This window comes from Actinia tenebrosa, unplaced genomic scaffold, assembly GCF_029948245.1.
Source record: "Actinia tenebrosa isolate PJP-AT-01 unplaced genomic scaffold, QUT_ActTen_1.0 PGA_scaffold14__42_contigs__length_11649687, whole genome shotgun sequence".
NCBI classification, from domain to species: domain Eukaryota; kingdom Metazoa; phylum Cnidaria; class Anthozoa; order Actiniaria; family Actiniidae; genus Actinia; species Actinia tenebrosa.
In genome coordinates, this window is record NW_028292574.1 from 1,316,332 (window position 1) to 1,830,366 (window position 514,035).

At 38.4% G+C, this 514,035-nt stretch overlaps 19 protein-coding genes, 6 long non-coding RNA genes and 6 pseudogenes across 43 annotated transcripts; 12 read left to right on the top strand and 19 right to left on the bottom strand.

The window, feature by feature from the left end:
* Positions 1-7,070: 7,070 nt before the first annotated feature.
* On the bottom strand, positions 7,071-143,360 carry LOC116288963 (uncharacterized). Of its 3 annotated transcripts, none has more exons than XM_089029969.1 (10): positions 143,265-143,360; positions 51,677-51,791; positions 36,799-37,046; positions 22,074-22,206; positions 21,388-21,623; positions 14,855-14,966; positions 13,671-13,909; positions 9,133-9,171; positions 8,393-8,495; positions 7,071-7,553 (listed from the first exon to the last, which is right to left on the bottom strand). In XM_089029969.1, the coding sequence occupies exons 1-10, from the start codon at positions 143,335-143,337 to the stop codon at positions 7,538-7,540; spliced, it is 1,314 nt and encodes a 437-aa protein (XP_088886095.1). In that variant the 5' UTR covers positions 143,338-143,360; the 3' UTR covers positions 7,071-7,537. The 3 variants fall into 3 exon arrangements, with proteins under 3 accessions (XP_088886095.1, XP_088886094.1, XP_088886096.1); XM_089029968.1 differs by having other exon boundaries at positions 9,133-9,174; XM_089029970.1 differs by lacking the exons at positions 7,071-7,553; positions 8,393-8,495; positions 9,133-9,171 and adding an exon at positions 12,097-12,276.
* On the top strand, positions 41,957-43,230 carry LOC148911154 (uncharacterized protein KIAA1958-like). Its single transcript, XM_089029857.1, has one exon. The coding sequence runs from the start codon at positions 42,010-42,012 to the stop codon at positions 43,228-43,230; it is 1,221 nt and encodes a 406-aa protein (XP_088885983.1). The 5' UTR covers positions 41,957-42,009.
* LOC148911155 (uncharacterized) lies at positions 44,021-47,515 on the bottom strand (annotated as a pseudogene). The gene is made up of 2 exons (XR_016119633.1): positions 46,490-47,515; positions 44,021-46,395 (listed from the first exon to the last, which is right to left on the bottom strand). The product of XR_016119633.1 is annotated as an uncharacterized LOC148911155 (transcript).
* On the bottom strand, positions 47,208-49,214 carry LOC148911156 (uncharacterized). The gene is made up of 4 exons (XM_089029858.1): positions 48,798-49,214; positions 47,630-47,751; positions 47,272-47,526; positions 47,208-47,216 (listed from the first exon to the last, which is right to left on the bottom strand). Exons 1-4 carry the CDS (start codon positions 49,201-49,203, stop codon positions 47,208-47,210), a joined length of 792 nt encoding a protein of 263 aa, XP_088885984.1. The 5' UTR covers positions 49,204-49,214.
* On the top strand, positions 52,617-424,276 carry LOC116288671 (uncharacterized). The gene is made up of 3 exons (XR_016119783.1): positions 52,617-53,039; positions 420,829-420,884; positions 423,593-424,276. It is a non-coding gene; the product is annotated as an uncharacterized LOC116288671 (long non-coding RNA).
* Positions 57,849-59,578, top strand: LOC116286603 (uncharacterized). Its single transcript, XM_089029859.1, has 2 exons — positions 57,849-58,637; positions 58,674-59,578. Exons 1-2 carry the CDS (start codon positions 57,849-57,851, stop codon positions 59,460-59,462), a joined length of 1,578 nt encoding a protein of 525 aa, XP_088885985.1. The 3' UTR covers positions 59,463-59,578.
* Positions 88,752-90,698, top strand: LOC116286605 (uncharacterized). Its single transcript, XM_031693157.1, has 3 exons — positions 88,752-89,392; positions 89,491-90,343; positions 90,408-90,698. The coding sequence occupies exons 1-3, from the start codon at positions 88,752-88,754 to the stop codon at positions 90,696-90,698; spliced, it is 1,785 nt and encodes a 594-aa protein (XP_031549017.1).
* On the bottom strand, positions 104,794-109,034 carry LOC148911157 (uncharacterized). Of its 2 annotated transcripts, none has more exons than XM_089029670.1 (3): positions 108,177-109,034; positions 107,777-108,008; positions 104,794-107,679 (listed from the first exon to the last, which is right to left on the bottom strand). In XM_089029670.1, exons 1-3 carry the CDS (start codon positions 108,717-108,719, stop codon positions 106,355-106,357), a joined length of 2,100 nt encoding a protein of 699 aa, XP_088885796.1. In that variant the 5' UTR covers positions 108,720-109,034; the 3' UTR covers positions 104,794-106,354. The 2 variants fall into 2 exon arrangements, with proteins under 2 accessions (XP_088885796.1, XP_088885795.1); XM_089029669.1 differs by having other exon boundaries at positions 108,123-109,034.
* On the bottom strand, positions 159,427-161,189 carry LOC116286645 (uncharacterized; annotated as a pseudogene).
* LOC148911158 (uncharacterized) lies at positions 189,023-189,670 on the top strand. The gene has a single exon (XM_089029863.1). The coding sequence runs from the start codon at positions 189,023-189,025 to the stop codon at positions 189,668-189,670; it is 648 nt and encodes a 215-aa protein (XP_088885989.1).
* Positions 209,012-209,988, bottom strand: LOC116298477 (uncharacterized). Its single transcript, XM_089029864.1, has 3 exons — positions 209,942-209,988; positions 209,210-209,857; positions 209,012-209,119 (listed from the first exon to the last, which is right to left on the bottom strand). Exons 2-3 carry the CDS (start codon positions 209,855-209,857, stop codon positions 209,012-209,014), a joined length of 756 nt encoding a protein of 251 aa, XP_088885990.1. The 5' UTR covers positions 209,942-209,988.
* LOC148911159 (uncharacterized) lies at positions 228,392-230,650 on the bottom strand. Its single transcript, XM_089029865.1, has one exon. The coding sequence runs from the start codon at positions 230,563-230,565 to the stop codon at positions 228,955-228,957; it is 1,611 nt and encodes a 536-aa protein (XP_088885991.1). The 5' UTR covers positions 230,566-230,650; the 3' UTR covers positions 228,392-228,954.
* On the bottom strand, positions 230,771-232,194 carry LOC116297276 (uncharacterized; annotated as a pseudogene).
* On the top strand, positions 254,721-255,110 carry LOC148911160 (uncharacterized). Its single transcript, XR_016119798.1, has 2 exons — positions 254,721-254,888; positions 254,919-255,110. It is a non-coding gene; the product is annotated as an uncharacterized LOC148911160 (long non-coding RNA).
* On the bottom strand, positions 257,576-263,192 carry LOC116289273 (uncharacterized). 2 transcript variants are annotated; one of them, XM_089029984.1, is made up of 6 exons: positions 262,989-263,192; positions 261,536-261,640; positions 260,178-260,443; positions 259,874-259,994; positions 258,535-258,666; positions 257,576-258,031 (listed from the first exon to the last, which is right to left on the bottom strand). In XM_089029984.1, the coding sequence occupies exons 2-6, from the start codon at positions 261,612-261,614 to the stop codon at positions 257,586-257,588; spliced, it is 1,044 nt and encodes a 347-aa protein (XP_088886110.1). In that variant the 5' UTR covers positions 261,615-261,640; positions 262,989-263,192; the 3' UTR covers positions 257,576-257,585. The 2 variants fall into 2 exon arrangements, with proteins under 2 accessions (XP_088886110.1, XP_088886109.1); XM_089029983.1 differs by having other exon boundaries at positions 261,536-261,670.
* On the top strand, positions 259,990-264,976 carry LOC148911161 (uncharacterized). Its single transcript, XR_016119784.1, has 2 exons — positions 259,990-260,108; positions 264,300-264,976. It is a non-coding gene; the product is annotated as an uncharacterized LOC148911161 (long non-coding RNA).
* Positions 268,992-270,132, bottom strand: LOC148911162 (uncharacterized; annotated as a pseudogene).
* On the bottom strand, positions 280,152-410,840 carry LOC148911163 (uncharacterized). 6 transcript variants are annotated; one of them, XM_089029973.1, is made up of 13 exons: positions 410,712-410,815; positions 369,274-369,525; positions 368,933-369,176; positions 361,053-361,405; positions 342,521-342,629; positions 340,738-340,985; positions 326,357-326,492; positions 325,294-325,529; positions 287,954-288,065; positions 286,791-287,029; positions 282,214-282,255; positions 281,474-281,576; positions 280,152-280,634 (listed from the first exon to the last, which is right to left on the bottom strand). In XM_089029973.1, the coding sequence occupies exons 4-13, from the start codon at positions 361,081-361,083 to the stop codon at positions 280,619-280,621; spliced, it is 1,272 nt and encodes a 423-aa protein (XP_088886099.1). In that variant the 5' UTR covers positions 361,084-361,405; positions 368,933-369,176; positions 369,274-369,525; positions 410,712-410,815; the 3' UTR covers positions 280,152-280,618. The 6 variants fall into 6 exon arrangements, with proteins under 6 accessions (XP_088886099.1, XP_088886100.1, XP_088886101.1 ...); XM_089029974.1 differs by lacking the exon at positions 368,933-369,176; XM_089029975.1 differs by lacking the exons at positions 368,933-369,176; positions 369,274-369,525 and having other exon boundaries at positions 410,712-410,814.
* On the bottom strand, positions 314,041-316,160 carry LOC148911164 (uncharacterized). The gene is made up of 3 exons (XM_089029866.1): positions 315,560-316,160; positions 314,934-315,511; positions 314,041-314,879 (listed from the first exon to the last, which is right to left on the bottom strand). Exons 1-3 carry the CDS (start codon positions 315,762-315,764, stop codon positions 314,502-314,504), a joined length of 1,161 nt encoding a protein of 386 aa, XP_088885992.1. The 5' UTR covers positions 315,765-316,160; the 3' UTR covers positions 314,041-314,501.
* On the bottom strand, positions 333,337-333,926 carry LOC116289172 (uncharacterized; annotated as a pseudogene).
* Positions 338,131-338,908, bottom strand: LOC116295569 (uncharacterized). Its single transcript, XM_089029992.1, has one exon. It carries the CDS (start codon positions 338,774-338,776, stop codon positions 338,276-338,278), a length of 501 nt encoding a protein of 166 aa, XP_088886118.1. The 5' UTR covers positions 338,777-338,908; the 3' UTR covers positions 338,131-338,275.
* LOC148911165 (uncharacterized) lies at positions 400,552-418,247 on the top strand. 2 transcript variants are annotated; one of them, XR_016119786.1, is made up of 3 exons: positions 400,552-400,656; positions 403,608-403,715; positions 405,000-405,784. It is a non-coding gene; the product is annotated as an uncharacterized LOC148911165 (long non-coding RNA). The 2 variants fall into 2 exon arrangements; XR_016119785.1 differs by lacking the exon at positions 405,000-405,784 and adding an exon at positions 417,931-418,247 and having other exon boundaries at positions 400,560-400,656.
* On the bottom strand, positions 419,016-420,131 carry LOC116288670 (uncharacterized). The gene is made up of 5 exons (XR_004196223.2): positions 420,088-420,131; positions 419,922-419,954; positions 419,571-419,637; positions 419,269-419,355; positions 419,016-419,044 (listed from the first exon to the last, which is right to left on the bottom strand). It is a non-coding gene; the product is annotated as an uncharacterized LOC116288670 (long non-coding RNA).
* A 208-nt stretch (positions 424,277-424,484) lies between the features above and the next one.
* LOC116292906 (uncharacterized) lies at positions 424,485-436,534 on the bottom strand (annotated as a pseudogene). Its single transcript, XR_016119772.1, has 8 exons — positions 436,108-436,534; positions 435,749-435,994; positions 435,591-435,669; positions 433,639-433,783; positions 431,198-431,858; positions 426,629-426,914; positions 425,505-426,184; positions 424,485-425,453 (listed from the first exon to the last, which is right to left on the bottom strand). The product of XR_016119772.1 is annotated as an uncharacterized LOC116292906 (transcript).
* Positions 429,876-431,135, bottom strand: LOC148911166 (uncharacterized). Its single transcript, XM_089029989.1, has one exon. The coding sequence runs from the start codon at positions 430,695-430,697 to the stop codon at positions 429,876-429,878; it is 822 nt and encodes a 273-aa protein (XP_088886115.1). The 5' UTR covers positions 430,698-431,135.
* A 9,973-nt stretch (positions 436,535-446,507) lies between the features above and the next one.
* On the bottom strand, positions 446,508-453,748 carry LOC148911167 (uncharacterized). The gene is made up of 3 exons (XM_089029868.1): positions 453,664-453,748; positions 446,673-453,578; positions 446,508-446,586 (listed from the first exon to the last, which is right to left on the bottom strand). The coding sequence occupies exon 2, from the start codon at positions 453,389-453,391 to the stop codon at positions 446,915-446,917; it is 6,477 nt and encodes a 2,158-aa protein (XP_088885994.1). The 5' UTR covers positions 453,392-453,578; positions 453,664-453,748; the 3' UTR covers positions 446,508-446,586; positions 446,673-446,914.
* Positions 453,749-455,918: 2,170 nt separating this feature from the next.
* LOC148911168 (uncharacterized) lies at positions 455,919-473,020 on the bottom strand. Of its 5 annotated transcripts, none has more exons than XM_089029979.1 (6): positions 472,863-473,020; positions 460,122-460,226; positions 458,764-459,029; positions 458,460-458,580; positions 457,121-457,252; positions 455,919-456,796 (listed from the first exon to the last, which is right to left on the bottom strand). In XM_089029979.1, exons 2-6 carry the CDS (start codon positions 460,198-460,200, stop codon positions 456,348-456,350), a joined length of 1,047 nt encoding a protein of 348 aa, XP_088886105.1. In that variant the 5' UTR covers positions 460,201-460,226; positions 472,863-473,020; the 3' UTR covers positions 455,919-456,347. The 5 variants fall into 5 exon arrangements, with proteins under 5 accessions (XP_088886105.1, XP_088886106.1, XP_088886108.1 ...); XM_089029980.1 differs by lacking the exon at positions 472,863-473,020 and adding an exon at positions 469,594-469,675; XM_089029982.1 differs by lacking the exon at positions 472,863-473,020 and adding an exon at positions 463,649-463,720.
* LOC148911169 (uncharacterized) lies at positions 464,792-466,508 on the top strand. The gene is made up of 3 exons (XM_089029994.1): positions 464,792-464,882; positions 465,190-465,256; positions 465,853-466,508. The coding sequence occupies exons 1-3, from the start codon at positions 464,835-464,837 to the stop codon at positions 466,140-466,142; spliced, it is 405 nt and encodes a 134-aa protein (XP_088886120.1). The 5' UTR covers positions 464,792-464,834; the 3' UTR covers positions 466,143-466,508.
* Positions 473,021-477,218: 4,198 nt separating the features above from the next.
* Positions 477,219-487,622, top strand: LOC116305531 (uncharacterized). Of its 2 annotated transcripts, XM_089029962.1 has the most exons (13): positions 477,219-477,358; positions 478,905-479,150; positions 480,606-480,776; positions 481,080-481,250; positions 481,541-481,711; positions 481,846-482,016; positions 482,094-482,203; positions 482,583-482,641; positions 483,200-483,342; positions 484,372-484,677; positions 484,805-485,098; positions 486,493-486,798; positions 487,375-487,622. In XM_089029962.1, the coding sequence occupies exons 2-13, from the start codon at positions 478,994-478,996 to the stop codon at positions 487,494-487,496; spliced, it is 2,181 nt and encodes a 726-aa protein (XP_088886088.1). In that variant the 5' UTR covers positions 477,219-477,358; positions 478,905-478,993; the 3' UTR covers positions 487,497-487,622. The 2 variants fall into 2 exon arrangements, with proteins under 2 accessions (XP_088886088.1, XP_088886089.1); XM_089029963.1 differs by lacking the exon at positions 481,080-481,250.
* An 863-nt stretch (positions 487,623-488,485) lies between these two features.
* Positions 488,486-495,768, top strand: LOC116305537 (uncharacterized). The gene is made up of 6 exons (XM_089029988.1): positions 488,486-488,636; positions 489,495-489,651; positions 489,810-489,876; positions 490,055-490,326; positions 491,608-491,767; positions 492,886-495,768. Exons 1-6 carry the CDS (start codon positions 488,602-488,604, stop codon positions 493,098-493,100), a joined length of 906 nt encoding a protein of 301 aa, XP_088886114.1. The 5' UTR covers positions 488,486-488,601; the 3' UTR covers positions 493,101-495,768.
* Positions 495,769-501,136: 5,368 nt separating this feature from the next.
* On the top strand, positions 501,137-502,911 carry LOC116308403 (uncharacterized). 2 transcript variants are annotated; one of them, XR_004198503.2, is made up of 3 exons: positions 501,137-501,233; positions 502,208-502,312; positions 502,425-502,911. It is a non-coding gene; the product is annotated as an uncharacterized LOC116308403 (long non-coding RNA). The 2 variants fall into 2 exon arrangements; XR_016119782.1 differs by lacking the exon at positions 501,137-501,233 and adding an exon at positions 501,780-501,900.
* Positions 502,912-514,035: the final 11,124 nt, after the last annotated feature.

Sequence of the window (514,035 nt, forward strand, 5' to 3'; positions counted from 1 at the left end):
GAAGGAAACGGGGAAAAATAGTGCGATCACTGTTGCAGTAACTTTTTAAAAATGGTTGTAGCACCCCTCTTTTTCCTCATTAATACTTCACGGATCTCTTCAAAATAAATTTTTGATCTGCAATAGAGTGGTTTTCAGAACCGTGAAATATACTTATTACGCACCTTCCTCATGATACTCTTGTGTGAAGACCATCTAAAAAAGACGTACCTCCGCCTTGGTAAATTTCTACTAGAGTGCAACCTTTAGCCAATGAATAGCAACAAAAACTAACTAGTAACTACTTTATTCGCAACAATCCCTTTGTTTTTTGTTTGTTTATTAGCATTATTTTATACGACTTCCTAATTTAGTCCTGTTTTCCTCAATCACGCTTTTTAGTGTTTGCCACTCTACTACAACATCTAATAATTGGTTTGATTGGATTCTATATTTTATTTTGATGTGGTGACATGTAAATAGATCTTTGGCAATATCAATTTAGATTAAAACATCTCCTTTTTTATAACGCTTGTTTCAATCTGATCTTTTTAAGTAGAGATTCAATAGGAGCTACCTCTAGGGAAAATAAGGATTATGGTGGCAACATTTTGAGTAGCGTGAAAACAAAACAAACGTCAGCTTCCCCGTAACCTCGCGAAGTTATTAGGAATTTTTAAGATTTATATGCAAGACCTACGACGACGACTTCAACCGGAAGTGTAAATAATTTCTCTTTGGGTTCGGCTCATTGGAGATTTCATTTAAAACATTGTCAGTAAAGTCAACTCATCCACAGGGAAGACAGATTTTGAAGGAGCGAAACCCCAAAGTGAAGTTATTTACACTTCCGGTAGACGTCGCCGTCGTAGATTTCGCAATCTTAAGTCAGCCCTACTTCTCAAGGGGACAGATGAGCGAAAGAACGTCTGTTTTCTCATTGTACATTTCGAGTAGCCAGTGAACACTTAGTACTCAAAATGTGTGGGGGAGGGGGGGGAATTTGGGGGTGAAGGAGTTAGCTTATGGAATAAAATATCAATCCTCTGTCAAACCCCACCCTGAAAGGATAGCGTGCGAAAATGCTGCTTGTTAGTAAGCAATTATTGGACGAGGTTGAGCAAAATAATCGTGTTTTGATAGAGTGATGTTACTACAAACACGGTAACCTATCTTTTTTTTATTAAATCGACGTGAACCTTGTTGAATGTAACACTTTTGAATTTTAACAAAAGTCTATGTATATATTTTGAGAGGAAACTGTTTTTCTGGCTGATATTAGGGCATATATAGTAACAACTGACGTTGAAATATCCTTATTTTTTTTGCTCTACTTGCGGTTTTATCCAGAACTGATTGCACGCACGCCGACGCTAAGCATTGAACGATTATAACTTTGATTGGCATGAGAAAGGACTTCACACTTACTGTCGTATGAAATCACTATGGTAGTGATAAAAAATATAATATAGCAAGAGAGCATAAATAAGTGACGAAAACTATTTTTAGTAACCAGATGCAGTTTAAATTTCGCCTACTCCCTACTCCCGTGCATCATCAACTTTCGCCGCGCGCTCTTACCGTTTCGTTAGTGATCAAAACGCCTGCGCACGCGCGCAAGCTGATGACGCACTGGAGTAAGATCAATCTTGTACCCAGACTCTGCGTTTCTTCTGGCCTGCAGCGAAGAACGAGGGCTCTGACATAATCCATTTTTGGCGCATGCGCAATTTTCGAAAAAGAGATATAAAACCGATCAAAATAAGCAAATTAAGAATTAAATGAAAGCAAAAATCGAAGTAAAAAATCAAAGTAAAGATCTTAGGAAAAATTAGAAATCGGGAAAATATTTTTAACTTTTGGCAAGTCTTTGAACGCATGCGCTCTTGAACCGGAAGTCCAAGAAATCCTGGTCTCAAAAAATGGATTATGCCAGAGCCCTCGAATAGCCGTACCGGGGACACCAGGGGAAAACGTTTGCGCATGCGTGCACTTCAGCACGTTTTCTAAGAATTTTGAAGAGTTTGAGTGAGAAAATAAATGTTTGTTTTCTCCAAGTATACAAAAAAGTTCGAGAGTATACTTTTGTCAGACCAAGATGATGCATTAACAAACACAATATGAAAGAATAACGAGAAGTCTTAAGTTTCAAGCATGGACACTAAGTTTTGGCATTTTGTGAGGTCCAATCTATAAGGCATGTTTGAAAGTCAAAAATACTTATGTTTTGACTAATTTGCATACGAATTCAGAGCATGCGCAGACGTTTTTCACTCGTGTCCGTACCGGGAACTTACGAGGCGCGCACGTTCTTAAGGTAGGTGCTACTGCGCATCTATTTCGCGCATCTCGTTTTTTACCGTTTATGACCGTTGTTTTATTATGCGCGCTCTTTCTGTTTCGTTAGAGATCAAAACACCTGCACACGCGCGCAAGCTGACGACGCACTGGAGTAGGGTAAGGAAAAAATTAAACTTCATCCGATTGCTAAAAATAGCCCAACGACCGGGAATTTACAAGGCGTGCATGCGCGTTCTTAAGGTAGATGCTAATGCGCATCCAGTTTTGCGCATCTCATTTTTACCGTTTATTACCATTGTTTTGAAAATTTCTCAAAAACAAGATCTTACTTTGACTACCTTTCTATAACCTGCGTTTTCCAAACATGCTAACATTTTTATTGCCTGACCTGGTCGGTTTCGCTTCAAAATTGACAAATATACGACTTTGTAAAAATGAATGAACAAAAAATTATTTTGACCTCTTTAGTTCCAAAGTCAATTCAAAACAGGTTTTAGGGTCTCTGGAGGTTACAAAGACAATTTCACAGTTCCAAGGGAATGTATGAAGTACTAGAACCCAAATCAGCGCGGACAGCTGGAATGGTGATTTTGGATGGAAAATTCAGATTTAGTCGTTTATAGCTCGTCTATTAGTACGATAACCCCCTATTTTTTCCTTTGCATTCAAAGTTTTGAATATTTCTTTCAGTGTGAGAAATAAAAATACTATGTCCACGCTGTGGATCACACCGAATTCTCGACATATTTATAACAAGGAACGTATTTTAAGGTACTTGCCGAATTGCGTACGGTTTTGCTTCTAGAATTCAGTTTAAAGCTTATTTGTAACTCATCAAATTTTATAATTTGAAATGTTAGAAAAACTTAAGATCCATCGTTTAGATTACTCTAGGCTTTTTAGATCGTTGAAATCCTTCACTTTCCACACAAAACCTTAAGTACCTATAGTTGGAACAAAATCTGATGCGAATAATTGGAATTACCCCCTATTACGATCGCTTATAACTCGAGAACCAAGTCGACGGTGAACCTCACTTTTTTCCGCTTCTTTGAATATGCAACTGAAGATCTTTAAATAGCTAGATTTAAAAAAAGTAGTGTATGAATTATTTCTGGCCGGTAATACTTTAAGAAGTTACCCTCTCTTAATCATCAATTAGACATCAGAAAGTCGCGCGCCCATGGCGTTTATAGACGCACGAGAGAAAATATAGAAAACGATTAACAAGCGTTAAGAGTGTCACGTGGAGTAGCCGAGTGCACTCTAGCTTGTTAAGAGTTCTTTATATTTTCTCGAGTGCGTCTATAACGCCATGGGCGAGCGACTATCTGTTGTCAAATTGATTTACAATATAGCTAGATTCAAGAAAAGATGAACCGTGCAGCCCATTGGGAAAACGTTCATAGGTTTTCAACCAATCAGAGCGCGCGTAATATCACTCATCTCGCTCGTGCGCGTGCGCGCGCTATTGACGCCATCGGATTTGAAAATTTAGAGAAAAAAGCTAAGGCGAGCGTCCGTTGGGATCAGCGTGCGCGAGCGTGCATCCCATGGGGAAATAGTTCATTGGTTTTTGGCCAATCAGATCGCCGTAATAATCTAGCTATATTATAGTTATGCTTTCTTGAATATAGACGACTCAATAGAACAGGTGCATGTTACGTCATTGCCGCCATCTTGGTTGACGATAACAAAGCATTCCTCATTAGCTTCTCTTGTTAGACCAACCAAGATGGCGGCTGTTTCGTTGTTATTTATATCTCAAGGGATTTTGAGTCAGATGGTTGCATCTGTATTGTAGATCATGTGTCATTTCCTAGAGTATCATTTCTTTCTTTAACAGTTGCGCTGTTATGTAGAGAGGGATTTTGGAGTAGGTCACGATTTCGAGTGTCACGGCCATGGATCGTGGCACGGTTGCAAAATTTGTTACATAGATAAAGCGGAGACATCTCACACAGGGGGCAGAGGGGGGCCACTTATCTTTCAGTGTTTACGAAATGTCTTGTCGCTCCGCCATCTTGTTTTATATTATTTACCGCTGTACATAATATGAATAAACTTGAGCCCGTCAGATACCGCGCGCGCTCTGCTGTGACTTACATGACTTACAGTGGATGATTGCGCGCTGTGCGTAAATCTCTATAATAATCTCAATTTTTTCAAGCAATCATCCACTGTAAGTCATGTAAGCTAAGGCACAGCAGAGCGAAATGCCAATGTCATATGCTTACGTCGATAAATAATTCCACGCATACTTTCACGGACCCTTTGCACGTTATCTCAAGCTAACGTCAAAACAATGTCTAAAGAAGAGAGGAGTTTTTTTGTTGTGGTCAGTAGATAATGAGAATCTTTTCAAAGGGTCCTTATGCTTGGATGGAACAGATACGTCTGGATGCAGGGGCCGGCCGCATAACTACTTACGTAAATACTTACTTGGTTTATAACACGATTAATAACGATACCATTATTTTCGTTACAAACATTACTTGATATTCTTGAAATAAAGGAACGACTGCATAACTACTTACGTAAATACTAACTTGGTTTATAACATGATTAATAACGACACCATTATTTTCATTACAAACATTACTTGATATACTTGAAATAAAGGAACGACAGTTTTAAATGTCGTAAAAATCGAAGGATAGAAACTTAACAAGATATGTATAAATGAGATAGAGCTACAGCCTCTTAAAAAGAAACTGATAAAAATTCCATAAATTATTTGTTGACAATTATGCTTTTGCTGGAATAGAAATATATGTTGTCATGCTTGGATCTAGCAGAGTTATCTTGAACAGGAAAAAAAAAAAACAAAATATTTTGACGTCTGTAAATTAATGACAGGAAACCACAAGATTGTTTCAATAGTTTGCTCGATATGCATGGATAGAATAGACTTATCCAGAAACACCACAGGTAGCCCAAGTGTATAGTTAGTGGGCTGTGACGTCATCAGTTTTAACGAGTGCGAATGATGTTGTTTGAAACTATTCTTTCTAGAGGAATTAAGTTGATATATGATTTTGAATAAAGTCTTTACGAATGCTTTTTGGTATTTGAGGAACATTTCGTTAATGAAATATGGCCATGAAACTATGGCTTGGAGAGGTTTTGAGCCTTTTGAAAATTTGTTTTGTTAACATTTACGCTTGGGTTACCTGTGGAAGCACACGGATGAGTAAACAAGATACCCAGGGAAAAAGTTCTGCTCGGCTCTTGCTTCAACAGAAATAATAAAGGCCATACCAACGATCTGTAGTGAAAACAAGTTTTTCGATAGGCATAAATTGATTGCTCTTATCGCATGCAGTATAAAATGATTCGGTACTAGAGTGCAAACAACATATCCGTGAAACACTAATTACTCAGTTGTTCAAAATAGTGCTAGTTAAACAAAAGAAAACTATAGAATTAGCATAAAATAGTGTAAGTTAGTATTACTAATATTTCGCGGATATATTGTTGGCACTCTATAGTGCAAACACTACTATCTGTGAAACAGTACTATGTTATTAGCACTAAGTTGTAGTAAATACTACTTAATAAAACGAATTTCGAGAAAAGAAGACATTTTACTATTTTATACTATTAAGTATAAAATAAACTCACTACTGTTTTGCAGATTAAGTGTAACCACTTTTAGAAATATAACGAAGATATAGACCATATTTTGTGTTGGTCGTGCTGTTTGCCAGTTTCAGACCACGTGTCATTCTCCTGAAAATAAGATTCTTTGTTTAAGTTGTATTCATAATGATACTTCTTGTCATGCGCAATCGTTAAACAAAGAGTGGCATGATCCTCTTGAGGAATGACACGTGGTCACACCAAAGAAAAGATTACGCCCAAGCTAAAAAAAATCTATATGCTTTAAAGATAGGTCGAAAATATTGTAATATGTTTAGTGTGTGAAACTGGGATATCCAAAATTTCGAGCAGTAAATCTAAATAAATGAAGTTGCAATAAGCAATGGCCAATTAATCAGCCGGCAATATTAAAAAGTGCGTCAAATAGAAAAGGGCGAGTTTTGAAAAAAAAATTCATTCTTGAAAAAATCTCAAGATTAGTACGTCTGCTAAATTTGAGCATGTTTCAATGCAAAGAATTACAGGCTTTCAAAAGTGTCAAAAATGTAAAAAGATTGCATATGTTCATACGATTAGAAAAAGGTTTGCCAATGAGATAAAAATACCAATCTCGCCACAGTCTCTTGCTCAATTCTAGAGTGACCTATTCTTATGAATATATTTGTTGTGCTGTCTTATCGAGTTAAGCAAAACGATGAATATTTTTGGTTATTTTCAACGAAACCCAAAGAATCACAAAGTTGACGTGAAATACTGTATAGCAGAACAACTAAGTAAAGTCAGCTCATTTTGTAAATAGTGTCACTTGTGCTCAGCATCATTAAGGCATGGCTCTCAGATGAAAAACTGATTAGCTATATCATAGCCAGTTTTCTACGAATCTTCCCCAAACTTGGCAAGTTAATGTCTTTTGTGAAAAGAAGGAACCTTAGAGTCTTGGTTACCATGGAAACTAAGTCACGTGACTACAAGGCCGCCATCTTGGATTTTTAAACAAGCCGTTTGTAGACGTACCGAAACATCTTTAAAAGTCATGAAAATGCAGATTACTATTCATATTTACAATGCCTATATGGATCTAATTGGATATCTTGGAAATTATTTTAAGTTTAATTTTTAGAATATTTTCTATTTTTTCCAAATGATTAAAAATATTCTAAAAATTAAACTTAATATAATTTCCAAGATATCCAATTAGATCCATATAGGCATTGCAAATATCAAAAGGGATATGGATTTTCAGGACTTTTGAAGTAGTTTCAATACGATTACAAACGATTTTTAAGAAAAATCTAAGATGGCGGCCTTGTGGTCACGTGACCTGGTTTCCATGGTAACAGATATGCGGTAATTGCTTGCCTTGAAGAATTACTACTACGAGCCAAATTTGGGAAAGATTCATAGTAAACTGTCAAAGATATGAATAAATAACTGATTTTCCATCACTTCCTCAAAAGAGCCATGCCTTAATGGTGCTGAGTGCTAAGCAGTACTGCAGTGCATCTTGACAGACATTGCCGACTTAAAAATTATGAATTTAAATTTCCCGTTGAAGCAAAAGCAAAAGCAAAAATAATTGTGTAGTTCAGCAATACAGAACTGTGACTTTCAAACAAGCAAATGGCATAGCATGATCATTCTTGATTGTCATCTCTCAGGCCTGTTTTAATCTATCAATAAAAATAATCGAAAGGTATATTCAAAACATTTTGTTAAATAATGTTATCAATAAAATTGTTAAGTCATTTGCATATTATTGAGGTTTATGTCACGTCATATCGCCATGTTGGTTTACTTTGACAAAATTTTTGATCTCGATGTCTTTTGTTATATCAACCAAAATAGCGGCCATGTATTTTCTCCATGTGCATGTGACGTCATAGAACAAAATGTTAATTTGGTGTTGTTGTCTTTTGCTATGTCAACCAACATGGCGGCCTTGTCTTTTTCCTTATGCATGTGACATAATAGCCACCATGTTGGTTAACTTTGAGAAAATATCTGGTCATGTCAACCAACATGGTGTCCACGTCTTTTGTCAGTTTTATTGTCATGGGAAGTGATACAAACCACCAATAATGGTTAATGAATAAAATGCATCACCAGGATACGGAAATCAGTGTTTAGTCATCGTTATTGCTATGAAGACTATGCCCGATGTTTTTTGCCGTGGAATTCATTCACGCACCGAGCACTATTTCCTGAGGATGATGGAGTGTGCGAAAGTTTGGTGGTGTTTTATCAGTATTCATACATGTAACTACAATACCCTTCTTAGTATTGTAACTGTTAGAATCCATTACAACCCGCACTTCCTCCCCCCTCCATTAAAAACAACAACAACAACAACAAAGCTTGTGTTGTCAAGAAACGTTTTCCTAATTTATGGATTGAGTTTTTCTACTGCCTTATGGCGCAAGCGCGTAGCGCTACCACATAACTATTGAAAACTGCCACAAACAACAAATATATATATCTGTTAGAGAGAGACTAAATGGGAGATACTTACTTGATGATGAAACAAGCAAAAACAACGATTCCACAAAGAAACAACAAAACAGTCAAAACGATAGCCACGATCAGCAGAGTGTAGATATCACGTCGTTTCTCATCTATCAAAACAAAATATCGGTCAGTGAAAATGAACCTATCTAATTATAATTTATTTGTTTATTTTTATATCAGAGACGAATTATACGTCCGGACGAACTTGGGCAGACTTTTTATAGGGCGTTATTTTATGTGACTCTAAGTTCTTTACATATGAAAACGTACAGAGTAACGAATAAGTTAACAAAAGTTCGTCTAAAAATAAACTGATCTGAATCCATTCTCGTACCCACACCCTTCTCAACGAAAAGCCTGCGAAAAGAGCATTGGGTACGAGAAAGTTCTGAATGTATAAAGACGGGCAACAGACGAATGAATTAAAGCGGCAACTTCCATAAGAAATGCTAGCTAATGCCAGGCTCATTTGACTTGTTCTCGAAAATCGTTTTGCTTGTCTTTACAGTAAACGCAATGAGTAATTGATGCATGTGTGTTGACGCATCATTCGGTTTTAGTATAAAGAAGGCAGATCAGAATATATTGGGAGAATACGCCTCTCATTTGCATGGTAACATACTTTTAGCGTGCGATATAGAATATCTTGATTGCTCTTAGTTATGAAGCTTTTAGATTGGAGAGTATTGAGAAATTGGAGCAAGGACAGGGATGATAGTATAACGGAATATCGGGTAAACCCACCTTCAATCTGTTCTTGTTTTTGTTTTTGTATTGCTGCTTCTTCTAGGACGAAAAAGAGAACGTTAATCTACATCAGGTTTATGATTAGCCATTTTGAGGATGAGGGAAACACTTTTAGTCGTGTTGGTATTGCAGTGCATTTTGGCGCTGTTGTAGGGGGACATTTTTTCAAGATAGTGTCTATTTCGTCCCCTATTGCCCCTATTTGTCCCATGTAAACTTAAATTATGGTAAATTTGGCGTGAAATATGCTAGTGCGGCAATCTTTAGCCTGCGGCACATCCGGAATTTTCTTCGTAAATACCGTCTGCGAAACATCGCCAGAAAGCTTGTTCTAGACCCCCCGCAAATTGCGCGATTATATATAATAGATGCTGATTGGCTGTTAGCCATGCTCATTCTAACGTGAACTCGATCCCATTTCTCTTATGATAAGTCATTTGGTTTTCGAACATGAAAATTACCAATGAACTTATTCAACATGTGAAGCCACTGGAGTTTCCATCCAATGATTTCTTTACAGAGTCACCTCCGACCGCTGACTAAGGACTTTGATCTAACAAATCATGATTATGAAAAATTAATTAAGAGGCTGTCTCTGTAAGAACCTCATTACAATTTTGGGTGAAAAAATAGATTTCTTTCAAACTTTATGTGTGAGTGTGCCCTTCCAAAGTTATTTTCAAAATACATTTTGTTTTGTGTCTCGGCGCTTTTTTGCAAAGTTTCAGGGGGGTCCCCTAGGGGGCCAAATTAGTGATTTTGACTACTTCTCATTCATGAAAGTTGGGCGATGTTTAAGAATTCGTAAATCCACAACAAATCATCACAACACTAAATCCTTCCATATTATAGTAGATATGTATGTATCTTATGCAAAGATGAGTAGCCTTAAAGTTATATATTAACTTATTTATTTTTAAAAACTGCCTCGTTATTTTCCTGAGTTCATCTTGTAGTTACTCTTTTCTAGTAATCTAGTAGTAAGAGCCGCTGACCGCTTTTTTAAACTAATATCCTCGATAAAGTTACAAGAATAATGTTTTAGTATGTTACTATATTCAAAAAGTTCATTCAGGACGAAATTGACTAAAATTGGATACTTCTGGGCCTAAATGTATCAACTGACAGTTCTATCGAACTCAGTGCAGATGATGACTCGTTTTCAAAGGCATGTTTTTTCTAGATTATTTGAATTTCATTTTGGTTGTAGGCAAAATGTGAACAAATAATCTTGTGATTTGTTCATCGATTGATGTTTGTGCATCGTGTAAATAATTTACAGTTATTTATTTCGAGTGAACTTATCGTTGTATTTTATGACAGTATACAGCATTTTACCTTACAGTTAAGGCATGTTGTGAAATCAGTCTTTGATCGATTCCAATACTGTTTTCTAAAACCATTTTTTACAATTTGTGAGGTTAAGATATGTTTTTAAAATATATTAGATCAGTTTAAACAGTGAATTTATATACATTTAAAGAAAAATCGCATTCAAAACTAATTGCATCCTTTTTGACGTAATACATTGCATCTCAAAAATACTGAAAGTTTGTCGACCTGTTCACTTTTCAAAACCTGCTGGCCGCAAAATATTATTTTAATTTCTGTAAGAACTACCTTTTATCTCTGCAGTAATCAAATATTATAGTCCTACGAAGTCTAACTTTTGAGTTTTGATTTTTTTCCTAAGCCATATTTTAGCCAACTGGCCAAAGTCGATTATCGATGGTTGGTAAAATTGAAATATCTAGATATAAATAAGTTCATATTTAACTTTAAGGCTACTCATCTTTGCATAAGATATATATCTACTATATGATGGAAGGACTTAGTGTTGTGATGATTTGTTATGGATTTACGAATTAAACATCGCCCAAATTTCATGAATGAGAAGTAGTCAAAATCACTAATTTGGCCCCCTAGGGGACCCCCCTGAAACTTTGCAAAAAAGCGCCGAGACACAAAACAAAATGTATTTTGAAAATAACCTTGGAAGGGCACACTCACACACAAAGTTTGAAAGAAATCTATTTTTTCACCCAAAATGGTTATGAGGTTCTTACAGAGACAGCCTCTTAAATAAGTCAAAAAACATATTTTAACTAATTTCTTTTGGTTCTTTTGACCTGTTGGACTTGCCGTGAAAATATCAACCATATATTTTCATCATTGGTTAAATCAACCAATAAGAATGGGTATTTATAAGTATACCATTATAAATTGGCTACTTTGACACTGGTCAAAAACTAACTAATTATCATTGGTAGTTTTCCAACCGATTTAGTGAAATGGTCAGATATTAACCAATAAAAATGGTATTTATGAGTATACCATTAACAATTGGTTATTATATCCATTTAGTTTGGTATAGTTTTTCACATTTGCACTGGTCAAAAACTAACCAATTATCATTGGTAATTACTGGGTTGCCTGTGGCAAACCAGTCTTAAAATACGTCTGGTTTTTTCCCTCCTCGACAAAATGGAAAAATTGCGCAATATTACCCATATATGGATTGGATGACGTGTAGATAACTTCATGTGCGAGTTCATATGCAGGCGACGAGCATGCTATTGTGGAATCGAATCGTGCATGTTCTTTGAGGATATATGTGGCCAAAATGTTATATCTTTAGCTTTTTATCGGGACATGAGCAAAGTCCATCATTAAATAAAGTTGGCGACCTTCAATTTCACGCGGTAGACTTTCATCGCGGAGTTTTACTAGTAAGTCATTTATTCTCATTCGTGTTCACTGATTCAGTGAGATTAAATGCTATAAACGAACATAGAAAGCATAAAAAGGTTTGTTGGAGTTTTAATTTTGATTTGAACGAATACTAAAATAATTTTGTAAGGGCAATCAACAAGTTTCAATGCCACGGCAAACACTTTTAATAACAGTTAACTTTACGCAATGATTTCTTCAATAAAATAATAAGCGACAAAAGAAGAACTTGAAAAAATACTAAAGAACAAAAGAATACCAATTCCGATGGAATCTTGTGGAAAAATCAACCTAACTTACCATATAAATCAAGTGTTTCTCAATGAACTCTTAACTAGGCTTTGATCGATACAGCGCTGTATTTATAGACCTCAGTTAAGGCCGTCTCGGTCAACAACTCGAAGATTTGCCCTAAAAAACAACCAGTGCTATACAAACCCGAATTCCCCATTCCGAAATTCAAAGGAAGACTGGTGCCGAATCCACGCCGCTTGGAATTCTGGGGCGGAATTTAGGGACGCAAGATGGCAGCTTGCTAAGAGAAAGTATGGGGAAATACAACTGTTGCGTTCCGAATTGTACAAATAACTGGAGAAATTCTCCTAGGTTGAAGTTCCATGCACTTCCGGGAGATCCTAAGGTTCTTAGGGAATACAAACGGCTGATAAGAAACGATAATCTCAGAGTATCCTCGACGAGCACAAAGATATGTGGTAAACACTTTCTTTCTTCGAAGATATGTTGATCGTCCATGTTTATGGAAGTCACTGTCGATTCTATAACTGTTGAAGTGGAACTCCCTGGTGTGTTACTTTTCTTTGGTACTTCATTTTTGACAATTTCACGTCGTTTATGTATAGCCTTTGACCAGGTGAATATCGATGGCAACTGAGTACGACTACATCTCTCTCCTCCTGGAAAGTGTTTACAACAATTCTTTGTGCTCGTCGAGGATACTCTGAGATTATCGTTTCTTATCAGCCGTTTGTATTCCCTAGGAACCTTAGGATCTCCCGGAAGTGCATGGAACTTCAACCCAGGAGAATTTCTCCAGTTATTTGTACAATTTGGAACGCAACAGTTGTATTTCCCCATACTTTATCTTAGCAAGCTGCCATCTTGCGTCCCTAAATTCCGCCCCAGAATTCCAAGCGGCGTGGATTCGGCACCAGTCTTCCTTTGAATTTCGGAATGGGGAATAGAGACAAGCTGAATGATATTTCTAAGGAAATTCGTAGAAAAAGTTGGCTTATTTGAGTGAGCAAATGAATGTTTTATGAGTGAAATACTGACATAACCTCTTCCATCGGGTTCATTTATCGCGGGCAAGTTTGGGCAATTTCTTATTGTCGGGTCGTGGCAAGCTAAGATAAAATTAAGTAGTGTGACATGCATAACGCAACACTGTTTATTTGCGTTAAGTTCCACGGCTTGATTGATATCAAATCGGTCAAACCAGAAGCTAATTTCGGAGCTTTAACGTCCAAAATAAAGTAAGTAAAGGAATTTGTAGAAAAGCTCGTCTTATTTCGGCGAGTAAATTAAAAATTTTCTAAATGTAAGTGCTGAGTCAATTTTGTCTTGTTTCGATTTGATCCCATAGTCAGATTTTAAAATTTTTTCCACTAAAGTTAGGTATTACGAAGTATTTTCAAAAAATGAAATAAAAAAGGAGGGTGGACGACTTCGTTTATACATACACGGAGATTACAGACATTAATTTTTATGACATTTTGCTTATCAAAACATTGGAATAACGTCATAACAAGGCAACCCAAAGTTCATTAGGGACAGAGGGTCATTACCGTTATCAAACTTGTCGATGATTTTGACTTTGGCTGTTTTATTTTTCCCGATTATCACCAGGCTCTCGTTTAGGCTTATCATACGCAGTACCAGTATTTCAGGACTTTCTGCTACACAGTCATGAATAATCTTGATTTTAAGTGACACCCTATTCTCCTCAGGAGGGAACGTTAGACTTTTGTTGTAAATGATGAAGTCTGAATCCACCGCAGTTGAAGAAAAGCCATCTATCTCAAAACTGTGGAAAAAAGACATGTAAACTCAGATATCTGTTCAAGCCTCTGTTAGGTAGTAATCTTGAAATCTGATACATCGTATGTATTAGGACTATGTACTAGTATGTATTAGTATTAGTACTACTATTAGTACTAGTACTTTGTCGTAATCATCAACATATAGCCATCAACATAAAGCCATCATATACATCGTATATATTGCAGTTCTACAGTACTACAGTACTACTTTACAGTAAACATAGACTCCGCTACGCGTCGTGCTTCTCCTAACACTTATCTCGTGTTCTGCCAACCCCCGCGTGCTTTATAACGGCACACATCACGCGCGCGCGTTTTCTATTTCTTCAGTAAAACCAAAAACAGAAACGAAAAAGACTATGAGCAAGACTACTAAACACGATGCGGTAAGTATTTTGGTCAATATCTTGGTCAATATTATGGTCTATATTATGGTCTAGGAGATCCCAAGACTGAGCTATAAAGTTTCCTGAACACGTTCAACAACTGTCAGGTAGAATTTGTTCAATACAACTCTAGTAGCTCGAAGTTTTCAAAGCCAGCCAATCCAAATGTCTTCATGATAGTGATTCACATTTTGGTTTTTAAATAGATAAAAACTCTTCGGATTTCATCTATTTGAAACCAAAATCATTTTAAATATAGTTGGTTGTGAACGAACGGAATTTCATAAGATATAATGCTTTGAATATTTTACATTTTGTCTCTTGATTTTGTAATATTTTTCATATATTTTATTACTAGGTAATCATACTATTTCTCGTTCAATTTGGGGTAATTCGCACTCGTGTGTTTTAATTCTCTCGTGCGAATTAATCCCAAATTGAACTCAAAACCGTATGATTACCTATACTAATATAAAGTATTATACTTATACATATAAAGTATGTATAAGTAATAAAATCTTTAATACCAGTTCATTTTCTTACCCAATCCTTAAAGGAATCTGTGATTGTGGTTCAATCACACAACCAAGTTCGATCACTTTATTTTCATCATTTTCTTCTATTTCTCTATATTCTTCCTCAAACTGTGCTGTAGCTTAAAAACAAAGAAGAAAAGAAAAGAAAAGAGGATTTATTAACCAGCTCAGGAGAAAAATTGTAATACTCGTAATAATGATGGAGAAGAAAACGACGAAGATAGTACTGGTGATACTATGATGATGATAATGATGATGATGGTGATGATGGTAGTGGTGGTGGTGATCATGGTGATAGTGATTATGATCATGACGCTGTGCAACCATAGGCACATTTCAATGTCAACATTGTGTTATAACAACATCAAGAGAATATGAAGTAAGATAGCACATCCCTGTGCCCCATGAAAGTTTCTTGAAAATCTACTTTTAGCTCCGTGCGCAAGCCTGAGCTATTTTAGCATGCGATTTCTGATTGGGCAGATTGCAGTGACGTCATGGGTACACAAGACATCGGCAGTGACAAGCAAGCTTCATGAAGCCGTCGACAAACAAAACTTTATTTAATTTTACTACAAAATGTGTTAGAGGAATTCCTTGAGAAATTTCGAAAAGCATTTGAAGGAATCCAGAAACAGCACATGTAAAAAATTCTCATCTGAGACAACATCATTCAAGCTTGTTTTTAAATCAAAACAATGGTCGCTCGATTGAGACTCATTCATTTTGGAGTTGATTGCAGTTGTAGATGAGACTGTAATTTGTCCAAAATTCTCCACCTAAACTGAAATACAGCAAATCATTGCTGTATTCCAAGAACACGTACTTATGACTTGAACTTCAATCTTTTCAAAATTACAAGTTATCTAATGGACATCTAAAATGAAGGTACATTGGACTCGTTTACGAAAGAGGATTTTCGATGAACAAACTTGTTGAATTCACTGAGACAAAAGTTCAAAAACTTTAAGCTTGAGAGAAACTTAGCATTTACTGTTGGAATCAGTTGTTTACCAGTAAAAAGAAGAGGTTTTTACTATAGCTTAAAACAGTCAAGCTGCTCGTAACTATTTTCGCTCACGGCTGCTTGTTGATTATTCACGCTTGACTTCCGTGTTATTCCTCGGTCGTGTGCTGTTAGTTGTGAGCGTACTTATTTTTGTTTGACTGCCTTAAAACCCTTCAATGCATATGAAATTAAAGGAAAATATTTGTAAAAGATACATCTTTTAGTGACTTCATTTAGAAAAAAATTGTTCGACGATTTTTTGAATGCCGCTTTTATCGATACTTTCAATCGCTTTTGACAACAAATGGGGTCATTTAGCTTCATATCAAAAAATCCATAACGTTAGAAAGAAAGTCACAATTTGATTCATACTCAATAAGGACAGTGTCTATATCCGTACCTATATTCTAGCTACTAAAAATATTGAATCCACTAAATTAAAGTCCCGATTTTGAGGGTATAAAGTTGACACGCTGCAAATAATAGTAAAAGTCCATGAAAATATTCATCGCGTAATATTTGGAAAACGCTCTCATACATTTTTTTTTTCATATTACAATATGTTGGGTGCCTTGATGAATACTATCGACTGGTGGAAGTCGCTTTGAAAGTTTAGGTCTAGTTTTCGAGAAAATAAGCGGTAAACGATTTCTATGATGTCATCATTACGTCACAATGAAAAGGCCGCTTTAACCTAATTTATCATTTTTGAAGCCTTTAATCCTTTCCTGAAATTGTGTGAAAAGCGGTTGCAGATCGAGTTATTAAAGACGAAGTTGTAGCCGTTTCAATGCGGCTAGGTGTGCCAGACCCAAACTGCCCAGAGCCTCCTAATAACAGTAATTTTTCTTCAATAAATTTCGTTGCAAATAGTTTGTTCTGATTCGTGTGTGAAACAAAATACTCGTCTTGTTCATCATCTTAATCACTTGAACTTAAACTCTATTTACTATCGAAAACGCTACGATAAAGGCTTTTTTCTCATTCGTCACTGTAGGTTCTTCGCTATTTTCATCGCTTTGTTGTCGCTGTTTCCTTCCTTGGCGTCTTTGCTGCTTCTAGCTTGTTCGTATACTAAAAACCATCCAGATTTGACCTTTTTCGATGTTCTTTTACATCAGTTGTTAAGGATGGTGCCTACTAATTGCGAACCATTTTTATTTTTTCCAAATTGTGCCAGTCATTTAAACCACCCAAGAGGCCACTGGAATCCGGTAAAAAAAATTGGGGGTACCCACGCATCTAAGCGAGATAATTGATGTTAAACACCGATGACGTAAGCACTTTTTTACGAAAGGGGAAAAAATCATATTTCGAAGTTGTTTTGATAGATTTTATCTGGAACTTGTTTCCAATAAACAACTAGTTGTGTTCTTTATATAAAATGTATAACCTTCTTGTATCATATGAGAAACCATTTTTTAACCAAATTTTTCCCTCAAAAGTGTAAAATATGGTTCTGAAGGGATACTACATTTTTGCCTACATTTGCATCCAAAACCATTTTTATTTTAGAAATTCTAGTATAAAAAATATCTGAATATTTCTCTTATATTTTGGATGAAAAAAAAAATGGGGCTACCCACGCGTTTTAAAAAGTTATGATTTTTTAAAGTATTTTTTGAGGATAAATCGGGTGCTAAAAGCGTGACAAGCGTGACGCGGCGTTACAAAACAGCGTGACCAGCTCAGTTTTTGGCGTGTTTGCACTAGCTCCTTCCCTCTCCTCGTGGTTTTACAAGCTGAAGAAAAAGCGATATTTCAAGCCTTCAAAGTACCAGAAAACTTATTTAATTCGAAGAACAATAATTAATAATTACTTCCTGTGTAGAAGAAATATTTCCTTAAACAAATGGTATCTAAAAGTATTTTTTAAAGTCGGAAAAGGGAAGGCTTTACATGAATGTTTCACGGCAGTCTTGAACTGGCAAAGCAAGAACCAGGCAAAAGCTTTCGTAAAATAAAAACTAACATTCAGTTCAACTTCACTAGGAGTGCAAGAGACAGATATAATGAATGAAAATAAAAATTTTCTTTCGGTATGCCTTTTGCGTGAACGTTTTTGAATACAGTCAATTCAAAAAACGTTGTCCTCGACCGGCTCAATACGCGACTGCACCGAAAGGAATATGGGTAAAAATCACTGAAGCGGTTAAATATTCGTTCTGAATTAATTATCCCCGCTAGTAATAAGATAATAATGCGAGAAACAATCCATTAAATGCATGTCTTCGGGTTTAGGGAAAGAAAAACAAAGTAGTTATGATTCAGTTCACAATTCCGAAAATATTAAGGCATTAAAAAAAACGTCTCCTTCAACACTTTCCGCTCGCCTACGAAGGTTCGTGCTGTAAACCAGGCAAATCTAGTCAGATAAAATTATGGAGTCAATTCGGCTTCAATGATTGCTATCCAGAGTTCATTTCGGTCCAGTCGCGTAGGCTTGAGTTGGTCGACGACAACATTTTTTGAATTGACTGTATATGTTTGAGCGAGTGAGACAGTTTGTATAATACGAGGTCTGCCAACGACAAAAGTTTAACCGGAAAACCGAAATGAATGGTTGATATTTGGTGTAATGTGTGATTCCTTTTCAATTTTCATTTAACTTTAAGACAAACTTAGTTTATCTATAAGGAAATATTGAAAAAGTTATTTTATTATTCATCGATCCAAGGCGATCGAAACTGCTTTTTCTAGAAAGTAATAACATATGAATTTTCGCCAAAAACACCTGAATTCTTGAAGATTACTTAGTAATCCATGTTTGACTACATAATTAATAGTTATTGCTGTTGTTCTTGGTCTTAAATTTGTCCCAAGCCGATGTTTTCTGTACCTTTGTGTGTTTTTCTTTTGAAACCCGCGGGAATCCCTTGGTGTAGACAATAGTAGGCACCATCCTTAAGTTTAATGTTTAATTCTTCTATGAAGAATATAGACAATATATGATAGTTTAATTTCAACTTTTTACTGATTTTGAAGACATTTTTATCGTCTAATACCACTAACACTACTACGTAATACTACTAATACCACAAACTAATACCACAGCCTAATACCACATACATATAGGAAATCGCACGATCTTCTCGTACAATTTGGAATTAATAGACACTCGTAATGTTTTGAAAGTTCTTTAATTGCACTCGACTTTCTCGTTTATAGTTCACTTAACAAAATTTCAGTAAAAAAATGCGAAACGACGCCGTTCATCTTTGTCTATTTGGCGGCCGATTTTCAGTCCATCACGCAACTGAAATGCATAAAAAAGATTAGTTCTTACGGCTTTAAAATTTTATTTATATGTTTTTTAAGTACAAAATGATATAGAAAATAATTGTTTTGACATTGTTTTGGCCGTGTTGCCATAGCGACTTAATTCGGTACTCCTACGGAGTACAATTAACGCTATAATTGTACTCCTCTCGACCAATCAGAGTCGAGTAATTTTGTTGAATGTACTACTAAGCCGTAAGAACTAATCTTTTTTATGCATTTCAGCTGCGCGATGGACTGAAAATCGGCCGCCAAATAGACAAAGATGAACGGCGTCGCTTCGCATATTTTACTGAAATTTTGTTAAGTGAACTATAAACAAAAAATCGCACGATCTTCTAGTATAATTTGGAATTAATAGACACTCGTAATGTTTTGAAAGTTCTTGTAATTGCACGAGGCTTTAGGCGAGTGCAATTAAAAGAACTTTCAAAACATTACTCGTGTCTATTAATTTCCAAATTGTACTCGAGATCGTGCGATTTCCTATACCCTATACGACTACTACTACTACTACTACTACTACTACTACTACTACTACTACTACTACTACTACTACTACTACTACTACTACTACTAGTACTACTACTACTAATACCACATACTAATACCACATACTAATACCACATACTAATACCACATACTAATACCACATACTAATACCACATACTAATACCACATACTAATACCACATACTAATACCACATACTAATACCACATACTAATACCACATACTAATACCACATACTAATACCACATACTAATACCACATACTAATACCACATACTAATACCACATACTAATACCACATACTAATACCACATACTAATACCACATACTAATACCACATACTAATACCACATACTAATACCACATACTAATACCACATACTACCACATACTAATACACATACTAATACCACATACTAATACCACATACTAATACCACATACTAATACCACATACTAATACCACATACTAATACCACATACTAATACCACATACTAATACCAACATACTAATACCACATACTAATACCACATACTAATACCACATACTAATACCACATACTAATACCACATACTAATACCACATACTAATACCACATACTAATACCACATACTAATACCACATACTAATACCACATACTAATACCACATACTAATACCACATACTAATAGACCACATACGAATACCACATACGAATACCACATACGAAGACCACAGACTAATACCACATACTAAGACCACATACTAATACCACATACTAATACCACATACGAAGACCACATACCACAGACGAAGACCACATACTAAGACCACATACGAAGACCACATACGAAGACCACAGACGAAGACCACAGACTAAGACCACCTACCACAGACTAAGACCACAGACGAAGACCACAGACGACCACAGACGAAGACCACATACTAATACCACATACTAATACCACAGACGAAGACCACATACGAATACCACAGACTAATACCACATACGAAGACCACATACCACATAAGACCACATACTAATACCACATACTAATACCACATACGAAGACCACAGACTAAGACCACAGACTAAGACCACAGACGAAGACCACAGACTAATACCACAGACTAATACCACAGACGAAGACCACATACAGACGACAGACCACTAGATAAGACCACATACGAATACCACAGACTGAAGACCACAGACGAATACCACAGACTAAGACCACAGACGAAGACCACATACGAAGACCACAGACTAATACCACATACTAATACCACATACTAATACCACATACTAATACCACATACTAATACCACCGACTAATACCACATACTAATACCACATACTAATACCACAGACTAATACCACATACTAATACCACATACTAATACCACATACTAATACCACATACTAATAGCCACATACTAATACCACATACTAATACCACATACTAATACCACATACTAATACCACATACTAATGCCACATACTAATAATGCCACATACTAATGCCACATACTAATACCACATACTAATGCCACATACTAATGCCACATACTAATGCCACATACTAATGCCACATACTAATGCCACATACTAATGCCACATACTAATGCCACATACTAATGCCACATACTAATGCCACATACTAATACCACATACTAATACTAATACCACATACTAATACTAATACCACATACTAATACTAATACCACATACTAATACTAAGTATCTATTAATATCACACTAACCTTTATCATCGTTCATAATGTTTACTGTCAACTTGTTCCGGGTCTCATTCACAGTAACATAGCTTGAGCCTTTTGTCATGGTTATGTAGAATGTCTCCATATGCTCTGGTTTATTATCATTAATTATAGATACGTTTATGCATTTAAACGTTTCGTTTAATCCAAAATGCACAAGAATAGAATTAAGGGGAGTGAAATCATCATTTGAAGCAGCAGTGCCCTGAACTGTGGACAGCCTGTAAAAGTACCAAATAAAGTTAAATCAAATTAGATAATGACACAGACAATCACGTGCTTGAAATTCGTGAAAGATAATTATGACAGTGATGCCACTTTTCAATCGTACATTACCAAAAAAAAACAGACAAAAAAACACCTTAAACCTTGGCGGTTCAAAGAAAATATAAGTAAACAAACAAAAATGAAATGAAATGAAATCCACCTTACTACTACAAATAATAATAAAAGTTTGCTGCAAAACACTAGATAAAAACACGATTTGATATTAATAGGAAACGTTTTTCCACCCAAACCCAAACCCTCTCACTCGTTATATACCAGATAATCATTTCATAATATACTCTAAAATATGATAATAAAAAGTGCCCTAAGCAATATGTCAGGATAATTTAACTTAATCTAAAATTTAACTACATCTGGTAAGGGTTATCAAGAACATCTTTTACCTTACGCTTAGTGCTTCCAAGGGGACTCCTCCTCCCCCTAGGTCCCTGGCTTCACCTTGTCTGTTCATACACACTGTCACATTACCATCACTCTCTGATACAGTTAGAGATGTCTTTGAAAACCCGATCGAAACTGTTGAAAAAAAAGCACATCAGATTCTTAGCATAAGACAACAACGAAAAAGGACGTGGGTCGATGCTAGTGCTTGTTTCTCTCTATCTGTCTCTAAAATTGCATTGTACGCATAAGTCGTAATGTCAGCATTGCACAAAAAGGTAGTTCAATGAACCAACTGGTGGTCATTAGAATCCGTATCCATCCTGCTTTCTCAGCTAACATTATCACTGAACATACATGCATGTATGATTAAAGCTATACAGCTTGCAAAGTTAACGTATAAAGAGCAAACCCTTGCAAATGATAAAATAAACTACGCTGTAAAACTACGGTGATACGCTCTAGTTAAACACCCCTTGTTTATAGCAGGTAAACGGTGTTGCTATAGGTACTACGATGGGCCCTTGTTACGCCAATTTGTTTGTTGGTTATATCGGAAACCTTGTTTTTCAACAGTATACTGGACCTAAACCTGAGTTTTTTGGACGGTATAGTGATGATTGTATTGGTGCTACTTCTTGTTCCCGTTATGACTTAGATTCTTTCATCTCTTTTGTTTTCACCCTGCCTTAGACTTTACGTGGGAGGTTAGTGAAACATCGGTCACTTTCCTTGACATCTTGCTTAGTGTTAATGACGACCGTCTTAGCACAAGTGTCCATTACAAACCTACTGACTCTCATTCTTATTTACTCTACTCGTCCTCTCATCCTTGATGTTAAATGTATGAATGCTGTCAACCCCTTCATGGACTCTCTTTGTCCTGTGGAGTTGACTGAGTTTGTTCCTGTCACCGAACTTGACTTGTCCAAGCTGGTTGGCAAGTCATTGTGCAAGTCATCTAGTCTTGATCCTCTGCCTGCAGTGTTAATGAAAGACTGTTTTGACATTTTGCTTCCTGTCATCACAAGAGTTACCAATATGAGTCTGAGCCATGGCGTGGTTCCTTCACAACTAAAAAGAGCAGCTGTCACTCCCATCATTAAGAAGTCGTCGCTGGATAAGGATACGTTGCAGAATTACAGACCTATTTCTAACTTAACATTTCTATCAAAATGCGTTGAAAAGGCTGTTGCATCTCAACTTGACCATTATATCATCCCTAACGATTTAGATGAAAAATTCCAATCAGCATATAAGCGCTACCACAGCACAGAGACTGCACTACTCAAGATTCACAATGACATTATTCGATCTATTGATGACAAAGGTTGTGTTTTGTTGTTAATGCTGGACCTTTCATCTGCATTTGACACTGTCAATCATGATATATTGTTAAATCGTTTATTCATCCGCTATGGTATTGCTGGTACTGCCTTTTCCTGGTTCCATTCCTATCTTAAGGGTAGGACGCAGCATGTTTGTCTGGATGGACATACCTCTGATGACCATGTGTTAAACTGTGGTGTTCCTCAAGGGTCAGTGCTCGGACCTATCCTTTATTCACTATACAACTCTCCGCTGGATGAGGTCATGCGTTATCACGATATGAGTTATCATTTCTACGCTGATGACACGCAGGTTTATTTGTCGTTTCAGCCTTCAATACCTGGCCAAATATTTTTTCGAGTTGATTTGAAAGACAACAAGAATTTACTTCACAATAAATCAACGGAATTAAAATAAAAATATACACATCAAATCAAATAAAAAATTCCCTTGCGGGCGGGCTAAAAAATGATACAGGTAGGCAGCGATCGTACTGTTTATTGACTAAAAATGACCGGACTGTTTTATAGTTTTATGGTTTTAATGGTTTTACATTGCAAGGGTTTTATTTTGCACTCTTTTACTCCGACGAAGTACTAGCGTCCGAAACGTCAGTAAGCTTTTTCATCTTTTCACGGTGTATAATGTACCTTTTTATCATTACTGTTTCATTAGGAACACCGACGCAGCTCACACTAGTTTTTAGATAGTTATATCTTTTGGTTTTATATTGCGGTAGCTATCATGCGAGCTATGTCGAGAAAGAGAAACAAGAGAAAATGATACTAATGATGATTCGAGCAATATATATCTGTATGATATATACGTAAAGAACGTATTAAATGCGAGTAAATATACACAGTATAAAATGAACAATCACGAAAAAAATATATAAATGAATAGTTGAGCGGGACAACCACCTCGACTTATGAAATCAGTCTAAAAAATAACACGAAAAAAATAAAAGTTTATTAACTCGAAAAAATATTGGTCCACTTTTAGAATCGAGTAACGGAAATAGCACGTAACTCGAAAAATAAGGTTCAATCTGTTGGGTTCGAGTTACGTAACTCGAGTTTGATTTCAACGCTGTTTCCCATCGAGTTACGCACAGATGTCAAAGTGGGCGTGGCCCCAAAATATGGGTGTGTCCGAGCGCGTAACTCGAAAAGTGTGTAACTCGAAAATCGTAACTCGAAAATCGTAACTCCAGTTTTTCCTTCCCTCAACTCAATGATGATAAATCTGAACTGTTAGTTTTAAGAGCCAGTCATCGTCCTAGTCATCAGTTAGGCTACCTTCTAATGGGTGATGAATACATCAAGTCATCTTCGAATGCTAAGAACATTGGTGTTGTTCTTGACGATACCATGTCAATGGACAGCCAAATTATGGCTGTATGTAAGTTATGGTTCTATCACATTAGATGTATTTCTCGTATTAGGCGATACTTGAGCCTTGAAGACACTAAACAACTTGTTCAGGCTTTTGTAATTTTTAGGATTGACTATTGTAATTCTCTGTTATTTGGCTTGCCCAATAATCTTCTAGATAGATTGCAGCGTGTTCTTCATTCTGCTGCTAGACTTATTACTTTGACTAAAAAATATGATCATATTACTCCATCTTTAATGGCTTGGCTGACGTCGCTTCTGTCCGTCCGTCCGTCCGTCCGTGTACACAACACAGGAATCCCGCTTGATGTCAAAGCAAAACTACTCACAAATGCCGCTCTTAGGGATGTTGGCTATTGTTGTCAGCGCGCACACTTACTGCGGATCTGCATCGAGGGATTCCAACGGGTTTCAAAAGCAAAACACTCAAAGGTATACGTACAGAAAACGTCGGCCTTGGAAGAATTAGGACCAAGAACAACAGCAATGACTATTATTTATGTAGTCAAACGTGTATTACAAATTAATTTTCAAGAATTCAGGTGTTTTTGGCGAAAAATCATATGTTTTTACTTTCTAGAAACGGCAGTTTCGATGGACTCGGATCGGTGAATAATAAAATAACTTTTTCAATATTTCCGTACAGATAAGCTTAGTTTGTTTTAAAGTTAAATGAAAATTGAAAAGGAATTACACATTACACCAAATATCAGCCATTCATTTAGCTTTTCCTGCGAGTACAATTACATAAAATTAACTTTTGTCGTTGGAAGACCTCGTATTTACATAAACTGTCTTTCACTCAATAAAAAGTATATTCAAAAACGTTCACGCAAAGAGCATACTGACAAAGAAAATTATTATTTAGATCTTATTAACCGAGCGGGAGGTCTGTACGGGATAATCTTGACCGAGGTCTGTACCCGACCGAGGTCAAGATTATCCCGTACAGAGCGACCAAGCTCGGTAGATAAGAGTTTTATTACATGAACACTTTTCATTGAAAAGGACAAAATGTTTTCGCCGTAAGATTAATATGCGATCGGACCTGTTAATACCGGAGAATTTAGACCAGTCCGCGATGCGATCTATCCAATCAGATTGCTCGATTTGCTAGTGTCCAGGCTCTAAGATTCACGGTCATATAATAAATTTGATATAAAGAGCACAAATAGTCGTTTATTTGAAACAAATTTCAGATAAAATCGATCAAAACAACTTCGTAATATGATTTTTTCCCCTTTCGTAAAAAAGTGCTTAAGTCATCGGTGCTTAACGTCAATTATCTCGCCAAGATGCGTGGGTACCCCCAATTTTTTTTAACGGATTCCAGTGGCCTCTTGGGTGGTTTAAATGACTGGCACAATTTGAAAAAAAAAAAAAAATGTTTCGCAATTAGTAGGCACCAACCTTAAATGCACAGAAATAAATCGCTTTAGGACAAGTTATAGACCAAAAACAATTTAAAAAAACTTTCCTGTAGTCAAAGATGGATCAAGAAGTGTTTTTCAAGAATTCAGGTGTGTGTTTTTTAGTAAACAATCGTATGTATATATATTTTTTGATAAGCATTTTTCTCGACGAATTGACAAATCAAAGACTTACCCTCAAAACTTTTAATATTTCTATAGATAAGTTTAATTTATTTTAATGCTGGAGGAAAAATAACACGGAGAGCATATTACGACAACAAATATTCGTCCTTTATTTATTTAGCTTTGTAAATCCTTAACAATTTGGTTGTTTTTAACCAACTGTGATACAACAGCGAAAAGCTTTTTAGATTTAGAGTATGTTTTTCGTTCAATAAAGATGCAGCTTTGTTCGTCTCCTATCGCGGGGTCCCATCGGCAAAACAAAGAAGACTTTCATTCATTCATTTCAATAATTTTATATCTTTCTACAGATAATTTATTTAATTCTTGAATGAAATATAAATTTACACCAAACATTCAACTGATTATTGAGCAGTTCGAGCAACTATGATTATAAAAATGAGCTTAAATTGTGTTGTTGAGAGATGTTGTTGCATAGACCTAGACTTTCAATTTAAAAAGCTAAAAAATATTCAAAAACATTTATAAACGCCAATTTACTGACAAGAAATTCATCATTTTGTATTTTGCATTGCCTTTTGCATCATTTTCTATTTTGTCTGAGTTGTTCTTAAATAGATAGATAGATAGATAGATAGATAGATAGATAGACAGACAGACAGACAGACAGATAGATAGACAGACAGACAGACAGATAGATAGATAGATAGATAGATAGATAGATAGATAGACAGACAGACAGATAGATAGATAGATAGATAGATAGATAGACAGACAGATAGATAGATAGATAGATAGATAGATTCATGGGGCCCTAATGTAACTTGGCACGCTCCCTTTTGTAACATTTGATCCCTTTTGTAACTCATTGCGGTTACAAAAGGGATCGCGATCCCTAATGTAACTTCAAGAGCTCCCTAATGTAACCTGATGTTCCCCAATGTAACCTGACACGTTCCCTAATGTAACCGGAGGTTCCCTTTTGTAACTCAAGGCGTTCCCTTATGTAACTCCACATTCGCCTTCAATTTTCTGTCATTTCTTTTTATTTATTTCATATAATAAAGGTGATATGGTAAATCGAGATGCTTTTTGAAGAGTATTACCATGGCTGTTCACCTTCTGAGAAAGTTTTTTGGGGGTAAAAATCGATTATAAAAAGTGTACTAAAACCAGTTACTTCGATAGTTCCCTTATGTAACTTCATATTTGGCTTCAATTTTTTGTCATTCTTCTTTATTCTTTTTAAATAAATAGTGCAAAATGGTGGATCAGAATGCTTAGACAACACCATTATCGTACTGTTTTCTTTTTAGGAAATGTTTTTCCGGGATTAAAATCGATTTAAAAAATAATATTACAACCACTCGCTGTAATAGTTGCCTAATGTAACCTTTTACTAAGTCTTGTGTTGATATGATGTTCTTTGAAACTGATAACAAATATCTTACACTAATTGCCCATGCACAGAGTTTTGACTAAAAACTACAATATTTTTTATCGAAATAAATACAGCCACAAAGTAGTTTGGTCTCTATGGTACTTCTTAACTAAGTTTTACATTACTTTAGAAGTCGTTATTAGTGCTGGTGATACCCAGTGTTCAGTTGTGTTTTGTTTGCTTGACGTTTAATGGTATTTTTACACAGTGCAATGCAACAAACGATTGAAGTAGTGCAAGTAACTTCAGCTATACTTATTATAGTTATGGCCTTTATGTTATCATCAAAATTTCAATGGCGTTTAAGTTGCTGACACACGGTGCAACATTGCACTCATCAGCAAGCAATAAATTTGAATCGGAGATACATTGGAATAAAATCATGCAACATCGCTTGTGTCAGCCTGCTATGTTAAGATATTTAGTCCGCACTCATAAATTTGGTGCAAGCTGTTTCGCTTTAAATTTCAAAATGTTGCAGGTAATGTTGCAGACATGTTCACATAATGAAATTTGTAGAGCGCGATTCAACTTCAGAATTGTTGCATGCAACGTTGCGTGCAACAAGTTTGTGGTAGACACACGCTACGACAGTCCTTTTGCGTGCAATGTTGCATGCAATGTTTCACCGTGTGTCAGCACCATAACTGCCGTGAGTTTGTAAAGCAAGGTTATTTAGCAAAATGTGTTAAGATTCAAAACTCACGACCGTGTCAAACATCCTTCGTTTTGTTAGTCATATAAAAGCTATGAGGCTCTTACGTAAATGCGCTAATGCAATAATGAAACGATTTAAACGAATGCAATGATAAAAATAATGAACGAAGTAGTTTGAACTCTATCGTACGTCTTAACTATGTTTTACGTTACTTTAGAAGTCGTCATTAGTGCTGATGACACACAGTGTTCGATTGTTTTTTGTTTGCTTGAAGTTTAATGGTATTTTTACAAAGTGCAATGCAACAAACGATTGAAGTAGTGCAAGTAACTTCAGCTATACTTATTATAGTTATGGCCTTTATGTTATCATCAAGATTTCAATGGCGTTTAAGTTGCTGACACACGGTGCAACATTGCACGCAACATTGCAAGCAACAAATTTGAATCGGAGTGACATTGCAACAATATCATGCAACATCGCTTGTGTCAGCCTGCTATGCTAAGATATTTGGTCCGCACTCATAAATTTGGTGCAAGCTGATTGGCTGGAAATTTCAAAATGTTGCAAACATGTTCACATGATGACATTTGTTGCGCACAATGTTGCAACAGCAGAACGCGATTCAACTTCAGAATTGCTGCATGTAACATTGCGTGCAACAACATGGGGTAGACACGCTGCATGCTGTTGCGTGCAATGTTGCACCATGTGTCAGCATCTTGACTGCCTTGAGTTTGTAAAGTAAGGTTATTTAGTAAAATGTTTTAAAATTCAAAAATCACGACTATGTAGCTCATCCTCCGTTTTCTTTCATATAAAAGTGATGAGCCTCTTACGTAAATGCGCAAATGCACTGATGAAACGATTTAAACAAATGCAATAATAAAAATGACGAACTAATGTTATTATTAGAAGTAGCTGTACAGCTGTTACAGATTAAAGATTACAAACACATGACAGCAAAAACGTGCGAATTATGTATCTAAATGCTGACGGATAAAACAAGGGAGAAACGCCATATTCTGCAAAACAAAACACTATTTTACACTCTTACAAACTATCTAACAAGTTGGTGAAGCGCATATTAGAATTCTACATCAAAAAGTCTTACAAAAAAGTCTTGTAGAAGAAGCTATAATTTCGGTGTTTTTCGCCGATGTTCCCTTTTGTAACGTTTTAATGTTGGAGATTAAAAATTCAAAACAAGCAAATTAGCGAAAGCAACTCAATTGTGTATTAGGATTCACCGAATTGATTCTATTCATGGCAAGAGATTAAGTTTCGCGAACAAAATGGAACCTGGAGATAACTTTATTCCAACTTAACCCTAACTTTCCCATTTGTAACTTGAACGCCATTTTACAGGGGTACATATAAAAAATCTTCCTAGAATTATGTTATTTTATCCTCCACTTTTGGTGTAGTGTGCGGAAGAAACCTCTTATCAACTGGTATAAAATCCATTCCTATCCTCAATGTTTGTAAGAAGTTATCATTATCCGCTTCGAATGGTTAGATTTGCTCAAAACAGCTACTTTTCGGTTACGCACATTTCGACAACTTTGGCCAAGAAAATCCTTCTAACTCAAAATCTACTGAATATTTTTGCATGAAATTTTGAGGACATCTAGTACAGGTATCTAGACTGTCTGTGCTTGGATTTAGTAGCACTACATTAAAACGGTGGAAAGATATTGCAATTTTTCATGAAGATGCACGTTTTTTGATCATTTTGAAATTTCTTCAAACCCTAGGACCTAGTGAAGTTTATACGAACTTACTTGAAATTTTCGTCCCGATTTCCTAATGAAACTTAAATACTGAGTGGATGTTTGGGGGCATCAGTAGACAGTGTTAAGCATGATCTAACCTGATTTCGTATCATATTGGGTTTTTGATCGATTAAGAAACCGCAGAATCCACGACCATGTTCCCTAATGTAACATAGCTAGGTTTGTGAAGTTCGTAAAATTTGAAAACAAAAGCAATGAAAGAGTGACTCCTAGGGAGGAGAAACAGCATCAATATCTGTCAATCCACTGTATTTGGATTGAAATAGCACGTTTTTAAGAGTACGAAAAATGCTATCTATTATTAGGTTACACTAGGGCCATCCATGAATCTAAAGATAGATAGATAGATAGATAGATAGATAGATAGATAGATAGATAGATAGATAGATAGATAGATACTTTATTAACGTGTCAAGAAAATAACTAGCTGAGGGAAAACCCTCTACTAATAGGAGACACCTAAGGTATAATAATAAAATCAAATCATAAGATATACAATGATATTAATTAAGACTAAAAATTAATTCAATAAAGTACTAAAAAATTATTTTATAAATATAAAATATAAAATATAAATATTCTAATGTTTTGATAATAATGTAATAAAATCCTAATCAGCCTTTCAACTATTACATAAAAAACGCCCTCTACATGCGTTGTCAATTAAAGATGTAAAGTTTTTTTTACGGATGCGATTTTTAAAATCACCTAAGGATTTGCTTAATCTGTCTTTTTTGTCTAATTTGCTCCAAAGTATGGGACCTAGATATCTAAGGGAATGCTTACCAAACGTGACTGTGTTAAATCTAGGTATAAGAAAATCTGAGCTTCTAAGGCTGTAACAAGAATCACGAGGTTTGAACATGTTAGTAATAGCTTCGGAACACATCTTGGTGTGTTTAACTTTATACATCAGAATACAAATGTCTTGAAGACGTCTATTTAACAGTGTAGGCAGATTCGCCCTATTCAATAACTGAGTATAGCTGGACTTTGTGTCCCTATAAACGGCCCTTAATGCCCTTTCCTGGATTCTCTCCAACCTACGAGTATCACTAGCCCTACGAAAGTGCCATACTAGATGGCAATATATCAGACGTCTTAATGATCCTACCATTTAAGAGGTAGGGCAAATCAAGACCAAAAAACAGACTTAAACTGGTTAAGGTGAGCAGAAAATAAGCTTACTTTAATTATCAAGTTTAACTGAATGTAAACTTCGTCTCGTTCTTTGAAAGACGTAATTAAAGTAAGCTTATTTTCTGCTCACCTTAACCAGTTCTCAAGTCTGTTTTTTGGTCTTGATTTGCCCTAAATCTCCAGATTTTCGATTTCAATAAAAGACATCCGAGGTAAATTTCACTAAACTTGATATTGTATTGTATTATCTGTAGTTACCTTTGTTTTTTCTTTTTTTTAAGTAAAAGAGATTCAAAGCCTAAAACTGTCGGCCTTGGAAAACTTTGTCGAAGAATCTTCCAAGAACAAAACTAGCCCCTGGGGGTGGTGGTGAGTTGTATACAAAATTCCTAAGTGGGAGAGTATACTCGCACAAAGAAAACAAAGTAGTGCATTTCAATTCGATTTCACTGCATGGTTTTTATTATGGGAGAAATTTTCTTCATCTCGAATAATAAAAAATTGAAGATTTTTTCCCCGATCTTATTTTTACCTTTCAATTTCATTCAAATTGTTCTCCCTGTGACTTGCGTATCGGGAGCTCCGCTTTTAGGCAGTGCCTAAATATATATATTATCTTTGCATGCCAGTTCTTTTCCCTGGCTTTTCTTCAATTTGTCGTCTCTAACCCATGTTTTGAGTCGACACATGGAAGAAAATGAAGGTTTCGGAAAGAAATGTAACGTAAATGTTCGAAATGTCTAGTTGTCATGAATTGAAATGAGAGACAATCCATGCAAAGATAATTGACATTATGAATGTTGATTGCAAATTTAAGACATATATGTGATTTAGTATATACCAACTTGCCAATACAGGTATATCAAAAGTATATCAAAATTATGGATTATCATTGCCGATATGTTTTTTCGGGTTGCCTATCACTAGGGCTTTCTGAAAAAAAATATCAGACATGGTATCTTATAATTTCTAATATACTTTTGTTATACTTTTGTACATACAGTCAATGTTATTAACGTTGTCCACCAAAAAAAAGACATAAATTTACACATTTACACATTTAGACTAAAAGAAATATCACGTGTTTCCTCGAAGGTTCTGGCATAAAACAAATACTGAAATACCATTCTCCATCTTAAATGCTCACTAAATGGTCAGGGCATTCTTGATTTTCGATTTGCGAGTTGAATTTTAAATTTAAAGTTCAGGCTGTGACGCACACGAGGCAAAGAATACATAATGAAACACGTGATATATCTTTTAGTCTAAATGTGTAAATGTGTAAATGTCTTTTTTCGGTGGACAACGCTAATGACATTGACTGCATATATATGTGAAATGAATTAATAATTCATGAATTTTGAAATGTTATTAACAAATGAGGACTTAGTTGATTGTATGACGAAATTGAATAGCATATTATTCATTGATAATAACAAAATTCTTTCATGGCTTAGTTGCCGGAATGAGTTCTCCCAAAGGAGTTTCGAAATATTGAACACTGAATTTAGCAGTTCATTTTCATAGAGAGGTTGTAGTAGAAACATGGCTGATCGGTTTCGCTCTGCAAAGAGTAAAGAAGAAGAGTCCAGTTTAGTGTCGGAAGCTACTCCAAAAGCTACTCAATACAACACTAAATGGGGCATAAAAGTTTTCGAGGAATGGCAGGAACAACGGCCAAATAAATTAGCAATGTTAGAACACGTTGGAGAGGCCGGTCTCAAAGGTGATGACGTTCAAGATCTGACAGTTAATCTGGAGCACATGTTGCCAAATACCTTAAACTTTTGGTTGTGTAAGTTCGTTGGCGAAGTGACCAAGAAAAATGGAGAGCGTTATCCACCTAAAAAGCTTTATTTGTTAATTTGTGCGATTAACCGACATTTAAGTGAGACGAGAGGAGAGAATGCATTGAACGTTCTCAATAAAGCTGACAAGAGGAAAGTAAATTTATTGGGTGTTTTAAATGAATTGCCTTAAATTGCATTTTATATTTAGGTGGAAAAATATTTATTTCATGGTTTTAATATCAACTTTGGGTACGCGAATAAGTAATATCTATGATATTGGCATGTATTCATGTACAAACTTATTGATTAATAAACCTTGTAGAATTCCAAAGGACACGACTCTTTATAAAAGTTAAGCATACTAATTAGGCGGGTTAGAGATCTTTATAAAAGTTAAGAATACTAATTAGGCGGGTTAGAGATCTTTTTATAAAAGTTAATCATATTAATAAGCATACTATTTACAATTCATCAACCCCAGCCTTTCCCTGCTGACTATTCAACCCTCCCCGTGCTTTAAGTTTCACACGTCCTGTATCGAGAATTACAAACCATCCACGTGACCTGAATCCAGGTCTTTCACTGGGTAATTACCTCATGAATTATTAATGAATTTTACAAAAGTAAGATAAAATATTCGCGTCCGACCTTTATGGGCTTTAAAACGGCTCGCCTGCGGCTCGCCGTTTTAAATGCCCATAAAGGTCTCCCGCTCATATTTTATCTATTACTTAGAAAACTCATTAATATATCATGAAGAAAACACAATAGAAATCATGACCATGAAGGTGATTTTATATCTGATATAGATTCGTCTTCATTTGCATAAACTTTAACTTGGATTTTCTCTATCAAACTTGGTTCATTTCGTAAAGAATTCTGTACCATATGAGAACATACATCATGAGTTTTCTAAGCCGTTTAACACCCGATAAAACACTCCTGCTCGTTTTTTAAACAGTACATATATATATATATATATGGATGTTGGAGTCCATACCTGTTGGTAGTGTGCTCGATGCATTACTTATATATAAACATCTAATTACAAGAACGTTGTCTTATGAAAATAAAAATAACAAATACAAAATTTATTATCTTTTTAAGCAAAACGCAGGAGTGATTATTTCACTATTTTGAAGGTATAGACTGGTATTTTCGATATTATTACATTGTTGAGTGGTATATTAAAGCAATGTAAAACACCTAGCTAAATGGTCACCATTGAACTCAAGTGTAACTGGTGTCATAGCAACTGTCAGTAACGTTTGATGGAAATACAAAAGACATATATATATATATATATATATATATATATATATATATATGTGGAAATCATAAAATTGCAGAATTTTTTGGTTGTATATATATACATATACATATATATACAGAAATATGCAGAAATTCTGATCCAACCAAGTATATAGTATATAACTATAATCTCTGTTTATTTTATGCAATTTTGATTAATACAAACGGCTTTAGTGCAATGATGATTAATATTCAAACTTTCACTCTCCTGAGTGAACTTGTTTTGCATAAAATTGCAAAGCTTTTAATAGCTCGAGCCAAAAGAGAGAGAGAGAGAGAGAGAAAAGTAAAAGAAAAACTAACCACAAAGAATCACTAAGTTATCAGAGGAGAAGTGGAAGAATATGCTTCTCTTAAGTAAGAATAACCTCCGTTTATCTAGAAACTATATTCAGCCTGTTCATTAACTGAGATTTGACTGAGTTGACGCTCAATAAGGCCCCGTCCACACGTGTCCGCAAATTTTTGTGTCCGTATCCGCAAATTTTACGAAAACGGATACGTGTGGACGGTGAAAACGATTCGAATACGCTGCGTGTGGATGCATTTTCGTATCCGAAAAAAATAATTTGCGGATACAAAAATTTCCGGATACGTGTGGACGGCGCCTAACAATAACACGGTAGACTACGAATAAAGCAAAATATCCTATCCAGAGTAGCTCATGAACAATTTTTGTACCACTTTTGTCATAAGTCATATTACCGACTGTTTTGGTTTTGTTGTCCTCGGAGTGATTGATTGTTTTAGAAGGGCACATATAAATAACTAGCGAAGAACGAGTTCAGAATTGAGCTCAGCTCAACCGAAACTTCCAAAAAGAGCGATTTTAGAACTGATTTTAAACTCAACCAATTGCAAAATTTCCAATGTTTCACTTTACATCAAATTAAACCGTTTACAATATGACATTTTTTCTACTAGTGTAGAGGTATTAAAAAGTGAACACATAGTTCCCGCCTCTTGACTTTAGCGCTGTTCATAAACAACACTCGGTAGGCCAGCCAACGCTTTGGTACTCATAGCTTTGAATCCCGCGAGTCTATTACCCATAATGCACCCGATATAGTTATATACTATATACTTGGTTGGATCAGAATTTCTGCATATCGCTGTATATATATATATATATATATATATATATATATACACCTAACCAAAAAATTCTTAAATTTTATATATATAATTATTCGAGACTATAGAATTGATCAGCTAAGTCTAGAAAACAATAACAGTAACCCCAATGCGTGACTTATTATTGTTCCGCGCTCGCGATTTTCGACGAGAAAAAGCCACTTTGATATCCTCTTACTCGTCAGTTAGTTTGGTCACCCCCCAATTTTTTTTTTTTTTTTTTTGGCACGTCGAATTTGCTCATCGAATTTCTATGTTGCTATTATTTTGACCACATTTCTGGGAAGAGCGGGTGGCGTAGTAGTGAGATCCAGTAGGGCGCTACCATTGTGATCCGGGTTCGAGTCACGCCGTGCTTAGTATGTGAGTAGAGTGTGTTTGTTGGTTCTCTCCTGTGCTTCGAGGGTTTTTCTCCAAGGGTTCTACGGTTTTTACCTCCCTCCACGAAAATTTGATCTATAGGCAGAGTACAAACACTAATAAATCACCATTTAATAGTAAATAGCACTAATTAAACATTATCAAACTCATTAATAATTCATGAAGAAAACACAACAGAAATCACGACCGTGAAGAGTGTTGTAAATCTGATACAAAACTGTGCTCATTTGCATAAACTTAAGTTGGATTTTCTTGGCCAAATTCACTTTAATTTTGAAAATTTTAGTGAAAAACAAAGGAACTAACCTAGGCGTTTGATAAGTCATATACAGTATTCGTGTCCGTGTTGTATCAGATATACAATCACTCGGCTGCGCCTCGTGGTTGTATATCTGATACAACACGTCCACTCATACTGTATATATTACAAAGAAAACAATAAAATTAGCATAAAATATCACTATTTAGTGATATTTATGTTGCACACTTTTAGTGTTTGCATTCTAGCATTATCAAGTGCAGGTTGTAAATCCTGTAAGGCTTTCCTTCCACCATGGAGTTGTAAATCAAATACTTATTTTAGATCTTTGAAAGTTTGAGGGGGAAGGGGGAAGCATTGGAAACGCTTTTGCCCGCGAACTTCCTTAAAATATCAAGCAGGACTTTTAATTTGGAAACTAATAATAATTAAACAAAATATTCAATAAAAAAATGCTCTAGAATTAATGCCAACCTTTTCATTGGAGATTAACTCATATTAAATTGATTATTTCCACATCGATATTTAAATAACATACCTGTATCTTCATCCGTGATGGTTATTGCCAATGTCCTTTGGTTCTCTTTATATTGGACGAGATTTTCATAACCACGGAACATCGTTATGTTTAGGAAATATACTTTTCCAAACTCCAAAATGCTGTTGTCCAATACACTGGCATTTAAACATTTTGTCTTTATTGTTTTTGTCAAACTAAATCTATCCAACGTAAAGTTTCCAACGGAAGTAACAGGATCCTCTTTATTGGGGTTCGTTGTGTGCACTCTGTGTAGAACGAAAAAGGTAGAAAACAACAATAACAACAGCAGCAGCAGCAGCAGCAACAACAACAACAACAACAACAGACAGATAAGGGGTTGGAGGGGGCGGGGGGACTCTGGGATAAAAGTATCGAGTATTCTTGTGGGATATTTTCAAAAATAGCCCTAAAAGATGACTTCGGTGGCCGCCTACTATAGAAAAGAATTCATGACAAAGTGTTTGCAATTGCACCACGACCCAAATTTAATACTGATTTTGAATCTGGAAAGAAATAAGGGGTGTCCGGAGGTCGTTTTCGATAATATTCACGATTAAGAGGCAGTCAACTTAAGGATCGAGCAAAGCTGGAAAAGACCCAAAAATCGCCCTACCAGTCACTGAAATTGTCTTTGGAACTTGGGTGAACACATATTAGTATATTTTCTTTTCTAGATTTACTTTTAGGTCTAGTTTAGCAGCTTTTTATACTGAGCTAACCTAGCATCTTGTGAGCTGAATTATCAATGGGGTTAACTGTTAAGGTGGAATGAACCAAACTAATTCAGAGCGAATTTTGGACAATTTTATTCTCGCTCGCTTGGCAAAACTAGAGCGTCAATTTAACTGGATTTTTCATATAATGTGCTTGGATTATCCTAAATATTAACCGTGTATTTTATTTTAAGATTTTAAAAGTGTTTAGCCTATTATGGCCCAAAATCAAACAAGGTTATTCTAATTTTTTGGCTTTTTTTCTCCTCATCCTCAGGCACGATTGTTCTGAAATTTTCGGAATCTTATCATCTAGTATTAATGCAGCCTGTCGTATAAATTTTTATGGAAAGTCTTGGGCAGAAAAAAAGGTATGACGCCGCTTGAAAATTTGATCCAAAATTTGAAGCATATGAAACATCGCGCTTTTAGAAACATTACCATGCATTGAATGGATTGTCTTGAAGTTTGCATATATCTAATTCCAAGTAATGCGAATGACCCTTACGAAAAATCAGCATTAAATCTTAAAAACTCATGGAATAAATCTTTGGAACTGTTTACCTATTAAGCTAAAGTCCATGCCTAGGTGTTTTAGGTTATACATTTGTTTAAATAAAAAATATATATCAGGGTGTTTTTGACTCGACTTATACGAGTGATTTGAGAGAATCATAAAATACACTCGCAACCTTATTTCATGATATATATATCCTTCTCACTATTATTTGCCGATAGTGATTGGAAGGAAGGTAGGAGGAAGGAATGCGGTGAAAGTAAATTCCGAAAATTATATCAGTGATAATAGGAAAATTTGGGAATTAGCGCTACACTTTTTTAGGTTTAATAAATGGCGATAAAATCAAAGATATATGCTTAGGAGGCCATCTATATAATTCACCTACAGTAACTTTCCCGTCATCCACCAAGCCCCCCTCGATGTACCCGCTTTCGGCGGGTGTTAGCTACCCCAATCAGAATTACGCTCCGCGGTCCCTCATTATCTCATCATATCATGGAATGGAAGGAGCAAAGTTTTAAAAGAAGGAAACTTGAAGAGCGAGATTTTTAAATAAAAAGAAGTTTAAATAGATTAGATAGGCCTTTTAGATTTTGTTTGATTTGTGACTTTTACGACTTTCACTAGACTAACATTTTTATGATCCCACGACTGTTATCGTTGAAGCCTAAATTTGGATGTAGCAATTTACACAGAGCTTTATACCTTTAAGAGTGAATGTCAGTAAAAATCAAACAAAATTTGAAAATTCGCGGACACGGCCAAAAAATCGATTCGGCTTACATTTTGCCTATTGATAGGACTGGATGAGTAGGTGAAGGAAATGGGAGGGATTTGATCAAATATCTATTATTTTGAGAAATTACGAGCAAAAACGATTTCAGCCTGACTTTCGCTCAATCCGACCCACGCGACCTCGGTATTTAGGCGTTTTATAAGTGTTCTGTACAAACGCTAAAACAAAAGCAAATTTATTGATTGATCGTATCTATGTTAATTGGACCTAGTACAATCAAGATGTAGTAATTTCAACGGATATGAATTATTTTTGAGAAGAACGGAGGCCTTTCAAAATGACGACATGCATAGGGTGATAAATTCACCTGTAAACCACCTATCATTCGAGCAAAGAATAATGTACGTGGTATTTCATCAAAACTCTCAATATTTTCACCAGATATCCTCGAAAGGAAGTTCTTTAAGCTACGTAAAAAAAATTCTGGGCTCTTTTTGATTTTGGCAGCATAAGCGCCCTTTAAGTTTCGCAAATATTGAGTCTTACTCCACACACTGAAATCGACAACAAACTGCATGCGCGAAAGAGGAAGTCAATTTTTTTTTTCTAGACCGAAAAAATACTCAAAAGTACTTCTTCATACCTTAAAACGATTCCTTGGTATGTCTAACTATTTTATATTTAATTAGTTAAAATATTTTGGGAGTCAAACTGGAGTTTGAAATCCGCGCGCGGCTCGACTTTTCGGGCCATAATTACGATAGTTAACTAAGTATGCTCTGAAAAAGATATACGATTTGTAGAAAACTGGCGCCCAATTAGCCTGATAAATGTTGATGCCAAAGTTTGTAGTAAGGTTTTATGCAATAGGATGTCTGATTAAATGCACAGATTAATACATCCCAACCAGGCAGCATTTGTGAAAGGGAGAAATATTGATGATCCATTGAGATTTATAGCTGATCTTTTTGATTATTTAGAAGGAAATGACGATTGTCCATATATTCTCTTTGCGGCAGATTTTCAGAAAGCCTTTGATTCTGTTGAGCATAACTTTATCTTTGCTGTTCTTCGATCTTTTGGCTTTGGAGATGGTTTCGTTAGATGGATCAAAACACTCCTTACTAATTCTAAAAGTTGTATTATCAATAATGGAGAAGTTTCCGATTTTTTTGAGCTATAACGAGGAACCAAACAGGGAGATCCAATATCCCCATATTTGTTTATTTTGACAATTGAAATACTGGCCCAGATAATTCGTAATAACGAAGATATAAAAGGTCTACGGATTGATGAAAACGAGTAAGAGACTAAGCTGGTTTTGTTTGCGGACGATACAACGTTCTGTCTAAAAGACAAAAGTTCATTAGAAAAAGTCTTAGAATGTCTAGAACTATTTCAAACTTATTCGTCCTTACAACTTAACTATGAAAAGTCTGAAGGTGGCTGGGATGGTGCTAGAAATAAAGAATTAAATGAAACGAGAATTACAAAAAAAATAGATTTTCACGCTAGTGGAGTTGAATTCTCCGAATATATTTCTCTCGCATAATAAGGCGCTTATGCGTAATAATAACTTTGATAGGGTGTTTGGAAAATTTAAATCCGTTTTGACAATATGGAAAATGAGAAATCTCACATTGTTTGGAAAAGTTCAAGTAATCCGATCGCTAGCCATTTCACTACTGTTATACGTTTCCTCAAAGATCGCTGTACCTCGCACATTTATAGCTAGTGTAGATAAGGAAATAACCAACTTTATTTGGAACGGTAGGAAACCAAAAATCAAATACACAACTCTAATTGGAGATTTTCTTGAAGGAGGACTTAGATTGCCCGATTTAGAAACTATGATTAAAACGAACCGTGTAGGATGGGTATTAAAACTGTTGCATGATAAAAAAAACATATACTGGAAGTGTTTTGCGGAAAAATATTTTGAATCCATTGGAGGACTGCAAGTCCTAAGAGAAAATTTTGACTCATCTCGGGTAAAAGTCCATAACTTTCCTGAATTCTATAGGGAAATCTTAGACAGTTGGAGTCAAGTTAGCGAATATAAGGTTGAAACTGTTGAAGAAATTCTTCATCAACCAATCTGGCTAAACAAATATGTACATTTAGATTCAAGTTATTTTAATGTCAGAAATATTGTAAAGAAAAGTATAGTAGATATTAGTGATGTTTGGGACTTTCAAGATGGTTTTCAATGGGAATCTGTTAATGCAAAAGGAAAGTGGTGTGATTCGGAATATTTTGCGTGGAGAAGTATAGTTATGGCATTGCTAGATATCTGGAAATTAAAACTAAAGAGTACATCGCTTCCTTACTGTTTACAGGAGAGTAATAAAGGAATAAAAATTTGTAATACTCACACACCTCTTTCCAAACTTACAACAAAGATGATCTATTGGGAAATAATTAGAAATAAGTTTAAAATACCAACGGCACAGACGTACATATCCAATAAGTTGAGCATACCGAACATTGAGTGGTTAAAGGTTTATCAGAGTGTGTTTATGATTACCAATGAAATCAGGTTACGAGCATTCCAGTATAACATTTTATATAAAATTTTAAATAACTGTCTTTCTCTTAATAAAGACCTCTATAAGTTTAGAATATTAGAATCGCCAAATTGTTCCTTTTGTCACAAGTCTATAGAGACATTAGAGCATTTCTTTGTGGAATGCAAATATTCAAACACACTGTTTTCTAAGATAAAAGATTGGTTAAAAAAAGCGTATATGACATTACCTGAATTGAATTTAAAAAACGTAATATTAGGAGGACGTAAAAATGTAATGGAGGAATTTCTTTTTCTATTATATAAATATGTATTATATAATGCTAGAATTAGAGGCTCTAGGCCCAATATTATTGTATTTCAAATGAACATTTTAGAATATGAAAAAATATAAAGAAGAATTGCCAGAAAAAAATGTAAGTTGCACTCTCATGTAAATAAATATCAAAATCTTCAAGAACTATTATCTGAATTAAGACAAGTAAGCCCGTAGCACCATCTGTAACCACTATTTGTAATTATTATACATTTTACTAAGTACCTCAATTCTGATTGGTCGAGAGCCCTCAGCCAATCCCTGATATCGTGTGAACTCGACATGATAAATGTATTATCTGTAGGTTTTCCTACAGATAATACATTTATGATGTCAAGTTCATTCAAGGTCACGCTGTGGTAGCTTTGCCAAGGGCATTGAGATCTATCCATCGAGATGGCATCCTCACGCTTTGCTTCGCTTTCCGAAGAAGAAATAAATAATCTCTTAGAAGAAAAAGATTCAAAAAATACGAAAAGGTCGACAAAAGGGAGCGTAAAAGTCTTCAGCGAATACCTAAAGGAGAAAAAACTTCAAGAACCAAAGGAGAAGAAATCGTTAGCCGAAATGTTGAAGTCATTTTACGCAGAAGCAAGAAAAAGCAACGGCGATTTATATTCCAAAAGCTCTCTCCACAGCTTAAGGTTTGGACTCAATAGACACTTCAAAAATACCCAAGGAACTGACATCATAAACGATCCAGAATTTGGTGAGGCAAATAAAGTTTTTCTAGCACAGTGTGTTGATCTTAAAAAACAAGGACTCGGCAAAATTCAACACAAACCTCCAATCCTCGAAAATGACCTTAAAAAACTCTATGAGTGTGGAGTTTTTGGCTTACAAGACCCAAGAACACTGCAAAACAAAGTATTTTTTGAGATAATGCTGTTTTTCTGCCGCCGTGGTCGTCAAAACCTCAGAGAGTTAAAAATTTCAGACTTCTCATTCAGCGTAGACGACAAAGGATCTCGATATATGTATAAAGCTGGCGACGAGCTGACAAAAAACAGGAGAGAGGACGACGACGGTTTAGAAGGAGGAATTATGTATGAAAAACCCGGACCGAACTGTCCTGTTGCCTCGTTAGAACTTTATATTAAACACTTAAATCCAAAGAACCAGTTTTTGTTCCAAAGACCGAAGAAAAACGCAAGAATTGGTGTTGACGAGATTTGTTATGACAACATGGTAGTTGGTGAACGGATGCTTGGAGAGAAAATGAAGGTTATCTCTCAAGAAGCAAAACTTTCAAAGCTGTATACCAATCACTCTATTAGAGCTACATCTCTAACCATCCTGGATAGGGCTGGTTTTGAAGCACGCCACATCATGTCGGTAAGTGGTCATAAAAGCGAGAGCAGCCTGAGGAGCTACTGTCAAACAGACATAAACACAAAAAGAAGAATGTCAGAAACCATCACTGCTGCATCACTTGGAACTGACTCTACGAGTGTAGATACTAGCATAGCTGTAAGTAGCGAAACTCTTAACTTATCGCCTACATTTACTCTTTCACAAGAAGAATTTTTGATGGGAGAATTTAGTGTTAGCAACTCCTACTCAGAAATTTCAAAAAACTATAATTTTGTGAATTGTAACGTCACTTTCAATAGCTAGAGCTAAAGTTGTTTTTTCCTTAGCTTCCTTTTTACGAGAATGTCATTTCTTGTTTACTTCTGATACTTTAATAAGATTTTTAAGGCCATTCACTTTGGCATCTGAATTATTATAGGTTTCATTCACTCCGGCGACATTTTTGTTGTTGTTGTCGTATCCTTTAGGCTTACATAACTTATAAATTTCTCAGTTTACATAACGTTTTTATTCAGAATTTGTATTTATCTTCAGTATTATGTACAAAAACAATTATTTAAGAAATCTTTATTAACTTATTTTCATATATTTTGTGAAGAATTATTGAAATATTTTCAAATAAAAATTTTGCGTTTTTCACGCGACATCATGGCGTTCATATTTCATGTCTCTATAATTTAATGTTTATGTTAATGTTTTTCCAGTATACAAAATGTATAATAAAGCAATTATTGAATTCGGTTATCGCATGATATCGTAAATTATCAAAACCTCGGCTGTGTTATCTGCCTCAGCCTTCGGCTTCGGCAGATAACACAGACTCGGTCTTGATAATTTACGATATCATGCTCAACCTCATCCAATAATTGCTTATTATTTGTATTATTTGTTATGTGTACTCATGATTTATGTTTGTTAATAAATAAAATAATATTAAAAAAGAAAAAAAACAACTAAGTATGCTTTGGTGTATCGTAAGGTTCTGAAATGTCACATCGCTTGTGCTACAATACTAAATGAAAATAATTTATATTCAAACGTTAAGTCAAAAGTAAAAGCAACTTTTAACGAATATTATTTCAGTGTCGTTTGAAGGAACTTTGCCGAGAACTTTCACCATACGACTTTTGATAAAATGCCAGTAATAATAACTTGTAGATTTCCAATGACCTTCATGAATATTTGAATTAAAATTTCTTTTAACGTATTTATTCAGTATTCAGTACAGTATTCTTCCTGATTCCGTGGTTTTATGCAGACCTTTTTGGTGTCTTGATTCAGTATGATTAAGCCGCTTCATAATCCACTCTTCACGAACTCCCGACTTTTTATACGCCGTCGAGCATAGAACACTATTGTGCGGATTGAATAGAATGCAGACTTTACGCAGTACATGAACAACAGTTTTTGACAATATTGTTTATTCGTTCAATGTAGGGCTTTTTCCTTCTTTGGGAAAGGTCTTCAACATCTTCTCCAAGCTCGATGCAAACGTTCCTCAACTCCTCTACACATAGTTTTAATAACTTGTTCTTCTAAACCATTTCACAAATATTGAAATCGAAGCAAATAATCGGGTGACTTAACTGCACCGCCATCATTACATTGGCACACAAGGTGGAAAATTGTGTTTCAGTTTCTGCTGCATATATATCTTCATCGTCATTTTCCATTACAACTGGGCAATTGAGACGCTTCTTTGCAGAGAGGCGACTAAAGAAACCGGATATTTGCTGTTTAGTAAGCACTTCATCTGGGGGAAATAATCGGGCTCCGTCGGTACGTCGGGTTACAGCCATTGCCTTGGAAACTTCTTGGGGGTCTACTTTTCTTCCGCTGACTCCTCCTATTTGAAACTGCTCAGTTAAGAAGGCAGTCTGCTTTGATGTGAAACACTTCTTTTTCTTCGCAGACTTGAGGGCCCAGCCCATTGGAAGAGCAGTTAAATCTTCCTTCCCACCAACCGCTTCACATTGAACGTCTGGAACTCGAGTAGCTCCCTCTGTCAGTTTAAAGGCGTATTCTTTAATTGCTTTATCGTATAGGGTTTCGTGCTCAGGCATTCGTTTGCCTTCCTGTATCAAGATGATTTTGAAGAGAAGAAAATCTGCTGTATGCTTTTATACAACCTTCTTCTGGACACGTAAATAACATGGCTTCATCATTATCATCATCATCATCATCCTCATCATCATCTAATTATTCTCCTTCTTTTACTTCTTCTTCTTCTTCTTCTTCTTCTTCTTCTTCTTCTTCTTCTTCTTCTTCTTCTTCTTCTTCTTCTACCTCATATTCTTCTTCCTTCTCTTCTTCTTCTGCTTCTTCCTTTTCTCCTTCTCCCTCATTTTCACCAAACTGAATTGCATTTGAAGTTTTCTTGGTGTATCGGTGTCTAACAACTCGAAAGGCGGGGTCAGATGCCAAAGTTGTTGAATTCAGGGTTTCTAAAGCACCGAGTTTTTCAGTAGATACGCCAAAGGTATCCCAAGGCACTAATCGGCCTGGACCAACATTGAATGCTCTCCATACTCGAATACCATTCATTTCGTATTCAAAGTTATTTAGCAGGCATATACCATCCCACTTCAATGAAAGTGTGCTAGCAGTTGTAGCAGCAACATGGGTGGCCTTAACTCCAGTTAGTCCTTGTCCTGATTCAATACCAGTTTTGAGCTGTAAAGCGTTGTTTACATCATGGCCTTCATTTACATACCTTCCAATGGCCCCCTTAATTGTGGCTGCTTGGCGGTCGCACACCCCCTTTCCTCCCTGGGGATCCGAAAAGTCATTCCTTATTATAGTCACGCCAGCAAGATCACCAGCCAGCTTAGCAGATACAATGGAATTTCCGCTATGATAACAGCCAGCGTTGTCCTGTTTATAGTACGCTTTTTCCAGGTAAGGCATTTCCTTTTTCAGCAAACGAAGACAATCTACCATTATGCCAGACACCGTGCTGCTGTCTTGTGTACAGCTTTGAAACACATGAACAATGGTTGTAGACTCAAGGTGCTTGTTATCTTGTGACTTCCGAACAGCAACCGTAATGTGCCATGGGAGACCACGCTTGGCAAACCAGTCAGACTGGGCTTCTCTGAATTTCCGTGGTATATACTTCATTGCCCAGTCTTGTACCAAGAGCACAGATTTGTTATCAAGTTTGTTTAGGACGGAATGCTTTGCCTCATCTTGATGGACAGATCGCAATAGATGGGATTTCCAGGACAAGATAGCATCTTTAGCGCGTTGGAGCACATACACCATGTCACGTTTCTCCTCTCCATCACTACATGATGTAGTGGCGCATTCATTTTCCAAGATGCGAAATACGTTTTTCAACTGAGAGCATTGCGCACATGAATCAAGGTGGAGATGGTCACAATCGCCTTTGAAGTCTGCGTCGTTCGGGTCACTAAGCGCATAAACGCGACAATGATCTGAAATGGTCGACGATTCAGCAACATGCAACTAAAAAAAGAGATTAAACGGATCAATTGATTAAATTAAGGTTTCAGTAAATTTACACAGGCAACGAATGTTACTCTATTCGGTAAATGCCAACCTTATAATCACCCTTCAGGTACTGTTGTGATGATCGTAATTGTTGCTTGATGTCTCTGCCCCAAATTTTAGTTTTTCCACAATCGATTAGTTTGTCAACAAGGCTGTCAAGCTCGTCAAAGGCGTCACTTCCCTGTGCTGAAAAATTATCAAGTCCTTGGAGAGATGTACGAGTAGAAGCAGAACAAACGGTCAAAACTCTCTGTAGTGTTCGCTTGCTCATGGGCTTAAAGGCTGTTTCCTTACAGTATTGCTCATACTGCTGCACAACACGTTCTGGTATCATTGTCCTGATGACGTTGGGAGTTTTGACGATCTCACCAGTAGATAATTTTAGAAGCCTTTCTCCAAAAGGAACATCCTGGATAGCGTGAGGGCTTGTAATAAAAAAAAAACAAAATGCTCTAACTGAGACGGATCAATTCTCATTCTTTTCTTTTCCCAACTTGGAAGCGGTGCTGCTCGGCCATGTAACAGTCTGTGCCGACGAGCTATGTTGTAACGATATCGGGTCAGCTTAGGAATATGTTGCTTAAGGTCTTTGAAGGTAATTTTGTCAGCCATCATCGACAGAATTTGTCGCCGCGTGCTCCAATGCTGTGCTATTGCATAACTTTCAGCATAGGCTTCGAGCAGTTCTAGTTCTTTATCACCTTTGGGTGCGATTTCTTCTTCATCTTTGCCCACATTGTTATTTTCATGCAACGCCCTCCAAAGGCTTATGGAATCTTCCGGAGTAAGGACATCTAACACAGCAGAAATACATTGCTTCGCTTTTCTTACGTAGCGTCGCTTCGTTCTTTCATGGGATTTATTCCAGGGTACTGATAGGGAAACGCGAATTGGACTTATATCTCGAAGCTGTAAAAAACCATTGAGCTGTCGACGGGGCTCATCATCATCATCATCATTATCATCATCGTCACATTTAGAAGCTTCGACGCTTTCAGCTAACTCTTCCTCTTCTTCTCGAGAAGGCACATATACGCTTTCTCTTCTACACTTTGGAGTAATTGGTGAATCTGGTGTTACACGAGTCTGTGAAACAAAGCAATTCCAAATCAGTGTGATAACAAATAAGAAAAAACATTCGAATAAATAACGTAATTCAAGAGTGAAAATCGAAATCTTTCTCACTCACCAGTTTCAGGGATTCCATATTAGTTGTCATTTCTTCTATATACTCCGTCACTTCTACCTCAGACTTTTCTAACTCTTCAGTCTGTAGTTTATCCAGCCACATACGGCATTTTGGACAAATTCCTATCAACAACACGTAGGGGAATATACCTAAGCAAATTTATAACCGACTTCTACGGATCTTGCATGCGCAAATCTTCATGAAAAGCCACGTGACTGGACGGATTTTTAAAGTCAGAACAAAGAACCGTATGTCCGGCCCAGTATGGGCCTTTTTCACGCGGCAACCATGTTGGTTTACACAATAGATTCCACTACGCGTATTCTGGCATTCAGAATAAATTTATGCGAATGAAACAAGATTTTTATTCTCATAAGAATAAACATGGCTGCCGTGTGATAAAGGTCCTTAGTACCCGGGTCTTATAGTTTGGTAACCACTAGCTGTTATTACAGTTGACCCCACAATGAGAGAACCTTATTTGTTTTAAGGATCATTCAAGCGAGACTACTTGGCCGATACAATGCATAATGAGTCATTGCAACCGTAATGACAGCTATTGACTGTGTGGGAGAGCTGAGACAATAGACCTTTTTTTTTGCAACAACAAGTCACGTGACCTACCCCCATTAAATGAACAGTTGTGTCAAAATCAACATCAGAAATGAAAAGAGCACTTCGATATTATTAAAAGGGCAAAAGCTTTAGCTCATAACGATGACTATAGGAGAAATGGCATTAAATTGCCATTTCTCCTGTGTTACATGTTATAAGCTGAAACTTTGCCATCTTGCTAATATTGAGGTGTTTTTTCCATTGCTGATGTTTATTTTGACTCAACGTCTCTTTTAACGGGAGTTAGGGTCACGTGACCTGTTGTTGCAAAAGGCCTATTGAAAACTAAATAAATAAATAAAATTACCATCAAATAATTTAAAACTTCCAAAGTCTCAACAATCACAAATTTATTAATTGATATTCTTATGAGCATGACATGCACAAACATATTGGGAGATACCCCTATCATGAACACTTAGTAACTCATTAACCATTGACTTAAATCAGTATATACCATCGCCTAACAAGCCAACACTATAAGAGGAGTAAAAATTTCATAACAGCAACAAATTATAACATCTCATAAATAAATTAGTTTTTCATTGCTTACCAGAACCAACAGGGATAAGCTCGTTTGTTATCTCCATTATTTTGCGAGACTGAAAGAAATTGATTCCCCTTTGTGCCAATGGAGCACGTCTTGAATCTCTTGCGTGTTTGGAAATCGAGGGGGGCATACAGCATGACTTCCTTGTCCTTCTCCAACCAATTCCTAGCCTTGATTGATGCGATGGGCATATAGTCATCTCTTGAGTGTTTGAACGCGATGAATTGAAAATTCCACATCGAGCAAGTATGAGGTCCACCTCAGTCTCTAGACCGAAAAAATCGAGCGATTTCTTATGATTCGCTATTTCTTTACAGCAAGACACTAATGGAATTACGGTTTCAGCTTTTCTCGCACGATTTTCTGCGCCGCATTCTCCTCCGCATATGATCTTGAAGGAACACGACATCTTGTTTGTAAGACGACGAACGTGAACGTAATCAGGGGGAATTTTAATTTAAATATTCATGAAGGTCATTGGAAATCTACAAGTTATTATTACTGGCATTTTATCAAAAGTCGTATGGTGAAAGTTCTCGGCAAAGTTCCTTCAAACGACACTGAAATAATATTCGTTAAAAGTTGCTTTTACTTTTGACTTAACGTTTGAATATAAATTATTTTCATTTAGTATTATAGCACAAGCGATGTGCCATTTCAGAACCTTACGATACACCAAAGCATACTTAGTTAACTATCGTAATTATGGCCCGAAAAGTCGAGCCGCGCGCGGATTTCAAACTCCAGTTTGACTCCCAAAATATTTTAACTAATTAAATATAAAATAGCTAGACATACCAAGGAATTGTTTTAAGATATGAAGAAGTACTTTTGAATATTTTTTCGGTCTAGAAAAAAAAAAAAAAAAAAAAATTGACTTCCTCTTTCGCGCATGCAGTTTGTTGTCGATTTCAGTGTGTGGAGTAAGACTCAATATTTGCGAAACTTAAAGGGCGCTTATGCTGCCAAAATCAAAAAGAGCCCAGATTTTTTTTTACGTAGCTTAAAGAACTTCCTTTCGAGGATATCTGGTGAAAATATTGAGAGTTTTGATGAAATACCACGTACATTATTCTTTGCTCGAATGATAGGTGGTTTACAGGTAAATTTATCACCCTATGCATGTCGTCATTTTGAAAGGCCTCCGTTCTTCTCAAAAATAATTCATATCCGTTGAAATTACTACATCTTGATTGTACTAGGTCCAATTAACATAGATACGATCAATCAATAAATTTGCTTTTGTTTTAGCGTTTGTACAGAACACTTATAAAACGCCTAAATACCGAGGTCGCGTGGGTCGGATTGAGCGAAAGTCAGGCTGAAATCGTTTTTGCTCGTAATTTCTCAAAATAATAGATATTTGATCAAATCCCTCCCATTTCCTTCACCTACTCATCCAGTCCTATCAATAGGCAAAATGTAAGCCGAATCGATTTTTTGGCCGTGTCCGCGAATTTTCAAATTTTGTTTGATTTTTACTGACATTCACTCTTAAAACTACCTTGATTGCAATATGTAGGTTTTTTTTGTAAGAACAGCATTTGAGTAGCACGTTCTTGATGAAGTCGAACGAATTGAAAATGTAAACAATACAGCTCAATTTAAAAAATTGACATCAATGTGGATCCTCATATTACTTTGACAATGTGATTGCGAAATTTAATGTCAATAAGAGAACAGACATGCACATAAAAATCTGAAGTCAAATTGTTTTTTCCATTAACGAAAACAACAAGAAACACGATAAAAACAGCTCTTTTCTAGCGATCAAAACAAGCAACGGAAAGAGCGCGCGCTCCGAGTCGATGATGACAGCTATTGATGATAAAAATTAGCCAATCAGCGCGCGAGAAATTTAACATAATTCAACTCACAAAATACTAGGCTAGCTGTGTAAAGCTGATAAACTAGACCTAAAAGTAATTCTAGAAAAGGAAAATGTACTAATATGTGTTCACACAAGTTCGAAAGACAATTTTAATGACATTCCAATGATCTCCTTTAAATAATTTATTTAGTATAATTATTACGTGAATGTATTCAGTGTACGATCGATGCGTCAAAACATGAAAATAATAGGTAAGTAAGAAAGAAGCTCCCTCGGAATTTCCGTCGGGATACTGAGTTATAAGAATAAGTGATCTTTCTGGGAAAATTAGTGTTTTTAGTGTTCTCAAGTTACTAAATTTGTTTTGTACTGTTTGAACTTCGGCTATTTTGCACTTCTATATGAAAGGACAAAGTATGCGGTATTCGGAGAAGATTATTTCCAATTGATTAAGTCAAAATACATAATTAAATACTTCAACTAAATGTTCTAATGCACAAAAATAATCACCCAAAGTTTTGTTACGAAAGACCGTTTGGTTTTTCTTGGAGCGAATTTTGAATTGAATTTCACCAATTTCACCCTCTCGCGTCCCGTGAGATGAAAATTTCACTATTTTGAAGTAATTATCAGTGTCATTCACACTGGAAGAATACCCTGTGTAAATAAAGTTTTTTTTTTACTATATACAAACGTGCTTTAACACTTTCCTCTTCCCGCCGTTGTGAAATCACTGAATCGCGATGTGACGTCATAACGTCATACATGACTGATCCATAGTTTATCATGGAGACACCCCCTCCCTTTTAGTAGATAAGGTAGACAAAAAGCCACGAAGTTAAAAGTAAGGAAAGGAAAGGGTGCTAGTGGAGAAAAAAAAAAGCGAAGCGAAGTCAAGTGAAAGGAAATAAATGGTATTGAATAGCAAGGAAAAGAAAGGAAAGGAAAAGAAAGGAAAGGAAAGGAAAAGTAACATAAGGGGAATGTATGACAAGAATTTTACAATTAACAATTAAGATTATTACATTATATATTTGTTTGGTTTGCTTACCTCATGAACACATTATGAGTCGAGGGGAAACCTGTATTGTTAAAGTTGATACAAAATGTAACTTGACCAATATTTTCAGGCACAGTCATGGATGTGTTTTCAAAACCAATTGATGCTGAGGAAAAACAAAGAGGTTTTATGAAAATTTGAAAATATGGCATCCAAAAAATTGGAACGGTTGGCTTCTCGTGTCTTCAAAGCAATGCGTTGGATCGAATTCGTAAAACAGATACTATTGAATCCCGGTTATAAGCCCTGGGCCTATACATTTTTTTAACGGTTTTGGTCGGGCTTATACATACATACATACATACTTTGTTACCTCATCCCTTTACAGGGCTTTTCAGAAGCATTGACAAATACAAATTACAATATGATATAAAAGTTAAATATAAATGCAAATATAAGTATAAATCCAAGATAAAATATACAATATATTCACCTACCTTCAAAAAGGCCCGTGACAAGAAACACACGTAAACCCCTTCAAAAACAGGTGAACATACAAGCTATATTATAATATATTATTTATAATAGAAAAGATAAAATATATATCTAGATATGCAAATGCATTTTAAAGACCTAAACTATAAGAATCTTAAAATGAGAAGAAAAAAAAAAATCGAAATCATAATTGTTATTAGTAAAAATTTCATTATTAAGAAATTCCTTTAAAAGCTTTTTTCTCATTGCATGCTTAAAAGACTGCACATTTTTACAAAGTTTAAGGCTATCGCTTAAATCGTTCCAAAGCTTAACTCCTTGATAATAAAAGGAACGTTGACCTGTGGTTGTCTTAAGGAGCGGAATATTTAACATCTGAGAACTCCTAGTTTGACGGCTAGAGATGCTAGATCTTTTGACAAACTTGTCTGCTAAGTAACCTGGGGCCATTCTGTTCATGAACTTAAAAACTAGAGTAGCTTTCCTAAGATATATGTAACCGGCGGCAAGGCGCTCAGCTATGAATCAGATTGCAAGTGGTTTTGACAAAAGAATTTATTGAAAAATTCACACAACTTTACAATACTCGAAAAAAAACGGGAACGAGATTACAGGATATCTCTAATGAAAACAAGAAAAATATTTACAATGAGATAAAATAAATTTGTAGCTTATCTAAATTAATAGCTAAAAGTTATGAATAAAATACAGTTTTGCTAGATATAACTAGAAACGGAAATACGTAAATTACGTCACAGGTAATTTGAATATTGCATACTGATTACCAGTGTTTACAATACGCGAGTGAAAATTACTAGGTTGCAAAGTTTAATGTACAAGTCGGTAAACCGTTTAAAATGAACTAAACCAATGGAAAAAGCAATAGGAAAAATTGACTAGAGGTTAACTATGGCTTTAGGTAAGTATTTTAACCTTTGTTTATGACAAACTAAGAATTACACGGTTTACTGAACACGCGGTCGCGACAATGACCTTGAGTGTAGAGTTTAAGTAGCGAACAAATTAAAGGTTGGAAAGAAAAGGTCTTTTATCCCGCAGTTAAGGCTATTTATCGTAGTAAAAAGGTTAAACAAGCGAGTAAGGCGGTAGCGATCCTATAGTAAACGTTTTAAAGAGTTTAAAAGACAAGATACACTCAGCGTGATTACTAAATTACTACTGCGTGAATAACTTTGTACTAAATTACGCGCTAATGCGACTAGCATTACAAAAACATGAAACGAATGCTTAACAAATATATAAATAATCTAAGCTATAAAATATAACGACTAGTTAACGATATTAACATAGATTTGTCCTAAATCTATCCTAGGTATAAGTGTAAAAGGCTGCAAAGATTCATACCTTTACATCGAAGAGAATTCCTTGTCTTGATATGTGAAAATATCCGTAGACAACGCAACGTCTTCAAGAACTTTTACTACACTGATTTAAGCTTAGTTTGGGCCTACTTTTATGGGAAAACCTGCATTCTTAAGACCTTACACATCCTACGCAATGTTGCACGCCCTAGGCGCAAACAGGATGTCCCAAACACGAACTTACGTAAACAAGCGCCAAACCTAGGCATGACTCACTGTAATGTAATTACGTACGGAAATTATTTCTTGCTTACGCATTTTCCACGCAAACAGTTAACTAAAGAATTACATTCCTATGTGTACACGAGGCATTCCTAATTAAAAATATAGATTTATGACTAAATAATTACTGTCCAAAATAGTGTCTTTTGACTCTGTCACATATAGTTGCTTTCTAATTGGCAACCATCTAAGTTCTTTTAGTATAGGTGAGATGTGATCATACCTTTTGGCCCCTGAAACAATCCTACAGCAAAATTTTGCATAGCCTGAATCTTATTGAGATTAGTTTCTGTCGTATTACTCCAGACTGACGAACAATAAAAAAGTTTACTAAAAACTAGTTGCTTTCTAATTGCCAACCATCTAAGTTCTTTTAGTATAGGTGAGATGTGATCATACCTTTTGGCCCCTGAAACAATCCTACAAGCAAAATTTTGCATAGCCTGAATCTTATTGAGATTAGTTTCTGTCGTATTACTCCAGACTGACGAACAATAAAAAAGTTTACTAAAAACTAGAGCATTAATTAAGATAATCAGTGTTTGTCTATCGAAACAATGTTTCACTCTATTAATTTGTCCCAAGCGTGCCATACAAGATGACGCTGTTTGTGATATATGTTCATTAAATGTCAAATTGCTGTCCAGAAATACCCCAAGGTCTTTTGCTGCATGAGATGGAGTTAGCGGCTTTGCCATAAGAGACACTTGGAAATTATCTACTTTTGCAAGCATCTGACGGCTCCCAAATAAGAGTAGTTTAGTTTTATCAGGATTCAGCAAGAGTTGATTCTCCAGGCACCAATCTTGTACTCTCCGTAAGTCACCAATGATCTTTGTCGTGGCGTCAGATTGATCTTTTGGACAAAAAGAGATCATTAACTTAGTATCATCTACGTAGTTCTGTGTAAGACAGTCTTGTGCTCCCGAAGGTAGATCGTTAAAAAAGATGTTAAATAATAGGCCACCAAGAATACTTCCTTGGGGCACTCCGTATTCTACTCGTAATGGTTTGGAAAGAGACGTGTTGATTCGTACAGCTTGGTAGCGATTTGACAAATAACTGAGCATCCAAGTTATTACAGTAGGTGAGGCTCCGACGTGTTGTAATTTTAGTAGCAATCTCTGGTGGTTTATTGAATCAAACCTTGCTCAAGCCTTGCTCTTATCTAACAGCACGAGTGCGGTCAGTTTTTTTGTTATCGATGGACTGAAGGATGTTATCTGTAGTGAATAATACAGAGGTCTTGTTTGAATGATATTCTCTGCATCCACTTTGACTGATAGACATCCTATTATTTGTTTGAAGGTATGCTGTAAGTTGGTCATAGGCAGCTCTTTCACAAATCTTGGACAGTACAGGTAACAACGAGATGGGCCTATTGTTCATAGGCAATTCATGATCACCGTCCTTATGAATGGGAAGTACCTCTGCGATTTTCCATTTATTGGGGAAAACACTTGTCTCAAAGGAGGAATTAATGAGGGCTGTAACAGCTTGCAGAACAGCTGGTAGGCTATCCTTGATGACCCTTACAGGTATCTTATCATATCCAGGAGCTTTATTGATTGTCATGCCCTTGATAATGGATTCTACATCTTTTTCTTTGATGGGGCCAAAGTTGAACTGCTCCTCAATGGCATACGTTTAAGGTTCAAAGTTAGCACTGCACTGATCATAGTTAAGTTTAACGGCCAAGTCGTTAATCTTCTTGACAGTGATCTTTCCAACGTTGATGAAATACTCGTTAAACTCTTCGGCTGTTGTTTGATCATCTTTACTGTAGGTTTTGGCATTTCTTGATCTTTTAGGTAAACAGATGCGGATGGTTTTCCACAGAGAATTTGAATTGTTCTTATTATTGGATATTTGCTCCATCACATGCCTCCTTTCTTCCATTCTTATTTCTCTCTTAACCTCTCGGTTAAAGTCCTTGAAAGCATTCCAGGCAAGTGGATCTTTAGTCTGTCGTGCAAGCTTTTGGAACATATCACGAGTTTTCATTAGTTCACGAATTTGTTCTGTCACAAAAGGATTGGCTCTTCCACAAACATTGATCATCCTCAAAGGAGCATGTTCGTCTAGGACATCTAGAAATAGGGAGTTGAAGACAGATAGTTTATCGTCAATTTCATCAAATATATCCATTACGCTCCAGGGTATTTTCTGCACTTCGTCCAGGAAAGAATCAGGATTATAGGTCTTAAAGCTCCTGGTGTAGATATAAGTTGGTTTAGGTCTGTCCTGTTTAAGTTGTAGTTTAGCATGAATGAGGTCGTGGTCGCTAACTGAGCAAGGAATTACCTTGGCTTCTTTGACTTGTTTCATATTTGACGCCAATATAATATCAATAAGAGTTTCAGTAGTTTGAGTGACCCTCGTAGGTGAATTGATCAGTTGTGTTAAATTAAACAAGTTGATAAAATCCAAAAGAGCACCAGAGTCAGAACATTGAGGATTTAGTCGGTTGTAGTTAGCATCGCCAGGAATGTAGATTGGCTTGTTTAACAATGAAGCGATTATGAAACTTGGAGATAAGTCCGATTCAAAACAGGTTGATGGAGTATCAGGTGGCCTGTATATGGTACAAACCACGAAGGATTTAAGGTTCCTAACTTGAATTTTAACCCAAAGATGATGGAAGCAGGCGTCAGATACACTGCTGATATTTTGAAGAACTTCGGCTTGTATGGTTGCAAAATATATGCACACACTCCTCCATCGCACTTTTTTCCTGGTCGGTCAAGGTGGAAGAGGTTGTATCCAGGAATTTCCAGCTCAAGGTCATGAACTACATCTTTAAGCCACGTTTCGGATACAGTAAAACATCATATTTGTACTTTAAAATGATGTCTTTCACGAGAAGAAAATGTTGTTGATTCTTGAGAGAGCGAACGTTTAAATGAGCGATTTTTATGTTCCGATTATTTGCTGTATAAATTTTCGATCTTCGGAAAGAACTATCTGCTTTAGATTTTCTCAACGTGCAATTTCGGGACCTGGATTCGTTTCAACATCCCCATCTTTAATAAGTGATGTTAAGTATTAACATAGGTTAATGGGAGTGGAGCGGTAGGGATTCTGTTACCTGTCACAACATAGCTATGTAACTAGATCACGTACATTAAGTGTAGTGTTTCATATTGCAGTGTTCGTTGTTCTGTAGTCTACGCGTTTTCATAGTCAATAGTCAATATAGTCAATAATCGTTTCACTATGATATCAAAAAAGAAACAGCGACAGCGCTACTGTCCAGGGTGTCACACGACACAGGAAAATCATCGCTTTGGTAAGATGCACAAATCTTGCCAGGGACCCAGTAGCGATTACGACGAATACAGCGACCACGAGGCTAATATCCATGAGACTTCCCCAACACAGGCCAATGGAGAGTTACTCAACGCAATAAGGCTTCTATCGCAACAAGTGGGGAAGCTACAACTCGACCAGAAGGATCTCCGTGACCTACTGCAACAAAATGGCCCGACAATTCCTACAGGTTTGCAAGCTCGCGCGAGCTCAGGTAATTTCAACGAAACGTCTTCTAGCTATAACTATGTCGACCTGTCCACCCTCCTACCTAAACCCCACGATTCAACTGGGGAAGACGCCAACGGAAGCAAAAGCCCTACGATCGAATCCTTCGATCATTGGCTTGAAGCCTGGTCAAGATACGAACGCAAACTAGTGACGACCGACCCATCACTCTATCAGGAACTTTCGAGTTACCGAATCATAGTAATATCGGAAATTTCAATGGAAAGCTGTCTACGAGTTCGATGTGCAGTATCGTCAGAACCTCTCTACGTTGCCAGGGCCTTTCCATCAAATCGACCCAACGCTCTACACAACGATCCTCGACTCTTCTGCAGTCCGTAGAGAAGCAATAGCATGTCAACGTTGCCGATCGGAATACCATTTCGTGCGCGATTGTCCCTTTCGCGCGAGGACGGCGGTGGACGAAAATAAAAGCGGCAAAAAGGCGGAAACAGGACTAGAACGGTGGAAATTCGACAGATGGTTCCACAAAAATACGGAGGGATGTAACCTCTTCCAACGACGAATGTGCCAACAAGGAAAGGACTGCAAGCGAGCCCACGTTTGCAAGGCTTGTCGGGTGGACCATGCAATGGCCGATTGCAAGGTCTCTTCCAACGAAACTTAGTTCCCCCTTCAACACCGAACAGTGGACGAAGTCATTACGTGATTATTTTGATTCAAACTTTACCAATGAACTATTGTACCAAATTGAACACGGCGTACGCATCGGCCACGATGGCGTCAGGACTTCCCTCATTTCACCGAACCACAAATCTGCCTTATCTAACCCAAAAGTCATCGCTCAGGAACTTGAACGCAAAATTAGTCTTAAACGCAAGATCGGTCCATTTCTGAGCCCTCCATGCCAACATTTTATCGGATCGCCGATGGGCGCTATCCCCAAAAAGCGCTCGACGCCTCTCAAATGGCGCATAATCAACGACTTATCTTGGCCCGCCGGCCAGTCAGTTAACGACGAGATAAACAAAGAAAACTTTTCATGCACATACGATACGATTGACACCGCTATAACTCATCTAAGACAATACGGAAAAGGTGCCTTAATGAGTAAGCTGGATTTGACGGACGCCTTTCGTCATATTCTCGTGCATCCCCACGACTGGGAACTATTAGGGTCGACATGGCCCATCGAGATCAACGGATCAATTTCTCAAGCATATTTTCTCGACACTTTCTTACCATTTGGACTACGCTCATCACCAGCACTATTTTTAAAATTCGCTGATACACTGGCCACGATCATGCTTCACCGCGGGGTGTTTCCTGTGTGGCATTATTTGGACGACTTCTGGACGTGCGGTGCTCCAAGCCCTGCCAATCACTGTCAACACAACTTGGATGTTATGCTAAACGTATGTCACGATCTGGGTTTCTCTGTAAATCCAAAGAAAACAGTTCAACCATGTACAAACTTAGAACTGTTAGGAATCGAACTTGACACTACCACCCTTCAAGCTCGCATATCAGAAACGCGCCTCAAAGAGACAATTGATTTACTCTCAACATGGCAAAGTCGCACTTCCTATATAAAACGGGAACTTCAATCTCTGATTGGAAAGCTGAATTTCATCTGTTCCGTTTGTCGTCCAGGGAGAACTGTCAAACACTCTACTCATCACCTTCGTTTAAATAAACGATTCTTCAAGGACGTCAAATGGTGGTTAACCTTTCTTCGCGATTGGAATGGCCGCAGCCTCTTCTTCGGCGATCAGTGGCTCACCAACGACTGCTTACATCTATACACAGATGCATGCACTTGCTCCTTTGGTGGACTATTTGGTAATCGGTGGTTTTGTGGAGCATTTGAAGCGGTGGGAGTCCCTAATCGCCGCTCCATAACTTTCAAAGAGTTATTCGCAATCACCATGGCAATCACTATGTGGTCGTCCCAGCTTGAAACTCAAAATATCATCTTTCATTGCGACAACAAGGCTGTAGTCGATATTATGGCGTCCGGCTCTAGTAAAGGTCGACATATCATGTCACTCATGCGCTATCTATTCTACGTGTGTAGCAAATCTAACATATTTCTCAAAGCTGTTCATATACCGGGAATTGACAATGCTCCATCTGACGCTTTGTCTCGTTTGCAGGTATCTCGCTTCAAGCAACTCGTCCCAGAAGCACAGGCTTGTCCCACTCCGATCAGGCGTCTGAACTTAGAGACCTTCAAGTAAAAGCCAATGAATATTTCCACAGTGGACTGGCTAATAGCGCTCATCGAATTTACTCTTCAGCTCAACGTCAATCTTTAGAATTTTGTGATAAACATAGACTCACAGCACTACCTGGAGATGAAACCACATTGATACTCTTCATTACGCATCTAGCGCAACGAATTAAACCCCAAAGTATTAAAGTATGCATGGCTGGAGTTCGCGCACTGCACATCAGCAATGGCTACCACAACCCTTTAACTAACACTATAAAACTACAACAGACATTACGAGGAATAGAAAGGAAACACTTTTCGCTAGTAAAACAAAAACTACCTATAACATTTGACCTACTCTGTAAAATGTACATTTTCATCGACCTAGCAAACCCGGATGATACTGTTTACTGGTCGGCTATGACAATTCCTCATTTTCAATTACTACGGGCCAGCGAATTCATGAGTACCGATTCTTCAGATCCTATGCTTACAATCAGCGACGTTAACATTACTACTACAGCCAACAACGATGAATATCTGGTGTTACACGTCAAAACGTCAAAAACTGATCAGAAACGACAGGGAGTGACACTCTACACCGGTCACGCGAAACACATGGTCTGTGCTGTTTGCGCAATGAAGTCAAACTTACATCTACAGCGTCTACGTTCGCAAGACAGGAGTGACGGTCCACTGTTCGGCCTGTCTTCGGGATCAACCTTAGCTCGCTTGAACATGGCTAACTATCTCGCGGTACTCTTACGCCTACTAGGAATTGACTCAGGATCTTATAGCAGAATAACTTTCGGATCGGTGGCGCCACATCAGCAGCGACTGCCGGACTCAAAGACTACGAGATTAAGCTCCTGGGAAGATGGAACTCCGATTGTTATAAACGTTATATTCGTTCACCAGTGAGCCTTTTCATCAGTATCGCCGAAAAAATCTCAAAGACAGAACACTCGACATATCAATATGCCAACCCTTACACGCCTAGTCAAGTTTAATTTTTTATAACTACATATACAGTTCTTTCTCATATTTGGGCCACTCTATTTGGGCAGTTGTATTGTCCAAATATGAACATTATTAAATTGCTCTATTTTAGCCCAAACATGCGTATTGTATAATTTGTGTAATGATATTAAGTGATGTTAAGTATTAACATAGGTTAATGGGAGTGGAGCGGTAGGGATTCGGTTACCTGTCACAAGGACATAGCTATGTAACTAGATCACGTACATTAAGTGTAGTGTTTCATATTGCAGTGTTCGTCGTTCTGTAGTCTACGCGTTTTCACCCTACCCTCCCTCCCTAAAGTCAGCAGTTGTATTGTCCAAATATGAACATTATTAAATTGCTCTATTTTAGCCCAAACATGCGTATTGTATAATTTGTGTAATGATATTAATGAGTTGAGTTGTTGCAATGGAATTTGAATAATATAAAACTGCTCTCTTTGTTCTACGAGGTTTACAGTGCTTCGCACTAGAGGACAAAGACCGTTGTTGGAATGTCACACATGAAGACAATGGTTGAAAATGGAGCAGGTTCTCTTGAGAGACCTTTATGTAAATTTTACCATTTTCATCACTTGAACGACTCGTAACTCCAGAAGCCAAATTCACGAATGTAGAAATTCTATCCTCTGTGTTTTCCATGTAATGGGGGGAGTTAATAACTAGGGGAGGGGCTTATAATCGGCAGGAAGGACTTATAACTCGAAGTATTAACGTAAAGCTTAAATTTGCTCTATTTTTATAACTTTCTGTCTCTAATATTACTGTCAAAACTCTCTTTCTCTCTGTTCTTTATCTTATCACTTCTTGGGATCATTTTTCTAATTAATGAGTGGTAAACTGAAATAATTTATTTACAAATACTTTGTTGTCAGATCATTCAAAGCCGTGCCATGTTTACAATTGCCTTATATAAGATTATTGTCATTAACTTGCACTTTCTTTATTGTTTCGTCTGTTCTTACCGTTTAAAATTCTTCTTGAATACATGTGAATAAGTTGTCTTTTGGATTTTGTTTGTTCTTTGAGGGAAATTCTTTTAAAATACCATCGTTATTTCAGTAGTCAGTTGTTTGTCCGTCGTAAAGTTTGCACATGAAAATCTCAGCGAAATCTGACGGCCGCTTTTTCGTGTTAAATTGCCATAATTCTTCATTTTTCACTTATCTGTACCGTTCAAAACCTCAATTCCTTTGCTTGATAGAGTCTTGTCTTTTCTACAATCGATCTTTAAAGATTTTTTAGAGAACAAGCAGAGATTTCGACGAAACTTGAGCATGCACTTGCTTATTTTTCGCTACTCGCTATCTATCACAAGATAGATAGTGAGTACGTTAGCCAATCAGATTGCAGGATTCGTGAGAGTATGCTAGTAGGTTTATGCTAAAACGCAATAGATAAGGAAAAATGGAAATGGAAAAACTTTTTTTGTTCAGGTTCTACGGTGTGCAAGATATTGTGAAAAATTAACACAAAAAAAAAAAAAAAAAAAAAAAAAAACGATTTTTTTACATTGTTCTAATAAACATAATTGTCTTAAACTTTGAAAAATAATAGGATATTACCTGTTATTCCAAAAAAAAAAAAAAAAAAAAAAAAAAAAAAAAAAAAAAAAATAGAGCCCCGTGCAAAATTTGAGGGTTTTGCCCTCTTGAAGATTATTCAGGGGTTTTGAGCGCGCACACATCGTGGGCTCAAATCGAATGTTGAAAAGTAGTCAGCCACCTTAAATTTTAATAATTGGTAATTTTAATAATTGACCAATGATAAATATGGGTTCTCATTTACAATTCAAAAATAATTGTTCCGATATGGTGTTTTTAATTTTAATAAGTGTTTTTGTTTTGTTTTTTAACTGTGAGCTATTACCCTGGAAGGTCTTTTAATCATATCAAAAATTAACATTCCAAATGACCCTTGGAACACGCTTTGGTGGATTTTTTTAAAAGTTTATAACCACGAAACAATGGTTTGAAGTTGAGACTTGGGTAGCATGGGTAGCATACACTGCTAACCCGTCATCTTTCACCAATATGATTCTAAAGGTTCAGGTCACTGGTTCGACCCCTGCAGACACCATATGTCAATTGAGTTTGTTTTATGTGTTCTCTCCTATGCTGTGAGGGTTTTCTCCCATAAAAAACAACATGTGAGTTGAGCATTGTGTGCATAGAATATTAAATGTAGTGGTACTGCGTGGGAGTGAGTCCTCATCCTATTAGTGCAAAAGCGCTAGAACGACTAGATAATATAAAGACACTGAACCTGATTCATTTATTCATTAAGTCCAACCTCGACTTGAAACCATTGTTTTGTGGTCATCCAAGCAAGTTTGGGAAAGGTCTTTTGGCTAAATTTTAGCCATTGGTGGTTTGATATTTCAAGTACTCTTGGCAAACAATTTGAGAAATCGCTCCTGAAAAATTCTCCTGATATTAGCTGGGAAAATCCATACTCAAGACATTCTCCGACGTCGGATAGGCTCTTGGAAATAATTGACGATCGTGACTTGAGCCAACACGTCAAAAAACCAACTAGAAGAGACGGCAGTTCGCAAAATATTCTGGACCTTATACTTTCTAATAATCCAAACATCATTGAAAATGTCAAGGTCGTTCCTGGAATGAGTGATCACGATATTGTGTTGTTTTCTGTGAACACTTTATGTCGTAGAAACAAGAACGTGAAACGCAAAATATTTATCAGGAAGAAAGCAGATTCTATCCGCATTAAAGAAGAACTTGTAAACCTCTCGTCCCATGTATGGAAGCATGCAGATTTAACTCGATCGACGAAATATGGAACTGTTTTGAAGAAAATATTCACCGCATAATGGACACATGCATTCCTTCCAAAATGACTAGCTAACTTACCATGGTTCAACCGCTCGCTTAAATGTCTATCTAGAGCAAAACAAAGGCTATACAACAAAGCAAAAAAAATCTGGAAATCAAGACGACTGGGAAGCGTTCCGTAATGCTAGAAAACAAATGCACAAAAGTCTTTAAAAAGCAAGGAAATACTAAATAAACATTTTTCAAGTGTTTTCACCAAAGAAAACCTCTCAAACATCCCTGATGTCGGAAATGACACTAAACCCCAAATCGATCATCTGTACATCACTGTAAATGGGGTATTAAAGCAATTATCGTCCTTGAAGCCAAACAAAGCTTCCGACCCAGATACTATTCCTCCCTGGTTTCTTAAAGAATGAACCGTGTTAGGTCCTCTATTATTCCTGACATATGTAAACGATTTATCTAATGGTTTAACCTCCAAAGTTAAACTCTTTGCAGATGACACTCTTCTATACGGTATTGTTGTGGATGATCCTGACTGCGACAAACTACAAGATGATCTTAACAAATTAGAACATTGGCAACACCGATGGCAGATGGAATTCAATCCCTCAAAGTGTAAAATTATATGCTTCTCAACAAAGCAAAAGCCCCCTCATCGGAAGTACAGTTTCTGTGGTTCTGAACTTGAGCAAGTCGACTCCATATCGTACTTAGGAGTTATTGTAAATAGTAAATTGAAATGGTAGCACCAAAAACGAGGATCCATAACTTTCGGTACGGACCGAGCAAACGAGTTTAATAAAATATCTATTATATGGCAAGGCATTGAGATTAGAAAGAGGCAAAGCAACAAAAAGTAAAGTTGACAGCGCATGTCAAACGAGAACTGCATTGGAAGGGCTTCCTGTACGTGCCAAAAGTCATGTAGTGTTTGAGTCGCTCAAAAAGAGAAGTTTTAGTTTACTTTGAAAGAATTTAGCTATAGTATAGAGTTTTCTGAAATACTAGTTAACAAAGTGAGGCTTTCTTTTGCAAAACATGTAAATGCAAAGCAAAAAGGTATCAAAAGAAGACCTCAAGAACTCAACATGAGATTGAGAAGTAAACTGTCGTACTTCAAACTTCAAGATATTCACAACCAAGATGAAAGATACTACAGCCTTCCGTTTGTTTTCCTGCGTTTTATAGCAAAAAAAAAATCAAAAAACCCTCTCCAGAAATGAATGAGAAGCTTTGGAAAATTACGATTCGCTGAACATGGATCGTCACTTTTCAACGTTTTGACTGTTTGAAGCAGGCCTCCCGATATGCACAATGGCAGAAGTCATGAAGACGGCACACTTTCGACTCAATTAAAAAAGGAACTGCCAACTCTGCTGTCTAAAAATGCATTCAAATCCAAGTGTGGATAAAATATAACTGAAATATGGAAATACTTCAAGAGCGGATAAGCCTAGAAAACTAAAACGTTAACGAAAGAAACTAATGGCTTCTTCACCCGATCAATTCAGATAAGTTCAAACTTGACGTTGTAAGCTCACTGAAATAACAAATTTACGTTAATTCTACTTGTAAACCTATCTTTATTTCATTTACTGAATTAGTCACTATTCGCCACCCTTTAGTTCGTAGTTTGACATAGTTTTAGTTTTAGCATAGTTAGTTTTCCTAGTTTTTTTCTAGTCGTGCAAAATCGCTCAACTAGTGCCGTGTAAAGCCTTGATCGAAAGAGTTGTCGCTTGTGATGAAAGAGTTGTCGCTTGTTTGATAAGTTTTACATTAAATGCCAGTGACTTTCAGCTATCTTTAATTATTTATTGAAGGTTTCCCGATGATTTTCATCCAGAAATATATTTTTTAATGAAGATTTGAATGTTTTAAAAGATCATAAGTACGTCAACACTCAGTGAACCATTTCATTTTTCAGTCCGTAACGTAAGTTATCATAGCGCATGAAATTACCCTTTAGTTCGTAGTTTGACATAGTTTTAGTTTTAGCATAGTTAGTTTTCCTAGTTTTTTTCTAGTCGTGCAAAATCGCTCAACTAGTGCCGTGTAAAGCCTTGATCGAAAGAGTTGTCGCTTGTGATGAAAGAGTTGTCGCTTGTTTGATAAGTTTTACATTAAATGCCAGTGACTTTCAGCTATCTTTAATTATTTATTGAAGGTTTCCCGACGATTTTCATCCAGAAATATATTTTTTAATGAAGATTTGAATGTTTTAAAAGATCATAAGTACGTCAACACTCAGTGAACCATTTCATTTTTCAGTCCGTAACGTAAGTTATCATATCGCATGAAATTACCTTGCCATATAATAAACAATGTTATTATTGTGAGAGCTAGGGCTTAAAACAGTTATATTCTGAAGTTTGCCGCGTATAACTATAAGTTAGGTGGTTAGGAATTTACTAGGCAAATATGTGACCCCACCTAAGTACACGTAAATGCACATGGGAATTTTTAAAAAATATAAATTTACAGACAGAAACAGCAAAATTGATTAAATATAGTAATTTTTGGAATCGGTAGCTAAGCAAGTAATATGGTTTAAAGTCCCCTTCGTTTTTATGCAAATACACTTACGTATCGCTGTAACATTCCATTATTTTACAATATATATTATGAACTGTCATAAATTAAACATTTTGATTCCAAATTCATTTCTTTTCTTTAATTTGCTAGATTGTTGAAATAAATTGCAAGGAAACCCTTTGTATAATATCAAAGTTTTCAGCGTTTGCGCAGAACAAATATCTGTCAAGACACAACAACGCCCTCAAAGTATTATACTTTGAAAAATGCTATACGCGACGCTGATTGGACGTATTACTGTTTTTCACATGAAAATATAGATTTATATTCATAGGCTTTACGCTATGGAATTCTCGTTAATTATATATATAATAAATATGTTTATTGGGACTCATAGATAAACACTATAAGCTTCACAGAACGATTTTTAGTATACAAAATTTTTCTTAAATTTACAAAGACTCTAAAAAAGCAATTAATGGATATTAGATATATATTGAATGATTTTATTTACTGTTTTTTTAGTTACAAATTATCGTTAAGCTTCTTGAACAGAATTGTTTTATTTATTTTTTCAGAGGTTCATTATTTTCATGTACATATATATTTTAATTTGATGGAAATTGTAAGTAGCTTATGATTTTAGGCTACGCTTTTGCGCCCTATACGATTTTTATAGATATGCAAACGTAAGTTTCAATAAACTGCTAGCGTTCATAATGATAATTATATATATATATATATATATATTTAGGCAGTGCCTAAAAGCGGAGCTCCCGATACGCAAGTCACAGGGAGCCCAATTTGAATGAAACTGAAAGGTAAAAATAAGATAGGGGAAAAAATCTCCAATTATTTTTTATTCGAGATGAAGATAATTTCTCCCATAATAAAAACCATGCACTGAAATCGAATCGAAATGCACTTTATCGTTTTCGGACTTTGCGCGAGTATACTCTCCCACTAAGGAATTTTGTACACAACTCACCCCCACCCGCAGGGGATAGTTTTGTTCTTGGAAGATTCTTCGGCAACGTTTTCCATTCCTGGTTAATTTCACTTAAAAAAAACGAAAGATAACTACAGATAATCCAATACAATATCACGATTAGTGAAATTTTCCTTGGTTGTCTTTCATCAAATCAAGACAAATCAAGACTATGAAACAGACTTGAAAATTGGTTAAGGTGAGCAAAAAATACGCTTAATTACGTCTTTTACAGAACGATGTTTGGTTTTATAGGAATTTGGATGGTTTTATATGAAATGTATTTTCACCGCAATGAAAATAAAAAAATAAATGCTTTGGTAGCATCTACAGAGAGAAATTGCCTGGAGATCATCAACTAACTAAACTTGAGTATTAAGGTCCTACACGTTAGAACCAAATGTGTCATCAGCTAAAAAAGCTTTCTTATACTAATTTTTCATTAAGATATATTTATTCCTTTTATTTTAAGCTTACTAGATTTTGAGATTCGATTACCAGTTTTCGTCTGTTTTTATGTGTGAGAATGGAATATTAAAAGTTTTGAGAGAACGTCTTGGATTTGTCGATTCGTCGAGAAAAATTCTTGTCAAAATAAATATATATATACGATTGTTTGATAAAAAAACCACACTTGAATTCTAGAAGAACACTGGTTGGACACAGGGCGCGAGGGACAAAATGTAATGCACTAGTCAATTGAAACCCATACCCCCCGACCCCCGCGAAATACATATATGCGAGGAATTTACAGTTGAGTGGTGTTAAAATCAGACATTTTCCTCGGTAATCGGGGACACATTCACTGTCAAAACCCACGCTATTGTGGCCCATTTCACGACAACTCCAAATTCTTGTGCTACACAGAGCCAATTGTTGTGTGTTCCATGCACTAAATATTCAATGCTCAAATATTTTCATGGGCTCTGAACCTCAAATCGTGCGAAAACGTTTAGGTTTACGTCTAGTCAGTTGAGAATTTAATGGTATTAAATTGAAAATGAACAATGCTTGTAAATATTGCGAAGCTGTAGTTTTAATAGATTAATCATGATCTGATTCTAGATTCGAACTGACCAAAACGACTGAACAAAACCAGCGTATAAGAACCTTAGCTTTAAGAACCTGTTAGGGTAAAATTCTCACTTTAAGACCCCTCCACATAAGAACCTATTAAGGCTACAATTTTAAGAAAGGTTCTTATCAGTGGAGTTCAGTGTAAAAGTGTATAGGTAGAAACTGCTATAAGTTTGTTTGAGCATGTGTTTTGTGTAGGACATGCTGCTCTATACTAGGCTACGGGCTGCCTGTGCTTGGAATCACAACGCCTTCTTGGTATTTTTCAAGATGGCCGACCTCTTGTTTCCAGGTCCTTACATATTAAAACGAGCGTTAAAATCCCCGCTCGATTCCCCGCTGAGAAAACCATTCGTTAACTCCCCGATCCCCCGGTGCAATCATGCTCTTAAAAGTACATCAAAAACGCGTCACGTCCCCGTTCAGTGCCCCGCTAGCCGCGGAGGTCGGGGGGCGGGGGTTTCAATTGACTAGTGCATAAAACTCTCTTCATTTGCGGCTGGGCGTCGAGAAGTAAAGAGCTCACGAGATAAAACTAGATGTAAACAAACAAGCGACGCGAAGATTGTCAAACGTTTATGGAGACACAGAAAGTTAGTTAGCTATTTTACGATCTTACATATACACATTCCCGAACAAACGAATAAAATTTTAAAATAGATAAAGCTAATTATTTGTGCCCTAGTTTTACGAAGTACAAAGATTTTCACACGAAAATGAGTTGTCTCAACTCAAATGATAGCTACGAATTTGCTATTATTATCACTAAATCCTACTACTTATGAAAACAGAATGCTGGCAAAATATGAGTTAGTCAAATAATCAAATAAAAAACAAATAAAAAATCTTTAGCAAAAAGCCAGCAGTGTCAGACTGAATGGGTTTCAACTGAGCCGTGCAAAACACTAGAAGTTGAGAAAGCATGAAAACTATGAAAGCATAATAGATTGTTGAGTGTCGACAATACAAAGAAAACCTTTCTTTTAATTGAGGAAGCTATTAGCTTGTCCGCTTGTGTGTGCAGAGCCAGACGAGAGCCAGACTCTGTAAGCCCTGCAATTGTCACAGTATTTATGCAAATTCAGTTCGCGTTTATTTAAGTATATTTTTATGAAAAATTGGCAAAAGTTGAAGAAGAAGAAGAAGAAAAAAAAAAAAAAAAAAAAAAAAAAAAAAAAAAAAAAATCTCTAAGAACAAAGCGAAAAAACTTCAATGGAAAGTCATTTTAGAAAAGCATTTTGCAAGTGGTATTGAAAAATAACGGGAAAAAGAGCCCATAATAATAATAATATATGATAAGAAGAAGAAGAATACTACAAGCACGCAACCCATTCGAAATCAAACAGAATCTCGACAGAGAATTGAAACAACGAATGATGAACGACACCGCGTTGGAACGAAATGGCCCCAAGAGATGAACACCGCTTTAATTGATCATAGATCACGGAGAAGTATATAAAAGAAACAAAACAGCAGACATGGCTTGGAGCCTACACCAACCAACAATTCCAAGACAAACAAATGTCACCAACAGCCAACCAGATCCTGAAGAAGTGGAAAACCATTCCCGATATTGTGTACAGCGTAAGCAAGAGCATACGCCAACAACTACTACCAACAAAGACATACCAACAAAGCAAAGCACAGATGACTATCACAGACACCAAATGCAGAATGTGCCATATGGCTACAGAATCAACAACACATGTACTGAGTGGCTGCTCAAAGATCGCCCAAAGCCTTTACACAGCCAGACACGACAGAATGCTGCCGATATACCACTGTTTGCTGGAAAAGTACAACTTTCAAGAAAGTGATAATGGAAAGGCATGGTACCAACAAAGTCCACCATCAGCAGTACTTCAAAATGAAAAGGCAAAAATATACTGGAATGTACCCTTTCAACTTTAGAAAGCAAGAGGATTTTCAACCGACTTGGAAAAGTTAAAGAGCAAGCTCTTGGGAAGAAGAAGAGGAAGTGACACACTTATAAAAATGCAGAAAGCTGTCATTTCATCTACACTGAACATTGCACGTACTTTCAAATCACTGCTATGAGACTTATCACTATAGGCATTCGACACTGAACCAAGGGCGGATCCAGGGGGGGGGGGGGGAGGGAAAAGGGGGCTGAAGCCCCCCCCCCCTCTTCAGCAGAAAAAAGCGATGCCTTTTTATATTGTTTTCCGTTGTGTTGACGGAAGAAACTCAATTAGCCCCCCCCCCCCAAACTCAATTAGCCCCCCCCTAAACTCAATTAGCCCCCCTAAACTCAATTAGCCCCCCCCCCCTAAAATTTTGGCTGGATCCGCCCTTGTAAACATTGAACATTATAATTATTTATAGTTTTTTATTAGGTTGTTATAATTTAGCTTAGACTTAGATTTTGAGTATTTTGAGATATAGATCCAAATCAATTTTTTTTTGATAAATACTTCGTTTAATATAACAACTATTCAGATTTGTTAGATCTGCTATCTAAAGGGGCACAAGAGTCCAATATGTGGTTGCATAACAATCTTTAATGCTCATGGATATTAATTCTTTTTATGATATATAGCTATTGTGATTAGGAACATTATTTTTATTATAGACAAGAGTCACTAGTTCATTGTATAAAGAACAATTGTAATTAGAAGCTTTTTAGAGTTAGATTGGCCTTTAGGTTACGCTTAGCGCAAATGGAGCAAACTAAAGTTTAACGCTGCTGTCATAATTGCTGAAAAGCCGTAAGGCGAGCAGCAACACGTACTAATCTCGACACGACAGTTATTGCATGTTGGGAACCCTGTTGACTGTATGTGAGAAAAATCTCGATTTTGGATCTCGGTGTCGTTCCAGCCGGATTTCTCGGAGGATGCTCGGAATATGCTCGGGCATCGGTTGTATCGTAATGTGTCCTCGGAGAATGCTCGGTAAATAAAACAAAACAGAACTAAACTATAGTCGTGTCGTAAGATTAGATAAATTTGTAGATTTCTTTCGTATTTCATTATGTAAATACTGTATATTCAACTCGTATCTTGCTTACGTCCTTGGGAACGTAATGCATGGTGATAATATCTCAATATTCACCAGAAGACGGCGCAAATAAGATCGACATGGCTATCCACGGCATAAGAAAAAAAGAATGGCTCCCGCTTGAAGGCACCGTGTGCGGCATGTATAGGAAAGATAGCAGACAGAACGAACAAGAAACAAAGGAAATACACTCAGCACCATTACGGCATTATGGCTCTTTTGAGGAAATGAAGGAAAATCAGTTATTTATAGCGGAGCCGAAGGCCCGCGCTAGCGGAGCACCATAGGTATAGAATATGGTAAACTATGCAACTCAGTTTTCGTGTTCATCGCATGGGAACCCTGTGTGTAACGCTAAATGTGTCGCCCGCCAGGTGTACATCGCGTTTCTGATTGGTCGAGCTTTCAAATCACACGTCACTTGGAAAATGACGACTTTTTTTAACGAGCTTTTTTAACTATCATTTTTTTGTAAATATTGTAAAAACGAAACAAAAAATTATTGAAGAAATCATTGAACAAAAGAATTCGCCACAGTGTGAAGATAGAGGTTAGGACATTTTCTATTTTGTTTTATTTAGTGTAGATAACATAGCTACAACATTACCGGAAAACGAGCAACAAACTAGCATGATGAACGAGCGAAAAAAGTACTTGTTTTGTTCTAATGGTATTTCATACATGATATAAAATAATCATTTGAAAAAGCACTTTTTGAATTCCACAGTTAAACGGCAAATCCAAGAGATATTTGACAAAGTTTAAAGCTAAATAACATTCCTAAAATTACCGGCAAACGAGCAACGAACTAGATTGACAAACGTGCGAAAAAAGTGTACCTGTTTTGTTATTATGGTAAGAATACTTTCATTTTGAATTTCATTCAACAATTTTATATCTTTCAACAGATAATTTATCTAAATATTGAATGAGTTTTAAAATTACACCAAATATTCAACTGTTTATTGAGCTTTTCGACCTAGTACATGATTATAAAAATTAGCTTATATTTGTGTTGTTGTGAGATATGTTATTATATAAAGAGCGGTACATTGTCTTTCACTTTCAAAAGCTAAGAAAATATTTTAAAAATTTCCAAACGCCAATTTACTGACAAAGAAAGTTTTATTTTGTATTTGCATTGCATTTTCCGTTATTTTCTATTTTGCTTCAGTTGTTCTTGTCAAAAATAAATGAATGTAAACTTATTAGTTTTTCAAAAACTTTTGTTGTTAACTAAATGAAAACTGGTAAAACTGAATTTTCAAAATCTAGTAAGCTTATGTTTTCAAGCTTCTCGAAAAATAATTAAGACTTTTGTGAATAAAAATACGGTTCTTGTAAAAACATAAAACTTTTGGTGTGGATAATTAACCAAACATCGTTATTAGTGTAAAAGAAGTAAAAGTAAGCTTATGTATTTTGCTCACCTTTTTTTTACCAGTTTTCAAGTCCGTTTCATAGTCTTGATTTGTCCATAAAAGTTCGGAAATCTCCAAAATTTCGATTTCAGTGAAAGACATTCGAGATAAATTTCACTAAACCTGATATTGTATTGGATTATTTGTAGTTATCTTTCGTTTTATAAGTAAAATTAACCTGGAATTCAAAGCTTAAAAAATGTCGGCCATGGAAAACGTTGTCGAAGAATCTTACAAGAAAAAAACTAGCCCCTGGGGGGGTTGGTGGTGAGTTGTGTACAAAATTCATATAAGTGGGAGAGTATTCTCGCGCAAAGAAAACGATGTAATGCATTTTGATTCGTTTTCAGTGCATGTTTTTTTCCTATGCGAGACATTATCTTAACATTGAATTTTTTCCCGAATTTAATTCTATCTTCCACATTCATTCAAATTGGGCTCCCTGTGACTTGCGTATCGGGAGCTCCGCTACGCCTCGTGCTTTTATACCTGATAAAACACTCCTACTCGTTTTTTAAACACTACTTAATATTTAGAATTTTTACTATAATTAACATATAATTGGTGTAAGTGTACGTCAGCCCAAGGAGCTAAAGCTTTCTAGTTGGCTGTCGTAATTTTCATTTAGGGTCAAAAAAGAAAAAAGGAGGAGAAGAAGAAGAAGAAGAAGAAAACAAAACAAAAACAAAAACAAAACAAAACACTACTACAAAGGCTATAATATTATAATAATACTTTAGTATTATATTCAACAGTATAAATTTCAACTATAGCAAAAAAAGAGATAAATAAAATAATTATATCTATATATATATATCTATATATATAATGATATAATTGTTATTGATTATTGAGTAAGAATTCCTTATACATCTGTACTGTTTGAAGGACGAATAAGGAAGACTTTTGATTGATTTAGGTATTGTTTCCCAGATTTTAGAAATACTAAAATTAAATGTAAATTTACCGTAATTTGTTCTTACTCGTTTTTTATAGAAATTATTATTGGCTGAAAATCTTGTATTGTACGAGTGAATATCTGACACAGGTATTATGGATTCACTGAAGATGTAAGATATTCTGGAAAGATTGCTCGAAATTTTATGAGTAAATAATGCCTGTCTTATCTTATATATATTTTCAATATAAAGGATGCCTAACAGTTTGAAGTATGATTTCGGATCATCGCTTTTCTTGAGAAAGAAAATGCATCTTATACGTTTCCTTAGTTGAGAAGACAATTTGTCAGTATTACTTTTATAAGTACACCGGATCAAGGGACTCCAAGCCAACAGCGGGTGCTGATGTTTGGCTGGATCTCGTAATGACAAGATCAAGAGTTTGGCCATTTCCCTGAATTGGAAAATCAACCATTTTAACGAAACCAAAAGAGCTAATGAAGCTGATAAACCCAGATGCTTCACAATCAGTTGTTAATCCAGTGTAGGCTTGTAATGAGGTGTTGCATCATCATTGTGGTCACGCATCACCAGCTTGTAATATCATTAGCGGAATAGTCCCTTTCACAGTTCCCTGCGCCATCTCGAAAGGTATCCGTGCCTTTGCATCGAAGTGAGACGAACGGTGAGCTTGCAATGATAGAAACCTTTTTTAAACACCTTGGACCATTATTCGCATGTCTCTATCATTGCAAGCTCACCTTTCGTCTCGCTTTGATGCAAAGGCACGGCTACCTTTCAAGATGGCGCAGGGAACTGTGAAGAGGACTATTCTGCATTCGGGTATCTTAATTACGTTCATTAAATTTTGTCAGAGTTTTTTAAGACCAGACTCGTACCCAGTCGCCTCTCTTGTCTTATTGTTCTCACGCTGTGGTTGGTGGGAAGGATTTGGTGAGTTCGCGGCGCATCAAGGGAAGGAAGGAAGAGAAAATGGAAGCGTCACTTTTTCTCTCTCCTTCCCAAAAGCCACCGCGCGCATTGGGCCACTGGATACGAGTCTGTTTTAAGACTAAAAAAGATACTTAAAAGTATGCTTAAAAATACTTAAAAGTATACTTTTATTTAAAGAAAGTTGTTATGTTGTTACTTCAGTGTCATCTTCTTGATCCTCACACACTACAAGGAATGGACACATACTCGTATCTGTTGGCTCAAGATAACAGCTCAGCATCATTAAGGCATGGCTCTCAGGTGAAAAACTGATTAGCTATATCATAGCCAGTTTTCTACGAATCTTCCCCAAACTTGGCAAGTTAATGTCTTTTGCGAAAAGAAGGAACCTTAGAGCCTTGGTTACCATGGAAACTAAGTCACGTGACCACAAGGCCGCCATCTTGGATTTTTAAACAAGCCGTTTGTAAACGTACCGAAACATCTTTAAAAGTCATGAAAATGCAGATTACTATTCATATTTACAATGCCTATATGGATCTAATTGGATATCTTGGATATTATTTTAAGTTTAATTTTTAGAATATTTTCTATTTTTTCCAAAAAATTAAAAATATTCTAAAAATTAAACTTAATATAATTTCCAAGATATCCAATTAGATCCATATAGGTATTGCAAATATCAAAAGTTTCAATACGATTACAAACGATTTTTTCCCCCAAGATGGCGGCCTTGTGGTCACGTGACCTGGTTTCCATGGTAACAGATATGCAGAAATTGCTTGCCTTGAAGAATTACTACTACGAGCCAAATTTGGGAAAGATTCATAGTAAACTGTCAAAGATATGAATAGATAACTGATTTTCCATCACTCCCTCAAAAGAGCCATGCCTTAATGGTGCTGAGAGCAGTAAAGAACTGGAAAAGTAAGTCCTAGTTTAATAAAGACAATCTTTAGAAATCCCGTCTTCTGTAGAAAACCAAATCTAACTACAGTGGATCAATTCTTTGGAATAACTTTTCCATCCTTCTAAATCTTACTCGTGCTTAAGATCCTTTCCTTCCTATCGCATCCACTCTCACCTTATTTTACATTTAGACATTGGTTGCTTTGTAATTAAATACCACTTTCCCTTAATCGCACTTTTTAATGGTAATTTATAAACTTTTTTATTAGTTATATTATTAAAAAAAGTATTATATTTTTCGATTTGTTGTAATTTAACGTCTAGTTAGTGGGTGCATGTGACAGCCCAGTCGTAAAATGCCTTTGTTTTTTTTTTGTCTTCTCCCTCTCGCGAAATGAGTATTCTTGCGCAAGAGTACCATATATGGATTTGAATGACATGTTCATAGATAACTGAATGGCTTATAGATTGGCTTAGCAGCTGAGGATGTAATTCCGGGCTTTAGAAGTAATATAATTGAGCAGTAAAAGAATATTTCTAGGACTGTAATTCTTTAATTGATATTCTTTTGTATTAATACAACTACTCAGTCGACAGTATTCTGGCTTCGATCGCGTGGGCTAGTAGAGCCCATATGTAAATACGGCTTTCAGTCTCTGGTTAATCTTGAAGGCATATACATAAGTATATCGTTATATACTACGCGGTAATAATAGAGCTGGTAGCTTTGGCCGTAAACTGAATTTCCGATAGGTTTTGAATCCTTTTACTAAAAGAGTCAAGTTTCACAGTTCCACTACACTGGCTTGGATATTTAGAAAGACAATATTTGAAGAATATAATCAATAATGGAGAGATAGAGAACTTCAGGAGTTAAAAAAGCTCCAGCATACCCCACTTTGGACTCCCAGTCCACGCTCCAAGAGCGTCTTGTTATATATGTAGTTTGAAGATCTTGTAATTATTAATATAACTCTCGTTTTTTTGTTATGAGTTAAATTGGAAACCGGTTATAGCGGAGCACCATACTTAAGAAAAAATGGTAAACCATCGAGTTGATTTTTCATGGCTTAGATGACGTCACTTCCGTCCGTCCGTCCGTCCGTCCGTCCGTCCATCCGTCCATCCGTCCATCATTGCACACAACACAGGAATCCCGCTTGACGTCAAAGCAAAACTACTAACAAATGCGGCTCTTAAATGCACAAAAAAAAAAAAAAAAGGAAAAAAAAATCGCTTTAGGACAAGTTATGGCCCAAAAACAATTTAAACAAAACTTTCATGTAGTCAAAGATGGATCAAGAAGTGTTCTTCAAGAATTCAGGTGTGTGTTTTTTAGCAAACAATTATAATTTTTTTTGACAAGCATTTTTCTCGACGAATCGGACAAATCAAAGACTTTCTCTCAAAACTTTTTATGTTTCTATAGATAAGCTTTATTTAATGCTGGAGGAAAAATAACACGGAGAGCATATTACGACAACAAATATTCGTCTTTTATTTAAATTTGTAAATCTTTAACAATTCGGTTGTTTTTAGCCAACTATCGTATGTTTTTCGTTCAAGAAAAATGCAGCTTTGTTCGCCTCCTATCGCGGGGACCCATCGGCAAAACAATGAAGACTTTCATTCAATAATTTTATATCTTTCTAAAGATAATATATTTAATTATTGAATGAAATATGAATTTACATCAAATATTCTCTGTTTATTAAGCTGTTCGAGCAAGTATGATTATAAAAATGAGCTTAAATTTGTGTTGTTGAGAGATGTTATTATATAGACCTATACTTTCACTTTAAAAAGCTAAAAACCATTCAAAAACTTTACAAACGCAAATCTACTGACAAGAAATCGTCATTTTGTATTTTGCCTTGCCTTTTGCATTATTTTCTATTTTGTCTCAGTTGTTCTTGTCATGTTTAACTGTATTTAAGCTTCGTCACTTTCTGTAAAAGAAAAGTAAGCTTATTTTCTGCTCACCTTAACCAGTTTTCAAGTCTGTTTTTTGGTCTTGATTTGCCCTAAATCTCCAGATTTTTGATTTTAAATTCTACTAAACTTGATATTGTATTAGATTATCTGTAGTTATCTTTCGTTTTTCTTTAACTAAAAGAGATTCAAAGCCTAAAACTGTCGGCCTTGGAAAACTTTGTCGAAGAATCTTCCAAGAACAAAACTAGCCCCTGGGGGTGGTGGTAAGTTGTGTACAAATTCCTAAGTGGGAGAGTATACTGGCGCAAAGAAAACAAAGTAGTGCATTTCGATTCGATGTCACTGCATGGTTTTTATTATGGGAGAAATTTTCTTCATCTCGAATAAAAAATAATTGAAGATTTCTTCCCCGATCTTTTTTTTTACCTTTTTTATTTTTACCTGTGACTTCCGTATCGGGAGCTCCGCTTTTAAGCAGTGCCTAAATATATATATTTCATATCTTTTACAGTTTACAATGAATCTTTCCCAAATTTGGCTCGTAGTAGTAATTCATCAAGGCAAGCAATTACCGCATGTCTGTTACAATGGAAACCAGGTCACGTGACCACAAGGCCACGTTGCCAAGCTGGAAATTCCTAGATACAACCTCTTCCGCCTTGATCGACCAGGAAAAAAGTGCGGTGGAGGAGTGTGTGCATATTTTTGCAACCATACAAAGCCGAAGTTCTTCAAGATATCAGCAGTGTATCTGACGCCTGCTTCCATCATCTTTGGGTTAAAATTCAAGTTAGGAACCTTAAATCCTTCGTGTTTTGTACCATATACAGGCCACCTGATACTCCATCAACTTGTTTTGAATCGGATCTATCTCCAAGTTTCATAATCGCTTCATTGTTAAACAAGCCAATCTACATTCTTCGCGATGCTAACTCCAACCTACTAAATCCTCAATGTTCTGACTCTGGTGCTCTTTTGGATTTTATCAACTTGTTTAATTTAACACAACTGATCAATTCACCTACGAGGGTCACTCAAACTACTGAAACTCTTATTGATATTATATTGGCGTCAAATATGAAACAAGTCAAGGAAGCCAAGGTAATTCCTTGCTAAGTTAGCGACCACGACCTCATTTATGCTAAGCTACAACTTAAACAGTACAGACCTAAACCAACTTATATCTACACCAGGAGTTTAAGACCGATAATCCTGATTCTTTCCTGGACGAAGTGCAGAAAATACCCTGGAGCGTAATGGATACATTTGATGAAATTGATGATATACTATCTATCTTCAACTCCTATTGTCCTAGACAAACATATTCCATTTAGGATGATCAAGGTTCGTGAAAGCCAATCCTTTTGTGACAGAACAAATTCGTGAACTAATGAAAACTCGTGATATGTTCCAAAAGCTTGCACGACGGACTAAAGATCCACTTGCCTGGAATGCTTTCAAGGACTTTAACCGAGAAGTTAAGAGAGAAATAAGAATGGAAGAAAGGAGGCATGTGATGGAGCAAATATCCAATAATAAGAACAATTCAAATTCTCTGTGGAAAACCATCCGCATCTGTTTACCCAAAAGATCAAGAAATGCCAAAACCTACAGTACAGATGATCAAACAAAAGCCGAAGAGTTTAACGAGTATTTAATCAACGTTGGTAAGAGCACTGTCAAGAAGATTAACGACTTGGCCGTTAAACTTAACTATGATCAGTGCAGTGCTAACTTTGAACCCCAAACGTATGCCATTGAGGAACAGTTCAACTTTGGCCTCATCAAAGAAAAAGATGTAGAATCCATTATCAAGGGCATGACAATCAATAAAGCTCCTGGATATGATAAGATACCTGTAAGGGTCATCAAGGATAGCCTACCAGCTGTTCTGCAAGCTGTTACAGCCCTCATTAATTCCTCCTTTGAGACAAGTGTTTTCCCCAATAAATGGAAAATCGCAGAGGTACTTCCCATTCATAAGGACGGTGATCATGAATTGCCTATGAACAATAGGTCCATCTCGTTGTTACCTGTACTGTCCAAGATTTGTGAAAGAGCTGCCTATGACCAACTTACAGAACACCTTCAAACAAATAATAGGATGTCTATCAGTCAAAGTGGATGCAGAGAATATCATTCAACTGAGACCTCTGTATTATTCACTACAGATAACAGCTTCAGTCCATCGATAACAAAAAAACTGACCGCACTCGTGCTGTTAGATAAGAGCAAGGCTTGAGCAAGGTTTGATTCAATAAACCACCAGAGATTGCTACTAAAATTACAACACGTCGGAGCCTCACCTACTGTAATAACTTGGATGCTCAGTTATTTGTCAAATCGCTACCAAGCTGTACGAATCAACACGTCTCTTTCCAAACCATTACGAGTAGAATACGGAGTGCCCCAAGGAAGTATTCTTGGTGGCCTATTATTTAACATCTTTTTTAACGATCTACCTTCGGGAGCACAAGACTGTCTTACACAGAACTACGTAGATGATACTAAGTTAATGATCTCTTTTGTCCAAAAGATCAATCTGACGCCACGACGAAGATCATTGGTGGTGACTTACGGAGAGTACAAGATTGGTGCCTGGAGAATCAACTCTTGCTGAATCCTGATAAAACTAAACTACTCTTATTTGGGAGCCGTCAGATGCTTGCAAAAGTAGATAATTTCCAAGTGTCTCTTATGGCAAAGCCGCTAACTCCATCTCATGCAGCAAAAGACCTTGGGGTATTTCTGGACAGCAATTTGACATTTAATGAACATATAACACAAACAGCGTCATCTTGTATGGCACGCTTGGGACAAATTAATAGAGTGAAACATTGTTTCGATAGACAAACACTGATTATCTTAATTAATGCTCTAGTTTTTAGTAAACTTTTTTATTGTTCGTCAGTCTGGAGTAATACGACAGAAACTAATCTCAATAAGATTCAGGCTGTGCAAAATTTTGCTTGTAGGATTGTTTCAGGGGCCAAAAAGTATGATCACATCTCACCTATACTAATCATATAATAATCTCAATAAGATTCAGGCTGTGCAAAATTTTGCTTGTAGGATTGTTTCAGGGGCCAAAAAGTATGATCACATCTCACCTATACTAAAAGAACTTAGATAGTTGCCAATTAGAAAGCAACTATATCTTAGGAAAGCTACTCTAGTTTTTAAGTTCATGAACGGAATGGCCCCAGGTTACTTAGCAGACAAGTTTGTCAAAAGATCTAGCATCTCTAGCCGTCAAACTAGGAGTTCTCAGATGTTAAATATTCCGCTCCTTAAGACAACCACAGGTCAACGTTCCTTTTATTATCAAGGAGTTAAGCTTTGGAACGATTTAAGCGATAGCCTTAAACTTTGTAAAAATGTGCAGTCTTTTAAGCATGCAATGAGAAAAAAGCTTTTAAAGGAATTTCTTAATAATGAAATTTTTACTAATAATAATTATGATTTCGATAATTTTGTTTCTCATTTTAAGATTCTTATAGTTTAGGTTTTTAAAATGCATTTGCATATCTAGATATATGTTTTATCTTTCCTATTATATATATATAATATATTATAATATAGCTTGTACGTTCAACTATTTTTGAACGGTTTACGTGTGTTTCTTGTCACGGGCCTTTTTGAAGGTAGGTGAATATATTGTATATTTTATTTTAGATTAAAAAAACTCATTAATAATTCATGAAGGAAACACAATAGAATTCATGACCATGAAGGAGGTTTTATATCTGATATAGATTCGTCTTCATTTGCATAAACCTTAACTTGGATTTTCTCTATCAAACTTTTTCATTTCGTAAAGAATTCGGTACAGTATGAGAACATACATCAGGAGTTTTTTAAGCCGTTTAATAAACTCGCAGATCGTGTTTTATCGGGTCTAAAACCACTCGGCTACGCCTCGTGTTTTATACCCGATAAAACGCTCCTGCTCGTTTATTAAACAGTACTTATACTTATATTTGCATTTATATTTAACTTTTATATCATATTATAATTTGTATTTGTCAATGCTTCTGAAAAGCCCTGTAAAGGGATGAGGTATCAAAGTATGTATGTATGTAAGACCGCCATCTTGGATTTTTTAAACAAGCCGTTTGTAATCGTATTGAAACTACTTCAAAAGTCCTGAAAATCCATATTCCTTTTCATATTTGCAATCCCTATATGGATCTAATTGGATATCTTGGAAATTATATTAAGTTTAATTTTTAGAATATTTTTAATTTTTGGAAAAAATAGAAAATATTCTAAAAATTATTAAACTTGAAATAATTTGCAAGACATCCAATTAGATCCATATAGGCATTGTAAATATGAATAGTAATCTGCATTTTCATGACTTTTAAAGATGTTTCGGTACGTTTTCAAACGGCTTGTTTAAAAATCCAAGATAGCTGGTTGTCACGTGACTTCGCTTCCATGGCAACCAAGGCTCTAAGGTTTCTTCTTTTCTCAAAAGACATTAACTTGCCAGGTTTAGGGAATATTCGCAAAAAACTGGCTATGATATAGCTAAACAGTTTTTCATCTGAGAGCCATGCCTTAATGATGCTGAGTAGAGATTTACGAAGCGGAATAAAACAAATGCACCCACAGCACGAAGTCACACAAGTCAACATAGTATTTGACTTTTTAGGGAACTATCGTAAAGATAATAATAATGGAAACTTTATTATGTTTTCCAAATTCAATCGTAAATCTCGCTATATATAGGCAATTTACAATCGGCTACTTGAATCTTTTACACATAAGTACATGAAAAATAGTTAAAGTGTATGCCAAGGAAAAAATGTTATTTTCAAAATGACTTACATGTGAACAGTGTAGTACAATGGTTGCAGTATTTTTGTATGTGGTCGTCTCTTTTCAAATATATGAACATTTGAAATATCAATATGCAAATGAGATGATATAAATTCAAGAATGTGTTGCATTTTGCAGTGTCAGTTATAAGGATGATTTGCAAATGAAAGAAAAAAAAAAAAAACAGCGGTACTTTCCACAACAGCATTTTTGTATAATAAATTAGTCTTGAATTTACGTGATCTCAATTGCATATTGATCTTTTAAACTCTTAAATGTTTATCTCTCCGAAAATAAAATTTCACATACAAAAATACTGCAACCATACTACTACACTATTCACATATAAGTGATTTTGAAAAAAATTTTCCTTGATATACACTTTAAAACATTGATTGTACCTTTTTCTTTCACATTTACTTGTAACAAAAAGTTAAAACTTCATCAAGTCAGGGTCATCCCAGAGAGGGTTGTCCCATAACTGTTGAACTCAGATAAGGATCGTCGCTCAAGATCCGTACGGTTCGTGAAAGTCATTGATACGCTTAAGACATTGTAATAGCCGGAATCTGTTCGATTTCAATTAAGGGTTTTCAGAGTTTGAACTCGTGCAGTCGAGCAAAAGAAGTGCGATATATTTTAAAATTCCAATGTGAAAACCTTTGATGAGCCCTCACATCAGATCCTCCGTTTTTATGGCGAGATATCGATTGAGCCAAGCACCCATAAAAGCAACGGTTGTATGAGCCCTGCGGGTCATACGCCAAAGTAAATCCTTGCTGCTCAAACTCATTCAAGCATGCTGTCCTTGGATCACACACAATCGGAAAGATGCAAATGTCTAATAATTTTGCGAGTCATCCATTTTGTCAATAATTTAAAGGCCTTCAATGAGTTCTTAAAAAGCAAAACCAAAGGAACGTGATCTTAACTCGGATTGATGGATTGAAAACTTGTGAATCTCAGATTATGATAAATAGAGTTTATTCTATTTTATGTTTGGAAAGCTTTGGTTAGTCTCCTTCGCAGCCGTCATTACTTTCGGTACTATCGTCGGTACGGATTAACGAAGCACGCCATAGGTTTTCGAACACACGGGTGGGACTTAGAAATTTTGGTTCTCCTCACTTAGAAAAAAAAAAAAATTAAGTGAAGACACCAAGAATCGAACTCGTCAATTCGGCACCAAAGAACTACTACAATGCCAACCCCAACCCTAAACCTTAACCTAACCCCTAGACCACGAAGCGAATTCGGTTGGGTGGTCTCATTTCTTAGTCATATTTAAGCGATGTACCGCGAATGACATCGATCTGAGAAGACCGCCTTATTATCTCATGAACATCAGCGTTATTATATATGTACGCTCATTTATATTCATTGATTTATATTTGACGAATATTAATTGTCCTCACCAAGGTGAGGGTTGTCCAATACTGTCGAAATGATACGGATCGTCAATGTGGCTCACGATCCGTACGATTCGTGAAAGTCATTGATATGCATAAAACATTAGGTGTGTGCACTTAAACTTTCACCGTAACCCTGTGTGAAGTGCTTTTGTGACCGTCTGTGTAAATTGGTTATGGCCACCCTGTGGTAGTGAATACCATAACTTATAGTTCCAACTGATACCATCCGTACGAATCGCACGGATGGTACAAAAGGAAGGGTATACGAAGAGCTTGAATAAGCATATATAAAAGTATAAGTATAATTATCAGTTGGTTCGATTCGTGACAACGGTAAAAGTGTAGAATTGTCTTGATAATAGCGTAATGTTTCATCAAATTTGATGGTGATTTTACCTAGCAACGGGCCTGCAAAAGACAAAATTTACTTTACATTGCAGAGTATATTTAATCATTGAAAGAGTTTTTTTTTTTTTTTTTTTTTTTTACATTTTTTTGATAATGTGGTAATTTATTATGCATTTGATGATCATTTATACTTGATTTTCGAAAGTGGTTTATAACGATCCATTAGCTTTTGATAACAGCTTAATTCCTGTAGCATTTTATTGTAATTTTGACGTGATTTTTGACCGTGGCTTATCATTACGATGTTGGCTTTCGATAACAGCATAATTTCTATAGGATTTTATTGGGATTTTTACGTTATTTTCGAGCGTGGTTTATTACGATGCATTGGAATTCTTATAGGATTTTGTGATTTTTACATGAAGGATTTGATTGTGATTTTGATCTGATTTTCGAGCTTTGTTTTTTTTACGTTACATTGGCTTTTGATAACAGCGTAATCATTATAGGATTTGATTGGGATTTTTGAGCGTGGCTTATAACGATGTTGGCTTTTCATAACAGCGTAATCATTATAGAATTTTGTCAAGTAAGGTTAGCACGTGCCACCTACATCTGATGGCCCGCATCTCCTGGCCCCACACGCATCTGGTGGCCCCTTGACCATAACATGGGAACGAAGCATGCTATGGTAACGAAACTTAGTAGCATTGGTGAGACTTGTGTTGTCAATCATCAGACCAAGTGACATGGCGTGACGTCACATACCACGTAACTTGCGAACAAAACATCGTCGATTTTCGCTAATTGTCATTACAATAAATGCTATGGTAACGAAACTTGGTACGATGGGTGTGACTTGTGTTGTCAGTCATCTGACCACGTGACATGACATGACGTCACATACCACATGACTTACAAACAAAAAAATATCGATTTTCGCCAATAGCAGAAGTTCATGCCAATAGTCATTACAATAAATGCTATGGTAACGAAACTTGTTATATTGGCTAGCCTTGTCATGTGTGATCCGACCACCTGATATAATGTGACGTCACATATCACGTGAGTTAACAGCCAAACATTATAGTCGATTTTTGCCAGTAGTTTTTACTGACGAACAATTGCATGTTATCATTTCATCAAATGAAATCATCAGAAAAATGAAATGTTAACATTTGGTCAGCTACGATTTCAAGCTCACGCCTCCTCATGTGAGCCCACAAAATTATGTCTCAAAAACACGGTTTTTGCCGGGATCTTTTCTCAAAATAATGACTATCTAGGCAAAAAGCAGAAGTGGTTTTAGTTAATTCAACTATTCACGGACTGTATTATATGGTTTAGATTGAATTCTATTGAAAAAAAAACACCGTACTTTTTGAGTTGAATTTTACAAGAGAAAATATGTGACATAACCGGGGTCAGGCTAGAATATCGTTTCTCCTTGAAAAAAAAACAGAACCTGTCAAAAAAACAGAAGTGGATTTGTAAGCCCCGCGCTTTACCAAAGTGAAGCTAGCGTCGGATTGGCAGCGTCGGATTGATATTCATTGAGATGCAGAATCATTTCCGGGGGAGGTCAAACAGGTCATTCGAACTAAATTCCTCTTTTTCCCCAAACGGTGGCAAAACGCAAACGAATTCCGATTAAACTTTCTTCTCTGATTTCTATTTATGATAATCTATGCTCTTAGTAGAATACACTGCCTATTCTCGACGAATTTACCGATTTTGCTCTCAGCCTCGGATTGGACTCGTATTATACAAGTCACGTTCAAAACATTTAACTGACAACAACAGACTGACGATTTAATTTTTATCAAACATTCAATTCATTCCCTTCTAACCTTCATAGTGAACTGGATTTTACTAGCTTCTAACCTTCGTATCGGGATCTGTTTACATTTCATTATACTGATTTTGCTCTCAGCCTCGGATTGGACTTGAGTTACATCTCAGCCTCGGATTGGGATCGTATTACATCTCAGCTTCGGATTTAATTCTTTTGTAGTTTTTCATAATTTGCACCGCGTTCGTATTTTAATAATGATAGCTTATTTCGCCACATTTGCATGGTACACCTCAGCCTCGGATTGATCGTGTTTTTATATTAAATCTAAAAGATATGATTCAACATCTTAAAGACCTTTTCCCTTTCCCGGTTACATTGTTGCATGCAATGGAACTGAATTTAGATGTGAAACGTGAGCCGTGTGGATTGATAAAGATCACTGGCTGTAAGGTATCTTTCTTGACAAGATATGGAGAAACACATTTAAATAAACAATGTAGACATGAAATCAAGGTGGTGTGAGGCTCATAGAATTATACTTCATAACACCTTGCCACTTGTTGAAACTATTTAATCAAGAAGTTTTAATATTCAAGCTCGAGGAAATTATCTAAAAATTTGTATACGTTGGTACAAATTAGTAAAAATTACGCCATTTGCTGTTCATTAACAGAAAATGTACATTTATTTGTGCCAATAGTTGTATCAATAACGTGTAATGTACTTTCATCAACACCATAAGTAACATCATTAGCGCGGATCAACTTTCAATAACTATATTTGAATATACGTGTACATTCATGGACATCAATGGACAATCAATAGCGCGTTTGTACATTCATATGCGCGGAATGTATTTTCTTGTGCGCGCAATTAGACTTCAATAACACGAATTGACAAACAGTTGTGTTTATTGACAATCATTTACCTAAAAGTGAAAATTCATTAGTGCTATTAGCATAACCATTGACAATCTATAACGCGTTTGGACAATCATGAGCACCAATTAAGCATTGTTTAGCATGGTTCGACAAACATTTGCATGATTCAAATAAACATCAAGATAAAAAAAAGTAATCATCAGCGTTTTTCTTTATTCAGCATTCTTTTAAAAAGTTGTCTCCAAAATATAATTCACAAAACAAATAAGATAGAACAAGAGCTGAATTACGTGTACTGTGAAAAAACGACAACCTTAACTTTAAGATATAAAGAAGCCATTGAACGCAATAGTCAACCTACATTTAGCGATAGCAGTCACTTTTTGTACGATATGCCACCAAGAAATAGAAAAGGCATGTAACTGCATTGGGGTCCCTGTGGTAGTTTGGGTTCCCTGTGGTCTGTGGTGCGCATGCGCGGAGTCATTCTCTGGCACGGCGGCCACGAGGCCACTGAGTTTTTACCTTTTGGGGTATTTTTAGAGGTTTCATAGTCCCCCTTTTTATGTTTATAAAGCTTCTTTAGAAAGTAAATCACCTCGAATGAGTTGTACTCAGCCTCTAGTTATAATAAAGTTTATTTGTATACCGCCGTGGCCAGTTACAGTAAAAACTCAAGCCAGCAAACTCAGCGAGTAAAAAATCTCAGCAAGACATTTCTTCGAACGACAATCGACGGCAAAATTGGAATACTTCTCAAGGATATTTTTGTTTTATGGCAACTGGACTGGACAACAAGGATTCACAAGGATTTACAAGGAAAACAAGGACAAAATTACGGACATGGAAGACGAAAGAAAGGGATTTATTAACGGTGAAAAGAAAAATTCTACGGCACATTTTGCGGAGTCAAATGTCAACTCGGCGACGGAATCTCCACCGAAGGGAACTCCAACAACGGCCTCTGCGACTAAACCAAACAGCCACGATCCAGAAAAGGTTCAAGGTTCACTGGATGTGGAAGGAAAGGGTTTGGAAAGGGATGCTGAAGAACTTGGAGTTGGTGCGAGAAGGAAAACGTCGACGAAAAAAGGTAAACAATATGAATTAGAGAACTTGAAGGAGAATAGAACATCGGCTTTACGACAAGTGACAAGACAGATGAATAAAATTAGACCACTGCTTCATGACTTTAATAATTTTGAGTTTGTGTCAGGCGAGACAGAAGTTTAGAACGGTTTGATTTCTAAATTACGAGATGCTCATGAAAACGACGAAGAGGTCGAGGATGCTGTTACGTGGTTTGACACTCACGATGGAGCTATCTTTAAGTTTAAACAACCAGTATGTGAATACATGTCAAAGGCTAAAGGTGTGTTATTTGAAATTAATTCCACTACTTCAAGGGGGTCTCGTCATTCCTCGAGAAAATCTGGGCGTTCTAAGCATTCCGTCTCCTCATCAATGTCTTCGAAATCAAGGTTAATCGAAGCACGCGCTAAGATCGCAGCATTAGAGGTCGAAGCGGCGTTTTTGAAGGAAACCCAAGCGCTTAAGATGGCTTCAGAAGAACTAGAGTTAAAAGAAAGGGCTTAGCTCAAGCGAAGAAGGAAGAACAAATCTATGAGCAAGCAAACGAAGATGATATGTTCTCAACCCCTACTTTAGCGCGTGGGTTGCCGCGCCTCTCAATAAGTGTGATACCAACTAGTGGTGACAGTGGTTCCCTCAACCATGAAGCTTCGGCAAGCACTAAGCCTACAGAGAGTCAAGGAGCACCTCTTGGTCTTCCTGTTCACACCTGCGTTGCACATGACCCGCCACACAGTCATACAACCCCTACAAGTACGGAGCCCTCGGCGAGGCAGGGAATGGTTAGTGGTACCTCAAGCACAACCGTAGTTTCAAGCTCACCTGCACCCATAACCCCCAAGAATGTGCCATTAGGGGTAAGCCAGACAACAGTTAAGGGCGTGTCCTCAGGTTCAAACATAATGTCAAGTCCACGTGCACCCATAACCCCCAAGAGTGTACCATTAGGGGTAAGCCAGGCAACAGTTGGGAGTGTGTCTCCAAGTACCACCGTAGTGTCAAGTTTACCTGCTTCTATGAGCTCCAAGGGCTTACAGTTAGGGGTGGGCCAGGGAACGTTACATGGAAGCCGCGCAAGCTCATCATTTGCGTACAGGCCGCCCCTCCACACTAGCCCTGCACAAGGTATAGCATATCAAGCGTCTCTTCAAGGTATCCCTCCAGTATTAGGAGGTCAAGGGTTTGACAATTTTGGTCAGCCCTCGTACAGCATCGTCCCTTTGATATGATGGGAGCAAGTATGACGCTAAGCGCATATCCACCGTACATACAGAACAACACATATCAAGAAATAGTCGACATACAAAGGAAACAAGCAGAATTGTCCGAAACTATCGCCGCCCAGTAGGCAAGGAGCATGTTGCCAACGCACAAGCCTCCCACGTTTTCCGGCGACGCAATGGAATTTCCATCGTTCTTAACCCCCTTTGAATCATTAATTGAGTCAAAGGTGGAAGACTCTGTTGAAAGACTTTACTTCCTGGGTCAATACACTACCGGAACGGCAAAGGAAGTAATAAGCGGTTGCCTGCAGAGGAAAACCGACGATGCGTACGATGAAGCAAAGAATCTCTTACAGCGACAATTTGGCGATCCCTTCAAAATTGCTAGCGCGCACATTAACAGGCTGTCATCCTGGCCGCAGATCAAGCCGAACGAAGGCCTCGCCCTTCAAGATTTTGCGCTTGCCCTAGAACAAGCGAAATCGGCCATGAAGGGAATGTCGCACATGGACGATCTCAACACTGCGCAAGTACTACGCCAATCGTGGGAAAAGCTACCGCGTCATCTGCGCAGCAAGTGGGCCGAAAGGAACAGTAAAACTAGAAGTATGAAGGGAAGAATGGCCGACTTTGAAGAATTTACTCAATTTGTGCGGGAGCAAGCAGAGTTAGCCACTGACCCAGTGTTCTCAGAGGAAGGTGTAACCAAGCTGCCTCTTGAAGACAAAGACAAACCCACTCGCCCGACGTTCGGAAGAAGACCTCCTAAGAGAGTAAAGGGTTCAAGTTTTGCGACGAATCTGACGGAGAGAAACAAGTACGAATAATAAGCAATAAGCCGAACGTTTCTTGCGCCCTTTGCGACAAGCATCATGATTTCAACGACTGTGAACAGTTCTTGAAAAAACCTCTTAGCGATCGACGTGACTTTGTGAAGGAAAAGGAACTGTGTTATGGTTGCTTTAGCAACCAACATGTCGCAAAGAATTGTAAAGATAGACTGTTATGTAAAACGTGCAGCAAGAAGCACCCAACATCTATGCATGATGATGACTGGACAAGTAAGACAAAGAACCAAAGCGAAAAGAGCCAACCTAAAGAAACCCCTCGAGTTAGTAACAAACGTATGGATGTCTGTAGCGTCACGGAAGCTGGAGATATACCCGTGAACCTGAGTGTGCTACCGGTATGGTTGTCTCATGAGAGCAATCCATCAAACAGATTAAAGGTCTATGCACTGCTGGACAATGCCAGCGGTGGAACGTTTGTAAAGGAGCTGGCACAGAAGATGGGCATAGAAGGAAGCGAGACTGAACTTCTACTGACAACATTACAAGGAACGGAAACCGAGTTATCGAAGGCGATTAACGGATTAATTGTGACTAACCTCATGAATGAAGACGTAAGCTTAGAATTACCTAGAACTTTCACTATGCAGGTCATTCCAGCAGACCGCAGTGAAATACCAATACCTGATATAGTAGGCCAGATCGATCATCTAAGAGAAGTGAGCAAGGAGATTCCACCCTACATGGAAGAAGTAGAGGTAGGACTCTTAATTGGTTTAAACTGTCCAAGTGCGCTACGACCAAGAGACGTCGTTTACGGAAAGGAGACCGAACCATATGCTGTACGCTCACTACTGGGATGGTACATCAACGGGCCTATCAATTCTTCGAAGTGCAACAGTCTTCACTGTAACAGAATTCTACTGGACAAGCAGATGGCATCTACGACCGCCAAAAGTTACGTTGTGGCACAGAGGACAGTAAAGGAACGGATAACGCCACAATCGGTAGAACGAATGTTTGAGTTGGACTTCTCTGAAACAGAAAGGAACTGCTATGTCACGCGAAGATTGGAAGTTTTATCAAACAGTTGAAGACTGGATTGTTCATCTTGAAGACTCGCACTACGAGATGCCTCTTCCGCTGAAGGATCGGAACATTAAGCTACCAAACAACCGCGTACAAGCAGAGAAGCGTTTGGAGAGTCTGAAGAAGCGACTAAAGTCAGATAACAAGTACCACACGGATTACTGCAACTTCATGTCCGAGATCATCTTTAAAGGCTACGCTCGCAAGGTCGACACTAATCTTGAAACCAAAGAGGGAAAATTCTGATACCTGCCACACCATGGTGTGTACCATGCTCAAAAACCAACGAAGGTGCGTATCGTGTTTGATTGTTCGGCTAGATACGAAGGACAATCTCTGACCAGCAAGTTAATTGGCGTCTTGACCAGATTCAGACAAGAGAGATTCGCGTTTATGGTGGACATCGAGAAGATGTTCTTCCAAGTGAAGGTGAGAAGAGAAGACCAAAGTTTCCTCAGATTCCTATGGTGGCCCGACGGAGACACGGAGAAAGAAGCGGAAGAGTACTGTATGACAGTACACTTATTCGGCGCGGGATCGTCACCTGCCTGTGCTAATTATGCCCTTAGACGCACGGCAGACGACAAAGAGTGTAAGTTCGGTGCTGAAGTTGCCGACACGCTAAGAAAGAACTTCTACGTTGGTGATGTTCTTAAATCCGCACACACGGAAGACGAAGCTATTGAACTAGCGAAGAACGTTAAGGAGGTCTGCGCAAGAGGCGGATTCAATCTGACCAAGTTCGTCGGTAACACGGAACGCATCATTGACTCGATCCCGCAAGGAGATAGAGCTGAAAAAGTAAAGAACCTCGCTTTGGGTCAAGACAAGTTGCCCATTGAGAGGGCATTAGGAGTCCATTGGTGCATCGAGTCTGATGTTTTTAAATTCCGAATTCAGCTGAAGGACAACCCCTGTACACGGAGAGGGATCCTCTCCACGATCAGCTCTGTTTACGATCCCTTGGGTCTCATCGCGCCTGTAGTGCTGGTCGGGAAAAGAATCTTACAAGACATCTGTCATACTAGTGACTGGGACGAACCAGTTGACGACGCCACGAGAAGCAGATGGGAGAAATGGCGGAGTGAGCTTCATCTACTCGAGCACCTAGACTTACCAAGGAGCTTCAAGCCAGAAGAGTTTGGGAACATGCTTCATCTCAACTTCATAATATGTCCGATGCCTCGATGAACGGATACGGACAGTGCTCGTACCTACGTCTAAAGGATGAAAATGGTAAAGTACACGTTTCTTTGTCATGGGCAAGACCCGAGTAACACCAAGAAAGTCTGTGAGCATCCCGAGACTGGAGCTAGCTGCAGCTACCTTATCCGTGAAGATTGCTGATGCCATAAAGGAAGAACTTGAGTACGTATAGATTGAAGATCATTATTGGACAGACAGCAAGGTCGTCCTCGGGTACATTAGCAACGAATCCAGAAGATTTCATGCTTACGTAGCGAATCGGGCACAAGTAATTCAATATCACACCGATCCCTCACAATGGCGCTACGTCTAAACAACATCAAACCCAGCAGACGAAGGTTCAAGAGGAATGTCAGCGAAAGAATTCATAGAGAAATCGAGGTGGATCAAGGGACCTGAATTCCTGAAAGAGGAGGAAGATAAGTGGCTGAAAGAGGAAACGTTCGAGGACGGTGTAGATCCAGACTCACCAGAAGTAAAGAACATCAGGGTAAACGCAAGTACAGTCAAGGAAGAACCTAGCAGTATACTCAGCAGATTAGAAAGATTCTCAAGTTGGCACAAGGCGAAGAAGGCTATAGCTCTTTGTTTGAAGAACAAAAGAAAGCTTAGAGACAGAATCAAGTGCAGCCAAAATTCACAAGAAAACGAGATTGTAAACAACGGGGCGTCCTCCACAACGGAAATGACTGTAAAAAATCTAGAAGAAGCTGAGGAAGAAATTATCAGACAAATCCAGAAAGCTGCGTTTCCATCTGAACTAAAGAGTCTCCGAGACATCCAGAACAGCCCAAAGTACAGCAGCCGCGAGACAAACAAAGAAAGGAAAGCCGCATTAAAGAAAACGAGCTCTCTTCACACATTGGACCCCTTCGTGGACGAGAAAGGTATTATCAAGGTTGGAGTAAGAATTCGGTAGGCAAATCTATCAGAATCACTCAAGAATCCCATTATTTTGCCGAAATTGAGCCATGTGACGAAGCTGGTGATCGACCACGTTCACGAAAGGACTCATCACAGCGGTAGAGGAGTCACCCTCAATGAGTTACGTGCAAGTGGCTACTGGTCATAAATGGAAATGCCATGGTAAGACAGTTCATTTCCAAGTGCGTCAAGTGTCGTTACCTCAGAGGTACCACTGGAGAACAGAAGATGGCGGATTTGCCTAAGTCACGCCTGGAACCTGCCCCGCCGTTTACATACTGCGCGGTCGATTATTTCGGCCCGTGGTACGTCAAACAACGAAGATCCACCGTCAAGAGATACGGCGCGTTGCTCACGTGTTTAGCAAGTCGCGCTGTGCATATCGAAGTGGCTGATTCACTGGAAACGGACTCATTCATACAAGCATTAAGGAGGTTCATCAGCAGAAGAGGTCCTGTCAGAGAAATTCGCTGTGATAGAGGTACAAACTTTGTTGGTGCTGAAGCTGAACTTAAGAGACCTATTGATGAGATGGACGACCAGAAAGTGAAAGCAGAACTACTAAAGGAAAACGTAGATTGGGTCAAGAATCCAGCTTCCGCAAGCAACTTTGGAGGTGTCTGGGAAAGACAAATTAGATCAATCAGAAACGTCATGAACGGACTTCTAAGAGAGCATTTTGCCCGCATTGATGAAGAAACGCTGAGAACTTTCCTATGTGAAGCAGAGGCTACCGTGAATAGCAGACCCTTGACGGTGGAGACACTCAGCGACCCCCTGTCCGAACCGCCGATTTCTCCAAGTACGCTGCTCACTGGGAAGACAAGACTCGTGTTACCTGCACCTGGAGAGTTCAAAAGAGAAGATCTGTACTGCAAAAGGAAATGGAGAACACAACATCTAGCACAAGAATTTTGGCAGAGATGGAGCAAAGAATATTTGCAACAGCTACAAGCAAGACCGAAATGGACCCAACCGAGAAGGAACTTCAGAGCAGGAGATGTAGTCTTACTAAAGGAAACCTTGTCCCCAAGAAACAAATGGTCGTTGGCTAGAGTCGTGAACGTGTATCCGGATGATCAAGGTCAAGTTCGATCAGTCACGGTACTGACATCCAACAGATCCAAGTTGGAGAGACCTATAAACAAGCTTGTTCTGCTTGTAGAATCGCAGGGAGACCGGGATTCCCCGACGAGGAACCAGAACGGTTAAAAAACGTTGATTATGACGGACACATAGAAGAACTGTAGAACATTGTTGAGATTGTTATAGTTGATATTGTTAATTAAGGAAAATGTTATCACAGGATAACATTTTGGGGAGCCATGTAACTGCATTGGGGTCCCTATGGTAGTTTGGGTTCCCTGTGGTCTGTGGTGCGCATGCGCGGAGTCATTCTCTGGCACGGCGGCCACGAGGCCACTGAGTTTTTACCTTTTGGGGTATTCTTAGAGGTTTCATAGTCCCCCTTTTTATGTTTATAAAGCTTCTTTAGAAAGTAAATTACCTCGAAGGAGTTGTACTCAGCCTCTAGTTATAATAAAGTTTATTTGTATACCGCCGTGGCCAGTTACAAGACAATTAGTGCATTAAAAGCGTCGATAAAAGCAGACATAACCCGTCCAGATATTCAACGCCAGATGAACGAATGAGCCGAAGCAAGGCGACAAGGAATTGCGTAAGGGCATAAACGCACACAACTACACTGCTGCAAGCATTGCAACGTACACCTTTTGCCGTTCATTAACAGAAAATGTACATTCATTTGTGCCAATAGTTGTATCAATAACATGTAATGTACTTTCATCAACACCACAAGTAACAGCATTAGCGCGGATCAGCTTTCGATAACGACAATTGAATATGCGTGTACATTTATTGGCATCAATGTACAATCATTAGCGCGTTCGTACATTCATATGCGCGGAATGTATTTTCTTGTGCGCGAAACTCAACTTCAATAACACCAAATGACAGACAATTGCATTTATGGACAATCATTTACCCAAAAGTGAAAATTCATTAGTGCTATTAGCATAATCATTGACAATCTATAACGCGCTTGGACAATCATGAGGGTCAACGTTATATTCTATAGCGTGGTTCGACAAACATTTTTCTACAAAATATCAAAACTGACTTTGTTGTTCTGGTGTTTTTCCCAAATCTAAATCTAAAGTTTGTTTATTGGATTATTTTTGAGTGACATACTAGATCTGAAATGTCAGAAAATATTAATAGTGACATTTTTTCCTGTTTCTGCCAATCTTGTTGATTCAAAAACTAGGTTTGGGTTTACCAATTTTCATAATAAAACTTTAAATAAGTTTTCAATATGAAACTATTTCAGCCCTTTTTGTATCATCTTGTCACAAGTGGGTGCTGGGTCATTCTACTATAGCTTTAACCTAGCTATTCTTCATCGTGAGGGTGTTAGACAGAAGGAATTGTTACGATAAGTGTACATAGAAAAATCATAACCTGAAAGTGGTCATCATTAATTTCAACAAATACATACAATGGAATAAATAAGCTATTTCTTTTTTATATTTACCAAGTTTCGTTACCATAGCATTTATTGTTATGACTTTTGGCGAAAATCGGCGATGTTTTGTTCGTAAGTCGCGTGGTATGTGACGTCACGCCTTGTCACGTGGTCAGATGACTGACAACACAAGTCTCACCCATCGTACTAAGTATCGTTACCATAGCATTCATTGTAATGAGTGTTCGCAAAAATCGGCGAAGCTGTTTTGTTCGTAAGTCACGTGATATGTGACGTCACGCCATGTCACGTAGTCTGATGATTGACAACACCAGTCTCACCAATGCTACCAAGTTTCGTTACCATAGCTTGCTTCGTCAATCTCGAGTTATGGTCAAGGGGCCACCAGATGCGTGTGGGGCCAGGAGATGCGGGACACCAGATGTAGGTGGTACGTGCTAACCCCTTCTCAATTTTATTGGGATTTTTACGTTATTTTCGAACGTGGTTTATTACGATGCATTGGCTTTTGATAACGGCGTAATTCTCATAAGATTTTGTAATTTTTTCATGAAGGATTTGATGGTGATTTTGATCCATTAGCTTTTGATAACAGGGTCATTCCTATAGGATTTGATGGTGATTTGACGTAATTTTCGAGCATGTTTTATAACGATTCGATCCGTTCGTGGTTTATAACGATTCATTGGCTTTTGGTAACAGCGTAATTCTTATAAGATTTTATTGTGCTTTTGACGTGATTTTTCAGTAATAACGATGTTGGCTTTCGATAACAGACTATAATTCCTATAGAATTTTATTGGGATTTTTACGTTATTTTCGAGCGTGGTTTATTACGATGCATTGGCTTTTGATAACAGCGTAATTCTTATAGGATTTTGTGATTTTTTTATGAAGTATTTGATAGTGATTTTGACCTGATTTTCGACGGCGTGGTTTATTATGATCTATTGGCTTTTGAAAACGGCGCATTTTTTAAAGGACTTGACGGTGAATTTGACTTGACTTTCGCTCGTGGTTTATTTTGCTCTATTGGCTTTTGATAACAGCGTGATTCATATCGCATTTGATTATGATTTTGACTTGATTTTCGAGCCTGGTTTATTATGATCCATTGGCTTTTGATAACGCAGCAATTCATATAGGATTTGATGGTGATTTTGACGTGAAATTACGAATCGTATGAACGGATCGGATAATTACATGCACGCGGTCGGTACCATCCGTATGGATGGCACGAATGGTGAGGGGCCCCAGGCATGGCATCTTTGGAACTACCACACATGGGGTGACCATAACCATTTTACACAAACGGTGATAAAAACACTTCACACAGGGTTACCGTGAAAGCTTAAGTGGTTAATGATATGCATGTTTTATGACTATCAATGACTTTCACGAATCGTACGGATCGTGAGACACACTGACGATCCGTATCAGTTCAACAGCAGGTGGAAATTTGAAATAAAACACGATCCCCCCGAAGCAAGGCTTGTAGCTTCTTCCAAAATACTGCTTTGAATAATGAATCAAAGCATGGATAGTTAACCAAAATAATCTATTGCCATCGAATTTTGAAAATTCTTAGAAATTTTCGTTTATTCGAGGTCCTCACCAGCTAGAAATCCTTGATTACATTTCAGTAAATTAATATTTCTAGTTCGGGGACGTTACTAAAACAGGGAATGGGGAATGGGGAATGGAGACTGGGACGAGCGATCAGTGGTATTACCCTTAAAAAGTGTCGTCATGGCGCTTGCAATCTAGCTTTTTTAATGATGAAAAAATTGCCAAATATTCCAGGGCAGTGGTTCGTAATCGTATACTAAAAATGTTTGATAAAAAGGAGAAAGATTGCCATCAACGAAACACTGGGCGCATGAATGGAACTGAAATGATTAAATGGCTACTATATGCAGACGATGTTGCAATTTTCTCAAAGGATCTTTCTAACTTACATGATATATTGGATATTGTATACACAACTTGTTCTAGGTATGGTCTACAGATTAGCTTCAAGAAAACAAAAATACAAGTTTTCAATGACTTAGAACTCATAAACAAAAGAAGTCTACTGAACATTTCTGCGAACGATATTGAGAATGTTAAGGAATTTAAATATCTGGGGCATATGTTTTACAGCGACCCAAAAGATTCTTTGGTTGACAACAGAATTATCAGTGCAACTGGTAAATTTCACGATCTAAAGAATATTCTCACAGACAATAAAGTGTCCATGAAAAGTAGAAAGAAAATATTAGAATCCTGTATTAGATCTAGACTTCTTTATTGCTCAGAAGCACAATTACCGAATGAGGAAAAACTGAAAAAACTCTGCGAAACATGCTGGTACGGCCTTCTAAGAAGGATGATAAAAAATGGCTAGAAGAAAAAAACAGATAGTGATGGTGAAGAAACTTTTGCACTCAAATACAAAAATACTGATGTTGAACGGATTATTGGGACTCCACCACTACGGGATTTCTTATATGTTCGACATTTAAAATGTATCGCACACATATGTAGACGGCCGAACTCCAATACGAAAAAATTACTTTTCATCAAACCAACCAAAAAATATGTCAGAGATCCATGGATAAAGATCGAAAAATTATTAAGCATTGATAAAGATCAGGCCAGAAGATTAACGAAAGACAGAAAAGCCTTCAAAAGACTTTTTTTTTAAGAACTTTAATCTAGAATAGAATAGAGTCCCCGTTGCTCAGCTAATTGCTGTTAATAATGGAACAGAAATGATACTGACACTGTTCTTGTGGCGACTAGCATTGATTTTCCGTCTGTAAAGTAATAACCTTAAACTCAATAAATTAAGATTTCCAATCTTAATATTTGTAAACGTCGAAAAATACGCTAATATTTGATCAAGACCTTTCTCAGAATTGCTTTACATTTTATGATTTATCGATATTTTTTAATTGATTCACCATATTTTTGAAGAAAAATTAAACATTGGAAAATATTGCCCATACACTTTGGAATATTTGCACTTTTCGGTCTTTTTCCTCTCTTTCCAAAGCAAAAGGTTGTTCTTAAAAGTAAAGTTATATAGCACAAGTAAACTGCGTGACAAAACATCCTAAATGACCAGTAAATCTTCTGTTCTTTCGCTAACTACCGTAGTCAGCGTGTTTTCGAGGCTACGAAACCTAAGACACCATAAGAGGCGAATGTATAGGCCAACAGATAGTATGAGCTTATAAAATCAGCAAAAATACGGTTTTAAATTTTAACAAATTCCTATTAATTATATACCAAAATGTTCAGTCCGGGGTTTTCAAATCCACTTCTGATTTTTATTTTTTTGACAGGTTCTCTTTTATTTCAGGGAGAGACGATTTTCTCGCTTGACCCCGGTTATGTCATGCATTTTTTCTTGTAAAATGCATCCAATAGCGTACATTCAACTCAAAAAGTACGGTGGTTTTTTCAATAGAATTCAATCTCAACCATATAATACAGTCCGTGAATAGTTGAATTGACTGATTCCACTTCTGTTTTTTGCCTAGATAGTCATTATCTTGAGAAAAGATCCAAAAACCGTGTTTTTGAGGGCATAATTTCATTATAGGCCCACATGAGGGGGCGTGAACTTGAAATCGTAGCTGACCAAATGTTAACAGATTTTTTCTGATGGAGATCAGAACGCTTCGAACGGCAAAGATCAAGCCCTGGAATGTGCGTAGCAAATTATTTATTTTGCTTCTTAAATCAAATAGAATCTCAAAATAAATATTGCTATGTACCTCATGTTCCTTTGTGAGCAGACTTTGAAGCTAAAATAGTTAAAATAAATGCATAAATATAGGCTATAAGAATATATATATTGTCAAGTTAAAGAGAATAACGAGTCACGTTGAATGAATTTGTTTACTAGCTATCGCTTATCGTAATTCTGACTCTTGAAACCCTGTTCTCCTCATCGATCTTCGTTTGTTCGTGCAGAAAATACTGCTCAAGTAGATGAATCATGAATAGTTAACCAAAACTATTTAATGCCCATGAAGTTCATTGAAAATTCTTAGAAATAGTCGCCTCGAAATCATCACTATCTTCTCGGCTTGTTTACGAAATTGATCAATTAATTTTCTAGTTCGGCTGTCTTGAATTACGGCAGTCAACGAAATAGAGCATGCATAGGCATAAACCTCCGCCACGTGATCGGCTAGCTCCGCCCTCTCATCATCACTTGACAATATAGTAACATTGATTGACATCTGGTACATGATAATTGATTGGACTATGGATGTGAACCTCACAGCAGATGCCCGCAAAGGTCTCTTGGGTAAGTTCCTGAAAACCCCTGGGTACTATTGCGCAACTTTGTCATTTAGTCGCAGAGAAAAATCAAAGGTAACCCATGGTAACCTCGTGAAGCTTTTTGAGTACCAATGAACTAAGATGATAACAAATGACACTTGGTGACTCATTTCATTGAGGGTATTGTGACCCGAGTAAGGCAATAGTCGGAGTTATGTTTTGTGCAATCAAACTGTTGTCTTTATCAATTAAATTATTGGCTTCTGATTGGCTACAATCCTTTATTTTCGATTTCTGGTTGCGAATTTTTCTACGATTGAGATTATCTGGACCGAGTCTAATTGATCCAATATATGACAAACAAGAGCCAAAATGGCTTCACGGTCAGGCCTATGTTTCATTAAGATTTAGGTCAGTGATGTTGGGAAGATTTGCATTCAAGTTTTGGACAGTAGAGGAGTACCGTTTGTAGTATTTGATATACTGAAAATTTAATAATGCAAATGCTCCATGAATAAGGCCTACTCATGGGTCTATCGTTGTCTAACCAGTGCTGGCTAATGCTACTTAATGCCGCCAGAAGTATATAACTAGAAGTGTCCATCTCGATACTAGGGGCTGTCAACATCAGTTGTATGAGCGAGCTATTTTTAGCCTGCAAGCGTTACATCAGATGATGATAGCGTCGACCTACGCGCGCGCAGATTGCTTTATTTTCATGTTGAAAACAACATCTTGCTCAAAGTTTGCAGTATTTTTTCACTACACTATACACCTAAACGATTTCAGCACTAATAAAAAATTCCTGTACTGTACTGTATGTTTTGTACTGTGCGACTATACTGTACTGTACTAATTTACTGTATCAATGGTACTGTATGTACAGTACTACGTACTTTAAGGTGCTGTACTACTTATACTGCACTGCACTGTATTGTATGTACTGTACAAATGTACTTTATCATACTGTTCTATACTCTACCACTAAACTGTAAGTACTACACTGTATGTACTGTACTACCATACTGTACTGTACTGTACTGTACTGTACTGTACTGCTACAGTCTACTGTAACTGAACTGTGCTCTACCACTATACTACACTACACCATAGAAGGATCTAAAATTTCCCAATATCAATACTGCAAAATGTTGCTCAATGTTGCTCAATGTGTCCAACATTTTGACAATTTTTCTACAAAATTAGCGAATAACACCTAATGGTGCCTAATGCATTGGGTGACTGTGGACCCCAAAGTAGGCCTACAAAAAGAAAATGAAATATGTGTAGTACAGACTGTTTCAAGTTACTATTTTGTTTTTTGGGATTCTGTGGAAGGGGACTAGTCCCTTTTATGAGACAGGAAACTGAAAAAGAAAAGAAAAGGAGTTGAGGAATTTGACTAATTCTTGCAACCAGAGTGTGCACTATTGCCAACCAGTAGCAATGACTGAAAGACTCGGGACTAATCCAACTTAATCGAAAGCTAGGTTTTTTGTCCTTGGCTAAAAAAGGAATGTAAGACATACAGATAACTGTATTTTCAATACTAGATTCATTTGAGATTAACTCAGGGCCTTGTCGAGGCTCGGCTTTAGAGGCATTGCATGGAATTTGTGGACCTGTAATACTAGAGTATGGTGGCATCCACAGTAAAAAGTTAAAAATTATGACATGAAATGTTCCTTATTCCCATTGACTGGTCAAATAGAAAACATGGAATTGAGCCACCAAGGTCATTTGATAGGTTTATACAACATCGCATTGTGGTGTGTTGATTCCCTGCTTTATCAAAAGTTTGGGGGACTATGTCCATCCCTGCACCTTTGCTAATGTTACAAGTGATTAATGAAGTGACAGTGCACTTAAACTATGAAATTGTTAATACCTAGATTGTGCTAAAAAAAGGTCTTTTTACTATCTTGTACCATTTAGGTTTTACAGAATTTCACATTTTAATGGTATATACATATCAACAGACCATATAAAGTCACTTAAAGAATTTTTTTATTGCTATTTAATTGCTATTAATATCCTATTTTCTATAGACAATTAAACATTGACAAATATAAACATATGGTAGAGTGACCACAGTAAATCTGTGAAGCACTAATTACTAAATAGTACAAAATAGTGTTAGTTAAACAATAGAAAGCAATGGAATTTGCATGAAATTGTGCTATTTAGTATTACTAAAGTTTCACGGATTTACCGTGGTAACTATAAACTCAATACAATTAAAGTGGCTTATTATAAGTGCCTTCCTATTGTCCCTTAAAAAAAAAGATATCATATACATATACATATATATTGGTATATACATATCAACAGACAATTAAAAGTCACTTAGAGTTTATTTTATTGCTATTAATTCTTTAGCATCAAAAAGAGTTAGTTCTAGAGTTGTTCAAGTTAAAAACTGTAGTCTTTGATGGTACTTTTTAAATCTAGTTTACATACTGAAATAAAAGTTTTCTGCTATGGGAGCTTCTTCAATATCATTTTGTAAAATGTTATTGCAAAATCTCTATCATACATTCTCACCAAAGTAGTCAATTAAGACAACATTAAAAAAATTGAAGATTATTCTACCAAACTTTAAATTAGCCACAACTAGAAAAGGCATTAGATTTAATGGAGACACAATCTATAACAGTTTACCAGTAGATATTAAATCTACTAAATCATTGAAGTCATTTCTAAAAAGAGCGTATAATTACTTTTTAGAAATGTACATAATTTCGACATAATTTATTACTTAACATATATATATATATATATATATATATATATATATATATACATACGTAATATTCGCATTTTATGTAAATTATTCTTATATCATATTTATCATATATATTTGTTGTTGTTTTTAAGTATTATTCTATTATTTTTTAGAAGGCCCAGTGTAAGAATAGCTTTTCTAAACTGGTGTATTTTATAAATACTTTCTTAAACCTTCTTTAAATAAAGTTTACTTACTTACTTACTTACTTACAAAGGAATAAATAAAGTACATATCCTGTATTCAAATTATCAAATCCGCAGGAGAAGTTATGGAGTAATTATTGAAATAAAGTAGATAACTGAATGACATTGAAGTACATTGTTTTCCAGCATTTTCTCCAAATAATCTCTCATTACCTTGATTATAAGGAGCATGAATAGTCTTACAGGGATAAAAAAGGTTGGGACCAGGGTTTATTTCTATTGTGATTATGTTAAATGACTTACTCTGTGAATCACGTTTATACTGTAAACATTTAACATTACTTTCAAATTTGACCTATTGCGACGAGCAGGCGACGTTATAATTTGCAGTTTGTTTACAAAATTATTATTTTCAATGGCTTTTGTTTGTTTGTTTTGTATTATGTCAGTCTTGATGCTGTATTTGGTGGGGAGACTTCAAATATTGTAATATTTTCAAGCGCAAAGTGGACTGAATTCGTATGACATGATCGTCAGCACGCACAAAGCTTTGACGATTTGCTCGAGTCAAAACAACAAAAATCAGTCGATTTAATAAAAAAAAATACAAGTAAAAATGCACAAAAAAAGATTCGGTTCAGTATCTTGAAGAATTCTGTTAGTTCAAGATTTTCTGAAGTGGCACTCAACTCAGTATCTTTACATGTACAAATCTTCTCCAGCAAACACCTCGACGTCTAGCAACTTGTATTTCTTTAATAATAATAATAAACTTTATTTTATATAGCGATGTTTCCGTATAGTTCAGGACCGCTTTACAACTAATATACATAAAACAACAAATTAAGAGCGAAGGTCTACTAATATAGAGCGAGATAGGATAATCACTGAGTTAGCGATTGAGTTTGAGTTGAGTTTGAGTTGAGCTTCCTAAATGATTTTGTCACATATTTTTTTGTATTTGTTTATTTTTCTTTTTTGTCTTTATTTACTTTGATATTTTTTAAACACATTTAGTCGTTTACTGCTTCAAGTTAATTTTTCTCTAGTTCGAAAAAGTGAAAACCACTTCCGGCAGCCCGAAATAACTCATCCATATTATAATAAAGCACAAGTATGGCAAGCCATACCATTCAAAAGTGATTGAGTTTGCAACTGCCTGTTGAGAAATCGACTGATGATTGAGAATGACGGATTGCTAGGATTAAGAAAGAAGACTGATGATTGAGAATCACGATTGATGATTGAGAGTCACGATTGAGGAACGAGAATCACGACCGAGGAACGAGAATTACGACTGAGGAACGAGAATTACGACTGAGGAACGAGAATCACGTGATCTTACCTTGGAGATCTGGGTACGAGAATTTTTCCCGCCAAAAGGAAAAGGCCAAAACAACAAACATGGCGTCTAATGCTGGTGTCCAAGAAGAATTAGAGGAATTCTTTTATTCTTTGATTCGCTGCATTGAAAAGGTCCAGGAATGTCTTAGTAACCGAGGCAGCATCCCAATTGAATACATAGAGCATAATTTAGAGGGGCATTTCCAGATCGTCTCGGCCATTTTTGTTACTTTACGCGAAAACAATGTGGACCAAGAAAACGACCTTTTTATGTTATTTCAAAACCTTCTTGGGGTGCTTGAGGAGCTCATAAAAGAAAAAGACAAGGAAAAAGAACAGAGGCAGCATTGTGAAAGAAAGGTAAAATCTGTGGTGCCCAATACATTGAGCAGTAGTGGCGGAAGACCTATGTACGACATCAGTAAGGAGATGATTGAAAACTTTAGAGAAACTGGAATGAACTGGAAAGAAATATCTGTTTGCCTTGGTATAAGCGAGAGCACTCTTTATCGTCGAAGACAATGTTATGGATTGCAAGAAAGCTATGCAGATATTTCTAACGAAGAGTTGATGTCAACAGTAACAGACATACTTCGGCAGACCCCTTATGCAGGAGAATCGTATATTAGTGGCGCTCTACGATCTAAAGGTGTTTTTGTTCAAAGATGCAGAATAAGAGCTATATTGCGACAGGCTGATCCTATTAGTAGAGCACTGAGAAGAAGCACTGTAATCCAAAGGCGCCGTTACAATGTTGAGGCCCCTAATCACTTGTGGCACATTGATGGTAATCATAAGATCATTGCTTGGAGATTTGTTATCCATGGTTGTATAGATGGATACAGTAGGACAGTTATTTATCTAAAATGTGCTACCAATAATTTGGCATCCACAGTACTTGATTTCTTTATTCAGGGTGTAAGAGATTTTGGACTGCCTCTTCGAGTTAGAGGGGATCATGGAGGGGAGAATGTGGATGTTGCACGATACATGGTTCATAACAGGGGTGAAAACAGAGGAAGTTTCATTGCAGGCAGGAGTGTGCATAATGTTCGGATAGAAAGACTTTGGAGAGAAATGAACAGAGTGGTCATAAGGTATTACAAAGACCTGTTTTGCTTCCTCGAAGAGCTGAACCTGCTGGATTCCAACAGTGAGCAAAATCTTTTTGCCCTGCATTACATCTATCTTCATAGAATACAGCGCTCACTGCACCAATTTGTGGGTCAGTGGAACTACCATGGATTACGCACTGAAAACTTCCACTCGCCAATGGCCTTGTGGCAGACAGGTATGATGAATAACCCTGAATGTTTACAGGAATGTACACCTGAGTTGTATGGAATTGATTTTGATTCAGGGTTATCTGGGATGAACCTTGATGACAGTGTTGTAGTTCCTGACAATGAAATGCACCTCACAGTTCAAGAAATGACCTTATTGCAAAACCTTGTTCCAGACCCTTTGATGGATGATGGTAATTCAGGAATAGACATGTTTGTCAAAGTTTGTGATTTTCTCAAAACAATATCAAATTAATTAATGAAAGACAATGTTATATACTGACATCACTTTGTTTTATTTAACATGTCAAACAATTTTTAACAAGTGAAAGAACATTACCTGTAGTCCAATCATCTAGGTATAAGCAGTGTTAAAATTCTGCTCTGCTTTCACATACTATTTTACCTATGAAGTTTATATTTGTTCATAGGTTTGCTAAACTGGAACAAAAAGTCATACTGATATAATTTGTTTCAAAATTGAAAGCAACAATGGATATATATGCTAAAAGTATAGTACAAGCAGTGTTGTAATATTGCTTCATATACTGTGCATGTTACCAATGATTCTTAGTGTCTGTTCTTTTTACTAAAATGTCAACCCTTTACACATACTTTTATATTGAACTACAGCAGGTACCCTTTCCACTATTGAACAAACCTATAAAAGGCATTAGAAATGACATGCAGTGAACAACACTGACAAGGGTTTGCCTTATTCTAAACATATCCCTTAAAAAAAGCTATAACTATTATTACTTGTTATTAACAGGTATAAACTGTCAACATAACTTCTATAACTTCTCAACAGTCAATTAATTTTAAATGCAACATAATTAATGGAGTCGCATGGCCAACTGAAAGGAACCCAACATTTTGTGCTAAAGGATTTGGTATCAAACTGTTTATTTTTTTACTTTAGAAGGGCAGGATTTGATGGAGTCAGCAAAAAATTAAATACAGCAGGGTACACAAAAATTCATGTCACACAGTACTTACAAAATGAAAAGCATCAAAACAAGTAAAAAGTTGACAATGAAGAGGGGGTGGTCAGCTTTTTTCTGCTGAAAATCCAAATATCGCCTTCCTGAGAAAAAAATATACAGTCTCTAAAAAGGAAATACCACCTTTGTTATTAAGAAACTATAGTGAAAAAGAACATGATGATGTTTAATAGGCCACTTTGAGGACATTAAAATGGTATTTCTTATTGATTCTTTGATAATAAAGTGGTAATTTCCTATATTACTAAAGCTTACTTTAAAATATATATATATATATAGAAGCAACAACATTACACTGAGTAGTGCTCACCCTGAAATGGTCTATGAAAAGAGTTTCCTGAGGGAGATGAAAACATCAAGGTTTTTAGAAACAAAAAGCAGTAATAATACTTTGAAAACTAATTATTGTTTAAAGCTAATGGCAGTCTACATAATGTCTATCTCCCAGTTGTTTCGGTTGAGGATGTTAGTAAATTCCTCTCTGAGTTCCACAAAATTATTGTATGTTGATGGAAGCTCTAGTAATGGAGTGCATGTATGTGCCACTGGTCTGGAACTAAAACCCTCTGTCTTAACAAATGCTACCTGTAGCTTGTGTCCCCCCATTACATCCATTGCTGTGGTGAATCTCAGGAACTGTACCAACTTAGTAGTGTCGAGACCTCTAATAAAACGAAGTAAGAACTTGAAAACATCTCTCTCTGCATCAGTGGTTGGGTTGCATGACAGGCTGTCAAGGACTTTTTTGGGTGTAGGATTAAGTGCTTCATAAAGTTCTAAAACTGCTGCTATTGATTGAAACTGCTTGTATGGCTTCAATCCTTGCTGCAGAATTGGCTGCCATGCTGCAACCATAAGGTGGGGCTTTTGGACAAGCTCCTGCCTTGCGATTTCAAGGATAACTCTGATGAGATTTTCTTTTTTGACGTGGGACCTGCAATTAAACCTTTCTAGGAAATCTTGAAATTCTTCCTCTTCACCAGGAAGGTCATTATTCCTGAGGACACTTTCAACCAGATCCTCTTCTAGTTGTGATAAATAACGCTTGAAGGAACCAATAAATAAATCATCAGTAACCTCTGTGCCAAATAGGCAAAAGCAAATAAATGCTTTGGAAAAGAATGTAGGAAAATAGGACACAGAGTTATACCCTTTCACTAAAATGCGACCTATTGCCTCCCATTCTTCAATGAAGTGGTCATGCCTGATGAATGGTACCCTTTCCCGTTCACCTATTGTCATACTAATGGAAAATTCATTCCAGAATAGTGTGTAAACTTCACGAGCAATACCAACACCAATCCCTGCTTCAAGATCACCCCTTTCATTAATAATTTTAAATTCTATCTCTCTATGCAAAATGCCTGGATCTTTAAATTCCTTGATAAGATCTGCTTTTATACTGATACGATGAATTTTCAGGACCTGTGGTGCTGGTTCCTGCACTTCTGGTGGATCACTCAGGATTTCATATCCAGGGTGATTTGTATGCTCCTGGACAGCTGAAGTATTCTCAACACCCATTAGGTGAGCAAGGCGAAAATTCCTCAATTGTGCAACATCAGGCTCAGCATAGACTTCTTCTTCTGGAACTGAGGGTGGGGATGCATCTTTAGCCAATGACATTTCAAACTCCTCATTCTGTATGCAACGTATGCATTGTTCCCCCAAAGGGAATGTACAGCTACATTTCTCACAAATCACTCTGGGTGTAGCCGAGCAGTTCATGTGGGGATTGCTAATGTTGGCCTCTGTAAAACGAAAAGAGAATGACAAAATTAGGGTACAGAGGGCCATAGGAATAAAATAATAAAACGAAATGGATCTAACAATTCATAAATTGGTTACTTGTGCTTTCATTGGGCTGTTCACTGCTTCTGCTGCTAGAGGATGGTGGGTCCACTACACTGATAGAAGATGTACTTATAGAAGATGTTAGCACAGTGGGTTGAGGTGCAGATAGACCATTGGTACTTTGGGCTGCCTCAGTTATAGACTGTTGAACACTTACGCTATCAGCAAACTCAATCATTTGCTGTAACTCTTCCTCATCATCATCACCAAGATCATCTATGTCTATCTATTAAATATATCAACATGAACAACAAGTGTCCATTAGATGATCGTGTTTCAAGGTCGTGGAGGGGGGAGGGGGGGGGGGGTGCATAGATTGAAAAAATAAAGTTTATCTTACCTTAAGGACCTTCTTTAAAGATTCACCAACAAATGGACTTTCATCACACAATACCTCATTTGGCAAAATGTAAATAGGCTTTTCTTTGAAGATCTTATGAACCATTATGCCGTTCAAAGTCTGCCCTGCTGCAACTGGTGGCTTTACTAATGAACTGTGAACAGGCATATATATTTGGATGTCTACATCTCTTGGAAGCTTGCTGTCGAATGCCTCCCTCAAATTCATTTCAACTTCACATTCTGCCCATTCTTTCATCAGTTTGAATGCTGAAATAACATAGCCGTTTTCCATTAGCCATACTCTCTTACTTTGCCTTGGTACGCTAGACACATCTGGACATGGAAGGAGAATAATATCTCTCATAAATGGTCCTGATATTGCCTTTTTAGCGGGCCCTCTGTAAAACTTTCCTCGACCTGATTGACGTGACGAGTTTCCACTAAATAACCGTCTCTGAAATCTTGGAGGTTCTCTAGGTGTACTCTGCTGTGTAGTACTAGTACTTGAACTTTGGTTTCCTCCAAGTAAGGAAGAAAGTTCTGAAGCTTTTCCTAAAATTTCCTCCACAATCTTCTTACCATTATCAGCAGCCATTTTAGTCTTGGAAGGCTATTTCCATATGGCGCATGCGCAGAGTAAACTAGCCTTTTGGCGGGAAAAATTCTCGTACCCAGATCTCCAAGGTAAGATCACGTGATTCTCGTTCCTCAGTCGTAATTCTCGTTCCTCAGTCGTAATTCTCGTTCCTCGGTCGTGATTCTCGTTCCTCAATCGTGACTCTCAATCATCAATCGTGATTCTCAATCATCAGTCTTCTTTCTTAATCCTAGCAATCCGTCATTCTCAATCATCAGTCGATTTCTCAACAGGCAGTTGCAAACTCAATCACTTTTGAATGGTATGGCTTGCCATACACAAGCGATACTTTGTGTTTATCGACAAACTCATTCTGACGATGATACACAATAAGAGGAAATGTTTTTTTTTTCAATAATAAGCAAAAATGGCAAAAAGCGCTAAAAACTAGACTTTCGGATGAGTTTTGATCCCAGTTTTCGATTTTGGTTAACACTCAAAACCTTTTTTAAACACTTATTAACTGATGTACTAGAGTGCAAACAATTAATCCGCAAAGCACTAATTAGTAAATAGTACAAAACATTGCTAATGAAACAATAGAAAACAATGGAATTTGCAAGAAATTGTGCTATATGTTAGTATTACTAAAGTTTCACGGTTATATTGTTTTGTCACTATTGTACAAAGATGCTTTGTTGCATTTGTGTTAGAATGTTGCTTTGTCAGGCTTTTTTATAGGAAATATATGTGAAATAAGCAAATGAAGGCCTAAACATCATTTCCGAATAATTTTTTTGCCCGGGTTTTAACACTTTGATTCCACTTTCATCGGTTATCTCCACTTCCAATCAAGTTAAACTTTCTGAATAACAATATTTTAGCCTTGTACAACAGCCTTTTTTCAAGAAAATCGTTTTTGGCGCTCACTGCTTGAATACGAGAAGAATTCTCTCTTAACTTGTTTTTAATATTTTTAACTCGATCTACCTACCAAGAGACATATCGGTAAGACTTCCGGTTGAACTACGTACCGGTAGGTCACACTGATTGCTTGTTACTCTACATTGTGAACATGTCCAAAAGGTTCACGAGAAGAACACGAACCATATTTATGATGGTAATATAACATAATGATGTGGTGTTCATAATAACGCTTTTCACATTCGCCTCAATGCTTTTACAATGTATGTTATGTATGTGCGGGATCCCTGTATTTGTAGCATTGGGCTTCCTGTGCCAACCAAGATGGCGTATTGTTTAAGATGTCTTTCTGCAATTGTAACTGCAGGTTTTCAATGATTTTAAGCTTTAAATTCCGAAAAAATCGCTGAAAACCAGCTCACACTTGCTTCAAAATAAGGTGAGATTACAATATAACAAAGATGTGGGGTGATGGCCAAACGAACGACAACTCTTGTAAGGCAATTGTTTGATAAAAAGACTTATGTGAAGTGGAATTGTAAACATTCGGCGATTTCTAAATTTGAAGCATATTTTCAACGGAAAATGGAATTAGAAGTATTTTCTAGACCAGGTAAAAGCCTCCCATCGCGCAACTCAAACTCAACTCAAACTTAACTCAAACTCAACTCAAACTCAACTCAAACTCAACTCAAACTCAACTCAAACTCAACTCAAACTCAACTCAAACTCAACTCAAACTCAACTCAAACTCAACTCAAACTCAACTCAAGCTCAACTCAAACTCAACTCAAACTCAACTCAAACTCAACTCAAACTCAACTCAAACTCAACTCAAACTCAACTCAAACTCAAACTCAAACTCAACTCAACCGCTAACTCAGCAAATAGCCAATGCCATATCGAGCATCGGCCGGTCACAGTCAAAATTTCGATTTTGCTCATTTTTGGTTTGCTGGAGGGTATTACCGAGTAAACAAACGTGGTGTAGTTAGTTTTTCAAAAAACCGCTACAATTCTGAAAAATCCGAGTAAATCTGTTGGCCTAGCGGCGATCTCAAAAGTATGCAAATTTTTAGTTGAATCAAACCGGTCCATGTATTTTTACCGCAATGAAAATTTAAAAAAAAATGCTTTGGTAGCATCAGAGAGAAAATTGCCTGGAAGGAGATCATCAACTAACTAAACTTGAGAAATGAAGCCCTGAACATTTTTAAAAAACCAAATGTGTCATCATATCAGTTATGTTATCAGTTAAAAGGAAAATGTTTTCTTAATTACTTCATTGAAATAATTTTATTTCTTTCATATGAGAATTAACTACTTTTCGAGAAGCTTGAAAACTAAGCTTACCATATGCTAAATTTTGAGATTCGATTTTACCAGTTTTCATGTCTGTTTTCATGTGTGAGAAAGATACGAAAATCACGAACGACAAAAATTTTCGAAAAGCAAAGTTTGCATTCAGTATTAAACTTGACACGAACAACTGAGACAAAATAGAAAATAATGCAAAATACAAAATGACTAATTTCTTTGTCAGTAAATTGGCATCTGTAAATGTTTTTGAACATTTTTTAGCTTGGTTATAAAGTGAAAGACAAGGTCTTTATACAATATCATCTCTCAACAACACAAATTTAAGCTCATTTGTATAATCATGGCTAGCTCGAACAACTTAATAAACAGTTGAATATTTGGTGTAATTTTGCATTTCATTCAATATATAAATAAATTATCTGTAGAAAGATATAAAATTATTGAATGAAAGTCTTCAGCTTTGTTTTGCCGATGAGACCCGCGATAGGAGGCAAACAAAGCTGAATTTTTCTTGAACGAAAAACATATGATAGTTGGTTAAAAACAACCGAATTGTTAATGATTTACAAAGCTAAACAAAGGACGAATATTTGTTGTAATATGCTCTTCATGTCATATTTCCTCCAGCATTAAAATAAATTAAGCTTATCTACAGAAATATTAAAAGTTTTGAGGGAAAGTCTTTGATTTGTCGATTCGTCGAGAAAAAATGCTTGTCAAAAAATAATAATATACGATTGTTTGCTAAACAACACACACCTGAATTCTTGGAGAACACTTCTTAATCCATCTTTGAATACATGAAAGTTTTTTAAATTGTTTTTGGTCTATAACTTGCCCTAAAGTGATTTTTTCTGTGCATCTGAGAGTCGCCTTAGCTAGTAGTTTTGCTTCAAATTCCTTTGTCTTTCACGCTCATTTTCTCTTTGTTCATCCGTGAAGTTTTGCCTCAAATTCCTTTGTCTTTCACGTTCATTTTCTCTTTGTTTATCCGTCAAGTTTTGCCCATATTCTTTTTTCTTTCACGATCATGTTCTCCTTGTTCATAATCGAAGTCCCGCCTGGATTTGCGTTTTCTCTCTCTCTCTGCTCACGCCTCCGGAGTTTTTCCTCGTCCGAAAAAACTCTTTTACTTCTGGCCTTTCTTTTGGCTTCATTCTCCTCTGAGCTTTCTTTCGACATATCGATTTCGGAAAGGGGTTCCATCGTAAATAGAGTAAATAGAGTAAATATAAATATAAATATAAATATAAATATCATATACCCTCTAAAATAATATAAATCCACTATATATCTCTAAAATCATATATCAATATACATATACATTACTCTAATATCTCCATATCCTCTAATATTCTAAATTATCCCTATCCATCCCCCTCTCCTCTAACTCTACCTATCCCTCTCCTTCCTCTCCCTCCCCTTAATATTCCCTCTAATATAAAATAATCTATAATATTCTTAATTAGCTTGATAAAAATGTGTTGTTCTCTTTCGGTATTTCTATACGTATAACAGGTGTAAAACGTTTTTTACAAAAGTTTAATAGCCGAATTATAACCTTTGTGGTACCCGGAAAGTTGCAACGCGTCGACATTCCCGCCAAATAAAAAGATAATCTAACCAGCCAATCGGGATTCTTGCGTACACGGACGGCGGACGGACGGACGGACGGAAGTGACGTCAGCCAAGCCATGAAAAATCTACTCGATGGCTTACCATTTTTTCTTAAGTATGGGGCTCCGCTAATATGTTTTTAAACAAATTATAAAGCAGTTTCATGCACGTTTTTCGGCATTCTGCAAAATCCCAAATGATAAGATGTACATGCCCAATTAGAACAACGTTCCTGGACGAAAATTTTGGTTAAAAGTTCGGTTCGACTTGCTGCTCAGCTGAGCTGGAGGAGTAATACACTAGTCAACTGAAGTCCCCTCCCCCGACCCCGGGACATCTTCCTGTGTAACCTGGACAGGGCGGGGAATTTAACACTACATAAATGTTAAATTCCCCACCCTTTCTTGGCAGTCGAGGTGTGGGGGTTTCATTTGACTAGTGCATGAAAACAAATAAAAGAAAAACAAAGAAAACAAAGAAACATAGAAATGAACGAATGAGGGAGGGAGGGAGGAATAGGAAGGAAGGAAGGAAAAGCAAGGGAAAAATGGAAGGAAGAAAGGAAGGAAGAAAGGAAGGAGGGAGGAAAGCAAAAGGTCCCCCCCAAATAAAAAAGGTCAAACCACAAACGAATGTATTTTTCTGACAATTAGAAATTACTGCTGAAATTTAAAAGATTTCTCCTCATGAAAACTCAAGAAAAAGACTTCATGACACTCTGCCTAAACGAATGTTGTAACTGCTAAAATAATGTAAATTACTAATAAAAGGTATTTTTTTAAAGGAAATGCATTTTCGGGCTTAAATTCCGGATGAAAATAGAAACCAATGAGAAAATATAGCGACCAGAAACAACAAATACTTGTCGATTTCAGTCACGGTATATGTCGAAAATACCCAATGTTCACGGCCTCCGTATGAACCCTAAATACAATAACCCAAACAGATTTTTGGATATGTTCTAGAAGAACATCTAAATGGTTCATGACGTGAGTTTCATTGAGAAAACAAAAGTTGCGCTTTTGATTATTTTTTTTTTTTTGGCGTAGCAAGGGTTAGATCTATGTGTGAATACTACTCGATATCTAAATATCAACTGACCGCTTTCAATAAATAGCCAAAACCGTTATTTTATACCCAATTAAGTCTCAAACATCTCTTCTATCAATTTATAAACATATAGTTTTCATATCGTTTTCCTATTCTGTATGCGTTAGTTGTTCTTGGACCTGTTTGATTCAACTGAAAATTTGCATACTTTGAGATCACCGCTAGGCCAACAGATTTACTCGGATTTTTCAGAATTGTAGCGGTTTTTTGAAAAACTAATTACACCACGTTTGTTTACTCGGTAATACCCTCCAGCAAACCAAAAATGAGCAAAATCGAAATTTTGACTGTGACCGCGAATTCTCGAGTTTGCTCGATATTAGTGGACATCTGCTCTTAATATAACTATTTACAATATATACTAACAATTTATATAAATAAATAAATGGAATGAACGAACGAACGAACGAACGAACGAATGAATGAATGAATGAATAAAAATACATAAATAACGGATTATTCTAAAAAAAGGAAAAAAAATCAAGATTAATTAATCAAGTACTTATGGCCAGTTAAAAAGTTATAGAGTAAATAAAGTAAAATAATTAAACAATCTGGTTCATATTCTTATATACAGGCTACATCTTAAAGATCACGGTATGCTTGTTTGAAGAGCCAGGTTTTCAGTGAATGTTTAAAAGTAGACAAAGAGGTACACAGACGCATATTTGAAGGTAGTGAATTCCACAGCTCAGGGGCTAGCGCTGCGCAAGAAAAAGCTCTCTTTCCATAGGTTTTAAGATTATGAGAGGGCTTTGACAGGAGGTTAAGGCCAGAAGATCTTAAAGATCTTGGCGGTTTATAAGACTTAAGTAAGTTGGAAAGATAGGATGGTGCACAGTTATTTAAGATTTTGAAAGTTAGGAGTAAAATTCTGTATTGAATTCGCTGCTCGACAGGTAGCCAATGAAGGCTACATAGAATAGGTGTGATATGTTCAGATTTACGAGAGAAAGTGAGGACTCTGGCTGCAGCATTCTGTACCAGTTGTAAAGAGGATTTAGGCAGACCATAAAGAAAGGAGTTGCAGAAATCTAATTTAGGAGAGATGAATGCATGTATGAGTGTCTCACAGGCCTTAGCACTAATGTGTTTCCTAATTTTGCAGATATTTCTTAAGTGGAAAAAGCAGGATTTACACATTGATGCAATGTGGTGTTCAAGAGACATATTCTCATCGAATATAACACCAATATTGCGTGCTTTAGCGGCCATTGAGATGTTATGACCCGAGATTTCGATTGAGTCAATAGGAGGCCTGGGACGATAAGAAGAAGAAGATAGTAAAAGCAATTCAGTCTCATCACCATTCATCTTCAAGCTATTCTGCATCATCCATCTGTCGATCTCACCCACACAAGATTCAAGCTTTGATTTTGCAAGATCAAGCTGGGACAGAGAAGACGTGGAAAAGGTAATATACAACTGAGAGTCTTCGGCATATAGGTGGAAATTTACGTCATAGCTACGAACAATGTCAACAATTGGTGAGGTATACAATATGAAAAGAACAGGCCCTAAAACAGAGCCTTATGGCACCCCATTGTTAAAGCTACGAGGATCAGATTTACCACTTTCCACACTAACAAATGACTTACAATTGGAAAATAAGACTTGAACCATTCCAGCGCAAGTCCACCAATGCCATATCTTGTTGCAAGCCTTTTTAATAAAATGCTGTGATTGATGGTGTCAAAGGCTGCAGCACATTGATTGTCTATGGCACGTAAGATGTCATTTTGGACTCTTCCATGTGATTTTCCCGAGGAGACTCCGAAGAAAAACCCGAACCCCAGAAACACGAACATTCCTTATAAAAGTTAAAAATGCCGAAAACGTCTCGAATGCTATAAATCAATCTCGAATCCTCCGAAATTGCACCGACGCAAGATCGCTAAAACTTCGAGGATATTCGTGATTATTCGTTGCTTCTTCGTTGCTTCCGATGCCAACTTGTGTCATGCCGAACGCTGGTTTGTAATCCTAAGGTCATGGCCCTTCGGGCCTGACCAACCAGGCTGTTTTCCGATTCTTCAATCAACTTAATGATAAATACGACAATCTCATATCTCAAGGTCCAATAAAAAGAGCATAAAGTAAACTAAGAATACTCAAAATATGCTGCTGATTATGAAGTGATCGAAAATCCAAAATGGCTTCCTCTACAAACAACGTGCGTGTATTTTTCCAGTGACGAAACTTGGCGAATACAATGGATCAGCGGATAGCGGATCAGCTAATTCCAGTTAAAGGTTTGAACTAACTTAAAGGAAATTCCAGATAAAGCCTGTAACTAACTTAAAGGGAAAAGATTAAAAGTACCAGCACAAGGACTGAGTCGAAGAAGTAATTTAAAGCAAGTTAAACGACTCAAAGGAGGAGGAAAAAGTCCAGTTGGTTTCATTGTAGGAGAAGTTGAATGGTGTGAAGCAACTTAGAGCGGTTAAAATCAAGAAGAAAGGGAACGTAAGTGAGAGCATACAAGAGACGACAAAGACGAAAGATCAAAAAACTAAAAGGTTGGCCAAGGGCGTTAAAAAAATGTAAGAACACTGACTGTCTTGTGAACTTTAAGCATTCAGTAAGATTAGAATTTATCGTTAAACATTTTTTTCTTGATAACTCGTTAAATAATTAGAATTATTTTCTAAGACTAGAGGATTATAATGATAATAATATTTATTTCTTTCGACAGTAAACCTATGTCACATTAATGATTTACAATGGGGAACTGCATTACGAAATACATAAGTAAAATCAAAAACGATATGTAAAAAAGAAAATAAAGAATATATATAAATAAATAAAAGAAAATAAATAAAAAATAGATAAATAGATAAAAAATAAAAAATAAAAGTATATGTAAATATATATAATATATATATAGTTATAATCTAAAAAATTAGCTTCTAATTAAAAAAAGAACATTTTAGTGCGAAAGAAATTTAATGTCATTAGGCTTGATCTTAGTGTATTTAGTTCGTAATAATTTGGTTAATAAAGGGAAACGAGAAAGAAGGAAGATTCATGATTGAGTGTTTTATGACCTTGAGCAACCCCGCGCAAATTCGTGACACTAGTCCTCTGTAATCTCGAACTGTCAATGGCTGTCCATTATCAAAGCGTATAGGTGTTCGTTGGGTTGTTTCGTACCTTGTTACAACCAGAGCAGGCTTTGGTTATCTGTTCAATTTCGGAGTCGATTCCTGGCCACCAGATGTGACTTCTAGCGAGGGCTTTCATTTTTACTACGCCTAGGTGAGTCGAATGGATGACCTCCAGTACTTGTTTCCTTAGGGTGTCTGGAATCATTACTCGTATTCCCCACATGAGACATCCCTGATACGTTGTGATGTCATCTCGACGATTGAAACATAGCGTATGGTACCTTGTTGGGTTGTTTCGTACCTTGTTACAACCAGAGCAGGCTTTGGTTATCTGTTCAATTTCGGAGTCGATTCCTGGTCACCAGATGTGACTTCTAGCGAGGGCTTTCATTTTTACTACGCCTAGGTGAGTCGAATGGATGACCTCCAGTACTTGTTTCCTTAGGGTGTCTGGAATCATTACTCGTATTCCCCACATGAGACATCCCTGATACGTTGTGATGTCATCTCGACGATTGAAACATAGCGTATCGCTGTAGTCTTGTAGCTGTGGTCACTGGTATGCCTTTGGTTGGGCTGAAGATGGTGACTAGTGGTTGATGATCCGTAACCAACGAAAACTGTCTTCCGTAAAGTTAGGTGTGGAATCTGTTGATTCCAAAGATGATTGCTAATACTTCTTTGTTAATTTGAGAGTAGTTTCTCTCTGCTTTCGTTAAGGTGCGAGAAGCGAATGCTATTGGTCTTTCTTGTCCATCGATGATATGGGACAGAAACTTCGCCGACTCCATACGGTAACGCGTCGCATGCTAAGCGGATAGGCTTCTTGGAATCATGACACAATACCAAATCTGACGTGACCATCTCTTTTACCTTCTCGAGGGCTTCGTCACATGTTTTACCATGCTCCAGTAGCTGGTGGAGTGGTCTCATTACCGAGGCTAGGTCTGGTAGGAATTTGTGGTAATAATTCACGAGGCCAATGAATGCACGAAGCTGAGTTACGTTCTTGGGTGTTGAGGTATCACGCACTGCTTTAATCTTTTCTTCTGTCTTGTGTATACCGTGCTTGTCTATCTTGTGTCCACAGTATTCGACCTCATCTTGGAAGAACTGGCATTTGGTTGACCTTGAGTTGGTGCTGTTGCAAACGACTCAACACACTTCCAGATTGTCAAAATCTTCGGTATTGTCCTTACCAGTTTTTATCATGTCATCTAGGATGCATTGGGCTGATGGTATTCCTTGCAGAATCTGTTCCATACTCCTATGCCATATTGCTGATGCAGACGCGATTCCAAACAACATCCGGTTGAACTGGTATAGACCCTTGTGCGTATTCACAGTTAAATACTTCTTTGAGTTTTCTTCCATCTCCATGTGTAGGTAGGCTTGCCTCAAATCGATCTTTGTGAGCTTTTCTCCATCTGCTAAAGATGCGAACACATCTTCTATCCTGGGTAACGGATACTGGTCCACTGCAAGCTGGGGATTACCTGTGAGCTTAAAGTCTCCGCACATTCTCACTCTTCCGTTTTTCTTGAGTACGGGAACTATGGGTGTGGCCCATTTGCTTGTTTCCACTTTGGATATTATTCCCATGTTCTCTAGCTCGTCTAATTCTTGCTCTACCTTTGGCCTCAAGGCATATGGTAGTTGTCTGGCTTTCAGAAACACTGACAGTGGTTCTTCTTTGAACTTTTATGTCGCCTTGATGTCCTTCACTTTTCCGATTCCTTCTCCAAAGACTGTTGGATATTTGGTTAAGATATTGTCTAGTGCGTTGTTGCTACTTGCAGGTTCCTTATTCAGTGTTAAGGCGCTGAAATACGAGATACAAAAACGTCCAACTTGTCGCGCAACATTGTTGCGGTGCAAGTTCGAAAACAATGTTGCTCGTTTTTTACCCTATCTATCCAACTTGTCACGCAACAAAATCTTTTGTTTCAAGTTGGGAAAACTTGTTGCGAAAAGTAGAACGTAGATCAACTTTCTGCAACAAATTTGCGATTTGTTGCTCGTTTTTTATCACTCGTCCAACTTGTCACGCAACATTTTACTAGAAGTTGCATCTGATTGGTCCACGTGGATGACGTATTTCGGGCCTAAAGTCCATCTTGCGCGAAAATGATAACGAACAAAATGGCGGACGTTTCCGGTGAGAAATTGGTTGAGTCAGAAATAGAGGGTGCAAGTTCTCGTACGAGCTGGTGATATGCACCCTTTTCTCCCTCCTCTGGATCCATTTTCTTGTGGTCAGCCTGCAGAATATCACCGTGATAGTCCCAGCTTGCAACATTAGATTTTGCTGCGTGACAATTTGGATAGATAGGATGTAAAACGAGCAACATTGCTTTCGAACTTGCACCGCAACAATGTTTCGCGACAAGTTAGACGTTTTTGTCTCTCGTATTTACGGAGCCCGTTAAGGGACAGTCATAAACGCGCAACTTTTTTTTGAAAAATCCCGAGTTACTAGTGTGAAAATCCCGACTTGCGAAAATCTCGACTTACAAAAATCCCGACTAGCGAAAATCCCGACTTACGAAAATCCCGACTCACAAAAATCCCGACTTACGAAAATCCCGACTTACAAAAATCCCGACTTACAAAAATCCCAAGATTTTGTTGCGTGACAATTTGGATAGATAGGATGTAAAACGAGCAACATTGTTTTCCAACTTGCACCGCAACAATGTTACGCGACAAGTTGGACGTTTTTGTCTCTCGTATTTACGGAGCACGTTAAGAGACACTCATAAACGCGCAGCTTTTTTTGAAAAATCCCGAGTTACTAGTGTGAAAATCCCAACTTACGAAAATCCCGAAAATGAATAAGAAGGAAATTGTGCTTCTTCTCACTAAGGAAAAAAACAATGTTGCGCGACAAGTTGGACGTTTTTGTGTCTCGTATTTACGGAGCCCGTTAAGTACGTATTTCAGCGCCTTTAACACGTTGTTTATCTCTTTCCATTCTAACTGTATCGCTGCTACCCAATCTCGGCCAAACAGTGCTGCTGTGTCTCTCTTGACTAGGTATAATTCGAGGATTTTCTCTTGATTGTTGTACCGTACCTTGACGCGCGTGATTCCCTAGAAAACAAGAGCACTGGGCGAAGTGGGCGAAGATGGCGGATGGCAATATCAACAGCTCCGCACAAATAAATTTAGATATAGTTAAAGAATTACTTAAGGTTCAAGAAAATAGTTTCAAAAGCTTTGTTGATGTTCTGATTGACAGTTTCAATAATCTTTTTGATAAATTAAATCGTGAGATATAACAAGAAGTTAAAGAGTCTACAGTTCTCTCAAAATGACATCGATGAAGTGAGGTCGAAGGTGAGAAAACTAGAAGAAATTTCTAACTCCCTCGAACTAGTAAGAGAAGATCGCCTTGAAGCAGAAGACAAGATAGACTATCTGGAAAACCAAAGCAGGAGAAATAACGTTCGAATAAGCGGAATCAAGGAAGACAACAATGAAAGCTGGTCCACCACCGAAGACAAAGTAAAAACTATTCTAAAGGAAAAGATGGGCATGTTTCCCGCGAATGTGGAGATTGAGAGAGCCCATCGAACGGGCAAACCCCGTATAGACAAGCCAAGACAGATCGTTGTGAAATTCCTCCGTTATAAGGATCGAGAATCTGTCTTAGATAAACGTAGTTTTGTTAATGAAGACCTGTCATCCAGAGTTCTAAAGAGAAGACAAGAACAACAAGGTCGCCTAGGAGAAGCACGTAAAGAGGGCAAAATTGCGTACTTTAGTATGGATCGTTTAGTCATCAAGAATCGCGCGTTTCAGACTCCAAGCCGACTTCATCCTTTTGGAACTTTGGGAGCAACTTTTAGAACTATAGCTTATCTACTTTCGCATGTGCATTTTTACTTTCTTTGCTAGAAAAAATGTCTGCTACAAAATCTAAATGCAAATTTTGCCTTTCAGGTAGTAAACGGATCTATTCAAATTGTAAGGAAATTATACAATGCTTGCATTGTAACAATGTTTCACACTTGAAGTGCGTGCGAAATACTAATGAACAGGATTCTATCGAATTCCTGTGTCCCAAGTGCATTGCTGAAGCTTTACCTTTCATGTCTTTAACTCATGATGAATTTCAATTGGCACTTTTGGAATTACAACATGGATCTAGTTGTTTCTATGATCTAGATCACTTAAACGCTTTGTCTTTCCACCCCTTTAGAGATGATAGTTGTAACAAATCAAAAGCTAACTTTATTGATAATTTTTGTGATCCAGACGAGCGTGTTTTTAATAGAATAGACAAAATGACCGAAAAATGTAGATATTACGTAGAAGAAAGTTTCAATGATATTACTAGAAATAACATAGAGTTTTCATTTATCCATTTTAATATTAGAAGTTTACGCAAACACTTCCCGGATCTTGAATGTTATCTTAACTCTCTCAGCTTACGCTTTGATGTCATTGCGCTAAGCGAGACCTGGCTGAAAGACAGTGATGACATTAATCTTTTTGTACTTCCGAATTATCATTCCCCCGTATCCTTAAACAGGCCGAATAAAGACGGAGGTGGTGGCGTAGCTTTGCACATAAGTACTGATTAGTAGATATGAAATGACAGTTCTGCGCCATCCGGAGCCCGGAGCCGGCGGAGCCAGGCTAACACCCCTCCCCCACAATTTTCCGGAGCCGGTGGAGCCAGGCCCCAGACCACTCCTCTCCTCCTCCTCAATTTTTACTGACTACAAAAACGAATTTAGAAACAAAAGAGAAGGGGCTTCTTTTCTAAGATCTAGATTCTTCTTGAATAACCATTTTTAGCGGTTCTACGCCATGAGGAGCGAGGAGCCGGCGGAGCCAGGCTACCACCCCACCCCCACAATTTTCCGGAGCCGGTGGAGCCAGGTCCCAGGCCACCCCACCCCTCCCCCACGATTGTTACCGATTGCTTAAGAATGAATTTAGAAACAAAAGAGAGGAGGCTTCTTTTCTAAGATTCTTGTGTAATCGCCATTTTGATGGGTGGATACTTATCGAGCGCTATAAATTGTTTTGGAAATATATAAATTCATAATTTCATTCAGTTCGCATAGGGTTGATCTACTGTTTAGTGTTTATCGCAATTTAATGCAATTTTTCTTTTACAACAATACGGCGGTACACGTAGTAGCGATGAAACGTATTGACTCTACAAGAATTAAGAATAGGCCGACTTTTTTATTAACTTATTTTTCCCTTCTTCAGAATGACAAAAAACCCAACCAGGGAATTGTGAGAAATGTATCACATGAACATAATATTAAAGAGCTCTTGTTCAAGTAAGATTTGAAGAGAAAAAAAAGTATTTTGAATTAATGAGGTTGTGAACTACTTTCAGAACAAGGTTTTGATTGCATTACCTTTCTTGGGTTGACAAGGTTAATCCCCTCTGTCAAATGTTCTTTGTTTAAACAGCGGGAAATAAAAGTTCCTCTAATGCCCATTAGTTTCATTCTTAATATCGATTCTTTTCAATGATGACGGTTTTCTTAAAGTGCCCCTGGTGCCCCTAGTGCCCCTGTGAGCAGCGCATGAGTAAAATGAGCAGGGCAGGAGCAAAAATGAGCAGCGCATGAGTAAAATGAGCAGAACAAGAGGACATCTCTATAACTATTTAACTACATTTAATAAAGTTTCATTGCAAACAAAAAGTATATTTAATTTTTCTTTGCTAGTTTACTGCCCTTCGACGTTTAGGACGCTGATGATATCGCAAATCTTCCTCTTCATCTGTCTCATCATTTTTAAGTGGTCGAAATAAATTGTTGAGCAGATGTTTACGCTGTTGAATCGCAACCTGTGTCGCCTCTTTCCAGTCATAGTCATCTGTGTCCATGAGTTCCTGTCTAGTTTTCATGATTTTTCGGAAATACGGGTCTTTCTTCAATGTGTACATCTATTCTAACTTTTTCAACAAAACAAGAAAGGTGATGCAATCAAAACCTTGTTCTGAAAGTAGTTCACAGCCTCATTAATTCAAAAAAATTTTTTTATCTTCAAATCTTACTTGAACAAGAGCTCTTTAATATTATGTTCATGTAATACATTTCTCACAATTCCCTGGTTGGGTTTTTTGTCATTCTGAAGAAGGGAAAAATAAGTAAATATAAAAGTCGGCCTATTCTTAATTCTTGTAGAGTCAATACGTTTCATCGCTACTACGTGTACCGCCGTATTGTTGTAAAAGAAAAATTGCAATAAATTGCGATAAACACTAAACAGTAGATCAACCCTATGCGAACTGAATGAAATTATGAATTTATATATTTCCAAAACAATTTATAGCGCTCGATAAGTATCAACCCATCAAAATGGCGATTACACAAGAATCTTAGAAAAGAAGCCTCCTCTCTTTTGTTTCTAAATTCATTCTTAAGCAATCGGTAACAATCGTGGGGGAGGGGTGGGGTGGCATGGGACCTGGCTCCACCGGCTCCGGAAAATTGTGGGGGTGGGGTGGTAGCCTGGCTCCGCCGGCTCCTCGCTCCTCATGGCGTAGAACCGCTAAAAATGGTTATTCAAGAAGAATCTTAGAAAAGAAGCCCCCTCTCTTTTGTTTCTAAATTCGTTTTTGCAGTCAGTAAAAATTGAGGAGGAGGAGTGGGGTGGTCTGGGGCCTGGCTCCACCGGCTCCGGAAAATTGTGGGGGAGGGGTGTTAGCCTGGCTCCGCCGGCTCCGGGCTCCGGATAGCGCAGAACTGTCATATCATATCTACTCTGATTACAATTTCAAAAAATGTGAAAATCTTACCTACAACAGTTATGACACTCAGTTTCTTTTTGTCGAAATAGAAAAAATGAACATTAAGACCTTAATCGGCGTGACGTATAAACCACCAAAAACCAGCATAGATAGTTACGTGAATTGTTTTTCAACTCTTCTAGACAAGATAGGAAATAATGCTAGGAACTGCTTTATAGCTGGAGATTACAATATCGACCTCCTAAAAGTTGACAGAAATGAAGAGACGTCTTCTTTCTTTAATAATCTTTTATCTTATTCCTATGTTCCCTCAATAGTAAAACCGACAAGGATAACCACTTCCTCTGCCACTTTAATTGACAATATTTATCTTAACGCGTTCGACCAAGCCGACGATATTGACCCTGGTATTCTTTATACAAAAATTTCAGATCATCTCCCTGTTTTTATTTTAAAGTTTGCAAAACATCTCAAAAAGTTTCATAAGAAAATTAGCAAACGTATTTTTTCAAGCCAAGGTGAAGGTGAATTTCGTCAAGACATATCTCAGGTAGACTGGTCAATAATATACAAAAGTAAAGACCTTAATGCTCAGTATGACTATCTGATTAATACAATAACCAAGCTGTATGATAAGCACTTTCCGATAGAAAATGTACGAGTCCATCCAAGTACATTAAAAAAACCCCGGATCACCCCAGGAATACTGCGTTCTATTAGGAGAAAGAATAGATTGTATCGATTAAAACTAAAAACTCCAACAGCGAAAAATATCGCAAAATTCCGTAATTACCGAAACAAGCTGAATCACTTGATTAGAATCGCAAAAAAAGAATATTATAAGACAATGTTAGATAAAGCGCAAGGCAATGTGAGGGGCACTTGGAAAGTCATCAATGAAATATTGAATAAGAAAAAAGCTCAACCTGTTAACATTCCTTCCGTAATCTACAATGACAAACGTTACACACGAAAGACTGACATAGCAAATGTCTTTAATACCTTCTTTACAAATGTAGGCCCATCCTTAGCTAAAAAATTTAAAGATAATAACAACACCTCTTATAAAGACTGGATGAAGATTAATTGTCACAATGAATTACACTTTGGACCAATATCACATTTTAGAGTGCTAGATGAACTTTACAGCCTTGACTGTTCCAAAGCAGTAGGCCATGATGGTTTGCCTGCATACTTTGTAAAGATGATAGCAGAGCTTATATGTCAGCCACTAACTTTTATATTCAATTTTTCCACAAAAACCTGTATATTTCCAGACGAAATGAAAATAGCCAAAGTTGTTCCTATTTTCAAAAATGGAGATCGTGAGCATGTGTCTAATTACAGGCCAATATCATTATTGCCTATTTTCTCAAAAATATTTGAAAAAATAAGTAGTGAAAATTTAACTGAACATCTAGAAAGTAACCATCTACTTTATGACTATCAATTCGGGTTCAGAAAGAAAAGAAGTACAACGTTGGCGATTCTTGACTTTGCCTCAAGAATAAACGATTCTATTGATATAACGGTAAGATTTCCTTGGGAGTATTCCTTGATTTATCTAAAGCCTTTGACACGCTTAGCCACAACATTCTCCTTGACAAACTATCTTATTATGGACTTTCGGATGGAGCGCTAAAGTGGTTTCAAAGCTATCTTAAAGATCGAAAACAATAGGTTTGTATTGATGATGTAAAATCAAATAATCTACCAATATCATATGGGGTTCCACAAGGGTCAATACTTGGATCAATATTATTTCTCCTTTACGTTAATGATGCACAGTTTGTAACAAAGACTATTCGCCTTTTACTGTATGCTGATGACATGAACCTCTTATCTCATCATGCTGGAATAGAAAGTGCCATCCTAGTATTGAACAAGGAGCTTGCCTTACTTGACGATTGGTTCAAGGCCAACAAGCTAACAGTTAATATAGCAAAAACAAAGTATATCATCTCTGGTTCTCGCCAAAAACTTAAAAGTGTTGTGGGTAACAGTGTTGAAGATTTGATTAGTCTTAAAAATAGACAATTTATTGGTAAAGTTAGTAGCACAAAATTTTTGGGTGTTCTGTTAGATGAACACTTGTCGTGGGATTCACATATCACATATATCTCAAGGAAAATTGCCAAATCAGTTGGAATCCTATATAAATGTAGAGAGTACCTTAATCTTGATACTATGAAAAGTTTATACTATAGTTTTATATATTCGCATTTATCATACGGTGCGCTCATATGGGGAAGTAATTATAAAACAAAGGTATTACCTTTTCATATTCTTCAAAAACGAGCCCTTCGTATAATGACCTTCTCACGTGCAAGAACTCCTAGTAGAACCACTCTTTCAAAAATTAGAGATTCTAAACATCTTTGAGATAGTCAAGTTTCAGCTTTGTGAAATTGCATATAAACATGTAAATCAACAATTGCCTGAAATTTTCCAGTATTATTTTAAGGAAGTAAAGTTCTCTCACAATTATAATACCCGTTCTGCATCGAATAGACATCTTTCTCTGCCCCGTGTAAACCTAAATGATGGTAAATTTAGCGTGAAATATGCAAGTGCAGTAAGCTGGAACGATGTACCCATTGATATTAAATCAAGCTCATCTCATCGGATGTTTAAAACAAACTATAAAAACTACTTATTATCTCGATAGTATTTTCGTCATTATTTTTGTATAGCATACTACTTATAAGCAATTTCCTTCAAACATATTTAATCCAACAACTGTTCTTAATTTATTTATGCATTGTAATTTCTCCTCTTCCGTCGCATTATTTTAAATTGATTTACCTATGAACAGGGTGCAGAAAATTTCATCAACCCCCTCGGGTTGTATTTTTGCACTCTACCACGATTCTTTGTCTTTTTTACTAGCATCAATAGCTATGTAAATATGTGGAAAGAATAAACCTTCAACCTTGAACCTTGAACCTTGAACCTTGAACCTTGAACCTTGAACCTTGAACCTTGAACCTTGAACCTTGAACCTTGAACCTTCAACCTTCAACCTTCAACCTTCAACCTTGAACCCTGAACCCTGAACCCTACGGATGGATTTTCTCTCCTGAGTAGTTTTTTAAAACAACTTTTGTGGGCTCAATTTTAGCCTTGCCGACTTGCTTCTCAAATTCATCTTTGACATAACTGAAACTGCTGATCCTGTGTCAAGCTCCATTGAAAAATAAAATAAATAAATAAAATAAATTAACTTTGTTTATAGGGATAACACTTGACAGTAATTCAACTGATAAACTTGTGGTCCTCTGTTAACGTCTCTATATAGTTAATTAGGGACGGGACCGCCATTAACGTGATCATCCGAGACACTTTCTTGCCATTAATATTCAATTGTAGTTGAATGGGCTTAGTTTTCTTCCACTTTATCGAATTAATGTCTAAGCTTCCTACGTGAAGTTCATTGTTACTGTCCCACTCGTCTTTGTTGTCAGCATTGTTATCGAGGGCGTGCACATTCCGGCGTGTATGGCTCCGTGTTTGTTGTCTGGGTTTAGCTAAACCTGCTTTTTCGATATGTCCTTTCTTCTTGCAAAAATAACATATAGCTTCTTTATGTTTAAATGAATTAGATGAGTGACCTGGTTTATCACATCTAAAACATGTATTATCTCTTGGTTTAAGCTGATTTCTTTCGGTTGGGTTTCTAGGTTTTGCTTTAGTTATGGCTTGTTTACACCAACTTCTTTTTGCTTACCTTGTATTTCAATGGCGTCTTTCGCAGCCATTTCCATTGCTACGGATATCGTGCTAGCTTTTTCCAATGGTAACGTAGATTCTGAAAGAAATCTTTTCTGTATTCCGGTATTACGGAGTCCACATACTAATCTATCTCTGTCGTTCAGGTTATTGAAGTTGCAGTGAATCGCCAACTTCCTTAGTTGTGCCACGTAGTCGTTTATAGTTTCTCCTTCGTCTTGCATTCTTGTATGAAATCGGTAACGCTGAGTGATTACAGACGGTTTGGGCGATAGTTGTCTCTCCAAAAGGTGTACGATGGTATCGTACTCGAACTCAGAAGGTTTTTCTGGGGCTGCTAAATTCCACAAGAGATTATAAGTTTTACTTCCAAGTAGCGTAAGAAGCGCGGGAACTTTCTTCGCTGTTTTGATCTCATTGACTGTAAAACGTTGTTCCAAACGCTCGATGTAGGCACTCCATGTATCTGTAGCTTCGTCGAATGGTTCTCAGGCTTCCAATAAAGGCCATTTTTGTTTGCGAAAACCAAGGAAATCTCACATTATTTCAAGAAGAAATCCTCCGAATCTTTACGATGTGGCCATCCTCGTCGCCAGTAATTGTGGTGTATTTGTGTTTTATTATGCAAGCGTCATATACAATTATTCTCACTATGGAATTCGAGCACGAAAAGCCCCAAAAACGAGATTTTTCACATCAACGCTTATTTGCATGAGTGTCGGGTTCTCGTGGCATGCATTCTCTCACCCTGCTTCTTATTATAAACGTTCCCGTTCTCTCTGGACTCGCACATTTTAGCTCGTTTGCGTTCTACGAGAAGTAAAGAAAAAACTTTTAATTCTTCACATCATTCATCGCTACAGTGAATCATACATCGGTACAGAGAAAGAAGAAAACCATGTCCCAAGTACCAGCTCAGCCAGTTCAGGCTACCGTACTAGCTGTTCTTCAGGCCGACCCGCCGCCTCTGAATCAACAACCTCAGCCAAAACCGCAACCACAAAATCGACTACTACAAGTTGGGCATGCCCCAGAAGCACAGAATCCCGTTCCCCTGCAACAGGCCGTTCAGGACGCTTTTGGTGGTCACGCTCGAAGTAGTAGGTAATACTTTTCGTCTGTGTTGCTCCTTCAACGTGCAGCTATGGCATTTTTATTTTATTGGTTATAGTCGCTCACGGTTTCGATTTAAATGTTGTTGCTTTTGCCATTATTCAGTACCGTGTGTAGACGCTTAAACGTTGGTCTTTGATTTGCCAAAGTTCAGCAACTTGTTTAGTCGCTCACAATACTCGTTAATTATTTGGCAACGTTCAGCCACGTGTGAAGTTGGTCGCTCAAAATACTAGTTAGGTGTCTGGTAAAGTTGAGCCATGTATTATGTCACTCAAAACACTCGTTAATTATTTCGCAAAGGTTCAAAGACGTGTGAAGTTGCTCAAAATGCTAATTAGGTATCTGGCAAAATTCAGCGGCGAGTGAGGTCGCTCAGAATACTCGTTATTTATTTGGCAAAATTCAGCGATCGCGTGTGTTGTCATGGTTGGGGTCCCCTTCCACTTCCCCCTGCTAAGCCGCCTCGATGGGGTTATCTAATACCCTTCATTACTCTGTCCCTGGACGGGGTATTTCGGGGCTGCTTCGCTTGGGGTTATTTCCCTTCTCTACAAACCTTTCTCTACGCCTTCGTTTAATTCGGGCTTCATATTTTCTTCAGCATTTATCGCCTGGCGGGGGGGGGGGGGGGGGATGAAAACTTGTTTAGTAAATATTTACTGGTATTACTGGAAAGGAGACACCCCAAGCGCAGCAGCGCCGTTATCGCTACCGGAATCGGTTGCCGAGTTATTGCATCTCTCCAACCTTGAAGCGTAGAGTTCTGAGTTTTGGGAGAGTAGGTGCTCGATTCCACCAAACTTAATCTATTCTCTTTTCCTGTTTCCCCACACTCCGAACTATTAGCCGGCGCTTGATTACGAGGTAGTTGGGAACAGTTGCCGGAGGGCCGATTTTTTCCCATATCTTATTCCCTTCGTGCCTAGGGCTTTGTGAGCTAATTTTCATAGTGAAAATATATAACTATTAAACTCATTAATAATTCATGAGGAAAACACAACAGAAATCACGACCGTGAAGAGTTTTGTAAATCAGATACAGAATCCTGTTCATTTGCATAAACTTTAAGATGGCCAGATTCACTTTTATCTTGAAAATTTTAGAGAAACACAAAGGAACTAACCTAGACGTTTGATAAGTAATCTGCAGTACTCGTGTCCGTGTTGTATCCAATATACAAACTCTCGGCTACGCCTCAAGTTTGTATATCGGATACAACACGGCCACTCTTACTGTATATATTACTTACAGGTGTCAATAAATGCAAACCTACTTTACGACTGGGCTATCATAGGTATCCCAGTAAAAAAAGGAAGCTATTTTATGAGCGGTTTACCACAGGAAACTCGCTGTTAGATCTGAAAAGCCGATCATGAGTTTTTAGGGTAGTTTTCTTTGTCTTAGGTGTGTTTATAAGTGTTCTATAGCTTTTGTTTCACTCGTTTCAGTCTAAGTATTTTCGTTATTGTTAGTCTTGTCCCTTAGGAGCTTTTGTACGCCTTATATGCGCCCTCTATGTAAATACTTAGTTGGTGCTCGCAGTTCGTCCCTTCATATACAAATGTAAGTTATTCGTTTCCATATATTTCTTATCATTTTGCAGTTTAATGTTTCGTAGTTTTTCCTATTTGTTAAAATCATACTTACTAAGTTATTTATCTATTTAATATATTTATCTAGTCTTTACCGTACGCTATGCGTATGAGTTGGAAATAAAAATCAAGTATGGGACTCGTAGTGCCAACACCCGCTAAATAAAATAAAAAAAGACATTTTACGACTGTGATACCACAGGTATCCCAAAAATAATTACGATTGATGGAATTGCGGCAGGTTCACATCCAATTGTTGTACGATTTCTTAAAGGTGTTTATAACCTTAGACCTCCAATGCCAAGATATATACAAGCAAATATGCGATGTCAGTGTTGTTTTACGATACTTGAAAACGTTGCATCCACTGAGTTCTCTATCATTGAAGAATTTAACACATAAACTTGTGCATGATGCTAATCTCTATAACTACTGCCCAAAGGTTGCAGACATTGCACATGTTAAGCATGGAACTTATGGAGCAGTTCAGAACTCAGCAGTTGTGTTTTCTTTTGATAAACCTATGAAACAATCTAATCTATCAATCTAATTTTACACGCTGGATTCTACAAGTCAAGCAAGGAGAACTATCATACAAAGAAAGACTTATTTAATTGGATCTGCTACCTCTTACCTATGACCGCAAAGTCAGACTTAGTTTTTCTTTATAAGGCTTTATATGGCCATGTTGACACTGATACTAGTTACTCGGGCTTCCGAGGGAAAGCCCGAGTCTTAAAATGCAAGCGGTTTTTTTTTGTTTGGTCGCCTAATTGGGGTCATGGTCCCAGGCGTTCCTTGCGGAGACAGTGGAAACTGGAGATGAAAATCATTCACGCATGTGTTATCGCTCGCTCTTCGCGGACAAAATTGGAGTTTAAAGAATGCTGTGTTTTGCGATGAAAGCTTTCGAAGGAATCATGCATTTTACGCTCATATCGCATACAGTTCCACACGCCGTTCGTGGTAGGCCCACACTAAAAGATGTCGAGCGTTTTCGGAACGGGTCGGTCCACGAAGTCTATAGCTTGAAAGCTAGCCAAATTAGCAAAGTTAATATTAGATCTCACGAGATAACAAATGAGCCATATATGAGTTCAAACTATGAAGAGACTGACAAAACTATGAAATATATTTAGGCACTGCCTAAAAGCGGAGCTCCCGATACGCAAGTCACAGGGAGCCCAATTTGAATGAATGTGGAAGATAAAATTAAGATCGGAAAAAATCTTCAATTTTTTTATTCAATATTAAGATAATGTCTCCCATAATAAAAAACATGCACTGAAAACGAATCAAAATGCACTACATCGTTTTCTTTGCTCGAGAATACTCTCGCGATCCCACTTATATGAATTTTGTACACAACTCACCACCAACCCCCCCAGGGGCTAGTTTTTTTCTTGGAAGATTCTTCGACAAAATTTTCTATAACCGATATTTCTTAAGCTTTGAATTCCTGGTTAATTTTACTTATAAAACGAAAGATAACTACAAATAATCCAATACCATATCAGGTTTAGTGAAATTTACCTCGGATGTCTTTCATTGAAATCGAAATTTTGGAGATTTCCGAAATTTTATGGACAAATCAAGACTATGAAAAAGACTTGAAAACTGGTAAAAAAAGAAAAAAGGTGAGCAAAATACATAAGCTTACTTTTACTTCTTTTACACTAATAAAAGAGAAGCTTGAAAACATAAGCTTACTAGATTTTGAAAATTCAATTTTACCAGTTTCCATATTGTTAACAACAAAAGTTTTGAAAAACTAATAAGTTTACATTCATTTATACTTGACAAGAACAACTGAGGCAAAATAGAAAATAACGCAAAATGCAATGCAAATACAAAATATTTTTTTTGCCAGTAAATTGGCATTTGGAAAAGTTTTTTAATATTTTCTTAGCTTTTGAAAGTGAAAGACAAGGTACCGCTCTTTATACAATGACATATCTCACAATAATTAAATAATTGAATATTTGGTGTAATTTTAAAACTCATTCAATATTTAGATAAATTATCTGTAGAAAGATATAAAATTATTGAATAAAATTCAAAATGAAAGTACTCTTACCATAATAACAAAACAGGTACACTTTTTTCGCACGTTTGTCATTCTAGTTCGTTGCTCGTTTGCCGGTAATTTTAGGAATGTTATTTTAAACTTTTGTCAAAAATCTCTTGGATTTGTTTAATTGTGAAATTCAAAAAGTTCTTTTTCAAATGATTATTTCACATCATGTATGAAAAACCTGATATTTCATCGATATCTATATAATAACTACGATTATTATATAGATATCGATGAAATACCAGGTTTTCTCTAGTGTCGAAAACTTGATATCTTTCACCAGTTGGAAGATACCATATCTTTCACACGTGAAGATATCGCTGTTGACATAGTAACGTATTTTAATAAAGAATTTTTGAGCTTTTGTTTTATTTAAGTTTCATCGATATCTATATAATAAACAGAACATCGTATGACCGCTTGGAGATACGAATTTTATCTTCTCGTGTTCAATTTAGATATCTCACTCGTTCGCTGCACTCACTCGCGAGATATCAATTGAACACTCGAAGATAAAATTCGTATCTCCGCGCGCCCATGTAATATCCTCTATATACTCTTACCATAAGAACAAAACAAGTACTTTTTTTGCTCGTTCGTCATGCTAGTTTGTTGCTCGTTTTTCGATAATGTTGTAGCTATGTTATCTCCACTAAATAAAACAAAATAAAAAATGTCCTAACCTCTATCTTCACACTGTGGCGAATTATTTTTTTCCATGATTTCTTCAATAAAGTTTTGTTTCGTTTTTATAACATTCACAAAAAAAAAAAAAAAAGATAGTTAAAAAGCTCGTTAAAAAAAGTCGTCATTTTCCAAGTGACGTGTGATTTGAAAGCTCGATCAATCAGAAACGCGATGTACACCTGGCAGGCGACACTTTTAGCGTTACGCACAGTGTTCCCATGCGATGAACACGAAAACTGAGTTGCATAGTAACCTATTCCACATACTCCCATTCATGCTCAGTTGATATATAAGAGATGGGATGAAATATTAACCAGCGGTCTAAGCCAAGCTGGAACAGCTTGGCTTAGGGGTGCTGTCAACTACGACCCACGTGGACCCATGGGTGGGTAGGTGGGCCGTCAGTCCAGCTCGTTCCGCTGGCAAAACTAAGCAAGAATGAGTGTATTTACTCGAGGCGCTTTTATAGCCAATCCGTGGCGTTATTCACGTGCACATAAATATGCAGTAGTGCTAATGATCGATTATTTTGAGTTATTTCATTTTCGCATATCATTAGGAGTATTTAGAATAGTAACCTATTCCACATACTCCCATTCATGCTCAGTTGATATATAAGAGATGGGATGAAATATTAACCAGCGCCCTTTACCAATCCGTTACATTTAGATAGTCACCCATTTACTAAGGTATATAACCATTATTCCTACAAATAACCCAAACCCCAAACCTCAACACTCCCAAACCTCAACACTCCCAAACCTTATCCCATTCCTTATCCCATTCCTTATCTCATTCCGCACTACTAACCCTACTCTTCCCAGTAAGGAAACAGCTCCTGTTTCAGACGGTCAATTAGAGTGCGCTGAATGAATCTCACGAATGGTTTGAATGACACATTGTTTCTAAACGACCGCGATGGGGTCGGTCACAATCATACTTCTTTTCGTTGAAAGAGCCCTTAAAGTGTTGCATGAAGGGAAATATGGAAACCTGATCACGAATCCAATCTCTGATATCTTCATAGAGTTTCTTGAGAGGAAAGGCCAACTTGTCAAATTTCCCGATGGCCGTACCACACTCTACCTTCTTGGAAAAAGGCATCGAGTCTTTCATTTGCTGTCACCCCTCCGCCGACCGCAACGGGGTTTCCACACGCATTGATCCACTTAACGCTATTGAATTGCACTGCGAGTAACATCTGACAGTCAAAATCGGGATCATATTCCCAAGATCATGACAGATTCTCCTAAAATCACGGAAAAATACAATGCCAATAAACCCCGTTTGTCAGCGGAGGAGTAACAGTTCTGCCTAGTATGACCAGGAGGGTTGATTTAGATACCCCGTTTACAGAACCGTTTCAACTCCGAGACATACGTATCATTGTATTACATTAAAGAGAAAAGCAGGGAAAATATACGAGTTTCCCGAGAATGACCTTATTTGTATGCATCTGAGTTTCTTAAACGTTTTAGCATCAAAGAAATTCTTTCCACAGCCATTCTACTTGGCCCATTGATGTTTTGCTTTGACATCATAGGTCACGTGACCTGCACAGCCCAGTCCTTAACTACTTGAGAAACATAATTACATACAAATTAACGGCATAACCCAGATTAACTCGTAAAGGCAATCAAATGCATCATTACCAATAACTCACAGATTACGTGCCATGCACTACGGCTTGCATACACTGGAACGGGTGAACTCCACCCATTTTCGGACGCATTCCATGTCCTCCGATGAATTCAACATCGATTCATAAAAAATAGCATTGTACAATGATGCGCAAATATGGAACTTCACTATACGGTTGACACGCTCATTCTAGCGTTGCAACACATGCACATCACAATCATTCTTTGAATCAACACGCCAAAGAGTTCACTCAAAGTAAAAATCAAATGAAAATAATACACTTCATAAAATCAAAATTTGGCATTCCAACTTACAGAATTCCACTGAATAAACTAATACTGACATAGTACTACTTTATTTAAACTAGCGGTTACACTTGACCACTGTAGTCGTTCTGTGAACCAACTCGCCAAAGAATTCATTCCACAATAGGAATTTCAATTAACGTAGCAATACATATAAACCACTGTAGTCATTCTTTGAACCAGCTCGCCAAAGAATTCATTCCCCAGTACGAATTTCAATGAACATGGCAATATACATAACCACTGTAGTCATTCTTTGAATCAACTCGCCAAAGAGTTCAATCCACAGTAAGAATTCCAATGAACATGGCAATACATAACCACTGTAGTCATTCTTTGAACCAACCCGCCAAAGAATTCATTCCACAGTAAAAGTTTCAATGAACATAATTGCAATACATAACCACTGTAGTCATTCTTTGAACCAACCCGCCAAAGAATTCATTCCACAGTAAAATTTCAGTGAACATAATTGCAATACATAACCACTGTAGTCATTCTTTGAACCAACCCGCCAAATAATTCATTCCACAGTAAAAGTTTCAATGAACATAATTGCAATACATAACCACTGTAGTCATTCTTTGAACCAATTCGCCAAAGAATTCATTCCACAGTAAAATTTCAATGCCGAACATAATTGCAATACATAACCACTGTAGTCATTCTTTGAACCAACCCGCCAAAGAATTCATTCCACAGTAAAAGTTTCAATGAACATAATTGCAATACATAACCACTGTAGTCATTCTTTGAACCAACTCGCCAAAGAATTCATTCCACAGTAAAAGTTTCAATGAACATAATTGCAATACATAACCAATGTAGTCGTTCTTTGAACCAACCCGCCAAAGAATTCATTCCACAGTAAAATTTTACTGAACATAATTGCAATACATAACCACTGTAGTCATTCTTTGAACCAATTCGCCAAAGAATTCATTCCACAGTAAAATTTCACTGAACATAATTGCAATACATAACCACTGTAGTCATTCTTTGAACCAATTCGCCAAAGAATTCATTCCACAGTAAAATTTCACTGAACATAATTGCAATACATAACCACTGTAGTCATTCTTTGAACCAACCCGCCAAGGAATTCATTCCACAATAAGAATATCAAATATCATTGCAATACATAACCAATGTAGTCGTTCTTCTAAACAACTTGCCGAAGAATTCATTCACAGTAAGACTTTCAAAGAAAAATCAAAATCACCTCCAAAGTTTCCTCCGCTTTTGGTGAAGCTGCTGGTTGTTCAAAATTCTGTTGGACCGGAATATTCTGATCAACGGGTACTTCTTCTGCCACATTTTCCTCCAATGGACGTTGCTCTGCCATTGTCCACGTGGGTCGTAGTAGAGAACTAAAGAGTCAGTCCAGCTCGTTCCGCTGGCAAAACTAAGCCAGAATGAGTGTATTTACTCGAGGCGCTTTTATAGCCAATCCGTGGCGTTATTCACGTGCACATAAATATGCAGTAGTGCTAATGATCGATTATTTTGAGTTATTTCATTTTCGCATATCATTAGGAGTATTTAGAATAGTTTATCATATTCTATACCTACTTTGCTCCGCTCGCGCGGGCCTTGGGAGCATCGCTATGACTGCTGACTTAACAACAAACTATGACGCTGAAATGAACACTTCAGATGCTGAGAAAATCAATAATCTTTATGAGAAGAACTTCGAAGGACAGACTCTATTAATATAAACAACGACAAGCAAATCGCTATATTGGATCAAGAGGATTGTCAACGAAGGAACTTGAATCGTAAATATCTAAGCTTAACTTTTGTGTTAAATATCCTGATTATTTTGTTTGCTTTTGTTTTGTTCAATAGTTGTAAGGTTCGATTTAATATTGCGTACATAATCACTACTATTATTTTACAAGCGATCACGAATGTTGTTTTACACTACGTGTGCAGTTGCACGTGCTTAGTTGAAGACATGGTAAATATTCTTGCTGACTGTGACATATTCAAAAAAAATAAACAACTTTACAAATGTACATGAACATAATGATGTTATAGTGTCAATAAAAGTACAAGAATTCAGATCTCGTTATGCAAAATATGCTTGTACTTTGGGAGAGGTTATACTTTGATCATTAAAAATTTGACATTTTCTAGTCAGAGTTAATACAGAGAGAGTCCCCTCTATTAACTATGTTCTTGTTTGACAGAATTGTGTCACAAAATTGAAGCAACAGTTGCACAAATAAAACGACTAAATTTTTGGAGTATCATTGCCAGTTTAATCCAAAAAATCGTAAAAGTACTGGCCTCGCTGTTTTTCTACCCTGCCGCTGTCATTTAAAAGCATCAGAGCAATAGGAAGCCCGAGTAAACGCTCAGGGAGCGTCTAGTTTCTTAAAATATGTAAGTCATTGACGTACACGACGATCTAAGTTTAGTGAAGTTAAGTACTTAGAAACACCTTTTTGTAAATGCACTACTTTTCAGTTCTCTTTTTTCAATCGTGGTGTTAAACTCTGGAACCTAATATGCTTATTAGCTATACCTAGTAGTTTTCTTAGTTTAAAGTCTTTCAAGGATTTTGTTACAAATGTACACAAGGATCAGTTAATTAATGTTTTTGATACTGATAGGCCTTGTACGTGGAGCCTCTATCGTAACTGTAGTTGCGATTGGCAACAATAGATTTAATTTTTTTTCTTTCCTTCGCCTAAGCCTTTTCGCTTATTTATCGTTTTAGCGGGGAGGTCCCGTTCGCGCCTACCCTCTTGGTCCTTCTTTCTGGTATTACAATTATTTTTTCTTTAGTATGTATGTTATGTTTCTGTTTATTGTGAATTTGAAGGCCAATAAAGCTGTTAAGAAAATCAAAAAAATCAAAAAAATGCAGAAGGGCCATTGGTCGGATAAATCGGATAAATGTTTGTGTATTTAATAATAATAATAATAATAATAATAATAATAATAATAATAATAATAATAATAATAATAATAATAATAATAATAATAATTTATTGACTTATATTGCGCTGCTTCAATAAAATTATTAGCAGCGCATTACAATATATATGATATAAAATAAATCTAACCTAATTCACTAAAATTATAATATAAATAAATATTGTAATCACAATCGAAATTATATATAATAAAAAATATATATATATACACATATACACACACTCATATATATACATACATATATGATAATATTAGGAACTAATCTAAACAAAATACCAATAAAAATCATAAAAATATAACTATATACATAAAATAATATCATGTCCCAACTTTGTGGATGCTCTCTGAATTACATAATATATTTCAAATCACCTAATTGTATGCCAGGCTAAAAAGCAAAGTTTTCAAATGACGCTTAAATGTGTTAATATCAGTTATTGCGCGCAATTCAAATGGAAGGTCATTCCAAAGTGCAGGCGCAGCTGCAACAAACGCTCTATCCCCTAAGGTGGCCCGTGTGCGAAAACTAGGATAAGCTAGCAATATTCCTGTAGATGAACGCAGATTGTAGTTGCCTTGACTCTCGATTGAAATCAATTCTTTTATGTACGGTGGCGCGAGACCATGAATGGCCTTAAATGCAAATAGCAGTATCTTAAAGTGTATACGGTACCTAACTGGTAGCCAATGCAGCTCGCGCATCAGAGGCGAGATATGACAAAACCGCGGGGCGCAGCATACCAACCTTGCCGCAGTATTCAAAACTCGTTGCAATTTATGCAAATGCTTTGCAGGTAAACCATATAACAAACTGTTACAGTAATCAACGCGTGATGTTACAAATGCATGCACCAAAGCTTTTGTGTCCTCTGGACTTAAAAACTTACGTATGCGGTTGATATTATGTAGATGGTAGAAAGCCGCACCAGAAACTTTACTGATATGAGTATTCATGTTGAAAGTGCTATCAAACCAGGCCCCTAAATTCCTTACTACTGGTTTTGCTTCGATATATGAGTTACCAACTAGTATACTATCAATATCTAACTTAGCTAGTTGTTGCCTAGTACCTAGTAAAAGAAATTCATTCTTATCGTCGTTTAACATCAGACGATCTCTAATCATCCAGTTCTTTAAGTCTGTGATGCATGCACGCATCACACTAACCGCAGCATCAGCATCTTCTTGTACATTGGGACTGAATGCTAAATAAAGTTGCGTATCATCCGCGTAACAGTGGACTTGAGGAAGATGTCGCTGGACGATATCGAAGAGCTTGCTCGTATAAATGCTAAACAGCCCCTGAGGTACCCCTTGACGCAGAGGAAAATTAGAGGAGAGACCCCCCTTCACCAACACACGCTGCGTTCTCTCCACGAGGTATGATGTAAACCAATCAAGAGCCTTTCCGCCGACACCAAACTTTGTCTTCAGCCTCTGTAGCAGATTACTGTTGTAAGCTGAGGTCAACTCAGTATTATTTGCATATTTCTTTGAACAGAGTTCTGTTTGATTGAGGTCAGAGCGAAGCTTATCTATATCAATGGACTTCAGCTTTCTATAGGAGATTTCTCTGACCATCCGTTCAGGCTTCGAGGAGTTGAGTGAGCAGAGAATAGCTGCATGATCAGAGAGGTATCGATCCACCATGGGAAGATCAGGAATGATCGAGTCATGTTCACGCGTGATCAGTAGATCAAGAGTATGGCCACTTGTATGGGCTAGGCCAAAGACATGTTGTTTAAGCCCCATGGACAAGAGCAGGTCCAAAAACACCCGAGCATCAGGATCTTCAGGGACATCCACATGAAAATTAAAATCACCTACCAGTACAAGGGACTCCGGTACTAGAATTATTGACTCTAAATACGAACTGAACTCCTGGAAAAACACTTTGGGCGTGACTGGATGAGCTTGAGAGTATGGCATACGGTAGAATGACAAGTCTTACCCTTAGCGACTCAAATTCAACTTTCCACTCCGAAAACTCAAATGAATTGGTCTCGCCAGCATCAACTTTCTTGGCATCAATGTTTTTCTTAAACAGTAAACCAGTTCCACCCCCAGAACGATCAACACGATTCACGTGTAAAGATGAGAGTATGTGGACCGCGTGGCACTCCAGTTTTGCCGCCATATCCTTGTCTCGCAACCATGTCTCTGTGATTGCAAATAGATCTACATCCATGGAAAGCACATATTCTAATAGATCCGACGATTTGGACTTGATGGATTGAACATTAGCTAAACAGAGAGTTAATAGAGAAGAACAGGCCTTTCGAGCGGACAACAATGGCGATCGATCAATAACAATGCAGTTTGTACTGTTCCTACAACGAGAGGTGACAGATGGAATATTTAATAAGCTCTCTCCAGCAGTATGCAAATTATTCTCCTCTATCTCTGAAAGCTCATCCACCAAGTTGAAACCTACATTTTCTGTATAATTCCGGTTCTTCGGCAGATTCATAACAACTGGGATCCTTTTCTTCGCAGCAGTGCCCGCTCGGCATCCTCTACGCGTAGGTTTTACTCGAGCAATTCCAACTTGCACCAACGTTTTCCATAAGATCGGTTCTAGTGTTCGACTAGTCATAGACAAAAATATTGAAGATAAAGCTATTTGAGTATATTGTAGCATCATTAGACATTAAGACTCCAAGTCAGAAACCAAACATTCAAGCTTGCGGCAACCAGAATAAATATGGAGTAGATGGTGTGGATGTAAAGTAAAAAATTCAGAGAGCTCGAAAAAGCAAGTGCTGCCGCAAGGCGCTCATTTATACTGTATTACTAGAATATATTAACAGAACAGAGTCTTTCCGAGAAAAACCATATAAGAAGGTATCACGTGATACTATCAGACTTGACTATAGACAAGAGCTGCTTCAGCTTCAGCTGCCAAGAAGGCTCAAATTCCTATTTAAGAGATATTAGAAAGAACTGAATGGCCTTCTGCTCGGACATTCGCCACATTTTATAGCAAAGAAGTAATCTGCTGATGCAGTTTTGCAACAGTAAGAATTGTTGTGCAAGATTACAGATGAAATTTAAATACAATTTATTTTCACCCTTGCTTGTGAAGTTGGTGTGTCAACATGCTTTGGAGTCTCGTGTAGTCTCCTGTCACGTGACAGTGAGGTAGAATTTGAAAATTAAACGACACTTACCTGTAAGTGGAAGTTTGATGGTTATTCTACCTATAAGAAAGTGACTGAGAGACTACATGCCCTCCCTATACCCTCCCTTTAATATTCTGAACATAGTTTATTGTTGATTTTGTTAGGTGTTTAATTGACACACCAACTTGCTACTTTAAAAGAAGACCAGTAAATGAGCACGCATATCTCATGTAATCTCTCAGTCACTTACAGATCGGTAGATTAATTTTTAAATTTTTCATTGACCGTCAACTTCAGATTTATGAATCTTGTAATATTTTCTCTTCAGTTAAAATAAAACTCGGTATTAAAACCGAAACAGAATCATGGCAAACCAAATTTCAAGTAAATATACATAAAATTTGCTGAATGGTAACGTGATTTACATTAAACCATGGGACAACGACATCCATTAATTTCTAGAAGATGAAAAAGAACGGGTATATCTATCTCTTGAAAATACGGGGTAGAGGCTGTCAAATGTTAGAAAATACAGTCGACTCTCCCGTAAGCGACCACCCTGGGGCCAAGAGAAGGTGGTCGCTTACGGGAGATGGTCGCTTACGAGAGAGTTAACACAGGAAACCCAAACAATGGGAATCCTAACACAGGAAGCCTAAACAATTCATAATTTGTAACTCACGTGTTACAACTACTGTATTAACGACTAAACTGTTTTAGTAAACTGTGCTATATGTTTACAGTACTAGAATTGTCAATATTTCGTCGGGTTTTTAATACCCGATGACTCTATGTTCTTAATTTTTTAATCTTTAAAGGATCTGTCATTGACTGGTGGTCGCTTACGAGAGTGGTCGCTTACGAGAGAGTTTTTTTTACAGAGTTTATATGGGGAACAAAACGGGAAATTCAAAAAAATGGTCGCTTACGGGAGATGGTCGCTTACGAGAGTGCTCGTTCAAAGAGAGTCTACTGTATCAATATTTTTTCCCTACGGAAGATTGTAACTTTCCAATTTTTGCTTTTATAAGTCTATTCTGTTCTTTGTGACACGCTTTTTTAGCCACCTGTAAGAACTATAAAAGAAATCGCAACAACTCACGTTTTGAGCTTTTTACATGATTCTTTCAGGGTTTGCTCCAATAATACCAAGGGGGGAAAATGACAGCAGCAGAATGTATCTTGCTGAAGATATAAAAGCATGGCTTAAAGAACAACACGTTGTGGTAGTAATTGTCCCATTTCGGTGAGAATGAGTGTTACTTATCATACGAAGCGTGCTCAAAGTGCTTCTTAGTCGAAAAACAAAACAAAACAAAACAACAACAACAACAAAAAAACTTGTAAATTTATCATCTATTTTGTATATTGTCATTGTGAAGTATATCAAGAGTTCAAATAAAGATAAAGATGTAAAGATGTAAGAGAAACACGAAGCAAGGTGACACCTTCAGACTTGTCCTTTGTCACCAAGTTTGTGGCTGTATATTTATTCATTACTGAAATCAAAGATTATCGTCCAATCACTTATCAGTATCTGACGGTGGACATGGTTGAATCAGCAAAAAATGAAGGAGGCTTCGTAGAGTTTTTTTTGGTGCTCAACAGGTCGACTTTGGACGGCCATAGCTCTTTTATGCAAGCACCCACAATTTTGAAATTTCGCCCATTTACTGCGCGAAGATTGAAATTTGAAATGATGTACATTTCACTGGAATCGGAGTTACCATACCAACGAAATAGTGACGTCACGGTTTTTAATTAGCAGCAATTTTATGCCTTATTCGATCCCAACTCGAACGAGAGTAACCACATAGTGATAACTGCCTCAAAGTAAGGAAATTGCATATATGCATGCAGGAATGCTCAAACACGTGAACACGAAAACAACAATATAGAGCCGAGAACCTTGAGCGCACAGCTACGAAGAATAACATGACGGCTCACTAATGCCTAGAAAAAGTGCAAGATGCAAAGCAGATGGAGTTATCCAATAACGTTAGGACTAGGCCCCTACGTAGTCACTATGCGTGTCCTCCGTGAAGTAAAAGTTAAGTGCAACAACATATTTTTTTCTTTTCTCAGCATAAGAGGCCTTTAATTTGTTATACCAAATTTACTAAATGAGTTTCTGGATGGATTGGCCGGGTTTAAATGGAATTATTAGAAAAACAAGCCATTGAGCAATGAAAATCTATTCGCGTCAGTGAGCAACCATAGCTATGCAAATATCTTTGACGTAAAGACAACGAACCTTGATTTGTTATTTTCTAAATAGACTATGTTTTCCTTGACTTTGGTAAAAGTATATATTATTAAAGTAAAACAAAGGCCTTTCTTAGACTACTATCAAAACTTGATCGATTGACATCGTTTCGATATCTCAGATGTCTGGTACCGAAAACGACGAAACCGTTCTAGTGAAAAGCGGAAACTGAAGCGAATTATTTTTAGAAAGATGAGGTTGTTATTCGAAGGAGTCCATTTTTTAATTATCTATAATACCATAATGTTAACTTGATTTCCCTTGCATGAAATAAACTTACCTTTATTTGCAGCATTGACGCTGGACAAAAGACAAAACAAGCACAAGCAATGAGTAAACGCAGAAAAAGCCATCCTTGAAACGATGCTAGACTTTGAATATGCCAGAACTTAATGTAACCCTATGACCTTTCTAATTTAACGAGTCTGCGTCACACGTAGACATTAATAATAGGACTGCATATAAAAGTAGGAGAAGTAGGCCCATAAAAGTACTAGTAGTGGAAGTTACTGTAAAATCTCAGTTATAGGCCGCCCTTCCCCTTAGTTACAAGCCCTCTCAGTTATAAGCCCATAAAGACAGACAGATAGACAGACAGACAGACGGACAGACGGACAGACAGACGGACAGACAGACGGGCAGACAGACGAACAGACAGACGGACAGACGGACAGACAGACTATAGTGCTATAATTTTCTTAAGTGTATGACGCTTCTTTACATGAGAGTAGTACAATAAAAATCCTATTTACAAACAATGTGTGAAAGATTTAAATTTTGATTTAAAAGAAAGATGAACTAACTATATAAAATGCATAAATAATGAATTCAACCAGCTTAAGTAAAGCATAAAGTCACTTAATACTATCTGGTTGCCAGTCAAACACATTCTTTTTAAAAATAATCCTTGAAGATGAAGATGTTCGGATTTGTCAGAGGGAATAGAATTCCATAATTTAGCTCCTCTATAAGAAAAAAATTTTTTACAGGAATTCTGTTCTCGGAATGGGTTGAAATTCTGATTTACCTTCATTATCTCTCATTTTTGATTAATAAGTATTTGAATCCTTACTTTTGGTAAAGAGATCGTACAAGTAAGAAGGTGTATTTGCATGTAAAACATCGTACATCATGAGTGATAAGCGTTTTTGACATCTTGTAGCCAAACAATATTCAACTGTTGCAGGATGTCTGCTGACCTTACATCATAACCTTGGAAGGTTATGATCCTGGCTGCCCTATTTTGAGCAACTTTTGAGGTTGCAAATAGCGGTTGAATAAGTGCCTTATACATAAGTATTAACGTATCAAGAGAGACAAAGTCATAATATGTGCAGAAATTCAAAAATTTAAAAGCCGAAAATTAGATCCAATCAAGGTGTGTATTCAGACTTAACTACATTCAAACTCAGCTTGTTAGCCAACAGTCAACCACTTACACTCATTAGATCTGAATTCACTTTATCATAGAGTTCAGTCGTTGACTTAGATGCATAACTAATTAGGGTGTCATCAGAATAAGGATGAGGCTGAGTATTATCAAAACAATTAGGCAAGTCATTAATATAAATCAGTTTTAAAAAGTAATGGACCTAAATTGAGCCCTGCTGAACACCGCATGTAACAATTGTTGAATTTGAGGTGGAGGATAGTAGTATACAAATGAGAGTTCTAGGTCAAAAGATTGAGGTTCCAGTGAGGTTCCAGTGAGGTTCCAGTGAGGTTCCAGTAAGGTTCCAGTGAGGTTCCAGTGAGGTTCCAGTGAGGTTCCAGTGAGGTTCCAATGAGGTTGCAGTAGGTTCCAGTGACGTTCCATTGAGGTTCCAGAGAGGTTCCAGAGAGGTTCCAGAGAGGTTCCAGTGGGGTTCCAGTGAGGTTCCAGTGAGGTTCCAGTGAGCCCCCCCCCCCCCCCCCCCTCCATCAGGGTCCTTACAGAGGTGACGTCATGCCTATCCTTACTTCCCGGTGTTTCTATTCATGTCTGTTTTTAGCTTGCTGGATTGTATTTGAATTATATTTCTCGCGGCACCTGTTTGGATATTGTCTTTTTATTGTTTAACAAAACAACAACATCTTTTCCAAACAATCAAAGCTCTTCTAACAAGTAGATACCTATACCGACCATATCTACAGATAACTGTATTACACTACAGCCTGTTGCTCTACCGTGAAATTGGTATTGCACTCTTCAAGAAAACTTTATTTACCCCATTTCAAATCAGTTAATCTAAATGAAAGTTTTTAGATATAATGAATAGTGAATACGCTGCTTGATGACATGCTCAAAAACTGCTGAACATTTTGTTTCGTTTCTCAGGTCACTGGTTCACAGCAGTTTTTGATCGGACGGCTGCTGTAGTAGCGCAAAAGTATATAGCTTTAATATTTTCAGTTTTATATCTTCGTACTTGGATAAAGAAACCGCAAAGATTGTTTTATGAACTTTTTATTATCATAACTTAACAAATCTTATGTACAATGATGTTCGATACCAACACATAAAGTTAATGGCGCCACAACAACACGAGTTGAAGTATTTCAATATAGTTTATAAATTTGTGGCTTTTGGTACATGGAAGGTTTACACTGTTCTTCCCACTGAGATTCAAAGTAATCTCTTATTTTCTAAGACATGGAGCTACACAGTTTTCATCCAATTTCGTGAGTAAGATTACAGTTAAACATGGGATCGCAAAGCCTCGGGTTGCAGTCTGTCGTTTCGCATTTTACACATCTGTGGGATGCGAAATGAGGGTTTCGCATTTTAAGGATCTGTAAAATGCGAAATCCTCGTTTCGCAATTTATTGTTTCGTTTTGTTTCGTTTCATGGTTTATGGTAAGCCGTCCAACAGCGACATCACCATTGAAAGTCGGAAGTAAACGGCCTGGAACAGTACTCGAGGAGAGATTGCCTCGAGATCCGTGGAATTCCCTACTTACAAGATGAAGACACGAATGAGATAGTGCAAAAAGTCGGAGAACTATTAGATACTGAACTAGCAGATGATGATATCTCTGTCAGTCACCGTCTTCATGATGATGTATCAACTCGTAAAGATGGTGTCCAAATTGTGAGAGATCCAGCAATAATAGTTAAATTCACTAAAAGGTCTGACCGTGACGACTTCTACAATGCAAGAAAAAACTGAAATGTGAAAATATGATCCAGAAAAAATATTCAATTATTTATTTTTTATTCGAGATGAAGATGTCCCCCAAAATGAAAACCATGAAGTGAAAAAATTAAATTGAAATGCACTACATCGTTTCCTTTGCACTAGGTTTTGTTTTCGACTTTACTACTCTCCACTTAAGGTATTTTGTACACAACCCACCACCAGCCACCCCAGGGGCTAGATGTTGTTTATAAAAAAATTCTTCGACAAAGTTTTGCATGTGCGTCATTTTCACGCTTTGAATTCCTTGTTAATTTTACTTGAAAAACGAAAGATAACTACAGATAATTAATTCAATACGATAATATATATATTTAGGCACTGCCTAAAAGCGGAGCTCCCGATACGGAAGTCACAGGGAGAACAATTTGAATGAAACTGAAAGGTGAAAATAAGATCGGGGGAAAAATCTTCAATTACTTTTTATTCGAAATGATGATAATTTCTCCCATAATAAAAACCATGCAGTGAAATCGAATCGAAATGCACTACATCGTTTTTTGTTTCTGTTTTTTGTTGTTGTATTTTTTTGCGCGAGTATACTCTCCAACTTAGGAATTTCGTATACAACTTACCACCACCCCCAGGGGCTAGTTTTGTTCTTGGAAGATTTTTCGACAAAAAGTTTTCCAAGGCCTACAGTTTTAGGCTTTGAATCTCTTTTACTTAAAGAAAAACGAAAGCTAACTACAGATAATCCAATACAATATCAAGTTTAGTGAAATTTACCTCGGATGTCTTTCATTGAAATCGAAAATCTGGAGATTTAGGACAAATCAAGACCAAAAAACAGACTTGAAAACTGGTTAAGGTGAGCAAAAAATGAGGTTTACTTAAGAGCGGCTGTCCGTAAAAATCAGACAAATTCGAAATTTCGTGGCAACAGTCAAAAAATCGATTTTGTTCATACTTTGAAGTTAGATACGCTATCATATAACATTAACCCCTGTGCACTTAGTTTTGCAAAATTCTTTTTTGTTCGGGAGAAACTTGAATTTTTATGCAGATAGGCAAATATGCTAATTTGACGACTCTGAAATTGAGGTAAATCACCGATCTCGTGTACGAAATACAATCAATACTTGACCTTTCTAACCTAAAAAACTTCAAATATGGTATCTCTATATGCCTCACAATGATTTTCAGACATGTAGCTGTAACGAAGAATTTCTGGAAGAATTATTTGCAAGACACAGTTTTCTTGAGCTTAAAAGTACCCTCAAAACAAGTGAGAATTTTACCATGGCCGATACAACGGAAAAGCGAGATTTTCACTGTATGTGATGTCAAGATGATATTGGTCAAGATTATGGAAAACAAATCTTAGGTAAATGTGTTTTTAAGCTTCTACGATCGATCAAATATGCCTAAATACGTTGTTTCAGAAAGGATCGTTTTTGCATAAATTAGCAAGTAAATGACTGCCAAAATTAAAATAATATTTTTCAAACCTTTTATAAGCCGTTTGAGACATCAATACTTAGCAAATTTGAGGGATTTTTCTGAAGAAAGAGCAGTATTTACTCTCTACCGCTTCACAAATCATGAATTCTAGGTGTAGTGACGGCCATCTACACAAAACCACGAAAGCGTTGCGTGACCACTGGCGGCCATGACCATTGGGGATGAAGAGTTTTCTTCAAGAATCTTATTTTTTTACCGGCCCAGCCACTTGAGGACTTAAACTTAAATATCGAAGCCCCTTAAACTATGCTTTCTTTCAAAACAATATCCCCCTCTTGTATGCATAACAAATTTATGTAATATAGGAATGCAAACTTTGCTCTTCTCACGAACGCAGCAAAAATAATAGATCGGCTCGTGTTATACGCCCTCGTATTGTGTGTGATCCCTGAGGTAACATTTGTCTAGTTTCAAAAGCGGATCCAGGATATTTTTTTGGGGGGGTCCAAAAACTACATTCAATCAGTGACGTTACTTTTGAGGTCATACATACCGCTATATTTGTTGTAATCTTTCAGAACGCAAACACAACAACTTGATTCGGCTTTCAATTTATAAACCTACATAAGAGTTATGACTTTCAAAAGAAAATTATCTGTAATATGTCGTATTTTTAAAAAAAGCCCTGGACCCCTCCGTTGGATCCGCCCTTGAGTTACGCGAGTGATTTCGGTATCGGTATAAGTTATCACATGAATCCCACTCAATATATACTCGCGTCATATATATTGTATTAATTTAGGAAACAAAAACTAATAATGTCGGTATAAATATTTTTTTCTTATAAAACGGCTTTAGTTGAAATGGTTGTTTTTCTTGTGAAAAGATGTGTGCGGACGAGTGGCGTCAATGTAGGATTGTTTTCTTTTCTTATCCTTTTTGCTGGTGTCCACGTGTTGCTCACATCTCTCGTAACATGGTTTTCGAGAATTTTTTCATCGTGTTCTGCACAGCAAGCTCACACACATTATAAACATCCAAGAATATGGGGTGATGTATTAATAGGGCATTCTGTACTTCCTTGTTCATTTTGTCCAGAGCCTTTTCTGGAAGCTTGTCGTCTTCTTGTGCATCTATTTCGACGGGGACGACCTTTTTCTTTGGCAATCGTGAAAAAAACCTTATACCACTTGTTTAGATGTGAGGAAACCATCAGGACTTAAAAAAACTGACACCATCAGAATTCTTGGCCTTCCTCAAGGACTTTGAATAATTTATGCAAAAACGATCCTTTCTGAAACAACGTATTTAGGCATATTTGATCGATCGTAGAAGCTTAAAAACACATTTACCTAAGATTTGTTTTCCATAATCTTGACCAATATCATCTTGACATCACATACAGTGAAAATCTCGCTTTTCCGTTGTATCGGCCATGGTAAAATTCTCACTTGTTTTGAGGGTACTTTTAAGCTCAAGAAAACTGTGTCTTGCAAATAATTCTTCCAGAAATTCTTCGTTACAGCTACATGTCTGAAAATCATTGTGAGGCATATAGCGATACCATATTTGAAGTTTTTTAGGTTAGAAAGTTCGAGCATTGATTGTATTTCGTACACGAGATCGGTGATTTACCTCAATTTCAGAGTCGTCAAATTAGCATATTTGCCTATCTGCATAAAAATTCAAGTTTCTCCCGAACAAAAAAGAATTTTGCAAAACTAAGTGCACAGGGGTTAATGTTATATGATAGCGTATCTAACTTCAAAGTATGAACAAAATCGATTTTTTGACTGTTGCCACGAAATTTCGAATTTGTCTGGTTTTTACGGACAGCCGCTCTTAATTGGTCTTTTACAGTTTGCCAAAAACAGAGCTTACATTCATTTAAAAAGTTAACAAGAACAACTGAGACAAAATAAAAAATAATGCAAAAGGCAATGCAAAATACAAAATGACTCATTTCTTTGGCAGTAAATAGGCGTTTGTAAATGTTTTTGAATATTTTTTAGCTTTTTAGCGTGAAAGTCTAGTAGGTCTTTATACAATAACATCTTTCAACAACACAAATTTAAGCTCATTTTTGCTCGAACAGATTAATAAACAGTTGAATATTTGGTAAAAATTTATATTTCATTTAATGATTAAATAAATTATCTGTAGAAAGATATAAAATTATTGAATGAAAGTCTTCTTTGTTTTACCGATTGGACCCCGCGATAGGAGGCGAACAAAGCTTTTTCTTGAACGAAAAACATACGGTAGCTGGTTAAAAACAACCGAATTGTTAAAGATTTACAAAGCTAAATAAAGGACGAATATTTGTTGTAATATGCTCTTCATGTTATATTTCCTCCAGCATTAAAATAAATTAAGCTTATCGATAGAAATATAAAAAGTTTTGAGAGAAAGTCTTTGATTTGTCGATTCGTCGAAAAAAATGCTTGTCAAAAAATATATATATACGATTGTTTGCTAAAAAAACACACACCTGAATTCTTGAAGAACACTTCTTGATCCATCTTTGACTACATGAAAGTTTTTAAAAATTGTTTTTGGTCTATAACTTGTCCTAAAGCGATTTTTTTCTGTGCATTTGAGAGCCGCATTTGTGAGTAGTTTTGCTTTGACATCAAGCGGGATTCCTGTGTTGTGTACACGCCCGGACGGACGGACAGACGGACGTACGGACGGAAGCGACGTCAGCCAAGCCATGAAAAATCAACTCGATGGTTTACCATTTTTTCTTAAGTATGGGGCTCCGCTATAACTATGTCACTAATCAAGCCCATGCCTTTAAGATCAAGTCACTGGGAAACTATAATATGTTGTACATGATACAAATACTTTGGAGCATCAAACTTGCAAATGAGTGGATGCTATAATGATGTCATCAATCAAGCCCATGCCTTTAAGCTCAAGTCACTGGGAAACTATAATATGTTACATAATACAATACTTTGGAGCATCAAATTTGCAAATGAGTGGATGCTATAATGATATCATCAATCAAGTCCATACAATGTACCTTGAACCTCAAGACAATGAAATCTTACAAAATACTAATATTTAGGAGTATCAAACTTGAAGATAAATGGATGCTTTAACTATGTCACTAATCAAGTCCATACCTTGAAACTCAAGACACTAGAAAACTATATGTTGCATATGACAAACTTGGATGATAACTTCAAGTTAAAAACACTGTCTTCACTGCAAGGCTCCAAGCCAACATTGACATTTGCATGCCATTCATTCATCAAAGTTGAAAGACTGTAACTTCATCATAATATCACTTATGATAACAAAAGCTAGATAATGATCTCCAATATACTAGAGAGTATGTCTTTTCTAAAATAGTAGTTTCTTACGGTTACTATTTTAAACTATTTTTGCTACAAGGTATTGAAATCACTTTAAAAAACAAACACTGTGATCCTCTCCAGTAATCTACCAGTGACTGTTTCTTTTCAGTTACTGTTATAGATTTTCTCGCCCTATTTTATTCTTTCCAATATTCTTACTGTTATAGTAGGGTTTCAAATGATATTCATATATTCTTTTTCTACAACAAAGTATAAATTATCATTTTCTTCAATATATTTACCATTATTAATATAAATAATTGTTAATATTCTCAGCATTTATAGACCATGCAGTTCATAAATGTTGTTAAAGTTATCTATTAGTATCTCCAATAATTTCCCTTTTTCTTTCTGTAAACCTTAGTGTTTTGAACCATTTGTAAATAAAAATCATTGTATTGCATGCAAAAAAACTGTCCCTCATCATTATTTAGAAATATGTCATGTTCACTCAAATAAGCCAGTTCATAGTTTAAGAATCGTTTTCAGTGTGCATGCAATTTTATCCCGAATTTCTCACCTTCTTTTGTTTAAACCTTCTTTTTAATTAAACAAAAGAAGGTGAGAAATTCGAGATATAATTGCATGCGCACTGAAAACAATTCTTAAACTATGAACTGGCTTATTCTGATAACATGTTGGTGTTCATGTATGTAACACACTTTCTAGTTTCTAGTAACTCATGACGAGCTTCATGCGAGATCGAAAAGCCGGCCCCTGCTGATGTTGGTTGGTTGAACCAACCAACATCAGCAGGGGACGAATGTTAGGTAAGATCTCCGAGGCGTTGTAATCCGCACTTAACGATCAACTCCTGCTATTGTTAAGACTAAAAGCTGTCAGGAAAATATGATGTTGTCCAGAATACGTTGTTTATTCATCATGACATAATAACTAACGATATTAAGAAAATGACGAATAGCACAAAACTTTTCAGTGTATAAAACGCTAAGTCCTCAAATCCTATATAAGATTAAAAAACAACAACACAAGCACAGTCGTTGGAATTGAACAATGAAAATTACATACCCAACTTCATTCACAATTTTTCGGAGGAACAATTCGGAGGAACAATTCGGAGGAAAAATATAAAGTTATTGTTGTAATAGTTAAATTTCAAAAGAGTTTAATTATCTCAGGGCAGCTTGGCCTTTCTTTGGGATTCGGGGACAGACATCTCAAAAGGAGTTCAGGCATTTCTCTAAGTTTTGACTTTGTGTAGATCTGCTCTACAATCTTAGCAAAGCCAAAAATATCGCTGGACAATGATTGCCCTTGACGTCCGTCAACAATCTCAGGAGCGATGTGCGGGTATTTCCTCAGGTATCTCTCTTGCTCTTTTTTGGTCAGATTCTTGGACGGGCACGGTTCTGTAATATGTCGGCTCTTTCCAAAGTCGATAATGATTGGAGCAAACAGATTTCCACGTCTCTCTAACAAAGCGTTGTTGGACTTGAGGTCATTATGGAGAAATCCCATATCGTGCTGGTATTTCTCCTTGAGTACAGAGCTCGCGCAATTGTCAGACTCGTTTTTCCTTCACGTTGAAATTGCAGTACAAGCTTGTAAGGCTGCCTTGTGCTACGAATGCCGAAAAGTAAAGGAAGGGCGGGATTATCTCAAAGCTTTCTGATTACTTCTGCCTCACGTAGAAGTTCCTGTTTGGTGCGTTCAGCGGCACCGTTGTCACTTTCAGAACGTTTGTGTTCTTTTAACTCCTTAACAACAACCGTCATGCCGCGATAAAATGCCAGGTAGCAGTTCCCGAAGGTTCCACTTCCAATCAATGTTCCTGTTTTTACCAGATGCTTTTCGTTTATCTCCTTTAGATTAGGGCTTGAAGCAAGCTCTAATCTAGATTTCTTAGTCGAGGGTCCTTCTTCATCATACGGACCGCTGTCACACTGGATACCTTGTTCCACGTGCAGGGCTGCTTTTCTTTCTAGCCTTTCCTCCAGTAATAATTGTGCGCGTTTCTCAATTCTATCTTCTCGATCTCTAACTCTCTCCTCGGCAACCTTTGACTTCTTTCTTTGCAGACAGCGTTTTCTCTTCGCGTTTCTTCTAGCCTTTCGTTTAGAATTAGGTAGGCTCTCTGCTTCCATGACTAATTGAAATTGGCCAGTTGGCGTAATTAGAATCGTAATAGCTGGTTTGGAGTATTTAAAAACGATAGACAAATAGATAAATAGAGACAAAACTGATACCGAATATTTCCAAACTTTATACCGGCACCTTAATATAACCAACTATTCATTAACTGCTGTTTCAGCAACCGACAGTAAGGAGAAAACATACATTGATCACTTTATTTACATCTGATCTTCACGATGTTCCCAACACTTGCTATTGTGTCCGTAAAGTGTTATTTGGTACTTGCACAACAGAAATTCTCCACGCGTCAAGATGGCTTCAACATTCTTTGTGCGTTGTTCATTCTGCCCTAAATCATTTCGTTCAAGAAGATCTGCAGAGACGCATGTCGTATAGCGTCATCCAGGTGAAGATCTGCCATTACGGTTATCATTTAGGCTTGATAATAAGGAGGCATCGTTGCCGAGCCAACAACGCATCAAGAATAACATGGAATACCAACATTACCTGGAATGGTTAGGAGATTTAGTGGAAGGATTAAATTCAGCGCTTTTAAGGGAGCATTCATGAGCATTCATTTTGAGGGGGGGGGGGGGGGTAGGCTGGAAGAATCCATATAAACAGTAACGTAAAATCTTTAGCCCACTTTTCTTGACTGCATAAAAAAGTGACCCTCCCCTTGAAAATTGTAGAATTCTTGTTCCTCCCCTTAATGTAGTATAAAATATTTCAAAATTTTCTCCTGTGTTCATATTATTACCCATAGTGTACTGTACCATATTCTTATTTCATTTCAGCCAAATGGTACCAAGTTACCATGACAAGTGTATCTCTTACATATCTTGAGCACTTGCTTCACAACATTCAAAGTGCCACAGTAAACAGTGTTAAAGTTAAACACATGAAGCCTCCCATATGGAAAGAAAGAGTGCAAAACATTTCTTACAAGACCTACTCTCTAGAAGATTTACAAAGGGCCTTTAATGAACAACAGAGGATATCATTCAAATTATCCAAATCATTCAATGGTACAAGAGAAGTTGAAGGAAGAGAAGAATTATTTGGACGCAAGGCTGCAAAAGGGAGAACAGAACAGAATGTTACCATAAAAACAGGGATCATTATTGATGAAGGAAAAGGAAGACTTACAAGAGAATGTGAATTAATATGGTGGCCATTATATGACAATTCAAGAAATGGAAATTTGACTGTTAGACTCTTTATAGGGAAGATTCACATTTAGCTTCTGATTACTCGATACTTTTTGGATAAATTGTAATAGTGATATACATTCATTTATTGATTACAGATAACTGCAAACTAAACATTTCATTTTCAAACATTGGATTATAAAGTTTATGCCAACAAGCTTACTCAACGCTTCGACACCAGTGTGTGTCGCAACGTCTAGTAAACTTGTCGCAATAAATTTTATAATCATATAATCAATAGTATTTTAATACAAACCCAATGAGACACCTGGAGAACAGATGAAGTTCTCACAGAGCAACAGCCTTGTACAGTCCAGGCTACTCTGCTGCCTCAGGATTTGAATAACCAATTCTGTTGTATAAAATAATGTGTTATTTGCAATGTAATGAATGGAGTTTTAAACTAATAAACCCAATGAGACACCTGGAGAACAGATGAAGTTCTCACAGAGCAACAGCCTTGGCCAGGCTACTCTGCTGCCTCAGGATTTGAATAACCAATTCTGGTGTATAAAATAATGTGTTATTTACAATGTAATGAATGGAGTGTTAAACTAATAAACCCAATGAGACACCTGGAGAACAGATGAAGTTCTCACAGAGCAACAGCCTTGTACAGGTCAGGCTACTCTGCTGCCTCAGGATTTGAATAACCAATTCTGGTTTAAAAATAATGGAGTATTTATAATGTAATGAATGGAGTATTGCCTATTTAAACTCTCACAAAGCAACAACCTCATTGCCCCATCGAATGATTTTTAAACAAATATTTTTACGTAGTCTTCTCGTGTCATTGAAGTTCCAGTTGAACTCTGTTAAGTGAAGGTTTTGTATTAAATCCCTGGCAGCTAGGATTACCCCAACACCGCAACTTCCACTTCCTTGGCTATTACCAGTAATTTGAAATGGCATTCCAAATCGTTCGAAGTTATGTTTCCTTACCCAGAACTTTGAGGCAAGATTCATATCTTCAGGGCATACTCTTTGTGTAGCGGATGGCAGCTCCTTGTCGGAGAGATCCTTGAAACTTAATTGAAACCAGGACTAAGACTCTTGAATTCCACAAAGTTTAATAATCTTTTCACAACAACTTGGCAGTTAGATGTTAACTCGTCGAATTTCTGTGAGTCTCTGAATTGACCTCACAGCGGGTATGATTACATAAGGTTAAAATCACGTGGTACAATAGTTATTAAAAACGATACTACGGGAGCTTCCGTTACACTGCTTCCCTAAATGTTAACTACATTTACTAACAAAACTGATGATAATATATATGTATGGTAAATATTGAAAAATGTCTCATACGATGTACTTAAACTAAACGATAAGGTTAAAGTTCAGAAAGTGTTCGTAAATCTTGGCTAAATGTTTCAATTCCTTTGATCAGCCTCGATCAAAAGGTTCAATTTCTGTATTGGCCTATCATAGTGCCTTCTGGTCCCATCTTTGACGGTTGAGATCTGCACCTTGCGGATGAGATGATCCTTGCTTGGATAGACCTTTGTTATAACAGCGATCGGCCATTGGTTCCTTGGTTCGTCATTGTCACAAACTAACGCGACGTCTCCGATTCCATATTTCTCTTGTAGTCCGTCCAGCGTTGTCGTCTTTGCAATTGCGAACAGTACTCCTTCTGCCATCGTAGCCAGAACTGGTTGGCTAGGTATTGGACTCTACGCCATCTTTTCTTTGAGTAGAGGTCTGGGGTGTCAAACCTTCCAGGTGGCGGTAGGACGACTTGCGTTTTCAGGGTCAACAGCTGGTTTGGGGTCAGTGGTTCTCCTGATAACGGGTCTGCAAGGTTTTCAACCGTGAGTGGTCGGCCATTAACAATGTTTTCTGCTTCGGTAAGTAACGTACGGAATGATTCATCGTCTAACTGGGTGCCGCGATCTTGTAAGAGAGACGTATGAACTGAGCGTGTGGTGCGTATTTGACGTTCCCAAATACCACCCATGTGAGATGCATGAGGGACGTTCATGTTGAAGTCAATGATGTCACAGTCTTGAGATGACAGAAACTGCTTGATTGGCTCTCGATCAAGTTCGTCCAATGCCGCTACTAACTCGTTTTTCGCACCAACAAAGTTTGTGCCTTGGTCTGACCTGATTTGGCGGACTTTGCCTCTTCGAGCTATAAATCGACGTAGAGCGTTGATAAAGGACTCTAAGGACATGGTGTTCAGCGTCTCAAGATGGATGGCTCTTGATGCTAAGCAGGTGAATATTAGCCCCCATCGTTTCAGCTCCTTTCGTCCTTCTTTAACCATGAATGGACCAAAGACGTCCATCCCACTGTATGTGAAGGGAGGCGAGGGGTCCACACGTTCAGAAGGGAGGTCAGACATCTTTTGTTCCTGGAATTTTCCACGCATCTTGCGACATGGAACACATTTGGCAATGACGCTTGAGACGACACTGCGACCATTGATAATATGGAAGCCTGCCTGTCTAATGGCGTTGTGGGTGATGCCGTAACCTTGGTGCTGCTCCCCATGGTGGTAATGGCGTACAAGAAGAGTGGTCACATGATCATTCTTGGGCATTAAGATTGGGTGTTTAATCTCGAAGGAGGACGATGAGTTCTTTAGTCGTCCGCCGACTCTGATGATATCTTTGTCATCGTGGAAAGGATCTAACTTGTAAAGGTTGCTGGTCGGTTTCATAGTAACATTTCTTTTGCGTGCGTTGCTACGATTCTTGAACTTGGTTTCGTTGCCATCTAATGAAGATAGCGTGTCGATAATGGGTTGGAAATTGGATCGTTGAACACATTTCACTATCGCTAATTTGGCTTGCTGTAGTTCTTCGACCAATGGCGCACCTTCCTTTGGACGCCAGTTGTACTTCTTGTTTGGTCTCCGCCTTTCAATCATTCTTTGTATCCGTACTATGGCGTGAACGAGTCGATCCAGTGAAGAAGAATGTTGGAAACGGGCTGCCTCCAGCGTTTCTGAAAATCTCTGCTCGCTGGTGTTGGTAGACAATGAAACTGCCGCACGTTTCCTAACTTCACTGTCACTAGGGTCCAACTCAAAGTCAGACTGTTCGTTTGGAACAGTTGGCCCTGATTGCTGCAAGAAATCTGGGCCATTGAACCAGCGGTGGTTTTCTATGAGCTCTTGGGCAGTTAGTCCACGTGAGGCTTCGTCGGCTGGATTGTCTTTCCCTGCAACGTGATGCCACTGGTCGGGGGAGCTACGGTCTCGAATGTGTTGGACTCTGTTCCCAACGTATACATGAAATCGTCGGGCTTCGTTGTTGATGTATCCAAGCACGATTTCCGAGTCGGTGTGGTATGTCGAGGATATGTCTACGATGTCTAATTCACTTGTGAGCATTGAAGTTACGTTGACGGACATAACTGCTGCTGTCAATTCTAGCCGAGGTATAGAGACAGGCTTTAATGGTGCGACTCTGGACTCGGCCATAAGAAAGCTAACATGGTGCTTGTTCTCTTCATTTGTGAAACGTATGTAGGAGACTTGACCGATACCTGCGTTGCTGGCATCAGAGAAGCTATAAATCTCAGAGGATACTGGGGTTCCAAAACCTGGTGGTTTTAGACATCGATTGAATTTAAGGTTCTCTAGGAGCGGTAGCTGTGAACGCCATTTCTCCCATTGGGGCAATATGTCGTCAGGTTCCGGGTCATCCCAATCAGTGTTCTTGCGACAAAGCGATTGAAGAATCTGCTTCCCGACCAATATTACTGGAGATACTGCACCCAAGGGGTCATAAACAGAGCTGACTGTCGAAAGTATACCTCGGCGAGTTAAGGGCTTGTCTTTCAGCTCAATCCGAAATCCAAAAGTGTCTGACTCTATGCACCAATAGGTGCCCAGAGATCTTTGGATTGGGATGTTGTCTTTACGGAGGTCTAGGTCTTTGAGGTCTTTAGCACGATCCTCGGTTGGTAGAGCTTCTAAAACTTCAGCGTTGTTGCTTGCAAACTTGTGTAAGCGAAGGTTCGTGGCTGCACACATTTGTTGGGCATCTTGTACGATTTTGATGGCTTGAGTAGTCGTAGGGACGGACGTTAGCCCATCGTCGACATAAAAGTCTTTCAGCAGGAAATTAGCTGCTTCATCTCCGTACTTGGACCTGTTTGTATCTGCTGTTTGGTGTAGGCAGAAGTTGGCCACTCCTGGGGAAGACGTCGCACCAAACAGGTGTACGTCCATCTGTACTCCAGTATTGGACCAGAGAGGTCGTTGTTCTCGAGCCACAGGGATCTCAAATAGTTTCTGTGTTCGGGGGATACAAAGAAGCTGTGGAACATTTGTTCGATGTCGCACATGATGGCAACCTCTTCCTTTCGGAAACGTGTTAGTACTCCAACCAAAGAATTCAGCTGGTCAGGGCCTTGTAGTAGATGTTGGTTCAGAGATTCGTTCTGGTAGACCGCGCTACAATCAAACACGACTCTGATTTGGTCTGGCTTTTTGGGGTGATAGACATTAAAGTGCGGTAAATACCATACTTTGCCAGGCTCTGTGTGCAACTTGTTTGGAGGGATGAGGCTTGCGTGACCACGATCGAGGATTTTCTGCATAAAGGCCAAGTAATCAGACTTCACTTTTTCGTCGCTGATAAGCTTTCTCTTCAGAGATAACAGTCTTTTGCGGCAGTGTCTCTTGTTGTTTGGCAAAATAACTTCGTCTGTCTTGAAAGGTAGTGGTGTCTCCCAGTTACCATTGGAGGTCTTGTGTATTCCCTCGGTCAGTATGTCTATAAAGCGTTTGTCTTCAATGGATTCTACTTGCTCTGTCCCGCGTATTTTGCGACAATGTTTCAGCTCATTGTAGTCAAGTTCCATCATCTCACGCAGCTGATTAGGGCTTGTGACTGTTGTGTCCGCAGAATCCACAATAAATAGAGACTTTGATGTTATTCGTCCTCGTGCTTTATTCCTCACACAACTAACTACACACACGATTAAATTACATGTACGTGTCATGTGACACATGGCGTGACAGCCGGAAGTAATCTGGATATTACAGTGACGTCTTTCGTAGTTACAGTATTGACGAATGGAGCTTTGGCAACTTGTTGGCCGTTGAAACCGACGTTAGTACAATCATCTTGCTCGCTCTCCAGAAGAATCTCTCTCTCTATCACAACGCAGTTTACTGAAGTGGTTTTTGAGTTTGGCGTCTCTTTGAGCTTGTCTTTGCACACACGCCCTATCACAGTCCAGCCAAGTTTGTACTGCTCGGCCCACGGTTCATCTTCGCGACCAGATATACACTTATCGACTGAAAGGCTGCGGGTACATTACGGCCAATGAGCATTCCTATATCAATGTCTGGCATGTTAGGGATTTCGTCTGCAAGCGATGCGAGATGTTTCCATTGTTGAACTATGTGCGGGGTGGCGATATCCTTCTGGGTAGCTGGTATGTACTCACGTGTATACGCATACGGAATCTTTATTTGTGGATGGTCATGATTTATGTCTTGAATGAACAGGCCAGTTGCCTTCTTTGTACGTATGGTATTGGAACCAACAATAGTGTTCACCTTTAGATCTAACTCTGGCGCTGAAACTTGTAGCTCTTCTAGAAGGGAGTCCGTTATGAAAACATCGGTCGATTGGTCGTCGAGAACTGCATGCGTAAGTATCTCTCTGGATGGAGAAGACTGGTGAGAAAGCTTTACGAGTACGATTCTGGCGCAGGAGCGACTGCATTCCTCCCTCCCGCACATTTGTGTGCAATCAGATGACGCTATGGGGGTTTGCTTTCTTTTCTTTTCTTTGCTTCATCGTGGAGTACTGTCAAGTGTTGTTTTTGGCACTCTTTGCACTCTGGTGGTGTCTCCTTGCACTGGGCTGCCAGATGAGAATATTGCTTGGCACACTTGAAGCACAATTTGATTTTAAGAAAAAGACTTTTCTCTCAGCTATGGGAAGTTCTCTGAACTTCTTATAAGCGTCTATCGTATGTGTGCTTTTGTTGTGGTAAGGACAGAAGAGAGTTCTGGGCGGATTTGCGTCTGGCTGACTGGCTTTTGACGGTCGTCGAATTGGGTTTGTTTGCCAGGTCTTTCTTTGGATTTTCTACCTTAGTTGCTAGGGTAACGGTCATGCCTGGTTGTCTGCGGCGGTTGAATTGCTTAGATAGCTGCATAGTGTTCAAAGACTGTGCACTGTTGCTGCTCGTTGAATGCTGACGGGCGATTTGAGGTATGTTCATACGATCTGCGTGGAACGTTACTTCCTGAACGAAGTCAGAGAAGCGTGGGAAAGCATCGTACCCTTGTTCTTGTTGTAGCGCCTGCACACGTGTCGACCATATGGTTTGGAACCAGGTTGGCAGTTTATCGACTAATGATTGCAGTTTGGATGGATATTCGAAAACTTTCAGAGAACTTAGATGTTGGCTAGCGGCTGCGACTTGTTCAAGAAAGTCGCCAAACTCGCGTAAACCTTCAGCATCACTGCTTCCGAGCTTAGGCCAGTTCGTCAATTTTCTTTCGAAATCATTGGCGATAATTGCTGATCTTCCGAAGCGCTGTCTGAGCTTTGTCCTAGCTTGATCATAGGCTAGATTTGGGTCCGCGCCAACCAAGTATTGTAATTGTTCTACTGTCTTCTTTGCCTTCCCATCAAGGTGTTGATAGAGGAGATAAAGTTTTTGTTGTGCACTAATTGGGGCGGAGCCGATTAAAGCATCAAAGGCTGTCTCCCATATGAAAAATTTTGTATCAGATTCCTCTCCTTTGAAGACGCATGGCTTTGCTTGAGGTAGGCGTTGCAATTGAGAAACCTTGGCCAGAGCTTCAGTGATCTGTTGCACGTTGTCTGTGGGATTGTATTGAGATGCGATGCACCCCTGTATTGGTGAACTAGCTGGAAAGTTTGCACCATCGACTTGCCACGGCGACCTTTGAAGCGGAGAGTGAGTATAGGCACCGTGTGAGCTGAAGTGAGGTGGTGAAATGAGTGTCATGGAGGAGTCAGGTAGTGCTGAGGCTGGTTGAAGGTTCGCTGGCAGGCTGCTCTCTCTGGCTTCTGTTTTGAAGTATCTTTGCGCTTCTTTTCTCCTTTTGCTGTGTGTCGATAGCTTGTGATGCGCTGGGCTGATGGCGAAATACACTGACGTGACGAGCCTTGGTAGTCCGCATAGCCTTGAACTGTAATTGGTACACTCTGACGCAAAGTGTCTTGGTAGTCGTTAGCTGTGGGTGGAGGACTTCGACGTGACGCGTCTTGGTGATCCGCGTAGCCGTTAGCTGTGGGTGGTACACTCTGACGTAAATTGACTTGGTAGTCCGCTCTTCTGCACACTGAACCACAGATTGTGAAGGCCTACGGGTAAGCTGAAAAGGATCACCAAGATCTCTACAATCATCAAAAATGCCTTTGACATCCTTCTTGGCACACTGATCAGTATCTGGGATATCAATATCTGCAAACTGTATCCTTGTTACAGATGATAACAGGCAGGTGGCACGTGGATGTGAAGTTGGTAATTCATCATAGTCGGGTGCAGTTAGGTCAATCACACAAGATGTTGCGGTGTCAGCCCCACATGCAGTGGCTGGTACATCAGAGCCTGAGTGGTCAGTGGCAGTGTCAGCTCCGCATGCCGTGGCTGGTACATTTGAGCCTGAGTGGTCAGTGGCAGTGTCAGCCCCACATGCAGTGGCTGGCACATCAGAGCCTGAGTGGTCAGTGGCGGTGTCAGCCCCACATGCCGTGGCTGGTACATTAGAGCCCGAGTGGTCAGTGGCGGTGTCAGCCCCACATGCAGTTGCTGGCACATCAGAGCCCGAGTGGTCGGTGGCGGTGTCAGCCCCACATGCAGTGGCTGGTACATTAGAGCCCGAGTGGTCAGTGGCGGTGTCAGCCCCACATGCAGTGGCTGGTACATTAGAGCCCGAGTGGTCAGTGGCGGTGTCAGCCCCACATGCAGTGGCTGGTACATCAGAGCCTGAGTGGTCAGTGGCAGTGTCAGCTCCGCATGCCGTGGCTGGTACATTTGAGCCTGAGTGGTCAGTGGCAGTGTCAGCCCCACATGCAGTGGCTGGCACATCAGAGCCTGAGTGGTCAGTGGCGGTGTCAGCCCCACATGCCGTGGCTGGTACATTAGAGCCCGAGTGGTCAGTGGCGGTGTCAGCCCCACATGCAGTTGCTGGCACATCAGAGCCCGAGTGGTCGGTGGCGGTGTCAGCCCCACATGCAGTGGCTGGTACATTAGAGCCCGAGTGGTCAGTGGCGGTGTCAGCCCCACATGCAGTGGCTGGTACATTAGAGCCCGAGTGGTCAGTGGCGGTGTCAGCCCCACATGCAGTGGCTGGTACATTAGAGCCCGAGTGGTCAGTGGCGGTGTCAGCCCCACATGCAGTGGCTGGTACATCAGAGCCTGAGTAGTCAGTGGCTGTGTCATTAAGGACTGGGTTGTTCAGAGCTATGTCTAGGGTGTCTTTAAATGAAAGAGACTTCCGAGCTCTCGATTTCTTTGTCAAGGACAAACTGCTGCTTTGGGCTAGTTCATTATACCGAGATTCCCATTCACTATGGTCGTATTTGAAGTTTTCTCTGGGATCGCTCAAGCCATCAACCTTGGTTCCATGGTTTTTGATATGCCAAGTAATCTTTCCCAAAGATTTTCTCGAACAGATCAACCATGATAAAAATCCAGTACTGGTCATCGGCTGACCATTCAGCACTTTTATTTTGCCATCCACAGCCTCGGTAAAAGAACTTTGCTTTACCTTGACAAAAAAAAAAAAAGAGAGACTCCAAATAAATGTCTTAGCCTCAGGCCCCAAATCTTGCACTGATAAATAAAAAAATAAGAAAATTATTAAACCTTCTTATTGCTTGATAACTTACTTTGATATCAATTTTAATTATTCTTCCTTATAACAAGATAAGATAAGATACTAATAATAATGTTTCCCATAGGTCTCATTTCATTCTTTCTTAGATTTATTTCTGAATTTTAACTTTTAGACTAAGACATTACAATTTTTAATAGTTGCATTATTATGAAATCATCTCTTAGAGTCAAACTACTTCAAGTGTAAACACATAGAGCTCATTAAGTTACTTTATTTTTGGAATCTTGATTAATGATATGATTAATAGATTTGCACATTCATTATTGAATTCATTATTCGTCTTTTGAAACTTTTATTTATTATTCGTATTTATTCTATTTCTTATTATTCTTTTGAATATCGAATACTTCTTCTTAACAATGAATATTCGAATCGAATAATCGAATGAAGATTCCAAAAATAAAATCATTAATGAGCTCTACGTGTTCACGCTTGAGGTAATTGGACTGTAATAGACCTAATAATCTCATAATAATTCAACTGCAAATGAACGGTCATTTTAATTTTCGAAATAGACCTGATGTATCCTATCACCTTAACATCAAAAATGTCAATCTTCTCATCTTCATCATCATCATACATTTCCTCTCTCATTACAAGGTCGATCTCTTTCCATCCTTCAAATACCTTAAAAATTAGAAAAACAAGAATACTAAACATTATAGTCTTTTCTTTCAGATCAAGATCATCTTAAATCTAGACATGTAATTTATGAACCTGTTTGAAGCAATCAATTTGTAGTTCTGCTGCAAGTTCAGCCATTCCTTTGTTGTCAAAGTTTTGTGACTTCTTTGTCACCTTTGATTTCTTTTTTGGAGGAGAGGAAAAGACAGTCTGCTCCTTCGCCAAAAAGCAATCTTCTATGGTTGTCAGTTTTTCTTTCCAGGCAAATTCTTTGAATACTGATTACAGAAAAAAAAGATCAAAAGATCAAAACAAAACAAACAAAACAAAACAAACAAAACAAGTGAATAAAGCCACTCTCAATGCAATTTAGCTATTGTGTTATAAAAAATATATGTTTATTTTAAAAATTTCACCAAAATATGATTGAAATAAAAAGATTGAATGTAATTTAAGAGATAAACATAATAAAATTATAAAAAGGAAAGCAATAACAAGGTGACGGACACTGTAAAACAGAGCAGGGCTCCAATTTAAGTGCACCCAGTTAGAAAAGGAAGGAAAGGAAAGGAAACATTAAATATGATATTTTTAATACCTAAAGCAACTTACACATGTTATCTCTAAGCTGGATTGCTTCTTGTCTTTTTCCATAATCTCTGTCAAATGTTTTCTAGATACTGATAAAGTGAAAATTATTGGAAATTAATTATAGTAAACAATATGATCTTCAAATTGTTTCTGTAGGTATTAGCCAGCACCATGCACACCATTAACCTACTGCTATCCTTCCCACAACTTACTGTCACCCGTGCATTATAACAACAACCTACTGACACCAAATATATTAGGGGTTGTACTGTTTACCATGATATTACAATGATTTTGAGTCAGTCAGTCAATTTGGGAACTTACTTCCACCACTGAATTTGTGAATGAAACAAACTCCAAGACAACATCTTTGGCAGCACCTTGTACTTGGGAGTAATGTGATATAACCTTATCTTTAGGCAAGGATTTGCAAACAATCTCTTCGTAATTCTTAAGGTATTCTTTTGCAGTGGAACCTAGAGTGGAAATATAAATTATGAATAGACACTAAGTAAAAATAATTGAAAATTCAAAACAGTTTTATATTTAAATTACTACTTACCAGAAAAGGATTTTACTTTAACATTGCTTTTTGTAATAGCAGTCTCTTGGTTTTCATGCTTTTTTATTTTTATGCGGTCTTTTTCCCTAGAAACCTCTGGGCCATACTTTGAAAGAGATGCATTACATTCTTCAAGGCTGCCACACTGATGAGCAAATAAGCCCAAAGAACCAAACAACTGCTCTGTATTCCTCATTTCTGCATGCAGTGAACAAAGAGGAACATTCGACAGTTCCTCGTCAAAAAGAAATGCTAGGTCATCACGCAATCCTTTCCACCTAAAATTTAAAAAAAACAAACTGATACAATGAAATTGTTAAAAAATATTTTGTTCCTGTATCTGTATAAATGAATGAATCCTTACAAGAGATTAACTTATTGTAGCTTTAATATTGCAAAACCATTTGATAGTAGAATAACTTATTTACATACTTTCCAATATTCGCTTTAGACCTCAGACAACTTAGACAGACCTCATCATAACCCCCATTCCAGTGCTCTTTACAAGCCTATGGAAAGACAATTCAAAAGAACCATATATAGTTTGTGTGAAAATATTTTTTCCCTATTATATGTAAAACATTGGCATCGTAGCACTATAAAACATATAACCACCTCTCATTCTGTGAAGCGCCTTTGAACATATGCATATGGTAAAAGAGAGCTATATAAATATATATCATTATATCATCATCATTATTATTATTATTATTATTATTATTATTATTATTAACAAACAACTGAAACACCTACTCTAAGGGCAACACAGAAAGCACAAAATTGAACTTCAATGCCACGTTCTCCATGTTTGAAGTCTTTATGCTTAGGATCTTCCAATAGCATCAATAGTGCCTTCAGGTCAAAAGTCACTAAATATATTATAAAATTTGAAACAAGTAAATTTGTAAATATAACGCAATGTACTTGCTTTTATATATATCTAAGAAAGTTGGAAACAAACCTTTAAAAATGATGCTGTAAAGCTTGCCATCTACATGGAGTCCATTCTTTTTAATTTCTTGTTTCTCCTCATTGAACCTTGTCAGTAATAGCTTTATTTTTGCCCTAAAAGCCAATTAGTGATTTTAAACTGATGAGCGGCTGGGGGTCGTGTGTCGTGGGTCGTGGGTATTATGGCGTGGGTCGAGCAAATGCATATGAAACGTGTTTCTCCTTTCTATTTTTATTTAAAATTTCATTAAAAAAACCTTAACACTAATAGCTAATGAAAAACGCATACACAGAATAAGCATACATTCTGGATTCCTCAGTCACGATAGCCTTTTGCAGTTCAAAAGAATTTATTATATGTGATTCATGCTACTACAGCAGAAGATACCCTGCGAGCAGAGTCTCCTTTCCTTCTCTGGTCCGTGAAGGAGGTAAAAGGAGAATCGACCTGCTCACAGGAAGTAAACAGAAGAGAACTCGAACCTGGGGAACTACCTATTCAAGATTTAACATTGATGACTTTTTCAGTTTTTTGAAATATATATATATGCCAGTTATTTGCCTTAGCAACATTTTGTGTTCATCAGTTAGATGTGGCACTAAATCATTTGGAATTTTAATAAGCCGCGGGATAAAATACCTATGACATACAGCTACACAATTTGGATTCAAATGGAAGTAAACATTTGATACTTGGGCACTTTTTTGTACCTTCTTTGTCTCTGTGTTGTAGTAAGACCGTTTGTCTCCGCTGACAATAACTAAATCGTTTGGCCTATTAGGGACTTGTCCATCAGGCTCCGACTCTTAGAGAAATCAAAGCACCTGTATGGCCAACTTGTGGATACTTTGCTGTGCTTTATAGCCGCGCGTTTTATGCAGCTTTAGATCATTTTTATTGGAAACGAGCTTTTGTCCATCATATCCAATCCCAAACGTTTTTGAAGGAGGCTGACTGATCGTTGATCGGCAATCTGGGATTTTGCCACAGGCTTACCATCCTAACTATTTGTGGTATCGGATGGGCTCCCTGTGGTCTCTTGTTTCATACTGCAAAAGGCTATCGTGACTGAGGAATCCAGAATGTATGCTTATTCTGTGTATGCGTTTTCCATTAGCTATTAGTGTTAAGGTGTTTTTATGACATTTTAAATGAAAATAGAAAGGAGAAACACATTTCATATGCATTTGCTCGACCCACGCCATAATACCCACGACCCACGCCATAATACCCACGACCCATGCCATAATACCCACGACCCACGACACACGACCCCTAGACACTCCCGTGATAGGAGCAAGGATGGTGCATGTTTGAGAATTTAAAATAGATCACTATGATCGTATTGAACTCGCTGGTGACTTTACTTTGAATTTCTCAACTTGAAAACTACACTCCGATTGATATGACTTCCGACGGATTACAACTTGAATTTCCTTGACTTGATAACTAAACTCGATTTTAAAACTGGACTCCGATATGAAACTTATACTCCGTTAAATGACTATATTTCGTTTGAATGCTCAATGGCTATACTTTTCTTTCTCGTTCCTTCCTCGACTTCCATTCCGATTCTGACTTCTTACAACATGTTCATACATGTCACGTGACTCTACGTTTTGACATTTAATTAGCATATCCCGCGAATTCGCGACAGTGCAGTTGGTTAGTGCGCGGTCTTCTTTGCAAGAGGTTTCACTTCGATTCAGTGACCACACATCCTTGTTTCGACTTCTTTCCTCTCCGTGTAGCTTTAATTAGCTTTAAATACCCTTAAAACGGAGCACTGATGGAAAGAGGGGATCGAAATGAACGCAATGTCGGCCTTAAGTTAATTAGTGAATGACTATTCCAAGCTACCGACGTAAAATAAGGACGCTTTACTTTTATTAGCTTTTTTAGGTATATGGAGAGCTAATATCCTTACCGGGGCTTTTCCAACAAAATCCCCTATGAATTATAAAATTTTTATATATAATTTTTAAGTTTATGTTTATTTTAATGTAACAAAAGACTTCAGTATGAATAACGTCAAATAACGTTTATTTCGAAAACTGGCGACAATTTTATCTTAGCAAGTCATGTGATATGTGACACAATACACCCAAAAATCTTTGGGGTGACTGACAGGGCGCGTGACTACATCCCTGCCAAGTTTCGTAATCACAGCTTGTATTGCCGCGGAGAAACTGGGACAGGGGCCACCAGAGGTGCGTTGGGCCACCAGACGTGGGGCCACTAGACGTTGGTGGAACGTGCCAAGCTTACTTGGACACACAGGCCAACGTGGTGTGTCCCAGTCGTCTCGTTACACGTAGGGTTAAGCTTCTGGCGCTAGAAGTTTTGAAACGTTTAGGTCGAATACTGACCTCTACCTCTTGTGTTAACCCCTGATGATAATTACTTGGTAAATCGAACGACTATCCCAGAGCTTTCATAGTTTTATATTGTATTCCCTACCACACCGCCGCGACGCATCATGCCCCTGCGTTAGAATGACCATGGTACCATGGTATTTCATTGTCAACCATGGTCAACCATGTTTTGACTGTGGTCAAACCATGGTGGCTGACCATGATCAGAAAATAATGATGACCATGGCACACCGTCAACCATGGTCAAAAGACATTTTGCTTTATTTTACCAAAAAAAGACATAGATTGATATAAATAGGGGAAAATATAAGAAGCAAAAGCTAAAAATTAGTTTTTAAATATTCTATATTAATTTAATTTGCATTTTTTTCATGACCTTGTTACACAGTCAACCACAGTCAAAGTATAATATTATACAGGTATACGAGTACCTAAGTATAAATGCGCCTACAGATCTATCACACAACACAGTGATCTAAGTAAGCATACAAATTATACAGGTATACAAGTACCTAAGCATAAATGCTGCCTACAGATCTAATACATAACACGGACAGTGACCTAAGTAAGCATGCAAAATATACAGGTATACAAGTACCTAAGCATAAATGCTGCCTACAGATCTAATACAAAGACAATAAACGCACATCACATACATAAAATAACAGCAAAAGGGTTAGATAGGCAGTGATAATGTGTAAAAAAAACCTGAAGTCCTTTGATCTTGGGCCATAGTTCATCGAAACGTTCTCAGTGACCCTTTCAAATAAAGCGCCACAGTAGAGTCACATAATATCTTATAACCACGTAAATATTGTTTCAGTGATGTAACGTGCCGTCCATTGATAGTGGCATGCTATGTGCTCATGCTGTGTTAATCCGTACGATGACATGCATTACGCAAGTATTCCCTATGCAATGAATAGAAATGAAATCTGAGACCAGCACTTTGAAAGTGCTGCTTCACGCCGGTAACTAAGCCGTGTAGCTCGTCATGCAATATCGATGTCATACGGAGACACTTCTGCACCAATTTTATTAAACAGGTTTAAGCAAATGTTAACGGTTTCCTTGGCTGATACATTCGAGTTGGATTTAGGTACTCCAAGAATCTTTATGTTGTATTGATAACTGTATTTATTGATTGCTTCAATGGCTTCATCAATCTTGTACAATTTTTCTTCGATGTCTCTTAATTTGGAGGCCATCGACCTAAAATCTCTCTCCAAATCATCTTTGAAAGATCTGATATCGTCATATTCATCGGAAAAGTGCTGAATACTTTGTTCCACATCTCGCGGTTCTTCGCTAATGTTGTCCATCTTCTTCCTCAACGATTTCATTTCCTCCGCAAATTCGGCTACTTGTTTACGTAGTTGTTCATTTTCTTTCTGGATTTTAGCTACTCCTGAACTCATCGTTTGTTTGTTTTTCTTTTTTTGAGTAGACATCCATATATAGTCAATTCAAAAAACGTTGTCGTCTTAAGCCTACGCGACTGGACCTAAAGGAACTCTGGGTAGCAATCATTGAAGCCGAGTTGACTCCATAATTTTATCTTACTAGTTATGCCTGGTTTACAGCACGAACCTTCGTAGGTGAGCGGGAAGTGTTGAAGGAGACGTTTTTATAACGCCTTCATATTTTGGAAATTGTGAACTGAATCATAAGTACTTTGTTTTTGTTTCCCTAAACCCAAAGACATACATTCGATGGATTGTTTCTCGCCATTATTATCTTATTACTAGCGGGAACAGTCAATTCAGAACGAATATTTAACCGCTTCAGTGATTTTTACCCATATTCCTTTCGGTCCAGTCGCGTAGGCTTGAGCCGGTCGACGACAACGTTTTTTGAATTGACTGTATACTAGTGAAATTTGTAGAAATATACAGAGCTCTTGCAAGCACGTCCGTACTCACTCGCGCACGACATGCGATACACACCTGACTTACTAATTTTGTCGGGAGTGTTTGTCACACACAAGTCAATTAATGATTTAGTGTTATGCGTTCTACGTGTTGGCTCATTTACTAGCTGAGAAAGCCCATAGATATCCAAAATATCAATTAAATTAGATGAAGCTAGGTTCGTTTTCGTTAGTTCTAAGAGATCGCAATTTAGTAGCATAGGGATTGGGGGTTCCAACTCACACGCCACTCCTGTATTACCCGCTCCAAACAGCTTCCATTGTTGGTTCGTCGACTCCCAAGGGGGTGTTCCCTATAGCTCGTGGATGTGTTTGGAGATGTATCTACTATATATGAGGTGCGAAGAATGTAAGAGAGAATTTAAGCGACCAGGAGATCTAAAGAAGCATTTGATGATGCAAAAGGATAAATGTAGATCGAGTTACGGATGTAAGTGTGGTAAGGAGTTTGAGACGAAGGTTAAGTTGTATTGGCACTGTCAAGCATGCGACTACGATTACGAGGACTCAATCAAGGGATAAGATATTTCCTATTATATATGGAGTCACGATTCAACTTCAAGACGGTCTCAATACCTGGAGACGGGGAGATTGACTTTAGGCAGTTTTGGATGAAGTCTAAGAAGAAGATGAAGAGAGCATTGGATAAGGGAGTAGAAGAGTTAGGCGCCTTAAAAGCCAGCATTATGGCAGAGGTAAGTTTGATGAAGGAGGACACTGAGACGACAGTTATGTTGCGCTCTAAGTCTTTGGTTATATCAGAGTCGACAAGGTTAGAACCAATGCTATCAGACACTTTAGAGGGGCTGCTGGAGATGCTGTCTAATTACACCAAGCAAGGATCTGGATGGACGGTAACAGAAATAAGAGACATGCAGATTAGCATGGCTAGATACGTACCGATAAAAGGAGGAAGTTACGTACCGTTACCAGCTTGGATAGAAAGGAAGAGAGCTATCGTAAGCGTGAGGAATGATGATAACAAATGCTTTATGTGGGCGATAAGGTCCGCTTTGTATCCTGTGGAGAAGAACACGGCGAGAATGAGTAATTACCCAAGTGATGACCTTAATTGGGAAGGAGTTACGTTCCCAATGCAGCTGCACGACATACCAGCGTTTGAAGATGCCAATGACATTGCAATAAACGTTTACGGTGCTAGAGATGAGACGATAGTTCCTCTAATGTTGTCAAAGCACCAAGGTAAGAGGGTGCACCTTTTCTACCACGGCGGTAATTATTCCTGGGTAAAGCACGTGAGCAGGCTATTTTACAGACATACCAAACATAAGTGTAAGAAGTACTTCTGCGACTGTTGTCTGCTGTCATTTACGGACGCGAAAGCCCTGGAGAAGCATGATAAGATTTGTCGAGGAGTAGAACAAGTAGCACAGAGAATATCGATGCCCGCAGAGAAGAAATTGTCATACGACGACTTTAAGAGACAAGCCCAGGTGCCTTACGTCATTTATGCGGACTTTGAGGCTATAATTACCAAGGAGGAGCAGAAGAATGGGTCAACAAAGAAGTTAGGACTGCATGAGATATGCTCCTACGGATACATCGTTGTGCGACACGACGGTAAAGCAGACGAGCCTGTACTATACAGAGGGAAGGACGCATCCACGAGGTTCCTAGAAGCCCTAAAGGAAGAGGAAGAAGAGATAAGGAGGAAGCTGCGCTTGAAGAACAAGCCGAAGCTGTCCAAAGAAGACCAAGCCGCGTATGCGAAGGTCAAGAAGTGTCACGTATGTGAGTAGACACTCTTACAATTCGGCAGGCAGGCAAAGAAAGCATGGGATGACGACGGGAACTACCTAGGGGAAGCACACTTTAAGTGCGGGCGATACGCAAAGAAATGGTGAGAAGGCTTGGAAGCCCTCGACACACTGCATACATTGCCACAAAGCCCTGGAGGAAGATTTCTACGTGGACAAAGTCCTGGACTATTGCACGCTAACCGGTAAATACGTAGGAGCAGCGCACTGGAGGTGTCGCAACTACGTAGACCCAGACATGGAAATCCCGGTGTTCTTCCACAACCTCCGAGGGTACGACAGCCATCTCCTACTACAGAGAACGGACGGTAAGTCAGTCAAATGCATCCCAAACAACAAAGAGCGGTACATGTCCGTCACTATTGGTAAGCTAAAGTTCCTTGACTCACAACAGTTTATGGCGGACTCACTAGCGAACCTCGTAAAGTATAATGAAGATTCCCCAATATCCGACAAATACGGCGCGGAAAGGAAGGGAGTGTACCCTTAAGAATACATGGATTCCTGGGAGCGCTTTGAGGAGCCCTTACCGCCGAAAGAACACTTCTACAGCACGCTAAATGAGTCTGGGATATCCGACGAGGAGTATCAGCACGCCGTAGACGTTTGGCAGAAGTACGACTGCCAGAACATGGGTGAGTACCACGATATTTACCTACGCTCAGACGTGGTACTGCTGGCCGACGTCTTCCAAAGCTTTAGGAAGATGGCTATGGAGTACAACCAATTAGACCCTGCTAACTTCTACACTGCGCCTGGGCTATCCTGGAGTGCCCTGCTGAAGAAGACCAACGCACAGCTGGACCTATTAACCGAATACGACATGAACCGCTTTATGGAAAACGGCATCCGAGGTGGCGTTTGCGGGCCCAGCAGGCGTTATGCACGCGCTAACAACCCTCTCGTAGAGCATGACCCTGAAAAGCCCACGACTTATATCTTTTACCTTGACGCAAATAACCTTTACGGATGGGCAATGTCCCAGTACCTTCCCGTAAGGGAGTTTGAATGGGTAGAGCCTCGGGAGATAGACTACTACCTGCGCGTAAAACCAGACAGCCGCAAAGGATTCATCCTAGAAGTAGACCTGGAATACCCAAAAGAGTTACACACATTACACGACGATTACCCCCTAGCGCCAGAGGCTGTGGAGATACCCTTTGAGCAGCTTTCCCCACTGCAAAAGCAAACGTGCCCAAGCTACAAGCCGTACAGGAAGCTCACAATGAACCTGATGGACAAAGAAAAGTACGTAGTGCACTACCGCAACCTACAGTTTTACGTGCGCCACGGACTGCGCGTCAAAAAGATACACCGCGTGTTAAAGTTCCGTCAGGAGCCGTGGATGCAGCCTTACATAGACTTTAACACCCAAAAGCGCACAGCAGCGAAGAACGACTTCGAGAAGAACCTGTTTAAGCTGATGAATAACTCCGTCTTCGGTAAGACGATGGAGAACATTCGTAAGCGGGTGTCAGTGAAGATAGTAGGGAGTAGGGAGGAAGCAGAAGAGTATGTGTCGCAGCCGGGATTCGTGCGTTACGTGGAGATGCTGAACTTCTACGTAATACACATGAAGAAGGCCAACCTCTTCCTAAATAAGCCTGTATACACGGGGTTTACAGTCTTAGAGCTGTCAAAGCTACTAATGTATGAGTTCTACTATGACAAGCTGAAACCCAAGTACGGAGACCGATGCCGCCTCTTATACACGGACACCGACTCTTTGATAATGGAGATACAAACCCCCGACGTTTACGCGGACTGCCTGTAGGACATCGATGAGTATGACACCAGCGGTTACCCAAAGGACCACCCCCTTTACAGCCCGAAGAACAAAAAGGTTATAGGGAAGATGAAGGACGAGATGTTAGGCAAGCCCATCGTGGAATACGTGGGTTTAAAGCCAAGGATGTACAGCATCTTGCGTACCGACGGCGTTGAAAAGAAAGCGAAAGGCGTAAAAAAATACGTGGTTAAGAAGGACATTACCCATGAGTCCTACCTGAACGTATTACGCACACGCAAGGAGCAACGACATAAGATGAACTCCTTACGCAGCTACGGACATCAAATACACAACGTCACCAAAGAGAAGGTGTCCCTGAGCGCATGCGACGGCAAGCGGTGGATGCACGATGATGGTATTCATACTATGGCATTCGGACATCACACAATAAGCAGTTCTTCTTTGACGAACCCACGCGTGGGACCATCATGAAGATAATACAAGATGGGCTGACCCTTCTTAGCTATTGCACTTTGGATCTGGTAAGTTTCCAAGACCAATTAGGATCCGTAGCTCTTTTGGATCCTCCTTCTAATTCGCCCGGCTCATAGAGATATCGAACCGTGACATCGCCTATTCTTTTTTCCTGGGGGAAGACCGCCCTTGAGCTTCTGACGTAGGACTTGTGTTCCACGTGTTTCTTTTTTATGACATCCTTGGGTCTCATTCCCGTAGCCCTGGCCACCTCGTTGTTTAAAGCCGCGATGACCTGGGGGAGCCTCTGAGTCCATTCCCTGTTGCGTTTGGAGGGATCTTTCAGCTCTTTCCAATACTGGTATCCAAAGAGACGCTCGGCCAGGGTCTTATTGAATCTTTCGACGATGCTCTGACCCCTGTGGTACTCAGCTTCAGCTCTCCTAATCTTGGTGCCGTGGTCTTTCAGGGTCTTGGTAACCACGCCCATGAACTCTGTTCCCGCATCCACTTGCAGCAGCTTAGGCCATTTCAAGACGCGCTTATAAATCCTACCTAGGGCTTCTGCGACTTCCCCAGAATCCTTGCTGGTTATGGGTTCGGCGTCCTTGTATCTGCTTGCGATATCAACTACTGTCAAAGCGTATCTATAGGTCTTTCTTCTCACCTTGTCGTGCGGTAAGAAAAGCAAATCCGCCTAATGAACTTCATTAGGGGCATTTACGGTAAAGCTGGGCCTAGGAATGTACTTGGGCACGGGAAGATAAACCTGCCAGAGGGTTTGTTTTCTTAACCAGTTCTTAGCCGTTTCTTCTGATACCCTGGCCGCGGCTGCAAGTTTTTTTGATGGCCGACGCTCCTCTCCAATAGCCTTCAGGCCCATAGTAAATCCTTTTGAGTTTGTCCTCAGTTCGACCCATTATATGAATTCCAAAACAAGATTGATCTTTCGCCCGTTGAAATCCACCGTCTCTCCGTCCACTTTAATGGTGATGTTTATGCTTTCTACCAATTCGCAAGGCAAGTCATAGCTCAAAGAAATGGGGGTGTATTCTACCAGGTCAAATGGATTACCTCTGGGCAGAAACTTGGACATAAGAGAAGACTTTTTTCCATTGCTGTAACTATGGACCAAATCGCAATAGACTTCATAAGAGGATGCGACTTTCCATTTCACAGGTATGGCTGTGTCGGTAATTGTCTTGCCCGAGGCACATAATAAAGATCCCAATGGGTCAAACTTTCCAAAAGTTACTGAATAGTTTGGCATATTATGTTTGAGGGTCATTTCGTGCGGCAATCCTGTGGTGAGAGTATAACCGTGTTTTGCTAATTCCTTAGCAAGGGTGATTGGTGTGTAATGCCCATTTGGCAGCATTTCGCCTTGGTAATTGCCAGGCGTCTTAAGTACGGTGACCATACCATTGATCAAATTATACCAAGAATTGTACAAAGAGCAACTTATGAGCCGAACCTTATAGGCTTTAATGGGGGGATTCAAGTAAGTGGTAAAGTCTTTCTTGTCGCTTTCCAAAAAGACGATCATATATTAGACTAAATACGCCAAAGCTACGCCTCCGGCCAGCCCTGCAACTCCTACGAAGACCAACTCATTGTCTTTTTGTTTCTTAGAAGGCTGGTAGTAATTCTTAAACTGAGGCTTTCTTAATCCCGTCGATGCCGCCGGGTGCGCCTGCGCATAAAGTTTAAAGACGTAGTCTGTGTTTTCGAAGTTCTTGTCTGCCTGCATCTTGTCTTGGTAGTTCTTATCCAACCAATCCCTGTAAGCTTGTCTTTTTTCATTCCAAGCCGCCATGTCCCTTTGATATTTCTCCAGCGCTAAGTCGTGTCTCTTTCTTTCGGCGGCTAAATCTCCGCTGTGATCACATCTGACTAATCTGTCTAAGTACTGGCCGCCATACTGAGCCCCAGTGAATGCTAAAGCTGCAAATAATGCACCTCCTATCATCGTAGGCATTTATACATTAGGAATGTACTTTTCCTTCTGCAAATAGTCCTTTAGCATGATAGCTCCGCCAACAGCAGCGGTAATCTTAGCAAAGCCGGCAATGCTCTTACTTGGGTCTTCGGTAAATTCTTCCTTGAGCACCTTCTTACCTACCCAACCAATACCCGCAACGATACCCGTAATAATAGCAGCCTCTTCAAAAGTTTTCAATATTGCGGACGACATTATATTACAATGTCAGAAGATTTCAAGTAATCAATCGCCATGAGGGCGGCGGTAAGGGACGCAGCCATTTTTGCGAAGTTAGCGAAGTTCTTACTGGGGTCGTCTATGAGCGGTTCGCCTAGGACTTTCCTACCCGTCCAACCGATTATAGCGATGCCTATAGTAGTTCCAACAGCCGTTCCAAAGTTCTTAGATAACGCGACCATATATATATTACTCCATCACAGGAATTCTGCTTCTCTTAGGAGGCTCCTGCGGCACATACGCGGGCTCTACTTTTGGTTTTGCAGCCTTCCATTGCAAGTAAAGGCTGCCTGCTGCTATGACGACTCCTAACGCGCCGATGACGTACCCATGATTAATAAAGGATTCGCCTCCGTCATCCGCTTTCTCTTCTTTCTTTGCTTTGTTCTTCTTGTTCATCTCTGCGAGCTTCTTTCCTGCAGCGACTCTGCCTGGAGATTTGGCCTTAGTAATCTTTTGCTCCTCTACTTGAGGGGTTTCCTCCGCCTTCGATTCAGCTTCACTCATTTATATCTAAGGACTTGAAGGACTTGATAAGTAACTTAAGGACGACTTGACTAAGTACTTGTGGCGACTTGAGAATGACTTGAGTAAGTACTTGTGGCGACTTAACTAGGTACTTGATTAGGTTCTTTGTCGACCTCAGCAAGTGCTGCCTCGACTTCTCTGTTCTTCTTAAAGTCCTTCCAAGACATCGTAAGTTCCTTCAAGTCGACATGCTGAGCCACGTGCAAAGCGGCAGAGGCGACTGCCATTAACTTACCACACTTCAACGACAACCACCCACAGGTTATCTTAAGTTCTTGAGCGATGACATAGTCATCTCTTATGTCCTTCCGCAGTTGCTCCACGTCGTCTATGGGCAGCGCAAGTCCAAGCAATTTAGTCGCGAACTTAATGGCGGAGTCTGCTACGGCGTCGGTGGTCTTACTTGCGAGGGCAGCTTCATACCTCTTATGGAACTTCTTGACTTCCTCTTCTGACAACTTGTTAACTTGCTCATGGGTAAGTTCCTTGCCTATCATTTCCTTACACTTTCCCGATGACACAAGGACGTTAAGTTGTTCCTTAAGGTTACTTTCGTCTGACTGTGTGGGGAATTCAGCTATGAGCTGCTCAATCTCCATATATGTTAGGAGTTAAAGATCGGAGATCTTTATGGAATACGGAAACCTCAAAGAGAAGCTCATCTTGGAATGTTGGTGCGTCTTTAGATGCCGCATGTATTCGTGTAACTGTTCCTTGGATATCTCGCCGCCGTAGTCGCTTAAGATGGTTTCCAGATCACTCTTACTGGGTGTGTAGAAGACGACAAGTGAACCTATGTTTTCCCTAAAAGGCTTGGAGACACTGGTAAGCTGCTGCGAGAGCAACCAAACGCTAATATTGTCATGTCTGCCGCTAAAGGCGAGTTTAACGAGCTCCGACGTGCGTCTTTTTACGTCATCCCCGCAGGCGATGTCATCCAGTATAAGGAGGGTTTGCGTATCTTTAGGGAATTGTTTGTGCCAGAACTTAAGATGCCCAGATAACTCGTTAGGGTCTAAGATATCTCCAAAGAAGTCGTCATCTTTCGCGCCCACGCCCGTCCAGGTGCGATTATTCACGTAGGTGGGGCAAAGTAGCACGATATAGTCGAAACGGTATCTAAAGGGTCCTAACCGTTGCTCTACTACGAACTGGGTCTTTCCGCAGCCGGTGGGTCCTACTATCAGAGCGTTACAAGGCATGTGATCTGGGTTCATATATAATGGAGCCCGTGGAAGCAGTCAAAGCAATGATTAACGTCGTCAAAGAAAAGTCAGACCTGGAGAGGACGGTCGAAATGCAAAGGGAGGAGATAGACCGGTTGAATGGACGCGTAAAGGAGCTTTATGAGGAAATGTGCGGTCTGAAGCGCGCAGAGCGGTTTGGCGCGCTGATAACGATGGCAACGTGGGCTAAGGAGTCCGTCGTGGACTTTATGAGATATCCCATGTAGAATGTTGTTAAGGAAGGTCGGAAACCCTCCTAGGAACCCTCCTATAATGTTAAGATATGGTTAAGATCTTGTTAAGGTTACCGCCAAACTCCTCCAAAGGATGCCTCAGAATGTTAAATGGAGGTTAAAATATTGTTAAGTATATATGGACTGCTTGAAATGTAAGAAGGTATTTAGTACCAAGCAAAGACTGCAATACCACGTTTGGCATGGAGTTTGCACAAAGACGCCAATCAGTAAGGTCTGCAATGACTGTAATAAGGGGTTCAGCACTCTTCAGAAGCTGCAGTACCACGTCAAAAAGGGGGTTTGCCGTAGAACTACGCAGTGTAGTTACTGTGATAAGGTTTTTAGTAGCCGCCAGCGCCTTCAAACGCATAAGAAAAGACATGAGAAGAAATACCAATTCTTTGCAGAGAAGTACGATCTGGAAGGAGTGGATTGTTACCAGTGCGGCGATCTTATGAGTCGTTGTGAACATAAGGATGATTACCTAAGGAATCGAATAGACTACTTTAGGAAGATAAGTAGGACGCTACCCAGCTTTGACGCGTTAGAAGGTGTCCCATGGACTAACAGGGAATACTGGAGGCAGCAGTGTGGTAGGTGTGGATGTGTAAGAGAGGAGGAACACATATTCAACTGTCTCTTAACAAAGTCTTAACCACCATTTAACATTCTGGGGTGGTTTCCGGAAGGGTTTCCGACCTTCCTTAACAAAGTCTTAACCGCCATTTAACATTCTGGGGTGGATATATCAGCATTAATATATGGACTGTATTACATGTGAACCCCCCGCAGACTGCATCGTTAAAAAAGAGTCGCCGAGCAGAGATACGACTGGCGACGACCCTATTTTGAATGCGCCTAACCACATAGAGGCGAAGGAAGGACGCACTTTGCGACGTCAAAGGCCCAGCGGCCATCCTTCTTACCATACGACCTCAGATGCGTAAACTCCTGTCCTTCGATGACGTATCGGACGCGATCCGGCGCCCACAGGCTGTACCTGACACCCTCATGCGCCAATAACAACCGTAGCCTGTCAATATCTTCAAAGGCTACGTAATTGTTTATTTCATACGTAACACCCTCTTTTAAGTCTCTCCAGTGTATCTGCCTTACAGCCTCAAACTCCATATATTCTATGAAATATTTTAAGATGCGTTTTTAAAGTGTCCGTGGACTTGAATCTTTTGCAGCAGTAGTCGCACGGTAGACGAATACCTTCAATCAATCAATCAATCAATAAACTTTATTTAAAGAGGGTAAACACGTAACAGTACTAAAAACTGACAAACCTGTGGCCCTCTACAAAAGAAAAATCAATATCTAACACTCTCTCTCTCACACACACACTCTTACTCTAACTCACTCTCTATATATTAAATATTTATTTACATATATATATATATATATATATATATAAAGTATTCTAAAATGGAAATAGAATCTAAATCTTAAAAATTGAAACCTAATAAAATTGAAACCTAAAAAAATGCAAAACCCACACCAATACAAGGCTCAACCTGTGAACAAAGCGATCCGGCGCGATCTGTGACTTTAGCGCCGGATCCCTCCGTCCACAAGCCAAGCCACACACCAGTGTGAGTTTCGCACTTGGTCTATACTAATCTACCTACGTTATTGACGACATGACGCGCGTCTGCAGTATCTGGCTGCACCGTTAGATCAAACCTCAAAGCCAAGGTGCCGGGTACTAAGACTAGGTTATCCGTGAGGCGGGGCACGCCTACGTACAAGGTTTCTCCTGGCTTTGCGCTGCTGGGCGTGAATGTGACCCGGTGAAAGGTTCTTTCTGCCTTTAGTCCGCCAACCTGCTTAGGTAATACGTTGGGGTTTAACTTTGAGCTTATCAAATATAATGGAAGTAGACGAAACTACTGACTTTGACCCCACCACTGAAGAAGGCCAAGTCAATATTAACGATGAAGAATTCGACGCATGGACCCAAGGCGCGGAAACCGACCCCCTATTCTACGACGCGGCTCTGCAATATTCACGCGGCGACGGATGAAGAAACTTTAAGGCCTCCTTAAAACGCATGTGGCAATCAAAGAACCCCGGTAAGTCCGTCCCCGAGTACTTGGAACTTCGGGATATGAACGAGCAGGGGGCGACCGCGCGGGAAACCGTAGAGTGGGCAACGCAAGAACTAAGGCAACGCTATCCCCGTTTCGAGGCTGACGACATAAGGCTCACAGAACGCGGAAACAAAGTCCTTATAACCGTCAGAGACGTGAGATATCCCGACGCTAACCGTTGGACAAACCACAACTTCTCTTCGATGATGCTGGCTCAGTTAAGGTCAACGTGGAGAGATTAAGGGGTTTTAAAGAGGCCACCAGGAGTGACTTAGAAAGATTGGAAACCCTGAACGAAAGAATCGCGTTAGAAAGACACACCGAGGGGCTACGAGAAACGTTGGAAGAAAGGGAAGCAGATTACATGAGACAAAACCGACTACTTCTCGATGTTCAAAAGAGAGAACTTGACGACAAAAACCAAAGAATGATAGAAATGAGAGAACGAACAGACAAGGCCCTGCGCGATAGGGACCAAGTCCAAAAAGCCCTCGATCTTGCCCTGCAAGACCTGGACATGAGCAAGGAAGAAGCAAAAAACTTGTATGTCACCATAGCCGGCTCTTTGGAGGAACGGCGGCAGTTGGTTGCCGAAATCAACACCAAAGAAGAGCAAATCCGGCAAAGAGATCAGGCTATTGAAGACCTGGAGGGGCAAATAGAGCGGCAGCAGGAAATAATCAACGACCAGACTCGTCCCGAAGAGGAAAGGGAGGCAGCCCAAAAGGAAGTGGAAACCCTTCAGGTACGCCTTGCGGAATTACAGGCGCAAAAGGAAAAACCTGGAAAAGGAGTTGGGACTTACCACCAAGGAAAAGGTAAAAAGGGCCCTTTTGAAGTATGGCGTTCCCCTTGCATTCGCGGTTGCTATTTCAAGCGTAGTAGGAGTAATTCTTAACGCGCTTAAGGCTACGGGCGCGGGCGTAAAAAAGTTGGGTTCTGGTTTGACGAACTTAGGGAAGAAAATGGCAGCCGGTTTGCCTGGGCTGTTGGGTTCTGTCGTTTCCTTGGCACTTAGGGCCGATGGCGAACTGTTGAAGTTCGTGGGGAATAACATTTGGATCTTGGTTGTCGCTATTGGAGTGGTACTCCTGAATAAGATGAGGGGTTAATCTTGTCCTTGTGTATTACTGGTGGCTTGTCGTCGTCAGGCCTCCGGGGTGTTCTCGACTTGGGATAAGTAAAGATAGTATTCGCGCCGCCTTGATAATGCGGAACTAGCGGCAGCACACTCATGGTGCTAATGGGCTTATGATTCCAAGTGGCATCCGTCGAAGGGGCATCAGTCGGGGCGGCATTTATCCGAACGCGACCCAGCTTCCCGGCATCGGCGCCCGACGTAATCTTATCACTGGGGCGAATCTGTAACTTCGCATATTGACAAATAGCTATCATATGAAAAGTCAATGGCGTTAAATCTTCTGCGCTTGGTGGATAGGGTTCAAATGAAAAGTGAACTGGATGCCTATTGCTATCTTTTTTTCTGTAAGGCTGTAATGGTCGGTTGTTCTCATCAACGATCCTAAACCCGACATTACAATTCCACCCCGTCGAAATACTAATAGTGCACATGATTAATCCCAGGCCTCCAACCTTCACCCACAATTCGGTGTCATACCATTCATCATTTACGTAGTTCTTCTCCTCCGAGTAATGAAGGAACCATTCTTCCTTCGCATGTGGGTTCATATATTTAAAGGCTAACCTCCGTAAGAATGCTAATACTCTTGTGGTTATAAACGTAGTCTCTTTGATCCTCTATGCTATTTACTGTGACCTTTCCCGTATCGTCTACGCGCATTTGCAACTTTACCTTCCCATGACAATCGGCGACCATATGGAAAGTCCAAACGGAATGATTCTCAAGGCTGCCGGGGTTTGGCTCTACTGAGAAATGTACAGGCTCTCTGTTATTCTTCTTCACGCGCATAGGCTGCAGTATGCCGTTGTCATCCAGAAACCTGAAGCCGACGTTGGCGTGACTACTTGTGCCAATGCAAATACTGCATATTATCAGCTTCTTTCCCGAGTAGTTCAGGTCCACGGACATCCCGGCGACGTCCACCCAAGATACCTGGGTGTATTTTTTCTCGCCTGTGTAAGTCGTATAAACACAATCTACTCCAGCTACGTAGGGGTTGTTCATCGCCATATATAATAGCTCAGACCAATGCTTGCGGTGGCTAGGCCGGCCTTTAGTAAGTTATGGTCATATTCCTCGGGTACGCTAACCTTTCTCGTGGGTTCGTACGCCTTTTTTACGGTATGCACCTTTTTTATGGGTATCTCATGCGCCTTTTTTGGCTTCTCTACGAAGTGTGGAATGCCCTTGGTCATGTCAGAGTTCACGTCATTTACCCCAAACTTCATGTCTTTGGTAGCTCGCTGCAGCTTGTTGTTGTATCCTACTACGGAGTGCGCGTTGATGACCAAATTACTTGGCATTAACCAACAACCAGGACTCAAGGCGTAATCCAGCCTAACCTTTGATTGCTGCACCGCTAATTGATATCTTTGCACCGACTTGGATATGTCATTTCCTATTATTGCGGACTCAAATAAAGTTAGGAATTCCTGTTGCGTTTCCCGCGAAGCACCTTGGGATCCAACAATGGGGCTGCGGGTATTTACCTGCGCTCCTAAGATGCAGTACACAAATGCCTCTATGCTGCGGTTAATTCGAGCTAGGTTTCTTAGGCCTTTTCCTTTTAATAATACAAATGGGTCCCATGGACTGGGGTAAATTGTCTCAATCTTCTCAATAAGATTAAGGTTCCACCTACTACCACCTAAATCTGCAAACTCTAACTTACCTGGGTATTTTTGATGATACATATCTGCGGGGTATGTCCCAGTCGGATGGTAAAGATAAATAATACTTAAACCATGCGTGGCACCCTCCCGATAACGAAAGTCTCTTTGCTGCGGCTTAAACTCATTCATTAGCCTTTCTAGGGCAGCGGAATCGTAATGGTTATTCATTCTATTAAAAAGCTTCTCCCCCGGTAATGGTACGTTAAGCTCCTTTAATAGCCGGCACATAGTAAAAGCCACATGAAACCTTAGAAAGACAGTGTCAAACATATCCACGGCAACCCCGCAGCCCTTCGTGGCCGCCCAAACTGCAAAGTTTAACTGCTGCGTCCAATATTTAAAGTTAGGTCCCTTTAACCATTCCCTGGCTTCTTTTCCTAAAGTGTGCGTAATATTGAAATCCTTAAAGATATTCCTTACTACTACGTCAAACGTTTGCTTGCCCACTGGAATCTACAAATGCGTCACTATTTTATCAAAGTCATTTACACCACCTTCAGCATCGTAATATGGGTAATCTTGGTTGGTTACTAATAGATTCTTTGGAAAATTAGGCTGCTCGGGTACCTCCTTCGTTATTGACAAAGGCTGCTCACTTACCTCTCGCTCGGGTACCTTCTTCATTATTTTTGGTTTCAAATCCTCATTGCTGTACATTCTGGAGCCGTTAAAGTAAATCCCATCGGGTCTTCTTTCGAACTTACTAGGGTCTGCATGCGGAAACATCTTCCTAAATGCTCTCCAATTCCAGTAGTCCCGATTATCATGATGTGGCTGCTCCTCAATGTCATTCCCAAAAGCGTCGTACATACTATATATAATGGATGTTATACCATCGGCACCTAAGTTGTACCCAGATCTTCCCTATACTACACCCAACGAAATCAATGCCGAAAACTTTAGGCTCAATAAGGCAAATTTAATCCTGGCTTACTTGGAAGGGCAGACAAAACACTACGAAAAAGTTAGGAAGAAATACGTTAGAGCCCGTAGTACGCTACATAAGATTGCGATAACTTCGGGGTCCATATCCGTTGTGTTAACGGGCTCCGGCGTTGCTACTTCGCTTACTGGGCCGGGAATAATTGTTGGGGTTCCTTTGGCCGGCGTTGGGGCAGCCTGTGGCATTATTTCTGCTGTTGCTACGGGCATTATGAAAAAGCTATCCACGAAAATATCAAAACACGACACGACAATAGCTCTGTCTAGGGCTAAATAAATACTATTACCGACCTTGTCTCAATGGCATTGCGTGACAGAAAGATAGACGACGTAGAATTCTCGCTTATCTTAGCTGAAGAAGACAAATACGAAAAACTAAAGACGGACATCAGGAATAAAAAAACAGTCGTAAAAGATCTTTCCGAGGAATCTCGCAAAAAGATCTACCAGGAGGCAAAAGAAGAGCTTCAAAGAAAGCTCGCTCAGTAAACATCTGCTTTGAAAAAAGCGTGACAGGATTCTATTTACATATTGAACGCCGGCTTTCTGGGTCATATACAAATTAAATATAATAATTTTCACATACGTAAGCGTCCTGTGTGTCTGGCGTTCGCTTGTGTTCTTGGACTTTGGATCTGGGGAGGCGCAGAGTTCAAGCCTTGCTGCAGACACATTTGGACCGGTTGTTGTGAGTGAAAAAAAAGCCTCCCCCACTCACAGCAACCGTGGGAGGGGTGGGTAAGGAAAGATAGAAAGTGCGATTCAACCCCGCGACGGGGGGTTTCGCGAGGAAAAGTTGGAAAAGTCAGGGGGTGTCTCGGGACGCCGTCCGGAGTTCACACTCTGGTGGGTCGTAAGAAAGATATATGTGTGTACTATAGGGGCCTCTGGCGCGGGATGAAATAAGCCCCGTAAGCCCAAAATGCAAGAAACCCCACTGGGGATAGCTTGGTGTTCTGCGCGATGCATTCCCCAGTGGGGTTTTTGGCAAAACAAACGCCAGTTTTGCATTTTTATTTTCTCGGAATCCATCCTAACAGGGGGTGGTTGGGGTCGATTTTGTAAAATATTTCGTAAATTACGTCAGGATAATAAGGAATATCCTTATCCAACCGACAAAACATCCACTCAGCTCTTGTCATATCAGAAACCTCGGGAATAGGGTCGCCGGTAGTTTCAGACAAAAGATAGGGAATAGCTTTGTAATATTTCCCTAGCTTTAATTTCTTTAATGTCTTCCCGAGGCTTTGCGGGGTTGGCTCTTTTAAGTCAAGCGCAATATATCATTTCCATCGTTTCATCTCCTAGATATACTGGACGAAGTCCTCGTATGTGGTCCATCCAGTCCCTAAAGTATTTTATTCTCTTATAAGGTGTTTTCTTACGACCTCCATTGGCGTAATACTGCTCTCTGGTAGCATTTGGTACGGCATTGCGAATGTTCTTACCACACTCGTAACACTGTGCTGACGTGTCATCTTCTATTCGCATTTTTTTGCCACAACAAATATACTTATTAGGTTTACTAGGTACAAACTTGGGTTTCAAGCACTTTATACAAAAGTCATAAGCAAACTCTTTACATTCTTCGCACCTCATATATAGTAGATACATCTCCAAACACATCCACGAGCTACAGGGAACACCCCCTTGGGAGTCGACGAACCACCAATCGAAGCTGTTTGGAGCGGGTAATACAGGAGTGGCGTGTGAGTTGGAACCCCAAATCCCTATACTACTCAATTTATATCACCTATAAGGTAATAATCGAGATTTGTCTTATCAGTGCTATCTATGAGCTTTTCAAATGTCGTGAATAACTTGAGGGGTGAGTTGGGAGGGCGATACCAAGTACTAACTAAGAATGATTTTGATCGTGGCTTAAAAATTTCTATAGTGATGAGTTCTAAGATCCCATCATCATTATGTAAATACATACGATATCGAAACCCTCTATAAGTAACTCAGAATCCATAATGGTAACTACTATACCTGCACTTTGACGGACATTTTGGTCCCGCGTTTTCATGCGGTCAGCGGTAGATGGTTGGGTTTGAATTTTTAATTTCTGTATAAATTATCAGAATAGTTAATTTATTCATAATTTTTTTTTGGCGCGCAAAAAGAATATTTTTCTCTTTTCGTTTTATCGCTCTTGGAAAAAATATAGGTTTGATGTTTTTTTCCTCCCTTTGCTAAGACACTGCAGAATAAAGGAGACAATGAAATATTTTGAAAGAGTTTTATTTAGAAGACGTTTTCATTTCTTAGAGCTATAATACAAGTTACTTTTATCAGTGAAGAGTACACAGGTTTAATTTGAGAATGCTTTATTTGATTTTTTTTTTTTTAAAGAAAAAAAAGTAGGAGGGAACGAGACTAGAGTTTCTTAGTCAAAGTTTTAAAAGTTTGTATAGTCTTTGCATTCTTGGATGAACTGCAATTTGCAAGACGGTGATGTTTTTTCGGTACACTTCTTGTGGAGCAAGAGCGCTTTATGTATATCTTTTTCAGGGCTATCGAAGGTTTCCTTCGTCTCGAGGATCTTGAAATGATACCTCGGAAACATGGAAAAATTGCTGTAAGGGAGTTTTACTACGGTACATCCTCCATCAACTTCAGGGATGTAACAGCATCTAGCCTTTGAATATTGGAAGAGCTGGTTCCATGGTACGACGTTGGGATGAGCTTCTCTCGCTATAGGATTCACGATTTGGCACGCCAAGTCGTCAGTTAGCTCGATGAAGTAAACTTTCTTGTCTGGAATAGGAAACGCGCGGGTCTTTACTTGTTCTTGTTGGCGCATCAGTTCCACCATTCTTGCACTGTTGTTTTGATGATAAAGCTCTTCGAGATATCTCACCATCTCAGATTTTATTCTCGCGAATACGCCAGGTTCTTTTAGCTGAAGGGGGTGCTCATGCTTCATGAAGTAGTAAGAGGCTTGTAAGAGTGTTGAGGAAGCAAGTTCGCTACGCATGCGAATCCAAGCTTTTTGAAAATTTTCCCTCCAGAAAGCTTCATCTGGTTTCCAATTCAAGAGTTCGTCAAGATATGGTCTCGTCCTTGGGATTTTTCGATATCTTCCAATCTTACTTTGTTACCAAAGTACTTGCAAGAGTTATAAAATAAAAAGCGAAAGAATGCTTTTGCTTCCTTCATGATCTTGCACTCTTCACTTCGAAGTTTTAACTGGAACTTGAAGGTTTCTATGATCTTCCAAGGGAGCACGTTAAAATTTTGATTGTGTTGGTTTATCTTCGATTTTATTGCACGTAATCTAAGATATAACAGGCGTACGTTCCTTGTAGTGCTTGTTTACGTGCGAGCGCTACACTTTATGGCAGGCGTTCCTTGCTTCAGTCGGGCTAGCGAATTTACTCCGAAAACCGACGAATTTCTTGCGAGGAGCGGAGCGACGTGTAAAAAGGGAGGGGAGTGAAACTGTAAACCACGTGTCTCTTTTCAGCCAATCAAACAATCCAAAATGAAAATATTTTTCGCTCTATGCTGGTAGCAATAGAAACGGATTACGTGACAAATTAAAAAAAAAGACGTGTAACGTCAAACAGATGAAAACAAACTAAATGGCGTCCTTGAGCGAAGAGCAAAACAAAGTTTTTAAACTCGTAGAAAAAGGTTTTATTGTGTTTATTAGTGGAATAGCTGGAAGCGGAAAATCATTTTTAATTAGATATATATAAAAGGAGTTGAGAAAGGAAGCAAGCGGTGTTTTTATCACCTCATCAACGGACATTGCGGCTCAAAATATATGAGGATCGACAATACATTATTTCGCCGGCGTGATAGGAAAAAAATCGGCTCACGAACTGGTGAACATAATAAAGAATAATCCTACTGCTGAAAAGTTTGCCTGATCACATGGCTTTAGCCCTTTTTCTTTACACTCGGTCTTGTAAACTTAATATGCCTCCGTAGTTTTGATCGGATAAGAATGATGGAGAGTTGATGGCTATACGTATATATTTTTTGTACGTGTATGACATCAGCATACATTTGTGTCACGTGTACGGTACCAGATCCCTTTCCGCAAATGCATAAGGCATGTTACCTTGCATTATCATTAATCAGTTTAAGCAGACGTTGAAAAAAGAAGTAGCGAAAAACAAGATGTACACTGTACGATCGTGAAGAAATTTTATACCACCATCGTGGAAGATAATTCACGGATTTGGACCTACGAGTTGGTTGAGACTGGAGAAAGATTTGAAAGTTTTTCACACGACGCCTATACAGCCTTCTATGACCATGTGAGGCAAAGAGAGCTGGATGACATGCTTGCCAACGTTGATCCCTCAGACGTTTTTCACGAAGAGGTCTTGCCTTTGAACCTCAACATTGCTGAGTGCCCCTACGTACCTGAAAATCCTGCCCCAAAGACGGGGAGGAATGAACAAATCGAAGGTATTCTACTGAGAGCTTATGCTGATGTCCTGCAAAGAGACATATGCCACCTTGTGAACAAGAATTGTGAAGCCTGCGAAATTGATGACCCGTCACAAGACCATCACGACTGTTTAATGCTTTCGAGAGAAATCAAGGTGTATCGTTATTTTTTTGAAGCCTTGAAAGATGTCGGCGACGACAAGGTTTTGAAGATTTTTATGAAAAACATCGAAACTTTAAACCCTCCACTTAATGCTCTAGAGCTTTTGAAATATCAGTGTAAAGATAGCAGGGAAGATATCGTATCTAGCAGGAGGGAAGAGCTTGAAGACATTCCCATAGACGATCTTAGAGAATATTCAGAATGAATGTTTGATATTGTATGATGAGGAAAATAAAGATATAAAGTCTTGTAAATTATTGTGTTCTTTTTATTTCGTTACTGCTTTGAACCATGACAGACATTCGAGTTAAGACCCCCTCTAGTATCATGATCTCAGGTCCTTCTCAATGTGGAAAGACCGTCTTAACTATGAAATTGTTGAAGAATTTAGATGAAAGTTTTGTAGGCGAAATATCCAAAATAATATATTGTTACGGAGCTTATCAACCTAGTTTTACGGAATTTAGGGAGCAAGTACCTGGTATTGTGTTCGTGGAAGGATTTCCTGAGAACGTGCTTGATCTGTTTGAAAACCAATCGGGTATTTTGATCGTGGACGACCTGATGGCTTCATGTTCTAATGATCAGCGTATGGCTGACCTTATGACGAAACATTCTCACCACAGAAACATCACCGTGATTTACATTCTGCAGAATCTGTTTCCACCCAGCAAGTTTTCTCGCACTATTTCCCTCAACTGCCATTACATTTTTGCTTTTAAGAATTGTCGTGACTCTTTGGGTATTTCTAACTTGATTCAGCAGGCATTTCATGGGAAGCAGGATCGTCTTTATGCATTAGAAAGTTTCCAAGATGCAACCGATGAGCTGTATGGATATTTGTTATTTGACATGCATCCAACCACGCCCGGTAGCTTTAGGCTTCGCACTAATATTTTCCCCAACGAACGGCACGTATCCTACGTAAGGCGAACTTAAAAAAGGTGAACATATTAACATTGTCTCATTTCATTTAGAATGTCGGATCGTGTAAGACGTAACCTAGATTTTCTCACGGTTTTAGCAAAGTGTAATAAGAAGCAGCGAAAGGCTTTACTTGAACATTGCGATAAGGACTTGTTGTTGACGATTTCTGAAATTGCAATCAACGTATTAAAGGGAATTGTAAAACTGTCACCGGCTCAGAAGATTGGGGAGATTTAGGAAACAGCTCAGAACGCTCGCAGATCGTCAAGTTTCACTGAAGCATAAGAAGCGCTACATGGTACAGACTGGAGGATCATTGTTGTTGTCACTTTTACCCCCGGTCATTTCAGTTCTAAAGGAGTTGTTTTTTCGAAAGAAATGAAGTACTCTAAACGAATGGTTTTAGTACCTGAAGAATTCATGGACATGTTGGAACGCAAAGAGAACATTCAGACTGCACCCATGACAAAATCCTTGATTCGATTAGACAAAGAAATGGATGGTATACTAGAAGATGGAAAAAAGACCACAGGCGATAAAATAGCTCAATATAATCAAGACCTTCAACGGTTTCTTGACATACAAGAGAAAAAAAAGCAGTTTATTCCTACTGTTAAGATTCACTGAGAGAACACGTCTAGAACCACCCCTCAAGAAGATGAAGCAAGCAAGGACGAATCCCATCAACCAGGAGTTGTAGGAGAAAGACATTTATCAGACAACGAAATATTGGAATCTGTTTCAAAGAACTCCCGCACCTTAGCCCGATCAATGATCAACCGTTTGAAAGCTAATAGGGAACACATATCGTGGAACGAAAAAGGCAAAATTTCTATTAATGACCATCCCATACCCGGTTCAAATATCATTGACTTGGTGAACGATCAGCTGAGGTCTAGGAAAGATTTTGATCCCAAGGGTTGGGAACTGTTTACACAATCGTTAGACAAGATAAATATGCCTAAGTATCTGATGCGAAACGAGAGACGTCGAAGCCATATTGCTCAGCTTCAGGGAAAACAAACTCCAGTTTCAGCTACGATCAATGATGGTTATCAATTTCCACCCACTCCACCATCTACGCCAAGGGGGATCAAGAGTCCCGTTTTCAGACAACGCAAGACCAAGCGCTTTTCCGATAATTGGATTACGTATTAGGAGATAAATATTTGTATGCGAGTGAAATTATTGAATAAACACGTTACACAATGATACGTCTATCGTTTTTTATTGATTCTATTTTGCATACGAGTCAACGCTAACTGATGTGTTGTTTGTTTGAATCTTGCTCCTAAGGAACTAAGATACCTACGAGTAAATTCACTTACACGATGATCGTTAATTGACGTGTTTTTACTAAACGAGTTAACAATCATAGATAATGATTTTCCACGGTTTCTGTTCATGATAAAATAAAGACAAAATTGTCCACATGTACTTGAATTAAGACTTTGTAAAGAACGATGATTATATTTCCAATTTTTGGACTGTTTATCTAGAAAAGTTTCAAAATTTTCACGATAAAAGTCTGGTGGATTTCCGTAGGAATCGAAAAATTCTCCCTTTTCCTTAGATGGAAAGTACATTGCCAACCAGTGTGATCCTTTTTCTTCTTGAGGGTCAGTATTGACAATAAGTCTACAGGGAAAGTGTTCAATGGTGATAGGTAGTGTGTCAGAGGCATACACTCCACAAAACTTATTGCGACTTTTGGGATCTTTTTCCATGACTTGTGTTAACTGTGAAGAGTTCATGATGTGTGATCGTACAGGACGTTTCGCTCTCGATCGATCTCGACAATGTTATCGAATTCCCCAATGCAAAACAAATTTATGGCTTCTGCCAAAGCCTGACTGAAGATGATCTCCAGTGAGAGATTGCCTCTTTGTCTGAGGCCTAAGTATTCAGACACATCACATCCATCAGGTCGTAGATCGAATACAAAGAATCCGTATCCTTTGTGGTAATCACCACGGGTGATGTGGTTCCCTGCATCATCATGGTACTTCCCCGTCCCTGTGAACAACGTCTGGAAACTTTCTAAGTACTTTTTGTCACTCCCTGTCAAATTCAATTTGAGCGGTTTAGATGGAGTTTGTTCACCATCAACATACACGCCAATGGACGATATGGAAAATAAATCCATGTTGAAGGGATTTGTTGTGTAACTTCCGTTAGTAGCGGCAGACTTGTTCATGAATACAATGAGTCGCTTGGGGATTTGTCCGTTAAACACATTATCTTTCACGAGGGAGGGTGTTGTTCCTGGTACGGTAAAGGACTTGCACATGGTTCTTGGGACGCCGTAAACAGCAGGAGCTTTACTCAAAGCTGATTCGTGAGCCATGATTACATGGTTAGCAATCTTGACTTTTCTGACCTTGAGTTTGATGGAAGTAAAACTTATCTTATATTCTTTTCCTGCTTCTGCAGACATCAGGAAATACTCAGGTTCATTTGGAACGAGTTTGATCTTCAGGTCTACGTAGCTCAAGAGATACTTTTGAATCATGAACACGTCACAGTACAGAGGTCCAATCAACTCAAACTCGGTGGACTCCTTGACGAGCGCATTTCGACAACGAGCGCCAACCCTAGCATCTTCGAATGCACCAGATGTATCCCCATACCACATGGCAGCTTGTAGTTGAGACTTTTTAGCACCCATTCCAAAGTTTAGGAGGGTCTTACTATAGCTTTCGGGACTGTAAGTGTTGGTTGAACTTGATACCAGTGTCGAACCAAAATAGACATCTACCTGCCGCCAAAGACTGTGCAGAAGGTTGTTCACGGGTCCTATTTTTTCGTCCGCATCAAGATCAGTATCATCTTTATGTTTGATGCGAGCCGACACGTAGAGTTGAGTGTAGGGGAGATGAACATAGTCTTCAGTACCAGGGATGTTAAAGTCAACAGGTGAAGAACTACTAAGGGCTGAAATAGGTTGATATTCGATATCTGTCTTTTTCACTACACTATTTTGAGTTGGACTGACAGAAAATAAATCGAGTTCCTCCACCATGCATTCTAGTGAGCGAGGATGAATTAAGGCCATGTTGTGGTGACTTATCCAAAGATATCTTGAAATGTTCTCAGCTTAGTAGCTTTCGAAGTTGTGGGACTCTTTGACTTGTTCTTGCGTTTTATGCGTTTCGGCTTGGCTTTCGTTTGTTTTCGCTTTTTCGGTGGGACTCGACTCCTTTCTTGATGACCTCGCTTCCGCTTCTTACCGGTACCAGTTTGGCCACTAATTGCATTTTTTACTTGTGTTGTGACGTCACGTTTCAATTCCATTCCCGATTCTTTCAATCGATTTCGGAGAGAGTCTTGAAAGCGCTGACCCGCAGCTGTATCCGCTAGGACATTGGCACCAGTTTTTAGCGCAACCTTTCCAGCCTGTTTGGATGCGCTTGCTAAGAAAGGTAAAGCTTTTCGAAACAGGCTTCCGAAAAAATTTCCAAAACCTCCACCTCGTTGACCATAACCTCGTTGAAAAAGCTTTCCCGCGAAAAAGGATCCACCGCGCCCTTTCTGTTGAGCTTGGTTCAAATAGTAATTTTTGTAGAGTTCAGGGGGTGAAATGTGTTTCCGATTCATTTTCTTCTTTTTATACAAGGTATGATAGTTGCCTTTTCCTAAAATGCAAGTTCACGACTACGCGTCCTCTCTGAAACTGAATCTTGCGTCCTGATCCATCTCTTATATCGATCTTGATGTCTTGGAATTCTTTAGTTCCAACCGGGTAGTAAGTTGGAACATCGAAGGATTTGTAAATGGTGTCTCCATACTTTCCTTCTACAAGAAGGACTTTGAGCAACCTTGCTTTCGTATCTCCCACGATTTGATAGCTCACGATATCAGAATAGACGTACAAACACTGCATGCCTCCGCTGAGATCTCCAACAAAATCACCGTATTGAGATTGAGAGATTAATTTTTCTTCATTCCCAAAACCCAGGATTTGGGATAAATTGCTTGATAACATCAACTTATATTTGTTTTTAATGGTCACGAATACTTTTTCTGACCGAGGTTCAAATTTCAAGTGAATATTATCGTTTACATCTGCTTGTAATTGATTGTTGATATGATCAATTAGGCTAGTTATTGTTTCATAATATCCCTTGGAAAGAATTATGGTGTCTGCTAACCCTGTTGGTAATTGGTAATATAAACGCTCCGAACTTTCTGTAATGTTGTAGAACGTTCTTGGCCAAATGATACTTTGTAAACCAACTTCGTAATCACCTTCCAAGATGATAGGTTCTGGAAGATGAACGGTATAGCTAGTCAAAGTATTATCGCTATAGAGATCAAGGGAAGCGTTAGAGGGTAAGAGCAAGAAAAACTGAGGTTCCTCGATGTTAGCGATGTAAAGAAAAATGACAACAAGTTTGAAACACAAATAATTTTATTGATCTTTTACAAGTTGAAGTTCATTACCATACACAGTACCTTCGATTTCTTCCCCGTTTAAATCTTTGATTTTGTAAACGGGGGGATTTCTCGCGATACGATTTGAAATGACAAAGATTTCTTTTGTAAATGTGGTAGTGTACCCTTTTTCAAAGGTTTCTTTCAGTTTAGAAAGCCGAACCTTATCTCCGACATGAAACTTAAACTTAATTGGACCATCAATGAGATCCTTATCATAGAGAATGTGCCAGATATGATCTTCGTTCTCTTGAGAGATCAGACTGGGCTTAGTCTTAATGGAAGTGTGATAAGTGTTGTTGTAGCTATGAAAAATGTCCTGCAAGACATCAGTGTACTTTAAAGTATTCTTATGAGTAAAATACTTGTACAATTTTGCTTTCACAGTTTCGATCACGCGCTCCGCGATAGCACTTTTCGTCTCGTTACCGGTAGTAAAAAAGTGAATGTCATTTTTTTCTAAGAAGTTCTGAAAGCGTTTGTTTAAGAATTCTTTTCCATGGTCAGTCTGTAGTTTTTCTGGCTTCCTTCCTTTCTTGAATATTTTTTCAAACCCTTGAATGATACATTCGCCTGTCTTCGCCTTCAGAGGTTCCCCCCATGCAAATTTCGATAGGACATCAATGGCAACTAATATGTATCTGTTCCCACCATTATATTTTTTAATTTTCTGAATATCAATAAGGTCAGCTTGCCACTGTTCATCGACTCGCCCCACAATGATTCGATTCCTTTTGAATTTCTTACGTGTTCTTCGGTGCAAGGTGTACGTTTCCTGGGAAGTAAGCCAATCATACACTTGTTTCCTCGATATTTTGTCTCCGCTTTTTTCTCTGACAGCACGATAAAAACTGTCGGGCGCAGTGAAACTTCCTGGTTGTTTTGGATCGTAGTACAGTTTCTCTAGATACTTTTGAATCCTGTTTTTCGCCATCCACGGAATTAATGATGATCGTACTTGAGCAGCATCCAAGTACGCATCTGATTTGCTTCAGAAAGTGCCTTATTTTAAAGGATGGGAACGATGAAAGGCACCCCATTCTCTCGATTTCTTACCAAGAATGAGACGGTTTGCAATAAATCTTAGCCTTTATCGTATTGATGTTGCTATGGAGACTGTCGTAATTCGAGCTGTCATACTGTTTGCAGAGTAAAGCGTCGTTTGCTCGTTATCTATTATCTATTACTTCGATAATAATCTTGCTTTAGACTTAGTATCACCGAAGAAATCTCCATCTATACCTACTGTTACCTACGTGTGTAAGGATTCAGGCTGAACACCGAGGTCGTTTTAACAGTGCAAGATAAGTAGAGTGAATTTGGTTTTATCTCGAGGAAAATGTAATATCATTTCTAGTTTATTCTTGCTAATCTTTCTAATTGTTTTCTTTACTTTTTTTTCCCCATTGTTTCTTTAGAAAGTTAGATTTTATGAATTCGGCACTGGACAAACGGAACGGAACGGTTTTTGGAAGGTAAGTTTAATATTTAAGTTTAAAAGTTTGAAATTAACAACTTTTGTCTGATTTCTTCGATGGAACTCAAAATGGCTGTATGCGTGAACTTGCTTCAAGCTTATTGTTTCTTGTTGATTGTCGATTCCGCGTGTTCATCGAGAATCAGTCATACATTGCACATATCTGAAAATCTTTCTTCTCATCGATCGTTCATCGTTATTAGGACTAGGAAATGTACCTAGGTTCTTGGAACCCGAAGCAAATAAATACCTGTCATTATCGCCATTACTTAACTTTAAGCTGGACTTACCTTCAGAATGATTAACTTGATGAATAACCCAGTATGTTGCACAAAAGACATATGCTATTCGCCGGGGGTCATTATTATGTCCGACTGCAAATGTGATGATAATAGTCTCTCGACAGAAACTACAAGGCATCTATAAGTATTCGACTTACGAAGTCATAATATTACCCATGCTTGGCATCGTAATAATTTTCTTGCTATGTTTTATCATCATCCGTAAAGTAGTGTTTAAAAAACGAGTAGGAGTGTTTTATCAGGTATAAAAGCACGAGTCGTAGCCGAGTGCTTTTATACCTGATAAAACACGATCCACGAGTTTTTTGAACTGCTTAAAACACTCATGAACAATTTATAAGATTTTGGTTCAACTGGAGCCACCATACACGTCACGAACATGGATTTTTATACTTCGATAGAGATTTGACGTCACGGGCATGCGCAACCAGATTCAATAGAAGCTCCCACGCGTTGGATATTGCGTGCCAAGGCAAAGACAGGTACGTCAGTCAAAGATCTTTAGGGTTGACTATGACCTTGATGAAGCTCTATGTCTTGTCTTCTAAACTTGGATGCATACTTCATCCCTGATGAAGTCATCCTCATAGTATTCGAGTGGTCTTTATATAAAGACCACATGTGTCTTTATATAAAGATGGCATATTGCAAAACATTGACTGGACTGGACTGGACTGGACTGGACTGGACTGGACTGGACTGGACTGGACTGGACTGGACTGGACTGGACTCGAAATCTGTAAAACATAGACTGGACTGGAATCGAAATCTGTAAAACATGGACTGGACTCGAAATCTGTAAAACATGGACTCAAAATAATAAGCTTAAATAACCAGAAATGACTCCACGACTTCAGCTTATTATTTGTAAGCTTGATTATACATTGGAAAAAATTGCCCATACATTTGGAATATTTGCTCTTTTCGGTCTTTTTCCTCTCTTTCCAAAGGAAAAGGTCGTTCTTAAAAGTAAAGTTATATAGCACAAGTAAACTGTGTGACACAACATCCTAAATGAACCGTAAATCTTCTGTTCTTTCGCTAACTACCGTAGCTAGCATGTTTTCGAGGCTACGAAACCTAAGAAACCATAAGAGGCAAATGTACGAGCCAACAGAGCTTATAAAATCAGCCAAAATACGGTTCCAAATTTTAACAAATTCCTATGAATCATATACCAAAATGTTCAGGGAAGCCCGGGGTTTTCAAATCCACTTCTGTTTTTTTGACAGGTTCTGTTTTATTTCAAGGAGAGACGATTTTCTAGCTTGACCCCGGTTTATATGTCATGCATTTTCTCTTGTACATTCAACTTAAAACGTACGATGGTTTTTTTCAATAGGATTCAATCTAAACCATATATTACAGTCCGTGAATAGTTGAATGAACTGAATCCACTTCTGTTTTTTGCCTAGATAGTCATTGTTTTGAGAAATGATCCAAAAACCGTGTTTTTGAGACATCAGGGCTTCCAAGGGCTGAATCAATAGTAGATCAACAGTGGATCTGTTTTATATATCGATAAATGACAGCTGCGCTTGACATACCTTTGTTTATTCAGGGGCACTTATCTTTAAAAAAGTCTGAAGATAATATAGGTAAGTTGTAGTGCTTGGGAACGAGGTTATTCCGGGCGAAAGCCCTTGGAATTAAATTCGGAAAAATTAATTTCCGACCTCGCTGGGATTCGAACCCACGACCTTCGGAATTGTACTACCGATGCTCTACCAGCTGAGCTAGAGGTCAGACTGAGAGCAGGCCGGGGTGAAATAGATGGTAGGTCGCGGTAATTAAAAAAGTCTGATGAGCCAGTTACTAAGAAATTGCGATTTTATACCCAAGGTCTTATAATAGATATGAATATAAAAAACATCAGTAGAGTTTTCCTGTCTCCCACAGTAGTATTTATTACAGCATATGATTTTGAGATAACGCTGTTGATACACGTACGTGATTGTCTCAGAATAACACCGGAAATTGTTGGAAATGTAATGATCGTTTCATATATAACAGCGGTAAATTGTGGTTGTGGTTTGATTGTTCACGACCGAGAGAAATTAAAAATTTTTTGATGCCGGAATAAAAAATAAACTGATCAAGTTACGAATCAACATGCTTATATATCAGAAAAAATCTGTTAACATATATTTGGTCAGCTACGATTTCAAGCTCACGCCCCCTCTTGTGAGCCCATACAAATTATGTCTCAAAAACACGGTTTCTGGATCATTTCTCAAAATAAAGACTATCTAGGCAAAAAACAGAAATGGATTTAGTTCATTCAACTATTCACGGACTGTATTATACGGTTTAGATTGAATTCTATTGAAAAAAACACCGTACGTTTTGAGTTGAATGTACGCTATTGGATGTATTGTATACACAAGAGAAAATGCATGACATAACCGGGGTCAAGCTAAAAAATCGTCTCTCCTTGAAATAAAACAGAACCTGTCAAAAAAAACAGAAGTGGATTTGAAAACCCCGGGCTTTCCTGAACATTTTGGTATATAATTCATAGGAATTTGTTAAAATTTGGAACCGTATTTTGGCTGATTTTATAAGCTCATACTATCTGTTGGCTATACATTTGCCTCTTATGGTTTCTTAGGTTTCGTGGCCTCGAAAACAAGCTAACTACGGTAGTTAGCGAAAGAACAGAAGATTTACTGTTCATTTAGGATGTTGTGTCACGCAGTTTACTTGTGCTATATAACTTTACTTTTAAGAACAACCTTTTGCTTTGGAAAGAGAGGAAAAAGACCGAAAAGAGCAAATATTCCAAATGTATGGGCAATTTTTTCCAATGTATAATCAAGCTTACAGATAATAAGCTGAAGTCGTGGAGTCATTTCCGGTTATTTAAGCTTATTATTTTGAGTCCATGTTTTACAGATTTCGAGTCCAGTCCATGTTTTACAGATTTCGATTCCAGTCCAGTCTATGTTTTACAGATTTCGAGTCCAGTCCAGTCCAGTCTATGTTTTACAGATTTTTTTCAGTCCAGTCCAGTCCAGTCCAGTCAATATTTTACAATATGCTTAGAAAGACACATGTGTCTTTATATAAAATCACTTGAATACTAATGAAGAGGACTTTATCGGGAATAAAGGTTCATGCACGTGACGTGTATGGTGGCTCCAATTGGACCATAAGCTTATGAATTATTAATGAGTGTTTTAAACATATATACAAAAAAAGGAATAGAGGTCTCGATGAGATCGAACTTTATCAAATTCGGGGTGATAGTGACAGCGATGACAGTGAAATTGTGATATATGATAGGTCGTAAGGCCCATTTCCGATTGATTCAAATGACACTGTTATTTCCTGATTATTCAGTCCTGTTTATTGTTGTTCTCAATATTTCTACTCAGTGATTTATCATCTCTATCGTTACAGACTATGATTATAAAGAGAGAGTGGTTCAAATAACTCACTCTATTTTCCCCCCATATTTCTTTCTCTTTTATTCTTAACTAATTCTAATACTAAAATTTGTTTCTTGGGTTAATGAAAATCACTTTATCATTATAGAATAGGATTTAACTAAGCTAATAAAATATGAAACTCTTTATTATCATGATATGAATGACAATCCTTATTTTTTATTGATGGATATTTATGATATGATTACATGAGTTGGTATATATACTATATGTAATATGAAACTATCTATGATCTAAGTATCTTACCTCTATATTTGTCTGCTGTTACTTTATGATATATTGAATAATATAGTTCACATTTGATTTTCTAGTACTCTGTAAAAGGAAGGGCCTTCTCCTAGGGTCTCCTCTTCCTCATTATCATCAAGGAAAGCTATATCTTCAAGTGTAAGTTCATTATCACTTTCTTCTGATTCTGATGTAGCCATCAAATCAATTTTACCCTCTTCTTCGCACGCTGCCTCACTTTCGTTGCCATAAGGAAATAGTTCACCAAGAGTATCCTTATTAGGAATGTAGTGTTCAGAGTATATCTTCAAGTGAGTTGCGTGATGACTTGATTGCATTACTTGATCTTCTTCCTCCATTATTATGTTGTTATTATCATCATGAGGGGGTTTCCAAGTGTATCCGTAAGGCAAAGTATCTTCACCCTGATTTATGATAATTCTTTTATCATAGACGAGTTGATACGATTTTTTCTGTTCTCGGTTTATGACTCTCCTGGTAACAGGCTCTCTGGTAATCTTGTTCTCGCTTACTGTTATGGTCTTGTTTTCTCCCATTTTCTCGACCATTTTTTTCATGCTCTTCATGTTCAATGATTGGCTGTTCTTATAATTTAGATAGAAACCTTTGATCGGTAACAGCGTAACTGTATGATTTGGGTCCAGTACTAACAAACTGCTTGATATAATGACCTGGCCCATGGTCTTTAGCTATTTCGTCCGTTAGTCCCCTTAGGTAGTCTGAGAGCTCAGGTTCATAGTCATCAACATCATTGCGAGATAAGTAAATAAGAGAATCCGTGTCAAAATAAAACACTCTAGGGCCTATTTTTTCTAGGATGTTGTACAATTCGAGCCGAGCGTATGCAGTCGTAAACACAGCTATGAAGATGTTTGTAACCTACATATTCTTTCCTTTTCTTGTAAACGTCTTCTAACATATCTTCGCTAATGACGCTAATGGTCTTCAATAGTGTACTCACTAGTATTACAAAGTTCAAAAAACAGCTTAGGCTCAGACACGAATTCTGACTCGGCTCTGTGTGTGATCATCCAAATTTCCCCCAAAGCGAGTTTAAGGCAAGTTTCGAAATTTAACGAAGAGGCGGATTCTTGTCGATGTCATCTAGGTTTAACTGAAACAATCTGCCATTTAAAAGTGGAAAATTGTTGTAGTCGCTCAGATCGTGTAGAATCAAGATGTTTATTTCAAGCCACTGTTATAACTACTCAAGTACAATAAGTAGTGTCTATGATTATATAATGATAACATTGGGATCATATAACATTACGTCATATATTACATCTCCCTTTTCCTAAATAAACATTCAAATAATAAACCGGAACAACGACTAAACTATACCAATATATAAATGATAAAACAGTCTTTGATCAAATCCATGGGTTCTAGGTTATTAATCAGTCTATGTAGCATATTTTGGGTTGGGTTTAATTAACCGCCCAAAACTGCTCATCCTAATGTTTGGTTTTAGGTCTTGTGTGTCGATCTTGGCAGGTTCTGGTTTCTGTTCAGGTACAGGATCGGATGTGGGTGTTGTATCCTCAATGTCGACTTCTACTGGTTCCTCCCGAATGTTTGGACTCTTAATTTTCATTAAGTGTCGCCGGTTCCTTCTGTAGAGGATACCATTATCAGCCTTTACTACATAAGACCTTGGCGTGTGGTGCTTAGTTACAACTGTAGCTGGTTCCCAAGGTGCTTCGGGTGTTTTCTTCATTCTGACTTCCTCATTCTCTTGCAGTGGTGGAAGCTGTGGTTGTGCATTGAGGTCATAGTATGCCTTCTGTCTGTGTTGTTGAGTTATTCTGTTGTCAATAAACTCCTTATGGTCCAGCGCAGATGGTTGTAGTTTCTTTGCTGCTGTTGGAACTGTAGATCTCAAGGTTCTACTCATAAGGGCTTGGGCTGGTGTGACTCCATTGATTGGTGTGTTCCTGTAGTGGAGTAGGGCTAGGTAGGGATCCTCGTTGCACTCTCTTGCCTTTTCGAGTAGTCGCTTCACAGTTTGTACTGTCTTCTCATGTAGTCCACCTGACTGGGGGTATCTAGGGCTAGTAGTTGTGTGTATGAATCCATAGTTGTTTGCAAAGACTTTGAAGTCTTCTGAGGAGTATTGGGGACCGTTGTCTGACACAACCTCTTCAGGAATACCGTGTCTACTGAAAAAGGACTTCATTTTGTTGATCACTGTTATTGATCTTTCATCCCTCAGTTCTGATACTTCTGGGTAGCGACTATAGTAGTCAACTACTACAAGGTGGGGTTTTCCTTTCCAGTTGAACAGGTCTGTTGCTACGCGCTGCCATGGCCGTTGTGGCAGCTCATGTGGGTGTAGAGGTTCTTTGGCATTGGCGTTGCGGTGTCTCAGACGCGTCGGACATGAGGATATCATGTCTTCTATCTGGGTAGACATTCCCGGCCAGAAGATGCTTTGTCTTGCCAGTTGCTTAGTCTTCTCGATTCCCTGGTGGGACTGATGCAGCTTGTGGAGAGTATCTTTTCTGAGTGTTGGTGGTATTAACACTGTATGTCCAGCGTAGACCAATCCTTCATTCTCGGTCAGTCTGTCGCGGTAAGCAAAATATTCTCTAGACACTAGTGGGACTGACGATCTATGTTCGGGCCAGCCGCTCCTGATCTGTTTGATCAGGGCTTGCATGGTGATGTCACGTTGAATGTGTTCCTTTATCTCTTGCAGCTTACGGTCAGTGACATACGCCTCACATGACATAAGATGTATGTACTTCTCGTCTTGAATTTCTCTTTCGAAATCCTCCGTGGTGACTTCCGGCGGAAATGCACGTGACAGTGCATCAGCAATGTACATTTCAGTTCCTTTTGTGTATTTTACATGGATGTCATAGGCTTGTAGCTGAAGTAGCATTTTCTGCAGACGTGATGGAGCTTGGGATAGTGGTTTTTTGAAAATTGCTTCAAGTGGTTTGTGGTCTGTCTCCACGGTTACCGTCTTCCCGTAGATGTATTGATGGAAGCGTTTGCATCCAAAGACTATAGCAAACAGTTCTTTCTCGATCTGTGCATAGTTTTGTTGAGTCTCATTCAGCGCTTTTGAGGCATAGGCGACGGGCCCTTTATCTTGGTAGAGTGCAGCTCCGAGTCCTTTTTGTGAAGCGTCGACTTGGATAATAACGGGCCTAGTTACATCATAATACTGGAGAGTGTCTGACGTGGATAGCTGTTTCTTGAGGTCTTCAAAGGCTTTTTGGTGATGATGGCTCCAGTGGAACTCGACGTCTCGCCGTATAAGTTCTCTGAGCGGCGCTGTGGTTTCTGATATTCTTGGAGTGAACTTGGCGACAAAGTTGATCATTCCTAGTAGGCGTTGAATCTCTTGTTTGTTCTGGGGTGTTGGGTAGTCGATGATGGCTTTGATCTTGCTGTTGTCAGGTTTGACTCCATCTGCTGTTAGCTTCTCTCCGAGGTAGACGAGCTCAGTGCATCTGATTTTGCACTTTTCTTTGTTTAGAGTCATGTTAATTTGTTTAACACGATCCAAAGTCTCTTTAAGGTTTCTGTCGTGTTCTTCCAAGGTTCTGCCCCAAACGAGAATGTCGTCGATATCTGTCTCGCATCCGGTTACATCAGCAAACAATTCACTGACAGTTCTGTGAAATACCTCCTGAGCAAACACGAACCCAAACGGCATTACTCGAAAGCGATACCGACCAAAGGGTGTGTTGAAGGTTGTTAAGAGTGAGCTCTCTTCGTCTAGAGGAATCTGCCAGAATCCGGACTGGGCATCCAAATGGCTAAAAAATTTGGCTCCAGATAAACGCGCGGTAATCTCCTCTTGTGTTGGGAGTTGATAATGTTCGCGCTTAACAGCTTTGTTTAGGTCACGGGGGTCAATGCAGATTCTTAACTTTCCGGAACATTTTTCGTTGACGACCATCGAGTTGACCCATGGAGTTGGTTCATTGACTTTAGTGATGACTCTTTGTTTGATGTTCTTAAATTGACACATTAACGAACATTGTCCTATGACAGGTATTGCGTGACCACCAAAAGCTGTGAGTCTTGCGTGGGACGTTTGTAGTTTTTCTCGGCGACGCTTACGAGGCACGACTTTGTAGAAATCCTCCTTTGTTAAGACGCTTGTTTCTGCTCCGGTGTCGAGTTTTAACTTCAGGTCCTTGTTACCAATGCGAATGTCTGCATACTGTTCGTTGTGATCGATGCTTTCGTTGACAGAGTCTATTGTAATCTGATCGACGCCGTGGTCGGAATAATCACTCTCAATGACGTCGTATTCTACTTCGTGTACACGTGTTCGGTGATTTCTTGGTTGATATTTCTGCTGAAATTGTTGCTGTTGCTGGCTTGATCGACAGTATTTTGCAAAGTGTCCGAGCTTTGAGCAACTGTTGCATTCTTTCCCGTAGGCAGGACATGATTTTGGCCTGTGTAGGATTCCACAATTACCGCATGGCTTTTGCTTGGAGTCGCCTGTCGTCCTTGTCTGCGTGGGGGTGTGGCGCTCGTTGTATCTGGGTTGTCGTTGTTTGACGAAGTCTACGTTCGCGTTCTTGGCCTCTGAGATAGTTTTTAGCTGTTGTCTGGAGTGTTCGGATGCTCTGCAAATGTTGAGTGCCTTGTCTAAGCTCAGGTCTGCTTCGCGTAATAAGCGTTCCCTCAGGGATTGATCAGATATGCCGCACACAATCCGGTCGCGTATGAGTCCGTCTTTGAGATCTTTGAACTCACACAGTGAAGCAAGAGTCCTCAATACTGTCACGTATTGATCAATTGTCTCCCCTTGTTCTTGGTTTCTCGTGTTGAATTTGTGTCTTTCAAAAGTGATGTTCTTTCTCGGGTTACAGTAAGTCTTGAACGCCGTCTTGATATCCGCTGTAGTCCTGTTCCAAACTGTCTCACCTTTGTCGTCAGTCGTCGTTTCGTCAGGAAGGTCCAGTGTCTTGTACACTTCTCGACCCTTCTCGCCAATGCAGAGCAGAAAATACGAGCATCGCTCCTCTTCGGATTTTCCTTTAAGTTCTGTTTTCTCGAATAGATTCCAGTGTTCTTCGAACTTTCGATAGTTCTCGCTGACGTTGCCTTCAAAAGACATTTCTCTGGGCGCTGCCCATTGTAGACTCGATGCCATTCTAACTGATACGAGTAATGGTTCGCTCATAGACCACGTTCTGACACCATGTTGTAGTCGCTCAGATCGTGTAGAATCAAGATGTTTATTTCAAGCCACTGTTATAACTACTCAAGTACAATAAGTAGTGTCTATGATTATATAATGATAACATTGGGATCATATAACATTACGTCATATATTACAAAAATGCCATCTTAAACTGGAAGATGACATGTGTTTACTTTGACCTCGGATATCATATCCGGATTTGTGATATTATATCTGGGATTAACCAATCACACATCGAGTTTGGTTGCACCCACTTTGGCTGAGATATCATATCCTATCTTAAGATATTATATCCGATCTTGTCCAATCATTAGCCTGCTATATTTAGAAACAGACATGATATCCTTTTTGGACCAATACAAAGGGTTTTATTTGCGTTGAGATACATATCCGTTTACCAGTTTCAAAATCATCTTGGTACGAAATTGAATACCGGTTTATTTTACCTTCAAACTCACGATTTTGCCACATATTCATATTATTCGCTAAGAGCCACCTCGCTCTTTCTCGAATTTCCGAAGTCAAAACTTTGGTTTTGGCCTTTGATCTTAGACTAGTACTTGGTACTAATTTTATGTAAATTCCAATGAAAAGTTCATTACCATGGCTAGAGCACGATGAAGCAGCCTAACTCCTCTCCTTTGGTGTCTTTGGTATTCGATAATCTACATGTCATGTTTGGATTCTTTTGTGGATATGGAGATATGATATCCAAGTTCATCCAATCTTGTACCTCATATTATTCAAAGCAGATACCATGTTCTTTCTCTGTCAATAGCTATCACCCATAAACAATAACTTGTTTCAGTACGCTTCGAGCTAGTTAAAAACGGAAATTTGATTCACAACCCGTGTTAGATTTTTTCACACGTGCTATAACATAAACAACGGCCAATCAAAACTGATCAGTATTTAAACGATTGGCAATCTATCTCGGAGGTTAATTTTGATTTGTGATTCGTAAATCTGAACAGGGGAAACTAAGTGTATCTGATTACGGTATTCAAGTCCCCCAAGTCACAGCATAAACATTGTAGAATTGCGCGGGAAATGGCGCAGGCTAGCAAGAAGCACGACAAGTGCGTGATCAAGACATCGTTTTAATTTCGTAAAATCAAACATCAACACACTGTTTTATGCTTCATGAATAAACATCGCTTATATTCAAGATTCACACTGGTTGAAAATATAAGCACACATCTCTAACATTAAAAATAGACGTAGTACTGACCAAAGTAAACCAACCCGCGTAAAACTGCCGCCAAGAATACAGTACTGTATGACTCATTCAGATAAGATTCATTTGATACACAGCAGTTACATATCATATCTAATTACATTCGGTCTTATTGACTGTCAGTCGGTAAAAGGAGCGGTAAACAGACTTGTTTGTACAATCTGTGTAGTACAGTAGGTGGTAATAATGCCGCAGAGACATATGTGTATGTTATTTTAACTTGGTTCCGCAGGTTTCTCGTAGGGTTTTTGTTCTATCGAGGGAAAAAAAAACATAACACGAGAAACCCCCTTGGACCAGGCGAATTCAAACGGTTTATTTGCCCTGAATGAGTAAGCAGAAATCGCTAAACGCATCACTGGATGAATTGGCGCATTTAAAAGACTTTAAGAAAACCTTAAAGTTTCTTAAATCTGTAATGAGCTTTTTAAAATTAAAATGATAGGCTTAAATCTCCTTAAAGACTAACATAGGAAAAAGTTACCTTTAAGTGACATTTAGTTAATCTTTACAGAAAAGTGATATAAGAAAATTTATAAATTTATCTTAAAGGCACAAAGAGTATGTCTAGCAGTAAAGCCTGTCTTTTTTGTCACCAAGACCCTCTACTCTATGTACTCTGGATACGCATCCACGAGATATGTTTGAACTTTAAGCTGACCTTAAAATTTCATTAAATATGTAATCAAATAAGTTGTGCTTTAGTTTGATGTCGATAGGTCAGGGAATACGACAACTGAAACATTTACCACAACATGTTTGCAAATAATATATGCCGTTAATCCTAAATAAGGTAGCGTAGTAACACAAGTTATATATCTGCAATAATATGACTTAGATATTTACCTTACATTTTCGAAAATCTACAACTGGATCGAAGAAGGCTTGATTATAATGTAATCTTCTGTCGAGGCAAGCCGGCTTTTAACTACTGTATTCCGTGGCTACGTTGGGTTTCGTTTGGTTTCCATTATATAAAAAAATATACCTTTTGAATTCTTCTTCACAATTTTGGACTTGTTTTATATCGAAGTCAGCAGACCTTAATTCTCGAAACCTATTGTCAGCAAGCCCTATAAAGTTCTCGCACAATATGCTGCTAAGAACCCACGCATTCGGAGTTCAGCAGCTTGATTACGAAAAGAAAAGATCGCTGTACCACAAATAAAACTTTTCAATGTCCATTCAATGTCTTTGAATAACGCGAAGACAGAAAAATAAACAGCATTTTGCCGTAGTTTGGGACGGCTTCTAATCCAAACAAGATACATGCTTGGAGGGAATTGTCGAAGTTCGCGCGCATTGTCGTGGCTTATCGGATTTCATTTTATGATTTACTTTGATCACGAGCACAGTGCATGGCTTCACTATTCTGCTTATATGATTGGCTAAGAAATCCAATCCTTCTAGATTTCAAAAACTAAATGCGCGCTTTCCTATATGCAGAATGCACAACCTACTTAAAGCACTACTTTAAAGATTTTCTTTGGGATGAAGATTGAAGATAATCAATATACGGAGAGAAATATTTAGTATATCATGCCTGCACAACAGTAAACTATAGCCGGCGATGTTGTCATAATCACAACATGAGAGACAAAACCGTTTTATCCCTGAAGTACTACGTTATCATGGCTGTTGAAATGGAGAGCATAAGAACAAGAAGAAAAGCCCGCGGAGAAATTCAATTCCATTTGCTGGCTCTGACTTTAATAAACGACGGACAGAACTAGAGAAGAGGCCAAGATAATACATAATACGAAGAATTATATGCTACGATGAAAAGTACACTACAAACACAAAACATTTTAAGACCAATTCAATAATCCAAGAAGAATTGAACACTTACGATAAATCGGTTATACTACCTATGTCAAGGCCAAGATAACTGGCCTAGACTGAATGCAGCCACATGCGTACCGCATTAATAAAGTCTATATGAATGTAACATCAATTGAAGAAAAATGTAAAGAAAGTAGCGAGTAAAGACGATGTAATTCATCATAATTGTATGATTAAAATTGAAGTTTTGCACTGTGCATATCAAAATATGTAGTCTTAGAGATAAAGGAATATATATATTTTTCCTGATTCATTAGAAGTGCCCAAGTTTATTTCTGTTTTTGGACATATATTTCGAATTGTAACTGGTTTCCGTCCCAAAAAAATTTATTTACAAAATCTAGCCTGCGCCGCATCCGTTAGCCTAAAGCAGGCTACGTTCTTAACTTGTTGCTGTAAAAACTCTGTCTTGCAATGAACTTAGCAGCAAATGAAAAATTCCTATCTACATAGAGAAAGCGAGTATTCTAAGTTTATTCATAGTTAATATTAGTTAATAGTTGATATTAACTATGGTTTATTCCAGTCTATGGAGACTACAGAATGCTAGCCAAGTTGACTTTGAAATCTCAAAGTGGCCAGAACGATTAGGGCGTCTTCACTAAACCAATATTGATTATCAGTTTCACGTGTCAACGGTGCAGATATCAAATTTCCTCGTATTAGTATATGTAATAGGACTCCATGCTGTCCAATTAAGAAATAATTGGACGAGGAAAATTCTGAGGACTGACAAAATTGGATGAGGCCGTAGGCCGAGTCCAATTTGGCAGTCAGAGGAATTTTTTGAGTCTAATTATTTCTTGATTGGGGAGCATGAAATCTCATTACCTATTAATTATATAGCTGCCTAATTAATCCCATATCAACAAGACCTGTCCAATTAAGAAAATAATTGGACAGTTACCTATATGGGATTAATGAGAAGCTGTATAATTATATTATATTATTTCCTCATACTTTATTAGAGAAGTTGTAGGTTTTGAATATAGAAGGATTGGAATGGACTGTGGTAGTTTAGGTATGTCTGAAACTTTTCCTAGGGAGCTCACTGCTTTTAGCCTTGCGTTGCAGATGTTGTGTCGTTGTGGGAGGCCGGGAACGGAGGGAAGAGCGAACTACAGTCTGAAACGTCTTGAACGGAGGCCAGAGCTGTCTACCAAATAACTATTTGCAGGCGGAAGCATTTATTTCTTTTTTCTTTGCTTCCTTCCTTGTTTTTTTCTCTGTTGCTGGTTTTCTTTTCCCAGCTGATTGGTTGCTTTTCTCTTTTTGGCTGTACTAACTTCTTCAATCTGAAATTAATTCGGAAAACGGGATTATATATATGAACTAACTGTGCCTTTACTTCAGAGCAATATTGAAATAGATCTGCGGTGACTTACCGGCTTGTGATCAGTGGTCTTGTTGATCATTTTTAGTATATTCTGCTCAGCTTTTTGGATGTCTTTGCTGTCGGCATTTTCCTCGTCCTCCGACGCTGATTCACCATCGCAGTGAGCAAGTGATGGCAGGGGGAACTTACATGACGCCGCAGCGTACTGTGCGTTCGTCATCTTTTCCCACATTGATCTTTTTCTCTCCTCTTGCCTGAGGAACTCCTGCCACCACTGCATGTCTGCGTGGGTCAATCGAGAGGACAAGTTGTCAATGTGGCCGCTCATGACATTGACAGACGGACAATTTTCATGGTTTGGTCTGAGAACCGACGGTCTCCCAGGGGGATTCTGTTTCAGGACCAAATAGCCTTGGTTAGTCTTGTTTTTCCCTTGCCAAGATTGATTAGAATTGGCCAGCTGCTTGTAATGCATTACCACATTGTCCGCATCATCTTTCTTGAATCTAAATGCATGTGGACGACTGTGGTACTTCAATTTACTCAGGTAAGGCGTCAACCATTCTTTGATGTCATAGACATTTTCCATGTAGACTGTGGATGGTTGAGGAGTATAGGAGGAACCGATCACTTGCCTCAAAGAAGAAATTGTTGTTGCCTCGGTTTTCCTTAGTGCAACGGAGAAACGACTAAACATCTAAAAAATTGTTCGAAATGTGATCAGTAATTTTGAATAGCAATGAAAGCATGTAAGGTTGTATTGTAGTGCCGGATATAATACCTGGTCGATGTCTTCATGAGTGTGGCCTACAATCAAATACGACAATTTGACCTGAAAAGAAACACATCAGCCCGCTTTGTTTCAGTTGTTGATATTTCTCACATTGTTATATTCTAAAATGAATGCAGAAATACCAGGCATATTGTTGGTATGCACTGTTGATCCATTATCGTTTCACTTCACAATTAACTTTTCCCCGTAAATGCTAATTTTGTGAGATCTTTTATACTCGTTTATAAAAAAATGAATAACCGTGTTCATAGGAAGGAACTTGTCAGTTGCCTTATGCTCCACAGGGGGCGCAAGTTGTGGGTGTTAAAGTAAGTCGTATTAGACTGAACCCATGCCGGAAATCCGCTGCTTTGTTGTTTTAATTTGAGGAACATGTTGATATAACCCTTAAATAAGTCACAAGGCGACTTGTCAAAATGCCATATTTCTTTTGTCTCGATGATTCGATAGCCCATTTTAACAGCTTTACTTACTTCGCATGTCGTCCAAGTACCCCAGAAGCTACGCTCGCCCAAAGAATGTAAACATATATCCGTCTCATCGATTGCGCATTGTTTGCACAATGGAAAAAATAATTTGTTTCTTATCTTAACCGGAAGCACAGGAAAATATAAGTTGGATGGAGGCAATGAGGGTATCTATCTTCCGAGTTAGGATTCCAGTTAGGATTCGAGTTAGGATTCGAGTTAGGATTCGAGTTAGGATTCGAGTTAGGATTCGAGGTAAATTAAATAAGAGGCTGTACTCGGGACTGAGCATAAATTAATAACAATTATAAAATGTTTCCTGAAATCACGCCTAGTCTGTACTTACTATTAACGCTTCTTTTTTTGCATTAAAAAAAATGATATAGCCGTTTAATCATTTGATAGCCATGATATAAAAACAAACCTCAAGGTGGCCGCGGCCGCTTAACAGAGGTACCGTACCACTTTGATAGTAGCCGCTTTATAAAGGGTGGTCGCTTAATAGGGGTATCGCTGTAAAATAAAACCTTAATCACGTGGAGCACCAAACACCAAACACCGATGCCGCTGTTTGATCATGTTTCATTGGCACCGGAAACGAAGTATAGGATACCAGGTTAGCCTGCTTTGCCCTCTGATGAGAGAAGTCCCTGCCGCTACGCAGGCTTATATCAGTTTTTGTCGACCAACAACATGGAGGACTCAGAGGCTTTTGAGGTAAGAGTAAGATCAATATATTGCTTATTGTCAATTTTTCTAATTGTGAATAAATTTTATTACATACATTGATTAGCAGAGAGCGGTAAAATTTAACTGAAAACTTTACTCTCCGCACTCGCACTCACGTGGCACTAATGTATCGGTACAGAGAGAACAGTTCAAAGGGGACAGCACAAGAGACACCCGGCATACCGTATCTCAATAGCGCATTTTATTCATGAACATATTTAAAACTGAGCGCTTCACAACTGCTTGATATTGATATATGTTCTTACAAAGGTCTGGTCACGTGTACATGCAAAATTCAATGCCATGGGCCATTCCAACAAATTGATCTTTTAATTTCCATTGGAAAAAAAATTCCCATACGTTTGGAATAATTGCTCTTTTCGGTATATTTTCTCTCTTTCCAAAGCAAAAGGTTGTTCTTAAAAGTAAAGTTATAAAGCACAAGTAAGACCCTGTAAATATTCTGTTTATTCGCTAACTACCGTAGTTAGCGTGTTTTCGAGGCTACGAAACCTAAGAAACCATAAGACACGAATGTATAGACCAACAGATAGTAAGAGCTTATAAAATCAGCAAAAATACGGTTCTAAATTTTAACAAATTCCTATGAATTATATACCAAAATGTTCAGGAAAGCCCGTGGTTTTCAAATCCACTTCTGTTGTTTTTTGTTGACAGGTTCTGTTTTATTTCAAGGAGAGACGATTTTCTAGCTTGACCCCGGTTTATATGTCATGCATTTTCTCTTGTACATTCAACTTAAAACGTACGATGGTTTTTTTCAATAGAATTCAATCTAAACCATATAATACAGTCCGTGAATAATTGAATTAACTGAATCCACTTATGTTTTTTGCCTAGATAGTCATTATTTCCACAAAACATCCAAAAACCGTGTTTTTGAGACATAATTTGTATGGGCTCACATGAGGGCTCGTGAGCTTGAGCGTAGCTCACCCAAATGTAGCTGTAGTTTTGCACAATGTATAACTTTTTTGTGTTATTATTAACAGAATACAATTCAAGAAGATGAGGAAGATGAACTTGTGGAAACATTCTACAGGCCAGGAGTAAGTTAATTTGATATTACATTATTGTTCTCTGTCAGAGAACATCATCATCATTGTAAGGATTACCCACAACGCATCCGAAATACAATGGAGTGCAGAGTCAGTGTTTTTACATTGATTCATCCAATTTTAATTTTATTTACAAACTAGAGAAACGTGTCAGATATAACCCACATACTAAGTGATGAGGAAGAGGTTACAAATACATCTCTGTTGGAAACGGTAGGTAAATTTTCTAATTATCATTAATAGACACTTTTTTAGAGACATTTTAGGGTTTTTATTGTAAAAAACAAGTTTAGCCAGGTTTATTTTCCCGTCCTTCTTTTATTTTTTTACATAGTAGAAGTATTTTGTAAGCTTAGTATTTCGGATCACTGATTCATTTTCTTTTTCTAATTAGGAAAGAAAAGAAAAAATATTTTGCTCAGATGATGATGATGACTATCTCTTTAAGCCTACATTCACACAGGATCAGGTAATTATATATGCTAATAAATCATGAATTTCTTTTTTGCTGCTCTTCAGCATTTCAGCTGGAGAGGAATTTTGATCGATAATGCATAAGCTACATGATTCCATTTGTTTTCATTAATTGCATTAGTTTGAATAAATTGCAGTGAAAGTAAAAAGGATAACTAGAGAATTCTGGACCCCCCCCCCCCCCCCCCCCTCCGAACACACACACCCACACACCCACACACAACAATATTGATTTCCATGATGTCTTTTGCTAGAATTAAGTTAACACTTCTGAATTGTAGAAAAAAATAAAGCCAAATTTGGAAGCACAAGGGTCATCATCCAGTGATGAGCACAATGACGACATCAACTGTTCTAAATGTGGGCAACACTTCGCATCAAATTCAAAACTTAACAAACACATGCGTCTTGGGAGATGTAAGGGGAAGTCCAAGAAAAAGTAAGTTGCGCATTTTTCTAAGAACAAAGAACATTTTCACATTGCCTTTTTCATGAACCGCAAAGATCTCGTTTCATTTGTTAGCAAGCAGAGAACAATTTATAGATTAAAATGTGTCGTAAGCAACGAATATATGAAAACCCCAATAACAAAAAGTATGTTAATTATTCACATAATGATAGATTTAAATATTTTCTGCATGTAGAAATTATTTTGTAGCTAACTTGTTTGCTTTTATCTTCCCAGGAAGACGCGACAGCCCCTCTCTGAATTGTAAGTGTAAATGGACAGTCTTTTTGCATGTGTATAGCTTGCCATAGCAAGTAAAATAATTTAGGTGTTAACTTTAATTTAGCATCACTGTATGCGCTAGTTGAAAAGTAAATGACAAATTTCCATTTTTGACTTAAATCATCATCAGAGAAGAACGTCTGATATGCCATGGACGAGTTAAAGAAAAATAAATGCACAGAAAAAAAGATGTGCCCCGAGCGGGACTTGAACCCACAGCCCCCTAATCTCATGGCACTTAGTTTACGGTAGGCACAGATGGGGTCAAAAACGATCAGATCAGTTATTTTTTAAACAAATCCGTCATATTTTCAAAAATATTCCATCTAATCAAATACTTTTTTCCGGGTGTATTGATTAAGGGTAATGTGTCAGTTTTGGTCTACTCATTGTCAAAAATGGACGTCATTATGCAGTCATAATAAAAGGTTACATTTTTGATTAAAATTAAGTTGTCCAAATTCAAAACGGTTTTCAATTTTGTTTTTAAAATTTCTTTTATTTTTTATGTTAAAGGAATTTTCAAAATTCTTCCTTACCAAAAGAAGTGGAGCAACTCCCGCATGATATCGATGGCGTGTGCACTTTCAAGTTGTCCTATAATCCCAATGAAAAAATGAAGAGTACAAAAGATGGGAGGCCCTGGAAGCAGTGGACAACTTCCAGTAGAGGTAAGCTATTATCAGCAAAGCTTACACTTTCGTCATACCCAAGAAGCTAAAAAATTCACTTAGTTCTTGTTTCCATTGCTATTACCGGGTTTTAAACTCAGAGAGTCCTGCATTGCTGCAACAGTATTACTTTTTTCATTAAAGATTTAAAAACAAAGGCCCACGGTGAGGGAGAAAATCTAAAATCTAAAATCCAAAATCAAACTTCAAGTTCATTCGCCAAAACTCGTCCCATGATCGAAGCAGGCAGCAACCACATGCAGCCAAATTTTAGCACAATAAAATGTTGCTATATTCCTAGGATATTCTGATTGATTGATTGTTAGAAATATTTTCCACCTTTTGTTTCAGTGGGATTCTCTGGAACAAGAAGAGTTGCTGCGTGTCAGGGGACATATCAGTGTACCAACAAAAAATGTCCGTACCTCATGTCATACAACAAGGAGAACAAGTTAAATTTCAAAAAGGATGGCCAAGATGTTGTATGTGACTGTTGCGGATATAAAGTGGAAGCAATTGATTGCCCAGCAAGAAAAATATGGGAGTTTGTAGAAGACTCTGTCATTGTGTATCACAGTGGTAAGCACAAGTGTCAAGCAAAGTCACCTCGGCCAGACATCACTGAAAAGGCAGGCGCATTCTTCAAAAATAACACTTCAGCCAAGCCGTGCCAGTTTCCATATGAGACCTTACGAGCATCTATTAAAGATGGGAAAGGAATAGAAGAAATATATGCTGAGGCAAAGAAGCTGACAAACCTGAAAGCAATCCAAAACATCAAACAAAAGACCCTGCAAGAGCTTAATCCAGTTGGTCACTCCTTCGATGCGCTAGCTAAAATCAAGGAAGCCACAGATAAGCATGACCCTTATCTACTATGGAAAGTTCAAGATGGACGTGTGAGTGAAGATAAGATTACAGCTGTGTTCAGAACAAGTCGGGAAAAAATTGAAATGGCTGCACAAATGCAGGTGAGAATTTTCTTTCTCGTATCATTTGTTTGATAAAGACTATTCTCGTTAGGAGTCCTGGCTCATTGCTCTTAATCGCGCACCCCTCTGTGACGCGGTAACTTATTACATGTCATCATCATCTTCATCTTCATCATCATCAGCTGTTGTTGTTATTAGGTGGGGAGTGGACATCCTCTTCAAGACGAAGACTGCTTCCTGGACGCTGAACACGATAGAGTTAAGGGAATGAAGACGATAAATCTCACTGTTGAGCATCCAACTTTAAAAGAAATCGTTACCATTGCCAGTATGGATTGTTCTACAGAATCTACAGAAACTCTCTGCAAGTTTTGGCAATGCCTAAACGAAGTAAGCTTTTAAGTTGCCTGCTACTTGGTTTTCCTATACCTCAACCATGGGAAATGGCCATTCCCTGGGTGGGTAATTCGGCAATGTTGTTAGGAACTTGGTTTTGCAAAATAACCAGGTTTTCACATTGTAATCAGATGCGATATTGTAATGAAGTAATTTATATCGGAAATAAGGTGTGAAAATTGACAAAAAATTATATTGAATTAAATTAACAGAAGTTTAATTCATTAATTCATTAATTTGTTTGTTTATTCCTCTACTTTTAAATTATTTACTCATTGATTCATTTATTTATATAATAATTTTTTTATTTATTTTCACTAAACGTCAACAAGTATCACCTGATTTGTAGGCCGTTTCCAACTTTTTCCATTTAAAGTAGCCCTCCACATTTAGTATAAACATTAATTTGTACATTTGTTATCCAGGCACTACGAGACTATACTGGCGATAAAGACCATGTATTCGACCCACATGGGTTTGTAACTGACGAGCACGGAGGGAATCGGGAGTCAATAAGACGCTCACTCAAGGCTGAGGCCGTGGCGCGTGCTTTCTCGTGTGAGATGCACTTTTACTCGTGTGCCAGAAAACAAGAGTGCTCGGAATGGAGTGAGAAAGCGAAGTCGGAATTCCGCCAGATCACGCACCACCTCTATGCAGCCCTAACTCCAGGAACATATCAAGCAGCTAGGCGACGGCTCCATACGTGGTCCGGTATAAAGGCAAAGCGTGCGAATGCAAAGAAGTGGTTTGAGAGCTTTTGGCACCCACGGCGCTTCCATGCATTTCGTGCGTTCAAGTCTTCTACCACTTCAAACACCAACATGGCCGAAGTAGGCCATGCACGCAATGCTATTCGTGGGGCTCGCAATGATTCCCTGGCTCGGGCTGCAGAAGACCATGTCATCGAATCTGCCTTGCTAAAAGGAAAACTGGAACAGTATATGGAGGGAAACTATGCGGGGGGCAGGTGCCGAAACCAGAAGCAAAAAGATCAAACTTCCCTTAGAAGACAAGTGGATCGTGCTAGTGCGTTTGCTAGAGAGCTTTCTTCTGGCGATGTAGATCCGAGCTTTTATACAGCTGGCATCCTTGTGGATGAAAACTCCTCTCATAGGGCCAAGCGACCAACAAATCATCACGCGAGCATGATGGCTGATCTCCAAGACATGGAGGGGTCTACTGACGAGGAGGGAACAGTTCATCAGTCTAACGCCAGACCTCAATATCGAAAAAGAAAGTCAAGAAGTAAAGCTTTTGAACAATCTTTGAAGCTGGCAAAACGAGCAAAAATTGATTTGACAGGAATTCATGACATCAATAATGATAAAAAGGTATTTGAATTGAACGACAATGGCAACATCAGGCTTGTTGAGATCGGGAGCACGACCTCTTGTAACTATTCCTTTGGTAACGGAAGAAACGTGTGCTTCCATGTCATTTGGACAATGATAAACGTACTCAAAGTAAACGAAAACGATGACATTCTGTGTCAAAAGATTATTGATCCCGATGTTTTGCAGACACTGTTTGAAAGGGTTTCACCTTTCCAGCCTACACAGCTGTCGGCGTCCAGACAACCAGCCCCGATGACTGGCAATACCAGCCACGCCCAGATCCTGCCGCTGTCGGCGTCCAGACAACCAGCCCCGATGACTGGCAATACCAGCCACGCCCAGATCCTGCCGCTGTCGGCGTCCAGACAACCTAATCAGTACCCACCACGTCCGATAGTACCTATTGGACGGCCTCCTTGGTTTAATAGCAATCCTTTTATACTAGTAAACCTTTCCAACAGGGTGAAAAAATGTGCTGGATGCCCCTATCCCCACCGGTCTCAGGATGGTCCCGCATTTGTTGGTGTTGTCATCCAACACAAAGAGCGGGACCTGTACTTTGACCAGCAGGGTGTCCAGCGCCTTAGCTCGGAGGGCAATAAATATTACCATTGCCAGCTGGAGTGCGTGAGGGCAAGACACCCATACTTCTCGCCAAATATGCTGAGGCCAGCAGCCGAATTAATTTTGGACGAGTTTCAAAAAGAAAGTCTACAAGACATATTTGGCACACGTTTATTTTGAACTACTTGACTTTTTACTGTCTATAGCTAATGGGAGAATATCACTCGTGTTATGACCTTGAATCCAACCGGTTGTTAGGGTGGTATTAGTATGTCAATAGCCTTTTGGTCTCAGAGTTGAATAGCTGATTACTATTTTTCCCGAATTTGGTTTTGTTTTGTTCGTGCGTTATGGACACTGTGCTTTAATAGCACCTACAGCTATATTGTATCTTGTTGTGTTTCTTTTGATTCAACGTTGTCACTCACCGGCTCATCAACTAGCCTCAACTAGAGTACGAGGTAAAAATAACTGACGCCATTAAATATTGCAAATTTTTTTAGACACGTCTGGATTATCAATTTGGATATTCGTTTAGCCTCGAGCATGCAGATCTTTTCAAATCAGCAACTGAACTCTCTCGTTGAATGGGCGATGTTATAATTACGTTATACTCTTGTTTTCTGTAAGCGACAACGATAATGATGTATAAATAATGTGAATATATTTATGATCTTGTTTATGCAACAGGAATGATTTTTCATTGAATTGACTATGTTCGTTTATTCATTCATTCATGCATCCATTCACTCATATTTCTTATTTATTTACTAATCGCCCATGAATTTATATGGAGGACATTACATGGGCGGCGCGCGATGATACAAATATTATATTCGGGCGTTGAAAGGATTTTCACGAGTAAGCGCAGCGATGAACGATCAAACGCACCATATGGCCATCTCGTGGATACTTATGCACTGAGCCCAGAGATTTTATTAAATGACTATAAAATATAGCGGATTCTTAAATCATGCTTATGCAATACTGTCATCAATTGACTCAATGACCTTATGCCGTAGATGAGCTAGCTTTCGCTTTCATGAAAATTCGTATAGGGTTCGGCAGATGCTCAACTCAATATGTACATACGATTAAATATCGATCTGCACCGCCATATTGTGTGTGTGAGTCACATTCAGACGCCTCACAATAACTCGTTCCTACGAGTTAAAAAAGGACTACTTCTTTAATGTTTGAAACGTACATTCTGCACAGTGAAGATATCATATCCGTCACATGTTAAAATATCACTGTTGCAATGACTACTGTCATCGATATCTGACTACAATTTATAGTAAATGTTTCGCGTTTTAGCATCTAAGTAAGAGTTAATTACCGAGAACGGAGGCAATAAGCCATATACATCCCGAGGGCCGCAGGCATTTTATTTCTCAATTGAGAAGGTTTTCTATCAAATGTTGCTCATTATAAATGCGGTGTCTATATATAGTTATTAACCGGGTTAATAACTAACTATATATTGACCTCGCATTTATAATGAGGGTGATAACAAGAATAAAGCCTTGTGAATAACAAAGAAAACCGTGTCAATTGAGAAATAACACAAATTATTGACCCTTTAAAGCTGGGGAAAATACTTTTTTGAGCTTTGTTTAAACACAATTAATTGAAGTAAATAATTCACAGCATTATGTACAAATAAATCTAAGTGGATGATATAATAGATGAATTTGATAATTTGACCTAAAATTATAATTTGTTGAGGTTTGTATAATTCGAGTGTATGGAATGATTTTATTATGTATTACGTGAATGTTTTAGTCAAAAGAACTGCATTGTGATTCTAAACAAATTATTGGCAATAACCAAGAATTTATCCAATGATATTTGTTGCAATATTCGAATCCTAACTCGAATCCCAACTCGAATCCCAACTCGAATCCCAACTCGAATCCTAACTCGAATCCTAACTCGAATCCTAACTCGAATCCTAACTCGAATCCTAACTCTGGGGTTAGTTTGTCTCGGAGGCAATATTTTGCATTTTATCAATCCAAAATACTGGCTTAACTCGCCGAAATTTTCTGTAACGAGTCTAGGGTGGCCACACGGATAAGTTTTAACCTTGTTTATATAAGGATAAAGCGAGCAAAAATCGTAGTTATGGATCTTTTCTCCGGGTTTGCACGAGTAGAATAGTTTAGTAGCATTGGTTCGACCTCCGAAAAAATGCATCCCTCGGATTTAATGGTCCCGGTATTTCATGAGAATTGATGAAGGTCTTAAATTCCGTTGTCTGACTAAGAACTTTAAAGTCACATTCCCACATAAAATACACATCATATCCAAGCGCTCAAAGCCGTTTTTCTCTTTGAAGCGTACCTTGATAAATTTCTCCGTTTTTCACATTGTTTCTAACGACATTTTGCGAATCACCATCGGTGCATCTATTGCACCCGTGCCAGATACAACCGTAAAATTCGAAAATTTCCTGAGTGTCTGCACAATATCCGTCAACGAAATACGTTTTATCCAATTCTTGGTCGTAAATTTTTTATTCCCCATTGTTATCAGCATGTTGGATATTTTTGTTGGTTACGTAGCTCACAAACTGTAGCCACTGAATGCTACTTTGAGAGTGAATTTTTTGCAGTCCGCGGTACATGTCTTTGGGTACGATAGCAATCGTATTTGGAGTCAAAAAAATGGTTTGAAACACAGCCATGACAGCTGAAGCAATAGTAATGTACTGGAGTGGATCAACATTTGTTTGTTCGATAAATAACTCACGAAAGCATAAGCAATTTTCCCTCAAAATCGTAACAGCATTCGAACAGTAGTTCCGAATTTCGTTCTGGAAATCAAAAACATAGTTTTCCATTCTCAGTGATGCATGCCACGCGAGAAATTCGGTTCTTTGCTCCGCATTCATACTATCAAAAGGGAGAAAAATGTGGTGGCACGAATAGGAAAATGTATACATTTTTCGGACAAAACATGAGACTGCAAAATGCAGTGGAGCGAGAAATTTAAGTCAAAATCTTGTCAGTTGACGGGTATAGTTAAACAAAGAGATAGGACTGAATTATATTAGTTCTTTGTATAGTTTATTTATTTTATAGGTAGAAAAGTACTACAGTGTGCATATTGACAACTAATTAAATGAGTTACACGAGCGTATGTTTTTAAATGAATTGTCCTGCTTTTACAGTGTCTTCCAACCTAGATCGCTTAACTTTATGCACAGCACCGTCTTCTACTAACAACAATTTTCGTTTCTGTCCTTTATGTTCTACGGATTGGATACCAGAATCGGTAGCATATACGAATTATTTACGAATTACAAGGTCAACCACTTCTTTGCAATTATATCTTTTTTGTCTGTTAAGCGCTGCTCTTTTTTCGTAGGCAGTGGTTTTTTTCGCTTTTGTACTACAGATTTTGTGTGGCACTCTAAGGAAATTATTAAAGTTTGTTTCCATATCCTTTTGTCGCTTAATGAGTCTTTCTTAAGTTTTCTCTATACATATTTCTTTGTTATCTGCTCTAGTTTCTTCATCCTCTAAAGGCGCACATATTCCGATTTTACTCCATTTTAACCATTTGGCACGTTCGTCGGTATCCATACGGTGAACTTGATCGTGATGATTTGCTAGTCGAGCAAGATTGATGCTTCCACATCCAAGGACAGGACAGTTTCTTCGCGTTCGACCCATATTTACTTGACTAGTGACTGACGGAAAATGGAAGCTTTATATTGTGTTGTATGTATTTATTAGGCCCGAAATGGCATTTTTTGGCCCCATAAGGCCCGATGGCCCGTTTGGTTGTAGATTCTTTTCCCTATATGGATACCGACGAATGTATACATTTTCGTATTCGTGTCACCCCATTTTTCTCCTTTTTGAAGTATGAGCATCGCGAACAGCTAGAAGAACCCGGGGCATTTGCTTGGATGAAAACTCAGATAGTATGCTATCTCCAAGACCGCTACTTCCAAAACAGCAGTTCAAGGATGGTAGAACTGATGCACCAAATAAATCAAGTCGGGTCCCCTACTTTTATTGTCGTTGACAAAAAAGTCTACTTGAATGAGCTAACTGACGACTTGGCGTTCCAAATCATCAATCCTACATTTGCTACCTACATTCCTAACGTTGTTCCATGGCACAGAATCTTCGAATATTCCAGGCAAAGGTGTCGTTACATCCATGAAATTGATAATGGATGTACTGTAGTGAGGCTCCCCTCCAGCAGCAGGTAGGGGGACTCGCGGCCACCCCCCGGAATTACATGGGTATTCCCCGCGCTCACGTACGTGCGTCGGCCGTGGGTATTACCCGTAAGGTCGTTCTGGGTATTACCTGCGTAATTCGATTCGAAAAGCTCTCTACGGGTTTTACTGATGCCCCACATTACTAAGTTAAAATATTACCCCTAATGGAGGACAAAATATCGTTAAGTATACGATGAGTGGTAAGCTTATTTGTCCAAGATGTAGCAAGAGCTTCACAAAGTGTGGTCTGATTTCTTATCTACGCAGGAAGGATCCCTGTGAGATTGTGACGACTTGTACGACAACGCGCGAGGAATACGTAAAGGAGTTGACAAGAAAGCCCGTGGTTCCCAAACCTGCTTTTAGACGTCGTCCTATGAAATATTGGATGCGTCCGCGTAGGGTCGTAAACGAAGGTTAAAATATTTGCTAGATATAGATGGACAACATCGCGCGCATTCAAAACAAAACTGTACGCAAGCTGCGAACCCAGGTATTGGATCGTTTGGACGCCGACTTCGCCTTCACGACATTCACAGAAGGAGACACAGAAGAAATCATGGATGAAGAAAGAGCCGAAAAGATAATAGACCTGATGCCTGAAGGTAACTACCGTTTACAGTTAACGTTTATAAAGTATTACGACGGCGACTGGGTAATAGAAAGAGGCCGTAACCCTATTCGGGCGTCTGGTAAGCAGAACCTGTTTGTCTTAAATAAGCAAACGCGCCCCGGAGCGCTGGTAGGCATCGACGCGCTGTTCTACGAGGTTGCTTACCCTGTTACGGTAGTTATCTACGGTGCGTATGAGATCAAAGAGCCAGACGTTAGGAAACTCAAGCCAATGCGACATCCCGGCAACTGCGTCGGGAAACTGGTAAGGGAATTCTTTGAAGATTCCGCCCGCGGTGGTAAGTTAACCCCAAAGAGAAAAGAAGCCATAAGAAAATGGGAAAACTCCACCTACAAGGCTGGAGCGACGATAAATAACATCAAGAAGCTAGAAACCCTCTTAGAAAGGCGAATATATGTGAAAGACATAACAGATGGGTACATTTACCCTGGGACACATAAATACGGCGGCAGAGGTGCTCCTATAGTCATCTACCAGCATAACGGACACGCTTGGAGAGAACTAAGATTTCCTAAGAAGAAAGAGACTAAGGTCTATGAAACTTCCCCATTGGTAGACTTAATCCATGAGAACTCCGTTTGGCTGATGGATCCCGAAGGAAGCCAGTTTATGACTCAAGATGGTACTCTTTACCGCCCCGAAATCGAACATCTGCGCATCCAGAGCGCCTGCGAAACCCTTGGGGAAGACTTCTCAGATGAAGTCCTTAGCTCCCGCAGCTTAGACTTCTTAGCGGCCAAAAAGAGGAATGGATGGAAACCTACCCCAAAAGAGTTCAAAGATATCTCCAAAGCGTGCGTAGAACACGGTCATGGAGGTCTTTGGAACATGGAATATGATGAAGAAGAGTACGTCTCCTTGCATATGAAGCACTGCTATCCTGCCAGCTTCAAAGGCCTGGGAGATTGTAAGGAGTATCATGACAGATACGGGCATCCAGACTCGCAATTCTTTAGGGTGTCCTTAGACGGCACCTACGATGCGCCAGCTACGGGGTTCGTCAGGCTAACATCTTGGAAGTTGGCTAAAGACTTACATCCCATAATTTACGCATGGTACGGAAAGCATCTACAAGAGAAAGAATGGATACCCGTACCGTTGTTAAAGTTCCTCGAAGAACGTAAGCTACTCACCTACACCGCGCATGAAGCCATACTTTGCCATAGCGCCTAAACGAAGTGGTTGCCAGAACACAACCCCACCGCGAGGATTGTCATAGGAAATTTCACGCAAGGTGCTAAGGAGGGTGAAAAACATATGCAGCGACGCCTAATAACGGACGAAGGCGAACTAAGCTTCCTCATCAAGCGCGCCCACGACCAAGGAACGATGGTGTCCGTGGAGAAATGGGATTATTTCATAGGAGCCGAGCAGAGAGAACGTAAGTGGAATGCTTTGTGTTACTACCAGGACCATCGACCGCAGTATTACCATCTGCGTGCCAGCATGCTCGCATATGCGCACATTAACCTATTGGCGATGCTCCTGCGGTTTGACAAAGAAGATATCCCCCGCGTAGCCACGGATTCCTTATACGTAAAGCCTAGCGTGTTGGAAAAGATGAAGGAATTCTACACTGCCGATGAACTTGCAGAAAGTGGCCAATGGCGCGTCAAAGATGAGGAGATAATGTCTTGGAGGGCACGTGTAGAATATCACGGCGAGCACACCCGTGGTTCCGTAACGCCTACCAAAGAGCCTCTACCTTCAGTTGCCGACCCCATTTCCTACCAACGCTTCTCTTACCTCTACGGTACGGGAGGCAGCGGTAAGACGACGCGTGTGTTAGAACTCTTTCCTAAGATAAAGGTGCTAACGCCAACGCATCGTTTGGAAAGAGAACTCTGCGAAATGGGCCACGACGCTCAAACGTACCACAGCTTCTTTCGTTGGAATGGCCAAAAGTGGGTACCAGAAGCCATCCACGACATACCTCCGGTGATACTTTGGGATGAGATTTGCACCGTTCCTTTAGAAATCCTCAAAGAATTCGTAGAATTCCTCCGTGGAAAGTGTCAAGTAATATTCGCCGGAGATCCCTGCCAGCCTCCTCCAATAGCCGGAGAGATGCCCCACGAATGGCTGAAAGATTTCGTAGACCATGCGGAGGAAATTAACACCGACTACCGCAGCAAGAATCGAATACGTAAGCTAAAAGCGGAATTAAGGGGGCTCAGTGATGCCGAGCAATGCAAGACACTGCGCAAACGCGTACGAGCGAAGTCCTACGAGGACTTTCTATGCGCCTGGCACCCTAAGGATCTGGTGCTAAGTAGTAAGCGCGCGGCACAATCTCGCATACAGAAAGACTTACTCAAAATGCACCAAGAGCGCTTTCCTACGCATCCCGTACCCGTTTGTTATAAACCCCACGACACCCGCATGCAAAGGAAAGACGTTTGCGTACCCGGTACCGACATCCAACTGCAAAATGCGGTAACGCACGATAAAGCCTGGGTGCCCATAGAAAAGGTGGAAAAAATAACCTCCCATCCAGATTGGCGCTTGGGCTATTGCATGACAGTCCACAGCGCGCAAGGGCTTACCATAAAAGAAACCTTATGGATCATAGACCAGCGGCTGTGTTGGAGCAACCTTATCTACACCGCCGTAAGCCGCGTAGAATATGCCAAACAGTTAAAAAGAGCCTGGGGGCCGCAACTGCGTTACGACCACACCCCAGAAGACGTAGCCAAAGAGAACATTGCCAAGAAACTCCTCCCCTACAAGCGCCACGACGAAGAGAAGGGTCATGTCTTTGACTTATGCGTGGACGACGTCTATAAGAAAGGGGCAAGGTGTGCCAAGTGTAACATACCACTACTATGGAGGTTTGACCCGAATGACGATCAACAGTTCTCCGTGGATCGCATAAATAATAAACGCGGGCATTGCAGAGGCAACGTAAGACTGACATGCCTAGAGTGTAATCGGGCGCGTGGAGCAGCACTACTCTGAGTCTTTGGGGACTATGAGCAGCTCTTCCTTGACGAATCCGCGACTTGGGCCATCTAGGTAATACAACACAGGTTGCCCTTCCTTGGTGACGGACTTTGAAATCTCATACGTTTCCAGGGACCAGTTAGGATCCGTTGCTCTCTTACTGCCACCTTCGAGTTCCCCCGGCTGATAGAGGTATCTGACCACTATGTCGCGGGGTAGCTTTTTTTCCTTCAGTCCGACCGCCCTTGAACTTCTGACGTAGGACTTGTGTTCCACGTGTTTCTTTTTTATGGCATCCTTGGGTTTTACCCCCGTAGCCCTGGCCGCCTCGTTGTTCAAAGCCGCGACGACCTGGGGGAGCCTCTGAGTCCATTCCCTGTTGCGTTTGGAGGGATCTTCCAGCTCTTTCCAATACTGGTACCCAAAGAGACGCTCGGCCAGGGTCTTATTAAATCTTTCGACGATGCTCTGACCCCTGTGGTACTCAGCTTCGGCTCTCCTAATCTTAGTGCTGTGGTCTTTCAGGGTCTTAGTAACCACGCCCATGAACTCCGTCCCCGCATCCACTTGCAGCAGCTTAGGCCATTTCAAGACGCGCTTATAAATCCTACCTAGGGCTTCTGCGACTTCCCCAGAATCCTTGCTGGTTATGGGTTCGGCGTCCTTGTATCTGCTTGCGATATCAACTACGGTCAAAGCGTACCTATAGGTCTTTTTTCTCACCTTATCGTGCGGTAAGAAAAGCAAATCCGCCTGATGAACTTCATTGGGGGTATTTACGGTGAAGCTGGGCCTGGGAATGTACTTGGGCACGGGAAGATAAACCTGCCAGAGGGTTTGTTTTCTTAGCCAGTTCTCTGCCGTTTCTTCTGATACCCTGGCCGCGGTCGCGAGTTTCTTGATAGCCGACGCTCCTTTCCAATAGCCTTCAGGCCCATAGTAAATCCTTTTGAGTTTGTCCTCAGTTCGACCCATTATATGAATTCCAAAACAAGATTGATCTTGCGTCCGTTGAAATCCACCGTCTTTCCGTCCACTTTAATGGTGATGTTTATGCTTTCTACCAAATTAGACAAGTCATAGCTTAAAGAAATGGGAGTGTATTCTACTGGGTCAAATGGATTACCTTTGGGCAGAAACTTGGACATAAGAGAAGACTTTTCTCCATTGTTGTAACTATGGACCAAGTCGCAATAGACTTCGTAAGAGGATGCGACTTTCCATTTCACGGGTATGGCTGTGTCGGTAATTGTCTTGCCCGAGGCACATAATAAAGATCCCAATGGGTCAAACTTTCCAAAAGTTACTGAATAGTTTGGCATATTATGTTTGAGGGTCATTTCGTGCGGCAATCCCGTGGTGAGAGTATAACCGCGCTTGTCGAGCTCCTTGGCAAGGGTGATTGGCGTGTAATGTCCATCGGGTAGCACTTCACCTTGATATTTGTTAGGCGCCTTAAGTACGGTGACCAAGGCATTGACTAAATTATACCAAGAATTGTACAAAGAACAACTAACCAGCCTAACCTTATGGGCTTTGATGGGGGGATTCAGATAAGTGGTAAAGTCATTCTTGTCGCTTTCCAAAAAGACGATCATTATATTAGATACGCCAAAGCTACGCCTCCTGCCAGCCCTGCGATTCCTACGAAGACCAGCTCACTATCTTTTTGTTTCTTAGAAGGCTGATAGTAATTCTTAAACTGAGGCTTTCTCAACCCCGTCGATGCCGCGGGGTGTGCTTGCGCATAGAGCTTAAGAGGGCGTCTCTGTAACAGCGTGCCACTCGATCTGGGCTCGAAAAATAGATTTCTTTTATATTCCTATCATCGAAAGTACTATCTATCCTCACTACAAAATTGCAGTTAGAATTGTTCTAAATTCTTTTTTCCACCCGCTATGCGAATTTTTGTCCATCGACCCCAAATCAGTGAAAGACGCCGATTTTCGAGGTCGGCCGAGGGCTACTTTCAAAGTCTGTTTTCTCGGGTTTCTCTGCACCTAAAAGCTAATTTTTCTATTCAGAACTTTAGTCTAGTGTAACTTCTGCACAAAAACAGTAATAGGTTTTTTTGGAATGCGCGAATTCGGAAAAATAATCCTAACTGATCGAGACTACTGAAAGCGTGACATGGAAAGCTAAGATTATGAGACCTCGAATATTGCAAAATTCTCATTTGTGGCACCTAACCCAGCCCTAAAATATCATTCAACCTTGAGATAAGAAGCTATTTTATAGATGTGTGCAATAAAATTTGCGGCACATTGCGTTTCTACGAAATAAGCTAAGTTTTAAATTGTTCTATTTTCAGTTATTTCCTTGCGTGACACGACAGGCCGTTGAGTCTGTGACGGCTACTGTCTTTGCTCATTATCCTCAATACCATTACCTAAAATATAATATGATGAATTAAAAACCTTAAATTGACAATATTTGTGTCATTATAAAAGATTTCAATGATCTAAGGCTTCATTTGATAGTGTTTCTATAAGCTGTTTTGAAATTTCACCGCACAGTAATTTTTTTATTTGCATATCTCGAGGTCGGGAGGTCAATCGTTATTTGTTTATTTTAATTATAGTAAATTTAGTAAAGAAATCCTTGCTTAGTAATATCTCCAAACATGCTAAAAAGATCCAAAACTGAGAAGTGAAGTGTTCTTGTTTGTAGAGCTGAATATTTCTAGTTCTTTTTAAGTTGTAGGTAACATATTATTGATATCATTGTCAGTCATTTAACATTCTCAACGTTTATTTTCTTTATACTAAATTATCCATCATTTTCACTTGCGAAAAGGTATTTCGTCCTTCCGATATTTTCGAACTCCATATACTATCATTTTTTTCGAAAAATACTTTGCAGTCTTGACTGTTCATCGGCTGAGACGACGATTTTTGCAACAGGTGCAAACAAACGTATGAATTCATTTATAACTACAGAACGAGTAATTGTGAAAATTATGATCATACAGGGGCGGCGGTTCGGAAGTGGAGGTTGCGGGTACTGGCTTCTCAAATAATTTTGAAGATATAGAGCTACTCTATAGATATTTTCAAATAAACCATCATTATTATTATTATTATTATTATTATTATTATTATTATTATTATTATTATTATTATTATTATTATCTTTTTTTTCCATAGTATTACAGATATAATATCTTCTTTTTTCTTTCTTTCTTTTCTTTTTCTTTTTGTCATTTGTCACATTTTGTATTCGATTCAAGTAGCCAATTGTAAATTACCTATACGTAGCGAGATTTACGATTGTATTACGGGAAAAAACTCAAGTGAAGTTTTCATTATCATTATCATTATTATAATTATACAGCTTCTCATTAATCCCATATAGGTAACTGTCCAATTATTTTCTTAATTGGGCAGGTCTTGTTGATATGGGATTAATTAGGCAGCTATATAATTAATAGGTAATGGATTTCATGCTCTCCAATCAAGAAATAATTAGACTCGAAAAATTCCTCTGGCTGCCAAATTGGACTCGGCCTACGGCCTCATCCAATTTTGTCAGTCCTTGGAATTTTCCTCATGGAGTCCTATTACATATACTTATTATCATTATCATCATCATCATCGATCATCATCATCATTATTACAACAGCAAATTCTTTGGTTACCTACATGAGTTCGCAACTGACATTATTTTCAAGACGATTTCGAAACAGTGAATCAGTACAGCCTGTTTTGACGTGCCTCTCCAATGGATAATGTTCAGCTTCCGCCGCCCCTGTCGTGTACTCACTGAACTAAGATTAAAGGCTTATCTAGCTAACAGTACTGAGATTCTACTGCGGAGAACACTTGCATTCCTTAATGACTTCCCCAACCAAACGCACGAGCTCTGCCTTAAGGTCTTTAGATCTAAACTGTACTTCAAAGTGATTAAGTATTTTTTTCAGCATTGTAACATTGAAGGCTGAGATCTTGTTTCTTTGATAGTAGTCGCATAGATCGTACGTGTCATAAATAATGGGGTGTTGCAGGCCAATGCTATCCTCAATTTCTTGTAACAGATTCATACGTTCTGACTCTCGTATTACATCCTGAATGTCTAATTCCTCGTCTACCGAAGATTGTACATTTTTCTGAGAACTGGTCACGGTAATATCTCGTACTGTGGATTTTTTTCGCGAAGTGGAAAGACGTGAAAAGAATCCTGCAATTTGGGTCTTCGATAGCCATTCTTCTCTTTCAAAGCGCCTTTCATCGTTCTCATTTCTCGCGCACCGCATTTCCGCGGCAACTTGTTCAGGGTCTGCTTTTCTACCAGTCCTCTCACCCAGGTCAAACTTTGCTGTCAAATACGACCGCACATTTTCTGTAAAACGAGCAGCTCCGGTTCTTGGTTTTAGAGCCCAGCCCATGCTAAGGGTTGAAGGTGTCTCTTGAACAAGGGATATATAAGAAGCTTCGTCTGGTTTACTGCATGGTTTTGGCTGATAAGTATCGATACCCGAGAATTTAGCTGCCCAATCTCGGCGGAGCCCATCGTATATAGTTTCATTTCTTTTTGTTTGGATTTCATGCAAACCAACATCAATGTGAAGCTCGAGCTCTGAAAAGGAATCGAAGTTAGAGCTACACCCTACTTCGGGACAAACAAATAGGGATGGCTGATCATCGCTGTCAGCTGCACTCTTGGAATTTTGATTATCCTTGCCAACTGAAAGCTGTCTTGTTTCACTGGTGTTGAAAAACTCTTGTCCTTCTTGCAATGATATGTTGGTCGCTCCTTGATGTTTAACATATAGAGATTTCCAAGGTATGACTTTACCTGGACCGATACCATAGGCTTTCCACGTGCGCAGTCCTTTCTCTTCATACTTAAAGTTATGTAATTCACTAAAGTATTTGATTTTATGCACTTCGAGACTCTGGCTGCATTCATCCAAAATGCTCACGGCCGCAGTTGTTCCCTTAACTGGCCTCTCTTGTAAAGCCTCCCTCATATGGGACACATTCAGAATGTCGTTCCCTTCAGCGCAGTATCTCCTGATTGAAGCCTTCATTGGACAAAGCACTCTGTCACATACGTCCTTTCCTTGTTGAGGCTCAGAAAAATCATACCGTTCAACAGCAATTCCAACACGTTCACTGACATCTTTAGCTGCTGCAATGAGATTGGTAGTGTGATAACATCCTGCTTCGTCTGAACGAATACATACCGTTTTCACATCTGGAAAGTCAACTTTGATACTTTCTAGAAGGCTCTCAAGAACGGAAGTCACAGCAAACCAGTCCTGGGAGCATGAGTCAAACAGATGAGCATAGGACAAAACTCGAGTAGTCTTGCATTGATTATTGTAAGTCACTACACTGCTAATATGCCAACTTAATCCACGCTTACCGAACCACTCGCTTTGCTTTTCTCTGTACCTCATTTGATTGAATTTCATCGCCCAATCGATTATAACTAAGGCAGAATGGGGTGACAAATAACGTATTGCTTCTTGTTTTGCCTGTTCCTGATTTACACCTCTGATGATGTGACACTTCCATGCGAAGATTTTGCTTTTTGAGGCATTGAAGTCGTACATGAGATCATCGCGTTGCTCTTTGTTGTAAAGATTACTTGGATGATTCTTTATGCCAGCCTCTGTCTCATCTATTACCAATATTAATTGCTTACAGCGGTTGCAAGACAATTGATGTGATGAATGCGAACACTTTCTTTGAAATTTCTTATTGCTCGGATCGCTCAAAGCAAAGCGCCTACAGTGGTCAGCGCATTCGCTTTCTTCGGCCATGCAGTCTGTTTTGAATGTCGTTTTAAGGTATTTCATGCCTTCATTCAACCTGTTTTTTAAGCTTGTCATGTTTTCTTTGTCTGCACCGACTTCACAAAGTTCATCGGTTATAGAAGATAATTGCCCAAAGGCAGACACTCCTTCAGCAGCAGTATTATCGAGGCCGCACAATTATTTACGTTGTGAAGCTTCTCGCACTTCCAAGATACGATACATTGTCGAACGACTAATGGGCTCAAATGACTCTTCTTTGCAATACTGTAAGTACTGCATCACCATCGTAGATCTTGTAACAGTGCGGATTACATCAGGCATTGTTATCTGACTGCCTTCATCTAAGGTAATCTTTCTTGTTCCAAATGCAACATCTTGATAAAAATAAGGTCGATTGACGAAATCAACGAAGTGATCAACTTTTTGTGTGTCTAGACGCACCCGATGGTGCACTATCTTAGGGACAGCTGAGCCTGGACCTCTCTTTTTCGCATGTGATCTGGCCAACTTGATTTGCCTGATACTGACTTTTTCATAAGGCTCGTGAAAAGCTTGCAATTTCTTCATGGTATGACGGTATGCATATATACTGAGTATTTGTATCTTCAAGTTACGGGTCTGTGCATCACGATAAGCACACATTAACGCGATCAGGTCATCTGTAGGGCCTGTGGGTTCTTGTTGGATTGCTTGGAATAGCTTGTCACCATCTTTTGGCGCTATCAGGTCGCAAACAGTTCGGCACGCGTCTGAAGCTCTTTCTTTACAGATGTTTTTATCTTCTGGCTTTGCATCGTCCCAAGCCGATGTTAACTGAAACTGCAGCGGCTCAAGAACTCCAGCAGGTGTGTGCGTCGCTATCTTAGCCATCGATTCGTTGAAGTCTTGAACAGCTCTATCGTTATTAGCAGACGCGTCGATGTGCAAATCTTCCAGTGAACTACCACTTGCAAGATCCCTGCAGCATCCCGGTGTCCAGTCAGTGCCAGCAGCACGATGCGTACGAGGTGTTTCCGGTTCAATTGTTGAGGTTGTTGAATTTTTAAGTCTGCTGTCAATGACAAAAAGAGAAATATATATATTGTCGCTAGTCGACACCTACCACGTAAAATGAAACAGCTTTCTACTCCCAAGGCATACCTTTCTCTGATTGTTCTTGTGGAAGGTTCCTTGAACTCGCCACCGATTTCCTGCAGCAGCCACGCCGCATTGCTCTGCATGTTTTCTTTGTGTTTTGTTCTACATTTTCCACATATTGCTGTGTCCAGAGAATAGATATTTAATTAAGCTTAGAGTCATAAAGAAAAGAATTATGAATTAAACTACTAATAGCTATTTTTCTCTTTCTTGTCTTTCCTTTTCTCATTCTTCCTTTCACTTTCTTTTTTTCCTACTTTTTATTCTTTGATTTCATATTGATATAAGTTTATAATAATATGACGTAGTTACTGACCTTATCATAACTGACACACTTACTCAATCATTCATTTTCTTTCTTTCTTTCCCTCCCTCCCTTCCTTCCTTCCTTCCTTCCTTCCTTCCTTCCTTCCTTCCTTCCTTCCTTCCTTTCTTTCTTTCTTTCTTTCTTTTTTTTTCTCTCTCTCTCTTTCTTTTTTCCTTCCTTTCTTTCCTTCTCCCTCCTCTCTCTGTTCGTTCAACCTGGAGAAACATAAAAAACATGGCCAACACGATTTTTCCAAATTCTTCAAATAAAAAAATTGGACCCAAAATCATTGACGAAAATACTTACGTGATCCAATTTCCACCGTGACATTGAAAATTGATTTCACTGCATTTGCCATGACTACATTTATCACATGGCGATCCTTGCACTGCTTTTTTCTCGAACCACTGTGTCCTGGATAGCGACATGTCCGCGGTGCACGCCAAAATCTACCTAAACCATGACGATGGCTTGGACAGATGTTCATTTTATCAACTTGCGTTGCGCTCAACTCAAAATATCCAGCACGTGTAAGAATGAGTTCGCTTTCCTCTAACCCAGAATTTCGTAGATGACAACTAGCGAGGTGTTGTGCTACATCTTCGTTGCATCCACTTAACTTAACCAATTCATTAAGCCCTCGTGAGCTTCCACAAGTTATTTTCCTGATGCCTTTAAAGCTGCAAAGGCTAAAATCCATTTTTTTACAGGAAAGAACTAACTAGAAGATATAAACGCCGATCTTCTTGGTGCAAATGAATGCAACAAGGATAGGCATGTCAATTTCATTTCTGAAATCATATTCATAAATAATTCATAACCCAATCTATTCTATTCTATTCTATTCTATTCTATTCTATTCTATTCTATTCTATTCTATTCTATTCTATTCTATTCTATTCTATTCTATTCTATTCTATTCTATTCTATTCTATTCTATTCTATTCTATTCTATTCTATTCTATTCTATTCTATTCTATTCTATTCTATTCTATTCTATTCTATTCTATTCTATTCTATTCTATTCTATTCTATTCTATTCTATTCTATTCTATTCTATTCTATTCTATTCTATTCTATTCTATTCTATTCTATTCTATTCTATTCTATTCTATTCTATTCTATTCTATTCTATTCTATTCTATTTCATTTTTTAGTCCTTAATTTAGACGTCCTAGTCTAATTCACTGGTATTTAGTTTAAAGTCGTGGATTCAGTATTCCAAGTACTACTAATATAAGTATAGAGTTGATCAATAACACGGCGAATAACGCTGCTAACTCGGGCAAGTACATATCCTTTACTTGCAACGATATGAATAATATGTTACCTTGAACTAAAAAAAAAACTAGAAATATTCAGCTCTACAGGCAAGAACACTTCTCAGTTTTGGATCTTTTTAGCATGTTTCGAGATATTACTAAGCAAGGATTTCTTTACTAAATTTACTATAATGAAATAAATAAATAGCGATTGACCTCCCGACCTCGAGATATTAAAATAAAAAAATTACTGTGCGGTGAAATTTCAAAACGGCTTATAGAAACACTATCAAATGAAGCCTTAGATCATTGAAATCTTTTATAATGACACAAATATTGTCAATTTAAGGTTTTTAATTCATCATATTATATTTTAGGTAATGGTATTGAGGATAATGAGCAAAGACAGTAGCCGTCACAGACTCAACGGCCTGTCGTGTCACGCAAGGAAATAACTGAAAATAGAACAATTTAAAACTTAGCTTATTTCGTAGAAACGCAATGTGCCGCAAATTTTATTGCACACATCTATAAAATAGCTTCTTATCTCAAGGTTGAATGATATTTTAGGGCTGGGTTAGGTGCCACAAATGAGAATTTTGCAATATTCGAGGTCTCATAATCTTAGCTTTCCATGTCACGCTTTCAGTAGTCTCGATCAGTTAGGATTATTTTTCCGAATTCGCGCATTCCAAAAAAACCTATTACTGTTTTTGTGCAGAAGTTACACTAGACTAAAGTTCTGAATAGAAAAATTAGCTTTTAGGTGCAGAGAAACCCGAGAAAACAGACTTTGAAAGTAGCCCTCGGCCGACCTCGAAAATCGGCGTCTTTCACTGATTTGGGGTCGATGGACAAAAATTCGCATAGCGGGTGGAAAAAAGAATTTAGAACAATTCTAACTGCAATTTTGTAGTGAGGATAGATAGTACTTTCGATGATAGGAATATAAAAGAAATCTATTTTTCGAGCCCAGATCGAGTGGCACGCTGTTACAGAGACGCCCTCTTAAAGGCGTAGTCTGTATTTTCGAAGTTCTTATCCGCCTGCATTTTATCTTGGTAGTTCTTGTCCAACCAATCCCTGTAAGCTTGTCTTTTTTCATTCCAAGCCGCCACGTCTCGCTGATATTTCTCCAGCGCTAAGTCGTGTCTCTTCCTTTCGGCGGCTAAATCTCCGCTGCGATCACCTCTAACTAATCTATCCAAATACTGACCACCATAATTAGCTCCAGTGAATGCTAAAGCTGCAATAACTCCACCTGCAACCACACTAACCATGCTTATACATTAGGGAGGTACTTTTCCTTCCGTAGGTAATCCTTTACCATGATAGCCCCACCCACGGCAGCGGTCATCTTAGCAAAATTAGCGAAGCTCTTGCTTGGGTCTTCAGTAAAGTCTTCTTTGAGCACTTTCTTACCTACCCAACCAATACCCGCAACGATGGAAGTAATGATAGCTGCCTCTTCAACAGTTTTCAATAACGCGGTTGACTTTATATTACAGAGCGAGAAGGTTATTACTCCATCACGGGTATTTTGCTTCTCTTAGGGGGCTCCTGCGTCACATGCACGGGTTCTACTTTTGGCTTCGTAGCCCGCCATTGTAAGTAGAGGCTGCCTGCTGCTATAGCAACCCCTAACGCGCCGATGACGTACCCAGGATTAATAAAGGATTCCTCTTCTTTTTCCTCCACCTTTTCTTCTTTTTTGGCTTTGTTCTTCCTGTTCATCTCCGCGAGCTTCTTACCGGCAGCGACTCTGCCTGGAGATTTAGCCTTGGTAATCTTTTGCTCGGGTTCCTCCGCCTTCGATTCAGCTTCACTCATTTATATCTAAGGACTTGAAGAACTTGATAAGTAACTTAATAGGACTTGACTAAGTACTTAAGGACGACTTGACTAAGTACTTGAGGCGACCTGGGTATTTCCTGAGGACGACTTGACTAAGTACTTGAGGCGACTTGATCAGGTACCTCAGCAAGTGCCGCCTGGAAGACCCTTTCGACTTCTCTGTCCTTCTTAAAGTCCTTCCAAGACGTCGTAAGTTCCTTCAAGTCGACATGCTGAGCTACGTGAAGTGCCGCAGAGGCGACTGCCATTAACTTACCGCACTTCAAAGACAACCACCCGCAGGTTATCTTAAGTTCTTGGGCGATGACATAGTCCTCGCTTATGTCCTTCCGCAGTTGCTCCACGTCGTCTATGGGCAGTGCAAGTCCAAGTAATTTAGTCGCGAACTTAATGGCTGAGTCTGCTACGGCGTCCGTGGTTTTACTTGCAAGGGCGGCCTCGTACCTCTTATGGAACTTCTTAACCTCCTCTTCTGACAACTTGTTAACTTGCTCATGGGTAAGTTCCTTGCCTATCATTTCTTTGCACTTCCCCGAAGACACAAGGATGTTGAGTTGTTCCTTGAGGTTACTTTCATCTAGCTGTGTGGGGACTTCATCTAAGAGCTGCTCAATCTCCATATATGTTAATGGGATACGGAAACCTCAAAGAGAAGATCATCTTGGAGTGCTCATGCGTCTTTAAATGCCGCATGTATTCATGCAACTGTTCCTTGCTTATCTCGCCTCCATAGTCGCTTAAGATGGTTTCCAGGTCTGACTTGCTCGGAGTATAAAATACGACAAGTGAACCTATGTTTTCCCTAAAAGGCTTAGAGACGCTGGTAAGCTGCTGCGAGAGCAACCAAACGCTAATATTGTCATGTCTGCCGCTAAAGGCGAGTTTAACGAGCTCTGACGTGCGCCTTTTTACGTCGTCCCCACAGGCAATGTCATCCAGTATGAGTAAAGTCTGAGTATCCTTAGGGAATTGCTTATGCCAAAACTTAAGGTGGCTGGATAACTCGTTGGGGTCTAAGATATCTACGAAGAAGTCGTCATCTTTTGCTCCTATGCCCGTCCAGGTGCGGTTATTCACGTAGGTGGGGCAGAGCAGCACTATGTAGTCGAAACGGTATCTAAAGGGTCCTAATAGCTGCTCTACCACGAATTGGGTCTTTCCGCAGCCGGTGGGTCCTACTATCAGAGCGTTACAAGGCATGTGATCTGGGTTCATTATATTTCAGCAAACGAAGCTTGCTTCTAGTGAAAGTCGCAAGACTTTCTGAACTGGTATATATGGAGCCCGTGGAAGCAGTCAAAGCAATGGTTAACGTCGTCAAAGAAAAGTCAGACCTGGAGAGGACGGTCGAAATGCAAAGGGAGGAGATAGACCGGCTGAATGAACGCGTAAAGGAGCTTTATGAGGAAATGTGTGGTCTAAAGCGCGCAGAACGGTTTGGCGCGCTGATAACGATGGCAACGTGGGCAAAGGAGTCAGTCGTGGACTTCATGCGCTACCCAATCTAATGTTAAGAGCTCCTAGAAACCCCCTCAGAATGTTAAATGGAGTTTAAGATATTGTTAAGGAAGGTCGGAAACTATTTCAAAAGATGCCTCAGAATGTTGCGTAGGGGTTAAGACTTTGTTAAGGAAGGTCGGAAACTATCTCAAAAGATGACTCATAATGTTAAGATGCGGTTAAGTTTTTGTTAAGGAAGGTCAGAAACTATCTCAAAAGATGCCTCAGAATGTTAAATGGAGGTTAAAATTTTGTTAAGTATATATGGACTGCTTGAAATGTAAGAAGGTATTTAGTACCAAACAAAGACTGCAATACCATGTTTGGCATGGAGTTTGCACAAAGGAGCCAATCAGTAAGGCCTGCAATGACTGTAACAGGGAGTTCAGTACCTTACAGAAACTACAGCAGCATGTTAAGAAGGGCGTTTGCCGTAGGACAACAGAATGTAGTTACTGTGCTAAGGTTCTTAGTAGCCGCCAACGTTTACAAACGCATAAGAAAAAACACGAAAGGACATACCGGTACCTTTCAGAGAAGTACGATCTGGAATGAGTGGATTGTTACCAATGCGGCGATCTTATGAGTCGTTGTGAGCATAAGGATGATTACCTAAGGAATCGAATAGACTACTTTAGGAAGATAAGTAGGACATTACCCCGCTTTGATACCTTAGAAGGTGTCCCATGGACTAACAGGGAACATTGGAGGCAGCAGTGTGCGACCTCTGGATGCGTAAGAGAGGAGGAGCACATATTCAACTGTCTCTTAACAAGAATTTAACCACACCTTAACATTCTGAGATGGTTTCTGAGATAGTTTCCGACCTTCCTTAACAAAGTCTTAACCTCAGCTTAACATTTTGAGGCATGTTTTGAAAAAGTTTCCGACCTTCCTTAACAAAGTCTTAACCTCAGCTTAACATTTTGAGGGGGTTTCTGACAAGGATATATGATAGCCTACGCAGCTGCATTGGAGGATTCCTAATCGCCCTTTCAATATATGGACTGTATTACATGCGGACCCCCTGCAGATTGCATAATTCCCAAACCTAAGACGAGAAAAAAATACACCTGCCTTCATTGTGGCAGTGCATTTCTTAATCATAAATGTCCAAAGGCGCAACCTACGAATGCAGAGGACTCTCAGGCTCATACTTGACTACGTCAAATACCCACCTGCCATCCCTCTTACCATGACTCATAACATGGGTAACGTCCTGCCCTTCCATGGCGTACCTTATCCTATCAGGCGCCCAAAGGGTGTATGTTCTTTTTTTATTCTTTAAGACCAAACGCAGGCGGTCGATGTCTTCAAAGACCACGTAATTCTTTATCTCGTAGATTTCCCCCACCACCAAATCCCTCCAGTGCGTTTGTATGAACTTTAACTCGTTAAATTTATCCTTGTCCATATATTCTATGAAATATCTTTAAGTGTGTTGCCAAAGTCTCACTGGTTTTAAAGACCTTACAGCACCACCTACAGGGAATTCGTAGGTGTTCAGCATACGCAGTGATGGCACGACAGATTTCGTCGTAGTCGCTGCTTATGAGCACCTTATGGCCGTTTTCTTCATACCTCTGTAAGAGTAGTCGCTGATCCTCAGATAACCTGCCGTTGCCTTTCGGGGTCTTCAGCTCTATACAGAATCCACGGTAATGGGTGTGCGCATTCAAAATGAGCAGGTCAGGCTGACCGCGTTGGTAGCCCTTCTGCCAGCACTTTATGCGCTTCCCATCCGAGTCCTGCAGTTCGCCTAGACCAGGGGTCACGAGCATTTGGGGGTAGAATCTGCGAACGTAGTCAATCACTTTCTTATGTAAGTCAAACTCATTTTCGATCTTAAAGACCAACTTGTTTGGACTGTCAAAGGCATACTTACCCACCTTACGTAATGCGGGAAGGACATCCTCAAATACCCAATCCTTAAATACCTCTGCTGTTGGCAGCTTGGAGCTAAATATTAGCTGATACAGACCAGGCTCAGAAATGAACACGGAATGTGGCTGCGCATTAAGGGGGCGGTGACTTGTAGCCCCCCTTACTTCATCCAACCTTTTCTTGTATTTATCAGAGACGCGATCCTTAATTGCATCTTTTGGACGCTCGTAACCCAGCGCTAGCGCCACTTCCTTTGCTTTGAAGTATAGTTTGTCGCCTTGCACTACGCATTGCAGTTTCGTTTCGTTGTTTTCAAATACGCGAAGCATCGTATATTTGAGAAATATTTTAACTCTTTAATATGCAACGCTTTTTAGCTGATTCATTTCTACGCTCAGTTGCGCGTCAGACACCACGAAGACGTAGCAGTTTATCTTAGTCGAATCGTTGGCATGTTTGGTGCGTTTAATTTCCAATGTTATCCCATCCTGCGTATTTACTAGACGTAAGCCCTGACCGTGTATAGATTCATCGTTGGTAGTGCGCATGTCAATCCATAACGCGTATTTGTCCGTGAAGAACTCCTTTGGGGCAATTTGGTCGCCAAACTTGCGCGCGACTTCCCGGTACATATCCGCGGGCTTTATCCCTTGGGAGTAGACCTTGTTAGGCACTCCGTTAACACTAACACCTACGTTGGTAATGTTAGGATTAAAGAATACCTCAGAGTCACGCAATCCTGCGGTGTATGTCTTTGCGAACAGCAACATTAACCCTGTAAGGCTGCGCCTGGGAAGGTTAATGCTTTGGTTAATAACCTCTTCGACGTTGTTCGTAAAGCTGAACGTCTTGTACATTACTACGTGATCGTAAAGAAAAGCCTTCCCCGAGCTGTATTCCATGACGGCGCTACGGGCCAGCTCTTCGCTATATACCGTTTCGTACTGCAGCTCCAAGTTAGTAACGGAGTATGGGTGGATGGCTGAGGAACTTACGTCCTTTCCCTGCAGGATGTTCGTAGTATCTGCTAGGGTTACTTCGAACTGCAGTTCACTTAGCTGCCTTGGGTAATACGCGCCATGGTTCGTGATAACTTCGAAGTCCAACGGGATAACATATTTAGTACCGTAGGCCGCCTTTATTTCGTCTTCTCCCGAGGCGCCAGAGGCTGCGCTTCTTACCTTACGTATGGCTGCGCTTGCTATTCCCTGCTTTATCCTTTGCGCGCGGTCGAAGGCCGTCAACCATAAGTCTTTGTACGTGGTGTACAGATCGTACCTGTTCAAGTCCAAAAGGGATTCCCCGGCAAACTTGATTCTCATCTTAGAGACGAGGTTTCTGCCTGCGTTATTGACGACATGACGCGCGTCTGCGGTATCTGGCTGCAGCGTTAGGTCAAACCTTAAAGCTAAGGTGCCAGGAACTAAGACTAGGTTATCCGTTAGGCGGGGTACGCCTACGTACAGCGTCTCCCCTGGCTTAGCGCTGCTGGGGGTAAAGGTGACCCGGTGAAAGGTGCGTTCTGCCTTTAGTCCGCCAACCTGCTTAGGTAGTACGTTGGGGTTTAACTTTGAGCTTATCATATATAATGAAAGTAGAAGGAACGGATTTTGACCCCACCACCGAAGAAGGTCAAGTCGACATTAATGATGAAGAATATGATACGTTAATCCCAAATGACGACGTGTCCCGCGAGTATATTTGGGATAGGCTTCGAAATAGGTTCGGAAGTAGGGCCCGCGAGGCCTGGCGTTCCTTAAAGGACAAGTGGCAATCGAGGAACCCAGGAAGACCTATTCCAGAGTATTTGGAATTGCAAAACTTGGATTCCACGGACCTAAGAACTGAAATGCTAAGGGGGCTTTTAGACGACGTAAGGGAGAAATTTCCAAATGTGGACTTGGCCCGCCTTAATTTCCAAACCGGAGATAAGGGGCAAATTCAAATCCAGTACCAAGGAAGGGATAAGTGGTATAATATCTACCAAAGGAGAGACTCCGACAGGCTCACCAGTAATCTCCCAAAAGAAATCAAAGACGCATTAGGAAGACCTAATTTGGTGGAAAGACCCTAATGCAGCGGCAACAAAAAGGTAACGAGGCGATAAGGGAAGTCGAAGGACTAAAGGAAACAATGGAGGAAAGGGAAGCAGAATACATGCGACAAAACCGACTGCTCCTTGATGCTCAAAAAAGAGAAATCGACGATAAAAACCAAAGAATGATAGAAATGAGAGAACAAACAGACAAAGCCCTGCGCGATAGGAACCAAGCCCAAAAAGCCTTCGAGCTCGCCCTGCAAGACCTCAATGTGAATAAGGAAGAAGCTAAGAACTTGCGTACCATCATAACCGGCTCTTTGGAGGAACGGCGGCAGTTGGTTGCCGAAATCAACACTAAGGAAGAACAAATCCGGCAAAGAGATCAAGCTATTGAAGACCTGGAGGGGCAAATAGAGCGGCAGCAAGAAGTAGTTGCGGACCAAACTCGTACCGAAGAGGAAAGGGAGGCTGCCCAAAAGGAAGTAGAAACCCTTCAGGAGAGAGTTGCGGAATTACAGGCGCAAAAGGAAAACCTGGAAAAGGAGTTGGGGCTTACCACCAAGGAAAAGGTAAAAAGAGCTCTGGTGAAGTATGGTATTCCGCTGGCGTTTGCGGTCGCTATTTCAAGCGTAGTAGGCGTGACCTTGTCCGCGCTGAAGGCTACAGGCGCGGGCGTAAAGAAATTAGGCAATGGGCTGACGGACTTGGGAAAAAAGATGGCAGCCGGTCTTCCTGGGCTGCTTGGTAGCGTTCTTAGCCTGGTGCTTAGGACCGGCGGAGAACTGTTAAAGTTTGTAGGAAATAACATTTGGATATTAGTAGTAGCCATCGGGGTGGTCCTCTTAAAGAAGATCAGATGATTCCTTGTCCTTGTGTATTACTCGAGGCTTATCGTCGTCAGGCCTCCTGGGCGTTCTCGACTGGGGATAAGTAAAGATAGTATTCGCGCCGCCTTGATAATGCGGTAACAAGGGTAGGACGCTCATAGTAGAAATGGACTTATGATTCCAAATAGCGTCTGGTGGGGGATTGGCCAGTGGCGTAGAGGCATTTAGTCGAATGCGGCTGCCGCCCCCATCGCTGGGTCGAAGTTGAAGCTTTGCATATCGGCAATTGGCTATCATGTGAAAAGTTATTGCCGTTAGGTTTTCCCTACTATACTTATAAGGTTCCGAGGAAAAATGGGCTGGAATCCTAGTATTGTTCTTCTTCCTGTAAGGCTGCAATGGCTGGTTGTTCTCATCAACGATTCTAAACCCGGCGTTACAGGAGAACCGCGTTGAAATGCAAATAGTGCATATAACCAATCCTAAACCCCCAACCTCCACCCACAATCCAGCGTCTTGCCAAACATTACCTACATAGGTTTTTTCCTCTAGGTAATGAAAAAAACAATCTTCCTTCGTATGCGGATTCATATATTACAGGGAACAAGTCCCCTTCGTTAGAAGGTCAGGAAATAAATTCCCTTCTAGAGACTAACCACCGTAAGAGTGCTAATGGTTGCGTGATTATAAGGCTGATCTCTTTGATCCTCTATGCTATTTACCGCGACGCTTCCAGTATCGTCCACTCTCATTTGTAGTTTTACCTTCCCGTGGCAATCGGCGACCATATGAAAAGTCCAAACCGATAAATTTTCATCGCTGCCGGGGGGCGGCTCTACGGAGAAATGCGTAGGCTCTCTGTTGTTCGTCTTCGCGCGCATAGGCTGCAGTATACCGTTGTCATCCAGGAACCTAAAGCCCACGTTGGCATGGCTGCTCGTACCAATGCAAATACTGCATATTATCAGCTTCTTTCCAGAGTAGTTCAAGTCTACAGACATTCCGGTGACATCAACCCAAGATGCCTGGGTGTATTTTTTCTCGCCTGTGTAAGTCGTATAGACACAATCTACTCCAGCTACGTAGGGGTTGTTCATCGCCATATATAATAACTCAGACCAATGCTTGCGGTAGCCAAGCCGGCTTTTAGTAGGTTATGGTTATATTCCTCAGGTATCGTAGGCAGGACCTTCTTCTTGATTACGTTTTTTGGTTTCCCTGCAGGATTCTCTACGTGCTCCTTCTTTGGCTTCTCCACGAAATGGGGAATGTTCCTAAGAGTGTCAGAGTTCACGTCATTCACCCCAAACTTCATATCCTTAGTAGCTCGCTGCAGCTTGTTGTTATAACCCACAACGGAATCGGCGTTGATGACCAAATTACTCGGCATTAGCCAACAACCGGGCGACAAGGCATAATCCAGTCGCACTTTAGATTGCTGCACCGCAAGTTGATACCTTTGAACTGACTTAGAGATCTCATTCTCGATAACAGCGCTTTCAAAGAGGACAAGGAATACTTGTTGCGTTTCCTGCGACGCACTACTGGCATCTACGATGGGGCTGCGAGTGCTAACCTGTGCTCCTAGAATGCAGTAAACAAAGGCTCCGATGCTTCGATTAATCCTTGCGAGATTCTTTAGATCAATGCCCTTTGCGGCAAAGAAAGGCGCCCAAGGATACTTCTCTTTGCTCTGAATGAAGTAAATTAGATTACCCTTTGTTCCGCTGCCTCCTAAGTCCGAGAATTCGTAGAAACCGGGATATCCCATGCCCGGCGTTTCTATGCTGGCACCAAGATACGAAGCATAGGTGTAAGTCTCTCCTAAACCATGGGCGGCACCCTCTTTGTTGCGAAAATCAGGGTTGGTAAGCTTAAACTCATTCTTTAATCGCTCCCATGCGACTTTGTCATATTTGTTATCCTTTGGGTTAAAGACAGTGTCACCAGGAAGCGGCGCTCCTAACTCAAACAATATCCTACGAATAGTAAAAGCAACGTGGAATCTTAGGAAAGGAATATGGAACATGTCCGCGGCTATGCCACATCCTTTAGTAGCAGCCCAGACAGCAAAGTTTAACTGCTGCGGCCAATACCGCATGTTGGGACCTGATAACCATTCTCTGGATTCTTTCCCTGAGTTATGTTTCATGGCAGTTTCTCTAAAGATGTCTCTGACCTTTGTCTTGAAAGTCGTAGGACCCACGGGGATTTCTAAGGAGGTAACCATCTTAGCAAAGTCATCCGCTCCACCTTTGTTGTCGTAAAATGGGTAATCCTCTGTTGTCGGTAATAAATTCTCCGGGAAATTAGGTTGCCTTTCTTTATGCTTAACGGTCGCCTTTGGCTCCAAGTCCGCATTACTGTACATTCTTTCGCCGTTGAAGTAAATCCCATCGGGTCTTCTTTCGAACTTACTAGGGTTTGCGTGTGGAAACATTTTCCTAAAGACCCTCCAGTTGGCATAATCCCGGTTGTCGTGATGTGGCTGCTCCTCAATATCATTCCCAAAAGCGTCGTACATTAGTATATATAATGGATGTTATACCATCAGCACCTCCACTTTATCCTGAACTTCCTAAGGAACCTAACGAAATGAATGCCGAAAACTTCAGACTTAACAAAGCAAACTTAATCCTGGCTTACTTGGAAGGGCAGGCAAAACACTACGAAAAAGTTAGGAAGAAATACGTCAGAGCACGGAGTACGCTACGTAAGATTTCGATAACTTCAGGATCCATATCCGTAGTGTTAACGGGCTCCGGCGTTGCTACTTCGCTTACTGGACCGGGAATAATTGTTGGGGTTCCTTTGGCCGGCGTTGGGGCAGCCTGTGGTATCATTTCGGCTGTTGCTACGGGCATTATGAAACAGTTGTCAAGCAAAATATCCAAGCATGACACGACAATAGCTCTGTCAAGGGCTAAAGTAAATACAATTACCGATCTTGTCTCAAAGACTTTGCGTGACAGAAAGATAAATGACGTTGAATTCCCGCTTATCTTAGCTGAAGAAGACAAATACGAGAAATTAAAGTCGGACATAAGGAACAAAAAAACAGTCGTAAAAGATCTTTCCGAGGAATCTCGCAAAAAGATCTACCAAGAAGCAAAAGAGGAGCTTCAAAGAAAACTCGCTCAGTAAACATCTGCTTTGAAAAAAGCGAGACAGGATTTTGTTTACATATCGAACGACAGTCTGGAAATTACGCGTAAGATTTATGCTAATTACTCATCTTATGGCATAAGATTTATGCTATTCGCTCATCTTATGGCATAAGATTCACTATCTTCTTGGAATCCATCCTAACAGGGGGTGGTTGGGGTCTATTTCGTGAAATATTTGGTAGATTACGTCAGGGTAATAAGGAATATCCTTATCCAACCGACAAAACATCCACTCGGCTTTTGTCATATCAGAAACCTCAGGAATAGGCTTACCGGTAATTTCAGACAAAAGATAGGGAATAGCTTTATAATATTTCCCCAGCTTTAATTTCTTTAATGTCTTCCGTAGACTTTGTGGGGTTGGCTCTTCTAAGTGGTCTATGATTTTCTTCTTTACTTCGTTGTCTAAATATACCGGTCGATAACCTTGGATATGACTCATCCAGTCCCTAAAGTATTTTATTCTCTTATAAGGTGTTTTCTTACGACCTCCATTGGCGTACCACAACAAATATACTTATTTGGCTTAGTAGGTACAAACTTGGGTTTCAAGCACTTTACACAGAAGTCATAAACGAACTCTTTACATTCATGCATCGTATATAAGACAAATATTTTAACTTAGTAATGTGGGGCACCAGTAAAACCCGTAGAGAGCTTTTCGAATCGAATTACGCAGGTAATACCCAGAACGACCTTACGGGTAATACCCGCGGCCGACGCACGTACGTGAGCGCGGGGAATACCCATGTAATTCCGGGGGGTGGCCGCGAGTCCCCTTACCTGCTGCTCCTCCACTAATTTTTCCATGTTTCCAAGGTACCATTTCAAAGTCCTCGAGACGAAGGAAACCTTCGATAGCCCTGAAAAAGATATACATAAAGCGCTCTTGCTCCACAAGAAGTGTACCGAAAAAACATCACCGTCTTGCAAATTGCAGTTCATCCAAGAATGCAAAGACTATACAAACTTTTAAAACTTTGACTAAGAAATTTTTTTTCTCAAATAAAGCATTCTCAAATTAAACCTGTGTACTCTTCACTGACAAATGTAACTTGTATTATAGCCCTAAGAAATGAAAACGTCTTCTAAATAAAACTCTTTTAAAATATCTCATTGTCTCCTTCATTCTGCAGTGTCTTGGTAAAGGGAAGAAAAAACATCAAACCTATATTTTTTTCAAGAGCGATAAAACGAAAAGAGAAAAATACTCTTTTTGCGCGCCAAAAAAAAATCATGAATAAATTAACTTTTCTGATAATTTATACAGAAATTAAAAATTCAAACCCAACCATCTACCGCTAACCGCATGAAAACGCGGGACCAAAATGTCCGCCAAAGTGCAGGTATAGTAGTATGGTAGAGTCTAATTTTGTTTCATTGATTGCCAGGATATCAATTTCAGGAGATGCGGCGAGAAACACCCGTAATTCATCAATGTGCGCAACTAAGCTATTAATATCTAAGGAAGCCATTGTTAAACCACGACCAAATATTTTGTCTAAATTACGTGACTTACCCTTGTTCCCTTTCTCTGTGGGCTCCACGACATTTTGTTCGTATGTCTTCTTTAAAAAAGTAATAAAATTGGTTGCAAACTGTTTGGTTCCTGATCTATTTCGATGGAGCCCGCTCCGGTTTAGATGTTCATCAGGCTTGATGTTGGAATGTTCTATATAGTTCCAGTTGTTCCTTTCGCAAATCTGTTTGATGATAGTGTTGGCTTCTTTTGCCTTTCTGTTTAGCGATTCGTCGTCGCTTCTCTGGATGACACTTGAGACAGCTACCTTTGTTGAGTTGTTATTTACAAGGGGGTACTATCGTCGTGTATGGATTAACGAAGTACGTCATAGGTTTCCGAATACTCACGAGTGGGACTTAGAAATTTTGGTTCTCCTCACTTAGAAAAAAAATTAAGTGAAGACCAAGAATCGAACTCGGTACCTTCGGCACCAAAGAACTACTACAATGCCAACCCCAACCCTAACCCTAAACCTAACCCCTAGACCACGAATTGAATTCGGTTTGGTGGTCTCATTTTTTAGTCATATTTAAACGATGTATCATCAGCGCGTGCACATAAATATTTATTATAGTTCAATGTATGCTATCGTAGGGTACGATTACTAGCCGATTACTTGAAATTTGAATTTGAATAGAATTCCCCTGACAATTCCCGTACACGACGATACAACCTACAAGGGAGGCCAACTTGGCAATTTCTTCAGCACAAGCTTGTGTAGAACTGGATGAGCGTAAACTGTTGGTGCCAACATGTAAGAGTATTTCATCTGGCTTTTTATTTATAAGTGGCTTGACGTGATATTTCATGTCGGCAGTTGTAGAACCAGGAAATGTCCAAACTTTGACTTTTGAAGTCTTCGACAACTTGTGCCCTTGTAAGTATTTGGCCATCGAGTCGCCGACAATGAAGATGCCTTTCTTTGTGCTGTTGGATTCATTCTTTTGTTTGGATCTTTTAGGGCAATAAGGCTCTTTTTCTTTTTGGGCACTAGGCTTCTTGTTTTTCTTTGTTTCTTTGTCTCGAGGGGCACTTGGAATTTCATTTTTGGCTTCTGTTAAGACAGAGGATTCCCTGGAGGAAGTACTTGGTGGTTTATGCAAATTCGGCTTGTTTTCCTCACCAGTTGCTTACTATCAATCACGTGACTTTTTGGAGTTGACTGGGGGTCAAACAAGCGGTTAGTTGGGGGGCAACTAGCGGATGCTAAGTCAAAACATATCAAAATAAGTCCTCAAACTATTGTATTTAAGAGGCTGTCTCTGTAAGAACCTCATGACCATTTTGGTTGAAAAAATAGATTTCTTTCAAACTTTGTGTGTGAATGTGCCCTTCCAAGGTTATTTCCAAAACACATTTTGTTTTGTGTCTCGGCGCTTTTTTGCAAAGTTTCAGGGGGGGTCCCCTTGGGGGCCAAATTAGTGATTTTGACTACTTCTCATTCATGAAATTTGGGCGATGTTTAAAAATTCGTAATTCCATAACAAATCATCACAACACTAAATCCTTCCATATTATAGTAGATATATATCTTATGCAAAGATGAGTGGCCTTAAAGTTAAATATGAACTTATTTATATCTAGATATTTTAATTTTACCGACCATCGATAATCGACTTTGGCCAGTTGGCTAAAATATGGCTTAGGAAAAAAAATCAAAACTCAACAGTTAGACTTCGTAGGACTATAATATTTGAGTACTGCAGAGATAAAAGGTAGTTCTTACAGAAATTAAAATAATATTTTGCGGCTAACATTTTGTTTTTGTCTCGAAGCCAGAACTGCCCAATACTATATTTATGTTTTGGATAGATCTACCAACCAGAGACATCATTGTCATTAACTTAAAATTTTCCTGACCTGGCCAAGATAAGTTGATACTCTGTCAAGTTTTCTCGTGAAAGATGGTACTTTAGATGGTACTTTAGAATATGACCTTGAATATCATCTGTACATTCCAGTAGTTTTACAAGATTTACCTTCCCTCTAGACTCTCCAAAATTTTTATCCGCATGAAAACAAACACTCAACATATTCAACATAAAAATAAATAAACAAAGAATGGGCTTCCTGTGGTCCACGCGTGACAGCTGAATCTATTTTGCCGGTCAGCGGCTTTCACTACTAGATTACTAGAAAAGAGCAACTACAAGATGAACTCAGGATGATAACGAGGCAGTTTTTTTAAACTAATATCCTCGATAAAGTTACAAGAATAATGTTTTAGTATGTTGCTATATTCAAAGACTTCATTGAGGCAGAAATAAGGACGAAATTGAAGACTAAAAGTGGATACTTCTGGGCCTAAATGTATCAACATGACAGTTGTATCGAACTGCAGATGATTACTTGTTTTCAAAGGCATGTTTATCTGGATTATTTGGATTTCTTTTTGGTTGTAGGCAAAATATGAACAAATAATCTTGTGATTTGTTCATCGATTGATGTTTGTGCATCGTGCAAATAATTTACAGTTATTTATTTCGAGTGAACTTATCGTTGTATTTCATGACAGTATACAGCATTTTACCTTACAGTTAAGGCATGTTGTGATATCAGTCTTTCGATTCCTATACTGTTTTCTAAAACCATTTTTTACCATTTGTGTGGTTAAAATGTTTTTAAAATATATTAGACCAGTTTAAACAGTGAATTTATATACATAAAGATAAATCGCATTCAAAACTATTTGCACCTTTTTGACGTAAAACATTAAATCTCAAAAATACTGAAAGTTTGTCGACCTGTTCACTTCTCAAAACCTGCTGACCGCAAAATATTATTTTAATTTCTGTAAGAACTACCTTTTATCTCTGCAGTACTCAAATATTATAGTCCTACGAAGTCTAACTGTTGCGTTTTGATTTTTTTTCCTAAGCCATATTTTAGCCAACTGGCCAAAGTCGATTATCGATGGTCGGTAAAATTAAAATATCTAGATATAAATAAGTTCATATTTAACTTTAAGGCCACTCATCTTTGCATAAGATATATATCTACTATAATATGGAAGGATTTAGTGTTGTGATGATTTGTTATGGAATTACGAATTTTTAAACATCGCCCAAATTTCATGAATGAGAAGTAGTCAAAATCACTAATTTGGCCCCCAAGGGGACCCCCCCTGAAACTTTGCAAAAAAGCGCCGAGACACAAAACAAAATGTGTTTTGGAAATAACCTTGGAAGGGCACACTCACACACAAAGTTTGAAAGAAATCTATTTTTTCAACCAAAATGGTTATGAGGTTCTTACAGAGACAGCCTCTTAACTATTTTCATGACATCAAACCAGAAAACAAGAGATCAACAAGCCTTCAAAAAAGAGCTATTACCGGAAGTGACGTCTATTGATAGCAACCTATAACAATTTTAGGTATTGGTTTTGCTTGTAAACCTTCTTCTTTTTCAAGATTAAGTAAACGTATTGTGGTAAACAGGGCCCTGTTGTCTTCATGAACTTTCTGGTTTTCCCTTTCAAGCAATAAAACTTTCTCTCTGAGTTCTCTGTTTTCACTTACGAGATCACTTGGACTCCTGTGACTGTTATGTTCCTCTCTTAACCTTGAAACTTCAGTACTGATTTCTTGTAATTGCTGCTGCAGCTCCTGTCGTAAGTTATTTACTGAAGATTGAATAAGGTTAGAGTAGTTGTGGTAACTGCCAGGCCGGTTAGGATTATCTTCTTGATTTGGATTTGAATTTTGGCGGGAAACTTTCGTAATAATGACTGGTTCTTGTAATATTGTTCTCTAAGTCGCCTCCTCAGGACGGCTTTTTTTCCCGATTTCGATAAGTTCCTCTTCCCCAATTCTGCCTTTAGTTGTGGAACATGAAGGGAATCAAGATCTCTTCCATTTAGAGCTGATTTGTATGGCGTTCCATCCCCGCCAAAATTGATGGTTTGTATTTGAAGTTCATCACATGAATTCTGCATTCGAGTAAATTTTTTTATGTTATCATCTTGTATTTCATATGCTTCATCAAGGGTTCAACATACGTGTTTTCTATTTGTCGTTCATGTTTTATATTCTTGATTGTCGCTGATTCATTCTAAACTCCACGCCACGTATTTGTCCTTTGAGTTTCACATTACAAACTCGACGACTTTTATTTTCAACTCAACTTCACGCTCCGGTGAACTCGGTTGACCTTGGAAACCGCTGACCTAAAACAACGCAATCGTAGGTATGAAAAGAAAAGAAAATGGCGGCAGAGTTTGCCCTCTGTTGTTGAAGAGACAATTCGGCAGCTTGATACAAACCGCCAACAGGAGGATGACTGTAGTAGCTTATTGCTTCGTTTAGAGTATCCTAAACCGTACAATTATTAATAAAGGTTAACTACCGGCCTCAATCGTGGCTGGCATTGGATTAGCGATAAAATGCTTAAGGAACGAAAAACAATAGTTTATATCTCATGAATCTAGGGCAGAAAAAGTGTTAACTGGCCACCCAGGTCGCCCTTCTTTCAAGGTTTCTGAAGATCAACGTCTCTCACCTTGTAGAAAGTGGGTTTTCTGTGCCACAAATAAAGTCTTTTGCTAGGAGTGTCCATAACCATCGAAAGGAGAATGTCTCATTTTGGCATTAGGATATCAGGATAAAAAAATCTAAGAATTGTATATTCCACGTAGAAAGATTAGTTTTTAAATTTTATTGCGTTTATACACCTATTGCAATAACCGTTGTCTGGGCCTAAAGCAAGAAGCTGACGGCCGCAGTGAATGCTAGATAGTCCCAGTGTAATCATAGTACTTATTTATACGGAACAAATTAAAGACATGAACATTTCCACATGCGGTTTAGATACGGTTTAGATACTCTAAACGAAGCAATAAGCTACTACAGTCATCCTCCTGTTGGCGGTTTGTATCAAGCTGCCGAATTGTCTCTTCAACAACAGAGGGCAAACTCTGCCGCCATTTTCTTTTCTTTTCATACCTACGATTGCGTTGTTTTAGGTCAGCGGTTTCCAAGGTCAACCGAGTTCACCGGAGCGTGAAGTTGAGTTGAAAATAAAAGTCGTCGAGTTTGTAATGTGAAACTCAAAGGACAAATACGTGGCGTGGAGTTTAGAATGAATCAGCGACAATCAAGAATATAAAACATGAACGACAAATAGAAAACACGTATGTTGAACCCTTGATGAAGCATATGAAATACAAGATGATAACATAAAAAAATTTACTCGAATGCAAAATTCATGTGATGAACTTCAAATACAAACCATCAATTTTGGCGGGGATGGAACGCCATAGATTTAAGAGCTAAGCTAGATGAACCAATATGTGATGGATTTTTCGCCCCATGTAAGGGAATCCGGAATCCGGAATCCGGAATCCGGAATCCACAAAATGTTAGGCTTTGGAATCCGGAATCCAGCACTCTGGAATCCGGAACCCAGGCCTTGGAACCCACCGCGCTTTAACAACAATTAAATTGAAATTTAGATCAGGAAATTGTCGTTTAATATTAGAGGTTATATGACAAATGAATTCAAAAGGGAGGAGTGGGCTATTTGTTATACGTTATGGTGTCTGAAACTTAATGTTTGCGCTTTTGTCAATTGTTTTTTTATCACGCTAGTTATATATACCAGAGACACCTCCCTAGTTATACTGGCAAGTATATCAAATATAATTTTCAGAGAAAGTATCTGAAAATTAACGATATGGAATCCGGAATCCGCAATACAAAAGTTTTGGAATCCGTAATCCAGCACATTCCCTCGGAATCCGTAATCCAGAGTCTCGCAATCCGGAATCCAGAGCGTGGAATCCGGAATCCACCATAAGTCCGGATTCCCTTACATGGGGCGAGAGCTTCGTTCGATGACGATGATCTAGTAGAAACATTGGCTGTCGTATTAACTTTAGCGTTTCTTAATGCAGGAGGAGATCTAACAAGTTTTGACACGGGAAAACGTGTCAAATGTGCGGTGCACATTGGATACTTTGAATAGAGTACAAGACTATTTGGGATTTAGTCATTGTAAGACAGAAGAAAGTCCGTGGATTCGGTTTGAATATTTTTTTACGGTCAAATTGAACCAGCATAAACGAGTCTTGTTCGCAAACCCCAAAGCAAGCCTCCGTCTCTCTGAGAACCAGTGTTATGGTGGCTCCATCGGCTCAAAAACACCACACAAAACATTATTGAACAGAAGATTCTCCATCTACAGAAAAAGTTTGGTCTCGAAAATTTACCTCAGAATACCCTGCGAGCAGAGTCTCCTTTACCTTCCCCCGAGTGAGAGAAAGGAAAGAAGACTCTTTCCTTTCTCTCACTCGGGGGAAGGTAAAGGAGACTTTGCTCGCAGGGTAACCTCAGAATGGAAATATTACGAAAAACGTATCTCTTTCCCTACACTTCTGCCCAAACAATATTGCGTCGGAAACCGTGAAAGGAACTATAAATAAACTAATATAAAACTCGTGTGAGTACTCTTTTATGTAAATTATGAAGCAGTAAATTCCTCGTCCACCCACTCGTTGAAGGTTTCGGCATGAAAATCCCTTTTTCATAAAAATATTCGACTAGAAATAGATACGTTTAGCTAACCAAAACAAAAATTATTACTTTAGTTAATACAATAACATATAACTCGTGCGGGTACTGTTACTAAAACAAGGAACGGCCTGAAAGCACCTGAAACCACCTAAAACGACCTGAAACCACCTGAAACGACCTGAAACCATCTTGAAACCACCTGAAACCAGCCAAAACATTGAATCTCCATCGAGTTTGTCGTCCAGTTTGTGTATTTTATTGACTTTTACCGATCGATAAAGTGTTTGCTTTCCTTGGAAGGGATGTATTTCATGGTAGAATGTCATATAGTCGCTACCTATACTCTCCCATAGAAGTATTCCACACTTATACCTCACCTCTCCCTCGCTACGATTACCTGTTCCTAGCTATGATCAACCGTCCCTACCTATGATCAACTGTTCCTAGCTATGATCAACTGTCACTAGCTATGATCAACTATCCCTAGCTATTTTCACCATTCTCTACTAATGGTTTCCTGTACCTATATATAGATTAACTTCCCCTTATATAGTTTAATGAACTTAAAAAAATCGCAGGCAACATGGCTGAATTACGTTAAGGAGGGGCTTATCCAGGATCTGTCATGTGGGGGGTGGGCGTGGGGGTCACAACATACCAAATTGTCACTATGACATCATATCACATACTGCATCAACGGTCAGATGATTTATCTTTGGCTTTGAAAATGGGGTCACAGGCACCCCTGAGCCCCCTAGATAAGCCAATGTTAAGTTAAACAAATTTACACGTTAAAGTAAAAAAATGTTCAAATTGTAATCATAGCTAGGGACAGTTGATGACAGCTAGGGATAGTTGAAAATAGCTAGGGACAGTTGATGACAGCTAGGAGCAGTTGAAAATAGCAAGAGATAGTTGAAAATAGCTAGGGATAGTTGATCATAGCTAAGGGATAGTTGATCAGAGCTAGTGACAGTTGATCATAGCTAGGAACAGTAATGATGAAAAGGTAAATTATACACCGTGAATAGCTAGGAACAGTTGATCATAGGTAGGGACGGTTGATCATAGCTAGGAACAGGTAATCATAGCAAGGGAAAAGTGAGGTATAAGTGTGGAATACTTCTATCTCAGCACCATTAAGGCATAGCTCTTTTGAGGAAGTGATGGAAAATCAGTTATTTATTCATATCTTCGACAGTTTACTATGAATCTTTCCCAAATTTGGCTCGTAGTAGTAATTCTTCAAGGCAAGCAATTACCGCATATCTGTGACCATGGAAACCAGGTCACGTGACCACAAGGCCGCCATCTTGGATTTTTTTAAAAAATTGTTTGTAGTCGTATTGAAACTACTTCAAAAGTCCTGAAAATCCATATTCCTTTTGATATTTACAATACTTATATGGATCTAATTGGATATCTTGGAAATTATATTAAGTTTAATTCTTAGAATATTTTTAATTTTTTGGAAAAAATAGAAAATATTCTAAAAATTAAACTTAAAATAATTTCCAAGCTATCCAATTAGATCCATATAGGCATTGTAAATATGAATAGTAATCTGCATTTTCATGACTTTTAAAGAGGTTTTGGTACGTTTACAAACGGCTTGTTTAAAAATCCAAGATGGCGGCCTTGTGGTCACGTGACTTAGTTTCCATGGTAACCAAGGCTCTTCTTTTCACAAAAGACATTAACTTGCCAGGTTTGGGGAAGATTCGTAGAAAACTGGCTTTGATATAGCTAATCAGTTTTTCATCTGAGAGCCATGCCTTAATGATGCTGAGATGGGAGACTATACGTATGAGCGACTATATGACATTCTACCATGAAGTACATCCCTTCCAAGGAAAACAAACACTCGATCGATCGATAACAGTCAATAAAATACACAAACTGGACGACAAACTCGATGGAGATTCAATGTTTTGGCTGGTTTCAGGTGGTTTCAAGATGGTTTCAGGTCGTTTCAGGTCGTTTCAGGTCGTTTCAGGTCGTTTCAGGTCGTTTCAGGTCGTTTCAGGTGGTTTTAGGTCGTTCCTTGTTTTAGTAAATACCAATAGTACTATTTTAGATCAATGACGCAGTAGAAATTTCTTGCCCGCCCCCATTCAAGCTTACGGCATGAAATACGTTTTTGTCATGAAAATATTCGACTAGAAATAAATATGTTTTGCTAATCAAACCTAATATCATTTTTCTTGCTAATAAAATAATATAAAACTCGTGCGAGTACTATTTTACATCAATGACGCAGTATAAATTCCTGGCCTGTCCATTTACAATCTTTTGTTTACGTAACTAATTCGAGTTGTATCAAAAAACAAAAATCGCACTTAAAGTTTCTAATTTAGCTCCAGTTTCTAATTATCTGCTTAGAACTACCAAATTAAGTTTAAAGTAAGTTGGATTAAGCCACTCTTACCACGAAAACCATATATGTTCAACCTCTTTCACCTCCTCCGTGTCCCGATCTTACAGATCTCAACATGCATTTTCACCTCGTGTTTCACCAATGTCAATCATGACGAGGTCCACCAATGGCATTCGTAACACTAAATTCCGATCATACCTAACTCAACAAAAACAAATGTACTGTGCCCATAGGCACAGCACAAAAAAACTAGATCCTTCATTACTTGAACTTAAGTCTTCATCATCAGTATAAAGCATCGAAGTTATCGTAAGAGAACTACTGCAGAGGTTATTCACGTTCATATCGAGAGCTGAAATATCGTGACGCTCCGTCATCTTGGGGAGGGGTGGTCTACATTCCTGAATGCCCTCTTGAGAATGTAGGGGGAGGGGTGGTCTACATTCTTGAATTTGCTCTTTGTCCTGTTCTGCGTTGAACAGCGCAGGGTTAAGAACACGACCACTTCTCAACTTCATGGTTTACGAGACTCTCTAAGGTCTCGAAGGTACGAAGTGGTGATTACGTCTCTAATTGAATGCCCTGTATCCTCTCTTTCAACTTATATATTCTTTCGGACATTCCACAAAATGTATCCAAGTATTTACTAATTTTTTTTCAGGCAGTGCTCAGGAATTTGGTAAAAATTTTCAAAGGGGTGTTCAAGAATGTGGTAACACTCTCAAGGGGGTATTCAAGAATGTGATAACATTCTCAAGGGGGAATTCAGGAATGTAGACCACCCCTTTTCTCTACATTCTTAAGGGGGTATTCAGGAATGTAGACCTCCCCTCCCTCTACATTTTTTAGGGGGTATTGAGGAATGTAGATTAAGGAATGTAGACCACCCCTCCCCTACATTCACAAGGTGGTATTCAGGAATGTAGACCACCCCTCCCCCTACATTCTCAAGGGGGTATTCAGGAATGTAGACCACCCTCCCTCTACATTCTTAAGGGGGTATTCAGGAATGTAGACCTCCCCTCCCTCTACATTTTTAGGGGGTATTGAGGAATGTAGATTAAGGAATGTAGACCACCCCTCCCCCTACATTCTCAAGGGGGTATTCAGGAATGTAGACCACCCCTCCCCCTACATTCTCAAGGGGGTATTCAGGAATGTAGACCTCCCTGTACCATTTTTAGGGGGTACTAAAGAATGGAACCACATTCCTGAGTCGGTCAAAGGGGGGGGGGAGGGGGTGTTGTTACTTCAGTGCTTTTTAGTAATCTTTTCGGTCCAGTCGCATAGGCTTGAGCCCTCCCCCTACATTCTCAAGGGGGTATTCAGGATTGTAGACAACCCCTCCCCTACATTCTTAAGGGGGACTTCAGGAATGTAGACCACCCCTCCCCCTACATTCTCAAGGGGGTATTCAGGAATGTAGACCACCCCTCCCCTACATTCTCAAGGGGGACTTCAGGAATGTAGACCTCCCCTCCCTCTACATTTTTTAGGGGGTATTCAGGAATGTAGACCACCCCTCCCCCTACATTTTCAAGGGATTATTCAGGAATGTAGACCACCCCTCCCCTTACATTCTCAAGGGGGTATTCAGGAATTTAGACCACCCCTCCCCTACATTCTTAAGGGGGACTTCAGGAATGTAGACCTCCCCTCCCTCTACATTTTTTAGGGGATATTCAGGAATGTAGACCACCCCTCCCTCTACATTCTTAAGGGGGTATTCAGGAATGTAGAACACCCCTCCCTCTACCATTTTTAGGGGGTACTAAAGAATGGAACCACATTTCTGAGGCGGTCATACGGGGGAGGAGGGGGGAGGGGGTGTTGCTACTTCAGTGCCTTTTAGTAATCCTTTCGGTCTAGTCGCATAGGCTTGAGCCGATTTTTATTTTATTTTATTTTTTGAACAGAGGATATTCATACCCCGTCACAATAACTCGTTTCTACATTTTGATTATCCACGAGTTAATAACCAGCAGTCTATTACATTCCGAAGGGCAGGAGGGAATGGTCGACTTAATTCCAGCAACAACGAGATCAACTTTATTTTTGCCACGATTACAACTTTTTTGGAGTAAATAATTCAGACAGTTACTTACTTAAAAGGATATTAAGTATTATTAGATGACTTGTCATATCTATTAATCTATGATTTATCGAATACAAATATTCGTAAATTGCACATATTAGGCTTTTGGTGCGCTTTGGCGTGTCGAGATAAATTTTCCAGCAAACTCTATATCTAATATAGCCTTAACATTGTCTATAACGGCAACCGATCTACACACGAATATACAGATCCGCACATGTTTTAATGTAACTGCCACTATCAATGTCGTGAAGTTTTGCGATATACCAGATCATGAGTTTTGCATTTTTTTTGATTGTCAAAGGAGGATCGGAAATAGGAAAAATCAATTCAGCACTTGACACAGTTATGTCGTCAATGGTGAAAAATAGAAAATTATCTCCGGGATAGCCGGGATAAGGTGCAATTACATTCCTATTTTCGTCAGTTATTACCAACTGAAGTGACTGTGGTGTACTATTATCTCCCCAGTTTCGGGCCCCTACCGGGCTATTAATCTGGGAGACTCCCCCCGAGTGATGAGCGAGCTTCAACTGTTTTACTGTTGCATCAAAAGGGACAATAGCTGCCCCATAGCCGTCATTTGGTTTTCCAAGGCACACAGGATCTACATTTATTTTGATCCACGAGACCATTTCTAAAGAAGGCAAAAAGAAAAAATGATTATTATATGTTCACATGAAATTAGTGTCATACTAGAACTTACAATATCTTGTTGGTTGACTGTAAATTAGGACCCATGCATTGATATGTCATTAGCGTGGGGAATGGGGGGGAGACAAAAAAAATATATCCTCGGCTTTTTGTCAAGTAATTTGTTCCATATTTGTCAAAAGTAGAGCCCCGTTGAAATTACGAGGGTCTTTTCCCTTTCAAAGTTCGACACTGCATGAATGGACGAACAGATGGATGGAAGGATGGATGGATGGATGGATGCAAGGATAAGAAGATGATAGATGGACGAAAAAAGCCGATGAATTGGTTGGATCATTATACATTTACAATTATTTTAATATTCAATAAAAAATATCATGACGTGGAATTAAAAAAAATACATAAATAATAATGGGTGGATGAAGGAATGAGTGGATGATGGTTGAATAAGGGGATGCATATGCAATTAAATATAAAAATACTTACTCTTACAGTTGATTCCATCACCGGCGTATCCTTCTGCACAAATGCACTTGAAAGACCCAGGGGTATTATTACACTTAACACCAGGATTTTCAAGTGTGCAATTATGCAGATTACTAGAACATTCATCAATATCTTCAAAAATAAGAGAGAAAAATATGTGAAAAGATGAATCTCTGCACGGAGAGGCGTACAAATACGTATTCGATGTATACATGCCCAGATCGATGTTGGAGAGAGAGGACGGGAAGGAGGAGGGGAGGGGGGGTTATGAATGGGTCTTTGAAATTAAGAAGAAAGAATATGCAAAATATGCAAACTTCACATAGAATATGAAAAACATATCTTGTTATCATGTCCTTATTACTCAGAAGAAAGGTCTAAGATTCGGTTGAAACATTCTATTCGTCAGAAAATATTAGCTTGCATGACAAAGATGAAAATGAGAAATTTTTACTGTTGATAAATCCTCCAAAGCCACTACAAAAACCAATAGCAAAATTTGTATTCGAAAATGTTGAAAAACAAAAAATCTCAATCAATGCATTGGTTGGCTATTAAGTTTAAGATTCTCGATTAATAATATTTGTAATCTTTGTTATCTTTGTGTTGTTTAGTTTAGTTTATTGTATTTTAAGCCAATGCAAAAGTGTTTTACACGGTGACAATAAATTGCCTTTGCCTTAAGGGTGTGTCCACCACAGGACAAGACAGGGGGTGCTTTTTGGGTTTTCAGCTATTTTTCTCATACTTGGTAAATTATATTAGAGCATTAGTGGGATTTATTCCCTAAAAATGCCCAATTAACCCAAAAACAAAAAATATATATGTATATATATACCTATTTTTGTACTGAAGCAGAACATTACTATTGATTACAGAGATGTAAAAGTTGTGGTTCTTAAATAAAACTGTCAACTGATATCACCACCCAGAGAGGTACATTTTTCTTTTAATCTGTTGCTATGCCAACAGTATATTTGAGAGCAAATTCGCCAAATTTAATTTTAATGCAATATCTTGTAATTCAGAGGTCAAAATCCCGAATGTTCACTTTGGAAATATCCAACATTATTGTTCAATCGATGTCTTATAATTACATTACTAAAACAACCAAACAATTTGCGGGCACATGCTAACCTAAAGATATATGACGGATTTGCTCAACCTTATTTGGCCAATATCACGCATTTTTGCCACCAAAATAACTAAAATTCTCCAGAAATTGGCTCCCAGTAAACAGTTAAACTTAAATTCCATATTCTGCTGCATTGTAAGCTATTCTCAAGGATAAATAAAATGCATCAATCATTTATTTAACGCTAATATAAATATTACCTACCCTTTTCACAGTTCTCGCCAAAATATCCTTTTGGGCAGATACAAGTGAACTGCTTCAGGTCACACTGTAGCCGCGCACAAGTCTTGTTTCCTTTGCAAGGTCCGTTTTTCAAGCATGGATTCTATAGACAAAAATGTATCATGTTATTAATACGAACTGACAAAGCCATTCTACTAGTAAAATGTACTGTGAAAAATGCAACAAAATTGGGAAGTTTGACCTCAAAGCATACTAGGTAAGCCGATTCTCCTTTGGCGTTGCTATTAATCTTAACAATACGACAATGACAACCTGTAACACTAACCTTTCTTTCTCTGTATGAAAAGCCTTTCTTGTCTTTGATATCATTTGGGAAAATGTATCTGTCGGCATCATTGAGCTCACACAGTGTCCAACCTGGCATATCTACTGAAGGGCCAAAGTTATAGGAAATACAATATATATAGAAGTTACACATAATTAAACAAAGGTCAGGGCTAAATGCTTCGACTAAGTGAAACACATGATTGAGAAGAACTTTGTCTTTGACTTCTTGCTCAAAAGCTTCTTCGCATTCTTTCATAGGCAGATCTGTAACATAAATAATATATAAGAAATATGAGTGCCTATCACCCTTATTTTTTACTTTTTTATATCGCAATATAAGCTATTCTAAGAAACGTGTCCAAAGAAGTTTTTGATTCTGACGCTTCTTTCCAATTTTTTTCAAGTTGTCAAAAGTGCGAAAATAGGCATTTCTTTGACTCTGGCCGCGCAAAATGATAACCTAGAGGACTGGGCTGTGACGTAAGAGGAGTAAGTTGGGTTTAGATGTTTCCTCATTCTCTCTAGATTTCACTAGTATTTATGACCAATTTGCCGTTTTTTACGCTTTCAAAAGACCTCATATTTCTGGTTAGGGGATGTTAATTACTTCAGACTTCAGGAATGATATTATTTTTGAATTATTTTAAGAAAAAGAAAAGCAGCGAGAAGTTAAACGCAGCCTAGGGAAAACCTCATATTAGGCTGTCACGCTCGGAATCAAGTGTAATAAATTAGCTTCACAAAATCTTTTTCATTGTAGATGGCTTAACAGTTTTCAAAATATATAAACATGAATTGCATTATATATTTATACTGTGCTCTGCAGGTAAACATGGTTTCACTTCATAGTCGAATATAATATTTTCTATTCTATCAGTTTTCTCTCCTGTCTTCACTAATATACCAGTAAATTAGGCTACGAATCCCGATGAGATGCCCAAGAAAGTAGTTAAAAGTCCAAGGACTTCTAAAAAACCCCAAGAAACGCAAGGATGTTTTCAGTATCCCATACATTTCTTTGTAAATCAAGAAGAGCGTGTCTTCTTCTACGTCACTAGCCCAGTCTCTCCTTTCGCTCAGTCATATTTTGAAATCTTTTGACCGATCGAAAAAAGAAAAACAAAAAAAAATAGAAAGAAGCGTCAGAATCAAAAAATTCTTTGGACACGTTTCTTAGAATAGCTTATATTTCGATATAAAAAAGTAAAAAAATAAGGATGATAGACACTTTAAATTATGAATATTATATATGAATGGTTATGTTGAAATTTGTTAAGATGCATCCAAGAAGCCTTTTATCAAGGCACAAACGGAACTAGTAAGAAAGAATATATAAAAAAAACTAACATTACTTACGTGTGACACCCTCAATGACACAAAAGCCAGATAAAACCAACAGCAAGGCTGCAAGTGTACATCGTTCTTGGAATTTCATATTTGGGCAAAATAGGAAACCGAAGTCTAGAAGAGATTGAAAGAAATCTAGATAATCTAAATATAAAAAGGAGAAAAAATATTTAAAGACATGGCATGGCATCCAACTAGGTTATAGTTATTGATATACTTTCGAAAAATAGAAACTGATTTATCCCAGCAGTTTGTGGGGGAGCGTTCAGCCAATATGAATTGCTTCATTAATTACAAAAAGTCTTCAGAACTTTTATTAGTTAATACTAATGACATAAAAAGGCCACCTTATAACTATTATTTTCAAAGCGCATGGCAATTAAATTAAGGTATTGGACCATTGTGTATTCAACTCTTAATAGCACAAAACCTTTTAATCGGAATCTTAACAAAGTATACATTTTCTGAAACCTGAATAAATGTAGAAACTATTCCTTTTTCCCTTTTCGTAAAATATATTTATCCTTTTAAGTTAGAGCGAATTATTCAAATTTTCACCGTGGCATCTTCGCGGAGTTTGATGACAGCCGGTAATAATCGGAAACCAATGCTTATTACCTTTCCGAGATCACAAGACATCATTTTGATTAGTTGCCCCGTTGGTTTTTTTTTTTACGCTCCTAAAGTTATGACGCTGATATATCAGCTGTATCCGATCCAAAATCCACGATAACTTTGGAAATAAGCAAAAAAATCAAAAACAAATATCGGAGACACTCCTTTGGAGGAAAAACTATCCAAGATGACTTCCTCAAAATTTCAGTTAAATCGGTTAAATTCCCTTTGACATCGTATTCAAAATGTACGGGTAACTGAACGCAAAATCACTTCCGAGAAAAACGCAAAAATGTTTCTGACTGAGCAGAAATGCCTTTGTTGACACAAACTGTATTTTTTTCATTACTCGCTATTAAAAATCACTATCGAAATTTTTTTATGGGGAAAATCGAAGAATATTATATATTTTATCGCAAAATGTAAAAATGTAAAAATCGATACTTTTGAGCAATTTTGGGGTACCCTGATACCTTAAGAAAGTTGGATATAGACTATACAAATACAAATACAAATTTTTCGCGAACATTGATAATTTTAAAGCTAGTGGCTGACTACTTTGGTAAATAATAAACAGAAAATTAAAAATTGAAACTTCTTTAACCTGAAATTTAATGGATTTCAAAAATGCAAAGAAAAATGGTGCGTTTCGAGTTTGTTTTTGAGATAATCAGTCCGGAATGACATGCGTTTATACAACTTTTGTTTGTTCAGGTTCTAAAAATTCAGGTTTTAATTGTTTAATTTAATTGTTCAGGTTTAAAAATTGAGCACAAAACAAACCGAACGACTTTTTACATTGTTCCGGTAAACATGATTTTCTTAAACTTAAGTAATGGGATATTACCTGTTATCCTGGAAAATGACAAAAGAAAAATGGAGTCCCGTGCAAATTTTGAAGGTTTTGCTGTCTTGAATTTCAATGGCGTGTTTGGCCCTTCATGGGATCAAATCGAATGTTGAAAGAAGTCACCACCTTAAGGTAAACAAATTCCAATTGCTTACTATCAATCACGTGACTTTTTGGAGTTGACTGGGCCGTGGGGCAATTAGCGGATGCTAAGTCAAAACATATCAAAATAAGTCACGACATCAAACCAGAAAAAAAAAAAAAAAAAATGATCAAGACCACCTCCAGGATTCTACAAGCCATCAAAAAAAGCTATTACCGGTAGTGACGTCTATTGATAGCAACCTATTCAATAGTTTTAGGCTTTAATCATTGTAAGTTATTAATGTAAAAGATCCTATCGTCAATTTTTTTTAATTTTGCATAATGAAAGTACGCTATACTATATACTAGTGGTAAAATAAGCCGGGAAAAGAAAAAAAAAAAAAACTTGTAATAAGACTTATGTAAAAGTATTCTTGACTTTACAAGTGAAAAGCAACAATGATGACCAACTTTTATTACTGAGTGAACGAACGTGCGTGAAATATTTTTTAGGTCTTAGAAAAAAACACTAGAGGTCCTTTTTTAATTAATTTGAAAAAACTTTATATTATGCCTTGTATAATTTAACTTTCTTCTATTTTTTGCTGTAGTTCTACTTTATTGGAGACTGTACTAGCTAATTACGCTTTGTCGAAGACAAAGATAATATAAGTAAATATTCACCATATTCTCTCACCGTTAGGTAAATAATTGTTTTAGTATAATTTTAGGCTTGAATATGAGAGAAGAGACAAAAATTAGGATAAAAAACCTCCTAGTTTAACTTTCAAATATCAAAACCAAATTCAAAGTTGACATGACCAAATTTAATTATCAGCAAGCATCAAGTAAACTATGATGTTTCTCAAGTTACCTAAGTAACCCTCTTTCCTTTCATTTCAATAGAAACATCTGGTCAAGTTTTAGTTCTGATCTTTCTTTTGCATAGGTCAGGGACAACTGCTTTTTAAGAGTTTATTAATTCAAGATCCTTTCAGAACTCAATTGAGACTACTTGTATTCATAGTTTATGGGATTTTATCCATCGTTTTGAGTGTTTATCGCAGCAGTTCACGTCTTTATTTACTTAAAAGCGTTCGTTACTGAATAAATCTTATCTATCATGTATTCTGTGAACAATTTTCTAACCGCTTAGTTTAAAAGTTTGAAAAATAAAAGCAAATACATATGTTCATTTTTTTTTTTTTTTTTTTTTTTCTGCAGAGAAACCCAAACATCATTCATTTACAAACATATGTTGGCTTCCTGTGTGATTTTCGTGATCTGAATCGCAGGCAGGTGGTGTCTGAGGAACACAAAGAAGTTGAGTATTTTGCAAATGACTGAATATCGGTGAATATCATCCATTAGCAGATATTCCAAGTCATGTCTACATAATAAATAACCTTGAACTCACAGTATGAATTTTAACTGTAATAGCCTAATATATGAATAGTAGAAGATACACCTTTTGCTGTTCATTAACAGAAAATGTATATTCATTTGTGCCAATAGTTGTATCAATAACGTGTAATGTACTTTCATCAACACCACAAGTAACATCATTAGCGCGGATCAACTTTCAATAACGATATTTGAATATACGTGTACATTCATAGGCATCAATGTACAATCAATAGCGCGTTTGTACATTCATATGCGCGGATTGTATTTTCTTGTGCGCGAAATTCAACTTCAATAACACCAAATGACAAACAATTGCATTTATGGACAATCATTTACCCAAAAGTGAAAATTCATTAGTGCTATTAGCATAATCATTGACAATCTATAATGCGTTTGGACAATCATGAGGGTCAATGTTATATTCTATAGCGTGGTTCGACAAACATTTGCATGATTCGAATGAACAATAAGAGAAATAAAACAATCATTAGCGATTTTTTATCTATTTTAGCCTTTAATTTCTTCGCCATTTATACATCGTGGCAAATACGTTTGCATATAACTGAATCCCTGACCACATTTAGCGATAGTGATAGTTGCCACATTTCTCTGGAGCCCTTCCATTAGCAACTGCGTTCTATAGTGACCTAGAGCAATCCCTTGTCGTCTTGCCTCAGCCCGATCGTTCGTATGTTGTTGGATCTCTGGACGGCTGAGGTCGGCTTTGATTGCTGCTTTAAGTGAGCTAACTGCTATTCTCCTACGCAGCCGCTATTATGGAGGCAGTTACCTGAGTTTTTTTATACGTTTTAAAGTGATAAACAAAAATCGCTAATGATTGTTTTATATAGAATACTCTAAACGAAGCAATAAGCTACTACAGTCATCCTCCTGTTGGCGGTTTGTATCAAGCTGCCGAATTGTCTCTTCAACAACAGAGGGCAAACTCTGCCGCCATTTTCTTTTCTTTTCATACCTACGACTGCGTTGTTTTAGGTCAGCGGCTACCAAGGTCAACCGAGTTCACCGGAGCGTGAAGTTGAGTTGAAAATAAAAGTCGTCGAGTTTGTAATGTGAAACTCAAAGGACAAATACGTGGTGTGGAGTTTAGAATGAATCAGCGACAATCAAGAATATAAAACATGAACGACAAATAGAAAACACGTATGTTGAACCCTTGATGAAGCATATGAAATACAAGATGATAACATAAAAAAATTTACTCGAATGCAAAATTCATGTGATGAACTTCAAATACAAACCATCAATTTTGGCGGGGATGGAACGCCATATAAAATTGTCTTTAATATTTTTACCTCCAAAATTTGGCTTTCATCCGCCATCTTGAAAATTCTACTAGAATCAGTCCCTCTCGTCTTTCCAGGAACGTAAAGAGCCTGAGTGTTTACCATCTCATGTTATAACATAGGCAAGATAGAACGCGTGCTCTGATTGGCTAATTTGCTATGTGAAAAAAATGGATATCTCATAGAGATATCCCCTAGAAAATGTTTTTACGGTGAAGCGGCGAAAAATTCACCGTTGGTTCGCTAGCTGTAGCAAATAGCAAAGTGTTTCGTGACTTAAAACTAGAAATATGGCTTCTTTTCCATCTAACAAAGATTATGAACTTCCTAATTTTGATTTTGAGTTTGAGCAAAACATTGAACCCCCAGTTAATAAGCAATAAAAACCAGAAACAAATTCACAAAGATTTGCTAACTTCAACGAAAACGAGTTGCAAGATATCCTCGCTGATAAGCAGTCTGCCAAGACCAAAAAAACCACAAACTGGTGTGTTTCCACGTTTAAAGAAAAATTAATTAATAGCTTATATGAGATAAAATGGCATGACCTTTTGACTTAGTTAAAGATATAGAAACTAGTTTTCATGAAAAATATTATTCGCGAAAATGTCAACACAGACAATTAAACACTAACGTGGCTTCCGTAAGTTGTGCTGTAGACAGCTATCACTCTCAACGAGGAAAATTATAAAATATTAAACAACAATCTTTTCGTATTTCTGCTTTATTTTTATTGCTAGCAAACTGTTTACATATTTTTTAAGCAGTGAATCGATCTATCGGCAAAAATCTCCTACTAATTCACTAAGTAATGAAATAAAACATCGTGTTTTCAATCGGTTTTGCACAACAGCTTGTTGAGTGCGGTTCGCACTGCAAATAAGAAAAACAAAAAAAAATTGCTCGATAATAGCTAAGAAATACAAATTAATTGTTCTTAACCTTTTTCAAACCTTTTATTCTTTTAGCATGGTGCAAAGAGAAGCACATTCAGACACCTCTTGAGAAGATGACGCTTGGTCAACTGGATGCAAATCTCCGCAGGTTTTATCCCGAAGCACGAAAGACAACCGGCGAGATGTACAGCAAGAAAACACTCCTGGGCTTCCGACATGCCATTGAGAGATATATGAATCAGCCTCCTTTAAACCGTGGTTTGAAGCTCTCAACTGACCCAAGGTTTAACCGTTCAAATGAGATGCTTGATGCCCAGCTAGTTCAAATGAAGCGAAAAAACAAGGAGGATACACAACATAAACCAGTCATAGGAAACCAAGATCTATTGAAGTTGAAAACTTCCAAGGCTCTTTCTTCCTAATCGCCATATAATGGCCATCTGGGCATCGAAACGAGCAGAGTTTGGCACACTACAATACGAGGCCTTCGACCGAACAACTGCACCACTGTTCTGAAGTGTTGTCCCAAAGTCTCACTTCCTCAAGCCAAGCGATTGTCCCGGCTACTGTTCATCTGAACACAGCTGTTAAAAACAACAATGTGGTTGTAGAAGTTGCAAGACAAGATCCGGCGAGCCAGTTTGGCTCCATCTTTAGCAACTACACAGTTCAAAACGTTCAACTGGTCATTCACGAGGAGTGATCGCTGATCTATCGCAGCGGGTGTATACCATGAACATAACCTCTGTGATTCATCTTCTTTTAGACTCTCATTTCTCCGCGAAGGCTTTTAAATGACTTTTTTGATTATCGCGGTATTTTTCTTTTAGAAGAGGTGCTGTAAAACATAATTTGAGCTTTCTTGATAGTCAACGGTAAATGTAAATTTCCTTAGTGTGCGCGCGCACATTTAAGAGAGTTTTGACATGTGATCGTACGAATAAAACATTTTTCAGAGAATTAAAGTTGTTATCTATGTTATAAAAGCAATGGTCCATAATTAGCGTGCATATATCCAGTTCTGGAAGCACTCTAGCAGCTAGAGATGCTCTCGGCTACGGCTCGAGCATCTCTTACGCTGTTCTCGTGCTTCCAGAACTGGATATATGCACGCTCATTATGGACCATTCCTTAAATGTGAAACGCCGCATGTTCATCGAGGTTGTACTTCTATTTCGTATGAAGAATCATGTGTATAGCTTTAATGGTGAAATCAAGAAACAACTGAAGGGAGGACCCATAGGCCTGACTGGTGTGCTAGCACAGATCTTCATGATATGGTGGGATCGAAACCTCAAAGTACTCATGCATAATTTGGGACTAGATATGTACATGTACAAGAGATATGTTGATGACATCAACATTGTCATGAAGGTACCGGAAGTCGGTGCAAGATATGAGAATGGAGCTATCACCATCACAGACAGTACAAGAGACGATGATAAAGAGAAGGAGAAAGATGCAAGAGCTATGGAGCTTCTAAGGTCGGTAGCCAATTCTATCCCTACTTCAATCAGGTTGAAGTTGATTACTGTACTAACTACCGGGATCGAAAGCTACCTATTTTAGATCGAGCGCGCGCTCTTTCCGTTGGTTGTTTTGATATACTACTTTGACAATGTGATGGCGAAATTTATTGTCAATAAGAGGACAGACACATAAAAATCTGATGTCAATTTGTTTTTTACAATAACAAAAACGATAAAAACTTCTCATTTTTAGCGATCAAAACAACCAACGGAAAGAGCGCGCGCTCGTTGACGTCAGCTTTATCTGTCTGTCCTCTTGTTGATGATAAAAAATAACCAATCAGCGCGCGAGAAATTTGTAAGTTATTGTAAAAAAACAAATAGACATCAGTTTTTTTATGTGTCTGTCCTCTTATTGACGATAAATTTCGTCAACACCTTGTCAAAGTAGTATGCGGATCCACTCGGCTACGCCTCGTGAATCCACACTACTTTGACAAGGTGATGACGCAATTTATCGTCAATAAGAGGACAGACACATAAAAATCTGATGTCAATTTGCTTTTTACAATAACAAAAACGTTAAGCAAACGTAAACAATGTTCACAACAATAAATTCCACAAAGAGACTAGTAGAACTGTTTATTTTTCAATGATGACAAATCATTGTCGTCAGAAATATTTCTCGCTATCTTATTGGTTGACATAATATAAACAAACAACCTTATTGGCTAAAAATTGACAGCTTGTCAAACTTTTCATTATAAAGCCAGTTAACGGCTCGATCGTTAGTGAATTGATGATGAACAGAATGCACAACGGTGCACAACTCAAAAAAACGATCTTACATGTAAATATAGTTCAAAAGCTACAGTTCTTTTGGATTTGCTGGCGAAATAAATACCTTAACCTGACCTATGTTACATGAATTAAACATGCTGTTTAAAGAAGCATTTGAGGCCACAACAGAAGGAGAGAATTCGCTCAAAGTTGAAGCCAATGGAACCTGCTGTGCTTGTAGCGAAGTTTTGCACGAGGTGGGAGCCTTACCTTTCTCCAGTGCATGGGAAATGATCTCTGAACAATTCAGGAGCTGTGATGTTGATGGCCGACGGTTGTAGCTTGCTAGACTTTGTTCATTGGCATGCCCAGAAATGCTCATAATATGTCGAGCTGGAACTGCTGCATCTGACAACAGCGTAATGGCGGTTGCTCGTACACAATGGTTTGTGTACATCTTTGAAAGACCAGCCCCCAGGGAAATTTCTTTCATCAACTTTGACAGTCGATTAACACCCAGAGGCTTGTTTTGATACCAAATATCATCGGAGTGCTCAAAGTTGGATCTGGGTTTCTGAAAGAAAGCTTCTTGTAAAGGATTTAGCTTGCTCAGGTAAAAAGCTCGATGCAGTAAAATGCGTCGCCATCTTCATCTGTACTGTAAAGCCTGGTTTCCCTTTCTGTGCTTAACTTTAATCGTTAAATCCCCTTTGGTGGTTCTTAGACTCTTCTTCGTGCGACATCTGTATAAATGCTTTCCCGTCACTGTCTCTATCGAATACAAAGCTGTTTCTTCTTAGCAAACGCTGACCTTCACAGCCACGGCGACACCAGTAGATCGTCACGTACAGCCAAACTTTTCTTAAAAGACCATCTGGAGTTTCTGGAGTCATGAATGGGCTTGTCTTCAATTTCAGGATGTCTTGTGATTCAATGACAGGCTTGTGTTTAGTGCACTCTTTATTTTCTCTTCGGATAGCATTAAGCTTGGATTCCAGCATTTTGTTACTCCTTGCGAAGACTGGATTGTTGGTTAACTTAATGCACCTGTTATTGGCGATAAAGTGCCTCTCGATTGAATTCCTGAAGCCAAGAAGTGACGAACGGCTGTATTCTTCTCCAGATTTGTTCTTGCCTCTGCATAAAAGCGTCTTAGACAGTCATCTAGATCAATTCTTGACATCTCTAGTAGTTTTGTTTCTACTCCTCTTTCCTTGCACCAATCTGGAAATTCGAGGTATTTAATAACATTTTATGGCCAATAATATCATGATAGACAAAGAGAAGTTTATCAAAATGTGCTGTAACAAAAGCCATACCTTCAAATATTTTCAGACACCATTTTGTGTTTCGTTTTATAGTGCCTTTTGATGTTGACTCTAGCACAATTTCTTGCAACTCTTGGTCATTCAAAGTTGCAAAACGACTTGTCATTTCGGCACTTTGTTGTTGCTCAGTTTCTACTTTTTCAAGACACAAAGCAAGCTCCATATCAGATGTTTCATCAAAATCGAAATAGTCAGTATTTGCATCGATGTTAGAAGCATTTAGTGTGTTAAAAAAGTTGAAAAATTGAAATTTGGCTCGTCCATTTTTCACTTTCCTAGTTCAGCCTTTTCAAGGAGCTTGAGTGTACGCTTCATTTTTTTATCTGGTCTGTCCTCTTATTGATGATAAAAATTAGCCAATCAGCGCTCGAGAAATTTGTAAGTTATTGTAAAACAAAAGTTTTAGGAAAAAATGGTAAACCATCGAGTTGATTTTTCATGGCTTGGCTGACGTCACTTCCGTCCGTCCGTCCGTGTACACAACACAGGGATCCCGATTGATGTCAAATCAAAACTCACTCGCAAATGCGGCTCTCAAATGCACAGACAAAATCGCTTTAGGACAAATTATAGACCAACAACGAATATGAGGAAACTTTCATGTTGTCAAAGATGGATCAAAGAGTGTTCTTCAAGAATTCAGGTGTGTGTGTTTTAGCAAACAATCGTATATTATTATTTTTTTATGACCGAAGAATTTCTTTTTCGACGAATCGACAAATCAAAGACTTTCTCTCAAAACTTTTAATATTTCTATAGATAAGATTAATTTATTTTAATGCTGGAAGAAATATGACAAGAAGAGCATATTACAACAAATATTCGTCCTTTATTTAGCTTTGTAAATCTTTAACAATTCCTATCGTATGTTTTTCATTCAAGAAAAATACAGCTTTCGCCTCCTATCGCGGGGTCCCATCGGCAAAACAAAGAAGAATTTCATTCAATAATTTTGTATCTTTCTTCAGATGATTTACTTAAATATTGAATGAAATATAAAATTACACCAATACAAATATTCAACTGTTTATTAAGCTGTTCGAGCTAGTATGATTATACAAATGAGCTTAAATTTGTGCTGCTGAAAGATGGATGTTATTGCATAAAGACCTTGTCTTTTACTTTAAAAAGCTAAAAAAAAACATTGAAAAACATTTACAAATGCCAATTTACTGACAAAGAAATTCGTTATTTTGTATTTTGCATTGCATTTGCATTATCTTCTATTTTGTCTCAGTTGTTCTTGTCAAGTTTTACTGAATGTAAACTTTGTTTTTCGAAAACTTTTGTCGCCTTGTGGTGATTTACGTATCTTTCTCACACATGAAAACAAATGAAAACTGGTAGAATAGAATCTCAAAATCTAGTAAGCTTAGAGTTTTCAAGCTTCTTGATAAGTAGTTAAGGCTTATATGAAAGAAATAAAAACATATTATGAAGAATTAGGATAAGAAAGCTATTTTTTAACTGATGATTCATTTGGTTTTAACGTTCAGGGCCTTATTTCTCATGTTTAGTTAGGTTTAGTAAGCCGTCTAATTGCCGTCTCCTGAGTTTACTAATGAAGAAATAGAAAACGCGCGCGCGTGCTGTGTGCAGTCATAAAGCACGCGGGGTTGGCAGAACACGAGATAAGTGTCAGGAGAAGAACTATGAATAGAAAAAAACTGCCCCATTTTTTTGCTCTCTCATTCACTTTCAGATACAAGCACTTGATGACGCTGAAGACGAAATCGACGAAGTGATTCAGAAGTTCGAAAAGAAATGCAAAAGAAATCTATTGCATACCGTAGCATTCTATTAACATCCCTTAAAACACTCATTAATAATTCATAAGCTTATGGTCCAATTGGAGCAACCATACACGTCACGTGCATGAACCTTTATACCCGATAAAGTCCTCTTCATTAGTATTCAAGTGATTTTATATAAAGACACATGTGTCTTTATATAAAGACACATGTGATCTTTATATAAAGACCACTCGAATACTATGAGGATGACTTCATCAGGGATGAAGTATGCATCCAAGTTTAGATGAAGACATAGAGCTTCATCAAGGTCATAGTCAACCCTAATGATCTTTGACTAACGTGCCTGTCTTTGCCTTGGCACGCAATATCCAACGTGTGGGAGCTTCTATTGAATCTGGTTGCGCATGCCCGTGACGTCAAATCTCTATCGAAGTATAAAAATCCATGTTCGTGACGTGTATGGTGGCTCCAGTTGAACCAAAATCTTATAAATTGTTCATGAGTGTTTTAAGCAGTTCAAAAAACTCGTAGATCGTGTTTTATCAGGTATAAAAGCACTCGGCTACGCCTCGTGCTTTTATACCTGATAAAACACTCCTACTCGTTTATTAAACAGTACTTAATTTACTGTAAATATTTTGGCTCTTATTAATTAGAACATGAAACCTTTGCTATGCAGTAGATGATTATATAAAGATTGTATAAGCAATATAAATAATATTTCAGCTGTTACTGGCAAAATGATCTCCTTTTCAGGACACTAGACACTAAACGAGTTGCGCAAAAGGCAGCGAATGGTCTAGGCACTGCTGTGTTAAACACTTGGCACCCTATATTATTCGATAGTAAGTATTACAGGTTTTGATATTGATATTCCCCTCCTCCCCCCCCCCCCCCCCCCCCCCACCCCAATCGCCTTGTAGCGTATTGATTAAGATTTTGCCAGTTCATTATTCGAGCACGTGGTCGGGTTAGAGGATCAGTGATATCGTGCACGCGATTGGCCCACCGTACCGTGAGAACGTTACGAGAACCTTGAGCATCGTAATTTACACAACACTTGTTTCAATACAGAGATCAAGTTTCGTAAAGACATCTTTATTGGGGCGGGGGGATTTGCAGTAAACTTTTTAAAAATGGTTGTAGCAACCCCTCTTTCACTCAGTAAGAAATTCACGGATCTCTTCAAAATAAAATGTTTGATCTGCAATAGAGTGGTTTTCAGAAACCGTGAAATAGACTTATTAAGCACTTCCTCATGATAAATCTTGTGTGAAGACCACTCTAAAGACGTACCTTCCGCTTGTAATTTCTAACTAGAGTGCAAACATTATAGCCATGAAATAGCACAAAAACTAAATAGTACTAATTAGCACAAAATCCTTTGTTTTTTGTTTGTTTAATTAGCATTATTTATAAGACTACTAATTAGTACTGTTTCACGCTTTTAGTGTTTGCACTCTACTACACATCTAATAAGTGGTTTGATTGGATTCTATATATTTATTTTGATTTGTGCATGTAAATAGATCTTGCATATCAATATTAGATTAAAACAATCTCATTTTTTATAACGCTTGTGTCAATATGATCTTTTTAAAGTAGAGATTCATAGGAGATACTCTAGGGAAAATAAGGGAATTATGGTGGCAACATTTTGAGTAGCGTGAAAACAAAACAAACGTCAGCTTCCCCGTAACCTCGCGAAAGTTATTAGGAATTTTAAGATTTATATGCAAGACCTACGACGACGACTTCAACCGGAAGTGTAAATAATTTCTCTTTGGGGTTCTGCTCATTGGAGATTTCATTTAAAACATTGTCAGTAAAGTCAACTCATCCACAGGGAAGACAGATTTTGAAGGAGCGAAACCCCAAAGTGAAGTTATTTACACTTCCGGTAGACGTCGCCGTCGTAGATTTCGCAAATCTTAAAGTCAGCCCTACTTTCTCAAGGGGACAGATGAGCGAAAGAACGTCTGTTTTCTCATTGTACATTTCGAGTAGCCAGTGACACTTAGTACTCAAAATGTGTGGGGGAGGGGGGGAATTTGGGGGTGAAGGAGTTAGCTTATGGAATAAAATATCAATCCTCTGTCAAACCCCACCCTGAAAGGATAGCGTGCGAAAATGCTGCTTGTTAGTAAGCAATTATTGGACGAGGTTGAGCAAAATATCGTGTTTTGATAGAGTGATGTTACTACAAACACGGTAACCTATCTTTTTTTTATTAAATCGACGTGAACCTTGTTGAATGTAACACTTTTGAATTTTAACAAAAGTCTATGTATATATTTTGAGAGGAAACTGTTTTCTGGCTGATATTAGGGCATATATAGTAACAACTGACGTTGAAATATCCTTATTTTTTTGCTCTACTTGCGGTTTTATCCAGAACTGATTGCACGCACGCCGACGCTAAGCATTGAACGATTATAACTTTGATTGGCATGAGAAAGGACTTCACACTTACTGTCGTATGAAATCACTATGGTAGTGATAAAAAAATATAATATAGCAAGAGAGCATAAATAAGTGACGAAAACTATTTTTAGTAACCAGATGCAGTTTAAATTTCGCCTACTCCCTACTCCCGTGCATCATCAACTTTCGCCGCGCGCTCTTACCGTTTCGTTAGTGATCAAAACGCCTGCGCACGCGCGCAAGCTGATGACGCACTGGAGTAAGATCAATCTTGTACCCAGACTCTGCGTTTCTTCTGGCCTGCAGCGAAGAACGAGGGCTCTGACATAATCCATTTTTGGCGCATGCGCATTTTTCGAAAAAGAGATATAAAACCGATCAAAATAAGCAAATTAAGAATTAAATGAAAGCAAAAATCGAAGTAAAAAATCAAAGTAAAGATCTTAGGAAAAATTAGAAATCGGGAAAATATTTTTAACTTTTGGCAAGTCTTTGAACGCATGCGCTCTTGAACCGGAAGTCCAAGAAATCCTGGTCTCAAAAAATGGATTATGCCAGAGCCCTCGAATAGCCGTACCGGGGACACCAGGGGAAAACGTTTGCGCATGCGTGCACTTCAGCACGTTTTCTAAGAATTTTGAAGAGTTTGAGTGAGAAAATAAATGTTTGTTTTCTCCAAGTATACAAAAAAGTTCGAGAGTATACTTTTGTCAGACCAAGATGATGCATTAACAAACACAATATGAAAGAATAACGAGAAGTCTTAAGTTTCAAGCATGGACACTAAGTTTTGGCATTTTGTGAGGTCCAATCTATAAGGCATGTTTGAAAGTCAAAAATACTTATGTTTTGACTAATTTGCATACGAATTCAGAGCATGCGCAGACGTTTTTCACTCGTGTCCGTACCGGGAACTTACGAGGCGCGCACGTTCTTAAGGTAGGTGCTACTGCGCATCTATTTCGCGCATCTCGTTTTTTACCGTTTATGACCGTTGTTTTATTATGCGCGCTCTTTCTGTTTCGTTAGAGATCAAAACACCTGCACACGCGCGCAAGCTGACGACGCACTGGAGTAGGGTAAGGAAAAAATTAAACTTCATCCGATTGCTAAAAATAGCCCAACGACCGGGAATTTACAAGGCGTGCATGCGCGTTCTTAAGGTAGATGCTAATGCGCATCCAGTTTTGCGCATCTCATTTTTACCGTTTATTACCATTGTTTTGAAAATTTCTCAAAAACAAGATCTTACTTTGACTACCTTTCTATAACCTGCGTTTTCCAAACATGCTAACATTTTTATTGCCTGACCTGGTCGGTTTCGCTTCAAAATTGACAAATATACGACTTTGTAAAAATGAATGAACAAAAAATTATTTTGACCTCTTTAGTTCCAAAGTCAATTCAAAACAGGTTTTAGGGTCTCTGGAGGTTACAAAGACAATTTCACAGTTCCAAGGGAATGTATGAAGTACTAGAACCCAAATCAGCGCGGACAGCTGGAATGGTGATTTTGGATGGAAAATTCAGATTTAGTCGTTTATAGCTCGTCTATTAGTACGATAACCCCCTATTTTTTCCTTTGCATTCAAAGTTTTGAATATTTCTTTCAGTGTGAGAAATAAAAATACTATGTCCACGCTGTGGATCACACCGAATTCTCGACATATTTATAACAAGGAACGTATTTTAAGGTACTTGCCGAATTGCGTACGGTTTTGCTTCTAGAATTCAGTTTAAAGCTTATTTGTAACTCATCAAATTTTATAATTTGAAATGTTAGAAAAACTTAAGATCCATCGTTTAGATTACTCTAGGCTTTTAGATCGTTGAAATCCTTCACTTTCCACACAAAACCTTAAGTACCTATAGTTGGAACAAAATCTGATGCGAATAATTGGAATTACCCCCTATTACGATCGCTTATAACTCGAGAACCAAGTCGACGGTGAACCTCACTTTTTTCCGCTTCTTTGAATATGCAACTGAAGATCTTTAAATAGCTAGATTTAAAAAAAGTAGTGTATGAATTATTTCTGGCCGGTAATACTTTAAGAAGTTACCCTCTCTTAATCATCAATTAGACATCAGAAAGTCGCGCGCCCATGGCGTTTATAGACGCACGAGAGAAAATATAGAAAATGATTAACAAGCGTTAAGAGTGTCACGTGGAGTAGCCGAGTGCACTCTAGCTTGTTAAGAGTTCTTTATATTTTCTCGAGTGCGTCTATAACGCCATGGGCGAGCGACTATCTGTTGTCAAATTGATTTACAATATAGCTAGATTCAAGAAAAGATGAACCGTGCAGCCCATTGGGAAAACGTTCATAGGTTTTCAACCAATCAGAGCGCGCGTAATATCACTCATCTCGCTCGTGCGCGTGCGCGCGCTATTGACGCCATCGGATTTGAAAATTTAGAGAAAAAAGCTAAGGCGAGCGTCCGTTGGGATCAGCGTGCGCGAGCGTGCATCCCATGGGGAAATAGTTCATTGGTTTTTGGCCAATCAGATCGCCGTAATAATCTAGCTATATTATAGTTATGCTTTCTTGAATATAGACGACTCAATAGAACAGGTGCATGTTACGTCATTGCCGCCATCTTGGTTGACGATAACAAAGCATTCCTCATTAGCTTCTCTTGTTAGACCAACCAAGATGGCGGCTGTTTCGTTGTTATTTATATCTCAAGGGATTTTGAGTCAGATGGTTGCATCTGTATTGTAGATCATGTGTCATTTCCTAGAGTATCATTTCTTTCTTTAACAGTTGCGCTGTTATGTAGAGAGGGATTTTGGAGTAGGTCACGATTTCGAGTGTCACGGCCATGGATCGTGGCACGGTTGCAAAATTTGTTACATAGATAAAGCGGAGACATCTCACACAGGGGGCAGAGGGGGGCCACTTATCTTTCAGTGTTTACGAAATGTCTTGTCGCTCCGCCATCTTGTTTTATATTATTTACCGCTGTACATAATATGAATAAACTTGAGCCCGTCAGATACCGCGCGCGCTCTGCTGTGACTTACATGACTTACAGTGGATGATTGCGCGCTGTGCGTAAATCTCTATAATAATCTCAATTTTTTCAAGCAATCATCCACTGTAAGTCATGTAAGCTAAGGCACAGCAGAGCGAAATGCCAATGTCATATGCTTACGTCGATAAATAATTCCACGCATACTTTCACGGACCCTTTGCACGTTATCTCAAGCTAACGTCAAAACAATGTCTAAAGAAGAGAGGAGTTTTTTTGTTGTGGTCAGTAGATAATGAGAATCTTTTCAAAGGGTCCTTATGCTTGGATGGAACAGATACGTCTGGATGCAGGGGCCGGCCGCATAACTACTTACGTAAATACTTACTTGGTTTATAACACGATTAATAACGATACCATTATTTTCGTTACAAACATTACTTGATATTCTTGAAATAAAGGAACGACTGCATAACTACTTACGTAAATACTAACTTGGTTTATAACATGATTAATAACGACACCATTATTTTCATTACAAACATTACTTGATATACTTGAAATAAAGGAACGACAGTTTTAAATGTCGTAAAAATCGAAGGATAGAAACTTAACAAGATATGTATAAATGAGATAGAGCTACAGCCTCTTAAAAAGAAACTGATAAAAATTCCATAAATTATTTGTTGACAATTATGCTTTTGCTGGAATAGAAATATATGTTGTCATGCTTGGATCTAGCAGAGTTATCTTGAACAGGAAAAAAAACAACAAAATATTTTGACGTCTGTAAATTAATGACAGGAAACCACAAGATTGTTTCAATAGTTTGCTCGATATGCATGGATAGAATAGACTTATCCAGAAACACCACAGGTAGCCCAAGTGTATAGTTAGTGGGCTGTGACGTCATCAGTTTTAACGAGTGCGAATGATGTTGTTTGAAACTATTCTTTCTAGAGGAATTAAGTTGATATATGATTTTGAATAAAGTCTTTACGAATGCTTTTTGGTATTTGAGGAACATTTCGTTAATGAAATATGGCCATGAAACTATGGCTTGGAGAGGTTTTGAGCCTTTTGAAAATTTGTTTTGTTAACATTTACGCTTGGGTTACCTGTGGAAGCACACGGATGAGTAAACAAGATACCCAGGGAAAAAGTTCTGCTCGGCTCTTGCTTCAACAGAAATAATAAAGGCCATACCAACGATCTGTAGTGAAAACAAGTTTTTCGATAGGCATAAATTGATTGCTCTTATCGCATGCAGTATAAAATGATTCGGTACTAGAGTGCAAACAACATATCCGTGAAACACTAATTACTCAGTTGTTCAAAATAGTGCTAGTTAAACAAAAGAAAACTATAGAATTAGCATAAAATAGTGTAAGTTAGTATTACTAATATTTCGCGGATATATTGTTGGCACTCTATAGTGCAAACACTACTATCTGTGAAACAGTACTATGTTATTAGCACTAAGTTGTAGTAAATACTACTTAATAAAACGAATTTCGAGAAAAGAAGACATTTTACTATTTTATACTATTAAGTATAAAATAAACTCACTACTGTTTTGCAGATTAAGTGTAACCACTTTTAGAAATATAACGAAGATATAGACCATATTTTGTGTTGGTCGTGCTGTTTGCCAGTTTCAGACCACGTGTCATTCTCCTGAAAATAAGATTCTTTGTTTAAGTTGTATTCATAATGATACTTCTTGTCATGCGCAATCGTTAAACAAAGAGTGGCATGATCCTCTTGAGGAATGACACGTGGTCACACCAAAGAAAAGATTACGCCCAAGCTAAAAAAAATCTATATGCTTTAAAGATAGGTCGAAAATATTGTAATATGTTTAGTGTGTGAAACTGGGATATCCAAAATTTCGAGCAGTAAATCTAAATAAATGAAGTTGCAATAAGCAATGGCCAATTAATCAGCCGGCAATATTAAAAAGTGCGTCAAATAGAAAAGGGCGAGTTTTGAAAAAAAAATTCATTCTTGAAAAAATCTCAAGATTAGTACGTCTGCTAAATTTGAGCATGTTTCAATGCAAAGAATTACAGGCTTTCAAAAGTGTCAAAAATGTAAAAAGATTGCATATGTTCATACGATTAGAAAAAGGTTTGCCAATGAGATAAAAATACCAATCTCGCCACAGTCTCTTGCTCAATTCTAGAGTGACCTATTCTTATGAATATATTTGTTGTGCTGTCTTATCGAGTTAAGCAAAACGATGAATATTTTTGGTTATTTTCAACGAAACCCAAAGAATCACAAAGTTGACGTGAAATACTGTATAGCAGAACAACTAAGTAAAGTCAGCTCATTTTGTAAATAGTGTCACTTGTGCTCAGCATCATTAAGGCATGGCTCTCAGATGAAAAACTGATTAGCTATATCATAGCCAGTTTTCTACGAATCTTCCCCAAACTTGGCAAGTTAATGTCTTTTGTGAAAAGAAGGAACCTTAGAGTCTTGGTTACCATGGAAACTAAGTCACGTGACTACAAGGCCGCCATCTTGGATTTTTAAACAAGCCGTTTGTAGACGTACCGAAACATCTTTAAAAGTCATGAAAATGCAGATTACTATTCATATTTACAATGCCTATATGGATCTAATTGGATATCTTGGAAATTATTTTAAGTTTAATTTTTAGAATATTTTCTATTTTTTCCAAATGATTAAAAATATTCTAAAAATTAAACTTAATATAATTTCCAAGATATCCAATTAGATCCATATAGGCATTGCAAATATCAAAAGGGATATGGATTTTCAGGACTTTTGAAGTAGTTTCAATACGATTACAAACGATTTTTAAGAAAAATCTAAGATGGCGGCCTTGTGGTCACGTGACCTGGTTTCCATGGTAACAGATATGCGGTAATTGCTTGCCTTGAAGAATTACTACTACGAGCCAAATTTGGGAAAGATTCATAGTAAACTGTCAAAGATATGAATAAATAACTGATTTTCCATCACTTCCTCAAAAGAGCCATGCCTTAATGGTGCTGAGTGCTAAGCAGTACTGCAGTGCATCTTGACAGACATTGCCGACTTAAAAATTATGAATTTAAATTTCCCGTTGAAGCAAAAGCAAAAGCAAAAATAATTGTGTAGTTCAGCAATACAGAACTGTGATTTTCAAACAAGCAAATGGCATAGCATGATCATTCTTGATTGTCATCTCTCAGGCCTGTTTTAATCTATCAATAAAAATAATCGAAAGGTATATTCAAAACATTTTGTTAAATAATGTTATCAATAAAATTGTTAAGTCATTTGCATATTATTGAGGTTTATGTCACGTCATATCGCCATGTTGGTTTACTTTGACAAAATTTTTGATCTCGATGTCTTTTGTTATATCAACCAAAATAGCGGCCATGTATTTTCTCCATGTGCATGTGACGTCATAGAACAAAATGTTAATTTGGTGTTGTTGTCTTTTGCTATGTCAACCAACATGGCGGCCTTGTCTTTTTCCTTATGCATGTGACATAATAGCCACCATGTTGGTTAACTTTGAGAAAATATCTGGTCATGTCAACCAACATGGTGTCCACGTCTTTTGTCAGTTTTATTGTCATGGGAAGTGATACAAACCACCAATAATGGTTAATGAATAAAATGCATCACCAGGATACGGAAATCAGTGTTTAGTCATCGTTATTGCTATGAAGACTATGCCCGATGTTTTTTGCCGTGGAATTCATTCACGCACCGAGCACTATTTCCTGAGGATGATGGAGTGTGCGAAAGTTTGGTGGTGTTTTATCAGTATTCATACATGTAACTACAATACCCTTCTTAGTATTGTAACTGTTAGAATCCATTACAACCCGCACTTCCTCCCCCCTCCATTAAAAACAACAACAACAACAACAAAGCTTGTGTTGTCAAGAAACGTTTTCCTAATTTATGGATTGAGTTTTTCTACTGCCTTATGGCGCAAGCGCGTAGCGCTACCACATAACTATTGAAAACTGCCACAAACAACAAATATATATATCTGTTAGAGAGAGACTAAATGGGAGATACTTACTTGATGATGAAACAAGCAAAAACAACGATTCCACAAAGAAACAACAAAACAGTCAAAACGATAGCCACGATCAGCAGAGTGTAGATATCACGTCGTTTCTCATCTATCAAAACAAAATATCGGTCAGTGAAAATGAACCTATCTAATTATAATTTATTTGTTTATTTTTATATCAGAGACGAATTATACGTCCGGACGAACTTGGGCAGACTTTTTATAGGGCGTTATTTTATGTGACTCTAAGTTCTTTACATATGAAAACGTACAGAGTAACGAATAAGTTAACAAAAGTTCGTCTAAAAATAAACTGATCTGAATCCATTCTCGTACCCACACCCTTCTCAACGAAAAGCCTGCGAAAAGAGCATTGGGTACGAGAAAGTTCTGAATGTATAAAGACGGGCAACAGACGAATGAATTAAAGCGGCAACTTCCATAAGAAATGCTAGCTAATGCCAGGCTCATTTGACTTGTTCTCGAAAATCGTTTTGCTTGTCTTTACAGTAAACGCAATGAGTAATTGATGCATGTGTGTTGACGCATCATTCGGTTTTAGTATAAAGAAGGCAGATCAGAATATATTGGGAGAATACGCCTCTCATTTGCATGGTAACATACTTTTAGCGTGCGATATAGAATATCTTGATTGCTCTTAGTTATGAAGCTTTTAGATTGGAGAGTATTGAGAAATTGGAGCAAGGACAGGGATGATAGTATAACGGAATATCGGGTAAACCCACCTTCAATCTGTTCTTGTTTTTGTTTTTGTATTGCTGCTTCTTCTAGGACGAAAAAGAGAACGTTAATCTACATCAGGTTTATGATTAGCCATTTCGAGGATGAGGGACACACTTTTAGTCGTGTTGGTATTGCAGTGCATTTTGGCGCTGTTGTAGGGGGGACATTTTTTCAAGATAGTGTCTATTTCGTCCCCTATTGCCCCTATTTGTCCCATGTAAACTTGAATTATGGTAAATTTGGCGTGAAATATGCTAGTGCGGCAATCTTTAGCCTGCGGCACATCCGGAATTTTCTTCGTAAATACCGTCTGCGAAACATCGCCAGAAAGCTTGTTCTAGACCCCCCGCAAATTGCGCGATTATATATAATAGATGCTGATTGGCTGTTAGCCATGCTCATTCTAACGTGAACTCGATCCCATTTCTCTTATGATAAGTCATTTGGTTTTCGAACATGAAAATTACCAATGAACTTATTCAACATGTGAAGCCACTGGAGTTTCCATCCATTGATTTCTTTACAGAGTCACCTCCGACCGCTGACTAAGGACTTTGATCTAACAAATCATGATTATGAAAAATTAATTACAATTTTGGGTGAAAAAATAGAGTTCTTTCAAACTTTATGTGTGAGTGTGCCCTTCCAAAGTTATTTTCAAAATACATTTTGTTTTGTGTCTCGGCGCTTTTTTGCAAAGTTTCAGGGGGGTCCCCTAGGGGGCCAAATTAGTGATTTTGACTACTTCTCATTCATGAAAGTTGGGCGATGTTTAAGAATTCGTAAATCCACAACAAATCATCGCAACACTAAATCCTTCCATAATATAGTAGATATGTATGTATCTTATGCAAAGATGAGTAGCCTTAAAGTTATATATTAACTTATTTATTTTTAAAAACTGCCTCGTTATTTTCCTGAGTTCATCTTGTAGTTACTCTTTTCTAGTAATTTAGTAGTAAGAGCCGCTGACCGCTTTTTTAAACTAATATCCTCGATAAAGTTACAAGAATAATGTTTTAGTATGTTACTATATTCAAAAAGTTCATTCAGGACGAAATTGACTAAAATTGGATACTTCTGGGCCTAAATGTATCAACTGACAGTTCTATCGAACTCAGTGCAGATGATGACTCGTTTTCAAAGGCATGTTTTTTCTAGATTATTTGAATTTCATTTTGGTTGTAGGCAAAATGTGAACCAATAATCTTGTGATTTGTTCATCGATTGATGTTTGTGCATCGTGTAAATAATTTACAGTTATTTATTTCGAGTGAACTTATCGTTGTATTTTATGACAGTATACAGCATTTTACCTTACAGTTAAGTCATGTTGTGAAATCAGTCTTTCGATTTCAATACTGCTTTTTAAAACCATTTTTTACAATTTTTGATGTTAAAGTATGTTTTTAAAATATATTAGATCAGTTTAAACAGTGAATTTATATACATTTAAAGAAAAATCGCATTCAAAACTAATTGCATCCTTTTTGACGTAATACATTGCATCTCAAAAATACTGACAGTTTGTCGACCTGTTCACTTTTCAAAACCTGCTGGCCGCAAAATGTTATTTTAATTTCTGTAAGAACTACCTTTTATCTCTGCAGTACTCAAATATTATAGTCCTACGAAGTCCAACTGGCCAAAGTCGATTATCGATGGTTGGTAAAATTGAAATATCTAGATATAAATAAGTTCATATTTAACTTTAAGGCTACTCATCTTTGCATAAGATATATATCTACTATATTATGGAAGGACTTAGTGTTGTGATGATTTGTTATGGATTTACGAATTAAACATCGCCCAAATTTCATGAATGAGAAGTAGTCAAAATCACTAATTTGGCCCCCTAGGGGACCCCCTGAAACTTTGCAAAAAAGCGCCGAGACACAAAACAAAATGTATTTTGAAAATAACCTTGGAAGGGCACACTCACACACAAAGTTTGAAAGAAATCTATTTTTTCACCCAAAATGTTTATGAGGTTCTTACAGAGACAGCCTCTTAAATAAGTCAAAAAACATATTTTAACTAATTTCTTTTGGTTCTTTGACCTGTTGGACTTGCCGTGAAATTATCAACCATTTCATTATTGGTTAAATCAACCAATAACAATGGGTATTTATAAGTATACCATTCTCAATTGGTTACTTTAACACTGGTCAAAAACTAACCAATCATCAAATGGTAGTTCCAACCAATTTAGTGAAATAGTTATATTAACCAATAAAAATGGGTATTTATAAGTATACCATTATAAATTGGCTACTTTGACACTGGTCAAAAACTAACTAATTATCATTGGTAGTTTTCCAACCGATTTAGTGAAATGGTCAGATATTAACCAATAAAAATGGTATTTATGAGTATACCATTAACAATTGGTTATTATATCCATTTAGTTTGGTATAGTTTTTCACATTTGCACTGGTCAAAAACTAACCAATTATCATTGGTAATTACTGGGTTGCCTGTGGCAAACCAGTCTTAAAATACGTCTGGTTTTTTCCCTCCTCGACAAAATGGAAAAATTGCGCAATATTACCCATATATGGATTGGATGACGTGTAGATAACTTCATGTGCGAGTTCATATGCAGGCGACGAGCATGCTATTGTGGAATCGAATCGTGCATGTTCTTTGAGGATATATGTGGCCAAAATGTTATATCTTTAGCTTTTTATCGGGACATGAGCAAAGTCCATCATTAAATAAAGTTGGCGACCTTCAATTTCACGCGGTAGACTTTCATCGCGGAGTTTTACTAGTAAGTCATTTATTCTCATTCGTGTTCACTGATTCAGTGAGATTAAATGCTATAAACGAACATAGAAAGCATAAAAAGGTTTGTTCGAGTTTTAATTTTGATTTGAACGAATACTAAAATAATTTTGTAACGGCAATCAACAAGCTTCAATGCCACGGCAAACACTTTTAATAACAGTTAACTTTACACAGTGATTTCTTAAATAAAATAATAAGCGACAAAAGAAGAACTTGAAAAAATACTAAAGAACAAAAGAATACCAATTCCGATGGAATCTTGTGGAAAAATCAACCTAACTTACCATATAAATCAAGTGTTTCTCAATGAACTCTTAACTAGGCTTTGATCGATACAGCGCTGTATTTATAGACCTCAGTTAAGGCCGTCTCGGTCAACAACTCGAAGATTTGCCCTAAAAAACAACCAGTGCTATACAAACCCGAATTCCCCATTCCGAAATTCAAAGGAAGACTGGTGCCGAATCCACGCCGCTTGGAATTCTGGGGCGGAATTTAGGTATGCAAGATGGCAGCTTGCTAAGAGAAAGTATGGGGAAATACAACTGTTGCGTTCCGAATTGTACAAATAACTGGAGAAATTCTCCTAGGTTGAAGTTCCATGCACTTCCGGGAGGTCCTAAGGTTCTTAGGGAATACAAACGGCTGATAAGAAACGATAATCTCAGAGTATCCTCGACGAGCACAAAGAATTGTTGTAAACACTTTCCAGGAGGAGAGAGATGTAGTCGTACTCAGTTGCCATCGATATTCACCTGGTCAAAGGCTATACATAAACGACGTGAAATTGTCAAAAATGAAGTACCAAAGAAAAGTAACACACCAGGGAGTTCCACTTCAACAGTTATAGAATCGACAGTGACTTCCATAAACATGGACGATCAACATATCTTCGAAGAAAGAAAGTGTTTACCACATATCTTTGTGCTCGTCGAGGATACTCTGAGATTATCGTTTCTTATCAGCCGTTTGTATTCCCTAAGAACCTTAGGACCTCCCGGAAGTGCATGGAACTTCAACCTAGGAGAATTTCTCCAGTTATTTGTACAATTCGGAACGCAACAGTTGTATTTCCCCATACTTTCTCTTAGCAAGCTGCCATCTTGCATACCTAAATTCCGCCCCAGAATTCCAAGCGGCGTGGATTCGGCACCAGTCTTCCTTTGAATTTCGGAATGGGGAATAGAGACAAGCTGAATGATATTTCTAAGGAAATTCGTAGAAAAAGTTGGCTTATTTGAGTGAGCAAGTGAATGTTTTATGAGTGAAATACTGACATAACCTCTTCCATCGGGTTCATTTATCGCGGGCAAGTTTGGGCAATTTCTTATTGTCGGGTCGTGGCAAGCTAAGATAAAATTAAGTAGTGTGACATGCATAACGCAACACTGTTTATTTGCGTTAAGTTCCACGGCTTGATTGATATCAAATCGGTCAAACCAGAAGCTAATTTCGGAGCTTTAACGTCCAAAATAAAGTAAGTAAAGGAATTTGTAGAAACGCTCGTCTTATTTCGGCGAGTAAATTAAAAATTTTCTAAGTGTAAGTGCTGAGTCAATTTTGTCTTGTTTCGATTTGATCCCATAGTCAGATTTTTAAATTTTTTCCACTAAAGTTAGGTATTACGAAGTATTTTCAAAAAATGAAATAAAAAAGGAGGGTGGACGACTTCGTTTATACATGCACGGAGATTACAGACATTAATTTTTATGACATTTTGCTTATCAAAACATTGGAATAACGTCATAACAAGGCAACCCAAAGTTCATTAGGGACAGAGGGTCATTACCGTTATCAAACTTGTCGATGATTTTGACTTTGGCCGTTTTATTTTTCCCGATTATCACCAGGCTCTCGTTTAGGCTTATCATACGCAGTACCAGTATTTCAGGACTTTCTGCTACACGGTCATGAATAATCTTGATTTTAAGTGACACCCTATTCTTCTCAGGAGGGAACGTTAGACTTTTGTTGTAAATGATGAAGTCTGAATCCACCGCAGTTGAAGAAAAGCCATCTATCTCAAAACTGTGGAAAAAAGACATGTAAACTCAGATATCTGTTCAAGCCTCTGTTAGGTAGTAATCTTGAAATCTGATACATCGTATGTATTAGTACTATGTACTAGTATGTATTAGTATTAGTACTACTATTAGTACTAGTACTTTGTCGTAATCATCAACATATAGACATCAACATAAAGCCATCATATACATCGTATATATTGCAGTTCTACAGTACTACAGTACTACTTTACAGTAAACATAGACTCCGCTACGCGTCGTGCTTCTCCTAACACTTATCTCGTGTTCTGCCAACCCCCGCGTGCTTTATAACGGCACACATCACGCGCGCGCGTTTTCTATTTCTTCAGTAAAGCCAAAAACAGAAACGGAAAAGACTATGAGCAAGACTACTAAACACGATGCGGTAAGTATTTTGGTCAATATCTTGGTCAATATTATGGTCTATATTATGGTCTAGGAGATCCCAAGACTGAGCTATAAAGTTTCCTGAACACGTTCAACAACTGTCAGGTAGAATTTGTTCAATACAACTCTAGTAGCTCGAAATTTGCAAAGCCAGCCAATCCAAATGTCTTCATGATAGTGATTCACATTTTGGTTTTTAAATAGATAAAAACTCTTCGGATTTCATCTATTTGAAACCAAAATCATTTTAAATATAGTTGGTTGTGAACGAACGGAATTTCATAAGATATAATGCTTTGAATATTTTACATTTTGTCTCTTGATTTTGTAATATTTTTCATATATTTTATTACTAGGTAATCATACTATTTCTCGTTCAATTTGGGGTAATTCGCACTCGTGTGTTTTAATTCTCTTGTGCGAAATTAATCCCAAATTGAACTCAAAACCGTATGATTACCTATACTAATATAAAGTATGTATAAGTTATAAAATCTTTAATACCAGTTCATTTTCTTACCCAATCCTTAAAGGAATCTGTGATTGTGGTTCAATCACACAACCAAGTTCGATCACTTTATTTTCATCATTTTCTTCTATTTCTCTATATTCTTCCTCAAACTGTGCTGTAGCTTAAAAACGAAGAAGAAAAGAAAAGAGGATTTATTAACCAGCTCAGGAGAAAAATTGTAATACTCGTAATAATGATGGACAAGAAAACGACGAAGATAGTACTGGTGATACTATGATGATGATGATAATGATAATGATGATGGTCAGTGCTTGGAGAGGAATTATATTTTTTATTCATTCCTATTTTAGGTTCTGCACGAAACATAATTAATTACATTAAACGAACATTTTCGAGTGTTTAATATTATTTATAAAATTAAAAATTAAATTGTACGCATGCTGTGATTGGTTGATAGCTATGTTCGCATGAGGATATGCAAACACAGTTGTGACGTCACAACCTTTGTGTTTTCACGGTACAACTTCAAAAATTACAATTTCTTTCGAGGAAAAAAACGCCGCAAAAAAATTTTATTTTGAAGACGAAGGTCCAAATTTTGACTTGTGTCAGGGCCACAGGCATAATCCTATGGTCTCCAGCAGGTCTTTCTGGTCGTCATATCATGACAATCTCCTGCCACCGCAACGAGAATTCCATCAGGGGCTACAAGACCTACAACACACGTCCTTCATCAGGACAAATTCGGTTGTGCAGCGACGTCCTTTCTCTTGCTTTAAATGCACCGCCCGATAAGGAAATACAAGTTTTTCAAGGAAACAGTCAGCAGCTTCAAGCTTCTTCAAGCGATAGCTCCTCAGCTACACAAAATATCTTCTCGAGGCAAGACGAAACGATCAACTTCGCTTCCATGTGTTCTGGCTGCGAACTACGTCTCGGGTTTGAACAACTGTCTCGAATTCTCCCAACCTCCCCTCGTGTTGCTATCAGGCTATGTAAACACGGAAAAAGTTTTCTATTCCTAAGTAACTGTCCGATTACTGGCAAATTCCTAACAACCAAAATTGTCCATACTTATTATAATTAACTAGTTTTATGTTATTCTAACAACGGTGAGTTATGAACTCACTATTCTTATTGGTGAAATAACCGCGATATACTCTTCTCGGCTCAGTTATGTGTCTAAAAAGTTTATAGCACCCGGAATGCGTGCATTTGAGTGCCTTTAGACCCAAAACAAGGACAAAAGCAGTCAATTTGCTGAATTCGATCACATTTTGCCAAATGTTTTGAGAAGCTGTTCAGTCTTAGACCACAATTTAGTTCGACCCTCCCACCTCCCCTTCGGAGGTGTATGTACTTTCTCTTTATACTCTCTCATTGCCTCGGCAAAGTCGCGTACCCATTTAACTCAGGCGAGATTGTAAGTGGGTAGTTTCATCAAGGAAAATATTCTACGAACTTTTTGTTGTTGTCTTATGCTAAGAATTTTGTGTGCTTTTCTTTCAACAGTTTCGATCGGGTTTTCAAAGACATCTCTAACTGTGTCAGAGAGTGATGGTAATGTGACAGTGTGTATGAACAGACAAGGTGAAGCCATGAACCCAAGAGGAGGAGAACTATTCTCGGGAACACTAGGTGTAAGGTAAAATATGGTCTATGCAGGAGAGAGGGGATGTCTCTAGGCAAGTGGCTGGAGCAGCGTTGTTTCCATTCGTGACGTCAACGTTCCAGCTTTCTGATTTTCGAAATGGTGGCGAGTTTGAAGACGGATAGATGAAGACTAAAAAGGTCAAAATATTTTTATTAAGACGACTTCCTGTCTTGATTTAGCAAACAACACACTTTTTAGTTATTGTAGAATATGCTTTACAAGTTATTCTACGGATACCTTTGAGAAAAGGTATGTTTTTCCGAGCTGAAACTTTGAAAGATAGTGCCGAATGGACGTCGAGCTTCGATGTCTAATTTTAAGAAGAATAATACCATGATCACCTCGGGATCCATTGTTTTTGGAGGGACGTTTAATCACTAACATCCCTCCCTCATGAATGACATGAAGGAAATTTAGAAACTAAATATCCCTCATCCATATGAATGAGGGACGATTACTTACTAATCGTCCCTCATCCATATGAATGGGGGATATTTAGAAACTAAATATCCCTCATGTTATTCATGGGAGGTTGTCCCTCATTTAACGTAATCATCGGGACACCGAGTCTAAAATGACCCGGTTCGAAGTCTGTTGCATTTTTAATGAGGATGTATACCACCCTGCCACAGGTTTTATTCAATGTAGGATAGAGAAATTGGTCTTAGAGTCGGATTCTACACGCTAGGACAAACTTTGCGCATGCGTTATAATGGACTAAAATTACCAACTTGTTACAATCTAATGTTTTACACAAATGTTAATTTTCTCGGTGCAAGGACAGCCTTCACGCATGCGCAAAGCCATTTTGAAACAAAAAGCAAGAAGTTAACGTTTATTCAACCACTTTATTGATTTTTCACACGTCTTATTTAGAACTGATTGTAATAATAAGTGTTTAATTTTTCCAATAAGCCTTTTCATAGTTTAAGAATCTATTCCACTGCGCATGCGATTTTATCCCGAATTTCTAACCTTCTTTTGTTTAATTAAGAACAAAAGAAGGTTTAGACAAAAGAAGGTGAGAAATTCGGGATAAATTCGCATGCGCAGTGGAATCGATTCTTAAACTATGAAAAGGCTTATTGAACGTTACTTGTTGATATTAATGTTTATGCTAAAATTGGTTAAATTCGCTCCTTGCATGTTAATGCCACCCAAATTAATTGCTGGTTTCTTCCACCTCTTTACAAGCTTCCACGAGCAAAAATTTATTCCTTAATTTATATGTTTTCTGTGTTGACAAAAAGACATTCCAATGAGAGTTCTTAAAAAAAAAATTATTATGTCATTGAAGTAGTTTTAAGAAAACATTTTAAGTTTTAATTAGCATTTTGCTAACCAAATACTCTCTTACTTGTGCTTCCAAGAGTAATCATTCAGTCAAAGTTCTTTAAACAATGAATTTTGATTTAGTAGGCTATAATTAAGTAGGCCTTAGTATGTTACCAATTTGCCAAATATTTTGCCAATGTTTACACGGATAAAACAAAAACATGAGGTACAAAGTTTGATATCTCCCTTGAGACGATAAATCAGATAGATTGATCAGACAGTTTGATAGCAACTGATTAGTATTCAAGTTCACTAAGTTTTTGACGATTTGTTTTCTTTAATTTCCTCGGAAATCATGGTATTGCAAACTAATACCATGGCAATTTCGGGATATTAGTGATTAAATGTCCCCTCTGCCTCTGGAGGTTTAGTAAAAGTCCCTTGGCGTACGGCCTCGGGCCTTCCACTAAACCTCCCTCGGCTTCGGGGACATTTAATCACTAATATCCCTCATTGCCATGGTATTACTTATAAGAACATACAAGAATCAACCCCCAAAAAGGAGGTTCAATAAAAGCGATATCAAGCATTATCCATGCCGTTTCTCAGGGAAATTTGTCTTCTGGAACTCCATATCTTTCCCTTCAAAGCTTTTATGGGGCCCTAGAGACAAACGGTGCACCGCGGCACTGTTATGATAAATGATAAATCTTTTGCGACTCCGCATAATTCCAGGCACCTGAACTTATCTAAGGCCCGGTTCATACGCCGAACTTTTCATGCGCCGAATCGAATGCTAAGAATTAAGACCATGAAAAGTGCGACATCTGAGCCAATTAAGTTCAACCATAACATTGAGATCGAACCAATCGTTAAGATCGACTGAAGCGGTCGGGAATTACGACTTCGGAGCTACTCTGATTGAAACGACGAACTTTTCATGAACCGAACCTAATGCATATATTATATTTAATCAAGAAATGCATGACTTGGAAAAATCTAATTGGATCGACTGAATTTGGAACGACGTCTGAATCAAAAGTAGATATTTGACGATCTTTGGTCGATCTTCAACGTGTTAGGTTCGGTTCATGAAAAGTTCGACGTATGAACCGGGCCTAAAATAGCATGAAAACCATTGCAGGAACGCTCTGCAAGGCTGAGCGAAGAAAAGTATTTTCTGATTTTGTTGCTAGTAATAATTATAAATAATAAGTAAGAATTTCAAAATACGTTTAGATATGCATAAAAAACTCCTTTTTGACAACCTGTCTTGCCGTTGAACAACCTTGATTCTTAAAATGACCTAAGTATCGAAATAAAATCTTTAAAGATAACAAAATTACTTCAAACATGTTTAATTAGAAAAAAACCATAAAACTGAATATTTGCTTTCCATTTTGAGAACGTAAATAGCCATATTTTATCATTTATTAAGAAGTTATAGCGCATCTAATGGCCGATTTGAAATAGAGGAATTTAAGAGGATTGATACTATGAGGTTAGAGAGAACAACAAATCATAAAACTGACAGATTCTTAAAGCCAAATTATCGTTTAATCAAATGTCCTAGCGTGAATGAACGATTCTTTATCTTTTTACCGAAAAATACTATCAAAATCAAAGACAAATTTCCCACCCGTCAAGGGCGCCAGGACAGACGGATTGGGTTTTACATATGTGTGATTGTTTCAGTTATTCGTAGATTTCTAATTGAATTGATATATGCTTGTTTCTAAATGGATACTAAATAGTGTTCACTTATCTTTCCATCCAACGGTCTTTCTGGTTCGAATCAGCCGTACGATATGAATATATTTATCACGTCCACCAACGGTCTTTCTGGTTTGAATCAGCTGTACGTACGCTCTGAGTATTTACCGCTGCACTATCCGTGCCAAGCAGCGCCGGCGCCGCTTCGTTAGCGATTACTCACCTATAATAAGTTAATCAAATTTACCTTCAGTACAGTAAAATAGACCGGGGTAGGAAAGCAAGAGCGGTTCTTTTGTGCTCTCGTCTGCTCGGATAATCCAATTATTTTGGCAGTACATAGGGCACTTTGTTTACACAGCGATGACAGATAGGACTTTGGCGAACGCAAAACGATGCCCGAACCACGGTTTGTTCTTCGTAATACGACACTTTCTCGATAACAGACCCGTCCTCGAGAACGAAAATTCAAATGTTATTACTTTCTAGAAAAAGCAGTGATCGGTGAATAATAAAATAACTTTTTCAACATTTCCTTAGAGATAAGCTTAGATTGTTTTAAAGTTAAATGAAAATTGAAAAGGAATCACACATTACACCAAATATCAACCATTCATTTCGGTTTTCCTGTTAAACTTTTGTCGTTGGCAGACCTCGTATTATACAAACTGTCTTTCACTTGCTAAAACATATACAGTCAATTCAAAAAATGCTGTCGTCGACCAACTCAAGCCTACGCGACTGGACCGAAAGGAACTCTGGGTAGCAATCAATGAAGCCGAGTTGACTCCATAATTTTATCTGACTAGTTATGCCTGGTTTACAGCACGAACCTTCGTAGGCGAGCGGAAAGTGTTGAAGGAGACGTTTTTTTAATGCCTTCATATTTTCGGAATTGTGAACTGAATCATAACTACTTTGTTTTTCAGTAGTATAGGCCGCATGGCACGACCCCGGTTTTCGCGGAGGATTTACTAATTTTTGCGGAGGAATCGAGTATATTTGCGGAGGATTTAATTATGTTCTAATACGTCACGCATTACGTGTATCATCTGCGGTGGATTTAATTATTTTTATTACTTATTACCATGAAATGACGGGTAGGTATTGTGAGGTTTTACATGACGACCAATTAAAGTCATGAGTTTATTGCTAGGCAAGTTTGGACAAGTCTTTTGTTTACCAATCCAATTTATAGAGCGCGGGGATTTTAAATTTTTAACTCCACCAACCAACCAAGCAAGCAAGACCTAAAAAAATTTACTTTTGAGAAGCGCAATGCCTACGTTATTCCAGTTAGGTTCTCGAGGATATCACGCTACCGTCTATGAATTCAAAGGACTAATGAAAATTTGATGGCTATTTTATCCAACACAATGCAATTAATGACTCATAAACGATTAACAATAAGATCTACTAAGTTCCCCCTAATTATGCAAATATCAGCTGAAAATGATTAGTTCTGTTATCTTGTTCTATATTATATAAACGGCGATCATTCTATTTCATACTGGACCGTAGTACAATGACTCTAAAATTCCCTGGCATTCAAGCTTATTAATGCTGTCATACCTCTTTTCCTTCAATCATTTTTTGTCACGTGATAAATAAGACACGGCATCAAAACAATTTTATGAAAGCACAAATCTACAGGAAGCCCATATCCGATTTAGTTATTGAAAAACACAGGAAGCCCATGGCCAATTCTTATCTCCACAGGCAGACCATTCGATTTAGTTATTGAAAACACAGGAAGCCCATGACCAATTCTCATTTCCACGGTCAAGACCATTTGAAATACCAAAATCAATAACTGATTTTATAATAATCTTATATTTGCTTATTTTTTTTTATGATTGAGGGTCGATGAGAGGTCGATGAGAGGTCGATGTAAGATTACTTTGATGATGGTGCATGATGGCGGACGCTGAACAGAAGAGCTCTAGTTTTGTTACTTTAGAAATCGTAAATGAACTTCTTAAAACTCAAGAAAATAGTTACAATGCTTTGCTTAAGACACTCATGAATGGATTTAATAGTCGTTTGGATAATCTGGGTCGAGAGGTTAAAGAAATTAAGAGGAGTCTTGAATTCTCACAGAAAGATATCGAAGACTTCAAGAATCAAACTGACTGCTTCGAGTCCGTGAAGAAGAAATTAGATGACATGAAGCAGCAATTCGATGATCTCGAGGATAAAGTAGATTACCTAGAGAATCAAAGTAGAAGAAGCAATGTAAGGATCTCTGGTATTAAGGAAGATCATCATGAAAGTTGGGAAACAACAGAAAGTAAGGTCAAGAATCTTCTCGAAACGAAACTGGACATGGACGCGGATGACATCGAAATTGAAAGAGCACACCGTACCGGCAAGTTCAAAGCTGGTAAGCCCAGGCAGATCGTAGCTAAATTACTGCGATTTAAAGATAAGGAGAAAATACTCGTAGCAAACGACTAAAGAGTACAGGAATCTATATCAACGAAGATTTTTCTTCCCGTGTCTTACAAAGAAGAAATGATCAACATGAGGAGATGATTAAAGCCAGAAAGGATGGAAAGATCGCTTATTTTAGCGTCGACCGGCTTGTCATCAAAGATCGTATAGTTCCTTTGGCTGATGTATCTCATGGACCTTTTGGATCATTAGGAGCGAGTGGTTTTTTCTCAAATACGAAAGATGCCTAAACTAAGCACACCCAAAGGCTTAATAAACCTCAAGTGCATGGTATATCCTGGAAAACATGCTACAGGTGCTTCTTCAAAGAGTCCTTCTCTTTTTCAAGTTCAAGTTTTAACAGTTAACCAGATAAGTAATGATAATGTTATCCAAGAAAGTATTTTTTTTATTTATTATAAATAAATTTGAATGGTTCGTGATACATTGACTAGAAAACTTTGTTTATCCTGTAGCAAGCGAGTTTATGCTAATAACGTAGTAATTCATTGCTCGCATTGTTGCCGTTTGGTTCATCTAAAGTGCTTAAAAAAGGTTAAGAGTACAATTGAAATTAATGAAATCAATTCTTCTACAAAGGCCTATTTATGTCACAACTGTATAATTTCTGCGATCCCAACGAACGCGTGTTCACCAAAATTGACCACATGACTGAAAAATGTAAATACTATACAGAAGAGACGTTTCAAAGTCTCACTTGCAAAAACATTGAGTTTTCTTTTATACACTTTAATATAAGAAGTCTTCGCAAACACTTTGATGATCTTATCTGTTACCTTGAGTCTCTTAATCATAGTTTTGATGTGATTGCTCTATCTGAAACGTGGCGCAAAGATAGTGATGATGTTAACTTTTTTACGTTGCCTAATTAGTAGTTAACCCCCCCCAGATACCGGGATTGCTAGGGGAGGGGTGGTCTAAATTCCTGAATACCCCCTTAAGAATGTAGGGGGAGGGGTGGTCTAAATTCCTGAATACCACCTTAAGAATGTAGGGGGAGGGGAGGTTGGAATGTAGAACAGGGTCAAAGTACGAATTCCAATCACCAAGGCGGGAATTTGAAATATGAAATATGAAAACATATTTTTATGGAGAGAAAAGTTTAAAAGCCCGATCAAAATCAGCAGAATCACTTGCTCATCACCTTCGTCGGAAAAACCCCACTTGCACTCAGCTATAATCCATCCAGCCAGATTACGGATAGATTAGTTAACATGTTATCTGGAAAAGTAATACCAATAGGAGACCGTGGATACGTTATTTTTGCGAAGGATGTTCGAAGGCAGAAAAAAATATGTATCCGCAAACAGAAGAAAGATTTATCGAGCGGGAAGACGGTTCTAACTAGCTCAGGAGTGTCTTTGACTTTAGACGAATGGACATCACTCAAATCGGCAATTGAAACAGTGGATACGGAGTTAGTGAACAATGAGGCAACTACTGCATCCAGTCAGTCCAAAACCACCGATCTTCATCAGGAGCCAACGTTCTCTGGATCCATCCAAACCCTTCTGGATGATGGCAATACGCAAAATTACGAGGCACAAGGAAAACATTATTTACCAAGAATTTTCACCACTTCTGAACTGGACACTATTTTTAATGCGCTTGGTCCGGAAATGGAACTGACAACAAGGGAACAGCAAAGTGGATTAGCTACTGGACAGCAGCAAGTACCCAGTTGGGGATCTCGAATGTACTATTATCCGCCGTCATAGAATATACATTTATTGAAAAGTGAAATATTATTGTAAAATAATGAGAACCCGACGAGATTTACTGGACACTGGTGATTACGACTGGATGGAAGCAACCCAGGTTGCTATTGATCAACGTAAATTTCTCTTGAACAATTTATTCACCACACAACATCTACAAACACAAACGGACGAATCAGAAGACATGGAATAAAAATCTGTAACAAGAAATATAATAATAGTTTGTTATTACGGATAAGACCCTAGTTGACAGGTAAAACTGATGGTGCCTGTCAACACTGCAATGTTAGAGCTCGAAATCATATCAAACATGTACATTAATTATGACACCAACTTCATTTGTAAGAAACAAAATATTTTAACTACTCTAATTTTCATCCACCGATCATCCTTAATCGACCAAATGAAGATGGTGGCGGTGGAATAGCTCTGTATATTAATAATGAGTTCAGTTTTAGTGTTCGTGATGATTTAACTTATAATAGTGACGAGTCTCAATTTCTTTTCGTTCAGATAGTTAGAAAAAACACCAAGTCTTTGATTGGTGTTACCTACAAACCACCAAAAACCAATATAGAAAGCTATTCAACTTGCTTAACCGGTTTATTGGATAAATTAGAAAGAAACAGTATGAACTGCTATATTGCTGGCGACTTTAACATTGATCTTCTCAAATCGGATACAGATGAAAGGACGTCTTCCTTTTTTAATAACCTATTATCCTACTCATTCTTTACAACAGTCATTAATGAAATACTAAATAAGAAGAAGTCGCAACCTTTGGAAGTTTCATCCATTTTTTATAATAACAAACGCTATACCAAGAAAGTAGATATTGCTAATATATTTAACACCTACTTCACAAACGTCGGTCCATCATTAGCGAAAAAGATTCAAAGTACTGGTAATAGCTATCGAAACTGGATGAAAATTTCATGCAAAAATAAACTGAATCTACCAACAATTTCACAATATGTTTTAGATCAGCTTTTTGGTCTTGACTGCTCAAAAGCAGTCGGTCACGATGCTCTCCCTACGAAATATATAAAGATAGTGGCTGAATATATATGTCAACCACTTTCCTTTCTTTTTAATACTTCATTTCTGACAGGTATATTCCCAGATGAAATGAAAATTGCCAAAGTTATTCCTATGTTCAAAAGTGGTAGCCATGAGTTGGTTTCGAATTTTAGGCCAATATCATTACTCCCAATTTTCTCTAAAATGTTTGAAAAATTTGTGTGTGAAAGTTTAACTAATCATTTGGAAGAAAATCACTTGTTGTATAGCTATCAGTTTGGATTCAGAAAAAAGAGGAATACAACATTGGCAGTTCTTGATTTTGTCAATCGAATAATAGACTCAATTGATAATGGCAATATTTCTTTGGGTGTTTTCCTTGATTTATCAAAAGCTTTTGATACTGTTAGTCACGACATTCTTTTTGGATAAACTCTCGTATTATGGACTCACTCAGGATACATTGAAATGGTTTGAAAGCTACCTTAAAAACCGCAAGCAATATGTTTGCATTGAGGGTAGACCTTTATTTAAAAAATTGGACATCTTAAACATCTTCGAGATAGTAAAGCTCCAGCTTTGCGAGGTTGCGTTAGCTCTAATCTTCTACCGCAATCGTATGGGTACCACAAGGTTCGATTCTTGGACCTATTTTGTTTCTCATTTTTATCAATGATGTACAATTCGTATCAAAAGCTATCCATTTATTGCTGTATGCTGATGATATGAATCTCCTATACTCCCATAAATGTCTCAAGAAAGTTTTTGGAGTTTTGAATAAAGAACTTGCTTCTCTTAATCAATGGTTACAGGCGAATAAGCTCACTGTTAATTTAACCAAAACTAAATATATACTTTTTGGGTCAAAACAGCGTTTAAGGAATGTCGTGGTTGATAGTGTCGAAGCGCAGTTATTCCTAACGCCAGGAAAAATAGTTGACAGAACTTCCAAAACCAAGTTCTTAGGTATGCTTTTAGATGAAAATTTATTATGGAACTGTCATACTGCTTTTATTTCTAGAAAGATTGCCAAATCAATCGGCATTTTGTATAAATGCCGACACTACCTCAGTCTTGATGTATTGAAAAATCTTTATTACAGCTTCATATATTCATATATATCCTATGGTTCATTAATTTGGGGAAGTAACTATAAATCAAGATTATTGCCTATTCACATTTTACAAAAACGAGCCTTAAGAAAAATCACCTTCTCAGATTTCAGAACTCCTAGTAGACCTTTATTTAAAAAATTGGACATCTTAAACATCTTCGAGATAGTAAAGCTCCAGCTTTGCGAGGTTGCGTATAGGCACATTAATCATCAATTGCCAAATATTTTTGTCAACTATTTCAGAGATATAAATTTAATTTATGATTACAACACGCGCTCTAAAACGAAAAGGAATTTATATTTGCCTCACCAAAACTTAAATTATGGCCAGTTTGGTGTAAAATACGCAGCCGTTGCAAACTGGAACGATGTTCCTCTTGAAATCGAAAATAGTTTATCGCTTAAAAGTTTCCGTACAAATTTCAAAAAATACCTTATATCTCAGTAAACTACAAGTTCTTATATTTAACTCGTAAATGTAAATCTTTACCGTAACTGTTTTCACCTTAAAAATGCTTGATTTCTATTTTACTATTTTATTGTAAGTATAATATTCCGCCATTCACTATTTCTTTAAAATTCTTTACATTGGTGCAGGATCTTTCTTAGTTAACCCCTTTTGGGTTGTTCCTCCTGCACCTTTCCACTTCTTTCTTATGTTCCATTTCTAATTCTTTGCTTTTTCGTGTGTGAAAAAATAAAAACCTTTGAAACCTTTGAAACCTACCTCTTCTCCTCCTGCTATCAGGCTATCAATAGCTTAGCTATCAGCAGACTATCGATAGCCTGGCTATCGATAGCTTAGCTATCAGGCTACCAATAGCTTAGCTTCTTGGCTATCAGGCTATCAATAGCTTAGCTATCAGCAGACTATCGATAGCCTGGCTATCGATAGCTTAGCTATCAGGCTATCAATAGCTTGGCTTCTTGGCTATCGATAGCTTAGCTATCAGGCTATCAATAGCTTAGCTATCAGCAGACTATCGATAGCCTGGCTATCGATAGCTTAGCTATCAGGCTACCAATAACTTAGCTTCTTGGCTATCGATAGCTTAGCTATCAGGCTATCAATAGCTTAGCTTCTTGGCTATCGGCTATCAATAGCTTGGCTATCAGCAGGCTATCGATAGCTTAGCTATCAGGCTACCAATAACTTAGCTTCTTGGCTATCAATAGCTTAGCTATCCTCCTCCTCCTCCTCCTCCTCCTCTGTATGAAATAATAAACTAGAACTATGAGTGAATGAAATTTTATAGCATGTAACCGGGTGGCTAAGCTATTGATAGCCAGATACTTTGATAGCTAATAGTTCTAGTTTATTATTTCATCCAGAGGAAGGGGAAAGGCGGAGGAGGAAAAAGAGGAGGAGGAAGAGGAGAGGAGGAGGAGAGGAGGAGGAGAGGAGGAGGAGAAGAAGGTAATAACTATTGATAGCCAAGAAGCTAAGCTATTGATATCCTGTTAGCCAAGAAGCTAAGTTATTTATAGCCTGATAGCTAAGCTATCGATAGCCAAGAAGCTAAGCTATTGGTAGCCTGATAGCTAAGCTATCGATAGCCAGGCTATCGATAGCCTCCTGATAGCTAAGCTATTGATAGCCGATAGCCAAGAAGCTAAGCTATTGATAGCCTGATAGCTAAGCTATCGATAGCCAAGAAGCTAAGCTATTGGTAGCCTGATAGCTAAGCTATCGATAGCCAGGCTATCGATAGCCTGCTGATAGCTAAGCTATTGATAGCCGATAGCCAAGAAGCTAAGCTATTGATAGCCTGATAGCTAAGCTATCGATAGCCAAGAAGCTAAGCTATTGGTAGCCTGATAGCTAAGCTATCGATAGCCAGCTAGCTAAGCTATTGATAGCCAGGCTATTGATAGCCAAGAAGCTAAACTATTGATAGCCAAGAAGCTAAGCTATCGATAGCCTGGTAGCAGGAGGAGAGGAGGTAATCTTACATCGACCTCTCATCGACCTCTCATCGACCCTCAATCATAAAAAAAAATAAGCAAATATAAGATTATTATAAAATCAGTTATTGATTTTGGTATTTCAAATGGTCTTGACCGTGGAAATGAGAATTGGTCATGGGCTTCCTGTGTTTTCAATAACTAAATCGAATGGTCTGCCTGTGGAGATAAGAATTGGCCATGGGCTTCCTGTGTTTTTCAATAACTAAATCGGATATGGGCTTCCTGTAGATTTGTGCTTTCATAAAATTGTTTTGATGCCGTGTCTTATTTATCACGTGATAAAAAATGATTGAAGGAAAAGAGGTATGACAGCATTAATAAGCTTGAATGCCAGGGAATTTTAGAGTCATTGTACTACGGTCCAGTATGAAATAGAATGATCGCTGTTTATATAATATAGAACAAGATAACAGAACTTATCATTTTCAGCTGATTTTTGCATAATTAGGGGGAACTTAGTAGGTCTTATTGTTAATCGTTTATGAGTCATTAATTGCATTGTGTTGGATACAATAGCCATCAAATTTTCATTAGTCCTTTGAATTCATAGACGGTAGCGTGATATCCTCGAGAACCTAACTGGAATAACGTAGGCATTGCGCTTCTCAAAAGTAAATTTTTTTAGGTCTTGCTTGCTTGGTTGGTTGGTGGAGTTAAAAATTTAAAATCCCCGCGCTCTATAAATTGGATTGGTAAACAAAAGACTTGTCCAAACTTGCCTAGCAATAAACTCATGACTTTAATTGGTCGTCATGTAAAACCTCACAATACCTACCCGTCATTTCATGGTAATAAGTAATAAAAATAATTAAATCCACCGCAGATGATACACGTAATGCGTGACGTATTAGAACATAATTAAATCCTCCGCAAATATACTCGATTCCTCCGCAAAAATTAGTAAATCCTCCGCGAAAACCGGGGTCGTGCCATGCGGCCTATACTACTTTTTTCTTTCCCTCAACCCGAAGACATGCATTTAATGGATTGTTTCTCGGCATTATTATCTTATTACTAACGGGAATAATTAATTCAGAACGAATATTTAACCGCTTTAGTGATTTTTACCCATATTCCTTTCGGTGCAGTCGCGTAGGTTTGAGCCGGTCGAGGACAACGTTTTTTGAATTGACTGTATTCAAAAACGTTCACGCAAAAGGCATACCGACGAAGAAAATTTTTATTTTTATTCATTATATCTGTCTCTTGCACTAGTGAAGTTGAACTGAATGTTAGTTTTTATTTTACGAAAGTTTTTGCCTGGTCCTTGCTTTGCATTCAAGACTGCCGTGAAACATTCATGTAAAGCCTTCCTTTTTCCGACTTTAAAAAAATATTTTTACATACCATTTGTTTAAGGAAATATTTCTTCTACACAGGAAGTAATAATTAATCATTGTTCTTCGAACTGAATAAGTTTTCTGGTACTTTGAAGGCTTGAAATATCGCTTTTTCTTCAGCTTGTAAAACCACGAGGAGAGGGAAGGAGCTAGTGCAAACACGCCAAAAACTGAACTGGTCACGCTGTTTTGTAACGCCGCGTCACGCTTGTCACGCTTTTAGCACCCGATTTATCCTCAAAAAAAACTTTAAAAAATCATAACTTTTTAAAACGCGTGGGTACTCCCATTTTTTTTCATCCAAAATATAAGAGAAATATTCAGATATTTTTTATACTAGAATTTCTAAAATAAAAATGGCTTTGGATGCAAATTGTAGGCAAAAATGTAGTATCCCTTCAGAACCATATTTTACACTTTTGAGGGAAAAATTTGGTTTAAAAAATGGTTTTTCATATGATACAAAAAGGCTATACATTTAATATAAAGAACACAACTAGTTGTTTCTTGGAAACAAGTTTCAGATGAAATCTATGAAAACAACTTCGAAATATGATTTTTCCCCTTGCGTAAAAAAGTGCTTACGCCATCGGTGCTTAACGTCAATTATCTCGCTTAGATGCGTGGGTACCCCCAATTTGTTTTCCGGATTCCAGTGGCCTCTTGGGTAGTTTAAATGACTGGCACAATTTAAAAAAAATAAAAATGGTTAATTAAAACGTTTGACTATTAAAACGAGAACTTTCTTTCATATTTTGCACCTTGAACTTTCGCTCCTCCTCAACGTTCAGGTTTTTTTTCATAACTTTTCAACTTCTAAAGTCCCCAACAGACAATGGAAATACAATCACAATATCGGCCTAATACAAAAAGTGAATCAAACTTAGTATTTGAGGATTCAACTAATAAAAAAGAGATTAATTTTACCTGTTTGAAGGGCATTTTACTCGATGCTCTCAGTTCGGCGTATTTGTGCCTTTATGTTTAATTCTTCTATTCCGAGCAGCTTGACTTTTTTAAGCTATATTAAAAACCTCTTCTTTTTACTGGTAAACAACTGATTTCAACAGTAAATGCTAAGTTTTTCTCAAGCTTAAAGTTTTTGAACTTTTGACATATTGAAAATCCTCTTTCGTAAACGAGTCCAATCTACCTTCATTTTAGATGTCCATTAGATAACTTGTCATTTTGAAAACATTAAAGTTCAAGTCAGAAGTACGTGTTCTTGGGATACAGCAATATTAACTGTATTTCAGTTTAGGTGGAGAATTGTGGACAACTTACAGTCTCATCTATAACTGCAATCAACTCCAAAATGATTGAGTCTCAATCGAGCGACCATTGTTTTGATTTAAAAACAAGCTTGAATGATGTTGTCTCAGCTGAGAATTTTTTACATGTGCTGTTTCTGGATTCCTTCAAATGCTTTTCGAAATTTCTCAAGGAATTCCTCTTTTGTAGTAAAATTAAATAAAGTTTTGTTTGTCGACGGCTGCATGAAGCTTGCTTGTCACTGCCGATGTCTTGTGTACCCATGACGTCACTGCAATCTGCCGAATCAGAATTTGCATGCTAAAATAGCTCAGGCTTGCGCGCGGAGCTAAAAATAGATTTTCAAAGAACTTTCATGGGACACAGGGATGTGCTCTCTTACTTCATATTCTCTTGGTGTTGTTATAACACAATGTTGACATTGAAATGTGCCTATGGTTGCACAGCGTCATGATTGATATGTATAGAGGTTACGTTAGTTATTATGTATGCCCAGGGTTAGGGACCCCCCGCGGATGAATTGCATTACACACGTGCGAGCCGAAGAAGTAATGGAGTCAGTAAAATCGAGTTGAGTTTATCTTGCGTCTTTTACTATATTTTGCTACTCAATTCACAACAACTGGCGACGAGGATGTCGAGTTATGGAAAGATTGAATACTTTAGCGGCAACAAAGAAGAATGGGATGTCTACATGGAAAGACTAGAGGTCTATTTTACTGCGAATGATTTGGACGAAATTGCCCTTGCGACTGATGGATCAAATGCAAACGCTGTGGAGCGAAGAAATGACAAAAGACGAGCCATTCTCCTCAGTGTTATTGGTCCTGCAACTTACACCTTGCTTAGAGACCTCGTGTCACCTAGCAAACCGACTGAGAAGTCTTACAATGAGCTGGTAAGTGCATTGAGAAATCATTACCAGTCAACTACTTCAATCACAGTTCAGAGGTATAAATTTCATACTCGTACAAGGAAAACAAATGAATCTGTGCCTGACTACGTTAGCGAACTGAAAAAAATTGGCTGAGAAGTGTGATTTTAAAGATACCTTGAATGACATGCTTAAAGACAGGCTTGTAGCCGGAATAGATGACGAGAAAATCCAGAAGAGATTATTGATTGAAACCGATCTCACCTTCGAGAAAGCTTACAACATTTCAGTAACACCGGAACTTGCAAATCAAGATGCTCACGTATTGCAGACACTTACTGGTAGTGTTCCAGTAAATGAAGTGGGTTGCTCACCCAAGACAGTAGTATAGGGGTTGGGGGTCCCAACTCACACACCACCCCGAAATAACCCGTCTTAAAAGCATACGCCCCGGTTTCATTCGGGTTTTGAGAGCAACGTGGCCCGGGGTTATTCCACCAAGAGATTACGGGATCTTCCCACCATCCACGACCCATTTGAGGCCGTGAATACGGCAACCAACGAATACCATTAAATATGCTAACATATATTATGAAGTGCGAACGATGTGAGAGGGAATTCAAAAGGAAGGCTGACCTAACCAAGCACTTGTCAATGCAAAAGAAAGAATGCAAAAAGTCTTACAAATGTTTGTGTGGAAAGGAGTTTGAGACCCGTGTGAGACTGTATTGGCATTGTCAAAGTTGCACATACGACTACGATGACCTCATATAAGGTATAAGATATTTCCTATTATATATGGAGTCACGATCTAATTTCAACACCGTTTCCATACCCGGCGCAGGAGAAGTTGACCTCAGACAGTTTTGGTCTAAGACTAGAGAGAGAAGGAGGAAGATCTTAGCGAAGGGAGTTAAGGAATTGGGTGCGATGAAGGCAAGCATTGTGGTAGAACTAGACCTAATTAAGGGCGATGACGTCGAAACTACGGTCTGGCTACGCTCCAAGTCATTAGTAGTACTACAGTCTACTAACCTAGCACCGATTTTGTCGACCGTCCTCGAGGGTATGTTAGAGACACTCTCAAACTACACCAGAGAAGGATCGGGATGGGCAGTAACCGAAATAGTGGAGATGAAAATAAGCATGGCGCGGTACGTACCAATTCGAGGTGGGTCTTACGTACCTTTACCAGCCTGGATAGAGCGAAAGAAAGCAATTGTAAGTGTTAAGAATGACGACAATAAATGCTTCCAGTGGGCAATTAGGTCTGCCTTATACCCAGTTGAGAAAAACACAGCGCGCACGAGCAATTACCCAACAGACGACCTAGATTGGACTGACGTTTCCTTTCCAATGCAGTTAAGTTATATACCAGACTTTGAGGAGCGCAACGACCTAGCAATAAACGTTTATGGAGACCGGGAAGAGACCATTGTTCCACTAATGTTGTCAAAGCACACCGGAGAGCGCATTCACCTATTTTACCACGGCGGTCACTATTCCTGGGTTAAGAACCTAAGTCGATTATTTTACAGACATACCAAGCATAAGTGCAAGAAGTTCTTCTGCGAATCCTGCCTGCTTCCCTTTCCCGACTTAAAAGCCTTAAAGAAGCACGATAAAATCTGCCGTGGCGTAGAGGAAGTTGCACAGCGTATTCAAATGCCAGCAAATAAAGACTTATTCTACGAGGATTTCAAGAGACAAAGCAAAGTTCCCTACGTCATTTACGCAGATTTCGAGGCAATAATTACAGACGAATACCAAGAATCAGGCAATACGCAGCGTAAAGGCCTTCACGAGATTTGCTCTTACGGTTACATTGTAGTGCGCAGCGACGGCAAGGCAGACGACCCAGTCATATACCGTGGTAAGAATGCAGCCGCACTCTTTCTAGAAGCCATGAAGGAGGAGGAAGAGGACATTAGACAGCGCTTACGCACCACAAAGCAACCAAAGCTATCCAAGGCCGAGCAGGCCGCGTACGCAAAGTCAATGACGTGCCACGTATGCAAGCATAATCTCCTCCAATTCGGACGGAGAGTTAAGAAGTGCTGGTCAGACGACGGCGCCTACCTTGGTGAAGCACACCCCAAGTGCGGGAAGTACGCACGCAAGGGTGAGAAGGCTGGAAAGCCAACCACGCACTGCATTCACTGTAAAAAGCCCTTCGAGGAAGACTTCTACGTAGATAAAGTCTTAGACCACTGTGAACTAACCGGGGTGTACAAAGGCGCAGCGCATTGGAGATGCCGCAACAAGATTTACCCAAACATGGATATTCCAGTATTCTTTCACAACCTTCGCGGATACGATTCCCACCTTCTCTTACAAGGCGTTGACGGCCACGAAGTTAAGTGCATACCGAATAACAAGAAGCGGTACATGTCTGTGACAATTGGTAAATTAAAGTTCTTAGATTCCCAACAATTTATGGCAGACTCATTAGCGAACCTAGCTAAGTATAACGAAGATTCACCAATCTCAGACCTTTACGAGGCAGAGCGCAAGGGAGTTTACCCCTACGAATACATGGATTCCTGGGAGCGCTTTAAAGAGCCTTTACCACCGAAAGAGTGCTTCTATAGTTCCCTAAACGAGGCTGGGATATCAGACGAAGAGTACGAGCACGCAAAGAAGGTTTGGAAGAAGCACGACTGCAAAAACATGGGAGATTACCACGACGTCTACCTACTCTCGGATGTAGTCTTATTAGCCGACGTATTTCAAAGCTTTCGGAAGATGGCGATGTCTTACTATGGATTAGACCCAGCAAACTTCTACACTGCCCCTGGGTTATCTTTGAGTGCCCTGCTAAAGAGCACGAACGCCCAATTAGACCTCTTAACAGATTACGAGATGTACAGATTTATGGAGGACGGAATTCGCGGTGGGGTTTGTGGGCCATCGAGGCGATTTGCGCGCGCCAATAACCCACAAGTTGAGGGGCACGACCCCGAGAAACCATCAACCTACATATTTTACCTAGATGCGAACAACCTTTACGGCTGGGCGATGTCCCAACACTTGCCAGTGCGCGACTTTGAATGGACTGAGCCACGCGAACCGGAGTTTTACATGCAAATAAGACCCGACAGCCGCAAAGGTTTTATTCTTGAGGTGGATTTGGAATACCCAGAACACCTTCACGACCTTCACGACGATTACCCATTAGCGCCAGAGTCGATTGAGATACCTTTTGAACAACTCTCCCCATTACAAAAGAAACTTTGCCCCACACACAAACCATACCGCAAGCTTACTATGAACTTAATGAACAAAAAGAAGTACGTAGTTCACTACCGCAACTTACAATTCTACGTGCGCCACGGAATGCGCGTAACGAAGGTCCACCGCGCATTAAAGTTCCGTCAAGAGCCCTGGATGCAGCCTTACATAGACTTTAACACGCAAAAGCGCACAGCAGCCAAGAACGACTTTGAGAAGAACCTGTTTAAGCTTATGAACAACTCAGTGTTTGGTAAGACAATGGAGAACATCCGCAAGCGGGTGTCGATTAAGATTGTAAATACGCGTGAAGAGGCTGAGTCTTATGTATCCCAGCCAGGCTTCGTACGCTACGTAGACATGCTTAAATTCTATGTAATTCACATGAAAAAGGCAAACCTTTACCTTAACAAGCCCGTTTACACCGGCTTCACAGTGTTAGAGCTGTCTAAGTTGCTCATGTATGAGTTTTACTACGACAAATTAAAACCAAAGTACGGTGACAAGTGTCGTTAATTGTACACCGACACAGACTCACTAATAATGGAGATTGAAACCCCCGACGTTTACGCGGACTGCCTTGAAGACATTGACGAATACGACACGTCCGGCTACCCAAAAGACCACCCACTTTACTCAGCTAAGAACAAGAAAGTTATAGGAAAGATGAAGGATGAGGTGTTTGGCAGGCCAATTGTAGAGTACGTTGGGTTAAAGCCAAAGATGTACAGCGTCTTAAAGAGCGACGGCGCAGATAAGAAGGCAAAAGGCGTAAAAAAGTACGTAGTTAAGAAGCAACTTACGCACCAATCTTACTTAGATGTCTTGAATACCCAAAAGACGCAGCGCCACAACATGAACTCCTTACGATCATATGGCCACCAAATACACAGCGTTACCCAGGAAAAGGTGTCGTTGTCAGCATTCGACGGCAAGCGCTGGATGTGCGACGACGGAATTTACACGCACGCGTTTGGTAATCACACGATAAGCAGTTCTTCTTTGACGAACCCACGCGTGGGACCATCATGAAGATAATACAAGATGGGCTGACCCTTCTTAGCTATTACACTTCGAATCTGGTAAGTTTCCAAAGACCAATTAGGATCCGTAGCTCTTTTGGATCCTCCTTCTAATTCGCCCGGCTCATAGAGATATCGAACCGTGACATCGCCTAATCTCTTTTCCCGGGGGAAGACCGCCCTTGAACTTCTGACGTAGGACTTGTGTTCCACGTGTTTCTTTTTTATAGCATCCCTGGGTTTCATTCCCGTAGCCCTGGCCGCCTCGTTGTTCAAAGCCGCGACGACCTGAGGGAGCCTCTGAGTCCATTCCCTGTTGCGTTTGGAGGGATCTTCCAGCTCTTTCCAATACTGGTACCCAAAGAGACGCTCGGCCAAGGTCTTATTGAATCTTTCAACAATGCTCTGACCCCTGTGGTACTCAGCTTCAGCTCTCCTAATCTTAGTGTCGTGGTCTTTCAAGGTCTTAGTCACCACGCCCATGAACTCTGTCCCCGCATCCACTTGCAGCAGCTTAGGCCATTTCAAGACGCGCTTATAAATCCTACCTAGGGCTTCTGCGACTTCTCCAGAATCCTTGCTGGTTATGGGTTCGGCGTCCTTGTATCTGCTTGCGATATCAACTACGGTCAAAGCGTACCTATAGGTCTTTCTTCTCACCTTGTCGTGCGGTAAGAAAAGCAAATCCGCCTGATGAACTTCATTAGGGGCATTTACGGTGAAGCTGGGCCTGGGAATGTACTTGGGCACGGGAAGATAAACCTGCCAGAGGGTTTGTTTTCTTAGCCAGTTCTTAGCCGTTTCTTCTGATACCCTGGCCGCGGTCGCGAGTTTCTTGATGGCCGACGCTCCTTTCCAATAGCCTTCAGGCCCATAGTAAATCCTCTTGAGTTTGTCCTCTACGCGGCCCATTATATGAATTCCAAAACAAGATTGATCTTGCGTCCGTTAAAATCCACCGTCCACTTTAATGGTGATGTTTATGCTTTCTACCAAATTAGACAAATCATAGCACAAAGAAATGGGAGTGTATTCTACTGGGTCAAATGGATTACCTTTGGGCAGAAACTTGGACATAAGAGAAGACTTTTCTCCATTGCTGTAACTATTGACCAAGTCGCAATAGACTTCGTAAGAGGATGCGACTTTCCATTTCACAGGTATGGCTGTGTTGGTAATTGTCTTGCCCGAGGCACATAATAAAGATCCCAATGGGTCAGACTTTCCAAAAGTTACTGAATAGTTTGGCATATTATGTTTGAGGGTCATTTCGTGCGGCAATCCCGTGGTGAGAGTATAACCGCGCCCGGCGAGCTCCTTAGCAAGAGTGATTGGCGTGTAATGTCCATCGGGTAGCGTTACTAGTTGATAACTGCCGGGCCCATTAAGTACGTTGACCATGCCATTGACTAAATTATGCCAAGAATTGTACAAAGAACAACTAACCAACCTAACCTTATGGGCTTTAATGGGGGGATTCAGATAAGTGGTAAAGTTATTTTTGTCGCTTTCCAAAAAGACGATCATTATATTCTAGGCGCCAAAGGCGCCACTGCTTAGACTAAGTACGCCAAAGCCGCGCCTCCTGCAAGACCTGCAACTCCTACGAAGACCAACTCATTGTCTTTTTGTTTCTTAGAAGGCTGATAGTAATTCTTAAACTGAGGCTTTCTCAACCCCGTCGATGCCGCGGGGTGCGCCTGTGCATAAAGCTTAAAGGCGTAGTCTGTGTTTTCGAAGTTCTTATCCGCCTGCATTTTGTCTTGCTAGTTCTTATCCAACCAATCCCTGTAAGCTTGCCTCTTTTCATTCCAAGCCGCCACGTCCCGCTGATATTTCTCCAGCGCTAAGTCGTGCCTTTTCCTCTCGGCGGCCAAATTTCCGCTGCGATCACCTCTAACTAATCTATCCAAATACTGACCACCATAATTAGCTCCAGTGAATGCTAAAGCTGCAATGACTCCACCTGCAAGCAAGGTAGCCATTTATACTAGACGCAAGCAAAGCTTACGTCGTCGGCAGGTACTTTTCCTTACGTAGGTAATCCTTTACCATGATAGCCCCGCCTACGGCAGCGGTCATTTTAGCAAAGTTGGCGAAGCTCTTGCTTGGGTCTTCAGTAAAGTCTTCTTTGAGCACTTTCTTACCTACCCAACCAATACCCGCAACGATGGAAGTAATGATAGCTGCTTCTTCAACAGTTTTCAATAACGCGGTTGACATTATATTACAAAGCGAGAAGGTTATCACTCCATTACGGGGATCCTACTCTTAGGGGGCTCCTGCACGGGTGCGTGATATGTTGGCGGTACATGCACGGGTTCTACTTTTGGCTTCGTAGCCCGCCATTGTAAGTAGAGGCTGCCTGCTGCTATAGCAACTCCTAACGCGCCGATGACGTACCCAGGATTAATAAGGGATTCCTCTTCTTTTTCCTCCACCTTTTCCTCCTTTTTTGCCTTGTTCTTTTTATTCATCTCCGCGAGCTTCTTACCGGCAGCGACTCTGCCTGGAGATTTAGCCTTGGTAATCTTTCGCTCCTCTTGGGGCTGCTCTACCTTCGACTCTGGTTCACTCATTTATATCTAAGGACTTGAAGGACTTGATAAGTACTTGAGAATGACTTAAGTAAGTACTTATGAATGACTTGACCTTTTCGACTTCTCTGTCCTTCTTAAATCCTTCCAAGATGTCGTAAGTTCCTTCAAGTCGACATGCTGAGCTACGTGAAGTGCCGCAGAGGCGACTGCCATTGACTTACCGCACTTCAACGACAACCACCCGCAGATTATCTTAAGTTCTTGGGATATGACATAGTCATCTCTTATGTCCTTCCGCAGTTGCTCCACGTCGTCTATGGGCAGTGCAAGTCCGAGAAGCTTGGTGGCAAGTCGAATAGCGGAGTCTGCTACGGCGTCGGTGGTCTTACTTGCAAGGGCAGCCTCGTACCTCTTATGGAACTTCTTAACCTCCTCTTCCGACAACTTATTAACCTGCTCATGAGTAAGTTCCTTGCCTATCATTTCTTTACACTTCCCCGAAGACACAAGGATGTTGAGTTGTTCCTTGAGGTTACTTTCATCTAACTGTGTGGGGACTTCATCTAAGAGCTGCTCAATATCCATATACATTAGGAATCATTGATTCCAACCTCGTACGGAAACCTCAAAGAGAAGATCATCTTGGAATGTTGGTGCGTTTTTAAATGCCGCATGTATTCGTGTAACTGTTCCTTGGATATCTCACCGCCGTAGTCGCTTAAGATGGTTTCCAGGTCAGACTTACTCGGAGTATAAAATACGACAAGCGAACCTATGTTTTCCCTAAAAGGCTTAGAGACACTGGTAAGCTGCTGCGAGAGCAACCAAACGCTGATATTGTCGTGTCTGCCGCTAAAAGCGAGTTTAACGAGCTCGGAGGTGCGTCTTTTTACGTCGATATATATGGAGCCCGTGGAAGCAGTGCAGAGAATCGTTAACGACATTAAAGATAAGAGAGACACCATTGAAATGCAAAGGGAGGAAATTGATCGCCTTAAAGAGCGCGTGCAGGAGTTGTACGATGAAATGTGTGGTCTGAAGCGCGCGGAGCGGTTTGGTGCGTTAGTAACAATGGCAACGTGGGCTAAGGAGTCCGTTAAGGACTTTATGAAATATCCCATGTAGAATGTTGACAATAAGGTTAATATCTTGTTAAGTGGGTCTGGAAACTATTTCAAAACCCCTCGTAGAATGTTGAAGATAAGGTTAAATATTGGTTAAGTGACCTGGAAACTATTTCAAAAGGTACCTAATAATGTTGAGGATAAGGTTAAATATTGGTTAAAGGATGTTAAATGGAGGCTAAGATATAGTTAAGTATATATGGACTGCTTGGTGTGTAAGAGGGTGTTTAGTACCAAACAAAAGCTGCAATACCACGTTTATCGTGGTGTTTGTACGAAGAAGCCTGTTAGTAAGGTTTGTCAGGATTGTGGTAAGGAATTCAGTACTGTTCAAAAGATGCAGCAACATCAAGAAAGACGCGTTTGTAGAATCGCCTGTAAGGACTGTAATAAGGAATTCAATACAATACCAATACAAGGAAATGCAGCAACATCTTAAAAGGGGTGTTTGCTGTAAAGTAAGACAGTGTAGTTTCTGTAATAAGATACTTAGTAGTCGTCAGCGTTTACAAACGCATAGGAATAAACATGAGGAAACATACCGATGTCTTTCAAAGAAGTACGATCTAGAAGGAGTGGATTGTTACCAGTGCGGTGATCTTATCAGTCGCTGCAAACATAAAGATGATTACCTAAGGAATAGGATAGACTACCATAGGAAAATAAACCACGCATTTCCTTCTTTTGATCGTGCTGAAGGCGTCCCGTGGACTAACAGGGAATACTGGAGAGGAGTGTGTGAGCAGTGTGGATGTGTCAGAGAAGAGGAGCACATCTTTAATTGTTTATTAACCAAACATTAAACATTATGAGGACATCCTTGGAATAGTTTCCAGACCCATTTAACCAATATTTAACCTTATCCTCAACATTCCACAAGGGTTTCTGAGATAGTTTCCAGACCCATTTAACCAATATTTAACCTTAACCTCAACATTCCACAAGGGTTTCTGAGATAGTTTCCAGACCCTACTTAACAAGATAACAACCTTATTCTTAACATTCTGGGATGGATATATGATAGCCTACGCAGCCGCCTTAGTCTTTCAATATATGGACTGTATTACATGCGAACCCCCTGCTGACTGTGTTAAAAAAGAGTCGCCGACCCTCATTGTCGACGAACCCCACTTAGATAATGCTGCGCCTAACCACATAGGACCGAAGGAAGGATGCACTTTGCGACGTCAAACGCCCAGCGACCATCCTTCTTCCCATACGACCTCAGATGCGTAAACTCCTGCCCCTCTATCACGTATCGGACGCGATCCGGCGCCCACAGGCTGTACGTGACATCCTCATGCGCCAATAACAACCGTAGCCTGTCAATATCTTCAAAGGCTACGTAATTTTTAATTTCGTAGGTAACACCCTCCTTTAAGTCTCGCCAGTGTATCTGCCTTACCGCGTTAAACGCCATATATTCTATGAAATATCTTTAAGTGCGTCTTTAAAGTGTCTGTGTTCCTAAAGCGCTTACAGCACCACCTACAAGGCAGGCGAATTCCTCGCGCATACTCCGTGATGGCTCTGCAGATGTCGTCGTAGTCGTTGCTTATCAGCACCTTAAATCCATTTTCCTCGTACCCGCTTAAGAGGCGGCGTTGATCCTCAGACAATACCCCGTTGCCTTTCGGAGTCTTCAGCTCGATGCAGAATCCACGGTACCGCCTGTGAGCATTAAGGATGAGCAGATCAGGCTGACCGCGTTGGTAGCCCTTCTGCCAGCACTTTATGCGCTTGCCGTCCGAATCCTGCAGTTCGCCTAGGCCGGGCGTTACGAGCATTTGAGGGTAAAAGCGGCGAATGTAATCCACCACCTTTTTATGCAGGTCGAATTCATTCTCTATTTTGAAGATCAACTTGTTTGCGGTGTTAAAGCGCCGTTCAATTTCATACTTACCAGTCTTTCTTAATGCTGGTAAAACCTCTTCAAAGACCCAATCGCGGAACTCTACGGCCTTGGGCAGTTTGGAGCTGAATATTAGTTCATACAACCCAGGCTCAGAAATGAACACGGAATGTGGCTGTATAGTAAGGGAGCGGTGATTTGGAGCCCCTTGCAGATCGACCCATCTTTTCTGGTATTTTTCAGATACGTGTGCTCTAATTGCATCTCTGGGCCGCTCATAGCCCAACGCCAAAGCCACTTCCTTCGCTTTGAAGTACAAAGTTTCGCCTTGCACTATGCATTGCAGTTTGGTGTTGTTGTTTTCAAAGACGCGTAACATGGTATATTAGACACATATTTTATCTTTTTTTCTTTTTTAGGATAAATCAATATGCAACGCTCTTTAATTGGTTCATTTCTATGCTTAGCTGTGCGTCCGACACGACAAAGACGTAGCAGTTTATTTTGTCGCCGTCGCTCGCACTGGTGTTCTTGGTGCGCTTAATCTCCAATGTTATACCATCCTGCGTATTTACTAGACGTAAGCCCTGACCGTGCATAGATTCATCGTTCGTCGTGCGCATGTCAATCCACAGCGCATATTTGTCCTTAAAGAATTCCTCAGGGCTAATTTGGTCGCCAAACTTGCGCATTGCCTCCCTGTACACGTCTGCGGGCTTTATTCCCTGGGAGTAAACTTTGTTGGGAACGCCGTTGACATTTACCCCCACGTTAGTAATGTTGGGGTTATGAAAGGCCTCGGAGTCGCGCTTACCGGCCTCGTAGGGTTTGGCAAACACCAACATCAACCCCGTGAGACTTCTTCGGGGGAGGTTAATACTTTGGTTGATAACATCGTCCGTCTTATCCAAGAAGCTGAACGTCTTGTACATCACTACGTGGTCGTAAAGAGATGCCTTGCCGGAGCTGTATTCCATGCCGGCGCTACGGGCCAGCTCTTCGCTGTATACCGTTTCGTACTGCAGCTCTAAGTTGGTAATAGAGTATGGGGTTGTTGTGGTAAGTGCAGTGGTCAGCCCACCAATGATGTTATTAGCATCTGCTAAAGTTACTTCAAACTGTAGCTCGGATAGCTGTCTTGGGTAATACACACCGTGATTTGTGATTACTTCGAAGTCTAATGGTATGACATACTTGCTACCATAGGCGGTCTTTATTCGCTTTGCGTCTGCCACTGCGGTTTCCCCACTGCCGTCAGTGGGTTGCGTTTTCGTAGGTGTGCGAACCTTACGTAGAATGACACTACCAATTCCTTGTTCTATCCTTTGCGCGCGGTCAAATGCCGTTAACCATAAATCTTTGTAGGTGGTGTATACATCATATCTATTTAAATCCAATAGAGATTCCCCAGCAAACTTAATTCTCATCTTAGAAACTAAGTTTCTACCCACGTTGTTAACGATAATCCTTTCGTCCGCAGTACTGGGCTGCACCGCTAGGTCGAACCTTAAAGCCAAGGTGCCGGGTACTAAGACTAGGTTATCCGTTAGACGGGGCACGCCTACGTACAGCGTCTCCCCTGGTTTTGCGCTGCTGGGGGTAAAGGTAACCCGGTGAAAGGTGCGTTCCGCTTTCAGTCCGCCAACCTGCTTAGGTAATACGTTGGGGTTTAACTTTGAGCTTATCATATATAATGGAAGTAGAAGGAACGGATTTTGACCCCACCACCTAAGAAGGTCAAGTCGACATTAACGATGAAGAATTTGATGAATGGACTAAAAACGCGGAGGCAAAGCCTTTGTTTTACGACATGGCTTTGGCAAGCAAGTATGGCAGTAGGTGGAGAAGCTTCAAGGCAGCCTTGAATCGCATGTGGCAATCAAAGAACCGCGGCCCCGTTCCTGAGTACTTGGAACTTCAAAACATAAATGAGGAACCCGAACAAGAAACCGTAGAGTGGGCAACGCAAGAGCTAAGGCAGCGCTATTCCCGCTTCGAGGCTGACGACGTAAGGCTCACAGAACGCGGAAACAAAGTCCTCATAAGCGTCCAAGACCTGAGATTTCCTGACAAAAACCGCTGGACGAAACCACAACCCCTTTTCGACGAAAATGGCGAAGTTAGGGGTGACGTGGCGAGATTAAGAGGTTTTCAACTAGCTACCCGAAGTGCGTTAGAAAGGTTGGCAACCCTGAACGAAAGGGTTGCGTTAGAAAAACGCGTCGAGGAGCTGCAAGAAACGTTGAAAGAAAGGGAAGCAGATTACATGAGACAGAACGGACTACTTCTCGATGCTCAAAAGAGAGAAATCAACGACAAAAATCAAAGAATGATAGAAATGAGAGAACGAAGAGACAATGCCCTGCGCGATAGAGACCAAGCCCAAAAGGCCTTCGATCTTGCCCTGCAAGACCTGGACATGAGCAAGGAAAAAGCTAAAAACTTGCATATCACCATAGCCGGCTCTTTGGAGGAACGGCGGCAGTTGGTTGCCGAAATCAGTACTAAAGAAGAGCAAATCCGGCAAAGAGATCAGGCTATTGAAGACCTGGAGGGGCAAATAGAGCGGCAGCAGGAAGTAGCTGCGGACCAGACTCGTCCCGAAGAGGAAAGGGAAGCAGCTCAAAAGGAAGTAGGAACCCTTCAGGAAAGGGTTGCGGAATTACAGGCGCAAAAGGAAAACCTGGAAAAGGAGTTGGGGCTTACCACCAAGGACAAGGCAAAAAGAGCTCTGGTGAAGTATGGCGTTCCGCTGGCATTCGCGGTCGCTATTTCAAGCGTAGTAGGAGTTATCCTATCCGCGCTTAAGGCTACGGGCGCAGGCGTAAAGAAATTAGGTAATGGGCTGACGGACTTAGGGAAAAAATGGCAGCCGGTCTTCCTGGGCTGCTTGGTAGCGTTCTTGGCCTGGCACTTAGGGCCGGCGGCGAACTGCTAAAGTTTGTGGGGAATAACATTTGGATATTAGTCGTAGCTATTGGGGTGGTCCTCCTGAAGAAGATGAAGGCTTAATCTTGTCCTTCTCATCGGGCGGTGTCCTGCTTTGAGGATAATGAAAGACAGTATTAGCGCCGCCCTGGTAATTCGGAACCAACGGCAACACACTCATGGTAGAAATGGGCTTATGACTCCAGACTGCATTAGCGGGCCTGCGACCTATGCGATTTATCCCAAACTTGCCGTCATCAGAAGTGACTTGCAACTTAGCATATTTACAATTGGCTAGCATATGAAAAGTCACTGGCGTTAGGTCTTCAGTGGACCTAGTGTAGGGCTCCATCGAAAAATGGGTAACTTTCCTGGTGTTCGTTGAAGTTCGATAAGGAAGCAGGGGCTTATTATTCTCATCAATAAGCCTAAACCCCACATTTGCATGCGTATTTGCATTAATGCTAATAGTGCAAATGACCAATGCAGTCCCCCCAACCTCAACCCACATTCCAACGTCATACCAAGCGCCGTTGTCATACCCCTCTTCATCTAAGCGGTGGGTATAGCGCGTTTCCCTCACGTATGGATTCATATATTTAAAGGCTAACCACCGTCAAAGTGCTGATGGTCATGTGGTTATAAACAGTATCCCTTTGATTTTCTATGCTATTTATGCAAACGCTCCCGGAGTCATCTATGCGCATTTGCAGCTTCACTTTCCCATGGCAGTCGGCGACCATATGAAAAGTCCAAACGGAAAGATTCTCAGCGCTATTCGTTGGCGGCTCTACTGAGAAATGCGTGGGCTCTCTGTTGTTCGTCTTCGCGCGCATGGGTTGCAATACTCCATTATCGTCGCAGAAACGAAATCCTATGTTTGCATTACTAACGGCCCCCAAAGAAATGCTGCATAATATCAACTTCTTTCCGGAGTAGTTCAAATCCACGGACATCCCCGTGACATCAACCCAAGCCGCCTGGGTGTATTTTTTCTCGCCTGTGTAAGTCGTATAGACACAATCTACTCCAGCTACGTAGGGGTTGTTCATCGCCATATATAATAACTCAGACCAATGCTTGCGGTAGCCAAGCCGGCTTTTAGTAAGTTATGGTCATATTCCTCAGGTATCGTAGGCAGGGCCTTCTTTGGTGTCACGTATTTCTTTTTTGATGGCACGTGTTCCTTTCTTGGCTTCTCTACGAAGCGTGGAATGCCCTTGGTAGTATCAGAGTTCACGTCATTCACCCCAAACTTCATATCCTTAGTAGCTCGCTGAAGTTTGTTGTTATAACCCACAACGGAATTGGCGTTGATAACCAAATTACTTGGCATTAACCAACAACCGGGCGACAAGGCATAATCTAGCCGCACTTTAGATTGCTGCACCGCTAATTGATATCTTTGAACTGACTTGGATATGTCATTTTCTATTATTGCGGACTCAAACAGGGTTAGGAATTCCTGTTGCGTTTCCCGCGAAGCACCTTGGGATCCAACGATGGGGCTGCGGGTATTTACCTGCGCTCCCAGGGTGCAGTAGACGAATGCTTCAATGCTGCGGTTAATTCGAGCTAGGTTTCTTAGGCCTCTTCCTTTTAATAATACGAATGGATCCCAAGGACTGGGGTAAATCGTCTCAATCCTATCGATCAGCGTAACGTCATTCTTGCGACAACCCAAGTCGTAAAACTTTAGGACCCCGGGGTATTTTTGATGATACATGTCTGCCGGACGCACGCCGTCAACATGCCAAGCATAGATAATGCCCAAGCCATGCGTGGCGCCCTCCCGATAACGAAAGTCTCTTCGCTGCGGCTTAAACTCATTCATTAGCCTTTCTAGGGCAGCGGAATCGTAGTGGTTATCCATTCGATTGAATGGCTTTTCCCCCGGCAGGGGCACTCTCAGCTCCTTCAATATGCGCCGCATAGTAAAGGCAACGTGGAACCTTAGAAAGGCAATGTCGAACATATCCGCGGTAACCCCGCAGCCCTTTGTAGCCGCCCAGACGGCAAAGTTTAACTGCTGCGGCCAGTACTTAAAGTTAGGCCCCTTTAACCATTCGTGGGCTTCTTTTCCTGAAGTGTGCGTAAGGTTAAAATCTTTAAAGATATCCCTTATTACTACGTCAAAGGTTTGCGTACCCACTGGAATCTTCAAATGCGTCACTATCTTATCAAAGTTGTTCACGCCACCTTCAGCATCGTAAAATGGATAATCCTGGTTGGTTATCAATAAATTCTCCTGGAAATTAGGTTGCCTTTCTTTATGCTCGGGTTTTGGTTGTAAAATCTTAGGATGCTTGACGGTCGCCTTTGGCTCCAAGTCCGCAATACCGTACATTCTTTCGCCGTTGAAGTAAATCCCATCTGGCCTTCTTTCGAACTTACTAGGGTCTGCATGTGGGAACATCTTCCTAAATACTCTCCAGTTCCAGTAATCCCGGTTGTCGTGATGTGGCTGCTCCTCAATATCATTCCCAAAAGCGTCGTACATTAGTATATATAATGGATGTTATACCATCAGCACCTCCACTTTATCCTGAACTTCCTAAGGAACCTAACGAATTAAACGCTGAAAACTTTCGTCTGAATAAAGCAAATTTAATCCTGGCTTACTTGGAAGGGCAAACAAAGCACTATGAAAAAGTTAGGAAGAAATACGTCAGAGCCCGGAGTACGCTACATAAGATTGCGATAACTTCAGGATCCATATCTGTTGTGTTAACGGGCTCTGGCGTTGCTACTTCGCTTACTGGACCGGGAATAATTGTTGGGGTTCCTTTGGCCGGCGTTGGGGCAGCCTGTGGCATTATTTCGGCTGTTGCTACGGGCATTATGAAACAGTTGTCAAGCAAAATATCCAAGCATGACACAACAATAGCTCTGTCAAGGGCTAAAGTAAATACAATTACCGATCTTGTCTCAAAGGCTTTGCGTGACAGAAAGATAAACGACGTAGAATTCTCGCTTATCCTGGCCGAAGAGGAGAAGTACGAGAAATTAAAGTCGGACATAAGGAACAAAAAAACAGTCGTAAAAGATCTTTCCGAGGAATCTCGCAAAAAGATCTACCAAGAAGCGAAAGAAGAGCTTCAAAGAAAGCTTGCTCAGTAATATTTACTTTGAAAAAAGCGAAACAGGATTCTGTTTACATATCGAACGCCGACTGTCTGGTTCATATGCAAATTAAGTAGTTTTCCAAGAATTACGCGTAATCAACGTCTTATGGCATAAGATTTATGCTATTCACTATCTTCTCGGAATCCATCCTAACAGTGGGTGGTTGGGGTCTATTTTGTAAAATATTTCATAGATTACGTCAGGGTAATAAGGAATATCCTTATTCAGCCGACAAAACATCCACTCGGCTTTTGTCATATCAGAAACCTCGGGAATAGACTTACCGGTAATTTCAGACAAAAGATAGGGAATAGCTTTGTAATATTTCCCTAGCTTTAATTTTTTTAGCGTTTTCCGCAGACATTGCGGGGTTGGCTCTTCTAAGTGGTCTATGATTTTCTTCTTTACTTCGTTGTCTAAATATACCGGTCGATAACCTTGGATATGACTCATCCAGTCCCTGAAGTATTTTATTCTTTTGTATGGGGTCTTCTTACGACCTCCATTGGCGTAATACTGCTCTCTGGTAGCATTTGGTACGGCATTGCGAATATTTTTACCACACTCGTAACAATGCGCTGACGTGTCGTCTTCTATTTGCATTTTCGTACCACAACAAATATACTTATTTGGCTTAGTAGGTTTAAACTTGGGTCTCAAGCACTTTACACAAAAGTTATAAACAAACTCTTTACATTCATGCATCGTATATAAGACAAATATTTTGACTTTTTAGTAATACGGGGCACGGGTAACCCCCGCCAGCCTTCCTTTGAATTTCACACTTCATAATATATGTTAGCATATTTAATGGTATTCGTTGGTGGCCGTATTCACGACCTCAAATGGGTCGTGGATGGTGGGAAGATCCCGTAATCTCTTGGTGGAATAACCCCGGGCCACGTTGCTCTCAAAACCCGAATGAAACCGGGGCGTATGCTTTTAAGACGGGTTATTTCGGGGTGGTGTGTGAGTTGGGACCCCCAACCCCTATACTACTCAAGACTGCTCCAAATAAAGCTAGCTATACTCACAGTGCACATCCAAGGCCCTCCGGAGGCTACAAACAAGACAATAAACACTGTTTTAAATGTGGCGATAAATCACACACCGCACCCAAATGTAGATTTATCAATGCCAAATGCCATTACTGCAGCAACGTAGGCCACATAGAGAAAGTTTGTTTGTCAAAATTAAAATCTCAACAGCCCAAAAAGGAGAGACGTGAGCAAACTAATGCTGTTGAAGCCGAGCTCAACCTAGATGAAGATAGTAGCGATCTGCTCAACATACAGTCCGACTCGGTTACCCCTCCATTACATGTTGATGTAATTGTTGATGATGTGCAAATGAAATTCCAGCTAGATACTGGGGCAGGGGTTTCGCTTATCAACCAGACTGACTTTGTTAGACATTTTGGAAACACACCATTGGATCCAGCCTCTGTTAAGCTGCGCTCTTATACAGGCAACAAACTTACAGTCGTGGGAGAAAAGCTAGTCAATGTAGTAGTTGGAGACCAATCCGCAAGATTATCCCTCAAGGTAGTCGAAGGGAACGGGCCCCCATTGTTTGGCCGTGACTGGTTACAAGAAATAAGAGTACCTTGGAAGAAGACTTTCAATGTAGACATTGTAAATCAGCCACCAGAGCTTGACAGTCTGTTAGCAGAGTACGATGAGTTATTTAATTCTGAATTGGGTTGTCTCAAGGGAGTTGAGGCCCGCATAGAGATTAAGGAGGGTGCCACACCCCAGTTCTGCAAAGCCAGACCCCTCCCATTCGCTATGAAAAAGAATGTTGAAGATGCCCTACAGAATTTAGAGAGTCAAGGAGTCATAGAGAAAGTAGTTCACTCTGACTGCTGGGCTACCCCTGTAGTACCTGTGGTGAAAGCAAATGGAGATGCTCGCCTTTGTGGGGACTATAAGGTAACTGTAAACAATGTAGCTAGACAAGATAAATACCCCCTACCATTAGTTGATGAAATCTTTGCAAGTTTGTCTCATGGTGAGAAGTTCACAAAGCTTGACTTATCACAAGCTTTCCACCAAATACCCCTTGATAAAGCATCTCAGGAACTAACCACCATAAACACTCATCGGTTGGTTTATTCAAGTACAAGAGACTGCCTTATGGAGTTTCATGTGCAGTTGGTCTGTTCCAGCGCACGATGGAGAATCTCCTTAAGGGACTTCCAAATGTCAGCGCATACATAGATGATATTCTTGTCACAGGCCGTCATGATACAGAGCATTTATCTAACCTACGAGGAGTCATGACGTTTACAAGAAAATGGCCTGCGTCTACAGATGACAAAGTGTCAGTTCATGATCCCTGAAGTCGAGTACTTGGGTTTCAAGGTCACTGAAGATGGTGTCAACCCGACGGAGTCTAAGGTGAGAGCGATCAAAGAAGCACCTGCGCCAACCAACGTAAACGAATTGCGTACCTTCATTGGGTTGGTAAACTACTATGCCAGATTCCTCCCAAATCTTGCACACCACATGGTGCATTTATACAAGTTACTGAGGAATGACGAGGCATGGTCGTGGAAGAGCGAACAACAGTCATCGTTCCAAAAGATTAAGAAGATGATGACTGAAGATGTTATGCTGGCTCACTATGACCCTGATGCTGAGCTAGTACTTTCTGGTGATGCCTCTTCGTACGGCATTGGTGCAGTATTACAGCAGCCTGGCCCGAATGGTGAGTTGAAACCAGTTCATTTTGCTTCCCGTAGTCTCACAAGTGCTGAGAAAAACTATGCACAGATTGAGCGTGAAGCTCTTGGAATCATTAACGGTGTACAGAAATTCCGACAGTATTTGCTGGGACGCACCTTCACGTTAGAAACTGATCACCAACCTCTCGTTAAGCTTTTTGGGGAACATACCGCAATACCCCAACTTGCTGCTGCGAGAATTAAACGTTGGGCACTGATCGTATCTGCGTACAGTTACAAGGTAAAGTACATTTCTTCAAAAGAAAATGCGTGTGCTGACTATTTGTCTCGAGCTCCATTACAGGAACCACCTGATTTGTCCGACTTGCCAGAGCAGGAAGATGTACTGCTGATCGATGAAGAGTTGCTGAGTCAACTTCCCCTTACAGCTAAGACAGCGGCGTCAGAAACGCAAAAGGATCCCTGCTTGGCAAAGGTACTGCAATTAACGAGAGAAGGCTGGCCAAGTAAGTGTGATGATGATAAATTGCAACCATACTTCTCACGCAAAACTGAATTAACTGTCGAACAAGGATGTGTGTTGTGGGGAAGCAGAGTCGTTGTACCCTCCACACTCAGACCCACACTCTTCTTGGACTTTCATAGTGAACACACAGGAACTGTTAGAATGAAGGGGCTAGCCAGACAGTATTTCTGGTGGCCTAAGATGAATGACGAGATCGAGCAGATGGCTAAGAATTGCGCAAGCTGCCAGGAAACTGCTTCTGCCCCTCCTAGTCCACCCGTAGCTAAGAGGAACTGGCCATCTGGCCCTCGGAAGAGACTATATATTGATTATGCTGGTCCTTATATGGGTAGCATGTTTCTTGTTGTCATTGACTCGTACTCTAAGTGGTTAGAAGTGATACCCATGAATTCCACTACAACGACTGCAACCATACAACAGCTCAGGAAAGTGTTTGCTAATTTAGGCCTCCCAGAACATATCGTTTCAGATAATGGCCTGCAGTTTTCCAGTAGCGAATTTAAAGAATTCCTGATGAAAAACAACATCCGACACACCCTCTGACACCTCCAGGCCATCCGGCATCAAACGGTATGGCTGAACGCTATGTCAGGTATTTTAAATCACAGTTGAAGAAGATGGAGAAGGGTGAGGGTACCTTACAGGATAAGGTATCGCGTATCCTCCTTACTTACAGATGTACGCCACACGCTACAACGACAGAGAGCCCTGCATATTTGCTGATGCGTAGACAGTTAAGGACAAGGTTCTCAAGCCTGAGGCCTTCGCTTGATAGCCAGAAGGATGCCGAAACATTTGAGCAGAACACAAGTTGCCTACCCAAGTTTGCAGTGGGAGATAAAGTGTATGTACTTAATCTCCGTGCTGTTCCTCGTTGGTTGCCAGGGATCGTTATTGAAGTATTGCAACGATCGTACTATGTACACGTAGATGGACAACCAGTATGGAAGAGGCATGAAGATCAACTTCGGCCCCGATCCATGCAGTGCAAGTCTGAAGGTAGCATTCCTACGCCACCTACTGTTGTTCCAGTTCTTGAAAGACATCCTGGCGTAACACCTACAGGGACAGCACCGCAACGTCTACCGGAAACACCATCAAGGACAGAAGAATCGACTAACGGTCCACCAGAAACAAATCGCCGTTCTGCTGAGAGTACGTCACAGACACCTCAAGTTAACCCACACGTTGCTGCATCTACTCCGAAAGCTACAGAACCCAAGCCAACTGTTGCTACAGCACCAACGGCTTCAGTACCGAGGCGGAATCCTCCACGAGAACGCAAGCCACCTTCCCGTTACGGATGGGAATGAAACTAGAATCATTTATACTAACGTTGTTTAAAAAAAAAAAAAAAAAAAAAAAAAAAGAGTAGGGACACTGAACACTTAGCATTGTGCCGTATCTAGGTATCTTTTTTTCTTAAGAGAGGGGATTTGATATGTATAGAGGTTACGTTAGTTATTATGTATGCCCAGGGTTAGGGACCCCCCGAGGATGAATTGTAATACACACGTGCGAGCCGAAGAAGTAATGGAGTCAGTAAAATCGAGTTGAGTTTTTCGATATCTTGCGTCTTTTACTATATTTTGCGACCCAATTCACAACAATGATCATAATCACTATCACCATGATCACCACCACCACTACCATCATCACCATCATCATCATCATCACCACCACCATCACGATCATCATCACCATCACCATCAACCGTGAAAACACAAGGGTTGTGACGTCACAACTGTGTTTACATACCCTCATGCGAACATAGCTATCAACCAATCACAGCGTGAGTACAATTTAATTTTTTTCATAAATAATATTAAACACTCGAAAATGTTCGTTTAATGTAATTAATTATGTTTCGTGCAGAACCTAAAATAGGAATGAATAAAAAATATAATTCCTCTCCAAGCAAGACCATAGGTTGCACTAAAACCACACTAACCTTTATCATCGTTCATAATGTTAACTGTCAAGTTGTTCCGGGTCTCATTCACAGTGACATAACTTGAGCCTTTTTTCATAGTTATGTAAAACGTCTCCATATATTCTGTTTGTTTGTCGTTATTTAAAGGTACGTTGATGCATTTAAACGTTTCGTTTAATCCAAAATCCACAAGAATAGAATTAAGGGGAGTGAAATCATCATTTGAAGCAGCAGTGCCCTGAACTGTGGACAGCCTGTAAAAGTACCAAATAAAGTTAAATCAAATAGATCATGACACAGACAATCACGTGCTTGAAATTCGTGAAAGATAATGACAGTGATGTCACTTTTCAATCCTACGTTACAAAAAACAAACAAACAACAACAACAAAAAAAAAAACCAGACAAAAAAACACCTTATACCTTGGCGATTCAAAGAAAAGAAAAGTAAACAAACAAAAGTCATATTAAATTAAATCCACCTTACGGCTTCTTAAATAATAATAAAAGTTTGCTGCAAAATACTAGATTAAAATATAATTTGATATTTAAAAAAGGAAACGTTTTTTAAAACACCCCAACCTAAACCCCAATACTCCCAACCCCTCCGCCCCGTTATCAGATAATCATTTAATAAGGGCTCTAAAATATGATAATAAAATATGCCATAAGCGATATGTGAGGATAATTTAAATTAATCTAAAATTTAACTACATCTGGTAAGGGTTATCAAGAACTGAACATCTTTTATTATATAATTACCAATGAAATATCCATTTTTCTCTGTTTCGAAAAATTGATATCTTCACACGTGAAAATAACACATGTTATTTTCACGTGTGAAGATAACACCATTGTGATGGCTATTCAAAAATACACGGAAAGAATTGCCTGAAAAAGCCAAAACATACTTCATTGATAATTATATAATAAACAGAATATTACATGGCCGCTTGGAGATACGAATTTTATCTTCTCGTGTTGAAAATCTCTCACTCGTTCGCTGCGCTCACTTGTGAGAGATCTTTTCAACACTCGAAGATAAATTTCGTATCACCGCGCGCCAATATCCTCTATTTACCTTACACTTAGTGCACCAGAAGATACATTTCCTAATCCAGCTGGGCTCCTGGCTTCACCTTGTCTGTTCATACACACTGTCGCATTACCATCGCTCTCTGACACAGTTAGAGATGTCTTTGAAAACCCGATCGAAACTGTCGAAAAAAAGCACATAAAATTCTTAAATTTTTAAACAATGAAGATCATCTTAGTTTTCCTGAAGAGGCGATATATGGCCTTGGGATGATGTGAAGGAACCGTTGCATCCAGCTCGTTATTTTCAAACTCTTCTCTTACCTTTTCAAACATCTAATGTGATTTATTTAATCTTTTCAACGCCGAATTAAAGTGTCGTATCGTTGGGAAACATTAACGGGATAAAAGGGTTTCGATTCGGTTTTAAAAATGCGATAATTTAACGTTTTATTTTCTCGAACGGCTCAGCTTTGAACCGAAAGCGGAAGAGTTATCCTAAGGAGTATGCACGATCTAAATTTTTCGAGAATTCTGATATCCCAAAGCTAACAGCGCAGGATGTAGAAGGCACAAATGTAAAAACTGGACCCAAATGAAATAAGGGTCACAAATGTAATAAACTTTGGTCACAAATGTAATAAAAAAGATTTTTGCATCAGTCTCAAGGCCAAAACTAATTTTGCTTTTAATTGTTGTAAACTCAAAATCCATTGTACAACTGTACACCGTGTATGCACATTTTCCAAAATGTTTTTCTCAGATATAAGATCACAAATTATTTCTACAAGCTTTATTGAACTCAACTTTTACATCAGACAATCAGATAAATAGGTATAAAATAGAGATTACAACATCAGCATATCGCTTTCATGTTTTTCATGCATGTCAATTGATTTTGTGACAAAATTGACTGACTTTTTCTTATAAGCTTACACGAAAACCGTTAGCTCATTTCAGGGAGGGGTCCGCACCCCCTGCACCCCACCCTAGATCCGCCCGTGCTTCCATCAAGTTTGCAACTGAAACAGTTCTTCAGTTCCAAGCTCTTCAATACTTCGGCAGTTGACATTTAGACGCCGAATTTTGACAAACAAACGAACGATCGAACAAACGAATGATGAATAATGCGGAATGTGATGTTTTAAGGGGACAATTATTGTCAGACTACTGGCATTAAACCATGGTTTTGTGTTGCAGTTGTTTGGAAAAAAATCTTTTGGACCAATAGTGATAGCTTGTGATCGTTCCTAAACTGACTAATCTATTCGACAATTATTGAGACATCAAATTAACGAAAAAAATAAACACACGTACACACAAAAACATGAAAATAAATAGCGAAAAAAGAAATAGAAATACATTATTCGAAATTAATTCAATTTTATTATCAATAACAGCGTAATTTATGAATAGAATTAGCATGATTTTAAAAGTTATTTATGATCAATTTATTTTCGATAATGCAAGCCACTTTTGGATCACGAGTATTAATTAAAGTCAGCTGAAAGTTTTTTATTTGTTTTTTATTTTATTAGAGTGTAACAGTATATCCCTGAAAAATTAATTTTACTAAATAGTACAATTCTATTCAAATTCTAATATTTTCTATTGTTTAGTTAGCACTATTTTTTACTATTTAGTCAATTGCATTTCGTGGATATATTGCTTGCACTCTATTATATATTTTTTAGTTTTTTTTATTATGAATTATTTCTTGTGTTTTCTTTTTGTTTTCCAATTTGATTATATTTTTTACTTGGACTGATACATTAGATTTCTTTCGGGTTTTTGGACATTTGTGACCTTTATTACATTTGTGACCTAAGTTTATTACGTTTGTGACCTTTATTACTTTTGTGACCTAAGTTTATTACATTTGTGACCTTTATTACATTTGTGACCAAAGTTTATTACATTTGTGACCCTTATTACATTTGGGTCCATTTTTGGCATTGGTGAAACACGAGGTGAAAATGCACGTCGAGATCTGTCATATCGGGACACGGAGGAGTTGAAAGAGGTTGAACATATGTGGTTTTCGTGGTAAGAGTGCCTTAATCCAACTTACTTTAAACTTAATTCTGTAGTATTCTAAGCAGATAATTAGAAACTGGAGCTAAATTAGAAACTGTTTTTTGATACAACTCGAATTAGTTACGTAAACAAAAGATTGTAAATGGACAGGCCAGGAATTTCTACTGCGTCATTGATGTAAAATAGTACTCGCACGAGTTTTATATTATTTTATTAGCTAGAAAAATGATATTTTGTTTGATTAGCAAAACATATTCATTTCTAGTCGAATATTTTTATGAAAAAAAACGTATTTCATGCCGAAAGCTTGAATGGGGGCGGGCCAGGAATTTCTACTGTGTCATTGATCTAAAATAGTACTCGCACGAGTTATATGTTATTGTATTAACTAAAGTAATGATTTTTGTTTTGGTTAGCTAAACGTATCTATTTCTAGTCGAATATTTTTTATGAAAAAGGGATTTTCATGCCGAAACCTTCAACGAGTGGGTGGACGAGGAATTTACTGCGTCATAATTTACATAAAAGAGTACTCACACGAGTTTTATATTAGTTTATTTATAGCTCCTTTCACGGTTTCAGACGCCATATTGTTTGGGGGACAAATTTACTAAGAAGCGTAGGGAAAGAGATACGTTTTTCGCAATATTTCTATTCTGAGGTTAGCCTGCGAGCAGAGTCTCCTTTACCTTCCCACGAGAGAGAGAAAGGAAAGAGTCTTCTTTCTTTTCTCTCACTCGAGGGAGGGTAAATTTTTGAGACCAAACTTTTTCTGTAGATGGAGAATCCTCTGTTCAATGTTTTGTGTGGTGTTTGAGCCGATGGAGCCACCATCATGGTCTCTTGAGGTGTCACGATGTAGTTGAAGTTTCAATGGCGTATTTTCTGCCTTCAAAGGGAGCCATCCGGGCGCAATACGTCGTATACATGAGGAGCTTTGGTCAAAAAATTTTAAACTTTGATTGACAGAAAGTAGTTTCATGTTACGTTTAGCGACACCTCCAAGGTATCGCAGTCAAACATTGCATTAGAGCAGATTGTTTTATTAAGAATACACTACATTAGTTTTCATGTTATTTTTGTTTTATCAAGCATTCGACTGTGTGACTAGAGTAGGCTAACGACTCTACGATGAGCCTGAATGAAATCATAGAAATTCTAATCAATAGTCGGATTTTGCATATTTTGTTAACGATTAGAAAGCGTACAACGAAAATTATTTCTTTATCGTATTTAGAAGGGAAAAAAAACATTAAAAAGTAGCGTGAACTGTTCAGTGTTGGCGCCAGCTAACGTAAGAGGGCCGCGAAACTATTGTACGAAGAAGGCCTTGAAAACACACGAGAAAATCTTACACATATAAAGTTCTCCCGTCGAAGTCTTGACGGCCCATAATCTCAAACTAAAAATCCACTAAAATACCAAGGACGCCAAAATATAGTATTACACAAAGTTCTATTTCCGGTCGATTATCGGCTGAAACACACTAGTGCCGTTACACTGCTTCCCTAAATGCTTGTCATTTGAAAATAATCAAATAAATGGAATTACAAATGAATGGGATAATGTCAATCTAAACTTGCTACCTTTGATAAAAGGCATTGTTTCTGTATCTCTTAATCAAAACACCATTACAACACTAAATGTCATTCTCAAATAATCACATTGATAACTGAAACTAAGATGTATAGGTAACGATATTGTTTCTTGTTCAGTTCAAGACTGTTATATCAGGCAGTTTCCTACTTCCTGCTGATTAGTGTTAAATTTCTTCTCTTGCTAGAAGAAGAACCAGCTTGTGGATAGGTCTGTGATATTTCTTGTGTTGTCCGTCTCTCGTAGTCATGATCTGTACCTTGCGGATCAGTCCATCTTGACTTGGGTAGGTTTTCGTTATCCTAGCGAGTGGCCACTGGTTTCTTGCTGCATCGTCTTTACGTAGAAGGATAATGTCGCCAACTTGGCTGTTCCGTTGTTTCTTGTTCCACTTACGTCTGTTGATAATCAGGTTCAAGTACTCCCTCTGCCATCTTGACCAAAACTGATTGGCCAAGTACTGAACACGCCTCCATCTTTTTCGGCAATAGACGTCAGGACTTTCGAACTTCCCAGGTGGTGGCAGGATTACAGGTGACTTGCCTGTCAGGAGGTGGTTTGGCGTCAGTGGTTCAGGGGCTGTAGAATCGGACAGATTGGAAACTGTTAGGAGCCAGCTGTTAATAACATTCTCTACTTCCGTCATAAGGGTTCTGAACGATTCATCATCCAGCTGGGTGCCCAACTTGTTTAGCAGTGACGAGATGACCAAAAGGGCTGTTCTTATCATCCGTTCCCATACGCCGCCCATATGAAAAGCGTGCGGAACGTTGAACTTGAACTCAGTCAGTTCGCAGTCGTGCTTGCATAGGAAGCCTTTGATCTTGGATGTATTGAGTTCGTTGTTCGCACCGACAAAGTTGGTGCCTTGGTCCGACCTCAGTATACGTACTTTGCCTCTTCTGTTAATGAAACGCCTGAGAGCGTTTATGAAGGAGTCCGTGTCCATGGAATTCAATGTCTCTAGGTGGACTGCACGCGAAGAGAGACATGTAAAGATCAGACCATAGCGTTTGAGGGGTTCCCGTCCTTCCTTGACGAGAAAGGGGCCAAAGACATCCATACCAGAGTACGTAAAAGGGGGTGCGGGTTTGATGCGCTCCACGGGTAAGTCAGCCATTTTCTGTGTTTGCAGCTTACCTCTCTCTTTGCGACAGGTGATGCACTTGGAGATGTTGAATGCTATCACCGATCATCCGTTGATGATCCAGAAGCCTGCTTGACGTACAGCTTTAAGCGTTGCGCTTCTTCCTTGATGGTGAATCACCTCGCAGTGGAAATGACGAACGATGAGCACTGTGATGTGACTTCTTTTAGGGAGTATCAGGGGGTGCTTGATTTCATATGGGGCGTCTGAGGTGGTTATGCGTCCGCCAACTCTGAGTAGACCGTCTCGGTCAACGAATGGGTCTAGACGGAAGAGAGAGCTCTTCTTTTTGAGGCTCGAGTTTCTACTTCTTGTCGCCTTGCAATCCTGAAATTGGTTGTCGTTTCCTTTCAGCTCTTTAAGGATCCTTATCTCTCCGCCAAAGTGTTCGTCTTCAAGGTTTCAAATGATTAGCTTCTCAGCCTCTTGCAGTTCCGGCACTGTGCGTTCGTGAGAATCAGTTTCTTTGGGGGTGGTTTTCTTGGAAAGAACTCTTTCTCTTAGTCTTCTGATGCCGTGTCGAATGGCGGTTATCCACAACTTTGCCTTGTGCCATGTCCAAAAACGTTCAATATACATGTGGATGGGCTGCGGCGGCTTGACTTCAGCCCCCTTTCTGAGGAGTGTTGTGGCTTGTGCTTCGGAAGCTTGGTCTTCGATCTTAGGGCCTGTTCTGACTTCCATGTCGTCGTCTGCTAATTCAGTGAGGTAACGAGGTTCACTGAAGAAAGGTACATCTGCTTCCCAAAGCATGTCTGGATCTCTGAGCCATCGGCAGTTGTTTAAGAGTTCCTTGGCTGACATAGAGCGGGAGGCTTCGTCTGCGGGATTGTCTTTACCTCTGATGTGATTCCACTGAACTGGGTCTGTGCGGTCTCTGATGTACTGAACTCTGTTGCCAACATATACATGGAAACGTCGAGCGTTGTTATTGATGTAACCAATGACGATCTCCGAGTCTGTGTAGAAGGCGCACTTTAGGTCCTTGTAATTGAGCTCGCTCTTCAGCATGTCGGCTACATTTACAGATATGACGGAGGCTGTTAATTCCATCCGTGGTATAGAGATGGCTTTCAGTGGTCCGACGCGTGACTTGGCCATGAGGAAGCTAACGTGGACCTCACCGCGTGCATTAACTAGACGGAGATAAGATACTTGTCCAAGCCCGTCGTCGCTTCCATCAGAGAAACTGTGGACTTCTGCTTTCACGGGGATCCCGAATCCTGGGGGCTTAACACATCGATCTATCTTTACCTTTTCTAAAAGAGGCAGCTCCGAACGCCATCTTTCCCATTTCTGAGCGATGTCATCGGGTACCGGGTCGTCCCATCCAACGTTTTGTTGGCACAGAATTTGGAGAAGCTGCTTACCCGCCAGGATGACAGGTGAGACGATTCCGAGGGGGTCATAAACAGAACTTGTGGTTGACAGGATTCCCCTGCCTGTTAGAGGCTTGTCTTTCAACTCTATCCTGAAGCCTGGAGTGTCTGACTCTATGCACCAATAATTACCCAGTGATCGTTGAAATGGTAACGCGTCGTGTCTCAGGTCCAGGTCTTTGAGGTCTTTAGCTCTATCGCCTTTGGGTATAGCTTCGAGTACTTTCTTGCTGTTGCTCGCAAATTTTTGGAGACGGAGATTCTTCGCTGCGCACACGGCTTGGTTCTCTTTGATGAGCTTGACGGCGTGGTCTAAGTTTGGAGCCGACTTAAGTCCGTCGTCGACATAGAAATCTTTCAGGAGAAAATCTGCTGCTTCGTCTCCGAACTCTTCTCGGCCGGCTTTGGCAGTCTCGTGAAGACAGAAGTTAGCTACTCCTGGAGAGGACAAAGCTTCCTTCGAACCACAGGAATCGCAGAAAGTCTTTGCTTTAGGGTTCACAAAGAAGCTGTGAAACATTTGCTCTACGTCACATATGAAAGCAATGTCATCTTTCCGAAACCTGAGAAGTACCCCGACCAGGGCATTCATCAAGTCTGGTCCTTGAAGTAGGTGCTTGTTTAGTGACTCGTTATCGAACACAGCACTGCAGTCAAATACTACTTACCGGCGTTTGCATTGCTACGCGTCCACCCCAGACAAAAATCGCGACGTGCACTTTGCAATAGATTGCCGTTAATCAAACAAGTTGACGTCATTTACACGCGTTTGGATCGGCCCGGATAGGCCCGGTGAGTGTTGCTCATAATACTTGTAAACAATCGACCGAAGTTTTGGGGCCTTTTGAATCACACACGCGTGAATGGTTAGCGTATGGGCGGGATAATCTCTTTCATCATTCCGTCCAGCTTATTGACGCCAACGGTCCTGTTTTTGTACCACACGTCGTCTGTTGGGGACCAATTTCTCTTCGGATACTGGAAGAGGGATTCGCAATTTGGATTGGTCTTTGACAAATACAAGCGCAGAGCTTTGTAGCCGTCGTTTGGGTAGTCAGTTTCATACATTCGAGCTTTTTTCTCTGAGGAGTTTACATCATGTATGCCGCCCGGGTGGTTCTTGGTGGCTTCGTCGTGCGCCATTGTAGCGTAGTGTCGCCCGCTTGCATCAACTTCAAACTTCAAGCTTGATGTCTTTTAGCTCTCGCTGGCCTTCTCTTCCTCTCCGACAGAAAAACAAGATCAGATGGAACCAGACATTCCTTAACAGATTCCATGGATCATTAAGGGAGAGAGCCTTGGAAGTTTTCAACTTCAATAGATCTTGATTTTCTATGACTGGCTTGTGTTGTGTATCCTCCGTGTTTTTTCGCTTCATTTGAACTAGCTGGGCATCAAGCATCTCATTTGAACGGTTCATCGCACAGAATTGCCCATCAACTCTAGTCATTTCTAAATAAGAGAGATTATGTGAAGAATGGGGAATCATTTTTTAAAGAAACACTTTAACATCTTCATACTATTAAAAGGATTTGAAAAAGGTTTGAAAAAAACGATTAAAAAATATTTTTTAAAGCCAAATTCGCGGGCATTTTCTCCAAATTAGGTACCAGTCTCAACTCGGACAGATTCTCGAACCAGTACCAAAATATATGCTTACTTCGTGAGCAAATTTTTCCGTTTTAAAGCGAGATCTGGAGACAAAATTATGGATTTTGAACAATATATAGGCCAGGTTTCTAGGGCTATACAAATGGCGGTAGAAGGATGAAAAATAGTCATCATTTCGAACTGTTTTGCTTTGTTGGGTCAAAGTTAAGTGATGTTAAGTATTAACATAGGTTGATGGGAGTGGAGCGGAAGGGATTCGGTTACCTGTCACAAAGACATAGCTATGTAACTAGATCACATACATTAAGTGTAGTGTTTCATATTGCAGTGTTCGTCTTTCTGTAGTCTACATGTTTTCACCCTACCCTCCCTCCCCAAAGTCAGCAGTCGTATTGTCCAAATATGAACATTATTAAATTGCTCTATTTTAGTACAAACATGCGTATTGTATGATTTGTGTTATGATATTAAAACTCCTGAAAAATCGCTACTTGCTTTCAGCTTCAAAGAGAGCTGGATTTTGGAAGCAATTGAGCAATGGTTGGGCAACCAATTTCAGTTGTTACTTTGAATTATTTTCTTCACGACCATCAGCAGGACCCGAACAAAGTACGGGAAAGATAAATTTCCATACATATTAACACTACGAAACTTGAATTTGGCCCACAAAAAATCGCATGTTGGCAAATTGAATCACCGAAATAAATGGTAAGCTTATATTATGTGGTTGTCATTCTTTAATATTCCTGTGTTACCTTTCTTGCATTAACTTTCGATTTTCTTCAGGAAGCGCTTAAACTTTCAATATATATATATATACACACCTAACCAAAACAATTCTGTAACTTCAGATATATATATGTCTTTTGTCGATAGCCGAAACGATAGAAAAACAAAAGACATATATATATGTAAAGTTGCAGAATTGTTATGGTTAGGTATATACATATATGTATATATATATATATATACAGCGATATGCAGAAATTCTGATCCAACCAAGTATATAGTATATAACTATATCGGGTGCATTATGGGTAATATAGACCCGCGGGATTCAAAGCTAAGCACCAAAGCGTTGGCTGGCCTACCGAGTGTTGTTTACGAACAGCACTAACGTCAAGAGGCGGGAATGGGTTCACTTTTTAATACCTCTACACTATTAGAAAAAAAAGTCATATTGTAAACGGTTTTATTGAGGTAAAGTGAAACATTGGAAGTTTTGCAATTGGTTGAGTTTAAAATCAGTTCTGAAATCGCTCTCCTTAGAAGTTTCGGTTGAGCTGAGCTCAACTCTGAACTCGTTCTTCGCTTATTTATATGTGCCCTTCTAAAACAATCAAACACTCCGAGGACAGCAAAACCAAAACATTCGGTAATATGACTTATGACAAAAGTGGTACAAAATTTGTTCATGAGCTACTCTGGATAGGATATTTTGCTTTATTCGTAGTCTACCGTGTTATTGTTATTGAGTGTCAACTCAGTCAAATCTCAGTTGATAAACAGGCTGAATATAATTTCTAGATAAACGGAGGTTATTCTTACTTAAAAGAGGCATATTCTTCCACTTCTCCTCTGATAGCTTAGTAATTCTTTGTGGTTACTTTTTCTTTTATTTCTCTCTCTCTCTCTTTTGGCTCAAGCTATTAAAAGCTTTGCAATTTTATGCAAAATAAGTTCACCCAAGAGAGAGAAAGTTTGAATATTAATCATCATTGCACTAAAAGCCGTTTGTATTAATCAAAATTGCATAAAATAAACAGCGGTTTATATTGAAAAAAACGCCGACTGTCGAGTCCCTTGCAGGGTGAAAATTCTTTTACTGGTTGGAAAAAGCGGAATTTATTTTCAAAGGTAACTTATCTTTAAACAAAACGCCAGCCAACGCTTTAGTGCTTTTAATCCCGCTTTGAACCCGCGGGTCTATTACCCATAATGCACCCGATATAGTTATATACTATATACTTGGTTGGATCAGAATTTCTGCATATCGCTGTATATATATATATATATATATATAAATGGCCGTGAGAGGAAAATTGATATTCGGAAACTGAAATCTAGTATTTTTTTCTCCAAATTCCCGAATGTGTCACTCAATTCTGTGCGATGTAAACCTTGGGTCAGTTGAGAGCTTCAAACCACAGTTTAAAGGAGGCTGATTCATATATCTTTCAATAGCATGTCGAAAGCCCAGGAGTGTTTTCTTGCTGTACATCTCGCCGGTTGTCTTTCGTGCTTCGGGATAAAACCTGCGGAGATTTGCATCCAGTTGACCAAGCGTCATCTTCTCAAGAGGTGTCTGAATGTGCTTCTCTTTGCACCATGCTAAAAGAATAAAGGTTTGAAAAAGGTTAAGAACAATGAATTTGTATTTTTTACCTATTATCGAGCAATTATTTTTTGTTTTTCTTATTTGCAGTGCGAACCGCGCTCAACAAGCTGTTGTGCAAAACCGGTTGAAAACACGATGTTTTATTTCATTACTTAGTAAATTGGTAGGAGATTTTAGCCGATAGATCGATTCACTGCTTTAAAAATATGTAAACAGTTTGCTATGAATAAAAATAAAGCAGAAATACGAAAAGATTGGCGTTTAACATTTTATAATTTTCCTCGTTGAGAGTGATAGCTGTCTACAACACAACTTACGAAAGCCACGTTAGTGTTTATTGTCTGTGTTGACATTTTCGCGAAAAATATTTTTCATGAAAACTAGTTTCTATCTTTTTAACTAAGTCAAAAGGTCATGCCATTTTATCTCTATAAAAACTATTATTTAATTTTTCTTACCTTTAAACGTGGAAACACACCAGTTTGTCGTTTTTTGGTCTTGGCAGACTGCTTATCAGCGAGGATATCTTGCAACTCGTTTTCGTTCAAGTTAGCAAATCTTTGTGAATTTGTTTCCGGTTTTTGTGGTTTATTAACTGGGGGTTCAATGTTTTGTTACAACTCAAAATCAAAATTAGGAAGCTCGTAATCTTTGTTAGATGGAAAAGAAGCCATGTTTCTAGTTTTAAGTCACGAAACATTTTGTATAGCAAATTAGCCAATCAGAGCACGCGTTATATCTTGCCTATGTTATAAACGTAATTGGTCCGGCTTCTTCGTATGATGAACATCAAAGTGGGGAAGGTATACCAGACCTTACCGGGTTCTGTAACTAATTGACTGGTTGGAAAGCGGCTTGCGTGGTGCCGGTTGAAAATCTTTTGAATGAACTCTATGTAGAAGGAAGGCGGAAGGCGGTCGGAACATTGCGTCCAATAAGCATACCTACATCTACTTCCTGGTGGTAGCGGATTTTGTCTGTGATTGGACTCAAATGGCTCCACTCTCTAGCAATGGCGGGTGTAGCAATGTCGTGGTGGCTAGCCGGAATGCCTTCTTGCGTGTAGGCATAAGGGATTTTGATGGGCGCGTGATCATGATGAACATCTTGTATTTGAAGGCCGAATAGCTTTTTAGTACGCATAGTCTTCGTTCCCACGATAGTGGCGACTTGTAAGTCGACCTCTTGTCCATGTACACCCAGCTTGCCGAGGAGTGACTCTGTTATGAAGACATCTGTCTACTGGTCGTCCAGTACTGCGTACTTGAGGGTCTAAGCAGAAGGGCGTGATTGATGCGTTACCTCTACGAGAACGATTCTTGCACATGAACAAGTCTTCTCTTTTAGACCGCATATCCCTGTGCAGACATTTGAAGACTTGTCTGAGTCATTGTTTCCAACTGGTTTGTGGAGTAAAGTTAGATGTTTACCTTGACAGATGTCGCACGCTGGCGGTGGTTGGTTACAGTCTTTAGAGACATGCTTGTCCGTGTTTGTGCAATTGAAACACAGTCTATTTTTGAACAAAAAATATTTTCTTTGCTGGTAACTTAAATCATGAAACTTTTGGCAATTTGTCAAAGAGTGTGTCTTTGAACTATGATATTTACAGACTGTCTCACTTTCGGATGGATTTCCTTGATTTTTGGGCTCTCTTGACGTTTGCGTCTTCGTGGCCAAGGTGGTCACTGGATTCCTTCTTGGGTGTGTGGAGGGAGTGACATAACTTGTCGTTGCTCTTGAAAGTCCATTAACTGTACAAGTGTCGTAGTTGATTTGTGGAATGTTCATGCGCTCCGCGTGGAACGTAACTTCACGTACAAAGTTAGCAAATGACGGAAAGGCATCGTAACCCTTTTACTGTTGTAGCTTTTGAACCATGCTTGACCATTTGGTCTTGAACCATCCAGGGAGCTTATCTACGAGTGCTTGGATTTTTGATGGGTATTCAAATATCCTTAGGTTTGAGATGTGATGACTGGCAACTTCAACTTGGCTTAGAAAGTCGCTGAAGTCTTGCATGCCCTGGGGATCGTTGTTTCCTATCTTCGGCCAGTTGGTCAGCTTGTTCTCAAAATCTGTATAAAGAATGGACGGATGTCCAAAACGGTGTTTCAGCATTCTTCTTGCTTCTTGGTAGGCCGTCTCAGGCTGTTTCACCATGAACTGCAGCTGCTCGACGGCCTTCTTGGCTTTGCCGTCCAGATGCTGGTACAAAAGGTATAGCTTTTGTTGTGGGGTGACAGGAGCTGAGTCAACAAGGGTATCGAAGGCTGTTTCCCACAGAAAGAACCTAGTCTTGTCTTTATCATCGCCTCTGAACGTTTCTGGTTTGGCCTGCGGTAAGCGTGATTCCATGATGCTCTGGTTGCTGTCGACTTGAGAAGTGTGGAGCTCCCGTGAGATGTCGACTGTGATGGCGCCAGCTAACGTAAGAGGGCCGCGAAACTATTGTACGAAGAAGGCCTTGAAAACACACGAGAAAATCTTACACATATAAAGTTCTCCCGTTGAAATCTTGACGGCCTTTAATCTCAATCTAAAAATCCACTAAAATACAAAGGACGCCAAGATATAGTATTACACAAAGTTCTATTTCCGGTCGATTATCGGCTGTGGCACACTGGTGCCGTTACATGTTCTAATATATATATAGTAAAGATTGGATTAAAGACGAGACATGTTCACTGTAACTCCGAGTTTCGTGCTTACGCACTCATCAGACAGACTTTAATGAAACATATTCCTATTACTGTGATATTTATATACAAGAGGTGTAATGATTATTTACAAAAGAAGTATTGTTCGGAAAGGAGTTAATTAGCTAGGCCTGGATTTCTATTGTTCATCAGATAGAACTTGTTTTCATGTCGGCATTTGGAGATCAATTCGGATCGCTTGTTTAAAAGAGTGTCGCTGTTTGCTTTGATGATAAGTAGCTTTTCTGTTAAGCACAGGTCACACCTCTTAGAAATGTTGCTGTATGGTCTGGCTGAAGTGATGATTGTCCATTCTATGTTGTAGTCTTTGTTGTTATCTTTAAGGTCCCAGATGTATTTAGAAAGTTCGGTGCTGTTAGCGTATTTTCTATTTCGCAGAGATAGTTTGTGCTGAGTGTATCGTTGTTTGAATGTTCCTTCTGTCAGGCCAATGTAGTTTTTCCCAGTAGTGTCCTCGTTTGCATGAAAAACATGAAAACCACCATTACCAAACACAACAAGAAAATCTTCAACACCGATACCGATCCCGCCACCACCTCTGAGAAAACATGCAACTGCCGTAAAAAAGATCAATGCCCTCTAAACAACAACTGCCTCTCCTCCAGCATCATCTACAACGCTCATGTCACAACATGCTAATTAACTCCTTTCCGAACAATACTTCTTTTGTAAATAATCATTATACCTCTTGTATATAAATATCACAGTAATAGGAATATGTTTCATTAAAGTCTGTCTGATGAGTGCGTAAGCACGAAACTCGGATGAACAGTGAACATGTCTCGTCTTTAATCCAATCTTTACTATATATCTATTGCTCTGCATCCCTACGCATCGAGCACTGTTTCAACAATATAGACCACATTACATACTTTGTTATATTTATATATATATATATATATATATTTGTTTGAGAAGAAAAAGTCAAGACAACATTTTTCCCGACAAGCCTGTTTCGTGAATTGCTTCACTCTTCAGGGGATTTAAACAAATGTTCTGCTCTACTTCTATCGATGTATTGAGCACTATTTTACGGAAAATTGATTCACAGATTTCTTATATATATATATATATATATTTCTATGTAACAAACTTCCTATGTCACCGGTTTAGGGTTATGAAGTTGTCGAAATTGCTATTTGTGATATTTTGCGCGGATACGGCAGTAGGAAATCAGGTCCATGAATAAAACCCCAAACAAAAAATTGGAATGACTTACCGTGTATTTGCTCTAATTACAAAGAACGAGTGTATGTTGACAACGAGATTGACACCTACACACTTACTTAAGGAATGATGGACATTACTTCACACCTGAAAAGATCTCATGCAAAGTAAACTTTTTTTTGACCAAAGCTCATCATGTTGCTTCCCAGCACAATGCTATTATTTCACCATGCGAAGCTTGAGGGAAAAGAAACAAAACATGGGAAAGGCAAATTTGTTCATTTGCCCGCGAAAGTCCCTAAAATATCGAGCAGGTATTTTATCCAAAACAGATAAGTATATTGATTAAAATCCTCAATTAAAAGATATGCTTATTAATTTAATTCATGATAAAATAATTTTGATCCACACATAAGAATTGAAATAACATACCTGTATCGTCATCTGTGATGGTTATTGCCAATGTCCTTTGGTTCTCTTTATATTTGACATCATTTATAAAAGAAGGCAATGTTATGTTCAGGAAATACGTTTTTCGAATTCCAAACTCCACGATACTGTTGTCTAAAACAGTGGCGTTTAAACATTTTCTGCTATTTACGTCGTCCAATTCTAAATAATAGTAAAAGTTTCCAACGGAAGTAACAGGATCGTTTGCATTGCGTTTCGTTGTTTCCACTCTAGGTAGAACAAAAAAAAACAACAAAAAAAACAAAAAACAAAAAACAAAAGAAAAACAAAACATAAACAAAAGGCAGATAGACACACAAAAGAGGAGGTACGACTACATAGGAAGTTTCGAACGAAACGGATAACAGTTGTAATGGGTTTATTTAAAAACAGAATTACAAGGGCTAAAAAATCAAAGGGTACTGGTAATAGGAAATTAGAGAAGGAAAACTAACCAAAACCAAACCAAACCAAACCAAACCAAACCAAACCAAACCAAACCAAACCAAACCAAGCCAAGCCAAGCCAAGCCAAGCCAAGCCAAGCCAAGCCAAGCCAAGCCAAGCCAAGCCAAGCCAAGCCAAGCCAAGCCAAGCCAAGCCAAGCCAAGCCAAGCCAAGCCAAGCCAAGCCAAGCCAAGCCAAGCCAAGCCAAGCCAAGCCAAGCCAAGCCAAGCCAAGCCAAGCCAAGCCAAGCCAAGCCAAGCCAAGCCAAGCCAAGCCAAGCCAAGCCAAGCCAAGCCAAGCCAAGCCAAGCCAAGCCAAGCCAAGCCAAGCCAAGCCAAGCCAAGCCAAGCCAAGCCAAGCCAAGCCAAGCCAAGCCAAGCCAAGCCAAGCCAAGCCAAGCCAAGCCAAGCCAAGCCAAGCCAAGCCAAGCCAAGCCAAGCCAAGCCAAGCCAAGCAAGCCAAGCCAAGCCAAGCCAAGCCAAGCCAAGCCAAGCCAAGCCAAGCCAAGCCAAGCCAAGCCAAGCCAAGCCAAGCCAAGCCAAGCCAAGCCAAGCCAAGCCAAGCCAAGCCAAGCCAAGCCAAGCCAAGCCAAGCCAAGCCAAGCCAAGCCAAGCCAAGCCAAGCCAAGCCAAGCCAAGCCAAGCCAAGCCAAGCCAAGCCAAGCCAAGCCAAGCCAAGCCAAGCCAAGCCAAGCCAAGCCAAGCCAAGCCAAGCCAAGCCAAGCCAAGCCAAGCCAAGCCAAGCCAAGCCAAGCCAAGCCAAGCCAAGCCAAGCCAAGCCAAGCCAAGCCAAGCCAAGCCAAGCCAAGCCAAGCCAAGCCAAGCCAAGCCAAGCCAAGCCAAGCCAAGCCAAGCCAAGCCAAGCCAAGCCAAGCCAAGCCAAGCCAAGCCAAGCCAAGCCAAGCCAAGCCAAGCCAAGCCAAGCCAAGCCAAGCCAAGCCAAGCCAAGCCAAGCCAAGCCAAGCCAAGCCAAGCCAAGCCAAGCCAAGCCAAGCCAAGCCAAGCCAAGCCAAGCCAAGCCAAGCCAAGCCAGCCAAGCCAAGCCAAGCCAAGCCAAGCCAAGCCAAGCCAAGCCAAGCCAAGCCAAGCCAGCCAAGCCAAGCCAAGCCAAGCCAAGCCAAGCCAAGCCAAGCCAAGCCAAGCCAAGCCAAGCCAAGCCAAGCCAAGCCAAGCCAAGCCAAGCCAAGCCAAGCCAAGCCAAGCCAAGCCAAGCCAAGCCAAGCCAAGCCAAGCCAAGCCAGAAGAGAAAAGAAAAGAAAGTAAGAAAGTAAAAAAGTTAAAAACGTCAACAATTAAATTATTTTTGTTTTGTTTGCTTACATTCCTACAGCATCTTCAGATTTGAAATGGTAAAACTTGATACAAAATGTGACATGACCAATACTTTCATTCACATTTATAGACGTGCTTCCTTCGAAACCAATTGAGTCTAAAGGGAAAAAAAAACGACGTTGAAATGACAGCAAGGAAAAAGAAAAAAAAAAAAGGAAAAAAAAAAAAAAAAAAAAAAAGAAAAAAGAAAAAAGAAAACATTGCTACGGACAGTTTTTTTATGCTTTTATAAGCAAAATGGCTTGGATTGGCCTCGTAACTCACGTCTTAAAAAGGATGCTATAGAATTCCAGCTTACAAGCCAGTAGTATAGGCCGCATGGCACTACCCCTTTTTTGGACGGGGAAGGGAACGGGGAAGGACGGGGAAGGACGGGGAAGGACGGGGAACATTAATTATTCATCACATATTAGCATAAAACGACGGGCAGGTATTTGTTGAATTTGGTTGAAATGCATGCCAAAATCACGCTTCTCCAATCCCAAAACCTTTCCAATGGAGCTTAAATTTACCAAACCACATTGAACTTTCAAACAACGGCACAAACATTAATTTCCTAGTTTTCAGGGTAAATTTCATGGCAATCTTTACGAAAATCCTTAGTCCTGCGTTGATTCGGGAAGCGTGATTTTCGCATGTATTTCAACCAAATTCAACAGGTTTCTATGCAGTCAGAATTAATTTCCCCAAATCAATCTTTAAAGTTTTGAAAAGGTCTATTATTCCTCAACTTGCAGCATAAATATTATTTCAATCAGAGAACTTGCCCATAGTTAAATCTTGTTTTCTTTTGAGGCAAACACAGGCCTCCTATTTTCCCTCGCCAAAAATTCGTCCCTTTCCCAATAAGCTTGAAATCCAGTCCAATGAACGAAAAAGGGCGATACATTAAGAAAAAAGTTCAAAAATTGTCATAGATGGTTTATTTTTTACGCGCGCTCTGTTCAAAGTTTGTCCATTTTCACTCCTCTTGAGCTTCTCTTGCTTGGGTTTCGGTTGAACCTCTTCTGTGGCCGTTTTCTCGAAAATAAAATAATATTTTCGAAAACCAACTACCCAGGGATTCATATCTAATAATGGCCTATCTAACTTTAAAAGAAGAGCGAATTTGATTTTTTGACCTTTGCCACGAATTCTTGAATTTGCTCGATTCTTGTGGACATTGCCTCTTAAGTCATTCAAAAGGAATTTTCTTTTATGAATAGCAAGTTTCGTGGCTTCAAGCCAGTCATAGTCCCCAGTGTCCGACAATTCTTGTCTGGTTCTCATGATCTTTTGATAATAAAAATCTCTTTTCATTGCGTGCATTCATTCCAATTCTTCTACTATAATATTTCTCAGTTCCCTTCTTAAAATTGGAAGCATTTCGTTATGAGCAATTGATTCTGATCTTGTTCCGTTTCTCCGTCAGCTACAAAATTTTCAACTATTTGTCTTTTAGTTTCCTTGTGTCGATCAGCTGCTTCATCTATTTAAATGTTCCAATACCAAGGAAACTCATCTGAATCTGCAGAACTGGCGCATGAAACATCAGAAGTATCAGAGTCATTTTCATTTGCACTACTGGAATTTGATTTGCTGTCATCATCGTTCGATTCATCCCGAGAACTTCCCACACTACTATAATCGTTATCAATGCTGCTCTGATCATTGGCCATGTCAACAACACTCATCTTTATACACGACTTGTTTTCTAGATGGCGTCTCAAATTAAATGCTCTTGAAAACACTTTGTCACAGTAGAGACACTGTTTTGAAAAGGACATGTATACACATTAGGGTTAATAGCTGAATGAGCAAGATGAGCACGATGAGTAGCTTAAATGAGCAGGTTTGAGCAGTTCATGAGAGCAAGGTGAGCACGATGAGCACGATGAGTAGCTTGAATGAACAGGCGAGCATTCTCATGAAGCAACGAAACTTGCTATTCATAAAAGAAAATTCCTTTTGAATGACTTAATTGCTCCCCAATATGTCAGGATCCCTCGGAAAACCACACAAACATCCATACTGAAACAGACTGATTCGTAATTATCAAAAGCCGTTAGCCGATTTTCATTGTATCTACATTATGAATAAATATATGAATAAATTTGAATTATGGTCAATTGTGAATGATAAACATCGTTACTTTTAAAGTGCTACTACGACGAAAATCGCTCCAACTTGGATTCAGCTGAAAGTTCCTAAGAATACTCTTTAAAGGTCCAGTAATCACTGTATGAAGTGTTTTCTCGATATTCAGTACGAAAGTATGATATTTTTACGATTATTTTTTGGAGTCTGTGACGTCATACACTCAACATCTAACATTGCTACATATATTTCTTTGTATATAAATCCTTAATTTATTTTATTCCTGTGAAGCCCAAAGGGTGGCTAATGTGCTTATTTCACATTACTTGTGACTATAATTTATATTTTGGGGTGTTTGGGCATTTCTTTCTCCCTTTACTACTGATATTTTGATCATAAACTACAAAGAAATGTATGGAGCGATGTTCGATGTTGAGTGTATGACGTCACAGACTCAAAAAAATAATCGTAAAAATATCATACTTTCGTCCTGAATATCGAGAAAACACTTTATACAGTGATTATTCGACCTTTAAAGAGTATTCTTAGGAAGTTTCAGCTGAATCCAAGTTTGAGCGATTTTCGTCGTAGTAGCACTTTAAACAATGCGTTGTCCAGGAGACCGCCAAAACTTTTAAACAATACACTCTACAATCCAGGTAGTCAAACGAACATTGAGCACCATTATTTTTCTAATTCATGATACAAATAAGTAAAATGAGCAGCGTAAATGAGCAGGTTTGAGCATTACTCCCTTGAAATCAGATCTAAACAAACAAGTTCTCCAAAGCTTTAACTTACTTTATTTCATTGCTTTAGATAACAGTAATGGGTGACATTAAATTAAAAGAGAAAACATAAACAATAATAAAGTAATTCTTGATAAATTAAATGTTTCTCCTTGTCATTTGAAAAAGTAATACAATTGTTTTTAGAAATCACATTCAACAGTTTGTCTAGGCAAGTTCAAATGACGGGCGGAATGTCTTAACTCTTGGAATGTCGGTTCAGGTTCTTGTAATAATTTAATAAGCTCTGCTGCAATAGATCTTTTAATGCTTTCATCTACATCATATTTTGGAACATCCGTTGACACCTCAGAGACATGAGCACATGTTGTAGTGTTCAATTTTTCTATACTGCTACTATCAGCATTGCTACTTTGCATGTGATTACTGCTAGTTTCTAAGCTTTCCGAACTGTTCATTTTCCGTAGATTCGATAACTGTTCATTGATAGTGTGCGTACAGTTTCTAAGAGCCTCCCATTCTTCCATAGTCAATGATTTGGTGCATATTCCTTTTATCGGATCCTTGCTTTGCTGACGAATGTAAATTCTGGGCTCTCCCCTAAAGACTTTGACTTCAACATTAACCTGATTTACAGGCATAGTATTTCCTCTGTTGTATTGTGTGAGGAAGTTTTCAGCTGAAGTTGCTGTTAGTGGATACTGCTTGTTGTGCTGTTTTCACACTTATATGATCACGCGATTATGGAAGAAAATTCTTCAAATCTTTTCTTTTTGATCATGAGAATATGTATATTCTTCAACGGGTTCGAGAATGTACAGGCTTCAGCGATCACTCAAGAATGTCCCAGTTCACATTCTTCAGACTCAAGAATGTGCATTCTTCAGGGCTCAAGAATGTAAGTCCCGTACATTCTTGTGGGGCCAAGAATGTGAAATTTTACTTCCGGCGCTATACCTGGAAGTCTTTGAAACAACTTTTTAATGTAGGTAAAGCAAAAAATGCAAACTCCTGTCGAGCAAACGAAAAGGACTTATTTAATCACTTCAAGACGCTTAATAGTTCTCAGACATCTGCACTAAATACTACGGAGACCTTAGAACAGTCGCAAAGTCAAAGGGAATTAGATTTTTCCATTACAGACGAAGAAGTATATGAAGTTCTAAGTAACCTAAAGAAACATAAAGCTCCCGGCCCTGATAATACTCCAAATGAGCTATTGATAACGGGAAAGGAAGCACTAAAAAGACATCTAACAGTAATTTTTAATAAAATCCTAGAAAACGGAAAGTTTCCCTCTTCATGGAATCTAGGATATATTGGTTACATTGCATAAAAAGGACGATCCAACGAAAGCTGAAAATAATCGTGGAATAACACTCCTTTCTGTAATTGGCAAGTTTTTACGGCAATACTTAACAAACGGCTTTATGATTACCTAACTACGAATAATACAATTAAACAGGGACAGGGTGGGTTTAGAAAAAAGCACGGAACAACAGATAGTATTTTTATTCTGAAATCTGTAATCGATAAATATGTTAAAAGTAAGCACGGAAGAAAAATAATTTCCTTTTTTCCTGCTTTGTAGATTTTCAAAAAGCGTTTGACGGCATCCCAAGGAAAACATTATTGGCAAAACTTGAAAATGTTGGTATAAATGGAAATTTTCTAAGAGTGATACACAATCCATGTATTCAACTGATCAATCACCAATCAAAGTAAATGGATACATTTCTCCGACATTTTCCTGTTATATGGGTGTTAAACAAGGCTGTATGCTGAGCCCTACATTATTTAATTTATATCTTCACGATCTGCCTGACTCATTAAATTCGTGTAACAACAATGATGTAATGTTGAATGGCAAACCGATTAGTACTCTTTTATATGCAGATGACCTGGTTCTGTTCTCTAAATCTGCTAAAGGGCTTCAGAAATATCTCGACAAGCTAGAGGCATTTTGTGAACAATCAGGCTTAACAGTTAATATAACAAAGACAAAAGTGATGGTTTTCAATAATACGGGGAAGACAATGAATAACTTCCAATTCTATTTTAACAAATTTAAACTAGAAAACGTTAAATCATATAAATATTTAGGATGAAATTTTACAACCTTTGGAAACTTTACGTTTGCAAAGCAAGAATTAAAAAAAGCTGCATTAAAAGGCACTATTTCAGATGAAAAAACAAATGGGTGAATTTTTCACATCCAATATCAAATTAACTATAAAACTGTTTGACTTGCTTGTTACACCAATACTTCTATACGCAAGTAAGATATGGGGTATCGAAACATTGAGCACCAAAGACCAAGAGCCCATGCATATGGAACTTGTTCATTTGAAATTTTGCAAAATGCTCCTCAAGGTGACAAAGAATGCTATTAACCTTGCATGCAGAGCTGAGTTAGGAAGGTTGCCGCTAAAATGCAAAGCATGCAGTAGAAGTTTTAAATTCTGGCATAAAATTATAAAGTCGGAACTACACCTAAAAAAACTTTCAGCCGAAGTCTACCAAGAAACTAAAAAACCCTTTGGAGCATAAAAATTAAAACTACTGTAGAACAACTCGGATTGGGGATAATTTGGATAAAACAAAATGAACTTTCTCCAAGATGGTATGAATATGGAAAAATAATAACCCAAAGAATATATGACATTGAGAGGCAAATTTTATGGAGTAACCTCCACAATGATGAAAGGAAAGACGACAGACATAAAAATAAACTCAGAGTCTTTCGTCAGTTTAAAACGGATTTAAGAGAGTTCATAGAAAAAAACACCAGCATTAATTTCAACAATATGAGCGCTGACAGTCGTTTTATGTTCTTAATCAATTCAAAATCAGCGTCTCTACAAAAAGCTATATCAGCATACATTCATCAATGTATGCTGATATGTGAAAATGATATAAGAAAATTACCTAATACATAGTACATATATATACCTATAATATATTTGGAATCAAACACTCATGTACTCTTAAGTTTAACGTGCCAAATAAAATTGTATTGTATTGTATTGTATATAGGGGGGGGGGAGGGACCCCAAGAACAACAACAACAATTGTGTTTATTCAGTACCTGCTGTGCTATATAATATTTACGAGTGAAAATAAATGCAACGTATCAAAAACCTAAACTAGACGCCCTTCGTGGCGTGAACTCGGGCTACCATAGTTTATTTGACGAAGTATAAGCACTTGGAGCCCCAGCCAAGTTTTTTGGTGTGTGGTTTGCATGATGGGAAACAACAGCTTCTCAAAGGAATGCCATTGGTATTGATGGGTTGCAAGCATTCCCAAGAGAGTCAAAAGACAAAGACATGGCGGCTATTGTGGTGCCGTTAACAATGGATGCTAATGAGAAATCTTTTGTTAAATGGCACCAACATGGCCGCGATGGCGTAACGTGCAATCAAAGAATTATTGGCATTTGAATTTGTAATATTATTGTTGTTTCTTTGATGATTATCATCTGCAGCTTCGCCAATCACTTCACTCTGTTTAGTGTGGGTTTGTGCATTAAAAGGATTTTCAGTAGCATTGCTATGTATGCATGTCTCAGTAATACACACTCCTCCGAGTTCAAATAAACCTGTTAAATTGTCATATAAACTTTGGAAGTAATTTATTAAAGTCATCAACATCGAGGAGTACACAAGTATCTTGAGGATGGGGGAGACCTGATGGATTACAAGCATGAGAATAAAATATCCTAAATCTCCCATCGCCATTACAGCAAATAGCTACTGTATTACATTGAATAGTTAACAGAAATGACTGGTAATTTTCTTCAATTAAAATTTGCAAAGCATTGCCTAAGGGCATGCACTAGAGTAAAGGAAATCGACTGTAGAGAAATATCCTGAATTTTACCAGCTGTATTCCATCTGGTAATTAGTTTCTAATACTCTTACCATTTGAGGTAATTCTGTCAAAAGTAAAAAGTCTAGGTTGTGCAATCTTGACAGGACAGAATATAGCTCATTCGCAGTATACATAATGCTTACTAAATCTGCTGGAGAACTTATTGAGTTCCTATGTTTATATATTTTAATATATATATATATATATTAATATATATTTTAATTAAAATGCACACAGTGACATGGCTACACATTGACGATCAGCATTTGGCCCAAATAATGCAATATTACCTTAAGTTGTGGAGCAGAAATTGGGATAAACATGGGATAAACTACATGAAGTACATTTTTTGTGAACTTAGATTTGTCAACAGTAGAAGCGTATTTTTCTGCTTTTGTGCAAAAGACCAGTGAGCTGTTTGACTGTAACTCTACTTGGTTCTCGATCACGCGAAACAACACGAGGCTTGTGCTCAACATGATTAATGTATTTAGCATAACGAGACCTGCATTCCTTTGATAAATATGACTTTTTATTGGAAACAAATACAGATAATTGTACAGCTTTTTTGAATATATCGCAGTTATGCTGTAGTTTGCCAAAGTCTTTGTTGCACATTTATGAACTGTTGTATAACCACATCGCCAACTATTCGGGACTTATGCGAACATTGAAGTCCGCGGTTTCTTCATTTAATTTAATCGGCTTCGAACAATGTGGTCCGCGATTTCTCCATTGAATTCAATCGATTTCCAAAATGGCGTCAAGAGTGCGAATGGAACACGACTACAAGCAACTGAATAATTTTTCTAGTGTTGTGCTCTATGATCACTCTAACTCGAAAAGAATCCGCAAGACATACGAAAAGAAGTTTATAGTAGAGAGAATTATTCATCGAAGGAAAATAAAGCATGTGAGTGTTACATGAAATAATATGAAAATAGAAAATTATCACAAAAAAATCTTTTTGTAGTGATTTTGTTTACATGTTTACATTTACAAATTTACCGCCGGAATATTTACAAATTTTCGCGCCAGTAGCCGGCAAGTTTGCCGCACACGCTCCGGCCGGAAGTAAAAATACCCGAATTTAAGTAGCTAAAATATTACTTCCTTTTAATATTATCCCAGAAATCTTTACGGGATGTAAAAGCAGAGCTTCCGCTGATAATTTTGATACAAAAAGTATGCAATTTTGATTAGTATCGGCTTCAAAAATGGTTGTTAAACCGAGTTCAAGGAAGCGCACGAAGCTCAAATTTACAATGGATAATCACATGCTACGAATCTCAAGAAAGAAGACTTTTACGGGACAAAAGGAAACACAAATCATGCAGCTATTTCCTTCAAATTTATGTAACTCGTAGCGAAGGTAATGTAGCCGAGATAGATAGATAGCTATACATACAGATTTAAACATTAGAAAATTGGGTCTATGAATATAACATAAAAGATTTGGACATATTTATATTAACACGAGAGAACGAAGATATAATTATCAGACAACAAGAGAAAAAGAAAAAAAGGGGCAAAAATTATGGTAAAAAAGATGGCTCAAGTATCAATTGATGATATGAAATAAATTATATTGACTATTTAACGATGATATTGGAAATTAAGATTACTAATGATCAGCTAGAATAAGAGCGGAATAAGTCATCATTCAGCCCCTCTTTAAATTTATTTCTATTTTTTAATTTTTTCAAATTTTCATCAATTGAATTCCAGCATTTTGCTTTCGAATATCTTATATTGAAATTTCCAAAATTAGTTCGAATTTTGGGAAGGGAAAAAGACGACTTAGAGGACAATCTAGTGGTTGTGTGCGGTTGCGGTTGCGGTTGCGGTTGCGGTTGCGGTTGCGGTTGCGGTTGCGGTTGCGGTTGCGGTTGCGGTTGCGGTTGTGGTTGTGGTTGTGGTTGTGGTTGTGGTTATAGTTATAGTTATAAGTTTATAAATTCGACGGGGATGTATGAGAAGGAACTTTTTATGAACGAAAACTACAACGAATAAACACTAAAGAAGATAAAGAAGTATATGTATAAGATAGACAAGATTTAAAAAAAAAGCGTAAACTTGGCAAAATAAAAGGAGTACTTTGTAAAATGGTTAGGATACCCAGACAAGTATAATAGCTGGGTCTTGAGTAGTGATATTGAATAAAGTTTGTAAAATCAAATGTTTTTTGTAGTATACTAATTTGACTCCCAACAATCATGACTACAAGTCAGTTTTACATTGCTCTCCCGAGTAATAGTTCTATTGATGTATATCCAAATAACACCCTAACTGAATATAAAGTGAAACTGTCCGAGCGCATGGATTGCTACTAAAGCAGTGAATGGATGAAGCAATTGAAATCTTGCACAATGTTCTATTTGTCCATTTTCTATCTCAGGGGTGGTGTTTTGGGAAAGCTGGCTATCATCTCTAAATATTTTCCCCTGTTGAAACCAATATGTGCGTCCTAGACCATTCACTTGTAAACTCTACTTATATAAGATGATAAGTTTTGAACTGATTTCAGACACAAAGGACACGTCCGAGCCATCTAGCTCGAGTCTACTCGGAAATGATGTCAAAAAGAGGCAGCAGAGTTCTTAAGAGGCAATGTCCATAAGTATCGAACAAATGGTGGCAAGGGTCAAAAAATCAAATTCGCTCTTCTTTTGAAGTTAGATAGGCCATTATTAGATATGAATCCCTGGGTAGTTGGTTTTCGAAAACATTATTTTATTTTTGAGAAAACGGCCACAGAAGAGGTTTGACCGAAGCCCAAGCAAGAGACGCTCAAGAGGAGTGAAAATGGACAAACTTAAAACAGAGCGCGCGTAAATATTTAAACCATCCATGACAATTTTTGAACTTTCTTCTTAATATATCACCCTTTTTCGTTCATTGGACTGGATTTCAAGCTTATTGGGAAAGGGACGAATTTTTCGCGAGGGAAAATAGGAGGCCTGTGTTTACATATGCTAATTAGAAAAAGAAAAAAAGATCTAACTATGGGCAAGATCTCTGAACAAAATCATATTTATGCTGCAAGTTGAGGAAGAATAGACGTTTTCAAATGGAGGCGGTGGTGTTGCCTCGTACATTAGTACTGATTATAGTTTTAAAACATGTGAAAATATCACTTACAATAGTGACGAAAATCAGTTTCTTTTTGTAGAAATAGAAAAGAAGAACACAAAGACCTTAATCGGTGTGACCTATAAGCCCCCAAAAACTAGTATAGAGAGTTATTCCAATTGTTTTTCAAATCTCCAAGACAAGATAAAAAACAATAATAAGAACTGTTTTATAGCTGGTGATTACAATATCGACCTCCTAAAAGTTGCCAAGGGCCACTTGGACGAAAATTGGACGAAAATCGGATAAATTTCAAAAACAAGTTGAATCTTTCAATAAAGAATCATTGTGACCCCATTAATAACAGGTGTAAATGATTTCTTCGTATTCCAAGGGAAGGATCGAAAATTTGACGCTTTTTTTCCCTCCGCCATCAAAACCGTTGTATCAAGCAATCGGCTCAGGGAGAATGGATCGAGTCGGAGTTGTGACGTCGTTTACTCAACCAAAATCAAAAAACATATTTTTCAAGAATCACATTTGTTTGCCTTATATAGCAACTAAAATGCTGATAAAATCCCTGAAATTCAGTCAGAAGGAGGTCGTGGATGTCGCAATGTGATAGTCTTCGCACCTCAAGAGCTGAGCAAATTTGCAAATACATTATAATATCCGTGTTGAAATAATTTGAAGAAAGCAACCTGAGATAAATCTCCATTTTCTTGTTTGTTTTTGAATTATTTTGTGATTCTTCTGGAGATTCGATATCACCCTATTCATAACTAATGCGGGGTTCTCCCTTAATAATAACGACGTAAAGAAAGACCAGGAGGACACTGAAGAACAAACAGAACTGGTGTTTACGAAAGAAAAGGTACAGAAGGCGGCGAAAAAGATCAAAAATTGGAAAGCACCTGGTAAAGATGAAATACATGGAAATTGGTTGAAACATCTACACTGTCTACATGAACGAATAGCTACAGCAAGTGTTTGAAACAGAGAACAGGATCCCAGCATGGATGACAGAAGGAAGAACAACACTGGTCATGAAAGATGAGAAGAAGGGACCTACTCCAAGTAACTATAGACCTATTACTTGTCTACCAACATTATGGAAGCTGATGACTTCCATCATATCAGAAAGCCTCTATAACCGTCTAGAGGAACAAGAATTGATACCATTTGAACAGAAAGGCTGTAGTCGTGGATCGAGAGGAACAAAAGACCAACTCGTCATCGACAAGGCAGTTCTGCGAAGTACAAAGAGAAGGCACAAGAACTTGGAAATGGTGTGGGTGGACTACAAAAAGGCATATAACTCTGTACCTCATAGCTGGATAATCGCTTCCCTTGAAAACATCAAGGCTCAGCCATCGATCGTAGGATTCATGAAGAGAGCAATGTCGCAGTGGAGGACTGAGCTAAGGTTAGACGGAGAATCATGTGTTCATTCTGAGATAAAGCATGGAATATTCCAGGGTGACTCGATGTCACCGTTACTATTCATCATATGTCTCATACCATTGACGTCCATACTGAACAACACAAGGAAAGGCTACAAGTTGAACAAGGGTAATGTACTGAATCATTCATTTCTTGGAGACAGTCGATCTTGGTTGATTTGAAACGCGCGAATTTCACACTCGCGAACAGGACAAAGGCTCCCAATCCTACATTCTTTTGCTAAAAAAGTTTTTCTTGTAAAAACGTCATTAAAATTTCTTTAGAAATTATCTCAAGGTATTTTTTTTCTAAAATAACAGGCAATTTGTAAGATGATACACGAGTTATTTTGCGTCTGCTATTTTGTGTTACGTGTGCGAATCCTTACATTGCTAAATGTGAGATCGAAATTAGGGAAAAAATCAAATCAGTTCAAAAAACATTTCAAACGCTTTAAAGAACTTGCAAGACCAAATACTTAATAGAGCTACTAAACTTTATTCTATTTCTTAGTATTTTGATAGTTATGAGAAAAGATCTCCGCGACTGCATCCGAAGTACCGGCGTGAGATTAACCTACCTTTTACAAGTTGTGCTTTTGTTTTCAATCCTTTCAGAGAATCTGTTCGGCATTTCGACCAAAAACGCAATTCTTCATTTTTTAAAGATGTTGGGGTTCTTCCTTCAAGGGATGCCCCGGGAATATCGTCTTCACAGGGTTGTATTGTTGAAGTGCTAGCCATGTTTACAAAGATTCGCGGGGAAATTCATTCGATCGAGGACTGACTAGTCTCGTTTTCGTGAAGCTCGACCCATGACCCGCGCGGCGGCGGCCATCATATCATTCGGTGTTTTGTAAAGAATACCGTGAAAGAATCAGAAGAGACCAAGAAAGAATACCAACAGCACAGGCAGAACGAAAGACTTGAGAGATACACAGACAAGCCTTTACACGGAAACTACATCAAGACGTGCGAGGATAAGATGGATAAGGAGAGCACTTGCCTCTGGCTAAAAAAAGGAGATATTAAAATGGAGACGGAAGGACTACTAAATGCTGCACAGGACCAAGCACTACCTACCAACTACTTGAGAAGTAAGTACAACAGTAATGATTCATCGCTGTGCAGGTTATGTAATGAAAAGACGGAAACTGTGGACCACCTTGTAGCTGGATACAAAGTACTGGCAAGGAGAGAGTACAAAGACAGACATGACAAAGTGACTAGAACAATCCATTGGCACCTATGTAGGAAACTTCAAATACAGTGCACTGCAGATAATTGGTGGGATCACGAACCAGAGAAAGTAGTGGAAAACGAAAAGGTCAAGATCCTATGGGATTTTAATGTTTACACGGATAAGAAGATTGAAGCAAGAAGACCGGACATCATAGTCGTATATAAGAGCAAGAAGAAGGCGAAACTGATTGACATCTCAGTGCCTATGGACCATAGAATTGATCAAAAGGAAATGGAAAAGATTGACAAGTACCAAGACCTAAGAATAGAAATAGAAAGATTGTGGAGGATTAAGACCATGGTAGTTCCGATAGTCATTGGATCGCTCGGAACAATATCAAAACAATTTAAGGATCATGTTCAGAGACTAGAACTTGATAGTATAAACTTGTTAAAGAGTTTTATTTTTCCTTGTGCACATAGTGCATCCGAAAGATAAGAAAATTGTCTTTCATTTGCACCCTTTAAAATGAAGTTTAATTTTGGTTTTAACACCCGAAATTAAACCCAAACATAGCTGAATATGGGGTTAAAAATGTATGTACTCTAATATTCACGGCTGTTTTTTAGGATTCTGTTCGAAGTTTTTTAATTTGCACATGGTGCAAACCAAAGATACTAGTGTGCTTAACATTTTGCACCCTTTACATTTATGTTTTTACCTTATTATGAGTACCGAAATCCATGTAAAAGTATTGGTGAGCCTCTCTTTCCCCCTAAGCGCGCCAAATTTAAAACACCTGGATCACTCAAGGACAAAGGCCTTTCGTCGGCACCGTATTCTGTTAGGGAGACGAAGCCAGCCTTTTGTTTTAGTTGTCAAGTAAAACAACAAACAACTCATCGTGATCATTCATTGAATCTTTTACTCGAAGTCGAACTCAAGTCGCTTGAGTTTGATTCATAACTTTAGTTGCTAAGTAAAACAACAAACAACTCATCGTGATCATTCATTGAATCTTTTACTCGAAGTCGAACCAAAGTCGCTTGAGTTTGATTTATAACTTTAGTTGTCAAGTTAAACAACAAACAACTCATCGTGATCATTCATTGAATCTTTTACTCGAAATCGAACCAAAGTCGCTTGAGTTTGATTCACAACTTTAGTTGTCAAGTTAAACAACAACAACAGAATATGAAGTAAGAGAGCATATCCCTGTGACCCATGAAAGTTTCTTGAAAATCTATATTTAGCTCCGCGCGCTAGTCTGAGCTATTTTAGCATGCGATTCCTGATTGGTCAGATTGTAGTGATGTCATAGGAACAGAAGAGATCGGCAGTGACAAAGCAAGCTTCACGCAGTTGACAAACCAAACCAAACTTTATTCAATTTGACGAGAAAATGTGTTTAGAGGAATTCCTTGAGAAATTCTGAAAGGTATTTGAAGGAATCCATTATAACAGCATATGTAAAAAAATACTCAGCTGAGACAACATCATTCAAGCTTGTTTTTAAATCAAAACAATGGTCGCTCGATTGAGACTCATTCATTTTGGAGTTGATTGCAGTTATAGATGAGACTGGAAGTTATTCCACAATTCTCCACCTAAACTGAAATACAGTTAATATTGCTGCATCCCAAGAACACGTGCTTCTGACCTGAACTTCAGTGTTTTCAAAATGACAAGTTATCTAATGGACATCTAAAATGAAGGTAGATTGGAGCCGGATTTTCGATGAACAAACTTGTTGAATTCAATGAGTTAAAACTTTAAACTTGAGAGAAAATTTAGCATTTACTGTTGGAATCAGTTGTTTACCAGTAAAAAGAAGAGGTTTTAAGATAGCTGAAAACAGTCAAGCTGCTCGGAATAGAAGAATTAAACATAAAGGCACAAATACGCCGAACTGAGAGCATCTGGCAGAAACAATCGCAAGTAAAACGCCCTTCAATCAGGTAAAAATAATCTCTTTTTTATAAGTTTGAATCCTCATATACTAAGTTTGATTCACTTTTTGTACTTCGCCGATATTGTAATTGTATTTCTATTGTCTGTTTGGGACTTTAGAAGTTGAAAAGTTATGAAAAAAATACCTGAACATTGAGGCGGAGCGAAAATTCGAGATGCAAAATTTGAAAGAAAGTTCTAGTTTTAATAGTCAAACTTTTTCATTAATTCGCCTTTTCTCAATGGGCAATGTCTTTTGCATAAACTGACACACCGTATTTTGTGAAAAATCACTTCAGTGCCTCTTGTAGTTTTTTCCTCTGTGAAAACAGAAAATTTTCTTCGGTACATTTTGGTGCAAATATTTTTTCTGATTCGTGTGTGAAACAAAATACTGGTCTTGTTCATCGTCTTCTTTATTATTTTAACTTAAACTTTATTGATTATAGAAAACACTACGGTAAATGCTTTTTTGGCTGTATTCACAGTAGGTTTTTCGCTATTTTCATCGTATTTTTTATTGTGATTTCCTTTCCCATGAAGTCTTCGCTGTTTTTAGCGCTTGTTCGTATGTGACTGAAAACTATCCTGATTTGATATTTTTCGATGTTCTTTTACATCAATTGTTAAGTTAATGTTTAATTCGTCCATGAAGAACACATGATACTTTAATCATTTCAACTTTTTACTAATTTTGAAGGCATTCTTCTCGTCGGAAACTAAACATTTTTCGCTCGCATGGAAGTCACTACAACTCTGAGCAGCAATAAGGGATCGCATGTTAAAAATAGCTCAGCCTTGCGCGCGCAGCTAAAAATAGAGTTTCAAGAAACTTTCATGGTTACAGACCCATGTATGGGAGATGTGCTCTCTTACTTAATATTCTCTTGACAACAAACAACTCATCGTGATCATTCATTGAATCTTTTACTCGAAATCGAACCAAAGTCGCTTGAGTTTGATTCATAACTTTAGTTGCTAAGTAAAAAAACACACAATTCATCGTGATCATTCATTGAATCTTTTCCTTTTTTTTTTGTAGCTCGTAATCATTCTTTACTGTAACAAAAAAAAAATTGTTTCTAAATAGTTCGTATGTGTCTTAAAATACTGGTAGAATACTGCCAAGGGCATTTGATATTTTTCTCTTATTCTCTCTCTTTTTCATTACACACACCGAACGCATAATTTATTAGTAGAATTAAACACCGGAGTATGAAAACTAATCGTCCAGAAAGACAACAGAAGTGACATGTCAAGACCAGCTCTCTCAAATGGCGGAAAACCAAGTAAGAGCGAGCCAATCAGGAGTGTTTTGAAGTCATTATAAATGCAGCGCATTAATTAGTAGGCCGGCTTAGAAAAAAATGGGAGCTGGAAGTACATGTCCGGGAAAACAATAGCCATTCTGTGCCATGACGAACTTGTATTTCAAAACCTGGAATACGCCGGTCTCATGTCGATTGTGAATGTCACCGCAGCTGATCTGTATGGATATTATAAACATGTTGGGTATTTAGTTTAGAATAACATTTGATTGCTAGGTCTACTATTCATTATTGAGTGACTATTTATAAAACATTTTATGTCTAAATCAGCTGTTATTGTCTAGGCTTAATTAGCTGTCTGCCGGTGTTGTATTTGAATAGTTTGAAGAAATCATGTTTATAATAAAAAAATATGTACATCCATTTGTAAAAACACATAATAAATCGTTGTTGTTTTCAATATTTATTTGGGTGTGTAACTTTAATTAATAACTCAAGGCAGAAGAGATATTTGCCGTCAGCATACGAGTATGAGAGCGGTGCGTAGTTGTCTACGAACAGAAGCTTTAACATAACGCCTTCAAATAAACTTTTCTTTAATATGCAAAAAAATTGCATGTCACAAGATATAGAACTCTTAACAAATTTCAGTTTCAAGCAAAAATATCAAATACATGTATTTTGTTTTCAAGCTTTTTCATAACAATTTTACACATGTACGGGACCCAAAAGGGTGTACAATTTTCAATGTTCAAAGTTAAGTTTTAGTGTAACTTTTCAGATTGACAGGGAATTCTTAATATCAACCTATCCAATCAACATGGATCTCAACTAAATACAAGCACTTTGTCCAAACATAATCAATTCAACTGACAACATCAAAACAGTTCGTTTGTTTGTAGTTCCATTCTGATTCAGGTATATGATGATGTAAAAGACAGGAGAATATTGCCAGCGTCCGTTTCTTTCTCTTCTGATGAACTACTACTAGCTGTACTAGCAAGGGACTTCTTCCTCTTCCGTTGATGGTGCCAATAGTGAGTGACTGCTAGTATTCTTTTAGTTATTTCTGTCTGGAAAATGTACGCCGTAGCTTATCAACGTTTGCTGGATTGGAGTTTGCTTGCGCAGAGTTGTCACTTTTTGCTGTGCTGTTGGAAGAGGAGAAATTCCAAGACTTTGTTCATACTCATCCAACTTTTTCTTTCAAGGAGGGCTTTAATGGTTTTGCGTCTCGGCGGTCCGCTTCCCTTCAATTGCTTCTTAACGAACGCTATGTCCTGTTGTATTTTCAACCAGTTTCTTGATTCATTTTGAACGTATTCATCGGGGTATTCTTTCAAGTAAAATGTCTTCGAGTAGTTTATTTACAGAGCCATGGACTCTATCAAATACTGCTTCGCGAGATAATAGTTCCTGATCGAGCTTCTATATTGCAGTTTCTAATGCTTTTATTTCTCCCTTTTTCTCTTGAACCTTCATTTCTTCGTTTGAGTGTCGAGTTATGTCCCTACAGAAAAATGCAGATTCACACTTCTACATTTGACAGTTTCTCACCGAATGATTTCGGTTGTGACAAGTACTGCATCGCTGCCCGGTGTTATCATGTGCACTGGCAGCCTCCTTTATCTTAAGTTGATAGTTTTCGAGTTCTTTTCGTTTGTGAGCAACTTCGACCCTTTTCTCCTCTACAGCCTGGCGTTTTTCTTGGATGAATCTTTGACCGGGCGATAATATATTACGTCTACTAGGTGGATGGAATTTGTCTGCATTGACCTTGCTCGTGATTTAGAGGCTGCATGGGCTTTTGTCAGAGCTCCAAACTATGGTCGAAGTTTGAAGTCTTTCGCGGTTTCGTTATAGCGTTCTTAGTCGACTAACCATGTTCAATATCAGTCTTTTGTGCCCTTCTGGAATTCCAGCCAAATCTTCTTCCATCAAATACTTCACACTCGCTGTAGAGCTGAAGCCGTTGCTTCGCAATTTGTTAGCATATAGCAGTAAATCCTCATCGACTTCGGCAAGAGATTCTTTGATAGACTTTCGTTGACTCATTGTTTCAACTGACTGCGATGACTGAAGTAAAACTTTCCAAATATAGACAAACAGGCAAGTAAACTTTGAACTTTGATCTGCCAAACATAGATGTTTGACGTCACGCGAACACATGTTTTGTTAACTTGGGTTAACTGGTAGATGCAGTCGACAGTAAGCTTTGAATTTGATTCCTGGTTAACTTTACTAAGAAATAAAAAAGATAACTCAGACTATCCAATAAAATATCAGGTTTAGTGAAATTTACCTTGGATGTCATTCATTGAAATCGAAATTTTGGAGATTCACGATTCCAGTTTAGGACAAATCAAGACTATAAAACACACTTGAAAACAAAGATTACATTCAGTTATTAAATTTGACATGAACTGAGACAAAATAGAAAATAATGCAGCCTCTCAACAACACAAATTTAAGCTCATTTGTATAATCATATTAGCTCGAACAGCTTAATAAACAGTTGAATATCTGGTGTAATTTTACATTTCATTCAATATATAAATAAATTATCTGTAGAAAGATATGTATTTCTTAAATGAAAGTCTTCAGCTTGGTTTTGCCGATGGGACCCGCGACAAGAGGCAAACAAAGCTTCATTTTTTCTTGAACGAAAATCATACGATAGTTGGTTAAAAACAACCGAATTATTAAAGATTTACAAAGTTAAGTAAAGGAAGAATATTTGTTGTAATATGCTCTTTGTGTTATATTTCGTCCAGCATTAAAATAAATTAAGCTTATCTATAGAAATATTAAAAGTTTTGAGATAAAGTCTTTGATTTGTTGATTCGTCGAAAAACATGCTTGTCATAAAAAATAGTGACATACGCATTGTTTGATAAAGAAACACACCTGAATTCTTGAAGAACACTTCATGATCCATCTTTGACTACATGGAAGTTGTTTTTGCTGTTGGCTTATAATTTGTCTAAAAGCTATTTTTTCTGTGCATTTGAGAGCCGCATTTGCGAGTAGTTTTGCTTTGACATCAAGTGTTGTGTACACGGACGCCGTACGGCCGGAAGTGACGTCAGCCAAGCCATGAAAAATCAACTCGATGGTTGACCATCTTTTCTTAAGTATGGTGCTCCGCTTGCGCGGGCCTTTGGCCCGCGCGGGAGCTCCCCTATTAAGAATGAAAACCTCTTTTCGAAAATGCTCTACTCAATTATTCCTGTTCAAGAGTTCATCTTGCTAACTTTTGCCTGAAACAAAAGAAAAAAGAAATAAGAATCAAGTACATTTCCCACTTTCTTTGAAGGACAATACTAGCTTCACTGCAACGTGAATCAAAAAACGATGATCACGGAAATCCAAAACTCAAGGTCAAGTACATAAAATATAAATATGGCGAGGGAACAGCGAAGGAATCAAAAGTACCACAAAATTATGGGAGGTATCACTCAGGGAAGACACATCTCTAAAGAGACCAGTTTTATGTTTAATAAATGCTGCTGTGTTTTATGATCCCAGATTTACTGCACAGGCTTAGCCTGAGCATATAATCATGAAAAATGTACATTACCAATGTGTGATGCATGTAAATTAGGATGAATATGCTCATGCAGATTCACACTTATTTAGCTGATATACATTAAAGCGGACCGTAAACACGACACTGGCGACGAGGATGCTGTAAGAAAATCAAGATTTTCAGGACTTTCTCTTGGGCAAATTCAACGTGAATTTACGGAGCCAAGGATAAAACAACGAGGAACTGTTTTAAGGTGAATTCAAAGGAAAAATTACGAAGCCAAGGACAGAATTCAAGTGAGAAAAGCAGCGACAGCATGGCGACAGCGAGAAGTGTTTTCGAAGAATTTGACCCCAATCAAGGTGTTATAGATAGCTATATCAACTGGTTATGAGTAGTAGTGTAGGGATGGCACGACCCCTTTTTTGGACGGGGAAGGGGACGGGGAAGGACGGGGAAGGACGGGGACATTAATAATTCATCACATATTAGCATAAAATGACGGGGAGAGTATTGTTTGAGGTTGCCATGACGACCAATTGACGTCATGAGTTTATTGTTAGGCAAGCGTTTTGGACGAGGAGGACGAGTACATTAATTATTCATCATTAAAATGACGAGCAGACTATTGTTTTTTAAATCGTTACCATAAAATGACGAGCAGACCATTGTTTATTAAATCGTTACCATAAAACGACGAGCAGACTATTGTTCATGAAATCGTTACCATAAAATGACGAGCAGACTATTGTTTATTAAATCGTTACCATAAAATGACAGGGAGAGTATTGTTAGACAAATTTGGGTAAGTCTTTTGTTTACCAATCCAATTTATAGAGCGCGGGGATTTTGAATTTTATTCCACATTTGGAGCGCGTAGATATCGTTTTATGAATAAATTAGTGATTATTGTGTCGAAGACAATACAATTAATGACTCATAAACCACAAACAATAAGACTTACGAAGTTCTACCTAATTATTCAAATACGAAGGAGAACGTTGGAGTGTAAAATCTTTATTTATAAACTAACATAAAAATACAATGCTCATTCTTCATCGCTACTTAAATTAAAAGTTTCTTGCTTGTTATTTCTGGGTGATTGGTGATGTATAGTCTTACAAGCATGGCAACGTGTAAGCACGCTTTTGAGCGTTTTCCTATTGACTGCAAATGGATGTTCACAAATACTACAGAGTGTTGAACTAGGAAAATTTACTAGCTTTTCGTGCCAAAGACACTTTGGACATTTCACTATTCTGTTCACTTTGACATCCTTATTTCCACAGTAAACACAGGGATCTTCTTTTGTCTCACTTCCCTCATTTTCTTCTTCGTCCACCTCTCCCTGGTCTTGTTCAGAGTCATTAGTCTCAGAATTTCGGTCCTCCTCCTCCTCGCTACTTGATTCTTCACTATCAGATTCATCGGATTGCTCTTTATTATCCTCAAGTTCTTCTTTTCCCATTAAATCGCTTAAGACTTTTTTGTTTCGAATCCATTTCTTATTAATCCCCAATTCTGCCAATCCTTCCAGGAACGAATTGAGGGCTCTAGGTTTGAGGATATCAAGATTGTAGGGCAACAATACATAATAGCCTGATAGCTAAGCTATCGATAGCCTGATAGCTAGGCTATTGATAGCCTGATAGCTAAGCTATCGATAGCCTGATAGCTAGGCTATCGATAGCCTGATAGCTAGGCTATCGATAGCCTGATAGCTAGGCTATCGATAGCCTGATAGCTAGGCTATCGATAGCCTGATAGCTAGGCTATCGATAGCCTGATAGCTAGGCTATCGATAGCCTGATAGCTAAGCTATCGATAGCCTGATAGCTAAGCTATCGATAGCCTGATAGCTAGGCTATCTATAGCCTGATAGCTAAGCTATCGATAGCCTGATAGCTAAGCTATCGATAGCCTGATAGCTAAGCTATTGATAGCCTGATAGCTAAGCTATTGATAGCCTGATAGCTAAGCTATTGATAGTCTGATGCACGTGGTCTGAATGTGTATAAGAAGGACTGCAATCTCTAAGTTCACTCATAACTGAGAAGACTCGAGATGACTCGCATGTGTTTATTGTGCCAGCAATCGGTTAAAAATCTATCGTCTCATTTGAGTCGGGTTCACAAAATAAATGGTCCAGAACGCACATACTGGTTTCAGCAAGGAAAGATGATCAAAAATGACCTGGGTCATCTTTTCAAACCCTCCACCTCACAGACGGAAAATGGTCCAACAGATATTTGTAGTAAATTCCAGTTGCTGCATCCATTTACTTGTATGGTGGGAGGAACTACAGGATGTGGAAAAACCTTTTGGGTACAGCAGTTATTGGAGCATGCGCAAGTGGTGATCAACCCTCCACCTCAGCGTATTGTATACTGTTATTCTCAATGGCAACCGGCCTATTTAGAAATGTTAAGAACCGTGCCTGGCATTGAATTTATCAGAGGTATTCCGCAGGAACTGGATCAAGATAATTTTTTTGATGTAAATGTACGAAATCTTATAGTGATCGATGTCCAGATGACCGAAACTGGGAATGATAAGCGAGTTTTAAACTTGTTCACTAAAGGATCGCATCATCGCAACCTGAGTGTCATCTACACGGCACAGAACATCTTTCATCAAGGAAAAGTTAATCGAGGCATTAGTTTGAATTGTCATTATTTGGTTATATTCAAGAATCCAAGAGATAAACTTCAAATTCTCAATCTAGCCAAGCAAATGTATCCTGGAAAAACTGAATATTTTCTGCAAAAATATGAACAAGCCGTGAGTAGACCTTATAGATATTTCTTCATTGACTTGAAGACAACCACCCCAGACGACTGCAGACTGAGAACCAATGTCTTCCCTGGAGAGAAGAAAGAGCAAGAGAAAAATATACCTGAGGAATTGCTTCATTACCTTGGTAGGCAAAATCTTGTACTACCCCCAGAGATTTCGAGAATGCAAAGCTTGAAAGATCAAATGAATACCCTTCTAAAGCATCCTAATATGGACGAAAGTCAAAAAGCAAGGCAATACGTTCAACTCCAGAACAATTATCTGCGCTACAAGGACAAAATAAATCCCAGCACAGTGGGATTAGGTAATTCAACACCCCTTAGTAGTTTCGCTGCGGAAATTCAGTCACCACCAGACCAATTATCTATCGAGCCCGCAAGGAGTTCCCAGCTACCTGCTGAACCTTCTAACTTTCTTCCTCCACCCGCATTATCACCTATCACTGCCTCTCCTGTGTTACTTTCCACTGAACCACAAATGCCACAGACTTCTACATCATCTCTCATGGCACCTTCTCCTTTGATACAACCACCTTCTTCGCTATTAACCCCACCTGATTCACTTCCCAAACGTCGTAAACGACCACGTCTTGAATTACTAAACTATTTAGAAGGTGACCCCAACAAAAAGCCTGGAAAAAGTGTGCGTCGATCAATACGAGTAAAGATGAACCGTTCCCCTTATAAGCACTAGTATGACCCCTAGTTCATAACCTTAGTCCAATAAAAACATTTTTTATTATATTTGAAATATTGTTATTACTGTAGCAAATGATAAATAAAGATTTTACACTCCAACGTTCTCCTTCGTATTTGACTAATTAGGTAGAACTTCGTAAGTCTTATTGTTTGTGGTTTATGAGTCATTAATTGTATTGTCTTCGACACAATAATCACTAATTTATAATTCATAAAACGATATCTACGCGTTCCAAATGTGGAATAAAATTCAAAATCCCCGCGCTCTATAAATTGGATTGGTAAACAAAAGACTTACCCAAATTTGTCTAACAATACTCTCCCTGTCATTTTATGGTAACGATTTAATAAACAATAGTCTGCTCGTCATTTTATGGTCACGATTTCATGAACAATAGTCTGCTCGTCGTTTTATGGTAACGATTTAATAAACAATAGTCTGCTCGTCATTTTAATGATGAATAATTAATGTACTCGTCCTCCTCGTCCAAAACGCTTGCCTAACAATAAACTCATGACGTCAATTGGTCGTCATGGCAACCTCAAACAATACTCTCCCCGTCATTTTATGCTAATATGTGACGAATTATTAATGTCCCCGTCCTTCCCCGTCCTTCTCCGTCCCCTTCCCCGTCCAAAAAAGGGGTCGTGCCATCCCTACACTACTACTGTTATGTCAGTACTTTATAGCCTGGGATATTGAGGATAACGCAGAAAACAAAGCAAAGAGAAAAGCTATTCTATTAAGCAGTATAGGGAACAAGTCGTACAAGATTTTGAGCGACGTGTGTTATCAACAACAACTGAGTGAGAAGAGCTTCGCGGAGCTATGTGGAATACTAAAAGCACATTTTAAACCAAAAAGGTTGGTAATCGCTAAAAGATTTCGCTTTAACTCCACTAAGCAAACAACGGGACAGTCCATCACCGGATTTGCAGCAAATTTGAAGAAAATGGCAGCGACTTGTGATTTTGAAGGAGACCAGTGGCAAGAGAATTTAAGAGACCGATTTGTGTGTGGTTTGCTGTCGGATAGCATCCGTACAAAACTACTGGCACAAAATTACACCTTTCAGAAATTACTAGAGGCAGCTTTGGCAGAAGAAGCAGCTGAAAAGAATGTCAAGGACATGAGTGAGGAGAGTAAAATAGTAAATAAAGTGAGGGGAAATCGAAGAATGGTAAAAAGGTCAACGGAATCGGAATTAAGGAAATGCGGACGGTGCGGAATGAAGAACCATAGCTCTGCTGAATACAGGCACAAAGTGCTTCAAATGTAATGAAATTGGTCATCTAAAGTCCCAGTGTAGGAACAAACAGGTGCAAAGGCGAGGTAACGACAACGTAAGAAAGGAAAACAGGGCCACGAAGGGCAAACAACCTGTACGCTTCGTAGAAGAGAGCGTTAACCAAGACGACGACCACAAGACGCCGAGCGAAGTGGAGGAGAGTGAATCGAATACAGATCCGTACGACCCAGTAAATGCAGTAGAGACCAACGAGGACGTGAAGAAGAAGATTAAGGTAGATCCTTAAGAATTTACAGGAACGATCAAGATACCGATCTTAATGGAAGGATCAAAGATGGAAATAGAGCTAGATACCGGAGCAGCAGTTTCCATCATGACAATGAAGGGCTACGAGAAATACCTTCGACACATTCCGCTGAAGAAGACAACGCGAAGCCTTCGCGGATTTGCGGGAACACCCTTGAAGACAGCAGGAGAGATTCTTGTAGATGTCGAATACCAGGGACAGTGTGCAGCTTTACCGATAGTCATTGTTGAGGCAGACAAGTAAGCTCCTCCCCTGCTGGGATGATCCTGGCTCAGAGCCATCAAGCTGGACTGGCAGAACTTGTTCACGCAAGTGCACTACGACTCGAGGTCGGAATCAGTTGAGGAGCTGAAATCGAGGTATGAAGATATAATAAAAACGGTGTGAAACACATCAGGGTAACACCTTACAACCCTGCTAGCAACGGAGCTGCAGAGCGGATGGTACAAACATTCAAGAGAAGCCATAAGGCAAGTAAGTCACCAGGACAAAACGTGCAGCTACAGCTAGATCGTTTCCTTTTGTCATACCGTACTACCAAACACCCAACAACTAGATGTACACCAGCAAGCTTATTCATGGGACGAGAACTTAGTACAAGATTAGCTCTAGTACGACCAAGCCCAGAGAACAAGGTAGTGAACATGCAAAGTAAGCAGAAGCAGTATCACGACAAGGAAGTTAAACTACGAGAGTTCTACGCTGGAGAACCAGTGCTGGTGAAAGACCCAAGAAAGGAGGAGACATGGTGGTCAAATACTAAAGTAGAGCGGACAGGACCAAAATCGTATGTAGTAGTGTTACAGGACGGAAGAGTGTGGAAGAGACATGTAGATCATCTGAGGAGATCCAGCCTTATGACAGATGGACCAGAGATAGTACCAGAGATAGATTGGTCGAGAGATCAAGTGCCACAGCGCGACATAGAGACAAACTCAAGTGGAAATATCTTAACGAGTGACAGACCCATACCAGAGATACAGACAAGGGAAGAGAAAGATCATGTTTCTGCAAGACCGCCTGTGGAAACCAAGGAAACAATGCTGACACAAGAGCCAGAAGCAGTGACTTCAACCACAGTCACGAAAGTACCCAAGCAAGTTACACTACGACGATCAACCAGGATACGGAAACCGCCACTAAGACTAGTGGAAGGGAAAGGTTGAGAAAGGAACTGTATCAACAGAAAGAAACAAGAGACTGAAAATTGCGTTAAAGACATTAGGTCAAAAGAAAGACTTATAGTCTATTTGAGTTGTTAATAGTTAGATATCATTTGACCACGACCCTTAAGCTAAGAAGGGAGGAGTGTGATGTATGCAGTAAATTAGGATGAATATGCTCACCCAGATTCACACGTATTTAGCTGATATACATTAAAGCGGGCCGTAAACACGACTCAATGTTCCAAATATCAAAAACTTTCATGGTCTCTGTGAACAGCTTACTTATTATAACCAGCCTAAGCCTCTAGAAATAAATCTGGTGTCATAAAATACAGCAGTGTCTATTGAACATGAAACTAGTCTATTGCTGTTTGTTGATATTTTTTTGATTATGTGATGGCATTAATGAATCAACACATTTATTTCTAGACTATATAAGTGATATCTACTGAACGTTGATAGAAACACCAAGAACGGAGTTAAAACAAGTCAGAGACGAACTCGAAGAAAGTGTCCCTCAGCCATTGCATTCAATGTTAAACAAAGAGGACAAGGAAGCAATACAAAAGAGATATAGACAGAGGAAAGAGAAAGAAACACCGATTTGTCCACCTACGTGCACAGGTAAATAGTGAAATCTAGCATTTGTATTAATTTTTGATTGCACAAGATTATTAAGCTTTATTTATTTGTTTAGATGAAGAACTGCAAGCATTGCTCCAGTCAAGACAATCAGCCAGAAAAGCACCTAGCTGCAAAAATTGTGGCAATTCAATGAAGGGTCACAAGAGAGGGCAGTGTTCCAGCTCTAGCTGATCTATTACTCTATGTATTTATATATTGCATTGCAATTTGTCTTTCTTACAATTCTGTTATAGAGTACAAACACTAAAAGTGAAAACAGCCGAATAATTGAACAACAGCACTATCAAAGTTGCACACTTGGGATAAGCAACAAATGAGCCACATGTATATTGGTGTTTGTACTCTTTTACAGGATCAATTTTCATTTCATCTTTTACATAACATATTTATCACTACCGATATTGGATTTTATTCAATTTCTTCATCGAACTGTAACTCTTCGTCCTCAGATTCTGAATCGGTATTTGTTTCTCCCTCTTCTTCATCTTCCTTTATAAACCCTTTATATGTCCCATGTTCTGAGGGAAATTCTGATCGTATGGCATTGTATACGCAGCAGGGCAAAGACAGTCTTCTTATGTTACCGTGGTATTCCCATACGAGGCGTTAAAATTGACGGTACGCTACTGATCTGAAAAATCTACAAATTAGGATATCGTTTACTGCAACATTCATTAAAGATTGTTCACTTTATATTATATACATATGAGTATATATTGAGTAATTCACGCACATACCGTGCCTCTGGTACTAGCCCTTGCTCTCTCATAACGACGTAACTTCGTCGTTTACGCGTCTTGAGACCAATTGCAGCCGTCTATAAAACCCACTTGTCAAGGCATACGGACCTAAATCCAGGATGTTCGGTTATACAAGGGAGTTCTTCTTCAAAATCTTCCAATTTCTCCCTACGACGGTCAATGTCTCGACAACAAAAACACTCCGCTTGATTGGTGATCAAAGTCAGTGAACAAGCGGAGCAGTTGCACCTACAAATATAAGAAGAATAGTTCGAATCTTGACTAAAAGCATTGCACGATTTAATAAATGGTATAGCCAGGCTATGTTTATATATCTTACCACTGATTAAGTTGTATTTTCTTTGCAAATCGTTTCTTGAACATTTCTTCTTCTTCCAGAGTTCTCGAGTTCTCGAGTTCCCTCTGGTAAACAACATACTCTTCTTTGGTAGCAATCGGCTCTAGCTCCTCAGAATAGTTAAATTCATCAAATCCATGGCCTTCCATGGCTTTCGAATGCCAAATTTCACAAAACGACTATTATTCTTAAGATTGTGCTTACGAAAAAGCAAAGAAAAAATAAATAAAATAAATAAAACTAAGAAGATACAAGAAGAAATGTATGGTGTAAACGCTGCTTCTACGAAGAGGTTGAGTAAATGACGTCACATGGAGATTTCCTACGGAAGACCGCTGGCCGAATTGACTCTTGGCCGTGAACGAACAAATCAATGGCGGACACTTTTAAGACCTGCTTTTTTGAACCAATATTCACACAAAAGGTAAATTTAATGTTCGGGTATTGTTTAATTAGTTCTATTGAGTGTTTTGGAACCGTCTGCAGTCGCATATACGGGTTTTGAAATTTGTTCGATTTTCGTCAGGGTGGCTCTTTAACAATCTTTTATCTTATTCTTACTTCCCTTCAATCGTAAAGCCGACTAGGATAACTGTTTCTTCGGCCACTCTATCTGAATACATTTGATCAAGTTGAGAATATTCATCCTGGGATTCTTTACACAGACATTTCTGACCATCTGCCTGTTTTTATCCTAAAGTATAGAACAAATTTCAAAAAAACTTTACAAGGGAATCAACAAACGTGTTTTTTCAATTCAAGGAGGAAAAAAATGTTGCTCATGATATGCCCCGTGTAGACTGGTCAGTAATATATGAATCTAACGATCCTAACAAGCAGTACAATTATCTTTCCAATACAATGAATAAGCTATATGACAAGCATTTCCCGGTTAAGAATGTGCGAGTTAGTTCAAGTACTATGAAAAACCTCTGGATTATCCCAGGGATACTACGCTCCATTAGGAGAAAGAATAAACTGTATCAAGTAAAACTGAAAAATCCATCTATAAAAAACGTTACAAAAATTCGTAAGTACCGCAACAAGTTGAACCATTTGATTAGAACCGCAAAAAATGAATATTGCAAATCAATGCTAGATAAGGCTCAAGGCAATGTCAGAGGTACACGGAAAGTCATTAATGAAATATTAAATAAGAAAAAATCACAATCTATCAATATTCCCTGTGTAATGTACGATAACAAACGCTATACAGGGAAGACTGACATAGCCAATGCTTTCAACATCTTGTTGGCCATGATTCTTTATATACATACTTTGTAAAGAAGGTGGCAGAAGTTATATGTCAGCCACTATCTTTCATATTTAATTCTTTCATTAATGCTAGTACAATTCCAGACGAAATAAAAATTGCAAAAGTTGTTCCTGTCTTCGAAAAGGGTGATCGTGATCAAGTGTATAATTACAGACCGATATCATTATTGTACACTTTCTCGAAAATATTTGAAATAATATAAATATTAATAAATACTTAAATATATATAAATAAATATTTTTTATGGTATCTCGGAAAGTATGCTAAAATGCGAAAGCAGTATGTTTGTATTGAAGAAGAAAAATCAAACTATTTGCCAATATCGTATGGGGTGCCGCAAGGGTCAATACTTGGACCTATTTCTCATTTACGTTATTGATGCTCATTTTGTAACAAAGGCTATTCAACTTGTTATTATATGCTCATGACATGAATCTTGTATACCATCATGCATCAATTAAAAATGCCGTCCAAGTATTGAACAAGGAACTTGCTCCACTTGATGATTGGTTTCTGGCTAACAAACTAACGGTCAACACAACAAAAACAAAATATCTCATATTTGGTTCTCTCCAAAAATTTAAGAGTTTTGTGCCTGGCAATGTCCAAAACGTATTGCGTTTCAAAAATATGCAATCTATTGGTAGAACCAGTAGCACAAAGTTTTTAGGGCTGTTGTTAGATGAACACTTGTCGTGGGATTCACACATTAACTATATCTCAAGAAAAATTGCTAAATCAATCGGAATCTTGTATAAATGTAGATACCATCTCTATCTTGGTATCTTGAAAAGTCTATACTAAAGTTTTATTCATTCTTATTATTTATATGGCGCGTTAATATTAGGAAGTAATTATGCAACAAAAGTATTACCTATTCATATTTTACAAAAAGAGTCCTTCATACAATTACTTTCTCAAACCCAAGAACTCCCAGTAGACCACTCTTCCAAAAACTGTTGATTTTAAACATCTTCGAGATAGTTAAGTTTCAGCTCTGTGAAATTGCATATAAACATGTAAATCAACCATTGCCCGAAATTTTCAAATACTATTTTAAAAAGTTCAGTTTTCTCACAGCTGCATCACTCGCTCTGCATCAAATAGACATCTTTCTTTGCCCCATGAAAATTGAATTATGGTAAATTTGGCGTGAAATATGCAAGTGCGGTAAGCTGGAACGATGTGTCTTTTGAAATAAAAGCAAGCTCATCTCATAAGATGTTTAAAACACGTTATAAAAAATTATTATCTCAATGATACTACTTATTTTGCTAACTTGTGTATCATGGATCATTCAATTTTCAATATTCTAAATTCTCAAACTATACTTATTCACATTTTTGTAATTCTCTTTTCCGCTACTTTCAACCATATTTTTTCCTAATAATTCTAGGATGCAGGAAGCTTTTTTATTAACCCTTTGGGTTGTATTCCTGCACTCTACCACCATAATATAATAATTTACCCTTATGTTTTAATTTTATGTATTAATTTATATTGTTGTAAGTAGAAATAAAAAGCCTTGTAACGTTGTAACTTTGGGACGGCATGGGTTGAGCTATTTCACGGAGATTTGAAAGTGGTACTCCATGAACTTCCTGTATACATCACCTTAAAAGAAGTCAAAATTACCATGTTTTGCCTTCGAAGACCATTTAAATTTTTATCAAAAACTTAAAAGATTGTTTTATGCACAGTGTAAAAATTAAAAAAAAGTTAGGTGTCACCGTACTATATTCAGGGCTATAAGCTAAAAACGTGTGAAAAATCTTATGATTTCGATGTTTTGGCCGCGCGAGCATGGGCAATAACTGCTATTAAGGCACATATGTAATCTTATGGAGTTTTTTTGAACCAAAATTCCAAGGATAGCCATTTTTCGTCTCTAACATGCGCTTGAATTTGAGTTGCATCGGAAAGTTTTATTTCGATTTACATGCGCGAGCTTGATGCCAGGTAGTAGCAATAGTCCCTAACTACCTTAATTCCAACAAAGCATCTGGTCCAGACAGAATACCAAACTGGCTGCTCAAGGAGTTTGCTGATCTTTTAGCTTTTCCAGTTTCAAAGATCTTGAGTGCTTCATATCGTCAACAAGTCTTACCTAACATCTAGAAAATGGCTGACATACCCCCCTTACTTACATGGGAACAGTGCAGTATTATGGTTGCAGTGTTTTTGTGTATGGATTTTTATTTTCAGAGATATAAACATTTGAAATATCAATATGAAAATGAGGTGACGTAAATTCCAGAATGTGTTACATTTTGCAGTGTTATTTTAGGACAAGTGCTTCCAAGTGAAATAACCTAAAAGTGTAGAAAGCCATATATTTCAATCATAACGATAATTTGCAAATGAAAAAAACAGCAGTACTTTCCACAACAGCATTTTTGTATAATAAATTAGTCTTGAATTTACGTCATCTCATTTGCATACTGATATTTCAAATGTTTATATCTCCTAAAAAAAATTGTACATACAAAAATACTGCAACCATACTACTACACTATTCACATATAAGTGATTTTGGAAGAAAAAAAATTCCTTGATATACAGTTTCACTGATTAATTAATTTTCTATCTAATCGTTTACAAGGAATAAAATTAGCTGGTGGTTGTTTCTCGGACCGGGGTTCAGTCCCTTCCGGTATACCACAGGGTACGAAATTGGGACCATGACTATTTATTTTGATGATTAGCGACTTTAAAATCAGCTCACCATACTTATGGAAGTTTGTAGATGATACCTCTGCGTCTGAGATTATTCTCAAAGGTGGGGTTAGCAGGGCACAAATTATAGCTGATGAAGTAATGGAATGGTCGAGGAATAATAGAGTTCAATTAAACGCAGATAAATGTAAAGAATTTTGTATATCGTTTGCTAGAAAGCAAGAATCTATTTTTGAGCCAATAGTTGTCGATGGCAAAGAAATGGACGTGGTAAACGATACTAAAGTTATTAGGCCTTACAATAAGTAACAACTTAACATTGAACGAGCATATAGATAAAGTAGTTAACAAAGTCAGCAAGAGACTTTATTTTCTAGTTCAATCAAGGAGAGCAAACGTACCTACACGTGACTTAGTTCTTTTCTACTTATCGTGCTTAAGATCGGTCATAGATTACGCAACTCCTGTGTTTTACCATGCACTCCCACGGTATCTAAAGGAGGAGCTTATCAAGCTATAATTTAGGATGTAAGGATTTGGGAATGAAACCCATAACTGACCATCTTGAAGATCTATGTACTAAACTTTTTGAAAGAATCATTGATAATCCTCAGCATAAACATAAACCGAAATATCATCTCCGCAATCAGCGCATGTTTGATGTTCCAAACTTTAAAACAACAAGAACGAAGAGTACTTTCATCAATACATAAGCTAGTGCATATAATTCAAATCAGTAGTATTAATTTCATATAGATATATCGATACACCCGATGATAAAATTTCGCTTATTTATTATAGATTTTTTATATATAGTTATATATAATATTTTTTTTCATGATTGTAAATAGTTACGTAATTCAGCCTAAGGGCTGCGATGTAATTTCCCAATAAACTTACTTACTTACTTACTACTTACTTACTTACTGAGGCGAATCCAGCTGACAATCATGCAAATCAAAAGATCAAGCGAAAACTAGAATAACCGCACTAACCATCAATCTCAAGACGTAGGGTGAATTAGGAATAGCAAATCGATCTCTCACGCAAATTGAATATAATGAGGGAAAATTTTTTTCTCATGTTGATAGTGACCGTCAACTACCTCGTGAATATAAAGTACAGACAGACGATGATAAAAATAGATCATGACGTCATCCGGCCGAATCCGCAGGAGATAAAAATGTATCCTCCAAAAACGTCCCCCCCTCCTTTCGCACCGGTGCCCCTATGGATCCGAAGGCAACCGAGTGGAAAATCCTGAACCTGAAATCCAAGATCCGAATTAAGGCAACCGAGTCGAAAATCCGGATGATCCTGATGCAGAACCGCTATTTATATACTATTTGCATTTTCCCGGTATCTTCGATATCTTTTGCTCGTCATAATAATAATTTACGAATAATAATTACTTAATTTATACAATCATTCATATATATATTTACATCATATGTGTTCGAGAGGGCTTGGATTAATTTTGCTGCACATGGCCTGGCGTCCCCTGGAACAATGGCTGTTTCCATCGTGGTGCATGTTGCCATGTGTCTTGCTCCAAACCCTCCCGAAAACTTGAACACTTTGCCGACTTGTCATACAATAATTTCATATTCATATTTGTATTTACATCATATGTTTTCAGGAAGGCTTGGATCAGGTTACACTGCACATGCACCTCGTTTCCATTGTTTCGTGGTGGTGCATACCTGCATGTATGTCTTGGTCCAAGCCTTCTTGAAAACTTGAATACCTTTAATGTATTATACATATTTGTAATTTTTATCAAATTTTACCCTCTAATTTAATATCTTTTATGATGTTTGTATTTTTTGTTTAATTACCTTCTATTATTGTAATATATCTCTATATTTTTGTTAGGGCCGTGAGGGAGAGTACAGTTTTCTGTAATTACGGTTCCCTCTTTAAAAAAAGTGTTACTACCACTACCACTACCACTACCACTACCACTACCACTACCACTACCACTACCACTACCACTACCACTACCACTACCACTACCACTACCACTACCACTACCACTACCACTACCACTACCACTACCACTACCACTACCACTACCACTACCACTACCACTACCACTACCACTACCACTACCACTACCACTACCACTACCACTACCACTACCACTACCACTACCACTACCACTACCACTACCACTACCACTACCACTACCACTACCACTACCACTACCACTGAATCAATGGATGCTAAGACGTTTTGCATTCTTCAGTGCGGTCACATTATCGATCCGTGATCGCTTTGAAAGAAAGTTCTCTGAGTGCTCTCATACAGTGGAACTACCTCACTTTATTTGCCCAGCATATTATGCTACATGCCCATTTTGTAGGGGTAATTTTTGGACTTGCTTATGCAAGTGGCCTGGTTGAGCTTAGCAAAAACGAAATGAACAATAAAACAACTTGTCAAAATTAGATGTACTTTGTCCTAGTTGAAAATAAATAATGAAACAAATAAATGCGTTTAAGAGGCTGTCTCTGCAAGAACCTCATAACCATTTTGGGCGAAAAAATAGATTTCTTTCAAACTTTGTGTGTGAGTGTGTCCTTCCAAGGTTATTTCCAAAACACATTTTGTTTTGTGTCTCGGCGAAGTTTCAGGGGGGTCCCTTAGGGGGCCAAATTGGTGATTTTGACTACTTCTCGTTCATGAAATTTGGGCGATGTTTAAAAATTCGTAAATTCATTCTTTGAAGCCCATTCTTTGTTTATTTATTTTTATCTCGAAGCCAGAAATGCCCAATACTGTACCAACAATGTCTATGTTTTGGACAGATCCACCAACCAGAGACATCATCGTCATTAACTTAAGATTTTACTGACCTGGCTAAGATAAGTTGATACTCTGTCAAGTCTTCTCGTGAAAGATGGTAATTTAGAAGATGACCTTGAATATCATCTGTACATTCCAGTAGTTTACAAGATTTACCCAACCTCGTTCCCAGGGCCCTCTCGGCCCGACTCCAAAACAAAATGGCGGTCGTCGGGGAGAAGACCCTGGTAAAGGCTGGTCACGTGACCTAAAATACTCCAAGATTTTTGGAGTATTTGATCACGTGGTTTTCGTTTCAAAATGGCGGCCAAACTAGTATTTCAAATCGTGTAAATGTGGGAAAAAAGGCCTTTCTTCGTGTGTATGTTGCTCCCGTTTTAGATTACAAGACAGTTTTTGGATTGCTTGAAGTATGAAAGCTGCAATTTGTGCGAAAGTTCACCAACAACGGTTTTTAAGCCATTTTTTGAGTCGCTTAGAAACAAAAGTGATGTAAACTTACTCCGGGACTTTACTTATATGGTTTCACTTTCTACTGCTACTGCTACTTCTTATAGTTTTGACTGCTTGGATACTGAGATTCGGAGTTGTTCATTGTCTATCAAGTGACCCGTAGCTTAACTGTTTATGAACACGTTTAACTATTGCTACCCAAGACGTATCTTTCTTGGAGGTTTTTTAACACCACCAACAACAATTTATTACGTCAATACTTTATTTATTTACAGTATTACCGTAATTTATTACAATAAATATACAACAATAGTTTATTACTCTCATATTCATAGAATTATTAAGGCAACAGACAACTTAAAACACTCGTATGTAAACTTCATGTTCAAGTTCTTTCTTTTATTCCGTTTGAAGACTAATCGTGCGCAATTAAGTTTTTCATAACTTCCTTGCGTTGTATTTTTGCACCCTGTACTATGATGATTTTATTATGTATTATGTGGGGTATCATGTGTAGCTTCCAGGTCATATTTGTGAATAAAAAAAAATCTTTCGAACCTACTTTGTTTCATGGCGGTTTTTAACATCGAACTAAGCTGTACCAATCATTCAAACCTTGTATGCGCCATTTAGGATATCAGTAGAAGCTGTTGGGTCATTGCTCTTTCTTTTTAAATCATAATTAAACCAACTTTTCATATTAGGATGAAACGATTTACCGAGGAACAAGACGAAATACAGATAAGAAGTCCGCCATCTTGTACTATAAAATTTCGACCAATCAAAGTGCTCGTAAAGAATTTTTTCAGGGACCAATCAAAACGAGTGATAGAACAGCCTTTACCAGGGTCTTCTCCCCGACGACCGCCATTTTGTTTTGGAGTCGGGCCGAGAGGGCCCTGGGAACGAGGTTGAGATTTACCTTCCCTCTAGACTCTCCACCAATTTTATCTACATGAAAACAAACACTCGACATATTCAAACTTTTACTCTTCCGTACTGGTTTGACAGCTGAATCTACATAGTGATGATTTGTTATGAATTTACGAATTTTTAAACATCGCCCAAATTTCATGAACGAGAAGTAGTCAAAATCACCAATTTGGCCCCCTAAGGGACCCCCCTGAAACTTCGCCGAGACACAAAACAAAATGTGTTTTGGAAATAACCTTGGAAGGACACACTCACACACAAAGTTTGAAAGAAATCTGTTTTTTCACCCAAAATGGTTATAAGGTTCTTACAGAGACAGCCTCTTAAGTGAACAAAAACACAAACTGTAAACATTAGGTTTCTTTGTACTAGTCGAAAATGAATTAATATATGCATTATTATAACTAGTTTGAAAATAGATATTTGAAATATATATTTTAAATAAAGAAATGGTCAGTATACACGCCTGTCACGCGGGAGACCAGGGCTTGATTCGCCGTAGGAGAGTTTACACTTTTCGGTCATTGAAGTGAGGTGCCGAGTAGCACCTTATTGGAACCTCACAAATAACACCCCCCCCCCCCAAAAAAACTGGGCCCGGCTAAATATAGACATGATGCAAACCACCCCTCCCCTACCCGGCCCGTGGCAGCCCGACAAAGCCCGTCACGTAGAACCCTCATTTAATATCTACTAAAGAGGAAAACTTCATTGCCAGAAAAAGGAATAAAGTATTTCTTTTTAAAACAAGACCCTGGTGGCAGGGTAGACCGGGTTACCTGTTTGGGAAAGTTTACTAGTATCTGGCTTACGTAATTAGATCGTAGCCGCTACGTAGCCTAGACGCTAGCCTCCTTAAACGTGAACATTCGCACGGACATTTTAATAGCCTTCTTTAAAATCGAAATGCTTCATTTAAGACCCAAATACAGGCTAATCATTGCTCAGGATTTCTCTCAGAATTGCTTGATTCTTAATAGTTCGCTTGGTTGATCTATGTTTTGAAAGTAATAAACATTTTCTAAAAGAAAATTTTCATTTACGAGTGAGCTACAAGTTGAAATACTATCGAGCTCAAGTGAAGGTCAAAAATGCACTTGTTTTAGAAATTTATTTTTACATAATTAATGGAAAAGAATGGTTTGGAAACTCCATAGAACAAACCTATTGTCTTGTGTTTGATGTTGAACCGTACCATCAAGTGTCACTGAGGGTGCACAATCATTTTTCATTATAGATCGATTATCATCTTTTATTATTATTATCTTTTATTGTAAAATTACATTGAATAAGTATTTCTATCATTTTTTCAATTATCAATAATACATCTATACTTTGGGAACTGCCTAAAAGCGGAGCTCACGATACGGAAGTCACGGGGAGAACAATTTGAATGAAACTGAAAGGTGAAAATAAGATCGGCGAAAAAATCTTCAATTATTTTTTATTCGAAATGATGATAATTTCTCCCATAACAAAAACCATGCAGTGAAATCGAATCGAAATGCACTACATCGTTTTTTGTTTTTTTTTGCTTTTTTGCGCGAGTATGCTCTCCCACTTAGGAATTTTGTACACAACTTACCACCACCCCCAGGGGCTAGTTTTGTTCTTGGAAGATTCTTCGACAAAACGTTTTCCAAGGCCTAAAGTTTTAGGCTTTGAATCTCTTTTACTTAAAGAAAAACGAAAGCTAACAACAGATAATCCAATACAATATCAAGTTTAGTGAAATTTTCCTCGGATGTCTTTCATTGAAATCGAAAATCTGGAGATTTAGGACAAATCAAGACCAAAAAACAGACTTGAAAACTGGTTAAGTTGAGCAAAAAATGAGGTTTACTTAATAGGTCTTTTACAGTTTTCCAAAAACAGAGCTTACATTCATTTAAACGGTTGACAAGAACAACTGAGACAAAATAAAAAATAATGAAAAAGGCAATGCAAAATACAAAATGACTCATTTCTTTGGCAGTAAATTGGCGTTTGTAAATGTTTTTGAATATTTTTTAGCTTTTTAGAGTGATAGTCTAGTAGGTCTTTATACAATAACATCTTTCAACAACACAAATTTAAGCTCATTTTTATAATCATACTTGCTCGAACAGCTTAATAAACAGTTGAATATTTGGTAAAAATCTATATTTCATTTAATGATTAAATAAATTATCTGTAGAAAGATATCTAAAAGTCTTCTTTGTTTTGCCGACTGGACCCCGCGATAGGAGGCGAACAAAGCTTTTTCTTGAACGAAAAACATACGATAGCTGGTTAAAAACAACCGAATTGTTCAAGATTTACAAAGCTAAATAAAGGACGAATATTTGTTGTAATATGCTCTTCATGTTATATTTCCTCAAGCATTAAAATAAATTAATCTGATCGATAGAAATATAAAAAGTTTTGAGAGAAAGTCTTTGATTTCTCGATTCGTCTAGAAAAATGCTTGTCAAAAAAAAAAAATATATATATATATATATATATACGATTGTTTGCTAAAAAACACACACCTGAATTCTTGAAGAACACTTCTTGATCCATCTTTGACTACATGAAAGTGTTTTTTTAATTGTTTTTGGTCTATAACTTGTCCTAAAGCGATTTTTTCTGTGCATTTGAGAGCCGCATTTGTAGTTTTGCTTTGATATCAAGCGGGATTCCTGTGTTGTGTACACGCCCGGACGGACGGACGTCAGCCAAACCATGAAAAATCAACTCGATGGTTTACCATTTTTTCTTAAGTATGGGGCTCCGCTAATACATCTATACTTTTTTCATTATCTGTATATAAAGGTTCAAACCACAGGTCGAGGGCTTTCATGAAAATTCAAGACCGAGGGCCGTAGGCCCAAGCCCGTGGGTTTGAACCGGTTTATTAACCAGACACGCTCCAATTCTATTGTCTTTATGCAAGATATTTTGAAGTTTTCTATTGTTTTGAATGTAAGCATTAGTTTTTGAAAAGGCCCATGGAATCCGGAGAAGCGTTATCAAAATAGTACCAATTCTATTGTTTTATGCAATATATTTTGAAGTTTTCTATTGTTTTGAATGTAAACATTAGTTTTTGAAAAGGCTCATGGAATCCGGAGAAGCTTTATGAAAATAGTACCAATTTAACTATAGTAAACAGTGGTTTTAATTGCATAAAAATTTTAGAGTGAACGCATTTAATCCGTGAAATTGTACTAATTTGTTTGTACTAGAGTCGTTTTCATTTCACCGTGAAACGAAAATGACTAATTAGTTTGTATTAGTTGATGCTGAACAAACCACTGTATTGAGTGTCCTTTGTTAAACTGCTATACGCGATGAAAATGAACTGCCCAGTTTGTTGTAACTGGTCTTCGGATAACTATGAGTAGTGACAATGAGGACAACGACATTTTTATCACTCCCTCATGCGGTTCTTATTATCCAAGACCTGCCAGATTTTGGTAAGGATATTGGTGAATTGCTAGAACAAGTACCAACAAATAGCAGAGATAGCTCGGTTCCTCAGTGTGAGTGGCGTTGGAGAGAAATGTGCGAGTTTCGAAGTCAAAGGAAGGGAGCAAAGATACGATATCATCTATACATAAGCTTAGAAGTGATGTCAAACCAAATGCTAGATAAGAATTTGTCGCTCTTCATTATTGAAGCACGAAGGAAAGACGGGGAAAAATGTCCACCAAGTACTCTACATGGAGTCATAGCCGCCATTCGACACCATTTGAAAATGAGAGGGCGCGACACAAAGTTATTCAATGACTCCGAGTTTTCACAATTGCGATCGTGTCTAGATGCTTCCATGAAAGAAGCAGCCAGTGAAGGCTTAGGACGTTCCAAAAAACAGGCCGAAATGATCACCTTAAATGAAGAGGGGCAACTATGGAATCAAGATTTGCTCGGCGATAAACATCCCCAGCAGCTACTTAATACTATCGTGTACCTATTAGGCCTTCATTTTGCTTTACGTGGGATCCAAGAGCACCGGAGATTAAGAAGGATCAATTCCCAAATGAGTGTTTGCAAAGACGAAAAGAGGGGCTTGAAGTTTTTAGAATACTGTGAAGATGTGTCAAAAACCAATGCTGGACGTTTAAGAGATCGCAAAGTAAAGCCAAAATCAACTCGAGCTTATGAACAGAAGGTGAATAAAGAGAGATGTGATATTTCTTTTAACAATACTTATTTATACATTTCTTTTACAGCCCTATCCACAAGCCTGGAGAGCAGGATGCATTATATTTGACTCCGCTCAAGCGTCCCAAGCCAAACTGTTGGTATAGCTCGGTTCCTGTGGGCCATAATAAGTTGTGTGCTACCGTGAAAACAATTTGCGAAGCTTGTGGATTAAAGGGATACAGAACAAATCATTCTCTCCGTGCAGCGGCAGCGACACGTTTGTATGACGAGGGAATAGATGAACAGCTTATCTGCGAGAAAACAGGCATGTAATGAGATTGCTGTAAACTTTTCTTGATTTTAATAGCTCTGTTTTTAATTTAAAATCAATTTTGTTAGGTCATCGGAGGAATGCAGTTCGAAGCTATAAGCGTACCTCTACATACCAACAGATAATGGTTTTTGATGTTATACATGGCTGTGATGTGAAAAAGGCTAAGCTTGAAGACCAACAAGTGGACGTATACCACCCGGTAAAACAAGACGTCACTGAAGGTTTAGAGGATTTCAACAAAAAAAGTTAATATCAATCTTAATTTCTTTTTGTAGTAAGTCTTGGAGATAGTAATTAAGTTGAAAATGAATGTTTGATAAATTCTGGATCGCAAGCTTTATTTCCTTTTATCATTATTATTTTGAATTCAAAATTCACTAGGCTTTCAATCTGTTCTCGCTCGTTAATTTTTTCCCGGTTTCTTGAGCTTCATGTGTATGTTGTGTTTAAAGTGTTTGGTTTACGAGCGCTCTCAGAGAAAACACAGCGCGTTTTCTTCTCTCCTTCGTGCAATGTTTCTCGGAGAGCGCTTTGAAACAATTTTATACAATTTTATACATAACACAGGAACCCCAAGAAACGGAAAAAATTATAGAGCGAGACTGGATGCAAGTCTAGTGAGCTCTTGAAATGACATTGAATTATAAACCCGGGATAGGTCTTGAATTTTTAATTCAAGACCTATCCCGGGTTTTGAATTCAGCCCCAAACTCCACTGTTGATAATCAAAGCCGCCCCCGGTTTTAGAATGCAGGTATTCCTACCTTTCAAAACCTACATAAAAAACAATAGAATTGGCGCGTATCTGGTTAATAAGATCAGATACTACTATATATGATTTGTTCTTTATTATCATTTATTACTATGGCCTACTATATCTCAATTAATCTTAGCAGCTACTCAGCTCGATTAGCCTAGCTATTCTAAGTAGCTATTACCAATACCTGTTTTAATATTATCGTAAAAAATTAGTTTTGAAAATTATGGTAATAAAGCTAAATCAATCAATCAATCAATGAACCAAAGCAAGTATGGCTGAAAATACTCATTTCCTTATTATTTTCATGTATGAACATTTTGAAAGTGAAAACTTTCATTCGATGACCACAAACTATGCGGATGAATGTTTCCGCACAGGTACAGCTAAGTTAATAGATGATAAATAAGAAAGCATGAAAAAAGGCAATTTTCTTTTAAATGAACAATTTGTATTTATCATATAGGATTAATTAACAAATAATAAGTATTTTAGAACATTTTTAAGGGTTAAAAATCTTCTATATTCCCGAATACTATGAACAAACGGAGCAACTTTTCCTTTTCTGAGCACCGTCAACGTCATATAACAATGGATAAAGTCGAACACAAACATAGGGTTTCCCAACCATTCCGCTCCATTAACTATGATCTTCATCATGTTATTAGTCTTAATAACAAAATCAAAACTCAAGTAAACGTATATGTACCTGGTATTTATTTGAAGTAGCTTTCACAGCCAAAATATCTTTAAAATAAATCATCAAGTGATCAGAATCGGGTCAGCTTGAAAAATAATTAAAAAGTCGAAGCCATTGATCAGGCGCGTAGTTCTTTAACCCGACTAGTTTATCTCTTAGAACTGATATTCGATTACAGAAAATACTGCTTTGAATAACTGTATCAAAGCAAGAATAGTTAACCAAAATAATCTAATGCCCATGAAGTTTGAAGATTCTTAGAAGTCCACGCTTAGAAGTCATTAACATCTTGCTTACATATCCTTGTTTACGATTACGATGGTTAATTAATATTTCTAGTTCGGCTGTCTTTAAGCAGCAGTAAGGGGGACTCGCGACTGCTGTTCGGAATACGCCGGGGATTACCTGCCCCCACGTAACGGCGCCGGCCGCGGGAATTATTTGAGCCAACTCTACGGACTTTTAGGCGAATATCCGATTTGACCACTTTACCCGTACCAAACCCGTAGGCAGTAAGGGGGACTCGCGGTCAATGTCAAAGATTTACGGGTTTTACAGGCGGTTTAAGGAAGGCGCCGGCAGCGGGAAATACCCGCGCGACAAGTCCTTACTGCTGCTGTGTTGGGAATCGTAAACGGAGGTTAAGATATTCCTTACATATAGATGGACACCATCACGAGCATTCGTAACAAAACTGTGCGCCGACTGCGAACTCAGGTGTTGGATCGCCTGGATGCGGACTTTGCCTTCACAACATTTATGGAGGGAGATACAGATGAGACGATGAGCGAAGAAAGAGCAGAAAGGATAATTGACTTGATGCCCGAAGGTAATTACCGGTTGGAGTTAACGTTCATAAAGTATTTAGACGGCGAGTGGATGATAGAAAAGGGGCGCAATCCTATCAGGGCGTCTGGTAAGAAGGACTTGTTTGTCTTAAACGAAAACACACGCCCGGGAGCATTGGTAGGAATAGACATGCTGTTCTACGAGGTTGCTTACCCTGTTACCGTAGTCATTTACGGTGCGTACAAGATAAAGACGCCAGACGTTAAGAAGTTGAAACCGATGCGACATCCCGGTAATTGCGTAGGGAAGTTAGTAAGAGAGTTCTTTGAAGACTCCTCTCGGGGCGGTAAACTGACTTTAAAGAGAAGAGAAGCCATCAGGAAATGGGAAAAAGATACTAATAGGACCGGAGGGTCGATAGACAACATCAAGAAGTTAGAAACGGCGCTGGAGAGGCGAATCCATGTGAAAGATATCACCGACGGCTTCATTTACTCCGGAACACACAAATATGGGGGCCGTGGTGCGCCTATAGTCATCTACCAGCACAATGGGCACGCCTGGCGCGAACTGCGGTTCCCAAGAAAGAAGGAAACGAAGGTCTATAAGAATTCTCCATTGGCAGAGTTAATCCATGAGAATTCCATTTGGGTGATGGATTCAGAAGGAAGTCAGTTTATGACGCAAGACGGCACTTTGTATCGACCCGAAATTGAACAACAGCGCATTCAAAGCGCCTGTGAGACCTTAGGGGAAGACTTCTCTGACGAGGTCCTTAGCAGTCGCAGCTTGGACTTCTTAGCCGCAAAGAAAAGAAATGGATGGAAACCTACCCCAAAAGAGTTCGGAGACATAGCCAAAGCCTGTGTAGAACACGGTCACGGTGGTCTGTGGAACATGGAATACGACGAAGACCAATACGTGTCTTTGGATATGAAACACTGTTACCCTGCAAGCTTTAAAGGTCTAGGAGATTGTAAGGAATATTACGACCGTTACGGACATCCAGACTCCCAATTCTTCCGTGTGTCTCTAGATGGTCACTACGACTCCCCGGCAACGGGGTTTGTACGATTGACCTCTTGGAAATTAGCGTCGGGCCTGCATCCAATAATCTATGCGTGGTACGGAAAGCACCTGCAGGAGAAAGAATGGATACCGGTGCCCTTATTGAAGTTCTTTGAAGAGCGTAAGCTGCTCGAATACACAGCGCATGAAGCCATACTTTGTCACAGCGCCTTTACCAAATGGTTACCAGAGCATAACCCCACCGCGAGGATTGTCATAGGTAAATTCACCCAGGGCGCTAAGGAGGGAGAAAAACATATGCAGCGTCGCTTGATAACGGACGAAGGCGAACTAAGCTTCCTCATCAAGAGCGCCCATGACCAAGGAACCATGGTGTCCGTGGAGAAGTGGGACTATTTCATAGAAGCCGAGCAAAAAGAACGTAAGTGGAATGCTTTGTGTTACTACCAGGACCATCGACCGCAGTATTACCATCTGCGTGCCAGCATGTTAGCCTACGCGCACATTAACCTTCTCGCGATGCTGCTGCGGTTCGACAAAGAAGACATTCCGCGTGTAGCCACGGATTCTTTGTACGTGAAACCGCACGTCTTAGAAAAGATGAAAGAATTCTACACAGAAGACGAGTTAGCGGAAAGTGGCCAATGGCGCGTCAAAGACGAAGAGATCAAAGCTTGGAGAGGCCGCGTAGAATATCACGGCGAGCACGCCCAGGGCACCGTAACGCCTACCAAAGAGCCTCTACCTTCAGTTGCGGACCCAATCTCTTACCAACGCTTCTCTTACCTTTACGGTACGGGAGGCAGCGGTAAGACGACGCGCGTACTGCAGTTATTCCCAAAAGTAAAGGTGCTAACGCCAACGCATCGTTTGGAAAGAGAACTCTGCGAAATGGGTTACGACGCTCAAACGTACCACAGCTTCTTTCGTTGGAATGGCCAAAAGTGGGTACCGGAAGCTATCCACGACATACCACCAGTAATACTTTGGGATGAGATTTGCACCGTACCTTTGGAAATCCTGCAGGAGTTCGTAGAATTCCTCCGTGGAAAGTGTCAAGTGATATTCGCCGGAGATCCCTGCCAGCCTCCTCCAATAGCCGGAGAGATGCCCCACGAATGGCTAAAGGGGTTCGTAGACCATGCGGAGGAAATTAACACCGACTACCGCAGTAAGGATCAAGTAAGAAACCTGAAAGCGGAATTAAGGGGCCTTAGTGATGCCGAGCAATGCAAGACACTGCGCAAACGCGTACGAGCGAAGAAATACGAGGACTTCCTTTACACATGGCATCCAAAGGATCTGGTGCTGAGCAGCAAACGCGCAGCACAGTCTCGCATACAAAAGGATTTGCTAAATATACACCGAGAGCGCTTCCCTACGCATCCCGTACCCGTTTGTTATAAACCCCACGACACCCGCATGCAAAAAAGAGACGTCTGGGTACCTGGTACCGACATCCAACTGCAGAACGCAGTAACGCACGATAAAGCCTGGGTGCCTATGGGAAAGGTCGAAAAAATAACCTCCCATCCCGACTGGCGTTTGGGTTATTGTATGACAGTCCACAGCGCGCAAGGGCTTACCATAAAAGAAACGCTGTGGATCATAGACCAGCGGCTGTGTTGGAGCAACCTTATCTACACCGCCGTAAGTCGTGTGGAGTATGCCAAACAGTTAAAAAGAGCCTGGGGGCCGCAACTGCGCTACGACCGCACCCCAGAAGACATAGCAAAGGAGAACATTGCCAAGAAACTCCTTCGCTACAAGCGCCACGACGAAGGAAAGGGGTTAAAGCTCGACTTATGTGTGGACGACGTCTATAAGAAAGGGGCAAGGTGTGCAAAGTGTAACATACCGCTACTATGGAGGTTTGACCCGAATGATGATCAGCAGTTCTCCGTGGATCGTATTAACAACAAGCGCGGCCATTGCAGAGGCAACGTAAGACTGACATGCCTAGAGTGTAATCGGGCGCGTGGAGCAGCACTACTTTGAGTCTTTGGGAACTATGAGCAGCTCTTCCTTGACGAATCCGCGACTTGGGCCATCTAGGTAATACAACACGGGTTGCCCTTCCTTGGTGACGGACTTCGAAATCTCATACGTTTCCAGGGACCAGTTAGGATCCGTGGCTCTCTTACTGCCACCTTCGAGTTCCCCCGGCTGATAGAGGTATCTGACCACTATGTTGCGGGGGAGCTTTTTTTCCTTCAGTCCGACCGCCCTTGAACTTCTGACGAAGGACTTATGTTCCACGTGTTTCTTTTTTATGGCATCCTTGGGTTTCATTCCCGTAGCCCTGGCCGCCTCGTTGTTCAAAGCAGCGACGACCTGGGGGAGCATCTGGGTCCATTCCCTGTTGCGCTTGGAGGGATCTTCCAGCTCTTTCCAATACTGGTATCCAAAGAGACGCTCAGCCAAGGTCTTATTGAATCTTTCGACAATGCTCTGACCCCTGTGGTACTCAGCTTCGGCTCTCCTAATCTTAGTGCTGTGGTCTTTCAGGGTCTTAGTAACCACGCCCATGAACTCTGTCCCCGCATCCACTTGCAGCAGCTTAGGCCATTTCAAGACGCGCTTATAAATCCTACCTAGGGCTTCTGCGACTTCCCCAGAATCCTTGCTGGTTATGGGTTCGGCGTCCTTGTATCTGCTTGCGATATCAACTACGGTCAAAGCGTATCTATAGGTCTTCTTTCTCACCTTATCGTGCGGTAAGAAAAGCAAATCCGCCTGATGAACTTCATTGGGGGCATTTACGGTAAAGCTGGGCCTGGGAATGTACTTAGCACGGGAAGATAAACCTGCCAGAGGGTTTGCTTTTTTAACCAATTCTTAGCCGTTTCTTCTGATACCCTGGCCGCGGTCGCGAGTTTCTTGATGGCCGACGCTCCTTTCCAATAGCCTTCAGGCCCGTAGTAAATCCTTTTAAGTTTGTCCTCTACGCGGCCCATTATATGAATAGAATCGCGCTTCGCTTGATTCAAGCGAAGGATAGGACAAGATTGATCTTACGTCCGTTAAAATCCACCGTCTTTCCGTCCACCTTAATGGTGATGTTTATGCTTTCTACCAAATTAGACAAGTCATAGCTCAAAGAAATGGGAGTGTATTCCACCAGATCGAATGGATTACCTTTGGGCAGGAACTTAGACATAAGAGAAGACTTTTCTCCATTGTTGTAACTATGGACCAAGTCGCAATAGACTTCGTAAGAGGATGCGACTTTCCATTTCACAGGTATGGCTGTGTTGGTAATCGTCTTGCCTGAGGCACATAATAAAGATCCCAATGGGTCAGACTTTCCAAAAGTCATTGAATAATTTGACATATTATGTTTGAGGGTCATTTCGTGCGGCAATCCTGTGGTGAGAGTATAACCGTGTTTTGCTAATTCCTTGGCCAGTGTGATTGGTGTATAATGTCCATCGGGCAGCAATACGGCTTGATAGTTAGATCCTCCTGTATGCTCAGTGACTATGCCCCTAATCAGGTTATACCAAGAATTGTACAAAGAGCAACTTATGAGCCGAACCTTATGGGCTTTAATGGGGGGATTTAAATAAGTGGTAAAGTTATTTTTATCGCTTTCCAAAAAGACGATCATTATATTAGATACGCCAAAGCCGCGCCTCCTGCCAGCCCTGCAACTCCTACAAATACCAGCTCATTGTCTTTTTGTTTCTTAGAAGGCTGGTAGTAATTCTTGAACTGAGGCCTTTTCAACCCCGTTAATGCCGCGGGGTGTGCTTGCGCATAAAGTTTGAAGCCGTAGTCTGTGTTTTCGAAGTTCTTATCCGCCTGCATCTTGTCTTGGTAGTTCTTGTCCAACCAATCCCTGTAAGCTTGTCTTTTTTCATTCCAAGCCGCCACGTCTCGCTGATATTTCTCCAGCGCTAAGTCGTGTCTCTTCCTTTCGGCGGCTAAATCTCCGCTTTTGTCGCCTCTAACTAATCTATCCAAATATTGACCGCCATAATTAGCTCCAGTGAATGCTAAGACTGCAATAACTCCACCTGCGACCACGCTAGCCATTATATATTAGAAAATCACAGGGATTTTCACGAGTTACGTCGTTGGCAGGTACTTTTCCTTCCGTAGGTAATCCTTTACCATGATAGCCCCGCCAACGGCAGCGGTCATCTTAGCAAAATTAGCGAAGCTCTTGCTTGGGTCTTCAGTAAAGTCTTCTTTGAGCACTTTCTTACCTACCCAACCGATACCCGCAACGATGGAAGTAATGATAGCTGCTTCTTCAACAGTTTTCAATAACGCGGTTGACATTATATTACAAAGCGAGAAGGAAAATCTAGGTCGCCACGGGTGATAAATCTACTCCATTTCAGGGATCTTACTTTTTCTAACAGCCGGTTCCACAGGTGCGTGATATGTTGGCGGCACATGCACGGCCTCCCACTTTACTTTTGGCTTCGTAGCCCGCCATTGTAAGTAGAGGCTGCCTGCTGCTATAGCGACTCCTAACGCGCCAATGACGTATCCCGGATTAATAAAGGATTCCTCTTCTTTTTCCTCCACCTTTTCTTCTTTTTTGGCTTTGTTCTTTTTATTCATCTCCGCGAGCTTCTTTCCGGCAGCGACTCTGCCCGGAGATTTAGCCTTGGTAATCTTGGTATCTTCTACGGGTGGTTGTTCTTCGGTGCCACTCATCTTATATTAAGGGACTTGAAGGACTTGACAAGTAACTTGATGACGACTTGACAATGACTTGGCAATGACTTGACAACGACTTGACTAAGTACTTGAGGTGACTTGACAACGACTTGACTAAGTACTTGAGGCGACTTGATCAGGTACCTTAGCAAGTGCCGCCTGGAAGACCTTTTCAACGTCTCTGTCCTTCTTGAAGTCCTTCCAAGATACCAGTACCTCCTTCAAGTCGACGTGCTGAGCTACGCGAAGTGCCGCAGAGGCGACTGCCATTAACTTACCGCACTTCAAAGACAACCACCCACAGGTTATCTTAAGTTCTTGGGCGATAACATAGTCCTCGCTTATGTCCTTCCGCAGTTGCTCCACGTCGTCTATAGGCAGCGCAAGTCCAAGCAATTTAGTCGCAAGTCGGATAGCGGAGTCTGCTACGGCGTCCGTGGTCTTACTTGCAAGGGCAGCCTCGTACCTCTTATGGAACTTCTTGACTTCCTCTTCCGACAACTTATTAACCTGCTCATGGGTAAGTTCCTTGCCTATCATTTCTTTACACTTCCCAGAAGACACAAGAATGTTAAGTTGTTCCTTGAGGTTACTTTCATCTAACTGTGTGGGGACTTCATCTAAGAGCTGCTCAATGTCCATATACATTAGGAATCATAGATTCCAACCGTGTAGGGAAACCTCAAAGAGAAGATCATCTTGGAATGTTGGTGCGTCTTTAAATGCCGCATGTATTCGTGTAACTGTTCCTTGGATATCTCACCGCCGTAGTCGCTTAAGATGGTTTCCAGATCAGACTTGCTCGGAGTATAAAATACGACAAGCGAACCTATGTTTTCCCTAAAAGGCTTAGAGACGCTGGTAAGCTGCTGCGAGAGCAACCAAACGCTAATATTGTCGTGTCGGCCGCTAAAGGCAAGCTTCACTAATTCGGAAGTGCGTCTTTTTACGTCATCCCCACAGGCGATGTCATCCAGTATGAGCAAGGTTTGCGTATCTTTAGGGAATTGTTTGTGCCAGAACTTAAGATGGCTGGATAACTCGTTAGGATCCAGTATGTCCACAAAGAAGTCGTCATCTTTCACTCCTATGCCCGTCCAGGTGCGGTTATTCACGTAGGTGGGGCATAATAGCACGATGTAGTCGAAGCGGTATCTAAAGGGTCCTAATAGCTGCTCTACTACGAACTGGGTCTTTCCGCAGCCGGTGGGTCCTACTATCAGAGCGTTACAAGGCATGTGATCTGGGTTCATTTATATCCCTTCTTTCGAAGGGAACTTGTTCCCTGATATATATGGAAGGTGCCTACACACCGGTGGAAGCAGTGCAAAGAATTGTCGCCGACGCAAAAGATAAAAGAGACACCATAGAAATGCAAAGGGAGGAGATAGACCGGTTAAAAGAGCGCGTGCAGGAGTTGTACGATGAAATGTGTGGTCTGAAGCGTGCAGAACGGTTTGGCGCGCTGATAACGATGGCAACGTGGGCTAAGGAGTCCGTTAAGGACTTCATGCGATATCCCTCGTAGAATGTTAACAATAAGGTTAAATCTTTGTTAAGGTTGCCTGGAAACTATTTCAAAGAGTGTCTCAGAATGTTGACAATAAGGTTAAATCTTTGTTAAGGATGCCTGGAAACTATTTAAAAAGTGTCTTAGAATGTTAACAATAAGGTTAAATCTTTGTTAAGTATATGTGGAAACTATTTAAAAAGTGTCTCAGAATGTTGACAATAAGGTTAAATCTTTGTTAAGGATGTTAAATGGAGGCTAAGATATTGTTAAGTATATATGGACTGCTTGTTGTGTAAGAAGGTGTTCAGCACCAAACAAAGACTGCAATACCATGTTCGGCATGGAGTTTGCACGAAGAAGCCAATTAGTAAGGTTTGTAAGGATTGCGGTAAGGAATTCAGCACCGTTCAAAAGATGCAACAACATCAGGATAAACGCATTTGTGGGCTTTGTAAGGACTGTAATAAGGAATTCCACAACCCCTTCGAAATGCAGCAGCATCTGAAAAGGGGCGTCTGTAATCGAACCAGACAGTGTAGTTTCTGTAATAAGATACTTAGTAGTCGTCAACGTTTACAGACGCACCGGAGAACGCATGATTATAGGTTTCTCTCCCGCGCTTACGACTTGGAAGGCGTGGATTGCTACCAATGTGCGGATTTGATGTGTCGCTGCCCGCATAAAGAGGATTACTTAAGGAATCGCATAGATTACCATAAGAAGATAGTCCGTACTTTCCCCTCTTTTGAACGCGCCGAAGGCGTTCCGTGGACTAAAAGGGAGTATTGGAGGCAGGAGTGCGATCGTTGTGGTTGTGTCAGAGAAGAGGAACATATCTTCAACTGTCTTAACAATGTCAACATTCTGAGACACTCTTTGAAATAGTTTCCGGGGTGTCTTAACAAAGATTTAACCTAAGCGTCAACATTCTGAGACACTCTTTGAAATAGTTTCCAGGCATCCTTAACAAAGATTTAACCTAAACGTCAACATTCTGAGACACTCTTTGAAATAGTTTCCGGGGTGTCTTAACAAAGATTTAACCTAAGCGTCAACATTCTGAGACACTCTTTGAAATAGTTTCCGGGGTGTCTTAACAAAGATTTAACCTAAGCGTCAACATTCTGAGACACTCTTTGAAATATATGATACGCAATAGCATTTCTTGGGGCCTTTAATAGTAAAGCAGGGTTTGTGCAAAGAGTCTCAAATCCTGATCTTATTTTTCTTGTTGTTTGTTAACAATCAACAATAAAAATAAGGACCCCTTTTAAAGGTATATGCTAGCCTACGCAGCCGCATTCTTTGGAGGATTCCTAATCGCCCTTTCAATATATGGACTGTATTACATGCGAACTACCAAGCGACTGCATAATCCCTGAAACCCCCGCAATTCGTGAGGAGAAAAAATACACCTGCCTTCATTGTGGCAAGGTATTCCCCGAAGAATCCTTTGTGGGGCATTGGTGCTCCGCGGATCCTAAAGCGCAGCGGACTTTAGCAGACGCGCTTAACTACAAAGAGGAGATGGAGTGACCCTCCTTTCAATGTCGAACTCCCACCTCCCATTCTTCTTACCATGCGAGCGCAGATGGGTGAATTCCTCGCCCTGTATGACGTACCTGACCCTATCAGGCGCCCACAGGGAATACTCTATGCCGTCACTGTCTTTGAGGACCAGCCGCAAGCGGTTGATATCCTCGAAGACGGCATAATTTTTTATTTCATACGCAATACCTTCTATTAGATCTCGCCAATGTATTTGCCGCAGGCTCATTATACCTATGGAATATCTTTAAGTGCGTTGCCAAGGTCTCCGAGGTCTTGAAGGCCTTACAGCACCACCTGCAAGGAATTCGTAGGCGCTCTGCATACTCTGTGATCTCCCTGCAAATGACGTCGTAGTCGCTGCTAATCATTACCTTATAACCGTTTTCTTCATACCTCTGTAAGAGTAGTCGCTGATCCTCGGATAATACCCCGTTGCCTTTTGGAGTCTTCAGCTCGATGCAGAATCCACGGTAATGGGTGTGCGCATTCAAGATGAGCAGGTCGGGCTGACCGCGTTGATATCCTTTCTGCCAACACTTTATACGTTTGCAGTCCGAATCCTGCAGTTCGCCTAGACCAGGGGTCACAAGCATTTGGGGGTAAAACCTGCGGATGTAGTCCACTACCTTTTTATGCAGGTCGAATTCATTTTCTATTTTGAATACCAACTTGTTTGGACCATCAAACCGCTTCTCGACCTCGTACTTACCTGTTTTCCTAAGGGTGGGGAGTACTTCCTCAAATATCCAATCGCGGAATTCCAGCGCTTTAGGTAACTTCGAACTAAATATCAGTTCGTACAACCCAGGCTCTGAGATGAACACGGCATTTGGTTGTGTAGTAAAGGGGGAACGATTCGTTCCTCTTAACTCATCCAATCTTTTCTGGTACTTTTCAGAAACGTGATTTCTAATCGCCTTCCTGGTGTTTTCATATTCTAACGCCAGTGCCACTTCCTTTGCTTTAAAGTACAGCTTGTCGCCTTGCATTATGCATTGCAGTTTGGTTTCGTTGTTTTGAAATACGCGAAGCATATTATACGTAAGGAATATTTTTTTATCCTTTCGCTTGGCTCAAGGAACGCGAGCCTAGTAGGCAACGCTCTTTAGCTGATTCATTTCTACGCTCAGTTGCGCGTCTGAGACTACGAAAACGTAGCAGTTTATTTTGTCTCCGTCGCCCGCACTGGCGTTTTTGGTGCGCTTGATCTCCAATGTTATCCCATCCTGCGTATTTACTAAACGTAAACCCTGACCATGTAGGTCTTCGTCGTTCGTTGTGCGCATGTCGATCCACAGCGCGTACTTATCATTAAAGAATTCCTCAGGGCTAATTTGGTCGCCAAACTTGCGCGCGGCCTCTCTGTAAATGTCTTCAGGCTTTATTCCCTGGGAGTAAACCTTGTTTGGAACGCCGTTAATATTCACGCCGACGTTAGTAATGTTAGGGTTGTGAAAGGCTTCGGAGTCGCGCTTACCGGCCTCGTAGGGTTTAGCAAACACCAGCATTAACCCCGTGAGACTTCTTCGGGGGAGGTTAATGCTTTGGTTGATAACCTCATCCGTCTTATCCAAGAAGCTAAATGTCTTATACATCACTACGTGGTCGTAAAGGAATGCCTTGCCGGAGCTGTATTCCATGCCAGCGCTACGGGCCAACTCTTCGCTGTATACCGTTTCGTACTGTAGCTCTAAGTTGGTGATAGAGTATGGGGTTGTCGTGGTAAGTGCACTGCTTAGCCCACCAATGATGTTATTAGCATCTGCTAAGGTTACTTCAAACTGTAGCTCGGATAACTGTCTTGGGTAATACACACCGTGATTCGTGATTACTTCAAAGTCCAGTGGTATGACATACTTGCTACCATAGGCTGTCTTTATTCGCTTTGCGTCTGCCACTGCGGTTTCTCCGCTGCCGTCAGTAGGTTGCGTTTTCGTAGGTGTGCGGACCTTACGCAGAATGACACTACCAATTCCTTGTTCTATCCTTTGCGCGCGGTCAAAGGCTGTCAACCATAAGTCTTTGTACGTGGTATACAGATCGTACCTATTTAAGTCCAGCAAGGATTCCCCGGCGAACTTTACGCGCATCTTAGAAACAATGTTGCGACCCACGTTGTTAACGATAATCCTTTCATCTGTGGAACCTTAAAGCCAAGGTGCCAGGAACTAAGACTAGGTTATCCGTTAGACGGGGCACGCCTACGTACAAGGTTTCTCCTAGCTTTGCGCTAGAAGGTGTGAATGTAACCCGGTGAAAGGTGCGTTCTGCTTTCAGTCCGCCAACCTGCTTAGGTAATACGTTTGGGTTTAACTTTGAGCTTATCATATATAATGGAAGTAGAAGGAACGGATTTTGACCCCCTTACCGAAGAAGGCCAAGTAGACATTAACGACGAAGAATACGAGTCTTTACTTCCTAATGACAACGTTGACGGGCGGGGCCTTTTTGACAAGCTAAGACGCAAATATGGCAGCAGGGCCCGCGAGGCCTGGCGTTCCTTAGAGGATAAGTGGCAATCAAGGAACCCAGGGCGATCTATTCCAGAATATTTGGAATTGCAAAACTTGGATTCCACGGACCTAAGAACTGAAATGCTAAGGGGGCTTTTAGACGAAGTAAGGGAGAAATTTCCAAATGTGGACTTGACCCGCCTTAATTTCCAAACCGGAGATAAGGGGCAAATTCAAATCCAGTATCAAGGAAGGGATAAGTGGTATAATCTCTACCAAAGGAGAGACTCCGACAGGCTCACCAGTAATCTCCCAAAAGAAATCAAAAACGCATTAGGAAGACCTAATTTGGTGGAAAGACTAAGAGAAAACGATGAAAACACCAGCGAAGCCTTTGAAAAGTTCGAGACCCTAATGCAGCGGCAACAAAAAAGCATCGAAGCGATAAGGGAAGTCGAAGGACTAAAGGAGACAATGGAGGAAAGGGAGGCAGAATACATGCGACAAAACCGACTACTCCTCGATGCTCAAAAGAGAGAACTTAACGATAAAAACCAAAGAATAATAGAAATGAGAGAACAAACAGACAAAGCCCTACGCGATAGGGACCAAGCCCAAAAGGCCTTCGAACTTGCCCTGCAAGACCTAGACATAAGCAAGGAAGAAGCTAAGAACTTACGTACCACCATAGCTGGCTCTTTAGAGGAACGGCGGCAGTTGGTTGCCGAAATTAACACTAAGGAAGAACAAATCCGGCAAAGAGATCAGGCTATGGAAGACCTGGAGGGACAAATAGAGCGGCAGCAGGAAATAATTAATGACCAAACTCGTCCCGAAGAGGAAAGGGAGGCAGCACAAAGGGAATTAGAAGCCCTTCAGGAAAGAGTCGCGGAATTGCGGGCGCAAAAGGACAACCTGGAAAAGGAGTTGGGGCTTACCACCAAGGAAAAGGTAAAAAGAGCCCTTTTGAAGTATGGCGTTCCACTGGCATTTGCGGTCGCTATTTCGAGCGTAGTAGGCGTGATCTTGTCCGCGCTTAAGGCTACAGGCGCGGGCGTAAAGAAATTAGGCAATGGGCTGACGGACTTGGGAAAAAAGATGGCAGCCGGTCTTCCTGGGCTGCTGGGTAGCGTTCTTGGCCTGGCGCTTAGGGCCGGCGGAGAACTGCTAAAGTTCGTGGGGAATAACATTTGGATCCTCGTAGTAGCTATTGGAGTGGTACTCCTGAAGAAGATGAGGGGCTGATCTTATCCTTGTGTATTACTGGTGGCTTATCATCGTCAGGCATTCGAGGCATCCTCGACTGGGGATAAGTAAAGATAGTATTCGCGCCGCCTTGATAATGCGGAACTAGCGGTATGGCGGTCATAGTAGAAATGGTCTTATGATTCCAAACAGCATCCGTTGGGGGATCTTTTGACGGGGCGGCATTTATCCGAAGGTAGGCAACGTCGTTGGGGAGAACTTGTAACTTCGCATATTGGCAATTGGCTATCATGTGAAAAGTTACCGGCGTTAAGTCTTCTGTGCTTAACGGTGGGGGCTCCGACGAGAAATGAGCTGGGTTCCTATTATTATCTTTTTTTCTGTAGGGTAGTAATGGGTGGTCATCCTCATCAACGATCCTAAACCCGACATTACACGAATACCCCGTCGAAACGCAAATGGTACACATGATCAATCCCAGGCCCCCAACCTTCACCCACATTCCGGTGTCGTGCCAATGCTGTTCTAAGTAGTCCTTCTCCTCCAAAAAATGTAGAAACCAATCTTCCTTCGCGTGTGGATTCATATATTTCAGGGAATAAATTCCCTTCTATAGACTCATTACCGTAAGAGTGCTAATGGTCTTGTGATTATAAACCGTATCTCTCTGATTTTCTATACTATTTATGCAAACGCTCCCGGTGTCATCTACGCGCATTTGCAGCTTTACCTTCCCATGGCAATCGGCGACCATGTGGAAAGTCCAAACGGAATGATTTTCGGCGCTATTCGTTGGCGGCTCTACGGAGAAATGCGCAGGCTCCCTGTTGTTTGTCTTCACACGCATAGGCTGCAGTATGCCATTGTCATCCAGGAACCTGAAGCCCACGTTGGCGTGACTACTCGTGCCAATGCAAATACTACAAAGGATTAACTTCTTTTCTGAGTAGTTCAAGTCTACAGACATCCCCGTGACATCAACCCAAGATGCCTAGGCGTATTTTTTCTCGCCTGTGTAAGTCGTATAGACACAATCTACTCCAGCTACGTAGGGGTTGTTCATCGCCATATATAATAACTCAGACCAATGCTTGCAGCTACTAAGCCGGCTTTTAGTAAGTTATGGTCATATTCCTCACGTATCGCAGGCAGGACCTTCTTCTTTACGTTCTTTGGTGTGGGCTTTTCTATGTGCTCCTTCTTAGGCTTCTCCACGAAATGGAGGATGCTCCTAAGAGTGTCAGAGTTCACGTCATTCACCCCAAACTTCATATCCTTAGTAGCTTGTCGAAGTTTGTTGTTGTAACCCACGATGGAATCGGCGTTGATGACCAAATTACTTGGCATTAGCCAACAACCGGGCGACAAGGCGTAATCTATCCGCACTTTAGATTGCTGCACCGCAAGTTGATATCTTTGAACTGACTTAGAAATCTCATTCTCGATAACAGCGCTTTCGAAGAGGACAAGGAATACTTGTTGCGTTTCCTGTGACGCACCACTGGCATCTACGATGGGGCTGCGAGTGCTAACCTGTGCTCCTAGAATGCAGTAAACAAAGGCTTCAATGCTGCGGTTAATCCTTGCTAGGTTTTTCAGTCCAATGCCCTTTGCGGCAAAGAAAGGCGCCCAAGGATATTTCTCTTTGCTTTCTATGAAGTAAATCAAGTCACCTTTTGACGCTTTACCCCCTAAGTCGGAGAATTCCCATCTGCTAGGATACCCCATACCCGGAGTTTCTATGCTGGCGCCAACATACGAAGCATAGGTGTAAGTCTCTCCTAAACCATGGGCGGCACCCTCTTTGTTGCGAAAATCGGGGTTGGTAAGCTTAAACTCATTCCTTAATCGCTCCCATGCGACTTTGTCATATTTGTTATCCTTCGGCTTAAAGATAGTGTCACTAGGAAGCGGCGCTCCTAACTCAAACAATATCCTACGAATAGTAAAAGCAACATGAAATCGCAGGAAAGGAATATGGAACATGTCCGCGGCTATACCGCATCCTTTAGTAGCAGCCCAGACAGCAAAGTTTAACTGCTGCGGCCAATACCGCATGTTGGGACCTGATAACCATTCTCTGGATTCTTTCCCTGAGGTATGTTTCATGGCAGTTTCTCTAAAGATGTCTCTGACTTTTATTTTGAAAGTCGTAGAACCCACGGGGATTTCTAAAGAGGTAACCATCTTAGCAAAGTCATTTGCGCCGCCTTTGTTATCGTAAAATGGGTAATCCTCCGTTGCCGGTAATAAATTCTCTGGAAAATTAGGCTGCCTTTCTTTATGCTCGGGTTTTGGGTTCTTTGGCTCCAAGTCCGCATTGCTGTACACTCTGGAGCCTTTATAGTAAATCCCATCGGGTCTTCTTTCGAACTTACTAGGGTCTGCATGCGGAAACATCTTCCTAAAGGCCCTCCAGTTGGCATAATCCCTGTTGTCGTGATGTGGCTGCTCCTCAATATTATTCCCAAAAGCGTCGTACATTAGTATATATAATGGATGTTATACCATCAGCACCTCCACTTTATCCTGATTTACCTAGGGATGCTGAAAACTTTCGTCTGAATAAAGCGAACTTAATCTTGGCTTACTTGGAAGGGCAAACAAAACACTACGAAAAAGTTAGGAAGAAATACGTCAGAGCCCGGAGTACGCTACATAAGATTGCGATAACTTCAGGATCCATATCCGTTGTGTTAACGGGCTCCGGCGTTGCTACTTCGCTTACTGGGCCGGGAATAATCGTTGGAGTTCCTTTGGCCGGCGTTGGGGCAGCCTGTGGTATTATTTCTGCTGTTGCTACGGGCATTATGAAACAGTTGTCAAGCAAAATATCCAAGCATGACACGACAATAGCCCTGTCAAGGGCTAAAGTAAATACGATCACTGACCTTGTCTCAAAGGCTTTGCGTGACAGAAAGATAGACGACGTAGAATTCTCGCTTATCTTAGCCGAAGAGGAAAAGTACGAGAAATTAAAGTCGAACATAAGGAATAAAAAAACAGTCGTAAAAGATCTTTCCGAGGAATCTCGCAAAAAGATCTACCAAGAAGCGAAAGAAGAGCTTCAAAGAAAGCTTGCTCAGTAAACATCTGCTTCGAAAAGAGCGTGACGGGATTCTATTTACATATCGAACGTCAGTCTAGAAATTATGCAGATTAAATATAATAATTTTCACATACATAAGCGTCCAGATGTGTCTGGCGTTCGCTTGTGATCGTGGGACTTTGGAGCTGGGGAGGCCTAAAGTCCCGAGTTCAAGCCTCGCTGTAGACGCATTTGGACCGGTTGTTGTGAGTGAAAAAAAAAGCCTCCCCCACTCACAGCAACCGTGGGGGGAGGGGTAGAAAGTGCGATTCAACCCCGCGATGGGGGGTTTCGCGATTGGAAAAGTCAGGGGGTGTCTCGGGACCCTGTCCGGAGTTCACCCTCTGGTGGAAAGATATATGTGTATGTACTAGAGGGCCTCTGGCGCGGGATGAAATAAGCCCCGTAAGCCCAAAATGCAAAAAACCCCACTGGGGATAGCTTGGTGTTCTGCGCGATGCATTCCCCAGTGGGGTTTCTGGCAACGCCAGTTTTGCATTTTTATTTTCTCGGAATCCATCCTAACAGGGGGTGGTTGGGGTCTATTTTGTAAAATATTTCATAAATTACGTCAGGATAATAAGGAATATCCTTATCCAGCCGACAAAACATCCCCTCGGCTCTGCTCATATCAGAAACCTCGGGAATAGACTTACCGGTAATTTCAGACAAAAGGTAGGGAATAGCTTTGTAATATTTTCCTAGCTTTAATTTTCTCAACGCTTTCCGTAGGCTTTGTGGGGTCGGCTCTTCTAAGTGGTCTATGATTTTCTTCTTTACTTCGGTGTCTAAATATACCGGTCGTAAACCTTGGATATGACTCATCCAGTCCCTAAAGTATTTTATTCTCTTATAAGGTGTTTTCTTACGACCTCCATTGGCGTAATACTGCTCTCTGGTAGCATTTGGTACGGCATTACGAATATTCTTACCACACTCGTAACACTGTGCTGACGTGTCGTCTTCTATTTGCATTTTCTTACCACAACACCAGAAACCCTTGGGCTTGGGTATGTTAACTTTGGATCTTAGGCAAATTATACAGAAGTCATTGGTGAACTTTTTACATTCATGCATATATGAGACAAATATTCCTAACATAGCAGCAACAAATAACGTGACACGGGTATTTCCCGCTGCCGGCGCCTTCCTTAAACCGCCTGTAAAACCCGTAAATCTTTGACATTGACCGCGAGTCCCCCTTACTGCCTACGGGTTTGGTACGGGTAAAGTGGTCAAATCGGATATTCGCCTAAAAGTCCGTAGAGTTGGCTCAAATAATTCCCGCGGCCGGCGCCGTTACGTGGGGGCAGGTAATCCCCGGCGTATTCCGAACAGCAGTCGCGAGTCCCCCTTACTGCTGCTCTTTAATTACAGCAGTCAACGAAAAAGAGCATGCGTCGGAATCAATTTACGTCAAGTGATCAGCTAGCTCCGCCTTCTCTTAATCACTTAGCAACATAGTGATATTGATTGACCGTTGGCACATTCTAAATGATCGGACTGTAGACATAAACCCTTTAGCAAGCAAAATTATGAAATTACACGATGAAATTTGTTGCGCGCAATGTTGCAAGAGTAGAGCGCGATTCAACTTCAGATTTGTTGCATGCAATTTTCGGGGGTAGACATACACTGCAACAGTCCTGTTGCGTACAATGTTGCGCGCAATGTTGCACCGTGTGTCCGTACCTTAACAAAACCAGGTGTTACAAACTTTCGCAGGATTTCTTTTTCGATTATCTTAGTTTTTTACGCTTTTAAAAAGCTTCAAATATTGGATATTGACAATATTTTGTTTTGTGCTTCCTGTACATGAAGTCATAAGGCACCATATGCATGCAGTGTTGCCTAGGCATCTGCAAGTTATATCGATCGAATTGATATTATCTCAACGATAAAAATCGGCAGTCGATGTCATAATCTTTTGGGATACTGTGTTTTTATTATCAATGACGTCACTGGCAACCTCTGCAGCTGTCTCGACAAAGTCGTATCCAAATTAACAAGTTTAAAGGCAAAAAAGCCCGCAAAGGTCTCTTGGGTAAGGTCCCGAAGACTCCTGGTTACTATTGCGCAACTTGTCCATTTTCTAGGGGAGGAATCAGGACGTAAAAAAGAAAACAAAGGTATTTTATGAGCGGTTTATCACAGGTAACCCGCTAAAAATGAATGCTCCAACAAGGGAACAGTAACAGTATAAGGCCAGGGATCTACCTTCGGCTTTGATAAATTAGTCTGTAATATTTATCAGATTGGCAATTGTTTGCGAGTGACTGTCATAAATTTACCGAGACAGCATTCTTACGTGCAGATTGTGTTGTGGGCCTATAGTGCACCGACCACCATTATACTTTAATGAATGAGAAAGAAAGAAAAAGAAGAATTTGTCTTGCAACAAGCTGGCTCCTAAAAGAAAAATCTAGTGCAAAAACTATTCAAAAGAAACAAAATGGTTTGATGAATAATACCAACACGAAATGTCGACTGATACTGATAGATGGTATTTTCGGAAATCGGTTGTAAACAAGCCGGCTACACGATTGTCAATTCTAATTACTGGGATACCTGTGGTATCACAGTCACGAAATGTGTTTCCTTGTTTTTTGTTTTGTTTTTGTTTTTTTTGTTTTTTTCTGTCTTCTCCACGACAAAATGGGAAGGTTGCGCAATAGTACCCAGGGGTCTTCAGGAACTTACCCAAGAGACTTTTGCGGGCATCTGCTGTGGGGTTCCCGTCTATAGTCCAATCAATTATCATGTACCAGATGTCAATCAATGTCACTATGTTGTCAAGTGATTATGAGTGGGCGGAGCTAGCAGATCACGTGGCAGAGTTTATGTCTACGCATGCTCTATTTTGTTGACTGCTGTAATTCAAGACAGCCGAACTAGAAATATAATTTATCAATTTCGTAAACAAGGATTTCTAAGAATTTTCAATGAACTTCATGAGCAATAGCTTGTTTTGGTTTACTCTTCATGATTCATCTACTCGAGCAGTATTTTCTGCACGAACGAGCGAAGATCGATAAGGAGAACAGGGTTGCAAAAGTCAGAATTTATACGATAAGCGATACTGCAAATTCATTCAGCATGACAAGAGAGATATTCTTATAGCCTACATTTATGTATTCATATTAACTGTTTTGGCTTCAAAGTCTACTCACAAAGGAACATGAGGTACATAGCAATATTTATTTTAAGATTCTATTTGATTTAAGAAGCAAAATAAATAATGTGCTAAACACATTCCATGCCAGGGTTTGATCTTTGCCGTTCGAAGCGTTATGATCTCCTTTAATTTTTCTTCAAAAAAAATGCGGTGATTCATTAAAAAATATCGATAAATTATAAAATTATAAAATGTAAAACTATTATGAGAGAGGTCTGGAGCAAATATTAGCCCGTATTTACGTTTTAAATGAAGCATTTTGATTTTAAAGCGAGCTATACAATGCCCGTGCAAATGTGCACGTTTATGCTCGAACAACAACCTAATTACGTATGCTAAAATCCGGACCGGAACTGAAATTGCAGTTCCAAATTGAGTTATTTATCAGTACTACTTTATCAGTATTTTTGGAAGCTCAACCAACTAAATACTCCATGCATGTTGAAACCAGGACCTCCACTTCCCCCTTCCTGGTATCCAAGTCAACGCTGCCTACAGCGTCTAGTTTATTGATGACTCAGATGAGTGGAGCAACGGAAAAAACCTTTTCGTGTTGAAGGTTAGTATATTAATGTTTTCTTTTATTTGTATAGACTAGATTTGAAAAGTAATGATGGTTCAAGGGAATTTATTTCGAGAAGCCTTTAGTCACGCAATCGCCAAACCATGATTTCTGCATGGATAATGAGCCAAAATAAAAGTTCTCGCAAAAAACGCACAATTATTTTCGCAAAATAAAAAATACATTTTTCAAAAGAGCAGTTTCCCAATAGTTGTTGACTATAATCTCATAAGATTTGGAAAGATGGCACATGGGGAAACTTGCAGTTTTCGAGTTGCACTGACGAGCATTGTGACTCAGTGCCGTCTCCTTTTGTTTGATTGTGTTAAGGTATTAGGATACGTTTACGACCACTATGCGCGCAAACTTAAATAACGCGCTGGATTTATAGTATAACACAAACAAAGTATACACTTTCTGAAAGCTGAGTAAACATAGTTTTATGAAGAATTCTTCAAAAAACGATTTTTTTAATTGTTGTTCACATTATTGTCCTCGAAGCGAAATTTGACCATGCCTCAGTGTAAACGTTAACGGACACGTAAATTTTTAGCTATGTTTGCGAAAAATGTCTGAACATACTGAGGAGATAATAAGCTCGAAAAGGATGTCCCAGATTTTGGATATCTGTTTTATATCTCTCGCTATTTTCGATCAAAGTTCGACGATTGCTTTTGGAGTGTTGTTTAGAGTAAAAAACGTCATAACTTTGGAAAGAAATTAAACTGCAAAAATCGGAGTCACCCTTTTTGGATCATGAGTTACTTTATAAACTCTCCAAATTTTAGAAAAATCTAAAGGGACTTTTAGCTGTTTGAAGTTTTGGTTTTAGCGGCAAAACAAATTCGAGAAAAATGCTATTGCAAGACTCAAACTATTGCAAGAAGTTTCACAAACATATGAAAGACAAAAGTTTAAAGCTACGAAATTTCCAAAAAAATTAAAAAAAATTTCGAGCAAATAGTCATCTTTTCGTATCCTAATACCTTAAATAATTCAGAGTCGTTCGATTTTTATAAAACTACTCTTAATGAGCAAATAAGAGTTGTTCTTTTGGTAGAAAGTATTAGAAGGCTATTTGGATCAACAGTTTTGATACACGGACCAAGCGGACATAAGCAATTTTCAGCCATCTTTTGGCAGCGAAAATCGTCCCTGGAGCTCAAACCGATTTTTCCCTTTTTCTCGAAAACAAAAATGTATTTTTCAAAACTAACCATACATCGTTTCGTATTTCATCATCATAATAATAATAATAATAATAATTACATGTTTTACCAGGGTAAGCTCGTCAGCAAACAGCTGTTATCAAGGAGCGCCCTGGGGGCAACAAAAATTATCAACAAAATAATAAGATAATTAAATATATATATACTGTAAAATACTAAAATGTTAGTAAAATCAATACAATTCATTAAAACATTTAAAAAATATCTTTGAGATTAGACTTAAATAATAATAAAGAATTAATCTCTTTAAGAGAGCTAGGTAGACTATTGTAAATGATAGCTCCAGAATAATAAAACGTTTTCTTGGCTGATTCAGTCCTAACTTTTGGTATGATAATATTTAAACCATTTTGTCTAGTATTATAGCCATGTGAGACATAATTAAAGTAACCATTAAAAATCTCAGGTGCAATGCCATTTAAGCACTTAAAAATAAAAATAAGCTTATGAATTGAACATCTATTTCGAAGACTCTTCCAGCCCAATTTATCTATCACCTTATCATGGTCTAAGCTACAATCCTTTAAAATTATTCGGCCAGCTTTCGTTTGTAAATGATCTAAAGAGACATTAATAGAAGCAGCCAAATTGATATTCCATGTAAAATCACAATAATCTAATTTTGGTAAAACCATAGTGGTATAGATTTTGTTAGCTGCATACGTAGTGAGACTATTTCTCAATCTACTCAGTAAGCCAAGCTGACTTGAAACTTTCTTTATAAGTCTGTGGACATGTTCTTTAAAGGATAGCGATTGGTCTAGGTATACTCCTAAATACTTATAAAAGCTCTTACGTTCAAGAATATCGTTATCTAAATAAACATCAAAGTTTAAATTAGAGTCAATTTGATTAAGTTTCATATGAGTTCCAAATACCACATATTTGGTTTTCTTGGGGTGGATGTAGAGATCATTTAACTTTGACCAATCAGCAAGGTTTTTAAGCTCGTTGTTTAGCTTTTGAGTTAACTGAGCCATGTTTGGGGCAGAGCAGTAAATAACGGTATCATCAGCATAATAACGGTATCATCAGCATAGTATCATCATACACTACCAAAATCAAAAAGTAGAGCGAGTTCGAAAATTTGAGCCTTTCCGCCGGATGTTTTATTTTTACAGTCACTCTTAAAGACTTGTTCCACATATTGTTTGATTTTTTTTTTCATAGGAAAACATAGACAGCACTCTACCCCGGCCATGCCGGCAGTTGGGCGCTATTTTTTTCACTCGAGGTAACGATAACAAGTTGCGCATGTTTACTTGGCGCTAATAGTGGCTAGTTCAGTAAGTACGACTAAAAAGGCTATTTACTTAAAATCATCACTATCAGAACACCACCCAAAAAAAAAGCAGGATCGAAAATCTTCTGATTTCCTACCTTCACACATGCATTAGTTCTTTAACCATTTGTGACTAATCAAAATTAAAGAGACAATTATGCGATCAATTCTTCCAAAAAGTGCTGCAAATGAATATTTTTTTATAATATACTGTCCGTTTTAGTCTCACATACCCCGATTATATGCCCTAGTTGATCAAGAAAATGAGACAGATGAGTAATATGATGTTCGGAAGATGGTGAATTGTCAGGTTTTCAGTCTGATTCGGACAAAAACAAGTCATCGAGTGCGCGTCACTTGGATAAAAAGACAGAGAAGGAATGTTTTTATTGTTGTCTTTTTCCAAGTTTATTCCAAGTTTCTGAACCTAAAAAGCTCATTGATTATCAAGATAATCAAATAAATATAGTTATGAATGCTGTACATTTTGAAATTCGTAATAAAAACTATAGATGAACATGCTTAACCCCGACCATGATGTAAAATATGTTCCGACATTGGCGCTATATAAATTCTGACACTTGCACATTTGGATAACGTGATGTGAAACCCTAAATAATTATTCCTTTAAAGACCCATTGCCACTTACCGTGATGCATCACAATTTGTTTACATTTTGAATCGTGTCACCACTGAAAAAACAATGCCAACCTTTTGAATAAACTCTTAGATAGTCCCTAAGGCCGTAAAATAATGTAAAAGAATCATTTTTGTGGCTTAGTGCTATGTCGGAAAAGGATTTAATATGAAGTTATTATTCAACATATAAATCTTTGAATTTCATGGACCACGAAATTCATCTGTGACCGCGGTGCATCACGGTAAGTGGCAATGGGTCTTTAAGGATTTATGACAGCGTTGGGACAATTGAAATATATTCCTAATACTTATCATTTATTTCCTTGAAGAAAAAAACACCAAAATAACAAGCAGGCAAACAAAAACAAAAAACAAGCAAACAACAACAACAGCTTTTAAAACCAGTTTCATGAATTCCAAGACATTTTTGAATTAAAAGCAGACTGATCTTGATTTTTCAGTAGGCTAATTTCAACAATTATATTTTTTAGCATTAATAAGGAATCAATTTATGGTATAACGAATTATATATCTGTGTCTACAAGACAAAACCCACCAGTTATATCAGTTACTGTGATGTCATTTCAATATTTTTATATCAATGAAAAAAACAACATATTATAACAGTATTTGTCTATAGTAAATGTAAATTCCTTTGATTTACTAAAATGCTATCGCTGTAAAGTAGTGGTAGTGAGGTTGTGTATAGCTGTTGGCTGTTTTTCCTCTCTAACTAGTATGTTGAAATTTCAAAAGGATAAAACCAAAATCAAAGTTTGTCATTTCAACAATGTCAAGAATGTCAAAAAAGATTTTCCCCTCAAATTTATCTTCTGTACTTGTCAAGGGTCTGAGTTGCAACCCAAACCTGCCATAATAATTTACTTCTCTAGATTTAAGCACTTCCTATATATTAAAAATAGAAAAGTCTTTAGTTTTCATTATTTTTCTATTAATTTGTGTTTTATTGTGACAGACAGTATAAAGAGTTTGCCATATGCATTCTGGTTTTTTGTGTGCCAAAGTTAAGTAACAAATAAGATAGATTATCCACCTATCAATCATACAAAAAATGTATAAATATATATTCAAAGACTGTATTGTAATTAACTGTAGAGATGAAGACCTTAGGAATTTTTTGACCTTGGTTACGCAATTCCGAGGTTTTTCATGAAAATTCTTACTTGAAATAATCCATTATGCTTATGGTAGCAGATATTTATCTTTCACATTGCTTCATAAGTATACCCCATGTTTAATTTTTAGAATTTCATTGTTTTTATACACAAATGCAGTAGATGAGATGGTTGTTAGTAGTATGGTTTTATCCTAGTCACACTTTTGTACTTTTTTGAAGAATTAATATCAATGTCTGATTCTAGGTCAATCTTTCTCTTCAGTTCCAGGCTATATTTCTTGAAACAGCTCTTATAATATTGTATTGGTAGCTCTTTTGTAAGAAAATTCAAAGTATCTGATTTGATTAAATACAGAAGCCAGATATGACTGTTTTTTTTTCCAATCATATGAATTAGTATCAGAATTATGATATCATTTTGAATGAAAAGAAGAAAAAAAGAGTTTCAGACCTTACTTAGTCAGTTTTGTTTGCATATAGTATAATTTCAGTTTACAATAGGCCAAGAAAAGTAGAGTCTTTACTCAAAAAGTTTTAATCCCATTACAAAAAAAAAAACAACCCAGAGAAACAAAAAAACCAAAAAAACCCAGAGAGCTTTAACTAGTCCTAGTCCCAAAGCTAAAATGCTATTAATGAGTGATAAAATAAAGGAAGATAAGTCCTCTTTGTTTTAACTGAAATATTTTTAAAACATAAAAAGGAATTAGTGTGTAAATTATTGATAATCAATAAACTTTTATCTTCTTATGCTTGTTTTGATTTCATGGCAGCATTGTAACCTTCCTTCTAGTGGTCTTACACATTATGCAAAATAGATTAATTATTAAGCTATAGTAAATTCCCAAATACCACTTGTAGCATGTTAATATTGATAATAATGTTGATAATTTTATTTATAAAAGGCTAAAACAGTTTAATGATCGACCTGTTTTTAACTGAATCCTATGATGAAATATGTAAGCTTAAAAGTTATTCTTTAAATAAATAGACTTGGTAACAAGCACTAAATTTTTTGATGATTTACCATGTGACAAGAAAAATCTAGTAATGTTGACTTTAATAACTCTAACTTAAAAATAAAGAGTTAACATGAGATAAAGTCAATAACGAATATTTTTATAAAGCTTTTAAAGTTCTTCGGTCTCACTTATTCTAAGGCCAAATATGTTAGGCAATATTAGGAGGCAATATGATTACAACTTTTTACAGCTGAAAACATACTTATTGAAATAATTAAACTTGTATCATAAAATTGAGCAATTGTGAAGTGGTGATCGTAAAAAAAATTTCCTTCGAATGCCTCGGATATCTTGTTGGAGGATTTGTGTACAAGAAAGCAAGTTATAAAGTTAAACACAAAAATTCTCAAATGGCGCATACACAGAAAAAAGAGCTCATTTGATATTTTATGTAATGACAAATGATGAACAATATATTAAAGTTTCAAGCTTATGTAATTTGTCCTGACCTTATAAATGCACAAAATACGAAGTTCATTTGCATCGATCTTTACCACGACTATCAATATTGTTGCCCCAAAATAGCATCGTTTATCATGATGATTAATGAGTCAATTTTCTCCCAAAGGCCATGGACATTTTCGTTATCCACTATAGATTAATGTACATGCTCTCTATCTCCAATCAAAGTGAAACTGAAACTATGAGGGTAAAAGAAATATGAGTGTTCTGAAGCACGGGAAACAGTAGCATGTCCGCCATCTTGTTTTTCGAAATTTTCGCGCATGCTCAGCGGTTTTTAAGCCGTGCCATGCTTGTCGTATTACTTTACCTCGTGTTTATCTGTAAAGATTTTTCCTCACAGCGGCTTCTTTGAAAACTGAATGTAAATGAACTAACTGTAGGGATTGGTCTACTTGTGCTACATTTGGGTTATCTCTAGAGACGAGATAGAAGAGCACCTGGACGGATGCTTTTGAGAGGTTTTTCAGGCATGGTTGAACCTTTAAAAGTTCATATTTCAGGACTCAGGTAGTTCATAATAAAGTCAAATAAAGTATTAATCTTGGTTGAATCGAAAAGAGTATTTTATCTTATGAAAAGGCAGCGGGTACCGACACACTGAATAATTTTGTGTTATACTGATTTACATATATAGATAATAATAACACAGCTATGCTATGATGTGTACTTACTTCATATTTTAGAATTCATGTTTCTTTCAGACTCTGCTTTAAGAGATACTTTTTCGAGACCTTGTGTAGTTGCTATTTTTCTTCGGGTTGAAAAGGATCGGCAATTTAAGATTTTCACGGTTCGTGTGGAAAGGCTTTTAATTTATTATACCAAATTTACCAAATGCGTTTCTGTGTGGATTGGGTTTACATGGAATTAAAAGAATAAATCATTGAGTAATGGAAGTTTATTCGCGTCAGTGAACAACCTTAGCTATGCAAATACCTTTGATGCAAACACAACGAACATTGAATTTCAATTTACTAAGTTTGATATGTTTTCCTTGATGTTGATGATAGCATATTTTATTAACGTAAAGTAAAGGCTGTTTTAAGATTTCTATCAAAACTTCATCGATTGACATCGTTTAGACATCTGATGTCTGCTAACAAAAAATTCAAACCATTCGAGTGAAAAGAGGAAACTGAAGACTTATTTAAACAATAATGAGGTTATTTTATCGAAGGCATCCCTTTTTTTAATTAATTCTAAATGAAATAAACTTACCTAGATCTTCAGAAACAACGCTGGCCAAAAGAGAAGAAAAGCACAAGTAATAAGTAAACGCAGAAAAAGTCATCCTTGAAACGATGCTCAACTCGAATATGCTAGAAATTAATGCATGAACCTAAACAAGTTGCAACCTTATAACCTTTCTGGCTTAACGAATCTGCGTCACACGTAGACGTACACAAAATAGGAGTAAGTATAGAAATAGGGCTAAAATAGAATGGTAGCGCGGGTACAAAGCTGAAACTAAAACGACTGAAACACTCCCAACGGCTGAGTTAAATAGAACGGCTGAAAAACGTACTTATTTTCTCTTTAAAAAAAGCAACGAAAATTACGCTGGAAATCATATTCACCCTTACCGCATGGTGAAAGTAGCGCAGAATAGAAAAATCAAACCGTCCTTTGGCGAGCTCGTGGATCAGTAGTTGCACTTTCCAGAGATTGGGCTCCCTGTGTCCTTATGCTTGTTGACATTCGAAGGTTTCAAAGTATTTCGCTCGACTTCATATTTTAAATACTCAATTTAGCTGGTAAGATAATTAGTCGTCCTTTTATTTTCCTTTTAAAATATTTCGCTCGATTTCGATAGATTTTACATTTTCCAACCGATTTGAAAATTGATGGATTTTAGATCTTTTATCAGTTACAGTCTCACCTCTTGTGAGCATCCTCAAGCTGCAAATTGTATCAAAAGCATTACTTGTTTGATATTAAACGTTTCCCATGATCCTCAGTGATCTCAGCTTTCTAGGTTATTGGTGACTAACTTTATTGAAATAAGTGTATACAGTAAAAAGGGATATATATAAATACTTAAAATATAAATACTTAAAACGCCGTTTTCACAACAATAGACTGCTCCGGAGCCCCAGAACAATGCCCGGAGTCTTCAGAACAATAGCCGGTGCACATTCTCGGCGCACTGAAGAATGTAACGGACGCACATTCTTGAACCCCGAAGAATTTCACATTCTTAGAGCACTGGAGAATGTAACGAATGCACATCCTTGAAGGAATTATTGTATATTCATCGCCACCTGGTAATGTATTGTTTTCAACTAAATTATGTTTTTATTGTTTAGTCTAGGTGACTTGTACAGAGTTATTGTTTAACTTTCGGTGCTCTAATCCATGCAGCCAATCATTTGTTTAAGATAAACATGAGTAGTAAACGTTATTCCACCGTCCATATCTATAAATTCGACTACCAAACTTTACCGATCACATTCCAACAACAAGCCTCATAAGAAGTAAACCCTAACTTATGTAGTAAGATATCAAGATGAGAAAATACGATCAAAGACTCTACGAATCGTATCGCAAAATGGTTAAGTGATGTGAGTATATAATATATATTGACCAATGATATATATTTTAAGTTTGACTTTTCTGAAAACTCTAAATTTATAGTAATTAAAATTTTCTCAAAACTGATTAGTCGTTTTTTTAAAAAATAGCTTTATAATCTTGTTTTAGTCGAATGAGTTTTGGGTCGATAAAAAAGCGGTTTCAACAGTTAGTTTATATATGCATAAATTACGCCGCCTAATGATTACTTGACCCAAGGTCAATGATTTTTAGAGCGACTGATTGCAAATGTTGTTGAGTTTGGTTGTGTCGTACATACTAAAACCATGATGTTTAAAACCAAACTTGTAAGAGATTTTCATACAGATTTTCATACGGCGTTACTCGTTGGCAAAATTGAAGTTGGTACAGAGAAGAAAGTAAGTGAATTCGCAAAGTAATACCGAATATAGCCAAGAAAGATATATGGGGAGATGTTTCCGGGTAACAAAACAAGTAACCAGATTGCAGGTGTCAAGATTCTTAATTTAAATAAATAATACAAGGAATTTTATTGCTATCTGAACTCGACATCTTAGAAATCTTTATATTGACGAAAAAATCCATACATTGACCTTTCAAATTTTGAAAAAACTGGTCAAATGAAATCGAAATAAACGGGCCAGTGGGACCAGCCCAAGGCCGGGTGCCTTTGTCACAAAATTGAGCTCTAATTTGGCTTTGCTTCATGGACTGACTTAAAGAACATTTCTAGTTGTAAATCTAGTACACAAACATTTTGATAGATGGAAAAACTATGTAAATATCCTACTCGAGTTGAATGAAGGAATCATTGACCAAACAAATTAAACATGGCAGTGAATCAATGTCACATTTAACCAGGAAACATTTCTAACTTCTAAACATCACGTAAGCTACGGTTTTTCTTTCGGCTTTTTCATCGACCCAAATCTTATTTGGGAAAAATAAGATTATAAAGCTATTTAAAGAACGTTTCTATCGTAATTTTTAGCGTGAATTTTACAGTAATCAAACTTCTAAACGTAAACTGGAACCTAGGTCACGCAATCACCAAAGATCGCGTTTTTTGCTCATATACCGACAATCTCAAAACCTTTCCAATGCAGCTTAAATTTACCAAACCACATTGAACTTTCAAACAACGGCACAAACATTAATTTCCTAGTTTTCAGGGTAAATTTCATGGCAATCTTTACGAAAATCCTTAGTCCTGCGTTGATTGGAGAAGCGTGATTTTCGCATATATTTCAACCAAATTCAACAGGTTTCTATGCAGTCAGAATTAATTTCCCCAAATCAATCTTTAAAGTTTTGAAAAGGTCTATTCTTCCTCAACTTGCAGCATAAATGTTATTTCAATCAGAGAACTTGCCCATAGTTAAATCTTTTTTTCTTTTGAGGCAACTAATCAGCATATGTAAACGCAGGCCTCCTATTTTCCCTCGCCAAAAATTCGTCCCTTTCCCAATAAGCTTGAAATCCAGTCCAATGAACGAAAAAGAGTGATACATTAAGAAGAAAGTTCAAAAATTGTCATAGATGGTTTATTTTTTACGCACGCTCTGTTCAAAGTTTGTCCATTTTCACTCATCTTGAGCGTCTCTTGCTTGGGTTTCAGTCGAACCTCTTCTGTGGCCGTTTTCTCGAAAATAAAATAATATTTTCGAAAACCAACTACTCAGGGATTCATATCTAATAATGGCCTATCTAACTTCAAAAGAAGAGCGAATTTGATTTTTTGACCCTTGCCACCCTTTGTTCGATTCTTGTGGACATTGCCTCTTAATTCCTTTTCCATGGTGCACGTCGATATATATCGATATATTGATATATTGATATTTCGGTATCGGCCATGCATAATTTTTGCAAAAGGCTGTATATATATATATATATACAAATACTCACACACAGAAAAAGATCCTTGTTGAATTGAAAATGATATGTTTTACAAAAGACGTCAAACCAGAATATTATCCAAACAGGGAACTTACAAAATCTATCTTACAAATTTCAATAAAGGTAACGAACAAACGCCGTAGGCTTCTATACCAGCAACACTGGTCCAGGGGAAGAGGGAGAGTCAACATCTACCCCAATTGATATTATGCCGTTAAACTCATCACACGCAGATGAGCTTGGCGTTGGTGCTTGGGTGGGAGGAGCCTCGGGAACTCGGCGGAGGTCAGCGGTTACAATGGCAACCCTGTCACCTCCCACCTAGCACCGACACACTGACTTGGCAGTGGAATACTTACCTATACTTACCTTAGTGGAGGGTGGGTGGGAAAACAAATAGCGTGGTGTAGCGTACAAACTGCGTAAGGTAGCGTTAGCGATATGAGATAGCGCATAGCGTTAGCGAAATCGGATAGCACGTGGCGTTAGCGAAATTGGATAGCACCCGATGCAAGCTTCGTCCCCAGATACCATCTGTTCATCATTCATCTCATTGCGTGAGACATTAATTTGCTTATCAGATGGCCGCGAAGCTATAGCCTTTTGATGAAAGATACTTGCGATAACAGGCAACTTAGTTCAAGTCTAACTTTGCTTAAATATTTTATTTAACCACATGTAAAAAGCAAGTTTTAATCGAAGTGAAAGGATAGTGCAAACAATATTCAGTGTTTTCCAGAGTGCAGTCAGTAAACCCGTGAAATATACGCGTAACCGTAAGTAGCATTAGTTACAGGCATGTACGGCTAAATAACTACGCGTATTTCACGGGTTTACTGAATGCACTCTACTAGTGTTTTTATACTGCTATTTAGTGCTAACTATATAGAACTGTTTCATGGATATATTGTCTGCATTTTTTGCATATTTACATATTATTATTTACTTATTTACATATATCTATACTTCTTGCCAAAAATACTTGCTTGCTGGGGTCAATCTGAAATGGAAAAGGAGGAAAAACTATGGCGCGCCAAACTAGACAAAAATACTTCTTCAAGAAATATAAGACTAGTTGTGAGAAATATAAGACTTGTTGCCGAAATATATGACTTGTTGTTGAAATATGACTTGTTGTTGAAATATATGACTTGTTGCCGAAATATATGACTTGTTGTTGAAATATATGACTTGTTGTTGAAATATATGACTTCATTGGCGCCTGCATGCAGTCTTCGATCAGCGGCACTACAAATGGCGAGCCTGCGATAATGCGGGTTAGCGGGTACTCGAATATATGACTTTGGTTTTTTGCTCTTTGGTTCATCACCATCATCATGACTCCCATCATCACTGCTACCTGTGATGTCATCAATTTCTATTTCCCCAGCCTTGTACCATCTTTTAAAGCCTCCGTCATGCAAAATATCTTTCTTAGCTCTTATGTAAACTGGCCCTTGCTTGGATAAATATTTCACAAGCTTACCAGTGAATGGACCATTGGGCACTGATATTATTTTGTTCCCAATGGCCCTGACAAACTCGTATCTTGGTTCTTGGATGCTGAGAAGGGCAGACTCGAATAGTTCATCAATTGTGTTTTTAACCTCTTCTTCAGACATATCATCTGCTATTTGTATCGCACTTTTTGCATAGTCTTTAGAATACAACGATTCTCTAAATAGGCCTCGAGGTACTTCCTGTACTTTAGGACTTGGAAGCAGAATGATGTCTTTTAGTACTGTCTTTCTTTCTTGAATCTTGGTTCCTGAATATTTCACTGCTTTCTTCTTCCCTTTTTTCACATCATATTTTGCTCTAGGATTAAAAGATTTCCCTGTACTAGTGGAAGTTATCGGCCGTTCAATGGTCGTCTCGGAGGTCTGTCCCCTGACACTAGGATACAGGCCACGCAAAGCAGACTCTGTACTTTCTCTATCTGACTCTGGAGAAATTCTTTTTGGAACATCAGAATTACTTGTATTACTGTTTTTTTCAAAAAGGGAATTTACTACTTCCATAAGTTTGTTTACAATGGGTTCCGCCATGTTTTTGCGATGGCAAAGAAAGATAGCGAGAAAAGGCGGGAAAATCCTTGTTAGTGCCAGTATCTCTTTTCCAATGTGGAATATCCGCTGGTCAAGATAGTGCAGGCTAAGTATTATATTTTCCCCCGACTGAAGTATCATATTTTGAGAGAAAAGTAAGTCGTATTTTCGGATTTCAAGTATTATTTTTAATAATGTTTAAATCAACGTTTATATATACCGTAAGAAGTATTATATATTTCAATCAATGTTTATATACCGTAAGAAGTATTATATATTTCGATCAATGTTTGACTATTCCATTAGAAGTAGTATATATTTTAAACAATGTTTATCTATGTGTAGGAAGTCTTACAAATTATACATGGAAGTATTTTTGTCTAGTTTGGCGCGCCATAAAAAACAGAGCATCATATTCATTTGATTGGGTTTATGTGTAAGAGGCGCTAATATGAACCCCAATTAAACATAATCCCCAACGCACTGACGTTCAAAATAAATTTTGATTCATTTCCAAATTAATCCTAAGCACCTTCCGGGTCAGACATATATGCCCTTCCCTCGCAGATGCTATAACTAAGCACCTTCCGGGTTGTAGGCATGGAAATACCATGGCTATTTCCCCTCACAGATGCGTAACTATCCTAAGCACCTTCCGGGCAAAGCATGAGAGCTCCTAGCATGCTTTTCCCTCGCAGATGCTATAACTAAGCTTTTAATTTTTAGCTCATCAAAACCAAACAATAATTTACAGATACCGCTTTTCCCATTGAGATGGGTTGGCCTGTCATTTATTGCTAGCCAAACCTAATGCTAATGCCACCCAGGCATAAGAGATGATGATGAAACCAAATAGTACTTTTTTGCCTAAGGGTATGGCGTAATTATGGCTTTCCCAGTTTTCCCTTTAAGCCTGGATCATACGAGCAATGCAAAGCAGCATACGCAGACTCAGTACTGCAGTTTTCACTGAGGTGAGAGAAAAACAAGTACTGGCAATGGGCAGAACACTACTGAATCTACGTATGTTATCTGGGTTTGCATTTGTTTTTGGTTGCTTGTGTGAACCAGGCTTAAGATGATGTCCCCTAAGTACAACAGTACTTACCTTTAGTTAAAGTCTTTAATACATTGAGCTGGAAAAATGATATTGAAAATTGACATTGATAAGATATGAGAAATAATAAATTGAAACAGAATGTTAATATAATCGTGTTTAAGATATATTGACAAATGAAAACCCAAACACAATGACTATCTCTATGGCATTCAAGGCTGTTTCGTCAATAACGAAATATGACAAATTACGGTTTCAGAACTTTATTCTCTTCTTACGTACATGAAGCTAAAAGAAAGAAGCTAGTTGCAAGTTGGATATGCGAGTTGTTCGAAATCTAAAAAAAGCGAAGCAAAAATAAAGCGTTACTCATATCTAGAAAAACATATTCAAAGTTGAAGCGATCTGACTTACTCGGTAGCTTGCTCTGAAACTCGACGAACTGAATTTAAATTAGCGTCACTTACTTATATACTAATGCAACTTAATCCGAGGCAAGCTACTCGTGCGTGCGTGCAAAAAGGAATCTATTACTGAATTCTATCATGCTTTTCGCACATAACGAAACAAAGGCTATCAACATGGATTATTTCTTTTCTTTTTTCCGTTCTTTTTTCTTTTTCTTTCATATTTGGTTCATTGAGTTGTTGTTGTTTGGATTTATTTGAAAAAGAAAAAAAATGCAGGAACAGACCTCACATTTTCTCCCTTTCTTCTTCATTTTGCCTTCTCCTGATCCTCCGCCTCCTCTTTCTTTCTTGTTTTTTTATTTGTCACCAGCTTTTCTTCTAAAAAAAGAGTATGCCCTCATGATAGATATAGAACTTTTGCTGAATTTCATGGGTTGGATTTGTAGTAGATTATTAAAGGGTTTTTGTTTCAGACCAAGATGCCAAACTTCACATAACCTAACGCAAATGAATCCAAACAATGGTTTGAACTGGAATTCCTAGTGATGTGTATGAATGAAAGAAATGGTTTTGTCTTATATAGGCTGACTGTATATCAAAATTCCTTATGTACAGCATCTCGTATAGTATAGAAACAGTCTAATTTACTGGTGCACTTACCTAAGGTTTGCAATGCAAGTATGCCAATTATATACATTTCGGTGGGTAATCTAACGCAGCAGTATCGGCATTTTTTATTTAACCAATTACATTACGTGCATAAAATTTATACTTTCAACTAACCATTGTCAATTACTAATGTTGAGTCATTTCCATGAGCATTTAGTGGTGCGCTTGCACCAAAAACAACCTATAATAAACAGATAAACACAAAAAAAGAGCTATAAAACTCATATGCCTTTTCAGTCTTCACAATGATACACAGTGCAGTTATAGTGACTACAGCTTGCATGGTAGACACATTTCCTATGGTGTTAGCCTCAACTGCATGCAATAAATTCATAATTAATAGAAAATTCAAAGTATTTATATCATTCTAGTTTAACAATGTTTGCTTTCCGTTGACATTTGTAAACATTCTAGTGCAATTGAGGCTAACACTGTGCACCTATATTAGCAGTAAAGCATTTTAGTGGTATTAATAGTTGGACTACAAAAAGGTCTATTCCATTTTACCTACAATTGTATAATGTACATGTCCAGCGTAATGCACTTACTGTAGTTTCCATAAACTAGGTGATGGGCAATTTCAGACCATATTTCACTGAGTTGACGAATTTATTTCCTTTACATGCGAATTATCCATACATTTCAAATTCTACTGCATGAATTACACTAAATCCACATGAATCCCAATTCAAAGGCAAGAAATAAAGCTTGTTGTTGCTGCTTCAGTGAGTCTTCTAAAGAACTCAAACTAATGTGGACTCAAACAATGTTCACAACTGTGTGTTGTGTGCCCTTGAGGTCAGTAAAATTACTGGCACGCGCGGGCACGTGGCAATCACGTGCTCTACCGGAAGTAGGCCGCTACACTTACATACATGTAAACTTACTTACCTCATCATCTGAATCTTGTAATAATTGCTGAATAACAATGAAATAAATGATTAAACCAGTTTTTAAAATTGTTATTCAATCATGAATTTTAACAAGTTGCTAGTTGACAATAAATTTAAACGAATAAATAAAATGAAATAAAATAATTTAATTAATTAAATTTAAATGTATAAATTTAAATTTGAATAAATCAAACAATAATATACAATATCAAAAATAAAATCATCCTGAAAACCTCGTATGCAACTTACATGGTATTTGCTGTCACGTGGCTACTGTTGCTGTTGCTGTTGGAGGCGCTCTTGGTGTAGTTGCTGTGGTGTGTGTTGCATGGATGACTTTGGTGAAGAAAAAGTACAATTAATATACACAAGATGAATGGAGGTACTGTAAAACAGAAACAGTAAAACAAAAAATGTGGCATCATCATTAATTACTTAAATATTTTGAAAACTGCTGGCTATTGCTAAAATAAAAAAAAAAGCAAATGGTATGAATTTGCATATTTTGATTCTGATTCAGTAATCTTAATTCGATAAAACTGGTTTCTTACCTTAACATCAGCTTGTAAACTGTAATGTCTTTTTCGCAGATGTCAATACCACTAAAAAGTTCTTCCACTGTAATAATAAAATCATGTTGAGATTACATAACATACTAATGTACAGCTACACTAAATCTTTAAAATGTGGATAGACGATGGGTGGTGCACTGTGCTAAAACATTGCCATTCACTCCATAAACATTACAATGCAGGTTGAGCTAGAGTTGTATGTATAGAATATTTGATTTCCAATAAGGAACATGTATGGAGGATATTAACATGGCCCAACAAGATTCTAACTTTAAAGCCTACTGTGCGCAATAATTAAAAATAATCATTGTTAGTTATTTGTTATTTTACCAGGCTCTTCTTCACCGCTGCGAAACTTTCCAACTGTAAATAGAAAAACGCTAAATTAATTCAATGGAGTAAATTCAATTTATTGCATGAAATTTAAATGATTATATAAAAAAGGGCCTGTAAAAAATAAATAAATAAAATAAAGAATGAAATAAAATTTACTTACCTATGATTCAACCACCTTCATGGAATGAAGTATCAACCATTGCTATATAATAAAAAAAAAATATATATATATATATATATAAATCAACATAATAATAATAATAACCTTATTTAAGCTGTTAAGACCAGTCAGTCAAACAATTGAAAGACTGGTATTAATCGGTGACCAGTATATAATATATAAGTGAATATATATACATTACATAGACACTTTTGTATATGTACACATAGACACTTGTACATGTATATACAATATAGTCAACAGTGAGTCTCAGGCTGACCTTCCATATACACATACACCATATCCACATAGACAATTTTGTATGTGTACGCATAGATATATATATATGATTATTGTTATTGTTTTTTAGCAGCAGCAGCATCTCCATCCCACACACAGAAAACCAAGAATCACACACCATGTACGTTGCATACAAAAGTGTAATAAGTGTACAAATGCAGTCGTTATTTTCTGTTATGTTTTGCTCATTTATCATTCCTAAGTCTTGTGAGATTTTTAACAAATCAAAGTGTCTGTGTTCTTATCAAACATAGAATGTCAGCAAACAATCCAAACTCAAGTGGAACCATGAAGTAGCATGAAATGTACAGTGTGAAATGTACTCCTGCTTGTATGTTTTGAATGTGAATCATCCATCCATGCATCCATGCATCAATTCATCCATCCATCTTTCCGTCCAACCATCCATTCATCCACCTATTTATTGAATATATTTTTCAGCAACATCAGCATCAGCATCGGCATCAACACCAAAGCTTTTCATAAAGCACAACCATGTAAGTTGCGTGGAAAACTGTTTAATGTGTTCAAGATGATATTTGGTTTCATATATAATCATGATGTTATTTATTTTTAATTTTTCTTTATGTGTTCAATAACTATCAATGTATTCTCACATGCACAGGACTAGCTGTTACATTATGTAATGTTTAGAAAACTCATTAATAATTCATGAAGAATTACAACACAATAGAAATCATGACCATGAAGGTGATTTTATATCGGATAAAGATTCGTCTTCATTTGCATAAACTTTAACTTGGATTCTCTCTATCCAACTTGGTTCAATTCGTAAAGAATTCGGTACAATATGAGAACATACATCTGGAGTTTTCTAAGCCGTTTAATAAACGAGCAGATCGTGTTTTATCGGGTCTAAAACCACTCGGCTACGCCTCGTGTTTTATACCCGATAAAACACTCCTGCTCGTTTATTAAACAGTACTTAAAACACTCATTAATAATTCGTGGGCTTATGGTCCAATTGGAGCCACCATACACGTCACGTGCATGAACCTTTATACCCGAGAAAGTTCTCTTCATTAGCATTCAAATGATTTTATATAAAGACACATGTATCTTTATATAAAGACACATGTGATCTTTATATAAAGACCACTCGAATACTATGAGGATGACTTCATCAGGGATGAAGTATGCATCCAAGTTTAGATGAAGACATAAAGCTTCATCAAGGTCATAGTCAACCCTAATGATCTTTGACTAACGTGCCTGTCTTTGCCTTAGCACGCAATATCCGTGTGGGAGCTTCTATTGAATCTGGTTGCGCATGCCCGTGACGTCAAATCTCTATCGAAGTATAAAAATCCATGCTCGTGACGTGTATGGTGGCTCCAGTTGAACCAAAATCTTATAAATTGTTCATGAGTGTTTTAAGCAGTTCTAAAAAAATCGTAGATCGTGTTTTATCGGGTCTAAAACCACTCGGCTGCGCCTCGTGTTTTATACCCGATAAAACACTCCTGCTCGTTTATTAAACATTACATATACAAAAGTGTCTATGTGAATATGGTGTAAATGTGTATATCGTAGGTCAGCGCGAGACTCACTGAAGACTATAGTGTATATGTACGAGTGTCTATGCGTACATATACAAAAGTATCTATGTGTATATGGTGTATATGTGTATATGGAAGGTCAGCCCGGGACTCACTGTTAACTATAGTGTATATGTACCAGTGTCTATGAGTACATATACAAAAGTGTCTATGTGTATACCGGTATATGGTGTATATGTGTATATTATATGGTGTATATGTGTATATATATATATACATACGTACATATCAACGACAGGTATAAATTAAGAGGGATGAATACATATACATACGTATACATGGAACATGTGTATAGGTGTATATATACAGACGTACATAGTAAGATTCAGGACAGGGATATACTGAGATAGAGCCAAAATATTGATCCCATAAGCTTGGCTCTCATGCCACGATTAAAACGTGTCCTTACCTTGAATAATCGAGAGTATTTTTGCCCACAATAAAGAAAAAGAGCAAGAACTGATAGTTTTTAACACTGTTTCGCCGTCACTCGATAAAAATTTACAAAGAATGTATGGGACTTGGTAACCGCGCCTTCTAGTCTTTTGCCTACTCGTCAAAATGGCGGCCAAAACCATCATTAAATCTATTCGCTTCTGGAAGAGATAGTAGGCAATAAATTGAAATTGTCTGGTCCGTTGATCGACTTGTTTCTCAGGGAAATTGGAAAGGGATTAAGACCAAAGCTTAGCAGATCAAAGGCGACTGGCTTAGTGAATGTGAATACATATTTTCCCGGGCATATTTTATACTATGGCCTATATTTCGTCACATATTAACGCTGTCTAGGGGTTACTAATGTGATGTGACATCATCTCAGAATGGTGTGAATCATAAAATCGGCGTGTCTAGAATACGGGTAACGGGTAACGGGTAACGGGTAACCAAATAAAAAAGAATAAAGTGAAAAAACTGACTTGATGTTTATCTAAACGGCAAACGCTGAGAAGTTTAGATGTCAAGAAAACATAACGCTTCAAGTCAAAATATTAGCAATTCATACTAATTTCGATGTTCTCTTTTGTTGTCGATGTTAAGAATAAATGATACTGGATAAATGATACTGGACTTCGCAGAATTACAATTAAAAGAAAATAGGTTATTTTTATCACCACTAAATTCCATATATTTTATGTGTAGCTACAACAAGGGGTCGTGTTTGGAGGTGTCCAATTGCTTAACACCCACAGGTGGTCCGAACATCACAAGCGTAACATTCCTTGAGGTGTTTGTTTACTGACCGATCGGTCAAGAAGAAAACTGCTTTGTTAACTTTAAACCATCTTGCTACGCAGTCTAACTTTGCCTTATTTCTGGGGCACGACAGCGACAACTTATTGAATCTTAGGCGAGTTAAATTTTTCTAGAGGAAACACGGTCATAAACCTGGGAGTTTTCTGGTTTTCATTATCATTGTTGTTTTATATTATATTAATATTTTCATGGTTATTTATTATATGATCTATTGATTTATATATTTTACCCGTTACCCGTTACCCGCTACCAGTTACCCGTTACCCGCATTTTAGATACACCGATCATAAAATCGTTATGACGAAAATGAAATCACTTTCAAGACTGTCTTCAACGTCAAGATTTTCAGGTGAAAATTATGTATCATACAGGCATTTCAAAAAGGTTCCATCTGGTGTTGGAAAGAGTCAGTGTTTGATGGACCCCGCTAGACACCTTTCACTATACAGTATACTATTCAATGGCCACAGAAAAAGTGACAGTTTCATATTATGTCCAACCAAGAGAAAATGAACATATTCGCTTGGTCCAACGATACACATCTGATCACCTACCTATTGATACAAGCCTTCAAACATTAATGAACACAGATAAAGAATAACTTGTACAAAAAAAGATATTGCATTTTATAATGCTACATCAACACATGTAAAACCTTGATGGGCACTCAAACAAAATATCCAGCAGAATCAAATAATAGGAAAATCTTGGACAAAAATTTGGGATTTTGTTCTTCTTGCTTCGCTCTTACTTCTATCATTTGCTCTCCAATACCAAATGCGGTCTACTAGGACCAGCAAAGGGAGTAAAGGGAGTGGATTGAACAACAGTTAAATGTAAGTATATCATTCCATTTTTCATAATAGAAAGCTATAGAAGCAAATAGATAAGAGAAGCACTTACTGGAGGAGTTGTTCAGAATTTGGTTTGGGATCACTTGTTATTGTTGTTATGGTTAGGGTGATACACTACAAGTGTTTTTGATCTTTCTAGTTTTCCTCAACAGAGAGTTTGTAAATTCTGTTTGAAAGTTTAATAAAAAAATATTAACTTTGTGTGGTTGTGTGTGAAATAGTATAATTCATTTTACTGGGATATATATCATGGAAAAAGATTCATGTTAAATGAAAACAATAATGTTACCAAGAATGTTTTTATTGAAGATTGGGGGGGAAAAAATCTTTATAACAAAAAGTGTTTTTGGAAAATAATATTCTTACTCTTATTGAAAAACATTCCTAGTAATAGTTCTGATCTGAATGATTTTTTTTTTCTTTTTTTTTTCTTTTTTCTTTTTTTGAATTGAATTAGTGGTTATATTATTTCACTTGCGAAATAATCTTTTTCAAATTTTGTGTAAATTAAAGCTCAAACACTTTTAAAAAGCTACTTTAAAGTTCACTGGCTAACCTTCCCTCTAATCTGGTCACAAGAATGGACTTGTTTCCAGTTGTGCTTATAGCCCTCTTTTCTTAAGCTCTTCCTTGAGACTTCCAACAGACACTTGCTTTGGAACAATGGATGCAGAACTATGTATACCCTTAGCCTAAAAAATATTTTTGTGCTGATCACAGGAGAGCTGGTCTGCAAATTTCTCTGTGCACAATGGACAGGATATTGGCTTTAGTGCACTTTCAACTGCAGGGATAAGCTCTTGTTTGGTAGCACATTGAAGAACATCAGAGCATTCCTCACAAAACCCACACAATTCTTCATCAGGGCCAACCTTCTTCCTTCCACACTCACAATAGAAAGAATTACTTGTTATGTGAGGAGGCATTCGTGACTTGTAGTGTGATACATACATTGAAGGCATGGGATAGTGTTCGGGCAAGTAAAATGAATGCACATAATTGGCCCGCATAACTTGCCACCATTTACCTAGAGAACCAATGGATCTAGCAACAAATCATGCTTGATGCCAGCATGTTTTGATTCTTTGGCTTGAAGTTACAGGATACCATACCCAATCTTGTAATTCTGGAACAACAGTGAGGCATGGTATGGGATATCATATGCTACTGTCTATACTGTAACATTAGGTTTGAAAAACAGTGCTAATAAATTAAAGTAGGTTGTTAAATTTTCCTTTAATTGTTCTACTTCTATGTCATTGGTGTCAACCTTGTTGAATAAGGTACCAGCATTCCTTAAGTGCTGACCTGCTTTCCCTAGTGCCTGAACAGCAAAGACAAATGGATTTTTAAAACACTTTAATCTATCACAGGCATTCTATTATGAAATATTTTAGTGTTTCTAATAATAATAGCATTTTTATTGTTTATATTCATTACTCATTATTTCTATTATTACTATAATTTTGTAAATTATACACATGAATCTCTTTTGACATATAGGATGCTTGTTGACTTGTACGCCAGGAGAGATGTATGTGTATATAGATAGCAATCTATCTACCTGTCTCTTAAGCTTTTGGGCTGGTGATTCTTCTGGAATTGCTAGTGCATCTATCAATCGGTAGTGATATTTAGCCAGTGCTATAGCTTGCTTCCCAATAATTCGTACACTAAGGTTGTTAGCCCTCTGATCTTTGTTATCATGGTGTTCCTTAATTTCAACAGCAACAAATGATAGACCACAGCCTGCCACTGATTCACTAGAAAAACATTCTTTTGCTTTGGAACTTGCCACCATCGTATTCTGATTAAACATTTCTGCTTGCCTTTTAACTACCTCTACTTGTCGAACTCTAGCTCCTGAACTTTCAACATCTTTTCTGGCTATAGCATTATCATCATCATTGCATTTAGGTGGTGGGGAACTTAAAACTTGATCCTGCTCGATTTGTTTGTCTGCTGCATCAACAGGGGTCCCTAATACCTCTATGAAGGAATGTACTTTGCTTCGCTGGAGTGCTTCCTTATAAACCATGTTAAGCATGTGCTGCCAAGCATTAATTTCACAGTGCATGGGTTCAGGTCGTAATCGGTTGGCGAATTCACCTAGTCAAAACACAAAACTAGCATTATTCATAATTGCTAGTGTTGGGTCATGAGCTATAGGGAACATGCCGTGTTTGTGTACAAGTATATAAGCATTCATATCTACAGTATTCATAAAACCCTAAAAAGGAGGGACTGTTTTGCAGTCTACAATACAAGCACAACACAATGCTTGATAGGTTGTGTTCTTGTTTTCAATAAAAACATGGCTCCAAGCTTTCAGACAGGCTTTTTTTGTAGGTTTAGAATTTAGGTTTAGAGTCGTTCTTCCATGTGAAATCAACATGTTTACAGTTTTCGCACAATGTGCATGCTCATTAGATATGCATCTTATATCCCAATAAAACACACACTCTCCTTCTATAAACAAAACATATAATAACACATCATACCACAATGTAACACAATATAATAACACAAATTGATTTAGTAATATTGCATTACCTATTCTGGGTTCTCCTAGCTGACGAATACCATTGTTTGCCACGAATTCCAGTTTTTTGTCATGGCGACTTGAGCTGGAAAGATGCTGGGGTGGCTGTTTTTCAAAATCTTTGAGACTCTTACTTGCTTTCTCTTTGGATTCTTTAGTAGGAGGCTGCCATGTGCAGGTGGAGTAAGTTACTATAGAACTACCAGTCATGGAAAGATTTTCTTTGTGGACATTAGCAAATGACGATGGATATGTGGCTGCTTGATTTAATTCATTTGCAGCCCAGGACTGCCACGACTGATTAGTGTAGAGTTGATGGCCTTCCTATTGTCGAGATTACTTCGGATTCTAACTCATAAGAACACACACATGTACTTCAAACGTCCGCCATCTTTAATCTCCCTTTTATAACCGCTGACCATACATACCAGTGTATTGTAATACACTACATCCCTCCCTTTCTCGGAATAAACAACAGGCTACAACTGAACCCAAACTAATGTTCAATGACTAAAGGATAAATAGCAAGTTCATACAACAAAGTTATAAATGTTACTTCATGAAGAAGTCTTCAAATTTCGTAGGCATCCGCCTTGTACGAACTGGTCTGGAAGGTGGTTCCGGCTGAACTTGAGAGGGTGTCCCTCCCAAATCTTTCTTGTCCCACGCTTCACTTATCATCTCTTCCGTTAGCCCTTCGTCATCTTCCCCATCTTGTGAATGCTCGCTTGCGGTCTGGTACTTCTTTACATGTGTCACGTTTCGTTGATATTTCACGCCCTCAGGAGATTCAATGACAACGCTATTTCCTTCTTTGCTCACCACTTGATATACGGTTGATTTGCAAACGTTGTGGATAGCTTGTTCTCCTTGTTCTGTTTGTTAGTACTTTATCCCCTGCACTCAGATCTGAGTATCCTGCATGCCTCCTCTCATCTGCGTACAGCTTTGCTTTCATCTTCATCTCAGCATCTCTGTCTTCAAACTCTTCTGCTCTCCTGGCTTCTTGGATGTCTGGCATTTTGGTCCTCATCTTCCAACCAAAGAGTAGTTCTGCTGGGCTCACTCCTGTGGTTGTGTGTGGTGTCGCCCTGTATGCTGTCAGATATGTCCACACCTCCTTCTTCCAGTCATTCCCTTCGGCTTGGGCTATCTTCATCCTCTTGAGTAGTAGTCTATTCTGCCTCTCGATTTCACCGTTTGCCTGTGGCCACAAGGGTGTGACTGCTCAAATGCCTCTGATATGAACTGTGGCCCATTGTTGCTTGATATTGATTGGGGTAGGCCATGCCTGGAGAAGATCTCCTCTTATCTCTCGATGACTTTCTTAGTTGAGATCGACTTCATTATTGCAATCTCGTAATACCTGCTGTAGTAGTCGATCACTGTCAGCACAGAGTGCGCTGATGGCAAGGGTCCTAAGAAAACTAACGCTAGGTCTTGCCATGATTCATCTGGCAAGAGTGTAGACTTTATAGGTTCAGGTTGAGTGGGCTGACCTACTAACTGACACCCATGGCAAGTCCTACAAAATTTCTCAGCGTCCTTCGTAATGCCTGGCCATCATACCTTCGTTCTTAGCCTCTGCTTCATACTAACGACACCAAGATGTCCTTCGTGGGTTAACGTCAAGACACGGGGTCTAAGCTTGCGTGGAATTAAAATTCTCGTACCTCTCAATATAAGCTTTCCAATGACACAAAGCTCCCCACTTGCCGGTATGTACTCTTTGCACTGAGATTTTCCCCACTGACCGGTCTTGATGCATTTTCTCAATTCACGCAGCTCCCCGTCCTCTGCTGAGGCTTCTTCTATTTCTCTTGTGGTCAGTGCTCGAGGGGTAGCGTTGATCGCCACAAATCTGACGAATTGCTCAGCTTCTATTGACTCTGGTGACAGCTTGTCTCCTACCTGTGTCAATCTTGACAGAGAGTCTGTAACATTTTGCTTTCCCGGAATGTACGCAACCTTGAATCTGTATGGCTGTAGCCTCAAAACCCAGCGCTCAATCCTGGCACACGGTTTTGATTTGGATGAGTAAATTGTTTCCAGTGGCTTATGATCTGTGCACAGTTCAAATTCAAGGCCATACAAGTAGATGTTAAACCTCTCACACGCCCACACGATAGCAAGTGCTTCTTTCTCTGTCTAAGAATATCGCTTCACCACTGCAGTCAGACTTCGGCTTGCGTAGCTCACAACTTTGTACTCACCATCATGTTCTTGACTCAAGGCTGCCCCGAGACCGACAGGGCTTGCGTCAGCAATGACTCTGGTCTTTGCATTCATGTCAAAATATGCAAGCGTTTCAGCTTGGCCCATTCTGGTCTTCAGCTCCTCAAAGGCTCTTTTCTGTTTCTTGCCAAACACAAATGGCACACCTTTCTTTGTGAGTTCCCGCAGAGGCTCTGTTATTGTTGCATAATCAGGAATGAATCGTGAGTTGTAATTTACTAGTCCAAGGAAGCTCCTCACTTCTGATGCGTTCTCTGGCTCTCTAGCACTGACTACGGCTTTCACCTTTTCTTCGGTTGGACCAATTCTTCTATTTGACAATATGGACCCCATGAACTCTAGCTGCGACATTTGTAGCCTGCATTTGTCCTTATTTAATATCAAATTTTTCTCTTTCAGCGTCTTCAGAACTTGTTCTAAGGCACGGTCGTGCTCTTCTACGTTTTCATCATGCACAATAATATCATCAGATATGTTTGCAGCATTATCACAGTTTTGCAGCTGGATAATATGTTGGTAGATCTCGGGGGCAGCATTTACGCCAAACATCAACCGCTTATACCTATACAAGCCACAGTGGGTTACAAAAGTGGTGATGTTACGTGATTCCGGTTCCAACTCTATCTGATGATATCCCCATTTTAGGTCCAACTTGCTGAACACGGTAATTTGGTTCAGGCTATGAAGCACTTCATCTACATGTGGTATTGGATGCCTTTCCCTGACAATGGCTTCCTTTGCTCGCCTCATGTCTACACAGACGAATTTCTCCATTGGCCTTTGGTACTAACCCAGGGGGTGGGCCCTTCCACTGGCTCTATTATGTCTAGCTCCACTAGCTCATCAATTTTCTCTTTAACTTTATCCCTCAAACCATAGGGTATCCGCCTTGCCTGTTCAGCTACAGGCTTGACGTTGGCATCAATATAATGTTTAAGCTGATCATATTTTAGCTTACCCACGCCTTCAAAGACTTCCTTGTATTTATCCATGATAGGAACAGCTTGGTTGATGTTCATCACATTAGTTCCAACCTTCAGGGTTGCCAACACTGTCAATCAAAATAAACTCTGCTTGCGTCCCACTATTCCCAATGCCAGTCTGTGCAGTAAAACTCCCTAGTAGATTAAGTGGTTCGTTAGCACCATAGGCATACAAGTTCTTGTTTGATTTCCATGAAATGCACTTTATCCTTTTCTCCTTCAAGCTCTTCCACAGTTCCTTATCTATGATGTTGACACTCGCTCCAGAATCAATTAACATTGGGATCACTTGTCCACCCACTGTAACTTCCACCTTCTCCATGCACCCCTTTGACTTCAAGCCAAAAACGTAATCATCATCCTTCGAGCCAACCAGATTTACCTTGTCTTGATTCGTCTCCCTACACTTGTTTGTAAAGTGGCCAGGATTTCCACAATGGTCACAGGTCTTTCCTTTGGCTGGACATTGGAGGTCCCGACTATAATGACCTTTCCTTCCACACCTGTAGCACTCAACATTTCTTTTGTCATTCCTGTCGGCCCTTTCATCCTTACGGTCGCCTTTAACCTGACCTTTCTTTGCTTGAACAGTATTAACTGTCTCCTGAGATCTTGTGGACATGTCCTTCATGCCTCTCAACTCACTTTCGACTGCTTCCTGTGTTGCTGCAATCTTCAACACGTCTTTCAACTCGAGTTTCTCTCCCTTTTCCAACAACTTTTTCCTTAATTCAACGGATCTACACTTAAATACAGCTTGACCCCTTTTTTGCTTTTCTGACTGGTCGCCGTAATCACAATCCTTAACAGCCTGGTGTAATCGAGTGACAAATTGTGATATAATCTCATCTCCTTGTTCCATGCATCGGAAGATGTAATTTTGATATATAGAATTGACCTGTGGAATGAAATATTTATCTAACGCCGCAACGATCTTGCATATTCATGTGCTTGGCCGACATCACGCAATGTTTCCACGATTTTCTGCACTTCTTCGCCTGCTGTATTCTAGAGCAGTGCCCTCCTCTGAACTTTGTTGTCATCTTTTCCAGTTACGATGATTAATCCCTTACTATCAGCAAATATAGTGAAACTTTTCATCCACCTTTTCCATCGAGTCCCAACACTCGTTGGATCGCTTTATTCCTACTAAATCAGGAATATTTATTCCAGCCATCTCCTAACTCGCTTATTTATCTTTTTCCTTAATCCTCGTCGCCAGATGTAGAGTCGATGGCCTTCCTATTGTCGAGATTACTTCGGATTCTAACTCATAAGAACACACACATGTACTTCAAACGTCCGCCATCTTTAATCTCCCTTTTATAACCGCTGACCATACATACCAGTGTATTGTAATACACTACAATCAGCACTGGGCTGAAATTCAACCGTGCACTGGGTGTTGCAAACTGTTAATATATTGCCTTCCGAACGCTGCATTTCATCTGTATGCTGATGCCAGAGATCTTCCATTATGGCATCTTTCTCTGACACACTCGGGCAATGTAATAGGTAGTGAAATTCACGGCTACGCACCCTTGACTCAAAATTCCAACAAGTTAAAGATCCAATGGACATACCAATCTCACTTTGTCTCTGGTGCACCGTCGTCGGAGAATTGAAATATAAAGTGATAGCTGTTGCCATTGAACCACCTTAATTGCTTTCTCAATCTAGGTAAACGTAGATGTAAGTCTAAAATCATATAGACTAGGCCAGTGACGGTCCGTGGGACTCCAGGATAGTAACCGATTTGACAAACATCACCAATGTCAAGATTCTTTACAAATTGGTCAACTCTTGAATCACTGGCAATTTTTGAAAGGCATATGGATGTTTCAAGACATTTAATATTTCTGGGAAGCCAGACTTCCTGATCAGCATCGAACACAGAGGTTTGCGTTTTACAAACTAGCTGAAACTTTCGTCTTGAAAGGTAATGTTGATATTTCATAGCTACAGCCTGTTTGAGGGCATTATCTGAGTTATTGTACTCATTTACAGCTTTTCCAAAGACTCCCTGTAAGTACTTTCCCCTTTTATAGCCTCCTATTAGCTTATTCATGATCTCTGGGGGGAGGGGGGGGGGGGGGGGGGTCCAGAGCATCTTCGGTTTCATTCAGTCGCCTATAACGAGTGCTAGTTTTGAAATCCACGATCATTTCAAAAGTTGTTGGATTGAAAATTCTCTTTGCTCGTGACTGCTGGGTTTGTCCCAGAATCCCGGGGGAGGGGGGGTACTCCGCCAGAATTTGGGTCGGGGTGTTCCGCTGGGACTCTGAAAGGGGTACCCTGTTTATGACAAAAAAACTCAAATTTGTAGACCCTGTTTATGGCAAAAGATATAATTTATTGCGCTGAGTTCTTGTTTCAATTATCATGTCATCTCGCGTATCGTTTTTTGACGACCATGATAATCAGTTTCGGTCAATACGAAAGTAGAAACCCTGAATATGACAGGAAACTCGGGAAGAACTAGGAACTTGAGTGAAATTGCATACCCTGTTAATGACAAGAAGCTCCAAAAACCATACCCTGTTCAGCGGATCATCCCCATATAGTCCATATATGGGAGTACCCCCCCCCCCTCCCCCCCGGGCCCAGAATACACTTCAGTCTCTCATACTCTTTTCACAATGCCTCAACTTGTTGTTCTTGAAATTGCACTTATTTGCTGGATTCTTCTTTTTTTATTCTCTGCAAGTGAAAGTATAAGTATAAGCTAGAGAACATAACTAGCTGCAAAGGTTATATGTAAGAATTAAATGTAAAATGAAAATAAAAATTGTCTCAACATCTTTAGTACAAGATTGTGGTTCGATGCTAGGGACTAAATAGCAACTTAATAGCAACTAAATAGTCATAAATAACTTTGATCTTATTTCACAGGTTTATGACAAGCACTCTACCATGTTTTGAAGTGATATTTGTCATAAAATAACAAGTGAATTATATAAAAATTATTTTTAGATATATTAAATGGTATCTACTACGATACCATGCACAACACTCGCTATTATTTGTTTCTAATAGTAAGCTTAATATAATAATTTTCTGCAATTTTGATTATTTCATCTCTGTGAACAGAAAGCATTACCTAATTATGGTGACTACAGTGATTTTACAACACTATCAACATTATCACTAATCTAATTAATCAAATTGCAGGATTTTATTGAACTTTATTAAGCTTATTATTTAAACAAGTGATAGCGAGTGTTGTGCATGGTATCGTAGTAGATACCATTTAATGTAATATCTAAAAATTATTTTTAAATAATTTATTACAGGCATTCTAGCCACTTTTTAGACAAATTTGATAGGAAATATAGGCTGTGCAAGTTCTAAATATAGGAAAATATAGGATTTTTTCCCAAAAATATATGCACTTTATAGGAGCTAAGATAGCTTTTCGGTGGCGTAACCAGGGATCGGGAGGGTGCACAGGCAATAATTGGCAGAACTAAAAATCCATAAAAAAACAGAACCAAAAAAAAAAAAAGGGCCATTTCATTTCCTTCGCCAAATATTAAACAGTGTAAAATACAGATGTATCAATCAGCAGTCGTCCTATTCATAGGAAATATAGGAGGTTTTCTTTAAATATAGGCTCTTTATAGGATCCTACACAAATTATAGGAAATATAGGATATATAGGAGGTCTGGGATGCCTGTTATTAAATTCATTTAATATATTATTATAAACTTACCTGTTTCTTTTTCTTGTTCCAGTACGTTTTTCTTTCTCTCATCAAGATCAGCCAGCTGTGACTTTACTCTCTCTGAGTCTCTCTCTCCACCTTTTTCTCTTTATTTTGAAACACATTGCGTACATGGAATCTTGAAGTTTCCAAAAATGAATGAAATATTTTATCATTCTTGCATTTCCCTGGATGCTTTTCTCCCTTACTGCATTTTCTTGACTTTGAGCATTGCTTTGTTGCTCTAAAACACAACATTTGAAAATATATTGACTACACAGAATAATATATAATTTTAAAACCCGTTCCAAAAGACACAAAAGACAGGGTGTGCCGAAAACCTGGACCTAGGCCATGGCCATGGCCCTACCTAGTATGGCCCTATCTATGGCCTACCTTTTTTCTCCTTAATTTCATCTAAATATCAATCTTTTTCACAGTATTCATTTCCAGAAGCCCTCTGAATAAATCTTAGCTGACAATGGCAGCCCGGCAGCTTTTTAGGACCACAGGAACCCCAATATTCTATTGTAACTATGCATTTTTTAGCAGCACCCATCTTGACTGTTTGTGATTTATTTTATTATGTATAAATGTATTTGGATTTCATGTTAAGAATAGAGTGTGTTGGTCGTGTGGATGATGCATTTCTGTAAAATGTCAAAAGAAGTAATTAGATATATTCATAAAGTAGTGTTATATCTGATATTTATAAACCCCCTCTTTAGCACCAAACAAACTATAACACAATCAATTTTTAAATATTTTATTTTTATTTTCAAAATGCAGGCATAAACAGTTTGACCTGAGAACCTAGCATATGAAAGTTGACAGTAACTTATTTTTTTCATTTTTTGAACAAAACTTATAAATGAACTATAAATCCTAAATATCAACAGGCAATCAATTTCAATATCTTTATTTTTGAAAATACAGGAACTGAAGCAGTTTGAACTGAGAACCTACTGCTGATAGTAATTTGATTTTAAACAAAACTGATAAACAAACTGATAAACAAATTAATCCTGAACATCAACATACATGTACACGTACCATTGACTAGCAGATATTAAATTTTCGAGCATGTGTCAATGCAATTAAAAGTCTTGTGTAAGAGTGGATAATCAAATAAATCCATCAGCAAACTTGTGTGTAGACTCTTTAATAAAAAAGAGATCAATATCACATTACTTTAATTGCAGTATATCCCAAAGGAGAAATGAAAACAATGAAATATAAACATATGAACTCACCTCGTGCTCGTTAATTAAAATTAAGAAAGACAAATCTGCTGACTCATCAAAACAACTGGCTCAAATAAATGCACAGGAAGCCCAATATTAGTTACAATAGAAGTTTGTGCCCTGCCGTGCTAACAAGATAGCTGTCGGGCTGCCATTGTCAGCTAAGATTCTTCCAAAGGATTTCTGGCAATAAATACTGTGAAAAATATTGATATTTCGGAGAATTTATGAGAAATAAAAGTAGGCCATAGATAGGGCCATAGGTAGGGCCATGGCCTAGGTCAAGGAAATCATAAAATTCAATCTCGAAATGATTTTATTTCACTCAATTCGTATTTGTAGCTATTCATCAGTGAAAGTTGAATATGACTTACGAACTTTGAGGGCAAAAAGGGAAAAATCTGCACATTTTCTTGGCCTCTATTTATTTAACCGGAAGTGGATGCAACATAGACCGGAAGTGAAACATTGCGAGACAGAAACACGAAAGCCACGGCGTCATAAATGCTTTAGAGAAATACCAGTTTTCGAACTTCCCAGTCATTTGAATCAAATGTTGCCTAAGCAAATTTTTTTTCGAAGCAATTGTTTTTTCCTATTCAGGAAGTTCCAGAAAACAGGATTCTCATGTATACGCTTATCTATTATATTTTGAAATTTACTGTAAAATCGAGTGCCTGACTCCAGCAGTGGCCCCCTTGATACACAAGCTCGCTTGGTGTGTTGTATAAGCGCTGCCCCTGTTGGAGGAATGAATTCGAGTGATCTTCCTTTCTGGCTGAATAGTTGCATTCTTGCATCGTTTACCTTTGTCTTTTCACTGGTTTTGTCGTACATAAGTACGACAAAACGCTCAAGGTGGCCAATACATTCTTCACTGATATCACTAGGAGAAGATGCCAACTCTAGAACAGCTTGGGTAACATCTGGGTAGCATTTCCAGACTTCTAGGGCAGTCTTCTTACCCCGTCCTGCAAAGGAAGACACAGTATCACAGCCTGTAAATGCATGAAATACTGGCAGTGCTTTTGATGTGTGTGTCCCTAAGCTGCTTGCAATTTCGTGTGCTGTAATATATCTCAGATGCTGCACAGTGCCAAATGTCACCCACAACTGCTCAAGATGGGGAACTTGATGGACAACAGCTAAAACTAGGACATCAGTGTCAACGACTCGGAGAAGAATATTCTTAAAGCCTTGGTTGACTGAATCTGAGACATGAATAAACATTCTGCTTTTTCATGCGAACAGGGAGCTAGCATTGATGTGTCACGTGGGATATTACATAGTACTTCTTCGCCATGCGTAGTGATGACTTGTTTACCAGGTTCCACATCCACAGAACTCACACATTCAGCTAAGAACTTGAAAAGTTTGCGCTTATTGGCATCGACTCGCAAAAAATCTTTCCAGTTACGTGGAAGTTGGTTGTTTCCTGTGACCCGCCATCGAACACCAGCACCCCGATGACATCTTGTTGTGGCTTTCAAACTGTTATCAATATAATCATCCCAGACAATATCCACACGTCTTGCATGACGAAGCTGTGACTTTACATAAGGCAAGAAGGATTGGTCAGCATAGTTGATGAATGTTTTCTCTACAGCTCCAGGCTTTACCATATTGACAACGGCAGCTCCATCAATAAGGATGACATCAATGTTACCGGGCAATTCCTCTTTTGGTGTGGTGTACGTCTTCAAGCATTCAGCAAGCTCTGATTTCTTCCCAGGGAGGCGTAGCTTCCCCATGTAAGACAGGGAGGGGGGGAGGGGGGCACGCTTGATTCTCGTGTTGAAAGAAATCATCGAGGTCACCTTTTCCTGTTTGGCAAGATATAAACAGCCTGGAAAAGAGAGAGCAGTCGCTCTTTAAAGATGAAATTTGCTGTGATGCCTTGGATCTCTTGGGTGTAGGTTCGTTAAAAAAGCATAGCTTGTTTCTTTTAATAGGTTCATAAATTGAAGTGGTTCTTTTTTCCAAACACTCAGATATGAAGGTTTTGAACTGCTGTATATTCCAAGTGACTCTATTTGGCGCATCCTTGTAACTGCTGCTGGTCCAGCAATATCTTTAGTGTTAAGAACAAGCAGACTTCCGTGCTGCTCGTATCATCCATGGCTTGTCATGGGATACTCCAAGAACTCAGATCATGGACCAACTGCACTGGAAACCACTGACCCACTTCTTCAACATCAAACTTGGCGTTTTCGTACACATGTGCCTACACGACGAAAACTCGCACCACGACCTGCAACAACTCTTCACAAGACAAGACGTTGGATACATTCTTCGAGGGTCCAACATCATAAAGCTGCCACGACACTCTACCAACTACGGCAAGAAATCCATTAGACTCCAAGGTACCAAACTCTGGAACCAGCTACCTGATAAATCACGAACATTCAAATCCAAATCTATGTTTAAAAAGGAGTTAAAACATGCCCTTCGTACTGAGTTATGAGAACAATGCAACAGAACAATGCAACATATGACTTTTGTGTAATTATGTAAATGAATAATGTAAATATGTAAATAACAACTATATTTATTATAATATCAACTCTGTTAAGGACTTGATTTTAGTTTCATCTTATGTTACCTTATTCATCGATTTCTTTATTCACTTATTTTAATGTTTTCTTCTCGTATCCAATAATTATTATTTTATTATAGTCTTATACACGACCACATCAGCCATGCTGTAATATCAATCGTGTCTAAATAAATAAATGTTATTATTATTATGGCAAGTTTTATTTGTCTGTATATATCATGCTTACATTGACCAGCGGACTAAGTCTAGGCTAGTTAAGTTCATCATTTTTTTTCAATCCTTTCTTCAGATTATGCATATTCATAGAACTTCTTGACTATATTAACGTTCTGGCTTAAAATCCATTTCTGACATCGTTCTATAAGAAAGTTCAATTCCCTGTCTGTATTTGTAATTGTTCTTAGGTCTTTTCTTAGCTGTTCGTGATGTCCTGCGAGAAAGTCAAACACTATGTTAATCTGATTTACACTTGAGCTTTTGCACTCTTTTTTGATGCCTGCACGTAGTTCCGTGTATTTTTCTTGTTTTTCAACAGTTCTCTCCGCAATCTTACCAACTTGACAAACTGTGCCTTCAAATAGTGTCTAAGCATTAGTTTCTTTATCTTCTACAACTATGTCGGGTTTATTGGCACTGTTTTCTGGAGCTTTCTCAAGTTGAAAGGGTACATTCCAGTATATTTTTGCCTTTTCATTATATTATTATTATTATTATTATTATTATTATTATTATTATTATTATTATCTTCGCTCTCTTCCATGAATGGGTTCCCCATTTCTTCTATCGTGGCGACAAGTGCCTTTACATCGCGAGTGAATGAAACTTGGAAGTTTGCTTCTACTTCATGGTGCTTGATAGGTGGCTGTTTGTCGGCTTCGTCATTCATATCGGCTTCAAACTCGTTCACTAGCCTTGCTATTTCTTTTTTCTGATACCATCCACCGACGAAGAGCACTGGGGTTTTCTGTTCATGGGCTTGATCAATTGCGATAGCTGAGAAACATCTTGGCGGCTTGTGGATGGTGAAGAAACCGCTGTTAAACTGACTGACGACATCTGGAGAGGTTTCCTTGAGCATGCGCATATCTCGGAAATGAACTGAGAGCCAGCGTGCGTAGTTGATGTGGTTCAGTGCAAAAAACCAAGGTAGAATCATTGAAAGGGAGTCGATGTAAAGACTGAAGTTGGCTTGGCGGATTGATCTTACAAACACCAACAGCAACAATTCAAGCTGCATATCTGTGTACCAGAATTGAATGTGTGGTATTGCTGAAATCTGCCTTTGGCACCAGTCAAACGTGAGGGCACTTTCTCTATCATTTTCTTGATACCTGATGTATGCCTTTTGTAGTAGGGTAAAAAGACTACTTGCAGTAACTTGGTGGGCCCTTCTTGTTCTTGTAACGCTACTTGCTTTGCTAAAGGACTCTCCAGCCAAAAACAAAATGGCGATCCGTGAGATACCCAATGCATTATGGGTATTTTTACCAGTCCCTCCAAGAAGAAAACTTTCAAGAACCCTAAACGTCGTTTCATGACTAAAAAATCCTTATAGATCATTATTTGATATTTTTATTAGGTATAATAGGTACAGAATGTACATCGAATGCTTCGATTAAAAGCACCAATGTTTCACTTCCGGTCTATGTTGCATCCACTTCCGGTTAAATAAATAGAGGCCAAGAAAATGTGCAGATTTTTCCCTTTTTGCCCTCAAAGTTCGTAAGTCATATTCAACTTTCACTGATGAATGGCTACAAATGCAAATTGAGTGAAATAAAATCATTTCGAGAGTGAATTTTATGATTTCTGAGTCTTGATATTTCACTTCCGGTTCAAGATGGCGTCATTTTGCAACTTTCCCAATATCTTACGTCAGCAGCATATTTCAGCTTGGCACTATATCACATATTGATAAGCATGCTAAAAGCTATATTTCCTGAAAATTGGGTGCTTTTAAGCCAAAAGTGAAAAATCCTAGCACATATCCGCCCCACTATAAAAGAAAAACAAAAAGCACAATAGTGATCACTTTGGCGAGATCAGATTCAAAACTTCATCGAAGGAACAAGATGGCGGACGATCATGCGAAACCTGACAATCAAAAGTGGGGTTTACAACATGGTTTATTACCTTTTAATGCCGTTGCTTGCTATCTGAACTCCATAAACACACATTAAAGTTTGATTTGAATTTGAAAACTTGTCTTTTTTGATAATAAATAACGTACAATATTGATTTTTCTCGAATAATATCGAAATTTTGAGCTTTCTCTCTTGCTTTTATCTCTACAAGGACAAACTAAGGGGTAGTCCCAAAGGCAAATTACTTTATTTAGCCAAACACATCAGTATAGCCCCCAGGGGATCAGTTTTAGTGCTTTACATTTAACCACAGAAACCCCAAAAGCGAAGTTTTTGAGGTATGTATTCGCGGAATTTACGCACCATTTTAGGACAAAATCGATAACAAACATCATCCATTGGCAGTTGAAGGCCCAAAAAGTTATTTTGAATAAAAAAAAAAGACTTCAAGACCTAAATAAGACCATAAAGAAGTCTTTTAAGATTGGTCTATCAGCTGAAGCGTCATTTAAAAGGACAATGCTAGCATAAAATCACGTGACTGCAAGTAAATAGTGGGAGGGATTTCCATAGCAAACTACCATCGTGAATATAAACACAGGTAGCCCAAGCTTGGTTTCTGTGGTGTCCTGTTATAAGGAAATGTATGGAGATTCATCAAAAATTTCAATAAAATCATTGACACGTGAAATAAAGCCACGAAATTTTACCCGATCATTGAGAAATAGCACTTCTTTCGCTCTGCGTGGTTTTTTTATTATTATTTTGATTGCCGAAAGAAATCCGTTGAACTGGTGTACAGTGAGCTCCAAGTACGGGTCAGAACAAGCGAGGTAGTATGTGAATACAGGCAAATTTCATGGCTTAAAGACGCGAAGACTAATCTCTAATGCGACTTTCTCGGTTCTATAGGGATGTGAGAGAAGGGTCATGACTAAAATTTGGCGCTGGAAAGGAAATTCGAAGACGTACGAGGTTTCAAAGACCCGTGATGGTTCGCTTTTGGGACTCGAGTTTCCAACCTTCTCTTATTTCTTAATGGTGGGGGGAAAAATCTTAAAACGGGCTAAATTCAAAAAATAACCACGCAGAGCGAAAGAGGTGCTATTTCTCAATGATCGGGTAAAATTTCGTGGCTTTATTTCACGTTTCAATGATTTTATTGAAATTTTTGATGAATCTCCATACATTTCCTTATAACAGGACACCACAGAAACCAAGCTTGGGCTAATTGTGATACTCCCCTATATTTCCTGTATGTGCCGCCCTATAGGGTATCGTTTTTCGGCTTTTGGGTCTGGGGTAGGGTATTATTTTTTGACATTTTGTCTGGGATAGGGTATCATTTTAGTCTGGGATAGGGTTATCGATTTGGTCATTTTTGTTTGGCGAATGGGCTACGCTTTCTGCCGGCACAAAAACAATAAAATGCAACATACAGCAGCCAAAGTTAGTAAATAAAAACGTTAGTAAATATTGATTGCAATCTATTGAAAAACCGTCTTTTCCGTCTTTTAGTCTGGGATAGGATGTACAATTCTTAGTTTTAGTCTGAGGTAGGGTATGTAAAATCAAAATTTTAGGTCTGGGATATATAGGGTCAGGGTTTTGAGGTCCTGGCGGCACACCCCTACCCAAGTTGGGGTGGTAGTACCCCCCTCCCCCTCCCGGGAAATGTCTATAATCGGCTGCCATATCACATATGAATCTAACTGCACTTTCCTTCACGGTGGGGAAAGTGCAGTTTGTTTGAACGAAATTCGCTCAGAGTGAAGCTAAGAACAACCAAAACACGCTGTAGAAGTTTCAGTAGTATAGCAAAAGCTGGTCCCAGCGCAATGCTTTGCGACTCCATATTATGACATGGAACCAGCTTAACTAAAAGTATTATGTACCAAAACCACCCAGGGTATTATATATAAGGGTACGAAGGTTTTTATATTAAGGATAAAATATATCCTGTTATATATGAGTATAAATGCAAATTTTGTAATTATGCTTTTACGACCTATCATTCCCTAGCAACACACGAGGCTAAGGAAACATGTAAAGATAAGAAGTTTAGATGTGAGAAGTGTAATGCTAGGTTTGCTAGGAAGAATGGTTTAAGCCAACACAGGTGTGAAAGAAAGTTTAATATAAGAGCATATTTTTTTCCCTTTTTTCGGCTACCTTTCCTACTCCCACACCGGCTTTCCTGGTAGACACACTTTTATGCAAAGTAGTATTTTTGGAACCACTGCTGCGCTGGGAACAAGCACCAGAATATACCGTGGTAGGTAGAGGCGATTTGCCTCTCCTTTTTTGTATGGACCCCAAAACGCCGTTTGTAGACGACGTGTTTGTCTATGGATTTGTCGCAGAAAACGACATGTATGGGCGAATATGCAGGAACGCAAAAACTCTAGTCTCCAAAATATCCACTGCGACCAAGGAAGCATTTGGTACCTTCCTACATGTCCAAATAGTACACAGCTGCAGACAAGGAAAAATAGTAGATCGCGTCTCCCACATGGCAGCCAAGTGGTCCAGTTTGCATGGAGAACCCGCAGCGGTATTCGTAGCCAAAGTAGACACCTCGGAATTGTCCACAGAAACCGTAGAGGAAAAGATACCCCAGTTTGCTACTTTGCTAGATTCCCACGGATATGGTATCTATTCCGTAGACTACACACAGGATTTCTCCGGAACCTTGGATAGAAAAGCTTTGGTACGCAGATTGCTACAGCTGGGCTACGAACACCAGGGAGAACTGGGTGGACGTAAGGGTACTATTTTGGACAATACACACCAAGTAGGCAGCCACGTTTGCACTTGGATGGGAAACGTACAAAAATATACAACAAAATAGTATCCAACTTCGAAGCCGGGGAAGTGCAGAATCCAGTAGGCGCAAAGTTGGCAGAGTACGTGGATTGTCCGAACGACCACCTGCGTAGAACATTCCTGCATCCAGACGTGCAGAAAAGAGGATGCAGCAGAGTGGAAATATCCATCTACGGCAGGGATTTCTCCAAAGAACACACCAATGCCATCGCGGAAACAATAGAACCTCTAGAAAACATATTCGTAGTACAACCGCCAAAGAACATGTGGTTGGCACTCGCGGAACACTTGGATAGATGTTTGTGTATTTGCTGCGAGGAGACAAAAGAAATCTTCCTTGCGTGGTACTGGCATGCGGAGACAGGACGTATAGCCGGCATACGCGTACGAGGCAACGAAAAATGGGAACAATGCAGAGTTTGGCCTGCGCAAATGCCCCATATTCCGCATAGATGTACGAGGATTGGACCCGGTGGAAATCCTACCGCTGCGGTGCTACACGAAGGACTCTCCTACCGTATTGGCGGAGCCTAACAAACCCACCAGAGTACACAAAGATCCTCCTACTATCGCAGACTTCCTACCTACCACAAAACACGTAGAGTGGGTATGGCGCACGAAGAAGACGCAAAAGATAGGAGTGGAAAAGAGTTTGTTTGGCATACTAGAAGTGCCTACGGACCGAAGAATATCCACGTTGTCCAAAAGAAAACGACAGCAAAAATTGGAAGACATACGGGACGATTTGGAAGGAGACGAATTGGTCGAAGCCACAAGAAGATACCACGCAGAACTTTTGGAGCAAAGGAACTCCGTGCTGCGGCAAAAAGAAGAAGACAGGAAAGCCATAGAGAAAGAATTGGAGAAATAAAGGAAAACATTGGATAGAATTTCCAGGAGAACAGACAATCTACGGGGATCGTTCTTCGAATGCCCCGATTCCTACCTGGAGGGATACGAGAGACCCAAAGTACACCGAATGCAAGAAATACCCGCAGGGGAGTACAAAATACTAGGATACGCAGCACCCAAAAACGTAGATACCGTTTGGCCTGCGAGAGGACACCGCGTTGCATTGCGTGGGCAACGGAAGCGCTGCTGGACGCATTTGCAGCTGGAAAGTTCGAAGCAAACGAAAACATGCGCATTGCTATCCCCGGGGAAGAGATATTGGTGGAGTGGAAAAACAACGTAGCCATTGCCTTTGTGCCGGAAGGTCCCGGTTTGGATACATACTACGAATTGGCTAGGAAAGTAGACCATTCGATACCCAAAAACCCAGGAAAGCTACTGGAAGTACCGGCGCCGCCAAACAAGGAATGCACGCAGTCTTTGCACATGCAGGAAGGCGAGTACCAATGCTGGAAGTACGCCAAAACCACCTACAGAAAAAAAGAAAGAACAATTCTGTTTCTCTCGGAGAAATGCCCCGAGTGCGTTTTGGAGGGCTGCACGTTAGAACATGCTACTACACCGGTTTGGGGGCACTTTCTGGACGAGCAGGAAATAGATTGGACGCAGCAGCCGCCCTTGTACTGCAAAATTGGTAGAGAAAAGACTACCAAGGCAAAGAAGAAAGACCGACTGGTGCACGTCTCTACTCCATCTCCGGAATCCTAGACTTCGGTTTGGGCGTTTCTCGGCGCGCATAGTAGACTACTTTGGGTGTCCTGCTTCGCGCCCAAACGACGGCAGCTATGCCTACGACTGCAAATAGCACATTGCTACCTATTTGCCAGTCTATCTTTTTGTCCACTCCTTCTACTTCGTCGGACAAGTCCTCTACCGCATTTTCCAACTCGGGATCTATTTCCACATCTTTTTGGTCCATTCTGGCTAGCAATTCCTCCTTTGCGCTTTGCATTTCTTCTCTAGCTTTTTGGAGATCGTCCAGGACTATAGCAAAGGAATCCTGCACTTCCAGGAAATGTTTCTGCAAATCCGTAGTAGGCGGCTTTTCGGGGATTGCTACCTCCAGACCATTCTCTCTCTCTCTATCCTGCGTATCTTTGGCATTCCTATGCCGTACTTCTTGTCTACCTTCTGCAGCCCTACGCCGTTCCGTCTATCTTCCAACAATCCTGCGATTTCTTCCTCGGATAGTATTTTGGGTGTTGCCATATACATCTAGAAATATAGTTTGGACATGGGTATTCCATGGACAAACACTATGGGTCCATAGGATATAGACATGTATCTCTATGTAGCTCTAGGCATAGCTAGCTACATGCTAGGAAAACAAAGAACAACACAAATACTCCTGGAGATTTTGGAAGGTCTCTACAGAGCACAAACAAACGCTGCGAGACATTCGCATACCGGGCTACGTAGCCACTTTGGCACAGCTACCGCGGCGTAGATAGTATCTTCCTATAGCCCTTGCAAATGGGGAGGCAAATCGCCTCTACCTACTACGGACATTCCTGGGGTTGTTCCCAGCGCAGCAGTGGTACCAAAAGTACTACTTAGCGTAGAAATGTGTCTACCAGGAAAGCCTGTGTGAAAGTAGAAAAGGTAGCCGAAAATGGTTGCCGAAAAAAGGGAAAAAAATATGCTCTTATAAATTTTCTTAGCATCCTTTTTAAGCTTTGCGGCGTTGGCTCTTCTAGGTTGTTTGTAATTTTCTCCATTTGTTCCTCGCTAAGATATACGGGATGATGGCCTTGAATATGACTCATCCATTCCCTAAAGTATTTTATTCTCTTATAAGGTGTTTTCTTACGGCCTCCATTGGAGTAATATTGCTCTATGGTAGCACAGGGCACGGCATTAGCAATGTTCCTACCACACTCGTAACACTCCGCTGACGTGTCATCTTCTATTCGCATCTCCTTACCACAGCAAATCAAGGACTTTGGTTTTGTAAGTCTGTTAAAACAGCTGTCGCAATACATTCCCCAACTAAAAGTTCCACACACACACATATTTATATAATACCTAATTTTTTAAGTCCTGATCTGGGCTGGTTCTCATGCCTTTGACATTCCTCTGGGGTATCTAGTGTTAGGTTGCAAAATCTACACTCCTCTGGGGGTCCTATCCTCGTTTTTTCACATTGGTAAAGCAGGTGGCCCTTCATTTGGGTGCTATTCCTACAATTATATCCACACTCATAACATTCATACTCCCTTTGACAGGGTATGGTCTGCTTTTCTTTATGCATCTTCAAATCATATTCCCTCTTAAACTTTCTTCCACAACTTTCACACTCAAATATCCTTCCACACCTGTGTTGGCTTAAACCATTCTTCCTAGCAAACCTAGCATTACACTTCTCACATCTAAACTTCTTATCTTTACATGTTTCCTTAGCCTCGTGTGTTGCTAGGGAATGATAGGTCGTAAAAGCATAATTACAAAATTTGCATTTATACTCATATATAACAGGATATATTTTATCCTTAATATAAAAACCTTCGTACCCTTATATATAATATCCTGGGTGGTTTTGGTACATAATACTTTTAGTTAAGCTGGTTCCATGTCATAATATGGAGTCGCAAAGCATTGCGCTGGGACCAGCTTTTGCTATACTACTGTTTCAGTGGATTTTATTAAAATTCAGTGAACGAAAATGAAGATTTATGAAGTCATATATTGTATAGTAAATCAGTACAATGTATACGCTTGGGCTACCTGTGGCCGTATTGAATATAGTGCACGTGGTAAAACGTAGATCACCACTGAGCGCATAATCACGATTGTTCACCGCTGACCTCATGAATGTTTCTTTTTTTTATCTGGCATTTCGCATTTTTTTTATCTGGCATTTCAAATATTGACATTTTTGTATCTGGCATGTCCCTTGTGGGCCACCAAACTTTTATTTTCTAAAAACATTTATTAATTTGCCGTGATGTTTGTTTTTGTTTGCTGCAACTTCTATTAATTTGCAGCAACGTTTATTTGTTTGCAGCAACATTTTATTTGTTTGCAGCAACTTCTATTTTTTTGCAGCAACTTTTATTTGTTTGCAGCAACTTTTATTTGTTTGCTGCAACTTCTATTAATTTGCAGCAACTTTTATTTGTTTGCAGCAACTTTTATTTTTTTGCAGCAACTTTTATTTGTTTGCAGCAACTTTTATTTGTTTGCAGCAACTTTTATTTGTTTGCAGCAATTTTTATTTGTTTGCAGCAACTTTTATTTGTTTGCAGCAACTTTTATTTGTTTGCAGCAACTTTTATTTGTTTGCAGCAACTTATATATTTTTGCAGCAATGTAGTCTCCAACTACATAAATAGTCGAGCCTTCGTACACATTGACTCCAACATACGTATTTATTAGCTCCAGCTTGACAATTGTTCGACAATTACACGGAAGATTGTACGATTCGCTACAACAAACAACTTATAATTAATAAGCTTTACAAAAAGGGGCAAACCAAAAAGAAAAAAAGAAAAAAAAAAGAAAACTACTTACAAGTTAATGATGCACGCTCGACTGATTCTTGATGTTAAATATTTATGGCGCCTGCGGGGCCTCTAGTCTGCGGAAATTCTTAATCTTACACGCTCCCCCGCCAAAGACTATTCTGGGTCTTTTCTGCCCATCTAAACACAATCATTTACTAAATTACTTAACACTTTTTAACGTCTCTTGTAACTTAATTATAAACAGTTCAAGTCTTGAATGCTTTCATTCCTTCGTGTTCACTTTTGTGGCTACTCTTTCTTCTGCGGACTGCTTCTTGCTTGGTCCTCGGCTTCAGTCTTGGTCTTCAACAATTCTTCTTCTAGCATACAAAGCTTTCGCACGTCTCGGCGGTACTCTCCATCGGCCGTCCTCACGATCACTTGTCTTACGACTCCGTCGTTATCCGGCATTGTCTGTTGAATCAATGCCTTTGGCCATTGACCTCTTGGGGTATTCTTGTCTGCTAAGAGGACTAAGTCGCCAACCTTGAAATTAGCTTTTTCTCGTAGCCATTTCTGTCGCTCTTGCAGCATCGGCAGGTATTCTTTTGTCCATCGCTGCCAAAACTCGTTTGCTAACAGGTGGGCGTGCTTCCATCTTGCTTTATATTTGTCGACATCCTTTATCTCGTCTGGGGGTAGGGATGTGTTCTTGCGGAGTAGCAATATGTGGTTTGGTGTGAGTGCCTCTAAATCTCGGGGATCACTTGAGACGTTCGTTATGGGTCTGTCATTCATGATCTTCTCTACTTCTGTTAAGAATGTGTGGAGCGTTTCATCATTTACAAAACGCTCTCCTAACATGGAGTGTAGAATTCTTCTGACTGATCGGATAAGACGTTCCCAAACGCCACCTTGGTGACTCGCTGCGGGAGGATTGAACTTCCACTGTACATCTCTTTGATTCAGCTCGTTCTGTATCCGATCTTGGTTCCACGTCTTCATTGCTTTGATGACGTCTAACTCTGCTCCCTTGAAATTAGTGCCGTTATCACTGTATATGATTCTTGGGGGTCCACGTCTACTAACGAAACGTATCACTGCGTTGATAAAACTATCAGTAGATAAGTCTTGTGCCACCTCGATGTGGACTGCTCTGTACCTTAGGCACGTGAATATGCAACCGTATCGCTTGTTCAAGGCAGGATCTCTCTTGGATCTTGTATTTGGTCCAATTTTGACGTACAGCGGTCCAAAGTAGTCTAAGCCGACTGCGGCAAACGGATAGACTAGTTCTTGTCCGTCCGAAGACGATCTCACTTCAGGTAGTGGAGCTGTAATCTGTTCTCCCATCCTAGCATTCTGACGCCTGCATTCGTGGCACTTGCGCAAGACTCTTCCAACCGACGACACTCCACTTATTATCCAAAAACGTTGTCGTATCTCGGCTAATACTTGATTGGTTCCAACGTGACCATTGCGATAGTGATAATGACGTATTATCAGCTCTGTTACTGGATGTTTTCCAGGCAAGATGATGGGATGCTTCGCATCATAGGACAGATGTGAACGATCCAATCTCCCTCCTACCCGAATCACTCCGTCTTCTAAAATTGGCTTCAGGTGGATGAATCGTTCTTTAACTTCCTTGCTCAAGATTCCTACTTCACTGTCTTGAGTGTTTAAGAACGACTCCTTCTGGATGAATCTCGCGATTCTTCTCTCCGCTGTTTCAACTTCCGAAAATGACAAGGTCTCCTGACTGGGTCGCAAGCTCTTGGCGCTGTCGCGCTCAGCTTTACGCGGCCAAGCTTCAATCAACTTACGAACAGCTCTGATGAGCCATGCAACTGCTCTTCTTAGCCTGTTCCAGGTCGAGTACTTGCGAAACAGTGAGTCCCAAAAGTCCTTCTGCAGCGTCGTTGCTCCGACTGTCACTTTCTCCTTCTTAACTCCTTCATCCGTTTCTGACAATGTTGCCGATATCTCTGGTGGCTGTGGAGGCCATTCTTCTTCTTCCGTCCACAAAAACTCTGGTCCTTGTCTCCATATCTGCAGCTTTCTTGATTCTGTTGCCTTGATCCCTCTTGAAGCATAATCAGCTGGATTAAGCTCGGATCTTACGTGTTTCCACTGTTCTGGAACCGATTCTTGTCGAATAATGGCAACACGATTTGCGACGAAGGTGGTAAATCTTCTCACTTCGTTGAAGATGTATCTAAGAACGATAATAGAATCTGTCCAATAACTGACGTTGTCGATCCTGAGTCTTCTTTGCAACGCTCTGACAATCAACTTATTCATCTGAACAAGCAGGGTTGCGGCTGTAAGTTCCAGCTTGGGTACGGTCATTGTGCTCTTCAAAGGTCTAACACGAGACTTTCCCATCACAAAGCTACAATGAATCTGACCTCTTTCGTTTATCAGTCTCAGGTAGGAAACCGTTCCGTAACCATGTTCTTGTGAAGCGTCAGCAAAATGGTGGAGCTCCGCCCTCACTACAGTACCAAAGTTCTTTGGTTTGAAGCAACGTGGAATACTTAGATCTTTCAAACTTGCAAGTCCTTTTTTCCATTCTATCCAACTGGCAAGTATATCTGGTGGGAGATTCTCGTCCCAGTCATATCTCCTATGGCAAAGTTCTTGAATTATTTCTCTACCAGGTAGGAGAAGAGGGCTTGCAAACCCGAGGGGATCATAAATAGTTGCAACTGATGACAGGACGCCCTTTCGATTCTCCGGATGTGCCTTGCTACTCGTAACTAAGTTAAAGGTATCTTGTTCTACGTCCCAGTGGATTCCCAGGGCTCTATCTACAGGTAGACTTTCTGACGCTAAATCTAAGTCCTTGATCGCTGGTGCGCGTTCCTCTACTGGATATTCTGACAAAGCTTCGCGATGACTGGACATCCACTTTGTTAACTTGAATCCTCCTCTAGCTAGCAAGGTCTGTAACTGCTTGCTCACTCGTATAGCTCGATCAACATCAGCAAACGATTTCAACAAGTCGTCAACGTAAAAATCTTTATACACAGCATCGATGGTCTCTGGCATGAAGTCGTGCTCGTTGTCCTTTGCGGTTCTTCTCAGTGCATAACCAGCGATGCTCGGCGATGATGTTGCACCAAATATATGTACGAGCATTTGGTGAACTTTGGGTTCTTTAGTTAAATCTCCGTTTGGCCACCATAGGTAACACAATGCGCCGCGGTCCTCTGGCACTACGTGGACTTGATGAAACATTCTCTTAATATCTGCTGCCACAGCAACTTCGTTCACTCTGAATCTTAGGATTACTTCAATCAACGGACTTGTATTCTCTTGTCCTTGAAGTAACTGTTCATTCAACGAAGTACCTCCACTCTTGGCGGCGCAATCGAACACTACTCGCGGTTCCTCTGGTTTCCTCGGATGCCAAACTGCATGGTGAGGCAAGTACCATACTGGTTTCAGGTTATGGAGTTCCTCTTCCAGCACTTCCCTCGAAGAACCTTCACTTTTGTACTTTTCCATGACTTGATTGTACTTCTCTTTAAATTTTTCCTCTTTCTGCATCCTTTTCTTCAACCATTCTAATCTCCTTTCCGCGGTCGCTCGGCTATCTGGAAGAATCGGGCGATCTTGACGAAATGGAAGTCTTAATTGATAATGTCCGTCAATTAACTTTACTGATTTGTCCATAATATCTTTCGCTCTGTGGTCTTCGATGGACATACCTTCATCTGCGTCATTATAAGAGTTCCCGAACTCGTCGTTATACATGCGTTCTATTTGAAGGTTTAGCTTCTCGTGTTCGGTGCTAGTAAGACTCACATTCACTTGACTTTCTGTAGATTCTACTATAGGTCCATAGACAGTCCAACCGAAGGGGGTTTTCACCGCAAAAGGCTCTCCCTTACCACCTTCTCTTCTATCCAGTTCTTTCTCTATAATATCTGGACGGTCGCTACCGATGAGGATGGTTACCCTTCTTCTGTCGATTTCTCTTAGGGTAAGATCTTTAAGGTGCGGCCATTTCTTTATTTCTTCATTGGTCGCCACATGCTTCGGCAGAACAGGAAGATGTCTCGTGGTCAGTACGTTCTCTAAACGGAAGTGTGCGTCTCCAGCCAAAGATTCTACTTTTAAGTCTATTTCATATCCGCATTTCCTTTCCTGCGAATTGACGGTAGACATCGTAAATCTTGCTTGCCTCTTGGTTTTGATCTCTAATTCGTCTATTAAGCTCTCCATACAGAGGGTTGCGTCCGAACCACTGTCAAAGAATGCATATGTGATGATCTGCTTGTCACTCTGAGGGGTGCTGACCTTGACAGGTACAACCTTGAAGCATACTTTCGGTCTGCAAACTTCTAGTGCGCTGACTGTGACGGGATCACTTGGCTCTACTGCTATAGCATTTGGGCAGACGGTCGAAGGCGTTGACTGACTAGTTGTCTTTACTGAGTTTGTTCTTTCCTGACTCCCTGATGTCGCCTCTCTTACTTGTACATTTCTTTCGACGCTCTTCCGAGTTGAATTGCTGTTGTCTTTCACGCGATCTCCTTCGCTGTCTTCGATGTGAATCAAGTAGTGATGCTCCTTACCGCATCCTGAGATTCTACACTTGAATCCCTTTGTACACGACTTGGCGCAGTGTCCTTCTTCAAGGCAGGCTCTGCAAAGACCGTGTTGCTTCACCGTCTTAAGACGATCTTTTAGAGAAGAACTTTTGAATTTCCAGCATCTCCAAACTCCGTGAGGTCCTGAACATTGTGGGCATTTGTGAGCGATCGCAGATGGGCATTGGCTCTGATCACTTTGAACGGCTGCTAAGGTCGTGACTTTATATCTTTGGTCAGATCTTTCTTTCTTTGGATCTCTTCTTTCCTTTTCTGTCGTCGAGGAAGTCACCCTTAGTTCCTGTCCGTATCTGTTGTTAATTCTGTCCGCTGTATTCTTAACGAACTGGACGAAGTCTGCATACTCAGCTCTGCCCTTTATCTTGATAAGATCTCCAGCTTTGTCGGCCCATTTCCTCTTTAAGCCTTCGTCTGGCAGTTTTCTCATCAGCATGACTATGGTCTCTTCGTTGTCCAAGCGACTTGAATAACTGAAACCCATGTTAGTAAGCACTCTCCTTGCGTCTTCCAGCTTCCTCGCGAACTCCATCAGGCTACTAGCGTCAGCTCTTCTGATCAGAATCTCTTTCAGTCTCCTGACGTGAGATTCAGCTACCATGTGCGGCTGTCCAAAGTTCTGATGTAGAGTTCGCCACGCTTCAACGTATCTTTCGCAAACCGGGAGGTTCACGCAGCTTCTAATTGCTTCCTTCGCCTTTCCTACGCATTGTGCTAGTAAACGGGTAAGTCTCTGCGACTCGTCCGACACTTGACTTTCGATGTTATCCTTGAAATTCGTAACGAACTCTGCGTACTCCAGGGGGTCTCCACTAAACTTCATTAATTCCACTTTCGGTAGGGACGGACCTTGTTTGATTGCTTGCGCTATCGTCGTCCAAGCGTCTACCATGGAACTTTCTCTGGGTAGTGATGGAGGGGTATACGAGGGACGAAACTCTGTCGGCGTTGGATTTTGAACAGCTGGAACATGTGGCGACGCCGATGCTCTCAGCGCCATCCCTTGGCTCACTTGCGGCGAGCTAGTGAGTTTCTCTGTAAGGGTAACGGGTGTCGACGCCATTTTCGGGCTCGTATAACAACAATTAGTATAAACACTGGGAATGGTATGGTGACACGATGGAAGTGGATCAGGAACCTGCATGTGCGTACCTTTCATCGCGAATTCACTAGTCACTACAGGTACGAAAGTTTTCTTGGAATACTGGTCATCTCTTTTCAATGGGGATTGAGGCCGTGGGCGGCTGAACTGGGGTGTAATCTCAATGTGGTTCTCGCTTTCCCAACGGGAATGTTCAACGTTTTCTTCCGTAACGTATTGTTCTAGCATCAATTCTAGAGCAGCCTGCTTCGCCTGGGTTTCCGCGTCTATCAGCTCGATTTTTCTGCTAAGTTCTGCCTTTTGCTTCTCTATCTGCTCCATTTGGCGATCTAAATCTTGTTTCTGCTTCAGCGCATTTACTCTAAGTCTCGCTTCTTCCATAAATTTCGTTTTCTCTTTTATACTAGACGAACTAGAAGCACGACTGAATCCAGATTCGGATGGGGACTTTGGTCTTTGCTTGTTGGCTCTCCACTCATTCAACAAGTTTTCTATCTGCCACTTCATGTCTCTCTGGTTTTCATAACTATCCATTAACAGTGTTCTCCTCTCTTCGTCATCTTCAATCTCCATACATATCTCGTGGGCATCGACAAACTTCCTGAACGCTTCATTGTACTTTTGGACACTATCTTCTAGTGTTACCACGTCGACTTCAGGGCTCTTCATCAATTCTTGTACTCTGTTCCAATTCTTCCTCAGCTCTCCAAGATATCCTGATCTACTACGTCTATACCGAATCGCTCGTTCGGCTCTGACTTCTTCTTCGCCAAATTTCTTTGGTTCTCTAACTCTCGAAGATCTTCTAACATCGGGCTCTCGTTGTTCAGCACCAAAACCAACTAAATCTTGCGTTAATGATGGCCATGTCACCTTTTTTCCACCATTCTCTACGCTTGGTTTTGCTGACACTGCTCCCTTAATTTCTTGGAATTTCTGGTTGGGCTCCCTGTGTCGCACGTGCGATTCTTCATGTACTTGCTCGTGGACTGATTTTACTCTCTCAAATCTCTCTCTTAAATCTTCACCAAATTCATCCAAATTTCTTCCATCCTGGTCGTACATCTTCTAGTTTAGATAATTTCGGCGATTTCGATAACCAAAGTCAATGATAAATGACATTAACTTCGAATGAATGTAGTCTCCAACTACATAAATAGTCGAGCCTTCGTACACATTGACTCCAACATACGTATTTATTAGCTCCAGCTTGACAATTGTTCGACAATTACACGGAAGATTGTACGATTCGCTACAACAAACAACTTATAATTAATAAGCTTTACAAAAAGGGGCAAACCAAAAAGAAAAAAAGAAAAAAAAAGAAAACTACTTACAAGTTAATGATGCACGCTCGACTGATTCTTGATGTTAAATATTTATGGCGCCTGCGGGGCCTCTAGTCTGCGGAAATTCTTAATCTTACAAGCAACTTTAATTTATTTTCAACGGTCATAATTTCTTTGCAGCAGCTTTTATTTGTTTGCAGTTGTCCCCTATGGGCCACCGTATGAAAGACTTGGCAGCTACTCAATATACAGTATACCACGCTCAGCGAACTAACTCGAACTAGTTCTGCCACTGCCAAAGCGGTATCTCTCCCAAGGGAACATTTTGCATAGGACACTTTCACCACAGAGCATCATTTCTGCCACTCATTACAAGAACAATTTTTGGACTTGTAAATGTGTATGGACCAAATGTCTAAGGTCTATGAGCTCAACCAAGGAATGAATGGAGTTCATGGCTTGATCGAAATTAAATATTCTTAATCAGCACTTGTATAAACTAAAGCAGCAAACACCTAGGTTTGTTGATGTACATCAAAACCTCATCATGGACACATCATGGTCAGATTATTTGATTTGCCATAGGCAATGGTTTTAAAAATTAAAACCGTTGCCTATGTTTTAAATAATATGCTATACAATAAAAAGTTATATGTAATAACTATAAGAACGCATTATTCTTCCATGGATTTTCCCGCCATTTTTAGTAATAAAATAGGCTCAACACCTGTGGTCCGAGTGGGGACCTGGGCCGAGCACCGGATAGCACCGGTTCCGGATGGCGCAGAATCCCCATTTCCATCAGAAAAAAATCTGTTAACATTTGGTCGGCTACGATTTCACGGTTTTTGGATCTTTTCTCAAAATAATGACTATCTAGGCAAAAAAAAAAAAAAAAAAAAAAAACAGAAGTGGATTCAGTTAATTCAACTATTCAAGGACTGTATTATATGGTTTAGATTGAATTCTATTGAAAAAAACCACCGTACTTTTTGAGTTGAAAATACGCTGTTGGATGTATTTTACAAGAGAAAATGCATGTCATATTATCCGGAGTCAAGCTAGAAAATCGTCTCTCCTTGAAATAAAACAGAACCTGTCAAAATAAACAGAACCGTATTTTTGCTGATTTTATAAGTTCATACTATCTGTTGGCCTATACATTCGCCTCTTATGGTTTCTTAGGTTTCGTTACCTCGAAAACACGCTAACTACAGTAGTTCGCGAAGAACAGAAGATTTACAGGGTCATTTAGGATGTTCGGTCACGCAGTTTACTTGTGCTATATAACTTTACTTTTAAGAACAACCTTTTGCTTTGGAAAGAGAGGGAAAATACCGAAAAGAACAAATATTCCAAATGTATGTGCAATTTTTTCCAATGATATCTACTAAGGTTGCAATTGGGACGTAAGTTCCGTTCCTTTCTCTCGTCACATCCCATTCATTTCAACTTTTCGTACTAACGTGCAGTCAGTTATTGTTATTCAAATCTTTTTGTAATATGTTTTTATTTTGGTGTGACGAACTCATTAAACAAAACTGAATATTCCATCATCTTAAGCCTTTGAAGTTTCGTGCGCCATGTTGGGGTCACTCAGTGGAACACCAACGTGGCCGCTCTACACATTTTGGCAAAAATCGCGTCTTGTTTTCTCATCTATAATTCGGCAACGTAAGGCTCTACAGCCTTTAAATTTGACCAGTATTTTAAAAAAACGTCCCTTTTTCACGAGGGTAGCACTTAATAGCCAGTGGCTAACAAACCTGTGGCCCTCATGCCATGATCGAATTGAAATATATGTAGTATATCCTGCTCTAGAAGATTATGAAACTTTTATTTTATTATAATGCATAATAGCCCTTTTAAAATAAATGTTGACGTAGTCAAAAACTGATAAAGAATACTTGCTTTCACATTGCGCTGTGGGTTAATATTCACTTATCCTCTCGCCTCTATTGATCAATACATTGTTTTGAATATATTTTTTGATATTGGAAATCTCGTAATTTTGGTCGTTTTCATCGGAAACATATTCAGACTTCTCAGTGTTACTAATCTCGATATGTTTACTGTCAGTTTTATTAGATTTAAATTCAAAACTCGCCCCAGGCGAAAGATACTAATGCTTGATTGCGCAACCATCATCGCACTAGGCGTGGAGATGCAGTGGAAGGTAGACGGCACTTGTCCTAGAGAGAGGGTAGAAAAAAAGGTACGAGTATTCCAAAACAAGCAGCCTATATATCCCGAGGGGAACAGGGGAATGTAGCCGACGTCTTAACAACAACGACAAAAACAACAATGACAACAACAAATTTATTTCACGCCTACAAATGCGTTATTGGAAATCAGAAATGTAATATAGCCATGAATTAAATGATCAGACGGCTACTTATTTCAACTAAATATTACATAAACTTAGTAGCTGATTTGTCATGTTCATTAATCTACGATTTCCCATATACAATGTTTTGTAAATTGCGCATAGAATGAACGATAATAATCAAAGATAATAATTGCCAATTTAGCGGACCTCAATTTGTTTTTCACTACAAAAAAAAAAGAAAACAACAACAAAAAAAACACACACACAAAGAAAAAAACTAACATGCAAATTAGCCTATCAGAGCGCGAGAAATTAACGAGTTTTGTAAATATCCGAACTCGTGTTTAATTTTTAGTATTTTGGTCCTTCCCCCTTCGGGGGAAATAATGCTATTACATAACGTCTAAAAACGAATATATAGATCAGCACAGGTTTTACCGTAAGTGCCACTTTCCCTAACGTTGTACAGATCGTAAGTAAACCAGACCCTTAGTTTTTCATCCTTCTTTAGTGGCAAAGGAAGATCAGAAGTTGGGAAAATCAATTCAGAACTTGACACATTTATGTTGTCAATTTTGAAAGTCAATCCTGTATATCCGCGATAGCCAGGATAAGGTGCAATTTTTCTTTTTTCCTCGTCAGTAATTAAGAAACAAAGAGACCGCGGCTTAGAATTATCTCCCCAGTATCGAGCCGTTACAGGGTTATTGGTCTGGGAGACTCCCCCCGAGAGATACACGAGCTTGAATTGTTTTACATTTATATCAAATGGAACAATAACCTCCCCATAGTCATCATTATTTACACCGATGCAAACAGGAGCTATGTTTATTTTGATCCATGCCACCATTCCTAAGAAGACAAAAAGAAAGGAAAAAATAACCATTATAGTCCCACACGAAATTAGTCTCACGCCAAAGATTACACTTTAGCAAGAGAGTTGGTTAACTGTGAAAGACCCATTTCTATCTTATTGGTTCAATTCTTTGACATTCTTTAAATTAAAAATGTTGAGGGGGGGGGGGGGGGGGAATGGAGGGATTGAATAAATGGGGATAGATTAGTGTAAGGATAAATGGAGAGATGGAAGGATTAGATAAACAGAATGATGTTTGCATGATTAGGGGGCCTTATGGTTGGATGCATGCATAGATAATTTAATAAAATAATACTTACTCTTACAGTTGACTCCATCACCGGCGTATCCTTCTGCACAAATGCACTTGAAAGACCCAGGGGTATTATTACACTTAACACCAGGATTTTCAAGCATGCAGTTATGCAGATCACTAGAACATTCATCAATATCTTCAAAAATAAGAGAGAAAAATATGTGAAAAGATGAATCTCTGCACGGAGAGGCGTACAAATACGTATTCGATGTATACATGCCCAGATCGATGTTGGAGAGAGAGGACGGGAAGGAGGAGGGGAGGGGGGGTTATGAATGGGTCTTTGAAATTAAGAAGAAAGAATATGCAAAATATGCAAACTTCACATAGAATATGAAAAACATATCTTGTTATCATGTCCTTATTACTCAGAAGAAAGGTCTAAGATTCGGTTGAAACATTCTATTCGTCAGAAAATATTAGCTTGCATGACAAAGATGAAAATGAGAAATTTTTACTGTTGATAAATCCTCCAAAGCCACTACAAAAACCAATAGCAAAATTTGTATTCGAAAATGTTGAAAAACAAAAAATCTCAATCAATGCATTGGTTGGCTATTAAGTTTAAGATTCTCGATTAATAATATTTGTAATCTTTGTTATCTTTGTGTTGTTTAGTTTAGTTTATTGTATTTTAAGCCAATGCAAAAGTGTTTTACACGGTGACAATAAATTGCCTTTGCCTTAAGGGTGTGTCCACCACAGGACAAGACAGGGGGTGCTTTTTGGGTTTTCAGCTATTTTTCTCATACTTGGTAAATTATATTAGAGCATTAGTGGGATTTATTCCCTAAAAATGCCCAATTAACCCAAAAACAAAAAATATATATGTATATATATACCTATTTTTGTACTGAAGCAGAACATTACTATTGATTACAGAGATGTAAAAGTTGTGGTTCTTAAATAAAACTGTCAACTGATATCACCACCCAGAGAGGTACATTTTTCTTTTAATCTGTTGCTATGCCAACAGTATATTTGAGAGCAAATTCGCCAAATTTAATTTTAATGCAATATCTTGTAATTCAGAGGTCAAAATCCCGAATGTTCACTTTGGAAATATCCAACATTATTGTTCAATCGATGTCTTATAATTACATTACTAAAACAACCAAACAATTTGCGGGCACATGCTAACCTAAAGATATATGACGGATTTGCTCAACCTTATTTGGCCAATATCACGCATTTTTGCCACCAAAATAACTAAAATTCTCCAGAAATTGGCTCCCAGTAAACAGTTAAACTTAAATTCCATATTCTGCTGCATTGTAAGCTATTCTCAAGGATAAATAAAATGCATCAATCATTTATTTAACGCTAATATAAATATTACCTACCCTTTTCACAGTTCTCGCCAAAATATCCTTTTGGGCAGATACAAGTGAACTGCTTCAGGTCACACTGTAGCCGCGCACAAGTCTTGTTTCCTTTGCAAGGTCCGTTTTTCAAGCATGGATTCTATAGACAAAAATGTATCATGTTATTAATACGAACTGACAAAGCCATTCTACTAGTAAAATGTACTGTGAAAAATGCAACAAAATTGGGAAGTTTGACCTCAAAGCATACTAGGTAAGCCGATTCTCCTTTGGCGTTGCTATTAATCTTAACAATACGACAATGACAACCTGTAACACTAACCTTTCTTTCTCTGTATGAAAAGCCTTTCTTGTCTTTGATATCATTTGGGAAAATGTATCTGTCGGCATCATTGAGCTCACACAGTGTCCAACCTGGCATATCTACTGAAGGGCCAAAGTTATAGGAAATACAATATATATAGAAGTTACACATAATTAAACAAAGGTCAGGGCTAAATGCTTCGACTAAGTGAAACACATGATTGAGAAGAACTTTGTCTTTGACTTCTTGCTCAAAAGCTTCTTCGCATTCTTTCATAGGCAGATCTGTAACATAAATAATATATAAGAAATATGAGTGCCTATCACCCTTATTTTTTACTTTTTTATATCGCAATATAAGCTATTCTAAGAAACGTGTCCAAAGAAGTTTTTGATTCTGACGCTTCTTTCCAATTTTTTTCAAGTTGTCAAAAGTGCGAAAATAGGCATTTCTTTGACTCTGGCCGCGCAAAATGATAACCTAGAGGACTGGGCTGTGACGTAAGAGGAGTAAGTTGGGTTTAGATGTTTCCTCATTCTCTCTAGATTTCACTAGTATTTATGACCAATTTGCCGTTTTTTACGCTTTCAAAAGACCTCATATTTCTGGTTAGGGGATGTTAATTACTTCAGACTTCAGGAATGATATTATTTTTGAATTATTTTAAGAAAAAGAAAAGCAGCGAGAAGTTAAACGCAGCCTAGGGAAAACCTCATATTAGGCTGTCACGCTCGGAATCAAGTGTAATAAATTAGCTTCACAAAATCTTTTTCATTGTAGATGGCTTAACAGTTTTCAAAATATATAAACATGAATTGCATTATATATTTATACTGTGCTCTGCAGGTAAACATGGTTTCACTTCATAGTCGAATATAATATTTTCTATTCTATCAGTTTTCTCTCCTGTCTTCACTAATATACCAGTAAATTAGGCTACGAATCCCGATGAGATGCCCAAGAAAGTAGTTAAAAGTCCAAGGACTTCTAAAAAACCCCAAGAAACGCAAGGATGTTTTCAGTATCCCATACATTTCTTTGTAAATCAAGAAGAGCGTGTCTTCTTCTACGTCACTAGCCCAGTCTCTCCTTTCGCTCAGTCATATTTTGAAATCTTTTGACCGATCGAAAAAAGAAAAACAAAAAAAAATAGAAAGAAGCGTCAGAATCAAAAAATTCTTTGGACACGTTTCTTAGAATAGCTTATATTTCGATATAAAAAAGTAAAAAAATAAGGATGATAGACACTTTAAATTATGAATATTATATATGAATGGTTATGTTGAAATTTGTTAAGATGCATCCAAGAAGCCTTTTATCAAGGCACAAACGGAACTAGTAAGAAAGAATATATAAAAAAAACTAACATTACTTACGTGTGACACCCTCAATGACACAAAAGCCAGATAAAACCAACAGCAAGGCTGCAAGTGTACATCGTTCTTGGAATTTCATATTTGGGCAAAATAGGAAACCGAAGTCTAGAAGAGATTGAAAGAAATCTAGATAATCTAAATATAAAAAGGAGAAAAAATATTTAAAGACATGGCATGGCATCCAACTAGGTTATAGTTATTGATATACTTTCGAAAAATAGAAACTGATTTATCCCAGCAGTTTGTGGGGGAGCGTTCAGCCAATATGAATTGCTTCATTAATTACAAAAAGTCTTCAGAACTTTTATTAGTTAATACTAATGACATAAAAAGGCCACCTTATAACTATTATTTTCAAAGCGCATGGCAATTAAATTAAGGTATTGGACCATTGTGTATTCAACTCTTAATAGCACAAAACCTTTTAATCGGAATCTTAACAAAGTATACATTTTCTGAAACCTGAATAAATGTAGAAACTATTCCTTTTTCCCTTTTCGTAAAATATATTTATCCTTTTAAGTTAGAGCGAATTATTCAAATTTTCACCGTGGCATCTTCGCGGAGTTTGATGACAGCCGGTAATAATCGGAAACCAATGCTTATTACCTTTCCGAGATCACAAGACATCATTTTGATTAGTTGCCCCGTTGGTTTTTTTTTTTACGCTCCTAAAGTTATGACGCTGATATATCAGCTGTATCCGATCCAAAATCCACGATAACTTTGGAAATAAGCAAAAAAATCAAAAACAAATATCGGAGACACTCCTTTGGAGGAAAAACTATCCAAGATGACTTCCTCAAAATTTCAGTTAAATCGGTTAAATTCCCTTTGACATCGTATTCAAAATGTACGGGTAACTGAACGCAAAATCACTTCCGAGAAAAACGCAAAAATGTTTCTGACTGAGCAGAAATGCCTTTGTTGACACAAACTGTATTTTTTTCATTACTCGCTATTAAAAATCACTATCGAAATTTTTTTATGGGGAAAATCGAAGAATATTATATATTTTATCGCAAAATGTAAAAATGTAAAAATCGATACTTTTGAGCAATTTTGGGGTACCCTGATACCTTAAGAAAGTTGGATATAGACTATACAAATACAAATACAAATTTTTCGCGAACATTGATAATTTTAAAGCTAGTGGCTGACTACTTTGGTAAATAATAAACAGAAAATTAAAAATTGAAACTTCTTTAACCTGAAATTTAATGGATTTCAAAAATGCAAAGAAAAATGGTGCGTTTCGAGTTTGTTTTTGAGATAATCAGTCCGGAATGACATGCGTTTATACAACTTTTGTTTGTTCAGGTTCTAAAAATTCAGGTTTTAATTGTTTAATTTAATTGTTCAGGTTTAAAAATTGAGCACAAAACAAACCGAACGACTTTTTACATTGTTCCGGTAAACATGATTTTCTTAAACTTAAGTAATGGGATATTACCTGTTATCCTGGAAAATGACAAAAGAAAAATGGAGTCCCGTGCAAATTTTGAAGGTTTTGCTGTCTTGAATTTCAATGGCGTGTTTGGCCCTTCATGGGATCAAATCGAATGTTGAAAGAAGTCACCACCTTAAGGTAAACAAATTCCAATTGCTTACTATCAATCACGTGACTTTTTGGAGTTGACTGGGCCGTGGGGCAATTAGCGGATGCTAAGTCAAAACATATCAAAATAAGTCACGACATCAAACCAGAAAAAAAAAAAAAAAAAATGATCAAGACCACCTCCAGGATTCTACAAGCCATCAAAAAAAGCTATTACCGGTAGTGACGTCTATTGATAGCAACCTATTCAATAGTTTTAGGCTTTAATCATTGTAAGTTATTAATGTAAAAGATCCTATCGTCAATTTTTTTTAATTTTGCATAATGAAAGTACGCTATACTATATACTAGTGGTAAAATAAGCCGGGAAAAGAAAAAAAAAAAAAACTTGTAATAAGACTTATGTAAAAGTATTCTTGACTTTACAAGTGAAAAGCAACAATGATGACCAACTTTTATTACTGAGTGAACGAACGTGCGTGAAATATTTTTTAGGTCTTAGAAAAAAACACTAGAGGTCCTTTTTTAATTAATTTGAAAAAACTTTATATTATGCCTTGTATAATTTAACTTTCTTCTATTTTTTGCTGTAGTTCTACTTTATTGGAGACTGTACTAGCTAATTACGCTTTGTCGAAGACAAAGATAATATAATTAAATATTCACCATATTCTCTCACCGTTAGGTAAATAATTGTTTAGTATAATTTTAGGCTTGAATATGAGAGAAGAGACAAAAATTAAGATAAAAAACCTCCTAGTTTAACTTTCAAATATCAAAACCAAATTCAAAGTTGACATGACCAAATTTAATTATCAGCAAGCATCAAGTAAACTATGATGTTTCTCAAGTTACCTAAGTAACCCTCTTTCCTTTCATTTCAATAGAAACATCTGGTCAAGTTTTAGTTCTGATCTTTCTTTTGCATAGGTCAGGGACAACTGCTTTTTAAGAGTTTATTAATTCAAGATCCTTTCAGAACTCAATTGAGACTACTTGTATTCATAGTTTATGGGATTTTATCCATCGTTTTGAGTGTTTATCACAGCAGTTCACGTCTTTATTTACTTAAAAGCGTTCGTTACTGAATAAATCTTATGTATCATGTATTCTGTGAACAATTTTCTAACCGCTTAGTTTAAAAGTTTGAAAAATAAAAGCAAATACATATGTTCATTTTTTTTTTTTTTTTTTTTCTGCAGAGAAACCCAAACATCATTCATTTACAAACATATGTTGGCTTCCTGTGTGATTTTCGTGATCTGAATCGCAGGCAGGTGGTGTCTGAGGAACACAGAGAAGTTAAGTATTTTGCAAATGACTGAATATCGGTGAATATCATCCATTAGCAGATATTCCAAGACATGTCTACATAATAAATAACCTTGAACTCACAGTATGAATAGTTTAACTGTAATAGCCTAATATATGAATAATTCAAATTCTTTTTTTTTTTTTTTTTTTTTCTTTTTTGTTATTGGCCAGACGAAATATGAAAAATATCCTTGGATAAGGAATTTGGTTCTATCTCGCTAAAAAGTAGTAACACATTTAACTTTTGCAAGACTCGAGATAAAGTTGGTAATTCTTCTCAAAATGCAAAAGGTAAACTTATCTATCTGATCTATCGCTTATTTTAAATAGTATATAAAAAAAGCATATCGAGATAGTATGATTAGTGCGTTAAGATATATGTATAGAAAATACCGTCCACATTTTTGCTTCGACACGAAAGAGTTTGGACAGGCCAAGATTAGGGTTTTTAACTCAGTCATGTAATGGAAGGTTATTACTGCAAGGAAAAATTATTTCGGTCTCAAATAACATAGCGCATCATAGGTATTTTCTGCTTTTGAAAACCGGGTATATTTTGCCGTTCTCTCATCGGGCACTCTCAATGTTCATTATGTTTTGAAAGTCGTTTTCCCCAAATGTTTTTAGTGTTTTGAAATAATGTAATGATGCTTACTTGTTTAATACGAGGCCATCAAATACGCCAAATATTCGCCTCGGCTTCAAAATTCAAAATTCTCGTTTGTCGACGATGGAGCTGACATTTTTTATCTGAGAAATGAAAGAAACCGCGAAGGCCTAAATTTGATTGGTTGATAAGAACGTAGTCATGGCAACGGTGATATCTCCACATGTGACGGATATGATATCTTGACCGAGTAGAATGTACGGGATTTTAGACACCGGATAAATCCTGATATTTCATGGATATCTTTATAATAAATTTAGGTTCATTCACCCTCATGGGACGCCCATCCACCTTCATCTGGGTTCAGTCACATTCATCTATATTCATTAGCCTTCATTCACCCTCACCTGGGTTCCCCGCTGGGTTTATTAGCCTTCATTCATGGTAACATGAAGTACCAGCGGCTAGTAGTTCTTGGGAAACTCAGTCATGCTTAATAATTCAGCCACGAGCTATTAGGAAAACTTTGTGCCTAGTTTTAAACTAGTACTCTGGGTATTGGAAAACTAAAGTCCGAACTTGAATTTATTTATTATTTCAACGGTTTATTCATTCATATTTTATCCCACGTGCTATTTGGGGACATTTTAGGGAAAAAGCGAACCTAATTTTATTAGCCTTTTCAAAACTTTTGTGGAACGTGGCGACAATAAATGGTATATCCTAGCCTTGTCGAGCAAAATTGACTTATATGGATATTTTTGTTTCATCTCTGCTACAAAGATCAGTGTTGTCCCTGAATGAAGTTAGTATATAAATAGCAGCTTACTCTTGATCCGCATGACTTACCTGTTTACCTTTCTATTTCTTAGTCATGTATTTGGAAATTTATTTTTAAACAATACATAACGAAAATTTTCAAGTATTTCCTATTATCTCTTTTCAAAAGAAATATTTTCCACCAACGACGAAAAAATGTGCTATTTTTAGGGAAAAAATGGTGATTTTGTAATGGGTAAATTTGATTTGTTTTGATTTCAAATAAAATCTGTTGTTTATCGAGTCAAAAACCTGGAATTAGGAAATGTGAGCTACTATATTTAAAAAATGTTCGCTGGTTGGCTGAGAAAAGCAAAGTCAGCTGGTCTTAAATAGCAGAGAGGTAAACTTGGTGGTTACATAATACATTGATGATGATGATGTTGATGATGAAGATCAAGATTATGACCGAGAAATGCAATCCAAAACAGCGACATTTGCTTCGACTGGTGCAGCACGATCAGTAAGCTTATAACATCGCGGCCTCACCGCATGATACTGCGATAGGTTGTAGACCTAAAATTCTTCAATGCTACTAAAAGCTTTCACATACTTCACCTAATCGTAAATATTACATTTAACGACCATCATGAGGCTCTCACTGAGGTTCCCTTCATTCACAACATGCAACTTTCAACTCACATTTTGAGTTTACGGAGGTTATGAAAACTGTCGCACCCACTATGTCAAACCATGCCACCCGCCCATGCCCCGTACTCGCAGTTCTCTTATTCTTGTACTGTATAACGATTAGTCTATATTTTATTTAGGTATCCAGTGCTTTCCTTTGGTTCGTCTTTGGTGGCGTTGTTTTTCAGATAATAAACAGTCCAGAAGGTAAGATCTTTTAAGTAGCGATGAATATATTTTTATATATATCATGGTTGATATCATTTTCGACGTTTTTATGTCACTTTATGGAAAACACATTGTCCATTGAGAAAAGGTGAATTAATTAAAAAGTTTGACAATTAAAACTAGACCTTTCTTTCATATTTTGCACCCTGAATTTTCGCTCCGCCTATAACTTTTCAACTTCTAAAGTCACCCAGCAAACAATAGAAATACAATCACAATATCGGCCAAGTACAAAAAAGCGAATCAAACTTAGTATTTGAGGATTCAAACCAAAAAGACATTATTTTTACCTGCTTGCTAAAGGGCATTTTACTTGCGATTTTTTGGTAAAGCTTTCCCCATAACGGTATAACGGTATAAATAACATATTCCACAAACAGTTACGTGGAGTGGTTACTTTGAATTTTAGTTTTTTGATGACGTCATGTGAAAGCCAAGAATATTCTTTACACAAAACGCTCAACTGACATTTTTATTTTTACGGAATGAGGAAAACGGAGAACCCAGAGTCAACCTTCTTAGCATAGGAGGAAACAACACATCAAACAAACTCATTTCATATATGGTTTTCACAGGGCTAGCAGTAGAATCTGTGGAAGACGATGTAGGAGACACCATTGTCAATACAAGTTGCAATGGTCCAAGCATCAGTAATACGATGGACCGTTTCAGTGATATAGGATTTATTGACACTGGTTCAAGAATTATCCTACGGTGCTATGATTGCTCAGCTGGAGCTTCATGCAAAAGCTATATAGCTCCTTTTGCAGACTTCTGGACGGGAAAGATTGGAGTGCAGCAGTGTCTGGGAGCGAAAAAAATTAATAACGATGCGAAGAATAGAGTGCACGCACTAAAACCGTGAACATTAAATTGTACTAATTAGTACTATTTCATGCAGAATCCTTTGTTTTCTATTGTTTAATTATCACTATTTAGTGCTAAAAATTGGTATTTGTTTCACGGATTTAGTGTGCGCACTCTAATGATTAAATAATTAACAAACATTCAAATGTTGAAGTAAGAGAAAGTTAGACATAGAATAGACAGTCGCTGACTGTACGTGGCTACTGCTGACAGATTTATAGAAAATGACTATTATGAACATGGATGTTGTAGAATACTATAAAAAGAGGAATCGGAAAATGGTTGTATGGAAAGGGTACTCTCAATTATTGTCAATTATTGCTTTAGATGGTGAAATAAAATAAAAGAGCTTCGTGATCACTGATTCATTGTTACATTGTTTTTCATCACCAATAAATCACCAATGATTATACAATTATACAATTTATTCAAGTATTCTCAAGATTTACGTGGTATTACTTATAGACTAATTACGTCAATGTAATTATTTTACAAAGTTATAGTAAAATAACTGTGCGAGAACAGTAACAATCTAGATATTATATATAATATTTAACTTAATAATATTTGCAATGAAGACTTAATTTGTGTTATTTCTCTTTGTTATAGAGTAATATACGAAAGCTGCAAAAGATTTGCAGATGAATGGATCAATACTATTTAAAAGAAATTTTATTTTGTTTGAGTCGTCAAGCTCAGAAAATGGATGATAATTGTTGTTTATTTGATTGAAAAGTTTGTTTCTTTCAGTAGCATAGTGATTACATGATAGTATAAAGTGCAATTCATCTTCGATCTTGTTTTCATTACGCAAGGTACATACAGTCTAAGATGGTTTGGTGTTTTAGGTTTTGTATGTCTACCGGTTTCAATTCTTAGGTTCAGTGGTTTCCTATTCTTAGTTTGGAGATTGTTCTTTTGTGAATTAGGTTTTTAATGTACTCTAAGTTTGCAGTCTGTTTTGTGTCTTTTCTAAATGTTGAGTAAAAATTTAATTTTTTGTTTGATTTTAAGCAAATTCATTTGATGGTTTTCTAGATGAGTTTTCGTGTTTTGTTTTATGTCTGAGATTATGTTATTTATGTTTTGTTTGTTATTTGATAGGGATGTTGGATTTAATTGGTATTTGACGATGAGGGAGTTCACTTTTTGAAATAGGCTTGGGTTATTATTTTCTGTCAGTTCCTTGGAAATGATCAAACATTGATGTGCAATGCTATTTTTGTTTTCATTTTGTAGATAGGACCTGAATTTTATAATGTTTGTGTCAATGAAAAATTTTAGTGGGAGTCTTCTAAGCTCGTTTCGCGCTCCCACATTAGGTGATCTTTTATTAACTCCTAATACTAGTTTACAGAAGTATGCATGTGTTCTTTCGATCGAGTCTTTTTCCCCACTTATTTAAGTCATTTTTTTCAGTCGTAGATACCCCATACTTCAGAACAGTAGAGAAGAATTGGGAGAAAAAGTGAATCAAACAGTTTATTAATAATATTGAATTTAAGTTTTGAGAAATTTAGGTATTTCCTTGTTGCAAAGATTGATCTTTTAGTTTTTTCTTTAAAGAAATGAAAGAAACACATAAACGAATTACAGATATTAAAAATTTATTGGAACTTTTGTAACATAACTGTTCCATTATTTTCATTTTATTTTTCAAATTCACTGTTCACGATCCGATAAAATCGATCCCTGGTCGCAGATGCAAATTAGAATACGTAAATACAGAAATATCACATACCAGGGCAAAAGATTCCATCGTAAGATTTTTTTGAATTTGGCATGATGAAAATACGTCATACTATATACTAGATTTGATATTTTTAATTTATATTAATTTATAGGAGCCCAGCTCTGTTGTGTTTTCCTCACCCAAAGATTTTCCCCCCTAAGTTTTTATAGTATACTTTGTAATAGTTATTTTAGGGTGAGAGTTTTATTAAGAAATGGGGATCGCCAAAAATGCTTATAACCTTGAGGTTGGTCATTCAGTTTAATCTAGGCTTTTTGATCGGCGAAATTTAAATTAAAACTCCATACAAAACTTTACTGTGTAAATTTTTTTAAGTTTCAAGTTATGATTTAATATTATGTTTGGTAGAGTTAAGTTAGCTTTTCAGTGTTAATGTCCAATAAAATATCGAGTCATTGCCATGGTTACTACACTGTTCTTATGTATTTATTCATCCTCCGTTATATTGAGTCATACATGTGCCTAACGATGTTTATCTTGAACAGCTGCGCTGCTACAAAGATCGAAACACGTGTCGATATTTGGGAGAGTTACTTTCCAATATATGAGCATAATATTATTAATATGCTGTATTAGTGTAATAAAATTGATCCAGCATAATACATCTCACGTCACTATATAGGCAGAGAGATGTAAAGACTTGTGTAAAAAAGTATTCATGACTCCAAGAGAAAAGCAACAATAATGACCAACTTTTATTATTGAGTGAACGAACGTGTGATTACGTACCAAAAAACTCTTGACAGGCAAGAGGGTTTTAAAAACCTTTTTTTTCCATTCTAAGTGTCTAGCAGGTCTAAGAAAAAAGCACTAACAGGTGCTTTTTTAATTAATTTGAAAAACAAAACAAAAAACGGTAGTATTACTTTGCACTTTAACTTTATTTATTTTTTGCTGTATTCTACTATAGTAGAGTTGAGACTGTACGAATATCACATAACTAAAATGGCGAAAAGTGGCAGAGCAATACTCAGGCTACAACAGCTATTTACGTGAGCCAGATATTAAAAAGTTTTAAATAAATGGAGGGGAAAAAAAAAAGCTAATAAATATGTATTATGCTAGCTAAGTTCGGAAACTATAAATGATTAAACTAATGGAAGTATTTTATTAAATTTGACATTCTGTTTGAATCGAGATCACCAACTAGAAAGTATTTTTATTTATTATATAATTACCAATGAAATATCTATTTTTCTCTATTTCGAAAAATTGATAACATGTTATTTTCACGTGTGAATATAACACCATTGCGATGGCTATTCAAAAATACACGGAAAGAATTGCCTGAAAAAGCCAAAACATACTTCATTGATAATTATATAATAAACAGAATATTACATGGGCGCTTGGAGATACGCAATTTATCTTCTCGTGTTGAAAATCTCTCACTCGTTCGCTGCGCTCACTCGTGAGAGATTTTTTCAACACTCGAAGATAAATTTCGTATCTCCGCGCGCCCATATAATATCCTCTATTTTCTTTCAATGCTAAATCGTATCTCCGCGCGACCATGTAATATCCTCTATTTTCTATTTTCTTGCAATGCTTTCATTACCCGTTATTCCCATTGTCTTACCGCGTTGTTGAGCTATCTTTCACTTGCTCATTCAAAGAGAAAAAGAAAAGAAAAGAAAAGAAAAGAAAAAAACTCGAAAAAAATGCCTTTTATATGTAGTAATTTTTAGTTTCATACCTTTTTTACGTGGCTTGTTAAAGCTATTTTATCTTGTGGACATCATTTACTCACTCGTCGAAGACAAAATTAATATAAGTAAATATTCACCATATTCTCTCACCGATAGGTAAATAATTGTTTAGTATAATTTTAGGCTTGAATATGAGAGAAGAGACAAAAATTAAGATAAAAAACCACCTACATGTAGTTTAACTTTCAAATATCAAAACCAAATTCAAAGTTGACATGACCAAATTTAATTATCACGGTAAACGACAAGTAAACTATGATGTTTTACAAGTTACCTAAACAACCCTCTTTCCTTTCATTTCAATAGAAACATCTGGTCAAGTTTTAGTTCTGATCTTTCTTTTGCATAGGTCAGGGACAACTGCTTTTTTTGCAAGAGTTTATTAATTCAAGATCTTTTCAGAACTCAATTGAGACTACTTGTATTCATAGTTTATGGGATTTTATCCATCGTTTTGAGTGTTTATCACAGCAGTTCACGTCTTTATTTACTTAAAAGCGTTCGTTACTGAATAAATCTTATGTATCATGTATTCTGTGAACAATTTTCTAACCGCTTAGTTTAAAAGTTTGAAAAATAAAAGCAAATACATATGTTCATATATTTTTTTTCTGCAGAGAAACCCAAACATCATTCATTTACAAACATATGTTGGCTTCCTGTGTGATTTTCGCGTGATCCGAATCGCAGGCAGGTGGTGTCTGAGGAACACAGAGAAGTTAAGTATTTTGCAAATGACTGAATATCGCTGAATATCATCCATTAGCAGATATTCCAAGCCATGTCTACATAATAAATAACCTTGAATTCACAGTATGAATTTTAACTGTAATAGCCTAATATATGAATAATTCAAATTCTTTTTTTTAGTGATTGGCCAGACGAAATATGAAAAATATCCTTGGATACGGAATTCGGTTCTATCTCGCTGGAAAAAAAAAAAAGCAACAGATTTCAGTGAATAATCTTTTGCAAGACTCGAGATAAAGTTGAAGTTTCTTCTCAAAATGAAAAAGGTAAACTTGTCTATCTGATCTATCGCTTAGTTTTAATAGTATATACCCACAATTACTTATAAACCCAATAGTGTCTAAAGAACAGTTTTAAGGCAGTACAATACATTATTACGATCCCAATCCCTTCAAAAGTGTGTCTCTAACCGGTTTTTCTATAGTCATACTAAACGTTTTTGATTGGCATTTTTACAAACTATGTGAAGTTGGTTGAAGTTAAATAATTCTCACTAGAAATTAGTCTTTGTTGAAGTTGATGCTGCTGTACGAGTATTTCAGATGAATTAATGTTTCTATGGCAACGATACGCAAGAAACATTAAAATCAGCCGGAACTTGAATATCGAATTGTACACGAATCCGATGAGACCAAGAAAAGCAAATACCAACATGCTAGACTTCTACATTGGGCAAACAAAATTTAAAAGGATCAACAAATAACAAATTCTGTATGTCCAATCATTAGTAACTCGCAAAAATTTTGATTGTGTATCAGTCCAGTTCGGGTGTTTAAATGATTCACTCACTTTTCGCTTGAAACCCAACTTTATAAACATTTTTATAGGTGTTAAAAATAATTGAATAAAAAAAAAAAGAAAATGAAAACCAAAATCTATTTTAATGTTGAATGAAATTTAAAAAGGATTGCATATTTCGCCAAATATATTTGCCATTTATTTAGCTTTTCCGCGGCTTGTACGATTAGAGAAAAAAGAGTGCATATTTGTGTTGTTGAGAGACGTGTTCTTATAGAACTCGTAATATCCTTGTTGTTTTTAGCTTGGCTTTTCTCCTAAGAAAACATCTTGATTCAGTACAAAGTTTCGCTGCCCTCAAAAGGGTAAAAGGTTGTGCTGTGGGAGATACTGGGTTTTTGCGTTTTAAAGTTTTCGCAACCAATTTTAATGGTGAAAACTCACATCTGTGAACTACTTGTCCTGGTTAGCTTGAAAAACTTTATTGGAAATTAGTAAACATTTTGACCATCTCGGCCTTCGTCCGGCGCGGCAGTACGATAAATAAAGAGTAATAAATGGAGAGTGCTAAAGAAATCGTCTCGCAAGTCCTAGTAAATGAAATATGACAAAGGCTAAGAGGCAATGTCTGTAATAATCAAACATATATGATCGAAAATCGGTGGCCACGTTGAAAAAATCAATTTTGTTCATAGTTGGTCCGAAGATGTGGAATGCCACCTAGATAAACGTACTGATGTCCACTTTGGATAATTTCACTTTTATTTTGACGAAAACGTGAAAATCGATTTAAGCCGTTGGTGCCCTCATATAAGTCTAAATCGAAGGTGAAAATGGTAGGTCTGAGAAAGGCGCTCGCGTAGAAATGAGGCAAAATTGAGAAGATCTGTTTTTGGAATATGGTAAGCGAAAGATTAATGATTTATTTAAGCTAAGATATAAATAGTGAAACGCGTTCTAATAAGTGGACAGGAACTATTCACAATCTACATTTTTCGACTTCTCAGATATTTAAATTTCACCCTTACAGTTTGCAAAGCGTATTTTCATGTGCACTGGATTTTGGATTTATCCGAAATTCCAGCCATAATACCTTCAAATGTTAAGCTAAATCATATGTGAAAATCAGCTTGGGTTTTTCAATGAGCGCTTTTATACGAAACTCTCGAATTCCGAGCGAAATTTGGGTTGTTTGGGCTCGGCATCCGATAAAACCTGTCAGAGGCAGAAATAACTATATCCTTAATATATTATTTCTTGGTGTTCAGTTCTTTTATAAATTGTATTTATTTGCTCTTTTTCGACATAAGTTTAAAATACTGTTACTTATAAATTACTTAAAACAACCATGTAAACACACGCATCGACACGATCTATATGATACTTTACAAGCCCATATATATAATCTTTTGAAACTTTTAACTCCAATCCTAAGAGATTTTCGTTTGAAAAGTATTATAGTTGTCCTTGATAATTTTAAGATTCTATTTTGCTTTGATTACTCTTTTTATAGTTCATATTCATTTTTATAGTTAGGTCTAGGCATATTGATATACATATTGATAGGTATACATGCTGATATTACACATTGCAAATTATTATCCTTGTTCTCGATAATTATCTTATCTCTTTATTTATCTTTAGTGCATTTCCAATGTATATATACAGTCAATGTCATTAACGTTGTACACCGAAAAAAGACATTTAGACATTTAACATTTACACTAAACAAAAAACAACAACACGTGTTTCATTATGCATTCCTTACCTCGTGTGCGTCACAGCCCGCTGAACTTTAAATGTAAAATTCAAATCCAGAATGCCCCGATACGACCACTTAGTGAAGATTTAAGATGGAGAATGCATTTCAGCGTTTGCTTCATGCCAGAACGTTCGAGGAAACACGTGATATTTCTTTTAGTCTAAATGTCTAAATGCCTTTTTTCGGTGGATAACGTTAATGACATTGACTGTATGTATATTTTTTCATTTATAATTTAACAACAACACCCATTGTAAAAAAAAAAACAAAAACACCAAACATTAAGATAGTATGGTATTGCGTTAAGATATATGTATATGAAATACTGTCCACATTTTCGCTTTGACACGAAAAAGTCTGTACGGGCCAAGATTAGGGTTTTTAACACAGTTATAAAAGGAAAAAATATTTTGGTCTCAAATAACATAGCGCATCATGTATTTTAGTGCTCTTGAAATCCGGGTATATTTTTCTGTTCTCTCAGACACTGCTCATTATAAGTTTTGAAAGTCGTTTTCCCCAATTGATTTTTAGTGTTTTGAAATAATGAAATGATGCTTTAATACTAGGCCAATATATGATACTGAATTACGTTGATAAAACTGAAGGAAAAGACTAAACAAAAACAACAATTAATTTATCAACGAAACGTCACCATCAGTGATTGTGACAAATCTCTCTGGATTATAAATCCTTGTTTGTACTACTTGTGATGATAAAATATTACAATACAAATAAGGACACCGGTCGAAGTTATCATCAAAATTCTCGTTTGTCGACAATGCCGGAGCTGACATTTTTTAATCTGAGGAATGAAAGAGACCGCGAAGGCCTAAATTTGATTGGTTGATAAGAACGTAGTCATGGCAACGGTGATATCTTCACATGTGACGGATATGATATCTTCACTAGGAACTTGTAGATGAATTAGATCACCGTAAAAAGCTTTGTGAAACTGACGTTTCGGACGTTAGTCCTTCGTCGGAGTAAGTGATATCTTCACTGAGTAGAATGTACGGGATTTTAGACACCGGATAAATAGAGGATATTACATGGGCGCGCGGAGATACGAAATTTATCTTCGAGTGTTGAAAAGATCTCTCACAAGTGAGCGTAGCGAACGAGTGAGAGATTTTCAACACGAGAAGATAAATTGCGTATCTCCAAGCGCCCATGTAATATTCTGTTTATTATATAATTATCAATGAAGTATGTTTTGGCTTTTTCAGGCAATTCTTTCCGTGTATTTTTAAATAGCCATCGCAGTGGTGTTATTTTCACACGTGAAAATAACATGTTATTTTCACGTGTGAAAATATCAATTTTTCGAAATAGAGAAAAATAGATATTTCATAGGTAATTATATAATAAATCCTGATATTTCATCGATATCTATATGATAAAGTGCATTATCATATAATTGTTCATAAAATACCTATATTTCTCCTTTTCGAAAAACTGATATTTTCACACGTGAAAATATCGTTACCATGTGTATTTAAACTTTAGTTTATAAATAAAAAAATTTTCACCTTGATCTGGGTTCATTATGATTAGCCTTCATTCACCTTCAACTGGGTTAGCCTAATTTAACACATTTATCTGGGACTTTGATATTCACCTTGTTCTAGTTTCAATTACCTTCATCTATGTTTATTGGCCTCCACCTGGGTTTATTAGTATTTTTTTCATTCATCTTCATCTGGGTTCATAAGCCTTCATCTGCCTTCTCCTGTGTTCATTTGCCTTCATTTGGGTTTATTAGCCTTCATCTGGGTTCCATATTAGCCTGCATCCACCTCATCTGGGTTCATTGGCATTCATCTCATGGGTTTATTAGCCCTCATTTGGTCTCATTACCCTTCATCTGGGCTCATTTGCCTTCATTAGCCTTCATCTGGCTTCATTAGCCTTCATCTGGCTTCATTATCCTTCATCTGAATTCATTAGCCTTCATCTGGCTTCATTAGCCTTCATCTGGATTCATTAGCCTTCATCTGGATTCATTAGCCTTCATCTGGATTCATTAGCCTTCATCTGGATTCATTAGCCTTCATCTGGATTCATTAGCCTTCATCTGGATTCATTAGCTTTCATCTGGTTTCATTCACCTTCATCTGGATTCATTAGCCTTCATCTGGATTCATTAGCCTTCATCTGGATTCATTAGCCTTCATCTGGTTTCACTCACAGTCACCTTCATCTGGATTGTTTGCCTTCATCAGCTGGGTTCATTTGTTTCCTTCTGTGTTCCCTTGCCTTTATCGGAGGGTTTATTCACCTTAATCTGGGTTCATTTGCTTTCCTTTACCTTCAGTCTACTTTTTAATATATGACTTCATTCACATTTATCTGGCTTTATTTTTCCTCCGGCCCCCCCTGAGGCATAATCAATGTGCATAATTAAATATATGTGCACACTTAATTTTTTACAGCAGGGGCGGCGGAAGCGGGGGGGCCGGGCCCCCCCACTAGATTTTTTGGGGGGGCCTGACCCCCCAGAATATAATGCCTCACACACACAAAAAAAAAAAAAATGCATGAGATTTGGTTATGATTACCATTACTTATTATTTTGATATTACATAATTTTCTGTATCTAAAAAATATACGATATATCTAGCAACGACTTGCATCATTTTTGTGTCTCTCAGCACAATAGCAAGTGGTTTAATGCACGCAAAATGTTACTGATTGAGATATCACACATACACGTTTGTAATCAAGCTAAACAGGGAGGGGGGGTCATTTTAAGGTACCGTGAAATATTGGAGTGCCCCTCCAAAATTTTTCAGCTTCCGCCGCCCCTGTACAGAGGGAAGCTAAACCATTCTATATCCAAATAAAACCCTAAAAAAACATAGATATTCAAAAAAAAACACTTACCCTTGTACATCATGAAGGAATATATTTGCATTCAATATTAATAAAACCCAGATTGATTGCAAAAAGTGAGTAAGTACTTGGGTAAATGAAACATGCCAGTATAAGGTAAGCAGAAAAAAGGCCAATGAACCCAGATGAAAGCTAATGAACTCAAATAAACTCAGATGAAGGTGGTTTGAACCCAGATGAAGATTAATAAAGGCAGATCAGAAGGTGGTTTGAACACAGATGAAGATCAATAAAGCCAGATCAGAAGGTGGTTTGAAAGCAGATGAAGATTAATAAAGCCAGATGAAGGTGGTTTGAACACAGATGAAGATTAACAAAGCCAGATGAAGGTGGTTTGAACACAGATGAAGATTAATAAAGCCAGATGAAGGTGGTTTGAAAGCAGATGAAGATTAATAAAGCCAGATGAAGGTGTTTTGAACACAGATGAAGATTAATAAAGCCAGATGAAGGTGTTTTGAACACAGATGAAGATTAATAAAGCCAGATGAAGGTGGTTTGAAAGCAGATGAAGATTAATAAAGCCAGATGAAGGTGGTTTGAAAGCAGATGAAGATTAATAAAGTCAGATGAAGGTGGTTTGAAAGCAGATGAAGATTAATAAAGCCAGATGAAACGAAGGTGGTTTGAAAGAAGATGAAGATTAATAAAGCCAGATGCAGGCAAATTATCCCGAGATAAAGGTGAATAGAGGCTAATGAACATAGATGAAGGCCAATGAAGCCAGACCAACACAGGTGAAGGTGGATGGAGGTGAATGAAGGCTGATGAGCCCAGGTGAAGGTGAATGAAGGCTGATGAGACCAGGTGAAGGTGCCGGATGAAGGGCAATTAAACATCATTCGAAAAGAATATGTGAAACCTAGCAGTACTTGGGAAACTAAATATTTGTACTCTGGCTATTGCAAAAAAAAAAAAAAAACTAAATTTGTCCATAGTTGAAAATGAAAATACATTTCTTTGTAGTTTATGATCAAAATATCAGTAATAAAGGGAGAAAGAAATACCCAAACACCCCAAAATATAAGTTATAGTCACAAGTAATGTGAAATAAGCACATTAGCCACCCTTTGGGCTTCATAGGAATAAAATAAATTAAGGATTTATATACAAAGAGATATATGTAGCAATGTTTGATGTTGAGTGAATGACGTCACAGACTCCAAAAAATAATCGTAAAAATATCATACTTTCGTCCTGAATATCGAGAAAACACTTCATACAGTGATTATTGGACCTTTAAAGAGTATTTTTAGGAAGTTTCAGCTGAATCCAAGTTTGAGCGATTTTCGTCAGAGTCGGCCGTTCCATACTTGACTCCCGTTGCGTGACGACCGACACTAAAAACGGTTGCGAGGGAGACTAGCAACACTAATCTAGATTTGCTCCATTGGGATCCCTGTGTAATAAATGCCTGAGCATGCAATACTTGTGTTCAGCGGGGATCCCCAATCAAGTACTTGTTCAAGAAAGATGGCGCCAGGAACTGTGAAAGGGACTATTCTTGTACTGAATAACGATTAGTCTATATCTTATTTAGGTATCGAGTGCTTACCTTTGGATTGTCTTGGGTGGTTTTGCTTTTCAAATTATCAACATCCCAAAAGGTAAGATTTTTTAAGTATCGATCCTTTTTATTTATATCATGGTTGATATCATTTTCGATGTTTTTTGTTTGTTTTTTAAAACAAACGGCTAACATACAAAATGAAATAATGTGACTATACCTAATGCATTCTGCAACGGATTTCAAAAATGCGTCAGTATCTGCCCAAATTCTAACAAAATTGAATGTCCGCGTGAGATACCAAGGTGCAATATTGAAAACTGTTTCACTCATTTGAATCACTTTATTATATCATTACTCTAAAATCCTATGTAAGCAACTATTGTATTATTTTCAAATTCTGTTTCCTGTCCAAATTAAAGATTATTTTGGATCGTTTCCATTCGCATTCTTTCGAGGGAAAACTATGACTTATGGGATCAGTCTAGTATAGTTTGGGATGATATAATTAATCTGCAATGGGGGCTTTGCACCATCACGTGATGGCAGCCATGACAGGAGGCAACAACAATTGAATCTGGTTTAATCTGGTCTACACAAGAAAGAATTCAGTTTCCCAGGGGAGAAAGACTCTATTGTTATGCCTCCTGTCATGGCTGCCATCACGTGATGGTGCAAAGCCTCTATAGGACTACATGTCTGTCCAATTTGGAAATAATTGAATTCAAAAAATTCCTCTGACTGCCAAATTGGTCTCAGCCTATCAGCCTCTTCCAATGTTGTTAGTCCTCTGAACTTTTTTCATCCAACTATTTCCAAATTGGACAGTATGTAGTCCTATTACCTATACTAATCTAAGCGTCTAGTCATTCTAGCATTTTTGCACTAATTGGAGACTCTTTTTCAGTCATAGTCACAACCACTACACTCAATTCATGGCTTTCACCTACATCATCGAAAATTTTCGAGGGCTCTTTTTTAAAACAAATTTAGATAAGCTGAAACAGCAACAAAAACTACATATCTCAGCCAAATTCCAAGCTAAAAGAAGTCAGTTTAGATACAGAGATAAGATGCTGATCATTTAGTTGAAATGTATGTGTCCACCATCTTTTTTTCAAATCACGAAGGTTGAAAATCACTTTTATATTGCAACCATTTCAATGTTTTTATAACAATAATAATCAAAATAAAATTAACAATCATCTACTAAGTTAAAAACGTAGTATTTCAATTGATGGTTTTCACAGCCACCATGTTGGATGAATTTAACAAAAGATTTGTCATTAGTCTCCTTTGTTATGTCATCCAACATGGCAGCCATGTGTTTTGTTATTTAATTCTCTTGGGAATGATTGAAAACCAGCAATAGAATTTCCCCATTTCTAATGCTTTGAAAATGTGTGACAGAATTGCGTGACAGAATTTGATTCGTAATAAATCGAAATCCAAACATCGAATAATACAAAGTTTTTTTTGTAAAGCTAAATGTTCTTATAACGGTATAGACATCATATTCAACAAACAGTTACGTGGAGCCAAGAATAAATCTTAACACAAAATGCTCAACTGAGAACCCTTAGCCAACCCCTCTTAACATAGGAGGAAACAACACATCAAACTCAATTCATATATGGTGTCCACAGGGCTAGAAGTAGAATCTGTGGAAGACAGTGGAGGAAATGTGACCATTGTCAATGCGAGTTGCAATGGTTCAGTTATCAGTAATACAACAATGGAGCATTTCGATAGTTTTATTGGTGATGGTTCAAGAACTCTCCAATGGTGGGATAATTGCTCAGCTGGAGCTTTATGCAAAAGTTTTATAGCTCCTTGTGTTGACCTCCCGACGGACAAGAGCGGAGTGCAGCACTGTTTGAGACTGATAAAAGGTAATATCAATGTGATGAATAATGTTTAAATAATTAACATTTAAATATTGAAAAAAGAGAAAGTTAAAAAAATGAACATCCACTAAATATACATGTAGTTGCGTACAAATGTTGAATGGTCTCTTTCCTCCTTATTTATCTGATGCCTTTAACATAATTATAATGCTAGAAGTAGAAATAATATACTGTCACATTTCTAAGGTCATACACCAATTCGGCACAAAGATTGTTAAACTATTTAACTGTCTTCCCTCAAATGTGTGGTTAGCATAATCATTATCATTATTATATAATTATAATAATATATGATAATCTTTATATATACAGTGGAACCCCGTTAATAAGGACACCATTGGGACGGACAAAACTGTCCTTATCAACGGGGTGTCCCTATTAACCGAGGTGTCAGAAAAACAGCTGAAAACACATTGTTTTTAACCATTTATTTTTACTGTACTGTAAATCTTGAACTACAGTGGTCAATATAACAGCATAAACTGGAACAAAAAATGCATTACTGTATAAGAACTACATTTGCATTTACTGCATTGTATTGTATAATTTAATGTAAAGACTTGTGTGATATTTGTTTGTTTACTGTTTTCTTTTTACTGTACTGCAGACTTGCAGCTACAATGTTCATTACAACAGCCTAAACTGAAACAAAACTGTACATTGAAACATTACTGTACAAGCACTACACCATTTCTGTACTGTACTGTACTGTACTGTGCTGTATAATTTCATTTAAAGAAATCTGTGAGTGTTTTCCTGAACAGAGTTCAAAATACTGGGATTGAACCAAACTAATTGAACATCTCTTAAAATCCGGCTAAAATCGAGCGTTTTCTATTTCATTATGGTGTAATAGCAAACTATACTGCAATGATCAGTCAATGATCAGTCCGTATTCAGCTCATTATATCAATAAGCAAATACAGTAAAGAAGTCTTCAAATTTCAAGTGTCCTTAATGCGGGGTTGTTCATGTATGCAAAACTGTCATTCAGGTCCCCCGGTCCTAGAAATGTGTCCTTTGTATTTATTAACGGGTGTCCTTATAAAGCAGGTTAATTTAACAGAAAATGTATGGAGCTTTCGTTGGGACTTTGAAACGTGTCCTTAATAACGAGGTGTCATTATTAAGCGGGTGTCCATAGAGCGGGGTTCCACTGTACTTCCTTGGATATAAACAATTCCTGGGAAACCAGTTTACATTGTGACAGTCATCGAACCTGTTCACAAAACTCTACAGAATAGTCTTGAGATCTTGTAGACCAAAATATCGTGAATGTTTTTGAACTGTTTTTTAGTTCTTTGATAGTAAAATCCAAAAACTCTTTGCTTACTTACCTAAGATAAAATGGCTGCCATTTTTTCCCTCGATTTGCTTTAAATTTTCCTTAAATTTTCATGATAGAAATCTGTCATCTTATTGCTTTTTATCCCGTTACAGTCGATGGTAACTTTTCTGAGTGGAGCAACTGGACAAGATGCTCTGTATCGTGTGGCAATGGTACACAAGAACGTAACCGTAGCTGTTCTAAACCAACACCAGCATATGGTGGTAACAATTGCACTGGCAATCATTCTGAGATACGTTACTGCACCCAACCGCATTGCCCTGGTAGGTGTTTTAGATATTTGTTTATTACTTAATGTTTTGTTGTTTTAGGTTGTTTACAGCTGAATCCAAAAAAAGAAGGAAAAAATATCATCAGTCAATGTTTTGACAAAACCATGTTTTCACCCAAAACAAAAGAAAACAAAAGAGAATAAAAGGGACAAAATGAAACAAAACAAAGAGAAAATAAAGAAAAAAAGGAAAGAAAAGACAATACAAAATATAATCTTTACTTTTGTTATAACAGTTAATGGCAGGTATTCCTTGTAGTGCTTGACAACAATATTGTTTTTTATTCTGCTACAGTTGATGGTAACTTTACTGAGTGGAGCAACTGGACAAGATGCTCTGTATCGTGTGGCAATGGTACACAAGAACGTAACCGTAGCTGTTCTAAGCCAACACCGGCATATGGTGGTAACAATTGCATTGGCAATCATTCGGAGATACATTTCTGCACCCAACCGCATTGCCCTGGTAGGTGTTTTAGATATTTTGTTTACTACTTAATGTTTCGTTGTTTTAGGTTGTTTGCAGCTGAATCCAGAAAAGAAGGAAAAAAATATCATCAGTCAATGTTTTGACAAAACGATGTTTTCACCCAAAACAAAAGAGAAAAAAGGGACAAAATGAAACAAAACAAAGAGAAAATTTAAAAAAAAGGAAAGGAAAGACAATACAAAATATATTCTTTACTTTTGTTATAACAGTTAATGGCAGGTATTCCTTGTAGTGCTTGACAACAATCGTTTTTTATTCTGTTACAGTCGATGGTAACTTTTCTGAGTGGAGCAACTGGACAAGATGCTCTGTATCGTGTGGCAATGGTACACAAGAACGTAACCGCAGCTGTTCTAAGCCAACACCGGCATATGGTGGTAACAATTGCACTGGCAATCATTCTGAGATACGCTACTGCACCCAACCGCATTGCCCTGGTAGGTAATTTATTAGATACTTGTTTTGTTTATAATGTTTTGTAGTTTTATGTTGTCTGCAACTGCATCCAACAAAGAAGGAAAAAAAATAGTCTTACAGTTATCCTAACAGTAGGCTTTTTTTGTTATTCAAGTCGATGGAAACTGGACTTCATGGTCTGCTTGGTCTGTCTGTAGCAAACCCTGCGAATCTGGCTCCCAAAACAGCACTAGGACATGTAGCAACCCAGCTCCACAGCATGGAGGGAAGGAATGTAAAGGAGCAAGGAACAGATCAAGATTATGTAACACTTTTGCCTGCATAGGTATAGTATAAAAGATCTCTTATTAATAGCAATGGCGATATAAATTACCAAATCAAAATGTAATTTTTTAATCGCAGCTGCTGAGGTAACGGTTTTGGTTCGCTTTCCTGATGAAAACTGGGATGAAGACTTGAAGGACTTGAGCAGTGATGCAAGTCTGCTTCTCAAAGAAAAGATTCTAAAAAACGTGAGTTTATTATATAAACATGTCTTTGATTTATCAACCCTTTGGGAGGATACAGTAGCTGGTCTATTCATATTCAAGGGAATTGGAAGAGTGTATTCTTAGGTGGTAAAGTGATAGAATATAAGTGCTCTGCATAAGTTATTGCCTAATGCTGTACCATGTAATCTGGATACCTTTTGTTCTAGATAAAGAAAAAACTGGATTATTTCTTAGTTATTCTAGGACTAAAATGGTTATAAAAAGGGGGATTCTCTGCCTTCATAGTAATTGGTTCATTCATACCAACAGCTGAGGTTGTTAAGGATTTTTGTTTGTCTTGGTATGTCACACTATGCACATGTATGATCAAAAATTAAAATTCTTATTAACATTTTGATAGTTAAAGAAGATATATAGTGGAGAGAATCCTGTATTAAAGATTGAAGTTCACTCTTTCAGGTATGTATGAACTTACGCTAGCTATAATAGAGAATATGATTTCAATAACTTACTTATGCCACTGACAGACTGAACTTACGCTATATAATGAATGCAAGATATCAATATGGTAACTGACTGACTGACTGACTGACTGACTGACTGACTGACTGACTGACTGACTGACTGACTGACTGACTGACTGAATGACTGACTGACTGACTGACTGACTACGCTAGAGGTGAATCCATGATTTAAAAAAGGGGGGTTCCAAAATGGCCACCAAGTATGAAAGAACTGGTGCAATTTGCTCCACATGCAGGGGGGTTACGATTTTATTATAGACTCACAAAGTGGAGTTTCATGGAGGCGACACCCCTGGATCTGCCCCTGCTGACTGACTGTTCATTTTTGACAGATTCCTGATTGACTGACATCGGACTGACAGACAGATTGACTGATTACCTGACCAAATAAAGAATATTTGCTTCCTTGATATCTTATATAATTATAGTTAAAAACTGATTTGTTATAGTTAGAAAAAAAGCTCTATTAAATCTTAAAATGTTGTATTTTTAGCAAAGGCAGTGTTGTTTCCAACTTCACCATCATTTATAGCACCATGGAATCCTTGCAGCTCATCATACTACAAGAATGGATTGAGAAAGAGGGTTTCCTCGGTGCGATGCCTGTACAAACTACTTACATTAAAACATCTAAAGGTAAAGCCAAACTCTAAGTAAAACCATGTGACCTTTTCAACAATAAATGGGGCGATTGTTTTCAAAATCATCTGGATTGTCAGAATATTAATATTCACTTTGAAAACACATTTTTATTTGGTAAAACTAAAGTTTCAGTGAATAATAATAATAGCTAGAACACTAAATGGAATCTATACAAAATGCAACTATGATGAAACATATCATCAATAGAGAGTTTTAGATTGACTTTTTTTTCTCCCCGCAAACGGCAAACGTGACCACGTTTTCATAGTTTTCCTGTATTTTACTTTACTATTTACAAACCTTCTCACCAAGCGCAAATACTCTTTTGTTTTTCTACTACTTGCACTTTTTTGCGATTCTTTTTCAGTAATTTAAAAGAATTTTTTACTGGTCAACTGATGTTTCACGTTTGCCGTGAACGTAAATCTAAAACTCTCTAATAAGTCATATTTTAGTGTGTACGGGATTGAATGGCATGTCAGTCCTGACAGGAACCATCTGACTCTCAATTTCACTAAACTTAAAATTTCATGTGACGGTGCCGAATCTAATGCATATGAATTTATACCAATAGGTTTTGATCTTTTGCATGTATCAGTGGTTTTGGATTGCTAAATGAATTGTCTCATAAGACTAAAGAGGAAATTACTGATTAGATTTGGTACATGTGAAATTCCTCGTTTATACCAGGGGCCTTAGTCTTGTAACTAATTTCTAAGGATGTAATGGAAGTAATAGGGTCTTATAATTACATTCCTTTTGTCTTCTTCATCAGTGAGAGGAAATAGATTGGAAAGTATTTTAAAATAGCCCACTTCTGAGTTGGGATGCTTCACTTGTCACGTACAAAGGTTTCAATGCGAGGCTTCGTGCATAATGCTCAGTGATACGTGACCGGAGAAAAGAATAAAAATTTAATTTCGCACATAGCCTTGAAACAGAAACCTTTGTGCATGACAAGTGAAGCATATCTTGGAAGTGGGCTATTGAAACAACAACCTTGATAGACTTTTTGATTTGCAGTTCCAAGTTCCAGCCCACGAGTACAAAGCATCAAAAGCCATAACTCTACCTCAATCTCTCTATCATGGTCTTCCATCTCATCCATCCATTTGCATGGCTTAACATTGAAAAGCTACAGAATATATTACAAAGAAGGTGGAGGGCATTATACGCCAGACCAAATGAAAGCAGTGACACCAGATAGGGAAGAAACCATTGTTGATGGGTTGAAGAAATACAGCATATACTCTTTTAGGGTTCTAGCCTACACAGAGAATGGTAACGGAATCTCCAGTGACCCCATTAATATCAGGACAAGAGAAGGTGGTAAGACCCTTAAATTATTGTCTTAATTAAGTATTAGTGACTTGGTTGATGAACTTGCTTCTTCTTCTTCTTCTTCTTCCCTTTTTGATAGACAATTTCATATAACATTATTCTTATTCATTCTCAGTTCCTTCTGCTCCTCCATCTGATGTCAGTGCAACAGCGGTCAGCTCAACAGCCGTGATTGTTCAATGGGATCACATTGATCCTGCATTCAGAAATGGTATCATGATTGGTTACAATGTCACGATATCCAATATGAAATCTGGTGAGACAAGCTTCAAAACTCACCTACCAGATGAAGTTTATGCGTTATTTGAGAATTTAGATCCTTTCTCACAGTATTCAGTCGAGATCTGTGGATTGACGGCGCAGGGCTGCGGCATCAAGGGTGGAGACATTGTAAGGATGCCTGAGGATGGTAAGTAAAACAAGATTCACTTTGTAGTCAAGATATTTTTTAGCTTCATCTTTTCTTTCTTGTTTTAAATTCTGCAGACAGTTTAACAATAACAAATTATTTCTTGAAATCACTTACCTCACATTTATTTTGTACAATGCTGCAGCTAAGCAACTAGAAAATGGAGTTCTGCAGAAGAGATGTGTAAGGCATATTTTTCGAAGAGGGTCCTGAAGGTGGGTCCTAATCCCATTTTCCAGTTCCCATTTTAACCAAATCTCATAGTTTCAGCCTATATTTTGCTTAAATCTCAATCTCATTCCCATTCCCATTTTGTGATAGTTTCAAGTTTCATGTTTATTTTACAAAAGAATGTCTATATTTACACAATTTATCACCCTCCCGCAAATAGCACTAAACTAATCTAGGCGGGAGGCGATATATTACTGCACATTAAATAAATATTTGAAGATTTACAAATAAATAAAGATAAATAAATGAAAAACTAACAGTTTAATTACAATAAAGAAACGAAAAGGGAAAAAAAGAGAAAAAGGAAAAATGATACTAACCAATGATTGAAGATCAAGAAATAATAGTTTATAAATAGCCGCATTATATATCTATATGAGACTCAGTCTGAGATGTTCAAAGTATAATCTAGTCTGTTTACAATAGAGGAAGTGTCAACATAGCTATCTTCTCTTAGGAGAAAATGAGATAGTTTTTTAGACGTAATGTAAACTTAAACTTCTTCTAGGTATCTTATTCCATAACCTAGCTTCAAATCTTGAAAACGAATTTTTTTGCACTTCAAAATGATATTTCTTAATGTAGAAATTTTCTGATGATGAGAATCTTGTTCACATCTTGAGTGAAAACTCGAAGCAAGGGTAAATTGATTTAGAATATTAGGAGGTGCAAGCCTATTTTCAATATCATGCATTAACTGGGTGACCAATTCATAGTAGAGGAAATTAATAGGTAGTGTATTAGCTCTGATAAAAAGAGGAAGGGCATGTTGGTCCTATCAGTGAAGTACATTAATTAATGTGATAGTCTTTTGTTTGTTTGTTAATCCCATCCTAAGTGCATAAACTGATTTTCCCAGCCAAAAAAGGTGAATCCCAGCTTCTGGACCCTTCAGGACCCTCTTCAAATGACGACAAGAAGTCCCTATAGTTTCAGGTTGAAGTTTGCTAAACATGATCACCTCACCTCCATTTACAAACCCACAAATTTAATTCCATTTACAAATACTGTCAAGAAATTTATTTTATTTATTTTTGATTATAACTTTAATTAATTTTCAACTTAACGGGACAGGATATGGTTACAGGGCTGATGCCCCAATTGGTTAACAACACCCCATATACCCCTTAATTAAACGCTTGTTACCTTTTCGTTTATTTTAGCGCCGTCCAAGCCGCCATTTAATGCATTAGTAACGAATTTATCGAGTTCCACTGAATTAATGATTTCCTGGGAACCTCCTCCAGCGGAAAGCTTAGGCGGTATCCTACAAGGGTATACTTTAAGATACAAAAAAAAGACGACATCAGGAACACCTTTGGAAGATGACACTTCTTTTGATGTCAAGATGCTGGGACCGTCTCTCCGTAAATATACTTTAACGAACATGGTGCCACATTCGGTGTACGAGATAGGAATAGCTGCAAGAACTGGTGCTGGTTCGGGTCCCTTTGCTGTAATATACGGAGGTAGGGCAAACTGATATTAAAGACCTTTATTGGAAAACGAACTTGCTTGGTACCGCAGCACAAACCTTAAACTGCAATTCGACGTTAGCCGTTTTCTGCCTAACTTTCGCCATTTACATAGCAAGGCATCTCTGCTAATCATTGAATTACTTCTTAAACATGATTAGCATGAAGTCTACCTTTTTGAGGACTTTTACATTTTGTTAAGGTTACCCTGTTTGGTAATTAATATTTATTGATAGTGATAAACTATTAATGTAGCCAAATAAAAAGATGTAAAGTTCAAGTTTTATTAAGAAAGGGTGACAGGTTACAATCAAATCACAACTGACAAAGGTGTGGTCGTCTCTAATTAACGGTTCTAGATAAGATAGCATTCATCCGAAACCACTGATAAGGTGTTAGAGTTAACACCTTTTACACCAGATACTTTTGTATCCTTAGTAAAGCATGGTGCTGATCTTATAAACCAGATTGACTAGACACTTGTAGACGTCTATTATAGCTAATGAGCAACCTGCACTCAGGCTGCCAGTCTTTGGAATTCCTCACAAAGCATTGTTTTTTTTCTTGTAGAAACCTGCCGATGTCCAAGAATTATCAATACCAACTACTGGTTCCTTGCTCCATACCTTTATAAAACAGAAGATGGAAAGCTCAACGGTATCTTTGCTCAGATCATACCTACTGTAACATGATCAAATGGGCATGCGGAGACTGTAAGAATGGTCACGGTGAAACAGTTGTTGATCTTGTGAATGATGCTGTTGGCTTATCGGCGGGGAAAAAAAGCATGATAGACGTAATTGGGAATGTCCATAATGGAGCGCAAGTCAGCTTTCCAATCAATGGGAATAAATATATGAATAGAGTGAGTACTGCTTTTGGTGGTGAGTGTGTTATTGTAACAGAGTGTGGTGTTGTTAAGAAAAAGATAGACAATTTAAGGACATTTAAGTTTAAGGGGCACATCGGAGTGACTGCCTCTTCCTACATTATGCCAATGCACAGGAATCCTTGTGTAATTGTAATCTTATCTAGACTTGCATTTTCCAGGTATTTGGAGACCAGCCGTTTGTGTCTGTGGTAGAATCTCCAGGAATTGTTTTCCTCACACTACCACAACCAGCTGACTCAGCAGCACGGATTATAATCAAATCCTTTACAACCACATTTCCTTTATTACTGTTTTCCTTCACTTTAATATTTTTGTCTGGGTTTGTTGTGTGGTTATTGGTAAGTCGTTCTCACACTTATATGCTCCTTTTTAATGACTTCCATTTTATATATAATTTAAAATATAAAAATATGATTGGATTAATTATTTACTCCATGGTGGACAGAAGCCTAAAAGAGGTTTTGCAACTCGTGGAGGGAGGGAATAAAGTTTTGGCAACTTGTGCCTTTTTTACCATTTACCTCTCTCATAAATGTTATAAATGTTTTTTTAACACAATAAAAAAGAATGACAAGTTTTTTTTGGGGGTAATCAGGAAAAAATCTTTTTTAAATACTAAATAATGATTTAAAAAATTATAAATTAAAATTACATTTAAAAAATTACTATAATTCTGTTTGGATATATATTTTAATTAACAATAAAAAATAATATTTCTTTTGTTTTGGGAATATATATTCAGTGATTTTTAATTTATGTACTGCAATAAATGTAATTAGCTTATGGCTTAAGATGCATTTTATAATTATAAACAATTTATCTACACCTATCTATTGCATTTTTAGGATGCTAAAACTGAGGGAAGTGGTTTTCCACGATCTTTCATTAAAGGAGTTTTAGAAGGAATGTGGTGGTCATTTATTTCTATGACAACTGTTGGGTAAGTGATAATTACTTCAGAATCCTCATATTGCTCTTTCCAGAATCCTGGCTCTTTCTTGTTGTTGCAAGGCACCTGAAGCATGAAAGACAATAAAGCAATAGCAAAGGATAATGAATTTGGAGCTAAACGATATCCTGGGACAGGGATCTAGGAGCCAGGGGGGCTATACAAAACTTCTTTTATTCAATACAGCTTCATAAGAATACAAAATAAATCTTTTTTATTTATACACAGTAGGGAAGCTAAGAGCTTGTGGGGCCGTGTATCCTCCATACACACTCCTTACTACATTTTAGAATATTCTATACACACAACTCTCAACTCACATGTTGATTTTTACGGGGGGAAAAAACTGGAGAAACCAGAGAAAACCCTCATAGCATAGGAGAGAACAACACATCAAACAAACTCAATAAGCCTGAAGCAAGATGACGTTTTACCCCTGACTCTATGTCATAATAGTTTTTTAAATTCTTTCATATTAAAATTTTTGATTCCTTAGAGAATACAGGAACAATAGTCATAATTAAAGAACAAAAGCAGTGCAAAAAGGATTATGGTCTAGAGACAGGGGTAAAACGTCATCTCGCTTCAGGCTTATTCACATATGGCGACCGCAGGGCTCAAACCAGTGACCCATTGGATTCACAGCGGTAAAAGATGACGCGTTAGCCACGAACGCCACCCATGCTATATCTTTACTTTAGCCCCCCCCCCCCCCCCCAGTAAAAATTATGCTCCTACCTTTCTGTGCAAAACAAAAAAAATAACCCAGAATACACTAAATAAAGCTTGCTACACCTAGAAAGACCCAGAATCCTTTTTACTTATTTCTTTTTTATTTCATAATAACAGCTATGGTGACAGAACTCCAAAGAGTGTTGCATCTAGGATTTTTTCCATTTTCTGGATGCTAAGTGGTTTGATTATAATTTCACTGTATGTTGGTGCTGTAACTACCACCTTAACAGTTGTCACCATGGATAAAAAAGAAATGATCTATGGAACTCAGGTTAGTATTTCTTTTATTAGTGCAACAATAAAAACAATAAAATTTAAATTATATCAAAAAAAAAAAAAAAAACTTGAAAGAAATGAAAAATTAAACAGTAAAACAAACATGGCTCCAATAGTGAATGACGAGGTAAAATTTGCATTGTTTCTTCATAGATTGCAGCAATACAAAATTCATCGGAACATCGTATTGGCATACGGAGGAATGGCAAAGTAAATCAGGGTGAGTTAAGATCCGTCCATCCATCCATTTGCCTAATTTGCTCTAGTCATGATCATAGCAAGAGGGGTACTGTAGCTGGACTAGAATTCTCGTTTTCTTTTTATAACTTCATTTTTCATGAGTGATCAATTAAACCGTAATGATCATAAAAGACACTAACTACAGCCATTTTATTAAGTTCGACAGTATCATTCAGTGGAGGACATCCGCAAGGCTCTCGTTACACGTGAGGTTGAAGGGGCTATTATAGATACCTATGTTGTAGCAAACAAAAGCAAACGTTTTACTGATGTTGGTATTGAATTCACCAAATTGATAGATTTGTCCTTTGGATATGGCATAGCACTGTCTGCTATAGCCGCTTCAATCGAGAAGGATTGTCGAGCGTTTTTGAAGCTTCACGAGGGGGAAATATCAAACCTGATTGACAGGCTGACTGAAAAATTGAAGGTTTGAAAGCAAAATGTTCGTCTTGTTGTGCATTACCTTTGTTTGTCTTTTCATTAAACTTAGGGTCTGGTTGTACAAAGCGTGGAGAGAGCTATCCAATGGAAAAATTCTTATCCGGCCCAGTGGATCATGAGTTCACACTGTTATCCAATAAATGTATCCAATGGGTAGCTCCCAACAGCACCCTTTGTTCAATCGCCGGCTCAGCAATTGAGCCGGCCCCATAATTAAAGTGCCTATGACCCCTAACTCAATGTTTTCAGTATTGATTCTACATGAAGTTAAAAGCTAAATAGTAAAATATCTTTACATGATTTGAGTGATGCATCTTGGAGATATCAAGGTTTATACTTCCAGTATGCTAATGAGTGTGATGTCCTAGTAGGCATTTGGGTTTATTTGTCATCATTTTTAGATAGAAACACTGATTACAATGAGGAAACAAATTTGCAATAACCTTTCTATAAACCCCGAGTAAGATAATTATGTTTTATACTGGATATTTTACTACCCCAGTAAATTTTCATATAATTATTTAATAATGCCACCTATGACATCACACTCATTAGCATAATGGAAGTATAAACCTTGATATCTCCAAGATGCATCACTCAAATCATATAAAAATATTTTACTATTTAGCTTTTATTTTCATGTAGAATCAATGCTGAAAACATCCTATTATGATTTTAGATTTAGATTTAGACTTATAGAATTTATGAATATATATTGTTATATTTAAGGTGCATTTGTTCATATTCACATGTGAGTTTGCACCATATAAGTATTACTTGATTATTTCTTTTTTATATCTCCACGAGACAAGATAAATACAAGTATATATATACATATGCATACATATATAAATAAAATAAATTTCGATACATTGGGTGCATCATGGGTAATTTTCAATTTTAAAAATACGTTTTAATAAAGGTTCAAAAAAGCATGAATAATTAATGAGCATTTAGACCTATAAGGTCCTTCAAATACATCACATGCATGGATCGTTATACTTCATAATAGCTCAACATGAATATCTTTTTATAAAGATTTTGAAATCTTTATTCATGGACCAAAAGAGTGCAAGAGCATGTCACGAATAAGGACCCTAGATGCTCATTGATTATTCATGCTTTTTTGAAGCAGTTCAATAAACTTGCAGATCAGGTTTTATCAGTTCTAAAACACTTCTGTTTATTTATTAAACTATACGTAATGTTTTTTTCTATTGACTACCTTTGTGCACTGAAATACGCATTGTTTGATCTTCGATTTCAGACGCCAACAGAAAGCTCAGCTGTCAGGAAGACTTCGGGTTTATTTGACTCAAATTCTATTCCTTATAATAACACCATTTTGATTGTGGGATCCTTACTTTGCTTTGCCGTGGTTGTTGGACTCACATGGCAATGTATTTGTAAGAGAAAGGCAAAGAACAGTAAGTACGAAACACTGTATAGTAAAAGCAACTGTTCTATTTGGGAATAAGTGGGAATGGGGGCTGGTCGTCGTTCATCAATCGCTACTTACGAACCTGTGGCTTTTGTTTCATGCCCGTTGCATATGTTTTCTATAGGGGTATGTGCCGCTGGATAGGGTATGGTTTTCGGCCTTGCTTTCTTACAGAGGGTATACATTTTACCGGAAATTGTTTTAAACAGGATTATAATTTTGACACAATATCGTAAGTTTCATGTTTTTGCGTGTCTTAGATAGAGTACCATTTCATTAAAAAAAACATTCGGTTCTGACAAAGTTTATCAGATCCTTGACGGTTTTGCTATCAAACTCCTATATAACACTGAGTGAAATTTCTTGTATGTCTTGAATAGGGTCTTGAATAATGTCTTGAATAGGGTTTGGATTTTTCATTCTGAAGTGCCATTAAATAGGGTCAGGGTTTTTTACCTCTGGCGGCACATCTCTATCCAAAACGGGGTGGAGCAACCCCCCCCCCCACACACACACACACTCACCCTTCTCTTTCTTCTTTTATAAAATTGTCTTGAATGAGGGGCTAACATGAAAATACAAAAGAAATGCAACAAATCACATCAAGACAAAGTGTGATTTCTTTAAGGTGCTGAGACACGGTGCAACATTGCACGCAACATTGCAAGCAACAAATTTGAATCAGGGTGACACATTGCAACAAAATCACGCAACATCTCTTGTGTCAGCCTGCTACGTTAAGATATTTGGTCAGCAGTTATAAATTTGGTGCAAGCTGATTGGCTGGAAATTTCAAAATGTTGCAGGTAATGTTGCAGCCATGTTCACATAATGAAATTTGTTGCGCGCAATGTTGCAAGAGTAGAGCGCGATTCAACTTCAGATTTGTTGCATTCAACGTTGCATGCAACAAGTCAATTTTGTGGTAGACACGCTGCAACAGTCCTGTTGCGTGCAATGTTGCACCGTGTGTCAACACCTTTATTGTTTCCATGTTAGCCTCACATCCACGATACTTTTGATAAGTGTGGGGTCCATTGGGAATGAAAAGAAATGTTGTAAACAAGATCTTCCACTGACAAAGCTCCATCTATAATTTTGCAGAAATACACCCGTACGATGCAATGTACAAAAATGAAATAGCGGAAGTGAGGAAAACCGTCGATGAATTTGTCAGGAATATGAAAGCAAATACAGAATATTTGAGAAGAGCACACAGAGAAGACATAAGAAAGCTAATACGGCTCATGAAAGAAAAGAAAAAACGTCAAAGAGAAGAAACCGGCCAAGAAAGACCACAGGTAGTCCAATCATGTTAAAAGGAATTGTATGGCGATACTTAAAAAACCTTAATAAAATCATCCAAATGTAAAATAAATTGAAGAATTTTTAGCTGCCCTTTGAAACGTAGTACCTCTTTTGCTTTGTTTACTTAGGTTTCGGATATACTCAATTTTCTTTCTTAACTTTTTTCTCCTTTACATTTTGACGAGGTTTTTAAGCATCACTATTAGCATTAATAGCATTAATATGACACCACAGGAACCTAGCTTGGGCTACTTGTGGAAAAAACCAAAGTTTACTAATAAACCCTTTGCAGCTCAGTAATCACGTACTGATTAATTCACTGAGAGCAAATGAATGAACATCTTAATTTCCATGGGTGAATTCAAGAGAATATTCTCTTGGTGAAGTTTACTGGTGAGCAAACGAAATTTCTACAACCCGTTTCAAAAGATCGTAATAACACTGAATCTGGTGACACACTGGTTACACATCGTTTCATTCAGTTCTTTACAAAGTAGCTAAAAAAGAATCACCAATTTAAAATAAATAATAATAAATTAGCTCACCAGTACAGCCACGTGACCGTTAACTGCAAAGGGCCTATTGGATACTAGCTTCGTCAGCAACGTAATCGTATAGTCGCAATCGTAATCTTAAAGGTACAACGCAAGCAGAATCGTAAGCCTCGCTTCCTTGTTATTTTCGAATAGATTCCTGCCAGCTTCGAAATATTCAAAGCTGAGAGAGAAAGTTTTTTACGCAACGATTGATCACTGTCTTTTTTTCTTCCTTTTATCAGACTTGAAACGTTTCCATTTTTCTGCTTTTAATCATGAACGTTTTGAGAGTCCTTGTCCGCATTTCAGTTCTTTTTATATAAGTGTATGTATTTGGTTATTTTTATTTCTTTGTTATTTAAAAAATAACAAGGACAACAACAAAAAATAAGTCACTAGTATAATATTTGTTTTCAACAAGTAAAACACTTCAAAGAAAAGTATTTGACGGATACAACTTTTGCCCCAAAGCTTCAGTGCAAACAGAAGTATTAATCAGAAGCTTGGATTTTTTTAATGTGCTGACCGTTTTTGAAAAATTCCACCTTCAACAATTTACAAAAAATTCTAACAAAAGGCAACTAGCTCAAAAAATTTTTGAAGGTGGAATTTTTCAAAAAAGCTGCGTCTTTACGAGTGGTTTCGGCCGTCGTAGGAGTCAAATGGTTAATATAATGTACATAAGGACTGAACTTGTATGATCTTGAGTACAATTTAAAATAGATAGTATAGCTACGAGTGATGTTTTGAAAATTCGAGGGCTTATGCTTTTATTATCAAACTGCTTATTAATAGAGAAAGGTGTTTAGTGATAAAATTACAAAATTCTTGAAATAATCGTATCGGCTGAACCTTGTGTACAGTCATGCAGAAAGTGATTTTCCTCATTCATGGAATTGTTCATAATCCCTACAATTAAGGGACTCTTTTTTCCTGAGTTCCTTTCGGCTAGAGACCAGTGATAAATCATTTCTATACTACTGTCCTAGCTTAGCTTAGTCCAAGCTACTAAATAATTTTATCATAAAAGAAATAGTGAGTAGACAAGTAGAGGTTGAACATTTTCGTTGGTGTCTATTTGACTAAGTATCAGTATACACTGACTATACTTAACATTGTTTAACGGTCTGAGGAAAGTCACTCTATTTGCAATAATGTATATATATATATATATATATATACACTTCATCGCAGAAAGGTTGTAGTATACATTTATACATTTACCTAATGAGATGCAAGATATCAAATGAGATGCAGAATGTAAAACATCCTAAAATACGACTGCTTAGCCACGACATTTCGTGGAAAAAACTCTTTTAACTTGACTTTGTGAAATACTTATGTCTCTGATACATAATAGAAGATAAATAACACCAAATAAGTTACTTTTTTTACATTCTGCATCTCATTTGATATCTTGCATCTCATTGGATATATTTATAAATGTATACTACAACCTTTTTGCAATCAATCGTATATACAATTTAGCTCTTATTTCTAGCCCAATATTATATAATATTGTAATATAAAATGCATGCTATATATCCTTTAAGGCAAAACCAAACATGTAATGGCAAATTTTATTGACTGAATAGGAAACAATGATTTCTGAAAGTCCGCGAGGTTTGATCGTGACTTTATGAATTAAATAATCAAGTTCGGTCTTGACTTCAAACCACTGTTAGTTTGGTTGCGTGGGTGAGAAAGGTATGTTATGGCTATCAATTGTGCAAAACAGTAAATATATCACTGGAGGAGTAGAACATTGCGAACTACAAAAAGCAAAATACTTCGACAACCAAAAATAATTGATGCTAAATGCATCATAAGTGCTGCACATAGCTAGTTAGGGGCTGGATCTAGGAGTTGATTAGGGGTGTCCCAAATGAAAAAAAAATGCGTATATAGATAAGTATGCATCACTTCAGAAGATCGTAATAGTAATTACGGCGTCATGAGATACGTGTGCGGTACACCACAGGACACCCCTTAGATCCGCCCCTCCTAGAAATATTCTAAATTTCTAGATTGTTTGATTTTTATACTTTGTCCTTAAATTAAATCTTTTTTTTTTTTTTTTCTTGTAACCTTCGATATCTTGTTTACTTATTGAATAAAGACTGTCAATGTTAATAGCCATAAATGGATGTAGTTCAACATTTGCTTCTGAAAATCTGCCCCTAGTAGTGATATTCAAAGACGCTTTACTGGGATACCTGTGATAGGCCATTCGCAAACTATTGGGTATGTATTCACTATCTATATTTCAGGGGAGGTGGAACCAGGAGGCCGAGGGGGCACTGGCCTCCCTATAAAATCTTAATGGGACTTTACACTTCACTGTTTCTTTTCCTTTTTGGATTGCCGCTATGGAAACTAGAAACAAAAATGGCGAGTGTGCCCAAGAACAATTTTCAGCTTCTACTCCCCTTGCATTTAATGACGTTTCATGTTTTATGAGAAAATCTTCATTAAAATGCTACCACTATCAAATAGGCAGGTTTTTCTAAAAGAAAAAAAAGTTTTTATGATATATTGCTAATTCTCGACTTTCACATCCCCATAATCATGTTTGCATCTTTGGGGGGTAACCAGAGGGTAAAAACCCACTTATTTTGCTGAAGGCTGATCAGACAATGTTGGAAATACCTTGTTTGGTATGCAAAGATAAAATGAAGAAGTAAAAAACAGAAAAAGATAGAAACTTGAAGATGTTTAAGGTAAATTTTAAACATTTTTTCGTAAGTCAATACATTTTCTGTAAGACCAAAACTCTTGATGATCTGTACGCGCAACAATAACTCAGAATAAACTGATAATCAGTATTGTACAGATAAAAGCAGGTATAGTATAAATTCAATTAAGAAACCTTTCAATTTGGGACGCAAGGCTTCTTCAGGTTTCTTCAATTTTCCTGGAATTTGATATCCATCATTTCTTAACATTGACATTTTACTTTTGTAATTGACTTCTTAACAAACCTGTATGAGCTGGGCGAATCAATGTATACTTTGTCTGCGGAAAACAAAGTTAAAACAGTTAAGGTAAGACTTGAAAACATTTATATTTGGATGATGTGGTCTCATTTTAATGCTACTACCTGTAAAATATACATTATCAAAATTAATACGTTTTACATTTTTCTTTTTTATTAAAATTTGAACTCTCTCCTAACAAAAGGGACTGATATCAAACAATTGTTGTCGTTCGCGGGCTTCCTGTGGTGACAAACCACGCTCCCCTCCCCTACACATTTCCACAAAAAGTGGTAATAAATTTTCAAAAAAGGAAGTGTTGAAAGGATTTTGGTAGATCAAACTGGTCAATACACCCTATATATGTTAGTACATAACCAAACCTTTATTGAATACTTTAATATATACTCAAACACTGCAATATGCCTATTTCCCTTATTCAAAGAAGAAACAGGGTTCATGCAGGTCCTTGAACTCCTTGAAAAATGCTGGAAGTTAAAATGCATTTTCAAGGGCACTTAAAACTCCTTGAAAATAGAAAAAAAGTAGAAATGTCCTTGAATACTCCTTGAAAACTCCTTGAATAATTTCTTGGGAACCTAGCACAAACCCTGAAAAAAGGAATCCCATTTTATGTCAAGTTTGAATATGCCTTAATTTGAATCAAGAATTGTTGCAAACTATTTCTTCTAAAGCTGATCAAGTTCATGGCTATACTTATTATTGCAGCTGAGAGTGCATTAGTCTGCTGCATGCATGGATGGTCTACCCACATACATAAAATGATTCCTGATTTGCCTTTGATTCAACCAGTTAATGGTTTTATGTAAATCCATAGGTCAAAAGACGTGAATTTGATATCACCTGATGCCCAACAGTATTTTGACAACTTGAATTGCATGATGAGATTACCAGAGTTCGAGTCCCGCCGGGTTCGGTGTGGTATATGAGTAGAGTTGTTTGTTGGTTCTCTCCTGTGCTTCGAGGGTTTTCCGGGTTCTCCGGTTTTCCTCCCTTCGCAAAAATCAACTCCTAAATTCCAATTCGATCATGGAATGAGGGCCACAGGTTTGTTAGCCACTGGCTATTAAGTGCTACCCTCATGAAAAAAAGGACGCTTTTTTTTCAGAATAAATAATTCACCCTCAGGTTAATATTTTTAGCAGTTTTATGCATCCTGTAATTGAAAGCATTGTATACAAATTCATTTTTTTATTTTTTTATTTTTTTTCATGATATAATTTATATTTTCATGATATAATTTATATTTTCATGATATACTATAAACAATATTTCTCTAGAGCTTAGGTTTGCATTCAAGGGGCAAGGCACAAGTACTCAGACTTGCTGCTCCAATCCAACTCCTTCTTGGAAATGACGAATGAAGCAAACTCTACTGGTAATATTGAAAATGAAGCTAACCACCAATATGGACACGAGGAATGATGACAATAATGAAGAGGAAGCTACTCCTGAAATACCAATGACTGATCGCGCCCATAACACCCACAAAGATGAATTTGATGGAGTTAGTGAACTTGGTGAATCCCACCTTTCTCAACCAGATGATAATGATGATAACGATGAAGATGATGATGAAGATGAGCCAGTTTTAAAAGAACTTCAATTTCGTGAAAGACGAATTGACAGTGTTGTGGGAGTCATGGCTCTAAGAATTGCTAAATCCATTGCAGAATCAAGCAACAATGTGAGTCAATAACTTTGCATTTTTTGTGATTAAGGCCCAGGGCAAACGTCGAACTAACCATGAGCTTAATTTAGTCGAACCTATTACATTTGAAATAGGCTCAAGCCTAGTACGAAGTTTGCAGCAATTGAGAACGACCCCATTGAATAGGTTCGAGTCCAGCATAAGTTCGACAAGCCAAGTCGGACATTACGACTCTGGAGCGACTTTGCGGCAAACGCCGTTTTAAACACGTGCCGAACTAAATTCATAAATTATGCAAATAGTAAATCAATCATGCAAGTCGCATGACTTACACCAAAGCCGTGAAAACAACCACTCCCCCACCTCCCAAACACTCATTCCCCACCCCCCCCCTCCCCCCCTGGCGAGCATGCGCTATACAAAGATGAGTGATGAACGAGACCGAGGAGCCCTGGATGCGAAAATAAATTCAAAACTACTCAAACTGAACATGTCCGCGTTTAGAAAATCCTTGCCACGAGACGAGACTCTTGAGTCTTGTAGTTTTTGTTTTGACCAAACGAAAAATGTTTGCCTGGTTTGTGAGATGCCGACCTACAATAAATGTGCTGTATTCGAGAGCAATGATAATGAGCCAGGCTGGACGGCGGGCAAAAGCGTTGCGTATTGTGAATGCTGCGAGAGAGACAAAACAAAACAAAAAAAGAAAGATAGAAAAAAGAAGAAAAAAAAAAAAAAAGAAAAAAAAAGAAAAAGAAAAAAAAAAAGAAAAAGAAAAAAAAAGGAAAAAGAAAAACAGGCAAAAAGTGCAGAGTACTAGTGCAATGCCATTCTCTGTTTTCTGTTTTGTAGTACTGCATTCCATATAAATAAATGCCTGATTTAATTGTGGTCGAGCGCTATATACATAAGGATGCATAAGGATATGCAATTAGCAGGAAAAGAAAAACAAATATCCGTGCGTTCCCCCGTGCATTTTCATGTCCAATTAAAATTATAATAACAATCGGGGAGTGAATTAAGATCGACATTGGTTCGACGTTTGCCGCCACGTAGGCCCTTTAGTTGGCCTTCCACCGAACCTATGTTAAATAGGTTCAGTGCGACTTTAGTCCGATAATTTGATAAAGTATATTTAAATATATTTAAATAGAAAAATATTTTCTAATGCATAGCTAATTTCCTATTATATGTTGCTTTCCTTATAAAGCTTTTGCATAAACCCCAAGCAAGTGTGGAAACGATATTTTATATGATTCTTGTACATGAAATATATTTTTATGATTATAACATGATTGACTCGGTTTTATTTGTTTCTCATAGGACTGTATATCCCATATTACCCAGCTTATTTTGTATTCAAGGGTTTTATAGCACATTTACCACACTTAACTTTTCTTGTACAAACCTTGAATACCTAATGAGTTCCTATGTCATCCCCACCCTCCTCCCTTAGGTGTTCTATTAGATTTTTCACTCCAACTATAGCTATTTTCGAAGGAAAAAAAAATATTTAAGAAAAAATGCATTCACTGAGATTCGATCCCTGGATCCCTGGCTATTCCCTATCTCCATCCATTATACTATGCACTAGCTTTTGAAATATTTGACATGAAAGATAGTTTTGACTGTTTCAGTACATAATATTAGCTCTACATAACAAGGAAATTAAAAACCCATTGTTCAAGTACAGTAATCTACTTTGATGACACCCATTGGGACCCATTTGTGTGTGAAAACCTTGTGAGGCCTTCGGGATGCATACGGCTAAAAGCCTGGGTTCTCCTAGTCTCCCCCACAGCCGCTTTCAGTGTCGTCACGCAACGCTTAAAGCGTTGCGTGACGACACTGAAAGCGGCTGTGGGGGAGACTAGGGTTCTCCGGATTCAACTCTTACATATGTTATCCTTATTAATTTAAAAGGTATCCTAAATGACAAGAACCTTGTAGATCAGAATACGAGAAGGGAAGAAGAGATACTAAATATGCCACTAGACCCGATGAAGGCTCTTTAGTGAATTCTCCTCACTGAGTCCAAAATTGTGTCTTTCGCTCTTTTCACTCTTTTCTGTTCCGCAAACAGATAAATGGACAGAACAGCAAAGCTTTGCTACGACAGGTTTCCCAATCCATTGGCGAACTTGGTTTATGAAACACTTGAGTCATTTGTTGCTTCTGGAATCAATACAATTGTAAGCATTTTATTTTGATATTGTTTTGGTACCATATTTTGAATAACCCTTCCTCCCCTCCCCCTCCCCCCTAATAAATCAAATGCATGTCCATACAATGATCAAAGTAAGCTTGGTTACATGGTGTATTTAAAGGGGCACGTGGATGAAAATTGGAAACAACGTGATACTTCCATTTACTAAATTATATAATTAGTATATGTAATAGGACTCCATGCTGTCCAATTAAGAAATAAATGGAAGAGGAAAATTTCGAGGACTGACAAAATTGGATGAGGCCATAGGCCGAGTCCAATTTGGCAGTCAGAGGAATTTTTCGAGTCTAATTATTTCATGATTGGGGAGCATGAAATCCCATTTCCTATTAATTGTATAGCTGCCTAATTAATCCCATATCAACAAGACCTGTCCAATTAAGAAAATAATTGGACAGTTACCTATATGGGATTAATGAAAAGTTGTATAATTATAAATTTAATATAAATAACTAAATATACTTATATTTAGTTAATAAATATTCACAAATTGTGATTATTAAACTAATGTATTTGAAAAGAAAATGTGAATCTTCAATAATTATAAAAATGTCTATAGTTCTACAGTTAAGTTTATTTACTTTGTTCTTTTCATAAATATACTTCTTCATGAAATCTGAGCCCCCAAGCATTGAAAATGTTGAACTGTGCCTGCAATTTTGAGAGAAATTGGTTCCATTGGGCATAAGTTTGCCATCATACAGAAATTCTTTCAAACAGGATGGTGCAATATTGTAAGTCTCAACTTTATCTTTAATATATCTCCCTCGTAAAGAATTAATCATTTCTACTATTCAATTTCCAATGGCGGTTTAAAATTATTAATAATAATGGCCATTCCTAACTGAATATTTTTAACCAGTATATTGCAGTTTATTATATAAACTATAGTTGTTTACAAAGATTTCTACAACTGAGAAATTTCATATTTCAACACATGTAAAAATACCATAATTTTCACATGTAAAATTATAACCAATCAGTTTTTAGTATTCGGTGACGTCATTGCTCTCATAGGCGCGGGAAAATCACGAGGGTCGGCAGCTTTGTGTCGTATGTGGTTGCAAAGATTGCTCACTCGATCGATAATTTTGTTAAAATTATAGAAAATTAAGTTCAAAAACATGGCTGAAAGGTTTGTCACATTTGATTTACAAGACGTCATAGATTTTATCGAGGAGGAGGAAAATGCAAACACTAAAAAAAAGACAAAGAACGACTTGTCGCTCATTCAGTTATTTCTCACAACTGAGAAGGAGACTCGACTGTTTGAAGAGATTTTTCCTCAAGAACTCGACTCGTATTTGTCCAGATTTTTGCTATCAGTCAGAAAGAAAAACGTTGAGGAATATGAACCAACAACCCAGCGAGGATGACAGTCTAGAGTTGAACTTGATTTGGGTTTGTTTATTAAAGACTGTATTTATAAATTCTCGCTTTTATGTTGAGTTGCACTTTGTATTTGGGATGTTTTCTACAATAAAATTCAATTGTTTTGAAAAAAAAAAAAATACAGTGCTATGGTTTATGAGAGATCTTTTCAACACTCGAAGATAAATTTCGTATCTCCGCGCGCCCATGTAATATCCTCTATATATTAGTATATTATGATGTGTAGTTCCAGAAATTATCCATATCACACCCACAGGATGCGCTTTTTCTGAAAAAATTTACCACTGATATTTCACGCCTGTTGTCTTTGTTTCAGCGCCAAGCACAATGAAGAATATGAAATTAGGAAGAATGGTCAACCAGTGTCTACAGCATCACCATCAAAAAGGCAAAGGAAAAAATAATTATTTCACGTTACACTGTAAGTTTGGTAATTTTAATTTTTCGAATTATTATGAGTGTTAATAATAATTATACTTGCTCAGCTCCACAAAAATACAAATAAACTGTGATATAAATAACTTTGTTTTCAGTGAACGCCTCAAAAGATAAATTCAAGAGTCAAACGAAAAGAAGGAAGAAATAATATTGTTTGTATCTTTGTATCTCATCTTTTAATGGTCCATGTTAATGTTGCAGTTCATAGACATTGTGTTTCTTTATTCAAATATGTTATTCACTTTTAAAGACCCATTGCCACGTACTGTGATGCATCACAATTTGTTTACATTTTGAATCATGTCACCACTGAAAAAACAATTCTAACCTTTTGAATAAACTCTTAAAAGAATGTAAAAGAATCATTATTGTGCCTTAGTGCTATGTAGGAAAAGGATTTGATATGACGTTGTTATTCAATATTTGAATCTTTGAATTTCATGGACCACGAAATTCATCTGTGACCGCGTGCATCACGGTAAGTGGCAATGGGTCTTTAAATTCAAATAAAAGGTTGAATTAGAAAGTACAAATAGGGAATATCAAATTTAGTAGTTGCTTGTACAGTTACTGTTCAATGACAGTTGTAACTTCTCTACAATAAGTCATATTTAATATTTTTATGACATTGTTACAGTCAATTATTATTATTCTACAATATTTATCAAACATGACATTAAATTTTCTAGTTAATAAATCACTTATTTGGAAAATTAAACTTGTGTATATAATTTAATGGATTATTTAATACTTAACAAACCGACATCGCAATTATGAAAATCTGAGAATCTAGGTTTGGTATGATACTTTACAGTATCAAAATTATACAATTCATTGGAATTCCCCGCCCCCCCTCCCCCCCCCCCCCCCCCCCCCCCCCTTTTGTGCTCCCCCTCAGAGACACTTTCACTTCCCAATTATACAGCGAATTAGAGTAACATGGGTGGATAAACGGACAGAGAGCACATACATGATCTACAATTGCCCTACTTCGCTATGACGTCACATCAAAACAATATTCAACAATCTATTATTTAAACGCAAAGGATCATGGTCGTCGGACGGGGTCAAATCAACGCAAACTAACCGAAAATTGTTCTAAATCCCGTATCATTCCACGAAGAGAAGTGAAACGCTCAGAATATTTTTTAGCACATATTAACACACATTATATCTGAAAACCAGGCCATTTTAGATTAAACTGTTTTGCTAGGAGCAAATTTAGTTGAATTTTCTATTGGATTTGGCGATTGTAAACCCCCACATAAACAAGCAGTGACGTCAAAGTGAATTAGGTCAATTACGATTACATAATTTGCAAAACCAGATGCTGGTATGGGTTTGTATTCCCAGGACTGGTTTTCATGTTTTTACATGGGAATACATTAACCCATACCATGTAAAATACAATATACCATGATCTATGACTGTTGCATCTGAATTCCAACCCCGGTTTTTACTGTGAAAGCCCATCCCAGGACAACAATTCACATTCATGCTTATCTTGTAAATTCCATTGTATTTTTCCTTTGAAAATTCGTGTTTTAATGTTATGATCTAAGAAAATCCTGCAATTTGATTGGCTAAGAGGAGGATTTCAGCGTAACAGTGAGATTTCAAGCTTTCGGGAGTGAGGTTTCGAAATTACCATGGCAACGCAAACTACAAAATTCAAGAAGGCGGATTTAGTCTCAAAATTGTTTGGAAAAGCTGGAAAAAATCATCTAAATCAACTTAAAAAGCAGCAAAAAAGGTTAAGCATGACAAAAAAGCATGGGGCTTTTTATCTAGGAATCAGAAAGCAAAGAAAACTTCAGCTGAAGGATTTATCACACCTCATTTATCAGGTACTTTTAGCACTTCACAAGGAAAGTCAAACATGCTAACATGCCTCGTTAAGGCGTTATGGCCAAGGGACCAGCAGATGCGCGTGCATGGGGCCAGGAGATGCGGGTCCACCAGATGTAGGTAGGATGAAACCACCAGAGGTATTTGAAAGCGAATTTCGTTAAAATAAGTATCGATTTCATTTGATGAAATGATAACATGCAATTGTTTGTCAGTCAAAACTATTGGCAAAAATCGGCATTAATGGTTGGTTGTTAACCCACGTGATATGTGACGTCAAGTCATATCACGTGGTCAGATCACTCACAACACAAGGCTAGCCAATATAACAAGTTTCGTTACCATAGCATTTATTGTAATGACTATTGGCAAAAATCGGCAATGTTTTGTTTGTAAGTCACGTAGTATGTGACGTCACGCCATGTCACGTAGTCAGATGACTGATGACAACACAAGTCTTACGGCATCGTACCAAGTTTCGTTACCATAGCATTCATAGTAATGAGTGTTCGCAAAAATCGGCGAAAATGTTTTGTTCGTAAGTCACGTGATATGCTAATGCTGTGACGTATGAGGAGTAATCATTTAATATACAAAACACTACTGGTACAGATAAATTAAATTTGAAATACGTCATTGTTTTCCCCATTGCTCTTATAGAAATGATTGCAAGTTAGTTTTCCCATAGAAGCCGGTGTTTCGAATTACGAGGAACAACAAATAACCATTAATGCCTCCTCATACGTCCCAGCATTAGCATATGGCATGGAAAAACCTTCATAACTTCAAGAAGCCGCACTCAAACTATGTAATTTTTTCGGGTTATTCAACATCTTACTCCCCATGTAGAATCAATACTGAGAATATTGTCAGAAGGGTGATAGGCACTTTAATCTTGGCTACTTTCGCAGTCATCGGGGAATATACCTGTATCGATTGACATGTTGAAAATATTGGTAAGTGCCTCTTAAATAATTGGACCAGCAATTTCTTTAAAATTTTTGGTGAAATACCATCTAGTCCTGATGCCTTTATAGCAATATTTAGTTTTTCTTGTAACTCTAAGGTAATTTTGTTGTTAATGTGATGAAATTTTAGCCTACTTTCAACCCTGAGTATAAAGTCTTAATATGTTTGATCTTATTGTTTTATCCTGTTCCTTAATGTTTTATAGTTTTGCCAGTCGGATTGTGAGCCAGATTTGATGGCTTGTTTCTTAGCTTCAATTTTACTGTAGATTAAATTTCGCACTTCGGATCGATGTCATCCAAGCGGCTAATCTTATGCCTGACTCTTCTGATTTTCTTTGGAGCATGTTTGTTTAACACTATCATAAACATATTTTTCCATTCTTCCCACATTATATTAAGATCATTACTATAATGAGTGTTAATATTGCGCCAAGGCATTTCACTTAGTTCCTCAATGAAGATTTTTCTTCAAACTTCTTAAAATTTCTTCTAGTAAAGGTGTCGATGATTAAGTTTCGTGAGAATAGCAAACTTCTAGCCTCCTCCGCAGGCAACTCTATAAACTCTCACATACTATATATCTCTCTAGCGAGCGGGCTTCGTTCCTAGACCCCGGCTCATTGATAGTTAGAGAAACTAGAGAAAGCCACAGATATGCCTGGGGGGAGGAGGCTAGCAAACTTCCTTATTGCATACACTAAGCTATGATCACTGATGTCTAGGTGAGCGACTCCTGCCATTCTGATATGATTTGGAGAATTCAAGCTAAAATTATATGTACTAAAGTTCGAGATCTATCAGTTATACGTGTTGGTTGATCGATGATTTCAGTAAACTCAGTTTACCCAGTTCACTCAGTTTAGTGATAAGTCTCTATAATGTCCCTGAATACACGATCTCCCTCCAACCGTCCTATGATACTTTTGAACTGTAAATGTCTGATCGTTGGGGCAGAAAAGTTACATTTTATCTCGTAAACAGTACCCTGGGTTCAAGATATGCTCTTCTCTAATATTCTAAGGAGAGTTAATAATAGTTTCTTTGCAATTGAAGCGAAAATGTTTTTGATAAAAAAAGTAATTTTCCGTTGGTCCCCTACTCAAGGAATTTTGACCAGTAGGTCATTTTAGGTCACGCGCTCACGTTGACTGGACGTGTGCAAGTAAGTAAACAAATGAAGATTAGATTGCAATTACGAACAATAGATATCTATCTACCATGTTCTATCTAGATTGCGCCTAGAACTAAACACGAGTGAACACGAGTGAACACGAGTGAACACGAGTGAACACGAGTGAACACGAGTGAACACGAGTGAACACGAGTGAACACGAGTGAACACGAGTGAACACGAGTGAACACGATGAACACGAGTCGAAAAAAGATAAAAAGAAAATCAAAAAAAGTAAGCAAATATAAATAAATAATTAACGAAGAACGAACGAAGGGAATAAATGAGTTGCATGAGTATTATATAAACTTTTATCTACGCCAATAGTTAATTCCTGATCAGTTACAATCGCATCGATTTACAGTCAACAACAGGAGGGTAGCTCTAGTAATATTTGTTGATATTATTGTTCAAGACAATTTTAGTGCGTCCATGAAATCAAAGATAATCCTTTTAGGTAATGATCCAAGTTAACGTTTATCAAGTTTACATGTATATTTATAAAACCGGACATAATTAAGTGGTATACTGTATTGCATTATAGAAACTTTACATTATTTATTGTTCGTGTTATTAGTTATTTCCAAGTTCTCTTAAAATTCATTAACTCATAAATTTCTTTGTTTCTTTCTTGCATCGTTTCTGTAAGTTTATCTTATTTATTATTTTATCTATTTACCTGTTATTATTCTATTCTATATTTCTTTCTTTTTACTTTCATTCATTCGTTCTTTCTATTATTCATTCATTTTCTTATTTATTCATCCCATTCATTTATTCGTCCATTACTTTATTCCCTTCGTTCGTTCATTCTTCGTTAATTCATTTATATTTTCTTGCTTTTTCTGATTTTTTTTTCCTGATTTTTTTTTTTGTTTTTTGTTCGTTCCTTCTTCGTTAATTTTAATATTTATATTTGCTTACTTTTTCTGATTTTTTAAAATCTTTTTTCGACTCGTGTTCTTCGTGTTCGACTGATGTTCACTCGTGTTCACTTGTGTTCGACTCGTGTTCGGTCGTGTTCACTCGTGGTCACTCGTGTTCACTCGTGTTCGACTCGTGTGGAGTTTTAGCCGCTATCGTTCTATCCACCCCTAATCATAACACGAATCAACAGAACGTGCGTAGAAAAATATTTCTTTGGCAGTTATCCGTTTTGAATTTCCGAGGTCACTACTGAAAATATTTGAAGAATTCCATTGTTTATCTCCGAGTAGGTTTCGCGCGCATTATATGCGATCCTTTTTTAGACCAAAATCAAATCCACGCACGATATCACATATCGCAATAAGAATGTATCTAACTTAAATATAAATATGTACCGATAACAGTTAAAATACTATTATATTTTTCATTCATATGACATTTATTCTAGTAAATACCGGACACCGAAATTGTCTTTTTATTTCACAAAAATGCATGTAACATCACCAGGGTGATGCCCTGCCAGTCATTAGACACTTCATCTGTTTGAAGTCTTCCAATAGAGCTTTTAGTATCTATTAAAAATTTTGACTCGGCACAGACACAACCGTTTAGTCATAGACGACTAAGCTCTTTACATCCTGAATCAAAATTGCCTTTGTAATTTGGATATTTATGAAAGCAAATTGCAAGAGTAAACAAGCTTTTAGTGCAAACATTATTAGTTCAAAAGATGTCACTTTTTGCCTTTCACACGTACGAGATATTCATATATGATTTCTCAAACTCATTAACGTGTTTGATATATTACACAAAATTTAAATAATTTATTTTCTTCCTTTCTTTCTTCTTCTGTAAGGAGCTGTTACGTTTCTTATTCTCTCTATTGCATTTTCTGTAGTTTCTTTTCATTTTTCTTCGACAAGTCTGTTGTTAATGTATCGCGCCTGCGAACACTCTTCCGTCGTGCTCCCCCAAGACACGATTCTAGTTTTAAAAACCTTGGGTCTTGAAGTCCCGCTTTTGATTTTTCTCTCGACATTTTTAGGATTTCAGGGAAAGATGGCTGCTTGGTCGATTGTATTCCACGACGTCCCGCATGTCTGCTATACCTCATTGTCGTGTCATGATATGATGTTGTCAATGGCGGAAGACTCGTACTTCCCAGTCGAACTTTTATCCTTTCATTGCATTCTCCTCGTCTCCCTAACTGAGACTGTTGAGTAATAAAAGTCTCACTTTGCTCAGCTAGTTCGTGCCTTTGTTTGTTTTGTACAGCAACTCGTACCAACGCCATCGCTTTTTCCCAAGTTCCTTTACTCCTCTGAGGCTTCAAATCACCAACTTCTTGATCAGCACTCGTTCTTCGCCTTATATTTTCATTCAAGCTTATCGAATGAATCGGAGGTAAAGCGCTGTCATTTTTTACCATTGTTGTGGCAATTGTATGCGGTCTTTCTTCTGAAGCAATGATTTGTTTTGTAGCAAAGTCTAGTTGTCTATAAGTCATGTATTTATCTTGCCTTTCTTGATGTTTTTTGAGGGCCACGATTTGTGAATTGAGAGCCCTGTCTTCGTGCGCATTCTCCTTTAATATAGCTACCCCTACCTTATTTTTAAGCCTCATTTCTCCATTCTTGCTGATCCGAATCAAGGGTTGCCGAGACGACACGCTCATAATGAACAGCTTTTACAAAGAACGCATTTGTCGACCTAAATTCAGTGTTTTGTCATGAAATTGCGTGATGTCTTTGAAACTCGATACTCCAAACTTATCTTATTACCAACATGTACATCCTTTTGCCATTAGCCGCATACCTTAGTGAATGTTTGCTATATTTGACACGAAAAAACGTTAAAATAACTTGAATATGATTCGGAGAACAGTTGCATATAAGGAAATTAGGACATTGTTGACTTAGGGATCCATCACTTGCTCTTTAAGGCACGCTTCACTTTAAGTCATCAAGCAATATCGTTCTGACATTTAAAACTTGTCGTGCATCTCCTGGAGTGATCATAAAAACATTCTTCCTGACCGCCACGGAAAATTTCTTGTTCCCAAACGGAGTTCTTATTGCTTTTGTTAGATTAGTTCTTTGATGTTGTCTCCGCTCCTTGAAAGTGCTTCAGCTCTTTGAAGCCTTTCTCCTAACTCTTTTATACTTTCAAGATTAAAACTTGTACGGCTTTAAGTCGGTTTGGTTACTTCAGTCGGTTTAGTTAGTACTCAGTTTTGTGGTTACTTCTGTCGAGTGTTTTACAGTTCGACAATAAATCCGTGCATCGACTGGCGTACCACCGATTTGTTTGCAAGGCAATAACTACTGCTGATCTTCGTTTGTTTGCTGTTGTTTTACGTGGTTTTTGTTGTGCTAAATCTCCTTGTTTTTCACTATGATAACTCAAAATATCACTTCAAAGGACCAACTATAAAACACACAATAGATGCACTTATTACCAACTGAAATTTAAATATGAAAAGAACTGTAAAATATTGTCTCTTGGGAACTTTTTTTTTATCGCAACACAATTTGTTGTCTAGCAACAACTCGAGTGCGCTGGGTTAAAATGCTTAATCTTATAAATTTGTCTCAGCTGAAAATTGATAAATATTAATAATGGACTAATACAGCTGTGTAAAAATGCAGATTTAAACTTGTCTCTCAAAAACGAGGTCTAAAAATTAACATACTGGAGCTAATTGCTTTCTTTTATACTAATGCAGAGTTAATCCATTATAATTAACATTCTCTTCAGAAGGATTTACATTAACATTCATATAGATTTGTTGAAACGGTTGCCGCCATTATGATTGAATAATCACCAAATAAAATCTTGCTAGTTTTTGTTTTGAGCCCTTCTCCTTTCCTTCAGTATGAAAGGGGAGCAGTAGCAAAATACGCGCGTCCACAACTGCTTTATAAAAAAATCACATACAATACAGAATTAAATATAGAATGTAGTCTTCTTACCCAAACCGTAGGCACTAAATAGTAACTATACCAAATGACAGGGCAGAAAAACGGGCTCTACTTTCGACGTTTATGCGTTAATAAGCTTTATATTTCAGGGTCTTTTGGGGCTGATTAACAAAATACCAAAATTTGGGGAATTTAAGGGATGCGTATTTGAGACATAACGCCCTGAACGTTGGGAGAGATGATATTTTGATCAGCACAAAAACTAACATTTTCGCTAATACCTCGAAGTAGAATTGCTCGAGGTTAGCAGAATTTTGTGAAAAGTTTAAAGCAAGTTTAAATTCAAGAATCATTTTACAACAATTAATACATGGATATTTTTGGAATTACCATTAAATTTCATTCTTTAAAAATGTAGGTTAATAAAAGTTTCAAATGTTTTGTCGAAAATTATATTTTTGAAAATGTTTACCAGCGATGGTATCAAGTCTAGGTCAGGTCTAGGTCTAGGTCGTGTACCACACTGATGGATGACGTCTTGCACCGTATCGGGAAGATCCTTGACTCATCTGGTCAAGTTGATATGCTGTATCTAGACTTTTCGAAGGCGTTTGATTCTGTGGCTCTTGTTCAAACTTAAGCATCATGGATTTAATGGTAGTTTGCTATCATGGTTCTCCAGCTACCTTCCTGAGCGCCGACAGAGAGTAGTTGTCGAAGGAAGCTCCTCTGGTTGGCTACCTGTGGCTTTAGGAGTGCCGGCTCAGTGTCAATCCTAGGTCCGTTCCTTTTCTTGTTATCTATTAACGATCCCCCGGGCATTGTTTATTCTGATTCTACCATGGCCTTATTGATGGGTTGCAAGCATTCCCAAGAGAGTCAAAAGACAAAAACATGGCGGCCATTGTGGTGCTGTGAAAAATGGATGCTAATGAGAAATATTTTGTTAAATGGCACCAATATGGCCGCGATGACGTAACGTGCAATCGAAGAATTTGCTGATGGTTCGAAGTGTTTTCGGGAAATCACCACTTTAGAGGATTGTCTTAATTTTGAACATGATATCTTGAATAAAGAAATGGCGTGACTCGTGGGGGATGTCTTTTAACTCCAAGAAGTGTAAGATCATGCGCACAACTCGATCCTCTAGTCCGGTGACTTATCCCTATTGCATGGGTGATAATGGTCAAATTGATAGTGTAAATAGTAACACTGAACTTCGTTTTGAGGTTTCACACGACTTTAAGAGGAATATAACCACATTGATATCATTTCAAAAAAAAAAAACTGTTCGCTTGGGTTTGTTAAACGTACTTGTGGTTGCAGGGCGCCTTTGGTTGCCAAGAAACTGCTCTACTTATCCTTAGTTTGAAGCAAGTTGGAATTTGGAGTCCCAGTCTGGTCTGCTCATCTCAAGCTTAATCTTGTTAAGCTAAAAAGATATAACTAGCTAAAAACTAGTGTGAGCTGCGTCGGTGTTTCTAATGAAACAGTAATGATGAAAAGGTAAATTATACACCGTGAAAAGATGAAAAAACTTACTGACGTTTCGGACGCTAGTCCTTCGTCGGAGTTAACGGAGTTAACGGTTGTTAAGCTAGAAGGTTTTCAACGTAGAGCAACGAGGTTTATCCTACGCTCTGACGCTGACTACAAGTCTAGACTTATTTCCCTCAAGCTTTTGCCACTGTCCATGCGAAGAGAATTGGTAGACATCTTTTTCCTTTTCAGATGCAGACTGGGGGTCTACGATTTAGACTTGTCAAATTATCTGAGCGTTTATAACCCTCCCAAACGTACAAGGAGAGCAGATAAGGGACCACTTTATAACTTTTTTTAAATTTAAGACTAAGACCTTTGCTTCATCTTACTTAAATCATGTGGTTCCCTTATGGAATGATCTGCCGGCTGAGCTCAAGCAAGCTATCTCTGCACCGTCCTTTAAGCGTTTACTTGTTATAGTCATTATTATGACAAATTTTTGTATTCCTTTGTTGAGACCACTATACCTGTTCTTGGGTGACGAAATGCCGCTGCTCCAACTGTAGGGCTTAGCCATTCATTTATTAGTTACCGCCTGTTTGAACTCCTTTTTTTTCTTCTTAATTTTAGTTGGAGACTATCCTATAGGTGGAATGTCACCTGTCTAGTTCTCCGCAACAGTTTAATTGTTGGAAGCTTAATAAGTAAATAAATAAAAAAAAGTATTTCTAACTTTACAGTTGAATTGGAAGAGAACATGAATCTTGCAATGACTAGTAATTATAGGGCTTATTGTTATTTCAATTGTCTAAACAAAATAATAAAGTATCCTTTGTTATCCCTTCTATTCATCGGCCACACTAGGTGCAATTAACGTCCATAGAATTCCTTCTAGACTACTTGTCATATGATAGACCAGGGCCGTAACCAGGGGGAGCACAGGGTGCACGTGCACACCCCTTAAAGGATTAAGGTCCGTTCATCCATCTCCTTTTTTTTTCATTTATTTATTTATTTTTTTTGGTTCTGCTTTCTCTTGGTTACCTTTTTTTTCTTTTTGGTTCTGCAAATTATTGTCTGTGCACCTCCCTGCAAGATCCCTAGTTATGCCACTGAGATGGTAATAAAAAAACGATCAATGGTCCGATTTTATTTGATGTGAACCCTCCCTGTAAAAGTTCTGGTTACGGCCATGTAGACTACTACTCTAGCCTGAAGTGGTTTAACGAAAGGTTATAAAAATGACCCAAAAGAGAACATTTTTAGCATTTGCAAACTTTATCTCTTGAAATCTTCCAGTTTTTAGTAGAGTGAGTGACTTGATCAAAAAAAAAAAAAGAATCAAATTCAATAATCATTTTACAACAATTACAGTGAGGACACTCTAACCATGAACACTTTGTGATTTTTTACTAATTTTTTAACATGCATCCCTTGAGTGAATCATTTAGAAATAAGTTATCTTTTGATCACATAGCATATTTGAGTTCAATCCTACTTTTTTAGAGGGTTTGAAGCAGTAAAAAGCTCAGAGAATAAAAATCTCAATAGTCAAGTGTTCATGGTTCGAGTGTCTTCACTGTAATACATGGATATTTTTGGAATTACCATTAAATTTCATTCTTAAAAATGTAGGTTAAAAAAAAGTTTCAAATGTTTTGTCGAAAATTATATTTTTGAAAATGTTTACCAGCGATGGTCTCAAGTGTTTTTAACTTTACAGTTGAATGGGAAGAGAACATGAGTCTTGCAATGACTAGTAATTATAGGGCTAATTGTTATTTTCAATTGTCTAAACAAAATAATAAAGTATCCTTTGTTATCCCTTGTTATCCCTTTGTTATCCGCTTCATCAGCCACACTAGGTGTAATTAACGTCCATAGAATTCCTTCTAGACCACTTGTCGTATGATACTCTAGCCTGAAGTGGTTTAGCAAAAGGTTATAAAAATGATCCAAAAGAGAACATTTTTAGCGCATTTGCAAACTTTATATATCTCTTTAAGTCTTTCAGTTTTTAGTAGAGTAAGTGACTTGATAAAATCAAGCTAACAGCCCAGCTATCGACGAAGCAAAGACGATGTTGACTGTACTTGTTTTCGCAATAATCCTTAGCATCGAGCTTGTGTCTGCCATGCGAAGACACGACCTGAAGTGTCTCGACGGCATTCATCACAAGATGTATCCTTCACCAGAGAGATCTGGCTTTGCGGCTTGTTTTCCTTGGCAAAACAAATCTTGCTGTTCGCCAGACGTGACTGTGAATCTAGTGGAACGTGGCAAGAAAGATGTATTGCACTTTGACTGGGACTACTGTGGTGGTTTAAGCGAGGTAAGAATAAAATAGGAAGAAAGGGAAAAAAGTTTGGATATATGGAAGGGATTG

What these genes read in the sequence shown, in the direction of transcription:
- LOC116286603 (XM_089029859.1), top strand. Translation starts at nt 57,849, where the DNA reads ATGCAATGGCCGATTGCAAGGTCTCTTCCAACGAAACTTAGTTCCCCC. An exon ending in ACTTGGATGTTATGCTAAAC is followed by an intron (nt 58,638 to 58,673) that starts GTATGTCACGAT and finishes GTAAATCCAAAG; the next exon opens with AAAACAGTTCAACCATGTAC.
- LOC116305537 (XM_089029988.1), top strand. Translation starts at nt 488,602, where the DNA reads ATGTGGTGGTCATTTATTTCTATGACAACTGTTGG. An exon ending in AAATGATCTATGGAACTCAG is followed by an intron (nt 489,652 to 489,809) that starts GTTAGTATTTCT and finishes GTTTCTTCATAG; the next exon opens with ATTGCAGCAATACAAAATTC. An exon ending in GAATGGCAAAGTAAATCAGG is followed by an intron (nt 489,877 to 490,054) that starts GTGAGTTAAGAT and finishes CATTTTATTAAG; the next exon opens with TTCGACAGTATCATTCAGTG.
- LOC116288963 (XM_089029968.1), bottom strand. Translation starts at nt 143,337, where the DNA reads ATGGCTTTTTCTGCGTTTACTCATTGCTTGTGCTTGTTTTGTCTTTTG. An exon ending in TTGGAAGCACTAAGCGTAAG is followed by an intron (nt 21,624 to 22,073) that starts GTAAAAGATGTT and finishes GTACTTTTACAG; the next exon opens with GCTGTCCACAGTTCAGGGCA. An exon ending in AAAACAAGAACAGATTGAAG is followed by an intron (nt 8,496 to 9,132) that starts GTGGGTTTACCC and finishes TTGTTTTGATAG; the next exon opens with ATGAGAAACGACGTGATATC.
- LOC116298477 (XM_089029864.1), bottom strand. Translation starts at nt 209,857, where the DNA reads ATGTTTAGTCGTTTCTCCGTTGCACTAAGGAAAACCGAGGCAACAACA. An exon ending in AGACCACTGATCACAAGCCG is followed by an intron (nt 209,120 to 209,209) that starts GTAAGTCACCGC and finishes AATTAATTTCAG; the next exon opens with ATTGAAGAAGTTAGTACAGC.
- LOC148911159 (XM_089029865.1), bottom strand. Translation starts at nt 230,565, where the DNA reads ATGAAATTCAATCAAATGAGGTACAGAGAAAAGCAAAGCGAGTGGTTC.
- LOC116295569 (XM_089029992.1), bottom strand. Translation starts at nt 338,776, where the DNA reads ATGGAATCACGCTTACCGCAGGCCAAACCAGAAACGTTCAGAGGCGAT.
- LOC148911167 (XM_089029868.1), bottom strand. Translation starts at nt 453,391, where the DNA reads ATGTACGACCAGGATGGAAGAAATTTGGATGAATTTGGTGAAGATTTA.
- LOC116289273 (XM_089029984.1), bottom strand. Translation starts at nt 261,614, where the DNA reads ATGAAATTCCAAGAACGATGTACACTTGCAGCCTTGCTGTTGGTTTTA. An exon ending in TGTCATTGAGGGTGTCACAC is followed by an intron (nt 260,444 to 261,535) that starts GTAAGTAATGTT and finishes TTTATGTTACAG; the next exon opens with ATCTGCCTATGAAAGAATGC. An exon ending in TTTCATACAGAGAAAGAAAG is followed by an intron (nt 259,995 to 260,177) that starts GTTAGTGTTACA and finishes TTTTGTCTATAG; the next exon opens with AATCCATGCTTGAAAAACGG.
- LOC148911168 (XM_089029979.1), bottom strand. Translation starts at nt 460,200, where the DNA reads ATGAAATTCCAAGAACGATGTACACTTGCAGCCTTGCTGTTGGTTTTA. An exon ending in TTTCATACAGAGAAAGAAAG is followed by an intron (nt 458,581 to 458,763) that starts GTTAGTGTTACA and finishes TTTTGTCTATAG; the next exon opens with AATCCATGCTTGAAAAACGG. An exon ending in TGATGGAGTCAACTGTAAGA is followed by an intron (nt 456,797 to 457,120) that starts GTAAGTATTATT and finishes TTGTCTTCTTAG; the next exon opens with GAATGGTGGCATGGATCAAA.
- LOC148911169 (XM_089029994.1), top strand. Translation starts at nt 464,835, where the DNA reads ATGCAATCCAAAACAGCGACATTTGCTTCGACTGGTGCAGCACGATCA. An exon ending in CGACTGGTGCAGCACGATCA is followed by an intron (nt 464,883 to 465,189) that starts GTAAGCTTATAA and finishes TATTTTATTTAG; the next exon opens with GTATCCAGTGCTTTCCTTTG. An exon ending in GATAATAAACAGTCCAGAAG is followed by an intron (nt 465,257 to 465,852) that starts GTAAGATCTTTT and finishes TGGTTTTCACAG; the next exon opens with GGCTAGCAGTAGAATCTGTG.
- LOC148911163 (XM_089029971.1), bottom strand. Translation starts at nt 410,784, where the DNA reads ATGACTTTTTCTGCGTTTACTTATTACTTGTGCTTTTCTTCTCTTTTG. An exon ending in CGTTGTTTCTGAAGATCTAG is followed by an intron (nt 342,630 to 410,711) that starts GTAAGTTTATTT and finishes TTTTCCCTTTAG; the next exon opens with ACTCAATTGGTTTCGAAGGA. An exon ending in AAAACAAGAACAGATTGAAG is followed by an intron (nt 281,577 to 282,213) that starts GTGGGTTTACCC and finishes TTGTTTTGATAG; the next exon opens with ATGAGAAACGACGTGATATC.
- LOC148911156 (XM_089029858.1), bottom strand. Translation starts at nt 49,203, where the DNA reads ATGTCGTGTTCCTTCAAGATCATATGCGGAGGAGAATGCGGCGCAGAA. An exon ending in GCTTATCCCTGTTGGTTCTG is followed by an intron (nt 47,752 to 48,797) that starts GTAAGCAATGAA and finishes TGTTGTTGATAG; the next exon opens with GAATTTGTCCAAAATGCCGT. An exon ending in ATATGGAATCCCTGAAACTG is followed by an intron (nt 47,527 to 47,629) that starts GTGAGTGAGAAA and finishes TTTGTTTCACAG; the next exon opens with ACTCGTGTAACACCAGATTC.
- LOC116286605 (XM_031693157.1), top strand. Translation starts at nt 88,752, where the DNA reads ATGGAATTTCCATCGTTCTTAACCCCCTTTGAATCATTAATTGAGTCA. An exon ending in AATCTGACGGAGAGAAACAA is followed by an intron (nt 89,393 to 89,490) that starts GTACGAATAATA and finishes AAAACCTCTTAG; the next exon opens with CGATCGACGTGACTTTGTGA. An exon ending in ACGTTGTGGCACAGAGGACA is followed by an intron (nt 90,344 to 90,407) that starts GTAAAGGAACGG and finishes TCTCTGAAACAG; the next exon opens with AAAGGAACTGCTATGTCACG.
- LOC148911154 (XM_089029857.1), top strand. Translation starts at nt 42,010, where the DNA reads ATGGCATCCTCACGCTTTGCTTCGCTTTCCGAAGAAGAAATAAATAAT.
- LOC116305531 (XM_089029962.1), top strand. Translation starts at nt 478,994, where the DNA reads ATGGAGCATTTCGATAGTTTTATTGGTGATGGTTCAAGAACTCTCCAA. An exon ending in CACCCAACCGCATTGCCCTG is followed by an intron (nt 481,251 to 481,540) that starts GTAGGTGTTTTA and finishes ATTCTGTTACAG; the next exon opens with TCGATGGTAACTTTTCTGAG. An exon ending in TATCAGGACAAGAGAAGGTG is followed by an intron (nt 484,678 to 484,804) that starts GTAAGACCCTTA and finishes ATTCATTCTCAG; the next exon opens with TTCCTTCTGCTCCTCCATCT.
- LOC148911166 (XM_089029989.1), bottom strand. Translation starts at nt 430,697, where the DNA reads ATGGAACAAGGAGATGAGATTATATCACAATTTGTCACTCGATTACAC.
- LOC148911158 (XM_089029863.1), top strand. Translation starts at nt 189,023, where the DNA reads ATGACAGACATTCGAGTTAAGACCCCCTCTAGTATCATGATCTCAGGT.
- LOC148911157 (XM_089029669.1), bottom strand. Translation starts at nt 108,719, where the DNA reads ATGGCTGCTGATAATGGTAAGAAGATTGTGGAGGAAATTTTAGGAAAA. An exon ending in CTTTAAAGAAGGTCCTTAAG is followed by an intron (nt 108,009 to 108,122) that starts GTAAGATAAACT and finishes TATATTTAATAG; the next exon opens with ATAGACATAGATGATCTTGG. An exon ending in ACAGCCCAATGAAAGCACAA is followed by an intron (nt 107,680 to 107,776) that starts GTAACCAATTTA and finishes TTCGTTTTACAG; the next exon opens with AGGCCAACATTAGCAATCCC.
- LOC148911164 (XM_089029866.1), bottom strand. Translation starts at nt 315,764, where the DNA reads ATGATAAGCTCAAAGTTAAACCCCAACGTATTACCTAAGCAGGTTGGC. An exon ending in CGACCTAGCGGTGCAGCCCA is followed by an intron (nt 315,512 to 315,559) that starts GTACTGCGGACG and finishes GTAGAAACTTAG; the next exon opens with TTTCTAAGATGAGAATTAAG. An exon ending in TTAACCTCCCCCGAAGAAGT is followed by an intron (nt 314,880 to 314,933) that starts CTCACGGGGTTG and finishes GGTAAGCGCGAC; the next exon opens with TCCGAGGCCTTTCATAACCC.